Source organism: Dryobates pubescens, chromosome 13 (genome assembly GCF_014839835.1).
Source record: "Dryobates pubescens isolate bDryPub1 chromosome 13, bDryPub1.pri, whole genome shotgun sequence".
Classification (NCBI taxonomy): Eukaryota; Metazoa; Chordata; class Aves; order Piciformes; family Picidae; genus Dryobates; species Dryobates pubescens.
The window spans coordinates 2260612-2802167 of record NC_071624.1 but is presented as its reverse complement, the minus strand read 5'-3'; the positions used below and the strand labels follow the sequence as shown (position 1 = coordinate 2802167).

General features: G+C 39.7%; 1 protein-coding gene across 1 annotated transcript; it reads left to right on the top strand.

Moving 5' to 3' along the window:
- Window positions 1–113096: 113096 nt before the first annotated feature.
- CLSTN2 (calsyntenin 2) lies at window positions 113097–508499 on the top strand. The gene is made up of 17 exons (XM_054166362.1): window positions 113097–113315; window positions 270834–270956; window positions 415333–415528; window positions 417220–417428; window positions 423086–423235; window positions 433450–433635; window positions 435470–435718; window positions 436289–436410; window positions 473287–473449; window positions 492107–492273; window positions 495809–495957; window positions 497351–497574; window positions 500725–500895; window positions 501589–501734; window positions 503108–503234; window positions 505339–505523; window positions 506161–508499. The coding sequence occupies exons 3-17, from the start codon at window positions 415368–415370 to the stop codon at window positions 506368–506370; spliced, it is 2619 nt and encodes an 872-aa protein (XP_054022337.1). The 5' UTR covers window positions 113097–113315; window positions 270834–270956; window positions 415333–415367; the 3' UTR covers window positions 506371–508499.
- Window positions 508500–541556: the final 33057 nt, after the last annotated feature.

Here is a 541556-nt window from a genome sequence, read left to right as displayed (position 1 = left end):
ATGTTCCAGATTATATGATGCTGTCAGGTACAACTGAAATCAGAACCTGTTGCTTGTTTAGATGTTGGCTGGCTTTTATTAGTATTGACTGTGTAGAGTCAATGTATCTGCAAGGCTTCTGCTTTTTTTAGGGGAATAATAAATACAATAAGCTGTATAGTTTAACGTGTACATATCTTACAGATACTAAAATACTGCTAAATTCAAACCTACAGCACTTATATTTTAAGAGGTTAGCTGAATTTTACTCAGATTATGTGTTCAGAAATAAAACTCTCTTCTAGATGAGAGCCCAGGTGCTGTTTGCAGCCTCCACACCTGCTGCACCCCACCTTGATGCTCACGCATACTCTGTGGCCCTGTTCTTGCCTATGCTCCTATCCCATCTCAGTCTCCTGTGCACAGGTCAGTAGGCCGGCACAATTGCTGTGACTTTCACCCTTGCTGTGTGGAAGCCCTGGCTGTAATTCACACTATGTATGTCACTTGTGCTAAGAGAGGAAGAGTTTTTCTCATGGAACAGTTGGCCAAGAACAGTTTCACTTAATTTGAGATCAGTTATTTGTTTGCTGTCTTTCACTATACTGTGGCAAAATACTTTGAATAAAACAGGCCCCTAGGAATAGGCTATTTTCTTAGTCCTTCTGGTTATCTTGGTTAGTTCAAAACCAGAGCAAGAGGCGTATGCTGCAAGTAGAAATGTACAAGGTCTGGCAGGTAGAATGGAAGAACATTTATTTTGCTGTGATGGGTGACTGGTGTCTCAGATTCAGTTCTACTTTTTTAATTAGGAAAGCATAAAATTACATCATGACTAGTTGCTTAAAGTTGTCAAGTTTTTAATATAAGGGAGTTTCAGAATGAAGGAATGTATTTAATGAGAGGCAGTGAATGAAAGGATCTCAGAAATGTGGCCTGAAGTTCAGGTCAGCTAAACATACCATTATTGAGGTAAAACTACCTCGTGTACACCAGAAGAGGGAGCCCAGCAAGAAGAGCTAATGTTTGTATGTTTCAACATCATATAGAGGGCTGCAGAGTTAAAATTTTTATTTTCTCTCTCTCTCTTTTCAGTATATTTATGCCATGAAATGGGTAGCAAAATATTTGGTTTTGATGTCCTGTGTGAGTTTGTAAGTGAGCTCATCAGAAGGGATAATTTTCTTGTTTCAGATGTTGACTTGCCATAGTGACCTGAGACAGCAGTTAATAAAAAGACAGTCTGTTTGAATGCTGCAGAGGCTTTACAAGAAAAGGGTCATCTCTCTGTGGATTTGTAGACCTTTCCTTGGCACAATCATGTTTCATTGTTTTGATCAAGTCACCACTTTACAGGCTACACATATAGTATGATTGTCTAGCTGGAAGTACATCAGGCAGGACTAAAGGATCTGTGACTGGTCCATTCATAAAGGTCGAATTGTTCTCATTAGAGCGGAGATAGCTGTTCAGATCTCCTCATTATTTTGCTGGAAAGGTTTACTTGTTTCAGACACTTCTGGAGCAGTCCTCCTTACAACTAATGTGTATGAGCATGCTGCTTGGTAGGAATACTCTCTTTTCACCCTCCCCAACCACCCGATCTGAAGTGCAGTCAATTAAGATTTAATTTGGAAATGCTCTCAGATTGCAGATTTTGCTGTATATGTTTGCCAGGTCAATACTGGAACAACTTCTCTGAACCAATATGGAAAATGCTAGATACACTGATAAAACATAGAAAAGCTCTTTAATATTTCTATTTATTTAATTTAGTAAAAGTCAGGGGAGTTATATTGAAGAGGAGTATGGTAGGTCTTATGTTGATGATGTCTGCTCTCAAATTGCCAATAGACTTATAACTTCCAGAGAAATAAAATAAAAAGTGACCAGAACCTGTACCACAAATCAGTGGAACTCTAAAAGCCTGGCTTTAGAGTTCCTTGTCATTAAGCCTGTGAGATATATGGCTTCTGCTGGGTTCAGACACAGCCATAGGGGCAGCTTTCCATTACAACAGCAGCCTGAATAGATTATTGTTATAGATTAAGTCTTGTTATTTAGGCATGTGAAAAATGAGTGGAAGTGATGGTGGAAATAAAAGTGCTGTTAAATCCCTCAAACGATGCAGCATGTTCAACATTGATTCCTCGAGGAAATAATCTGTTTACACTTTATGTGAATGTTTATTTAAAAGGGACTACTATCCTTTTGCCTTGTAGCTTTTTGTGTTGTGTATCTGTGCTTTGTATTGTTTTGTACTGTGTGCTGAGGGAACAGAAGAGTCTCACATAAATGGGTAAGACTAGGTTGTTAAATCTACTGGCATCCAGGTAAATTTTTGTATGCAGAGAACAATGGAGTAACTGCAAGCCAGACATACTTTTTTTTTTTTTTAATGCTTCCTCACAGACAATGAAGGAATGCAATTTCTTTGGAGACAAAAAACAGTGGATGTTAGCACAGGGAATTGAAAATGAGCAGTTGTGAAGGTCACCATGTACCATGTTTCACATTATGCTTAAGACAGCTACTGAAAAGCAGTAGCTCAGTTCCCCTTCAGATATAGTGATTGTGTGATCATTTAGGGCTCCTAAGGAAAAATATGTGTGGAGGGAGGAGTGAAGTGATTTCCATCACATCAATGAAATAATGTGGTTCACTGAACCCTGACTGCCCATTTGTGAGGCCAGTGCAAGGAAGGAAATGGGAAGCTGCAGATGGCAATGCGTGCATGGAAGGATGTGGGGATGGAAATGGACAGCTGTTCTGGCATTTGGCTCACAATATGAAACTGCCTTCCATGGAGGGAGTCTCAAAGGAGACAAAGCTGTTGGATTGTGGGTTGTTTCACTCTGAATTCAAATAAGGTAGAAAAAAATGGTTGGAGAAGAGAGATGGGGAAAATACGGAAACACTGTTCTGGGGTGTGGTGTTGGATTTTTTTTGTTTGTGTTTGCTGTTGCTGGGTTGGTTGGGATTTTTTGTAAGAATCTTTATAGAGAGCAGTAGGGGAAATGATTTCTAGGAGATGAGGCTTGAATGGAGGAGGTGATACTCAGTATGTAGAACCTGTGTTTGTTCTATTTAGATGGCTGAGAACTTTCCAGTCACATAATGCAGCCCAGATTCTACATCCAGAGCACATTTAGCCTTAAAGGTCTAAACCTGAAGAATTCTCAAAAGTAGTAAGGAGACTAAGGTTAAGAAAAGCATGTGAGTGCATTTGTTTAATGAAGAAAGGATCAACTCTAGATTGTCAAACACAGCAGTCCATTTCCACTATGTGAATGTAGAGAATGCCTGTTGAGTCTGCACAAGTGTGAGGCTCTGGAATGGGGGTGTCTGCAGGCTCCTGAGCAACTAGCCTATGAATCCTATTGTTGTGTCAGGGTGTAACTGGCGAAAAGCCCATGCCAAGAAAATGTTAGGCTAAGGAAAGAACCAATATCTGTAGTCAGTCCAGGTAAACCTGACAGTTAGGAATTCAACATGTAATCCTCAGGATATCAGTACTGTGCAGCATCAGCAGTAGAAAGCTTAATCAGACCTGCAACATTGTCCCGTGCCTCATCAGACCTTTGACCTGCTGTGCAGACCGGCATAGGATAGAGGGGACAGCCCACTTTGTGTCTGTCTGTCTTCAAGTGTCTCTTTGCTACCCACCTAGCTGTGGCAACAGGAAAGTACTGTAGAAATACGGGAACAAGCATAGACTGGGAACAATGGAAGGACTATCTTTGCAGCTTCCTAGTGGTCTGTCATGTGTCTGGACAAGTGTGGAAACTGATGTTACTAGATTACTGAGAGGGGGTTCTACCACCCTATTTACTCACTTTCTGAAAGTGAGTGAATTCCATTTCTAAAGAATATTTTCTTATGTTTTCAAGATACACAATAATTCAAAGTTAATGCTTCCTGTGAAATTAAGGTATTATTTTGTCTTCTCCAGTTGGTGTTATGAGCATGTTGCTTTCCATGCTTTTCAAGCACTAGGTGCAATAAAATATATATTTATATAATTTAATATTTTATACTTAATATTTCTGGTAGTGGTATCTTCAGACATTACCATAACTTACATACAAAGTATATTTACAGGTTCTGTTATTCAGTTGTGGGTATTACATTCCACATATGAAGACAGTTGAACGATTTAAGCACAAATCTGAGAATGTCCGAGGCAGCGATTTCACATGGAAATAAAGGTGCCATGCTCTGCGGCTTCCCACAAGGGGCATTCTGGAGCAAATTAGCTGGCTACTCACGGCTTGCTCCTCTGGCCGGTATCTTCCCACATGCTGTAACTATAGTTCAAGCAGCTCTAGACTTGGAGAGGGCTAAAGGGCCTCTCTCTTGTGTGCTCTTTTGCTGGACTCTAGCCTTTCCGTGTCTCTTCTAGGATTTGGTTCTCTTGGGGCTTTTCCCCTTTCTGCCTTCAGTGCAGGGCTCTAAGAATGTTGGTTGCCTTGGTCCAGGTACAACGTCCAGATGTGGTTTGCCTTCTAGGACAGCCTCTTCATCTGCAACTTTTACAGCATTTGGCTCTTACTGGTTTCTTTGTGAGAGCCAGGCCTACCATCCTGGCTATCTTAACTGTCCAAAGACAACTAATGCCCTTCAGTAACAGAGAAACCTGATAGGTAGACCTGTTGAATGGGGCATATCCAAACATGGTCAGGGCACACACAGTTCACAGCTACACATTTACCTGGACCATCTGGACCCCAAGAAGTGTCCAGGTTTGCATATTCACAGGTACTTAACACATTGTCTGGTTTAGGACATGTTTTGGGGCTTGTCTCTTCAGGACAGTAGGGAAAAGGAGGAGACATGTACAGTGCTTTGCAACATCTATTTAAGCACAAAGGAGAAAAAAAGCAATTTCTCATTGCTTTCAAGGGCTGTTGTTTATCTTCTGAACACAATGTTACTCTTTGTTTTACATGAATAAATTATAATCTTTGTCTAAGTAACTGAGGCAAGGCACTTGGAATAACTTTGCAGAAAGCATATTGTTTTTTGTTTTGTAAATGTGATTTTGATGCATTCTTTAAAAAAATAAAAGTGATGAAAAACTAAAAGAAAATACAGATAAAAAGGGAGCCTAGCCTTATCAAAGTATCTCTGATGTCTCCTATTACCCTTACTACATCTGGGAGTATAGTCAAATTAAGCTTGTGATCATTAGGATTAATTCATTCTCATGGATCCACTTTTTGTCTTCTTTTCTCCAATGATTTTGTGTCGAGCTGCTACCATTATCAATACACATTGGCTTTGAAATGGCCATTGGTTCAAATTTACTTTAAGTATATCAATGACTAATTTGAAGTCAGGAAGTAACTCTAGGCTTTCCGTCTCCCAAAAATATCTTGTCCTCCTCACTCATCTGTATGCTTAATGCTTCAAGCTGACAATGACTGGACCTGAAATAACTCAAAAACTCTACCATTATTGTACTGTTCCAATCCTGTCTTAAATGGTGCTACTGTGTTTCTTGCTGAGTTAGGCTCTCTTGAAAGAGTTAGACTAGTGTTCTTTTGAGTACCAAATCAATACCAATAACCTGTTGAGCAACTGAGCTCATGCAGGCTATGACAAAATCTGTTTTATTCTTGGTGACTTGTTCTTAAAAATCAGTAGTTCAGAAAGAAGCTCTGCCTTGAGTTAGAATGTTTCCCAGATAGAAACTACTCATTATATTTTACAATGGTTAGACTTCCCTATGTAGCTCTGGCTATTACAGGACCTACAGAAAGAGACTGTATTTTAAGTTTAGCAGAGTGATGGTTGTTCCTTTCAAGTCACTGTAGCACCAAGTGCTTTCTGCAGCAAAGATGTATTTTCATTGTTGAGTAAACTGCTATATCTAACTATGTGTAGTGTCAGTTAAATATGCTGGAAGAAAGGCAAAAAAAAATTGGGGGTGGGGGGGAAATCAACAATATTCAAAAACTCTGAGTAGTGGGGCTGCATTGTTAGAAAAGAATTTGGGTAATAAAACTTAGAATAGAATTAACCAGGTTGGACACACTATGTATGATTGTATAGAAATAAATCACAAGAAAGCTTATTTCACAGAATCCCAGCATGGTAGGAGTTGAAAGAGACCCCTGGAGATGTAGTCTGACCCTCCTACTAAAGCAGGGTCACACAGAGCAGGTGATACAGGAGCATGTCCAGGCAGGTTTGGAATCTTTCCAGAAAAGGAGGCTCTGCAACCTCTCTGGACAGCCTGTTTCAGTGCTCTGGCACCCTTAAAGTAATGTCTCCAGGCTAAGCAGCTCCAAGACTCTCAGCCTCTCTTCCTCATGGACATGCTTTGGTCCTTCATCTTTGTAACCTCTCTTGGACTCTCTCCAGTAGTTCTATGTCTCTCTTGAACTGGGGAGTCCAGAACTGAACACAGCTGAGTGATCTTACAAATGTTTCTGAGTGATCTTACAAATGTTTCCTTGGTCTTTCTACAATTTCCAGAATATTTTCAGGCAGATCTTTGTGAGGGTGTAGAGAAACTGTAGGACGACTCTTGTATGCCTGCGTAAGTCTACTCACTCTCCAGTTACCCCAGATTTATGCTGCTGTAGCATGACTGTTTGCAAAATACTGTTTAGTGTGAAAGATGGTCCCAATTCTTCTGGCATCTCAGTGAGAAAGTGAAATGGTCATTAATGGATGGTTGGACGTTTCACTGTGTAAATAGTAAAACCAGTAGAAAAAGTGATTGCAATTGTACTTCCCTTTGAATAGTGGAAATCCTGATGAGTGCAGCATTGGATGAGACCCTTCATGTTGATCATGGCATTCTGCACAGATCACATCTGTGGCGAGGTTCACCAGCTTCACTGCTTTTCACATCTTTAGACAATTGTACCAAGTGAAAAAAGCTATCAATCTTTTACCTCTACAACACTGAACTTGGTACAGCAAAGTTCAGTGAGAGCATTATGCTCTTAAACATCTCCACAGGAACAATTTCTTACAAGCAGTACACACAGGTGGTACTGTAAAGGCAGCACATACTCGTGTCTCAGTATGTGCGTGGGTTAGATGGCAGTCACCTCTATGTATATATCTCAACAATCAAGGCCTGTGATTAAATACCTGCCTAAATTCTACATGAAATCACTATCTCCTTGTTATTGCATCTTCTGCAATGGCCCACTACATATGCTGATGTTATACTGTTTTTGGGAGCTGGAAGCCATTGTACAGCAGGAAAACTGATATTTCTGGACAATGGAACTAGTGAAGGGTCTAGAGCACAAGTCTGATGAGGAGTAGCTGAGGGAACTGGGATTGTTTGGCCTGGAGAAAAGCAGGTTCAGAGAGATCACCTCACTCTCAATGGCTACCTGACAGGAGGTTGAAGCAAGGTGGGGATCAGTCTTTTTTCCCAAATAACACGAGGGAACTGCCTGAAGTTGTGCTAGGGGAGGTTTAGGTTTAACATTAGGAAAAATTTCTTCCCCCAAAGGATCGTCAAGCTCTGGTGTAGTCAACAGCCCTGGAGGGATTTAAAAGATGTGGAGATGTGGTGCTGAGGAACATGATTTGATGGTGACCTGTCAGTGCTTTGGTAATGGTTGAACTTGATGATCTTAAAAGTCTCTGGACCAAAATGAGTCTGTGTTTCTGTAATGTGAGGAATAACAAACCTGATACAGTCACAAAAGTAAAAATCATCTGAGAAATGTGTAAACTCATGAGTTTTGGCCTCAGTATTATGCAAAGATTCTAGGTTTTGAATGAAAATCAAGGTTTCAGAGGTAAATGGAATAACATGCAGTATAGCTTCATCAAGTATAGGTTTTATCAGACTAATTTAATATCTTGATAAGATAGCTGACTTCTTAAGGGTAATGCAATGAACCTAATCTGTCTAAATTTCAGCAGAGTATTTGATATAGTTCCCCAAGGGAAATTATTATGAAGGAATGAGAAAATGGGGATTAATTAAAAGACTCTGAGATGGGTAAAGAGATTGCTAAAGTAGAACACTCAGTGAACACACACTGAAGGGAATGTTACCAGACTGAAGAGAAGCTCCTAGTGCTGTTTCTCAAGGTTTGGTCTGGAGAGCAATCCTGTCTAATATTTCAATTAGTGACCTTGTTACAAAAACAAGGGTGCAATTATAAAGTCTGTGGCTGACACAAAGACAGAAACTATTACCAGTGTTGGTGGAGGACTAGGTCATAATTTAGGAAAGATTATACGGATTTAAGGGGACAATTCTTTCTGAATTATGATGCAGTATTCTTCACAACACTGGCAATACTTTCTTGTTTTGTCAGCCACAAGACTAATGGAATGAAATTTAATTGTACAAAGTTAAACACATAGAGACTAATTCCAGTAACTTTTGCTGTGAGGTGGAACTTTGTTATTTGAAGCTGGCTATTTCATAAGTTGTGATATGCTGGAGATAGATGAAAAAAGTATGTATTTGGTTACATGTACATGCTGGGGGCCTGGAGTTGAGGCTACCTTGCAACCAGCAGCATATGTAATCAAATTATTTGTCAGTACATGATGTATAGCTAGAAAACCATTGTCTAAACAATCCTCACAACATTGTCACTGAATTTCAAATTTATGCCTAAATATTAAAAATCAGTGACCAAGATCCCTGATAAACCTAGAAAGTCAAACACTGAGGAGTTAGAAAATCCACACTGAAGTGAAATCTGAGTGTATATAAATTGAGGGGGTTTTTAAAGGAACAATTGGATTAAATACATAGAATAAACCAGGTTGGAAGAGACCTTCAAGATCATCGCGTCCAACCCATCAACCAATCCAACACCACCCAAACAACTAACCCACGGCACCAAGCACCCCATCAAGTCTTCTCCTGAAAACCTCCAATGACGGCGACTCCACCACCTCCCCAGGCAGCCCATTCCAATGGGCAATCACTCTTTCTGTATAGAACTTTTTCTTAACATCTAGCCTGAACCTCCCCTGGCACAGCCTGAGACTGTGTCCTCTTGTTCTGGTACTGGCTGCCTGGGAGAAGAGACCAACATCCGTCTGTCAACAACCTCCCTTCAGGTAGTTGTAGAGAGTAATAAGGTCACCCCTGAGTCTCCTCTTCTCCAGGCTAAATGTACAGCTTTCCATGGGAACAGGCTCAGACTGCTGCGTTGATGAATTTCCTTCTGTGCTCCGATTAATTCACCGCTCAGGATCCTCCGAAAGAGCTTGCTTACAAGCAAATCAAGATGCTGTAACTTTTCCTCAACATACAAATGGCAAGACCATCTTTTAGTTAACATTCAAAGGAAAACCTCTCAAAAGCCAAAGAATTTCAGATATGGAAAACTTTGCTCTGCATACTTAACCTTTCAGAACACGCTGCAAATTGGAATATGGTTATGGAAAGGACTAAGCAGTCTCTGACAAAGTTATCTCAGACATCTATAGTGGTTTAATATAGGCCATTACCACCGCTGTAAGCATTGTATTGGGCACTAATATGAATGCTAACTGGTTGTAGAAAGATTTTTATAAGGTTTTAAATTAGAACATTATCTGAATGTACATATTAAGGAGGAGGTATTTGATAGGGTATATTATAGTTCTTCATCATAAATTTTTATCCATTGCATCCTCATGTATTATATTAACAAAAGTAAGTTTTCTCAAAGCTTTCTGGGATATTTAGTCATGTCGTAGTCAGGTAAATCATTCTCAAGCTATTCCACTGACATGAACAGAGTTATTTTAATGAGAAACTGCTCATCAGACTCAATAATATGATCACAGTATAGCTTATAAATTACAGGGATTTTGATACTGTTAGGGTAGTTAATTAAGATTAGAAATGCAAATTTTAATAGATATTATAGCTGCAATTATGTAGTATTGAAGTACTTCTTGTATTTTTGTCTTGTTCATCAGAAGAGGGAAAACTAGGGCTCTGTGTTGATACATACCGGAAATTATTAGGGAAGGATATTAATGACTTGGAACAACTGTATTAGACAACAGCCGGGGAATTCCTGAGGCTTCAAGAAACTGAAACACAACTCTTAAGTAATGGGACAAAATGCACTGTAAGCTATCCAGGGATATTCCAGCCAGAAGGGGAACTGATTTCTGAAGCTAAGGCTTCCTCAGAGAAAACATGGCATTAGATACCAAGCCCCTTATGCTTCATTAGAGTTCCCACTGCCTGCTGCAAATGCTGCGAGAGTATCACACTTTAGTGACTGTCAGACTTTGTGCAAGTGATAAAACATCCATTTATTCTCCTTTCTTCCCCCCTCCCCCCCCCCCCCCATCTACTCTGAAGAGGCAGAAGCAGAAGTACTGAACTTATTTAGTGTTCAGAACTTAAAATTTTAAGTGGCACAACATTCATACCCAAAGGGAATCAATTACATTTTAGTCTCCAGTTGTGTTTCCTGCATTAAAACCACTTATGGTTTAGGTCTGAAAGATCTGTTCCTATACTGCTCTGTGTTTCTTTCCTTCTTTGTTTCTGTATCTCTATATTCTGACTCTATGTTATGTTTCTATCTCTCCAGGAGATAAAATAAAATTACTGTGTAATTCAATTAATATATCAAAATGTGGAAACATGAAAGAATATATAATTTCTTTATTTAGAAGAGACTGGATGGGGTGCTTTGTGCCATGGTTTAGTTGATTAGGTAGTTTTGGATAATAGGTTGGACTTGATGATCTCAAAGGTCTTTTCCAACCTGGTTGATTCTATTCTATTCTAGTATGGTACATATATATATATAAATAGTAGTATATAAAATCTTACATCCTTTCAGATACTAGGAACTTCAAATCATGTAACATCAGATGGGGTTCCAACCAGGGTTTAGCACATCAGGCAGATCCCATTTGTTGAAAATTTGTCCATCAGTTTTGGGATTTTTAGATCTTAAAGGATTTTCTTAAAACAATTCTATTCCTTCTTGTTTGAAAGTAAAAATTATGTTCACATGAGATCTTGTGGCACTTTTAGGTGAAGGCAAAGCATGTGGGTAGTGTAATCTCTGGCACTGTGTGGTAGTTGCCTACAGCCTCCTTTGGTACTAAGTTTATTTTGCATCCAAGGTACCTTGCAGCACATCACAAATCTGAAGGTCAAGCTATACATGCAGCACAGCACAGCCTGAGCCTTTTTGGGTTAAACTGTTAAGTGGATCTCTAACTCCCTGATTTACAGCCACCTTCTGGTTAGCATCACTGCAGTGATGAATTTTGATTTTTCACAGATCCTATCTCTTTACCCAGAGGGAGTGAACCAGTCCACTACCTCCAGACTTAAAAATGTAAGAACCTTTTAATGAAATTAAGATTAGTATCTGATGTGATATTGGACAGTGACTTAAGTGCCTTTTTCAAATTTATTTCAGGTGGAACATAGACTACTGGGCATTGTGTAAGTGCCCTCTAAAGTTTGGAACATTTAAATATCTCTCTTCTTTGAATATTTATATACCTTTCCTGTTTCTAAATAGGGAGATATAGCCAGGGAAAAATACATTACCCAATTCCAGAACTGCTAGTAATTACTAGTCCCTTTAGGAATAAAGTAATATATGGATCTCCTTGCTTACATATTAATGTATTTTATGTTAAAAAAAAAAGGGGTTGATAAATGTAGTGCTGTTGATGTAATCCATACCTTGGCCATTCTAGCGGGCCTTGAAGAAACAGTGCTTACATCTATGATTCAGTAAACTCATTGTATCACTGTATACTGTAAAGAGACAATAATACCTATCTCAGCAGATAATCATACCACTTACACTTGGTGGAACTGCTGGGGAAATCAAGAGGAGCCTCACCTCAAGTGACCCCAGCTGAAGTAGGGTGATGCTCTATGTTTGGCTGATGTGCTTGTATGAGTTTTGTTCCCATAGCATCTAACAGTAACAAGTTTTATGGATTTGTTCTCAGGACAGTCTTGTGAACTGCCTAAATTTAATTAGACTTCATAACTGATGCTAATCAATTAATAATTTGTGTTGAAGTGGAGGAGGAGCATCCAGTCTAGTTACCAGAACCAAAGAATGGTGCTGTAGGAAGAGGCACCAGAATGAAATGTTCTTGCCATAGGTTTTGGCAGCAGCTGTTGATGTTGAGACAGGAATAAGATTGGTGGACTGTGACTTTTTTTTTTAATCTTTTGAAGCTGAAAATACCATATTTCATTATTGTATATTGATAATTTCAAAGACAATGGGGATACTTATTTTTTTAAGTGAAGTTTGGAGTTTTGGATTCTGTTAGGGCTTTGTCATTACAAACAATGCATTATGTTTTCAAATCATTCTCCCCTTCAGTTGCTAATGTGAGTGTACTTGCGACTCAGCTTGACATATTTACAGGAGACACCATGGACTTGCATATACTGTATTGTATATACTCTCAAGATAAGGTTCTGTACTTTTGCATTACAGTTCTACTTGTTTAATTGTGTAACTCTGACAGCAGTTTTTTTATTAGTATGGGTTGTTTGAGAACTTTTGTGAGAATATACAAATAGTTTGTCTCATGAAGCCTGGAAAAATGGACATTTGTAGCAAACTCAGAAAAAAAGAGTGTGTTTACGTTCTTATGTATCTCATGTATATATTAAAATAGTAACTTACAAGAAGATTTATAGTTATTCCTCTAAAACTGTCCAGAGGATGAAGCCCATTATCCTTCAACTGTCAATCATACATATGACTGGCAACTTCAAAACAACATATAAGGTTAATTTCTCTGACATGTTGCCCCCTAGTTGTTAATCAAAAATTATAGCTACATGTTGAATAAATATGCCCCATCGAAATCCTTTTGTACAAACACTGGGGGAAAAATGTCCTGTATCAACCCATGAAGAATAAGGATGTTTCTCTTGAACAATGTAAGACCAGCAAAAGAAACAAAATAATTTTTCTGTATATAACCATCTGAGCACGTGTCTGAGAGCTAGAGTTAGATAAGGTTGTTTCCATTACAACTGTCATAGCTCCTGTCAATTCAGTGCATTTTTCAGTAGGAAAGAGCAGTTCATAATTGGGTGGCCTTGCACATACTTTGGTGTAATCTGAAATGCCTGGCTGGCATTTGCATTTGACACACAGGAGCCACCATCATTGTCAGTTTTTATCGGGGTAATATATAGAATAGAATAGAATAAACCAGGTTGGAAGAGACCTTCAAGATCATTGCATCTAACCCATCATCCAATACCATCTAATCAACTAAACCATGGCACCAAGCACCCCATCAAGTCTCCTCCTAAGCACCCCCAATGATGGCAACTCCACAGAGAAAACTACATCTCTCCTATGAAGTGCAGGGCATGTGTAATAAGGTTTCCACATCTGTGCACCATGTTTTGCTCAAATTCAACTTTGTTGGTCTCAGTTTTCTGCAAGCAAAGATACTAATGTTAAAAAGCAAAATTAATTCTAATCTCCAGAAATGGGAAAGAACTCTTAGTGAGTTTCGTTTCACAGAAGTACAGCTCAATGCAGGCATAAAATTGCACAAGTGTTTGGCTGTGGCAGAGTTTTGTTTTGCAGTTATTTATACTAACATTGGCTTGGGGTGGCTTCCTACAAAAATGCTACCAAATTGGCTCTCCACCATGAATGTGGCAGCAAAAAGGAACTTAAGAGGCATGGATTCTAGTTCTGTGTTTTCTGTAGACTCAGTAAGATACTGGGGTCACCTCTCTTTCACTGCCATCTGTAAAATGGATAAGATTGTGCATCCTTGTAAAGGACTTTGAGCTGTATTGGCTTTGAAAGTACAAGCTATTTTTACTGACAAATTAAAGGGCATTGGCATTGTGGTCTAGGCTTTATTTCTTTATTGAATGAAAGAAAGTGACATCTCAATGTATGAATAAGGAGTTCCTCAGCAAGTTAAGGACATATATTTTAACTGTTCATTTTATTCCTTTACATCCCATGGTAAATTCTAGGTTTATTATAGAAGCGGAAGGCTCTTACAGTTCTGTGAAGAGTCTGAGGTAGCAGACAGCACCCAGTTAGTTTATTTTATCTCAGTCCAGAAGATCTGCAGTAAATTATAAAAAGACATTGTTTCTATGGCTATTAAATGTTGACTTTTCTCTGTGGCAATCCAGGCATTCACTTTGAGTGCTTTCGTTACATGTCTGGTTTGAGCTGTGCTTTGCATAAACTCTGATCACATTGGCCGTCAAATAGCAATCAGTCAGGAGGGAACAGCTATCAGTTATCACTACCTCCTCCTTTCACAGTATCACAGTATAACTAAGGTTGGAAGAGACCCCAAGGATCATCAAGTCCAACCTGTCCCAACAGACCTCACAACTAGACCATGGCACCAAGTGCCACGTCCAATCTCCCCTTGAACACCTCCAGGGACGGCGACTCCACCACCTCCCTGGGCAGCCCGTTCCAATGACGAATGACTTGCTCAGTAAAGAACTTTTTCCTCACTTTGAGTCTAAACCTCCCCTGGCACAGCTTGAGACTGTGTCCCCTTGTTCTGGTGCTGGTTGCCTGGGAGAAGAGACCAACCCCTTCCTGTCTACAACCACCTTTCAGGTAGTTGTAGAGGGCAATGAGGTCACCCCTGATCCTTCTCTTCTCAACTGGTAACCAATGTTAATTGATAGAAATCAACGACACCAGCCACTCCTGTGACTTGCATTTTTTTTCTGTACCTGCTGCTGGTGTGGAGAGTATTGTATTTGGAATATTTTTTAAGCTGTGTTTTCAAATACATTGATCAATCTTTGTGTGGTGGTGTGGTTTGGTTTTATTTTGGGTTTGGTTTTGGTTTTTTGGGGGTTTTTCTGACTCAAGCATTAAGATGTTTTTAGGGCTGTTGCATAAAAATTCTGGACAAACTGGGAGTTTCCTTTCAGGTATGACTTGAATCCAAATAGTGAAACTGTTGTGCAAAACAGATCTATTCTGTTAAAACTGAGTTTGCAAATGTCTCTCCCTTAAGAGCTGATTGCAGCTTTTTGTCAGTGAGAACTTGAAGGTTTGCACCATCTAATGGAAAACATCTTTCAGTGCTAATAACATAATAGGAACAAATTGGGCAATGATCACACATAAACCAGGATAGATAGCATCCTGGGAATCTGATCTCTAACAGACTGTTAAAGGTGAGGCTGTTTACTGATTTCCGAAGAAATGCTGTTTGGGAAGTGACAGCTGCAGACTCTGTGGGGGAAACTGATGACTTCACATTCAGCTGTTGGCTTTGCAGTACTTAGAAGAGGATTAGGTAGAACAAGAATAATCCCTAAACAGGCAAGAATGTCTTTTAAACTCAATGCTGAGTGCCATTAGAGTTTGGACAACACTAAATTCTGTTCTTTGCTGTTAGCTGTTTCCTTTCAAATAAAGTCACAAGAGTATCTTACTATTTAAAGTTATCTTTGGCATATTGTTCCTTGTATGGCTCCAGAGATGCTTGCCTGTATTTTCTCTCTGATTTATCAAAGTTCTACAAAGCTGCAGTTGTGGGTATCCTCTGTACATTGCAGTCAGTTTGAAAAGTGGGCCTGGTGTAGTTTTTCCAACAATATTTCTGTGGTGGGTTGAAGTTTTCCCCAGCATTGACTTTTAGCCAGACTAACTCAGAAGCAAATGAAGCTGTATTTACAATCAAAAACTACACTCTACAATGGAATGCAATGAATATGTACAAAATATATAGTATTTACAATATTATACAAATATTTACAATTAGCAAACAACACAAAAAACCCTGCCCCCTCTCCCCCAACCTCCCAGACCTCCCTGTACCAAGAGGAAGAGAGAAATTGCGAGAAAGCAGTGTTAGTCTTATCGCGAGGCCAGCCAGAAACAGCGTGTTATCTCCTGGGCAAAGCAAAACAGCCAAGATCAGAAGAGAAGAGAAAAGGAATGGGAATGGAAGTGAAATGTGAAAAATTGTTATGATACAGCTTCTCTTATCCCAGACATTTTTCCAATGAATTTGTTTAGAATAATATTTTGTTTTCCTTCTTATGCCCAATAATGATTTATTTATATTTTTCTAATTTTTTGCTCAAAATCTGCAGCTACATTTTAAAGGCATAGCCTAAAACTACCGCGATATCACCTCTACTTCAAAAGTGTAGCTAAGATGATTAGAAGGAAACTGAAAGGAACCAAAAAAAAACCCCAAACAACCAAAAAGACCCACCAACCACCAACCAACCAACCAACCAAAATCAGTGATTGGCTGCAAGATTATATCTCCCAGTTTGTACTCATAGGCTATTTCTTCTCATTTTGTTTAATGGTTACCATGAAGCTTTATTGGTTTTGGTTTGGTTTTGTTTGTTTGTTTTAAAACATGTATTTGGCTTGCTGTGATGATAATACGGTGTTCCTGCTGCTAATGTATGCCACACGTTTGTACACATTGACTATGTATCAGTCCTTCTCTCTGGTTTCTGTACATACCTGCCTGCAAAAGTTTGCCTCCAAAGGTTTGTCAAATCACTTGATAATCCCAGCACACAGGATGTTAGGGGTTGTGAGGGTCTTCTGTAGATCATCAAGTCCAACCCCCGTGCCAGAGCAGGACTGTAGAATCTAGTGCAGGTCACAAAGAAATGCAACCACATAGGTCTTGAAAGTCTCTGGAGAAGGAAACTCCACAACTTCCAATACTCAGTGACCCTCACAATGAAGAAGTTCCTCCTCATTCTGAGGTGGAACTTCCTGTGCTGTAGTTTATATCCATTGCCCCTTGTCCTATCACAGGATGCAACTGAGAAGAACCTTCCCCTCCCTCTTGACACCCAACCCTCAGATATTTATAAACATTTATTAAATCCCCTCTCAGTCTCCTCCTCTCCAGAGTAACAGGGCCCAGGTCTCTCAGCCTCTCCTCAGGGTACGTGCTCCAGTCCCTTAATCATCCTTATAGCCCTCCGTTGGACTCTTGAATAGATCCCTGTCCCTCTTGAACTGGGGAGCCCAAAACTGGATGCAAGACTCCAGGCGACATCTCACCAGGGCTCCTTCCCCTGCCAGACTCTTGGCCCATAGGATTCCTGCAAGTGTATCTCTGAAGAGTACAAAGTTAGCCCTGTGGAAGTCCAGGGTTATAATCCTACTTACTGCCCTGCTTCTACCCTGTATAATACTAAACTCCACCATGTTATGATCACTGTTGCCAAGGCTGTTCCTGACCTTAATGTTCCCAACCAGTCCTCCTCTATTAGTTAATACAAAGTCCAGCAGTGTGCCTCTCCTTGTTGGCTCCTCCACTACCTGCATCAAGAAGTTATCATCGACTCACTGCAAGAGCCTTTTGGACTGGATGTGCCTAGCTGTGTGCTGGCAAATATCAAGGTGATTAAAGTCACCCATGAATACCAAGGAGTGTGTACTAGAGGCTACCTCCAGTTGACTGTAGAAGGCCTCATCAACATTTGCTTGATTTTGGTGGTCTGCAGTAGACACCCACAACAGTTTCACTTCCCTTTCCACATCCCTTAATTCTAACCCACAAGCTTTCAATCTGTTTTACCTCCCCGCTCCCCAAATAGAACTCAACACATTCCAGTTGCTCTTGCACATAGAGAGCAACACCACTGCCTCACCTTGTTGGTCTGTCTTTCCTGAACAGTACATAGCCATCCATGACAACACTCCAGTCGTGGGAGCTATCCCACCATGCATCAGTGATTCCAGTTACGTCACAGGCAGTGGAAGGGCAAGAAATCATGGAAGATGGGAACTGGACAGATGGAGGCAAATCCCAGGTATCAAAAACATCTCACTGAACAATGTAGCTAAGATATATCTTGACCAAATACACAAAGCCAGAGTGGTCACTGTGTTAGCACTGGTCTGCATGGTGTGGATTATTGAATTATATCATATAGTCACAGCGACATCTCTGCACAGCTCTCCCCATTTAAACCGGAGTTTTCACAAGACTTGCCTTGATTCTGTGAATACTGAGCAGCAGACTGTGTGTCATGTCCTAATTACCAGCACTTCATTGACATTCTAATCTCAGAACAGAAAAGATGGTTTCTTCCCTTTCATGCTTCTTATGATTTATAAAATTGGGAAAAACCTGTATTATGCTGTGTGGTGAAATTAAATGGGCAAGCTGAACAGCTGGAGGAGCCAAATATTTCTAGTGAAGCATATCTAAGGTAGTAAATATGTTGTACTGTATCATGCATGAAAAGAGCAGGGTACTTGGATTTCTTGAGTTTTTGTCCAGAAATGTGTAACTTTCCCATCCTGTCAGTTCATTTCAGCACGATAAGCAGCTACATCCTCTTTGAAACATTACAGTGTGTAAACTGGGAATTCATGTCTTTATCATGTGTGGATAAATCTAGGAAAAGGTGGTTTGAAGCTTCATATTTTTCTGTATTTGATCCCCACTGATGCACAGGGATAGTTACTTTCATTAGTGTTAACATTTGCATTTCTATTATTAGAACACCTCCCATCAGTATTTTTAAGCTTGATTTTGTGAGGTTTTAGAAGTTGGACATAAAATAGTCTTTCCTTACTGAAATTTGGCAAAGAAATTCTTCATCCCTGGATGATTTAGAAGTCCTGCACATGAAAACAAACAAATAAACAAAACCACAAACAAAACAAAACAAGCACCAGATGCCTCAATTCCATATTCTCTTTTTTAAAAAATCGAACCATATGGAGAAATTTCTGATTCCATTTGCCTGTAGCACAGAAAGAACAAGGCAAAGCTGTTAACAAAGGCCCATTTCTAGTGGCCTTAGGAATGTGCCTGCTATCTCAGTGATTGTTGTAGTTTGAGCTGGGTGCCCCCCTGGTGCATTCACTTCCTGTGTCCAGAAGTCCAGCCCAGAGGGATGGACACAGGAAATTGTGTATTTCCTACCATAATTCTTTGCACCACTGTAAGATCCAGTGCGGAGTCTGGCACTTCCTCTTTCCTTCCCTCTCCGAGACTTGGTAACTGGGGGAGAGATCTCCCGGCCATGGGCCTGATTGGGCCCAAGGCCACAGGGGGATGGGCAGTCTCAGGCCTGGCCAGCTGAGACTAGCCCAGCAGAGGGAGGGGGAAGAAGGAGCCCTGGGGGTTTTGGATGCACCCTCAGGTGGGGATGGGATCTTTCTTTGTCACTGCGCTTTGGGTTTTCTGTAACATTCACTGCTTTCTATTTAAACTTTCATCACTTTTGCAATCCGTTTGTCTGAGTCGTTATTTCTGCCTGTGGTGGGGAGGGGACCTGCCCCAACCCATTATAGTGATGAACCTTCCTATTGTAGCCACTTAGCTACAATATCAATCTTTAGAAGAAGGTGATGAAAATTCTTTCTTTAATTGAGAGTCGTATCAGTGAATTCTGTAAAGCATTCTGTCAGTCACACTTACTGGTATAAACAAAACCATAGTTAGATGGCTTCACATCACTGCAGTAATATTTATGGTCACATCTCAAGAGGCAGCCTTCAGCTTTTTTAGAACTTGCATGCTATTATATGCAATTTATTGTACTATGTTAATAGCTGTTTCATAGATTAGCAAGTTGGGTCCTTGAGTTTGTCTGACTTTGTTACCAAGAGATGTCTTTTTCTTTTTTTTTTTTTGTCAAAATATCTGTCTTCCCTGACAGTCATATATGCTTTTTATTTCAAGGTGGACACGGACTTCTTAATTTTCAAGAAATTGGTAGCTGCAGCTCTGTTGCTTCTGCGTACAGATTCATAGTATATAAGTTGGGGATAAATCTAAGCATCAGGGAGTTTCCACCGCTAGCTCATTTGGTGCTTTTTCATGAACTCTGATCTCATTCTTTTTTAGTAATTGCTTATCTTCTAAAGTAGACCTAAATCTTGGCTGTCGGAAAATCCAACGCAATCGATATTCTGTTGGTCTTCCTGCCAGCAAGATTTAAGTAGAGTTTTCAGCAGGTCCTTATCTATGTCTTTTAAATGTAAATCCAACTCTGCACGATTTTTTTCCTTACCTGCATCCAGGCTGCTTGACTGCACTCCACTCAGCTCCCTGGATATGAATAAGTCTGAACTCTGAAAGGGAGAGAACTGATGTCTGCCCTTCCCTTTTTCAAGGACACACCCAATATACTAATTAGAGTGTGGGTGAGATGACCATGCTCATCCTGTGTGTGCCCTATAGAAGTAGTAGCCATGTCACTGATACCAGGCAGACACTGCTGATAGCTCTTCTTTGTTGAGTCAAAGCTGTTGTGCAGCAACCCATGCAGCAAGGGTTGATGGGACATGAGGAATACTCCAGATTGGTTTTGGAAAGCTGCGGATGTGTCACACTTAAGCAACAGTATCTTAAAGGCATGGCTATATGGGCTTAGATGTGTAGCAGTTTGTCCTTTGTGGCCTGTAACCTGACAATCAGTACAGGCATAGCCAATTAATTTGTGTTAATTGAGCCCGTGCTTGAGTCTGAGGAAAAGATTATAGAGAAAAATGGTCAGTCTGGATCTTCTTCCACATTTCCTGTGAAGTCTCTGTCTTCATCTTGAAAGTTCTGCAAGAGCTGCATGCCAATGCATTCCGTGGGAAACATAAAGAGAAGACTGAGAAGGATGGGAAGACATCACCTATCTTTTAACCCTCCCAAGTGTTTTTATTGCTTTAACAAGCTGATGCTTAGGCGTTTTTTGGTTTCCAGGAAGAGAAAGATTGAGAGCATATTGATTATACTGTAGCACCAACTAGTTTTGGCTAGACCAGATAATTTACTTGAGGCAATGCACTTTCAGAGGTAACTCTTCTACACTTCATTACAAAAAGCTTATTTGGCTTTGAAAAGAGAAAAAATGTCAGAAGAAAAGATATAAATTATAATCTGAGAGAGGAGAGGAAGGCTAGTTAAGAAATCTTATTGCTTGGCTGAAGCAGAATTTCAGAAAGATTTGGTGATAGTTCTACCCTAGATTATGTTTGTAAATACCTGAAGAAAACTGGCTTTGATCAGCTGTGGTGGTTTTAGGCTATGCCTTTAAAATTTAGCTACAGATTTTGAGCAGAAAAGTAGAAAAATAAAAATAAATCACTATTGGCTGTAAAAGAGAAAATGAAAGATTATTCTAAACAAATTCATCGGATAAATAGCTAGAGTAAGGTGGGCTGTACCATAACAATTCTCTCTTCTTTCCTGATCTCTGCTGGCTTTGCTTCTTTCAGGAGAGATTAACCTGCTTGTTTGTCAGCAAGCCTTGGCTGAGTTGTTTAGTTAAGTCTAACCCCTGCTTTCTCTCTGCTCCCTTTTCTCTCTTGGGATGAGGTGGGGTGGGGCAGTGGAACAGCTTCCCTGGTCTCTGACCAGGGGGATTTTTGTGTTGTTTACTAATTGTAAATATTGGTATAATATTGTAAATACTGTGTATTTTGTACATATTCATTGCATTCCATTGTAGAGTGTAGCTTCATTTGCTTCTAAGTGAGTTGGTCTGGCAAAGTTAATGCTGGAGGGAAACTTCAACCCTCCACACCAGCAATAAATTTGAAGTTGTTTTGGCAGCTGTGTGGGCTCTAGGCATTTGTAATGCAAGGGATAGCAGGAGGACTGAAGACTTAAAAGGATTGTTAAAAATGAGCTGGTGGAGAACATGTCAACAAAAAACTTAGTGTATGAGAAATACAGAAAGTAACCTTTTTCTTACAGGTTATAGGAAAATAAAAAGCCTAATGCCCAAATATAGGCATCTAAATTTAGCCAAATGCTCTGGCATGCTTTTAGTGGCCAATTGTCATTGACAGTGACAAGTGTCCAGCAGCTTTGAAAATTGATTCAAAATCTAGAGATCTGTAACTGGCTTAAACTTATCTTCTGAGTAACTTTAATTTTGAGAATTTTGGCTTAAAATTTGTTGAATTAACAACACTTATTTATTAGCCAAGAAAAATGTATTACTTATTTCCACACATACTCCTTCCACTTTTATATGACTGGAAACGTTTGCACAAATGGAATCACATCGTGGGGCAATGCCAGACAGGACTTTATGCAAAGGAAAGGATAGCTGAGAAGTAGGGCACTTGAGTGTATTACAAACAATGTTCATTTAGTTCTGAACTGCCAAGGGCTCCCAGATCTCTAGTGCCTGGAAGGACAAATCTCTGTCTTGAGACTATCTCCCACCTGCAGCTGGTTCTTGAAGCTAGATACACACTAGGAAAGCAATGGGAGGGAGTCAGACATTTTTGAGTGTGCGGACTGCAAGCTAAAACAAAGAGAGCCATGAAGAATTAACCTCAGTGCCATGAATTGTAATTGGAAAACATTTAAAGAGTTTGACTTTTAAGCAAACAAAACTAGGGAAAACAGGAAAACTCAAGGAAAGAAAAAAAAAAGCCTGGCTGAAGAAATTTAGGAACATGCTTTGCAGATTTTAATTAATAAAAATTATCTCTGATACTAGTGCTCTAACAATTAAAAAGATCTCCACTTTCACGTGAATATTTCATAATGGGAAGAGACAGCAATGTACCTTTGTCTGTGCATGCACATGTCTGTCAATACAGACTCAGCCTGTTGCATTATATAGCATTTGCAATTGTGATGGTGCTGCACACAATCTGCAGAAGCAGAACAGTCCAAAGAGCTAATAATGATCGAAGCTCAAGTCCTAGATTGTCACTTAGTCACTGGACTGGGTTCCCAAAGACCTTCATGATGTTTGCACAATAGTTGGAGCATAGTAATGAAAGGCCTCACCACCAGATAAAAATAACAAACCACAATTTAACATTATAGGTGTTCCAGTACCAGGCAGTACCCTGGAGAGGAATTTAAGGCACCCAAGCTAGAAAATTGCATCACTACTTGAAAGTGAGGAATTAGAGTTCAAAAACTGATCTTATTTTTTACTGTCCCTGGAGGTGTTTAAGCAGCATGTGAACCTGGTGCTTAGGAATGTGGTTTAATGTTGACCCTTCAGTGCTGGGTTGAGGGTTGGACTGGATGATCTTTGAGGTCTCTTCCAACTGGATGTATTCTGTGATTCTGTTATTTGTTTTACACATGCTGTTTAGGGGTTATTCAGGATAAATTCGGATCTGAACAGGCTGGTAGGAAGTCTCAGCTTCAGGTCTTCATTCTCCTCTGTAACACCAAAGGATAGGTCTTGCAAGTCAGGTATATTTGGACTCAGATTTTTTTGTTAGCTTGAATTAACTGCCGTCCAAATGGTTCTTCAAGGACTGCAAGCTGCTGTTCTGGTGCTGTTTCTTCTGTTTGTAAAGACTATAGGGGGGTTGATCAAAACTGATCTTCAGTGTAATTGTACTGACAGCAGTCAGAGATGCCAGTGAATAAGAAAGAGTTGAAATAGTTGAGAAGGACAGTTACAGTGCTGTAAATCTGTGTTTTGCAAGTATTGTTTGGGGGTCTTTTTGTGTGTGAATAGATATATAGAAGTAGACCTTGGGGTCAGGTCTGGTTTATTGGATCACTCATCAAGGGAGAAGCTACAGTTCTGCATAAAATGCAGAGGAAATACTATAGCTGGAATGATAGCTTTAAATGTGGGAGCTGTGAATGTGCCAAGCATTCCGTATTACAGACTCACAAACTACAGACTGAGTAGATATTTCTAAAAACCCATGTGAAGCCAGGTCAAAGGTATGAGTAGCACATTAGATCTTATGCAGTTGATGGATCCATACAAAAATTGCAGTACCAAAGATACTGTAACCCTTTACTGATACACTTTTGCAGCTGCTTGTATTATATAGCATTGTTCAATACTGTTTAAGATGTTTCTGCCCCTCATGTATCTAAATCTTGAACCATGTAAACTGTTGATATCAGCAATGTCACAAAGCAGAGTTCCATAATATAATGATGTTAGGTAGAAACTCACTTCCTTTTCTTTGTTTACACTGTTCCATTTGATGTTCCAGAATTCTTATACTGAGAGATATGTGAAAATTGTTCACTCATTGGGCATTTCTTGCTGCTCTTGATTTTATATGTGGTGTGATACATACAGATTGTCTACAATATGGGGAGGTTTGTTTTTTGCTAGAAAGTTGTGTTCAGGACAATAGGCTGTATATTTAGACTGGATTAGCCACTCTATATCATCTTCCAGCCTGGAGACTCCCCTTAATATCCCCAGGACTAGGAGCACCTGGTACCGGCCATTTTTGTTTACTTTCAAGGACAATGAATTACTTGTACTGACTTTGTATCTTCACTGTGCATATGGGGAGACACCATACTGCACAGTAACTTCCTTGCAGGACATGTAGATACCTTGCTGCAAACCAATATGCTGTGGCACTGAAAGCTGAGAGATAGTCAGCATCCATTGAATGAAACTGAGTGAATATTTCTCTTGTGTATCAAGATAGGGGTAGTCTTTTTTTTTTTTTTTTCCCTATTCTTTTTTGGTTGCCAAAATAAATTAGATGTTCAGTATGGTACTTTTCACTTTCAACCAAATAATGTAGTAGGATTTTGGAAGGATTTAACAATCTTTTGATCAGTAGCATGTACAATTACTCAAAATTAAGTATAAAAATCAAGCATCAGTGATCTTTGGCTGAAGTAAGGAGTGGGATTTGTAATGTAACGAATTTGCAGTCTGTTTCAAGGAGGAAGGATTTATTTCCTACTGAATTATTTGGTGCTTCTGGCTGCTAAGGACAAACATTTACACTTGCCAGAGTAAGGGCCTAATCCAGGATGGATACATTGCCAGACTGACTTGGAGTACTTCAAGCAGCCTGGCTAGATGTCACAGTTTGAGGCTATCCATTCTCCTGTGTTATGTCTCTCCTGAATCTGGCATTGCGTTGCTTTGTTTCCATTGTTAAGGAGAAAAACAATTCCAGTTTCAGCAGCTATGATGTGAGGAAAATCCCCAGCTCACTAAGCACAAGAAGTGCTCCTTCAGATAAGCAGGCCACCTGCAATATGGGGACACACGAGAAATGTCCCATTTTCCATTATGGAATGGCTCTTAGAAAAGAAGGTCTTGTGTTGCTTTGCATTCTATTTTCACAGGATGCACTTAGTGGAAAACACTGGTAATTAACTTTGCTGTGCCTATTAGTGGGAGAAAGCAACGCTTAAGTCTTCCTTTGTTTCCAATAAAACACCATCCATTTTAACTTCTTTTTAAGCAAATGCACAGTGATGTTCTGGATTTTATTTACTTTTAATTCCCCCCCATTGGTGTGTCTGCAATATAGTTCAAAAAGTAGCACTGAAGAATGTTACTGCTTTGCAAAGAAGTCCAGCAGACTTGGACTACAGTGGTCAAGAGATTCTTGCAGTGTCCCTGTAGTTCTGGTTTTAGAGTTTACATCTCGCTACTTCTGCCTCACACATGGATTTCCCGGCAAGATGACATGACTTGCTCACTGCCAATAGAGCAGGTGGACAGCAGTGCCAAGCATAGACCCCAAAGCCCTGACTGAAGCCAGTTTTTCCCTTAATGCAATGTAATTGCGAAGTGTAGAACTGCTGCTGAAGAGCCTCTCCCTGCTCCATCACAGTTGTTGTTCATATGCTAACATCTTGCATAATATTCTCTGTGTTGCCTTCTGTCAGCTCTCAATGCAAACTTTGATCCCTTTGGGCTTCCTTGCATGTGTTCTCTTGATGGTCCATTTCTTCTGCATCCCTTACAATAAATAAATGTGACATGTTATGGCATTCTATAAAAGGCCTCATGCCTGTCATTATGGATGCTAGCTGGAGTGTGTGTATGTGGTCTCAGCCCCAAGAAGGTATATTCTTAGAAAATGTGATATGTATGTAGATTACCTTTTATTTCTCTCTCCTCATATCTACGACCTTTTCCGAACAGGTAGCAATCCCTCGCTCCCTATAAATCAACTCATTACCTACCAGAAACAAAGAACAAATAAGTGCCTTACAGGCTGCTCAGTACAGCCCAACTTATATATTAGCACCACAGTATTTTCTAGACAAATGCAGCTTCTTTTTAATCTGGTAATACCCAATTACACCATGATTTTTGTCAAAAATCTCATCCAGGTCTCTTTAAGAAATTGTGAATTTCTTAAATTGTTCATGCCTCTCTTCATCTCCTTTTCTTTTCTTTCATAGATTAGCTATAAGCAATTATTTCCTAGTTCTTCTCATACCCAAAGTTTGAATTTCCAGTAAATTTGGTGATGGGTCACTCAGCTCAGACAGTGATTTGCATGTGGTTGACTTCCTCCAGGGTTTTTGCCATGTTTGTACTAAACCCAGTGCACAAGGCAGAGAGGTCTGAGCTGTGCTGTAGCATTACTATATAGCAGCAGTCCCAGGCAGGTAGCATCATGCAGGTGCTGCATTTTGCTGTGGGATCTACTGGCACTTACTGAAGTGGTTTTGTGTGGGAATGCATGCACGGACTCCACCTGTTGTTCTTTCTTGTCCTGAAACCTTCCATAGATACTTTCTGCTTTCCTACAGTTTTGTTTGACATGATCATACCCATAGTCATGCGAAGTAGACACCTGAGTGAACAAGAGAACTGAGGAATGCAAAGATAGCAAATGCAAGTAGCAATTCTAAGATTTTTCTCCTTCCCATCTGTGTTGTCTGTTTTGAACAGGAGCTCCTTAAGACCAGAGAATGCCTTTGCTATGTCTGCACAGTATCTAGTAAAACAAGACCCACCCTCTGTTAGACCCCGTACTAATTACCAGAAAATAAATAGCAACATGAAATACTTCACAGACCAGAAAAGCTCATATTAGGACAAAGACACACAGCTCGTATGTAATATAAAACCGGAGAAGTAAGCCAGGTACAGTTGCTAAGGCCGGTAGCATCCATTAGCATGCTTACTAGCAAGCTTGTATAAGACTACAGTGCCTCTGTATGCCAAATGTACCCATGCGACTACATTGGTTCAGGTGGAGTTGGAGAACTGTGGTAGGTTGAGAGAGGGCCTAGCTCTCTCTCTCCCCCACAGAGTGAGAAACCACGGCTAAACTCAGTCGGAAAAGCAGACTATATTTACAAGCATATATGGAAAGCAGGTTATATATAACACAATATATACAGGTATTTACAATATATACACAGAAATACACAGCAAAGGAAAATAACACAACAAAATTCCCTCCCTGAGGAGGGTTTCCCTCCCTATAACCCCCTCTCTCCCCCCCTTACCTCCCTTTTTTCCCAAAAAGGGGTTAGAGAGAAAGAAAGGCAAGTTATTAAGGAAAAGAGTTGTTAGTAAGCTTCAAAAGCCCATGCAGGATTAGTTTTTGCTTATCTCAAGGTCAGCTCCAGCTAGTTCGTGGAGAAGCAGGCAGGGAGAACAGGCTGAAACCCAAACTCCCAAACTTCCAAACTCCAAACTGAGAAAAATTCCAACTGCTCTACAATTTAAAGTTGCATTTTGTCCATCCACCAATGAAATTCGTTTAGAATATCAGAATGTTTTTGTTCTAGTACTGAAAACATTTAGCCAGTGTCCCAGTACTGTCTCTTTTCTTAAAGGCACAGCCTCAAATGGTCACAGAGAACTCTTACCACAAAGCAAGTAAGAACACTTTAATTTGCAATTAAAATGTCTTAAATGTGGAAACCATTGGATACCATAATAATCTGTGAGAGTATAATTTTTGCCATCATTGAGATGATTAATTTATTTTGTTGCATACTAAGAAAATAACACATAGTTGGTTGGGGTTTTTTTGGTTGGTTGGTTGGGTTTTTATTTCCATCAGCCAATATCCCCCTGTGAAGATCAATATAATTTACAGGACAAGACTGTTTTTTTCCAGTGTTGCTCTGCTAAAGGGCTGGAACAAAGAAATAGAACTCCATCCTCTTGCCTGCCCTTTTCAATGCTCTGTTTACTCTGCCAAATCCTTGGCTGGTGGGTGCAGAATGGCACAAAAAATTAAGATGACACATCAGAAATGCCCATTCAGAGGACACTCTTGGGCTTTGTGATTTGGTAGCAAAAGACAAATTGGATGCCTCTCTGTTCTGCAATGAATGTGGGTGTGAGTGGAGCTTTCTTCTTGTTATTGGTACAAACTCCCATTGCTATTTGGCTTTCCTCATCCTTGTCATTATGCAGCGGCTGGCAAATGGAATTGCTGACTTCTGGACTGACCTGCTAGGCTCTATGTTTTATTGATGTCTTATGGTTTTCATGAGTTCAGAATTTTCCATTCACTTTAATTAGTTGAACCTGAGTTCACAAACTTTGAGACCTTTTAAAGCATTTGGCAAGCTGCATGAAAGTGTGACAACAAAAGTCTGAAGTGCATAACATAGTCCAGGTCAAAAACATAGGGAAGTTTTATAGATAGATACCTTTTATATCTTGAATATTGAGACAGAAAATGTTAGAGGGAAAAAACCAAAGAAGAAAGAAAAGCCTGTGCTTCTGCTGAGCATCCCAAAAAGAAACTTGGGGTGTGCTTCCCCTGGTACTTAGTGTAGACCTAATGTGGAAAGGAAACAGTCCAAGTATCAAAAGTCTCTTCCTGACTAAAATGTTTCTTGCTGTGTTGTCCAAAGTATGCACAGCAATGTCTCTCTGAAGCCATCTGTTGGGTATTTTTTCTCCAGTGAGGTCAATATGCTGTACAGGATATAGACATACAATGGAAATCAAATGAGTTTCCATGGCACAACAACCAGCTGTCTGCCTACCATGCCTCTATAGTGACATACAGACCACAGGTCTTGCGATCACCATGGATGTGCTCTTAATCCTCAAATGTATAGGAGTGATGTAAGCTAATCCACAGAGTTTCATAAATGGGGAAGTTAACAACAATGGCATATACTGAAGTTGCTGATGATAACCTTGTAACTCGTTGACTTCAAATCCTTCACTACATTGTCACTGATATGCCCTAATGAGGACTGAGTCATGTTTGAGCATCATACTGCAGGGACTCTGTCTTTCAGTGCTTGCCTGCCATTATTATCAGTGAAGAATGAAAGTGTGATGCTGATGTATGGCCAATCTGTTGTTCAAATTGCAGCTGGTGCTCCAAATAGAATTCTAAATCTATCAGCTATTACATTGTATTTTTTAATTTCTTCTCAGTGTTAGTTCACCAACAAATAGCAGTACTTAAGGAAAATAAGCATCATCTATGAGCCTTGTGGTTTTTGCCTCTGGTATCACTCCTCTAAATATTGAAGTATTGAAAGTGTAGGTACAAATCTCTTGATACTGTGGAAATACAGTAGCAACAATGAAAGGTCATGATCGAAAGATCAGGATAATTGCTGTCTTATAGAATTTAAAATATTTAAGATATACTTAATGAATATTTAAACATATTAAAATCGTTGATACTGAAGTGGTTTTGCTTAGCAGAAACTATTCCAGGGCTATTATCTGAATTTTGGGACAGTCTGACTTTAGACAATTAATTTGCACTCTGGATAACTGCATCTGCTTCATTCTTTGGTGATTATGATAGCTCACATCTTTTTTTCTGTCCTGTAAACTACTTGGTTCTGTTTGCTCAACTCACTTGTTGACTTGTTCATATTTTAATGATACTAAATGGGATTAATGAAGCAGTTGATGACATGTTGGGTTTGAAGCAGAGTAAGCTGTGTAAGGGGAAATCCCTAGCTGAGGCAGATAATCTTCCAACCTTGTTAACCCTGTGAGGAGATGGTGGCTCTAGTGAATATGTTGGATTGCTTGTGTTATTAAATACCGTGACATTCATTAATGGAAACTGGGACTGGAAGTCCAGCTTAAAGGTAGGAAGTGAGCAGTCTGGCTGAGTTTTATGAGCCAAGACCATGATGCTTATTCTTATTAAAGGTGCAATAAGTAGGGAGGATGCTTTTTAAAAATTGATTTTGTTAATATGATGGGAATTTGAAGATTCCTAGAACCTTTGTGTCAAATGGTGTGTTGTCTTATATTGTGTAGATGCCTGTTTTTTGAAAGGCACGGAATTGCAGAAGGGACCCTCCAGAAAGGAATATGGACCATGAGAGGCTGTGCATTCATGGTCCATCTCTTGCACAGAGCTGTAGTGACTTCATGGCTAGTCTGTCTCTGTTTCCATGGCAACAGGCATCAGTCTGCTGAAAATGGAGTAAACAAGAATTTGGAAAACAATTATTGGTTTAAATCACTTAGTTTTTGCAACCTGACAACTGTTCCTGTGGCTATAGCAGCAGGAGACAGAGCAGTTGGGTTCCCACTTGTCAGGTTCACATCCAGCTACTGACAGCTGAAACGTTTCATTTTAAGAGCACCCCTAGGGTTGTGGATCTGAGAAATGGGAAGTGGTTTAAACCCATTTATTAGACAAGAAAAATTATATGCCTGTCTCTAGGACAATACAGAATGGGGGAGGGGACTGTTAGGAGGAAAAGAAGTGCAAGAAATCCTCATGTGTCCAGTTCCAGAGCCCCTATTACAAGAAGGATCTGGACATGCTGGAGCATGTCCAGACAAGGGCCAAGAAGATGATTAGAGGGCTGGAGCACCTCTCCTATGAAGACAGACTGAGAGAGTTTGAACTATTCAGTCTGGAGAATAGAAGGCTCCAAGGAAACCTAGTTGTGGCCTTTCAGTATCTTACGAGGGCCTACAAGAAAGCTGTGGAGGGAATTTTTAGGGTGTTAGGTAATGATAGGACTAGGGGGAATGGAACAAAACTAGAAATGGGTAGATTCAGATTGGATGTTAGGAAGAAATTCATCACCATGAGTGTGGTGAGACACTGGAACAGGTTGCCCAGGGAGGTGGTAGAAGCCCCATCCCTGGAGGTTTTTAAGGACAGGTTGGATGTGTCTCTGCCCATGGCAGGGGGGTTGGCACTAGATGATCCTTGAGGTCCCTTCCAACCCTAACAATTCTATGATTCTATGCTTCTTGATGGTGAGGGAAGAACTGGTCCTCACAGACACATGTTTGTATCACTATATGTTCAGCTCTTGTAAAACTAGCTGTAAGCTTTCAGATCCATTCACCCTTGAGGTTTCAAAGACAAACACTTAATGCCTGTTCTTCTGGATTCCTGTTATTTCTTGGTGAGTCTGTAGGGAGTGGGAGAAGAGGGAGAAAATGTTGAAAAGATGTATCAAGGGGAATCTGTCATGGTATCTAGCTTAAAATTTTAATAATAGAAAAAACAACCAACCAAACAAACAAAACCAACCAAACAAAAACCAACAACAACAACAACAGGGGTCAGAGTGGCTGGAGAGCTCCCAAACAGAGAGGGAGCTGGGGGTACTGATTGACAGCCACCTAAACATGAGCCAGCAGTGTGCCCAGGTGGCCAAGAGGGCCAATGGCATCCTGGCCTGCATTAGGAATAGTGTGGCCAGCAGGAGCAGGGAAGTCATTGTACCCCTGTACTCTGCATTGGTTAGGCTACACCTTGAGTACTGGGTCCAGTTCTGGGCCCCTCAGTTTAAGAAGGACATCGAGACACTTGAACAAGCAACAAGGCTGGGGAGAGGCCTTGAGCACAAGCCCTATGAGGAGAGGCTGAGGGAGCTGGGATTGTTTAGCCTGGAGAAGAGAAGGCTCAGGGGTGACCTAATTGCCCTCTACAACTACCTGAAAGATGCTTGTAGCCAGGAAGGGGTTGGTCTCTTCTCCCAGGCACCCAGCACCAGAACAAGGGGACACAGTCTCAAGCTGTTCCAGGGGAGGTTTAGACTCGAAGTGAGGAGAGAGTTCTTCACTGAGCGAGTCATTGGAATGGGCTGCCCAGGGAGGTTGTGGAGTCACCGTCCCTGGAGGTGTTTAAGAGAAGATTGGACGTGGCACTTGGTGCCATGGTCTAGTCATGTGGTCTGTGGAGACAGGTTGGACTCAATGATCCTTGGGGTCTCTTCCAACCTTGGTTATACTGTGATACCGTGATCCTGTGGAAACCCAACCCAAACACAAACACAAAACCTGGCAGAACTTTCTAGTGTTTGGGAAAGGAATTTACAATGTTCACCTATTGTTGTAGCTCTTAGTTCTGCAAAAATGGGTTTCAAGCTTTACCTGTGGACTGACCCCTTATTGTTGCTTTTTTGTTTCTGATGTAACCATTGATCATGGTCGTGTTTGCCTTTTGTAATCCGCTCTCTATAAGTAAATAGAAATTGCATCATGTTGGATTCAGTCTCTAGGAGAAGGCTTGAGCTGACCAGAAGCACCAGTGGAGGGTTCTATAGGAAGTCTGCTTCTATAGGAAGAAGACTCAACCCCAAAACACTACACAGTAGTGTTAAACCTGCTTAATACCATGTTGATACTGCAGTTTTAGAGGTCTCATACTTCACTTGTGCATAAACAATTCCTGAGTTTGAGAAATAATAGTATTTTGGAAAGTGAGGACATCTTAAAAAAGAACCCCAGATTTCACTGATTCTGAACTTAGCAGTGTGATTCAGGTGTTTGTCCTATGGCAAACCAACATTCATTATATTCCAGACTCATTAGGTGCAATATCTCCTTGCCAGGTATTCCTCTCTCATTGATATCCCTCTCTGAAATCCATGTCTGTCAAAAAGCTTTAGAAAAAAGTAAACTAATTACAATGTTACAGTGAAATAATTTTGCTCACCAAACCACTTATGATTTTACAGAGGCAGGAAAGTCTTAATAGTAAGATACTTCAGTTGTTTTAAGTTCAGCTGTCTATCAGCTAAGCTTTACTGAGATCTTGAATGCAGAGTCCACAAATCTTATGTGCCTTGTGAGATACCCAGGGCATTTGTGGGTGAGATATGATCAGTAGTGCTAATTAATAACATTTATGGTAGACATTTCAAATGTGATTTTTTTTCTTTATTAGTTTTAACCATTTAATGTCATCCTTATGCTATATGTATCTTCTCTATTTTTTGGTACAAATTTACTGTATCAATATCAGTGCTTCCATTTTGTTTTCACAGTCTCTCAAACAGCTCTCTTTCTGCTGTTCTACTCATGAATATTTTTTGCTCTCCATTTTATCTGCCATTGCTTTGATCTTTGATGTATTTTACCATATAGAAAGTTTTCATTCCTGTACCTTTTTTTTTTTTCCCCCTTCTCCTCAGGAGATATACAGAATTCTGTTTACAGCCCCCCAAACAATTCTATGCTATGAATCTGACTGCTCTGGAAATGCCAGACCTCAGGTCTGCATGTCATAGAATTCCCTCAATTTTGTATCCCTAATATCTTGTATTCGCAGTGCAAATAGTAAAGTTCAAGTGCAGAAGTCAAATCAAATAATTGTAGTTCTGCAAACACCTCTCACAAAGAGTCGTCTTAGCTCAGTGGGGCAGCTCCTCAAGTTCCCTTAAATCCATTGCTTGAAGTTGCTAGAAACAAACATCAAACCATTTGTGGAAAAAAGTTCAATTTTTAAAAGAAAAATTCAGTTAAATGTTAGTAAATTGCTAGATGGCAGGCTGACCTGCATTTGGAGAAACCTTAGAGCTATTTGGACATGTGTCTGAAGTCAGCAAACCTTCAATCCCAGTACATTTCCTCAAGTCAATCTGATGAGGGTTTATTGCACTCCAGTGGAATTTCAGAGACTTAGCGGGTTTCTTCAGCACTGGGCTGTTCTCAAGACCTGATGCTGCTGCTTCCCTGGAAACTCTGCAAAGGAAAGGAAGAATTTCCTCTGCAGAATGGAAGAACTTGAAATCTGAACATTTTAGTGGAACTGTAAAACTCTTCACTTCCTGGCTCTACTAAATGCAGTTTTGGAATGAAGAAAGTTGTCACAGAGGTTGTAGGAACATGAGATCAATAAATTTATCATTAAATGAGTAACTGAAAAGTTCTGTCAAGTGTACTGAAAACTCTTACCTGCTTATGTATTGAGATGAAGATCGGGGTGGGAAGCATATGATTTTTCACTTCCTTCTTCCAGCTACCCTGATGGAATTTCTAACAGCACAGGCTTGAGCATTCAAAACACAAGATTTTGGAAAATGCAAACAATCTGCTCGTGGATTCTGCTAAGGTAGCCCTTAGATCACACAACTGAGCCTGTTGGTGTTCACGCTGTAAATTTCAGAGTGATACATGGCAACAAATTTTCTAGAGATTTTCATAGGTGACACATCTGTATTTCAAGAGATGTTGGCTTGTCCCTCAGTATTCTGAAATGAGACACTTAAGTAATTTTTTAAATCATGTTTTGTGTATTTAATACAAGTAGATGCCAAATATTATTGATGTAAACCTAGACAGGTGCTTTCACAAGCGAGTCACCATCTATGGTAAGACAAGAGACTAAAATGTGGAAATGAGTCTGTGGATCTCTGATGGCTGTTTTGCTTAAAGGGTCCTTTGAGTTCTTTCACTGTTGATAGGTATTTGCTCAATATATTGATAGCATTGATTTCTAGCACTTAGAAGAAGGGCATTATGAAGGGTGGCTGCTTCTCTCATTATAGGTCTCTGGTATTAGAAAAGGATATTTAAAAGCTAGCTTTCTGTTCAGTGTAAGCGGTAAAGATAAATATTTGGGGGTTTAATTCTTCTGAGTTTTGGGGTGTTTTGAAATGATAGGTAGTATTAGTGTGCCATTGTTGGGGAATGGCTTGAATTGCAGGGACATGGTTCTGTGGAACAGCTGCTTGAACAAAGTGTGTAGGCCAGACTCCATTTTGTTGTTTACTGCTCACAGTTAGCTGGTGTGGTGATGCAGCAAGGTCACCATAGTCTTGTGGCTGTGCTTGCAGTTGCTTATAAGATAACAGCATATGAAACAAAGTATATGTGAAACAAAGAACTACTGAGAAAGGAGCTTGTGAAGTTGCACATAGACCTAACCGCAAGGAGGCTGGATATTATAATGTAACCCTGGACTAATAGCCAATAGAATAATGACATTTGTGCATATTTAGCTGAGATGCTTTATAAGCCATGCTTTCGAACAATAAAGTTGAAGCTTGCTTATCAATCATACTGATTGCTGCGAGTCTTTCCCTTGCCTTTCCTCGCCGTTGGATATTTCTTCCCAACATGCCATAACTTCTTTCAGGCAGGTAAAAGTGATGTTAATGGAGAGAATAGAAACATGGAAAATGAAAGCAAAGTATAGATTAAAAAACACATTAGACTTTCCCTCATAACTATTCAGGCATGATGATAGCTACATCTTGCACAGGAGGTTGAGGTAGATGATGCTTTGAATTTTATGAAGAATAGGATATTTCTGTAATTACAGTAGTGTGAGACAATAAATGTTTCAGACTCTTACAGTAAACCTTATTTTTGTTATGAATGTTATGTGATGTACTGTTCTTCCTCTTAGCACTGCTTTCTTTACTCTCTTTTCTTTAGTAATCTTAAACTTGATGGAAGCCATCAGGAAGCTCTTATACTAAAAGTAAAAAACAAAACCAAACCAAAAAGAACCCAACAAAAACACCCTCCTTTTTGAAGTAGGTTTCTAAGCTATAACAGTAATGGCTTCTTGAACATACACTGTGCAGATGATGAAAGGAAATGATTAATATCTCTGAATGCTTGAAGTGAGGACTGATAGCCAAGAGCTGCCAAAGAGTGATTTAAAAATTAAAATGAAGCCATAATATATTCACAGGACTGAAATGGATATTACTTGGGAGGAGGGGAGGGGGTGATGTATTAATCTTAACCTCCAGATTATTTTAAAAAAATTGGAGCCATTTATCACCCAATTGCTCCAGGTTGGATTTCCAACATGATATGCAAAATAGGGCAATTGCACAACATTATATGCTCTTAGAAAAACAGCTCAAAAAGATCACTTGTGCAGTTGCCTGGAAGCTCTGTCTGCCCAGAGCCCAAACCGAACATCTGCTAGGAAGAAACAGCGGGAGAACTGGATTTATACAATGCATTAGTCAGAAAAGATAGGTGGAATCACAGACTTGCTTCCCAACCACAACTGTGAAATGTGCTTAATCCCAGGGCTTACAAAAGGTGATGTGTTATCTGCATGTTGAGTACAGAAAATCTGGAGTTTTCTCCCGCCTTGGCTGGATTACTCAGGAGACAGAGCTTTTGTGAGAAGCTGTTGCAGTCATGTCTTGCCATATAAACGATCCCGGAGCCAGACAGGCCTTGCTTCTGGACAGCCAACAGGAGGCGCTGCTGGTCTTTATTTGAGCCATGTCCTGGGAAGAGGTACATTTTCCTGTTTCCAAGGAAGTCCTCGTGGGAGGACTGTGATAGACCACGGGTGCAGAAAAATGTACAGAAAAGGAGCAGTTCCTGGTGGATTACCTGTGGATGATCTTATATGTTGCTCATGTCGCTTACCAAACAATTAACCTCAGAATTCTAATAATATGTGAGCTGGAGTTACTCAGCTCTAGAACTGCTGAAAATCTGTCCCATTCCTATAAAATTTGTCTGAATACAGAAGACTAAAGTTCTAGGTACTACAGCTAAAGACAATAGCAATTTTGTCTTATCAGATGAGACCAGGCTAAAGGGAACTGCAGCTCTAAGTAAATACTGAAAAAAATGTGTCACAATTAAGAACTGTTGACTGTAGAATGGACTTTTGATGTACCTGGTCTTAGTATGACACAGTGAGGTGTGTCACAGGGTCTGTGTGGGAAACCACTTGGATTTTCCTATTAGAATAGAATAGAATAGAATAGAATAGAATAGAATAGAATAGAATAGAATAGAATTAACCAGGTTGGAAAATACTTTTGAGATCATCAAGTCCAACCCACCACCCAACACCATCTAATAAACTATACCTTGGCACCAAGTGCCCCATCCAGTCTCTTCTTAAACACCGAGCCCCGGAAGTCTGTTCCTTTCTTCACTGACCCAATACAGAAATGCAGAACTTTGCCTGGGGGCTTAGTATCTTCATCATGAAAAGTTACTTTGAATAGAATTGCAAGAAAGGAGGTGGCTGGAATTTAATACCAGAGAGATGGTGCTCAAGGGAACAGCAACTACAGTGTTTGACCTTACAGAAAGTAGAATTATCTGGGCCCCTCACTACAGGAAGGTGTTGGAGCATGTCCAGAGAAGGGGAAGGGGTCTGGTGAAGGGCCTGGAGCACATGGCCTATGAGGAGCATCTGAGAGAGCTGGGGTTGTTCAGTCTTGAGAAGAGGAGGCTGAGGAGAGACTTCATCGCTCTATGCAACTACCTGAAGGGAGGTTGGAGCAAGGAGCCTCTTCTCCTTGATGACAAGTGATGGGATTAGAGGAAATGGTTATAAGTTGTTCCAGGGAAGGCTTAGGCTGGATGTTAGGAAATACTTCTTCACTGAAAGGTTTATCAAACTTTGGAATGGTCTGCCCAGGGCAGAACATCCCTGGGGGTGTTCAAGTGGTGTGTGGACCTGGCACTTAGGGGCATGGTTTAGTATTGACCCTTAAGTGCTAGGTAAAGGCCTGGACTGGATGATCTTTGAGGTCTCTTCCACCCAGATGTAGTCTGTGATTCTACGAGAAATACTGAGAGGCTTGCTGGATACATACTGTGCTTTAATACAGCAGAAATATGCCACACAAAATCAGATTCACAAAAGGTATATTTTGAATTTACTGGTACACTTAGTGTTTGTAGAACTAAGAAATAACCATGTCTAGTTACAGCATGAAGAGAAATTCTGTTGTTAATACACTGTTATCATCACAGTTCACATTATTTCAGTTCATTCCCCAGCCTCCTTTTTGTTTCCAGGATATAGTGGGTGATGTCTATGAAAAATTCTCCATGAAGCATGTTGAATGATTTTCTGCTCCTTGTGCTACTATATACCACTGATTTTACAATCTCTGTATATATCCATGTATAGCTATGATAATGTATATACTTGTGGAACTCAGAGAGCAGGATTTGATTTGTTTTACTGAGGACAGTAGGTTGGGAGGTTTTCATCAGGCTTTCTAAATCAGTTAAACTTTGGCAAATGCACATGTTTTCTTCTGGCTGGTCCAGAATATCCAATTAACATTTCAGTGACTTAAGTGCATCTTGTAATGATCTATCTCCTGGAGCTGTCTTAATTGCTCACAGAGAAATAAGTTGGTGCCATAAAAATATGTATTTTAGGACTAGAAGAAGATGAGCCTGGCAGTTCAGAATGCTGAACAGATGGTGGTGCAGAGTCCTGGACTAAAAATTCAGCTGTGCTTTGGGGTGCCTACAGATTAGGCTACCCCTTTGGAATGCTGCAGAGCCAATGAGGATCTAGCCAGGACCCTTTCCTAAGAGCTGGTATTGCATCCTCTGTTGAACCATAGAAATAGCACTTGTTATTTTCATTTTCTCATAATAATAGTGCCACATACTGCTGGGTCTTCTTTCTAGCTGTGAATATATGTAATCAGATGCTACCTAGCAGCTGTGCTTCTGTGGGAAGTTACTGCAAATATCTCAATTAAGTATTTTCATTCTTTGGAAAAGTAGTATTTGTTGAATAATACTCAAATATATTAAGGTTTCACACTGTTAAATTAGAGGGAATCTCTTCTGTTTCATTAATTACATTGCAAAGGATTCTCATAATACAACATTTTAGCTTATGCTAAATAAAACAGGGATTTTTTTGGACATTGTTACTATCTTTGTTAAATAATTTGACATCTTAAAATCCACTATGTATAACAAAAAATGAAATCTTATAGTTACACTGCTCACACACAGTTTAGCTGAGATATTATTCTCCCACCAGTGATCCCTTCAGATTGCATCATAGAGTAGAATAGAATAGAATAGAACAGAATTAACCAGGTTGGAAAAGACCTTCAAGATCATCAAGTCCAACCTATCACCCAACACCATCTAATCAACTAAACCATGGCACCAAGTACCTCATCCAGTCTCTTCTTAAACACTTCCGTGATGGTGGCTCCCTGGGCAGCCCATTCCAATGGCCAATAACTTTCTGTGAAGAATTTCTCCTAACATCCAGCCTAAACCTCCCCTGGCACAGCTTGAGACTGTGTCCTCTTGTTCTGGTGCTGGTTGCCTGGGAGAAGAGACCAACCCCCACCTGGCTACAACTTCCCTTCAGGTAGTTGTAGACAGCAATAAGGTCTCCTCTGAGCCTCCTCATCTCCAAGCTAAGCAACCCCAGTTCCCTCAGCCTCTCCTCACAGGGCTGTGCTCCAAACCCCTCACCAGCTTTGTTGCCCTTCTCTGGACTCGTTCCAGCAAGTCAACATCTTTCCTAAACTGAGGGGCCCAGAACTGGACACAGGACTCAAGGTGTGGCCTAACCAGTGCTGATTACAAGGGCAGAATGACTTCCATGCTCCTGCTGGCCACACTATTCCTGATACAGGCCAGGATTCCATTGGCCTTCTTAGCCACCTGGGCACACTGCTAGCTCATGTTCAGCCTACTGTCAACCAGTACCCCCAGGCCCCTTTCTTCCTAGCCGCTCTCCAGCCGTTCTGACCCCAGCCTGTAGCACTGCATGGGGTTGTTGTGTCCAATGTGTAGAACCCGGCACTTAGATGTGTTAAATCTCATGCCCCTGGACTCTGCCCATCTGTCCAGCCTGACAAGGTCCCTCTGCAGAGCTCTCCAACCCTCTAACAGGTCAACAGCTGCCCCCAGCTTGGTGTCATCTGCAAATTTACTGATGATGGACTCAATCCCCTCATCCAGATCATCAATAAAGATATTGAACAGGATGGGGCCCAGCACTGATCCCTGGGGGACACCACTAGTGAGTGGCTGCCAGCTGGATGTGGCACTATTCACCACCAATTGGCCAAGAGCAGAGAGGAAGATGTTTGTGGACACTAATAACACACATTCTACGTATTACTGCAATTAGATTATTTCATGCAACTCATAAGCAATGACAGAACAAGTCTGAGTCAAAAAATCTTACCCTTACACCCTGCTCATAGTTATAAGAACATCAAGATCAATTGCTTCTATGGATCTGAACTACAGTATCCGAGATGTGAGGATCTTAGCTCAAAGTGAGTATCATATCCTCTGTAGAAGAGAAGGTGAAAATCTCTTATATAATATACTGATTATGTGATAACAGCCTCATTTCTCTGACAAGCACTTTAACTTTACCTTGACTGTAGGTTACACCCAAGGAGCAATTCTCTAATAATAATAATAATAAAATGCTACATTCTCTGCTATGTCTGGCTAAGGACTGGTTTATGATATATAAGCCTATACAGAATGTGTTAACACTGATTTAAAAAACTAGTAGGCCAGAAACGGCAAAGTTCTGTAAGCAAGTGTAACATCCTCTCTTTCTGCGGTTGTGGATAACACTTTGTATTTAAGGATAATGACTCTCAGGGACAGGTATTTCCTGGCAATTGCTGAGTGGCTGGAGAAGTTGATGCTCTTGGCATCGCCTCAGGTAAAACCTAGCTGGTCATTAAATAATAAGGATTGTCTGATCTGAAAGTAGTTATTGCCATTATAAAGAGAAATAAAAATATGATTCTTATTGGAAATGAGCACATTGAATATTATATTTCTACAAGTATGGGTTTCTGTAAGTAGTTTTGGATTTTTGCTAGTAATTAAAGAGCATAAGTACTCATAGAAGCCAGATTGTCTTCTCTGGAGTCTATTAAATTTATAATTCTACTTAGGTTAGGTTTTTATACCCTCAGGTATAACAGCAGTAAACAGAAGAGGAACTATCTAGGATGGCATTTCCCTGCTCAACTAATCTACTTGCTGTAAATGCAGAATAACCATGGTCTCGCTTGTCTCAGTTTTGAAACACTTTTGTTTTGTTTAGTTTTAGCACTAACCAACCAAAACTGGCTGCATAGAAGCTGAATTGCCAATGGTGCTGACAATTCCAGGGAAGGAAGCTCTACATCTAGAGCCTGTGAACAGGGGGAAGCACAAGTTCTGAATCACTAATGGTAATGTGTTTTTAGCTAGGGAAAATATGAAAGCCATTAAATAAGCTGGAGCTAGTCAGAGTGAAAGCTTACTGTAAAATTTTTAGTCTCTAGCATGTGTTAGAAGAAAGCTCTCAGCTCTGATCACTGCTGTATTTTAGACCGATAAAAAGGTGCATCTGATTTTTGTACTCTCAATTTCATTTACACCAAAACCTAGTGAACTAGGGGGAGCCTTTCAATTTGCTTCCCTAGACTTTGTAGACAATATTGCAAAAAACCACACACAAACAACCCAAACCAAACAGCTGATGAAAGCAGTGGCTTTGTATTTGTGTTTTGTAGCCAAGTAATTTTGTAAGGTCTGGGTGCTGTAGTCCTCAGTTCTCTTCTGTTTTGACGTCCATTTTCAAGGCTTGCACTACTGTCTATATGAAGGAAGGAATAGAAAGGGAGAGGTGCAGAGAAATGGTTTTATTTGATTTGCCATAAATTCTGCAGCAATACAGAAACACAACTGAGAATTCTGTGCAAGTCTTCTTCTTGTCAGTTTAATGAGTTATTCGTTAATCATATTCCTGCATTTCTTCTTCCTTTGTTTTTTTTCCCCACTGATGGCACATTCCTCACTGTTTTGAGAACTTGCATCTTTGGTGGAGAAAAAAGAGATTTCAAAATAAATTTGTTTACTCATTAAAATGAACAAAGAGAGGTTAAAAGAGAGCTGCCATGAATGGGCAGATACAGATGTGCCTCCTGCAGATCTGTGTGCATGCAGAGCACAGTCATGAGGCAGAACATATACATATGCAAATTTATCCTGAGGCTTTTTCTTTGAAGAACATGCACTTTTGGCTGAACATATAACCTGATGGCTAGGGTTGCATCTTCCTATCATCTAGATTGCACTGCATGTTTAGATATGTAGTCAAATTTAGAGCTTTACTCAGTTACTTGAGAATACAGTCTTAAAGAAATGTCATTAGATGTGTGCAATCTGCATCTGTACCGAGGTTTCTGTCTTTACATTTATGATGGTTGATGAAATTCAGTGGCCTCTTGAAGAAATTTGTTTCAGAAAAATATTAACACAAGCTAAAAATGATACCAAATGTAGTATCATGCTGTTCATCGAAAATTTGCAGAAACCCACAGTTTGTACCGTGGTTAAGATTAAGCCAGGTCTAAGATCATCTGTTTTAGTGTAAATCTGTTTCTCAGCATTGCATCATAATGACTACAAGAATGATAATTAAAACAAATCTTGAAAATGCATTATAGATACAAAGATGTGATTTGTGCTATGATACTGATGAATTAAACTAAGAGATTAGAGCTTCATGCTTCCAGTTTTAAAGTAGATAACTGTAATGGGTTGGGGCAGACCCCCTCCCCACCACAGGCAGAAATAACGACTCAGACAAACGGATTGCAAAAGTGATGAAAGTTTAAATAGAAAGCGGTGAATGTTACAGAAAACCCAAAGCGCAGTGATGAAGAAAGATCCCATCCCCACCTGAGGGTGCATCCAAAACCCCCAGGGCTCCTTCTTCCCCCTCCCTCTGCTGGGCTAGTCTCAGCTGGCCAGGCCTGAGACTGCCCATCCCCCTGTGGCCTTGGGCCCAATCAGGCCCATGGCCGGGAGATCTCTCCCCCAGTTACCAAGTCTCGGAGAGGGAAGGAAAGAGGAAGTGCCAGACCCCACCACAAAATTTATAGTGGTGCAAGGGATTATGGTAGAAATACCTAATTTCCTGAGTCCACCCACTGGGATGGACTTCTGGACACAGGAAACACCCCTGTAGCAGAGGGCACCCAGCCCAAACTACGACAATAACTTTAAGTTGACAATGATTCATCAGGTTTAGTTTCATTACTTTCACTATCCCTGTTGCACACTCTAAAAAAAACATTGTTCCAATCTGAGTTTCAGATAGACCACTGTAAACTTATTCTACCCTATTTATTTACCCTATTTATTTATCTTATATATAATATATATTATATATTTATTTACTTTATTTACATCTTATTTAGTGGCCATCTCAACACTTCACAGGCAGATGTGGTACATCTCAATCAGAAGAGATTGTGATGTTCTTGGTATTTTGCAAATTGTATTATAAAATATCCAATTGACAAATTTAACTGATGATAACAAGACATTGATAGAAAAGAAAAAGAATATTTTTGTTTCTTGTCAGAGTTCACTGACAGACATAGTTAAATGTTACCACCAGATGAGGATGTCACTTTTAACACTCCATGAGCTAAATATATCCATAGCCTAACAGTATTGTGGCATATTAAAAAGCAAACCCAACTGTGTAAAAAAAAAAAATATTAAAATCTATGGACTTCATAGAATGGTCTGGGTTGGAGGGGACCTCCAAAGGTCATCTAGTTCAATGCCCTCTGCAGCAACCAGGGGCATCCTCAACTACATCAGATTGCACAGAGCCCTATTGAGCCTCACCTTGAATATCTTCAGGGATGGTACCTCAACTACGTCCAAGGGCAACTTGTTGCACTGTGCCATCACTCTCATGGTAGAGAATTTATTCCTAACACCCAATCTAAATCTACTCTTCTCTAATTTCAAACCATTGCCCCTCATCCTATCACTACAGGCCTTTATAAACAGTCCCTTTCCAGCCTTTTTGTAGGCCCCCTTCAGGTACTGGAAGGCCACTCTTAGTCTCCCCAGAGCCTTCTCTTCTCCAGGCTTCCTAGGATTCTGCAGCTTTTGGGGAGCAGGGAGGGGAAGTACTGTGCACCACTATACCAGACTAAACTTCCCAGCCTGAACATCATATCCTGACTGCCTCCTGGGACCACAGAACAGTTAAAAAAGTGACATGAGGGAAAAGCAATTTCTACTATGGGTTAGAGAAAAAATGCCAAGTGATTCCAAGAGTTCAGCAAAAGAAGACAGCAGATGAAAAAGCTCCACACTGAAGTGCCTTATGACTTCCATGGCTTACAGTATTTGAGAGCTTGATGCTGGCAGTTCTTCATATTCTGTTGTAATTAGTCTATAATTTGCTCATTTTCCTCTTGTTCTCAGCCACTCGATACTAACCATACCTTATTTGTATTCAGGGCTTCATATTCTGTTTTAGCACCATTTTCTCCTGAGAAAATTTTCCTTTCTGGTTTCTTATTGGTCTCATGCACTGAGGAGGACCTAGACCTGCAGGTGATACCTTTATCTTAAGCAGAAAGTGGGTCACCAGCTTTTCATAAAACTGGGGATGATGCTTCCCAATTTTATCTTCACCTGCTGCTCCTGCATTTTAAAAATCATCACACATATCCTAGCCCCCAGGAGACCCTTCCATATTATTTCCCTCAAGCAGGCCTCAGTTGCATTTTCATCCCCCATGTGGGAGAGTACAATGCGACTTTCCCCAAAAGTCTGTCAATGTGGATCATTTAATTAGCCCAGATGGGATCACTCTAACAGAAGTGCAAAGCTCTTTTTCCCCTTGGAATTGCTAGTACTGCCTTCCCAGTGTTGAAGAGATAATGTTGAGATATAACACAGCCCTCTTACTCTGGTGCATCCACTGGGGCTTATTATTAGAGGCCTTATCTTACTGCCCTCTTGTACTTCAATGTTTTCTCATATTTTTATGTGGCCTAAGAGCAGCGTCCATTCGCACTTGTTCTTCTGGAACTCAAAATGTTTTCCCAGGCAAAAGAAGCTGGTATTGTAGTTGAGTACATCTTGGTAGTTGAAGACTAAACATGAAAGATTTTTCTCTAGATCCTAAAGAAGTGCTGCAGATGAAATGTATTCAGTTAAGGCTGTATTCAGAAGATAGCCAAACAATTCAGAAAAAACATGTAGCTAAAGCACTCATACAACCTTGTTTGCAGTGTCATGACATCATGCAGGAACTATGATCATGATAGAGTTTTGATAGTTGTAGTGCTAGATGGCTCAAATGTTGCTTGTAAAGGTAACAGGGGTAATGTTTGTATGTTTATTTTTGTTATTAAGTGGCATAGTTAATATTGCCTGGCTGTGCATTTGTTACCTTATGGTTTCAATGAGACTAAAGAAATCTTGAGAGGTCTTAAGCTTAACAGTACAGCCTTTAATAGACTTAAATTGAGACTAACAGAGAAATCCTTCCCTAGTCAAAGATAACTTTGTGTTCAGAAAAGAAACTCATATTTATTTATGTAAGATAAAACTTGTATTTGAGCAAAAGTAAATCCAAACTGAAGAAATAAAATTATGACTGCTTATCTGTCCTACACAGACTAGAGAAAGGGCAAAGATATATTCTTCTAGCTTATAGAAACCACACTCAGAGGCTCAGATTGAGTCTTAGAAGTAGCCTACTGGTGAAAATAAGGTTTGTTGCACCTTTTTTTTTTTTTTTTGGTATTTGATATTCTTGATGGACTTATTGAACAATGGCAGTTGTAGTGATGGGATATTTATGGTTATCGATCCTCTACCTTGTACTGAGGCAATCAGCAAAATTAACATGGGCCACTAAACTGCCATTATTATTGACCTGAGCTGGATTCACAACAGTGACCCAGTGCTGAAAGACCCCATTATCCAGTCCCTGGAGCCTCCTGTTTTTCTGCACTGTAGAATCAAGTATAACATAGAAAAATAAGCCATAGTAAAACTCTTGTGATCCACTAAAGCAGAATTCTTATTCCCTTATCCTTATTTTAGCTTTTTTTGTTATATTTTTTTCCATTCTTTTCAAACTTAGTTACAGTTAATGAAAGACAAAGCTTATTTTCTGCCAAGGAATCTAAACAGAAGTGTGGTTCAGTGATCAGTACAACTTGTCATTCAAGAGAGGGGACTTAATTTTTCTACACTGTCACTTTCAGTGTAACTATGGATGAATGTAATTTAGGGATTGCAAAACCAATACACTGCTATTCACAGCCCTGATGTCAGCACACAGGCTGTGTTGGAGTACCTGGTAAGCTGGATGCCCTAAATGCTGTTAAATGGGAACACAGCCAAGAAACCCCATAGACAGTGCTGGTAGGGAGGCAGCACTATTATGGGGAGTTATTTAGTAACTTAGTTCCATTAAGGCTTGACTTCTGTCCCTGATTGAGCTTTAGTAATGAACATGGAATCAGTTAGAAAGCTGAGGTATCTCCAGAATTAGCAACTGAGCTAACTTAAGAAATTGAGTTAAGAAAGGCATTTGATTCTTTCAAGAAACAACTTACTATTTTGACCAAAAATGCAAAAACCAGAAGCATGCTTGACCAGCACAGCTTTAATGGAGGTTTTGGTGCAGATTATAAATCAAGTTCTTAAAATATGGATGCAGTATCTATTATTTTCCCCCCTTTTTGTGAATTTAAAAATGCCTTTCTGGTATCTTAGTAAACTAGCTGTGGTGCTTTTTTCTGTTTATTTGGTTTACTGTTTTGGGCTAAGGCATCAAGCTGAGTTCTGGGTTTGCTTAGAGCTAAAAGATTCAATTTAGTCAGTTCCTTGCATGAACACACTGCATGCAAAGACTAGCATTTGAGATTTATTTCTGTCATCACTAAGGTAGAGAGAATGCATTAAGAAAAGCTGATAGACTGAGTATTGAGAGGCTTGATGTGTTTTGTGAAGAAAATAGCATCTGCTCTACTTTTCCTTTTCATCAGCAATTACTGTGAGTATAGCCTTTTGCTCTACTTACAAAAGCTTGGGGGAAAAAAGCTCAATTTTGTATTGTTTATAACTACCTAACTCAGTTTTGCTGCTATTAGTAATTCTTTGCATTGCATTTAGAGAGGTAATTCGTATTTAATTGAGGTGCTTGAGGTGTGATTGGTCAGAAGTCATACAACATGAGTTCTCTTTGGTGTGAGAGGAATAACTAGGGGTGGCTTTGATTAAGTGAGGGCTTAAAACCTATCCTGGATTGCAGAGAAAGAATGACTGTCACAGCCTTTTAGAGTATTTCTGAACATTTTTATGGTGGCTGTGGCTGACTCTGGGCACCTTCCCTGCAGAGTCAAGAAAGCCTATGTGCATGTGTAGGCTGAAAGACAATTGGACTATGCTCACCAGGCATGTGAAGTTGCAAAATGGCCAGACTGCCTTCCACAGGCACCACTACCACCCTCTGCACTTTGGTGTGGAGTGCAAAGCAGGCTTTAGTCAGAGGATGGGGAAGACTCCACACTCAAATTTGTTTTATTTAGATTTGATCAGTAGAGGGTTATTTCTTAAAGAAGTTCAGAGTTAGAGTTCTGATACAATACCATTGCACCAGTTAAATCAAAGCATAATATCAGGGACAAAGCATTGTGTTTCCATCACTCAAAGTAAAATGACAACAGAATAAGAAATGTACTGGTGACAGAATGAGGAATATGCAGCATTCATTATCAGGATCTGTGTTGTCTCAGTTCCAAATTGATTCCTTTATTTCTAAGGGAATAGTTAATGCACAATATTCTGATATTCAGTGATGGCTAATACAGAACTAGGCTCTGGTGTAAAGCTGTTACTTGAACTGTTTAAATTTATTATGAATATATAAAATAACCGAAGTACTTGATGTGCACTGTATCGTTAGAATTTCTGCCTAACTCTTTAATCTTATTAGTCACTTACATATGAGAGTAGAATTAGATGAGTGCGGTAGAAATGCCAGGAGGTAGATTTGATGTCTTTATTTAAGAGAAAATCAGTTAATCCAATTTCCCAGAACATATGCTAGTTCTGTTGGTTAGAAATCCTTTTCAAGATTGAGTTTCCTTCTGCTTATTCTGAACGCCTTTTCCTACTGGAATCTGAGAATTATGCAATCGTTATGTTTGGGTTTTTTAAAACTAATGAACTTTTTTACAAATAATAATAAAAAAGGCCCAAAATACTCATACACACACTCAATTATTGGCAAGATATACAAATATGACTATTTTGGAATACTGTCATGACTCTGAGGACTAGTACAGCCTTAACGGAAATAATGAAAATGAACCAGTTAAGTTTCAATAAATGTCTTTAAAAGATCATCAAATATTCCATGTAAAAATAATAGATTTTATTTTTGTGGCAATGTCACTCTGAAAAGGCTGGAGAGACAAAGTCCCATTCATGTGTAGGTTGTAGTACCTCCCACTATGGAAGTAACTTGCTGTCTTCCAACAGCAGGGTTTTTCCAGAATTTCCATGATGCTTTAGAGAATTCCTGAGTGAATACTTGCCAGAATGATGTGAGGAAGTCATGTCCTTATTTTAAAGATTGGCCAAGAGTTTCTCTATACTTAAAGCTGAATTTGGGTGAAGTTAACAAGGTTGCTTGCAACTATTGTGAAGATAACTCCATGGATAGGTAAGTGTAGACAGACTTACAGTAGGCAAAGACAGAAGCCCAACTGACTTCCCTTTTCTTCTGTTGCAGCCTATGAAGCATATATCCTACAGTCTTACAGTAATGTAATGTATCTTACCTTACTCATAGCACTGTTCAATTCATACGAAGTACCCCACAAATCTATAGCCTATTGTCTCAACACAGTGATACCAGTATAGTCTTATTTGATATACCATTCTCATTTGATAGAATGATAGAATTGTTTTGGTTTGGACAAGATCATTGAGTCCAATCATTATCTAACCCTACCATGTCTCTTCTGCTATTGGTAACGAAAGTTTTACATGTGGATCAAATGCGTTTTACAACGTTTTGTAACTCTGTTCATTCGCAGACCCAGGTACTATTGACCTTCTGCTGCTCTAGATTAGAAGCAAATCTGTATGTGAAAGTTGGGATATAATTTATACTTTTGTTTGTTTTAAATATGCTTTCTTATACTCATCACTAAAAAATCTTTTGCTCTCTCTTCTGTTTGAATTACACTGTCCTCTTAGTTAGTTTATCATGTTGTGATGATGTGGGAATTGAGAGCCTGTGGGTTAAAATCAGAGGGCAGCCTAACAAATCTGACATCCTGGTTGGAGTCTGTTATAGACCACCCAACCAGGATGAGGAGGCTGATTAATTATTCTACAAACAACTGGAGGCTGTCTCAAGATCATCAAATCTTGTCCTTGGCAGTGACTTCAACCTGCCAGATCTCTGCTGGGAACTTAATTCAGCAGAGAGGAGGCAGTCCAGAAGATTCCTGGAGCGAATGGGGGACTGCTTCCTGACACAACTGTTAAGTGAGCCTACCAGGGGACAGGCTCTGCTTGACCTGCTCTTCTCCAATAGGGAAGGGCTGGTGGGAGATGTAATCGTGGGAGACTGCCTAGGGTGCACGAGATAGTGAAGTTTTCAATATGCAGGGAGATAGGGAGGAGTACCAACAGAACCTTCACCTTGGACTTCTGGAGGGCAAACTTCAGCCTCTTTAAGAAACTTATTTGTAAAGTTCCCTGGGTACCAACCCTCATGAACCGAGGGGTCCAGGAGGGTTGGACCTACTTCAAACAGGAGCTCTTGAAGGCACAGGAACTGGCGGTCCCCATGTGCTGAAAGATGAGCCGGCGGGGAAGGCTCTGGGCCTGGATGAGCAAGCAGCTCCTGGAGGATTTAAGGGGAAAGAAGAGGCTGTATCACCTTTGGAAGGAGGGGAAGGCTTCTCGGGCTATGTTCAAGGAAGTGGTTAGATTATGTAGGAATAAAATTAGAGAGGCAAAGGCCCAGTTGGAACTGAAGCTGAACACCTCTGTGAAAGACAATAAAAAGCATTTTTACAAATATATTAACACTAAAAAGAAGGGCAAGAAGAACCTCCACTCCTTACTGGACCTGGAGGGGAACACGGTGACTGAAGACGAGGAAAAGGCTGAGGTCCTGAACACCTTCTTTGCCTCAATGTTTAACAGCAAGGCAGGAGTTCAGGATGAGTGGCCTCCTGAGCTGGGCAATAGGGCCGGGGAGCAGTGTGATGCCCTGGAAATCCATGAGGAATTAGTTCGGGACCTGCTGAGCCACTTGGACACTCACAAGTCCATGGGACTGGATGGGATCCATCCTAGGGTGCTGAGAGAGCTGGCAGATGAGCTGGCCAAGCTGCTTTCCATCATTTTCCTCCAGTCCTGGCTCACTGGAGAGGTCCCAGATGACTGGAAACTGGCCAATGTGGTCCCCATCCACAAGAAAGGTCAGATGGAGTAACCTGGAAACTACAAGCCAGTCAGCCTGACCTCAGTGCCAGGGAAAGTGATGGAGCAGATTATCCTGGTGTGGATAGCTAGGGACCAGCGACCAGAAGATCTCGCACTGTACGGAAAGATAAGGTTTTTCTAATAGCCTATGGTACCCAGGCCATGATGTAAGCAGACGATTGTGACATTGTAACCCTGGAGTTATAAAAGGTGATAACAACCAGTAATAAACGCCATTTGCCATCCACCACATTGGTGTCAGCGTGCTGATGGTCTGAGCAGCCTGGGTCTGGCTGCTGTACCCCCCTGGGACCAGGTTGTCATGCCTACCACAAGAAATTAGCTTGTAAAAGGCAACAAGTGGTGCTGAAACCCGGGAAAACGCTAGGATTCGCGAGGAGAAGTCCACTGCTGCAGGGGGGACACCCCCAGGACCAGCAAGGAATCAAGGATATAAGTTCTCAAGGACCAACAGAGGGAGGGGAACCCCTGTGACGGTCACCTTGCGAAGAGTTGAATTCCCTGGAACCAACGAGGATGGAGACCCTTATGCAGGTTGTATCAGAATTGCACAGGCAGTGGGGTATTGATTGTAAATGTAAAGATTTTACTCTCGCTGTGGAGAGGCTTTTACAACTTGGGGATCATTGACCAGCCGGTGGATATTCTCCACCCGCAGGTATGGGAGAAATGCACTAGAGCGCTTGCCGAGGAGACAAAGTTTTCAAGATGTGGGAAAAATCTTAAGTCACGGGGGAGGGTTGAGCAGGCTTTACAGAAAGCCATGCAAAAACAGGAAACCTGGAAAGCAGCAAGGGAGTATTTGAGGGCTACCCCAAAGGTGGGAGTCGGGGCAGCTACGCCAGTGTGGGTAGAGCAGTGGCCCCTATCCAAGCTTTGAATGGGTGCTCTTCTTGAGATAGTTGACCGTGAGTTACAACAAGGTCACATGGAGCCTTCCACCAGCCCGTGGAACACCCCAGATTTTGTAATACCCAAACGATCTGGCGAGGGTTTTTTTCGCGTCCTTCATGACCTGCGTGAGGTAAATAAGAGAATCCAACCAATGGGACCTGTCCAAACACTGCTGCCTATGAACTCTATGATTCCAGAAGGACAACCTTGTGCTGTTGTTGATATTAAGGACTGTTTCTTTTCAATACCCCTGCATGAGGAGGACAGGGAGCGGTTTGCTTTTTCTGTCGTGTTCCCAAACAGCCAGCGTCCCAACCTACGCTTCCAGTGGAAAGTGCTGCCTCAAGGTCAGCTCACCCACCATCTGCCAGATCACGGTGGATCAGGCGTTGGCACCAGTCCGGAGCAGTGATCCAACTGCGACCATCATTCAATACATGGATGACATTCTGATCGCCGCACCGTCAGGAAGCCAGGTAGACCTGCTGGTGTCAACAGAGACTCTCAAAGCAAATGGGTTTGAAATCATGAGTGCAAAAATCAAAAAAGGGCTGTGTGTGAGCTTTTTGGGGGTGGGAATCACAAGCTCTTACGTAACCCCACCCCAAGTGAAAATCCGTCGGGACATCAAAACACTGCATGACGCGCAACAGCTAGTGGGATCCTTGTCCTGATCCCTCCTGAAACCATGGCCCCCCTGTATGATCTTCTAAAAGGAAAGAACCCATGGGAACCAAAAACCCTGACAACAGAAGCAATGACCTCCCTTGACTTCATCGAGCAACAGGTATCATCATGCACACTAGCCAGGTGGAACCTGGACGCACCACTCGATCTGTATGTACATTTCACAGAGGGCGGGGGAGTAGGGGCACTAGCCCAAGGCTCCCCCTACAAAGCTCAACCAATACAGTGGATAGTCCTGGGAAAACTGTCACATGCATTCTCTTCAGGAGTCGAGTGCCTTGGTAACCTCATCATGAAAGGCAGGAAACTTGCCCTGAGACATCTAGGCATTGAAGCCACCAGGATATACCTACCCTTCTGCAAACAGCTCCCAACACAATCAGTGACGATGTCAGAGTACCTAGCCATAGCCCTTGTCGGATTTGGTGGAGAAGCCCAGTATGCTGCAAAGTCCCCGTGGACTCAAATGCTAGCAGTGGTCGACATCGACCTCCCACAGAAGGTCATGGACCGACCCCAACCGGGACCAACAGTCTTCACAGATGCATCTTCAACAACCTCAACCGCAGCAGCAGTATGGCAGTCAGGTGAGGAGTGGCACTGCACCAAAATGACTGACTGTGCCCTTTCAGTCCAACAGCTAGAAGCGACAGCTGTAGTGCTAGCCTGCGACTGTTCCCAACAGAACACCTCAACATAGTCACTGATTCAATGTTTGTGGCCAAACTCTGCTTAGCCATGTCAGGCCCTGGCGTGCCAACATCTACAGCAGCCCTGATGCTGGAAGAAGCACTCTTTTCTAGAAAAGGTACCATATCAGTCATCCATGTCAACAGCCACAACCCAATTAAAGGATTCTTCCAAACAGGCAATGACAAAGCAGACGCCGCTGCAAAAGGAGTGTGGACACTCAGAGACGCCCGTCAGCTACACGAGTCTCTCCACATTGGAGCTAAAGCATTAGCAAAGAGATGTGGAATCTCAGCCACCGATGCCAACACGTGGTGGCTACATGTCCCCATTGTCAGAAAGCACCGCTGTGTTCCAGCAGAGTCAACCCCAGAGGTCTTAAAGCCTTGGAGCTGTGGCAGACGGACTTCACACTTTGTCAGCTGCTGAAACCTCGAGCATGGCTAGCAGTCACTGTAGACACTTACAGCGGAGTGATCGTAGCTACCCAGCATCTTAAGACAGATTCCAAAGCAGCCATCCAACATTGGCTGACAGCTGTGGCATGGCTTGGTGTCCCTAATCAGATCAAAACAGACAGCAGCCCAAATTTTGTGTCCAAATCAGTCCAGGCATTTGCTCTGAAATGGGGCATCACCCTCACACATGGCATCCCATATAACAGCACGGGACGGGCCATAGTAGAACGAGCAAATCAGACCTTAAAATCCAAATTGGAGGTATTAGCCAAATCAGAAGGCTTTGTCAACGCCATTCTCTCAGGAGACCAGGCACGCCTCTTGGCAACTGCTTTGCTGGCACTGAACCAATTTCCCAGAGGGGAGGAGGTGAATAGCCCTGCCCAAAACCATTGGGCTACTCGAGCAATAGAAGAGGGTCCATCAGTTACAGTTAGGAATGAGCTGGGAGAATGGGAACAGGGGTGGAAACCAGTCCTGACAGGGCAAGGGTATGTCACAGTTAAAAAAGAGGGTAGAGTTAAATGGTGTCCGCTTAAGTCTATCAAACCAGATCTTCAGAATAAAAGTAATGAAAACTGTGAGTTTCTGTTCACAGGATTGGGTCATCAGATGCCCCCGTGACCCATGTATCCTGCTGTCAGGAGAGCCCGACGAGCCAGCAGATACACCATCCAAGCCTGGAAGACCAACACTTGCAGAACCCAGACAACAGCAGAATAACCCCCACAAAAGTGGGCTGCGATGCCTTTGTGTGATCTTGATTCTAGCACCTATTGCTGTAGGGCGGGCAGAATCAGATTACCGCAGTCACCAGGCCCATCAACCATTTAAATGGATACTGTCTCAAGGGGATCGATCGGTCGTGAGAACCATAATAACGGTGGGGGCTCCTAGCTTTATGGTTACACTATGTGAGCTAGTTAACACTAAGGGAGCGTGTGACAGAGAATCACCATCGTTTTACATGTGTCCTAGCTCCAACCCCGGAAAATCATATTGTAATCAGCCAGGACACTATTTTTGTGCATACTGGGGTTGTGAGACAATTGCCCCCACGTGGATTACAGAGCCCCTCGACCCTTATTTAAATGTAGCTCAGTATCCCGTTGGATGCAGACCACAAGTGGAGTGTGCTTTTGATGAACAGGGAAGATTTCACACTGCAGTGTGGAATTGTAAGACATGGAGCTTGAATGTCATCCAATATCATAACCCTAGTTGGCTTATAGGGAGAAGTTGGGGATTTCAGTACGTCGAAACAGGGAAGGACAGAGGTGGATTGATTACTATTTAGAAGTTGCCGATTGAAAATGATCCTGTGCCAGTAGGACCTAACCAAGTTTTGATGGTAGAATCTAAGAGTAACACCAAAAGCCTAACCATAAGCACCCCAGACCACGTAAGAGATGCAACAGTAGTTCCAACTGTCCCAGCCTCGGACGAGAGCTTTGGGGAGGAATCTTTGTGGAAATTAATACAGGTTAGTTATTTAGTGTTAAATGGATCAAATCCAAATCTTACAGAACATTGCTGGCTGTGCTATGGGATAAGGCCACCTTTTTATGAAGCCATGGGAAGAGCAACACCAGTCCGGTACACAGACGATGTCAACCCGGCGCAATGTAAATGGAAGACAGAGAGGCAAGGAATAACGTTAACGCATGTGAGAGGGAGAGGGGTATGTGTAGGTAAGGTTCCTGAGGAGAAGAGAAAACTGTGTATAAATGATGGAAGGGGATTGATAAGCTCAGAAGACCTGCAAAATGGTTATTACCGGCTGAAAACACTAAGTGGGTCTGTTCCACTGTTGGAGTTACACCTTGTTTTGCCTTAGATTATTTTGATGAAACTTTAGAATTTTGTGTACAAGTAGCAGTAGTCCCCAAAATTTTTTATCACACTGAAGAGTCTATCTATGATATGCAATTTGTTTTGGACCACCACCTGTCTAAAAGAGAGCCTTTTACCGCACTAACAATAGCAATGTTAATAACTCTAGGGGGAACAGGAGTAACTACTGGAGTAACCTTGCTGGTACAGCAAAGTAAAGAATTTCATGCTCTTAGAGTGGCAGTAGATGAAGATTTGGCTAGAAATGAACAATCGATAAGTGCCCTTGAAAAGTCCTTGAGATCGATGTCGGAGGTAGTTTTACAGAACCGCAGAGGATTGGATCTCATGTATTTACAACGAGGGGGAGTGTGTGCTGCATTAGGAGAGGAGTGCTGTGTGTATGCGGATCACACTGGTGTTGCTAGAGATTCTATGTCCAAACTCAGAGATGGTTTAGAAAAGAGGAAGAAAGATAGGGAGGCCCAACAAGGGTGGTTTGACTCATGGTTTAATCATTCTCTGTGGTTAACCACCCTGGTATCTACCCTTGCAGGGCCAATTGTAATGATCATGATGGCATTGATTTTTGGACCTTGTATATTGAACAGGGTTGTGTCTTTTGTCAAGAGCCATTTGGAGGTCAACATTATGTTAGTAGAAACTCACAAGTTGTTGTAGAAGAGCACTGATTAGCACTTTTTAGCTATTTTTAGCTATGCACTGAACACTATTAGCCTAGTGTGCCTTATATTTCTTGTGTGAAACTATATTTTTATAACTTTTTATATTTTCTTTTAGTCCCTTTTATTTAGGCATAGAGTGTTTTATATTTTTTATGTAGATTTAGGACATTTTTTTTTTTAAGACTATGATAAGGTACTAACACTGGAAGGATCTAACACTGGAATAGAGCTTTTAGGATTGTTATATTTATTTTTTACTAATGTAGTTAAGCATGAGGAGGGGGGAAATGTGGATAGCTAGGGACCGGCGACCAGAAGATCTCGCGCTGTACGGAAAGATAAGGTTTTTCTAATAGCCTATGGTACCCAGGCCATGATGTAAGCAGACAGATGTGACATTGTAACCCCGGGGTTATAAAAGGTGATAACAACCAGTAATAAACGCCATTTGCCATCCACCACATTGGTGTCAGCATGCTGATGGTCCGAGCAGCCTGGGTCTGGCTGCCGTACCCCCTCCCCCCTGGACCAGGTCGTCATGCCTACCACAAGCAATTAGCTTGTAAAAGGCAACATCTTGGTGGCAATAACTGCGCACCTGAAGGAGGGCCAAGGGCTCAGGTCCAGCCAACATGGATTTAGGAAGGGCAGGTCCTGCCTCTCCAACCTGATCTCCTTCTATGATCAGGTGACCCATCTGGTGGACATGGGGAGGCCTGTAGATGTGGTGTACCTGGACTTCAACATGGCCTTTGACACTGTCCCCCACAGTAAACTGCTGTCTAAGCTGTCAGCTTGTGGCTTGGACAGCAACACTGTGCTGGGTTAGGAACTGGCTGGAGGGCCGAGCCCAGAGAGTGGTGGTGAATGGTGCCACATCCAGGTGGCGGCCAGTCACTAGTGGCATCCTCCAGGGATCAGTGCTGGGGCCCGTCCTCTTTAACATCTTCATTGGTGATCTGGATGAGGGGGTTGAGTCAGTCATCAGCAAGTTTGCAGATGACACCAAGTTAGGAGCAGATGTTGGTCAGTTAGAGGACAGAAAGGCTCTGCAGAGGGACCTCGACCAACTGGACAGATGGGCAGAGTCTAATGGCATGGCATTTAACAAGTCCAAGTGCCGGGTGCTGCACTTTGGCCACGGCAACCCCATGCAGAGCTACAGGCTGGGGTCAGAGTGGCTGGAGAGCTCCCAAACAGAGAAGGACTTGGGGGTGCTGATTGACACCCGCCTAAACATGAGCCAGCAGTGTGCCCAGGTGGCCAAGAGGGCCAATGGCATCCTGGCCTGTATTAGGAATAGTGTGGCCAGCAGGAGCAGGGAGGTCATTGTGCCCCTGTACTCTGCATTGGTTAGGCCACACCTTGAGTACTGTGTCCAGTTCTGGGCCCCTCAGTTTAAGAAGGACATCGAGACACTTGAACGTGTCCAGAGAAGGGCAACAAGGCTGGAGAGAGGCCTTGAGTACAAGCCCTATGAGGAGAGGCTGAGGGAGCTGGGATTGTTTAGCCTGGAGAAGAGAAGGATCAGGGGTGACCTCATTGCCCTCTACAACTACCTGAAAGGTGGTTGTAGCCAGGAAGGGGTTGGTCTCTTCTCCCAGGCACCCAACACCAGAACAAGAGGACACAGTCTCAAGCTGTTCCAGGGGAGGTTTAGACTCGAAGTGAGGAGAAAGTTCTTCACTGAGCGAGTCATTCGTCATTGGAATGGGCTGCCCAGGGAGGTGGTGGAGTCACCATCCCTGGAGGTGTTCAAGGGGAGATTGGACGTGGCATGATCTAGTCATGAGGTCTGTGGAGACAGGTTGGACTCGGTGATCCTTGGGGTCTCTTCCAACCTTGGTTATACTGTGATACTGTGATACTGTAAATAAGAGTAAAAGGTTCTCAGCCTACTTAACAATGTGTGGTAGGTTGAGAGAGGGCTTAGCTCTCCCTCCTCCACAGAGCAAGAAACCACAACTAGCCCAGTCGAAAGAGCAAGCTATATATTTACAAGCATATATGGAAAGCAGGTTATATATAACACAATATATACAGGTATTTACAATATATACACAGAAGTATACAGCAAAGAGAAATAACACAACAAAAATCCCTCCCTGAGGGAGGGATCCCCTCCTTGGAACCCCCTCTCTCCCCCCCTACCTCCCTTTTTCCCCAAAAAGGGGTTAGAGAGAGAGAAAGGCAAGTTACTAAGGAAAAGAGTTGTTAGTAAGCTTCAAAAGCCCATGCAGGATTAGTTTCTGCTTATCTGAAGGCCAACTCCAGCAGTTCGCTGAGAAGCAGGCAGGGAGAACAGGCTGAAAACTCCAACTCCCCCAACTCCCAACCCGAACTGAACTGAGGGAAAAAAAAATAATTCCAACTGCTTCACAATTTTGTCTATCCACCAATGAAATTCGTTTAGAATATCAGAATGTTTTGGTTCTAGTACCCAAAACATTTAGCCAGCGTCTCAGCACTGTTTGTCCTTAAAGGCACAGTGTCAAACGGTCACACAATGTCTATCTGGAAAATGCCCTTGAATTCAGCAGACAGTGTGTGATATATGAAATAGAGCAAAGGCAAACAAACTTTCTAAGCACAAGTGGAGAGGATTTATGACTCAATCTTCCTTCTGCAGGACTGCATGATTGGTGGATTTGGACTGTTCTGAGTTATTTGTATTGTAGTGTAATCCAGAGATCGCAGGAGATATTCTATTCAGTTCTTTCACTGGGTACATTAGAAGGTGAACAGGGAGGTGAGGTTCCTCCAGTTCATGCAATAAATGAATAGCCACGCTGGTGTGTTGGATGCATGGCTTGTTAGAGTGTCTGTGCTGACTGGGGAAAATACAAATGTAAGGACTGAGGTCTCTTCTGCTGTGGTGGAAGCTGCCCAGGAACTTGGAGGAAAACAATTAAGGTGGAAGAAATAGGAGACAAAAAAGAGGATCTTGGGGGAAAAAATATTTTAAACACTTAAATTGATTAGAAAATATTGTTCTAAATAGGGAAATTGTCACAGTTATTAGGTGTTTAGCCTGCAGCTTAACAAATACTGCAGAGAAACTTCATTTGTAAAATAAAAATCCAGGTCTAGTTTTAAATCCAGGTACTCTCAAACTGAGTATTTGCATTCCATTTTCCAGTCCAAACCTATTTCTAACACATTTTGCTGATAAACCACAGAGGTACTAACAGTTTAAGTGGTTACACACCAAGTCCCATTTTGTTTAATTCCTACCTAAAATAATATTTTTAAATTTTCTTCTCTTTTTTTGTTGTTTTTTTTCTTCCCCTTCCCCTCTTCCAAATTTAATCAGAGAGACTTAATACTAAAACATTCTGGTCTGTTGAAACATTTGATTAATTTTGTGTGGTTGCAGTTTTGTAATGAAACCCTGAAAGCAGCCAAGAAGCTTTACACAGCTCCACTGAACATAGCTGTGAATTATTACTGTGGTAACACTCTAAGGAAATAAGTATAGCATCCAGTCTCAGTGGAAGGTTTCTGCCTGATTGGTTTTCCAGTCACAACTTCTTACTCCTTATGCTACAGAGACTGTGATTCCTGTGAGGGCTCAGTCTAGGAGAAGGGCAAATATTTACAATGTGCGGACAGCTTTCTCTTCCACTATAAAGATGGGTGACCATGGCAGAGGGCTTTGAGAGAAGATTTACTTGAAGAAGAAAATGCCAATGAATCTAACTAACGTGTATGAGAGTAAATGTTGAAATTTTCAGACAAATACACAGCTTTTGAAAACATCATAGTAAATCATGGGAAGGTTTGGCTTGAAAAAACCCCAAACACTATCTGGTCTATACCTTTCCACAACGCAAGATAACTCTTACCAAGCTTTTTCTGATAAATGTTCCTGTAATGTTCTTCAAAATCGTTCAGTACTAAAGCCATGTATCACAGGTCTCCACTGTCCTCACTGCATAAGTTTTTGTAGGGCATAGCCTGAATCTGTCTTGCTGAATGCTAAGGCCATTATTCCTCCTTCTGCCCTCCGAGGATAAACAATTTATTAACTCTTTCTCTTCCCTTTTGTATCTTGTACACAGAAATTTCAAACCAGAATCACAGAGTCCTCTTTCAGAGAATACACAATACTAATTCTTTTCCTAGATATTTCGATAGGCCTACGATTATGTGATATCTCATTGGCTGGCTGTTAGTTCTTATCATTGTCCTGTGGATGTTGTATGGTTGATCTGAATCTTCAAATGCAGTGCTCAGATGGTATATTACAACTGAAACAAGATCAAGCTGGATTGAGGAATTGCTTATTTTGTCTTACCTATGGCACTAACTTATGTTTCCTAACATGATGTTTGCGTTTGAGCAGCAATATGATAATGCTGATTTCAGTTTGTGATCTGTCATAACTCTAATGTCCTTATCTGGAAAATTGGTGTTTATTGCAGTTTCCCCTTGTTTGGTGGGTTTGGATTTTGGTGGTGTTTTGTTTTGTATGTTTATTTGTTTGTTTTTGTGTGCATGTGATGGGTTGGTTTGTTTATTTTGGGGTTTTGGTTGGGGTTTTGGTTTGTTTGTTTGTTTTCCAGTTGATTATTCCTAACTGTGATGCTTTGTTTTGCATTTATCTTCCCTCAAGAGCAACTGTTCATTTCAGACCTTTTCTTCAATTTCTCATGGTGACTGGGTTTTCCTCAAGTACTCATAACTTTCTCTATTATTACATTCCAAGTTTCTATTTAATTTACAGTGTTGGATTTTCTTCCTAAATTTTGTTGTACTTTGTTATTTACAGAAAACCAGCAGCAGACTGCTAAAAATATATGTACATGCATTTGTATGTGCTGTTTCCTTTCAAATACTGCCTTTTGTCTGGCAATATTTAGTACAAATAGGAGTGCTCAGAAAAATACACAGTAGCAGATGGAAAAAGAGTTTGGAAAATTTGGAGGGGAAGAATGAGCCAGTAGAGTTCCATGTATGATAATATCTGCATTGAAAAAGTACAGATGATTCACCATAGTTCCTCATCAATGTAACCATTAAAGACAAGATGCCTGGGGAGCCAGCTCAAGGTTCAACTGCTCTTTGGTAGGTGTCACTAGCACAGAAGGGAAGGTTGTAAGAAATAGCCGTTTACTTGCTCTTCATACAAGGGGATGATGTAGAATTTCCATAAAATATATCCATATTTATTACTTCCTTGCTGTGTAAATCATTCATAAGTATTATGAGTGAGAGGTCTATCTTTTCCAGACGCGTGTTGTGTTGCTTGTCATTTACTAAGTTGCTAATATTCATGAGGCAAGAGTAATGTTTGTTGACTATTTTTGAAGGGGTATGTGCAGACAGCTCTCCTCTGTGTTGTGCATTGGGAGGGGACTCCTGCTTTGCTTAGATGCTATGCCTGGTATTTGACTGTTCTTGTTCCAAAATAGGGATGCCAAATAAAGTTGGATTCCAAAATGCTTCAACTCCCCTGAGCAAAGCAGTCTTTACAAGGGCAAAAATAGATTTAACATCCTATCAGCAGCCCTTTAATGCAGGTTTTAAATACTAAGAACTCTTTTGGAGGGAAGGATTATGGAGAGGTGTAGTTATGTTTAAATAAAATGGCTGAGTTATAAATAAAAGAAGAGATCAGAGATAGAAAATCATGCTTTTGGAGCTAGACCTTAACAATTCCTTGAAAGTATGATTTAAAAAATAGTTGTCCTCATTCTCTTCTCATAAGATGGAGTGCTTAACTGAGATCAGATTGCCAGTGATACCATTACAGCCTTTAATTATATACTGTGGCTTCTAGATGACCTTTTAATTTATCTACACAGAATTACCAGTCACTGGCTTTTCCCATCTTTTTGCGTTTTTGCAGCACCATGAAATTTTTCCTACTCTACAGACGTACCTGGCAGCTCATCCATGACCACAAATCAATTAAATGGTCTTGCCAGGCTTGCAGAATTTTACACCTAGAAATACAGCAGTTGTCATTTGCAGCAGCCTGTGGAGAAAGCTTTGTAAAATGTGATATGATGGTAGCTCCCACCCCTTTTGGGAGTCAAGCCAGCATGCATGGAAAACTGAGAGCTGAAAAATCATCACTGAGAAATAAGAATAATTAAGGAAAGGAACCTGAATGCATATAGAATGTATATGTCTGGTCAAGAGTGGTGCAAAAATTTCAACAGACCAGCTCAAAAAGTCACCAGGAATGGACTTCAGAGAATAGTTTAGACTACTAGAAATTCTTCACTTCTGCTTGAAATAAATTTGAAACTTGAAAATGTTTGATATCATCTGAAGGGGGAAGCTCCAAATCAATGAAGGCAGCACTGTCAGTCTAGTTCTAAGCACAGAGCACTTGTAATGTGGGAGGTTGATGTTAGCTATGTCGTTGACAGCAGGGGCTAAACCCTCTGAGTTTTGCTAGCATCAGGATGAGCATCTTCACCTGGAAACCATGAAGTTCCTTTTCCTTAGGACCTTTTTTAACATTTTGAATAAATGTAATTAGATCTAATTTTGATCTGGTTATTCAGAGACCACAACACAGCTTCTTATGCTTTGGATTTGTATTGAATCTGAAATTTCAGAAGCCTTTGTGATAAAATTTTCCTGAAAATGTAGTAGGGAAGTATCTGTTTCAACACAGTAATATTTTTCTATTGAAAATCCATTTTTTTATATAATACCTAACTGTTTTCTTAGTCTATTACTGAAACAAAACTGATACCTTCTGTGCTATCACAACCCTGTCCTCCAGTCCAAAGCAAGTATGCAAGGATATCGCAGAACCAAGCAAAGAACAGCAAAACTTCTCAAGAGAGAAATGACAGAGTTCTGGAAAATGCATCAAATATCTGTGATAGCCTTTATAAAGGGAATTTGTGCCAAATAATTTTAATAGCTGTAGTATATTCAGAAATTGGGCTTTACAAAAATCAGAAGGAACAGGGTAATGTTCATTTACCCTAGATTTGAAAGAAACCAAAAGGAACACATAAGTATCATTGACTGAATTTGCTTCTTTTAATTAGTATAATTTTTAGTAATACATGATCTGGGGTCCCTCCTTCATTATGGCACTTGGTATTGTTCTGTTTTCATGGGTATTGCTAATGCATATGGCATGTTTTGGCATCGTTACCCAATGAGCTGTCATTTAAGAAGGAATTAATAAAGACTAGGAACTAACATAGGTTTCTGTCCAGCAGTTGCTGGTAGAGGAGGGAATAGAAACTTCTCAAGTGACAAATACTAAAATGGGTGAAACAAATGCTTTCAGGGTAGGGTTGTATGGAAATGTTCTTGTGTGGAAGAATCAAGTGACAGAAATACATGTATATGCATCTTTGGAGCTGGGAACAAACTTTTGGAGGATTCTGACAATTAAAACAGAAAGTGTGACTGGAAACAGTAGCCACATCTGAGTTGCTCATTCCCTGAAGGGGAGTTTGCTGAGACTGGCAGCAGAGCTGCCTGAGGGAAAGGTTTGCATCCATTCATTCACTATACCTCTCAGATTTGTAACCCTCAGGGACTGATGCAAGACTCGTTCACTTGATTTAGTCTTTCTCAAAGTTTCCTTCTCCCCAGGCAGTTTCTGGTGGTGTCCAGAAGTGACTGGTGTTTTGCTATGTTGATAGTTCTTCACGCTGCGTGCTTAGATAGTTCTGAATAATTTCTGCCTGTTAACTTCCTGGTACTCCCACAGTAATAAGAACTTTTTTAATAGGGTTGTTATATGAACCCATAAAATTCCTGGTACAACATTTTAGGACTGCTTCAGAAGGCTCAAAGTTCTAGTTATAGTAGGTTATTCTAGGTTATGGTAGGGGGAAAAGTAAGAGTAACATTTAAGACATCTTATTTTAAGCAGAGATTACGTACTGAGAGTGCTCTAATATTACGGAGGATATGTGACTTGATCTAGGCAAACTTTGCCCTTCCTTTCTTCCCAAGAACAAGAAATTAGCTGTTGTTATTTAGATAAATGTTGCAGAGTTATCAGTTAATTTTAAACAAAGATTTTTGTCACTTAAGTTGTGTTTTTCTTGGCCTCTGTTAATTTTTCTGTAGTTAGCATGTGTAGCTGTGCACATACATGACTTCTGACCAAACCCAGGTCATCTCAAAATGTAGTACCTCATTGTTAAGGCATGAGGGTTGCTATGGAGAGCAAAACTGACTCATAGTCACCGTCTTCTTCTTTTTTTAATAGGTGGAACAGGACGAAGGGTTCACTTCAGAACCATCAAGACTGTTGGCATTTGAAACTCCCCTTTTTTAAAAGTTACACTCAAAATACTCATTAGTTTTCAGGCAAATGCACAACCAATTTGGGATTATTCAAGTCTGCTTACAAACTCTTCTGTTGTCATCAATTTTTCTGGGTCTCAGCCTTTCTGCAAAGTGTTGAGGTGCACCAGTGCTGTGTTACTTGGCATTGGCATGTCTTCTTCTGGGGTCTTCCTTGAAGGGAGAAGCTGATTTGGTACTGGGAGAGGAAGGGCATCAGGAAAGCCAAATAGTAGGACTTCGCTTGGCTAAAACTTCGTTGTTCTTGAAGAAATAAAAGTGGGGAGGAAATGATGGGGAGAGTGATGGGGGGAAAAGGGAGTCAGAAGCTGTTTTGGGAGGATCTCCTCACATCCATATACTATACACATCATTAAATTGATAAAGAGTTGAGGCTGTCTCTATTGTCTCTTCCTGAAGCCTGGGTTCACACAGGACAGGGAGTTTTGTTCAGCAGTTGTTGAACTTTGCTTTGGCACTGATATGACTTAGAAAAAGCTCTTCTGTACTCGTCTTTAGAGCCATGAGGCATGTGCAGCCTTCCCATGACCTGCTGTAGGCTAAGCACACCCAGGGCTGACCATCAGGGAGCTTCCCACTGTTTTGGGGGATCAGGCAGGAGAGGAAGTGTTCTGGGTGTATGTGATGAATGTAGCCATGCAGCAGCCTTTTGCCAGAGTAACTAGTGACTACATGTTAATACACATAAGGATAGGCCTGATTTCCTCTTAGAGATTTTTTCTTTATCTGATTTGGTTTTTTACAGTAAGGTTTCTGGTTTTAATACAGTTCCCAATGAGATGGAGTGTTAGATTTATTTCTGATGTCTGAAAATAAGATCAAGTCCCTGTTATACTTATGGCAATGCAGAATAATGAAAGCACAATGCACTGTCAGGGAGCATATTGGGGAAATCTGGGAATATTTGGGTCTGAATGGCTGGCCTTTTTATGTGACCTTGGTAGAAATAGGGATTACTTTTGGCTACTTGGGTGTAGGCTTTGAGTTGCAGCTTCACTGAAGTGTCATGATTACCCCCTGCTGTTTTAAGACACTTTAGAAGCCTACCTTATTTCTGAAACCCACCTTCACATTTCTTAATAAAAAAATAAGTGTCAGATGTTAAAGTTGTAATGTGAAGGACCAATTTTCCAAAAACCAGAAAGCCTTGTTTATAGATAAATCCTTTGCTCTTTCAAAGAGCTTGGCTTTGGGTCTGGCTGCAGAATGTGTTAAAAGTACATTTTTCTTCCAATTGCAGTGCAAAAGGCACCCATACACAGCCATTGTCCATCTGGGAAGGAGCCTCAGTGTTCATATGGCTGCAGTTCAATATGCAGTGGTATTCTTCAGGTCATGAGCAGAAGTCTGTCTACACCCAAAGCATCTTCCTGGAGATATTCATCAGCTCATGAGCAGAAACCTGTCTGCACTCCGAGTATCTCACTGGAGAGCCTTTCCTTGCAATCATAAAACACAGGAGAAAGCCTAGCTATTTAAAACCCAAATATTTGGCGTCTCCAGTCTCAGCACTGCTCCTCCACAGCCACACTAGCTTTTAACTTCCTCTTTTTATTAAACTATTAAATTGGGAATTTTTATTACTCCCAATTTAGCACTTCTAATAAAAAGTTACAGTTAAAAGCCTCTGTGGGTACTGAAACTTGCAGCTGTGATTGCTCTTGATGGAAATAAGACAAACTGGGCTTTTAAAGCCAGCTTCTGTCAGGTGGTAGCCCCAAATCAGAGGGAGCTGGGTGGGACAGCAGCTGGGAAGGAATTACAGCAGCAGGAGGGGGATGAGTAGAAAGGAGAGGAGGTAGCAGCAGAAGAGAAATACTGCGTTTGTGGAGCAGCTATAGTTACAGTACAAAAATACCTTGAAGTCTGGAAATAATCAAAAGCCCCACACTGCTTTAATACAGCATTTATTTAAGCATGACATCAGTATGCAGCAGCAGTGGCTTGAACCTCATTGGAGGCTTTGAATAATTTTGTCATTACTGTAAAGTTCTGTAATATACAGTGATCCTGACTAGTGTGTATCCCAGGAGTATTGCAGCAGCAGGATGAGGTAACTTGTTGCTACAAATGCTGGGAAGTGGGTATTTGAGACTGTTACTGGGGCAGTTTGACCTCTTGAACTGAGGATTTGAAGCCACAATAAAAGACATCTCAATACAAAGAAACTTCTTTTATATCCAGCTTCCTAAACTGACATAACAATACCTTTTAACAGAGTAAAAATAATATAAAGAAGCATGAGTATGTTTTTAAACTGTGTTTCTGCTGGAAATAAATCTTTTCATGATAAAAAACTGAGATGGAAAATCTGATAAAATGGTTTAAAGTTTTCTGTCTTAAGTGAGAATTTTTTACAGCCCCTCTTTCCTTCTGTAAGTATAAAATGTAGGAGGAAGGCAGAAATGTATTTTCAAATACTGAAGTTGAATTCAAAGTTGTCTGACTAGACTGCAGGAATCAGTCTGGGATGAAAGGAATATTTCAGGCATGAATAGTGCCTCCTGCCGTGCCTTGGAAATCCCCAGGAATACTGCTCTTCTCTGCTGACTGCTTTTCCCTCTGCCTGGGAAATGAGGCTGCTTCCCTGGAGGGGAGTTTGTATGACTTGTGTTTTATTTTGTGTTTTGTTCTGAAACTAGAGCAGGAATGGTAAACCTCTGAAATAAAAAGCATAACAGCGTACAACTGCCCACTCTGTCATTAGTTATTTGATGACCAGAGCTATAGCAACCAAGTGGTTGGTCAGATATTTCATAGTTTGCAAAGCACTACTGAAATCATAGGGAGGAAATAGTCTTTACTAAAGAGAGAACTCTCTTTGACTTGTGCTGGAGCTATGTGTCATGCTTACAAGCTGGTGGTGTGCTCGGTTGTGTCAGAGAACAGGTCAGCCCTTCCAGATCCATTTTCAGAAAAATTTCTGAAAGTGCACCTTTTGGCAATGAGACCAACTTCAGTTTAGCTCTGCTGATTTTGCTGAAGTTTTCTTGAATATAATAGTGCTGAAGTTAGCTTATAGACTGTGGTGGTAACTGAGTCTGAATAACCTTTAGTGCTGTCTGTCTCTCCTCAGTTTTCCCATCTCTTCTTCATATTAGGTAAATATGAGGCAAAGTTCTTTGATAGCTGAAAGTCTACCTGAAGCCAAGGCCAGCATGTGCACCAGCATTTGGGTGACCTGAGATGCCTGTTAGGAAAGAGAACGTTAAACAATGGCAAATACCAGTTTTCAGCAATAACACACATCCATGTCAATACAGGAAATAACCATGCTGCCAACTCCCACCTCCCTTGGAGGCTACCACTGCTGGACCTGGTGCGTGTCACCAAGCTGTCCCAGTTTAGTTCAATACTTTTGAGTCAGTGGTGTATGCTAAGGCATTTCTCAGATCCAGACAATATTTGTGTTTCTCTCTTTGTATCTCCATTCATTCTGATTTACTCATATTAGCTGGTGTTCCAGAAAGTGGCACATCAATTAATGAAGAACAGTGGTTTTATTTCACCGCCATTCTACTACTTGGCGTACTGAACACACCACCTGAACTACCACACAGACTAACCAGCTTTTTAAAAAGGACAAAAAGGTGTATTAACATGGTCAGTATTTAGTTATACAGCAGAAAGGCTGGCTAATTTCAGAACAAGCATGCTTGTGGTTGGTGAGGGAAATCAAAGCACAGTGAAGGAGACCAGTATAGAAGTGAGCAAATATTTTGATATGACCCAGAGAAAAGTTAAAGCAAATTATTCTGATGTAGGGAGAGAGAGGAATGTGCCTTGATGATTGCACTAATCAACCACACTGACTGTTTATATTTCTCCAGGGCTAAAATCAGGGCAGGGGACACACATTCTTATGAATAATTAATATATATATATTTTAAATGTTTAATCAACTCAGTGAATTAAGGAGATTTGCAGTGAACAGATGAAGTATTAGACTCTGTGGAGTGAAGACAAGCATTTAAATTAAGAAAACAGCATGGTAAGATTGTGCAAGCTGAGTCCAAAAAGTCTTGATCTAGAGATTTAATGGATAGAAAGGAAGACAAGCAGGAATATAAAAAAATATCCTATTAGTGCCCTGGGGTTATGTGAGGAAAAAGAACTTTTTAGTATGAGAAATTAATTTGAAAATGTTTACTTTTCATCCAGATATTTTATGAAGAACCCTATGGCAGAGTACAGAAAAAACCAGGAAATAGAACTAGGGAAGGAAGATACAATATTTTAGAAGCTCTTTTTCAGGACTTTCTCACATTCCTGTATAGAGCAGCTTTCTGCCTTTTGTAAAGGGAGATAAAAGGATGACAAGTTTATAGTTATTCCTCCTGTTAGATCTGACATGAAATGGGAGAAACAAGAGCACAACTCGCACCAGTCTACCACTCTTACACCATCAGGACTGGAGATCTGAGGCAGTGGGAGTACACACACAGATGTATTGTTAAACTCACAGGGGAGTGAAAATGCTGCTGGTGTACAACTGAAAGTAAGTGGCCACAAATTTTCAATGTGTACTGTTTAAGAATTAATTCAATGAAGTTTTTGATTGAAAACTGACTAGAATGCAATAAGAGAATGATTTGTGGAAGGCAAGAAGCTTTTCATTTTTGTCTGTCTTAAAACTTTGCTGTTGGTTATAATATAGATTTATAGCTCTGCCATATCAAAAACATTTCTAAGCTTATGTAATGGGTGGCAAGGTCTCTGAAAGGTCATTTTCCAAAAGCTTGAACCTAATGTTTGTCATTTAAAAATAGTATTACTGCATCATTGAAGCTGAAATTCTGTGAAGCATGAGGTTTTACTCTTTTACTTCTTTTTAAACTTTATGGATAAGTAAACAGGCACTATCATAAGGGCTGACCAGGTCCCTGGACCATACTGCCAGTTTCCAGCAGCAGGCAAATATTTATTTTGGAAACTCTCAGAAATTCCCAGTGTTGAGAATAATTATAGATAGGTATATTCTGATTCCCAACAGAGAGTTATTGCTTTGCAATAATATCACTTCACCTTTTACCCAAGATTAAAAGGAAACTTGCTCATCATATGCCTTGTAATCCATGCCCTTAAAACTTGTTCATCATCTGCCTTGTAATCTGCCCTTAACTCTGCCTGTAAAACCATGATCTCCTAGTTTTATTATCACCCTTCAGCACTGAGGTCATGCCAACCTTCGGTTCCTCAGCATTCACTTTGGGAGGATTGCTTTTCTTAGCAAGAAAAGGAAAGATAGGAGTTCTTTTTGCCCTATGCATGCCTGTATAGCACAGTTTAGTGGTGGACCTGGCAGTATTGGGTTAATGGTTTGACTCAATGATCTTGACGTCTCTTTCAACTGAAACAATTCTATAATTTTATGTAGTGCACTGTGTACTTTGTTCTTTACTTCTCTGGAGCGTGTCATATCCTCTTTATTTTCATTCTTTTCTTCTTCCTTGACTAGTATTTCTTTCTTCTGTGCTTGAAACCCTTCACCTCTTCAATCTCTTTTGTGTGGTAGAGCTTAGGGCTTAATGGTCAAGGTGGAGAGAAGCCTTCAGCCCCTGCAGTGGCCCAGGTACCTTTCATATTACTTCTTGGTCTGTTAGCAAATTAGCTTAATATTTCTCTACACATACCAGGCACTGCATCACTATGCAAGAGTGTCCTGATGGCCAGGCTCATGACAGCACCATTTTCACTAAGCTGCATTCGTTTAGAACCAACAGTGTATATGAGTAAGCTGAGCAATTACTTGGTCTGTTCATGACCCTGTATGTTTAAAATCTAAATCTTCCATGCTGTTTTGTTCCCTGATCACTTACTGTTAAGCAGGTTTGGGATTTCTTACATCATCTCTGATGCGCTGCCCCTGGTGCTGGGGTCAGCAAGGGTGGTGCAGCATGGGCCAACACCACCACCAGCTGCAGCAGCTGCTGAGACTGGGGGAGAAGACAGAGATGAGGATGATTGATGGGAAGTGCTCCTTTTCCTTCACCCAAGAGAGGGACACCTTTCTTGGTGAGAATTTTGCCTTCAATATGTGACTGGACTTGTGCTGCACTTCTTTTAGAACTATTGTGAAGGTTTGTATCTCCCACTCGGCTGGATGTGAACCAGGATTTATGGATCCTGAGAGCACCTTGCAGTCAGTGGCTTTATCACCAGAAATCCCAAATCTGTTATGTCTATCTGTTGTAGTTTGAGCTGGGTGCCCCCCTGGTGCATTCACTTCCTGTGTCCAGAAGTCCAGCCCAGAGGGATGGACACAGGAAATTGTGTATTTCCTACCATAATTCTTTGCACCACTATAAGATCCAGTGCGGAGTCTGGCACTTCCTCTTTCCTTCCCTCTCCGAGACTTGGTAACTGGGGGAGAGATCTCCCGGCCATGGGCCTGATTGGGCCCAAGGCCACAGGGGGATGGGCAGTCTCAGGCCTGGCCAGCTGAGACTAGCCCAGCAGAGGGAGGGGGAAGAAGGAGCCCTGGGGGTTTTGGATGCACCCTCAGGTGGGGATGGGATCTTTCTTTGTCACTGCGCTTTGGGTTTTCTGTAACATTCACTGCTTTCTATTTAAACTTTCATCACTTTTGCAATCCGTTTGTCTGAGTCGTTATTTCTGCCTGTGGTGGGGAGGGGATCTGCCCCAACCCATTACACTATCACTTTGAACAATTAAACCATTTAATTGTTTTAACTTTCTGAGCTGTGTCAGAGCAAGGCCTTACTGAGGCACTGACAAGTGAAGGCAAACATTAATGTTGCTAAGTAGTTCCAGCAAGAGTCCTGGGCTCTGAGACAGGCAAACATCAGGATCTTACCTTCTAAATGTGACAAGGTCTATCATGAATCCTTGCTGGCTTCAGGATGTGATGCTCATGCCAGAGCTCACTGAAGCAATTCATAGAATCACAGAATGGTTTGGGTTGGAAGGGACCTCGAAAGTTCATCTAGTCCATCCCCCTGCAGTCAGCAGGGACATTCTCCACTAGATCAGGTTGCTCAGAGCCTTCTTGAGCCTGACCTTGAATATCTCCAGGGTCTGAGAGGCCTCACTGGGCAACCTGTTGCAGTGTTCCACCACCCTCACATAAAGAAATTGTTCCTAACACCCAATCTAAATTTAATCTTCTCTAATTTCACAGTATCACAGTATCACAGTAACTAAGGTTGGAAGAGACCCCAAGGATCATCAAGTCCAATATGTTCCAACAGACCTCACAACTAGACCATGGCACCAAGTGCCACATCCAATCTCCCCTTGAACACCTCCAGGGACGGCGACTCCACCACCTCCCTGGGCAGCACATCCCAATGACGAATGACTCGCTCAGTGAAGAACTTTTTCCTCACCTCGAGTCTAAACCTCCCCTGGCACAGCTTGAGACTGTGTCCCCTTGTTCTGGTGCTGGTTGCCTGGGAGAAGAGACCAACCCCCTCCTGTCTACAACCACCTTTCAGGTAGTTGTAGAGGGCAATGAGGTCACCCCTGATCCTTCTCTTCTCCAGGCTAAACAATCCCAGCTCCCTCAGCCTCTCCTCACAGGGCTGTGCTCAAGGCCTCTCACCAGCCTTGTTGCCCTTCTCTGGACACGTTCAAGTGTCTCGATGTCCTTCTTCAAACCATTGTCCCTCATGCTACTGCTACAGACCTTTGTAAACAGTCCCTCTCCAGACTTCTTATAGGATCCCTTTGCAACTCAATTTCCTAATGAATTCACTTTCCTTCTGTTGCTTGCTTTTCTGTGTTTTCTTTTGGCAGGATGCTTGCTGACATTTTATAGAATATTCCCAGAAAGTCATCTTCTCAGCTCATAGCTACCAAAATATTGAGGTATCTTTTGCTATGTCCAAGTAAATTTTGGATATAGAAACCATAAAACAATGTTCTAGTTCATTTTGAATTTAAAACAAACATAAGGAAAAGTCTGTTCCTGGGAAACATGCAAATGGAAAGCTACAGCACTTGATAAGTAGGTTATATTGAAATATTTGCACAAAATCTTTTGTGGGAAGCAGATACAATTTGTTGATGAACAAATGGAACAAAGGGCACTAACTCGTTACTTGACTTTTCAACTGTTCCCTTGGAAATTCTTACCAAAATGTTTAACTTTTTCAGGCAGAAGTAAAGGATATTGTGGAGAGGCTGAAACATCACTTTTACTTCTTTCTTCTAGTCTGGTCTCTTTATTCCTTTCCCTCTTGTCTCTAATGTCCCATTTGACCAATTAGACACAACAGCACAGCCAGACTTAAGGGACTGAATGGCAGTATGAAAGCCTCAAGCCCAGCTGTGAGGTTTGTGCATCATTCTTCCTTCCTGGGAGGAGAACTAGAAAAATCCAGTCTGCTGTGTCCCAGTTCTGCTGCCTTCATAAGGGCAATGCTACAGGACTGTCTTACGTCAGAGCAGATTGCTGCACAGGCTCTGATTGGAGGTCAGCTAAAACTCTTCAGTGGCTTTAATAGCACATGTTAACATGGATTGTGATGTGCTTTTCCAAATAACTCTTAAAAGAGAGTATTCTGTCAGTAATAAAAATACTTTTTTCAGTCAATGAAAAAATCCTAGAGAAGCATAAAAATGAAAATGATGAAGTTGCTTCAGGAGCAGTATATAGTTGAACAGGGTGTGGTAAAGTATCCCTATACAGTTATTTAGGTTTTTCACTTACCATAAGCAGAAAATGTGGAAACTACCTTCTGTCTCCGTGTGCTGTTGTGCCCCACCACAAATGCCAGTGAGTATGTGTCTGTATTGTTGTTTAGAAGTGTATTGGAAGGATTTGGGAGGCCTGGGATGCTAATCAGTTGTGGGTTTACAGACCTTTCCACCTGAAAACCCTTCTCTGGCTCCTGTTGGTCTCCTCTGGGTCATCTTGGAGGAAATGAGAGGAGGTGGTGAGCACAGTGATACCCATAGACAGATGCTATTGTCTTTTAGCTACTCTTTTAAATAGAAAATTTTGAAAGATGTTTTCTTATGTGTGCACAGAGTCTTACTTCCTACTTAAACTATTACTGGTTTTTTTTTGAGGGAGGGGAAGGCATTTCATAATATAAATGCTGATGGTGTGATATTATCAAAACTGCAGGTGGATTAAGTTGCTGAGTCCTTGGCTTGGAAAAGAAGAATGCCTAGAAAACTAAGAAAGCAATGTCCTATGTAAGAAAAAAGAAAAATCTTCTCCTGTCCTAAAAGTTGTCCTCAGTGTATAATACTCTTCTCCCCATCACTGACTGTAATTCATTTGTGTTATATACTTCCACCATTTTGATGATCATTGAAAAAGTCAGAAGAAATTACTTATCTATGTTCCTTTTTTGTTGCACACTTACTATTCTTTATGATCCCTGCTCCAGTGTAATCTCTGAATAACAGCTTTTAGCTTGAGATGGTATTTCTCCTTCCTTGCTTTTGTGTTTTTTCTAGTTGCTTTGTTCTATGCACTTGCTTTGTTCTATGGGATCATGAAAGAGATAAGTTGTCATTCAGAAGCTGTTTTGAAAACACTTTTTCTGTTCTGGCCTGAAAGGCAGCATGGTAAACATCAGCGAAATACTTGCCTTACAGTTGTTTTAAGATACTCTTTTTCATGCGTGCTGGCACAAACGTGCACCTGAAGAAGCCACATGCTGAGACCTCTGGTTTGAGGTCCTGCAGAGAAAAAGGAGCCTTTGGAAGAGGCTGTAAACCCATAGTCCACTGAACACTGGTTTTTTGTTGTGGTTTGGAATTTTTTTGTTGTTTGTTTTTTGTTTGTTTGTTTCTCTTGTAAGTAGCTTTGCTACACACACACATACACATACACAAACAAAAACCCTCAAAAGCAACCCCAATCCAAAAAAAAAAAGAGGTTGAAGAACTAAAAGGTATCAGAAAAAAAAGAGTAACACTGATCTGGACTCTTTCTCTTGACTAGTTTGAATTGCTTTCATGTGTAATTCTGGACATATGAATCAGATCACTGCAGACCTCTTGCAGTTTGAATCCAGTTTAAAGGCATTGGTCAGGTAAGCAGTTACTTCATCTCTAAGTGAGAGGAAAGCAGCTGAAGCTTGGAATAAAAGGCAAGAGGGTCATCTGACCAGATAAGTGATTTGCTGTGAAACATTTACACTAAGGAACATCTTTAATTCATAGTGAGAGCCGCAACAAGAAATCCATTTTGTTTCTTATATTTTACAGAACTGGGAAAATAAACCAGATGTTATAAGCAAACCAAACAATATTGTTGTCAATACAACAGACTCTACTTCTGGTTTGTTTTCCTCACCAATCTTGACAAAGGTGTGCGGCAAGGTTTACCAGGAGATTATCAGGTACTTTTAGATGCTGACAGTCACTATTGTACAAGCCTCAGATCTGATGTCACTGACAGAATTGTTCCTTTGCAAGTGGTGGAATTTTTTTCCTCTCTGAAAATCTGTGCTCTCACAGTGCTGTGTCATTTGCTGTATTGTAGTATTGTTTACTGTAGCTTTTGTTATCATTAAATGAATGTGACATAGGATTTGCACAAAATAGACACGTGAAGATGCACTCACAGCTCAGAGTATCATTGAAATCTTGTAAACCTTGTTTAAATTCTCACAGTGTGAGAGGATGTGAGGTATTTAAGATCAGTAATGGCATGAAGAAGAAAACAGAAGTAGAAATATATACAGAAAAAATATCAGTGTTTCTTAAGGAAAGCCTTGAGGATTTATCCACTGAGTTATAAGGCAACAGTTTTTGAAAAACAGAGCAAGTATCTTTCACAAAGTCATGGTGGATCAATAGTTTTTTAACACCATTGTGTGCATCTGAATTTTATCTCCAAGAGCTGTTATTTTTTTCAGGCTGGAGCCATGCAAATATATTTCGCTGGTTTTATTTTCTTTCCTGAATTATCTCTTAAAGGAAGCAGCCCTCTTGGCTAAATGGAACACGTCTGACATGGTGCGGCCAAGCTTGTGTCTTTGCTCATGCTCTCTTAATGTACCAAAGTGTGAAGTCTGATATGGAGGCAGGTGGAGCTTCCTTGGAGATGAGTATCAGCCTCACACTAAAATCATTTGTAGTGGTATGTAGGGCACATATCTTTTAGAGAAAAATCCCTCAAGAGGATCTATGAAGGTGATACTGAGCCAGGTGCAGAGGCACTGATACCGGGGAAAGCTTCTGTTGGTCAGTGCCTTTCATTTGCATCCTTCTTTACTCAGAATTTTTAGCAGCTTGAAAGTCATTGTTACAAATGAAAGAAAGTTCCTCATAAAACAACACAGAGGCTTTGACCCTTTCTTTGACCACAGTTATTTTAGCTTTCATTCAATTCTACTGGAACTGCCACTTCAAACTTTGGCTTTTGATTTAATAGAGCCCTGTCAAAACCTGCATAAAACTGATTTAAAATAACCATAGAAACAGTCAGTGTGTTTTCTTAATCTTTTAGATTGATGGTCTGTTTCTTTCACATTATTGTAAAAAGTCAGTAGAGGGACTTGAAATGCTTCATTTAAATAAAACCTAAAATGGAAGAGAAAACCCACCAGTGGGGGTATGAGTTTATGCATTACAGCTTAGCTAAGACTCATTCAAGGAGAAACTTCAACAGCTTGCCAGGGGCAGTCTCCATAAGCTGTGGCTGCTGTTAGAGCCTGCTGTAAATATTCTGCTGGTTTACAACTGGCAACTGTTAAACTTGGCTAAACCCATGTAAAATGCTTTTCCCTCTCTTCAGAGGTAATCACAGTAATAAATAGGAGGAGGAGGAGGAGCAAACAATCAAATCAGTGGTGGGGACTCATTAGTAAATACTGTTATCTTACTCATTTCATTCATAAAGCTGCCTCAACCACCTGCTTGGAAACCAAACAGGTTTCACTTCTAAACAGCAAATCTACTGAACTGTAGTGGATCTGTCTTTATGGCACATCTTTATTTATGTTTGCTGAAGTAAAGTGGTTATCCTTGGCACTCTGAGCAGATGGTCTGGGTTCTCCAGTTCTACTGAGAACTATATTTATAACTAATGCAATATCTGTAATATAATTTCATGCTATAGTTGTGGTTGGTGTGGTTTTTTTTTCTGTTGTGTGGAGTGTTTTTTGTTTCTTGTTTGTTGGGTTTTTTTTAATTGACTGTTTAGAAAGAAGTTTCTCACTGACCTTTCTGAGTCTCATTTACAGAACATTCTACATGGGAAAAGTATGGCAAATATTTTTACATCTATTTATAAGCCATGCTTTACTATATTTTATGGTTTAGACTTCTGTTTCTTCTGAGTTCTCCATCCAAGCATTACACAGACAATGTATTTGCAGTGTACGTCACATGCTATAAAAGTAATAGAATCACTGATTTCTCTTTAGAAGTTACGTCATTTAAACAAGATTGTTTGGGGAATATGGTACCTGTGCTTGATAAGGTAGGATGGAAACCTTTATCTTAATCATTGTTTTCTAATTATGTCGCTAATTCTGAAGCATTATTAGCTGTTCTTGCACATTCTGAATTGAGTTAGTGCTGCTAGGACTAGTTACCCATTTCATCCACTCATCTCCCTCAAAATATTCCTTATATTTAGTATACTCTTAAAATGCATCGTGTTCAGTGATCAAAATATAGAAACTTTTATTTTATCCATCACAAACTTCATGATGTCGCTGTCTTCCTATATGAACACTGAAATTTTGATAAGGGCTGCTTTAGGAGTTGTACAGGATGTAATAGAATCATAGAATGTTTTGTACTGGAACTGCAAAATCTCTGTCCCCCTCTTTCTTACAATCTCTCTTTAAGTAATTGAAGGCTGCAACAATTCCTTGGAGCCTTCTCTTCTCCAGACTGAACAACTGCAAGTCTCTCAGCCTTTCTTCCTAGGAAAGGTGCTCCTCCAGCCTTCCGATTATATTTGTGGCACTCCTCCTGTCTTGCTCCAACAAGTTAATGTCTGTCATATCCATGGGAAATAAGCAGGAGGAGTTGGAGATCTGTGTTAGGCTGCATGACTATGACATAACTAGAATCACTGAAGCATGGTGGGATGGCTCCCATGACTGGAGTGTTGTCATGGATGGCTATGTACTGTTCAGGAAAGATAGACCAACAAGGTGAGGTGGTGGTCTTGCTCTGTATGTGCAAGAGCAACTGGAATGTGTTGAGTTCTATTCGGGGGGGAGGGGAAGATAGAACAGGCTGAAAGTTTGTGGGCAAGAATTGAGGGATGTGGAAAGGGAAGTGAAACTGTTGTGGGTGTCTACTGCAGACCACCAAAATCAAGCAGATGTTGATGAGACCTTGCAGGAATCCCATGGGCCAAGACTCTGGCAGATGAAGAAGCCCAAGAAAGTTGGTCAATTTTTAAATGCCACTTCCTCTGAGCCCAAGATAGGTGTGTTCTCTTGAGTAAAAAAATGGGGTAGACATGCCAGGAGACCTGCATGGATGAGCAAGGAGCTTCTGAAGGAAATCTTACGGAAGAAAGATACAGTTCATGGAAGAAGGGACTTGGCACTTGGCACCTGGGAAGGAATAATAAACTGCACCAGTACTGGTTAGGAGGCAGTCTGCTACAGAGCAGCCCTGTGGAGAAGGACCTGGTTGTCCTGGTGCATAAGAAGTTATCCATGGATCAGCAGTGTGCCCTTGTGGCCAAGAAGGCCAATGGTATCCCGGGGTGCATTAAGAGGAGTGTGTCCAGTAGATTGAGGGAGGTTCTCGTCCTCCTCTGCTCTGCCCTGGTAAGATGTCACCTGGAGAAGAGGAGACTGAGAGGGTATTTAATAAATATCTTAGGGTTGGTTGTCAAGAAGGCTCTTCTCAGCTGCACCCTGTGATAGGACAAGGGGCAATGGATATAAAGTACAGTACAGGAGGTTCCGCCTCAGCATGAGGAGGAACTTCTTCATTGTGAGGGTCACCAAGTATTGGAAGTTGTGGAGTTTCCTTCTCTTTATTGTGAGGGTCACAGAGCACTGGAACAGGCTCCCCAGAGAGGTTGTGGAGTCTCCTTCTCTGGAGACTTTCAAGATCCATTTTGGTGCATTCCTGTGCGACCTGCGCTAGATTCTATGGTCTTGCTCTGGCAGGGGCATTAGACTCAAACATCTCCAGAGGTCCCCTCCAACCCCTAACATCATGTGATCCTCTGATCTGGTTCCAGAGAGTGCACATTGGTGGATGAGTGGCATGCTGGACTTTTCTTCCAAACACCTGTTTCTTATACTCAGCTTTGCCATGAAAACACTGTCTGAATGTAAAGACAGAAGTTGCCACCAGCTCATTTCCTCTGTTCAGGCCTGCCTCTCAATCTGTGTCTCAATAATTGCACCTCAAGTTGTTGTTCTAAGAAGCAATAGTCTGTCAGTCCCAACAGTGAAGAAGGGATGTTTTGATTATTGGTTTCTATTCTGTTTTAATTTTGTCTTCCGTTCTCAGAATGCAAGCTGTTGGCTCTCAGACTAAGAATGCTTTTAAGTTTTAGATGAGGTCTAGGTTCCTAGCTGCTAGAAATAAATAGTGTTTCTCTGGCTTGGAAAAAACCTCAGTGGTAGCCTGTTTTTAAATATCCTTGTAATCTGAGGGAACAGGAGGACAACTTGAAGTGGCTGTATTTACATATGTAACAGCGCTACCTCAGTTCTATGTTTTAGTCATGAGCGGCTGCCCAAAGACACACATAGCTGAGAAAAGGCAGATTCCCAGCGGATATCAATTATTTCAGCCTCATTCCTTGAGAGAAGCTGCCAGTTTACTGCAGGATTTGCTGCAGGATGCTGGCAGAGATACTGGGAATGTCAGCAAAGACATTAGTCACTTGTTGCACAGCAGTTTGGCATGTGGCCATTTGCTACAAATTGCCCTTAAAAGCTTTACATCTGTTTAGAGCACTGAACTATTTAGCATGTTAAACTTCACACACTTTGGTTTCCTAATAGGATTCCTTAATGTGGGCACCGTGTAATGTTCTAGCTGGCAATGTCCATGTTTGTAGGTATGTTTGTGTGCATATAAAATCAGGAGTCAAGGGCCAAACAAAAGGAAATTGGGTTCTAGTGTTAAAATGCCAAGTTTTCAGAATCTTCTTTGCACCCATAGAGGGGTTTTGAAGCCAAAAAGCCATGCTAGGCTAGAAGCTTCTTCAGGAACAGAACAAAAAGGAAGAGGGAAATTAGTTTCTCCTGTTTACAGGTTTCTGCTCTATCACTACTGCCAACCAGATGTCACATTGAAAGTGTTTCACAGTCATGTAAATTGAGTTAAAAACTTTAGCTTATAGTTAAAATACGTCTGTGTCCCATCTTCTTTACCTGTACAGGTCTCCTTACCTGTAATCTGCCTGTGCTTTTTTACTTCAAAAAGTTGCCAGGTAGGAAACTGCAGATTGAACCTCTCTTTAGTTGTGGGTACTATGAACTCAGGAAAAGACCACGAGAAAAACAAACATCAGTTTTCAGTCCTTTTGTCTGAGAAGGTTCTGCTGCCACTAGCTAATAAATGTTCTTGAGACAACTTGTTCTTATACTTGCTGATCTTGTTTGACTTCAGCGTCTTCTTCCATGCCAACGTGTATTACATTTTTGCCTGTATTTACAAAAGGACATAACTTTTTCCATTTCCCTTTCTCATCAGGTATCAGCAATGGCTTTTTTCTTTCTGCCCCATGAGAACAGATGCCATGGGAAGATCTCATCTCAACTCCTTTTCTTGACAGAGTTTGTCATAGTTGGTCTTTGGGAAGAAGGATAATTTCATACTCTCGTTTCTCCACTAGGGTTTCTTCTTGCTGTCTTTGTTCTTAGTATTTAAGTATTTAAATGAGTGTTATTTAATAGTAAGTATTATACAAGTATTAAATACTTAAAGAGTGGGTGTCAGGAAGATGGAACCTTTTTTTTTTTCCCCCAGTGGTGTCCAGTGACAGGACAAGAAGAGGTAACAGGCAGAAACTTTAACGTAGGTAGTTCCATCAAAACATGAGGAGGAACTTCATTTCTTTGAGGGTGGTAGAGCACTGGATCAGGCTGTCCAGAGGTCTCCATCACTGGAGTTATTTAATGCCTGTCTGTATGCCATCCTGTGCAACCTCTGGGTGAACCTGCTGTGGTAGGGGGCTTGGACTAGATGGTCTCCAGAGGTACTTTCTAACCCTTATCATACTGTGATTTTCATATGACTGAAATCTCTAATCCTTTTTGTGTTTTGCATGTGTTTTTGTGTACCTGCCTGCACCTTTCTGTGGAGCTGTGATGGAGAAACTTTAAAGAGATTGGAAATGATTACTTAGATACTTCAGAGACTTCAGCTCTCTGATCATGGGATGGTTAAAAGACTTATTGTGTGGGGAACTTGGGTTTTCTGGATTTTAAAAATACTTGAAAATACTATCTGGTTAACGTTTTGCACTAGAAAGACTAAGAAAATATCAGCAGAAAAATGTTTGCATATTTTTTCTTTGTCTTCCTCTTTTTTTTTTTTTTTTAATAAAGCAGCTGAGTTTTTCTGTTTACAGTCTTTGACAAAACCAATCTTTTAGTTCATAAAATAGCAAAATAAATAATTCTTGAAGAGCTACAAACCCGAATTTGGGAACATAAGGTTTCCAGAACAGGAATCTGATGTGATTGTGAGGAAAAATGTCATAAGTGTCAGGACACACACAAGAATTCCTAAAATACACTGAAAAACTCTTTACTGAGTTGAGTAGTACTTGGGTAACCCCACTGAACTTAGGCCTCTTCTTTATTGCCCTTGAAATCTAGAAAACTTTTGAAAAGGAAGTTTTTGGGGATACTTTTTTGGCTTGCTTCAGACCATGAAGCAGTGACATTGTGTCTCCCTCGCTATTATGCCCACTATTCCCAGCTATAACCTTGGACACTCACTCTGTGATGACCTTTCTGGGTTTGGATGCCAAACTGCTGATTTACTTCATTTTTGAGTTTAATGTGTTCAGTTTTGTGCTGTGAAACACAAACAGTTGCAGGAAATTTAATTGAAAACATGAACATATAAACTCAGAAGAAAGCACAAAATGGGATTTATGGGGAGAGGTGAAAATAGCCATGGCCATATAGGTTTCTTTGGGTGTGTGCAAGATGCTGATATAATCTCTTTTTCTTTTCATTTCTTTTTCAGTAGCAATTATCTGCTCTCTATGTTCGAGTCCTCTAATTCTTGTTTTGTGTTTAGCATCTCAAAGGCATACAGGAGAAATACACTTTAAGCATCACAGTATCACAGTCTCACAGTATAACCAAGGTTGGAAGAGACCCCAAGGATCATCATGTCCAACCTGTCCCAACAGACCTCACAACTAGACCATGGCACCAAGTACCACGTCCAATCTCCCCTTGAACACCTCCAGGGACGGCGACTCCACCACCTCCCTGGGCAGCCCATTCCAATGACGAACGACTCGCTCAGTGAAGGACTTTTTCCTCATCTCGAGTCTAAACCTCCCCTGGCACAGCTTGAGACTGTGTCCCCTTGTTCTGGTGCTGGTTGCCTGGGAGAAGAGACCAACCCCTTCCTGTCTACAACCACCCTTCAGGTAGTTGTAGAGGGCAATAAGGTCACCCCTGATCCATCATTACTACACAAATTGGTAAACCGTTTGTAAACATTTTATACACAACATGTTCAGTTTTATTTTTCGTGGATGATTTCTTTTTGGCTTTGCTTTGGCCTTTTCTTTGTGTTTTTTATTTGTCTGGTTTTGTTTTTAAAAATGAATGCAGTCTTTCATAACTGCTAGCTGACTGGGTCATGATTTCATAGTGTCTCGGCTTAGTAATGAAGTTGGGTTATTGACTATCTCATCACGCGTCAGGCTACTGAGGTTTTTTTCATTTCAAGTAGTTGTTGTTAGACATGTATCATCACTGTGAATCTTTCTCTTATACCATAAAATATATTTGATGCATCATGAATCTTTCTATTTTCTGGTGGAATGTCAGCTATGAGTACCTTGAAATAGTAATTTGAGGATCATACAGAGCATTTTGGGATGATAGCTATGTTCCCTAAAGGACTTTGCATTTGTATTTTTGGATTCAGAGGAAAAAGCATTAAGTGTTGTCCTATAAGCTTGTAATAATACTATAAAAGCAACTTCAGAGGGATAACCTGAGTGATCTGTTGTTGCCTTGAACTAAAGGTGCAAGAAGAAGAACTTAAGAAACTGTGTGGGATTTCAGCTGTTACTTTTTGATGCTATCATGAGAGGGGAGATTGCACAATCAATGGCTCTGCTAGTCCGGGTGGAAAGTACCTTGTGGTGTAAAGCACCCATTTCCAGCAAGTATTCAAGGTGCAGGATAGATGATCATTGCACATAAAAAGGGAAATGTTGGAAGATTTTTTAGCATCCCCAGAAACTCAGGACAGCTATGTGATTCAATCCTGGGTTTGCTTCTCTAGAAGCTACTTCTGCAGGTTGTTACCGCCACCTCAGCTGCACCCTTTGTTTTACAGGCAGCTCTTCTGTACATCTGTCAGAGTTGTCCCCTTGGTCTGCTCTGTGACATGTTCTGTAAATCATATTTTGGCAAGAGATGCTGCAGGATTGTTTTCTTTTGAGGTAATAGTACTTGGCATTGATAAGGCACATCAGAGAGTCACATAGAACTTCACTCAGAATAAACTGAGCACCACAGCATCCCTCTGGAGCAAGTAAGTATCATCATTCCCATTTTGTGAAATATGAAATTTGACATTTTAGTATATCTTATGAGATGTTTTGTTTAGCCTCCATGTTTTGATCTTAAACTTGTGTCTGAGTGAAAGAAATCCTCGTGTCCTTCACATGGTAAAATTTTCATATGATGCTTATTGTTCATGCTGCTCTCCAGTGGGTCATGGGCAACATGAGATGGCCTTGGCTGCCAAGAATTGACTCCAAAACATCTTTTTTGAATGAAGCATGAGGCAGAACACCTTATTTGTGTTACTCTCAGAAATATGTGCATTAGTATAAATTTCATTTTGCCCATCCATGTGGAGCTGAGCTTGTCAACCCAGAGTGCCCAGGGAAGGTTGGTGAAGTCAGCTGAAGCAGGGCCTTTACAGCTGGATGAGCCTAAAGGTGTTTATACTAATGCTCATGAGACACATTAAGTTGGTACATCTCTGTGGTACCAGGGAGAAACACTGGATATGAAATCTTGGCTGCCCAGAAACTTGGAAGACTGAGTTTCATATTTACATTTACAGACACTAGAGAAACAAGAAACATGAGCTGTAAGGGTCAAATGTCTTTTAACTCCTAGCTCAGTAATGCAAATCTCTGGGCAGGTAGACATGATTCAGACCCATGCCACTTTGTTTCACTTTAGGAAGCTGGACAAATGAGGGTGGGGAAGGATTCAGGCAACAGAGGTCACAGCAGTGGTTCTTACAGGACTGGGACATAAGTGAAAAAACACCAACCAAACAGAAAACACCCTTTCCCCCCCCCCTTTTTTTTTTATTTTCTTCCAACTGTAATCTACAGGTAATTGTCTCCACCATCAACAATCTCTTTTCATGCAAGAAAATATCATGATGCAACGTACAAGGAAAATTGGCTGTGCTCCATCATTATCCCAGAAAGCAGTAACTGTTGAGTCATACTTGGGAGGGACTGTCACAATGACTGCAGATGTAAAGCCCTGGTCTTTGAGGAGAGATGGGTGTCCATTTGGGAGATGGCATTATTAGAGAATGTCAAAGAATAAATGACAAAACTGCAAAATGAGAAGCTGCCATGCATTTTAGTCAAGGGACTTATAAAAACATGCATTAAACTGCCAGCTAGCAAGATAGAGACAATTAGTGTCTGGATTAAATTGCCTTGTGCCACAGCCCTAGCTGGCAAGAAATGGCACAATTCTCTTAACTTTACTGGAGTTTTAATAATTTGTTGCAGGTTAAGATCTGAATTCTTACCAAGATAGCACTTTGGAAAGCTCCCACTGAGATCCATCAGGTTAAGGACAACTATATTTGCTAGCTATAGCATTTACTACAGACTCAAGATCAAAGAACATTATTTTGGCTTCAAACAGCGACACTATAAGAAAGTATTTCAGGGTTTCTTTTATCTACCTGGAATTTTCCATTTTTTATTATTTTTATAGGCCAATATGAAACACTGCATGTATTGCAGAGAAGCCTTTGCCCCTAAACTCTGTGCTCTTCTTGCTAACCTTCCGCTTTTGTTTCTCACTCAGTTTCACAACACTATGCCCAAACTATTTAAACGTCAAGTGTTAGTGGAAAGATAACTACAGTGTGCATGCTGCCATTAAGGCTGAAACATGCTTGTAGTGCTCAGTGGAAAATGTGTTCCCATAACTTCAGATCTGTTCAAAAGAAATGGAGAGACTTCTAACATGGAGAATGGTCTAGTCTGCTAGGGGGGAAAAAAAAAGTAAAAAATTAAGAGCTATTTTTTGTTTCACTACTAAAAAGGGTTCATGATAATGAGGCTGACATTTGCCAGTTGTTCTCCTCTATTTTTTACTCAGATGGAATCCTAGCTAGCCTTATGAGTATAGTTGTGGATAAGGTCATTTCTGCTTCATTATTCTTTTTTTCTCTGTGGCTTCACACTGGATTTGAAATGGAGTTTGTTTTAACAGTTGTTACTTCTTGCTTCCAAAAAGTGACTGTCCCCTTACAACACAAGGGTTCCATTTCATTTCAAGCTGCACAATGTTTTGTTTTGGGTTTTGGGGTTGGTGTTTTTTTTGTGAGCATGGGAGCAGAAGGATGAGAAAAACCCCTAATCATGTAGGGCAAATTATGTTTATACATAGGGTGAAACTTACATGGCGTAGTGATGTGAACACGTAGCAATGTTATAAGCTGGCTGTATTTCCTGATGAGGAAAGCTAGTGTGATGTTTACTATGTGTTTTTTTCATTCTGATCCTGACATTTACAGCTCAGCCCCTCCTAGGACAAAGGCCTGTGATCTGAAGCACTTACGTGCACCATTAGCAGTGGTGTGGGGGGAGAGATCTTTGTTATATGTACTTTTACAACATGATGCAAAGGAAACATGGATACTTGAGTTTCTATGGAAAGGCAAGTCTTTTCCTGCTTTTGCCCTGAAAGGCTTCAAATTCCATTCTTTGAGTTTAGTTGAGGGCAGTGGCAGTTCACCCCATCTTTCTGATGGTTAGCAAAAGTCAGCAGATTTGTTTTTACTGTATTTTTTGGATGCAGCAATGCAGACGTAAAAGACTGAAGACATTACTCAGATACTTCTTCAGTTAGAGACATTCCTCTTGTTCCACCACTTCACAAACTTTAATTGATGTGCATTAACTAACACTAAACAACAGAGATTTGTAACTGGTTCTGTGTGAATAAATTATGATGAGAGACATTTAATTATGAATGTGTGTGTGTATGTAAGAACAGAAGACATCTAAAGGAAATATGATGTGCACAAGGGATGTGAAATAAAAAAGACATTCCTTAGTGCTAAAAGCCATAAACTGTCAGGCATTCCAGTGATTTGTCACCTCTGCATTAACCACTGACTCAAAGTATTAATGATAAAAGCAGATAATTATAGTGCTGTCCTCTAACAAAGAAGCTGTTATAGCTGGGTAAACAACGGGCCCTATAAAATTGTCTTAAATTTATGTTTGTGTGGCAGACAGCATTCAGTGAGCTCCTGTTAGCTCTGGAGATGTTGGTGAAAAGGAACTTATTCTTTTGTGCTTTATGTTGTAATATCAGAGGAAAAAACAAAGGGTAAAAAACTAGATTGTGTGACATGTTTTAAGTGTCTACAGCAGAGGGAAAAAGCCAAAATGGCCTCTCAAAGCCACAGGGTTGCTACAGAGCTTGCAGTAGTCAAGCTTCATTTTCTTCCAGTGAAGTGAAGTATGGTAGTGCATTATTATAGCCACTGTGATATTCTCTACATTTTATTCCTTATTCTTTTCCTGGCAGCAACAAAGTACTGGCTGCTGCGTGACAAAAATAGGAAGTGTGCTCGGGAGAATGTCCTACTGTTGGCGTTCATGTGTCCATGGTCACATTCAGACAAGGTTATCAGTAAGGCCAAAGACCAACACAGTTGGTAAACTGTTTTATTTCCTGCTGCAGAAGCTGTCCAATTAGAAATACTTGAAGCCTACTGCTAAGGAAGACATGCTGCTTCCCCAGATCCTGAGCTTTGCTCTGCCATGAATCTGCATAGTGTCCTTCATGAGTATTGTGTGATTTGAGCAAACAAAACACCACCGAAAAATAGGCTGGAGGCAAAATTCTAGGGAACATAGCTCAAGACACAGCTGCAGGATGCAATTTTCTCTTGGTAGAGCTGAACTATGTGATGTGACAGTCTCAAGACCCAGCCAGCTCTCAAGAAGACAAGGGAGAAGGTACACAGATTAAAGACATTTCCTGCAATACATATAGACAGCAAAAAGTTAATGAGAATAAAGCAGTTTTCTGATTCTAATTAGTGCTTCACACTGAGAATATTGTGAGCATAAAACATCTTGCAGAATAAAAAATGATCAAGGCAACAGCAGTCATCAGTTCAAGTAATAAAAAGACACGCTTTAAAAACAGAATCTAGAAATATAGTTATTTAATGGAGCTTTTTCTAGAGAAAACTTAGCATTTCCTGCAGTATTGATGTTTATGTAAGATAAATATGAAGTATTATCAGTTGAACAGGATTAGTCACCACTGAAAGCTTCAGCTGAATCTACTTACCCCAAGCAAAGTAACTGTGTGATGCACTTGCTTAGATTCCATCTCAATTTAGGGAAAGGGTAGAAATGAAATTGCTCTTGGCCTTGATTAATGTTGAAAATATTGATCAGATGGCTTTTCTGCCAAAAATTAAAGGCTTCTGAGTGCTCTTTGAAGATGGAACATGGGTTTATTAGTAAGACTCTGAGGGATGATTCCAATAAGTTGATATCAAAGGGTTCTTTCCTGTGAACACCAGCTATTGATTGGGAAGACTTTATAAAAAAATAAAAAGAAAAAAAAAGAGAGAGAGAAAGAAAGATTTGGGATTTTAAAGTATTTAAATATTTTTCTTGTACATAGGCACAACTGTATGTACTTGTCTCTGTGTATGGTAGTTGATAGGGCCCTTTCAAAGTGCAGATTGTCAACAAAATGCTCATGGCCGGCCAGTTCTGAAATTAGTGACATCTCAGTCCAGTCTCTGAGGTAGCCCACTGCTGTGCCACTGGGAAGCCATCACATAAGTTGAGGAGGACTCAAGGGCAGCAATGCTGCAGCATCATTGCCAAAGTGCCATCTGTACAAAGGGGTGAGAGAAGCCAATTTGGGACGCTCCCTCCCTGCCCAGATGCTGCTCAGTCTGCAGCTTCACAGCTTCTCCACACAGCTGCAGAATAAATAGACCTTCCTGTATATACCTGGCAAATAATACACTTGCCTCAGTGGCCACTTCATTATGACAAACATACTTAAGTTAAATTGCCCCAAAATATATTTCTTCCCCCCATGAATTTATTTTAACAATTGTTTCTATTTTCTCTCCCCATTCCTGAATTTCTAGCCTCTGTCCTCCTTAGCTGTTTATACTGTTGCTTCCTGCTGTCTCTGCTCCCTCCTGCTGTCACTGCTGTGTATCTGTTTTTATGCTGTGCTGATTTAATTTCCTTTTCTTGTGCTTGTTGGCCTTTATTGCATTAAGCACAACACTGATAGTTTCTTTGTTGACATATGTGGGATGAGATATTGCAACACATTATTTCCCTGAAAATTTTCCTCAAAGGATTATCCCTCCTGGGTGAAATGATTGTTTCTTCTGCTTCAGATTAACCACACTAGGAAGGAAATATTTCATGCTTCATTATTACCATTAATCTTCCAAGGTGCCCCTCTGAATGAAAATCCATTGTTTTGTTTAACAGAGAGGGACAGCAGTACAAGTTATCTGGTACAAGTATAATTACACCAGATGCATCTGTCAGGTTGCTCAGTGTTTGGTAACATAACAACACTGAATATTACACTGCAATGTAACCCATATTTGCAAAAAGGTATGCAGACCTGCACATTTTTTTAGTAACTGTAGTAAAATGTGATGGTACTTACCTGCTGTAATGCACAGGGAAGAGCGTTTACCTTTCAAGATCATAGGAGACTCCCTTTAGATGTTCTGTCAAGAACAACAAAGGTGATGGGATGTAAATAGAGAATAGGAAAGGCAGGTGCAAACCTGCACCCTTCATAGCTGGTAGCAAAGGTCTCCTTTTCTCCTGTGTAGGTAGGAACAGTATCTTCAAATGTGACCTTTGGTTTTGCTTTCTAGCTGTTATTATGGGTAATGGAGACCTGCAGTCAGAGGGGCCTTTTCACTGAGGTGGTAGAAGACTAAACACTTTGTGTTCTTCATGCATCATGCCCCTTCCTGACTCATTGCCTTTGGAAAGCAGCACTTTATATTCTGCAGCAAAAGAAGTATTAATTTTGCAGATGCTGCTTGCTCATTTCTTTAGGTACTTAAGTAGTTCTGTAAAAGCTTTGCATGAATTAATATGTAGGATGTGCCAAACTCATTACGTTTCTAGCTATGATTTATGTTTTCATCCTTTTTCAACCAAGAATACTCAGGTGCAGGGGAAACACTGCAAAGCAGAGGAGCTCAGGAGGCAATGAGCCAGTGTGTTTCATTAGCTGCGTGTGCTGGCTGGTGGGGATTGCACAGTCCTGTCAGTCCTACTGTATCTTCTGGGGTTTTGTGTTATTTATTGCCCATAAAGGAAATCAAAGTACTCCTTTGCCACTGCCATAGATGACAAATTTTGAACTAAGGGGTTTGCATCTTGCATCTTTCCTTGCTATAGATTTTTTAGCTTCTTGAATGCTTATACAGGAATTGCCACTTCTCACAGTTGTTACAGTATTTAGCAACTTTAAAACCAATTTAAGGATTAATAAATAATAATTATATCCTTTCTTTCTCTTTTGCTCTTTTTCTGTTCCTTTTGCTCCCATATGTTTACCCATCATGCTCCTGCAGTTTCCAAGTCAAATATTAATAAGCTCACACATGCTGGAATTAAGCGTGCTTGTACTTAGTTTAGTTTCCTATGCATTACAGTATATGTTTTTTAGTATGTGCTATCTCAATACCTCTTTTTCTTCTGTACTTTGACAACATGCCATTAGCAGTCACTGAAGTCCATTTTTGCATCCCAAGCACTTCTTAGCCTTTGCTGGAACTTCAATTCCCATAAAAATTTCCCTTCTTTTTCTTCCTTCTGGTGGAGTCGACAGACTGGGTCCTTGCTCTCCCATTCTGTGCACTGATCACAGCATGCTGGAACAAGTAGGCAACTTCTATGAAATGCTGTCATAAAGCAGAGAATTTAATTTCCAGACCCTTTTCAGGGTCTCTCCAAAACAGAGATCTTCTAGAGACTCTAAAAAATTGAGCTATGAGAACATTTTAAAATGCACCAAACAATGTAACTTCTTCTAAAGCTGAATGGGTTTTGTTGGAACTTTGCATGAAGTAGAATCCTGACAGAAATGTAACCTGGAAAGTTTGGAGTCATAAACAAATTGGAATGATGTGTTATAATTGAAGCTGCTTGATATCCTTAACTACAGGAATCACTGCTCTTACTAAAGAAGAAAGTTTTGTATTTCTATGCAAGCGTTTTCTCTGAAGCTCAGAGTATTTGCAACCTATTAGGTTTTGCTCTGGAATTGAAGATTTACACACTTGCAGATTCATCATGCTGCTTGGAATGGCTGTGATTATTATGAACCAGGAACAAAATTAAACTTGAAAATTATTTTGACAAAGTGGCAGACTTCTGCTTTGTCTACTCTGCACCCTTGGAGTAATGGATTCTAGTGCTTGTGGAGAGCTGGCTTCTAACAGTTTGTGTGAATACCTGGGTTCATAAGGAACTGTGCATCAATTTTCAGTCTCAGCTGGAAATGAAAATGCATATTAGGCATTTTTGTGTCATATCAAAAAGATCTTAATCTCTTTCAAGTATCTTTCCTTTCCTGTATTTTGAAAGTGGGTTACATTTTCAAGATCCTTTGAAACAGGTTAGCATTCGTTACTGTGAAAAGGGGAAGAGGCCTTTGATTATTTGTTTTTATTTCTTGATACATCCAACTCTTCTCGCCAGTAGTGGTCTCACAGTACCAAGCAAAATATGGAGAGCCTTAAGAGGCTTGAATGCAAATCAGGATTTTCAATAATGTCTCTAATGGGAGACAATGAGGTTAGAATGGAGGATACAAATTAAAAAGGGAAATTCAGGAAAGCATTTTCCAGTCTGTAGGATGTTGTTAGGGAAGTTGAGGAATCCTGCATTGTTAATCAACAACCCAGCACAGGGAAAGGGAAAGTTCTATCTGCTGTAAGTCTCAAGATATGGTCCATTTTCCTTTTCATGAGCAAAACTGTCCATTAATTTCAGATGGTTTTTAGCTACATAAAGCATATATCTAGATCATAGTAGTCATGAGATCCCTGTTGGTTGTTAGGAGCTTAGATGTGAAGCACCCTGGGATAAAAGAAAGCTTTTAAATGAACCAGATATCCAAAACAGTCATGAAAAAGGACCAAATATATCTAAAGATTAAATCTAGAAGTATTAATAGAACCAATTGTGACACTTACAGAATGATCCCTAATAGACTCCAGTGATGCCTTCAACTAGTCTGGCATCCAGCATGTGGCACTTCCCCCTCCATGTCCAGGATAAGTTTTTCTCCATGGGAATAGACTTTGTGACTTACCTGGGTCAAGATGCTACATGAGTATGTGCTCATCCTTCTGGTGAGACGACGTGCAGAGATACAGATTTGTTTTATCCTGAGTTTTTCTTAATCCATTTAGGTAAGAATGACACTTTTCACTTCCAGTGCTTGCTGCTTCCCTCTTTGCCTGTCATGAAATTTAGTTTATGCCTGGCTTTGTGAACTTGCTTATTGTTTCTCAAGGAAGATAGGAGTCTTGGCTCTGCCTTAAAGGAGGGGAATATTGCACTCTGTCCTAATAAAATGAGCCACAAAGTAGTACTACTAAAGAGTTATTACTTCTTCATTACATTCGACATATGCTTGGTGCCCACAGATAATGTAGGCAGATTGTTCTCACTCTTTAGCAAATTTCAAATGTAGTGGAAGCTCAATGATGCTCCTGAATTAACTAAAGTGCTTTTTTGTTGTTTGTAATGGCTGAGGAAGAAAGAGTAAGAAACTAAATTCTCATCTTTGTCACACAAGGAAAAATATTCAGGTCTTCCCGTGTCAATTGCAGAAAACATTGCCTGAGGATGTAATATAAAGAGCAGAGCAGAAAGTCCCAGCACTGTTGCAAAGACTGATATGATAGCCATTACTCCTGCTGCAGAATGCTGCTGTTGCACTTTGCAGCAATGTATTTAAAATATCTTTTCCTCCACTTCATTATTTGAGATTAATGTCCTTTTAAGTAAAAATATAATGTCTGGGAATACAAGAAATTATAGTGTTCTGCTAGAGTCTGAACTTAACTGCATTTATTTCATTTTAATTTTTTGTTCTGAGTGGAATGATCCCTTTTGTTGTCCTTATTATTTGTTTTTCTCCCTCTGATCATGTGACCAAAACTTGACTTGAAGGATTCCTAGGAAGAAATTCTTGTTATTTGAAGCAAAAGGTCATCTTAGGTGGTCACGCAGCCCAAGAGCCAACAGGGAATGTGCATTTAATAAATACAAGACCAACATGAATGAAAGCTATCAGACTACCATAGAATCTTAGACTGACAGGGGTTGGAAGGGATGTCTGGAGATCATCTAGTCCAGCCTCTCTGCTAAAGGAGGGTCACCTAGAGCAGGTTGCCTGGAACCATGTCCAGGTGGGTTTGGAATCTTTCCAGAGAAGGAGACTGCAAGACCTCTCTGAGCAGCCTCTTCCAGTTTCTTATGCATCCTGGAAACAACAGTTTGATTATTCTCACATAACACAGTTGTCTTTTTCAGTGTTTTATTTGTAAGTGGCCAAATGAACCTTTCCATCTTCTTGCTGCATTTCATCCAGGTAAGGTCAAAAGAAATGCAGCAAGTGCAGAGTAGAGGAACTAAATGTGTATACCTTCTGCCTCCTCCTTCACTAGACCCTGCAGGGATCTCTTCTAGCTCTTCTCACAGTAAATGATAGATTTAAAAGGTATTTTCCTTACAAATCAATGAATTAAGATTCCAAGAAACACCAGCATGGAAGCTGAAAGGCTAGTCTGAGACTTTCCTCCCATATAGGAGTTGGACTATAGACAAGAGCTTCTTTCACTGGAGAATGAAGTTGAAGGAAAGTGGTGAGAATGGTTTAGGGACAAATTTATTTACTTCCCTTTCTACCTCTGGTTCCAGTTACCTACATTATAACTATATCATGATGAGCTCCCAGGTTGCTTGTGCCTCAAAGCTCTGTCTGCCTTTGCAGTCCCAAACACTCTCAAATCTCTTCATTTCAGCAGCTTTATTACTGCTGCCACATATTTGAGATAGTTCCTGACGTTTTCTTGAAGCAATAAAAACTACAAACTCCCCTGCTTTGAAGGAAGAGGAATTTAGTGCCATGAGAGAAAGTTCCTAAGGGCTGATGGTGAATACTTGCAGTTAGAACCTGCAGTCTTCCACACTTAAATTGATGGGCAGTGTCATCTGTATACTGGGTATCTGTCAGGAATACAAATAAATTTGAAGAACTTCTTCTCAAGATAATTTCTGAAGAGATTAGTTCAGAAATAGGAAATGGAAAGAAACCATTTAAATGATTTCACATAGCTTGGTTTAAGATATTGATTTGCAATCATCTTAGATTTGTAACACCTGTAGTTTATTTCAAAGAAAATTGACTTCTGAATTGTCATATTAACCAAAATTAAAGCACAGAGAATGAAAATGAGTGAATTATTAATGTGAGCTCATAACACCTCTGCAGAATTAAAGTCTGATATTGCCACGTGGACAAGATAATGTGAAATTGAAATCTGTATATAGCTTTTATGTCAAAGCTCTGCATAAAGTGACTCTTTAATTATCAACACTTCAACTCTTCTAGAATAGCAGATTTGGAGAGCCTAAAGTAGCACAAACTTGAAATTAGCGTTTGTTATGTAATCCTTATGTTATTTTTACATATTTATGCAGAGAAGTTGTGGTATAACAAAAATTAGTATGTTTCATGTTTAATTATATTTTACTTCTTTTCAGGTGTTCTTCTCTCTTATATGCTTTTAATTTCCTGGGGTTTGTACCTGTGAGGCCACTACACACCTCTCTGGGTACCCATGAGATTTATTTGAGGAGGACTGTGTTTTTCATTTTCCATAGCCCTGTGGAGAATACCAAATGCAAATCTAGACCTTCCAAATACTTGCTGAAAATGATGTAAATACTGATTTAACATTTTTTCCTTCCCCTTGAATTGTCTAAAGGTATGATCCATCTTCTGCTGATATCAGTAGCAGCTTCTACTGATTTTAATGGAAACAGATACTGCATCAATACTAGGAAACTGCTGGGAGGATTGAAACAGCAGCCTGAAAGCTGCCATTGTTGTCTGAGAGGGAGGGGAGAGGGCCCAGCTGGAGGAGAGCAGAGCACTGTCCTTGGCTTTGCCCTTTAAGCAAAGCACGGAGTTGAGCTGTGATTCCTGTCAGAGCAGCACTGTGGGCACAGCCAGGCTGTGCTTGCTCTTCTCCAGGAAAGCCAAGTGTGAAGTGGTAACAGCTGCCCAGGGAAGCAGGTATGTGGCCTTGCCCAAGGAAGTGGGGGGAATGACTGCGTTTTGTCCCAGCAGTTGCTTCCCCTCTCTGGTGCCAGCAAAACTGACTACCACTGAGAATGTGCACAAAAGGAAGGCTTTTCTCACCTGTGCTACTGGCATGTCTGAAAATGCTGCTGTGAGGAAAAACTGGCAAAACTTGCCTTTTAAAAAACAAATCAACCACAAAGTACTGAAGCAAAAGACCAGAAAAATAAAAGCTGGGGCAGGGAGCAAATACTGAGGAATCTGTCTCGTCTTCCAACCTTGGTGATACTGTGGTACTGTGATAGTTCATCAACCTACCACTGCCCTACCTGGAATGCTTTTATCATGGAATGACAGAATAGTAGAATGGTTTGGGTTGGAAAAGACCTTTAAAGGTCATCTAGTCCAATCCCCTGCAGTGAATAAGGAATATCTGCAACTAAGGCAGGTTGCTCAGAGATCCGTCTAACCTGACCTGGGATGCTTCCAGGGATGGGACATCTACCACCCCTCTGGGCAAGCTAGGCCAGTGTTTCACTACCTTCAGTGTGAAAAAGGTCTTCCTTAGTCTAGTCTAAAATCTCCCTTCTTTTAGTTTAAACCTGTCATTATTCTTGATGAGTCTGGAAGCTAAAAAGGGTGACTAATAAAATGACCGAGGGAGTCTCTCTGTTTAATGACTTTTTAATTACAAAAAAAAGAGAGAAAAGTAAAAAGACTGATTGTGGAAACAAATTAAGAAATCCTTCAGAGACCAGAAATTCCCAGCTTTTCCCTAATGTGAAGTTTCTCCTAATGGTCTTTAAATCTACATCTCAAAAAGCAGGAAGGTCTGACCAAATGACTAAATCAGCTTAACATTTTCATGATGGGGAAGCCTCTGCACAGAAGTCATGTGCTTCATAGTGATTCATTGACTTTAAGGTCACACAGAATCATTACAATCATTAAGCGGACCTAACTGCTCCACTCAGCTTCCAGCAGAATGTCTCTTTTTGTGACATATAACTGGCTTCACAGTAAAGGTGTTGGCTGTTGACAAATTTGTCAGTTTTCTTGGTAATATGTGCCAATTACCAATTAATTTAATTTAAAATAAAATCTTATTTTTAGTGTCAGCTTTTGGCAGTTTTTCTGATTTTTGTCTGCTAAATTAAATGGCCTCATAACTTATCTTTATCCTACTTCACTGATTCCTAGCTTACTTAATGAGTCTGAAGAAAATGAATAGGTTGAGCTTCCTACTTGGCCTGTTCAAAACATATCTTTTAGGTCTCTGGATATTCTTGTAGCTTTTTCATAATTGCTCTGCAGTTTTTTCCATGCCTTTCCATGGCATGGACACAAGTAGTGAAACATTAGTGTGAGAGAGGCAACGCCACTAGAACGTTCCACAGAGGTGGTATCTCTCCCTTAACCCCTATTACTTGACATGCACCTTTTTGTCCATTTAAGGATCCTGTGAGCTGCATCAACCAGAGAATCATATAGGGGATTTTTACTCATTTTTATAGAATCATTTTGGTTTGAAAAGATCTTTAAGATCAAGGCCAACTGTTAACCCAATAATGCCAGGTCACCACTAAAACATCTCTCAAATGCTGTCTACAACTACCTGAAGGGTGGTTGTAGCCAGGAGGGGGTTGGTCTCTTCTCCCAGGCAACCCACACCAGAACAAGAGGACAGTCTCAAGCTGCACCAGGGGAAGTTTAAGCTTGAGGTGAGGAGAAAGTTCTTCACTGAGAGAGTCGTTAGCCATTGGAATGGGCTGCCCAGGGAGGTGGTGGACTCACTGTCCCTGGAGGTGTTCAAGAGGGAATTGGACGTGGCACTTGGTGCCATGGTCTAGCAGTCATGAGGTCTGTGGTGACAGGTTGGACTTGATGATATTTGAAGTCTTTTCTAACCTTGTTGATTCTATGATTCTAATACCACATCTACCTGTCTTTTAAGTGTCTTCAAGGATGGTGACTCCACCACTTCCCTGGGCAGCCTGTTCCAGGAGTTGACAACCCTTTCAAGTGAAGAAATATTTTTCCCAATGTCCAAACACATTGTTTCTATAAGATACTCTTTCTACAAGAAAGGGATGGTCACTGATAGTAGATAGGAAAGTTTCTAAGAGAGATGAACTCAGACAACTGTCCTCCCACTGGTGTAGACAGTAGTACTAGGGTCCTGTCCTCCTGCACCTCTGCCTATTGAGAATGGTTTTTCAGTATCATAATGATTTTGCCTTGTGATCTTACTAGGGCACTGAAACCTTTTATTATTGAAAAATCCTCTGTAAAAAAGTACTCACACCTTTTTGAAGAGAGACTAACTGTGAGACTTAATTAAATGTTTGACAAGATGCTTTGAAATACTTCAGTAGTAGCTGCCTTAATTATAATTAATAAAGCGTATATTTCAGATTCTCCTACATCCTCAGAGCAGACAGGAGGGGCAAGAAATTGATGAGGATTTTTTTTCCTGAATGTCTCCAACTTTGATCACACAGCTTATTTTACTGTAGACAATTCACTGCCACAGGTTCCTCATTCAAATTGCATGAGTGGGCCCCGCTGCTATGTAATATCTCTCCAGTCCGTCTGTTCTGTACCTTGACTGTGGTGTGATCACTGCTTGTTCAGCTGTTTGCTGAATGCTTGTTGAATTTTTTGTGAAGACACTTTAGTTTTCCTCTTTCTCCTTCAAACTCTTTTTTTGTTCTTTATTTGAACTTTCTTGTCCTTTTTTTGTGAGTGATAGTACTCAGAATATAGGCAGGATTTTTTACTCAAATGAGAAGGAACCATTGACTTGAATTTGGCTTTATCCTTGGTTCATAATCCATTTATTGGCAATGTGTGTGTTGACCTATGTACATTTTTTGCCTCTCAATAATGGGGTAGCACTTACATATATATTTAATACATTAGTTTTCTAATTATTTCATACTTTTCTGTGAATTATCAATTTTATGTCCCTTGATACAATTAACTTGCTATACATACACTATTAAGCTTTGAAGAACACTCATATTCCTGGAATTGTGGTATCTTTACGGAATGTACAATACAAGCTGTTGTAGAAGTAACAGCCAAAAGGAAAACAGAAGGCATTTTTTAGCTACAGTAAGAATAGTAAACACTTAGCAAACTAGTAAAGCCTTCTCTACATTAATAGAAAATAGAACAGAAAAAATAAAAAACCCCAAACAACCAACAAACAAACCCTAAAACATTTTAAGGTGGTATATGTCAGAAAAGAACAGTGTATAATGCAGTTTTTAGTAACAGGAAAGCAAATAGCCAGGACAAATAGGACATGATTATTTCTGAAACAGGGATGTGGCTCCCACAGTGCAGTTGGCTTTGCATCTCCTCTGGTCTCCCTGTAGCTGCTGTCCCCACTGTCCCTGGGAATGGTTCCTGGCACAAGCTGTTCTCCGGATTGTGCCTTTGCAGTTTGGGGAACTATGACTTGGCACAAGCCAGTGAGGGGCTGGGGAGCAAGCAAGCAATGAAGCAAATGGCTGACCAGCTGGCCAGTGCCTGAGCTCATTTCCTGAACCTATTTTAATTAGGAGCAAAGATGAGACCACTGAGATCCACTACTCAGGCAGTGCCTGGACTGGTGAGGGCTGCTTAGCCTGAGCCTTTGAACCACAGAGTAACTGGTTGCAAATGAGTCATGACAAAGCCTCTTCAAAAAGGACTGCACACTGCTTTTCTCCAGTGAGCACTCTGACTTTTGCTCTTGACTTGCAGAATGAGTTTAATTTCAAATAAAAAAACCAAGCCCCCCCCAACCAAAACAACATAACCCCCCCCAACCCAAAATAAAAACACACAAAAACCCCAACCCACCTAAATAAAACCACAGTAAGTGGTTTTGAAAAATAACTTTTAGACTTAATTTTATTTCACATATGTGATTTTGTTCAAACTGGGTTAGAGATATGACTTCTTGGTTTCATTGAGCTCACTGGAAGTTTTGCTCCAAGCCTTTGCATATTTGGTTTTAAGGAAAAACTCAGTGAAATCAGTGATAGCTGATCCCATGGGTTTGAAATGAGCCTTTAATTAATTAATTAATTAATTAATTTTCAAACTACTTGTAGTGCTGTAACTAATGACTTCTGCAGATTAAATATTTGTTTTAACAACAGAGCTCTTATTTTCTCAAGACAGTAATTAACAATCTAGGATGAATTATTACAGTTTTGTGCTAGCAATTGGAAAGCAAAACCAGGACTCAGATTGGGAGGGGGAAGGATTGCACCTCTTATTTCTCTGTCCTGCTCTCCCTGTTTTGTGACACTATAGAAATTAAAATCTAAAAACTTGGCATGTGTTCTCATAGGAAGAAGAAATTAAGAGTTTTTTTTCTTAGAAGCTTAACTAATCAATACTTAATTATACAAAATATAATTTATAATGTGAATGCTGCAGCTATTGTTTGTGTAATCTTACCAGTCTCATTTTGTTTCCTGTGTGATTGCCCAATGAGTTAATCATGTTCCCTCTCCACATCTGAGTTGAAATATTGCATATTCTGCAGCATTTGGAAACTGGCCTCAGTGAAATCAGCATCATGTCTTAGCAATAATTCCCAGGAGTTCTGCAATTAGCCCAGGTATCTTCTGTGGAAATTCCCTTATTGTACTTTTAGAGCTCTCATATTTGCTAATGTTCATCCAACAAGATCTGAGCTGCTTCTGGTACCTGTCCTTATAACTTACACCCCAGATTATCACACCAGAAGGCTTACTAGTGATACTGTAGGGTGTTTATATTTAGCAGCAAAAGCAAAACAGCCACTTTTCCACAGAGTGAAAAAAGTGCACTCTGGCTGCATTCAACATACATATTCTCATTTATTTTCTATACTTAATGTACTGATATTTTCTTCAGGGTCAAATTTTGTAGTTCTTTCATATGTAAAGCTATCTTGGATCTGGAAAGGTGAACAAGAGTTGCAAAATAACTCCGATTTCCCTGGCTTCAGTTCTTCTATTTTTTTCTCTCATTCCTTTCCACTTGCCATTCCCAAAAGGTATCTCATTATGTGCTGCTTCATCAGTTACCTTTTTAGGGTGCATGGTAATCTGCAAAAACACAGCTATAAACCAGGCTGTATTTACAAGTCAATAATTACCTGATGTTCAGCACTTATTACATCCAGCTTTGGTACACAACTTTTTGTCGTTGTGTAATACAGAGATACTGGAGGAGAGAAATAAAATAATGGGGGCAAAAGGTGAATTTAATCTTCCCTGGAAAGCATTTAGGCACAAATATTCCTGGAGGTTAGAGCATCCCAGTGAAAACAAGACTCATTCAAGTGAAAGGAGAAATTCTTGCCTTGGTTCATACTTCACAGTAAGCCTGAGTAAGAAAGAAGGGGATGGGACAGTTGAACAGGGAACCGGTCATGGCACCAACCGCTGGAAACTGCTGCAGAATATCTTCTATCTGAGAAGTTTCCAGGGAAGTGGTACCATGGGTAGAATTATTTTGGTGTTTGTGGAGTTTTTTGTTTGCTTGTTTTTTAATGGAGACTACAAAACTATATAGCCTTATGTAGGTCTCTGTTCTGTTAATTAGCAGCTTTATTGTACATCTGAGAGACTGTGGACTGGCAGAACTTCCTAACTCATTTCCATTTATTCAGAAACATATTGCTATTTCAGATTAATGATGCAGAAGTAGTAATTATGTTTTTATAACGGTTTTTGGTGAGACATCAGCTCTCTGTCAAAGAGTAATTTGTAAGACAAGATACAGATAGAAACAAGACAGTAATTTGCATATAATTTCTTAAACAAGGGCCATCCATGGTAATCCTCAGGTTACTGCAACCTCTGCTTTTTTTTTTTTGTCCCCAAGAGTATCTTTTGTTCCTAATTCATTCAGCTTGGTATTCTTTGTTTTGTTCTGTGTTTCTCAAGAGATTATTTTTGTTCTGCAAATGCATTGAAAAGCACACAAAATCCTTTTACATTTATTTAAGATGTAAAAATACATACAATACATTGGTAGTGGACGTCTTGCCTACGTGCTACCCTGCTGGTCTTCATTAAAGCAAAAGCAGCAAGGCTGGATAACCATTATAAAAACACTTCTACTATTATTCATTTGGATTGAAAAATTTAAGTTGACTTTAACTCCTGCAAGCATTGGGAAATTAAGTTTTAATTACTCAATGGTTTGCAGAATGGGAAAATCAAATATATATATTTAAAACATCCAGGTGCTTGGGCAGTATTTAAGTTGTATTGGATGTAGAAATGCTTATTACCATGGCATGGTCAAATTGCTGAGCTAAGATACAGAAATAAATAAATTAGTCCAATTAATACTTGATAGCACCTTGTACATTGAGGGTGATGAACATGCACAACTGTTACTTAGTGTGCATGTAAGGAGAGCATTAAGTGCAAACTCTACAACCAGGAAGGAGATTCTTCTGTGTGATGTCCCTACAAATTATGTGTGAGGCAAGGAAAATGGGAGAAGGGCCTATTGATTGTAATAAGAATGATTATGGCATGGTAAAAATATCTAAATTTCCTAATTGTGAACTTCCAGGATTTTTAAATGTTGGATTATAAAAGCAATGCACAAAGTCTTTGTCAGATTGGGGGGGTGGGGGGGTGGTGGAGATAAATGTGCAAAATTAACTACATACCATTGAATTCCACTGAAGCTTTACACACACTACTAAGGAGTGCTGTACAGTAGGAGGAAATACAATGAATGAAGCTCTGATACTGAGAACCCTTTCTCCCCACTATGTGTATTTTGTTAATTTCACTGCACTCTTCAGTTTTACCTTAGTTTGGTCATGTGGATTAAGCAACAGTTAAGAGCTGGAGTGCACTGAGTGTGAACATGGACCACATCCCTGCTTTAATGTCACTTGATAGGTACAGTCACAGTTCATATACTCTGCAATTACTCCACAGTGTGAACAAAGTATAGTAGGTAGGAGCAGTTAAGTTTGCTTGCAAAGTGTACATGGCCAAAGTCAAGTGGCAACATAAATGCACATTTTCCTAGCATTTTTAAGAGTCAAAATCTTTTGTGTTGTCTTAATAATTTAATTACCTAGTTTGCTGATCTTGCATTTGGAATTAAAAAAAAAAGGGGGGGGGAGGGGAGAGGGGAAAACTTTAAAACTTTAAGCAAACTTTTAATGTGCTTAATATACAATAAAATCACACTTATTTTGATTGATTTAGTAAGGTGGGAACAGCTGAGAAAGAGAAAGCTTGTTTTGAATGTTCTCAAGAATCAATCAATCAATTAGCTTGGCATAATGTGATCTGATGTCATTTACTTGAACTTGTGAGGGGTATTTTGTCAGTGAGATTGTGTACCAACAAGTCCACTTGAAATTGATGAGATCTGTAGGTAGCCATGTCTCTATATTCACCACCCCCATCACACAGTACCTCTCAAGTGCTGTCACGTCTCAATACCTGGATAAAAAGCAGCCTCCTACCTCTGTCAGGTCACAATTCATTTTGTTGTGACAGAACTGGAGTAAATGGGATACTTCACTGGCTCAGCTACATTAACTTCCTTTTCCACTTATCCTCCCTAGAACTCAGTGATAGATGATGATCCCACTTAATTCTAGAGTTATTGTGTGAAGGTGTCCTGTGGCTGCTTTGGAGCCTCTAGGAAGAGCTACAGTGATAGGGAGGAACTGGTGGTCCTCTTGGAACAGGGACTGAGGGGTTTGCTCTCTCTTTCACTACAGACTTGCATTCACCTTACATTCAGAGCATGGCTATGAGGAACTTTATTGACATTACAAACCTCCAATCAAAATAGGGAAAATAACTGTGTACATTTTGGGGAAAGCACCATTCCTCTCAATTAACACTTTGAACATTCTCAAGGTATGGTTTGTCCTTTATTGGTCCATGGGCATCTGAGACAATTTCACACTGTTTAATTGTTTTGGTATTGTAATCATCTTTTGCTTTATCTATACATTGGTAGCCATTAAATTCTAGGGCTATTTCAGAAAGTAATATTTTTTTGCATAATGATAACAAATTTTCATCTTACCACAACTAAATGGCAGCCTTTTCAAACTGTTAAGTTACTAAAACATAGAAGCCACCTTGTCATTGCTAGTGACAGATGAAATGCAAATGCCAGTCATTTGTTGGGCTAAACAATAATTGCCTACTGTTAATGGGTGATGAGAAATTCACTGGGAAATTTGCAGTCTCTGCAGGACAACTAATGAGACAGTAAGAAAATGCAGCCCTCTGCACAACAGCTCTGCTTCTTTTCCTTTTTATTTTGTTAGTCCATTTATTGTAGTATTTGAGTCACTTAGTGGGCTAATACATTCATTTGGAATTCATTGCCTACCACAAGCTTTGCTGGAGTTTACAACCCTCAAAACAGTCAATTCTCAATTACTTGGAAGACCAGCACTCTCCATGAAAGAGTAGCAAAATGTAATTTTCCAAACCAGAGCATTTTCACTAATGATCTTCGATAGAAAAAAACAAATACACTTAATTCCAAGTCCTGTGCTGTGTTGCTAGAACAGAAGGGGATGAAAAGGGCATAATAAATTGTATAACCTTATTCAAGCTGCAGGTTACAATCCTTTGCTAGCACTGAAGAGTGTCATAGAGAATGAGATGGGAAGGACTCATTGTGTTTCAATGAACTATTTCTCCAAGTTCCTGTCACCTGTTGGCAATGACCACTTAATATGTCATATAGTATCAGTCAACAAGGCAAGATAGTTTTGGGGGCCACTTCAAATTTCACTCACAGAATGAATCCAGGAGAATCCTTTTTCCTCCTTTGGGATGGTTTTTTCCCTGAACCACTTCATATGTGGGAAAACATTCCTTTCTCAAGTTGTGTTTATAAATTTAAAATGTTGGGAAATAGAGAATAATTGCACTATTTGTCACTTTCACAGTTAAAGGATGAGTCCTTCTGAAAACTCTATGTCTTTATGGAGAGCTAAGATGAAAGTAGAATATTGCCATAGCTACTGTTTATCAAGCAACAGTATGAATGCTTTGGATTTGAAATCTCCAACTAAATTAGTATCTTATATATCCTTGAGCATCTTACAGTTTTCTGCAAGAAAAATAATGCTTCACTGAGTTCTGTGCTGAAGGGATAACACTGCATTTGGAATTGTTCTAAGATCTGAACTCTTAGGCGATTTTATTTCCTTGTGGAGGTTTGGCCCTGGCCAAAGTTGCTCTCTCACTCTCCTTCTTAGATGGACAGGGAAGAGGGGAAAATATAACAAAAGCTAGTTATAAAATAGAAGCAATTTAATAATAATGATAAACAAAGCAATAGACTGTGTGGAAGGGAAAGCAGAGAAAGATGTTAATCTCTGCTTCACAACAGCAGGACAGCACTGGGGTTGTGCTCCAAACCCCTCACCAGCTTTGTTGCCCTTCTCTGGACACATTCCAGCAAGCCAACATCTTTCCTAAACTGAGGGGGCCAGAACTGGACACAGTACTCACGGTGTGGCGTAACAAGTGCTGAGTACAGGGGCGGAATGACCTCCCTGCTCCTGCTGGCCACACTGTTCCTCCCCAGCTCCTTTTCTGCCTGGCCACTCTTCAGCCACTCTGACCCCAGCCTGTAGCACTGCCTGGGGTTGTTGTGGCCAATGTGTAGAACCTGGCACTTAGATATGTTAAATCTCATGCCATTGGACTCTGCCCATCTGTCCACCTGTCAAGGTCCCTCTGCAGAGCTCTCCTACCCTCAGGAAGCAGGGCTCTTTACACTTGCTGGTTCCTCTGGAGGACAGATGCCATGGACAAATCTCCCCCAACTTCTTTCTTTCATTTTGTTCTTACATCTGAGCTGAACATCATATGACATGGAATATCCCTTTGGCCAGTTTGGGTCAGCTGGCATGGCTGTGCCCCCTCAGCATACTCTCAGGGCAGAGAAATGTTGGAAAAGCACAGCCTGGGAGCTTGGCTCAACAGTAGCCAAAACACTGCTGTGTTATCAACACTCAGCTACATTACTGCAAAGCACAACACTAGAAAGATGCTTTGAGGAGAATTAACTCCAGCCCAAACCCAATACACCTTTAGTTTATAAAACTGAATGACTAAGGTTATATTTTTAAGAGTTCATCTCAGCTCCTGGAATGATGAATCTGCTATCTCTGCCCTCTATATGTGATTCCTCTCTGAAGTCACTCTGGGCCTTGCAAATGCATTTTATTTGCAATTCATTTGTTTGGTTTCAGTGAATATTTTTAAAATTGAAACTCAGATTCATGCAGATAGCTAAGTAGATATATTTCAGCATTGAATACCTCTCTATTATTTATCATCTTTAGAGATACTGTTTTTTAGTAAGAGCTTTTCTGACTTATTTCCAATCCATGTTTTCATTCATCTGTGTGTAATATGGGCACTGCATTTAGAACCACAAAAATCACTGTAGCATCTCTGCTGTGTGCAAGACTTCAGTTACTGCAAAGGAAACTAGTACAGTTAGAACAGTAGGAGTCATGAACTACATAACTGAACAGTTTGAGGGACTGCTGGAAAAGAGTACCCAGGCACTTTGATCTCCTGTGATGCAGCCATATGATCTATGCTGGTCTTCAAAATGAAAAATCCAGATTGCATTGTATTATTTCCATAATGGAGGGGAAAAACCTCTCAGAAGTGGTGTGACACAGCACTCAGGTTCTTCTTTATTCTTCATGTCTCTGGATGGCACTCTTTACCTACGTTCCACCTGACATGTTTAGCTTCTGTAACTACCAGTTCTTGTTAAATGATCAGCCAAAATTCAGGAGCTCTTGGTAGCTCAAATCAAACAGAATTACATCTAAAATGGTTACTATCACAAAATTTGCATTAGAAGAAAACAAAATAGCTACTAGCATAAGATTATATTATTATAATAATCAAGAGAAATCAGACATGGAGGAAAAAAGTAGGGAATGATAAAAAAAAACTATCATTAATGAAAAAAAAAAGAAAAGAAAAGAAAAGCAGCTATTGAAAGTAACTGGTACAAATTTAGCTTGTGAAGAGATTTTATAGTGACTGGAAAAATCTTTATCTGCATCATCATTTTTTGACGTTCAATCTGGTATAATTATCAGGTAATTAAACTGCAGAAAAGGTGGAAGTTATCAGGCTGTTAATAGCCATGTGGCAATTATAAGTGTTGACAGCATAAAAATGAACTGGGTTATACTCTTCTTGCAAAGGTGTGGTTCTTAGTTTTGGAGATTGTGAACTGGTAAGGGGAAGTTGTGCTCTGCCTCTGATAAATAAATAGAAGCTATCTGTTAGTTTAGAACAAGCCAGATGTGTTATAAATGTAATGGGATTTTAGGTTAGTTTGCACTAATTTAGAGTTTGATATTTTGTCCTAGAACTTCAAGAAGTAGCAAGAAAATCTACAGAAACTAGAAGGTGTAACATCAATTACTAACTGAAAAGTTAATATGGAAAGTATGGAGGGTAAAATAATCCAAATGTTCATTTTAAAGTTCTAGAATATGGGAGAAGGCATGAGAACTGACAAAGCGCTATGAAAAGCAAAGGGTGTGAAAAACAGGTCCCATAGCAATGTTATTCTGCAGTTGGATATGAGCTAGAATGGCCCCATAAAGACCACTCAGGATGGATAGAATACTCTCAATGTTTCCTCTTCAGTACTGTTAAGAATGTGTGAAATTGCATTTTGAGTTGGGCTACATTTACCTCTTTCCTAAAGTCTATGGAAAGCAAAAGACCATAGTGAATTAACACAGTCTATAAACCTAGCAATGGTATACCAGTTTATACCTCTGACTTTACCAGAACGGCTGTCATGTGAAATGGAACCTAGCAGAAGATGAGTTGGTTTGAGGGCAGGCAATGTGGGGGAGGGAGGGAAGAATGCTTTGAAGAGTTAAAGTATTTGTCTACTATGCCTTCAGCCTTGGCATTTGCTGCCAAGAACTAAAACTACTGTTGTTCTGGTGGCATGTTGATGCTTTAATTTCCTCTGGATATTTGAAGTTATCTAAAGTTCATCTAAGTTTAACAAGCATGAAGTCCATCCTGTGAAGAGTGTTCCAGAAGACTGTTTTTGCCTCTTTGAGTTTAGAAAAAATGGCCTCAAAGAAAGTCCCTAGTTCAGCGAGTTGCACAGCAGCACCAATTTCATGATCTAATAATCTGAATAGAGCATTATACACTTGTGCTGGGCACTCTACATTAACTTTTCATTTTCTGTCTGATGCAAGCCACAGTGCAGGTGCTGATCTGTCACCTTTCTAATGGGGTAAGGGTACGCTAACTCATGCACTGATTTAGGCCCTGTGGCAGCTCTGATCATCCAGTATCTTAATAGTAGACAAATAAAGACTGGTTTATTGCTTCTGGGTTCTATAACTAAAGCAGAACAGGAGGGCTTTTACTTTACTAATAGCAGGAACAACACTGAGAACACTCTCACCAAAGAAACAGGACAAACCTATTTTGGAATTACATTTGTATGATTCACTAAGTTTTACATTGACATTTTTCTCAAAACAATGAAATAAGCAACGGGGTGGGAAAAAATAGAGGTAAGACATAGCTGTTTACCTGAAAACAATAGTGAACAGTTTAAACATAAGTGTAAGACTGCTTTGCCTGTGTTTTTAGAAGACAATTTATGGTGAGTGGATGTGGGAAGTTTCAAATGTGGGTGTGCTGGGGGCATTAATCTCTCTATCTGGATAGCCAGCATCCAGCCAGCACCCTTAAGTGTGGATTATGCCTAGTGGTTTTGATACCTTAGGAAAAAAGCATCAAAAACTACTTCAAAGACAGACTTGACAAAATTTTAAAAATAGTTATTCACTGTTTTCCTGGTTTAATTTTGTTGGAATGATATCTTAGCTATAGGCAAAATACTTGTGCGCGTGTGTTGGTTTTTAACTTTCAGTCTATCTTTCCCAGTTTGGATTAATGTCAAGGTTGTGTTGTGGGTTAAGGGCTAGCCTAGCTGTCCTACCACAGAGAGGTCCTCCAGGACTTCCAGAGTGGATGCAGGAAATTATAATCTTTTGTAATTTCATCCCATCATGTCTGCATCTCCTCCTCTATATAAATGGACATGACTGTCTTTTCTGGCTTTTTCCTCCCTCTCTCTTTTCTCCTGGACAGACCTTATCTCTTGTTTGGTATTTCAGTGGAGGGTTTTTGCCCTGAGCAGCCTGGTTTGCTGGGGAAAAGCTAATTTCTTCTGCGCCATTCGGGCCCAGGGGCATAGGGAAGTAGGGGGGGGGGGAGAAGGTGGAAATTGAGGCATGGGGTTTTAGCCTAACTGGGGGCAGTTTTGACAAGGTTTTTTGGCTTTGTTGTAAGCCCAGGTGGAAGGATTGGGCTGAGACTGAATGTGATTTTGAGTATTTTGTAATTTCTGTATGTAGGTGTGAATAGTTCTTCCATTTAAACTTCCAACTCTTTCCAATCCCACGTGAGAGCATTTTTATTTTAATTCCTTTGGGGGGTAAAATTTCCTGTCCACTCTTAAAATTAAGACAGGTTGAAACACTAGCAAAATATTTGCTAATTTCTTTGTACTCTGCTGACAATCTCATTAATGCTATGAAAAAGAATATATAATCTCTGCTTCTGAATTCTAGTTTAATTGCATAAAATAACATCTTAAATGAAAGATGCAAAGCACACAACACAAACCAAAGATCACAGTACTCTGTAGTACATCTCACCACTGAAAATGAAAAGGCAAACACTGATCAGGTGTTACCTCATTGATAAATGTTAAGATAGAGTGAGAATCTTTTGTTTAAAGGAGAACAATAAAATGATTAATAGTGTCAAGCAATCCACTGTGGATTCCATCAGTTGACTACCTGAATGGTGTTGCTTTCTTCATCTTTTTCGAGATTCAACATGGTGTTGTACATAAAGTCATTGTGTCTGTGAACACGGAGAGTACAATCTCTGTCTAGGGAAGTTAGGCAGGTGGCATCCAAGCAGCCAGGAGGGAGTTTGGGTAGAAGATCTCTAGTCTTGCAAAATGTAGTGCAGGATTGTTGCAGAGAACATGCTGTCAAGACTTGCAATATAATTCATTCCAAAGCACGTCCAGGGGCTTGACTGTAATGGGACATTAGCTCAGATCTGAGTTGTATCTCCTGCTGAATTACTGTCTTTACACTTTGCCAGACACAAGTCTTTTATACAGGTGTCCATCAAAGAGCTGCTTTGATGTAATTAAGTCAGATTAATTTAACTTGTAACATGATTTTATTTAGTGATCTTTTGCTATAAAAGCCAAGAGAGGTTTATAATACATTTAAATAAAAACTTGATTTTGAAATGACAGTTAAAAGTATGTGCCTCTTATTGAGCCCAAACCAAGATCAACATCTCTTGCAATTTAAGAGCATGCAAAAATGAGGTAGTTTAAAAAGCAGAGGGTTTCAGCTTTAAGGCTTTGACTATCAGAACTGAGGAACAAGTTGCACGTTTTCCATTATACTGATAAGAAAATGTAGGGTTACATACTCAGTTTCTGAGTTCCAATCTGCATTCTTAAATAGAAATTACATTATACACAAATTATAAGGGACAATGCAATGGACTGTCAGCAGTGTTAATTGCCAACATTAGAGCTATTTGGCTTTGGCTGGGTTCTTAATGCTGTTTAAACAAATACAGCTCTTTCTCCACCTTCCATGTGATTCTTCCTTCTGCAAAAGAGCCTTTGGTTTAAAAAACTTCCCAATGATTACAGAACACAGTTATCAATTATTCAGATGGTTCATTTATTAAGAATAAATAATTTAAGGATATTTTCTTCTAATTAACACATTAGCAGTTGTGGCATATATGCAAAGTAATGCTTATGTTTATACTCATTTCCCAGGCTACTTTTTCCTTTCTATATGATGGCTACCCCACTTATTTATTAAAAACTCCTGACCTGAATAAATATCCAGAGAACGTTTGCAAACTTCTAGAGAGGAAATAGCACCTGCAGGAGCAGGTGCAAGGTGCTACCTCATTCTCTTCAGGTCCTATAACATTCAAGGAAAGTTTAAACTCATGGAGCAAAAGGGCAACTAATCAGAAAGGCCCTAGGTCTAGTTCAGACTTATCAAGAAGCATAAATTACATTTGTGTCATTGCTGCTGTATTTGGCACACACGAACCCCATTATTTCCTATGACTAGCAAAGTCAAATTTTAGTGCCATTCTGTTGCAAAGGTGGATACTTCTTTCTCTGCTTGATCCAATAGCAGACTTTGATGTGCTATATTAAAATGCCTACTCTATAATGCTATCTGTCAAATTTATGATGTTCTTTACAATGGCATGTATGCTGCTCTTCCTTTTGTTTTCCCAACTGGAAAACATATTGCAATTTCCTTTGGTAATACAGAAACTTCTAAATGTAATCAAATCTAAGTTCCTGTGGTCTATTTAAAACCAAACCAAACCCCCCCAACATTATATATCAAGTTTAACATCATCTAAATCGTGGCTTTAGGCACCTGATCAGATGATGTGCTTCCCAGTTGTGGTGTTATGCAAACACAGAGTAATATCCTAAAATAAAGTAATACAGAGCAGTGATCTTTAGACCCTGATCCTATACCAAATGTTACAGTGGGGATTTGCTACAGGGTCTGAATTACATGTATTTAGGTACTGAAATCTTTTGCATGGATGACAAAGGGACTTTTATAATGTTGAAAAAGACTCTTCTTTTGTGATTTCCTTTATTTTTGATGCTTAAGTTGTTTTCAAATTAATGGAGTCTAATACCCTTACCAACAGCATGATACTACTTTGTACCTGACTGCTGAGTTCTCTCTTCTTTATTACTCAGAAAAACTGATATTCTCCATGATATTATTTTTACTTAGGAAACATGATTATAATGATAGTTAAAGGTACCAGCTAAATATCCTGATAATCAGGAGGTAGGATTGATCGTGACCTTGGAGCTACCTAGCAAACTGTCAGGGTTAACTCCCCTCCTCCAGAATATCTTGAATCAATACTGAGGAAATTATGATGAAAATAATCTTTACATCTCCAGACTCAAATGGATCTTTCTGACTGACTGGCTCTGATGCCAGGTCCATGCCAATAATTCTCAGTGAATGCATGGCAGTGACCTTTCCCCCAGTGTTTTAGAATTCCTATTTTATAAGACCAATAAAACATGTCAGAACAAAGTGATTCTAGACATGTGAATAGATGGCTCTCAGGTCAGAGGTAATCCTTCAACAATGTCCTGTTTGGGACTAAATAATACATTTCCCTCCTGAAATGGCTCTGTCACAAACATATATGAGCAAAAATTGTAAGACACACACATTCAATTACACAGGGCAACAAGGCTGGTGAGAGGCCTTGAGCATAAGCCCTATGAGGAGAGGCTGAGGGAGCTGGGATTGTTTAGCCTGGAGAAGAGAAGGATCAGGGGTGACCTCATTGTCCTCTACAACTACCTGAAAGGTAATTGTAGACAGGAGAGCGTTGGTCTCTTCTCCCAGGCAACCAGCACCAGAACAAGGGGACACAGTCTCAAGCTGTGCCAGAGGAGGTTTAGACTCAAAGTGAGGAGAAAGTTCTTCACTGAGCGAGTCATTCGTCATTGGAATGGGCTGCCCAGGGAGGTGGTGGAGTCACCGTCCCTGGAGGTATTCAAGAGGAGATTGGACGTGGCACTTGGTGCCATGGTCTAGTCGTGAGGTCTGTCGAGACAGGTTGGACTTGATGATCCTTGGGGTCTCTTCCAACCTTGGTTATACTGTGATACTGTGATAATGATTACAGTGAAATGGGTAAAGGATTTTCAACTTGCTTTCTTACACCGTGCTAAAGGCTGTAGAAGTTACTGGACACACCTGATTGGAAAACAATATACTGTGTAAGATTTCATGGCAATTATTTCCTTTATGTTTCTGCATAGTGCTACATCATCATTATTGTTTAGAAATATTTCTACCCACCTACATCCATGACTTGCATAAGACCCCACCAAAAGGCTGTCAAACACCTAGGCTGCCATGCCAATAAACAAATACAATCAGAAAAAAGAAGATCAGGGTAAGGTGCCAGAGCTGAAATTAGCTGTTGATTCTAACACCAATGTAATAGTATCTACTGGTGAAGTCTCATACATTGTTTGAACTCCAGCTCCTGGCCTGTGGAACAGGGAAATATTTTTTCCTTTTTATGTTATCTATTTATTTAGACTATAAGTTGGGTCACAAGAGAGATTCATCTTCCTGTACAGCATTTACCTTGCACACCCTCTTTCTAGATACCACCTCCAAATCAGTCATATTACGGATTGCTAATAATGTTAATCCTTAAAAAACAGTATTATCCACTTCTGACTTCCTCAAATTCTTGCTAGTTCAATGTATGAAAATATCCTTCTCTGAATTATATGGTTGTGTTTGTATGTGCACAATTTGTCATTGGTAGCATATTTGCTGCCATTAATCAAAACTACCCTACCCCATGCCAACTTTGAAATGGAAGTGCTGGCTGGAGCAAAGTATTATGGGGCTTGCAATTCAGATTGTAACATGAGCGGTTCCAGGGGTTTGGGTGTTGGCTTTTTTTCCACTGAGATGACAGCAGGACAGGAAGTAGCTCCTGCCTTGGGCTTTTAGCTCCCAAGTGTCTGCTTGCTGCCGCTTTCTGCTGTACTTTTTCTGCAAATGGGCTAAGGTAATCGTGCATGTTAGTATTATTATTTATTCAGTAAACTCTTATCTCACTCCCTATGTCTCAACCCAGAGAATTTTTGCATGTTGCTTTTTCATCACTTCTGTATTAGGGGAAACAGACAGGTTAACCTGTTCTCAGAGTTTAACCTATTACACAACTTAAATGTAATAGTCCATAGGTTGCATTTGAAACCATTCAGGAAGTGGCACATTGTTATGGCCTTCTGTTGATGTTTGCCAAAGGTTAACGTTTCTTGGGATTTTTTTAATTATCAAACTAAAATCCTATCAATTTTAAAGTTTCTCCTATGCCTTTGCAGTCTTTCTCAGTCCGACTGCTATAAATATAGATGATTTTGACCAGGACCATGAGGATTTACCCTGTAACTGCTATCGATAATGGTCTCGGTGCTATATTTAATATTAGCCTCCAGGAGATGGATGCTGGGGCACTGAGCATAGCAGTGTACCTCTTCAAAACTCAGCTGCAGTGTGCACAGTGTGGTTCACAGGACAGGTAGTGGTGTGCTCCCAGCTGGTTATTGGGAATGGTGGTCAAGCCTTGCACCATACACTCAAAGAGCTTTTGAGTTGTTTGCAGGAACCTCTTAATGTGCATGCACAGCAAATATTGGCTTGGAACATTTGATGCTTTGGAGATGGAAGAGTTTTCTCCTGACTCACAGAAGGGACTTATAATAGCTCAATAACTCATCAAAAAATCTTCTTCTGTAGAATCAGGAGAAACAACTGAAAGCTGAAATTATTTTATTTTTGGTGTGTGTATCTAGCTGTTTGGTATGCCAAATTATTTTTCTGCTGATTTTTTGTGATTTCTCTTTATGCCTATTTCATTCCAGCTCATAACAGAGATTACAGCAAAACAGATTCCATAACTAATTCCGTAACTAGTTGAGTAACCAAAAAGAATATTAGAAATTTGTCCCAACTGGCGTGATTTGAGATTTTTTTTTTGTCAGGATTAAGTAGAACAGTAAATGTGTATTTCCAGCCTCCTTCTCTAGCAGATGAAGTGTTACATGATAGGCTGAAAAAGGGCTTGGGCTCTCATCTGTGTCCCATCCCATTCCCCCCCGCCCTCATGTTTGGAAGGAGGAGGAGGGAATCTTGCATTCTATCTACTCAAAATGATTTACACAACAAATCATGCTTCTAGCAATCATATGGAGAAAGAAAATGGAGAGGAATAACAGTAAAGACCCAAACTCAAGTGATTTTATCTAATGATTGTGATGTGCATTACGTGGGATTATGCAAAATGGTCCCTGGTCTTGCTCTTTGGCATCTGTTGTTTAACTAGCACTTCTGATGTTTCATCGGAGCATTTTGAGCTTGTTCTCTGCCAGAATAACAGCCTTCAGGAAGTCAAGTGATGAAGAAGCACATGTTAGTGTTGTGATCTTGTGGTGAGTACTTGCTTTCCATAGTTAGGTGGCTTTGATGAGCAGTTTGAAATACAGCAGAAATGAGACAAGGCTGAAGAAGGGAGGGGATTTTGCAGGGCATAAGGTACCTTGCAGTAATTCCTTGTAGCTCTCACAGCTGGACTTGATCCTGTGCAATCTGCTTTACATGACCCTGCTTTAACAAACTAGATGATTTCAGATCACAGAATCAATCTCCAGAGGCCCTTTCCAATCCCTGCCTATCTGTGATTGTGGGTTTTCACTTTCCCTTGCCAAGCTTTCTTACTATGTTATGTTTCCAAGGTCACTTATTTCTCCTCTGAATTTACTAAACTGTTGCTTTCATCTTTGGCCTTTTCCTTCCTGCCTGCCACCATCTCAGCGTCTCCCAGCTTTGATGCAATTTGCATCCCTCACCAAAGCCTTGTTTTGCTCCTCCCGTCCCATCTCTCATCACCTGCCATTGTGTTCATTCCTTCTCCCATCCCCCTGACCCCTCGCGGTCTCCCCTTTCTGTATCGCCCGCTCGCGCCCGTCCGGGGGCCGCCCAGCCCACACCTGCGGATGCTCGTGCGCGGGGTGAGGACGGCACCTGCGCTGGCAGGTGCGCAGGGACCCCGGCTCCCCTCACGGGCGACTCCGCGGCCGAGCCCGGAGCCCCCCGCCTCCCCTCATGAATATTCATGTATCCCCTCCCCGTGACGTCGCCGCGGTCCCGGGGCGGGAGCTGGAGCCGCCCCGGTGCTGACAGTGAGGACGAATGACGGAGCGGCGGCGGTGGCAGTGTCAGCCTCCGCCCGCCCTCCCGCCTTGCCTCGCCCCGCAGACAGCCGCCGCCGGGAGCTGCCGCGCAGGGCGGCGTGTCGGGGATGCGGCGGCGCCGCTGCTGCCGGGGGCCCGCGGCGCTGCTGCTGCCGCCGCTGCTGCTGCTGGGGCTGGGCAGCCCGCTCGCCGCCAAAGGCAGGTAGCGCGGGCAGCGGCCCCGGGGCGAGCGGGAGTGGCGGGGACGGGGCGGGGGTGCCGCTGTCCCCCAGCCTGAAGACGGGCCCTAAGTCTTTCGGCGGTGGGGGGGATGACAGCGGTGCCAGAGCCCGCGGCGCGGGGAGCGGGGCCGGCCGGGGCGATCACCTCACGGCGTGGCACGCGGGCGCGGAGCGCGGCTCTCCCCGAGCAGGCAGTGATGCTGAAAGTCTGGGGTCTGGGAGGTTGTGCGGGTATCCCCACAACTCGCCGCCTGCTACTTTTTTGGCTATGCCCGGTGGCGCCGGGGAGGGGGACGCTAGAAGCGACGGAGCTGAGCGGGAGGTGCCGTTCCCGGTGCTGCGGGGTCGCGCCCGAAGTACGGCGCGGGCGGATTGCGCGTAAACTGAGGTCTTCCGCGTCGAAGTAAACGGTCCTGAGGGGCTGAAAGGAGAACGGGAGAAGAGGATGCGAACTGTGCGGTTTTGGGAGAGGATGTGATAACGGGTCACCCAGAACATCCCTGCTCCGCTGCCGGCTTCCCCGGTCACCCCGCGGCTGGAGGCAGCGCAGGTCGGGGCGGGTCTGTGGGGAGCTGGTGCTCTGCGGAGCTCCTACTCGGCTTCCCTCAGGTGCGGTCTCCTGTCCGAGTGGCTCCGGGCTCTCAGGTGTCCAGCTCTGCTCTCCCCTGGTTCCTTCTCTCTTGGCAGTGTTTTCCTGCACGTCTGCTTCGACTTTCTACCCCAAGTTTTAAAAACTTAGTTTTGAGAACTCGGTCTCTGTTTATTTTGTGTTACTTGAAAGCAATTCTGGTCTTCTTAGTTTTGCTGAGATTCTACTTTATATTTCACCCGTGCACGTGTATGAGAAGCGAAAACGTCAGCGTTTCATGCGTTTTTTTCTTATTTTTCTTAAAACCATAACTGCGTAAGTGTTAACTTAGTGGGCAGCCTGTTTTTTTGTTGTTTTTTGTTTTTTTTTTGTGTTGTTTTTGTTGTTTTTTTCCCAGCTCTAACTTTATTTAGATGTACCTGTACAAATAAAATTAACGGTAGGAAATGAGTTGCTACTTCTGTTACTAACTCAAAGAATACCTTGAGTCCCGGTGGGACACAGTGTTTCTTGGGCAGATTAACTGTGCGATAAAACAGACAGCCCTGAACATGTTGATGGAGAGGAATTTTATTTTTTTTTCTTTTTTTAATGTGTTTTGAGGACATGATCTCCTTTATATGGATCTCTTCTTTAGAAAAGCGTGTGAGTTTTTACTCCGTGGGAGATCTTTAAATGCTGCCCGTAGTTCATCAGAAACGCTGTTTGCTTGTTGGGTTCTACTTTGCATTTGACCACTGGAGGGCTGCAAAGAGCATTTTTGAATAACGGAAGCCACAATTGACCACTATTTCGTGTGTGAAAATAGACACTTTACTGGTATTTATACTGATATTTAAGTGATGTAAATTTTTTCGTCTTACTTAACGCATTTTGTTTCTTAAAGTTTGTTGTCATTAAAGACACTAATGCAGGATTAATAAGGGAATTAACATATCTTGGTGCTGTATGCAGTTAATATCACTGATATACTTATCTCTGTGGACTCTTCCGTTATTTCTTTTTACCTTTACCTGATTAGTAGAGGAAAGAAGAAACGGTTTATTTAAATTAAGGTCTGGTGCTGGTTATTCCTTGCTCTATGTTTTTCTGTATGACAAAATTTTAATTCAAAAGGCATTTTGTGGGTCTCTTGTGTGCAATTGAGAAGTTTGATACTATAGCCATAAATTTGACTTTTAGCTTGAGAGTAGGTGATTTTGGTTGGAGATGCAGGAAGGACACCATGCGTACAAAGTTCCTCCTGTGCTTTTAGCGAGTAGAAAAGACAGTCTAAGATAATGATTACAAATCTCACCCTATTTCATCTTCTTTGCTGTGCTCTGCTGCTTCTCATTTTAAAATCAAATTCCCTCCTCCTTTACCTCCATGTTTTTGAGGTGGGGAGAAGGATTACAGAAACAGTCCTGGTTCTCACTATTCCCTCAGCAGAAAGTAAGAATTTCTTTCATAAAGCATGTCCAGGCTGCAAAAATTATTTATTCTCCACAGAAAGAAAAAAACCAAGACTCTGTTAAGTTTTCCTTTGAAAAACAACTACAAGAAGTAATGTCAGAATGTTTAGTAGGTGGTCACTTACAGAACTTCATCTGTATTAAGGACTCTTTTGCAGTTTGTGATTCTTTTAGCTTCTTAGCAGATTGTGGACCCTGGGATCTTTATCACAGATTCCAATAAAATCATCATTTCAGACGAAATTGGTTTCCTTAAATTATTTTCAGACAGCTTGATTCAATAAGACAGAGAGGCACACTTTCTGTATTATTGGAGTTGCATTAACAATGTCTGGAAATTGCATGGACAGCCTCTCATGGTCTTCAGTTGTATAAAATAGAATATGCTGAAGGGTAAGGTTATTGGGGTTTTTTTCCCAGCACATTCAAAATTCATTTGTGCATTTCATCTTAAGCAAGGAGAAATAACTACCTGCAGCATATCTCTTTACAAACCACCATGAGGCTGATCTCTTAAATTATTTATTATTTTATTCTAGTGTGTATAAGTGAAGTTGTAAAGAAGGTTGTTACATTCAAATTCTTTGTTAGACCTAATTAGTCAGCCCTTAAAGTTTGACTGCGTTTGAGCTTCATTAACATAAACATTATTTTAATCTTAATTTTTAAGAATTTAAGTAATCTGAACGCATCTCAGTGATCTGAATAAGGAAGAATATTTAATTCCAATTAAACTAATTACATGGGCAAACCTTGAAGTCTTAGTCATTCAAGACATTTCTAAATCAATGGAACATTCAGTCCCACTTGGCAAGTCTATTATGTGAATGCATCTGATATGATTATCAGTGGTAGAAAAACAACTCACCCAGGGAGACAAGAGCCAGCATATTCTGTGTGGAAGAAATCATAATGCCTGGGAGAAGGATTTGAAGGAAAAATCTTTGAGAATATTCCAGAGAAATCACAGTGTCTGAATTTTTTTTGCATCACAATGGTTTCTCATAAATATTTTTCATAATAAATAATATCAGAGTACTTTTCTATGTCAGCTCAAGGGAAAGAGATAAAAACTGAGAATCTCCTTTTCATCTGTATCTAAAACAGGAGAAAAAAATGTTTGGCAGACTGCTTGGGTCAGATGATAGAGGATGAAGCAGAGAGATCCTTGCTTTCTGTAGCTTACCAAGAAACCCTGGAAGAGATATGTCAGTGGTTTCATATTTCCATTGCCTAACCAATAGGTGGAGATAGGAATAGTCCTTTTCAGGAGCAGTTTTTTACAAAGCATTTTGATTGAAAAGCAATTCATGAGAAGTGACTCTTCTGTCTCATAGGATAAAAATTCATTTGAAGATGAAGTCTGGGTGTCAAGGTAATTATTTTGAGATCTCAAAAGATAAATATTAGGGTGCTTAATAACTGCTTTAGTACCCAGGTGTTTCAGCACAGAAGACTGACAACTATAGCTAAGTTTTCATTGCACAGCTAGAGAATGTTTGCCAACCATGCTTGTTTCATTATCAATGGTAATATTTGGAAAGGTATTGAAACTGGGAACTGAAGGATCTCAAAGATTTTAAAGCATATTTCAATTCAAAGCAAACTGTGTGCCACTTGAACACCCTGGAAGGTATGTCTTTTGTCACCAAACATGATGTGACATGAAAGCAGTGTGGAGTCAGTTTTGTCATGCTTTTTTTTTGTCTTGAAGTGACAGCCCTCTGAGTTTGAAGGCAGTATGTGCACCTGGTAGATATTTTTGTGGCTAAATTTCATGCTTGAAAGTAGCCTCATTTTCCCACCTTTTAAAGGTTTGGTGAAGTGTGTGAAAGATGAGGAGAAGCTCTCAAAGGCACTGTCATCTTGTTGTGAGTATTTACTGTTAAACTGGAAATATTTATTGATGATCCAGTGCTCCTGCCCTTCCATAAGGCAATAAAAAAGCAGAGTGTAAATTACTAGTTCTATGTAGTTATAGCTTGTTGTATGTTATGAAATAGAAGTTATTCCTAGGGCTCTTGAAAATAAAGATTCATGACAGTGTTATTTAATATCTGATAAAAATGTTAGAGGGTAAATTTGCTCAAACACTTTTTATGTATTGAATTTTTAATGTCAGATTGACAGGACCTTTTGGGAAAGTAATTTCAGAGCTCTATTCCAGCTTCAAATACACTTACTTTCATCCCTTTCTACATATATTCTTGGACACCTCTTGGTCCTCATTTTAAGTTAGTTGTCTCAAACTGATTTGTTTCTATTTCTTTTGTTTCCTAGAAGGCAGCAACTAGCTTGGCTGGCTCTTATAGAGTGGTGCAGCTAGCACTTAATTTAGGAGAGAAAGCTTCCCTACTGTGAAATGAGCAAGCTAATTGCTAGTGCCAAGCATAGTTCCCTCTTGTCCATGGCCTATTTTTGCAGATATGGCAAATAATAAATTCCTGACATTCCAAACCTGTTTAATGTTACTTAAAATTGTGTAAGTGTAATTTGAAAAGACAAACTTTGCGATCAAATAGCAGTGAGATTTGGCCTGGCTTCAGTTTATGGTTTGTCTGTGGAGAGGACCATAAACTAAGTGTAGCTTTTCTCAGAGACTTCTTTCCCCTTGGGTACCTTTAAAAAAGGGCCCTCTGAAATAAGAGGGATGTAGGGGAGATACATACAAAGGCTTACCTGTTTTTCCTAGTGATTGTGCTCAAATGGTAGTTTTGTAGTCTGTCAATGTTCTTATCCCTTTTGATTTATTAAACAAAATCAACAGAAAACCAAATAATCTTCAAAGCAATTGCAGTCCATTTCAACAGGCTACTTTATAAGATAGTAACAGGGTTGGTAAATACATTCATCATTCGAGATTCTACTGGAGAAAAAGCTTTGGTTTTGGATGTTGCGCTCCCAGTAGAATCTCAACCAGCTGAGTTTGTTCCAAAGAGAACAAGAAGATTGGTAAGTCCAGAAAAAGTTATGTGATGTGCTGAAGAAGTTGTGGTTATATGAATGAAAGAATTGAGGAATATGCAAACAGTTTTCAGGTATGTAAACAGCTTCTGCACTGTAGGGGACAAAATCCTGTTCTCTGCATTCTCTTGTGGGTAGGACAAAAAGTAAAGAGCTACAGGAAATGGATATAATGCCCTTCTAAGGTCATCCCAAAACCTGAGTTTCAAACTACTCAGAAAACATTGCAATGATTTTGGTAGTGGAGAAGAAACAAGAGTTTGAGGCAGTGTGGGTATCTAATAAAGTGTTTTGTCACCCAAGATACTACTTTAGGTGCCTTATGCTATTCCTTGGCCTCTTAGCAGTTGCTGACTGTAGACTAGCAAGCCCTTCTTCATTGGCAGCCCCTGCAGCCATACCTCTTAGGGATATTCCCATGCTCAGTTGTGTTCTAGTTGCTCTTCTTGGAAGGTGCAGTGTTTGACAACCGTGTGAAATGGTCTTTATTCATCTGTGTTGGGTTTGCTTAGCAAGATTATTGGTAGCAGGGGAGCTACAAGGAGGAGTCCTCACCATAAGGTGTGATGAACTGAGCGCAACCCCTATTCCTCAGTCCCTGTGCTGCTGAGTGGGAGGAGATAGGGAAAATCGAGAGTGAAGCTGAGCCCAGGGAAGAAAGAAGGGGTGAAGAGAAGGTGTTCCAAGATTCAGATTTTATTTCTCATTACCCTGCTCTGAGTTGATTTGCAATAAATTAATTTCCATAATCTAGTCTGTTTTGCCCATGCTGTAATTAAGTGATATCTCCCTGTTCTTATCTTGACCCAGGAGCCTTTTTATTTATATTTTTTTCTTTTTATTTATGTTTTTCCACTGCATTCCAGATGAGGAGGGGAGTAATAGAATGGCATCCAGCCAGTGTCAAGCCACCACATCAGCTTATTGGCAAACCCTTCTTTATGGGAGAAGCTGCAGGGTGTTGTAGATGTTAAACTTTCAGGTGGATTCAGCAAATCATTGTACAGCTTAATGAAAGGAGAGAGGAAAAAAAAATTCATCGTATGCCTAAAGTACAAAGTAGAAGTGGCCTCATGCAACCTACTGCTGGGAGTCTGGGAGACTATCCAGGATCTGCATTTGTGTGTGTATGTGTGGTTTTCTTTTCTGTAGGCACTTGCAGTTGGGTGTTGTTAAGGAGGATACTAGCTCCAACTTTCCCTCCTTCTTTGGAATGACTCTGTCCATGGTCTTTACCAGAAAGCCCAATAAATGTGGGGGTTGTGACTTCAGAAATTCACTTATTGCTGAGCACAGTTTGGGTGTTTTGTTAGGGGGTTTATGCTGGCTTATTCAGACTTGGCACACTACTTCAATTTCCACAGATGCAGGTTTTAAGTAGCACACTGGCAAGCCCATGTTAAATGCTGTATTGGTACCTTTGATAACTGCAGCTGGAGTAGAGAGGAGGGCAACTAGGAATCTGGACTCCATCTGTTTAAGTTAAAAATTTGAGAACAGGTGAACGTTGTTGACAATTTTGAAAAGCAGGAGTCAAAGTAATAAGCCTAAAAAGAGGACACAGTGTGAAAAGAACTAGAGGTGGGAAAAAGAAACCTAATGCCAAACCCAGGAAAGACATTTGTTAGATCAAAAAGAAAATATTCTCTGACTAAAGTTAAAGTTTGTGGTTTGATCCTGTTAGACTTTTATCTATGAGTTCAGTGTGCTGTGATGATTTAAAAATAGAAAAGTTGTCATGATTTGGAAAGGGTGTTTATAAAAATAAGTTAGGAATTTTGCAAGAGACACTTGCGGCGTGATTTGAAGAGCTGTTAAATCTGTCACTGTATGCAGAGGCAGGGTTACTTGTCTGTCACTTTATGAAGAAGCGCATAAAGCACTTTCTGCAGCATCATTCACTTCCCTGTACTCCAAGGTACTTCTTGCAGAACAGCATAGCAGGATGTCTGCTCTTTGATTTATGTAGTGTTCAGGATGTGTATATAAAAGCATGCCTGTATGTACCCTGTGTTTATTGTCAACTGGTTTAATTTTGCATATGTGCATATTGCCTACATACTGAACTGTGGGCTGTATGAAATGGTACAAATCTGAAAGAACACTTCACAATTTTTCTGTTCCATATCTTGTGAGGTTCCAGTGCAAGACTGGAGTGTACCCCAACCCTTGGAAAGGATATGTGGACATGCCAAGCATGCTTTGATGCAGTTAAGTCTTCAGAGTAAACCCTGCTGCTGGAAGAAAGTGAACCTTTATTTCCCTGTTTGTGAACTCTGTTCTTGTCATCTGGCTTCTTCTAAATGACTGCAAAACTTTTTTCTTTCTTATTTTCTGTTAGGCTATTTAAGGATGTTGATAACTATACCCAGTTGGGGAGAAGTGTGCTTGTGTGCTGTGGGGCTCTAAGCAGACACCTCTAGGATGCCTGCAGTGCTTCAGTGTTTTGTTTTCTTTCATAAACTGTGAATTTAGAATACATAGAATACATAGAATACATAGAATACATAGAATACATAGAATACATAGAATACATAGAATACATAGAATACATAGAATACATAGAATACATAGAATACATAGAATACATAGAATACATAGAATACATAGAATACATAGAATACATAGAATACATAGAATACATAGAATACATAGAATACATAGAATACATAGAATACATAGAATACACCAGGTTGGAAGAGACCTTCAAGATCATCGTGTCCAACCCATCAACCAATCCAACACCGCCCAAGCAACTAACCCACAGCACCAAGTACCCCGTCAAGTCTTCTCCTAAAAACCTCCAGTGATGGCGACTCCACCACCTCCCCAGGCAGCCCATTCCAATGGGCAATCACTCTTTCTGTATAGAACTTTTTTCTAACATCCAGCCTGAATCTCCCCTGGCACAGCCTGAGACTGTGTCCTCTTGTTCTGGTACTGCTTGCCTGGGAGAAGAGACCAACATCCATCTGTCTACAACCTCCCTTCAGGTAGTTGTAGAGAGTAATAAGGTCACCCCTGAGTCTCCTCTTCTCCAGGCTAAGCAACCCCAGCTCCCTCAGCCTCTCCTCGTAGGGCTTATGTTCCAAACCCCTCACCAACTTTGTTGCTCTTCTCTGGACTCGTTCCAGCAAGTCAACCTCCTTCCTAAACTGAGGGGCCCAGAACTGGACACAGTACTCGAGGTGCGGCCTAACCAGTGCAGTGTACAGGGGCAGAATGACCTCCCTGCTCCTGCTGGCCACACTGTTCCTGATGCAGGCCAGGATGCCATTGGCCCTCTTAGCTGCCTGGGCACACTGCAGGCTCATGTTCAGTCTACCGTCGACCAGCACCCCCAGGTCCCTCTCAGCCTGACTGCTCTCCAGCCACTCTGACCCCAGCCTGTAGCTCTGCATGGGGTTGCTGTGGCCAATGTGCAGAACCCGGCACTTGGATGTGTTAAATCTCATGCCGTTGGACTCTGCCCATCTGCCCAGCCTGTCGAGGTCCCTCTGCAGAGCCTCTCTACCCTCCAGCAGATCAACTCCTGCGCCCAGCTTGGTGTCGTCAGCAAATTTACTGATGATGGACTCGATGCCCTCGTCCAGATCATTTACTGTATAGTCAAGATTAATGAGGGGAATTTAAATGTTTTAAATGTTTAAGTGTAGATTTCTGAGGGGTACCTTAGAGTTCATTCTAGATTGCTTCCTATTTTCTGCTGTATATAATCTAATAAAAATGAATAAGATGGCTGCTTATAGCTGTTGGTTAAGGAAGTGAGTTATCAAGTCTAAGTTGTTAAAACATGATCACAGAATCACCAAGGTTGGAAGAGACCTCAAAGATCAAGTCCAACCTGTCACCACAGATCTCGTTATAATATGGCGTCAAAACTGTGAGCTGACTTGATAAAATCAGCTAAAAAGCTGTAGTCAGAAAAATATTAATCTCTCTAACTGCATCATTTTGTTTGACGTTTGCCATTCTCAATAACTGACATTAACATTCTGTGATTCTGTGTTTTATTTTTTTGAGGTGGGAAGGGACCTACAGAGATCAAGTAAAATCTTATCACTTATGTTTAAATCACACTGAATCTAAATGGGATTTACCCACCTCTGAAATCCTGCTTAATGTAGGAGATGAATAAATCTTCTAAGAAATTGCTGGAGTTTGTGTAACAATCTTTTGTATTCTGTTGCTGGGTGGCAAAATATCCCTGCTTTTGACTTTTTGATCTAGTTGGAGCTGAGAAAGACATTTGTGCTTGGCAGCAATGACAAAGACTGTAAAAATGGTTCGGTTTATCGAGCCCTTGTGGGACTAAGTGTCTTCAAGATCATTCAGCTGGAGTGCAAGCTGACCAGTGTATCATTTAAGACTCCACGGCTGTCAAAGAGAATTTTGCCTATTGTCTAAAAACATTTTTTTTGGTGTAGTGCACATGCTGAATTTCAATACATTTTAACATAACTTCTGTCTGTATTGATTGTAAAGATGGTTCTGCATGGAATTGCAGTTTCCTAGCAGTAAATGCTGTTATTTAGATGTTTGGTCTTTGTATATGAAATCTTGACCCTTGTTAAATCGATGTGAGATTTGCAGTCTGTCTCAGTGGAGTGGGAGCTTCATCCTTTGTGTGCTTCAGTATAAATGTAAACAGTTCTTTCAAAGCTTTTAATGTGCTTCAGCTATTAGCTGCCTTTATCCAAAGAGCAGAGATGTTTGATTTAATCTCTTTCAATTTATGGCTTCCTGTGGTATAACTGCATTTATTGAGTCAATAGAACAATTCTTGATTTTTTTTTTGTTCTTTTCAAAGTGCTTTTCATTCAGCTTAGAACTATTAAGTGAAGAGTTGACCAAGATGGCTATCCTGCAGATTGAAGTATGGTAATGCTTCACTATGTTGACTTTCACAGTATCTGTAATGAAGCAGTCTGTCTCCCCATTGACTTTATTCCATCCCAACCCCATGATTCCTGTCTGTTACCACCTAAATCTGATGAGTAAAGAGAAGCAATGCTGCAGTTTCCCAAGGTTCCAACTGTACTCATTATGTCAATTTTTTTTTATCGTTGCTCTTTTAAATCTAATTACTTGATGTTGGATATCCCAAATATAAATAGTGCTCACCTGCTTTTCTGTTAATAGTGACGAAGAATGACATTTTATTTACCTTACTGCTGTTTTCTATACATGTATTAGGGCAGTTAAAATGGAGTGAGACAACTTTTTTTTCCTTTGAAGAAAATTGCCAACAAATATAAACATGAAGATTGTGGTGTTTGCTGATCAGCATTCCTCCATCACCCATTTACTAGCAAATTTAAGTGAGGAAGTAGGTGACAAAATTTGGGCTCTGGTTCCTTTGTGACTGATTTCTTCTTCCTTATTAGAGTAGATTCTCCTCTCACTGAAATATGCACATGCTTATAAATACTACACGTGGGTGTATGTGTTTATATATGTACTGCACTTGTCTCCGACTGTTATTACCTTACAAGGATTTAAAAACCTGAGATGTTTTTATGGACTTCCAAGCCTTTTTTACTTAACACTTCAGCTTCTGAAGTCAAGAGACAAAGGAAATATTATATTTTATTCCTTAAAAGATAATAAACACTACTTGTATTATGAGGGACAATGAAAAACTAATACAGGTATATCAAGAAAGCTTCCAAACACAAATAAATTAATGAGCATTTCCCTCATAACTTTGTGGATGGTTTTTGAATTATACTTAATTATTACAAATCCAATAATAAAATAATCTGACTAACTGGAATAGAGGACTACACTTTGTCTACACTGGGTCGCAAAATTGCAGTAATCGGGGTGGCATTTCTTGTTTACAAATGTTGCTTGCAAAATAGGGGTTGGTGAAACAGTTAAAATACTCTCTGAGCTCTCTGATAGTTTTCTGTGGATAGACACCTGTGGTTTCTAAAATCTGTTTTGGAGTTTGTTTCACTAAGGCTGCTAGGAAAGGTCAATATCTGAAAAAATATATTGATGATGATAATATTACAGGTATTCCTGAAGAAATTGTGTGGTAATCACATTTGAAGGGCACTTTTTTTTCCCCCTTTTGCTTTTGAGAGCTACTTGAAAAATTCCTGAACTGCACTTGAACAGATGGTACGTGCCATTGTTGTCAGTCTTAGGAAGAAGAAAATGAACTTTTAAGATCTTGGTTAACAGAATTTTAACTTAGTGCTGAGAAAGAAAATCTGGAAAGGTTTAAGTCAGTGTGATTTATGCTAAGATGCTTTAAAAAGTCTGTATTATGATAGTGGTCTTATTAATCTAACTGAGGTAGACTCATAAACTGTTGATTTGGTATCCTAAATGGAAGAGCACTGGATATTGTAGTATCCATCATTTTCTTCCTTCAAAACAGTGTAGGCATAAAAAACCAGAAAGGTCAAAGTGCAATTACTTCAGTGTTCTGTTGAAGTGAAAGGCACAAAATGAGACATAGATCTTGGGACAAAATAATTTGAAGAGTAACAGTTCAAAGCTTTTTTTTTTTTTTTTTTTAAACTGATTTTTAAAAATTTTTTTTAAATTTATTTTCTCCTTTCCTCTGCACCTCTCCTTTAGACTGTTCTGTTGTCTTTGGTATTGTGGGGTCAGTGAGCCACTTCCAATGTCTGCAAAAAATAATCCAGAAAAACAAGTCTGTTTTCAGTAGGCTTGTGTTATCATTCAGCTGTCCATCTCTAAATTTGTAGAGATCAGAAAATGAAAAAGTTTTGGAGCTACTTATGAATAGTAGCAAAAAAATACCTCTGAGAGAATATTTTTGGTGGGAACAAAGTTACCTCAAAAAGTGTCATTCTGTTAGTTGGGTATGTAACTGTTTCTAATACTAAAAGATACTATGCCCAATATGAATCCCATTGGAATGTGCTGCCCAGGGAGGTGGTGGACTCGCCATCCCTGGAGGTGTTCAAGAGGGGATTGGACATGGCACTTGGTGCCGTGATCTAATCATGAGGTCTGTGGTGACAAGGTTGGACTTGATGATCTTTGAGGTCTCCTCCAACCTTGGTGATACTGTCATAAACAACTTTTTTTGTCTGTGTAGGTTTGAATATTGTAAGAGTCTAAACTCCTTGTGTGACTCAAAGATAAAATCACTTGCTGCTTGCTCAGACAATATGTTGTTGGGCAGAGCCACTGGAAAGAAGGTACAAAGACCAATCCTGGATGCAAATCACCTTGCGATTGCATCATGATAACACTGGACTGCAGCTGGCCTACAACAATGGCCCAAGGACCCAGCCATCACGCCTTCAGGACAAGATCATTTCCAGCTATCAGATACCCCCAGGAAGGGAGGGTGGTGAGACAATGGACTCCCCACCTGTTTCCTGATGTGTAATAGGTGTGTGGGCAGGTTAGATGGAGAAGGGGAAGGTGGAGGCACTCCCCCCCTCCATCTAGACTCCTGCCTAAACACACAGGAATACACAGAAAGATTTCCTGGGGAACAATACCTGGGTATTTACCTAAGGAAGATTTTCTGGCTCCTGAATTCCTGAGGGACGATGCTTGGACACATACCTAAGGACTAAAAACTGTTTAAAAGACTTGACCACTACTGGCTTAGGAAGTAAAACAGAAGGAGGACCATGCTGCTGAGGAGGAAGGAAAAGCCCGGGCCAAGGCTGTGTCGGAGAAAAGAGGCCGTGGAGCCTGGGAGAAGCAGACTGAACCCTCTCTCCGTGTCCTAAGTTCCGCTTGCTGCAACTCATGGAGCTGAAGAAGCTGCCCAGAGGGACCTCATCTATTCTCCAGCCAAAGCCTCAGCACCCTTTCTCTACAGACCCAGGCTGCCCAGAGGGATCACATCTCATCTCCAGCCAAAGCTTCAGCACCATTTCTTTACAAACCCAGCATCTCCTGCAGCACCTTTCCTCCACAGACTCGAAGTGACTTGGGTGGGGGGGTGAGGGGTGTTGGTAATATAATTCCTTTCCTCTTCTCTCTCTTCCTCTCTATCTTCTCCCTCTCCCCTTCTTATTTCCATTTTATTTATGTAATAAATAGTCTAGCGGTTGATATTTTGGCCTCGCTTGTGCCTCTAATTTCACAACACGGGAATATTCAAAAGAACTGAGTCTCCTTCCCTCTCTGGACTGAGACAAATATACAACATGAATTCTTGCAGGATTCAAAATATCAGTCTTGGTAAATAAATAATAGTAACTTCCAACAAATTTGTAAATTGAAAAATAATTCCCTGCATGCTTCCAAATGTTTAGTTTTCTGTTTTTCCTGTTTCAGTACTTGAAGCCTCTTACTATGGTCACTTTCAATGTTTTCACTGACAAACTGAAAATGTATACCTTTAAAAAGCAGGGATAAAATTTGAGATGACATAAGTCATGCCATTTTAAAGCAGCTGAAGCTGTTGTCCTTTTACTAAAGATAAGGGAACATGGATTTGTCTGTGGTGGGTTTTTGGTTGTTGTTTTGGTTTTGTTTTTTAATTTGTTGAAAGCTTTCAGTGTGCCTTCTGTGTCATTTTTCTCAGTTCTGGACTAAGTATTTGCAGGAATAGCTCATCAGACACATCTGGAATTTTTTGTGTGTCTGTATATTAGGGGGAAGTGGTAAAAGTCTAATGTCTTTTAGTATGAATCTTGCTTCAAAAGTTTTATCTCCCCACTCTCTTCTGTGCAGTTGGAGCTGAACCCGCAATGACACTTGTTCTTGGGCAATAGAAACAGTGTTGGAATCTACTGCTAGCTTCATTTTGCAGGTTGCAGATCCTGTACTGAACGCAGGATTGCTGCGCTTAGCTGGTTGCCCCTCACTACAAGAAGGACATTTTGGTGCTTGAGTGTGTTCAAAGGAAAGCAATGAAGCTCGTGAGGAGTATAGGGCACAAGTCTTACAAGGAGCAGCTGAAGGAACTGGGGTTATTTTACCTGGCGAAGAGGCAGCGGACAGGAGATCTTACTGCTCTCTAACTACTAGAAAGGATGTTGTAGCAAGGTTGGGGTCAGTCTCTTCTCCCATGTATCAAGTGATAGGACAAGAGGACCCAAAGAACTTTGGGTTGGGCAGGAGGAATAATTTCTTCACTGAAGGCTTTGTCAAGTCTTGGAACAGCCTGCCCTGGGAAGTTGGTGGAGTCTTTGAAATCCCTCCAGGGATGAAGACAAGTAGATGTGGTGCTCAGCTTGAGGGACATGGTTTAATGGTGACCTGTAAGGTCAGGGTTAACAGTTGGACTAGATGACCTTAAGGGTCTTTTCCAACAAAATTATTCTATGATTAGGAGGCTGCAGGAGATGTAGGTGCAGTAGGATGTAGGTGGCAACAAAATGTTATGTGGTCAATTTTTATGATTACAAGCGCCTTGTTTTTAAGAAGAGCATGCTCCAGCAGTAGTGGTGCATTGTGCACTTTTCTTGGCCTACTTGATCTACTCTGAGAAGTGAATTAGTCATGTATCTGAAAGGTGCCATTATTTGGGAAATGCTTTCATTTGAGATGATCCTGAAAAATGCATCTGTGTCATAACTCCAGAGGAATATTTACTATTTCCAGGGCTACAAGATTCTACAAGATGAAAACTTCTGTCTTGTTTCCTAGTCTTAAAGAGTATACATTCCTTCAGTTAAAATGGAATTTACTAGGGGATAAATCTTAATATGCAGGAATCTTTTCTTAAACTTTCCATTTGAACGTGATGAGCTAAGCCCATGCATGGTTTAGACTAACCTTTAGAACACTTGAATCTGAACAATATAAATGCTTTCTGTACAGAATAATGCTGTGTATGAGGAAGTATTTCACAATAGTAATTTCAAATACATCTTATTTTGTACACTAGAGCATGTTTAGTTACAGCAAGATCAACAGAAGAGGATCACAAGCATGTCATTTTGATAAGCAGACATTGACAATTTGAGTTCTGAGGTTTCTGTGGCTTCAGTGGGCTTCCAGCACTGCAAACCTGAACAGAGAGGAGCTAGGAGCCATGAGCCTTGGTGTTCATGAACTTGGTCTCCAAAGATTTCAGACTTATTGGAAGACATTGAAATTCTGTAAAACTTTTGGGCATCTTGCCTTGGCTATATTTCAAGGAGTGGTTCTTAGGCCACAAATCCTAAAAATAAATTAGGACAAGGGAATAAGGTGTGTCATGGAAACTTATTTATAGACCAGCTTCTGTGTGATTGGAAGATAATAAAATGCACTTGTGGCAGACTAGTGAATTTAGTAAAACCTTGAGAATAGCTGAGGGGTAAAGAGGGACATAGAAGGAAAGCTAATTTAGCTTGCCTTTTAGTTCCTTCTATTCTGAAGTATCTTCTATGAAGTGGTGACTGTATAATTATTGTAATGTACTTTTGAGTTTATCTTCACAAAATGTTTCTTGGGTATCTTTTTTCCAGATCCAGTCTGGCCCAGTTCTTTTAGACTGACTCCACATTAGAGATTTAACTATTATTCCACATAAGCAATTACTCTGGTATAAATTACAATCATCCCAGAATACATTTCTGACCTTTTAACTTTTATGCTGCAATGAGTATAATGACTCTGCTGAACAAAGGAGGAGATTGAAGGCTAAATACTGTACGGGGGAGTTGAACCACCTGGGACCTGGAGAACACTGGCTGTAATCTGTGCAAAGGGAGCTGTTTACAGTCTTTTCCTGTGTATAATGAGTAGCTATCTTTCTCAGCTATTGTTGCATGCACAGTAGGAGAATACTGATGATGGGGAGGGAGGCAAGCAAGGAAATGCATAGTAGGAAAGTGCCAGTGGGCTACTACTTGTAAGTGATTTTGCCTTTTTCCTGGGAAGCACCAATTGCTGTGCTAGTCCCTCCTCACATAGGGAGAAAGGGGGTAGGAGCATGTAGGCATCATATCCTGCTCTTGCTTCCATCTCTGGTGGTGGCTGAGACCTGCAAGTGCAGAGGACCCAGAGAAGGAATTACTGCCCTGGACAACTTCCTGGACAAACTCTCATCAATATTGTTGGACTCTTGAAGGGGGGAGAAGGAGAGGGGAGTGTGTGAAGAAAAAATCAAATTAATTAGTGTTAATGCCCATGTCAAGGGGTAAAAAAAACATATATATATTTTTTTTGGAACAGGCTGCCTCGGGGGTTGTGGAGTCTCTGTCTCTGGAGATATTTAAGACCTGCCTAAATGAGTTCCTGCACGATCTGGTATAGGTGATCCTGCTTTGGCATGGGGGTTGGACTAGATGACTTCTTGAGGTCCCTTCCAGCCCTTAACATTCTGTGATTCTGTGTCCTATGAGATGCCATAGTAGCCTATAAGCCTCCAAGGGCTACATAACTTTGAGCTGAAGGATTTTGCTATTACAGGAAAAACAATGTCCTTCCTAGTTCGTTGGGAATACTTTGGCTGGATTCATGCTTGTTTTTACAAATTGAATATCAAATCACAGATCTAGTTACAAAATTTAGTAAGAACTTGCTCGGTAAACTGACGTTTCAAAAGTATTTAGGCATCAGAATCTTCTCTACCAAATTGTGGGAATTGCTCTAAGGTACCTTTGTAGAGCTAGCTCAATTTCCAATAAATTTCTCGGTGTTTTTTATTTCCTTCTCCTTTATAATAAGGACAAATGATTTTTTAAATTTTTTTTAAGGGTATTAACTTTCGGATGGGATAATACTGCTGAAGTGCTTTATTTGCATACCAAATCACTAGCATGCGGTATTGATTGCTATTCACGAGTACCAACATTCACTGAATAGCTTGGAAAGCTAATTAAAATTTATAATTGACTTTATTCCTCTTTTTCTAGCTAATGTTTCTCTTTCCTGTCAAATTGTGAAGCTGGGTTTTGTCTTCAGTTTTTAAAAATAACCTGCCTTCAGCACAGGCAAGAGAACTCTGCAGACTCCTTGTGAATTGTTCCCATGATAAAAGTCAGGGTAGGTGGGCTGAAGTCTCCTGAGGCTTGTTAATACCCTTTTTGTAACTCAGTAGAGTGTCATGAGAGAGTGTTTGCAGATTACATGGTGCCATAAGTTTAGAACATATAATAGTAGTTTTAAAAAAATGTAGAAAAGTAAAAACAAAATGAAACCCCCCCCAAAAAAAACCAACCACAAAACCAAAACCCACCAACAAAATAATTGATTTATTTCCAAATTTTATCTTTGTGTGAGTCAGGATTGCAAAACTGTTTTACTAATCTTGTGTTGATCAAATTACTGCCTGGCCAAGTAACATGATTGATAGTGATGTCTTAGAAGGTGTCTTTATTGCATTAGTTTTAGCCACCCTTTAGGTTACAAATGTATTGTAATATGCAGAGAGTGACAAAAATGGTGATATGGTCCCTGGATTAAGAAATCTTGTTGATGAGTGTGGTAGCTAGGGACTTGCAGACGGAAGATTACGTGCTGTACGTGTAGATAAGGTTTTCTGTAGCCTATGGTACTCAGGCCATGATGTAAGCAGACGGATGTGACATTGTAACTCCAAGGTTATAAAAGCTGATAACAACCAGCAATAAACGCCATTTGCCATCCACCACATTGGTGTCAGTGTGCCGATGGACCAGCAGCCTGGGTGTGGCCGCTGTACCCCCCCCCCCCCCCCCCCCCCCCCCCCCCCCCCCCCGGACCAGGTCGTCTTTGCCTGCTACAAGCAATCAGCTTGTAAAAATAAAAGGCAACAGATGAGTATCATTTGAGTCTGGGAGAATGTATTAGAAAGTATTGCCTTCTGTTTGTCCTAGGCTCAACAATTATTTTTGTGTGTGTTTCTGGAAAAGGCCAGAAACTTCTAGAGCTTCAGCCATTCTCTTATTCTTTAGATGCTGACAGCCCGTTCAGGTTATCTGTTTAATTGCCAAGTCCTTTCAAGTCAGTGATACAATTTATGACTCCATAGAGTTCAGTGAAACTAAGCAACAAACCCTTTTGCAGAGGAGACTGTTGTCATTTTGAACTCATCCCAGTGAACTTTTGTTTGCGTCCTAACAAGAGTAATGAATATCATGACGTGATTGGCAAGGACATTAAAAATAAGTGGGATTTGTGAAAAAAGCTTTTGCAGAAGGTGAAGTGTGATTAAAAGACTAAAAAGATAGTTGATAATTTGCTCAACAGTGAGCTTCAGATGCTCACTGTCTGTATGATGGCCAAGATTGTTTCTCAGCATGGGTACTCCTTTCTGGAGAGAAAATGGATTGAAAAAAATTTCATCACTAACACATCTGAATGTAGCTGATAACAGAACAAAATTCACTGCATATGTTTTGTGCTGTATTTTGTGTTGTAACTCAAACACTTCTCATACAAAATGGTGTGCCAGCGCCTGAAGGAAATTACTTGGTCCAAGGCTTAGGCTTGCTTAAGGGGGTGTGTGTGTGTATATATATATGATTAGGAGTTGAATGTATTTGCTAAGTTGTTCATCAAAATTCTACTCTAAAAATGAATTTTTAACACTATTATCTCCTTCAAAATACATTTGAAGAGTGACTTATGGAAGTTACCGTATTAAGTTGACTTTTTGAAAATGGATGATTTGAGCCCTCAAGTAAGGATTTTACTTTAAAAATACTGTGTATGGTTAGTACATATGATGTATTGTTTATACACATGTACATACCTTGTGTATTCTTAATGTAATAAATTATTGTACTTAAGTTTCAACCTGCTATTTGATTTCTGATGGAAATAGATCTGGTGGATGCATAGAGCAATGGACTGACCACCTTGGAAAATGTTTGTTAATGAGAACAAGAAATTATTAGATCCATCAATATGTCATTTAAAATTCTTGTGAGCAAGATGTCTAAATAGCTTGAAGTGCAGGCCATTCAGATGTCTTAGGCATTTCTTAGTGATCTGGTGAAGTGACAAGCTGTTATCATTAAAGTAATACATTCTTTTTTGTTATATGATATTTATGGCTGGTTTTAGAAACAGATGGTTCTTGGAATTCATATGCATCAAATTCTAATTCCTTTTATTATAGTGGCTAATGTCTTTTTCTATTTTTTCTCTTCACTGAAGTCAGTAGAGGATGCTGAATGTAAAGGAGTCAAAGCTAGGCTTTCAGTTGTAAAATCATGATGCATGTTCTGCAGAGGAGGTTTAGGGCCCAAGGCAGTACAAAATTAGTTCTCAATAAGATGACTTTGCATTAGAATTTGCCTCAAAATGTGGTACCAGAAAGAAAGACGATTCCAGTGCAGTGTTAGGATGCCATCTGTGAGATGCCATCCGTTAGGATGCCATCCGATTTTCTGGTCTCTGTGCTTCCTTCTTGGTTCTGAGACTCCATGGGCAAGATTTTTCTTGAAGTTTATTTTCTTTTGCTGCTTATCCTTTGTGAAAGAAGAGATGCTGTTTCTATTTTAGATTTTGTCCTTTGTTAAGAGATAAGCCATTCTGTGAATGTCTGCCTCTAAGCTGTTCTATGCTACCAGACCATTCCTGCAGGTGTTTTCATTTTGTGTAGCCAGTGAAGTGAGGAATGAGGTGGTGTGCAAGGAAAGCAAGCAACACGTGATTTCTTCTATGGAGCCAGAAAATGGGCTTTTCTACTTGTGAATTGGCAAAATGATCTCTAAATTGTCATGAACTAATTGGGGGGTGGTGGTGGAACTGGTACATGGTCACTCATCTCATTAAAGCTGGGATTGTTTAGCCTGGAGAAGAGGAGGCTCAGGGGTGACTTCATTGCCCTCTACAACTACCTGAAAGGTGGTTGCAGCCAGGAAGGGGTTGGTCTCTTCTCCCAGGCAACCACCACTAGAACAAGGGGACACAGTCTCAAGCTGCACCAGGGGAAGTTTAGGCTCAAGGTGAGGAGAAAATTCTTCACCAAGAGTGTCATTAGGCATTGAAATGGGCTGCCTGGAGAGGTGGTGGAGTCACCATCCCTCGAGGCCTTCAAGAGGAGATTGGACGTGGCACTTGGTGCCATGGTCTAGTCATGAGGTTTGTGGTGACAGGTTGGACTCGATGATCCTCGAGGTCTCTTCCAACCTTGGCAATACTGTGAAATATGGGGGGGGGGGAAGGTACTTTGATTTATAGTGTGTTGAAAAGTTGCTCATTTTCCACTGAAGCTTATGATGAAAACAGCTTCCACAGTCCTGTCTCAAAAGGTGCTTACCCTAAAGGTACTCAGACTAGTTGATTCATTGCATTTCTCTCCTCTTGTCTTACGGTCTGGTGCTGTCCTTAATGGCACACATGGGAGGCTTTACTTTTAAGTGCAGTAAGTCAACTGCATTTTCAGTCACTAATGTAGAGACTGTACCAGCAATACTGGCACAGTGGGGTTTGTAGTCCCAGTCTAGTTCTTCCCATCTTTTCTTTCAGGATTTTGTACTATTCCTGAGAAAACGTACCATATTTTTTGTTCAGTGTTTGTATTTGGGTTTTTAATTTGACTCAGTTGCAGCCTTCTTGTGGTGGTCTCCAGAGACAGTTCCTCTTTCCCAACTCTGACAAAGCTGGATCTGAAAGCTGCTTTTATTGGAGTATTTGAGCAGCATCCTGGCTTATTCTCCATGTGGTCCAAACAATGAAAAGTTCTCCTGGAGAGTGCTTGTGTGTCTTCCCTGTGGCAGGACAGTGAATGCTCTTGGTCTGTGTTCAACAGGGAAAGGCTTCTGTCAGCTTACTTTAGTGTCACAGTAACTGATGGATAATGAAGCAAGTTATGAGTGCTCTGTTTTTGAACAGAGAGAGTGAAAATTAGGGAACTGCACAGAGCAGCCCTATGGATGGGTGATTTCCCAGCCCCTGGTAATGGTGCATTTGGCTGCTTCTCCAAACTTGCGTGGTGTTCTGCCGTGCAGGTTTTCACAAGGAGAAGATGGAAATGCCATTGTTCTAAGCATCCCCATACCATCTGAGAAAAGTGTTTACTTTATTAGTTATGCTTTGATATTAATAGTTGCACTTCCTTCCTTAAACTGAATTATAATATTAGTGTGCACTTCAAGCATGGTTTTAAAAAGATGGTAAAAATTGCTGATAATTATTGATTCCTGAGTTACTCTTGCAGTACGTATCAAGCTAGCATGGGTTTGTTTTTGTACGCTACACCCTTACAATGTCATTAAAATATACCAAGCTCTATTTTGCACGGTAGGGACCCAGTGAGTAACTGGGGCATCTAGCTGTTACTGAGGTGTGAACCTGCAGTTTATCACACCATGATTATCCAGTGGCTGAAAATTACTGTTCAGAGCTTCAGGAATATTTTTATTCTCAGAGTTTTGCTAGTTTTCTTATCACCCCAGTTTATGGTTAAGTTTCTACTCTAGCAAAAGAACTAAAAGAGGCCAAGAAGACATAAATATGAGAAAAACTTGCAGGCTAATTCATAGAATTAGCCAAGAACCCTTGGCTCTTGTTATCTCTACTTCCCATTCTTGTGGCATTTCTAGCTAGGAATAACATCCATATTTTTCACTAATAGGTATGAATTTGGAGATAAGGATTTTTTGAGAAGGGGGGTGGAACAACCCCCCACAGCAACCTTGCGTACAGATGCTATTTGCATGTTATGCATTTATGCATAACAGGCCTTTTGGCTTTGATTCTGAATGGAACATAGTTTCCTTAGCTTTCCCTAGACAAGAAAGTGCAAGAATTTTTTTGCATTCTTCTCCTTAGAAATTGAATACGAATGAAGGTTTTATAAAAACAGAAGTTTTGCAGAAGGCTGCATAAAGTGTGTAACTATTATTATTGATTTTTCTTACTAATGGAATAATGCTCATCCCTCTTCTTAGCCAGTCTCCTGAGACTCTGCAGGTCACACGGTAACATAATAAAGTCAAACACAGACATGTTATTTGTTAAGCTACACACCATGAATAGCAAATGAGGCCTGGAAAGACTCTTTGGTCTCTCCTCTTATTTTACTGCTGACTTTGTTCTTGATTTAATTTTTTTAGTTTTTTTTAAGTGTCATGAAATATTAATGTATAAAAAGCAATAAGTGGCAGAAACTACTGCTCAGATGGAAATACCATGTTGTTTTATCAGGAGTAACTGACAGATAAAACATTAAATATAATTAAATTGCTTGCACTGGCATACGAGACTAAGAACCAGGATAATGTCTCTATCCTTTTTATCTTCCTTTACGTCCTTATGGGAAATCAAGTTTGGTGGCTAACATTTTGGGCATATAAAAGAGGGACCTAAGATCATGTGTGTGCCATTTTAGAAACTATTTCTTAAATGAATTCTTTTTTGTCATGTAATGCATGTGGGTATAATACACAACAACAGTGGGGATTCCTTCTTAGCTGAGAAGAGGTCTCAGAATAAAATTAAGACAAAGCTTTATTTAATCTTCATAAAAATAAAATTAAGTCAGTTCATATTTTTAATTATTTTAAGTTTTCTGCTCTCCTGGCTCTTTCTTCTTTTCAAAAGGTATCATTACATTTCATTGGGAAATAAATCTTACGTAACACGATGGCTTCTCTGTGCTGTAAAGAGACTTTCCAGAAAGTTCTCTTCGCCTTTTAGTTTAGGTCTGTGAACAGACAGTTTTTAGCTTAAATTACAGCTCATATCAATGTTTGCTCTTTGGAGATTCTCCTGTTCTATTTATCACCCAGGGTTTTGTATAGGATGTGGTTAGAAGAGATAATAAAGATGACTATGGTTCTGTTATGGCTTGTGTAGTGGCTCTATTCTTCTATTCTGCATACTTAAATATATATGCAGAATGTGTCTTTGTTCCATACAGACAGTTATTCTTCAGTCAGAATACTGCTGTTGAGTTTATCTTTTGATAGCTAAGAGTAAATAGTACTAAACAAAAAAGCCAGGTTAATTCTAAAGTCATTTATGGTACTGGGGAGATTTAGGCTGGATGTGAGGGGGAAGTTCTTCACCATGAGAGTGGTGAAGCCCTGGAATGGGTTGTCCAGGGAGGTGGTTGGGGCGCCGTCCCTGGAGGTGTTTAAGACCAGGCTGGACAAGGCTCTGGCCAGCCTGATCGAGTGTGGGGTGCCCCTGCCCATGGCAGCAGGGTTGGAACTAGAAGATCCTTGTGGTCCCTTCCACCCCTGACTGATACTATGATACTATGATTTGTAGTTGTTTAACCGTTATGACAAGACCATGTTTACATAGTCCTTCTATTAGCTGCTGTTTTTAAATGATTTGATGGCTTTTGCTGAGAGCTTATTGTATTGCCACTATTCTTCTACCAAGTAAGTGTGGTCACAGTTCAAATAACTGTTCAAGCAAAGTCCTAAATTGTAGTGAAACTTCCAAAGTAAACAAACCTGAACAGAGTAGATAAATAAAAAGGGAATGCTGCTGTCTCTCTTGCCAGTCATTTCCCTGTAGCTTCCCATTCAATTTAGGACCCTTAAGACATGCTAGGTTTGATTAAACTGGTGGTGGTCTCTTTTTTTGTATGGTGTTGTTTTAATTTATTTATTACAGTGGGCAAGGAAGTATTACTGCAGAGGGAACTAGTCATTTGCACAAAGTATGGAATAGCAGATGCAGTCAAGAAAAGATTTACAGGCTTTAGTGGTGGGCTAGAATTGATTCATCCTCAGACACCACCACAAGATAATAAAGCTGTAGTGATGTTCAATGGCAATTGAATGTTTAATCAACAAAGCTTCCTGTCTGAGAGCTTTTATAACTGCAGTGAAGAGTTACTCTTGAATATAAAGGGTCTCTCAGTTCTCAAGCAAAGAATTTAGTCTGTGGGAAATAAATACATTTTCATCCTTTGAAAAATTAATGTTTTAAAGGTTCTAATTCCCACTTTTGCTGTTTTAGGTATTTGTAGGTGTGTAGTGACAAGCAAGGGGTTTTTACATTGATATTGTTAGCTCTAGATAAAAAAACAGTTTTTAAGTCAGTGAAGAATATGGGTCAACATTTATTATATTTGCAGTCATTGTATCTATTCCTTGAGAGGGTGCTGGACAGGTTTATTTTAAATCAGTGTTCTTCTTTGTTGGTGTCCATAGTCCAACACTATTGACACACAAGATGCACACATCTGGATTTGAGGTTGCTTTCAAATGAATTTTACAAGATGGCTTTCCTACGGATCTTTAATTGCAATTACACTTTTTTCATCATGACATTGGGTGGCTCCAATTTTATAGACAGTCAGTGAACACTGTGGCCTTCTTGTCATAGCTTCCTTTGGTGTCAGTCAGTACTGCTCATATCTTAGAATGTCTCCACAGTGTTGGTCAGTACCCATAACACATCTTAGTGAACACTTAATCTTCTCTTTATTCTTACAGCTGTCTAAACATGCTATGTATGTAAGGGATCTACCTTTTCTCTTTTCACATGTCTCTGTAAAAAAAAATTATTGTTTAATTTTTTTTTTTTTGCAGTTGTTCTGGATTGTTCTCAGTGTTCTCTAAAAAAGGTCTCTGGAGCTGCACACATTGTCAAGGGCCCTCTTTCAATGTGAGGAACAATCACAGATATTCATCCAATCAGGATCCTGAAGGCAGGGGAAGGCAACAGCCCATTTATTTCCGCGTGGGCAGTTCTCTCTTTCACACGTGGACGTTGTTCATTGCTTCAGAATTTGTTGTGACTCTTGGGAGTTTCATATGGATATTGATGCTAATGCAGCAGCTTCTGAGCTGATAAATGGGATAATTCTGTGGCTAGATTCTTCTGCCACCCACTGAAGCTGGAGCTTGTAGCCCACTGGGAGGTGTAAACATTGTTGTTGACTGAATGCAGTGGGAAATATTCTGTCCATGTTCACATCTGAATAATGGTTTTAATAAAAGTAAATGTCTGCGGTAATCAAAATCCCTCTGTAACTGTTTACCTACTTTACAATCTGTGTGTTTTAGGCGTTCTTTTGTTTAACAAACTACAGCATAGCAGTTCTTTGGCAAGGGGTGGAGCAGTGGCAGTTGCAATTGAATTTTGATGAGTGGAAGTTTGAGCAGTAAACACAAAGAACAATATATTATGTACATCTCTTCCTAAACTGTTAAAATCTATTGGTACCTAGGTGAACACATACTCTTTCACTTAAAAATCGAAAATGGTGTTAATACTGTTAAGCTTTTATCATTATGGTAAACTCAGTGACATAATTTAAACCCCCAGCTGTTGTTTGCTTCATGTCAAAGTGAAAAAGATTCATCTTCATTTGTGTCCTGCCCTGCAATTATCTAGAGGTACTGTGTGTCCTATATTATATCACCTAATACCTAGCGTGGAGGATTACTTGTAGTCCTCATTCAAGCAGAACTTGCAATTTTGGAACAAAGAGTTTAATTTCAGCATGGAATTTTGTCATGGCTCAGAATAGAAAGTCTGTGTCAGAAATACTCCTCAATTTCATGCCAGTGGTTCAGATATGGCTGTATAAATAGTAACAGAATTTCAGTGTCCCCTCTCTTGAAGATATGCTAAGATGTATATCCAGCATGTGCAGGGGTGGAAAGCTACTAAGCATAGCAGGAAAGAGAAATAGGATTTGTAGTTTCTTGGGAAACTATATGGCAGTGGGTGTGTCATTGCATAATAAGAAGAAAAACAAGAATTTGCTCTCTATATTGTGTGTATTTCCACTCTATAGTTAAGCCAGATGATTCTTACTTGGATTGGAATGGTTTAAATAGAATAGGAAATGTGTGTGCTGTCCTAAAGTGGAGACCTATTGCATGTACATGGTTTCTGTATTTTTATGCATGTTTCCATGGTTGTGTTTATTGGTACTCATGTCCAGAGGTGCTTGGAGGCTTTTCCTTTGAATAAACTTTTAGAGTTTGTGAGTTTCTTGGGCGAGACGACAAGGAGAGGTTATGAGAAACACACACAGACTGTCAGCATGGAAGCATACTCATCTTCCTCAAGGGACAGTCTAGCTTATGTTAAAAGATAGTTGTCTCTATCCCATCCTCCTTAGTGTACAAATGGCTACAGGATAAAGCACAAAAGCACGTGGGCTTTAAGGTTTTGCATGGTCGGTGCAGAAGACCAATATATTATTGGTCTGCTCAGTCTGATTTTGGAGTGAATAGGATGCAGAGAAATTGGTGGAAAGCATTTAGGGTTGGTTCTTGCTGTAGGAGAAACAGCTAACATAACTGAGCTTTCTGTGCTCTAACCACCATGGTCTGCTTCTGTTGGCTTGTGTCTGTCCTCATTGCTCAGTCATGAGGTCTGGTGTCACTGTGTAACACTGTAAGGCACGTGACTGCATCTGCAAAGGAAAATAAAGTATTTTCAAAGAACTCCTTGGAAATGCTTTATGTTGTGGTTGACGTGGTGGTATCTGGTTGACTTTCTCTTGCAGTGCTTCTGTTTAGGAAAAAAAAAGTTTCAGCCTTCACAGGATTTTCTCTGAATCTTCTGCTTGTCTGAAGAATTCTTGGGCTCTGGCCTTCTCAATATGCTAATCTTAGTTCAATAAATTGTAAATTGCCTCATTGTTTTTCATGGGATTATTTCCGCTGTCATCTGTGCCATGTGCAGCACCTGACACAGTTGGATCTGTATTCTTTCAAAATATGTTTGTGGCAGTTGTATTGTACAAATAATGACTTGTTTTCTGCAACTGTGAAGCAATATTGTCAAACAGTCTTGATGCAGCTGTGCTGTTGATGCAATTATGCTGTTGCCTTTAAAAGCCTTATTGAAGCACTCAAGTCCATGAAATTAAGAGTAAAAATAAGTAGGAGAGAATATTTGCCAAGTTAAAAGTCTTGATAACTGTCTAAAGATCACTGACTGAATTACTAAGGAATTAATCTTCAGTGAATTTGTAATTTTCCCTAAGAGGATATGAATAATTTACAGCTTAGAAATTTTGGTGTGAATTCTGAATGCAGGAATGTGGCTCCATCAGCTGTTCACAGAATCACCAAAGTTGGAAGAGACCTCAAAGATCATCAAGTCCAACCTGTCACCACAGTCCTCATGACTAAACCATGGCACCAAGTGCCACGTCCAATCCCCTGTTGTTGTACGTGGATACACCACCAAAAGATAACACGATTGTTTTCCAAACATCTGGAAGATTTAGAGTAGAACTCTGGCTGCATTGTTCTCTGGGGTTTTTGTTAGACTTCCCTGAGGAACGAGAATTTAATGCTGGAATTGAAAGAGACTCTGTAGATTTCTAGTTTGCTCCTGAAAAAATATATCCACTTTAATTTTGTAGTCATAACTTAAATAGATTTCTACAGAAATAATAAGGCCATTGAAGTACTTTGCAGAGCTGTAGTTTTTCATAATGTCAAACTTTATTTAGTAAAATTGAACTTTTTAGAAACTTGGATAACAACCACAGATGGATGTTGATTTACTTTGTAGACAAAAAAGTTTATGAAAGCTTGAACTCCAGTCTGGGTTATTTCAGGATATCTCTTTCTGTCTGATGTCTCTCCCTTCCTCATTTGTGAGCTGGCATGAACTTCTTTTTCCCTGCCTTGGTCAGATAGTTATGTGCAACTGTGGACATTATTCTTAAAACCTTCCTAAAACAAAGTGGAAGGGCAATCACAGAAGACTTAAAATGTAATCACCACCAAAAAAAATGTTGATTAAATGAAATACCATTTCTAATCATGTGAAGCAATGGAAGCCATCCATGTTCAGCTGTAGTAGGAAAAAGCCCAGAAAGTACTGAGTAACAATTCACTTTCAGGGCTAAGTGATTTCCTTCAATTTTTATCTAGCTATTCTACAATTATCTCTGCTTTGCAAGGAGAGCAGTAGCTCTTTGTGAGGATTATTAATAGTATGTGGTAAGTCTAAATAACCCCTTTTGGTTTCTTTGGATTTCTTGCATGATGCATTGATCTGAAAATGCCTTGGTATGACATGATCAAAAGGAACAGAACAACATAAGAACACAAGTAATTAAAACGTCTCCAGAGTAAATGTAATGCTGCTGAACAGCAAAACTTCTTTTCTAGAAAACACCAGGGCAGGGTAGGGTTTTTCCAGTGTCTTGTCTTGTCTTTTCAGATTTGTCTAAGGTATGGAAAATACTTGCACAGGTTTATTTTAATTTCATGGTGTACCATGGGAGGGATGGGGGATGGAAATAGTTTAGCAGTTCTGTTATGCATACTTCTATGTCCATTTTGAAATGTAATCTAATAGTCTACTCTGGTAGTATTTGTGTGTGTGCACTTCTATTTTGGAATGAGTTCTCTTCCAACCTTGGTGATACTGTGATACTGAGTTGATGGAGATGTGGTTGTAATCTTTTGGCATGGCTTGCACCTTGTTTGTGGACCATCTTCGCTGTCTCGTGTTCCTGGCAGTCACCTTTCATTGTGTCTTGTGTTCTGGCAGGTGCTTATACAACTCCTGAAGCTGAAGTGCTGAAAAAGTGGGGAAGTATCTGGTGATTGAAATCCACAGCCTCAGGATAAATCATGCTGACTTTCACTGAGGGGAAGGCTTTAAGACATTTAGGCCTTGTCCTCATTATTCATAACTGGGAAAAAAAAACCCTGCAATTGTGTTGTTAAAGCATATCAATATGAAAATGGGACTGCGGATTTTAGTTCTGATGTACTCTGTGTGGGAGTTGCTCATTTAAATATTTTAATTATTTTATTTGTTTTTTTGCTTCCCTATCACCCTAGCCATACTGCCTACTATGGAAGTGCTAAGGCATGTCATTTCCCTATTCTTATGTCCAGTGTATCCCAAGTAGCTGCGTTGGCCTTCTGTAGGATCCAGTGACCTGGGATGGGATTGTGAAGATTACAGTGGGCTGGGGAGAGGATGTGGTATTCCAAATCCTGCTGGCAAACTTGCACTAAAACCTTTCCTTATTGAAAGACTGAACAATGTGTCTGCAGTGCAGTGAGCTTAGTTGCAGAGTAAGGGGACAAGTGCAATTTTTTTCTCCATTCAGAGACTTATGTCTTAGTCCGTGGGATCTTCTGTCCCTGCAACAGGTGTGAGAGTGGGTAGTGGAGGCAAACACCCCAAACGGTTGCTGGCTTCTTAACTAGGCTGAGGAGCATCTATTAATCTTCCCCAAAGGTCTCCACAAGTGCTAGTGCTATCTGTGATTGTGCTTGGACACTCTTGAAAACAGTGATTACATTTGCAGCTGTTCAGGGAATTAAGCTACAATGTACTATTGTTGCTTCATTCTTTGCATGGGGAAGGTTAGCACTCTTTCCCTAAATATCATGCTTTTAGTTAATTTGCCTGAATTCCAGATGAAATAACCTCCAAGGTGCTATGGATGTAAGCACCCCAAATCTTTATTGAGATTGCATTCGTTTGCGTCCTGGGAGGAGACAATATTGTGTTGTGGGTAGCATAGCTAACATCTGAGAAGAATGGTGTTTGATGGACTGGATGCTGAGAAACCATGGTGCCTACATGCTTTGTTCAGAGAGGTAGTATGAGCTGTGGAGATGAATCTTATGCTTTGAGCGCTATTCATTCATGCTTTCATGTGGATCTTACATGCATGATCATGTGTGGTTGTACATGGCTGTTCATAGGAAAGTATTACATAGAGGTGTATAGAAAACAAGTGTTTTCCTTGCTGTAGCATTATTCTTTATTATTCTAGTGAATCATGAGTAAATAAATTGAAATAGGGTAGAAGCTTTTTAACCAATTCATCAGTGGAAGTAACTCATTTTATAAGATGTAGAAATAAGCTCTAGCAATGAAAAATAGCTGTAATAGAAGAAAAACTGTAAGTGTAAGCTTCAGCTTCCAAACTGTATTAAAAATCTATTATTTTCCTCTGCTAAATCTAATGTATTCCTCTATAAATAATGCTGCAGGATAAAATGGATGTTTTTATCAGCTGTTAACTTAGTTTTTCCATAAGAAAACAGTGTTCTGGGAAGGAGTCACTGATAATTCATACCCTGAAAAGAATAATTTAGAGTTGAATGTTCTGGGCCCCTCAGTTTAAGAAGGATATTGAGACACTTGAACATGTCCAGAGAAGGGCAGCGAGGCTGGGGAGCGGCCTCGAGCACAGCCCTATGAGGAGAGACTGAGGGAGCTGGGATTGTTTAGCCTAGAGAAGAGGAGGCTCAGGGGAGACCTTATTGCTGTCTACAACTACCTGAAGGGTGTTTGTAACCAGGAGGGGGTTGGTCTCTTCTCTCAGGCAACCAGCACCAGAACAAGAAGACACAGTCTCAAGCTGCACCAGGGGAAGTTTAAGCTTGAGGTGAGGAGAAAGTTCTTCACAGAGAGAGTTGTTGGCCATTGGAATGTGCTGCCCAGGGAGGTGGTGGAGTCACCATCCCTGGAGGTGTTCAAGAGGGGACTGGACATGGCACTTGGTGCCATGGTTTAGTCATGAGGTCTGTGGTGATGGGTTGAACTTGATGATCTATCTCTTCCAACCTTGGTGATACTGTGTGATTCTGTAATCTAATGAGAAAGGTTTAATTCCTTGCGGCTGAGCCTGAACTGCAAGTATGGCAGTACAGTAATGCACCAAATTTTTAATTGGCCTCTGGTCCTCTTCTGTAGGCTGGCAGAGTCACTGCACACATATGTGCTCTGCTGGGGGACAGAATAGGTATTTGGCTTGCCCATGGAATCTTTGATTTCTGGAGTGAGGAGATCTGCCCAGCTGGAAGCTTCATTGTGCTATGTTGTGGTGTTCTTCTGCCTTAGAGTGCCCTTTACTGCACATACTCAACCTTGAAGTGTTTTGGCTTTCCTACAGAACTTTTTTTCATCCTGAACACCATATAGTGCAGTCCTAGGAAGCATATTTTGTAGCAGGAACCTGTTTTGTGAACTGTAGAAAACAACTGAGTAGGATTTTGTAGTTAATTATTCAGGTTGATTTTTCTCTGAGAGGAAAGGAGAGCTTAGCTCCTGTGCACAACTTGTTTATAATTTATAATCAAGGGCAAACAAATTCAAGTGCTGCAGGTAAAAGATTGCGTGAGAGAATGCATGGAGTAGAATGTGAAAATATTTTCAGATGTTTATAAACACTTTAAACAAAAATAGTTTCAGTTTATTTCAGCTTATTGGTCTTGGTTAGACAGCTTAAGAAGGTAACTTAATTTCTGGAGGTCAGGAAATACTTCAGATCATCTGTGGGAAGGGACTCGAGTATCAAATTTGCTAAACTGCCACTCTTTGCTGTTTTTGCTACATCTGATATTGCTGTCAGTTGTGCAATTAAGTTTCTCATTCTTTTATGAAAGGACCTGAGATAGAGAGGCATGATTTTGACCTTTAGAACCACATGAGAAAATCTGTAACTGCTACTTTGATAGCTGAGCTGAATAAATCTGACTTTAGATATGAGAGACTGAAGTGTTCCCTGCAAGGAAAGGGCATGAAGAATCCATTCAAACATGGGAGTGTGTGTTGTAGATGTCTTCAGCAGCAGAGCAGCTTGTTGGCCAAAGTCACTTCTCTGACCTTTCAGTGCTGTATAGTCTGTTTACAAGCAGCCTGTATCCCTTGTTTGGTATTGTGGAGTTTTTGGGGTTTTTTTGGTATTCTATCAACAGTCTCAGGCATTAAATGCTATTAATAGCATAATTTATCAAGTCTTGACTCTCCTAATTGCTCAGCATAACAGGAGACTGGAATAAGATTTCCAATGCTTGTGGCTTTTGTGCCAAAATTCAGTTGATTAAAACAGAGTCATGGTTCTCAGGTTGAAAAGATGCCAGTGGAAATTATTTCTGTAACTTTGATTAAAACTTTGGAAATTGAATTCATTCAAATTCATTCCTGTAACTGAAGAATGCCAGTAACAATCTAAATGTATTTCCTGTAATGGGATGAACACAGGATAAATCAGTGCTGTTAATTGGGTACATCTGTCTGACCTATTTCCTGTCAGACAACTGCATGTCATGAAGGGGCTATAACCAGATGATGGCAAACAAATGACGAGTACTGCTCCACAAGCTTTTATGTCAGAGCAGATATAGTTAATCTTTGGGAAGATGGCCCAGGTGTCCTATAGCTTTTTCCTCTGGTTTTGTGGTTCCTCACGGAAGGACCATAAATGCTGTCTTGCAAGTTATGGGAGAGAAAATGAGCTTTGTAGGAGATTGCTAAATTAGTCCTTTGAGCTACTATGCCGCCATTAAAACCTCATGCTAGGACAAAATTTTAATTTCCAGTACTCATTACTGCATTATTGATAGTTATGCCATAACTATGGTTTTATCCAGTATCTCCTGTTGGTTTTACTGAGTGATGCAGTAGAAGAACTCCAGCAGCTTTCTTGACTCAAGGAAATAGGCAGTACTGTTTAGTACCTTAATGTTACCAGGATAAATTCTATAAGATTGCACCCAGTCTATGATCTAGAATGAGTTTTTTACAATCATCATCAGGATGGGAATGGTATTAGCAGGACTGACTCTTCAGGAATCAGCATCTCTGCAAAAACATAATTTATCAAGCAATTTGCTGTTAAGTTGTGCAATAAGTGTCCCTTGGCTTCACGAGTGGTTTCCTACCCAAGCTAGGAAAAACTGTTCACAGAATCACAGGATGTCAGGGGTTGGAAGGGACCCAAAGCGATCATCAAGGCCAAACCCCCTACCAGAGCAGGACCATATAATCTAGCTCAGGTCACAGAGCAATGCATCTAGATGGGTCTTGAAAGTCTTCAGAGGAGACTCCACAACCTTTCCGAGGAGCCTGTTCCAGTGGTCTGTGACCCTTACAGTAAACAAGTTCCCCCTTGTGCTGAGGTGGAACCTCCTGTGCTGCAGCTTACATCCATTGCTCCTTGTCCAATCACAGGGAGCAACTAACAAGAGCCTGTCTCCTACCTCCTGACACCCAGCCCTCAGATATTTATAAACATTTATTAGATCCCCTCTAAGTCTTCTCTTCTCCAGACTAAAAAGCCCCAGGTCCCTCAGCCTCTCTTCATAAGGCATCTGCTCCAGTCCCCTAATCATCCTTGTAGCCCTCCACTGGTGATCTCTCCAGCAGATCTCTGTCCCTCTTAAACTGGGGAGCCCAAAACTGAACACCGTACTCAAGGTCTTACCAGGGCAGAGTACGGTGTGGGGAGAACCTCCCTCGATCTGCTGGACGCACTCTTCTTAATACACCCCAGGATCCCATTGGCCACCTTGGCCACCAGGGCACATTGCTGTCCCATGGATAACTTGTTATCCACTCGGACTCCCAGGTCTCTCTCCACAGGGCTGCTTTCCAGCAGATCACCTCCCAACCTGTACTAGTGCAGTTTATTATTCCTCCCCAGATGCAGGACTCCACACTTGTCCTTGTTGAACCTCATTTGGTCCCTCTCTAACCAGCTCTTCAGTCTGCCCAAGTCTCGTTGAATGGCCGCACAGCCTTCAGCTGCATCAGCCAAGCCTCCCAGTTTGGTGTCATCAGCAAACTTGCTGAGCATACACTCTGTTCTCTCACCAGTGTTGAACAGCACCAGTCCCAGCACTGATCCCTGGGGGACTCCACTAGTAACAGCTCTCCAGCTGGACTTGGCACCATTGATCACCACTCTTCGAACTCTATCTTGTAAACAGTTCTTAATCCACCTTACTGTCTGCTCTTCCATCCCACACTTCCTGAGCTTGCTCACTAGGATGTTATGGGAGACGCTGTCAAAGGCCTTGCTAAGGTCAAGGTAGACCACATCCACTGGTCTCCCTGAATCTACCCATTCAGTTATGGCATCATAAAATGCTATAAGGTTAGTCAAGCAGGATTTCCCCTTGGCGAATCCATGCTGACTACTCCTGATAACCCTCTTTTCCAAGGGCCTTGAGATACCCTCCAGAAGGAGCCACTCCATCATTTTTCCAGGGATGGAGGTGAGGCTGACTGGTCAATAGTTCCCAGGAAGTTTTTAAGATCCACCTTTATTGGAGTCCAAGTTTTACACATAGTTGTGTCCACAAGACCTAAGAACAGTTTAATACTTTGTACACAGTGTTCTTCTGAAACAAATTGGTGGAAGAGGATGACCCATTTAATGTGTGTAATAGCCTGAAGAGGAACAGATTCCAAAGAGCTGAACAGTGTGAAGCAGCAACGGTACCCGTGGCTATTCTTTTGAATTTGCAGTGTTTCACTTCTAAATACATTTAGATGTTGTTGGAATTTCAATTATAGCTGTTTGGAAATTCAGACTTGACTCCAAAGTGATCTGAAAAAACTTGCTTTAACTTCTCATGTGTTCAGTTCCAGTATTAGTTGATATCTGATATTAACAGTCCCTTGAAGCATTGCTGATGTATGCTTTTGAAGAAAATATACCATTATCTGTGGAAATTGGGACATTACAGTTATGAACACTGTTTCATTTCATAAAGCAGATTTGAAACTGGAAATGAGCTCATTCTTCTGCCCAAACAGGTGGAGCTGGTTGTGTGTTTCAAAAAGAAGTGGTACCATATCTTACTCTGGGGGGGCATGGTGGAGAAGGAGAGGACAAAGAAGGTGGTTGCAAATAAAACTTGTTTACAAATACCTTAAATTGAATGTTCTTGGAGTGTATAATCAGTGACACTGTGACAAACCCTTTCTCAATGATTGGTCTGTAAGAAAACATGTGGCTTTTGTGTTTATTTCTGGATGCAAGACCTCCATTTCAGAGGGAGGAAAATGCTTTATTTAAAGTAATTACCCAATGTTCAATTTAACATCCTCATTTACGCTCAAAATGAAAAGTTTTCTAATTTTGTAATTAAAATTGTTCAAGTTTTTTTTAATAGGTTTTGAAACAAATCAGTGTAATCTGTCTTTCAGAAAGACTTTTTCTAAGTGTTCTTTTGCAGTACAAGATTTTAACTTCTAGGTGTTATTCCCTTTTACATGATAAAAGATTTAACAGACATGAAAGAGAAATGTTCACTCTGAGATTGTTTTATTATTTATTACAAAGTGGCAAAAAATTGTCTTTTCATAACATTATCCCTGCCTGAGGAGTTTAGTTAATGTTGAGTGTGTCCTAACTAGAAATTCTTGTGAAATTTGTCATGAAACTGCATATTAACTATACTTATTCAATGATTTCAGAATTGGTTAAAAGTATGAAGGTTTATTATAATTCACTATTTTATATCTATCTATATGTACTAGTTGCTAGACACTGAAAATCCTGTTCACAAGTAGCTCCCTGCATTCTTTATTAAATCTCATTTTGGTGGTATTAAAATAATGAAGGAAGTCTAAAAGTTGCACATGCAGAGAGGTGTCTCCCTACCTTTGGAAAAAATATTGACAAGTTTGAGTAAAGAAGAATACTATTAAGTCAGCAAATACCAAGAGTCTTTCTGGCAAACAGAGCTCTGCCCTGGTCTTACAGTCCCAGGTATGACAGCATGGGTATTTGTAAGGAATTTTTGATGGCTTAGCTATGCTTTGGTATTTATCTGTACTACAAACAGGTCTCATGGAGGCTTGCCAGGACCACCTGGAAATAGTGCAGAAACTCATGTTGTGTGATGTCAGTCCATGGCATTTCCAGCAGTGTGTGAAATGGATCTCTTGAACCTGGGTAATTAATGGAAAATGCCTCCCTATAGTAAGCACTACAACTACGAGACTGCATTGGGTTTGGCTGAGATGGAGTTCTATAACGCACCAGTGTGTTGGTTACTGCTGAGCAGTGCTTGCACAGCACCATGGCTGTGCTTTTCCAACATTTTCCCTCCATGAAGGTAGGCTGAGGGGATGGGCAAGATCTTTGGAGGGAATATGGCTGGGCCAGCTGACCCAAACTGACCGTAGGTGTATTCTGTACAATATGATGTCCGCTCAGATACAAAAGCTAAGTAAAAGAAGGAAGTGTGGGGAGCATTTGTTGATGGCATTTGTCCTTTGGACCAACAGCTACATGTATTGAAGCCTTGGTTCCTGGAAAACTTGTTTTTGAGAGTTGGATCTGCCTTCCCAAGGACTGTTGAGTAGAAAGAGTGCAAAACAGTGGCAGATTGTTTGCATTTCAATTTAGTGAGTATTGTATTAAAGCAAAATTGCTTCCACATTTATAAGTATACTATCAGAATCTTAAGACGTGGATAGAAGGTGATGGTGTGTTCCTAAATCTGCTTCAGGAAGAAGAATTCCCACTTTTGTTCTGTTCTAGTATTCAGAATGAAGTATTCTAATTAGTTATGTCAGCCCCTCTACAGAGCATCACATTTAAATTTCTGAGCTGGCACTGGATGATCCTTGAGGGGAAAAAAAAAAAGAGTAGTTGTCATTGTCATAGTGTGTGGGCAGACACCACCACCTGAGGTCATGAATTTCACAGACTGTTAGGGGTTGGAAGGGACCTCCAAAGATCATCCAGTCCAATCCCCCTGTCAGAGCAGGATCAGCTAGGGCAGGTCACCCAGGAAAAAAAAACAGGTAGGTGTTGATAGTCTCCATAGAAGCAAACTCCACAACCTCTCTGGGCAGCCTGCTCCAGGGATTCAGCACCCTCACAGTAAAAAAGTTTTTTCCCTATCTTCACATGGAACCTCCTTTGCTCCAGCTTGCACCTACTGCCCTTTGTCCTGTCACTGGATATCACTAAGCAGGGCCTGGCTCCATCCTCCTGACACTGCCCTGCGCATCTTTATCAGCATGACTGAGGTCACTCTTCAGGCTCCTCTGCTCCAAGCTGCAGAGCCCCAGCTCCCTCAGCCTTTCCTCACAGGGAGATGTTCCACTGCTTTTGGCATCTTAGTGGCTCTATGCTGGACTCTTTCAAGCAGTTCCCTGAGGTCCTTTCTTGAGTGAGTGGCTGTGACCGTTTGAGGCTGTGCCTTTAAGGAAGGGGCACTCTGGCTAAATGTTTATAAATATTCTGTATTCTAAACGAATTTCATTGGTGAATTACTGGGGGAGTGAGGTCTTAGACCCAGAGCGGCTGGAACTTTCGGGCAGTTTCCTCCCTTCGCTCTCTCTTCTAGCTGGAGAGCTCTTCTAGCTTCTGGGCTTCTGGCCAAATAACAGATAACAGATACTAACCCTCTGTACCTAGGCCTCTGTCTGCCTTGCTAACTACCCTTTCCTCTTTCCTAACCTTCTTTGGGAAAGAAGGGAGGTAGGGGGGTGAAGGGGGTACAGAGGGAAGCCCCCTCTGTTGGGGGTCTGGTTTCTGATTGTGTTTCTTTGCTGTATATTTCTGTATCTATAGTAAAATTCTGTATATTTGTGTACATAATTTCCCTGCTGGGCATTGCTTTGTAAATACAGCATCCCCTTCGCTACACCGGCTGGGCTAGTTTGTGGTGGTTTTTTTCCTTACTTCTTCTTAGTGGGGGAGGGAAAGCTGGGTCTTTCCTTTCAAGCCACCACAGTGGCCCAGAGCTAGACACAATATTCCAGATGTAGCCTCAGCAGGACAGAGCAGTTACCTGATACTAGGGAGAAGTGACCAACCCCCACCTCACTGCAACCTCCTTTAGTGTACTTAAGGCTACTTTCTGTTTTGAAATGACAATAGGCCATGTGGACATGGCACACCATGGCTGCTGCATGGCCATGGCCACTGTAGTCTTTAAAATCAAAACAAAAAACAAACAAAAAAAATGGAGAAAAAAGTTACTAAGGACAATCTGAGTAACATAAATTCAATTAATGATAAAACTTGTTATTTTTCATATATTTACCATCTTTTCAAATGTCTGCTAATTTTTTTAAAAATAGTTAATATTTTTTCCTTTCAGAAAGATACAGTCTTAAGCTAAAGTATGTTTCTTTTTGTGCAAAGAGACATTAATGAAATGTCAATGACTTGCAGTTAAATTCTAATTACTTATGAAAGAGGCCTAAGTGGCTGGTGAGGTTAGAGATGCTAATAAAAGGAACACAGTTCACTCTTTCAAATGGTGTTCTTGCATTTGCCAAATCAATTTTAATTGCATTCATAAAGACATCTGGTTCCTTTTAGGTACAGCTTTGAGTCTTTTCCAGAGAAATGGGGGATTAAATTTGGTTGGATGTTTGGTGCTGATTAGTATAATTATACCTTCCTCATGGGCAAAGTACCTCAAATTGACTAGGTGAGCCTACAGAAATAATGAAGGTTTCTTTTCTGGTACTGTCTTGTATAAAATTTGTATTTTTTTATTTATTTTTTTTTTAGTATCACTTTAGATTGTTATGAGATGACTGAAACTGCTGGAAAGATTTGTAATCAAAGTGAGCATTTGTTTTTCACAGTCAACAAGGTGAAAAAGGAGTCTGAGCGGGACAGGTGAAGTGACTAAGATAGGAAGTTGGCAAGAACTTTAATAGGCAGGCATTTGCCCATGATACACTTTGATTGCATCGTTAGCAGGTTGTTATTATTATGCCAACTTCTGCAATCCAATTATGTTGCAGACTTGTCCTAATTTCTCACAGTATCTAGCAATGCAAGGGAAGCGCATCATTGAGTCTGCCACAGAAGTGACTGTGAACAGATTCCTTCTAGGAAGCCCTTAGTATAAGCTTTGGCTGCATTGCAGAGGTCTCAGTATAGGTGGATAGAATTATTTTCTTAAAGCAAATATTAGAGTAGAAACTCAGGTCATGGACAAGAATTGTTTGGTTTTTTTTCCACCTCTTCCTGGGTTATTCATTGTTTGGTGATAAAATTAGGGGTCAGTTTGTTTCCATGGGGAGGATTGATTTGGTGCGTTCAGCTTTACCAGGTATTCTGTTTCTGCTTTTATATAGTTATGTAACTAATTCTTTTCCTATGTTCTATCTCTCCTCAGTGACTGTGTGCACTTTAAATCATAGAATCAATAAGGCTAGAAAAGACCACGAAGGTCATCAAGCCCAACCTGTCACCCAAGACAATGATGATTATAGGTGCCCATAGTATTTGACCTTCTTTTGTGATTATTTGTTTCTGAATGATAATGTGACACATTGAATCTCCATTCCTGCTGTTCAAAAGAATATAATGCTGTCTATTTTCTGTTTTCATAGGGTAATGTGTGCTTTGTAAAAATTCCCCCATTTGCGTTTCTCAAGAAGTAGAATTGACGTCATTTGTTATTCTTAGCCAGTTCTTTCCAGGGTTTTCTGAGGTTTCTTATGGTTTGTGATGTTAAGCAAATGGATTTTTTTTTTTTTTTTTTCCCTAACCTGCCTTTCTATAGGTGAGGGATTCACTGTCATTTGTGGAACTTCAAGCATCATAAACTGAGAATTGGATACCAGATTGGTCATTCCATATCCTGTAAAAGTTTCACTCTACGTGGCTTCTGTCTTTCTCAAAACCCCAGCATAATGTGCTTTACTTACCATCAGTTTTGGATCCATCTTGCTGTGTGTGCTTTTGCTGCTTTGTTACTTTAAAGAGAGGGGAACTACTTTGTCTAGCCTGTCCGAGGATGATTGAGGAATACAACATGTGAGATTTCCCCTGTCTGAAATGGAATGGGAGATTATATTTGGTATTGTAAAGGCTCCCTGAAAATGCATTTGATTATTCATGGCTTTTGGCAGATTAGAAAATGGCTGAGAAATAAGCATCTGACCCTTCCAATGCGCTATGTTTTTCAAGTAATTTTTGACTATTTAATTTCTTTCCCACTTATGTGATTTAATAACTATTTACATGCCTTTGAAGTTCTTTTTGTAATTGTGATCACAATGTAATGACACCCTACTTGCATTCCATCTATGGTCTTGCTGAGAAATGGACTCTAGAACCACTCTGAGAACCAGTTCTGGTGGTTTTTGTAATGTATGTCATCTCCTGTATAATTTTTCATCATCTAGATATGCTGTAATTGAACTAATAATAACTTTAAACAGTGGTTGATACAAAGATATTCTACTCATCTGAGAACAAAATGGAGAACTTTTGGATAGCAAGTAGGTTCTATAGCTTTGTGTATCAGCAAATGAGGTGTCTGCTACATTTCCCACTAATTTCTAGTCCCAAAACAACCACGGCAGCAAAGGAATTTCCAAAGAAATCATTTACAGGTAACACAGGTGATATAGATTTCAACTGAATAGTCATATATGCATGTGGCACCATATACTACTTAGTTGGCATGAAAGTGTTACGAATTCATGAAATTAATATGTCAAATGTGAGTATTAATAAAAACATGAATAACTTTTAATTAATGTGAAAAATTGCCAAAACCACATTAAATAGGTTTGATGTATGGCTGGAATATACTTTTACTGTGGGAACATACAATATTTAGGCAATATAACAATTTTGACAATTTTGAGCAAACCAGGAGGAGTAACAGAGAGAATTCCTTGGCACAAAGTGGCGCTTGACCGTGGTGGGGGAAGACTTGACAAAAACTGTTAAGCCAAGAAGGCAATTAATTAATTAGTCACAAAGAGTTCTGCCCCAAGTAGAGTGGTGCTGCTGCTGCTCTATTAGCTGCTGAGGCTTTTTGGGGTGCTACTGTCCGCCAAGCGCAGCTGGCTGCTGGCAGGAGCACCACGTGGTCTTTGGTGGTCTGGCTCCAGCAGGATGGTGGGCAATATGGTGTGTCCTTCACAAAGGGCTCTTGTGTCCTCCTGGGTAAACTGAAGCATGGCAAAAATTCTAGCTGCGAGGGGAAGTGAGGCATGGATTCTAAGGCATGTGGCTTCTCAAGCTTGCAGTGAGTAGGTGCGTGGCTTCTAATCCCAGGTTTTGGACCAGGCAACTTGAGGCAAGGCAGTCCAGGCAAGGCAGGTTCAAGCAAGGCAAAGGCGACTAGAAATTGGCCTGTATTTATTACTTCACTTCATTCAATTGGGCCAGTAGGGCAACTGAAGCCAGCAAACAGTTAACCAATGAAAAGGGACTCTGCTAGGCTGTGGCTATAAAAGGCAGAAACATAGGCCTGGTCTTGGAGAAGCAGTGGCCAGTACGTGTGCTTATACCCCAAAAGGAGACTTGTTTACTGGACATGGTAGATCCTGTCCTTTTGTCCCTTTTCCCACATTACTTCGACTCCTGCAGAAGAGAGGGGGGAGAAGGGGACCATGTCTAGACATTCCAGGGCCTGTTGGGGTTTGTGCTGGGCCCATTCGGCCCTACCATGACAGAAAGGTAAAGAACAAAACATTTTAAAATCAATTGAGAGCATGTTTGAATTTTGTCTTTAGATCTTTATGAATGTGAGAGGTTTTTTACTTTTCTAATTTTCCATGTGAGAGCAGTCTTACTGACTCCAAATTTGACTAAGTGGCAGAAGCATTTTTGCAAAGTGTCAGAAATCCTGTGGAAATGACACAAGACAGCATTATTTGGGTGGGTGTTTGAGCCATATTTCACTGGTGCAACTTCATTAAGTGTATTTGAAATTGTCCATAATTTTGGAATTTAACTGCATTACAGAATTAAATTCATGTCTGCTGCTGCCTCTTCAGTGTTAAGTGTTCTATTGCTTTCCTGAATAAAAATTTTAATAATGCTTTTAGGGGGTATGTTGAGTATGTATACTCTTGCTTTCAAGGACCACTTAGCTTCTTGTAATGTGGAGGGAAGGAATAGTGATGGTTCAAGTCAAGATATGAAATAGTTACTTTGCTAAGCTTCATTGCGGCATGCAGGGGAATAGTTGATGATGGGTAATGTTTCCCATTTTCTGTTCTTGCACTTTGCTTTATGATTACATGAGCTCTCTGAGGAGGATCATTACTTTCATGGAAAATGTCTGAAGTCCATCTCTGTGCAGAGTTAGTGAGCTAATCAACTAAGTAATAAGAATCTAGCACTTGGTACCAGGCAGGTATGACTGAGAAAGCTAGCTGGTAAATCACAGTCATCAACATCCTCCTAGGAGTTGAGCTCCACTCTGCTCAAGCAGAATCTAGGAGGATGACCACTGAGAACAATGTGCAGATTGATGAGAGCAAACTAAGGCTAGTAGTCTTTTATTGTACAAAGAATACATAGTAATGTGTAAGATTTGTTGCAGGTATTGAACTACTATTAGAAACACTTTTTAATAGGACAGGAAATATAGCAATGCTAGGATTTTGTTCAGCATATCAGAAGTTCTGCTTTTTTTGCTTTGTAGCCCATGTATTAAGGAAGGGCACTTATATTGTGAGGTGCTAATGTGAGATAGTGCTGCTAGGGTCATGATTAAAAATGAGAAAACTAGGAGGGATAAATTGAGGAAAGAACTGGGCAGTTAGTGGATTGAGAACAGCCCCATGGAGAAGGACTTGGGCTGTTTGTTCTTGGGAAGCTCAACATGACCCAGTAATGTGCATTTGCTGTCCAGAGAGCCAGAGTATGCTGGACTGCACCAAAAGTGGCATGGCTGGAAAGTTGACAGAGGTGATTCTTTCCCTCAGATCCACTCTGGTAAGGCCCCACCTTGAGTATTGTGCCTGGCTTTGGAACCCCTAGCATAAGACAGACATTGATCTATTGGAGTAAGCTGGGGGGGCTGGAGCACCTCTCCTATGAGGACAGACTGAGAGAGCTGGGGTTGTTCAGCCTTCTGAGAAGGCTCCAGGAAAGCCATAGTTGTGGCTTTCCAGTACTTAAAGGAGGTGTACAAGAAAGCAGGGAAGGGACTTTTTACAACAGTGATAGGACAGGAGGTAATGGCTTGTGTTTAGGGGCCAGTGACCACAAGATAATAGAATTTTCAGTATTTGGTCAAGCTAAGAGGGGCAGCAAGAAGACCTCCACTCTGGACTTCCAGAGGGCAGACTTCAGGTTACTCAAGGAACTAACTCAGAGGGTTCCTTGGGATAAAGCCCTTAATAATAAAGGGGTCCAGGAGAACTGGACCTGTTTCAAGGCGCAGGAACAGACTGTGCCAATGTGCTGGAAGATGAGCCGCTGGGGCAGACGGCCAGCCTGGATGGGTAATGAACTTTTAACAGAGCTAAGAGATAAAAAGAGGGTGTATCCTCTTTGGAAGAAAGGTGAGGCAACCCACAGAATGTATAAGGATGTTGCTAGATGTGGTAGGTTGGGAGAGGGCCTAGCTTTCTCTCTCCCCCACAGAGTGAGAAACCACAGCTAAACTCAGTTGGAGAAAAAGCAGACTCTATTTACAAGCATATATGGAAAGCAGGGTACATATGATACAATATATACAGGTATTTACAATATATACACAGAAATATACAGCAAAGAGAAAAAGTCCAGTTCTGGGCTCCTCAGTTCAGGAAGGAGGTTGACTTGCTGGAGCGTGTCCAGAGAAGGGCAACAAAGTTGGTGAGGGGCTTGGAACATAAGCCCTATGAGGAGAGGCTGAGGGAGCTGGGGTTGCTTAGCCTGGAGAAGAGGAGACTCAGGGGTGCCCTTATTGCTCTCTACAACTACCTGAAGGGAGGTTGTAGACAGGCGGAGGTTGTTCTCTTCTCCCAGGCAATCAGCACCAGAACAAGAGGACACAGTCTCAGGCTGTGCCAGGGGAGGTTTAGGTTAGATGTTAGGAAGAAGTTCTATACAGAGAGAGTGATTTCCCATTGGAATGGGCTGCCTGGGGAGGTGGTGGAGTCATCATCATTGGAGGTGTTCAGGAGGAGACTTGATGGGGTGCTTGGTGCCATGGTTTAGTTGTTTAGGTGGGTTGGATTGGTTGAGGGGTTGGACGCGATGATCTTGGTCTCTTCCAACCTGGTTTATTATTATTATTAAACTTAAAGAGGGTATATTTAAATTAGATGTATGAAATAATTTTTTCACTGTGAAGATGGTGAGATGTGGGAAGTGGTTGCCCAGAGAAGCTGTGGAGGCTCCATCGCTAGAAGCGCTCAAGGCCAGATTGCATGGGCCTTGAGCAGCCTGTAATGGAAGGTGTCCCTGCCCATGGTAGAGGGGTTGGAACTTGATAATCTTTAAGACTGCTTCCAACCCATTTTATAGATTTAGAGTAAATATGAAACTTCATGTCCAGTTTCACATCTGCAAACTTGTAGTGGACAAATTCAGGAGAAGTTGTTGAGTTCTTTCCATTTTGAGAAACATCTTTTCTGACCTGGTTTTCAGAACTTCTTATAAACTTCTTTGGTCTCTTGGTAAAATAGAAATTTCATAGTAAAATCTGATCTGGAATGCAATTTTAGTAATAGACAAGAGATTCTCTGTCCTAGGAAAAAAGAAATAACATTGAGGCTGCAAATTCTGTTGAAACGTGCAAAAAAGAATAAACTCAGAACATTTCATGATGGAGCCTAAATGATCTGCTGCCAATCACAAAACGTTTTTTTGGAATCATTGAGGACAGATCCTTTGAAGAAATCAGTTTTAAAGTGGAGGTAAAACATGAATGATGTGGATAGGAAATATGAAAAATAGAAGAATTCTCAGTTACAAGGACAGAAAAGTAGCAGTGCAGGCCTTCCTCAATTGTAGTGTAAGAGAGTAATCATTTGCAGGTGCAATCTGTCACTTCGTAATTCATGGCATTGTAGAAGTCATAGAAAAATGATATTTTTGAAAAATTACAGGTTCCCAAATTTGTAGCAGGACTAAAAGCAGGGTTGCATAAATTGATGTACCTTCACAAAGCCTGCTGAGTGTTACTGAGCAGTCTTGTATACACAAAAGTCAGCAATTAACACTTGATAGATATCTTGAGGCAAAAAGCCTGGGAGAGTGTATTAAGGGAAAATCACTTTGTACATTGCCTCAACCTAGTTAAATAAAATAATATACTCACTAATTAATGGCATTTTGAACTGTGACTATGAATATGGAAAAAAACCCTGGTGTAATATATTAGTGAATTTGAATCACTGTGCAAATGAAACATTAGTTAATGTTTGAGATTGCTTCATGATGGGATAATTTAATTTTTTTACTGTTGAAAAATACCAAGTAATGCAGGTTATATACCATAAACACTAATAGTTTTCTTGGCCCATGAAAATATCTGTACGGCCAAGGTGATTGCTGTAGAAGCTGGGAAGAGGCCCATTCTTCACAGTATCACCAAGGTTGGAAGAGACCTCAAAGATCATCAAGTCCAACCTGTCACCACAGACCTCATGACTAAACCATGGCACCAAGTGCCACATCCAATCCCCTCTTGAACCTCTCCAGGGACGGTGACTCCACCACCTCCTGGGGCAGCCCATTCCAATGGTGAACAACAGTAGGTCCTGGTCAGGTTTAGTACATTGCCTGTAACATTTGGGTACAGGCTCTGTCTGCAGTGGCTATTATTGAGCCACAGAAATTTGAAATCAACCAACTTGAAATAACAAAACTTTTTGCTTCCTTAGCCAAATCTTGGAAAACCTGAATCCAGTGCTATTGTATTTTTCCCCTCAAGTGAGCTAAGAGTGGTATTCCATTATCTGTTATCTTCCAGAATGGAAAAATCTTGCATCAGTTAGGATTTCCTTATGTGACCAATAGTGGCAGAAATTGAACTGCAGTAATTAAAAACAAACAAACAAACAAAAAAAACACCCCCAACTTTATATTCCATATCCTTAGAGAGCTTAGTCATTGAGATGGCTGTAGTTGAAATAGCACACTTAGATTGTTTTTGATTTGTCCTTGCAAATTTATCACTGTCATTACCACATTGGCAATATTCTGCTACTAAAGGCCATAAATGTGCACAAAAAAAAGGACCTTTTCACACAGAACAAGAAATGTGAGCTTGTATTTTCAGAGAAAATATACCAGCAAAGCCCCCTTTTTTATTAACTTAATGGGCTCTAAGTTAGACTTTTTTCTGCCTAATTAACTTTATTAATATTAAAGACTACAAAATGATACTCCCTTAATTCAAAGGTTCTTAACTTTAATACTTATCTTGAGACCCAGAGGAAATGAATATTATCCTGAACAGTTTGTCTTGTAAGGCAAAAGACCCAAAGTGCTTTATTTACCTTGTTCTTAGTAGTGCTTACCAAAACAAGTTTATCTAAGTCATAAGCCGGACATGAAAGAACAATCTGAAACTAGATCTCTTTCTTGAGAAAGAGAACTGAACAGATGGGGGTGGGAGGGGGGAGTAGATGTACCTGTTTTTTCTTTTGGCTTGTTGCCATTCCTTCTGAGCAAGCCGGACAAGAGAGCTGCCCTTTTTAGTCTCATGTGCGAGACCTAGGAGCATCTGAGGTGAGTTGAGGAAGATTCTCTTTCATTCAGTGGCATCTGGCTTTATGTGTCCACAGCTGGGCTGCCTGAGGGGTTCTGTGAGCTTTGGTTGCTGTCATTCTTGTTCCTGTAGCTTGTGCAGATAGGCCAGTGGTATCTCTAGGGCTGAAGCTGTGACAGCTCTGAGCTCAGTATGAATAACTGCCTGAACATGTACTTGAACTGTTGAATTGATTTATTTTAATTTTTTTTTAATTTTTATTTTTTTGGCTAAGATGACCCCTTAGTTTTAGAGCCATATTTAGTAACTTAAAAATGGTATAGGTGTTTTTAGGGACAGGACTTTGCTGTATAACATTTAGTGTATCTTTCCTGTCCCGCTGCTGCCGTTATCCCTTAGACCCATTATCCTGTTTGCCAGCACTGTGCAGGTATCTTGGATGCTGTAGGGCATCTCAGGAACTGCTGGGTACCTACTGATAGGTTGTTCATCAAGCTGCAGGTGAGTCTTCTGCAGTATGGCTGGGAATTTCCACTTGAGCTGCAATCACTGCAGTGATACCAGCTGTAGACATATACTGAGCGTACCCACTAGTTGTGTTGGTTACACTGCAGAAGTACAGTTTATTTGCATCTCTTAATTATTGTTCACAGGCTGATTAAGGACATGTTTTGATACTACATATTTCTGTAAGCTATATCTGAATAGCTGATACACAGCATATGAAAGATTCATATTGCCAACTATTTTCTAAGATACAATATAGTAATTAGGTTTTTAAAAAAATCTTTCTGAAACAGAAGAAGAAAAAGTGATTAGAAGTATTAAGCAGATGCTTTTTAAAGGACATACAAATATGCAGTACTTCATAAATATTTTTAAAGATTAATGTTTTGTTTGCAGCTCTCAGTTGAAATTTTTTTCTTCCTGGAAGATGAAAGCAAGGGCTGCTCCTTCCTCTTTTATTCAGCTTGAGGGGAAAAACATGACAAAGGTGAAGAGCAAGGTTATTGAAAGCCCTCTCTCTCTCTAAACTGAGGTAGAACACTTAATGACTAGTAAGTTGCGCAAATTGTATTAGGCCAAGAAGAAATTGCCTCAAGTTGTGCCAGGGGAGGTTTAGATTGGACATGAGGAAAATTTTCTTTTCTGAAAGAGTTGTCAAGCCATGGTGGAGTCACCATCCCTGGAGGGATTTAAAACATGTGTTGATGTGGTGCTGAGGGATATGGTTCAGTGATAATCAGTAGTGTTAACAGTTGGGCTTTTTTAAAGGCCAGGCTGGATGTGGGTCTGGGCAACCTGATCTAGTGTAGGGTGTCGCTGCCCTTGGCAGGGGGGTTGGAACCAGATCATCCTTGGAGTCCCTTCCAACCCTGACAATTCTGTGATTGTGATCTTACAGGTCTTTTCCAAAACCTTTTAATTATTCTGTTATCAGAAATAAAATGTCTGACAGTTCACTACCTCCTTGTTATCTTCTCAATCACAAGTGGAGAACATGATTCCCTTCAAGAGTTCAGTCATGCATCTTCCATTCTGCTGCTATCCCTTCTGTTCCCTGTGTCTCCTTCCTCCTTCTTAAAGAAATACGGTGTTGATGTTGATCTGAGGCACCTGAGTTGTCAGTAGAATATGAGCAGAGAAAGCTGGATTCTTTTTCCTGTTATAAAGGGGTGCGTGCTGTACTCAATTATTTGTGTTTCTTCCCGGTAATCCCAGATCCTCTTTAGTATTTATTAAGTTGCTTATTCTCTGGTAGGCAGCATTTTGACAGCTGCTGATGTCTTCAAGGTAATGCAATGTATTTTTGGTATCTTTTATTTTCCTGGCTTGCAGTCTGCATCTGCTAACCTATTCATATCCACACCTCTAACAAGCATTCTGGGTTGGTTTTTGTTTGTCTTTTTTTTTTTTTAGTGAACAAGCTGTTACTGGAAAAATTAAGATCTACTTTAATCTATTTGTCTATATTTTCTGTTGCATAGCATATGAAACTGAAATCCCAATTTTCACACGAAGTGCTGCTCAGCCTGGAGAAGGCTTCAGGGCAACATTATTGCAGCATTTCAGTACTTAAAGGGGCTAAAAGAAAGGTAAGCACAGAGTTTTTAACGGCCTATTGTGAGAAGGCAAGGGGAGATTGACTAGATAAAAGGAAAAAGAAGCGACCTCTAGAGGTCATATAGCGCAACCTTCCTGCAGTAAGCAGTGGCATTCCTGACTACTTCAGATGTCTCAGAGCCCCATCAAACCTGACCCTGAATTTCTCCCGGGATGGGGTCACCACCACCTCCATGGGCAACCTGTTCCAGTGTTTCACAACCCTCATAATAAAGACCTTCTTCCTAATATCCAATCTAATTCTACCCTTCTCTAGTTTAAAATCGTTGTCCTTTGTCCTGTTGCTGCATGCCTGTGTAAACAATCCCTCCCCAGCTGTCTTGTAGGTGCCCTTTAGATACTGGAAGGCTGCTAGAATATCTCCCCGGAGTCTTCTCTTTTAGAGGATAAAAAAAACCCAACTCCCTCAGCCAGTCTCACAGTTTTTCTTTGGGTGTTCACAGCAGTAATTGTTTTTAGCTGTGTAACTACATCAGACTCTTGCCAGTAGTTTCCAGCCCAAAGCAGTACATAGACACTATGTGAAGCCATGCCCTTGTATGTCCTTCTGCCCCCTAAACCAACATGCCTTTTTCCCTTGTGTGGAAAGAGTTTTGTCGACTTCTGGATTCTCTTCTACTTGATGTTTGTTTTATTTTTTTTTTCTCTACATCTATTGCTAAAACCACATAGAAGCCTTCCTTTAAGCTTGATGGGTAATACCCTGGCGTTCTTCTACCATTTTGTACTTTGTCTTTTGTGACGTTAAACCTGTTGCATTGCAGTTGATATCAATTATTTGAACTGAAATGGCAATAGTTCTCTTGATTATTGACCAAACATTTTCCAATATTTAGGTTGTAGTTTAACAAGGATAGTGGTTTGACAGGAAGAGCCATCAGTTCTCAATTGGCTTTCTAACCCTCATGAATAAAGCTTCAAACATCTCTCAGTGGATATGTGCTTGAAATGTTCCAAGACACATACCCAACATGAGGCTGTCACCTGTCAGTCCCCTTTAGGTATTCCACATCTTTTTTCAATATGTTGATGGCTGGAGCTTGTGAGTGGCACAGGATGGAGTTTGATGTGTTTTAAAAAGTGGAGAGAATTTTACACAGAGAGAGTGATTGCCCACTGGAATGGGCTGCCTGAGGAGGTGGTGGGGTCGCCGTTGCTGGGGGTGTTCAGGGCGAGGCTTGACAGGATGCTTGGTTGTATGGTTTAGTTGATTAGGTGGTGTCGGATGATAGGTTGGACACGATGATCTCGAAGGTCTCTTCCAACCTGGTTAATTCTATTCTATTCTATTCTAAAGATAGACATTAGTAAAGATTATGTATCCCTTTGCTCTCTCTCCAACCAGATCTAGGATTTTCAGGATTTGGTCGTTGATGTTTTATTCCTTCTGTTCAGATTGGTGGTTATGAGCTCCACTGCAAACTGAGTTATGCTAGACTTCACTGAGAGGGCCCACTGTGCTCCTTGGAGTTCTGGAATGAATGGATAACTGAATGTGTTATAGTAGTACTACAGCTCCACAGTGCTTGTTTTCATGTCTTCATGAGAATTTTGTGGTAATTATTTGTTAGGGGTATGATTTAATCTCCCAGGAAACACTAGTTGCTTTCTCATAGTGTTTCTACTTTAGGTATTTTAAGTTGTCCAACTGGAAAATCATAAGCTCTTTCACTTCTTTCTTCTGCTTAAATTTTGGAGAATTTTCCTTTGGCAGATTTTGTCTATGCGACTGGCGTGCCTATACATCATCTTCTCAAGATAGCTCTTTAAATGTTTCTCTTGCGTGTCTTTTAAGTAAGAAAATTCTGCTGAATCAGTGATCTCCATTGCTGTCTACTTGCAAACAGAACACCTTATTTTTAATGTCAGCTTTATTAAATTGAAAGTATTTAAGGTTCTTATCCTCTTATGCTAGGGTTTTGTGTTTTGTGGTGTGGGGTTTTTTTGTGTTTGGTTGGGTTTGTTTTTATGTTCCACCCCCACCTTCCCCCACTGAGGTGTTGTTCTAGGAAATCCAAAACATACTTTCAAGAGTGAATAGCATGTTGTTGGAGACATTTTGGTAGGAAGTGAGAAGGGAGTGAAGTCTGGCAATAGGCTTATTTTTAGTACTGCCTCTGTGCTGCACACCTGTTCAGAGACTAAATGTAAATCACAGGAGTCCCTTGGGTATGGATGTCAACTAAACTAGTGCATATTCCATGTCTTGAGGATTATTTCTGTCAGCCTGAGAAGTTTTCATTCTAAATTAGAATTCTTACTTATTTATCTCATCCTAGAAGAGGCTGCTAAACAACTTCATCTGCTTTGTTTATGAGCATGCTGGAGAAGCATTTTTTTCACTGTGTTTTCTTTGTTTAAAAAAATAATAATTTTTGGGGGGCTTCTGCTCCTGATTCTTGTGTGGGAAAGGATGGATTTTTTTCTGATGCTTAAGGGAACCAAAAAACCCAAACCAAACAAAACCCCAAAGCAACCTAGTAAGAAGTGTTTCTCCACTTTAACTCTTTTTGCTGAAGAATAATAGATGATTACATTCTCAGTTGCATTTGAGACATTTTATTTGTTTTACACCTGACTGTAATTGCATTCTGTCTTTTGGTGATTCTGTTACCCTTCCATTTTATTTAAAATTTTATATTCAAGGGCTCTGTTGACTGCATTTCCTACAAGGTACTCTGTGTTAGGAACCTATTCTTACTGTCACTGGTGGTATCAAACATAGATTACTGGTTCTTATATTAGCATAACTAGTCTTCTGTATTTCCTCTAATACTGCTTCCATCTGTGACTTTCAGATGTATCACAACATCTCCACACTTTTCTTCAAGTCTTTTTATTATCAGTTAGCTTTTCTTAAATGCTTCCTAACCTGCCAGAATCGCAAAGATCATGAGATGATCTTAAACAGTAAGAGATATTCAACAGAAATCTGTTAAAGGCCGATGTATTATTTTTCTATCAACTAGACTGAGTTTACTGTGCCTTGTAGGCAACTTCATTCTGACTTCTTTCTTCTTGTACTGAGGAGTAATTGGTTAGTAATGCAGTAAGAGTGATTATTCCTGGAGTGGTTTGTGTATGTAGTGTGTCTTTACCTGAGTGAGTATTGGTGTGATATGCGTGTGCAGGCATGTGTTAATGTCAGAGATATGGATTTAAGATTTCTATTGTTTCATTTGCTGTGCTTGATACTTAAGTGTTTTTATTGCCATTTTTATTGAACAGTCTGATTACTCTTTGCTAAGTTCCCAGGGGCTTGCTTACATTATTATTTCTGTTCACATTTCCATGTTCCATGGACTATAGAACTTCTGTCTTGCTTTTGTTTCAGCAACTTGATCCTCATCTACATGTTTGGGATAAAACCAGAGCATTCATCTGCATTTTGCTGCTCTTCAGTTTTCTCCTGTGCCTGCTTTTTCCTCCTTTTCAGCTGTAACCCATTGTTGTACTTTGAAGCTGGGAGCAGATGCCCATTTTGGAGGCCTTTTGAATTTTTTCACATTAATTTTGGAGGAAGAAAGAATATAATTTGCTCTTCTAGTGTCTGAATACCATCTTGCACACTTGGAGGAGCTGAGATGAATTTCTCTGAATAGGCCTCAGAATCTGAATGACTCAGATTCCACTGGGGACAGTTGACTTGAAAAGCAATGGATTTTGCAGCCTCCCACTCAGACATTAAGCTTGTCCAGGCAGTTAAAGGAGCTCACCCGTGTTAACAAAGATGCAGCATAAATTCCTCTGTCCTGGAATGCAATTTTAGTTCTCAGCTGCTCCACTGTCTCTGAGGCACACTCCAAATCGTGGTCTTTGTTCTTTATTCAGGGATCTGGAGCCTATGCGTCCGAGTTGCACAGGAAAATCATGACATTTCTTCTTCATCAAAGAAGGAATCTACAAATCCTTTCCCTATAAAATCTCTTGTCTTGCTTTTCCCTGCTCAGATGAGGGGTGAGGGGAAAGTGAAACTTGAAAGCATCTTCTACAGTCAGAATAAAATAATGGGACTGGAAATAATTTTTTCTCATCAACAGCTCTTAAGAAAAGGTTCTCAGCTTGGCCCTGGGAAAGAATAAGGGCTTTTGTGAACTGGATCCTGTAGTTCACCATGACCTCTATCTTAATCTCGAGGGAACTCCTAGATTGCTGTGTCAATCAAGAAACTCCTGAACCCTTTTGACATCTTAGCGATGTTTTCTCCTGCAATTTCTTACAATTCCAAGTAGTCTTTACTACTTCTCGCTGTTACTCACTTACATACCTAGGTTGCAGTTCTAGGACTCTTCAGAATTATGTGACAATGCTTTTTGAACAGCACTGTTAGTATAAAAGCATTGAGAGCTGAAGAACACTGCAACTTTGGAGACTTACTTTCAAACTAACTTCTTGTCCCCAGCTTCCAAAATAAAGTTTCTTAATGCGGAAATCAAAAAGCATGAATATGTACTTAAGGTATGGTTGTGAGTTCCATCATCATCTTTTGAGCTCAAATATCCTGCCTTTAATTGCATTTCTGACAATCCAACTGAGTAAAATACAAATTGCTTGTGCAACAAGAGCACGATAAATGTGTATGATGATTGTATCTGGGGCAGGATAAAATCCTGAAAAAAATCTGAAAAAAATGCAATTTAATTGTTTGGTCACTGAAGGAGGAAGATAGAAGGATCCTGTTGTGTAAAATGGTGTGATGTTAAGTTGCTTTTGAGAATATAAGGTATCTTGTCAGTGTTGCTAGATGAGGTCTTTGGTTGGTGTATGCTCTTTTGCAACTCCTTTGTATAGTAAAACTAAAGCCTTTCATACTTTCATGTCTTCTGCAATATTGTACTTGAGGAAATCAGATCTCAGGGCAATTTAGACAGGCTCCATCACCTTTCTATTTTTAGTGATTCCCAAAGAGGGTCATAAAAAGTATTTGAGAAGAAAGCAAAAGATCTGAAACTACAATAGAAGTATGTAACTGCTAGTAGTTCTCGAAAAGCAGATTTCTAGCTGATTCTACTAAACAAGCAGTTTAGAGTTTGAGGTGGCAAAAAAGCACATTCCTATTCTTTAACTAGTATGTTCCTGTGCCTTATGGTTGACACCTGCTAATACCCTTCTAATCCCTACCAGATTTTTGATTGTATGACTTGCCTATTTTTTTATCTGTAGCATTTTTCTTGTTACAAGCAGGTACATTTTTTCCCCCAAAAAGATTTAATTGTTTTGTACCTGAAAAATATGGAAGTAATCAAAATACCTTTCATGAAGTTTGGGGATTGTTTTTGGTTTTTTTGGATGACCATAATTTCCTTCTCTTTTTTTCTGGAAGGTAACAATCTTGTCATTAAGCAGATATTTTGTTTAGCACAGCTACAGAAAACATAGACTTACATTTTGAAATATCTTTCCATGAGGTATTTATAGAAATGTTTGAAATGATCAAAGGATTTATTAGCCCAAACTGGAGTTTAGGAAACAGCAATGTTCTTTAAAGATTAGAAATTGGATATTTTTATTCATAATTCAGCCTTCAGCCTTTCAAGGGTTTCATTCTCCGTGCTGTTGAGAAGACATCTGACATGTAAGGACAACACATGTTCAATATTAAGTATGATTTTATTGAGAACAAGTCTGATTTTGTAAGTGAAGATATGAGTATTTCCAGTTTATAAAAATTATTGTTCTCTGATTTCAGTTCATTTGAGTTTTAGTTCACACAATGGTGTTCAGCTGGTTTGTTAGTGTAACTTAGTGAATGCCTTATTTTGTTCTGATAACTAAGGTTTGCATTGTGAAGCCCAGATAACTGTGCTGGAGAGAATTCTATGTATATCAAGTACAGTGTGTACAACCCTTGTTGGATATGCTTTTCAGTGGTTTGTTGTTGTGCTGTGTGTTTTGTTTTGGTTTTTTTTTGGGAGCTCAAACATCAGGATCTGTCTTTGGGGTAGCTGGGTAAGAAAGCAAATTTAGTTTGTGATTTGGATAAAAGAGTGGGACAAATTTGTGTTGTGGCTATATGAGAAAATGTGGGAGCTCCCTGGAGCTCTGTCAAACCTTAAATGCCACTGGCCTTTTTATTTCTCCCTCTTCTTATTTTCTTGTTGGAACTTAAAACATCGTGTGTTGCCAAAATGATTCCTTCAGCCCTTTGGTCTTCTCCTGGGGATGCAATGTAGTTCCTGCCGTTCTGCAGTATAGAAGAGACCAAATGTGGTCACAAATCATACTAGTAGCATTTTTGCTTTGACCTTTGTGTGGGTCACCATTAGAAACTGTGCTGTGAATTGCACAAGGCTCTTGTCCATTTCCCAGCTTTGTAAAAGATAAAGAGATAAGACATCTGATACAAAATGGACGTTGAAGCAGATACGCTCTTGTGCCTCTGTCATTTCTAGCTCAAGTGATTGTCAGGTCCTTCAGTTTGTTAAAATCAAAGTGCAAGGATAAGGGCAGGAACCTCATTCAAGGATGCTGGTTTGTTTTAATGAGGAGGATTTAGTGTGATTGAGACTAAGGAGAGGCTTGGGATATGGCAGGAGAAAAGATTTCTGTTTCTGGGAGAGAGGAGGCTGATAGATTCATAACGGGAAAGACTGGAGGACTAGCAGCAATGGGAAGCTAACACAGAAGGGAGGCTGTTTGTAGTGGGAGAAATGTGGAAAAGAAACATATTAATGGAAGAGACAAAGATCCACCATATAAAGTTGGAAGACTTTGAATGAGGGATCCAATTCCTTCCTAGCAGTAGGCAGTAAATGTCCTTGGTCTTTCAGATGTATTGCATGAAGTCACAGTTGGTGTTGTACAGAAAGAGTAATTATTTAAAAATACATATATATTAGAAATGTAGACCAATAGCTGGCTGTTTGGAAAATGCTGTGATCAATAGGAGTGACAGACTTAACAGGCTTTAAATACAGCAGATATTTTAAAAGATTTTATATCTAGTATTGGCACTTAAACCAGATTGTGTATAATGATAATACAAATTCTTTGCTGCAGATTAACTAGGGGGACATAATGATGTTAATGCTTTTAATCATCTTTGTATTGACACTATTTAGCTTTCACAAGGCTGGTTCAAAACTTGCTTCAAGCTGTGGAATATACAGCAATACCATTGTATTCTTTAGTTGCTTGTTGAGTAGATGGAAAATACCTACATGAGTACATTTTGTAATACGGTGCTGTTACATATGCAAAAGATGTGGAGAGAAGGACATGTGAACTTTCCAGAAACATGGTTGCTTTAAACCATTATTTAATATCCAGAAGTGTGAGATGAGTAAGAAAGTTTAGCAGAATAAAAAGGTTTCAGACACTATTTGATTTGTAAATTTCAGGGTGGAAAATAATTTGTATTATCCAATTTTACTGGTTAAAATTGGTTCTCTAAAATTATCACTCTGTAACATTCTTATTTGGGTTTTAAATTTCTAATAGAAACCAAGCTTTTTATGTTTCATTTTTTCTTCTGTCCCTTATTGAATATGATTTTAGTGTTTGGCGTGAGCCATGTCTGTCTGGATGTTCTTAGTGAATACTATTATCAGGGTACCTGATAATGTGCAGTATAACTGCTAGATATTGGCCGCAGCTGTAAATGATCTGGGGTGCTTCCTGTGGAGCTGCCACTGCTGTGCACAGACTCCTGCTGAGTGTAATCGCTGCCTCCAAGCAGTCAGTTCAGCAACTCTATGAGAGAAGGTGGCAGAGATAAAGATCTCATTTGTGATGATGGGTTCTTAGATCTGAAATGTTGTTTCATACCAACATATACATGAGAAAAAGCAATCCATGGTCTTTGAGAGGAGGTAGATTTGTAAGTGATAACTGAATGAAATTTCTGTATTACAGTGAAGGAGTTCTTTCTGTAAATATGTCCCCAGTTATGTTTTCACTCTTGGAAAGTTAACCTCTAAAGGGATGTTTGTTACCTGTTACAGAAAGTTGCAGTGATCTTCCAAAAAGTCAGTGCGGAGTAGAAGGGAGAAGAGGCAATGATGATGTGAAATATTTAAGAAATACTAACATGTGACTATTTAAGTATTTAAACTGGTGCTTCTGTTGATTTTTGCACACCTCAGTATTAAACAGACTACAAAAGGTTTCAAAGCCTAAAAGAATCATATGCTCTTCAGCAGCATGTCATGTCTGAAATGAAAGCTGTAGTCATCTCAGATTGTCTGGTTAATCTGATTAATCCTGACTGAACCAGACAGAAATGTATGGGTTTTTTCCTAAAATTTGGATTAGCAGCCCAATACCTTAAGATGTTTTAACAAAGCATCATTTCTAACTGCAGCAAAGAAACACCATGCAAAGCATTGCTGTAGCAGCCTCTGTGTTAGAGAGCACAAAAGATCATAGTAAAAATGTTTCTATGTTCCCCCTCTAAAAATCTTTGTGGCTATAGGGAGGACAAATTTATAGTGTTTTAGAACGAAGGTTCTGGTTTGTGCCCTTTCTTGTGCTGATTTGTCTCATGTTATTTTTATTAATATTGAGTCACTGTTGGTCTTTTTGATGGTAGTTGTAGCAGTGATATCTTTTGTGGTTTACAACATCAGACTTGTTGAAATTGTGACCTATGCACTTGTGGTCTAACCTGGTGGTCCGGAGAGAACGCATAATGCCCTAAAATTCAACTTTTATTCTGCAAACTTGCTTCTTGGCTCTGACATTCATAGGTTGTGAACAACTGCATCAGCTTCCAGCTCTGAGTTCAGTCTTGTTAAGAAAAAAAAAAAAAAAGGACTGACCAGCTTTAAAAATAGATGGTATTTTATTGACATGAGTGTCATTGGTCCCTGGGTACTCAATTTATACATTTGTGATAGTTTCTGATCTGTTTCATGACAGTCTCTGAAAATCTTTTCAGATGGAGCACTGTAGGCTACTTTTTTCAATATTAGGTCTATTTTTATTGCTCAGAGTGAAGCAGGATGATCTTGACCAAATAGTTATAATACACTTCAGAGTAGAATGAGTAGTCAAGGCTGATTTTGGGGCTGGATTTTGTATCATTTATATTGATTGCATTGTATAATTTCTATCGATACTGGAGATGGTGCTGGAGGGAAAGCCTGAGCAGCAAATGAACCATGCAAAAGAGCTGTAGGAGAACACACAGAACTGAATCAGATTCTTACATGACTCACTTGAGCAGTGTGTGTAATCAGAAGGTGCTCCTTCTGGGGAGATTTCTGCCATCTAGTCAGCTACAATACACTTGGCTGACAGCAGGAGCTTCTTCAGGGTATGTTGAAGACCCAAATAAACTGAAAGTAACTTTCCTAAAAGTCCAGGCCATGAATATTCATTAAAGAGAACTTCTCTGTTGTCAATACAGTATTAATTCTTCAAAGCTTATACATCAAAGTTGCTAGTTTCAGTTTGCATCTTATGAATATATATATATATATAAAGTCTTTCGAAATGTTAAGCAGGAAGCCAGCAACAATGTTCATGTCTGGTTGATTCTTTCTGCTTGTAAAGGCTTTAAGAGTAAGTCGAATTCATTTGAAGAGAAGCTTTTAAATCTGTACTAGGATAAATTTAGTTTGTCCACAGTTTAATTTTGTGGTTTGCAGAGTATGTGTAGAGTGTGCCCAGTGTTTATCTCAGTGGTTACACAGATAAAACCAGTCTGTATGTGTGCTGTGTGTAACCTGTATGTCATAAAGCAGATAAAACCAGTCTGTATGTGTGTGCTGTGTGTAACCTGTATGTCATAAAGCAGCAGAGCATTTCTCTCTTTGCTTGCAGCCCATATGAAGTAGTGCACCTGACACCAATTAAATTAATTGAACATGTCCCTTAATTAACTCATGATACTCTTGTTTATTCACAGAAAAAGGTAATTACTCAGCAGGAATTTGGGTCTCTAAATTTCAGCAGATGTCTGGTAAGGCCCTATGTGTCAGCACTTGACAGGTACAGCCCAGGAAGTGGGCTGCTGCAAGGAGCACTGAGACTGACTGGAGGGGGCTGTGCCTGGTGAGAATGTCATGGAATCAGAACAAATGGTCCCTCTGGCCATCTGGATCCTGACAGGAAAATGGGGAGAGATCAGGTGTAGCCAAGGACACTAGACACAGGTGGTCTGGCAAAACAATTGATTTTAAAAAGTTCCAAAAAATCCTTCTTTAGTGATAATTTTACACAAGAAAGTAAGAAAGGAAAAAACCAACCAAACAAAAAAAACCCAAACCAAAACAAAAAACCCACTTTATCTGTAATAAAAAAGACTGTATAGAGAAACTAAGGGAGAATGGCGTTTTATGAATGTTTTTTTCCTTCAAACCTCTTAGTTCAAACAATTCTGCTGTGTGTAAACACAAGCCTCATATGTCCTCTGCCAGAGTTTCCTTTTGCTTCTCCGCTCTTGCATTATGCAGTTTCCAGATAGGAAAATACATTTCATTTGAGTAGTGTGTCTTGTTTCTATAAAGTATCTTAGGAATCTGTGGGATGGAAAAGTGTCATATGTCTTAATCATTGTTTTTCCTGTATATGTTGGATTATAACTCTACAACTACCCAGAAGGTGGTTGTAGCCAGGAAGGGGTTGGTCTCTTCTCCCAGGCAGCCAGCACCATAACAAGGGGACACAGTCTCAAGCTGCACCAGGGGAGGTTTAAACTCTAGGTGAGGAGAAAGTTCTTCACTGAGCGAGTCATTCGTCATTGGAATGTGCTGCCCAGGGAGGTGGTGGAGTCACTGTCCCTGGAAGTGTTCAAGAGGGGCTTGGACGTGGCACTTGGTGCCATGGTCTAGTCATGAGGTCTGTGGAGACAGGTTGGACTCGATGATCCTCGAGGTCTCTTCCAACCTTAGTGATCTGTGAATTATACTTCTGATGCTGCTGCTTTCCCTTTCCTAGTGTAAAGACAGAAATATGATTTCTGCGGCTACTCAAATGAGAATGGCTTGTGGTCTAATATTTAGTAGCTGATTTTTTACATTTTCCCACCCTCTAAATCTGTTGTTTTCATTTGTAATACTTATTGACTATTTAAATGTTGTCAGCTAGCTACTGTTGGACCTGGGAAGTCCTTAGGTTGAATTTGTAATGGAAGAAACTGTATTATATTGTGTGTATGTGGGCTTAGTAGTTCTGTAAATGACATTGGGTTTCTGCTCATTCTGCTATGAACAGCAGTGTGAACCTATGTGGACCACAGAAAAGGTTCTTCTAAAACATGGTATAAAGAATTTCTTCATGATTCTCCTGTGTGGTGGTTTTTATTTTGTTTTGGTTTTCCCTCGTGAAATGATTTCAAGCAGTTGCCTTTATTCTTACTTCCTCATTCTTGTTGATATTTGAGATAATGTTTTCCTGGTTCTTAAAATCTCACTTGATTGAGATGTTACCACCTGGACTGAGAATTGTTATTCAATCAAATCTGATTTAGTCGCCCCTTATTCTGTAATTAGGGCTCCCTTATCTGTTTTAGAGGTAGCATAGCAGTTCTCAAGGTGCATATGTGGTTTTGGAATATTTTGAAGAAACAAATTCTAAAATCAAAGTTCTGTTCAACCACACCTATGAATGTTTCTACCTTATCACAGATTCACAGAATGGTGGGAGTTGGAAGGAGCCTCTGAGAGTCATGTCCCTACTAAAGTAGAGTTACCTACAGCAGGTTCACAGGGAACTTGTCCATCAGGACTCCCAGGTTCTTCTCCACATAGCTCCTTTCCAGCAGGTAAATCCCTGACCTGTAATGGTGCATGGGATTATTCCTCCCCAGGGTACAGGACTCTACCCTTTCACTTGTTGGATTTATCATGAGACTATGGAGAAGTTACATATTCTGCTTTATTCAGGGAAAAGACTCTATTTATATCACCTAATGATCACTGTTCAAATCATCATACTTGATGAAAAAAGTCATCTGGTGACTGACTTGCAGTAAAAAGCTGTCCTTGATTCCTTGGAGATAATGGCTTTTGCTAAGAGCTCAACAGGATGAACAAAAAGTATCACAGTATCACCAAGGTTGGAAGAGACCTCAAAGATCGAGTCCAACCTGTCACCACAGACCTCATGACTAGACCATGGCTTCAAGTGCCACATCCAATCCCCTTCTGACCACCTGCAGGGGTGGTGACTCCACCACCTCCCTGGGCAGCCCATTCCAATGGCTAATGACTCTCTCCATGAAGAACTTTCTCCTCACCTCGAGCCTAAATTTGAGACTGTGTCCCCTTGTTCTGGTGCTGGTTGCAAGGGAGAAGAGACCAACCCCTTCCTGGCTACTACCACCTTTCAGGTAGTTGTAGAGAGCAATAAGGTCATCACCCCTGTGCCTCCTCTTCTCCAGGCTAAACAATCCCAGCTCCCTCAGCCTCTCCTCACAGGGCTTCTGCTCAAGGCCTCTCACATATAGTTGTGTATAGTTGTATAGTATAGTTGTGTCTCTGTGTTCATCCTTTTAAAGCCTCTCTATATGATAGAAATAATGATGTAAAGGTCATAGCATTTTAAAAAATAGATCTTGGGAAAATAAAAATGCAGGTATCTTAAAAACTTTGTAATAGGTAGATGATCCCTAAAAATGTAAACAGTTCTTGCCCATTCCATCACTGCTTCTCATAAAATCCTGTTGGATCTTCAGCAACATGCAAGGGAAATGACTGTAGACTGTTGTAATAAACTTTGCTGTCATCCTTAAATGCCTTCAGCTCATTTAGTTCTTGTTCTTTTTCTTTTTTTATTGTAATATAGCCAATGCTTCCTTGCAGTCATGTTTTCTCTTACGATTGTAGTTCCCCAGATTTTTAATGTGGAAATATCTCTTTATTAGAAGTACAAAGTAATTTCCTGAAATATTGCCTGCCTTTGCTTTAGGAAAATGGTAGGATAGGAGTGAGGGAGAATTTTTCAAGTCATTTGGTAAATATAAATAATGCATTGAAATATTCAGATTAAAATTCAGAGACGCTTGTTCAGAACCATGTGGCTCTTAATCTCAGAATGTAAGTGTCATTTTGGTTTTCATATTTTCAGCTGAAAAAAGTGTCTAAAAGGAGAAGGTGCAATTTTTTTTTTTGTTTCAAATAAGAATGATGAAAACAAAACTGTGATCATTATACAAGTTTTCCTGCAGCAATACAACAGCAGTCATTCTTCTGTATTGCATTAATATTTGTGAAGTTGTGTAATAGAACATTGTATCATAAATAGTTACCTGACAGTAGTGTATTTTTCCTTCCATGCTCGGATTACCATTATCACATTACTACCGGATGCTTTTTTCATATCTCATGGACATAGAACATTTAAATATTTAAGCCATTTTAACAATAACTATTTTTCAAGTTGTTTAAAGTGAAGTGAAAGGGTTTTCTCTAGTAGTTCTTGCATAAAAGTTTTATATGTTTAAAATGCTCCAGAAAATACTTCCAGTGACTTCAAGGATTAAAACCCACACTTTATATTATCAAGTTATTTCTGCACATAACTAGAAAAGTAAACTCATGAGTGAGGTGTGAAAGCAGGTCAGGGGTCTGATGCCAGGAGAAATAATCCTGTCACCTTTATAAATGCTGTGTTAATAGGTATTATAATCTGTGGTTCAGATAAAGGCTTGCAGATAGTTAAGTCTCAGTTGATTTAAAGCTACAGTTTAAATGCGCTTATACCGGAGCTTTGTGGTCCAAATCTACTTCTTGATGTTGAACCAGTGGAACAAACTCTGTGAGAAGCACTGACCTCTGTGACATTAAAAATAGTTACTATCTGTCTGATCCTTATTACTACCCTGATTCTTGGGTATAGAATAAAAACTGTAGAATAAAAATCATGGAATAAAAACTATTAGCATTAAAGCAGATCTGTATAGACACTGTATATTCATTCATTGCTATCCCTTGTCCCTTTTTAAAGGAAAATTACTCGTTCTGGTTTTCTGCTGCATTGGACATGCTCAACATTTGAAGGAAAGAAGTCTGAGCTAATTGTCTCCGTAGTACTGATTGTGACTTCCCAGTTCTCAAGCTGACCTGCTTATGTCTGAACACTTCCTGAACTGCGGTGGTTGTGCTGGCTTTTGGGGATAAATGACTGCAGATGAAGTGTTCAGCCTTCTCAACAAACCTATGGGCAAGGGTGAAGGATGGGCATGGCCCAGCTTGTTTGCTTAACCAGGCTGGAAGGGAGCATTGGTTTCTCCTACACAGAATTTTCCAATTAATTTTTCGTAGCTGTTATGAAGAAACTGCCTGGCTTGGCATTTCTCTCACCTGAGACTAGTATGTTTTAACAAAACAGTAGTATCTTTGTGGAAGTGCTTATGTAGAACTACTTCAAACCCTTGCTGATTTCAGAATTCTGTGTTCCTTTTGCTTCAGCCTCTCCAGACCATGACTTCTTATGAGATTTACCACAGAATCCAGCTGGGAAAAAATAGCACTGGAGTCTGTTCCTCTTTGTCTTTTTTTTTGGCTAGCTAATTGACCAGATTTAATCATAGCACAGTAAAGACAAGAGACTTGAGGAATGAATGGAATAGAATGTGGCAAATACAGGACTTTCTTGGAATCACTATCACCATGGAAATCCCTATTTCTTAGGCATTTAAAAAAAGATCTTTCTGAATTCTGGAATTCTTAGAGTGGAGGAAATTATTCAAAGACATCATGGAAACCATTACAACTTGCAAACTATGTAGGAAACCTGTTAGTTTTTCAAAGGTGTGCTAATGTCTTTGCTGTTGCCTTCCAGCAAATTTGTGTACTTGCTTCATTTATGAAAATTAAGTTCTTCTTATATTTAGGATAAGATAATATCCCTAATATCAACAGGAATCCTGTGGGAAACTTTTATTGCCAGCACTTGCCTTGGGTAATAGCTCATTCCATATAATGATGAAATAGGGCTTTTTGTATTCTCTGGGGTAATTCAGAAACATCTGCTATGCATTAGCTTCTCAAAGTACTTTGTTTGAAAGAAACATATTAAAGGAAACCTTTCACAGCTCTTAGTAGACCAACTGCCTCTTATTTAGTCTTGAGCTAAGTGCTTTCCAATATGAATGATTGCTATAGCACCAAGGACAATTAGAACACCATCCTGTAATAAAACAGCACCCAGCCCTATTTGCAGGGTATTAATGGTCTGCTTTCCCAGCATGTTACGATCAAGATAATGCAAAATGAGCTGCTGCTAAGAGTTCCTTCCATTTTATAGTGGTTTATTATATCTCTTCATCGTTTTGCAGTAAATGCCATAAGTGAATGAATTAGAGACACCTCTGGTGTCAGAAATTGTGCAGAGGTGTGTGATGATGCCCAGAACTTTGCAATCCTTTACTCCTGAGCTAATACTAATTTTGTTATTCACTGTTGTTGCTGTTTTCTTGCTGTCTTTTTGGTTGTTTTTTTCAGCCAGAAAACTTCTGAGTTTTTATTCAATGGTTTTCGTGGTTCAATCTGACTCTATCTTCAGAAGATAACACTGAGAGCTATTTTTAATGACCTTCCTGTCTGGTTTTATTCCATTACCACAGATTCATTAGTATTCAGGCCTGTTTTTCTGTCTTCTATCTGTCCTATATTTATTGTTTCCAAGTAGAACTAAATTTATAGCCGCCCTTTTACCCTATTATCCCCAACTTCATTTCTTCACTACAAAATCCTGTCTTACATTATGAGAGAGGCTCTGCCCCACACAACTGTCACTCTGTAGTGACTAATAATAACCACTGAAGCAGGGTTAGAAATTGATAGCTCTGTAGATAATGACCCTTTCATAGAGAAGTGTCAGACTACTTTTCTGTCTATACATTAATAATCTTTCTAGACAGATAAAGTTTGGGTTTGTTTTCCCTTTTTTCTTGCTTTGATCTGGGTTTTGTTTGTGTTTTTTGGTTTTTTTTTTTCCCCCCGTTTCTTTTTGTTTTGGTTTTAGTTTACTAAAAAGGAAGATAAATTAAAATGTATGATTTATGACAACCTTTGAAAAGCATTTAAGCAACTAAAAATGCAACCACCCAGGAGGACTTTCAGAACTGTCCAAGTACTCAAGATAAGTGTTCTATCTTGTAGACATTTAAGGGCTGTGTAGCATTAGCAAACACTAGTTTGCCTGGTTACAAGAACAAAAATTTGGTTTCTACTGACTTAATTTACAAGTTTTGTATGTGTTGGGGTTTCTCCTCCATTGTTTAGTTGAAGCTGTCTTCCTTGGAAGATTCAGCAGAGTTTAAACAAATGTTAATCATAATATATATATGTAGTGCAGTGACAGTTTTTCAAGAAGATGTAGCTAGACTCTTTTTAATGGTGCCCAGTAATAGGACAAGGGGCAACAGGCACAAAATGGAACACTGGAAGTTCTGCCTGAACATAAGGAAAAACTTCTTTACCTTAAAGGTGGCAGAACACTGAAACAGGCTGGCCAGAAGAGGTTGTGGACACTGTTCTCTGGGGAAATTCAAAACATGCCTGGATGCCATCCTGGGTAACTTTCTGTAGATGACCCTATTTTAGCTGAGGGAGGTTAGACTGGATGATATTTGAAGGTCCCTTCTGGCCACTATCATGCTGGGGTTCCGTGATTTATAGTTCTAGTATTCTAGTTCTCTAAATAGCAGGTGATCTCTATTTTACAGTGATCAGTTTGGATTTTTGCATGTTTAACCCCTCCTACAGGTTGAGCCTAATGACTTTATACTTCTTGGTGACATAAAATGCTGTGCAATTGTCTCTGCTGTACTTCATTCTGAGTCACTTGTGTTCATCTCCATTTTTGTTACTGATTTCTCTGGTGTATTTTTGTGGACACTTCCTGGCTTATGCTGCATTGTTTAACTTTTAATAAATTTTTAAGATGCTTTCTTCTCTTTTTATACCTACTTCTGTATCTTTACAGGAAATCATGGCCCCAAACAACGGCTGTGCTTTTGTTGGGTATGCTGAATGTGGGGAATGTTCTTGGGCTGAGAGATCTGTGAATAGACATGAAAAGTAACCTATTAAAAGGTGGTTTAGATCTTTAGAAACATGTCAGGCAATTTTGTATGCGTGGGCTGGTAAATCTTTTGTCATGTTTGCCCAACATTTCTATGGTGACTGGCCCAACTTCCCTATATTTTTCTATGCTTCCATTTAATTCATGTGTGCTCTGCTGCCTTGTGGAACTGGAGGAAGTCTTTTCATTCACTTTTTGTCTCAATATGTAAGCACACATTTGTCGTAAACAAACACTTATTGAGCTATGATATGAGGCATTTTGTAATCATAATTATGGCTTTAGAGAAATTGTTACCTCCGCATTAGTAGCAGAGTTTGTGTACAAAGGAATTCACGTTGTTCTCGCTGTTCTGGCGTGAGCCAAAGATCCCATTTTTCTTTTTGCTAGATGTGCGTGGCTCAGTTGGTCTAATAGCATGTTGGTGGTGGAATTACTGAAGTCACGCTTCAGTGTTAAGTCACTTCAAAAGAAATATTTTTAGAGTAGATCTTGGATCTGCACACTCTAAATGTAGAGTTGGTCATTTTGTGAAGTTGAGTCTTAAATGTTTTTTATGATTATTTTCATAGAGGGAATTTTAGGTGTCTTGTCTCTAATATGTGAAATGGATTGCAATTTTATTCTGTTTGGCCAGCCTGAAGTCAGCCAAGACTCTTTTTAAAAAAATTATTATTTTTTATATATCCACAACAATTTGCATTAGTTTACTTACTACTTTTTTCACATCCTGCTGGAAAACCATGTGACTCTCCTCAGCCTTATAAATCACAGAAGATTGTGAAGATGCATATCAAGCAAAATAATGCAGTGATCTTTCACTGTCTATAACATAGCTCATCTTAATCAGGGAGCAATGGAAGATAAAATTTATTGCATGTATGCAATTTCTCTTCAGAACTTTAGAATGTTAATAGTGGTGAATTTCAATATATTTGATCCATCAATCTTGTATAAACTTCTCACCCCCTGAGCTAGATGCTTTAGTGATGTTCCATGAGTCTTTACAGCATGCATCTACTATACAACGGACTTCAAGATATGTGGGGCCTGAAATACCAAGATACTAAATGAACTGTCTAGACAATTCAGACAGAAAAGGAAAGCAAGTTGTGCTTTACTCATGCCATAATCAAAACCAGTTCCATTGCATGATTATCTTCAAACCTTCTGTCTGCACTGGAGACCTGTGCACAACACTGCTGTTGTGAAACAGAATTGGGAAACATTTACTAACCTCTTCTATCCTAGCTAAAGAATGTTTGTAGCTTGCTTTATCACAGATTCTGGAATAGTGCCTGCATTAATACATTTAAAAGCTAGCCACGTGGGACAGGAGGTAGAGAGTTTTAGGGTTTTTAACCACTTGCAGTAAGTTGATAGCAAAATGTGTGCACGGGTCCCAAACAGTTGTTTGTTTTCGTTTTCTCAAAGTAATGTGTAGCTAGCTATCAGGATCACAGTGCTGTGAGTGCTCATTTTAGTTAAATCTCTCTGTTTTGAGGTTTGCTCAAATGGAAACCGAATGATTGGTCTTGAAGCAAAGCAAAATGCACTCCTTTTGAGAGGTTGAAATTATTTCAGCTTCAACAGGAAATAAGCTGATTTTCAAACTCATCTTAAAACATGGAATGCGCAGTCCCATCTTATTCCACTTTTTGACCCTTCTGTAGTGAATTTGATTTCAGTTTTACTTGTAAGCAACAGATAAAACAGTTCAGACTATAAGATGAAAGTTATTAGCATTCCTGTTTTACTCCAGAGCTCAGGCATTGGTACTTAACTTATGACTGAGAAATGCATAAACTGCGGTTTGTAACTCTGAATTGCTAAATCTTTAATGCAACCATGGGCTGGCTCAGCAGTGCTTAAAACTTTCAGCTTCAACCCCTGTGGTATGCTAAAATGCCCTTAAGTCATGGACCATTTGTCATGTAACCTTTCAAGATTTCCTGGAGACAAAGCAGTAAATTTCAGTGTAAGGAAAAGGAAATTTTAGCCTATCATTGATTTGTAGGCCACTGGTGAGTCCTATAAATGTAGAAAAGTGTGGTCCAAAGAGGACTGGGAAGTTAAAGTCTTAATAATAAAAGTAGTTTAAAATTAAATGTATTAATATTGGCTAACATTCTATGTCTACTAAAAAGCACTTTAAAAAGAAATATTTTTTCTTAAAGTTCATTGCTTCTGGACTCTGAAAGAAGCATAAATGAAGCTGTGGCTCTGTATGGATAGTAGCCCCTTGGAGAAAGTAAAATATACTTGTGAGATTACGGAATCCTTATTGTAGGTATTGGTCTCTACTGCTACTGGAGCATTTAGTGAAGGAGAGCTGAGAATCGCAAGGTCTTCTGTGCAAATTTCATTACTTGGATTAGGTGTGGTCTTTTAATGGAACTGCTGCAGGAAGAAAAATAACTGGGAAAACTCTTCCATTCTAGCTGAGTACAAAGACTTTTTTTGGAGGGGACAACAATATTATTGAAATCAAGGAAACTGAGTTGGTATCACTGCAGAAAGGATGTGATAATGTACATTAAGTAGTGCATAGCTTCATTGCTGCTACCTCTTGCAAAATTCAAGGGGTCTATTTATCATGTTGCTAATGATCACTTTTATGTAGAACAGAGGAGTATTGCTGTTCTGCTCAAAATACCCTGGGAACCAAGGTGTAGAATTAGTTTCTTTATGATGAAGATTGGTGCTACCATGGAAATAGTGTTTCTTCAGTGATGAAGAGAAAGTTTCCTTAACTACAACAGAATAGGCAGCAGGTTGTTTTTTTGGAGGGAGGCACTAGTCTGGAGAAGGTGGAAGAATTGGAGAGCACAGTATATTAACTCCCCTTGTTCTGCCAAGCCAGCACAATAAATAACGCACATTTCAAGCCTCTAGTTGAGGAAGAAAGAAAATCCCTTCATTAGTGTTAGGTATCATGAGAGCTAGGTGCTTGTTATCTGCTAAAAGGAAAGAATAGTTGAACAGCTTACAAAATGGGGGGAAACACAGGGAATTTAAAGCAGCAAACTGCGCAACTGTCATCTCCAACAGCTGATGCATTTCTGAATTACTTCAGTGAGTAAATCTAGCCTCAGTTGGACTTGCTTAATGTTCACAGCATCCATGATAAGTTTTCCCTCTGTCAGTTTCAACCTTTTATTTGGTTTTGTTACTCTCAAGAGATTTCTCTGGGAAATTTGCTACCAAAAGCTGCAGTTTTGCTTTGGTAGGTGCATGTATATGTTGCTGCAGTGTCAAGCTATGGAAAATCAGTCACTAAGGGCAGTTTAAGACAATTATAAGCTAGGCTTGTGCAGTGGTTGCGCAGCTGAGAGTGAAGATGTTACAGTGAGTTACTGTGCGAACTGGATTCAGAGCAAGCATAGGGTACAGGGATGAGATGACACATATTGGAAAGCAGCACTGTGTGCTGGGTTAGGAACTGGCTGAAGGGCTGAGCCCAGAGAGTGATGGTGAATGATGCCACATCCAGCTGGCAGCCACTCACTAGTGGTGTCCCCCAGGGATCAGTGCTGGGCCCCATCCTGTTCAGTATCTTTATTGATGATCTGGAAGAGGGTATTGAGTCCATAATCAGTAAATTTGCAGATGACACCAAGCTGGGGGCAGGTGTTGATCTGTTAGAGGATAGGAGGGCTCTGCAGAGGGACCTTGACAGGCTGGACAGATGGGCACAGTCCAATGGCATGAGATTTAATACATCTAAGTGCCAGATTCTACACTACACTACAACCCCATGTAGTGCTACAGGCTGGGGTCAGAGTGGCTAGAGAGTGGCCAGGCAGAAAGGGACCTGGGGGTACTGGTTGACAGTATGCTGAACATGAGCCAGCAGTGTGGCCAGGTGGCTAAGAAGGCAAATGTCATCCTGGCCTCTATCAGGAACAGTGTGGCCAGCAGGAGCAGGAAGGTCATTCTGTCCCTGTACACAGCACTAGTTAGGCCACACCTCAAGTCCTGTGTCCAGTTCTGGGCCTCTCAGTTTAGGAAAGTTGTTGAGTTGCTGGAACATGTCCAGAGAAGGGCAACAAAGCTGGGGAGGGATTTGGAGCACAAGCCCTGTGAGGAGAGTCTGAGGGAGCTGGGGTTGCTTAGCCTGGAGAAGAGGAGGCTCAGAGGAGACCTTATTGCTGTCTACAGCTACCTGAAAGGAGGTTGTAGCCAGGAGGGGGTTGGTCTCTTCTCCCAGGCAACCACCAATAGAACAAGAGGACACAGTCTCAGGCTGCACCAGGGGAGGTTTAGGCTGGATGTTAGGAAGTTCTTCACTGAGAGAGTTGTTAGCCATTGGAATGGGCTGCCCAAGGAGGTGGTGGAGTCACCATCACTGGAGGTATTTAACAAGAGACTGCAAGATGCACTTGGTGCCAGGGCTTAGTTGATTAGATGGTATTGGGTGATAGGTTGGACTTGATGATCTCAAAGGTCTTTTCTAACCTCGTCTGGTCTATTCTATTCTATTCTATATCTTTGTGATGCAAAATACTCTTCCCTGAAGAAAGCTTTCTTACCAGGTCTTGCATCCTAGGTCTGAGTTTTTAGGATGTTATTGAAATAAAAATAAAATATCAACTTGGCAAATAAAGGAGACAATTAGTACCAAAATGTCCATTTAGGGAGTTGCTGTAAATAATGGGGGCTTTTTGGTATTCTGAAATTGGAACTGACTTACTCAAAATGACCACTGGCAACTAAAATCCATGGCATTTATTTATATCTTAGTTCAGATGTAAATTTCCTGGTCATCTTATCCACTCTGCCTCAAAGCCAGACCTTGAAACATGCTGCTGAGCTCTTTCTGTTATTGAAGAGATTTCTGTTTTGCATATTGCCCTCCAGTAAATAAGTAAAATAACCATTAATCCTATTGTTTTATCTGCTTTAAGGTGCCACTTAACAAGATGAAGTAGAAATACAAGAGCACTTTTCTAGCTGCCAAAACTCCAGGCTGAGGTGAGCCTGATGAATGCTTAACTGTGTTTCTTTAAATAGACAGACTGTCTCAGGTGAGCAAGTACTCAGGCATTTCCCAAGTGCAATATTCTATGGAATATTGCTTGCTTCATCATATGTTTTCCTGAAAGTAGCAGATGATTTTGTTGTTTTTATAATATTTATCTGATGTGGCTGTGGGCCATATTGTCCTAGCATTTGGGGATTTTTCCTAGTACTTCAGATTTTGTCTTTCTCTAACACTTGGCTGTCATTGAAATGTATAGGTGAGTTAAGGCTCAACTATAAAAGAAGGAGAGAAGCTGCTGTCATCTTAGAAACCTTGAAATGAAGTGAATTCTGTGTATCTTGATTTATTGAGCACTGCAAATAAATCGGAAGTAATCCAACAGAATTAAACAGGCAATAGCTCCCTGGAAACTAAGCTTCCTATTTACATGATGAGATACAGAGGTTTAAAAGTGTGTGACTCCAGGATAGCAGAGTAAAACAGAGTAGTAGGAAGAGGTACACTGAAGTGTTGGCTCAAATAGAGTTACCCCTTTATAGGGAGCCCCTGGCAGTTTGTAGGGTTCTGTTCTGCTCCCTGTCCCCGCTATGGTGATGTTAATGAAGAAAAACTTCACCTGGGTAGAAAACAGTCTTTAACCATTTTTGAATCCAAGGTGATTTCTCTGCAACATTCATGTTAGCAACAACCTGAACTTGTGACAGAAATTCAGGTATGCTCTAAGTTAACGTGGGGCTGTTTCCATAATGTAGAACAGTAGTTCTCATTTCTTCCCTAGCAAGAGGGCTTAATATCTGTGAAAATGTGGAACAAATTTTAGGAACCAATTTGTGCAATTTGTAGCTTAGTTATAGACTCAGAGGAAGCAGAACTAGTGGAATCTTCAGTTCTTATCAGAGGACAAAAAGTTCACTCAGTATCTAAGCAAATGAATATGTAGGTTTTGATTGTGCTTAAGGGTTACTCTACTTCCTTGTAGACAACAAAGTAAGTGGATTATTCACACAGCTGAACCCTTTGTCAGTCAGTATTCAATAGCTGCACAAAAAACAAGTAGATTTTTTTTAAATTTAGATGCTGCATGGATGGATTCTATTTTGTAAGTGTAAGTTGCACATCTTTGGTATTTCTGGCACGAGAATACATTGCTGTACAATATTGGCAGCATGAAGCATTGTAATGAGGTGTTTTCACTAGTCACCTGCTGAAACACCCATTTATAGGGAAGTGTTTTGCTGGACAGGAGTACTGAACACACCATAACCGATATCTTTGCCAGCCTGCAACATACAATTTCTGTCTAAAAGTGACAGCATGTAGAAAAGTGCAATACTGTATTTTTCTGACCATTTATGTATTGGCCAATGCATCGGGTTTTATATGTTCCTGAAAAAGAGGTAAGCTCATCTTTATTGCAGCATCTTTTTATAACAGTAATAGCAATATAGCACTATTGGAGAAATTAAATGCTACCATCTTTTGAAAGTGCAGCTATATATTTGAAGCCTAGTTTGTAGTCTTAGCTTTTGTGCATTGCTGTGTAGGCTGCAATCCCTGGTCAGTGTTCACTTATGTTCTCTATCCCTGAATACTCCTTGAGAGTATAGATTTCTGAATTTCTTTATTTCACCATGCTCCAGTGCTTTGACCTGGGTAGATCTTTACTTTCTCAATTCCATTTTTCTTGTGCTAGAAAGGAAATAATACCTGTTGTGCCCAGCACTGTAGGCTGGTGAGAAGTTCAGGAAACCTTCAAGACTATGACAAGGGACAGTGTTTTGTCCTTGAGTTTTAAACTAAGGCCTGTCCAACAGGCTGAGGTATTTAAAGATGATATGTTTGTAAATGGGGTTAAATTAATCTCTAATTAAAAAGATTTTAAGTATGGAGATTTAAAAATAAATGAAGAGTTGAAGTTCTTTAAGTCTCCAGGAATTTGAAATTTTAATGCAGCTCATATGTGTGGCTTTTGTAACTCATTTAAAAGCAGGCACATCCCTTGAATTGATTTTTGAATGATGGATAGATCATTAGAGTGCTGTGGGCTTGTATATCGGATGGTTGCTACCAATTCTGTGTTATCATGTTGTGTTGCTTTCAATTCAGGCAGTCATAGGAAAATAATAGCTGCTGCCCTTTCAATGCAGAAGATCACAGGGAGCTGCTGATTTGGATGTAGAGCCTGTCTGAAGAGACGTGAATACCATTGGCCGCTGAGAAACCTTTGTTGAGAGACATCAGCAGCTATTAACACAAGTAGGATCTTGGGTGTCACTTCACTGTGGCTGCTGTTGTTCCCAGTAGTTTGTCAACCAAGTTACTGGTGACAGCTTTCTGTGAGCTGCTTGCTCAATGCACTCCATGAGCTAAGAGTAATTAGTATGTAAGAGAAGGTCTAAAGATGGGAAATACGTAGGTTTTCAAAACTGGTGGTGATGTTCAGACTTCAGTATGAAGTTGAGCTTGAGATTTCAGTTACTCTGGTATCCAAACCAAAATCCTTTCAGAATATGATGAATTCTTTCCAAACCCTGAATTTTTAATACCACTATTAAACTGCTGTTAGGAAGCAATAGATGTGAAGCCTGTGAAGTGGACAATAAATCATTCATGTTGCCTTTTTGAAATGCCCCATTGATTTATGTGGCTCAAGTGCAAGACCTCTGTTCCATATCCACCTAACATGTGGAAACAGGACCCTCATGTTAATGTGTAATTCAAATATTCAGGGCACTGAATGGCCTCTTGAGAGCCATGCCAAGTAGGGGTGATCAAAAGTGTTGTAAAGACTTAAGAATAATAAATATCAATACTACCAGAAGTTATACACAAGAGCGAAGTGAGTTTTGAAAGCCTGAAACGCATGCTAGGAATTCACAAGTGGTACAAAGTGGTCTTTGAAGACTTCTGTAACTTCATAGGCATACAAACTTTTGTTTAGGGCTTGTCAGCTCAGAATAAGATAGGAATATAGTAATTATCTGGGTTTTGTTACACAGAATGCGATGAAAAGATGGCTTTGTCACACACAATCCCTGCATCACAGACTTCAGGGAACAGATGTGATAACTTCAAGCGAGGTATGAGGTGTGTGGAGACTTGTATAGCCTCTGCTTAAGTCTGTCTGTTCTGCAAATTTGAAGGGCAGCTGGTTGTGCAGAACTTCTGTAGGGCCTAGTAAGTTCTCAGTAACTATATACCACATGTCTTTGACTTCTAATTTCTCTAGTGTATTTTTGAGTGTTGAGAGAAGCAGCATTATGGTTAATCTTAAAATCCCCAAATGCCTGAGAACCAAATCCTAGGTTCATTCTAGATCATAGTTATTTACAGAGTAACAGGGGTGCATTTAAATAAACAAGACTTAAAAAACCCGTTTAGAACAGCAGGGTGTATTCTCAGGAAATAAATGCTTTGCAGTCACAACAGGCAGAATAAAGCTTTTTATAGCAGGTACTGTTCAGAGGCAATACTGATGAGAAATTTCTTCCTATAGGGACATGCAAGCCCTCTCCTAAGATAAGCACCCTGAATTGAGGCATGCAGATATAAAAAATATGCTCTTTGGCTCATGGCACTAATTATACACCCAGCCCTGGAGCATTCCTGGACCATGACCCTGTCAAACTAGACACCATCACTGGAATTGTTAACTACACCCTAGTGGTTGCCCAGGACTTGGGATTACAGAGCTCCAGGGAGATAGCCTTTGCTCAGCTCTGAATACAACTTGTTATTCTTTATGGTAATCACATACACCTTCATTCAGTTACGTTCCAAATAGGGGTTTGCCTACATATCTCATCAAGAGGTTACTCTGGTAAGTGCTCCTTAGGGGAAATATTGGTAATATGATGCAAGAAACTCTGCTGTAGCAACAGTGTAGGATGATTCTTATTTCAACTGAAGTTTTCAGCCCATAAATTCTTAAGACATCTTTCACTGCACAGTGGTCATGGTACTTCATACAATCTGTAGATTTATGGTTTTGAAGCAGATATGAAACCTGTGAGGGAAATATGAATGCCAGTCCAGCATTCTGACTATCCTAAGCATGGGTTGAGCAAAACTGACTTCTGGTACTTCCTTACTGTACCTTATTGTGAGTTCTTTTATTATATCTCAGGAGATGTGAAACCATTGTATTTTGACCTTTCTGCCATCACACTTCTTGTTGTCCAGTTATGTAGAAAATTCGTCTTGTTATATGTAAGTAGCTCTAAGTGCTTCAGAATTTTTAAGTTAATGCATTGTTTTCCAGAAATGTTTTCACCCATCTTAAGCCCTAGTACCACAAGTGGAAATAAAACATTTGGAAAATGACTATATTTTGTGTTACAGTTAACTATTGTCAGCAAGACAAGGTAATGCTTAAAAACAGATGTTGACATCCCTGTGTGGGATCTCTAGATTTCAGATTAGTGGCATATCCTGCTACAGACAGTCTTAGAAGCAGGGAGGAACTTGGTTGTGGTACCTAACATACCTCAACAGTATTTATTTTTTTGTATGGATAAAATGTGTTATGTCTAAACAAAGCCACTGAAATGTCACCAAAGACATAGGCAGGACAATGTCCTTCCCCCGGCGGCTAATCTTTTGGCACGTGGGAACTGCCAGTTCCTGTGCCTTCAAGAGCTCCTGTTGGAAGTAGGTGCAACCATCCTGGATGCCTTTGTTCTTAAGGGCTGTTTCCCAGGATACTTTCTGAATAAGTTGCTTGAACAAGTTGAAGTTTGCCCTCTGGAAGTCCAAAGTGAGGGTTCTGTTATTGCTCCTCCCTATTTTCCTGCATATTGAAAACTTCACTGTCTCATAGTCGCTGCACCCTAGACAGCCTCCTACCATCACATCTCCCACCAGCCCTTCTCTATTTGAGAACAGCAGGTCAAGCAGAGCCTGACCCCTGGTAGGCTTGCTTAACAGCTGCATCAGGAAGATGTTCTCCATACACTCTAGGAACCTTCTGGACTGCCTCCTCTCTGCTGAATTAAGTTCCCAGCAGATGCCTGTCAGGTTAAAGTCACCCAGAAGGACAAGATCTGATGATCTTGAGACAGCCTCCAGTTCCTTGTAGAATATTGCATCAGCCTCCTCATCCTGGTTGGGTGGTCTATAACAGACTCCAAACAGTATGTCAGTTTTGTTAGGCCTCCCTCAGATTTTAACCCACAGACACTCAGTCCTTTCATCTGCAACCTCAAGTTCTGTGGCATCAAACAATTCCCTAACATACAGGGCCACCCCTCCTCTTCTTCTCCCTGTCTCTCCTTTGCCTGTCTCTCCTATAGAGCCTGTAAACCCCCAGTGCAGTACTCCAATTATGTGAATAAAAAAACCACACTTGTTTGGATGACTTAGGTACAGAGGAGAGCAATTCTTGGCTGATTTTCCCTGTGAGCTATGGATAATCATCTGTTTGCTTCCTGAGGAGTTCTGGAGTTTTGTATTAGTAGAAAATGTAATCAGAACACCTTTCCAAGGTTAATCTGTAGATTTGATAGCCAGAACCACATAAAGGGTTACAGTCTCACAGTGTAACTAAGGTTGGAAGAGACCCCGAGGATCATCGAGTCCAACCTGTCTCCACAGACCTCATGACTAGCCTGTGGCACCAAGTGCCATGTCCAATCTCCTCTTGAACACCTCCAGGGACGGTGACTCCACCACCTCCCTGGGCAGCCCATTCCAATGACGAACGACTCGCTCAGTGAAGAAGTTTCTCCTCACTTCAAGTCTAAACCTCCCCTGGCACAGCTTGAGACTGTGTCCCCTTGTTCTGGTGCTGGTTGCCTGGGAGAAGAGACCAACCCCTTCCTGGCAACAACCACCTTTCAGGTAGCTGTAGAGGGCAATGAGGTCACCCCTGAGCCTCCTCTTCCCCAGGCTAAACAATCCCAGCTCCCTCAGCCTCTCCTCATAGGGCTTGTGCTCAAGGCCTCTCCCCAGCCTTGTTGCCCTTCTCTGGACACGTTCAAGTGTCTTGATGTCCTTCTTAAACTGAGGGGCCCAGAACTGGACCCAGTACTCAAGGTGTGGCCTAACCAATGCAGAGTACAGGGGCACAATGACCTCCCTGCTCCTGCTGGCCACACTATTCCTAATACAGGCCAGGATGCCATTGGCCCTCTTGGCCACCTGGGCACACTGTTGGCTCATGTTTAGGTGGCTGTCAATCAGTACCCCCAGGTCCCTCTGTTTGGGAGCTCTCCAGCCACTCTGACCCCAGCCTGTAGCTCTGCATGGGGTTGCTGTGGCCAGAGTGCAGCACCCGGCACTTGGACTTGTTAAATGCCATCCCATTGGACTCTGCCCATCTGTCCAGCCGGTCGAGGTTCCTCTGCAGAGCCTTTCTGCCCTCTAACTGACCAACATCTGCTCCTAACTTGGTGTCATCTGCAAACTTGCTGATGACTGACTCAACCCCCTCATGCAGATCATCAATGAAGATGTTAAAGAGGATGGGGCCCAGCACTGATCCCTGGGGGACGCCACTGGTGACTGGCCGCCAGCTGGATGTGGCACCATTCACCACCACTCTCTGGGCTCGGCCCTCCAGCCAGTTCCTAACCCAGCACAGAGTGTTGCTGTCCAAGCCACGAGCTGAGAGTTTAGCCAGCAGTTTACTGTGGGGGACGGTGTCAAAGGCCTTGCTGAAGTCCAGGTAGACCACATCCACAGGCCTCCCCACGTCCACCAGACGGGTCACCTGATCATAGAAGGAGATCAAGTTGGAGAGGCAGGACCTGCCCTTCCTAAATCCATGTTGGCTGGACCTGAGCCCTTGGCCATCCTTCAGGTGCGCAGTTATCGCTGCCAGGATAATCTGCTCCATCACTTTCCCTGGCACTGAGGTCAGGCTGACTGGTCTGTAGTTTCCAGGTTCCTCCATCCGTCCCTTCTTGTGGATGGGGACCACATTGGCCAGTTTCCAGTCATCTGGGACCTCTCCAGTGAGCCAGGACTGGAGGAAAATGATGGAGAGCGGCTTGGCCAGTTCATCTGCCAGTTCTCTCAGCACCCTAGGATGGATCCCATCCAGTCCCATGGACTTGTGAGTGTCCAAGTGGCTCAGCAGGTCCCAAACTAATTCCTCATGGATTTCCAGGGCATCGCACTGCTCCCCGACCCTATTGCCCAGCTCAGGAGGCCACTCATCCTGGACTCCTGCCTTGCTGTTAAACATTGAGGCAAAGAAGGTGTTCAGGACCTCAGCCTTTTCCTCGTCTTCAGCCACCGTGTTCCCCTCCAGGTCCAGTAAGGAGTGCAGGTTCTTCTTGCCCTTCTTTTTAGCTTTGATATATTTGTTAAAATGCTTTTTATTATCTTTCACAGAGGTGTTCAGCTTCAGTTCCAACTGGGCCTTTACCTCTCTAATTTTATTCCTACAAAATCTAACCACTTCCTTAAACATACCTCGAGAAGCCTTCCCCTCCTTCCAAAGGTGATACAGCTTCTTCTTTCCCCTTAAATCCTCCAGGAGCTGCTTGCTCATCCAGGCCGGTCGCCTTCCCCGCTGGCTCATCTTTCGGCACATGGGGACCGCCAGTTCCTGTGCCTTCAAGAGCTCCTGTTTGAAGTAGGTCCAACCCTCCTGGACCCCTTGGTTCATGAGGGTTGGTACCCAGGGAACTTTACAAATAAGTTTCTTAAAGAGGCTGAAGTTTGCCCTCCAGAAGTCCAAGGTGAAGGTTCTGTTGGTGCTCCTCCCTATCTCCCTGCATATTGAAAACTTCACTATCTCGTGCACCCTAGGCAGTCTCCCACGATTACATCTCCCACCAGCCCTTCCCTATTGGAGAGCAGCAGGTCAAGCAGAGCCTGTCCCCTGGTAGGCTCACTTAACAGCTGCGTCAGGAAGCAGTCCCCCATTCACTCCAGGAATCTTCTGGACTGCCTCCTCTCTGCTGAATTAAGTTCCCAGCAGATATCTGGCAGGTTGAAGTCACCGCCAAGGACAAGATCTGATGATCTTGAGACAGCCTCCAGTTGTTTGTAGAATAATTCATCAGCCTCCTCATCCTGGTTGGGTGGTCTATAACAGACTCCAACCAGGATGTCAGATTTGTTGGGCTGCCCTCTGATTTTAACCCACAGGCTCTCAATTCCCTCATCTTCCACCTCAAGTTCTGTGGCAGAAAGTGTCTCCTTAATATACAAAGCCACCCCTCCTCCTCTTCTCCCTTGCCTGTCCCTCCTAAAGAGCCTGTAACCCCCCAGTGCAGCACTCCAATTGTGCGTGTTGTCTCACCAAGTTTCTGAGATGGTGACTACATCATAGTCGCCCTGGTGGACCAGGACCTCCAGCTCCTCTTGCTTATTGCCCAGGCTGTGTGCATTGGTGTACATGCACTGCAGCTGGGCTCCCGACCTCTCAGTTGACCCTACCTTGTGCCTTATTCTTTCCTCCGCAGAGGGACCGATAGCCTCACCCACCCCCTTCAGACCTAGTCTAAAGCCCTCCTAATGAGCCCTGCCAACTCTAGTGCTAGTACTTACCCCTTCTAGATAAATGCATCCCATCAGGACCCAGCAGGTTGGGTGCAGTAAAAGTTGTCCTATGATCGATCGGGTTGTCATCTGTCTCTCTTATTTGTTTAAGTGTGACATATAGGAAACAAATTTGAGATGTGCTTTGAAATATGTAGGTCTGTATCTATCATCTTGCTCTTCTTGCAGGTTGGATTTTCTGTTTTCTCAGTATCTTCTGAAACACATTCTTGGTCTTTTACCTTGATTTTACCCCCAGGAAATATGAAACTACTTACCTCTTTGATGTTATTCCTGTTTGTACCTTTTCATAATGTGTCTAGCTGATATGAGTTTGCCTGTCCTTTGACTGAATGGTCTGCTGGTTCAGCATTCCCCACAGCTGCTAGTCCTGTGCTTGAGCCAGTGATAGCTAAAAATGATGAACTGGCTAGATCCTCTTATTTCATATCTCTGACATATCCAGGCCACGTTGCCCTCTAGAACAAACTGTTTTCTACTGTTTCCTCATTCAGCCTGAGAACTGAGAAGGTATCTGAAGTGATCCTAAAGGGACATTCTACTTTTGTCTGTAGAATCCTAGAGATCACAGAGAATTTGCTTTGCAGCTGTCAGAATGGTTGATTCCATCTTGGTGCCTCTTAAGGAGGGAGAAGATTAAAACTATGCGGTGTAGTGTCTGATTCTCAGCGCTGTCACTGATGGCTGTTTAACTGTTGAAAAAATATCCTTTTTTTGGTCTTATGTGAGGATTAATTACTGATAAACTAAACTATCATAATCAGCAATGTCTGATTATGGAATTTTAAGTTATATAAACTCTTAATCAAGAGTCAATACCTTCATTCTCAAAATTGATGCTAGAATGAGTTAATACCCTCAATGTAAATCAGCTGAGAAAGGAGCAAGTGCTCTCATCTCAAAATCCAAAATGAAAGACTTAGCAATATGTGAGATGCTGATGATGACTCGTTTATAACTTTTCATTCATTATCTTTGCTAATGCTTTACAGAAGCAAAACAGATCAGATTTGGTGGTTTGTTTTTTTTTTTTATTTCCAGTTATCTTGTTCAGGAAAGAACCTCCAGTACTTCATTATGCTTCTTCCCTAAATTTATCTAGGGTGCCATTTATTTTTAAAAGGAGAAACTCTATCATCTGCTGTTATCTTGCTGCTTGGTCAGTCTCAGGAACATGTTATATATTTTGTCTTCCTTGACTATCTTCAATATTTGTTGCTATATAAAATTATTCTGCTGTCACTTCAGGCATGTGTATCAAAAATGAAATATGTAGTTAATAAATGAAATCCTTCTCAAAACTATTCTGCCTGTGACACCATTTACAATTGTTTTTCTTATGTACCATCTAGCTGCTATAGATCAGATACTGTCATTTTCATGGTCTTTCTTTCTCAGCCTTGTCACTTGGATTTTTGTCTCCTAGATGCAACAATCTTGATCCATCTCTGTCTTTAAGATTTTTCTTTTTCTGCCTATGAGAAATTTAATACAAGCTTCTTGTGACTTCCTGTTTTCATTCTTATTTTATCCTTGCATATTTTGGTTTTACTAAGCTTATAGCAAGGGTTATTCCACTTAAGATAACAGTCATGCTAGTCTGGCCATAGTGGTTCTATACACAGTATCGCCAAGGCTGGAAGAGATCTCGAGGGTTATAGAGTCCAATCTGTCACCATAAACCCCTTGACTAGACCATGGCACCAAGTGCCACGTCCAATCTCCTCTTGAAGACCTCGAGGGATGGCAACTCCACCACCTCCCTGGGCAACCCATTCCAAAGACTAATGACTCTCTAGGTGAAGAACTTTCTCCTCACCTCGAGCCTAAACTTCCCCTTCAGACCATTAACAAGGCAGCACTTTGGGTTCTGTATCTATAGTTGAAACTTAAATTGTAAGTAAAAAATAGTCAATTTTGCATTGCTGAAAGCTACCTTTATAATTATACTACAATTATTTGCAGAATCATTGAAACATACAATCACTAAGGCTGGAAAAGACCTTTAAGGTCGAGTCTAACTGTAACCTAACTACCATGACCACTAAACCATGTCCTGAAGCACCACATCTACATGCTTTTTGAACACTACCAAGGATGGCAACTCCACCACCTCCCTGGACAGCCTGTTGCAATGCCTCACCACTCTCTCAGTAAAGAAGTTTTTCCTACTGTCCGGTGTAAACCTTCCCTGGCACAGCATAAACCAATTTCCTCTCATCCTATACAGGGCTTTAAATTAGTTTTGAAGGGGGAAGGGGCTGAAACTAGTTCCCTCAGGCAAGAGTCTGGGGGCAATAAGCTAGTGTTGGAGGTGAAACCAGCAGCCCAGCTGAGGTGCATGTACACTAATGCACGAAGTATGGGTAACAAGAGGAGCTGGAAGCCTTGTTGCAGCAGGAAAGTTATGACGTAGTTGCCATCACAGAGACGTGGTGGGACGACTCACATGACTGGAGCACTGCAATCGATGGCTACAGGCTCTTCAGGACAGACAGGCAAGGAAAAAGGGGTGGAGGGGTGGCCCTGTACATAAGGGAGGCACTAGATGCCATTGAGCTGGAGATAGGGATGATCGGGTTGAGTGCTTGTGGGCAAGAATTAGAGGGAAGACCGGCAGGGCAGACATCCTGGTTGGAGTCTGTTATAGACCACCCAACCAGGAAGAAGAAGTTGATGAAGCATTCTATAGGCAGCTTAAGGCTGTCTCCAGATCTCCGGACCTTGTCCTCATGGGTGACTTCAACCTGCCTGATACCTGCTGGGATCTCAACACAGCAGAGAGGAGACAGTCTAGGAGGTTCTTAGAGTGCATGGAGGACAGCCTCTTATCCCAGGTGCTGTGTGAGCCTACCAGGGGCAAGGCTATGCTTGACCTCCTCTTCACCACCAGGGAGGGGCTGGTGGGTGATGTGGTGGTCGGAGGCTGCTTAGGGGCCAGGGACCACGAGAGAATTGAATTTTCTATATTCGGTCAAGCTAAGAGGGGCAGCAAGAAGACCTCCACTCTGGACTGCTGGAGGGTGGACTTCAGGTTGTTCAAGGAAGTAATTCAGAGGGTTCCTTGGGAAAAAGCCCTTAAAAATAAGGGGGTCCAGGAGAGCTGGACCTGCTTCAAGAAAGAATTGGTGAAAGCGCAGGGACAGGCTGTGCCAATGTGCCAGAAGATGAGCCACCGGGGCAGACGGCCAGCCTGGATGGGTGATGAACTTCTAATAGACCTAAGGGAAAAAAGGAGGGTGTATCACCTTTGGAAGAAAGGTGAGGCAAACCACGGAATGTTTAAGGATGTTGCCAAATCATGCAGGAAGAAAATTAGGGAGGCAAAAGCACAATTGGAGCTTAAACTGGTCTCTGCTGTGAAGGACAACAAAAAGTCCTTCTATAAATATATTAATAGCAAAAGAAAGGGCAAGGACAGCCTCCACTCATTGGTTGACATGGAGGGAAATGTTGTATCAAGAGATGAGGAAAAGGCAGAGGTACTTAACACCTTCTTTGCCTCAATTTTTACTAGAAGAACAGAACGTCTTCCAGATGGCTGGCTTGCAGAGCTGGCAGAAGGAGCTAGGGAGCTGCACAGCTTCCCTATGATCCATGAGCCAGTGATTGGACCTCTCCTCAGCAGCTTGGATCCCCACAAGTCCATGGGAGCTGATGGGAACCATCCTAGGGTGCTGAGAGAGCTGGCAGATGAGCTGGCCAAGCCACTATCCATCATTTTTCAGCAGTCCTGGCTCAGTGGAGACATCCCAGAGGACTGGAAGCTGGCCAACGTGGTGCCCATCCACAAGAAGGGCCGGTTGGATGAGCCAGGGAATTATAGGCCTGTCAGCCTGACCTCAGTGCCAGGCAAGATTATGGAGCAGGTCATCCTGAGTGCAATCACACAGCACTTAGAGGATGGCCAAGGGATCAGGCCCAGCCAGCATGGGTTTAGGAAGGGCAGGTCCTGCCTGACCACCCTGATCTCCTTCTATGATCAGGTGACCTGCCTGGTGGATGTGGGGAGGCCTGTGGATGTGGTCTACCGGGACCTTAGCAAGGCCTTTGACACCGTCCCCCATAGCAAACTCCTGGCCAAGCTGTCAGCCCATGGCTTGGATGGGAGCACACTGCGATGGGTTAGGAACTGGCTGGAGGGCCGAGCCCAGAGAGTGGTGGTGAACGGTGCCACATCCAGCTGGCGGCCAGTCACCAGTGGTGTGCCCCAGGGATCAGTGCTGGGCCCTGTGCTCTTTAACATCTTTATTGATGATCTGGATGAGGGCATCGAGTCCATCATCAGTAAATTTGCTGACGACACCAAGCTGGGGGCAGGAGTTGATCTGCTGGAGGGTAGAGAGGCTCTGCAGAGGGACCTCGACAGGCTGGGCAGGTGGGCAGAGTCCAAGGGCATGAGATTTAACACATCCAAGTGCCGGGTTCTGCACATTGGCCACAGCAAGCCCATGCAGAGCTACAGGCTGGGGTCAGAGTGGCTGGAGAGCAGCCAGGTGGAGAGGGACCTGGGGGTACTGGTTGATGGTAGGCTGAACATGAGCTTGCAATGTGCCCAGGCAGCCAAGAGGGCCAATGGCATCCTGGCCTTCATCAAGTCCAGATCGAGTCCAGAGAAGGGCAACGAGGTTGGTGAGGGGTTTGGACCACAAGCCCTATGAGGAAAGACTGGGGGAGCTGGGGTTGCTTAGCCTGGAGAGAAGGAGATTCAGGGGTGACCTTATCACTCTCTACAACTACCTGAAGGGAGGTTGTAGACAGATGGATGTTGGTCTCTTCTCCCAGGCAGCCAGTACCAGAACAAGAGGACACAGTCTCAGGCTGCGCCAGGGGAGGTTTAGGTTGGATGTGAGGAAAAAGTTCTATACAGAGAGAGTGATTGCCCATTGGAATGGGCTGCCTGGGGAGGTGGTGGAGTCGCTGTCATTGGAGGTGTTCAGGAGAAGACTTGATGGGGTGCTTGGTGCCATGGTTTAGTTGTTTAGGTGGGTTGGATTGGTTGAGGGGTTGGACACAATGATCTTGAAGGTCTCTTCCAACCCGGTCTGGTCTATTCTATTCTATTCTATTCTATTCTATTCTATTGCCGCTTACTAGGGAGAAGAGGCCAACACCATCCTCACTTATAATGTCCTTTCTGGTAGTTGTTGTGCAATAAGATCTCCCCTTAGGTTTCTGTTCTCCAGACTAAACAACCCCAGCTCTCTAAGATGAACTATATTCATTATAACTGAATATAGTCTTTATAAGAATACTTGTTACACCAATGAAGTGTATAAATATTGCTGATATTTAATAGCTAAAATTAGCAGTTTGCAAAATACTCAGTTGCTGGGTATATCAGATAAAGCAGATATTTTGCAGCTGGAATGTGCATTTCAAAATTACTCATTTTCAGCATCAAGAGATTGGTATTAAAAGAGTGTGACAGGTATTCTTATTTGTTTGCTTATAATTGTAAAGATGAACTGAAAAAGTGATAATTTTTGACATGCATCTCTAGAAGCTAAAGAAAACTATTATTTAAAATCAAGCTAAGCTTCCTTGGGTTTAGCCTTCCAAGATCTGCTTTTAAATGCCATTCCTTGGCATTAGTACACTAGAAATTAATGCAATTGTCACATAATAAGCAAATACAAGAATATTGAGGGTAAGTGGAGAGCATCTTATATTTGCAGAGTCAGCTTGAGAAAAAAGTTGTGATTTTAATTATTTTTTTATTAATATTTTAAAACTAGCTTAGTTTTGTATTTTGTATTGAAAATAATTGAAATCTTAATGTGTTCTGCCTCAGCTTGCTGCTCCTGTGATGTGAAATTTATGTTTAGGCCTTGTCTATTTTTCACTTGTCATCTTGATCAGCTTGGGATGATTTAATAAACTAGGTTAGCATAACATATCTGCATTTGTGAAGCTTTTACTAAAGTGAAGAAGATCTGAGGTTCAATTAATCCTTCAAAGACAGTCAGTCTTGCCAAAGATTATAGGGAGGATTTGATCCATACTCCATCAAAGTCATGGGTAAATACGTGTTGCTAGTCATGCTGTGCTTTGACTCAGGCACAGGAGGAGTTTAGGGAACTCCTGCTCACTGTGTGCGTCTTCTCCCTTTTGCATCAGGATAAACCACACACTTCAGACATGTCATCCTTCAATTGGTTATTAGATAATTAATCCTATTGAGTTAGGTCACAGAAGTGCTAAGATATTCTATACTGATTGACACCTGCCTACAAGGAACTCACTAAGAAGGCAAAAGGAATAGATACAAACACCTTTGTCACCTCTGCTCTAGTACAGATAGATCACAGTAGTTGCACCAAATACATATAGTTAAAAGCTCATAGTAAAATAACTTAAATACTTGATATATTTAACATGAAAAATATACATAATTCAAACAAAAGAAGAATATTAGCTGAGGAAGGAAAATATCTGCTTGGTTTTATTACTTGCATTTTCTCCAAAGAAACAATGCAATGTGCTTAAACTGCCTACAAATGTATATTTCATTATTTGACTTACTTTTCTTAGGCTCTTAAAATTTATTGTTGAAGTTAACAAACCATCAACAGCTCATTTAACCAAGATTAGCTCATTCTCAAGTAAATTACATTTTGTTAAAGAATATGGGAAGATAAGTATGAGTATGTATGTGTGCCTGTGTGATACTCATTGTTACCTCTTCTGCGAGACAATGGCATTTCAAACAGGTGTTGTGTAGGACAGCAGTAGGCTTTCTGGAACTGGAACAGCAGTTTTACTGGAACAGCCTGTTACAGCCCAGTTTCTGATACCAACTATGGGCAGCAGGGAGGTTGTGCTAGATTGAAAAAAAATCTCTTGGTTTAGATCCAGGTGAACTGACACTAAATGGCTGATAAGTTTATTTGATCCAAGGAGCATTATATGAAAGCTTTTGGTCACTTACACCTTAAGGATGCTTGCTTGGTTGGGAAGAGTGGGAAATAGGAAAAAAAGAGAGGAAAGAGAGTGAGTGAAGTAAGAAAGATACATATCACCACCTTTGGATCTAATGACATTTCATGGGATTAGTCCAAGTTCTTCAGTAGCAGGTGTACATCCAGTGAGGGCCTCCTTGGTAGGTGAAAGACCTGGACTCAAAATAGTGGTCTCCCTGTATACCCTTCAGATGTAGGATGGCCTCCCAGAGTCTGTGCTGATTTGCATGATACCTTTCCAGTGTAATGCCCATCACACGCCTTTTTCTGGCACAGTTGCAGTGGTTTAGAGCAAGGGAAAGAGAGAATTCTACCTGTGCAGAACTTCTTCCCGCTGCTATACTATCTGCCAGCAACAGGTCTGCCCTGTTATCACCAGAAAGGAGGTTGCTGAACACCACTGAGACTTACTGCTGAACAGCCATTGAGACTTACTGTCTAGGCAGGCCTCTTCTATTCAGAGCAAATATCACCACACTGTATTTGAGACTATAGAAAGCTGGACTGTCATGAAACCCCAGAACAGGCTGCCCAGATAGGTTGTGGAGTCTACTTTGAAGAGCTTCCAAACCCACCTGAGTACAACCCTGTACCACTTGTGCTGGGTGACTTTGCTTTAGGAGAAAGGTTGGACTAGAGGATCTCCAGAGGTCCCTTCCAACCCCCACCATGCTGTGGTTCTGAGATTTATTTGCTAAGTCTGGCTAAAGGCGGTGATACCCAATCTGTGTGCTCTGCAATCCAGTTACAGAATCCATCTCCTGAATCTGGTTCTTGTCTGCTGCTGAGTCCAGTCAGGGACTTACCCAGTGCCTTCCCCCCAACAGCAGTGGTGACTGATTGCCATACCAGTGTTAGATATTGTTTCTGTTACCTATTTCATTTGATTGTTACTATTCTCATGAGTGCTAGTTTAGTTTTGTTTTCTAGCCTATCAGTTTTTCTCCCTTTCTCTTCCCTTTGGGAAGGCAGAGGGGTTCATAGAGAGCATCTGTAACTTGCCTAGTGGCCCTAACCCTTGACATCTATTTGTTTATAATTTTTCTTTGTTTATAAATTTTCTTTGCTGAAGATGGAATAAGATCTTGCTAGTTAAGATCCTACTGTAGGAGTATTTTACATGAAATTTCTCATCACAGTTATCTTTGAAGATAAGCAAGCAGCCAGGTGAATGTGGTTGAGTTAGTGCTGAGAAGCAGATCCCCAGCTGGCAGCCTTGATGGCAGTGTGCTTGGGGCTGTTCTTCTTTGGCATCAGCATCTTTTGTGTCTTCTTGGCAAAGCTGTGCGTGGCCTCATGTACATAATGGAGATTTGGTTTTGTCATCTTTGTATTCAGGCTACTTATCCAATATTATTAACACTCTCAAAATTGATAGCTTGGTCTCATTTCTCCCTGCTATTCTGCAATAAATACACAGCCTTGGAAACTGTTCACGTCTGAATCTTTTGGCATGTCTGTGTCCAGATGCCTGCTCTTCAAGCCTTTTACTGTATTGAGATATCAAACTATTTTCTGCACTTGTGACTGATGTGCAGGGTGGAGAAGGTTCCAGTAATATTTAGAGAAGCAATTAAGTCCCTGGATAGGATGTACTTGTGGGTTTGTGGTGTTGTGTTTTTTGTTTGGGTTTTGTTTTTTTTTTTTGGTGGTTGTTTGGTTTTGTTTTTTTAATAATGCCAAGATGTCACCTTCTGCTTTGAGACTGAGGCTTTCCATTGTGTTGTGCAATCTGCAGTTGCTTTCGCTCGGGAATAGGGGATGTTCTAGACTCGTCTTACAGGTTGTTTTTATTTCTACAGAATGATTCCACAAAACCAGATTTGAACTGGTTTCCTAGTTGTATTATTGCAAGATCAAAATATTTTGCAGCATCTCATCTCGCCTACTGCTTCTCCTCCCATGTCTCTGGGATATGCATTATATTGTTTTACAGTTTTGCCTTTCAGCAGTGATGTTGAACATCTTTGTTGTCACAGCTGGAATTGAAACTGGTGTGCTACATGTCTAACCTAGTACTTCAGTTATTCATGTTTCACATCTACACCCTCCATCCAGCAGCACTAGCCCAAAGCACTTAAAGTAGTTAATAAAGTAGTTTTGCACCTGCAAAACCACGGCAAACACTAAATAAATATTTTACCAGAAATGCTGTTCAAATTATGTATTTTCTTTTCTTTTTCTATTTGTATTGTGTCATAATCTGTTTCAGTGTAAATCTGTTTGAATGACAGATAAATTAGTTGTGAAATAGTCTGTAATCCTGGCCTGGTCTCTGGAGAACTTTAATCAAAGCTATTTTGAAGAGTCTGGTTAAAGAACTCCAGAATTTTTAATGATCTTCATGTGAATGTAGAAACAAGATTGATGTTCTCATTGTGAGTGTGCTCTAGTGGTAATCTTATGTAGCTACAGTTACCCAGACAAATACACATGGAAATTAAGATTATCTTTTTTTTCCCACTAACACTAGAATGAGCATTTTGTAACTAAAAAAACCCACCCTAGAACACTGGATTATTGCTGTCATTCTAGGCTGCTTTGATTTTAAACTTCCAAGAGTAATTGAAAAATGGGAGGCTATTTCTCAGTAAAAGAAAAACCTGTATTTGGAATTTGTGTATCTGCACCTATCTCTGGTTGAAGTCTTAGCTGCCTTGGAAAACAGACAAGTTTTAGTGCCTCACTTTTGGCACTTTTTTTTTTTCCCCCTTTTTTCTTTTCTTTTTTTCTTTTTTTTTTTTTTTCTTCCTTTTTTTTCCTTTTTTTTCCATTTTTCTTTTATTGTTTTTTTTTCTCCTCCTTATGCTACCAGTACTTTCTTCTATTTATGGATCTCTTACACCCAACTCCACTACAGATCCTTTACTTAGTGTCCTTGCCAGATTTTTTCAGCAAGTGTTAATTTTGTGTTTTCTCTCCCAGACACAAATACTGCTGGTTTTGTCTCTTCTGTGTTGCTCCCTTTATCACAACATTGAACTTAAAAATAAGTCTGGGAACTTGTAGGTGAGATGTTCTGTTTTTTCCTTTGCTATATGTATTTCCTAGAGTCATTCAGGAATGTGCTTCAAGAAAGCATGTGCTTGTGGTTTTGTTTTGCATTGCTTTCTGTATCCGAAATGTATGTTTAGGATTAAACTAACTTCAATATAAGTGAATTTTCTAGAGCCAGATTTGTCAGGAGACAGGGTAACTTCTCTAGGTTCAGCCAGAATGTCTCTGCATTAAACCGTAGTCCACAGAAAGTCTACCTTGAAGTATTTCTGAACTTTATATGATAGCAGGCTGAAGAGTATATTATGGAAACGCTTGACCCATGGAAGTTGAAATGTCACTCTTGGGTTTGCCTGATGTAGAATACAGTATGAAGTAGGGAATCTTGCAGTTCTGGTTTTTGTTTGTAGCTAATATGCTTTGTAACAATTTGCTCTGAAGTGTGGTGGATATTGCTACTGCTAAAGCAGCTATTTCTTAGGCTTGTGGTCAGTAAGAATGGGAGAGGAGTTGCTGAATCATGTTGAGTGCATTCATGTTCAGCTGTTTGTAGTGCTCTGAGCAGCTTTGTTTTCTGAGCTGCCCATAAAAACTAGACTGTTGTTATATGGCAATGAAAGAATTATCGTTTTAAATTATTGGAATCCCAATTCAGCTGTCCTTCAGTTTCTTTGACCCAGAAATTCCACTTATGTGCTGTTACAGCTGCTCATTCACAGAGGCCACAGTCAAATTTAGCCTTCTACTTAATTTGGGTATTATTAGTATTGTCATTCTTCTCTCAGTTGCTGCTGTCCTCATTCTCCTGTGTAAATTATTAGGAAAGCTCATTGGCATCAGTCATAAATAAAATGTCTAGGAAAGCAAAATGTTGCTGCCTTTCCCCTTAACAAGAAACAATGGATATTGCAGATCAACCAGTGATCTGACACAGGTCCTGCTTATCTTGGTCAGACAACTGTTTGCCCTGCAGTTTTAACTGGTTTGCTATTTATGTAAAACACCACAATGGGGCATTGACAGAATAACAGGAGTTTCCTTCTCAGTAGTAACTGGGTATATGCCCAGGTGACAGAAAAAGATGAATGAGAGTGAAATGCTTTTGGTTGCTGGAAAGGGCCTCATGCCTTCTGTTTAGGCTGAAGAGATAAGTAAATGGTGCTGCTGCCTTTCACATCCAAGCTTGCAGTAAAGAGATTTCTGTGTTAAAGTTGTGCATTTCAGTGATGTATTATCTGAATAATATTTTCACAAATGTTGATGACCACATTACTCATATTTGCATGTCTTTTTTAATTGGACATGTGGAGGAAAATCTATTTGGTAGTCCTCCTGTGTTACAGTTTTCACTTTCAACAATTTATTACCAAGCTATTAACAAGCACAGTTTTGGCAAGGATATGGTGAAAGTAGCTAGCTGCCTTTAAAGTATGCTGTACAAAGGTATCAAAGCACCTAGTTATCATTGCAGCTATGAACTCTAAAATACAAAATATACCTCCCATATAATTACTTGGGTCAAACTGTATTTCTAAATCATTAATTCCATTTAGGGGGAACACCTTTTAAAAGTAACCTGTATTTTGGCACTATGGAAGGCAATATGTTCATGCTTTATTTTTTAGTTGTCATTATTGTTTTGCCTTTACTATGCACTGGGAATCTCTCTATTTTTTTCAGGTCCTATATATGAGTAATGTGAAAAATAATGTTACACTTTGAGTTTGTGCAAACATACTCCTAAAGTATGTGCTACAGGAAAAAACAGGCAGTGAAACTATTTCTTTAGGATCCATTAGAAGTACTAGCTAGAAGGTAATAGCTGCATGCTTTGATTTTAGATGAGAGTGGTTGTTATTCAACATGTACTGATTTATCTTAGAATTAAAAATACCCATAACAGACCTACCTTGTTTTCTCCATTTATTTTGGTTTTTCCCCAGTTGCATATTGTCTTTTGCTTTAAGTACCTTGACATTTTTGAGCCTAGGACATTTATATTTCTTCTTATTTACTGTTTGTAGGCATAATTTCCACTGCAATGATGGTCTGCGTCAGGGAGTAATACTGTCAGTAGTGATAGTAATAGCCAGATTCCTGCAGAGACTTTAAAACTGTGCTGCAGTGTATTAATGCTCCTATTCATTCTCCCTCTTTAATGTGTCTTCAGTCTGTCCTTGGCTTACTTGCCATTTCTTTTTGACACCTTAAAGGATCCTGAATTAAAGATATTACTCCTCTCTTCCTTTTCTTGTCTTCTCCTTTAAGCAGTTAGTCTGTGAAATGTGGAAAGTAGATGTAGTTAATCATATTCTGACCATCTAATGTTGACCACTTCCGCCTTCACTTTTTAATATATGGAAATAAATCATGGCTATGTAAGTACCCTTTGAAATGAGTCAGGAGTAGTTTGATACCAATGACTGAACTCCATCTGCAAAATGAAGGGGAAGGAATGTATGTTCATATAACGTTGATATGCTGGTTTGGTTCGTATATATATTTGGTTCATCTAAGCTTGATGCATTTTTTTTTTTAAGGCCAAGAAAATTGTAGGGTTCAAAATTGAAATGCTTTCTGAGCTGCTGTGAAATCAGTTGATGTGAAACACTCCTGGTTTAATGGCCTTGTCAAGCTGGATGTGCACCATTTGAATAGATCATCTCTTTTAGTGGGTTTGTCTTAGGCTTCAGTATGAGAACTTTTAAAACTTCAGAGGACTTGGCTTTGAGGGCTATGGATTTTCGGAAGTTACAGTGTGCTTTACTGGGCTGTGGGCCTTATATCCATTGGCTGATTCTTCAGAGGAAGAAGACACTGCTTCCTAGTTTCTAGGTCTTTTCTGACAACAGTGAAGTCAAGCAGCTCCCCACAGGAAAGCAAACTGGGAGCCAAGCTAGTGCCAGGCTGGTAGAGGCAGTGGCCACTCAGTGAGGGGAGCAGGCCAGACCCAGGTTCAGCCAGGATCCCGATGTCTAAATGAGTTCAGAGTAACTAGATTGAAGTCTAAACTGAACCTGTGCATTGGGTTCTAAATCAGTGATGTACCTTGCAAAACACAGCTGCAGGAGAGCTAAGGCTAGGCTCAGTGGGAACCTCCCCAGTAAAGAAGAGAACACTTGCTTGGAGAAGAACTGTCTAGGGGAAGCCTCCACTTCAGCATTTTTCTTACACCAGTCCACTAGCTGGCCCCACACAGCCAGCCATCTCCTACCAAGGAGGTGTGCTTGGGACTAGAGCCATCACAGAGGGCATTTTTAGCCTCTTGCAAGGACTCCTGTCGGGGTCCTGTCTGTGATGCTATATGAATTCATGTACCCTTTTGAAGTTTGCACTGTTACCATACTTGAGAGACTGAAAGGAAGGTGAATGCCATAGGGACTGGAAATCTTCTGGAAAGGTGAAATTAGTAACTTTGAATTAGACTTTGCTGCACATCTCAAAACAAACATTTCATCATTTCTTTAAAATGGAGAATTTTCAAAACACACTATGAAAGCCCTGGTGGTAGGAGGAGTGTTTGAAGTCCTTAGCAGATTCAGAATTTCATGTTTTGTATGTATGGGTTTCTTCTTTAGTTCTTCCTATAATTTATGATGATTTTTTTTTCCTTGGGGATTATGCCTCTGCCCACTTTGAGATTAAGTTCCATGTCTAAGAATGTGCTAAGTCATTAAAAAAAAAAATCCAGTTACTGTAATCTGTGCTCTATCTTTTGAAATTTGCAATAGCAATCCTTTCAATAATGCATATTCATAGAATATTCTATGTGAGAAAGAAGTTCTACATCAAGATGAAGAGGGGTTTCTCAACTATAAATGCAAATTTAGCATTATGAATTTAAATTAAAAGTTTTATTACAGTAGGAAAGTTAATGCAGATGATCACAGTAGTAGGGAGAAGTCATACTCCAGTAGTATAATCTTCTAAATATTTGTGGAAGTTACTGTAGTATAAAGATATGACTGTGTTAAACACAATAAAAATCTGAAACCTGCTTCTGATGTTGTCAGGGTGAAAGCAGTGGTTTTGGCTCTTGTATTTACTAGGAGAGAAGAGCATCTGTGTTAGGAGAGAATTACTGATTTGTTTGGTGGAGAGGAGGAGTGAGCAAGTTAGTTCAGTGTAGGTATTAATTTCCATTTTCTTTTGCTTGTAAGGCTACTGGAAGTCTAGAGGAAGAGCTTCACTTGTACTACAGAAAAGGCTAAAGAAACAGTATGTGATAAAGGTGATTGTGGGATGTTGGGGAGAAAATTTTTCTCCCTGCCTCTGTCTTTAAGAAGAAAGTACAGGGTAGCAGAGGAACAGAAGAACAGGTTGTCTTCTGAGATGTTTTTTATCTTTTTTTTTTTTTTTAATCTTCTTAGAAAGTGAGACTGTAGCAGTGTTGAGAATTGCCCTGTAAGACTTGAAACTGCCATCCTTCCTTTTATGCCTACCAAACTGCTCTGGTAACTGTGCCATCGTACTTTTGACAGGCAGCCACCCAGAAACTGCGCATCTGAAGAAAGTCTTCCTTTTCTAACCTGCCAGTAACAGTCTGTGTGTGGGTGTGGATGTCTAACTCAGTCCAGCTCCACAGATGTTTGTCTTGTGCAAGGCACAGATGCACAAAATGGAGCTAGATTCGATAGTCCGAATTTTTAAAGCAGGTTAGTCAGCCCAGTGCTTCATATAGTCTTATATCCATTTTTAACTGCCTGACACATCTCAGGCATATTGCACACCATATACTGCATACATATGCTGCAATCTGCTCATTTTCTATGGGCATTCAGCTGGTCTATGTACAGCGAAGTCGCTACATGTCTGTCAGTGTTGTGTAAAATAATCATGCTGGAGATGAAACTCAGTTTTCATTGAAAAATATCTCAAGTGTTTCAGCGTTCTGGGCTACTAGCTTAAATCATCAAAATCTATTTTCCAAAGGCTGACTTTGAAGGAGTTCCGAGAGGTTATCTGTTGTAAAAAGAAAAACTCAGAGGACTTAACTATGCTCTTTTAAGCATCTATTTGTGCTGCTCTTGACTCACAAGGGGTGCTGCACCAAACTACGCAGAATGTAGTTTTAAATGATCAATTCCTTTGGACATGCTTCCTCTTTTCCAATCTGTGGGAGCCTCACCAGACTACCATGACTTATCAAATATGATGGCTAGTGGCTTAGCAACTTCATACACTGGTTCTTTCAGGCCCCTTGGATATATCTCATCAGGTCCCATGGACTTGTGAACCTTCAGGTTCTCTAGGCATTCCCAGACCTGATCTGCTTCTACCCTGGGTGGTTCTTCATCCTCCCAGACCCAGCCAATGCCCTCTGTGACTTCGATTGCGTGGCTCAAGTGAAGGTATCTCTGTGTTTGGTGACTTCGTATCAGTCAGCAGCTACGAGCATCTTGCAGCTGCTTCTTCCTTCCCTTCCAGTGAGACAGGGGCTGTGAAAGTAGGAAGAAAAAAAGTGAGAAGAGTGCTCATGACTCGAGATAATAAGCAAAGAGGGAAATGAGGAAGAAACAGAAAAACTAAGCAAGTGATGCAAAAGCAATCACTTGCCACTTCTTACAAGTAGACTCATGCCCAACCAGTATGTGAGCAAAGGTTATCTTCCCCCCAAAACCTTCCCCGCAGTTTTTATTGCTGAGCATGACATGATATAGGATATGCCTTTGGTCAGCCATCCAGGCTATCCCAGCCATCCCTGTAATTTAGAGTTATAGCAGAGCTAGAAAAAGTTATTGCATGATTTCTTACTGTATGTTTAGTATGGTATGAATTCTCACATCCAAGCATGGAAAAATCTGTATGATTTCTCTGTATGGCAGGTCAGTATGACATCCTAAAGGCAGATGTAGGATCACTTGGGTTGTTGGGGTGCAGATATCCATGACAGTGCTTTTCGGGTTCCTGTATACCAGGAATCCTCTATGATTTCCTGTTGATTGTATGAGTCTGTACTGCCTAAAGCTTCAGCTCTTGCACATCTGGCTTGTGCAAAGTTACAAAGACTCCAAATATTGCTGCCTTTAATATGTGCATTTATCATCTTGACTGCAAAAAGCTCTGAATTAGGTAATTTCCAGTATGTGAGGACAAGTAAATTGCATTTATTTCATAGCTGAAGTTAATTTTAATAATTAGAATTCAGTGTTCTCTGATTCTTCTTTTCAGATAAAAGGTTATAGGTAAAGAACCTGACCCTGTAAGTTTTAAGCAAATATTTTTCACTGGGGGAACCCTTGTCAGAGTTAACGAATGAATATGATTTGTTCTTTTGAGTCTTGGCTTTTACCAAGTAAACAACACTACTGTAATGATGAAAAAAGCCTGTGAATACCTGTTATTTGGGGTTGCTTTAGGAAGCTTGAACCAATGTTGCAGATGCTAGCTGCCTATTGCCAATGCTGAGTAATATAGCTGGGGTTTAAACTCGGCTGCTTCACTGACTCAGCTACATTATAGACATCTTCCTTTACATATGAAGACTTTTATGAAGGGTTTGGGTTTTTTGCCTGGAATTTCATATGCTGCCCAAATAAAATGTGTGAAGGAAGTGCTGTTGTGATATTTTCTTAGGAATGGGGTCATGTGAACAGGGATATCGTATGAAATTACTTTAATGAAGGAAAACATTGCTGTCAGTTTTCTTAAATTTCTCTTAAATATTACATTTTCTAAAAGTCAAACTACTTAGGTCAAAAATTACCCCTTTGTTGGCCACAGTTGCCCCAGCTACAAAAATATATTTTAATATATCCAAACATGTGGAGATCCTGATGATGTGAGGGTATTTACTCGAATTTCAAATATACTTTGGTTCACCTTTCTACTGAATCATTATGCTACAGTTGTCTTCACAGAGAAAAGGCTATTTTGGGAGCATATGGCCTGGAAAAGTATTGCTAAGCAGGTGTAACAGAAATTCTTCTCATAATGGCTCCAAATAATTCAGACAAATACGTCATGGGTGGTTGTTCCTGACATGAGGGAGTATGTACTGTATAGGAATGATGAGTTGTGGAAGACTGACTTTGAAGAACCTCATTCTTTGCAATAACTGAGTTCCAAATGTGTAAAATCCTAGTAGTGCTGCATAATGAAGGTGATTCACTTCTGTTTCAAGGTTTTGCTGGGTTTTTTCACTAGACGTTGCTTCAGCTGAGAGAGATTTTAGTGATTTATCATCCCAGTCTACACCTAAATATTCAGTTGAAGGATGATTTAAGGATTGGTAAAGATTTTTCTTTGTTTGTTTTTTTGTTTTGGTTTTTTTTTTCCCTATTACTTGGACTCTTAAGAAATCATTCTTACTGGAAATAGAAAATAACCTTTCTAATATAATACTTTAACATTTGGAAACACTTACTCTGATTCTGATGGTGACAAGGTAGATGGAAATGCACTGTTGTCTTTTAAAAACTGAAATGATGCATGTGAAGAATTCAAGTAATTCTATTTCAGGTGTTTGAATGGAAACACAATTTTCTAAATCAAATTCAGGGGCTGTTTGCTGTTGCTGTTTTACTAAGGAACATTTATAAAATTTGTTTAGAGTTATTACCCAAAAGGATGTGATAAATGAGGCTCCTGGCTTTGTATATAATCACTAAATGCTGAATTGTGTTACAGATTCTGGAATTTAATGCATGGAGGAGGGGTTAAAAGAAGTTGAGTGCTTATAGTTGAACATAAAGTTCCAACTGTCATCAATCCATATGGCAAATTGGTGCATACAAATTGTTAGCTCTGTGTAAGTTGATCTAGCTCAATTTGAAAAGTAAAAAGGGACAGTGTTCATCTCAGAACTAAACATATCAAAATTTCTGGTTGGCTTGCCCATCTGCTCTGTAAAAATATGCATTTGAATTTGCATCAGATTTTAGTATTTGTTGACCAGCTCTTCCACAATGAACAAAATTGGAAGGTGGTTCCAGCCTTCCTTAGTTCAACCAAGCCCAATACAATTATCTAGTCCTTCAGCTCAGAATCAGTATTTGAATGAAATAGTGAATTCAAAGTGCGGAGCAGCATAAAATGAACTCAGCCACATGGTTCAGGTTTAGTGACATCCCCTGACTGCAAGAAGATGCAGCACCATAAAAACAACCCCCAAAAAACCAACACTCTACACCCACACAAAAAAGGAGGCAAACAAACAAAACCAAACCAACAAACAAAACCCCACCACGAAAACAACCAACCCAAAACACCACAAAAAACAAGCAACCAAAACCCCCAAAGCCTAAACACATTCAAATAACTCCAGATTTGGCTCTAATTTGATAAGAGCTTGCACCAGGTGGCCTTGAAGGGTTCTGAATTATTTTTTTCTGTGACTCTAATCCTATGAATAAAAAAATACTACTAGTTGTAATTATTTCTTCACAAAATTGGCTCGAATGTACAATGTTGAATTAGTAGCATTCTGCCATTTACATTAAAAATTGACAGTCAAATTTGTAACAATGTTAAGTGGAAACTACTATAAAAGTTTTAACGACTGGTGTTATTGTCTTGAAAAAGAGCTCTTTGGGAACTCCCATCAATTGCTTCAGTGTGGGCTCACAAAGCTGAAGAGTGGGAAAACAGGAAAGCAAGGTGAACAGACAATTCTTTTCAAGTCTCACTGATTTGATACTGAAGTGACAACAGGAGGAGGAGAAATAATTGTTCATAGTTTTTCTTACTGCATAAATAAAAATGGGTGAAACTTAGTAAAATGTTGAGCTGGTGTGAGAGACTTGATCATCAACATATTGTAATTGCACCACTGCCACTTGCTGAAGCATTTGCTGGAAAGAGCAATTACAGTAAAACATAATCAGCACTTCATCGCATAATTGCGCAGACTGTTCAAAGCTGTTAGAACTTCTACAGCTCCATGTGTGCACATTTGGCACATTGCAAATACTGTGTTAATTTAACAATAAGAAAATGCTTTCAAATCATCATCAGAAGTAGCAGCAACTCTGAAGCTGTGTACTCAAGACTAACTTTTCTCATGGTTAACATTTGCAGTTTTGTTAACTTCCCCCAGCATAAAGGCGTGTCCTGCTTTAAACTAGGTGCATCAGCTTGTTTTCTGGGTGTGCTGAGTATCCAAACCACCTTTCCAAAACTGCAAAGACTTAGCATGTAGTAAAGTGTTCAGTGCTTTTGAATTCCATTTGGGTTACTTCGATTAACTTTTTGTAAATCACAGTATTTCTTCCTGCATTTATCTACTCACTAATCTAATTACAGAGATCAGGATTGAGATCTGGGTCCAGGGTCTCAGAGCCATAAATCTTTCTTGGCAAAACAGCTATGATCCCATTTTATTTTTTCACCATACACACCTCTGTATTTGCTTGCTACTGTAGAAACACAGTATCTCAACAGAAGTAGTGTAGTATGCCTCAACCTCAAGATGGGGATTTGAATTATCTAAGTAGTAAAGTGACAATGAAGATATGAATCTCCTGAAGGCAGAGGCATTTCACTGTCACGGATTTTTTTCTTACAAATGTAGATCAGTCTCATCCTTGTATTGTTTTTGGTTGTACCCTTTACAGGGAGGAGAGTCTGAAAGATTTTTAGACAATGCATTTGTTTCCACCTTGTCACCAGCAGAATCAGAGTAAATGTTTTCAGACAAATGTTAATCAAGTCTTATGTTAGAAAAGTTATTTTCTTTTTCCACTAAGAACTAGTTTCAAGTCTATGTAATAGAGAAAGAAAAACAAAACAACACCAAAGAAAAACCTTTAACAATCCTTGAATCATCCTTCAACTGAATATTTAGGTGTAGATTGGAATGATAATAAATCACTAAAATCATCTAGTCCAACCCTCTGCAGTAAGCAGGGGCATCCTCTGCACAGAAAGTGATTGGCCATTAGAATGTGCTGCCCAGGGAGGTGGTGGAGTCACCATCACTGGAGGTGTTTAAAAAGACACTGCATGAGGTACTTAGTGCCATGGTTTAGTTGATTAGATGGTGTTGGGTGATGGGTTGGACTTGGGTGATCTCAAAGGTTCTTTCCAACCTGGTTAGTTCTGTATTCTGTATCCTCAACTAGATCAGGTTGCCCGGAGCCCTGTCAAGCCTCACATTGAGTATCTCCAGGGATGGGGCCAAAACTACCACCCTGGGCAAGGTCTGTGTATGGACTATACCAAGGCACTGATACCTAAACAAACATCTAGCTTTAGTTTGACTTTTTTTTTCTTAATTATTTTTTTAAAGTTATTAAAAAAAAAAAATTCATCCAGTACCTTCTCAGAGGGAAGTGTTTATCTATGGGACCACCACTGTTCCCCAGTGGGCTGAGGGGCCTGATCCTCTATAATTATCTATTTCTGATGCCATTAGTCTCACAGGGCACCACCTGACCCATCAATATGGGGCAAGAGTTCTTACACAGCACAGTACAGCATTTTTTAATTTACTTTTTTTGTAGTCCAAAGGACATTTTCTAGTTATCCTGTTAAATAATACAGTATCTGAAATTTAGATTATATTCTGTGTTTTCCAGGAGAAAGAGTTATGTTTTGTGAACATTTGAACACAGAGCAATGCAGCTAATGAACTACAGATATCTTGATACTATTAGGTAGGATTCTTAACTAATACGGAAATCTTAAAACCACTTGGCACAAGCTAACTAGCTAAATATATACATGTTTATACATGTTCTAACTTCTGATTCAGTAACGGTGGGAAGCATCATAAGGACATAATCACCTGGAAATGCTTGGAGCAGGGATGCACTCTGAGGGCAAGAGTGGTATAGAATAAATGAAGAATAGGATGCATACTTAAAAAATAAATGTTTCCTTTTTCAAGACTTGGGTAAACCTTCAACAAAGGCAGTATACTTTTGTGGTGAGAGCAAATTTATCTCATATTCGTTGAAAATTAAAAAGTTGCACATTTGGTTTGTCAGAGATCAGCTTACAGGGACTTGATGAGTTTCTGAGAAAGAATATAAAATACTCTTTTAACAAAACAAAAGAAAAAAGCATGGGTTCATGTGTAGGTTTAAAAAAAAAATAAACCTGAGTTAATACTGAATATGAGCTAAGCACTGAATATGAGCTAAGCACTGCATATGACAGATCTTGGCACCTAAGCATTAGGTTCCTTCCAAGTTGTGCCTACTGCAGCAGGCTAGGTTTGACATGGTCTCACAGTGGGATGATTTTATCATTCTGTGTCTTAAACAATCCTGCTGGGCAGAAACCAAGAACCTGGGGAAACAGTGAGGAGCTAAACTGTGGTCGATTAGTTTGGTTTAAAACCTTCCTGAGTGAATTTCTACAACTGAAAACTATTTCACAGAATAAGAAAACGCTGTCCTGGCTGAAAAAAACCGTATTTCACAAAATTTACATCTGAAAACAAGAGAATGTATTTCAGAGTAATCTTAAATTCTGCCTTTGTTTTCCTTTGGAAAAAAAACTACAGAGACCAGTTTATAAAAAGCTTCTGTTGAGAATGGCAACAGTGGAATGAACCTTGACCCTGTCATTTGTGATATTGTCTGCATCTGAATGTAGAATCCTTCTGAATGAATGCTGTTATGTGGAATAGATGCAAGTAAAACCCCTTGTTCAACAGGAGTTCTCTGTGAGTATAGAGCAAACTAAGAAGGGAAGGAAAGAACCAGAGGCAGTAGCCATCTTATTACAGGCATATAGGTGAAACAATAGGTAAAAAAAAGGGACACTCAAAAATTAAAGGTGACTTTTGTATTGGTGATAGATTCACTGTAATCATATGCAGCAGTAATTCAATGATGTCTGATAGCATTTGGAAGGCTTCTTGGTAGAAAAACCACACCAGAACTCACATTCTTAAACCAAGAGTTAAAATACCCTGTGTGGGACAGAGGAAATATCTGAATAGTTGGCTTTCAGTTAGATCATAATTTTGAGGTTATAGAATAAAGATCTTGCCATAATGTGTTTGTTGTACTGATCCTCATAAAGATGTGATTTTGGCTTTCAAAAGCAGAATAAGACTGTGTGTGAAGCTTTTTCCTCTAAGTTCTATCTGGAAAGTATTCTGCTAGCTCCTCTGAATATATTCAGTGAACTGGAAAAGCCATGTATAAATCTCTCTGAAAGCTTGCATCACAGCAAGTTCAGATGCCTAAAATTAAACATCTAAGTAAGCCATCTGGATTTGATAGCTCCCAAAGCTCTTGTTAAATAAATTAATGCAAGAAGAGAGGAAGCTCCAGTACACTTGGGAGGGGTGAAGTTGTTTGAATAGCTGTTGTCAATAATTTTGATTTTTGTCCTAAAGCTAAAACTGATACTTTGCTGACCAGTAAATATTTTCTATTGATTCTGTCATCTAAATTAATGTCTAATAAACTGTATCCTTTCCCTTGATGCTTGCTTTCTTAGTATCAGATGTAGGAGGCAGAAGCATGTTGTAATTATTTAGTCTTTTAGAACTTCAGTTTTGGGTGCATAAACCCTAACCAAGTGTATTGCCTACGTGACTAGCAGTGGTAGTTATGAGAGTGTGAATGCTTGCATTTGGTAGAGGAGGAATGTTGCATGGCTTGTGGTATGTCTAAGTATCACTTATTGCACCATTTTGTTCCTATTTACTGCGATATTTCAGTAGCCTATTCACAGCCTTTTATTCCTTTTCCCTGAAGAAAACCAGGGCAAGTAAGAGAGTGTTGTTAAAGTAAGAGAGAGTTTGATTTCTGAAGAAATAGTGCTGTCATAGAAGTGTGTCTCCCAAAGGCAGTGTTTTCCATTAAGAGTGAAAGACCTAGCATATGTCCATTAGAATGGGATACCTACTGGTAATAGATAGTAAGTTCCAGGCACACTTACACCCATATGTTTATATATCATTGGGGATTTTTTTTTATCCCTAGACCAACTCTAGTGTGTCTCTTATGACATTTTTCTCAAAATCTTGCTTTTTCAAATCTTGATTCTAGCTGAGCTCAGTGCTCTGTCTACTCAAACTATAAGATAGTTTAGAGGGTTGTTTTGATTAGACTTCAAAGCTTCCCAAAAGACAATTTATTCTCAGAAGTAGCACAATCCAAATGCTGCTTCTTTCTTGATTATGTTTTTTCTAAGATTGTTGTAAATGGAGAGACAGGTGTTGCCTAACAAATATACTTTTCGTGAAAGTATCAGCTTCACTTCTGTGTTTGTTTTTTTCCTTACCTTCCTCCTGCAGGGCATTCAAGATGTGTTCAAGATGCTTATTTCACTAGCTAGAATTTGAATTTGATGGAGAATTGATATCAAGATTTTATTATTTTTTTTTTCTCCCACGTAAGGCACTAGGTTGTGGTTGAGAGTTGCAGCCCAAGCGATCCCACTCCTTTATCCTCACATTACCTTGGATGAATGTGTTACAGCCCCATCTATTGATGCTATCAGAGAGAGATGATTTAATTTAAGTTACTTCCACTACTGAATGGCAGAGATCATGATTGCCAGCTGTTGCTAGACATGGCCTGACTGAACTGGTGCATTTAAGCTACCACATTTTAGATAACAGCACACAGCAGTGGCCGTCATAATGATCTGGGCTATCACTCGCACAGGAACTGAGCTGTAAATTTATTTTTCAAATAAAAACCCCAGACAAAAAGCTGCCAACAACCACCCCCCAAACTTCAGGTGGTGCCATTAACACTTTCTTCCTTTTGAAGGCAAGATTCAAGATTTCATCGTTGGAGAACTCACACTGAGATATAATATGCAACATGTTGTCACAATCTGAATTTAAAATTTTGTTTTGGAAAGTGACACAGAGCAACTGTTCTGAGAGGGGGAGATGCTATTGGGTATTATTTGGTTGGTAGTTTAACTGAATGGGCTGATGGGTGGTGTTCGTTCTCTGTTGTGGCCTCCTGATTTTCCCAGTACTTCATTTGCCTTGTCATTTTATTACCATAGGCAAGTCCTAGTTTAAGTGGCTTTGCATTTCAAGGCATGTGCAATATGGATGAAGTGTGTTTGGGACTGGGAGTAGAAAAAGATGTTGAGGGCTGGGGATGGGGGTGGGGGGGGAATTGTTTCTTCAAGTTTAACTTTCTATGAAAGCTGTGTATAGCTTTCAAACTAAGTCCAATATTTTCCTTTGGTATTGTAAATGCTATTCTTGCCATTTGTTACAAAAAAAACCCCAACCCATTAATTAGATGTTTCTGAATGCTCAGGGTAGGTAAGGATGACTGGATAAGGTGTATTTTCATCAGTGGTTAGGACTAAATTGTATTCAGACCTTTTGATTGAGGTTGCTGTTTCATGCTTTTCAATGTATATACTTTTTTTCTGCATATAATACTAAGCTGGTGTAATCTCTCATGTATTTTGTCCAATGATTAATGACATTTACTATTAAGTAGATTAATGCCCTCCAGAACTACTTTGGTTTATTATAATGATACTGTGGGTACCCTTCATTTTTCAATACAAATGATAGAAGGTCCCACTTGTGTGATGGATGTCAAGTCAGGACATAGCCTTTGTCTGTGGATCACAGCTTGGAGAATGCTTTGCCCTCCACACTGACTCCTGTAGAAAGCTTTATTTACCAAGGACTTTAAATTGCTGTTTTGTGGTGTGTAGCATTTCAGTGCTGTGCTCTTGTGTGTAAGGGTGAATATTCTTTCTTTCATTTTTATGTAAAAGCATTCTTGTTCTGAGCTACATATCAGAGCTTCATGGCCTTTGGTGGTGGGAGCCAGCAAAAAGCTTTTAAGCCAGTTTTCAGATGAGCATTCAGCTCAAGGCAGTGTGTGGCACTCCCAGATGCAGCAGAGCCTTCTCCTGTCTCAGTAAGGTAAAAATTAAAGAACTGAACACACAGAGCTCCTTCCCTGCAGAGTTGTTCTGTCACCTTCCTCCTCTGAACCTTGTATTTCCAAGTCCAGGGTGTGAAAATTTTTTTCCACCTATGGCTACCCTCCAGACATTCAATTCCATATGGTGCCCCAGCAGAGAGGTCAGCATGGCACTGCCTGCCAGAGCTGGCTGCCCATGTGACCCCATGCCTTTCCCTGCCAGTGTGGATTTCCAGTTGAAAGCAAGTGTCATTGTGGACAGGAGGATTTTTAGGACAGAAGTGTTTTGTATAGTTTTTAGCACTCTGCCATCCCCTGGGCAGAATAAAGTATTCATTCATCAGTGTGACAAATCCTAGAACCTGCACCAGTCATGTTATCCTGTGGTTGATCTGGCTTCTGCTCCGCACTCTGCTGGAATTTTTTTCTTTCTCTTCTCAGACTACTTCAATACAAAATGAGCCATCTTATAGTGTGGTCTTTTCATTGCCAATTAATCCCTACTTTAAATGAAGATCTGTGTTCAGGCAGATGAACATTAGTGTGATCTTCTTGAGGAAGAATTGAAGTTTTAACAACAGTATGATCTAGTGTGAGGTGTCCCTGCCCATGGCAGGGGGATTGGAACTAGATGACCCTTGAGTTCCTTTCCAACCATAACGATTCTCTGATTCTATAAAAACATGATGAATGACACCATTTTAAAAGTGGGACTGGCAGGACATATTATTCCTCTCAAAACTACAGGCAGCAATAAGTTCTGAAAAGGAGCAGTCAAACCCTTTGCATTTTTCCTTCCTTATGTAGAAATAGTGTATGGATTTAGCAAGATTGAATGGTCTGTCCTTGCAATATTGGTGTGTGGTAGTCCACCACATGGTGTAGCATTTAATTTTTTTCCTGGAAATTGGGCAACACTTCAGCAGCAGCTCATTTTTTCCCCCAAATCCACTGTGGTGTTAATGTTTTTGCAATTTTGTTAGTGGCAGATGATGGGAGATTCAGCTCCTGTGCTTTCTTTGATACTAACAGCATATCCCATATGTCATCTGAACTCAAGGCAAAGATAGATAAACTTATGCAGCGAGAGCTGAGATAGGGAAATGGAGTTCTCTTAGAACTCTTGTTCTTCAGTAAGACCAGGATGTATTCTAAAACTTGTATGAAATATGTCATTTCATTCGTATGGATTTGATTTTACTTTGAAATTTGCCAGTTCTGCAAAATAAAATTCCTTAAAGCATATTTGCTGCTTCTGCTTTCTGTCACAGAAATCCACAGAACTATTCCAATATAAACTAGAATAAAATTTTCAGGTCTTGACTATTCATAACCTGAAGTAATTTTATTCAGAAAATTATGGATGGAGTTGCCAGGTACCAGTTATGGAAGAAGATGTTTCTGAATGGGAAAAGCCCTTGAAAGATGAAGCTAGAGCATTGTTTTGAAGTCCCTTCTGGCTCTGATATTTTATATGCTCCAGCTGTGTTGCAGAGATTGCAGCACTCTGAAATTTCCAATTATTTGAGACCTTCCAATTATGTCTCTTATTGATCAGCATGTCGGAGACTAGTTGAGGGCAATCAATGATCAGTGACCCTCTGGGAGGTCCCTAGTGTGTTAGAGTCAAAGCTTGTGGATAATTCAGAAACAATAGCATAAGCCTTTGTGGGCTTGGAATGTTTGCAGTGGAATTAATGCACTCACTAGTTCAAAGGCTTTGCAAGCCCCATGTCAGCTTAGTTCTCCATTAAGCAGTTTTCTTTAACATGTCACAACAGACCTGGTATTCCTCATCAAATTCCAGATACAAACTCAATGTTTGTTTATTAATAGTGTAGAAAAAGCGGGAACAGGGAAGCCTTTCTCTGCTTCAGCATTTCCTCTGTTTCACAAATGGGTAGGATAAATACAGCCTAGTAATGACTACTGCTGTCAAGGCCATAATTTATTGAAATATAATTTAGTCTTTGTGAGGGAGTATGGCATGTCGAAGTATAGAAGTACTTATATATAACAATAACAGGAAAGGTTCACAAGGGTAAGGAACAAGGATGAATAGGAAAATCTACAAAACCAAATTTGGATGGCCTTGTATTTCCCTCAATGTATGTGGATTGCAGTCCTTTGGAGAAATGTGGACGCAGCAGGGAGAAGACCAGGCCTGAACACATGGCAGAACCAGGAAGCCAGCAGCAGCTCTTGGTCCATTCGCACAGGCGAGGCAGGAGCAAAAGAGGGGAAAATGGTTGCCTCTCCCTCCCCTTTATAGTCTTGCTGGACAGGAAGGGGGAGTGGAACAGACTAACTCAGACCTGGGGGGAACCCCCTCTCGGGGTGGGGCTGGGAAGGAACCAAGTCCACCTGGATCAGGTTTCCTTAATCCCCAGGGAGACCAGGGCTCTTGCAACCCTCCTCCCAGGATGGGTACAACCCAGCACAGCATGGCAGATTTTACTTCCTTTTAGTTCCTAGAATCATGCTTCATTTTCTTGTGGCTTTTTTTTCCTTGGAGAATAAATTGCACAGGAATGGGAGATGATGTATCATCTTTTTTTTTTTCCCCCCTTTATTTTTTTTCCTTTTTTCCCCCTAAACAAAAGGTCTGCAGTGTGTTTAGTATGTGAAGAAAATGCTGAAGTAAAAACTTCTCTGCTATTGTAGCTTAGTCTTGATTTTTGAATTGCCTTCTCTTCTGCCAAACTTCATGTTAGTCTGCCTGAAAGTAAAGGGAGAGTGGAGGGACACCTATTAACAGTGAATTGTCTTGGTTTTTCTAGTAGCCTCTGTGGGTAAATATAGCAAGTTTAGAAAATTCTCAATTCTTGCTGCATGATACAAGAGATTCAGCTCTCTGTACATTCTTCTGGACCTGTACTTAACAGGTATTGCTGCAAGGGTCAATAAAATGAGAGTTGATAGGAGTTAAAAAGACTGTTATGCTACAGTGTTGTGAAATTCCACAGGATCACAGGATGTTAGGGCTTCAAAGGGACCTCTGGAGATCTTTGATTCCAATCTCCCCTGCCAGAGCAGGACCGTACAATCTAGCACAGGTCACGCAGGAACGCATCCAGAAGGGTCTTGGAAGTCTCCAGAGAAGGAGATTCCACAACCTCTCTGGGGAGCTGTTCTAGTGCTCTGTGATCCTTACAGTAAAGAAGTTCTTCCTCATGCTGAGGTGGAACTTCCTGTGCTGTGATTTACATCCATTGCCCCATTGTGTGAGTGAGAAGAGGCTGTCCCTTCCATTTTGACACCCAGCCCTCATATATTTATATTATTTATATATTTATATTATTAGATCCTCTCTGTCTTCTCCTCTCCAGACTAAAAGGTCCCAGGTCTCTCAGCCTTTCCTCATAAGGCAGTGCTCCAGTCCTTTAATCATTCTTGTAGCCCTCTGTTGGACTCTCTCAAGTAGGTCCCTGTCTCTCTTGAACTGGAGAGCCCAGATCTGGATGCAGTATTCCAGGTGGGACCTCACTAGGGCAGAGTAGAGGGCTGGTAATTTTAATTAGCTTAATTTAATTAAGGTTTTTTAATTGTTCATATGCAGTGTGGCATTTACTTTCAGTCACATAAAAGCATTTAACTTTTCTCGACACAAAATTTTTGGCATGTCCATTTTTCAAAAGGTTAACATAATTTAATTTTTTTTTAAAACAATTTTTTCTGAAGCCAACAATTTAGTGGTCAGAGTATTTTAGCCTATCTGGAGCTACTTCAAAGCAGTAAGGTTTGTTGATGAAAATGCTTATGAATGTGATGAAAGAGATTTGAAAACAAAAGAAGTCTGTCGATATTTTTTTTCCCTGGAATTCTGTCTGTTGTGAACTGAAATCCAGCCAGCTCACAATCTTCCTCCATTTTCTGCATTTTTCTCTTAAAATAATTTTTGCTTTGCTGGAAGTTAAACTTTGAAAGTAAGTTACTGCAGGCCATTCTGCCTGGACTCTGTTAATGGCTATCTGCAGGGCTTTCACCATGAAAGACCCTACAGCATGGCCTGCACATCAGCCTGCAACCCATATTCCTTCTGAACCATTCTCTTCAAGGGAAAGAAGAGATGACTGACAGACTAGCTGAGAGTAGAAGAGTGTCTTTAGGCTTGACTTTTGATCCTTTTAGTCCCCAGGCATAACTATAATAATGCAAAAAGCTCAGTTAACTTATCTTCTTGTCCTAAGAGATGTGTTCTAGTTCACTTGTCATGTCGATGCTTACACTTTGTTATTACACAAGAAAATGCTTCACTTTATCAGCATCTATAATTTAAGCAGAATACAGTGAGAATGGTTTATACATGCTGATATTTAATTGGGATCTCTAAGACTTATGGGTAGGAATGTAGCTTGTCATTCAGGTCATAAAGCTTCAGCTTAAACTCAAGATCATAACAAGAATTAAACAAAGATGGTTAGCTGATGAGGTTCTGTGTTCACAGAATCTCAGAAACATTCAGGTTGGAAGAGACCCTCAGGATCACCAAGTCCAACCAATAACCCTACTATACAAAGTTCACCCTTAAACCACATCCCCAAGCACCACATCCAAACAACCTTTAAACACAACCAGGGTTGGTGACTCAACCACCTCCCTGGGCAGCACCTTCCAATGCCTGATCACTCTTTCTGTGAAAATTTTTTTCCCTCATGTCCACTTTAAACCTATCCCATTGTAGCTTGAGGCCATTCCCTCTTGCTCTCTCACTAATTACATGTAAGAAGAGACCAGCACCAGCCTCCCTACACTGTCCTTTCAGGTAATTGTAGAGAGCAATGAGATCTCCTCTCAGCTACCTCTTTTCCAAACTAAGCAGCCCCAGCTCCCTCAGTCACTCTTCACAAGATTTCTTCTCTGGGCCCTTCACCAGCTTTGTTGCCCTCCTTTGCACTCACTCCAGCACCTTCACATCTCTCCTGTATTGAGACACCAAAGCTGAGCACAAGCAGACAATCCCCTCCCTACTCCCACTGGACACAGCATTTCTAATACAAGCCAGGATGCCATTGGCTTTCTTGGCTACCTGGGCACACTGCTGGCTCATATTCAGCCTCTTGTCAATTAGAACCCCGGGTCCCTTTCTGTCAGACAGCTTTCCAGCCACACTTCCCCAAGCCTGTAGCATTGCTTGGGGTTGCTGTGACCCAAGTGCAGAACCTGGCACTTGGCCTTGTTGAAGCTCATACCATTAACATTGGCCCATGTATCCAATCTACCCAAGTCCCTCTGTAGAGCCTCCATACCCTTGTGCAGAACAACACTCCACCTAACTTGGAGTCATCTGCAAACTTACTGATGACACAGTCTATGTCGTCATCAATAAAGATGTTAAACAGAAGTGGTGCCAACACTGAGCCCTGAGGAACACCACTTGTGATCGGCCACCAGCTGGATTTAACTCCACTGACTGCCACTCTTTGGGCCCCTTCACCCAGCCAGTGCTTTATCCAGCAGAGTGTGTGCTCATTTGAGTCACAAGCAGCCAGTTTGTCCGCAAGAATTCTGTGGGATATGGTGTCAAAGGCTTTTCAAAAGTCTAGGTAGACAATATGCACAGCCTTTCCCTCACCCAACAGTCAGGTTGTCCTGCCATAGAAGGAAATCAGGCTGGTCAGGCAGGACCTGCCCTTCATAAACCTGTGCTGACTGGACCTCATCCCCTGGTTGTCCTCTATATGGTGTGTAATGGCACTTGAGATGATCTGCTCCATGGCCTTCCCTGGTACTGAGGTCAGATTGACAGGTCTATAGTGTCCCAGATCCTCCTTTGTTCCTTTCTTATAGATAGGTGTTACATTTGCTACTCTCCAGTCCACTGGGACCTCCCCAGTAGCCAGTTAGCCAGTACTTCAGGTAAATAACGGAAAGTGGCTTGGCCAGCACATCTGCCAACTCCCTCAGTACCCTTGGGTGTAGCCCACCCAGATCCATACACTTGCATGCATCTAAGCAGTGTACCAGATCACTGACCACTTCCTCTTTTATTGTGATGACCTCATTCTGATTCCCCTCCCTGACTCCTAGTACATGAGGCTGGGTGTCCAGGGAACTGCTGGATCCAGTGCTAAAGACAGAAGCAAAGTAGGCACTGAGCACCTCAGCCTTCTCCCCATCCTTAGTCACTGTTTGCCTCTGCATCCAACAAAGGATAGAGATTTCTCCTAGTCCTCCTTTTGTTGTTGCTGAATTTATAGAAACATTTTTTTATTTTCCTTAATGGCTGTAGCTGGGTTGAGCTCTAGTTGTGCTTTGGCTCTCCTAATTTTCTCCCTGCATAGCTTCACTACGTCTTTATAGTCCTGATGAGAGACCTGTCCCCTCTTCCAAAGGCCATAGACTCTTCTCCTGTTCTCGAGGTCCAGCCAAAGGCCCTATTCCGTCAGGCCAGATGCCTTCTCCGCCAACTCATTTTTTGGCACACTGGGACAGCCTGCTCCTGTGCCTTTAAGTCTTCCCTCTTGAAGTATGTCCAGTCTTCCTGGATCCCTATATGCTTCAGGGTAGCCTCCCAAGGGACTTTGTTAATCAATCTGCTGAACAGGCCAAAGTTTGACCTACAGAAGTTCAAGGTGGCAGTTTTACTAACCCCTCTCCTTCTTTCCCCAAGGATAGAGAACTCAATCATCTCATGATTGCTGAGTCCTAGATGCTCTCCAACCTTTACTCCCCCTACAAGTTCTCCCCTGTTCACAAGAAGCAGGTCCAGGAGGGCACCTTCCCTGGTTGGCTTCCTCACCAGTTGTGTCAGGAAGTTATCCTCCACACACTCCAGGAACCTCCAGCACTATCATCTCCCTGCTGTACTCTATTCCCAGCAGACATCCGGGAAGATGAAGATTCCGACAAGAGCTAGGGGAAGCGACTGTGAAACCTCTCTCAACTGCATGACTGTGTTCAGTCATGGATACTGAATTTCATCTTCCTAGCCAAGTGCTCTGCAGCACACATGGATTGATGATTTATTGCAGGGAAACAGGGACTGCCTGTTTTTTTTAAAAAAAGAAAAGGCATCTTTGTCAGACCTTATTTATCTTCTGTCTTCCTCTCCTCTCCCTTGATTAGTTTATAAATCAATTTACTATTTATTTAACTCAATCAGTGAAAAGCTTTATGAGGAAAGTGGATGATTTGAAATGGTAGTTTGCTTTTGTAGAGCTCTTAATTTTTTTGTTAAGGAGAAGTAGAGATTATGTATATTATTTCTGCACTGGATTTTCCCAAGGGAATTTAAACATCCTTCATACTTGTAGGAGATACATAGCCTCTTAAAGCACCCAGAAATAATTGTACAGAGTTTATGTGAGATTACGCAGAACCGTGAAAAAGGCCAAAAACATGCTGTAAAAAGGCTTCTTATGTTTTGACAAAATCTTACCTCCTGTGCCTACCAGCAGCAAATCACTACGGTCCAGATTTGAAAACTCTGCTAACATTTTTCTGTCAGATGTTGAGCATCTGTTATGTTTTGGTTTTTGCAATCAAATTTATAGTTGCCACTTGTTTTATATTTTCTACAGATAAAAATACAGCTATCTTTTCTGCTGAAAGCCTGAAGACTTCTCATTGAAGTGGAAAGCAGTGTCAGTTTTGTATGTGCAGCATCTTAATCCACCGGGGTACCTAATGTAGGACTTTATCACATGCAATCTTGATTCACAGAGATGATAGTACCTTGCTTCCTTTCCCCTTTGGGAACTGTGGATGCATTCTCTGGAGGAGTTTCCTGGCTTTATATATGTTTCAAAAAGAGATTTGAGCTGTACCATTCCCTGAGACTTGCCACTACAAGACACGGTAATGTGTTGGTTTTACCTGCATGGGTCTTACTCTAGTAACAAATAATTTAATCAGTCTAGATATAGAATACTATATACTAATCTGGTCAAATTTTAAAATCAAGTTGTAAAAAAGCAAACTTTTTTGAAGACTGCTATTTTCCAGTAACTTTTCTGTCTCTAAAACCTAAATTAGAAGTAAATCTTCAACAAAAGGTTGCTCTAAATGTGTATTGTTGGTGTAGGAATATGTACCTACCAAAAAAGACATATATGTATTCCTTCAACAGCTTGGTCTAGCTCAAGATGTCCCTGCCCATGGCAAGGGCTTGTAATGAGGAGATCTTTAAGGTGACTTCCAATCCAAACCATTCTGTGATTCATAAAGTGTGTTTTTTTTTAGCTTTCTGTCTAGTCCTGTGACCTTCCTGATGAATTATCTTGGAATGTATGTTAAATCATAGGTTTCACAAAGACCTTTGCAAGGTCGCCCAGACAGGTGAAGTCTAATTTCATGCATCACCAGCCAATTAGTTCAATAGAGGTGGATATTTAGCATACAGAAAAATCTATCCTATCTCCCAAAATAGATAACTCTGCAGCACTTTTGGGGAGAAAATAATTTCTACAATTAGAAACACTTTATTTACTTTCATGGAATATGTATTTCTCTTTGCAAATTAAGCTTTTCTCCCAATCAAGGTTTGAGCTAATTGCTCCATGGGAAAAAAAAAAAAGCCAATAAACAAAAAAAAGGAAAAGAATTCTGACAATAATGCTTGTTGATCTTCAGAGAATAAACAGTTGCTTACTGGTAGCTCGATTTTGCCAGTAACTGCTCTATGAAAAGCTTAATTTTTCTGTTAAGTTTTAAGCTGCTAAAAGTTGCATCCCTATAGAAAACAACTTCCAATTATTCTTGCTTTGAAGTCTGTGTACTTTTACTATTTTAATGTATAATGCTATTTTAATGTATAATAAATGAGTTTGTCAGTTTCTGTAAGCTGAGTGAGAGTAGGTTTAGACTGGATTTTAGGAAGAAGTTCTTCAGTATGAGGCCAGTCAGGCACTGGAACAGGTTGCCCAGGGAGGTTGTGGATGCTCAAGGCCAGGTTGGTTAAGGCCTTGAGCAGTAGAGTCTAGTTGCTAGGCATCCCTGGCCATGGCAGGATGAATGGAGTAGATGATCTCTAATGCCCCTTACAACCCAAGACATTCTCTGATTCAATTTTTTATGTAATAATAACTCAAACCTGCTTTGAATTTGGCTCACAACATCTACATCTGACATAGTATGCTAAGCTGGCTGCAGCAGTTCAGTGAAGCCACTATGGATTGTTCAAGAAAGAGCTTCTCAATATCATGAATTGTTTTGGGGGATTGTAGAGGGGGAAGGGAAGAAAGGAGGGAAAATTTATTGAATTAATCTCTATATGATCTAACAAGAAAGTAATGTGTTTTCCTGATATGCAACTCTGTTTTGTCCTGCTCTTTGGAATACCTATGCTTGTTGTCAGCAGTGGGACTATAGAATTTGCCACTGGAAGTAGTCAGAGCTTGTGAGAACTGTTGAGGTAATTTGTATATATGTGAGTTTTATTCTGAAGTATCCATGCTTGGGGCACCTTTGGTTAGCTAATGTGTTCTTGATGCATGAACAGTCTTTTATTTGAGATACTTCAAAGGAAAACTGTCACTCAAGTCACTAATCCAGTCTATCTTTGATATTGCTGTTCATATTAACTAGAAGACACCCTCAGGATTGTTTTCTTGAGGGTTAATGGCTGGCTTAGATACCAGTGTAAAGGTTGCTGTAGTCAAAGGGTGTATGTATTGAACTTCTGTTTCACTTTGTTGCAGAAGAGTTTCCAGAAGTATGAGCTTTAAAAAGGCTTGACAAAGACTTCTGATGTGAGTCTGTGACTTTCTGTTTTTAAGCTGGTGCCAGATCCTGGCTTGTTCCAGGGAGCCTGGGTGGGAGGGCTGCACGGGCAGCACCTTGTGGCATGGATTTGAGTGAAACCTGTATTTGCTAGGATAAAGAACATTTCAGATGCATGTATGGACACAATGTGCTCTTTTCTCTTGCAATATGATTTATGGGGGGGGAAAAAGGAAGATGGAGGTCAGGCAAGATAGAAGAACTGTGCTGCCCCCAAATAGCTAAAGAACTGGCTCTGCTGAGGTATTCAAATAAGTCTCATATAAAACAGAATATGCAGATCTCAAAGTACTTTCCTTTAGAAGGAAGGTAGGAAAAGTCCTCTGTACTGAGATTTATGATCACTTCAGTCCCTTCAGGTATCTTGCCTGTGGAAAGCTGAGGGCAGGGGGAAGAGTGTCACTTGATTATGTAACTGCCAGCATAGGGCAGAGATGGGGAGATTCATGATAGTAAGTAGCTCTCTAATGTCCCCCCACCTTGAAACCCCCAAAAAGACAGTAATAAAATTCAGTTATCAGTCATAGAAATTAAAATTAGAGCATATTAGAAACAATTAATAGTATTAAGTAGAATTTTTCCATTAGAATGCTTTATGATGGGAGATTCCAGCCCAGAAATCTGCCAGGATTTATTCATATAAGCATCTTCTGGAAACCTAGTATGTTTCCTCCCTGGCTGACAGAGTCCTTCAGCCCTGGGTAACCAGGGATTTAAGGTTTCTTCCTTCTTTCAAAGTCTGAAAATGAAATGCTTACAAATATATAAAAAGCATAGTTGTCTGTTCAGTCTGAACAGTTCAAGCTGAAGTCTTTGTTTGATGGCAACCAGAGCCTTTTGCACTTCTTCTAAAAGAGGTATTTCAGACATATTTGTGATTGTTCTGGTATGGTAATTGTGAAAACAGTGATTCTTTAACATCAAAAGAAGAATAATTAAATGTAAGGGAAGTAGGTAACTCTCTCTTTCTTCATACACAGTTCATTGTTTCTATGTAGCAGAAGTCATAAGATAAAAGGGTATATTGGAAAAAGACAAAAGGAATTAATAGTTCTGCAGCTGGTTAAGAAAATATTGCAAAAGGTCACTGAGTGCTCATTTCTTACAAAAGGTTGAAGAATCTTTTGCTTCAGGAAGCTCGCTCCCACAGTTTTGAAGTGACTGGCTGTATTACAGGAATTCAGCATAAACCTCTCAATAGTAAATATTAAGGTACTCCATTTGAAAGCACATTTTGCTGTTGACTAATAACCAGCCAGGCTATGTTGTGTTGGATGTGAGATTTTTCCATAAATCATGTTTGAAAGTGATGTTTTCTGGCCTATGGGGGATGGTTAGAATAGAGAGATTAAAACATTTTTGCACACTGCAAGTGTGCTTTTGAAAATAATTTTTCCCAGACATCCTTTCTGAGACATTAATATATCTTCCATAATCATATAAGTCTGTGCATGGTGCAAGTAGTTTCTATGTGAAGATTTGAAATTCATGATGCTGATTTGTCATTAGCAGAGAGGGTAGTTTAGCATAGACACCTGCTCTGTAAGATGGGGAAGCAAAATGCGCATTCTATGATTAGCCATTTTGTAAATCATCCTCAGTGTTATAAAACATTTCAATTCCCTGTGAAAGTTCTTTGCTCCTTTTGAGCATCCACCACCTGTTTTAACAGCAGCAGCAGCAAAAAAAAAAAAACACAAACAAACCCGAACAACTTCAAGCAATTTATACTGTTAAGGTCATATTTGTGGTTTTTAGAACCTGTGAACCTGTTAATGATTGTGCAGTTAGAATTTTTCTGTCTCAATTCCTAGGCTGAAAGGTCTGCCCATCTCTTGCTGCCATTTACATAGCATGAGTCAGAACAACAAAAACAAACAAAAAAACCCCAGGTAAACAAACAAAAAAAGAAATTAAAAAGTGATCTCAGCAAAAGAACTTGCATCTTCTTGGCTGTCCGCTATGTGGTGGACATCACCAGACTGTAGAAGGTTCTGCAGTGAGCAATGAGGAGGGCAACTAAATCTGTGAAACAGTTCCATGTTTTCTGTGTATGGATGTGAATCTAGAAAGAGGCTACTAAAAGACACCTCTATCAAGAATTAAGGCTCAGCTGTCCACTAGATGAGTGACAGATGCTCTCTATGAATCCCTCTTCCTTCCCAAACAGGAGGAGAAAGGGAATAAGGGAAATAGAAAGGGGTTGGAAAAGAAAATCAAACCTAGCTTTAATGAAAATAATAACAACCTAAAATATATACAAATAGAAGCAAAGCAGTATTGAACATAGTGCCCCTGATGGCAATGTTACCCTCACCACTGATGCTGTGGACAGGCACTGGGGAAGTCCTAAACTGAATTCAGTGGCAGACCGGAACTGCATTGAGAAGCTGGATTATGAAACTGAATTCAGGAACATATGGATCAAGGTTGGAGGCAGAACAGACAGAGTCCTCCTTGGATCCTGTTGATCCCTCAGCTTTATACCGATTATGAGATCCATGGAATGGGATACCTTGTTGTTTGATTTAGGGTCACCTTCACTGTCTGCTCCTCCTCACACCCTTTACTTTGCATCACCCCTAGGTGGCACAAAATTTAGACCTTGGTCTCCATAGGAGCAAGTATAAGCAAGAGCCTTTCTGCACACCAGTCCTTGGTAGCAACTGTAAACGTTGAATGTTATCACTTATAGAAGCAGCCATTCTGCAGAAACATGCCATGAACTTCAGAAAGTGCTGTCGTTGCAAAGAGACTGAGCTGAGAAGTGAAATCAGTGAACAGAAAAAGCTCTGTACTAGCTTAAACCAGGACAACCGGGAATGTGGTGGAAGGGGAAACGAATAATCTCATAGTTGATGCTTTGTATAGTCAGGGGCAGGTGTTGGTTGGAAGCAGGGACAATGAAGGGTGGGATATTTTGGCCAGTGGTGGGCTGAGGTAGTATGGCTGCTCAAAAGGTCTCTTTGTTTTTCTTCCCCCGTTTGTGGTCACATTGAAGAGGGGGCAGCTTAGCCCCAGATCTGCAGGGCTGTTTGAAAGTGGGGACACAGGACAGAAGCAGGTGTGCAGTGCTGGGAAACCCTCACAGTACATCCCAATTACTTCTCTGCGACTAGTATCTGGTCTTTCGGCTGTGGGTACCGAAGGAAGAAGTAGTACCTCCTGATGTGAAATTAGAACTACATTTACCCTACAAAAGTAGAAAAAGGATTACAGAAGAAATATGAGTAAAATGTTATTTATACATTGTTGAAATAATTAGTTTCTGTTTTGGTTAAATTCTGTTCAAAGCTGCTGGTGGGAATAGCTTCTGGCCCATTTGTCTGACACTGTCTGAATTTTGATTGCTTGTAGGTCAGGCAAGCCTCCTGGCCTCAGCAGACCAAGCACTTACAGGCCTCACTCTTTCAGAGACATATCTAGGGCCAAATTTTATTGTGGATAATTTATGCTTTATAGATTAATATCAGAAAAGCTCTTACTATAAATTATTGCTTATTCTGACTGTTATTTAATGTCATGCATATTTCTGATTGAAGGGGCTTGAATTAAGTAACGCAGGTTCTTATTGGTCATAGTTTTCATGTAAAGAACTAAAAGTCAGAAAGGGCTAATACAATGCATGCCTTATGACATAAGTAGCTGAATTGAATTAATTAAAAAAATAAGGCTACTAACGCTTGATAAGCGGGATAATCAATTAACAGAAGGGATTAATTTATTAATAACAATTTTCCGCGCCAAACGTTAATAAACTTATTTACAATTTGTTTAGGTTCGGGTATCCGGTGGGGAATAACTTACACAAAATGTTGGTAATTCTAATGGTGTGAACACTTTAGTTGGATCTAGAGTAACTACGCTCCTGATATCAAACTCACAGTCGAAGGGAGAGCGAGGAGCTGCAATTCTTGATCCAGTAACAAACTTGGTCTCCTTTGCTCCCTGGTGGAGCAAAGGCAGAGGGTAGGAGGGAAATTAATGTCCAATATGCTATATGAATTGAATAATCAGAATCACTTATAAAGCGATATTCAGTCCGGAGATTCCGAATCAGTCCAAGATGTGATGTTGAGAGCAGTGGTTAGAGAAGTTTGTAATCCAGAACTCTGTTCTCGGTATAATTTTGTAAAGCCAAGGAAAAATAAAAAGAAAAAATAGGATCCAAGCACGTTGCCCAACGCTGAAAGCGAAACTGGAGTACAAGTGGTGGATGCTGGTGGAGGAGGATGGGCGAGTAGCGCACACCTCTCCTGCAGGAGACGAGCCAGAGCCAAAGGAAGGGAAAAAGGGGGCCGAGTTACTCAAGAACCCCTCTATTTAACTGCTGTTTTGAAACAAAACTGACCACTGGCAGAAAAGTAATTTGAAACTTCGCCAGTCACCTTCTGGGCATCAGCACAGCTGTGAGTGGTCAGGATACTGGCCAAACAGGTTTGGCTGGCCTTTTATTGGTACATGTTTTCCTTTGTCTATCTCCCCCAGCTCCTAGTCATGTCCAACCAGGACAGTAGCCCCTACCTCTCTTCCTAGTATGTTTTATATTAGTGCTTTTGCCATGGCTATGCTTGTAAAGGCTCCTTACCCATTCACAGCTGTGTTCTCAAATGGTTAATCTTAGCAAGAGACAGATCCTCCCGTGCTTTTGTTAAGAGTTTACATTCACTCTCATAGCTTTAGGCTGAATGGTTTTTCTTTTTTCTCTCTCAAAGTCTGCTCACAGCACCTCAAATATGTGTCTCCAGAGTCTGTACGAAGGACAACAGCCTATGCCTCCCTATTCACAAAATACCAAAGCTTCATCTCGCTCCTTAGAGGAATTTCTTGCTTTGCTCTGAAATGAGACGATATGGGGTCATTCCAAAGGTCTGTCCTGTCTCTCTTGCTACTGAGGTAGGGGTATGCTTTGGGGAAAAAATTAAGTAAACCCCATGATTGTAGACTTATAGCTTACTCTGCTACATCCTTCCAGTTCCCACTCTCCCGAGAATTTGTGGGGTTTTGTAACCTGTCAGTAAAAGTGAACACATTCAATAAGAGAAACCCCCCTCCAAATATTAGAAAATCAGAATTACTGAGAGTATGTAATTTTTTGTTAACCTGAGTTCACATTGTAAATATTGATTTTGACAAAAGAAAACTTACAGTAAAGACATCACATTTTATTGTTCAATACATCTGTTGTATGAGCATCTCATTCATGCATGGATCCAGTGTTACGGATGAATTGTAAGAACTTTCCTCCTTTCAGACAATGCATTTATTATTGATCTGCTGACTCTACACTGAAGAAGTGATCATAGATGTTGGAAAGTTTCATAGGTATTAATTATCCCTGCAACTATAAGTAATTTGTATAGTGTCTAACTAATTCTTATATTATTTTTTGGTTGAACTCAGCATAAATGCAATCATTATCTACTTAGTGTGTAAAAATAGCTTACATTTTAGGGCTGCATGTCCTTACAGATTCTTTATCATGCTTAAAACTTTGTAATTAGTATATTATCAGAGAATATTCTCTTGGCTTTTGCAAAGATGAAATAAGCAGCTTACCTTGGTGCTTAGAGACTAAACAATGCCAAACGGAGACTGAACTGATATTGAGCAAAACTGACTTCTGTTGTTAGTATTTTTTGTAACTGATCTTAACTGTAAAATCTTTATCAAAGTAAACAACTCCATGATATCTTTCTGACAACCTCCTAATCTCCCTGGGATTCTGGGAGAACTACAATAAATCAGTCTGTCAGTAACATGACTTTCATCTTAATATCCTGGAGGTATGTTACATGTTATTCCTTAAAGGAGCTTTCACGTGTGTATGCTTTATTTGTGTAGCCCAGGATGCCCCTGTAAACTGGAAACCTTCCCAGCTCCCTGCCTTTTTTGCTTAGATTGTTTCAAATTGCTAGCAGCAACAAAGGATGAGTCTCTGCAAAATGTTCTTGTTGACCTATAAACTTTGACGATTGATTGCTCCAAAAGGTGATGTTCAGAACCAGAACAATGAGTTTGCCTACCATATGGTCCATAATAGCTGATATAAACTGAGGCAGCTGGTGAGACACAGAGACCCTCCTGGTATTTGAGAATCTAGTTTGAAAAAAAAAAATCTTTTGAAAGAAGTAAGTTCTGCATTAAATCTAAATGTTCATTCTCATGCAAAACTGAGGTGGTGAGATATTCAAACAATGTATGCACATGGAATTATTTCAAGTTCTTAAACCTTCTCTTCCTTTGTGGGTGAAAACAAAGATGCTCTTGGATGAAAGACTTGGCTGTAAGAAGCCTGCTTCTAATACACGATATTTGGGGTTGTATTCAAATACTGCTTAAAGCATTACTTTCAAAGCTACCTGTCTGAGCAGGTGGAACACCTGTGAGTATGGAAATGAGCAGCATTTTCCTGACAGCTTTGCAAAATTTGAAGTGATCCTGTGTATTTTCCTTGTTAATTGTTTAAGTATTGAGAAAGAAGGGCTTGGGAAGGGACAGTTTTCTTGCCTATCAGGAGGAAGGTGCATGGAGGGAAAATATTATTGTTTTATTTTAGTAAGTAAAATACAACAATTTAGTGTTTGTTTGGTTTTTTTCCTCCAAATTTGTGTTTTCTCTTTCCATAAAATACTATATTACCACTATGAATATATCTTCCGGGTGATACTTTGTTGTTCTTGGTGTCTCTTACCTACGGAGGAAGTATATCTTTATTGATTTGGAGTATTCTTTCTCAAAATGTTCACAGTACAAAAACAATTTTATTACCAATTAATTTCTAACACTTGTCTTTAAGTAGAATGTTATAATCACAGAAAACCTGATATTTTACACTCTAGTAATTCAGGTCAATAAATCCAATTATGTAACTGCAAAAATACAAGCTCATACCAGAGAAGCAAAACCAAAGGTTTGGAGATGCAGTCTCTAATTTGACATTAATGTAAATGCAGAATCCAGTTATATGTCCAGTAGCTCTGTTGTGTGGCAGAATATTCAGTATTTAAATTGAAAATCTAAATGTGGAATGGACTTTCAGATTCTATAAATAATTATATTATTAGCTTTATACATCAAATCAATGGCACTGTTCACTTACACTGAAAGGTGTACATCTTTACAGGCCTTAGATTGGAGGCTTTAAAAATAAGAATGGGTCAAATTGGCAAGCCTATTTTTGTGATTGTGATGCAAAGTTGAGTTACTGTGATCAGTCGTTTTGAAGACAGGTTCTGATGAACTTGAGTAACAATGGCAGTTACAGAACATGTTACAAAATGTAGAAGTGACTTCAGTTAAGCAAATTACTGGGAGCAATATATTTGTTACTCATTTACTGATTCCACAGGTCCTTGCTCTTCAGTAGAGAATACAAGAGCTGGTTTCAAAACCCTGCCCAGGCCAGAACATCACACTTCAGTATTCTACTTCATTTTATCATGGAGGACAGTGGATGTAAACACACAAATATCTTCCTAGTCACTAATGGTTGCTTATGTGTCAGCACCAAAAGTGAAGTGAGCTGAGTTTGGTCTTTTCATTCAGGTTTTCATGTGTTTGCTGAAAACTGAGAGCATTACTGCACTGTTGACTAGCACAGGTGAATTTATGCCCAATAACTTGATACATAGTAACTTGGCTTAATGATCACTTACTGCAGGACTGAGTATTTATGGGCTTAATTTGCTCACTGACTTCAGTCACTTTAATTTATATGTAGACACTTTTGCAGGACTTCTGAGGGCAGCTTTATGACACATCTTGATTAATTAATACAAAATCAATTTAAACTTCTGTTTCCTGGTTTCATGTGTATGAACACTGTTGCAGAACACAGCAGCATATTCAGCTGAAGGGTTGAGGTTAGGAAATGCAACAGCAGTCCCCTGAGCGTGACATCTGCCTCTCACAGGCCATGCTGTCTTGTTTTGCTTTAAGTAGGTGTGCAGAAACAGCTACGTGTCAATGCTGCTGCAAGTTCTTTCATTTTTCTAATTAAAGCAGAGATAAACTTAATTCATCAGAAAACTCTTCCCACCTCCCAAGGTCACTTCTAGAGTTCTTCACCAGTCAGGGGGATGTAATAGGTCATGAGGTGCCTGGACAGCTTTTAATGTGTGATCACTTACTTGTTAATGGATGACAGTTGTTTATAATTACTGTAATTGCTGGACTAATTGAGGATAAGTCTTATTAAAGGGATGAACCCTGAGTGTGGGGGCTCACTGGCTTGTATGGTGAATAATCAAGCAGTGCTAGGCACTAGGGTAAAAAAAAATGTTTAAGATTGGTATAGCCTGGTAGATATTTCTCTCCATTTCTGCTGGAATATGGTATGGTTTGCCAGAAGCTTGTAATCATGTAGAATAAATCCTTTGAATAAAGAGTAGCAATAAATCCATTGAATAAAGAGTAGCAATTTTAAGCTGTAAAGTTCACTTAAAACTTCTTTGTTTTCAGGATAAAAGAGCAAGAATACTTCTTTCCCAGCAAATGAGGTTAAATTAACTGTTAGTTGGTTTGTTTGTGGATTTATTTTTTTTTTGTTATTGTGGTGGGTTTTTGTTGTTGGTGTTGTGGTGGGGTTGTTTTGTTTGTTTTGTAATGTTACCCCTTTTTCTGCTGCATTGTTCTTTTCCACCATTGGAAACACATCCAAAACCTGTCTACTTTTTTAGAATAGAATAGAATAGAATTAACCAGGTTGGAAGAGACCTTCGAGAGCATCATGTCCAACCTATCATCCGACACCACCTAATCAACTAAACCATACAACCAAGCATCCTGTCAAGCCTCGCCCTGAACACCCCCAGCGCCAGCGACCCCACCACCTCCTCAGGCAGCCCATTCCAGTGGGCAGTCACTCTCTCTGTGTAAAACTTCCTCCTAACCTCCAGCCTAAACCTCCCCTGACGCAGCCTGAGACTGTGTCCTCTTGTTCTGGTACTGGTTGCCTGGGAGAAGAGACCAACCTCCGCCTCACTACAACCCCCCTTCAGGTAGTTGTAGAGAGCAATAAGGTCACCCCTGAGTCTCCTCTTCTCGTTCATATTGTTCACCTGACAGATCTATGGAAAACTTGTGAAGAGGAAAAATGATTTGTTGAATAAGATAACTGGAAAACTGAAATGGCACATACATGTGCTCTTTGACAAAAAACAGAGGAAAAGCTGGGTACTTTAAGGGCAAATATTAGATAAACCAGTAGGTGTAACACACAATGAGTTTGATTTAGAGCTGAGATTATAGACAGTTATGATTCCACAAAGACAATAAATGCTATGTTCAGTTCCAGATTCACAGCAAAAATAAGTTTAAAGAGTTGAAGAATGCAAGGCTTAAAATTTGAGAACTTGAAGGAAAGATTGAAAATAAACTAAGAAAAGCAGATTGAGTATAATTAATCTGTCAACAAATTAGATGTTTGTAAGCAAAAAGAACTCAAGTGGGGTTTTTTTAAGTGTTCAGCGCTAAGGAGTCTGGTAAAGGGCTATTACTGAGGGCTTTCTCCATGGAAGTGTTATCAACTTAAGCATTCAAACTGAAGCTGAGAAAGCAGCAGGAAATATGCTGTAAAAAATGAATCTCTGTTATTAGTGCAGTAGATGCAGTTGGGATCTAGTGTTCCACAGTGTGATGTGGCATGTTGTCTAGACAGATTGAGAAGAGAAACAAAGGCAGTGGTGGGACCTAAACTGATATGTTGTAAAGTCTCTGAATGTGTTGTGTGTATTTCAAAGATTTGCTTTTGCTGGATTGTCCTGAAAGAGGATGTGGCTTTAGGTGGAGCTGTTGAGGTATTGTGATGTGCTCATGAATAAACCCGTGGTAATTGCTGAAGAAGTCAGAGCAGTTTAGTAGTGTTTCCAAGCTGACTGGTTAAATTTTAGAGGAGACAGAACCTTACAGTGACTAATTTTTATTGGATGGTCTCAGGGCTCTGAAGAGGTTGACCTCTTTCATGTGATGAGGAGTGGGATCCATCCCACCCCCACCCCTGCGACCTGTCTCAGGGAAAGAGGCTCCTGAAATCTTATAGTCTGAATAGCTATTTTCCCTCCTTTTTGTTTTTTTTTTTAGTCTTCTCTTCTCTTCTCTTCTTGAGGGAATTTAAGACAGGTTGCATTTCCTCCTGTGCCACATTGCTCGGGTTTTTTTCTGCTTTTCTTACATACCTTTACTCTTTTGGGGTTACTGTTGGGGTGAGGTTAATTAATATGGAGAGGTGATGGTGCTCTTTTAGAAAACAAAGATACTTGACAGCCCTAATCTCTTAGTACTTGAGGGGTGAGGACACATTGGTTTGTTTTTTTTTAATGTTTTTTTTTTGTCCTAGAGTAGAAGGGCTGGGGGTAGTGCAAAGGAAAGAAGAGGACTAGCAAGTACAAATCCACTATTCTGCATTTGTATCTTTCTACCTTTAGGAAAATAATAATTTTCCTTGAAATATTTCTTTTTTAACCCTATCTTGGCAGAGAATTACAGACCCATTTTCCCAGAATTGCATGTCTGAGCATAATATTGTAGTATCACCCTGTAAACAGGTCATGCATTTTGGAAATTTTGCAGAGTTGCCATCTGGATCCTTGTCTGATGTTTTGCCTTGTTGCTGATCTTTTGATTAATATGATGTTCCTGCACTGATTATGGGAGTGACAGCTCATGCATCTTCTGTTCTGTGTAAATGCTGCTCCCCATGGTCCCTGCTGGTGAACAGTAGGATGTGAGCTGTGCAATTTATTGCCAGAGGTAGCCTGTGCTGAGTTTGGAGAACACTGTAATGAGGGAGCCCAGCAAGGGCCATGTTACCAGTTGCAATGGTGGTTAAGTCTGCTGTCGGTTATCATCCAAACAGATGGAAGCTGTTACTATTTTTGTACCAATCATGTTTGCATGGAAACTGTGTGATTTTGAAACACTTAAACTTGACAATTGAAGTCACACCCTCAAACTTCTAGCATAGTAATATGGTTTTGTAGGCATCCTCATAGTGTACCACAGTATAAAAACCCGTTAATATAGCTCCATTGTTCTGTTTGTATGTGTATTAAGTGTAGTAAAGGAGGAAATAGTTTACACATGATTTGGAACTCTATGAAATTTTAAAAAATTGTTTGAATATACTGATTTATTAAATAGTACTGATGAATTTGTTAAGAAATGGCATGCAATGACATAAAGAGCACTTGCTCTTGGTATAACTCCTTCCAGCAGTGTTGTTCCCTCATCAGTACACTTCTGAAATGGCAAGAGGTACAACTTGAGTCTTAGGTACAGCATGCCAATTTACTTTTCCTGACAAAATCATCTTCATGTACTGCTAGAAATAACAGAGATAGAGAGAATTGTGGTGTTTTGCACTGTCAAAAGGTGGTATCAAATTTAAGATGATGAGTACTACTTTGTTAAATAACTATTAAACTGTTTGTTGGTTTGGTTATTTTGTTGTTAAAATTTTTTGTTTGCTTAGCAGGAGAAATGAAGGAAAGTAAAGGATTTGTTCTTCTGACATAGTGAAAATGGGGAGATGAGTGGTGATACTGAATTTGCAGGTCCATGGGCTGTCATTCTGTATTGCATTTGCAGAACTATCAGACTAAGATTTTTGTATTCCTCTGTGATTTTACTTGTCTCAACCTGAAATAGAACTCTTTAGAAAGATGATTTAATATAGGAAATAATGCATGCATTTCTTTCCTTTTTCAGTTATTAATCATTTATGTATCTTTAAAAGTGGTAGGCTTGCCCTTGGGTTTTGGTCATAGGTCATTATGATTTGCGATCCAGTATAGATTCTGTTGTGGCTAGATACAGGACAGGAAAAAAGAGCCTGGGGTATTAATAAATCATTCAGTCCACTGTGGTAATGCACAGTAGTCCTGTAGCACTAAAAGGTGAGTGGTCTAAGTTTTCCTGAGCAAAAAGTTTTAAAGATCCTAGAATACCTGTATTTTGGCCTTAAAAATCTAAGGAATGATGATTTGATAGTTCATTTGAGTGATAATTAAAGCTAATAAAGACATATTCAAGATAATAAAAGGCAACCTTTCAAAAGGAGCTCAGAATATACAATACCCTTTCAAATCATCAGTGAAAAGCAGGTGTGATGCTAATCATGAACAAACTGCATTTTTTTCTGGTCAGCCTGGCAAAGGCTATACCTAAAATGTCATGCTTGTGTGGTGGGTTGAAAGGAAAGGCTCCGCTTTCCCTCCCCCACTGAGAAAGAAACTGCGGCTAACTCAGTAATTAGGAAAAGCAGACTATGTATTTACAAGCATGTATAGGAAGCAGATTACATGTAACACCACAAATACAGGGATTTTACAATATATACAGAAATATACAGCAAATGAACTCAACCAGAAACCAGACCCCCAACAGGGGGCTTCCCCCTGTGGCCCCTTCACCCCCCTACCTCCCTTCTCCCCACAAAGAGGTAGAAAAGAGATAAGGACGGTTAGCAGGACAGGGAGAAAACCAGAGAGGCCTGGTACAGGAGTGAGTTATTTAGTTCTTATCTCTTGGCAAGAAGCCCAGAAGCAGTCCAGCTGAAAGAGACAGCGAAGAAAGGAAGACTGAGAGAAAGTCCCAGCTGCCTGATAACTTAAAGTTGCATTTCATCCATCCACCAATGAAATTAGTTTAGAATACCAAAATATTTTATAAACATTTAGCCAGTGTGCCCCTTCCTTAAAGGCACAGCCTCAAACGGTCACAGCTTGCTATTGTAAATACATTAAAGAAACAAAAGCATGATTAAAAACCACCAGTATTTTATAAAGCAGCTAATACAGAGATTCCAGAAAATTTTGAAAGTGACAGATCTGTAGTGGTATCTGTATTTCTGCTCTGTGTATTGATACTGTTTGACTTGCCCACTGACATTATTTCTGACAAGACTCTCCTGTTTCATAAACTACTCTTCTCACATAATTTCTACTTTTCCTGACAAACTTGCATGATTTAGTTTACTTACATATTTAACAGTGAAATTACAGTATATCCTACAGTATATCCTGCTCTCCTGAGGGGAACAGAGGTTCCTATATGTCATCCTGACCCATCCCACAGGGAAGTCTGCTGCTTGTCAGCCAGAGTCAGTGTTGCAGTATCTTTATTGATGATCTATATGAGGGGATTGAGTCCACCATTAGCAAATTTGCAGATGACACCAAGCTGGGAGCAGATGTTGATCTTCCAGAGGATAGAAGGGCTCTCCAGAGGGACCTTGACAAGCTGGACAGATGGGCAGAGTCCAAGATGGCATTTAACAAGTCCAAGTGCCAGGTGCTGCACTTTGGTCACAACAACCCCATGCGGCACTGCAGGCTAGGGTCAGAGTGGCTGGAGAGCAGCCAGGCTGGAAGGGACCTGGGGGTACTGGTTGATAGCTGGCTCAACATAAGTCAGCAGTGTGCCCAGGTGGCCAACAAGGCCAATGGCATCCTGGCCTGCATCAGAAATAGTGTAGCCAGAGGAGCAGTGAAGCCATTTTGCCCCTGTAATCAGCACTTGTTAGGCCACACCTTGAGTACTGTGTCCAGTTCTGGGCCCCTCAATTTAAGAAGGACATTGAGACTCTTGAATGTGTCCAGAGATGGGCAACAAAGCTGGGGAGAGGTCTCGAGCACGAGCACTATGAGGAGAGTCTGAGGGAGCTGGGGTTGTTTAGCCTGGAGAAGAGGAGGCTCAGGGGTGATCTCATTGCTCTCTACAAGTACCTGAAAGGTGGTTGTAGACGGGTGGGGGTTGGTCTCTCCTCTCAGGCAACCAGCACCAGAACAGGAGGACACAGTCTGAAGCTGCACCAGGGGATGTTTAGGCTCAAGCTGAGGAGGAAGTCCTTCGCAGAAGGAGTTATTGGGCATTGGAATGTGCTGCCCAGGGAGGTAGTGGAGTCCCCATCCCTGGAGGTGTTCAAAAAAGGATTGGATGTGGCACTTGAAGCCATGGTTTAGTTAGCCATAAGGTGTTGGGTGCTAGGTTGGACTTGATGATCTCTCAGGTCTTTTCCAATCTTGTTGATTCTATGATTCTATGAAATTTTTCATACCTTGCAAGGTTTTAGTCTCAATTTGTCTTTTTATTTCCGAGACTGCAACTCTAGCATTAATTTCTTTGACTGGTGAGCCCTTTGGAAAACCTGCAATGTTTTGGTTTAGACCTTTCGATTAGATTAAGAATGCTGATAATAGTGTACTGTGACTTTCCAGAGTGCTCTATCTCACTGACTTTAAGTGCCATTAAAAATCTGGCCTAAGTCTCTCAGAAAGTTACTGAGATGATGGCAAGGTAATAAGCCATGCTAAATCTCTTTGGGGGTTGTTGATGCTAGGCAGTGGAAGCTAGGGAAGAGAGTTGAGGCTAGTGTTGTGGGGACTGACGAAGCCAGGAATGAGAAGCCAGGGGTCAGAGCCAATAACACCATGCAGGACTGAACAAGGCTAGAAGGCTCTGCCTTTTTCATTTTGATTGCAAGTAATGATATTTACAAAGAGTTTTCCATTTTCCTGTGGCTGCTGGGCTATTTGCTTAGGTATGGTCCTGTGTTAAGCTATGCATTTGCTCAAGCTGATTTCTTTGCAGTGCAGTTTGCTGCATTATGTTAATACATTGATTTGAGCACTGCTGTTAGTGTCTTTGGGGTAGACTTGCCTTTGGGTAGGTGCACAGGGTTGCTGTGAATGCCACCAAAAATATTTGAGCCTTGTGGATAGAGTTGTTTCATGGTTGAAGCTGTGTGGAAGCATCTTCAGTGGTAATTTTTTCCATCCTCTCCAGTATGCTGTTCCTGATCTTATTATTCTGTAAAGCGCATGTGAAATATTATTAGTTGTAGTTCAAACACAAAGAATTAGGTCATGAGCAGACTGTGAAATAAGGATAAAATCCTTTACATGAAACTGTTTTATTGAAGGAAATCATCTAAATGGAAAGACTGAATATGGAAGAGATTTATTGAAAAAAAGATATTGATAACAGCTTTATGCTGACTAAAATTATTGCTAAAATGCTTTATATTGACCATTAAAACCACAGTATTACCTTTATATTTACAGTGAAAGAATGACATAAGACTTAGGCTGATATCCTGAAATCTTTGAAAATACATCTGCTTTAAAATTAGATACTTTTTTTGGGTTGCTTTGCATTCTATTGTTTCTCTTGCAATTAATCTCTTTTGTTCAAGGTCTGGTGATAAAAATGTTGAGATAAACAACTTGCATAAGCAAAATTGTCCATTTACTACAGCTCAAAATGGTCATGATATTGTAAAACAAACAATCTTATCTTGATAACATCAGAGGTAACACTTTATCCTTCCTGTGATTGAGTCTTTAGAGTACGCTCACTTAGCTATTCAGTATGCTGTGGGCAAAGCTGATATCCACTGCACATTAGGCAGTACAGTTTAGCAGAAGAGGACATTGCTGCTGTTTGATAAATGAGAATCAAAATGCATTTACATGAGGGACTGAAATGGTGTTTTTCAAAGTATGATAAAGGAAATAGCAATATATCACTGTGTACAGGTAGTCTGGAATGATAGATTTCATATCCTGTTGAGTTAGGCTGCAGACTCCTTCCCAAAGTGCATGTATAGAATCATAGAATCAAGCCTTGGCTTATCTGTAATTTTTATGTAGGCTTTAAGGTGCATACACAGTAAGACAAGGAAATGCAAAATAAGGCTGAATCACAAAGTCATTCCATCTCTGGAATGGATGTAGTGTCTCAAGACCTTTTATGCTAATCTGCTGCTTGCCCAGACCTATTTGTCTTTGAGCGTCATCTTGGGCATGGAGTACCAAAACCCTGAAATCTATAAGCTTCACCCCCTCCAGCTTAGACTTGACACTCTAGCTCAAATAGTCAGTTGTACTAAAACAAATCTGTGCCACCAGAGTCCTGTTTTAATTCACATGGCTCGTGATTCTGTAATTAACAGTGTTGACCTTTAGTGGATACACTTGTCACATTTAAAAAAGAGCATTAAAGCTTATGTGATTTTAAAGGGTCTGGCCTCATTCATTGCTGTGACTGCAAAAGTGGCTTTTTTCAATGGGCAGTAGTGGGACTATGAGACAGAACTCAATTTTTGTCATCTTTCCTATAGGTGGTTCATCAGGGACCTGATTACTGGGCAACCCTCTATTGCACCTGCTGCTCTTTGGAGCTATGTGACACACTGAGATTCTGTTGTTTGTTTCAACACTATTTTAAGATACTCTTCCTGGGATTTTTCATTTGCCTAACCACAACTAACTGAGTAGTTTTCATGCTTGATGGTGAAATATTTTGTGCAGTTGATTGAGTGAAGCATATGTTACTTAAATTGTGGGGTTTGTGTTGGGTTTTTTCCTCTCTCAGAATCATGAAAGCCATTACAATGTCCTCCTTACTATGTTTCCTGCAATGTGTAACATTTCCTTCAATGTGTAGATAAAGTCATTCCTAAAAACAGAAAGCTGGGAGAAGGAGCTATTTACCTGTATCTCTAATGAAAAGTACTGTTAAACCTGAGTTTTTGCTGCCTGTGCTAACCTTGGAATTAAAATAATGAGTTCATCAGAGTTCTTGGTTGGTATGACAGCATCACATCTGAATCTGAACTGAAAAACCTGTGTGAATATCCCTGTGCTGTATTCTGTGATGTGACTATGTGAACAGGCTATTTGAGAGCACCACGCCTGCCTTTGTACAAGCCTTTCTCATACTGTGAGACAATATCCTGATGTATCAAAATATATTATTTGCACCAGGGTAGAATTATGAGACCCTTAGAATTTAAGCTGTGCTTCAGATTTCTAAAAGGTAAGATAAGGCTTTGGTGAGGAAAAGACGACATCTTTAAAGTTGGGTGAGTTGCAGGTTTTCCACTTAGAACGGTAGAAAGCTGTGGTGCAGTTGCTGAGAATCTGTATGGACAGATAGGTGCTGAGTATTTCCCTGGGCAAGAAATGAGTCTGTAGCAATGTTTGAAGTAGAATGGAAGGTGAAGTGCTTAAATCTGGAAGACAATCAGTGCATGTTTAAGGTGAATGTTTCCCCCCATTGCCTTGCAAGGTAACTGCTAGATGCTGTATCTCTTGTCTCTGTATGAGGAGGTATGGTGTAACTGATTGGCTGATCCAGTTAGCTTTGCTTTCTGCTTTCCTCCTTCTTCAGCATGGCACTGTGTTGCAGCATTTTTTGGAATACCTCAAAGGACTTGGTTAAAATCTTCATGCTGCCTGGAAAGGAGGAAAGTAGACCACCTAACCTGTGTCCTATTGAAGTCAACAGAAAAGCTAATTTTGACTGAGAGGAACTTTAAATTAGACCGAGAGGGAAACATTTCAAAGCCTTACTCAACTACCTTACTGAAATAAGGTTTTCATGGAATTGATAAACGTTTGGTCCGGTTTTTTTCAAGTGCCAAAGAATATTCAAGCTTAACAGCAAGCTCTGCTTTCCACAATGGATAAGTTAAGCTAGCACTCCTTTGTAGAAATGTGAAACAGAAAGAAACAAGTTGTCTAGGCTGATTTCAAAGAATTACATTATCTGGGTGTGGTTTCCCCCAAAGTAAAAATAGGAATTTGCAGAGAAGTCTGGAGATTCGTCTGCAATCTATTCTTGTCACAGTGTTGGCACTACCTTAAAACTGCCCAGTGACTCTGGTAGTAGTGCAGCCTTCTTAGCTGTACAATTTGTCTTTTCCTACTTGAGGGATGCTCTAGGTGTGAAAGTATGCTGACAAAATTGATGAGGAATGAATTTGTGTGATTACTGGAACTTTCCTATAAGGTCTTGCCCCCCTGGATTGATTTGACTGCTTAGAGGGCACAGAAATGTCCATTAAGTGTTTTAATCCTGTAACATTTCTAACAAAAACTATGCTTGTGAAATTCCCTGTTCTGTGAAAAACCACTAACACCTTGGTCAGTGCATGGTATGCCAACACTTGGGCAGTGTTTCTGCAGTCTCTAAACCATCAAGGGATTTTCATTATTGTTATTACTACTTTTCATTTCTAACTTCAGCACTATTGAGGGAAAAAGCAATTACCTACCACTTGAAGCATTCCCTGTTGAGCTTTCATAAGTATATTTTGTAAAGTGATTCACCTCACTCTGTGCTGAATGTCCCATGTCTGTCTTTGTCATCAGTAGTCTCATCTAATGCATATATACTATACATGTATATAGAGAGATGTTATATAGAATTATATTTTTAACTGACTTCTATAATTTATTTTTTCTAAGTGTGAGGGAAATTTACTGTACATAAAACAGAATTTAATGAGCTGGTTTAGGCCTTGTGCAGACAAACACTATAAAAGCTCCTCTTGAATACTTCTACCAGTGCTTGATGATCTCACCTGCATAATTTCTTGATCTGCCTATTTTTCATCTCTTTTCTCTTGCATTTGTAAAAGTGATTTTCACTTTGAGTCTCATTGTGGGTTAGTGATGCAAAGTTGAAGAAAAGTGTGGCTGGCAAGGTCTTACAAGTTCTTTGGAGTTAACAGAAAGATTACTTGAGCTTTTGGATCCCTGTGATTGATCTTGTCACACTAAAGTATTACTGACATTGGTTTGATTATAGCCTAACATGGCTGTATAATATAGTCTTGTTTTGTTGTTGTTTTGTTTTGTTTACTTTAGGGTTTGTGGGGTTTTTTGGTGGTGTCCTCTTTGGGATGTGGATTTCTTGTGACCCTGGAGTTTCAGCATGGTACAAATGCTGAACTTACACTTACATCATTGCATTGATATTAAGAAGAATGGTTTTTACAATCTATAGCTGAGGGGGGCAAGTCTGAGGCAGTTTAGGAAAAAAGGTGCAACATGACATCCTGGTCTGTATCAGGAATAGTGTGGCCAGCAGGAGTAGGGAAGTCATTGTGCCCCTGTACTCTGGCCACACCTTGAGTACTGTGTCCAGTTCTGGGCTCCTCAATTTAAGAAGGACACTTGAACGCGTCCAGAGAAGGGCAACAAGGATGGTGAGAGGTCCTGAGCACAAGCCCTATGAGGAGAAACTGAGGGAGCTGGGGTTGTTTAGCCTGGAGAAGAGGAGGCTTAGGGGAGACTTTATTGCTCTCTAGAACTACCTGAAAGATGTTTGTAGACAGGTGGGGGGTTGGTCTTTTCTTCCAGGCATCCAGTGACTCCCCCATGGCAGGGGGGTTGAAACTGGATGATTCTTGAGGTCCCTTCCAACCCTAACAATTCTATGATTCTAAGAGGACACAGTCTGAAGCTGTGCCAGGGGAGGTTTAGGCTTGAGGTGAGAAGAAAGTTCTTCACTGAGAGTTATTTGCCATTGGAATGGGCTGCTCAGGGAGGTGGTGGAGTCACCATCCCTGGAGGTGTTCAAAAAAGGATTGGATATGGCACTTGAAGCCATGGTTTAGTTGTCATGAGGTGTTGGGTATTAGGTAATAGGTTGGACTTGATAATCTCTGAGGTCTTTTCCAACCTGGTTGATTCTGTGAAATCCACTTTTTTCCTTTATGCTAGTACAATGCATGTGTGATCCAGAGACCATCCTGGTATAGGGTATAGATATATGTGGAAGGAAGATGATTTTTATTGTGAGGGTGGTGTTGCACGAGCACGTTATCCAAATAATTGGTGGAGGTCCCATCCCTGGAAGTTTTCAAGGCCAGGTTAGATGGGGCCTTAAGTAACCTGGTCTGGTGCAAGGTGTTCTTGCCCATTGCAGGGGGGTAGAACTAAATCTTTAAAGTTCTTTCCAACCAAGCCTATTCCGTGATTCTGTAAATATGACTACTGCCTTAGGACAATACATGTATTGTCCTCCTATACTACTATATTTGATAAATATCTACACTGATATTGATGAAACTTGCAGGAGAGAAAAGAAATAATGAAAATGAAAAAAAAAGCTCTGTACTGGGTGCAAGTATATTGAATTGTATCTGAAAGAGAAGAATGCTGTGGGAGATAGGAGCACCAAGTGCCCCTTTTTATAAAGGTGGACTTTAGTCTTCTGTAACTGCACCATCTGTATTATTCTTTTTGTCACTGGAAGTTGAACTGCACCATCAGATGTGCTTGAAATGATAGTATTTTCATAGACTCAGGTACTTTAAATATAAAAGTAAACTGCTGTGCTGCCAAGTGTGGGGCACTGTCCCTTTCTCCAGCAGTAGTCTGAAACTGGTTTCTCTCACAAGACTTGGATCAATTCTTTTTTTTTTTTTTCTTCCTGCTTTGTGTTGTTAGCCAGTAAAAACTTTAATCATCTGTTTCTATCCTTATCTGCCCTGCAAAAGAACAGTTGTGTAAATGCCTCTACACTTCTAAACTTGTTTTTCATTCAAAGGGACCTAAGAGTGGACAGATGGCTAAACCCTAGAAAACAAAAAATAACAGAGAAGTATTCCCTCTGCCAAATACCTCTGCAGCACATTAGGTGAAAGGGGCAGGGGGAGTAATTTATTCTCATCTCTTAACTTGAACAAATCTGCCAGATTTGAGTTTTGTTTGGGTCATATTCTTTGCCCAGTGTAAGATTTGGAGCATTATCTTATCTCTTTGATCTCTTAGATCGCTTAGCAAGGCATTTTGATGAAAATGCACCCTAGGTGTTCTTTGAGGTCAAGCTGCAGCCATAGGAATGAAAAATGACAGATGTGGCCATCTGAGTGAAATCCATCTGCTGTGACAAGCTTCCTAAGGGCAAGTCTTGTTGGATGCACCCAGGCGATGCAGAATTCCAGGTAATGCTCACACCACTTTCCTGTTGATCATTTAAGATTTAGAAAACTTCTGAAAGAAAATACCCTTGGCTAAAACTCTTGTAGCTCTGCTATTTTTTTAAGATTGAATCTCCAGGAACATTTCTTGTCATGACTGTGAAATATTTTTTCTTGGCAAATTGAACAAAAAAAATGTAGTGTAATAAATCTAAACCTAAACCTTGACATCTGTAGAAATTAACTCAAAGGTATTCATTGAAATTTCCATTCATCTGCAACTTCAATACCTTGTGGGATTATTATGTGTGTACCTGGATTTAGGTGTTATTTTGCTGTGTGGTTAAGATATCAGGAAAGAGGTTTTTCTTCCTGCTCTGTTATTGAGAGGGAGGGAGGGTCAGGAAGAGGACTCCAAACAGGAAGTGTTTGATCATCTTGTGAAAACTAACTATAGCGCCACACAGGTTATAGCTGGGGATGCACTACTGTCTTGTACTATGTGCTTACATGATGTGTTTTTCTCAAGAATTAAATTATAATATTAATATTTTGGGATATGCAAGGAAACATTCCCCTTAGGGGCCTGGGATTCTGCTGATATTTCCTAATGAAGTCACCAACATACAGCAATGTAGCATGATGGAGATTTCAAAGCTGATCTGTTTTCTTCTTGTGCAGTGGTGTAGCTGTCATCAGGGGGTCTTCTAAAGTTAGGTTTACCAGCTGCTAGAGGCTGCTGGGCAATAGTGTTTATTTTGAACTAAATATGGGTATGTGGTGTAAGAAACTTTTCTCTATTGTAACAGAAGATGACCTCTGGCAGTGAGGGTCTAGACTTGATGACTCAGTTGGCTCCTTTCAGTCTCATTCTATGTCCTGTTCATCAAAAGTCCTAAAACCTGCAGTCAGCTGGATTGCCAGCTCATGAAGAGACAATGTCTCATGATAACCTCAAGTGCTGTGAATGATTTGAGACAGGAATTAACACCAGGTCTCTGAAGGAAAAACATTTAAGTCATATAGATCAAAAGTGCAAAGAATCTCTGACAATAATTAAGTATCTTCTCAACTTCAAGGACCGTACTGTCTTGTCTTCATTTACATTTTTCAGGCCACCTGATTTAGTGCAGATTTTCACATGGAACATTTTGAGAATACATGCCAAGATGGGACTGATGGTACTTGGTACTTTATTGGTAGAACATTAAGTACATTTATACTATAGAAGACCTTAGCTCAAGAGAAACATGTGGTTGCTCTTTGAAGTTCAAATGGGAAGAAGTCTCCAAAATTTAGTTAGTTGAATATTGGTGTGTCATTATCTAGGTTCAAGAGTTTGTCATCATTGTGATCATAGGTGATTGACACCTACAATAAAACCAACTAATTTCTTAATTTTATGATGAACATGATCTCTTCAAATCAAAAGAACTTCCTTGGTTTTCTCATTTTATTCTTTAATAATTGATATATGTGGATGAAACTGACAGAAAAGGCGTTTCTGGGCTGCGAGTTGGCAGAGGAGAATAGCGAATCATGTGGCAATTAAGGTAATTTATTCAAGACTCATGCATGGTCCACAGCATGACTTTGCCTACACCTGCCTTATTGAAGGAAAGCAACACAATTCTTGCATAAGAAATCCTCCTCAAAGTATTTAGCAATAAAATGACATAAAGTGAGCTATAATTTTGGTTGCAGTTACTCATTGCTCTGTGGTGAATCTTTATTTGGCTCTATAAGAAATATTCTTCATTTTAGTGTATTCATTTAGGAGCATCAAGGAGTTATTTAATGTTCAGTTTCCATATATTGATACATTCTTTGCATTCCTCTTTGTTCCTCCCACACTTACTGAAGTGTGTTTCAGTATAATCAGCCTCCCAGTGGATTCTTGCATGAAAACAAATCTCACTTTAATTTAACAAATTCAGGTTTACAAGGCAGTGCAAGGAAATTAAATTACCTGTTTGTAAACACAGCCTCCTTTCTCAAGAAACATTTTTAATCTTGCCTGCAATTTTCCTGTAACTCTGTTGTAAGGTTTTCACTGTTGTGGCTGATCCATTAATCAAGAGTGCAGGTAGGTGGGTAAGAAACTCAGACTTTGTCAGCAATAGGTTTTAGTGGTTTGTGATTTTTGGCAGATGTTTGTGGTGGCTGTACTAGACTGTAGGCTCAAGGAAAGGTGAGGATGAAGCCAAATTGGGCATCACTCACCCTTAAGGTACATCTATTAGAGTGTAGCTACAGAGGATGAACTGTAAAGTTCCTTTATACTTGGTTGTGTGCCTGGAAAACCACATTATCTGTCTTGCGTACCCAAATCATTCTCTAGATATTTTACATTTGAATATTCAATATTTTGAATGTTTTGTTTTGCAACTTACACCACCTTAGCTGCTTTTTTTGTTATGCCAGTGTTAGGCCTAACATGCTATTGCTTTTTAGCACCCCCTAGCACCTGTGGAAACCAAGTACCAACAAGATTATTCACCCTTGCACAGGAATTACTTTTCTGTAGAAACAAGTTATCCTTTTCATAGAAGGAAGCACAAAAATTATTGCGGAAGAGCAGGTTTTATTTTTTCCAGCATGGTGTGCTTTATCAGAAACACTGATTTATTGACTCTAAAAATGTAGATATTTGCCAGCCTTGATAAGCATCTGTCAAGGGCATTTCCTCAAGTCTTTGGAGGTGATGAAAGTGATAATTTGAAAAAGATATCCTCATCAAACCATTATCCTAGAGAGATTAATACATTGGCATTCTGTGAGGGATCTGGAGTCTTGTGTGAATTGTTTGTATCCCAGATGCTTATTTTGGAGCTGCCTTCATGCTAAAACTGTTTTCCTGATGTCATCAGGGATTTGTCTGATACTCCCATCTCTACTAAAGAAGCAGTAAAACAAGGCACCAAACCAGTATTGATAGTAAACACGGGGAGGGTGGTGAGCAATACCTCAAACCTCATGAGAGTAAATCTCTATCCTCTCAGATTAAGTGCTTTTCTGAATGACAACTCCTTATGGATCTTTCATTGGGATGATGTACAGCATCTGTTATTTTGAAGGACTGCTGTTAGATTCTGATGATGCTAGAGTGCTGAGTGTTTGCAGCTTTGGTATGTAGTCGTTAAGTCATAGTAATATGAACATGAGAACAGAATTGTGTGGACTGTTGAGGCTCCTAAGATGGTAAATTGCATCACAGTCTCAGCAAGGAAAAATGCCATAATTAATATTTTAGAGAGGGAGCTCTTTCCCTCATTGACTGATCAACTAAAGGAGCTGTCATTAAATGTTGTTCTTGTAGACAGGAGCATGTACAGGGAATATTTCTTCAAGGAGCTAAGGTGGTTGTGAGTCTGTTATTACATATTTAGTTGTACCTCTGGCTCCTTAGAATGCAAACACTGCTGGCATTAAGCTGGTTATGAAATTGTAACTGATCCAGCATAGAAGTACCTGAAACTAATGCATGGGTTGTATGTTAAACTGCTTCTTACTGTGATCTCTTTTGGCTCTCTGCCCTGGAGCCTGTAGATCTGCTTTATAGATATGAAGTAAATATTTATATTCTTTCTTTTTGAAGAAAGAAGGAAATTGTGCTGATGGATACATGCAGCTCTCACCAGGGTGCTCAAGTAGGAATAAATGAATGAAGATTTCTCTGCTTGTGTTTGTGCTGTAGCCACAGTCCAGCATGGTATGTAAGAGGGTTACCTTGACACTAGAGACCCTGTGGCATAAAGGGTCTGCACTGTAAGTTCAAAGAGCCTGTGGATGCAGGCTATAATACTCTGTTAGACTACATGGGGCTTCAAGGGAGAAAGGGCACAACATACACTCTCAAGAAATAATTCTGTAATATGTTTTTATCAGTAGTAAAGCTTAAGGAAGTTCTTTGTTGTGTACAGGCAGATCCTGCATTTCATTACTCCACTGCCGTCATTGTGCTGTGGGGTTACTGTAGCAATGCTGGACTGAGTTTGGGTGTTTTCTGCCCAGCTTCGTTTAAGCTCATAACCAGTTTTGAACTTTCTAGCCTGTGTTTTACAAATCCCATGCATACAATTGTGTTCTCTGTGTGATTCCAAAATACTTTGTGTAAGAAAAATAGCACTTTTTCTCCCAGGCCACTTTTTTTTTTTCTAAAAAAAAAAAAAAAAAGGAAAAGAAAAACTATTTTGATCCTGAGCCAATTTGAATGGACATATTACAGTGGTGGTTCCTTCTAGGGTGAGCGAGCACTGAGTGATATACATACTGAAGTCTGTCACTGGGGAAAATATATGTGAACATGGGGTAGATTTAGTTAAAGCTACACCACCCTGCTTGAGGAAAAATAATAATTAACTGTGGCTGTGGCTAACTGAATAATTGAATGGTTAACTGAATCAATTTGTAAAGGTGAGTGCTGTAAGAATGGTGTCTCCTTAGTGGGGAGGAAATAACTTCCTTTTAAAAATTAAATCCTTTCTTTAAACTTTCTTCTATTCGGATAATCCCACTACCATCCTAGAACAGAAAAGTAGATTTAAAGTGGTTATGGTTATCTTTTTTATCAGCACATCACTAAAATCACATCTCGCATGACATGATCGCAACAACTAATCTGACGCATTCAAGAGAACTGAAATAACCAATGCATAGACCACATAGTGAGTGTTAATTTCTGGCAACCAACATTTTGGGGTTATTTACATGCTATTTGCCCAGGTGTGTGGTTACTTAGCAGATGAAGATGATGAAGAAGGCTTATTGTTTTTTAGATGGGTTTGATGGGGTTTTTGGGGATGTGGAGGGTTTTTTTGTGTGTGTGCTTTTGTTTTTCTCCAGGATTCTGCCTGCAACTTGAAATACCTACTCACTACCTCTGTTTTTGTGTGCCTGTCTCTTCTCCATTTCAAAAGTTCTACCAGTGTACTTCATGCAGCCTTTTTGATAAAAACAAGGCAAAAATATATCTAGGCAAAAAAATATCTAGCCAAAAGGGTAATGAGTATGAAGGATTACAAATGACGTTTCTGTACCTGCTCTTGATGCAAGGAGAGCTACTTCTGACAGGCTTACCTTCTGTAGTTGGCAGTTTGGCACTTTACATGGCAGATAATCTATGCAGATTCCAATCCAAAAAATTCATCTGTCTTATTATATTGGAAATCTACAGATGTATGCCCATAAGTCAGTTAACTCATATTAAAGTCTCTAGGCTGGAACATGTAGTACAGAGTGTGTTCTACACTCTTTGGCCAACACCAACCATTTGGCCAACATGCAACCATTTTATTAACTGTAACTAAACCAGGTTGTATAAAACCTAGATAAGATCAGATATTCTCCTTATTGCCCCTATGTACTACAATTCTGTCAGTGTAGTTAGCAATGTTTAGCAGAGATGGGAGTTGTCCTGTTGTATCACTATTACTCAAGTTAGCATGGAGCTAATTTTCAAACTATTAGTTTTAAACTGAAAAGAAAAAAAGAAAAAAGAAAAAAAGGCAGCAAACCAACATTTTTAAATGCCATTGTTAATAATATAAATTGAGTGGATCTATTACAGTAACTTCAGTAGAAAGTTAATGTTGTGGTCATATTTTCCTCCAGCTGAGGAAAAAAAAAGGGATGTCAGATCTTGTCAGTTCAACGTTTCATTCTACCTCAATTATATTTTTTGATGAAAGGTATGGCTTAGAGACTGATGAAACTTTACACTGACAGACCATTATTCTTGCCTCTTAACTTCAGTGGAAAAGTTCCTCCAAAGACAAGTTATGGCTTTTATTTCTGTCATTCATACATTTAAAAAATGTTGTTATAACAAGGTTAATAAAGGTAATAGTGCTTAGTCTGGAGAGGAGGAGACTCAGGGGTGACCTTATTGCTGTCTACAACTACCTGAAGTGGGGTTGTAGTGAGGCAGAGGTTGGTCTCTTCTCCCAGGCAACCAGTACCAGAACAAGAGGGCACAGTTTCAGGCTGCATCAGGGGAGGTTTAGGCTGGAGGTTAGGAGGAAGTTTTACACAGAGAGAGTGACTGCCCACTGGAATGGGCTGCCTGAGGAGGTGTTGGGGTTGCCGTCGCTGGGGGTGTTCAGGGCGAGGCTTGACAGGATGCTTGGTGCCATGGTTTAGTTGATTGGGTAGTGTTGGATGATAGGTTGGACATGATGATCTCAAAGGTCTCTTCCAACCTGGTCTATTCTATTCTATTCTATTCTATTCTATTCTATTCTATTCTATTCTATTCTATTCTATTCTATTCTATTCTATTCTATTCTATTCTATCTTCATGCTAGTTTGGAAAGCAGAGACTCCCGCTGCGACTGTATTTGATTATGGCATTTTCATATGCAAAACTGGGTTTGCACATGAAAAAGAATTTTCTCTGATTCCTCCACCTCAAAGCCAGATCTAGGGGAAAATAAATGGCCCATGCTCTCAGGCAGAAATACTGATACATAAGTATTTGACACATTGTGCCATCCAGAAACATTTTCCTCTTCCATGAAGGAATACGGCTGGGCTTCTCCAGGAGAAAATGGACTACTTGGAGCATCTGTCTAGTTCCTCTCTTTTATAGCTGCAGAGGGGACAAAAATAACACCATCTGCCATAGTAAGTGGACTGAGAAACCCAAAGGCAAGTCTTTGACCATGGCAGAAAATGAGTGGGCAGATTCTTTATCCAGTAGCAAAGCAATGGTTACAAAATAATCCATGATCCTTCGTATCTTAGTCCATTATGTATCTGTACTATCTATACTAATATATATAATTTTATAAGGGATTTGATCTCTCTCCTCATTTTGAGCACCAAGTTCTTTTATGCCATGCTAATTACTATTCTATCTTTCACTTCTGTGGCATTCTGTGACAAAGACACTTCTGTGTCTTTGTGTTACCTGTCAGTTGATGAGCTTGCAGTTGCTACACATTATTAAGGGAAATGATGTCATAACTGACAACTTAATAGATATTTTCCTAATTTGTGACATAGCTCTACCTCTTTTGTAAAAAATTGAGTGGTCAAGTCTATTCTCAGTACTTTATAATCTTACATTTCTCAAAAAAGAAAATTATGCCAATGTTAGTTTTTGGTGTTGCTTAACATACAAAAAAGAAGAAAAAAAAAAGACCCTGTGTTTTAATATGGATGTAATTAGGGCTTCCAGGTCTTATGAACCTGACTGGCTTTGTACTCTTAATTTTTAGAAAGCTAATTTTTTAACACCTGTATGGAAATAAAGGAAATTATACTACTTAAAGAAACAGAATTATGGTGACAAATCGAAGCTGTAAAAAAATACAGTGTCTGAATAAAATAATTTTAAAGCAGAATTTGAAGCCTACTGAGTGCACACCTAGAAATGTTGTTCAGAATCCTGGTTTCATTATAATAAAAGATGTAAACTTAATTTTTAAGTTACAGAGGTTTGAGAAGATCTGCAAAGCACTGAGAATAGCAGGAACTACAAACAGCCTCAAAGCCGTTTGTTCTGTCTTCAAGCAAAAGAACAAGGACAATATGCTTGTATTCAAATGAAGTGGCTGTACAGAGAAAGTGCTAAAAATAGTTTTCTATCTGCAAAGTGCTGCTTGTAAACTGTCAGAATAGCAGTTTAACTTTAAAAAAAAAGTAACTATGTACTTAATTTTCTCTTTCTGTTCTTTGTGTAAGCAGACATGTGATGTCACTGCTACCAGGACTGGGCAAGGATGCACACAGGTTAGATGCTGTCGGTAAAATCTGAAAAGCAGTATCACATTTTGCACTTTTCACATGTTTTCTTATATATTTCTCCTGAACATGAGAGGAACACCTACTTGAAGCTAATTTTAATGCCATTTTAAAATACACATTTCATGGTCCTAATCTTAGCAGAAGTTTTGGAAGTATTAAGCTCATAAGAAAGCAGCATTGCTGAAACCAATCCATTCTGAAGCTGGAATAAGGGGCATAAAATCAAAATTTACAGGCTGAGCATATTTAAAGGGAGTCTGTTTTCTGCAGCACTTAGGGAAAACATTTTAATGTCTTCTGACTGAGTAGGCTGAATGCTTTGGATACATGGGGAATATCCCAGTATTGAGGACAATCAAATAGCAGACTGCAGGTTTGCTGTGTTTCTGCTGTGTGTTCATGTGGTGGATTGACCTTTGCTGGCTGCCAGATACCCATCCAGCTGCTCTCTCATTCCCTGTCCTCAGCAGGACAGAGGAAAAAACCTAAGAAAAAAAGGTCATGGGTTGAGATAAAGAACACTGAGGTGCTGGAGCATGTCCAGAGAAGGGCATGAGGCTCATGAAGGGCCTGGAGCACATGGCCTATGTGGAGTGTCTGAGGGAGCTGGGGTTGTTCAGTCTGGAGAAGAGGAGGCTGAGGGGGGACCTCATCGATCTCTACATCTACCTGAACAGAGATTAGGGTGAGGAGGGGGGTCAGCCTCTTCTTCGTGTCAAGTGACAGGACTGGAGGAAATGATTATAAGCTGTGCCAGGGGTGGTTCAGGCTGGATGTTAGGAAATACTTCTTCACAGAGAGGGTTATCAAACAGTGGAATGATCTGCACAGGGCAGTGGTGGAGTCACCATTTCTGGGGGTGTTGAAGCAGGCATGTGGACCTGGCACTTAAGGATGTGGTTTAGTGTTGACCCTTCAGTGCTTGGTTGAGGATTGCACTGGATGATCTTTGAGGTCTCTTCCAACTGAATGTTATCTGTGATTGTGTGAAAGACAGGGAGATCACTTACTAATTAATTTTGCTGGCAAAACAGACTTTGGAAAAAAATAATAATTTAATTTCTGAACAATTAAAATAGACTTGAAGAGTAAGGAACAAAGACAAAACTAATCCTGCCTTCCACCTCCCACCCTTTTCCCAGGTTCAACTTCTTCATTTCTGAGTCCTCTTTCTTGTCCCATATCCTCAGCTGCATAGCTGGTGCTGGGGTTAGGCTGAAATGAGGACCCATGATCACTCTGTAACAATTAGTCTCCCACATTTTCTCTCTTCTGTTCTTTCTTCTTCATGCCTTTCCCCTTCACCAGTGTGGGCTCTTCCCCAGGCTTCAGTCCTTCAGCACAAACCTGCTTCATCCTGTCATTCCTTCAGGGAGCATTGATCTGATCAGATCTGTGGAGTGCTCCATGGCATATGCCATGAACATCTGGTCTGGTGTGGAATTCTTCATGGCCTGCAGGGCAATACCTGCTCCAGCCTGATCTCCCAAGGGACCACTGGGGAGTCTCTTTTAGGTGCTGGCAAACACCTTCTCCTGTTCCCGTCCTGCTGCCCACAGGGCTGGTTCTCACACCGTTGCCCATCTCTTGATGCCAGGTGACCCTTGGCTCCTTCTCAAACAGGCTTCTACAGGGTCCTGCCTCCTCTGAGGGGCTTGGCTGTGCCCTGTAGTGGGGGCACTGCTGCAGAACTGGCTGGGACCGGCTGTGTCTGGCTCAGGGCATCTCTGGCTGCGCCTCACAGAGGTGTCAATAAACCCAACAATATTTATTGTTACTAAGATCCCCCAATATTCAGCTGCTTTGGAGATTAGAATGGATGGACCTGCAAATTATCTTTGGAGAAAGAGAAGTCTGAATTTGGAGAGAGAGAGAGAAGGAGAGTTGCTCCTTGGCAGTGTTCAGTGCTCGGCTGAAAGTGATGAGGACAAGAAGTGATATTTACCAGAAGGAACTGCATCATGGCATCTCTGGTTTGTGCCCATTAAGGTGACAATTTATGGCTCTGCAATTCCTAGCAGCATGCCTAGTGTATCTTCCTGGGAATGTGTATGCTACAATTCGGGTTACAAAGGAAATAGTAATGAATTGTGATGGATGCATTTCAAGTTGTTTTGTTTTGTTGCTGGATTTTTTTGTTTGTTGGTTTGGTTTTTTGGTTGTTTCTTGTTATGCAATAAATTGCCGTTTTGGGATGTATTTCTTTAGAGGTTAAACATGAGACTTGCAAGTGGGGCACACAAGGAAAGCAAAGATGTCGGAAGGAATGGTGCTGGTTCCTTGAAGTTTTGTAAGTGGAATTTCTGATGTTGAAGCTTGAATTACTTTTCATTCAAAATACTTGTATCATGCCACTTAAATATAAACAATCAGTTTTTCATATTGCATTGGACAGATGTAATTAATGCCTGCATGTGCTTTTGAAGCCTAATAACATCTCTTTTCCTTAATAACTCCCTTTTTCTCTCTCTCTCTCTAACCCCTTTTTGGGAAAAAAGGGAGGTAGGGGGGGAGAGAGGGGGTTACAGGGAGGGAAACCCTCCACTTGAGGAGGGAATTGTGTTGTGTTATTTTTCTTTGCTGTATATTTCTGTATATATATTGTAAAATACTGTATATACTGTGTTATATATAACCTGCATTATATATATGCTTGTAAATACAGCTTTGCTTCTCTGACTGAGTTTAGCTGTGGTTTCTTACTCTGTGGGGGAGGGAGAGCTAGGCCCTCTCTCAACCTACCACAATACCTCTATGAGACAAAAGAGCTTTAAAAACAAATCCAAACCCAGGCAGGTGGTTACCTCTGTGAGTTGTGATAGCTGAGGGCTGTGAGGCATCTGAGGTTTGCTTTCCTTACAAGTTTCTTTTGGTTGTCCACATTGTGCTCTTTTGAAAGTACAGAAATAGCTGAAATCTGAGGTGACATTCTTGTTTCAGGGCTGGACTGACAAACATTATTCTGCTGTTAAAACCACATCAGGTAGAAGTGTTTGGTCTGGTCAGTTGTATGCTTGTTTCTGTTGAGCTTGCTTAGTGTATCTCCTTGTTCTGCAGGTTTAGAGTCCGTAATAGGACTGTCAGCTGCTGCAACTGTGGAAGCTGGGAGGTTGTTTGGAGAATTCTGTCTTTCCTTGTGGTTACTGCTTCTCTAATGAGGCTTAAGTTACACCATTATTGCCTGAGATTTCATTGCAAAGTCAATCTGATGGCAGAGGTTTGACTTTGCATTGGGATGGATATGCAGCGTTCATTAATTCAATTACAGCTCAAGTAATTTCTTATGATTGTTGTGAATTGTGTCATGTATTAGAAAGCTGCAGTATACTCTTAATAATCATCATTTAGACACATATTAATTCATAAAAGGTCTGTTCTGTCTGCATATAGTCTGTTCCAGATGAAGATTGGTAAGAAACATTTTAAAAGTGTAAAAATATGCTCATGACTACTGCCTATCCATTTTCAGATTTTGGTGCAGCCCTGAATATGCTGGAACCTGAATGTGCACTACCCCTTGCAGAGGAGAAATTTGTATTGCTGTATTATGACTATTTTATAAAACCAAGCCAAAAATTATATATATAAAAAAATGAAAATATTGATGTAAAAATTATAAAAGCAAAAAAGTATATGACAATCAGTGTCAGAAAGGGAAAAGGATAAAGGAATACAGACACTGACATGTGTGTAGGGAAAAAATTTGCTGTCTTTACTGTCAAAAAGTTAACCAGGCAAGAGAAAAAAAATATACAAGTAACAAAACTCCACCTCAAATCCCTGAATTTTACTGTATTTTTTTACTCGCCGTGTAATTGTTTTGCATAAATGCTCATGAATAACAAAGCTCATTGTGGCTGTGCACCATATAATCAGTCCTGTGAGATTCATTGTGGTACTAACATTTTGCTGTGTGCTGGACTCTGCTAGCAAAACGTTCTGCTCTGAATGACATTGTGAATGCTTTTGATGTACTTTGGATCTGAATGCTGTCTCAGCCATGTGCCATCAGTCATAATCTCTGGTGTAAAAATGATTTTTACTTTAACCTTGTTTAGTTCACAAAAAACCCCCAGTTGCTCATTTTGCTAGCCCTCATGCTTAGGGGGTAGTTTCAAACCACTGCACTTCATAAATGTGCATGCTGATTAGAACTTTTATTTTTCATAATGGTCTAGTAATGTAGTGATAATGTAAGTAATAGCCCATACCTAATGATTTCATGTCCAAAGACTGAAAGAATTACTGTAATATATTTCGTGCCAAGTCCTGAGAAGTCATTGTAACTCTGTTTCCTTTTGCATTCTTACTAGAGATGTGTGCAATGTTTGCCTATCTACCAAAGGAAAGGCCTGTAAAAGGAAAACAAAATAATTCATATGAGGATACCTGATTTCTGATTTGTGTCTCTTCTGAGGAGGAAGCAGATGAACTAATGTTCCTTCACAGTCTGTAGAATGTATGTAGAACAAGATAGCAATCTGCTTTGAAAGCATACAGCAGAAGCTGGGCTCCTGGGGGAAAAGTTCCTGTGGACTGCTCCTCATGAAGATTTTTCTTGCAAACAGTGTAAATTGACCTTAGAATAAAACCAAAAGTAGTAACAGAAGCTGGAGGAACACAAATGGAGTTTTCAAATTAATTTAGAACATGGTCTTGGGGTCTTACTGAGATTAATCCAACAAAGATGTTTTTTTCAATCCTACCTCCTAGTTGTCTGAAAGCATTACTTAGGCTGGTATTTGGCATGAAACTAGAACCATCTCACTGAAGTCTCTGATACTATTTCAGATTGCTCTGGTATAGTGGGATGTGGAATCTGAGACACTGTTTCTTGCACAGGAGCTTTCTACCTCTGCAGCATTCGCCAGATGTTTGTTACATCTTCCAAATGGAATCAGCTTCCTAATAGATATCATTGCAAGGGAAATGTGGGGGTGTTTTAAGATTTCATGCACTAGTTTGGCGCTTTCCTTGTCTTTGGGCAGTGATGCTGATATTACAGTTTACAGGAGCACGATCCCAGTGAAACTTTTGGCAGCATATTGGTTTCAAATGTCTGGGAAATTTTCCTGCTTCTGGTAAAAAAGACATAGTAATGAACCTGGTCCAAACATTTCTCTCTCAAATATAACTGATTTTAAAAAAATTGCCATGAGTAATTATCACAAGTCTTTTTTTTTTCCCCCCACCTTTTTTTTTTGGTATGTGGTTTTCCCCACCCCCTGCCTTGTCAAATCCAATGTTTATAACTGATTTGATGTGACATTCATTTTCTTCCTTTAAGCTAATTTCTTTGACAGTGTCCTTCAGTCAGTGGAGCCACTGTGCAAAAAAAATAACCAGCCTTATCCCTCAGTCGCTGTTAGTTCTTGGATTTTGCTTGTGAATCTCTCCACCAAAAAGGCATTACCTGTGCACCATGGCACCTGCACAATTATATAGAAGCCTCACCTCACAATGTTAGAAAAGAAGTCAACTTTCATCTTTCAGTGCTTTCCCTGCAGGTGTACCGCACGTGATCTTAGCACTTATATTTTACATGCTCAACTACCTCCTTAAGGGTTTGGGATCATGGTGACTGAAAGAGTAGAGACTGCTAAAAGTGCTTCTGCTTGCAAACCACCCAGTTAAGGTATGTAGGTAGGCTCCATTCCTGTGAATAGTGCTTAACAAACAAATCAACCCAACCAAAATAACTTTGTTCTGTGGAGAAAAACCCATAACCACCATGACTCTTACCCTAGAGTCCTAGACTGCAAAATGCTAATAAACCCCAAAGAGTAACAATAGTCAAGGGAAAGGATGTAGAAAGCAGCTGAGGTGGGGAGATTTGCTTAACTTGATGCACTAAGCTGAAAGTTTAAAGAGTTCAGGGTCTCATTCGCAACTAAATACCAAGTCCCTGCTCGTCAAAAGACTGGGGCAAAAGGCAGGGCACAAGAACTTCCACCCTCCAGTTATAATCTAGCACTGCAAGTATGGCATCCCTTTGATCTTGTAGTGTCTATAGATTTGTTGTCACCTTTAAATCAGTTATTTAAACCTTAGGGCTTTTACCAAATCTTCAATGAGAATGTCATCTGCACAGTCATCCTAGTGTTTTCTATTTTGTTCACTTTTACTTTTAGCAGAGCGGTGAAAGGAAGAATTCTTGCTTGTATGAGGTAGGAGAAAGCAGATTCTTCTGCTAATGTGGCTCTTCTTTATGTTAGTGTTTAATCAACAAGGGCCATACTTACCAGATTCAGTGACTTTTTTTTCCCTTCATTCCTCCTCATCAGGATATAAACACAAGGCTCATGTGTTTTTACTACTTTGTTATGCAAATGTGCTGTGTAGTATCAGTGGTAAGATTGTTGAAAATATGTGCAGCATTTGTTAGGGCAGCTTGCTTGTCATCATTTCCCTCTGTCATCTGCATCTTGTTAAAATGTATGAACACATTTGATACATTTGAATAATCTTCTCTGATGTATATCTGCAAGAGGCAACAAGCCTTGCTCCTGCAGAGCTCCTGCAAGAGCTCGCATACATGAGATCCCAGAACCTTATTTTCCAAGCTTGGATCAAACCCAGAAGGGACAGGGAACCTTGAGCTACTGCTACTGTTGGTAGATTGATATTGACGTAAAGGCACTCCAGATTTTGCTATGAAAAAGAAGATAGTTTTGATGGTTTGCCAAGCCATGCTCTATATTACATTGCCCTTTTAACAGCAGGGTTTTTTCTCCTTTATGTTTACGCACTGCTGATAAATGAGACTAGTCAAATATAAGTGGTCCCTCTTTGCACCTTCTTGCTGAACCATAGCAGTCCTTTGACCTTTGCCAGGCAGGGTGACTTCAGCTGCTTTAAACATGAAGCTAATTGAGCTTTTAGATTCTATTACTGATAGAAATTTTGTAAAATATTATTTATTTATTTTAAAGCCAAGTTAGTCTTTTTCCTCACTTAGAGCCTCATTCCCTAGGAGAAAAATACAGACTGTGGGTTTCACTCTGTTTGTTTTAGGAAGCATGGACTACTCAGATTCTGTTCCTTTTCATCTGTTTTGCTTTCTGCTTGTTTTGTTTTTCATCTGTGCTGTAACAGTAAAGGTTGATGAGCACTCTTGAAGATGTGCTGATATAAACAGAGCCAATTGCCAAATCCCTGCATCAGCCTTGTTAAATGCATATTTACATGATGATGTGGTATCATTTCTGCATTTATGTAGCTAAAGGCACTTTCCTGGGTTCTCAAGCTTGATACAAACATTCAATTAGTTCTGCTGCTTCTTGTTATACTTTTATGTATAACAGTTTCATTGTTTGTAAATGTTATTGTCAGGTTACTGTGCATGGATTTTGAATGAATGAAGTTTCAAAGTCATCAAAAACTTGGAGTTAGGTATATTTGGACCTTTTTTTTTTGTCCACAAGAGATGCTGGATGATGGGTACGTGTAAGTTTCTAGTTTACGCAAAACTTGCAAACGTTGGATTATTCATCTGAAGACATGATATATTTAGACCCTTCTGCCTTTGCACAGTGGGTTGTATGTGTAGGGTGAGGTCTTTAGGACTTTGATTTATTTGCAAAATGCAAATAAATAAAATTTAAAACTGTGTTTTGCATCATCCCTTTTCTTGTCCTTTCAAGAAGCATCATCAAATAAGGCACTAAAAAAAACACACTGTTGACCCCTGAAAAATATTTTGTTGCCTTACCTTTTGTGATATTATATCCCTTCTGCATTTATGTAGCTGCAGGCAGTTTCTTCTGCATTTGAGCTTATTTATTCCATGGAGTTCTTGACTCCTGTCAGGAAAGCCTGAGTGATCCGATGAGTGCTCACCAGTTTAGCTTTGCCATAGACTACCTGTTTTGCATTAACTGATAGAGAAGGCTCTCATAAAGCTGGTGAGTTAACAGATTGTCATAATTGTTTCCCTTTTATTATTACCCAGCATATTTGCTCAATCATTGATGTGGTTCTATTGTGGTTATCACAAAGCTTAATTTCTTCCTTTCTTGGTTTGTATCGAGGTATATTTTTCTGGTGTGGCTTTTCATGTGTGCTTGCTTTTCAACTGTACTCGCTTGTTTAGTGTATCTCATATTTAACATGTCATATTTTTTACAACCTCATATTTTGGAGCAAGGTGATCAGATTACTTCTCTATTAGGAATTCACATTTTGTGAGGTCAGTGTGTCCTTTGAATATATCATTTAGCATGCAATCAATGGATGAAAGATTCTGATTATTAGGAATTATTTCTGAAGAAAGGAACATCAGAAGAAGAGTATCCAGAGAGTTCTTACTTGAAATTGATACATAGAAAATGTGTGAAGTTGTTGCCCGGTAAGCCTAGGAAAAAAGTCCTCTTTTATGTTAACTGCTTTTTCAAGTAATCATTGGTTATCACCAGGGCAACCTTTTGAATACCAAAAGTAATTATTTTGTGTTGTGAAATCTCTCTGATCTGAAATATTAGGAAAAATTGAAGTGAAACCTTATTTCTTGGAAGTATGTCCAGGAGCTTTAACCTTTACTTCAGATTTCATAGGAATTATACATATAGTTGTATGTTCATATGCGCAAACTTAGATTTTGAACCAAGTTGTAAGAAATATCAGAAATGTGGTTTTAGTCAACCATTCCTTCTGACAGTAGTTGCTAAAGTTAAGGTAATGAGAGAAGCTGGCAGCTTTTTTTTTTCTTCCTTCTTCAAATGGAAACTTGGCTGAAGTCTCCTTTCAAAATTCTGTTGCTTGCTCAGATGCAGATATTATGTGCATAACGAGGAGTAAAACTGACAGGACATGTCTGTCACTGGAATAATGAATATCAAATGATCAGTTTGAAGTGAATGAACTGTAAAATATATAATTATCATTCAGTGTTCCATACCTTTTGCAATAAGAAGCATGAAATGAAATTTGCAATAAAATGTGCAACACTGTGGGACAAAAGCTGATATGTCATGGGTCAAAATCAATCCTAACTATTACCAATTCATAGAAGTAGTGGATAATTAAGGACAAAGTGATGAAGCTGGGAAAATTAGTATTTGGAACTTAGATATGAGACTTCACCAGTTACCCAAAACCCCCTCAGATGTGAAGAAGATGCAATGTCCTTTTTCTTCCATCGTTCTGTCTTCCATTTGACAAGTTTTTCTACGCTGAAAACTCTGAAAGCTCTGAAAACTCTTTACAGCAAGTAGCAGTAATTCAGAAATGATCTGCATAATTATCAAGGAACACTGCTAAGTAATGAATTGAAGCTTGGCTGATTTTAAGATCAGAAAAGAATGCTGAATGAATGTGTAGACAGAAAGAGTACCTAATGCAAGCATGCACGTCAAGCAACATGTTCTGAGCCATTTGCTATTCTAGTATTGTGTAATACCTTTTGGGGAGGGGAAAAAAAGTATTGATTGCATCCAGTCTTTCACTTTCTCAAAATCATGTTTTCTCTGAGGCACATATTTTAGTTTTGATGGTGAAATACAGCCCAGATGTCAGCTTCTAAACAACATGAATACAAAGGGATCATGATGCCTGAGGACTTGGTGTCCTGGCTCTCTAACCATTTATTATGTTGCTTTTGTTTGTCCTCTTGGTAGTCATCATAGCCCAATAACACAATATGATGCTTTACATCAAGATTCAAACCAGCAGTTTTCCATCATCATTTTATTTTGCTTTATTTGCTTTAGTCCCATCACCAGACCTAGTGGCTGGCCCATAACTCATGGGCCGCATGTGGCTCTCACGCTGCTGAGGAGACTCCTGTTCCCAGAATATGTGTACCACCTGACAAGCAGTGGGCTGTGCTAGAAAAGGATGGGATGGCTAATCTTAATGCCTATTGTTGTGAAGAAGAGCAATGTAGGAATCACTGTAGCAGATGTTGCTTGGTTGTCATGAAGTGTGTGAAACGTTCCATCCTACAGCATAGAAATGGAACCTGCTGGCTTTGTTGTCTCCCATCTGTGACCCTGTTACAGACTTTCTGTGGTTTTTAATGATTTTTATCATGTGTTTTTATACAGTCAAGAAAACTAATTGGTCTTGCCGTAGGTTTCTCTTTGCTGTGATGTCCCTTGTACACTGAGCCACAAGTCTAAAAGCACTTTGACAGAAACATGGATAGTAAACAATCATTTCTGAAGGAGGAAAATCAAAAGAAACCTTTGAGTAGCATTTTTAATTGTATTTGAAAGGCTATGCAGAGCCCAGAATGCTGACTTCAGTTGTGCTGAATAACAGAGAGAGTAAAAAAAGTAACCCATACATTCAAGTCCTCTTTGGGTTTCTTTTGTGTACTCAGATATCTCCTTTCACGCATGTTTATGTGATCAGGCTAAAGTGAAACAGACAATTATAAAGAGAGGTTACTTGGAGTACTTCTGGAAAGCTGTCTTAAATCATTGTGGAATTTGATAGACTACTGTTGTTCCTAAAGAGGCTGAGACCTAAAAAGCCTCTTGGCACTGTGGTTGAAGCTGTGTGGGCACGGGAATATGTTTTTTGTTGGTGCAATGTTGTGGTCCAATTCTGGCCAGAACGAAACTCAGTCCTTTGTAATTCTCAAGCCTAATACAGGCAATTTCTGACACATTTTCCATTTGAGCACCAACTGTACTCTACATGAATGTGGATGTGAAGCGGTAGTATTTGCTAATTTATCCATCGTATTTTAAAACTAGGCTGTTGGCACCCTAATTTCTATGACTGATGCATTTCAAATCATATTGAAATTAGGGTACACTCAGGATGTCAAGGGGGAAGAACAGGAAGAAAAAAAAAAAAAGAGGCTGTTTTCAGGTTGAAATGCAGAAGAGAGGTGAGATTTTTGGGAAATGAATAAACTATCCAAGTAGACTGAGTGATAACTCTAGGTGTAAATCAGTAGAAAATATACTGAGAGAAAGAAGATTGCCATGGGAAAGAATAAAGACTGCATTGTTAATGAGGAGGAACATGAAGGACAATTAAATTAAACATTGTACCATAAAGTCGGAGCTGCTTATGATCAGAATCAGTCTCAAAACTTTAAAAATATTTATTTCAGGCCATTCCTAGGTCTGAACAAAGCTTTTAAAATGAAATAACTAGAAAAAAAATTGAAGTATAGCTAGAATATAGCTGAAAATGCAGTATTGTTAGAGAAGCAGGTTGTCTTTATGCTTGACATGCTGATTATATGGGCCCTGTAATTATGTACATTCTTCTGTCTTGGGGAGCTGAAACACATCCTAACTATTCGAACTTCTCTAACACCCACATTCCTATTGATTCTTGGCAGGGAGACAGATTATTATTTGCTTTTAAGTGTGTAGAAGCTTTGGTCAAGGACTTCAAACTAATAAGCAGTTGGCTGTTGTCCCAGTTGGCTGTTGCGCTTTAAGAGACTATAGACAAATCTCTAACAAATATTATCATCATAGATACAACCCTGCTGTAGTGATACCAGACTAGAAGACACTCCCTTGTCATTTTTATCCTTCTCCCTGTGCATTATTTTATCCATTCCTGCTTTGTGCTGTGGTTGAGAAAATGTCATCAGTTACCATCCAGTGCATTTTTGGTAGTCAATAGTGCATTGTGTATTTATGGTAGGCAAGGGTATGTAATCGATATTTTATTAATATACAGGATCATGCAATAAATGCCAGTATCTTAAGGCATACTATGGGGCAAGGTTTGGGGTAAGGATGGACAGTCAGGTAATGGATTTATTTAGAGGTACATTTCAATTCAAGAGACATCTGAACACAAAATATGCAAATACTTGCAAATCATCTTTATTCTGTGTTTCTCTGTAGTGCACCTCTGCCCACACTATTGATAGTTATTTTTACAATAAATAGTTTATTCTCTGGATTTTGATACATGAATTTTAGACAGAATGTCCTAATGTAAAACTCTGTGGTTCGTATATAGCAGATGTGTACCATCCTATGTATATACTTATTGCAGTTTAACAGTGATTCTGACATGTGGAGTCTGTTTGTGGTTTAACCATAACCCTAAAATGGTGTAAGACATCCAAAGGATACATGCCATAAAGTTTTCTTATATTCCTCAATTCTATTTTAGTGTGAATGGTCATGTCTTTTCCTTAACCTTCGAGATTTGCAAGCCTTTGCTTGCACAAACATATCTAGAGTTTATCATTATCTCTCAACTTCTTGCACTCTTCACGCACTTCTTCTCCCTTCTCTTAGTTTCCATCAGGGAATCAAGCACCTCTTTTTGATAATGCAGTCACTATGTCAAAACCAGCATGGCTAACTTGGAAAGAGCAGGGGCCATTATAAAGCAGATTACTGGCCTCTCTCAAGATAGGCAAGTAGAAGATGGATAATTTGAAGCAATAGCTATCCTTTGCATACTCAGACACTCTCCACTGGAATATTCTTCAGCCCCTGCTGTAGGGAAATCTGTAATTTTGAGCAAATAATGGAAAGATGAACTTCAAAACATTCTTCTTAATTAAACTTTTAAATATATGGCTTTGGAATTTAGCTCATTTCTCAAGATTTTCAAATATATGGTCTTGTTTATATGGTCATGGAATTTCAGATAGATTACATTTGTGATGGCACTCATGAGGCACAAAATTTTATAAAGGTTACAATTTCTTTTTAAAATTATTTATTTTAGTCTCATAGTCTAATATGGGTTTTAACTTTGAATTTTTCAAAATACCTTTCTCAGCTGTAGAGTATTGCTTAGGTTCCAGAGACAGAATTGGCATTTTTAAAACTTCAACTTACGTTTTGTCTACAAAGGAAAAACCTGAGTAGTAAGGTCCTGAAGAACTAATAACTTTGCAAATGGGCTCAACAAATGTTCAAAGGTCTGGTGTTCTGTAATGGTAAAAGTGTTAATTTAGGAGATGTCATAATTGAAACTGTTCATAGGAAGACATGCCAGCAATTGGATTTCCCTGGATTTCATATTTCAGGCAATCAGAGAGGCATTATACATGCAGATTTGTTCTTCAGTTAAACAGGGTACCCTGCAGATCTGCAACTCTTCGGTAAGGTCTGTCTTTGGTGCTATTAGGGGATTACTCTAGCTTTTTTGCATAATCATTTAATTTATCTTTTTGTTTCCTATGGCAACAAACTGTCCAGACAAAAATGTTTACTGGTGATCAGCCTTGCTGTACATATTTGGATTATTTATAAGATATTGATATCTAGTCTACGAAACAATTGTGTTGGAATCCCTGTATATACACTTTCATCTGACAAAACTCTTCAAAGGACACTACATTGTTTATAAGGAATGAGGACTACTAGCTTCATGCTGTACTAAATAAATCCATGTTCTGAACAACTTTCAGTCCAAACAAAAAAAGCAAAGTGTAAAGATTTATTCTTATATGTATGTGTAAATTCTAACTGTCCTTTTCAGAAAGTGTTATGTACTGATATCGTAGGTAGAGGGTTACAAAATTTATTACTAGATTTTGTTTCTTTCTAAACAGGGCAGATTTGGGTGGACCAAAGCTTTTCAAAGTTTTTTTTTAAGTTCTTGTTTAATATTGATTTGGTTGATGTTAGAAGTTATATGCCTTCTCCACTCAAAACCTCAGTTTCTACAATGAGCACATTTATAGCTACATAAACTTTTAAGCGTAACATAAATACTGAATGTGTTATTTTACTTTGGAAATAGCCAATAGATTATTTCTTAATATTATTGAATCTGTTAGACAAGTTACTTGAAGCTTTTGACCAAATAAGTTTCTAGTAAGAATGAGCCACTAACAAAGGAATTCTCCACCCCAAATTTTCTCCATTTTCTGTATGTAAACACAGATTTTGATGATGGGAATTGCTATTATTGAAAGACTTTCTTTTGAGGGCCAGAAAATGTGCTTATGGAAGAAGGCTATCTTGTGCAGTCTGTTTTGTGCAAAATAGGTTTTTGTTGCTTAAATCAATACCAACCTAGCTGTAGGATCTCTGAGTAATCTAATGTTGCTAAGATGCACTGATTTTTATGCATTCTTTAGTTAAAATGCTCTCCAAAGAGTTCATGTCTCATAATCACATCTCATAAATCATGTAATTTCTGCAAACCTCATGTTGCCATAACTGGGGTAGGAATTTCACATTATTATTTTATGCAAAATCAGCTCATAAAGCATTTTGCTTTAAATTTATCTATCTAAAAGTAATCCCAGAATATAACTACTGGTGTTTCAGTAATTCAGGCAATGACATGATATGGAAAACTATGTGCATGAGAAGGATGAATAAATTCATTCTTTACCATCTGTCTTTGACAAAGCATGTTTTGTATGTGAAATTTTCCAGAAATTTCTCCATTTCTTCTGTATATAAGGAAACAGCATTCTGTTCTCTGTTGATACAGTCACTCAATATTCTTTTTCTTAACACTGAGAAAGATTTAATCTTGTAAATGCAAACATTCATTTAGTACTTCTACTTTCCACCCTTTTTCAGTTTTCACTGCTAGCTTCTTTCTTTGTGTGTGTTTTTTAGTCTTTTTGGGGGTTTTGTGGTTTGGTATTGGGTTGTTTGGTTTTGGTGTGGGGTTTTTTTTGTGAGAATTCAGACAATTTACAGATGAAGAGGAAGGAAAAGCTGGGTTTGATACTTTAATGTTTAGTTGCATAAGGAGTTCTTCTTTCATGCAGATTCCTATTTACTAGTTCATTGTTGTTAAATTGTATCTGCCTTCAATCAAGAGATCACCTTTTGTTCTGTGCAGTGCACGCCAATCAAAGCCTGTGAGTCATATCAGAGTACCAGAGAAGCATATTTATGTGTCTGGGTGTTCAGGCAAATCACTTACTGAAATAGCAGATACAGAGCACTTCAGCTGCCTTGCAGTCTGGAATCCCAAATGCTATACACAGCTCTGAAATTGCATCCATCACTTCTCATATTTCAACATGGACAAGACTTTTGGCCCTCATCCTATTACATCAACTTGCTAATCTCTCCTATGGCTTCACAGTCGTTACAAGATGAAGAAATGCGAATTCCCTATTTTCCATTTCACCTTTCCCTGACATCCCCAGTTTAATCTTCCCACTGGTTAGCTCTTGCAAATATGGAAAAAACCACCGTGGAGATACTGTGATTTGTTTAGGCTGGCATCATTGTATTACTTAGATAGACGTTCCCAGAACATAACATTCATATTGAGACTGTGGGAACAAAATGATATTTATAAGCATAGCAAAGCTAAACTTCCTACAAAAGAGAAAAGAGCATCTTTATGCTGACCAATAAAAAAAGTTCAGGTGTAAGACAATATAGTGATGTGTGGTGTATCCTCTATTTTACAAGTGTATTTTTCTGTGATCTTTCTGTGTACTTCAGGACCAGATCTCCTAATGTTCAACTGCTGTATTTGAAGGACAGATTGTTCAGAAAAACTTCAAATCTCACACACAGCCTTAGTATAAGTAGATTTATCAAAGTGATTAAAATGTAGCAGTTTGGGTTTTGTCTGCAATGTACAGAGCACTAAAGTAATTTTAGACATCTTCTGAAAAATATTAAATGTTAAGTTGAGTGCAAGTCCAGTTTTCTCACCTTCCCTTCTATATACCTTTGTGTCTTGGCAAGAGTTGTTTTCCTGGAGCCATTCCCTAAATTCAGAGTTTTGCATCTGACAGCAAAAGTATCTGATCCTAATGATGCCTGACAGTTGAGAACACATTAAAAATATGTTGGAAGATGGCTTTTTACTTTGGTGTCTTAATTGGAAAGATGTCTGTAAGTGTTGGTTTTATCATCAGTGAGTTGCAGTACAATAGGCATATCACTTTCATTTAATATTTGAATAGTTATAAAGTACGTTGTGGTTCTTGTTAGTGGTTTTCGAGAAATAACATTAATACTGCATGTATGTTAAATAATGTCTGTTTAAAGGCAAAATGAGTTAAATAGATGTAAAATGGAAATGAAATTAATTAGGCATACTGTTTCTTTCTAGTGAACAAACACAAGCCCTGGATTGAGACATCGTACCACGGAATCATAACCGAAAACAATGACACTGTAATTTTGGATCCTCCGCTTGTTGCTTTGGATAAAGATGCACCTGTTCCCTATGCAGGTAGGAACAGACAATAGCAGTGGCATTTGAGCTTATGGATTGTGTTATGAAGTTATTAGCATTTGTAAGGGAAACATTTGCCACACAGAGATAATGTAATCTGAAGGATGTGTTTAGAGGCTGCATCTGAACATTCAGGACACGGCCGTTAGTCCACAGACCTTGAGAAATGTTGTCTTTTACAATGAATGTGTCTGCTCATTTGCCATGAAGCAGAAGTGATTATAAACAGCATAATAGAGCAGCCTTCCACTGTGTATGTCTTTTAAAATGAAAATACAAGAATTTTACAATTACATTTCCGTTTCCTTTCATAGAAACAAATCGTTATAATTGCCTAAACTAATAATACACAGTTAATGTTCAGTAGTAACAGTTCCTACTTTCTCTCTTCCTGTTCCACTCCCTGGCTATGGATAAACTATGTGACAAATATTTAAAGTTGCTCAAATCTTCTGTTACTCTGTTAGTGCTTTATAACTGTCAAGACTTGGACAGAAAATTTAATGGAGCTTTTAAAGCTTTTTTTCCTCAGATTGCTGTATGATAGATGTATGTCATATAGAAGTTTTTACTTGTATTAAGTCTATTTTTCATGACAGTTATTCTGTCATATTGTGAGTTCCTTAAGCAGAAAATAGTGTTTCTGTATGTCAAGCAAGTTTTCTCTTAAATTCACATTTTCACTAAAAATATTTTTTGAAGGAAAGGGAAAATGTTAAGGCTTGAGAGTTGCTCTGAAGGTCCTAAAAAGATGCCGTTGTTAGGTTATAGTTGTTAAAGAATCTTCATCCTTTATAAGGAAAGGAATTAGTGAAGATTGGTTATTACTACCCATTTTCCCCAAAAAGGTCATCTGTCATAAACTCCTGCTCTGCAAAACAGGGATTCACAAAAATGGTTTTTTTCTGTATTTAACTTCATTTTAATATCAATATTAGTTTGTCACTCATGGTGCCTCACGGTTCTTGGTTGTACTTTTCTTCCTCAACCATATGTGTACTGGGGGCAGAGGGGACTTGGCTAAGTTTAGTGAGAGGTGAAAGCCTCAAATAACATGTATGGATACAGCAACCTCAGCATGAACCACTTCTGCCTGCTGATCGGTTCCTCTGGTATGGAGTTAATTGCTAATGGAGACATAATCAATGTTCATTCAAAGATAAGTAGGCAGCCTCTAACTGAGAGGTAACTAACTCTAATCAGAGGCGTTGTACTTCATACAAGGATGCTCAGGATAAGGTGCCCTTAACTCAGTTTCTAGCTTTTGAAGGAAACAAAAAAGTACTTGTTTCCAAATTCTTTTTTAAATGCATTAAAAAACTAACTGTATGTTTGGGATGAGGCTTTGAATGATAAACAGTTATCTGTAATGTATTTCAGTACGCTTTTTTTCTTTTAGTGGCAACATCCACACACATCTGCAATTTGTTCTTCTAAATCTTTATGGAATAGTGTCGTGTACTAAGACAAAATCCTTGCTAAACTAAATGTATCCATGAAATCTCCAAGTACAGTTCCTTAGGAATGAAGATTGGTTCCTAGTGAAAAAGATGCCCTTTTCATTTTGGTGGGATTTTTCTATTATTATAAATGGATGGTAGGAAGTAGTTATGGACAGTAGAAAGAAGCTATTTACTATGCAAGTGGTGAGACACTGGAACAGGTTGTCCAGAGAGGTTGTGGATGCCTCATCCCTGGAAATGTTTAAGACCAGGGTGGATGAGGCTTTGAACAACCTGGTGTAGTGGGAGATGTCTCTGCCCATGTCAAGGGTCTTGGAACCAGATGACCATTAAGGTCCCTTCCATCTTAAGCCATTCTGTGATTTGATGAATGTTCCATCCCATTGAATTCTCTTGGAATCCTTACAGGGATGTCAACCACCTATGCTACTTCCTTTGAAGGGCCTGGATTCTTGACCTGTTTGGAAACACCTCTATGTGCTTTTATTCCAAGGGTCTTGTCTTTTTAAATTATTGGACTATTTTCCTATTTCTGTTTTTATTTTCTGCTTTAATACAATGTAACTTTATTTGACTTTGTAATATCATTGATTTTATTATAGGCCTTTTATAGAAAACATACAATTTCTTTGATCTAATTAGTAGGAGAACACTGAAAAGAGGTACAGCCACAGCATTAGCAGTATTCAGTAGCTAGACATTTAATAGTATTGTAATGTGGAATTTCTTCTATGGCTATGTTTCATTTAAGTGTGGAGAACTCATTCTATGGTATAATATATCAATCTTCAATTGTACCAGAGTCAGAGCTCCAACAGTTCCTTTCCCATTACCCTACTGTTATTTGTGGTATTTAGTCCAACTATTGTAGGGAAAAAAAATTTAAAATTACATTTTCAGTCTTTTGAAAGATTTTGCACAATTTATTATTTTGTCTTAAATGGATCCAGATTCAAGAATATATCAGAGCAATTTCTGACCTGTGCTTGGATATCTATTTAGATCTCCCTGTACAAGCTATATTGAGACTAAATATACATGGTCTTCCTCTGAAACTACAGAAATACTTTACCTGCAGATCTTTGTCTGGTGCATCAGTATTGATGTTGGCTTATAGATGTTTATTTGAATATCAGTGTGTATTTGACTTTAAAAAAAACACACAAAAAATGAACAACAAAGGTACCCTCCAACAAACAAAAACAAAACCCCAAACCCCAATGTAAACAAACAAACAAAAAATCCAAATTCAGCTCCTAAATATTCTTTCAGTTTTTTTATGGGCATAAATCCCTATAGAAACAAAACTGACCTAGCAACAAAAAAGCAAACTCATAAATTAACAGCCAGGCTGATATTCCTAGGGAATGCTTGTACAGCTGCATAGCTAGATGTTATGTGGGCGCTGTAGTCTTTCTGCTTTTCTTAATTTCTTTCCTTTCAAGTGTTTATCTTACATCAGGGTCAGGCTGAGGAAAATTCAGAGACTTTGTCATTGAAAAGACAGGTCATGGTAGGTGAAATGCATGTGTATTTTGTACATTTATTTACTAACTTATACCTATATGTACTACAGGTATATAAAAGCTATTCATTCCATATTTAGTTCTATAACTTGCTAAAGAGGATGTAGTCCTTTCAGAACCACTCTTGTGGAAGTAAGAGTAGGTAGTCCTTATATTTACAGCTAAGGCAAGGAGAGCTTCAGAAGAGAGGTACATTAGTGTCAAGTCACAAAGGCAGGTTGTGTCAAAACGAAGTGTGCTGGGGCCATGCACTGGAGACTATAAACCACACTGAGTTTTTGTCTCCAAACTGTATACATCGTGTTTTATAAAACAACATTAGTTTTGAGATCTGGGATATCTGCAGGTAGGTTAGCACCGTGGCCTCTGTGATTTTAATGGTGACAGGAGGAGCACTACTGGTAGCAGATATAGCAGATAATGAACTTGCACTGCTCTTTCCATGAAGAAAGGCCCTAGCTTAAAGGAAGCAGGAGAGGTTGGTTGTAACAGAGCAACAGGAGCCTAGCTGTGTATTATCAAAGATGCTTTAAGCAAGTTACTGATTACCTTGCTGTTGCTGTTTGCCCTGGTGCACTGGTAGCTTGTGTGCTTCATGCTTGTCACAGAATCACAGAATATATCTGGTTGGAAAGGACCTCAATGATCGTCCAGTTGAACCCTCAAGCCAGCACTGAATGGTCAACAGTAAACGAGGTCCTCATACTGTTTGAACTCCTCCAGGGACGGTGACTCCACCACCACCCTGGGCAGACCATTCCAATGTTTGAGAACCTGTTCGGTGAAGAAGTATATTTTAATATCCAGCCTAAACCTCCCCCTGCAGCCTGCAAGCATTTTCTCTAGTCCTGTGGCTCATTACCAAGAAGGGGCTGGTCCCACCTAAATAAACAATCTTTTAGCTCATAACTTTGTTACTATGCACAAAAGCAGAACTAAGTTAGTAAGATGCATGTGGTATTCATCAATGATCTTGTCTGCCATCAGTACTTTGGGTTGTTTCCTCTACCCATTCTCATATTCTTTTCTTACCCCCCCCCCCGCCCATTTAAATGTTAGTTGTGGCATAGACTTATTCTAAATTATAAAGCAATTTTTGTTTTCTCTTCTGAACACTTTCACACTGTCCCTAATACCTGTGGGGTTTTGTCATCTTCATGGCTACTAAGGTAAGTCTTTCATTAACTGTCTTGTCAGCCCTTTCTAGTACTACACACATTATGTTGCATGTCAAACCCCTATTCAAGGAGGGGTAACAAGAGAAAATTACTATAATCTGCACTTTTTTCCTCACTTCTGTCTAATGTTTAAAATCATGGGTGGTGATGGGAGGAATAGGAATCATTTGTATTGCTTACCCTCTGAACCAGTCTGTGGGAGGACTAACAAGAGACTAACAGGTCTAAATGGGGCTGTGAAAATGCTGGCTGTCAAATGTGATCAGCCTATTTCATAACTGGAGCGTGAAGACTCCCACAAGATAGCTATGAAGGGTCTTTGGTGTCTCTTTATCTTACAGATTCATTGTGATTATCTTACGAACATATTAACTTTCTCTTTTTCACACAAGTACATTTTTCAAACCCCTGGTTTTTAAGAAAAGCTTGAAAATGCTGTCATTAAGTGTGAGAAATAATATGAGTAGCTTTTCCAAACTTCAGTTTTTCGGTTCTTGACCTGAAAGGGATATTCCTTAATCATGGGGATTGAGTCTTATCTCCTATGAAACCCTATAAAAACCAGGGGCAACTTGAGTAAGTTCAGTGGATTATATTTACATCATAAAGTTTTTCTTCTACCACAGTAGGGCAAAGCAAGTAATTTAAGACAGCATGTTACGCACACTGGAGTTAAGGTACAACTGATCTTTAAAATAACTGGACTCTCCACAGCAGCCTGGAGCCTTTTACAGGGTATCACAGGAAAACAAACAAACCAAAACAAACCCAACCCAACCAACCAGAAACACCAAAACAACAACAAGCAAAAACCAAACAGCAAAACCAAAAACCCCAAACCATTAAGAAACTGCAGGACCTGTGGAAACAAGTTATGCCTTCTATCCTCTTCAGTGTTGTGTACATTCACTATGGGCTTACTTATTATTTGTTTTGGGGAAATCCATTGGAGGGTTCTCTCTAAAAGAATGTAATAAAACCCACCCAAAATGAGGCTTCTAACTTTAACCAGACTTGCACCAGTCTGTGTGGTCAGTCATGAAACACAGTCAGCTACCACAAGCTGGTTATGAGGCTGGAAATCACAATCAATGACTTTCAGACTTAGGAGTGATTTGGCTAGAAACATGGTGAGATCAGCTCTTTCTGTGATAGCAAGAAGCCCTCACAAAATGCTGCAGGATTTTGGAAGGCTATTTGGAAAGGACATCTGCATTAATAACAGCAACTCCATTTCATCAGCTATGTTGTGCAAAAAATGTATCTGAAACTAACTTTAGGATGTCTCCAGTCCATCCTTCTGCCCAAGGCAGGACTCATTATACCTGTGTCATCCTTGATAAATAGTTTTCTGTCCTAATCTTAAAGATCTATAGTGACAGAGTTACAAAGCTTCCTTGGGCAATCCATTCCACGCTTCACCATACTAACTGTTTTTCATGATGCTTAACCTGAACTTTCTGTACTGCAGTTTTAGGCCATTAGTTTTTGTCCTATCCACTATAGCTAGGCAGAGCAGATTATTCTCACTCTTTTTTTTCAGAAACAACCTTTTACATTACTCTCTAAAAGCACTGTGCTCATCTCAAGCAGCACAGGGATGGGGGAAGCTTCATCTACTCTTGTGTTACTGATGCAGAGAAGTAGGAGGCAACTTTCAGAACGGTGAGATGACAAATGCCCTTAGCTTAAAATTGAAGAGCCTGACTACATCATTTTTAGGCCAATACACTTCCCGATGAGTACAATGTCTAGATAATTTTAGCACAGTGATTTGAGCTCATTAAGTCTTAAACTGCTTTTATGCTCTCGATAGCCTTTTAAAAGAGGTCTGCTGTGTGTCTTCAGGTGTGTCCGTGACTCCAAACAGGCAAGTACTCTCTATCTTTGAAGCAGCTGCAAACCAGGCTTCCTTTACAGGTGGAGTCCCTGTCTCTACATTTTCGCTGAGCTAAAACCATTGTAAAAGTTGGAGAGACAACAAGAAGGATGTCTGAATATTCCCTGAACTACAAACTGCATCCACAGACCCTTCCAAACCATCTTTGTTATTTTAGCAGTTCAGAGGAGCATGTATTCTCAGCTGCACCACAGCAAATCCGGTAGTTGCCAGTCAACTTACAGCCAGGGGCTGAACACAAAATCCCATTTCTCTGCTTCAAACCGCGAAGCTGTCTGGCCGCCTTGTTTGTTTATTTTTAGTGATAAGCAGTGCCATTAATAACCAAAAGAATCTTCTTGGGACAATGCAGAAAATATGGAAAATATTTTTCAAATTGTGACTCTGAATTTATTTATTTATTTTTTTTAACTCACAGTCAGCCAGACTTCAAACATATGATGCCCAGAATTCACCAGTGTTAAATATTATGAATGAGCAAAACATATGAACTGTAATTGAAGCCATGGAGTAATGAAATTGTTTGTAATAAGTCTCCTGCTCATTTTTTCAACTTAATAAATGTAGTTTTCAAAAATTTAATGTACCTTAATCAGTTAAGGCTGTAGCCTATAATCACACAAAAAAGAAGCTTTTCACGTGGGTCATAACCAAAGTTAGAGTGGAAACAGATCAATCCCAGGGTGGCTCCTTTTGACCTAAGGGACACTGCTTGTCATCCAGTAAAATTAGAGTGATAAATGCTCCAGTTTCAGATTAAGATTGTACCAAAAAAAAAAAAATAAAAATCACTCTGACAGTGACCTCTGTTGGTTAGTTCTTGAAGTTCAGAGATGAGTGTCTTGAGTGTATGATGGGATTTTTTATTGGTCTTGAGGTTTTTACCAATTAAGTTTTATTGCTTTCATCATTTTGACAGTGGTGAAATCAAGGTAGGCAACATTAAGTGTCTCAAAAGACTAAATGTTCAAGATTTCAAACTGTTCTAACAGAAGTTTCAGTAGCTGCTGAGTGGTCTGTCATTTCAGGAGTAAATGCTTAGGAGGCAAATGAGACTTTAATGCATGGACAGTGAATGTAAGTTGTTTCTGGCAGACAAACCCAGTAATGAATGAGAACATTGTGGTAAACTTTATTACACCTAAATATGCTAAATTACTTTAAACTAGAAACTAAGTAAGTAAAGTAACAAAGTAATTATGGTTTGATGATATTCACTTGGGCTTTTAGACTACTTGTGGAACATATTTATGTGAAATAAACTGGAATAGTTTTGAATGGTTTTCTTTATAAGTAAGATGATGTTTGGAAAAAAACATTCATGAGGACAGGGACAGACAGAACCTGACATTTTGTTGTGCTGAAGTATCATACTAAATAACTACTTAATTAAAAATCCATTGGATTAAAACAGGTTATAACTGAAGTTGCTGGGAAAATAGCATCAGTTGTTAAACTTCTGGGCTGTTCATAGCACTAACTAAAGAAAAATACAGTTTTTAATAGCTCATTAATGTTGCCATGAGAATCATAGCTGGTGATAGCTAGATGATCCAGTAAAACAAAACTTTCTTCAAAATAAAACTAAAACCAACCAAAACCAAACCAGTGGAAACACCAGTTATAGAATTCTTGTCTCCAAAGTAGCAAAGATCTGTGCCAAATTCTAATGGATTGTATCATAAGAATTATTGTTACCCAGCAGCCCTGTCCATGACAGGTAAAACTGAGAGGTGGGGTCTTCTTGGACTTTCCTGCTGGTCTACTAAAAAACCTCCAGCTTCACCTGCAAGGTTCTAGTTGTCGTGAGAGACAGCAGTGCAATATAGAGTCACTGACAATTCTAGAAAACAAATGTTTCATTTGAATTGAATCCAGAATGAAATGAAAAAACTGAATGAAATAAAGTGAGGTCAGGCAGCAATACTAACCTCTTTTTCTTAAGCAGTTGTAACTATATTGGGCAAATATTACAGGAAATTAAAAAAAATAGCGGTCTGTACTTCACCATTTTATTCTTTGCAATTATACTGAAAGCCATAAGAATATTATGGCTTTGACCTCAAAAGTATTTTACTTTTTGTAAGAATGGGTCATGAATTTTAATGCAGGGTTTTTCTTTTCCTCAGTGATCACTGAACAGTGAATTTTACTTGCAAAGCTAAGTATCCAGGAACAATCAATTTTTTTTCTAAGTGCTGTTGCTAATGCTTCAATAATGGAATCTCAAAGCCTGTTCAAAGTATCACTTGTCTATTTATAAAAAGAATACTGAAATGAAATATTCAATAGTACTTTTTGATTCATGAACAATTCTTAATCAATAAAAAATCTCTGTGCTGTATCCCAACAAACTCTGGTGAAGATAACACAGGCTGTGGAAAGCATTGCTGATAAATGCCTCTTTAGAGACATTTCTAAGAAATGCTAAGTGTTGAATCATTAGAACTGAACTCACTAATACTGTAATAATTTGCACTGGCTGTCCATCATGTGAGGACATAGCTGCATAGAATGACACCAAGCAATGTGACTATTCAGTTATATTAATTTATATTTTGCACTGTAAGCAAATCTGCAGTTTATTTCCATTACATTTTTGTTTTCAACAAAACATTTTAAAAGCTGTGGAGTGTAAGCATGGATCCTACACACTTCAGTAGCTCTCCCAGAATCAGTGATGTTTCCTCAGATGAGTTTAAATTCTGAGTGTTACAGGAAGGGCAGCATGGTAGGAAGTATGTAGGATTTTCCTTTCTGTGATATGAAGTGGCTTCAAGCACTTTAAAATGGAACATTTGTGATCTGATTACACTCCCAAATTCACATATGGAATTTGTCAGAAAACTTAAAGTTTTGTTTAGAAGTGGAATTACTCTTTGGTGGTAGCAGTCTCATGCTGATGTGCAGCATGTGTAATTCAGGTACATAAACAGTTGCCTCTGAATCCTCTTTTTGGGGGATAAAAAGGATGAGGAATAAGTCTCTTAATATTTTTCTTACTATGAGTGATATACTGAGGGCTACCTTAGGTTTGAACAAGCTCAGATCATAAAATTCACATTTGCCAAATATGTTTAAGCCAGTGAAAAATGTAATAAAACCCTTCAATAGTTAGGCCTCTTTGTCCTTATGCTTGTGATGAATATCATAGTCACTTAAGTTCCTATGATTTCAGGTACAAATGAGCATTTAAAAACTTTTATTTATATAAATGGAGTTATTTGAAAAATGACTGCAGCAAACGTAACTCAAAAGCATGAAGCTGGACAGTGAAGAGAATGAAACAAACAAGAATGATACCCCTGTTTCATTTTCTCTTGCTCCATAATTTGTTCCTCTTTGTTATTTGGTGTACAAGAAGTGGTAAATGTGGTTTTGTGCTTTCCAAGGGTGTGTCAACCTGAGAATTCAAAATCCGTGGCCATCTTTGCTACAATAACAAAAAGGACTCTTGGAGGGCTGACAGAAGTCATCTGAGGGCTCAAGTGAAGGAATAAACAATTATTCTGAGTCAGAGACTACAACTTCCACTCTATTACCAATCTTCACACTTTCTCCATGGTACATCCATTAGTTCAATTACACCTATCTCCCTCAGAAAAATATTTCCTTCTTTGTGGGTGTTCATGTGTTGTCATATTCTTAGGCAGGGGATGATGAATTTTTAAAAATGATTTTTAAAGGCATGAGTGTTATTTCTGCAGACAGGAAAAATAATTTATAATACCAAGAAGTGTTAGTAACATGACAAGCAGACTTGGAATTTTACCACTTAGAGGTTTACTGCAACAAAATTAGCACTAGAGGTTTCCAGTTGGCTTTAAAAAAAGCCATCAATATGCTAAATTAGTTGGAAAATGTCATGTTGTGATGTATTTCTCAGAGTGAAACTACATGAGTTCATGTAAGGCAGCAGAGACACATCACTTGCTTGAGATGGTTTCTAAATATTAAAAACATTTTAAATGACCAGCCTAAATAGGTAATTATTTAAGCTTTAGAGCCCCTTTATTGGTCAGCAGTTCTTTTCTGGAAAGAACAGTAGAGAATCACTAGTTTCTTTTGAACCTGGCACTTTCCACTCACAGCTCAGAAATTATATTTCTAGACTAGAATAAACTCAATAGCCTGTAAGCACTGTTGCACCCTTTACTGACTAGGGCAGCCTAAAAAATGCATGTGATAATACTTTTGTGAAGCAAAAGGGGATAGGAGGATATAAAGAATTCAAACTCTGGACAGGTATTTTAGGACATCGATTTTCTACTCAGTTCTCCTGCTTCTGGCTGTGTAAAATGGATCAAACCAATTTGTTCGCTTGGCCGAGGCTGTCCTCCACTCTCTCTTCTGTGTGTTTAGACTATAACACCCACACACACACAAATCTCCTAAGTGCTTTTGTCTCACTGACTATGCAGCACTGAGCACAGCCTCCATGTTGCAACACCAGGGAGAATCTGCAATTCTTAGGTGTCACTGCTTTCTGTTCTACAATATTTTATTATATAGGTATGTAGTATGTATGCAGTAGATGCTAACTGTATTAGTGTGGATGTTCAATCTGAGCTAACAGTCCTGCTAGAGATGTGCATCAATATGATTATACATCTCTATCTCTATGGCTGTCACACCAGCTCTGAACCAGTAAGGCAAATGCATTACTGAGACATTGCAGAGTCAGAGACAAGACACAAAAGGAAAATACTGGTACATATTGGAGGGGGACAAAGAGTCAGGAAGATGTGTCCTTACAAAAGGAATGAATGCAGGTGCCACAGGATGCATTGTGTAGACATGTTTGAGGTTGATTTTTTCTCAAAATTAAAAACAATCAATCAAACAGCCATTTATTGAGTGTTTAGTCTCGGGGTTCTGTTTTGTGAAGATGAAACTAAATGTGTTCCTTTTTCCATTAAAATGTGGACTAAGCTAGATATGTTTGTGATTGGAAGATCTGTATTTGATCTTGGCTGTTACAGGTGTAATATCAAGTGATAAAATATCCAGTTATTTATGATAAAAACATAGCACATGATATAAGTATTTTCTTAATTTTGTTTCAGGCATAGGGAAATGTTGTTAAGATGCTGTGGTCTGTATCCCACTGAGACACAGTGAGGCAGCAAGGAGAAGTCAAAAGAAATATTGCAAGGATTTGCTGGGTTTTCTATGGAGACATATTAAGAACAACAGGGCTAATATAACATCTAGGTTTTGCTGGGATTACATTGCTGGAATTTAGTTATAACAGGCTTCAAGGGACATGAAAAAAATTAATTGCTGACATTTTACAGATATCTGCTAATCCAGAGAGGCTGAATGGCTTTGATGTAGCTACAGCACATGGAAATACCAGACATAGTCAAGTACATCTGATATGTTCTATTGTCAGGATCCTTATTTCAGCTGTTACATAGTTACCTTTACTCTTCATACACTAAGCATGAGGAGGAGCTTGACAAAAAGAAGGTGTAAGTTACCTTTTTTTCCTAAATTATTAGCCTCTATTATTTGTTGTGGTGTTGCATCTTGCATTTACTGTCTGTATAAAAGAGAGTTGGTTTGAAAAACAAAATAAATTCTTCTCTCATTAGGTATTCTGCTCCACAGATTATATAGCCACTTCAGGGAATTGCCCTTTGCAGGTAAAATATAGTACATGACTAGGCTCTTGAGATTTGCTTTTCTTCTTTCTTATTTTTCTGTTTCAATCTTTGTTTCATTATAGACTGTTCTTTTTAATCCGTCTTTCTTGGATGAAATAAATTCCTGAACTGTGCTGTGCAAATTTGGTACAACATGAAATTCAAGGAGCAGATACAAAATGGAAATCAGCTCATGGCTGTAGTAACCACAATTTAGCCATGATTTGCAAAATAGTGCCTAAATATTAGTCCACAGAAGCAAAGAGGCCTGCTTTTATAAGTCATCACAGTGAGACAGATCAGGTGGTTGCGATTCTTGCCAATGGCTAGAAGCTGAGAGAACTAGGGTCGTTCATCCTGGAAAATAGACAATTTTGGGGAAACAAAGCAGTAGCTGCCTGGCACCTGTGAGGAAGGTATTGAGAAGATGAAGCCAGGCTCTTCAAGGTGGTGGGTGGGAGGACACATGAGCTTGTTGTAATGCTGCTTCAAGAAGATAGTGTGCTTGCTTTCTATGGATTTGAAGAGAACGTGTGGCAACGACAGGACCACTTGATAACGTAAAGGAAACAGAGGATCTCTGTAGCAGTGACCTGGCTGAAGTGAGCTGGCAATGTTCTTTATCTGCGTATTTATTCTCAACTGACTCAGAGAAGAGAGCAGGTTTCACTCTAGTTTAAACCTTGTAGTGAAGCAATACTTTTATTTAAAAATTACTTCTGAAAATGATCCTCTATATAACCTGTTCTTTCCACTTTGAACTACTATGGCTGTGTAGAATACAAACAAAAATGGAGACCTGCGAAACATTTGTGATAACAATTCCTAATATACATTATTTAACTTCACATAAATGTTCTCTAAGTGTATTTTGCTCATATAAAATTGAGAAGAAAGTACAGTGAAGATAGCTGGCAGCAGACTGGCTCTTACAGTTCACTCTTACAGCAAAATGAACAGGCTGTATTGTGTGAACACTTTGGCAGCAGTTCATGTCCAGATTGTATTATCTTGTATAGCAGTTCTGTGTTGACTGTAATCACATAATAGTCATGAAAGGCCACATGTCCCTTGTGAACCCTGACAGAATATATCAAGTAAGTACTCTTTTATTTGTTACTCTCTCAGTGTTTTTTAAGAGTGCATCAAAAAGAGACACTAATATCAGACCTTGCAGTATTTTTACATTACAGCTTAATATATATGCAGTTGATACAGTTAGACATGCTAAAATATTTAAAATTAAGTCTTTAAATAAATAGCTGAATAATATTTTAAGAAGAAGCTATATTGCCTGCCCTCAATTCGTATGGGGACTTAATCTCTCAGTGTGACTTAATTTTCTGGTTAATTGTTGTGAACAAATTTTCAGAGGAGAGGCTGTAATAAAAAAAGACTGATAGGGATTCAAACTTGTCGTGCTGTTGAACATCTGTCTTTGTTTCAGGTTAATTGCAAGATATTAATTTACTGTTAATTAAACAGCTTTTCAAAAGAATTTTTTTATTACCTCGTGGATTTTTTTAATATTCTTTTGATCTCTAGTTATTACAGAATATTAACTGACAGCAGAGCAGAAGTTAAATAGAGAAAAGAAAAACAAACCCCCAAAAACTCCAACAACAAACCACTAAACAGAACCCCAGCAAGAGCAAAACCCCCACAGAACACCCCCAAATCAAAGACATATATATACAAACTAAAACAAGCAACCCAAACTAAAACCAAGCAAGCTTTGTAATCTTACCCCTGGGACTTTGACCTGATTTGTTAATTTTTGTTTTTCAATTAAAAGCAGAAGGAAAAATACAATATTTCCGCTTCATTCATAAGTGTATTTCCCAGAGCTGTTCAGACTAGCTTCATACCTGCTCTTGAGGGAACTGAGTCATATTTTGAGCATGTGGGTTGAAAAAAAATAAATATTTTATCTAATTTTGCTCAGTCTGTTTTGCTGATTTTTTTTTCTTAATTTACTTTAATTTAAAGATTTAGCCATAAACTAACTAAAGATATAGAATCTTCTAGTCCAAAACTGCTGACCAGATTTGAAGAACTGTGTTGTCTAATCTACAACTGGATTTTTCACTGAGCACACTATTTGTTCTATACGTTTTGTGTTTCATGGACAGGAATTCTATGCTAAGTTTCTTCAATGGCTGCTAAAAATTAACTAACTTTGGTTTTTTTTGACCTGGCATAAGCATCTTTCTTTCTATGACCAGTCCAAGGTTTTGGAGGTATTTTTTATATTACTGTGTTTACAAATAAATAGATGTTTAAAAAGAGAGAAGTTGCACAGATGTGGGTAGATTCTGTTGAGTCATTGTGAGTGATATTCTTATACCAAGCTGTCACTATTACTCATTTTTATTATCTGTTTAATTTTGCAAATTAGGAGAGGGATGAATGAACTTCAGTGATAATGTTATTGAACTAATGGAGACACAGACAATGAAATAACTCAATTACTGCTGTGCAATTATTATATCAAATTCATATATTCATATGCATAATGATGCAATACTCTAAAGAAAGAGGAGATATTCCTTTGTTCCCTGTCAAATAATACAAGCCTTTATTTGGAAAGACATCATTCTTGGGTTGCAGTGACACCCAAATGTCATCTAAGTGCCCACTGGCTTGGGTTACTGGTTAAAAATGCTGTCTGAAACTGTACAAGTAAAATGACACTATAGCACTTAAAATACGTTCCCAAGTAACTTGTAACAAAGTTCCAAAAGGATATAAACCCCTACCCTGTCTAAGAATATTAATTTATACCGAATCTACTGTATTTTAAAATGAAAAAGCAGAAGAATGACACAATTAGAAATACCTCACCTTATTCTGGATGTCTGGTGAATCTCTTAGATTCTTCACTGATTGGGTTCTTTGTCACTGACACTAGACTAGCACACAGGGGTTTTGTTCAGTAATTTGGAAATAGCTGCTTCATGCCTATGTGAAGTCTGAGAGTTCTTTATTAAATGGATCAATTCTTTGTAGTATTTTAAATTTAACCATTAAATTTTTGACAATGGGACTTTGGAAGAAGCTCCATGGGCAGAGTGGCAAAGGTAGCCTCTCAAGCCACCTAAATTTGAATGTTCTGAGTAGTCACCAGTGTTTTCAGAATCAAGTGGACGGGATTGAGAAAAGATAAGCTTTAGTTATGGAGACACTGGGAATTTGAGTTAACATTATCTATTGTCATGATACTGCTATCTAACTGTGTGAAATTGGTAAGATAACGTGCATGAAGGAGTAAGGTATGGGTTAAAATTTCCTGAATTATTTGTAAAATTACCAAAAAGAGAATGCATTAATTGCTTTCAGAATAAGCTACAGGGGAAAAGTTGTTTGTTGTTCACATTTGACATTGATGTGGCAATTCTCCTGTAATTGATAGGTTTTTTCCCATGCTACCGAGTCATCAAATGTGGTTGCATAAATCTTCAGCTTTTAAGTGCGCTATTGCAAAAATAATGAATTCTATTTCAGACCAGTTCCCTGCTAATCATAATCCTCAGCTCTCTTCCATGTGCTTCTTGTTTGGCCTTCAAGGAAACTAGTTAAATTTATTTTTATTGTTTTTTACAGTTTATGTTGTGCTAATAAATGGCTCATTGTAATATGCAGATGGACCTGTTTGCCCTGTCACGAACAGAAACCCAGAATTAAGGTGCTTGCCCATTTCTGTATTATGCATCAGTGTTGCTATTCTGACCAAGAATTAATGCTGTGCCATTAGAAAGAAAATAAGACACCGAGCCTCCTTGTGCCATCAGAAAGATCTGTATCTGCCAGACTGCACTTAGCAATGGATCAGATTATTCTGAGGAACAAACAAGACCTGGCTATGTGTAGCTCTTACAAATTTGTTGGGCTATTTTTATTTTTTTTTAGGTCTGTCTATATTTTATATACTTGACATTCATGGAACATTTAATTATGTTTTAATAAAAATGTATAAAGTCAAACAGGGTTTTAGAAATGCCTTGGAAATGCTTAATTCAGCAGAGACAGACATAAATGTTAAGCACAAATATTTATTGTTCCTGATTTGACTCAGCAGCTATTCACATTAAAAGTATTCTGTTGATTTACCTGAAAGGCTGATGTGTAAGGCAAATAGAGACAAAAATGTTTTGTGTGAAGAGTGTAGAGAGAAAAATCCATGCAAATTTTCTGTATGACATGATTCTTATTACAAAGTCACTTTATATTAAGAATGAGGGATAATTATATATTCTAAGTAAACATGGTAACTTTTCCACTGCTATATTACTGTATGAGCAGTAGCATAACCCAAGGCTTTGTTAAAACAGAAGAATCTGTTATAAACTGATAAGAGAAGTAGGAGGTTGACTCAGGATTGATAGTTGGGTCACAGACATCTTTCATCAGGAACTGCTTGCTAAGAACAAGCCAGGAGGTTTTTATGAAGTGCACTCTGTTGTTCTGTATCTGCTCCCAGTGGAGACAATTTCAGTTTTTTTGAGTTTTGTTCCCTTCCCTGTCATGAGAGGAGGGCCTAACAAAAATGTGTTAGGCTTCAGAATTTGTTGAGAAAACAGAATGCATAATTTGTGTTAGACCTTTGCAGTATTACACACTGTGCTGTCTCACTGGTGCTGCAGAGCCCTTCTTATCATCTGCTCTTGCTGTGATAGTGTTGAACACTGGAGCTGGCTCAGCTGATGTTCATTTAGGAGAACATGCGAGTGTGTTTAAATTGTGTGAAATCTTCAACCAATACCAGCTATTCACCTTCAGACAGCCTTTTGATGCCCTGATCTTTTTATTTGGATAGTTTCTCTCTTTCTCTGTTTCTTCCTCTCTCTCCAACTCACCCCCACTTGCCCTTCTGGTGACAAATGGATTGTAAATTGGTTTGCTTTTATATGCCTTTCCATGACATTGAACTTACAGAATCATAGAATCATTTTGGTTGGAAAAGATCTTTAAGAACATTGAGTCCAACCATTATCTAACCCTACCAAGTCTGGTGCTAAACCATGCCCCTTAGCACCACATCTGTGTCTTTTAAGGACCTCTAAGGATGGTGATTCAATTGCTTTCCTGGGGAGCCTATTCTGGTGTTTGAAAACCTTTTCAGTGAAGAAATTTCTTATACTGTTCAACCTAAAACTCTCCTGGTACAACCTGAGGACTTGTAGTGATAGGATGAGAGAGAATGGCCTTCAGCTTGAGGAGGGTAGATTTTGACTAGATATTAGAGAGAAATTCTTTACGATGAGGGTGGAACAGGTTGCCCAGAGAGATCATGAATGCCCCCTCCTGGGAGGTGTTTGAGGCCAGGTTGGATGAGGCCTTGAACAACCTGGTCTAGTGGAAGGTGTCCTTGTCCATGGCAGAGGGTTTGTAACTGCATGATTTTCAAGGTCCTTTCCAACCTAAACCATTCCATGAATGTATGAATCAATGAATTTGTTACATGGGAGGAAAGACCAACCCCCTCCTCACCTCCTTTCAGGGAGTTGCGTAGAGCAAGGTGGTTTCCCCTCAGGCTCCTTTTCTCCAGGCTGAACAACCCCAATTCCCTCAGCTGCTCCTCACAAGACCTGTTGTCTAGACTGTTCACCAGCTTTGCTGCTTTTCTCTGGACCTGCTCCAGAACTTCAATGTTCTTCTCGGAGTGAGGGCCCAAAATTGGACTTGTGACGTTGTTACTGGAAACCGAAGACGGTGTGAATATCTCTAGTATTGGTAGGTATGTTTAGAGACATTTATGATGCACAATGTTTATGAAACTTTTGTTGCAAAGTATCATCTTATGGGCACAACCTGCATGTGCATTTTGCACACACACAAACACTTGTGTTACACTATTTTTGTACTAAAATATTCCACATCACAGATCAGTTCTCCTCAGTTTTAGCATCGTATCATATGTTAAGATATGAAAATTATATAGAGAAAATAGTGTGAAGAGAAAAATAACTAATTCTGCAAAGTTACTGGGTTTTAATTACCTGATTGAATTTGACTCCAGTTTATTGGTGTACAATTAGCATGGTGATAGAACTACTGCAAACCAGACTTACATTATCTGTAAGTATCTGTGAGGAGTGGAAAGTTTAAATTTCTGATTTTTCCTTGATATTTAAAAAATCACATTGTCACATTGCATTATAATTTATTTGCCTTTTCACATTAGCTTTTAAACAACAGGAAAAATATTTTGGATTAATGGATGAGAGCAGTTACCAGCCTGTTACAGAAATTCATCTCTACAAGTAAAAGATTTTAATTACAATTGAATTCAAGCATTTTTAATTAATTTGTTCCAAGGAAACATTAACAGATTACAAATACATTTAAGTGTCTGCAACAGTGGATTTAACTAACAGCTACAGTATTTCAGGCCAAATGTGTTCCCTTTTTAACCACATGCTAAAAAGAAAATTTTTGAAAGCTGCATTGGTACTCGATTGATTTGTCAGTACCTGTGACAGATTTAATGGATATTTCTGACATGAGTTCAGCTCCTTACTAAGATGCTTGCATTGGAGAGCTTCCAGGCATGCTAATGAAAAAAGTTATGAATGAAGACAGGAGCAGCTAATGTATTTGATGTGTAATCCGGAGGACAGCAATTAAATGAAATATGACACTATAGTTAATAAGCATGCTAGAACTGAAAGGATGGCAGTAACTTAACAGTAACTTCTAGATGCTCTTGGACTAGGACTATAGTTAGGACACCAAAGCCTCTACACCCCAAGTGGCAGGAAGTGTGTTTCTGCAAAGCCTTTTCTCTCAGTGCTTCATTTAGGCAGTGCTCACTAAAAGTATAAATAGGCCAAAGTAGTTGAAAGTTTGACAACTCTCTTGACTTCCATGATTTTTTTTTCCCAATTAATTCTTGCTCAGTGATGTGGTTTCTTGTGGAAACTGGCTGCTGTGTGGGAACTGCATAGTAGGAACAACATCATGAAAGGCAATGGAAATAGTATGCAGTGAAGAAGAAATGATGCACAGTGAAAAGCCCAATAAGCTTTGTATAAAATTTTTCTTTAAAAAGTGTCTCTTAAAATCCAATTTGGCTCAGCCATTGCCATCTGTCATCTTTTTAATGCCCTTTACAAAATACGTTGTCCATCTTGGGCCAGTCCCTCTAGGATATGTTTCATATGGCAGATTATCAGTGCCCATAGAGAAGCCAAAGGCTGTTGAGTGTGAGGCTGAACACTCAGCTCATGGACTGAAAACAAAATAGGCTTATGCTTCAGTCTGCAGTTTAATCAAGAGAGACTGGAAAGTGTACTTTTATACTCCACATGGAGGCACAGCAGAAAAAGATCACTTTCTCCTAGAGTCTCAATGTATCCTGCTTGCTGAGGTGTGACATACAGGTAAAAGTTGTCTTGGTTAGAACTTTTTTTGCCTGTGACTGTGGCATTGCATTGCTACAGACTGGGTTCAGAGCAGCTGGAGAGTGGCCCAGCAGAGGGGGACCAGGGGTACTGGTCAATGGTAGGCTGAACATGAGCCCGCAGTGTGCCCAGGTGATTAAGAAGGCCAGTGGCATCTTGGCCTCTATCAGGAATAGTGTGGCCACCAGGAGCAGGGAAGTCATTCTGCCCTCTGCTCAGCACTGGTTAGGCCACACCTTGAGTCCTGTGTCCAGTTCTGGGCCCCTCAGTTTAAGAAGGACATTGAGAGACTTGAAGGTGTCCAGAGAAGGGCAACAAAGCTGGTGAGGGGTTTGGAACACAAGCACTATGAGTAGAGTCTGAGGGAGCTGGGGTTGCTTAGCCTGGAGAAGAGGAGGCTCAGGGGAGACCTTATTGCTCTCTACAACTACCTGAAGGGAGGTTGTAGACAGGCAGAGGCTGGTCTCTTCTCCCAGGCAAGCAGCACCAGAACAAGAGGATGCAGTCTCAAGCTGTGCCAGGGGAGGTTTAGACTGGATGTTAGGAAGAAATTCTTCATAGAAGGAGTTATTGTCCATTGTAATGGGATGCCTGGGGGGGTGGTGGAGTCACCATCACTGGAGGTGTTCAGGAGGAGACTTGATAGGGTGCTTAGTTGCATGGATTAGTTGATTAGGTGGTGTTGGATGTTAGGTTGGACGTGATGATCTCGAAGGTCTCTTCCAACCTGGTCTATTCTATTCTATTCTTGAGCAGAATTAGATATAGAAATGAATCCCCTTGTGCTGATGTAGTCTTAAGTGTATCTTGCTGTCTTCTTCATAGAAGAGAGGGAATAAACTGCCCAAAATTGAACACTTCCATGTGTGTCTGTCCTAATGCTGTAGCTAGGCACGTGTAGTGATTGTGGTGTAACTTCCTAAGAGCTGAAAAACACAAAAAGACTTGCTTTTTCAAAACAGCAAGAGAACTTTTAGTGTAAGGAAACTGGTTGATAACTCAAGAAATGTATTTAAAGGTTGGCAAAAAAAACTCTTGTGACAAAGCTGGAGACAATCTTACAATATGGTGATGTTCTAATTCTTTTTTTGTATTTAAAACTGACTCAACATATGAAGGTTTTCTGGAGTTTGAAGTAACACTAGGTCAAAGGCATTAGATAAGCAGGTGCAGCATCTGGAGCCATGGACTGAGTACATTTGTGGGTGTTTAACAATCACCTTCTAGAAGGACAACACCAACTGCCATGATGGAGCTAAAGTTGCAGTAGTTAAGTTTTCATTGTAATATAACTAACTGTGAGTTATCACAAATATTTTACCCACAATGAAATTTCTGTATGAATTAGCCTGTGATCCAGAATAAGAGACTGAAGCACAGGTACTCTGTTTAAAATAGCATGTAATTTCCTAAGCCGTTCTTTGAAATTGCTGTACTGAAGATGAAGTCAGTTCTTGTGCTCAGCCTCTAGAGTGACTTTTAATCACAGAAGATATCGATTTCTCTTTAGATTGTAAGTCTGAACCATAGATAAATAATAATAATTTCTTATTAAATCCTTTTGGGATACTTTTGTTATGAAAATGTGAGGTTCTTAACTGTCGCTGTGATAAAAATGCAAAAATCCAATCAACAGAAGAGAAGTGAAAGGATATTTAAGAATGAAGGTTCAGCTTTGAATAAAAAAAAAAAAGGAAAAAATGAGTCATTGTCATTCTCAAAACTAATGGGAAGTAATTTAACATTCTCAAATATGCTGTGTGGATCTTAGCTTATAATTATTTTTTAAGATTGTTAAGCCAGGAGGTAAACTTTATGAAACAGAAGTCTGAGTACACAGAAGGAAATGGATGCTGCTTGCTTCAGGTAGTTTTATGAATGCTATAGTTGTAGCATTTATTCAGAGTTAGTCTTCATCTCATGTCAAAGTCTCAGACTTAATACTCTCTTGTTTTGCAAGAATGAATTGCTATCATTCAGTATAATATATTGAAAGCTTTACTTCGTCCGTTGCAGTGCACTGTGTCTTGCTGCATTTTGAATGCACAAAAGGTACTTTGTTGTGCTGGCTTTTAAGTTTACACTTGAGTAAAACCAGGCTTTTTAAAGAGGTTTGCACTGACCAGAATCAATCAATTTATTATCAGACAACCAAAATAAGTAACTTATCACACTTCACGGGGGTGCAAAGAGCACAAAACTAGGGCATAGGAATGAATATTTCAGTATTCTGCACTTAAGCCATTACGTGCTCTTTTGCTGACAACAATGGAAGCAACTTAGAAAGGGGGTGAGAGTTCCCCCCTTCCATTAGTTGTCAACAGTAACTTGAATTGACTAAGGCTGTGATCTCCTAGCTTGTATTTCCACCTCACAACTCACCTGTCAGCCAGTTTTCTCATAAACTTGTTTTGCCGTGTTCTTATCTAAGAATTGCAGTCTTGTAAATTCCTCTTTGACCCAGAGTAGGTTTGTGTAATGGTTCTTTAAAGGAAATAGAGCCCAGAGGACTTGGGAATCACAATTTAATTCTTTCCTCTAACACAAATTTTGGGCAGTCACTTAAGTGCTCAGTTTCATTACCATTCATTATTTGATGACCATCAACAGGCACTTAAAAATCTATTGAAATAAATTAGAGTAAAAACATTACTACCTTTCATGATCTTTGTATTATCCTCTTGACTATTATGTATGCAGTCCCTCCTCTTTCATATTCCAATATTGAATATTTTCTGTCTTGCATATTTCTTTATTTTTTCTTTTTCAAGATGGCTTCTACTATTTTAAAAAACATGGTTGCTTCATTTTCATGACCCTATCTAAAATGGTTGAAGTATAGGCAGTTACATCAGCTTCCTATAATTATGCATACAAAAGATATGTGTCTGTGCACATTTATCTCCTTAAACATAGAGGGGAAAAAATTGTAGCAGTTTGAAAAAATGTGGCTGTTCACCTCTCATGTCTTGTAAACTTTTTTTGATGTCTCAACTTTATGAGTTGAATTTAACTTTTTTTACCATTTTGTCTTAGTCTGTACTTGAAGTAGACCTTCAAGACGAAATTTCCATGCTCTGTTGTCTGTCAAATTATTTAAACCCACTGTGCACTGTGTTTCTTCACTGTGTGTTGAGCAGCACATGTGCAAAGGAGGCCAGCAGCAAAACATCTACAGAATGATGACTTTGTGAATGTGCATGTGCTGGTAAGCAAAAGTAACATTGCTGCCTTTGGCTCTTAACGCTGCTATACTCGTATTTCTGCCTTGCTTCTCCCACCTCTGCCCAACCTTACTCCTCTGCTAGAATTTATGATTAAGACAGATAAATGAAGTTGCTTTCAGTATCTTGATTATTAGATTTCAAGAACAAGTTTTTAAAGAGCAAGTTTTTAAACTTTAAACAATACAGTAATTCTGACTTCAGTACCATTAAATCACAGAAGCACAGGATAGCAGGGGCTAGAAGGGACCTTGAAAGGGCATCTAGTCCAACCCCACTGGCAGAGCAGGATCACCTAGAGTAGGTCACACAGGAATGCATTCAGATGGGTTTTGAATTCTCCAGAGAATGAGACTCCCCAGCCTCTCTGGGCAGCCTGTTCCAGTGTTCTGTCCACTAGCTCAGAAAGATGATCCTGAATTCACTTGCCATGCTTCACTTGCTGTGAAAGAACCACATAAGCTCTGTCACTTAGATTTGAAAGAACCTCCTACTATGTATTATCTTACCCATTTCCTACTTCCCAAGCCTGGAAATGTGTTATATTATTACTTTGGAGAAACCTTGAGAGTCTGCACATTTGTCCTCTTGCTGAAGTCGAATAACATCTTGCTGGGTGCTGAGTCCTTTATGCAAGGTGCAAACTATTCTCAGGTATTAATATTTTTGTGCATTTTGACATAAAAGTACATTTCTAAGAGGTTATACGTGAAGGCTTTTTCTATTTTTGCTGGTTTCTAGGTATAGTGGTCCTCACAGGTGATGGAAACTTAGTTTTCATTTCATTTGGGAGACTTTTAAAATTAAATCTGTTCTATCACAAATATATGTGTGTGTGTATCTATATATTTATGTATGTATTTATTGTCTGATTTTGTGTCTCTTTTTTTTCTTTTCCCTTTTTTTTTTTCCCTTTCTTGCCAAATAATACGGTAATACTCACAGGATTTCTGATCAAAGAGTGACTTGATCTCTAACATTAGAACTTTGTGCCAGTGCAGCCAGGACCCTTTGATTTGCACTGACATCCATCTAAAGAGGATTACTTGCATCAGTGTTGCAGCTATTGGCAGTTACTGATGGTGTAATGATTTTTGCTGCCTGTTTCAGGAACGTTTTTCAGAGAAGAAAAGTGGAGTGCTTTTCATGAAGACAGGCTGACACTTATTCCTGTCCAGATAAAAGGACACAACATCCCTATTCATTCCTGGCATTCTCTTTTGCATAATCTAGAGGCTGTTTGTGCATTTAATGTTGTGGTAGTTTTAGGCTGTGCCTTTAAAAATTTTCTACAGATCTCAAACAGAAAGTGGTAAAATGTAAATAAAGCACTACTGGGTGTAAAAAAGAAAAGAATGGTAAGTTCTAAACAATCCATTGGATAGATAACAAACATAAACTAGTAATGAAAGCAATCTTTTTCTCTTTTCTCTTCTTTGGCCCTGGCTGATGCTTCTCCGGGCTTTACTGACCTGTACTGCATTGCTTTTGTTGTGACTTCTCTGCTCTTTCTCTTTTCCCTCTAGACAGCAGTTCTTCAGCTTTTTTCCCCAGTCTTGTATACAAAAATGGTGTATTTCTAATGAATAACCTTCTTCCCATGCTCAGCAAACGTGGCTAACTTTTATGGTGGATCTTGTCTTCCTAATATCTCTCACTTGAAGAACTGCAAAATTGAATTTCAAACAAAATCCAATTATCTGTAGTGCAAAATGAATAAACTGCTGCAGCAAAACAGCTAATCGTCATCGCTGATAGGAGAATGGTATCTCAAATATGGCTGAGGATGAGCAAAAGTAGTAGTAAAAGAGAAATAAACATGTTCTTGGCCAACTCTGTGTTGTTTTCTTCTCTGATCACACCATGACTAATTCTTCTGAATATGTAACCATCTGCTGAAACCAGCAGGCTCGTCTGGGTGAGACATTGGCCAAGCTCTCAGATCTTTCCAAAGACACAATGTGTAGAAATAGTTAACTTGAACATCGGAGACTTCAAAAAATACTTAGGCCAGAAAGTTGAAGAGGAAAGGGAGATTTCCTCCCTACTGCCAAAGACTTAGCCTATATATTGAGGAATGCTGGAAGACTCCAGTGCAAAAGTAGCTAAGGAACTGATAACAAATCTTCATTGCAAATTAAGAAAACTGGGGAGAAAGGAGAGAAGAAAGAGTACATTTACGTGATAGGTATCATAAACAGGTCCTGTAATAAATAAGCGTTGTGTTACCATGCAAGTGTTTTCACAGTGTTTTAAAGGTGATGAGGAAGTGAAACAACTTGTTTTTCACAAACAGCTTCTAATAGACCTGTTGAGCAAAACTAAGCACTAATTTATTGCAGTGGGTTGCTCATTAATCCAGCAGTGCTTGATACATATCCTAGGATGGTTCTGTGGTGTTTTGACTAGTGTTACAGAGTCAGAATAAATAGCTGTAGGTTTAAGAAAGACATCTTCATTACAGCTCTAAGAAATGTGTTTTCTACAATGTGATTGAAAGGCCAGTCTTGGTTCTTTTTGCTGGATTCTTGGTCCTGTCACCAGCGATAATAGCTTTTGTTACACTGTTGAGGTTTGGGGTTGTTTTGTTGGTTGGTGTTTTGTTTTGTTTTGTTTTTCTTTTTCCTGTGGTGGTCCTTCTATGAATCCCAAAGGCAGTAATATTGGAATTATTGTCCTGTACATCTGTCAGCCTGAGAATCCCCTTTGACCACAGTGGATATGAAAGGAAAATGCCTATTTTACTGGAGACTGGTTCTTTGTAAATGAAGAAGCATTCTAAGAGGCTGTAATGGGTTGAGGCAGATCCCCTCCCCACCACAGGCAGAAATAACGACTCAGACAAACGGATTGCAAAAGTGATGAAAGTTTAAATAGAAAGCAGTGAATGTTACAGAAAACCCAAAGCGCAGTGACAAAGAAAGATCCCATCCCCACCTGAGGGTGCATCCAAAACCCCCAGGGCTCCTTCTTCCCCCTCCCTCTGCTGGGCTAGTCTCAGCTGGCCAGGCCTGAGACTGCCCATCCCCCTGTGGCCTTGAGCCCAATCAGGCCCATGGCCGGGAGATCTCTCCCCCAGTTACCAAGTCTCGGAGAGGGAAGGAAAGAGGAAGTGCCAGACCCCACCGCAACATTTATAGTGGTGCAAGGGATTATGGTAGAAATACCTAATTTCCTGAGTCCACCCACTGGGATGGACTTCTGGACACAGGAAACACCCCTGTAGCAGAGGGCACCCAGCCCAAACTATGACAGAGGCATTCAGAACTAGCATACAGGAAGAGATAGAATACATAGAATATACAGATGTAGTCATAAGCCACTTCAGTGGAACAGTAGTAGAAAATTGCAGCAATATCTACTGATGGGTGGCTGCTCCTTTCAGCTTTTCTTCCTTCTAAAGTCTTAAAGGGGTTTACTCCTACGTTTTGTGATGGAAAATCCTTGATTCTTCCTACCTTGAACAATCCTATAAACTCAGATGTGAATCTGTAATGTTCAGAAGTGCTTCCAATTCATATCACACATTCAAAGAACTGATTTCTATTAACTTCTGTATATAATTTTTGATTTGTAATATTATTTATATCCTTTAGTTTTCATAAGCATAAAATATTTACTCAAGCAGCATAATAAGATTAAAATTCAATTTGAGTACTGAGTTGCGCATGAGTTTCAGTTTGGCAACACTCAAAAGTATGTTCTGTTTCTGGGTTTTAGTGTTAGGAGAAAATATCTGCTATCACATGTATTTTTAATATATATTTGCTTGTATTAAATGGCACAGTTGACATCTTATCCATTTTACTGAGTTGTCTAAATATTTACTTTTACAACTTTTTGTGCCCAGTGTTTTTGATAAGGAGGATGACTAGGTTTAGGGGGGAGCAAGCATATAAACGGAATTCTGCGGGTGAGAAAAATCAGCTCGGTTAATTATTTTCCTTAAATGTACATGGTAATATTCATCAAGCCACCAAAATATGAAAGAAACAATTGGCAGAGTAAAGCCTGAAAAGCATTAATCAAAGTTCATTATGCTTAGATATTCTTAGTTGAAAGAAGGGGTAGGATGTGAATGTCCTTAAGGTATTCAGTACTGCTAGAAATAAATGAATAATGCATAAAAATAATGAAAGCCTTAAAGCAGAGAAGAAGCTTTAAGCATCCAGAGTTTTGCTTTTACATTTATTTCTTTTAGCATCTTGGTTGACACTACAGACATCTCCTACCTCAACTTTGTGATATGTGAATAAATAAACCTTCTGAACAGATTGGAATTAGTTTTCTGGAATTAAAAGCCTAAGATGCCTGTTTCTTCATTTTTATACTTGGATAGTGAATATTCCCTACTCGCACACCTTTCAGGGGTTAGCAAAGTGAGGTTACTTGTGTCTTGAAATGAAGAAAAGAGCCATTAAGGCAAGTGCTGCTTGTATGCATGTCTGTGGGTTAGGAGTTTTTTTAGTTTTTTTTAATGTAGCATATTCATGCAGCCAACAAACTTTGCACTTTTGTATAATCTCATCTTGACCTTCTCAGGCATTCAGAAAATTAAATGACTTCCACTTACCTGAACTTGATACTGTAAGTGCTCTGAGCATTAGCTCTTCATGTACCTGTTTGCTTAAGTGCTTGCAGAAATAATTAGACTTGAGATTTGTCTCTTCATTCTTGTTGTAAATTCAATGTAACAAATTTTATTGGCTTTATTGGTTCAGAGTTTTTAGCTTTTCTTATTGAATATGCAAAGTGGTGCAGATGGATTTAGAAACAAACACATTGGTCCTTATGAAATTAAGTGTAGTTGAGGTCCTTAACTCTTTAGGATCTTTCTGAACATTGGTATAAATGCTTTCATTAAGTAATCAATATCATTGAGTAACTGCACATAAAACATACAAATGAGATATTCGGAAAAGTAATCAGCATTATAAATCGATTTTGTCAGCACTCAGTATTATATGCCTCTTGGTATGAAATAAAGGTGCTTAACTTCCTTTTCAGAAATAATAGCTGTAATAATATGCCACAGACAAGTTTTAGTGAGGCAAAAATAATTATTTGGTTATTATATTTCCCTGGAAATCTGCAGGCTCTGACCTAATATTGATTCATACATGTCATACCTAATAAAAGTACTTTTAGTCAAGGAACTTTCCTACACCCAAACCAAAAATATTTTTTCCTTTTCATACTAAAGAAATTGTTTGGTTTTGTAATTTTGTTGTGTAAATATATAAAATATTTGAATTAAAAATTTAGTGTGCTGGTTCAGTCAGAAATATGTTGATTTGGAAAGGATTCCATAGCCAGTCACAAATGAATGATGCAAGGAAATAATCAGTAACACTAATCTGTAAATAAGGTACATTATTGTTACTGAAAACTAAAATGCAATTACTTCACATTTTTATACATTTTTTTTTCAGAGTAAATGTCCCAGCAACAGCATAAATTGGGAATTGCTCAGCTGCTTGAGTTTTTGGGCAAAAAGCTATACATAGAATTCCTCCTTTAAATTTGTCTGTGAAAGGAATTTATGGGATTGGGAAAGTAATGAAGTCGAGAACAGGTGAGAGGATTGGTGTTACTCTCACTGATGAATACATCTTCATACAAATAATTCTTTAAGTGTAATGCATTGTTCACAGAATAAAATGCTCACTAGAAATGGCAAATGTTCTGCTACTGTTTGCCAACCACATTTTAAGTAGCCCCTATGATTTGCCTGTGTTCCCTGAGACTCAAATCCCACCAAAGCCAGCAACAACCTAAGTCACCATAATGTTATTTGGAATTAAAAGCTTAAATAGATTTATGTCTCTTGCAATTGAGATTCCAAAAGTATATCTAATCAGAGGCTATATCTAATCACCAACTAATGAGAAACTTACGACAATTACACTCACAAAAAGCAGCACACAGACTTATAATTGCTGTCCAAATAATTAAGGAAAGTTTTGTTTAGATAAAAGTGAAAGTCTTTTAAACCTTTCCATTCCCTGCCACATACTTCCCTGTAAAAGTATCAACATAATCAGCTTAGACTATTAAACCACATAGTATGATTTCATAGCATGTGTGGCTGGTGGGAAGGTAGTACAAATTCAAGCTTTCAGAAAACGCTTCAAGTCATTGTTGTCAATAGGTGAGAAGTAGTCTAGTGTTGGCATCATTGGCAGGTGAATTTATTTCCTTGGGGACAAATGTAGTGACCTAGATAAGTGGATTCCGCTTCTTCCTTAAGGCATATTTGGGATGACGTATCTATTAACTATATTTTGGTAGCATTGCTTAAGTCTTAATTTAGAGTGCATAGTTTAGTACATTCAGATATTAATGAAATGATTCCTAGAATAATTCTATACTTTCTGTACTTTCTGTGATGGACAATTTTTTTCAGTGTGTAGTTGGAATAAAGAATCATGCTGACTAGTGTAATGGCTAAACTAAATGCCAGAGACAATCTGATTAGAAACTTCCATATTTAAATAGGTGTCCATTGCTCCTATTGTGTAAATGTATAGCTTTAAAAATATGTCCTCCCTTCCTTTAGTTAGGAATCACAGAATGCCAGGTTGGAAAGGAACCCAAGGATCCTCTGGTCCAACCTTTCTAAGTGACAGTGTAGTTTAAATGAGATGGCCCCGCAGTCCATCAACTGAGTGTTAAAACTGTCCAATGTAGGGGTGTCTACTCTTTTTCTTGGGAGATTATTCCATTGTCCAACTCTTCTCTCTCTGAAAATTTTCTTCTGGATTCCAAATGGAATCTGCCCAAGAGCAACTTGTACCCCTTATCCCTTCCTTTTCACTTTTCCAGGTGATTCCTTGCAAAAAAGGAGTCTCCATCCTCATGGTAGGCACTCTTTGTGTACTGGTACATGGAACAGCCATGTCCAACAAAACAGACAGCTTGATGAACTTTTTGTAAATCTTGCATGGGTGATGCAAATAAAAAGTTTTGTTCTCCAAGAAGTGTTGATGTGTTTTGAGAAGGTACCTTTCACTTATTATTTCCCCCCCAAATTTAAAGCAACAGAAATCTTACAGCTTGTATCAGTGGAAGTGGAAAAATAGAACGGTTTTTTAAATGCCTTAGTGTGCCTATAGCCAGTATTACTTCATAGTGTATTCTCTTATGTGTCAGTGTCAAACATGTTCTTTTCTTCCTTTTGAATGTTCTGGCTGTTCTTTAGAGTAAAAGACACATTTCTCCTAAGTGAGAAGCTCTGACCTGGAGTACTGATTCCAGTCAGAAACCTGAAGACATTTGAAGCCAATGTCACTGTTTTGCCATCTATGAAAGCTACTTGAGGAAGTTCCATGGCAGTGTCACAGAATTACAGAATGGTAGAAGTTGGAAGGGACCTCCAAAGACCATCTAGTCCAAAAGTGTCAGCAGAGCCCAAACCAGTGATTAAAAAACAGCCAAGCAGAAAATACTAATTTGCAGTTCTTGTGAGTGCTAAAACGTTTGGCCCAGGAAGTCTGCAAGTAGGAGATTGTCATAAACTGGGAAAATCTACCACTATTATTTTCCCCTTTTCTGTACATTTCCTGTTCTTATTTGCTTCTCCTAATCACCTGCTACTAGTTACACCTAGAGGAAGACACAGGGTCAGAAGGGCCTTTCCTCTGATTTAATTGTGGCCATTGGTAGGATGCCTCTTAGTAGCAGTATGGTTAAGTACAGCTACAGAGAAGAAAGAGTGAGCATATGCAGTGAGAAGCTCTAAGAATCCTGAGTGTGTCTGACAGCAAAACACTAAGAAAGGTGGGAAAAAAAACAAGAAGAAAAAAAAAAGTAGAGATTAAACCAATGTGGTGGTTTCTCTTTGTAAATTACAATTGCAATGAATCAGATCTTTATTACAGTCATTGTATAAAACCCAGTGGGCTTAGCTTTCATCGCAAATGTCTTGTTGAAGTAAAGAATCCAGAGATCAGGAAGCATGAGAAGAGATACAACAAAATCTGGTCTTAGAAAGCATGTAGGTTATTTGATCTCTTGAAGAGAGGATTGACAGAACAAAGGAATTTCAGATACATGGCGAAGGGTTGATGAAGAGGAAGGTAGGAATTACACTTATCTGCTTACCATAATTAGGACAGAGTAGTATTTTGAAATTACAGCAAAGGGAACTTCTGATCTATTAATGTTTTTTTGTTTTATAGCATTCTCTGGTATCCTGAAAATGTTTATTTATGAGACCAGATGGATTAGGAAATTATGGCATTTCTAGTATTGGAAGTTTTGAAGTAGATGTTGAAAAAGATTTGTGTTAGGTATTTGCTTAGAGGTACATCTGTAGTAATTAAACTCTTAATATGCCTTCTAGCCTACTTCTGCTTATTTTATGAAAAATTTAAATTCATCCTATTGAAGGGTTAAAAGCCTATGGCAGGGAGTCTCCTGTGGGGGGTTGAACAATGCCATTTCCATGACAAGAATAGAATGGGTAATTTGAATTCTTACTGTTTTTACGAGCACTTTTCCATGGAAAACTGTTGTCAGTACATCACCAGAAATGAAAAAAATCCCACTTTTAACTCCTTCAGCCCTACTCATTTTTGTATCGAATTTCCCAGACACCAGACAGAAAAAAAAAATATTCAAAAATGAAGCACTAAGAAAAGGCTGTTTGCATATTTTAGCTTTAAGAAGTTTTCAAATCAGTTAAAAAGACATTTTTGCATAATTTACTTTATAAAGTAACTGTTTATAAAATATACATGTCTGCACCTGCATTGTTTTCCTTTGGTGTTATTTTTATTGACTCACTTCCTGTGACTGTATCATCTAGTTCTAACATGATTGCATTTTGTTTGCCCTGTTGTGCCATTCTGTAAAAGGAGCTCTGTATCTGTCATTCTGAAGAGTCAGTTTTGAAGGCAAGCTATCTGGAATACTTTAGTCAAATAGAAATATAAATATGAAAAACAACATGTCAATCTTTTTCTTTGCAACTTAAATGTGAGAATATCCTATCTTAACCAGTGCAACCTTCAGTAACACGATACATGCCTTGAGCATTAACATCTAGGTTTCCCAAAAGTAAATTTTGTATTTTCAGGCATGTTGCAATTAATTCCCTGATATTAGAACTACAGCAGTAGCTGCCTCTGTATTCTATCTGCAAGGGGAAAAGCCAGGTATAACCCAAAGTTCCTGCCTGTTGACTGAGACAGTTTTCTCTGGGAGCTTCGAGTCATTCTCAGGTACAGTCAGTTAAATCTACTGAGGATTTTAAATATGAGAAGTGTCTTGAATTTATCAGTATTCAGAGATATACTTCTGGCATTACAAAGCATTGGTGTGGCATGATCTTGGTGCCCTATGTGCCTGAGCACATGAACTTTCTTGGGCTGATTTTCAAAGTGTCAGAATCTTTAAGGGATCAGCTTGGTATCCTACTTAAAAGGTGTTGCATTTGCCACTGCTTCAATGGCTCTATAAACATTTAGGATGTGAGTGTGTTTTTTCTGAGCGGGAGATTAATAATTCTTTACTAAAGGTGGCATTGGGTGATGGCATTTCTTATAACCACTTCTGGTTGACAAAGCACTTAATGGTTAGCATTTCTTCTGCAAAGTGGGATTGCCAAAAAAAAGGCATTGAAGATATCAGAGATGTTGGAGGTTTCTTTTTGTGCAATTAAAAATTATGTTCAATGTAAATGCAAGAATGTCTGCCAATACCAGTGTCAAAAATCTCAGCCTGTGACATTAGGGCATTTGTATGTCTACCTAAATTATAATTGTTTTTTCTCTTAATTTGAGCAGGGACTGGAGTAAAGGTCTCGCTCGCCCTGGTCCTCATTGCCCATCATTTGATGACAAATGGCTCTCGTTTGCAATTTCTGATCTGAGAGATGAAGTTTTCTAATGTACTAGGTATCCAACCATGTTTCTAGGATGTGAAAACCTTGGTCTTTCCTGCAGTATCAGTTTGCGTTTCAATCAGTTGGTTTGAAAACTGGAGTTGTTGAAGGCTGTGATTTTGTTCAAGGCACAAGCTAAATTTCTTATTTTAACGATCTCCACTGCAAGTAAAGAGGCTAATCTCTTCTGCATGTTTCCTCAGACTTAGTGAGAATGGTTCAAACAGATCCTGCCAGACTTGCAAATAGCTAGATTCCATATTCTAAGATGAAGAGTAATAAGACCATTAGCTATAGCTTATGTAAGAAGGATGTTGTTTTCAAGATGATAATTAGGATCTGGGTATTATTGGAATTCATAGAATGGTTTGGGTTGGAAGGGAGCTCCAAAGGCCATCTAGTCCAACTGCCCTGCAGTAATCAGGGACATCTTCCATTAGATCAGGTTGTTCAGAGACCTGTCAAGTCTGACCCTGAATATCTCCAAGGATGGGGCCTCAACTACCTCCTTAGGCAACCTGTTACAGTATTTCACTAGCCTGATGGTAAAGGCTTTTGTGGTAGTTTTAGGCTATGCCTTTAAAATTTAGCTGCAGATTTTGAGCAGAAAAGTAGAATATAAATAAATCACTATTGAGTGTAAAAAGGAAAACAAAAGATTTTTCTAAACAAATTCATTGGATAAAAGTCTGGGATAAGAGAAGCTGTATCATAACAATTCTTCACATTTCACATTCCCATTCCTTTTTTCTTCTCTTCTGATCTTGGCTGTTTCACTTTGCTTGGGAGAAGATAATGTGCTTCTGGCTGACCTTGGGATAAGTCTAACCCACTGCTTTCTCTCACCTTCTTTCTCTCTCTTGGGACAAGGAGGTTTGGGGGGCAGTGGAGCAGACTTCTCTGGTCTTCTGACCATGGTGGGGGTTTCGTGTTGTTTGCTCATTGCTGTAACTACTGTATATTTTGTATATATTCATTGCATTCCATTGTAGAGTGTAGTTTTTCCTTGTAAATACAGCTTCATTTGCTTCTGAGTTGGTCTGGCTGAGAGTTAATGCTGGGGGGAAACTTCAACCCACCACAACTTTCCTCCTGACATCCAACCTAAATCTCCTCTTTTCTAATTTAAAACCTTTGCCCCTTCTCGTATCACTACAGGCCTTTGTAAACAGTCCTTCTCCAGCCTTCTTTTAGATCCCCTTCAGATTAGGTGTCCCCAGAGTCTTCTGTTCTCCAGGCTGAACAGCCCCAGTTCCCTCAGTCTGTCCTCATAGGAGAGGTGTTACAGCCCCTTGATCATTTTTGTGGCCCTCCTTTGGACCAGCTCCATCAGGTCCATGTCCTTCTTGTGTTGAGGGCACCACAGCTGGTTGCAGTACTCCAGGTGAGGCCTTACCAGAGCAAAGCAATGTGGCAGAATCACCTCGCTTGGTCTGCTGGCCGAACTTCTTTTGATGTGGCCTAGGATGAGATTTGTCCTCTGGGCTGCAAGCACACACTGCCTACTCATGTCCAGCTTCTCATCCACCAGAACTCCCAAGTTTTTTTCCACAGGGCTGCTTTTGGATTCTTGTATTTGTTTTGGCTTCAGAGAATTACATTTAGATAATTGCATTTGAGTAGAATAACTGTGAATTACATTGTGCATTTACTGTAGGTATGTATTGTCTTAGGAGCAAAAGTATGCTTAAGTGATAATGGCTAACAAAGAAAAGAACTGGGAGACTGCTGAATAAGGGCTGGCTGCATGTTCATTAAGCTACTTTTGAAAGGAAAACAATTACTGAGCAATTAAAGATCTAATGCAGCATGGTAGAAAACCGAGTTGTTAAAACAGAGCTAAGTGTAAACTGTGCATATTAAGGACAGCAGCAAATACTCCTCCCTTGGTACAATGAGAAAGCCATGTAAACCACTCCCTGGGGCAGAAACATTAAGGTCAGAATCAGATACAGAGTCAGAATCCATTTATCATACTATGGCTATTTTCTGGCTTTTTTATTTGCTGTGGCTAAATATGAGAATATAAATATGATGGTCTGAAGCTTTGTTAGCATGACTTTTATAGGTGTGTTTTATTCAGACATATTATTACCTCCTTACTATAACTAATTTCCTATTAATAGACTTAGGTAATACTGTTCTTTATGTTTTACTTAGAATTCTTTTATGTTGTCTTTAGTTTTGTGGGGAGTTTGGCTCTCCTTTATCATTTTTCCTTAGCTCTTCCTGAAATTAATTGGTGCTAGCTGGGGATTGATTAGATTTTCCTTATGATTATGCAACTGTCTAATCTTTCTGATAGCTGCCAGACAACCCAATTGCTTATAAATTATAATGCATTATAAACCCTTGGCTCAGAAACTGGGCATATTTTATAAAGGAAAAAAAAATCAAAAAAACCTTTTTATATATATGTATATATATCGAATAGCAAGGGGAGTTTCTCCTGAGGTCTCCCACTTACATGACAGTGGCTCACTGAATGTTCATATCTGGTTTAGTAAATTATTGGATGATAGCAATCAGGATGCTGAGTGGCTAAGTAATGAGATTCTGATTACTTCTAGCTCTCTGGTAGTAAATACTGCAAAACCATTAAGTGCTATAAAATTCAGAACAGGTGAACAATGTAGCAAGCCCTTAGTGTTTAAAAATTGTAGTAATTGTTTTCTATAGAATATTATAGCAGTAAATGAATCTTAGCTTGCTTTTAGTTTGTGAAGTCCTGAGAATAAGGATTGCTTTTTCATTTGTGCTCTTTTCATCACTGATTAACAAGTAAATAATATGGTTTCTGTATGAGCACAGGGGGAGCATGGCGAAATGGTGGTTAGCCTTGGCAAGAAGTAGACTAGGTTCACAAGCAACCCATGCATCACAAAACTATCACAGGAGATGCAAGTATCAACTCAGATTTTTGTTTCCCTTGGTGACTAACTTTTTAATTTCTGCTAAGCTACACATTTTCTATCACATCTCTTGAATGTCAGAATCCTCCTTAATTTGCTAGACAAACTGTAAGGATAGAAATAAAGCGAGAGACACCACTGCTAGAGAAAATGCTGGCATTATGGGTTTTGCTTAAATATTAACTTTTGTAATTAAAATTATTTCATGCTTCTTAATTCAGTGGAATAGGGCGCTTAATGTGGTTTTATTAGTTACTGTTTAAAAAGGACTGTCAGCTGTTTGCTGATGTGGTAGCAGATGAGTTCAGCAGAACTGAATTACTTTGAAAAAGACAACTAAATTCCCTTTTATGAGATCATTAAATTAAGATAAGTAATTAGTCTGAAATGAACAAATAAATAAAAAATAGAAGTGAGAAGATTGATGAGTTCTACCATATTCCATGACTTTATGAGTTTACGTTGGACTGGACAGTGTGTACTGAATGTCAAAATAAGTACTTGAAATATAAGCGACAAAAAGGATGAACTCGTGTGCTTTAGAAAAATGAGGCATGTCGGCCTTTCTTTATTGAGCAGAGACATTTTATAGTCCCAGAAATAAGTTGTATCACTTATGTTTATGGGTTATATGGTGTTCAATTTTATGTTAATTATTTTTAAGGTTGCTGAAAATTAAATCAGTTCTCATATAACCGCCTCTATCTGATCTGTTTTTAAAGCACCATTAACTACCAGTTCAAGTTATTCCTCCTCAAGTTCAAGTGAATACAAGAGGCTTCATTTGAATAGAAGAAGAAGTATTTTTTCTTTAAGGGTGTCAGAGAATTCAATCAGGCTGCCCAGAGAGGTGGTGGTCTTTCATTCTCTGGGAAGATTCCAAACCTGCCTGGACATTGCAATCCTGGGCAAGTGACTCTGCTTTAACAGAGGGTTGGAATAGATGATGTCCAAAGGTCCCTTCCAACCCCTGCCATTTTGTGATTCTGTGATTCCTTTCTTTCAGAACCAATATTGCATAAGGTTCATAAATGTACCATTTCCATGAGTTCTGGAGAGATTGAAGCTGAAACCCAGCCCTCTTACAGAACACACTGTTTAGAATAGAATAGAATAGAATAGAATAGAATAGAATAGAATAGAATAGAATAGAATAGAACAGGTTGGAAGAGACCTTCAAGATCATCACGTCCAACCCATCAACCAATCCAACCCAGCTAAACAACTAACCCACGGCACCAAGCACCCCATCAAGTCTCCTCCTGAACACCTCCTATGACGGCAACTCCACCACCTCCCCCAGCAGCCCATTCCAATGGGCAATCACTCTCTCTGTATAGAACTTCTTCCTAACATCCAACCTAAACCTCCCCTGGCGCAGCCTGAGATTGTATCCTCTTGTTCTGGTACTGGCTGCCTGGGAGAAGAGACCATCATCCATCTGTCTACAACCTCCCTTCAGGTAGTTGTAGAGAGTGATAACGTCACCCCTGAGTCTCCTTCTCTCCAGGCTAAGCAACCCCAGCTCCCTCAGCCTCTCCTCGTAGGGCTTGTGTTCCAAACCCCTCACCAACTTCGTTGCTCTTCTCTGGACTCGTTCCAGCAAGTCAACCTCCTTCCTGAACTGAGGGGCCCAGAACTGGACACAGTACTCAAGGTGTGGCCTAACCAGTGCAGTGTACAGGGGCAGAATGACCTCCCTGCTCCTGCTGGCCACACTGTTCCTGATGCAGGCCAGGATGCCATTGGCCCTCCTGGCTGCCTGGGCACACTGTTTAATGGCTTGAGATGCAGTCTGGGTCTAGAATGGAGTCAACCAACTGCCCAATAAGTAAAAGAAGGGACTATTTCACATTAATTTTTGCCTTGAGACAATAATACCATAGATGGGTTAAGCTACTTGCCTCTGCACACTGAAGGCTGAACATGAGCACAGCTCTCAATGGCCTCTGCTCCACTCAGTTGCCTGATTTTGCAGGCTGGCATTTCTGACTGATGGCCCAGGACCAGTCTGGTTTTCATGGCTTCATGGGGGAAAAAAAAGAAAAGGAAAAAAAAGGTCAGGATTTCTGTTAGATCATTTGTGTTATACTCCAGTACCTATGCATTGAGGATGATGGTATTCAATTAAACATTGCAGTGCTCTGAAAGCTATCCTACTTGTGTGTCATGAAGAGATTGGAGTGCTAGGACCTTTTAGGGCTTCCGCATTGGCAGCCTGTTGTTTAGGTGAGAGATTTCTGTGTGACCTTAGGAAAATATTGTTCTGTGCTGCAGAAGGAGGAAGATAAATGTTTCCTTAGCTCTGTTCCCAAGGCTCTGATAAATGTCACAGTGGATAAAGCTCTGAATCTGGCAGTAGTTAGCTGTTAAAGAGGTGAGTTAGCCTTATTAACCTGATGTTTTCAAATCTTTAAGATGTTCCTCTGCACAATCTTTCTTTGGTAGAACTATTACCTTGTGCTTCAGAGAAGGCATCTTTTTTGTAGGTGGCAGTAACTCTGCCTGGGTGTCCTTCCTTTTTCATGTGGAGACACAGTTATCTTTGAAGTAAAGCTAAAAGGCAGCCTACATGCTCAGTGTTCATTTAGCTTGATTTACAAAATTAAATCTTTTATTAGGAAGCACCAGAAAATCAAGGGATAAAGGTCAAGCACCTGCAATGTGATATTCAGGGGTAAAAGTTTTATATTTCTCACTTGAAGTCCACTGCAAGAGACTTGGAGATATTGAGAGGTTCAGCACTATTTGAAGCAGTAAATAAGTTCTGCTCACTCAGGAAAACTATCAGAATAACCACTGCTATTAGTTCTCTGTGTGATTTGTGAAAGAAAGAGTCTTTACACTTAGGTCTGGCCTATATGTTTTTCCTGTACTATTTTGCACTGAATACAGAGGATAGAGTTAAAAAATTAGTAACAGTTAAATCTTAGGTCTAAAAAGTGTTAGGCTCAGGAAAACGTGAGCTTAAAAGACTGAAAAGGAGCAGCTGTATTTTTTGTGAGACTCAAGTTAAATAGTCTTTCTGGCTGAACAGTTGGAACCTGTTACTGACTGGCAATTGACCAGCCTGGGGTGATTTCTGTTGTTTGTGCCTGAATCAGCTGCCTGTTCATAGGCAATGACTGTATAAAAAACTCACTGGCAGGCAGGATTATGGAGAACATGCATTCTTCAAGGATAGTAGAGGCTGTCTTCACTGATGAACACTAAGATTCAAGGGAGAGAGAGCTGACCCCGTTACCTCATCCCAGCCTAGACCTTACTTTCCCTCAGGCATGCATGAGAGGGCCTGTAGGTCTTTACTTGTCCAGCTGCCACAATGCCAGATGTAGAACCTCCTGTTTCTCAGTGAAGCTTGTTCCAGTGATTTCTGTCATGTTGACTGCAGGGTCTCAGATAGCTCAGGTTATTTGTTGTATGAATTCCATTCTTCTGTTTTGTGACCTGTAAGGATACTGTCATCCTGTTTCCGGTGGGCTTTATCACCATACTAATACTGTCAATTATCAGCTATCAAAATTTTTCTAATGTAACATTTGATGCTCACTAAAACATTAACATGGAAATTGTGTCATAGATTTTCTTATGGATTTTGACTTGGCTTATCAGCCTAGAATCTTCATGATAAATCATCTGCCTGCTGTTGTCATTACACTCCTTCCCATTTCTTTATGATTTTTCTTTATGACCTGCCAGAATAGAATAGCGAAAGGCAGAGAAAGTGTTTCTGGAATGAGAGACTGTAAATTATAAATGTAACAGAAACATAAGACAGAAAATATACTTAAGTAGGAGGAAAAATCAAGCAGAAAATAGAGAAGTGCAATAAAATGGTGAAGTTATAGAGGGAAAAGATAAAACACTAATGCCATTCTAAGCAGAGTTGTGAGTACCACTATATTCCATTTTCTCTTAGATATAGAGGATTTTTTCCTTTTGTTTTTATGGAGATAGAGCTCATTGAGTATTACAATGCTATGCTCTTGTTCAGGACCTAGACGGGGTGAATCTATCTAGAAAGGGCAAGAGGGCTCTAGCACTAGAGTTGGTAAGGCTCATTGGGAGCGCTTTAAACTAGTTTTGAAGAGGGTGGGTGATGAAAGCAGTCTCTCTGGAGAGGAGAGAGAGGGACATAAATCAGAGTTAGTTGAGAAATCAGCAGCCCAGCTGAAGTGCACGTACACCAATGCATGCAGTATGGGTAACAAGCAAGAGGAGCTGGAAGCCTTGGTTCCCCAGGAAAACTATGATGTAGTTGCCATTACAGAAACATGGTGAGATGATTCACACAATTGGAGTACTGCACTGAGTGGTTACAAGCTCTTTAGATGAGACATGTGAGGGAGAAGAGGAGGAGGGGTGGCCCTGTAGCCCATGAATTAAGACTTACATTGGATCTAAATTTCCTTTTGTTTTTATGCAGTCACAAGTTTCACTAACACTACCAGTGGTGAATCTGGAGTTTTTGTGAACCAGCTTTAAACGGCAGTAATATTAGCTATTGTCTATCAAGTCCTGCATGCCAGAAATATACTGTATTAAATGGGTCAAAGTACAGAAAAGAACCAGAAAAACCCCAATGTGGTTGAATAGAATGACAGGGAAATGGAATGATAAAGATTGTCAAAAAGACTTCTAAGATTAGTTCTTCTCCTCTCCACCTTTTCACATATATACATACAGTCTTCTAATATAGTGTATGGTAAAGATACTTGGATTACAGGACATGTCCATATGCTCCTGTATCTCTCTTATTAACAAATGGCAGTATATTTTAAGAATAGTGTATTTAGAGGATTTAAATATATTTCCTTCAGGTTTGGCTATGCTAACTTTATTCTCTTCTAAGCAGAACCGCAAGAACAGGTCAGGGTTTCTAGGCTGCATCACTGTTTCCCAGGTAACAACACAGGAGATCACAACATCACAGCCTTCCTTGAAGCCTGTGACAAACCTGTGAATTGCCTTAAAACCCTGCCTGTTCAAAGTGAAACATAAGTGATGCAAGGGTACTTACCAAGCAGAAGCAACAGGTAAAACCCCAGAGGTTTATGTATCCAGGCCTATCTGAAGTGCATCATTTGGCTAGCATGTTCAAACACCATCTCCTGCTTCCTGTAGCATTTTCTTACAACTCCTCAAGAGATTCATTTCCAAGGACCTTTGTGCCCTCATTCTGTACTCTACAGAGGTATCTGTAGAAGTTTTATATTTGTTTTTGTCATGGTAAAGGCCTTGAGAAGAAACCAGTTTGCTGCCCAAAAAGGTACCACATTACTTCTGCTACTGTTTTGATTACTATTTGTATCTTCTTCCAGTGGTGTTTGAATTAATTATGTGCCAAAACGGAGAACCAAAACTCTACAAGGAGTGGAAGAAAGGTCATCTGGAATGGGGGGCATATAAAGAAGCTGCCCGAGCAGCAAGAGACCTGGTTAGAAAAGCTAAAGCTGAGTTAGAATCAAATCTAGCCAGGGAGATCAAGTGGAACAGTAAAAATTCTATAGGTATATTAATGGTAAAAAGAAGACTAGGGAAGGTGTGGGCCCCCTCAGAAAGAAGACAGATGAAATGGTGACAAGTGATATGGAGAATGCTGAGGTTCTCAATGACGACTTTACTCATTCTTCACTGGCAAGGGCTCCAACTGCACTCCCAGAATAATGGAAGGCCAGTCATTCTCACCTCTGTGCCAGTAAGATCATGGATCAGATCCTCCTGAAGGCACTGCTGAGGCAGAAGAATAAACAAAGGATTGATTGGGTACAAGGCTTCACCAAGGGCAAATCCTGCCTGATAAACCTGGTGGCCTTCTATGAACATGTGACAACATTAATAGTTGAAGGCTGAGCAACTGATGTCATTTACCTGGACCTGAGCAAAGCCTTCGACACTGTCCCGCACCACATCCTGGTCTCCAAGCTGGTGCAGTATGGGTTTGGTGGATGGACCATTGAGTGGATAAAGAACTGGCTTGACAGCCACACCCAAAGGATGGCTGTCAACGGGTCCATGCCCAAGTAGAGGCCAGTGACAAGTGGAGTTCCTCAGGGATCAGTACTGGGACCAGTCTTGTTTAACATCTTTGTTGGTGACGTGGACAGTGGCATTGAGTGTACCCTCAGCAGGTTTTTTGATGACAACAAGCTGTGTGGTGCAGTAGACACCCTGGAGGGAAGGGATGGCATCCAGAGGGACCTTGACAGGCTGGAGAGGTGGGCCCAAGACAACATCATGAGGTTCAACAAGACCAAGTGCAAGATCCTGCATCTGGGTTGGGGCAATCTTAGGCACTGATATAGGCTGAACAGCAACTGGCTTGAGAGCAGCCCTGAAGAAGAAGACTTGGGGATGCTTGTGGGTAAGAAGGTTAACATGAGCCATGAGCGTGCACTTGCAGCCCAGAAAGCCAATCACATCCTGGGCTGCATCAAGAGAAGCATAGCCAGCAGGTCAAGGGAGGTGATTCTCCCCTTCTACTCTGCTCTGGTGAGACCCCACCTGGAGTACTGCATCCAGTTCTGGAGCCCCTATTACAGGAAGGATCTGGAGGTGCTGCAGTATGTCCAGAGAAGGGCCATGAAGATGATCAGAAGGCTGGAGCACTTTTCCTATGAGGACAGACTGAGAGAGTTGGGACTATTTAATCCGGAGAAGAGAAGGCTCCAGGGAGACCTTATTGTGGCCTTCCAGTTTCTTAAGGAGGTCTACAAGAAAGCTGGGGAGGGACTTTTTAGGGTGTCAGGTAATGATAGGACTAGGGGCAATGGAACAAAACTAGAAATGGGTAGATTCAGATTGGATGATTCACCATGAGGTTGGTGAGATGCTGGAACAGGTTGCCCAGGGAAGTGGTGGAACCCCCATCCCTGGAGGTTTTTAAGGTCAGGCTGGATGTGGCTCTGAGCAGTCTGATCTAGTGTGAGGTCTCCCTGCCCATGGCAGGGGGGTTGGAACTGGATGATCCTTGAGGTTTCTTCCAACCCTGTCAATTCTATGACTATTAGTGTAATGAAAAGTAAAGATTTTTGCTCTCATTTACTGAAACTTCTTAACAGAAATAATAATATGAAATATGTATTACATTTAATGAATAATTAAAACCATAAAATAACCTACTCAATATGAACAGGAGTGCTGAAGGTTTTTAGTGTTTGTGCCACCTTAGTTTATGTTTCATGGAATGGTTTGTAAACTTGCCACAACAAAACTGAGAAACTTCATGCTAGAAAAAAGAAAAGCCATCTTAGTCACACTGTAGGTGGAGAATCACAAACTCTTATGAGTTTAAGTGAAATTTCACTCATTGTAATTTGAATGAGTAGTAAGATAGCCAGAGGTGTCTAAATGCATTACAACTCCTATTGACTTTCAGAAAGAATTTTGATCCTGAGGGGCAACAGGTTTTAAAAAATTCAGTCCATGTTCCTGTATAGCTTTGAAAAGTTCAGCCTGTGTCTTTATAATGATATTTCCACCAATACCTTGTTGGAAAGGCATCAAACAGAAAAGTTCCTATATCAGGTCAGAAGAGTGAATCCAAATTCAGCTAATGCTAGAAAAGGTTAGCTGGGCCTTTCAAGGTGACTTTGTAGCAGCGCTGCTGTCCCTGTTGGAAACAGATTTGAAGCATTTTTTTTTTCCCCCTCCATCTCTTTCTGTAGTTAAAAAGTATGAGTTTGGTTGCTTAAACCAAATTCAGATGATGACAATGTTTGTTTTGTGTTCTAAGTGAAGGGAAAGGCAGGAATCTGTAGCTAGATACAGCAGAATCTTGTTTCACATAGTACCCCAGGATACCTCTGTTTTCTTTCCTTGACAAATTGTAGAAGGAAACTGTGGGCTGTGCAAAATCCTAAATGAATTTGGGTAGTTTGAGCTATAGTATGTAGCTACCACAATCCCAGTATGTAAACTTAGACAAGTAGAACCTAGAAGGGCAAAGCTGGGAGCATGTGTTCAACACAGCATTATTCCTTGCTAAATGAATTGGAGAAAGGGTTAAAATAAAATAAATATTTTCTCCTATTAGCTTTTCCACTTTCACTAGGGTTTTGTGTAAGCTCATATTTCCAAGACTAAGGGACACAAATCTCTCTCAGTTCACTGTTGAACTGAAAGACAGAGATAAAGTTACAAAAGCAGCACATCAACAGTTCAAGACTGAGTTCTGACAAATCATACTGGTGATTTCCTAGACTGGTACTTCCCATCAGTTCATAAACACTTCCACAGCCACCCTCTGGCTTATCCCCCAAAGTGCATTGTGTCTCAGAGAATCACAGCTCAAGGCTTTCTATGTGAAGGAGAGCACGGACTTGTGATACAAAGGTACCCTAAATGCTGCCAAGAGCCAGAGTAATATAGAGGAAGTAGGCACAGTTGTTTATTCCATCTGAAAACTAGAACATTCTAATCTTCTAGAACATGTTGAAATAATGATTGTCAAGAAAAAATTGTCAAGCTTTTAACGAGATGCAAATTCTACTTGAGCACTCTTGTAATTGCAAGCATGCAGCAGGGAGTTAGTGGTGTGCCTACAGTTTTTTGTGTTCCTTTTAAGAGAGTCTCTGAGAGTTGAAGGTTCTGGAGCTTTTGGGTTTAGTTGCTTTGTTGTGGGGTTTTTGTTGTTTGTTTGTTTGGGTTTTTTGGTGGATATAAACAGTTAACTCACTAGCATTTCTAGGAGGAAAGCTTTTCATCTTGCCTAAAACTCTGAAAGCCTAACATCTCTGATCACTGCTGTAATAAATTGCATTAAAGAGATTGCTAACATAATCTTATCAGCTATTCAGTCTTAGCACCTCTTCCAGGTCTAATTTAAGGTAGTTGCAAAGGCAAAAAAAGGGAGAGCTATGTAGCCTTTTCATAAGGAATTGAAAGGAAGGAATATGCATAAATAAGATGTATTCCAGTGTTTTCAGATGTCTTAGTGTTCATCCAAAAGGGGTGATTATCCTCAGTAAAACATTTCTGAGTGTGGGATAAGTAATTCCTGTAACATCAAATTAGCAGTAGGTGAAGCTCCATCGGAGGCTGAGGTGTGTTCCTCCATACATGCCATAACAGTCTGCTCTACAGGCAATTCACTGAAAACAGCTGCCTTTCTGTACTGGTTTACTTGCTATCTGAAGGACACCATGTGTGTCATAGAGGTCTTTTTTTCTGTTTGTATTCAAGCTAAATTCATGCAGCCACTGGACACAATGAATGAAAAGGTAGGGATTTACCCACCTTTGAACCTTCATTAAAGGCAGAGTTGTGGTGGAAGGCAGGCATTATACCTGTTTCAAACTGCTCTCTGTATAAACCCACAGATTTGTATAGTGAGGGTGAGTAATTTTTAAGATAGGGAATAAACAATTTAATGAAGTATCACCTTTCAGGTTTTCTCTTGGTTGCGGTTAGACCACCACAATAACAAGGGGTGTGCTTGTGTGAACAAACCTTTGGTACTGTTTTGAATACTAAAACTTCTTTCCTACAAGTACACCTTTATTGCCTACAGGTGAGGTTACATATTTATTGGAGAATCCCTTCAGTCTGCTTGCAGACCTGGTTGCAACTGTATTGAAAAATTCAAGCACTTGAGTATTGTGAGGAATTTCTTGTTGAAGCACTGGAGAGTGTGTTCAGTGCCAAAACTGGCAGTAACAAAATAGCACTTAGTCTGTGTGCAAAAGGGCAAGAATCCTGGAAGAATAAATGAAAAAAAAAAAAAAAGGATTATGTTTACATATTAAGGATTATGTTTACATATTTATGATTATTCATATAGCAATAAGACTGCCTTGGCCAGCCAGTCATCTAAACCCCTTAAAAGTGCTCAACTGCACACCTGTTTCAGATGCATTTAACAAAATGGTGCTGTGACGATATAAAATACATTCCAGCTGTGATCATCTGTTGTTTTCCCTCTGAGTCAAAACAAAAATCACTGACTGGTAAGAAGTTAACAATATTGAAGACATGAGGAATATGTAGAATATGCAGGCTTCTTTTCTAAGAAGCCTGAATAAAACATTTTTGCAGTTGCTCATTGCAGTTCTTAAAAACAAGCAAACAAATAAACCACCATAGAATTAGAGAATTATTAAGGTTGGAAAAGACCTCTAACATCATCAAATCCAACCTTCTACCCAACATCTCCATGACCACTAGACCATGATCCCAGTGTATGTACCTTCTAGAAGCAGTAGAGCATATTTAGCTGTTTTCAGAGTCAGCCAAAGACATGTGACACATGCATAATTGTGGGGTAAGAAATTAATGTAGTCCTTCCACATAGCTGTTAAGTATTTGTAGCTATATACATAAACTCTTTATGACCTCAACATAGACAAACCATACTGTCCTCCATATAGCAAAATAGCTTTGATTCCAGAGGGCCTGGTCTGTTCCTATTATGTGTTCCAGTTCCAGTTTTCTTCCCAAGCTAATCATAGAATCATTTTGGTTGGAAAAGACCTTTGAAATCAGCAAGTCTGACCATTAACCCAGAACTGCCAGGTCAGCACTGAACCATGTCCATCAGCACCACAGGTACATGGCTTTTAAATTCCTCCAGGGGTGGTGACTCCACTGCTTCCTCAGGCAGCATGTTACAGGGCCTTACAATCCTTTTGGTGAAGAGATTGGATGTTGCAAAATGTGTGTGCTGAATTCTTAGTTCCTGTTAATTTGGAAAATGAAGACAAAGTTTATGTCTTGTTATCTGAAGAGCCACTGCTGGTGGCTTTGCTGTAAGGTGTGTAGCAGATGAAGCCAACAGTGTGTTTATGCTAATTGAATTGAGTGTGAAGTAAGGCTTTCTTGATGCTTGATCTTACCTGTCTTCTGAAAGGGACTGCCATTAAATGTTCTGGTGTTAATACTTGTTTTCAGTGGAAATAAGCATGCTGCAAACCTTGTTTGTCCTCAAGAAAGTTTTGCACTCAGTACCACCAGGTGGAAGTCAGTACCAGAGCTACTCCTTCCTGATGAAGCCAGCTGTGCTGCCTGGGGCACAGGCAGCACGTTGGGCACAGGTGAGTACTTGTGTGCTTTTTCATGGAGGAGGAGAATCAGGGAATGGGTAGGAGCACGCCCAGGACTCTGCATGTGGGGCGAGTGCTGGTTACCCCACAGCACTCCAGTAGCTCACTGACTCCATTTGCTGGTAGGAGACAAAGTGTACTCTTCACTGACCTAGAGCTGAGTGTTTAATGCTTAAATACTTCGGCCAGCAGACACTCCTCTTCGCCCAGTCTGTGAGTATGCAGGGGAGACTGTGCTGGGGGAAGAAGCAGGTCAGCTGCCATGCAGCTTGTGCTTCTATCTGGGGAGCCTTCAGCTGAAGACCCTGAGGTGTATTAGCTTTGTGTGAAGGTAAAACTCTGGTGGGTATTTATCCTCATTTTTTCCCCTGAACCTGTCTTTTAATTTAGTGTTGTACTAGATTGGTTCTCTAGTAAAATTCAGGAGAAAATCAGACCTACTGCATTATCTTAACAGTTTTATGAACATGTGAGGAAAAACTGTTACTGCGTTTCAGGAGCATTAATTGAAATTAATTTTTACATGGCTGTTTTAAGGGTGGGATGAGAAGGTAGTCAGTAATAATATGTTAAGTACAAAAGAAATCAAAAGGTAAAAGTAAGGGGAATTTAATTTGTGTCAGTTTGGTTTAGTTTCTTTGAAAAAAAATTCCTGAATGTTATGTTTATTTAGGTTGCTGAAAGGGGAGGTGCAGCTGTATCATGCTGACATTTCGTAGGTTATGAGAAAGTTTAAAAGTTTCATAGGTTTGTTTTGGTTTGGTTTTGATTTGGTTTTTTACTTACTTTAGCTTTAGTTTCCTAAAGCTGTTATTAAAATGGATGAAGTGCTATATCCAAACCTTTGAATTGCTTCAAAGGAGAATGCGTCATAACTTTGCACTTTCTGCAAGCTTTTCTACATTGTGCCAGCCCTAAGTTATGGATGAACATTCTTTAAGGAAAAGAGCTCTGTGGTGGATTTTAAATGCTTTCATCTTTAATTGGAGGAGGAGGAGGGAGAACTGTTTAAAATGGTCATAAAATTTTTAATGTAATTTGCAGCCCATTTAGTACACGGATTTAGGAAACAACAGAAGCAGTTTCACCTATATAGGGTACTAAGTGACTGGAGTTTCCACACTGGGATGTGGAGCCAGAAGCCTGTTGGGGATGCTGGAATACTGGCTTGTACACCTACGTAGCAAAATTCTCTTTGTAGTTTCATATGGCCTTCATTTTGTTGCTCTTGTGGTACAAATAATAGCTAACGATATTAATGCTGAAGTAATTACCTTCCATTAAATGAGAAGGAGACATGGAGTGTTCTGTAATAATGTTTTGTGCTTATACTGAATGTATGCATTGGCTTCATGGGGTGCTGCAGTTGTTTGTTTTGTAAAGAGCTTAATCAGAAAGATTGTTAGGCTGTGACTTGGTTATCTTTTCTTTCACCAACTAAGTTCAAAGCTGGCAAATGCCTGTGAGTGAAACAGCAAGCTGCCAAAGCTTCTGGGATCAACACTTAACCAAGGTTTAGGCAAATACATTTTACAATCAGAACACTTGAATATGTTTTGGTTGTTTTTCTCAGTATCTACAGCTACCTGCAGTGACAAGTGTGAGTAAATACCACTATTTGTTGTCTATTTAAATGAAGGAATTAGACAGAAACATAATATTTAAATTTGCAGCCTTAGACTTTTCTCTGTTACTCTCTGGAACATTTGTTGCTGTAGCTGACCACCTTACTTTCCCAGACCTGTAGCTTGGTTTTCATGATTCTATATGACATTTTGTCTTGTATTTCTCAACACTGTACTTCATTAATGAAAACTGATAACTTCAGAAAAGCAAGATTTTCCTACTCTGCATTTCACTTTGATGTTTCTTTTGGCTATTTGTTTCAATCTTGTTTCTACCGAGACATTTTCGCTGAAATGCAATGGCCTGCTGTTTGCGTTGAGGATTATGGCGGATACGTATAAAAGACATGCCCTGCCATATACTCTAAATGATCTGACAACTGCTGTAGGGTTTTTTTGGAACAACAGGAATGTTGTAGTCCTTGTTGAACAGAAATTTTATGCAGTAAACTGAGTGTATCTGGTGCAGTAATTCCTTTAGAGTCTGCTGACAGGCATTACCACAGTAGTTCACTGATTTTTTTCAAGATGTAGTCTGAGTGAAGTTAGAGCCATCCCAGGATCCTTCAGAAATTTTACAGAATTAGGTCTGACAGCCTTTCTGATGGGGAGTGAAATTTCATCTTCTAAGAAAATAGGAGAGAACATGGGGGAGCTGGGCATGTTGTGGTTCTGCTGTCTGTTGCATGAGAGGTGCTGTATCCTCAAGAACTAGTCATCCCTTCGTGCAGATACACCCATTCTTTTACAACTTGGAACTCGATGTCCCTGAAGTCTGGCAGGGGCTAAACAAGCTCCCCTAAGTAATGCTTTGATTTACCTGCAACCTCTTTTTTATTTTTTTTCTCCCCTGGTTAAAATCAACGAAGCATGTTTTAGAAACTTTAGTCAGCATGAATGAACTTGGCACAAGTCACCTTGGCTTCACTCTGCTGTTACTTGGAAAAATCCTGTCTCTTTTGGAGCTTGTGAGATGTCATGGAGGAGAGCTTAAACACAACTATCAGGCTTTCTTCTCCAATCATTGCAGCAATAAGGTTGGTGAAGGAAAATAGGAAAAACAGTATTTGCATTTTCTTAGTAAGCAGTTAGAGAAATTTAGCAAGATTTAACCTTACCATTACTCAGAGGGCTGTATATTAAAAATTAAGAGACAAAGACTTCCTCTAAGAAATTTTAGTACATGCAAACAGGACAGTATCTGACTTATCATGTGAATAAGAGCCAAAAAAATGACAGATGCTGTACTTCTCTGTGATTAGCTAGGTGTCAGGGTGGACAGAATATTTGGATGAGCGAAGAATGGGAGGAAATGTTCAGAAGCAGCAAAATCTATAGCAAATATTCTGTACTGAAAAAGTGACTGATGTATGAGTTAAAGATAAATGGAAGCAAATGGAAAACAGATGTTTAGATTGGTACATGCAAATATGTTATTTGAGTTGGAGAAGAATAAAACTCCATCTTCATGAAAAAGGGAGGAAGAAGAAAAGCAACAAAATGTAGTTTAAAAAACTGTACTTACTGGCAATTTTGTTTTGATAATGTGCAATAAACTGTAGTCATGATTCTAGTCTCTGGAGTGAAGGATTTGGGCAGTACAGATATGGCAGCTAATGCTTTTTTTTTTTTATTTATTTATTGTTCATGTCATGGATATCTTTCTCTGAATCCTGTTCTGTGAATTAAACCTTTGACACTACTTCAAGAAAATACTCACCTTGAAGAATAGGAAGGTTAATGCAGAATGGGCTTTTAGGTTTAATTTTGTTTTGCATAATAAGAGTGTTTTACAGAGGTCTAACAGAATAACTGAAGAGTTATAACAACTGATTGAGTGAGCTGATTAATTATTTTGCTTGTAACCTACCTCTTTTAATATACTTCTACTTAAAGTACAGTGTTTGTATCAGCAGACAGTATAGGAGGTATTATTTATCTATAAATTTTAAGTCTTATTGATTTTAATGCTTTATTATTAATCTCACAGACAGCAACAGTTGCACATGAAAGTTAAGGAGTTCCTATAGTACTTCAGAAAACACTTTGTTAAAAAGAAAATGCATGCATAAGGGCAAATTATGTATCTTGGAGAAACACCTTAGGTGGTTTTCCAAAGAATGGATAACAAATGCTTAATTTTGTACTTGAGAGCTGTTACAAATGTAAATATATAACAAGGCAATTAACAAGAATCCAGAAATATAATGCTTTGTCTATTGTATGTCTGAAGTAGGTGCAAAAGCAGTTCCTAATAGTAAAAATAGATTCCCTGAAGGCTCTTTATGTATTTATGGGCTTAGCTATTATTCAAACCTTATTGATCTAAACAGAATTATACAAACATATTGTCTATTTTCCTTGAGCTATAGCACAAAATTACCCATATAATTCATAGTGCTGCTGTGAGGTGTTTTAAAATTAGGAGGAAACATTTGCAAATCATCTTTGGAACAATTTGCATTTCTTGAATTACAAATAAAATTGCATATGAATTCTTAATGTGGTGGTATGCAGTGAGTTGGGTTAGGGGGATGTAGTTCCCTCTGTCACCTCTGGGATATTTGTTTGGGTTTAGTTTAGATGACAAATGGTATGCTGGATCATAAAGGGAGTACTCCCAACCTTAGTGTTTTTGCACATACCTCTGCATATGTATGTACATGTTTCAAGTATCTGATACAGACACAGATTTTAAGTCCTCTGGCAAAGTTTCACAAAGAAAACCAGACATTCCCTGATAATTGTATCATCCCTTCACTGGTATAACTGGATCTGAAGATATGGCCAGTGGTATGTTGCCAGTGGGTTTCAATCCTTTCTAGTTTCAGAAATGTTTGTGTGTGCAAGTTTTGTGATGAAAGCTCCACAGAACCTCATTACTTTGTTAGTTTTTGCTGTTGTAGGAATCTGTCACAAATCTGAGCACAAATAAAATGCAATCTTCAAATGCAGACTGCTCTTGATCAGTGCTGAATTTTGCCAGGATGTGGGTGGTAGGCCAATTAGGCTTGGTTTGTCTACCATGGCACTGCAATTTCAGAAGCTTCTTTTAACTGCTCTAGAGAGTATATGCTATTAAATAGATATTCGTGTTTGTCCCAGAGGTGGCTGTATTTCAGGGAAATGTAGCATGATGCTGACATAGTCCTCAATGATCTCTTAAAAATAATTTGCCACATAGTCTAACTTGTTTACGATGGTGTGAAAGATGCCTAAGGTTAAAGCTTCCTTTATCCCAAGTAGTATTTATGTATTGTGTCCTCCTGCATCTTAGTTTTACTGTTTGAAATTCTAAAACTTAGTTACAGGTCAGAATGAACATTGAAAAAAACAAAGGTATACAAGCCTGAATTTTTGTATTGCTTAAAAAAAAAATCTGTGGGTTTTTTTTTTTTAAAATGTGCATTACTGCTTGCAATTTATGCCATGAAGTGATAGTATGCATGGCTGTATGTTGCCAAAATAACTAGTAAAGTGTGTGCTGTTAATGTATGGGGTAAAATAAACATTGTGGTTAGGTTTTGCAGGACTAGAGAACTTAATTTTATTCCTATGGATAGAGAGACACCTACAAAGGAAACATATCAATAGGGATGCTTTTCACAATTTGTAATAGGGTCTCTCCTAGATACATACATAGAATAAACCAGGTTGGAAGAGACCTTCAAGATCATCGCATCCAACCCATCAACCAACCCAACACCACCTAAACAACTAACCCACGGCACCAAGCACCCCATCAAGTCTTCTCCTGAAAACCTCCAGTGATGGCGACTCCACCACCTCCCCAGGCAGCCCATTCCAATGGGCAATCACTCTCTCTGTATAGAACTTTTTCCTAACATCCAGCCTGAACCTCCCCTGGCACAGCCTGAGACTGTGTCCTCTTGTTCTGGTACTGCTTGCCTGGGAGAAGAGACCAACATCCGTCTGTCTACAACCTCCTTTCAGGTAGTTGTAGAGAGTAGTAAGGTCACCCCTGAGTCTCCTCTTCTCCAGTCTAAGCAGCCCCAGCTCCCTCAGCCTCTCCTCGTAGGGCTTGTGTTCCAAACCCCTCACCAACTTTGTTGCTCTTCTCTGGACTCGTTCCAGCAAGTCAACCTCCTTCCTAAACTGAGGGGCCCAGAACTGGACACAGTACTCGAGGTGCGGCCTAACCAGTGCAGTGTACAGGGGCAGAGTCACCTCCCTGCTCCTGCTGGCCACACTGTTCCTGATGCAGGCCAGGATGCCATTGGCCCTCTTAGCTGCCTGGGCACACTGCAGGCTCATGTTCAGTCTACCGTCAACCAGCACCCCCAGGTCCCTCTCAGCCTGACTGCTCTCCAGCCACTCTGACCCCAGCTTGTAGCTCTGCATGGGGTTGTTGTGGCCAATGTGCAGAACCCGGCACTTGGATGTGTTCAATCTCATGCCTTGGACTCTGCCCATCTGTCCAGCCTGTCGAGGTCCCTCTGCAGAGCCTCTCTACCCTCCAGCAGATCAACTCCTGCCCCCAGCTTGGTGTCGTCAGCAAATATACTGATGATGATGATGATGATCCCTTCCAGTGGAGTCTTACTTGTATGCCCAGTATTGGAAAACAACATTGAAATTAATATTAATACTGTAAGTGTTGTTTATCAATAGAACAACAGAAAACTTAGAGCTGAAACAAAACAACCAAACAAACAGCCAAAAATTATTTCTAGTGTCATGGGTGCTTCTTGTTCCAGTCTATGGAGCAAAAGACATGGCTCTGTACAGCTCACTTGTCTTGTAGTACTTGAAAAATAAGTTTGATATTGGCAATTCATGCACCAGCATATCTTTTGGGTTTTAGGAAGATTTATTTCCTTCTTGACAATATCAAAACTTTGGGTGACTTCTTTGTATTTTCTAAGGTGTGGTTTTTGGGGACTTCCATCTCCTTGCCAAATGCAGAAAGAGAAATAGAAATGTTTTCCTGTGTGTATATTTGGTATCCCTAGGAAGGGTTCCGAGTTTCAGACTAACTTTAAGGTGGATTCTGAAAATATTTCCACATGCATGTCCCATAGAATGTGTATGCCTAAAATATTTGGAAATCTTGATACTGTTTTCAATGGCAGCTTGTTTTCTTAGTTTGTTGTTTTTTCCTGTTTCTGGCTTTGTCCCCTCATCTTAGAGAAATATAATTTTTAACTATAAATTAATTCCAGGTTGACTGTATTCCAAAATTATGCAATTATTTGAAATTAAATGATTGAAAGCATCTTGAAGCTTACACTCCTGTTATGTACAAACATTCTCTGAATGTTAATTAAACCTTAACGATGATAATGTTACTGGGGATCTTCTATCACAGAATGCTTTAACAACCGTATCACAGTATAACCAAGGTTGGAAGAGACCCCAAGGATCATCAAGTCCAACCTGTCCCAACAGACCTCACAACTAGACCATGGCACCACGTGCCACTTCCAGTCTCCCCTTGAACACCTCCAGGGACGGCGACTCCACCACCTCCCTGGGCAGCCCATTCCAATGACGAATGACTCGCTCAGTGAAGAACTTTTTCCTCACCTCAAGTCTAAACCTCCCCTGGCACAGCTTGAGACTGTGTCCCCTTGTTCTGGTGCTGGTTGCCTGGGAGAAGAGACCAACCCCTTCCTGTCTACAACCACCTTTCAGGTAGTTGTAGAGGGCAATGAGGTCACCCCTGAGCCTTCTCCTCTCCAGGCTAAACAATCCCAGCTCCCTCAGCCTCTCCTCATAGGGCTTGTGCTCAAGGCCTCTCACCAGCCTTGTTGGCTGGTTCAAGTGTCTCGATGTCCTTCTTAAACTGAGGGGCCCAGAACTGGACACAGTACTCAAGGTGTGACCTAACCAATGCAGAGTACAGGGGCACAATGACCTCCCTGCTCCTGCTGACCACACTATTCCTAATACAGGCCAGGATGCCATTGGCCCTTTCCATTTTTCAAGGAATGCAACTTAAACTATAAAGCAGGACCAGTCACAGAAAAAAGGCTCAAAGTGGGTTTGAGGGGTAGTTTTTATCTAAGCCTAAAGAGAGAAGACACCTATTCTACAATTCCATTACAAAGAAATGGAAAGTAGAGTTTGTATTGCAGAAATCAACAGAAGTGCTTTGAGGCTCAAAACATTAGGAGATGAATGTTATTTATTGTATCCTGATAATATTAGATTTTGATGCCTCCTTATAGTTGTAAACTATTATGTTTTCATTTTACTAGTATCTTAGTTATGATTGTAATTTGTATTTATTGTTTGCAAGATCCTTGTGAGTAAATCAATTTATATGGCTTTGTGATAAAAGAGGCAGCGCGTGCTTTGTTTCCTACTCAGATACATGTTGCTCTTTGGTGTGATCAAAACCATTCGCTTCTAACTTTCTATCACTATCTGATAATGAGCCCTGTAACAGAATTCAAAACCTTCCTTACAAGAGAAGTACCAAAACTTTCTTACAGTATCTGATGGAATAAAAATTTTATTTTTCCTTCAGTGTTATCAATTTGACCCTGAACCTAGGGACAGGTTGAATACATGGGGTTAGAAGAATGTTTAGGCCAGCTTATCAGAATCTGAAAGGGACAGGTATGAAAGGGAAGGTCAGTAGTCTGTGGTTTTTTTTCAGATGACATGGGTGATGTCATTGTACACACTGAGCATACTTTCAAAGTTCTGTCTTCAGTTGTATTTTATATCAGAGGCAAGCATTCAGCCAAATGCTCGCTGCTATGAGACACTGTAATTCCTGCTCTTATCTCTGCAGATGGGAGCACCATTATGAGTTCACAGATTGGTTTCTGAGTTGAAATAACTCCATAGGACTAAAATAAATATCTGCAGGGGGTAATGTTCATGAACTTAGTGTAGGCACAATTATTAGCCTTCAGAAAGCAAACATGCCAAACTGTACAATTTGATGTTGGCTCTTATTTGGATTTATTTACAGATTGCTTCAGGCTGAAAGGGACCCTCAAAAGTCATCTTGCCCAACCCCCTGCAGTGAGCGGGGACACCAACTAGATCAGGCTTCCCAGGGCCACGTTGAGTCTGATCTTGAATATTTCCAGGGATGGGGCCACAGCCACATCCCTGGGCAACCTGGTCCAGTATTTTACCACTCTTATTGTAAAAAACTTTCTCCTTATGTCCAACCTAAATCTACGCTGCTCCAGTTTCAAATCATTGCCCCTCATCCTGTCATGGCATGCCCTTCTCAACAGTCCTTCTCCAGCCTTCCTTTAGGCCCCCCTTCAGATGTTGAAATGTGGTTATAAGGTCTTCCTGGATCTCTCTCTTCTCCAGAATGAACAACCCAAATTCCTTCAGGCTGTCTTCATAAGAGAGGTGCTCCAGCCTGATGATGACCTTTGTGACCCTCTTCTGGACCCAGTCCAGCAGGTCTCTCTTGTCTTGGGGCAGGGAGGGGTGGGGGGAGAGCTGTTCCATAACTGGACACAGTACTCCAGGCAAGGTCTTACTAAAGCAGAGTAGAGTGGCAAAAATCACCTCTCTCAACCTGCTGGCCACACTTGTTTTGATGCAGCCCAGGATGCAATTGGCCGTCAGGGCTGCAAGTGCCCATTGCTGGCTCATATCCAGCTTCTCACTCACTAGCACCCTCAAGTTCTTTCTTGAAGGGCTGTTCTCAATCTCATGATCCCCCAGCCTGGATTGATATCAAGGATTGCCCCAACCTAGTTGCAGGACCTTGCACTTTGCCTTACTGAAGCACTTGAGATTTTCCTCAGCCCACTTTCAGCTTGTCCTGGTCTCTGTCTTCCAGTCTTATGAAGTGTAGCACTCAGATGTCATCTGCAAACTTGCTGAGGGCACACTCAATCTCACTGTGTTGCTGATGAAGATATTTATGCCAGTGTATGTAGTGGCTGTCTTGCACGATGAAGCTTTACATTTCAGTGTGTTTTTTTCCAGACAATGCAGAAAACCTAACTTCCTCCCCCTGCATTTCAGAATCTTTCCAGGTACTATTTAGAAGTCACAGTGTCATATCCATGGAAGCATGTCTTTAAGATGTGGGTGTAAGGATTCTGGAAATTAGATGAAGGATGATGATAATAATAGGCTTTGGATGATTTAAGAGAGAATGCCAGAATAGAATGTTGTAACGGGATAATATCCTCCCACTGCTAGATGAATGTATTAGCATCCCCTTGGCATTCTTAGGAAATAAACATTGAGGTGAAGCTGAGACATTTATTTCCAAAATGGGAGTCATTTATCCTGCTAAAGCATTGTATTCCAGGGACTCTGTTTCCACTATTACAAACACTTGATGATGGAAGATGCTGTTGTTTGATGGATGTTGATATTGTGCAATGACAGTTGATCTTCATATGACTTTTATATGAAACAAGCTTTTGTAATTAGAATAAGAGAAATGTTCTTTCCCAGTTGTGTCGGATGACAGATGTGTATTTTGCTTTTAGCCATTCAAAGTGACTTTGTCAAAATACTGTAAGTTCAAACGTCTATGTATTTGTCACACTGCGGTATAGTCAGACTATAGTTAGCATATACTTGGCAATCACCAAAATTTTGTCATTTATTGACTACCAAAAGTATTTGCTGTAATTCTAGCAGGTAATAGAGACATCTTGTTACAGTAGCACTTTCACTAGATTACAAATAGCTTGAGTTCTCACAGCTGAAAAATTATGACAAAGTCAGGGTTGCAGAGCTGTTTCAGAGCGGGACAGGCCATATTCACCTGTATAAGATTAAGCTGTCTCCCAGTCAAAGGGTGGTTTAATGTTTGTAATCACTGATGTTTGAAGGTAACAGCAGGTAACTCAGCTGTCGTAGTTTGGGCTGGGTGCCCTCTGCTACAGGGGTGTTTCCTGTGTCCAGAAGTCCATCCCAGTGGGTGGACTCAGGAAGTTAGGTATTTCTACCATAATCCCTTGCACCACTATAAATTTTGCGGTGGGGTCTGGCACTTCCTCTTTCCTTCCCTCTCCGAGACTTGGTAACTGGGGGAGAGATCTCCCAGCCATGGGCCTGATTGGGCCCAAGGCCACAGGGGGATGGGCAGTCTCAGGCCTGGCCAGCTGAGACTAGCCCAGCAGAGGGAGGGGGAAGAAGGAGCCCTGGGGGTTTTGGATGCACCCTCAGGTGGGGATGGGATCTTTCTTTGTCACTGCACTTTGGGTTTTCTGTAACATTCACCGCTTTCTATTTAAACCTTCATCACTTTTGCAATCCGTTTGTCTGAGTTGTTATTTCTGCCTGTGGTGGGGAGGGGGTCTGCCCCAACCCATTACATTTTGGCGCCCAACGTGGGGCGCCAATAAAAAGAGTGTAGTGTGTGGTGGTTTGAAAGGAAAGGCTCTGCTTTCCCTCCCCCACTGAGAAAGAGACCACGGCTAAACCCAGTCGGAGAAGTGAGATTATATTTTACAAGGAAACAGATTATATGTAACACAACAAATACAGGTATTTTACAATATATACAGGAATATACAGCAAATGAACTCAACCAGAAACCAGACCCCCCCACAGAGGGGGCTTCCCCCTGTGCCCTCTTCACCCCCTACCTCCCTTCTCCCCCAAAGAGGTAGAAGAAGAGACGAGGATGGTTAGCAGGACAGGGGAAGAAGCGGACAGGCCTGTTACAGGGAGGGAGTTAGTTCTTATCTCTTGGCAAGAAGCCCAGAAGCAGATCCAGCCGAAAGGGACAGCGAAGGAAGGAAGACTGAGAGAAAGTTCCCAACTCCCCTGGGTCCAATCTCTCCTCCCACAATCCTACCAATGAAATTCGTTTAGAATACCAAAATATTTTACAAACATTTAGCCAGTGTGCCCCTTCCTTAAAGGCACAGCGTCAAACGGCCACATCAGCTTAACTACTGTCCCAAGGAAAATCATCAGTTGAGTCATCTTGGAACAACATTCTGGGCACTTGAAAGAGAATAGGTGTCTTCAAATGCTCAAGCATGATTTTATGACCTGTCTAATTTCTGCAGTAAAATAATTTGATTTGTGGATGTCATTTACCTTGACTTAGCAAGGTATTTCTCACAATACCTTTGTATCCAAGGTAGCGTGCTACGGTCTGGATTGATGGATATGTGAAGCATGGTGGCCATTTCATCCTGGTCTATCCAAGTTCAGTAGCAAATGGCGTACTGCTGGCATCTGACCTCAGAACTGTCCTCTTGAATGCCCATAGCTGTAATCCCATAGCTGGTGGAGGTCAGTGCATGCACTCACATGGTTTGCAGATGAATCCGAATTGAGGGAACCAGTCACTACTGCAAAGCAGGGCTTTCCTTCAGAGGGATCCAGACAGGCTGTAGTATCATACACAGCTTGCAGAGGTAGCTTCATTTTTTCTCTAAGGACTGTATGGTCAGATAGAAGGCCAGTCACGCTAGTACTCTGCCATGCCGTTAATTCAAGAAGACTAAGAAATTCTGTTGGATTCCTTAGCAGAAACATGCTTTGCTTAAATATTGTCCTTGTGAAAATTCTTCTTTACGTATTGCAAGGCTTAAAATATTACATAAAGTTGATAGCATACAAATTGCTTTGGAAAGGCTACTTTTCAACATTCTGTCTAGTATACTGCAGGCAAGACAACTTCAAAAAACTACTTATTCACTGAAAGCATATGGTACTGCTTACCTTCTGATGTTCTCCTAATTAATGTGAGTATTGAAATTTAGATAGTAACTCTGATTGTTAAAATCCTAATTAGAGCAGTGTTAATAACTGCAGTGTGGCTAATACTCTTTTATTATTAGTTCCACATCTGAGAATCAGTTCATTCCCTTTCAAGGCATTTACACACTAATTTCCATGCACTTTTTTGGAAGCGTACGTGTGTAATGACTAATGAGCCATCTAAAGTAATTATGTAAGATGACTTTCGATATTAGGGGAAAATGGAGCATCCATTTGCAGTTTAAGGTTGTAGAATATAGTGTGTTTAGGAAAATCAACTAGGTTATCTGTTTTAAATGTGTAGATGTTGCAAATTAATTTCTACAGTTCTGTACTAGATAAACACCTTTTTTCGAAGGGAGAAACACCCACCACAGGTACAATTACAGATGAAGGGAGTTGCAGGTAGCCTGCTTGTGATGCTAAGCATTTTTGCAGTTTCAAGTATACAGGTTTTTGGCCAGTTTAATCCCAAGGCTAGCACATGATGGCAGATATTTTAAATTAATTCTAAAGATACGGGGAAAGAAGCAATAATAGGTTGTAACAACAGACCCCATTGATGGATTTTGAGATAGTAATAACTATTCCTTGCTGAGGATACTTGGATGAGGGACAGATAATATGCATAGTTATTTGAAAAAGGCTGGAGCTATTACTAGAGTCAAGCCTGTCTCTTTTATGAGGAAAAATGCAGGTAAGAGGAGAACAACAAGAAAAGAGGATAAAAATCCATCACTTCAAATTTTTTTCCCCACACTTTTACTGCAATACTACTGCTGAAGAAACAATAGCTCAGCTCACAATTGTATCAGAAATTTTGTGACCTCACAAACTTGAGTTAATGTGGAACTGTTTAGGTCAATGCTCTTGACTGCTTCATTGGTCACAGGCTCAGAGCAGTGTTGTGAAAGATGGCCTTATCTGGAGAAACCTGACATTTGCTGAAGAAAAGGCAAGGAGAGAAGGAAACAGTATAGGTAGAGAAAGGGGAAAAAATCCTGACATTTTTAGATGCAACTTCAAATTGAGATGAATATGCAATTTATTTGCACAAGCCATTTTCATCAGGACAATAAAAATCCAAGAGTGTTAGTAAGAATCCAAGCAGACTGGGGGAATGCAGCTCTGCTGCGAAGGCTTTCCAAAGCATTACCCAAAGAATAAATGTGCAAATTGCTCTATGCCATCTTTGCAGGTTGTAGTCAAATGCTGAACCTAAGTCACAGATGCCAGTTCTGGGTTCCCTGCTCTTCTGATTAACATTGTGTCTGTAGTTTTGTCTATTCAGTACCTTCTTCAATACCTTCCTGCTCATACAATAACATATATGAATTTTAGTATTATAAAGATTCCATAGGAAAAGATACCAGAAGCAAACTGTTGACTGGATTATTGAAGCAATTTTTGGTTTTAATTTTTAATTTATGTAAAATTTTTACTGAGGTGCAGACTGATGATAGTGAGGAAAGCTGGCAATAGAGATTAATTTTACTTTCACATTTTTGTTCATAAATTCCTCTATTATTGAAGAAATCTCATCACTTGGGTAGCACTTGGCTGTTCAGTGGATATATTCAGTAACATGATTAGCAAATGAAGAGGATTTACCTTTTGTCAGTATTTACAGTGCCCCCTTCTCAACACAAACTCTTTCTCTCTCTACATCTTCTTGTGTCAGTGATTTGTACGATCCTTTACTCCAGGTTCCAGTGCCACTGAAGAGCAGACGGTGTGTAATAACTTCCTGCATCACCAGTTTAATCTTGACTTGTTTTGTCTTTGATACGGGAAATCTAAACCAGAACATTTTTTCCGAGCTTGTGCAATAGTAGCACCTGCATTCAGGAAAGACTGGGAAAGGGGCAAAAGTTCACAGGTACATTGCAGAATTGAGGCTAACTTAAAATAAAATTTCTTAATCAACATGGTCAAAAAAAAAAAAAAAAGGCTGTCACTAGATAGTTTAAAATATGTTACTTTAAAACAACAAAAAAAATGGACAGAGTTGTTAATTACAGGGACTCTGTCTGTGGAAAAATTTGTTGTTGTTGTTGTTTCCCTGTGCATTTCATAGGATTCCTGTTCATTCTTTTCTATCCTGAAAAAGTGCCAGGTTAACCTGTAAGAAACATTATGCTCTCTTTTAGAGGGCAAATTAGTATTTGACCTCAGACACCTCACTGTTTTCAGTTTATTATTTTAGCAGATCAATAGGTACATTAATTCTAAGAAGCAACTCAGACTCTCTGCCTGAAGTTAAATTTGCCATTTTTTTTAATTAGTTTTATTCCCTCATAAGGTTGAAATTTCTTTAGGAGATTCAAAGACAGGAATGTAATTCACTGGGAGAAAAGGCAAATGATGCAGAAAATGCCAATATCAATTTCCTAAACAAGTTGTAACTGGAATGCCAAGGATCTTGTTTCCGGCACGAACTCTAATAATATGAGTAATCTAAGGCACTGATCGAAAGGCACATTTTAGAAACTCATGGTTTAACTTAAAAAGATGACTGAGATAAGTTAAACCTTGCTGAGCTGTACCAGATAATGTCTTGAAGGGGGAAAAAAAACCCCAGCAACAAAGAAACCACCACCACCGACAAAAAAGCCTTTACCCTGGAGGAAGTAATCTTGGTTGTAGCATGACTCATATTTTAAAGGCATTATCAACAAATTGGATGGCCCAAGTACTGAAAATTTGTTTAGGGACATTTCCAGTTGTATTTCTGTACTGCACAGTGTAGTTGAAGCTGGATGGAGTCTCAAATCAGGCCTTTAAAATGAATGCATTTATAAAAATTCCTTTGTGTCTTCCACCTCAACTGCTTCATACATTTTTCATTTTGGAAGCACAGTCCATCACATTTTGTGGATCTAGCTAGAAATTGGGTTGCTGTAATAACTTGTGGCTCAGTGGCAGAAGAATGAATGTAAAAGTACTGAAAGTCATGTTGATTTCTTCAAAGACAGATGGAGAGTCTGTATGAAGACAAATGTAAGGTTTTAGGTTAGCCTAAACCAATTTTTTTGTCTGCTTATCTTCACTTCTCTGCACGTTAAGAAATATGGGAAATTAAACTTTTGTTGCTGTGCAGACTAATCTTGTGGAAAAGCGTATCTGCAGTCCTTAAACCGGATTGAAAAGTGCCATCTCCTGGAGCTCACTGACAAGACTAGAATGTGGGCACACTTACCTGAATATTTTGGTGGTGTTCTTAAAAGGGGTGAAACAGCTTTGAGAGATATTAAGATACTATTGGAAATGAATTGCTGGTGTAATTTGTGAAAAGGAGGAATTGCCCACTGACAAAAGCATTGCCAGGAAAAGTGATTTTTCTCCCTGTGTTGACAGTTTGAATCTTTAGGCTATTATTAGGTGTATAAATAGTACTTGCAGTAGCACAACTCACTCAATATGCCTGGCTCCCCTCCCTCTGGATTGCTGTACTCTTCAGTCCTACCTACACTGTCATCTACTTTTGATGAAACCCAGCAAGTTAGAGACATTGCAAATCAGCTTAGTTTTCCTTTTATTTTCTTCCACAAAATGCAGTTTTGTTTCTTGTGCTTGATCAATGCCTAAGGAAAAAGAGTTGTCTGTTACATATAGAATAGCAAAATCTGCGCTCTGTGTCAGTTGCAGCTGATGTTCATCTGACATCTTCTTCATCAGACGTGGATGCAACTTCAATTTTCTTTCTACACAAATATCATAAACCTGTACATTTCTCACAGTGTAGTTCAGCTGTGCTTGCTGCAAGTCAATGCTTAACATGGTCTCATAATGCAGACCATCTTGTGCAGTGATTCAAGACAAAAAATAACATCCAAGAAAGTAGCCTAGGAAATCCCTCTCCAATCCTTTCTCACATTCTTGTATAATTTCTTTTTCTGCTGCAAAAAAAAAAAAAATAGTTTTGATATGCTTGCCATAAAATTCCTTCCAGTGAATCCTGTCTTCCTTAATACTCATTCCATAAAAGAGATGTCCCCTTCTTCAAGGGATCCATAACTAAACCAAATAAACACTAGCTAGATGCATAAAGCATATGTAGTGTCAGGTCCAATATGTTTATAGATAAGCTGCTTTATGAGTTATTTTCTTTCTGGTACCATTGTAAATTCTATTTTGAGTGGAAAAAAAAGGGATCTAAGAAATCCAAAAATATAAAGTGACTTTTCTGTTACCAGCTTAAGAATGTTTACATTTAGGATTCCAGATGTTTCTGCTTTTACTTCTGTTAGTATTGTTTTGAACTGTGGCTTAGAGTTTAATCATATTTCAGTTTGAAAATATATTGTGTCCATACTTTATTTTTGAAAAGGCCATATGCTGGATCCTTGAAAAGGAAGTTTTTATAGGAAGTATTCATAGATAGTATCATTATTTTACCATTCAAGCAAGATGCTTTTAGATATCTAATTACAATGATTTTTCTTACCAGATAATTAGTACAAACCAGTATTCAAGATACTGATCACTGATTAGAGGGACAATGAGCCTAGTGGAAATATATTCAATGGGCTTTTTAAAAGGAAGACATAGACAGGCTTTTGGAAGATAGTCCTGGTTATATACTTGCAGTAACAAATAAAGTTCAGGATATGAAGTGTTCATCCTGTGGGAATAAATCAGGACAAAAGGCAGCTACCTGGTGGAATTTGTAAGGTATGCTAGTCAAAAATGTTTTTCATTGCTCTATAGCTGAAATCCAAATATTGTTGACAGAAACTTCCATTATTGAATTGCAGCTAATTAGCTGCTGGCAGACCAAGCAACTAATTGGAATAGAATGGCACCTGAGAAACAAAATTTAGAAGTTTGTAGCATCAATAAAAACAAACTGTCATGTTTCAGTTTCTAGACATTAGCCTTGTCAGCCTGATGTGTTCTATATATTTAGTCTTAAGTCTTTTTCATTTATGTGTATAGAAGCATACATGTGTAAGTAAGCATACACCTACTTAAAGAGCAACTTCAAATGAGAAAATGTTGGGGGTTTTTTTTAGGAATAATTTTGGGATTATTTCTAGCCCTTCCTCCCTCTTTCCCCAGTGATTACAGGCTCTTTAAGGTACTTTTAAAACCCGTGGACTCAGAGCAATAGATAAAGGGTTTTTTCATTCCCTGCATTGGGAGATTTGATGGAAAGTAATATGAGCAGATCACGAGAGGCTTCCCTGAAGTGTAAAGAGGCAAAGGACAGCTGGTCAGTCTTCAGGGCTGCTCTCCTGAAAGCATGAGACTTGTGCTGGAGGTCAAGGAAAGTGTCGATCTAGTTTTGCTGCTATTAATATAAAATAATGGACTTGAATTACTCATGCCACAAGCTGTTCCTTACTAACATGGTATATCCTGGACTGAGTAAACTAGCCATTATTTGAATCCCACTGGTGTGGGATCGAACAGGAGATTTATTAGGTCAGCTGGTACTATGTCAACCGTGAGGACACCTGGAACCAGACAGATCAGATCAGGCTTGATCCAGCATGTCTTCAGAGACCCTCTCTGTTTCAAAAGATGCCTACTGGAATATAAACCTGTCCTCCCCAAGGAAACACCTAATGAGGTTAGGATTTAGAGGCCTGGCATGACTTCCAAACAAAGTGGCCTCTCTGGATGTTTGCTGGATGCAGACTGTATTCAGATGCACAGCAGAATTAATTTAATTGGAGGAATAGATTATAAGTTCTACTCCACTGCAAATAACACACAACTCACCTTGTATGTGTGAACTCCACACAGTGCAGTGCACAACTGACCAGAGTATGCAGCCTTTAAAATGTAATGAACTGGGCATGAATCAGACTCTGGGAAAATCTCTAACAGCACTGAGATTATATAAAATCTGCTGTTGAAGTGAATGCAATTAACAATGGCAACCATTTCCCATATGGCATCAGACAAACAAAAGGGTAGAAAAATGTAAATGAATGTAAACTTTTCCTGTGTGTTCAGTGTTTCCATTAAATATCCATGGGAACGGCCAAAAATACTAAGAAATAATGATGATTTAACTCTGTGAAGATTGTTAGACTCTTTACTTGCACGTTGATGGGAAAATCAAAAGAAACACAGGAACAGTTTAAAGTCTCAAATTCGGTCATACCTCAGCTAGTCATACCTTTAATACCTCCTATTCTGTGCAATTGTTTTATTTGCATGACCAGCAAATTTTTGTGCATTTACTTGCTACAAAAGGAAAAAAAAATTAAAAGTGTTCATTTAAGTTATAGCTAAATTATGACCTTTGGAAAGTTCATATCTGTGATGTAAAAAGTCATAATACATATAAAATTTTGTAAGAAAGCAGTTGAAATAAAGAGTAAATATCTATACACAGATATATTGACATGCACTCAGAAGGGGTTAGTTATCTTTTTCCTCCTCTGGTGAGCAGTGGTAGGGTTTAGCTGTGATTATCAAGAGGGCCTTGCACCATATAATTCATGCCTGTCTCTCCTGGGCATCATACTTTCTTATGTAAGTAATATTTCCCCCCCTCCTTCTTTTTGAACAGATTGCTCAAAAACCTTCCAATAATTATATGAGCTTGGGAAAGGCATAGACTCTGATGTAGCTGAAGTAAAATAATGTGACATATGCAATCAAGCGCCAAAATTCTGGGAAAGATGGTAGTTGAACTCTCTACCAAGGGATTAAATTTGTGACTATCGAATACTTTCAATATTCGATATGTAGCTAAAAGGTTCTTCAGTCTTATGGAAGGACTGGGAGAAATCAAGCTCAAATCCATAATAAAATTTTATTACTAATCTTGATGATGATACCACATTTCTTAACATCTGCCAGTGTGTTCCTGAAGCCTTGGTTGCCTCCCAGCTGGCAGCATAGTATGGGAGGAACTCATGCACATTTAAAACTTTGTGCTGGGAATTTTTGGCACAATCAGAAAAATTAAATAAGAGGGAATCAGACATCTTTCGTATCACCTTTGAAAACAAAAACTCTTGGGGAGAAAGACACTCATCTTGAGGTGCATGTAATTCAAATTTAACCTCATAGATGTAGTTCTTTTATCCTTTAAATCTAAAAATATGTTAACATCTAATAATGATGTATAAATGATTTCCATATACATTAAAACAGAATAGAAGAAAACTACTCCTTTGGAGATGTACTGATACTATCAGAAACTATTGATCAGTCCTCTTTTCTTGAGGCTTTCAAAAATCTCTTGGAAATGATCCTGTGCAACCTGATCTAGATGAACCTGTTTTACAGTGGGGGTGGACTACATGATTTCTAGAGGTCTCTTATGACCCCCACCATTCTGTGATACTGATTGTCCAGCATAAATCATGTGGAAACTGATGTGATCTATGTGCCTGCCTGCCCAGAGAGCAAAGTTTGCTGGAATAGATACCAAACAAATGGTGATATTAATTCAATGAATATTCTTTTTACTGGCAATACATAAAACTCCAGGAACCTATCCCTCCTGAATATCGTGCAAAGTGTCTTTGACAGCTACAGAAGTTAATTGAGATGAATAAGGGGATTTGACTTTCTCATGAAAAGAGATGTTGGGAAAATGTTGTTTGACCCTGCAGGAAGTTTTGTCATTTCCTTTCATCCCAAAGAACAGACTTCAATTGGTGGTACTTTTTTTTTTTCCTATTTTTTTTTCCATGTGTGTTTCCTTTAAGTTACTCCTAAATAAGTTGAAGGTTTGCATGGATTAATTAAGTCAGTGTCCTCTACATCAAGTTAGCCCTTGTATTACTGTGCCTTCTGCCTTTCACTTCTGTGGACCATACTCTCTGGAAATGCTGGTGGTGCAGCCACCAGAGGCTTTTTGGTCATGTTTCCTAAGCTTAAGCATGGTTTATGATAAATACTAAATCTCATTCTATTGACATGTATATTATAAAAGTCATGGTGTTACTGAAAATCTCTTTCCAAGCTCTGGAAGTCTGTGCACTCACCATGAGGAACATTGTGTTGTGTTGTTTGGGGTTCTTTTTCTAATTTTATTATACTTTGATGCAAAACATGTTGGTTTGTTACACTTATAGCTTCCTGACTTCCAAAACAAACATTTTAAAGACAGCATTTCTCAGAGAGCTGCCACCAGAACTGTGCATTAATAAGCATCTGAATTACGTATCTTGCCATTTAGAACAAATTGGGTATCTTTTCATTAATATCAAGGAAGCATAAAACAAGCTGAATCCCAAGTGACTTAAATGAACATAATTATTTGCCATTTATTTTGCTACTATAAACCAGTCTTTATTCAATTAAACAACTCATAATTGTGTACCCACCATTTCAGTGGAGATCCAAACAGCTGGAGTCAAAATTAAGTAGCTTTTGTATCCATTGTAGGCAGTCATTTCAGCTATTACCCTAATCATGGCAAGTGGTTGTCAATCCCAAACAAACCAACTTACTGCAAAGTTGGTTTTTTTACTATGCCAGCTTTTAAAATGCTGTGATACAATCTTTAACATATGAATCTTTCTTTCTGTGGTATATTGGACTTAATTCTGGTTCTAGATTAGGCTGATAGAAATTAATCTTGAATGTTCACCCCCATAAGGAACATGGAGAAAAATGTTACAGTCAAGTTGTGATTTCTTTGGTTGTTTCTTGAGGAGCTTCACAGGGACTAAACATCCCCCAAATTCTTAATTACTAACTGTGCTGCTGTTTCATTCAGACCTTTATGTTACTGCTGTGGTGTCTTTACTAGTCTAATCAAGTGTTGAAATGGTGAGCTGTTTTATAAATCACAGAACAGAAACAATTACTTTTAATTCTCAGAGGTGGTTTTTTTAACCCCCTTCCAGAGGTGTATTTCTAAATGGAAACAGTTCTGTTTTATGGGAGACCAGAGAAAAACCTCTAATTTCTGCTTCTTCAATCAATATGACTGGATGTATTAATTTTTTTGTTTGAATGTTTCCCCAAAACTTCTCATTTTTGCATCATACCTTAATGTTTCTAGCTGGTAGTTAATTGTTTATTCCTTTCAGTAGTACTCTAGAGATCCTTGATGGATTAGAGCTTCAGAGCAAAATATTAACATAATAAGATAAGTCTCATAATGATGCAGAAGAAAGTGTCCCAAAGTGCTCGAAGTATTTTTCCCTTTAATGTTATATGTAGAGACAATTTGTGTTACAGCTTTTCAAAACATCATCTGCTACCCACACTACAGAACCACAGTTAATTTAAAAAGAGCAGTGCCAGCATTACATGAATCTACTTGGAGAGTCAGTGCTTTAGCTGTAAGATGCAAAAGAGATGAGAAATCTTTCCATTCTCTCTCCAGAGAGAAATCTCTCTGCTCAGGTGCCCTCCTGAGCAGCTAAGTTTGCAATACCAAAGTAATGCAGCAGTGCTTTGGAAGGAATAGTGACATAGAAGGCTTCTCATTCTGATTGCTCAAAGGGAGAGAGGCAATGCAACTTGCTCCTCTTAAATCGGATCAAATCCTTGTAAGTTACAATATTTGGATGAAACATAATTCCCGTTTCTTGATCAGGCTACATAGACAATTGCTGTGAAAGACCTAGCAGATGAGATGTTCTTTGCTCTTCTACCTGGCGTTACTGCCTCCAGTCAAATAGATGGAATAGTTTGCTTGGGTGTTCTTAGACTCCTGCACAGCACAGTGGTCTTAATTATATTTTGGAAACTGTTTCTCCTAAAGAGTGGCTGTGTGCCTAAGAGCGTGCTTTAGCATATATTTCTGTGATGGTGGCTGGGAAAGGATGCATGAGACCATACGGAATACATCTGTACATGTATCATTCAATCCAAGCCTGAACAAATGTAGGTTCCACATTAAGCCAGAAACTGTTCTGGACTTGGTGAAGTGAAAAGTTAATCTGATTTACCATTATCACTTCATTCTCTTAAATTCTGAATTTTTTAATTTTTTTTTTTCCCCTCCTCTGACTTCCAGTTAGGTTCAGAAACAAAATAACATCGCAGGGCACGTGCCATTATAATTTTTTACCACCTGCTATAGATAATCTCTTTTAGAGATTTAATATCAGGTACATAATGGAGGTTCTTTTTATGTGTGAAGGGACGATTAACTATCTTTGCTTGACTTAAGACTGTTTTTTTACATGAGCAGAAATGAAAACCAAAAGCCATCAGTGTAGCCCAGTTTTCTGCTTTTGAGTCCTGTATATTCCATATGGGAAATGCGTATACTCTTTTTTAAGATGAAAGATAAAATAACCTGAAACTGAGTGTGCAAAATTATATTGGTCATGGGCAAGTGCTTCTGGGGTACATTGTTTAATTTACAAGTTAAGGGCTTCAGGATTTCTTGCTATTGTTTTGTCAATGCTACAATCTCGGCTTGAGATGTAAATCAAGCTGTGTTCATTCTGGTTCATGCACCATTGCTGATAAAATGCTTCTGGAACTGAAACGTAGCTGGCATCTCCTGGTTATTTGGAGATGGAATCCAACTTGCATTTCCATAATGGTCCTGTTTCTTCAGAGATATTGTGATAAATAATAAAGATGCATTTTTGCTATCTGTACAAACAGAGCTTGAAAAGACTGAGTTGAGATAGTCACCCCCACGAGTCCTTCCAAAGTCTGTGGAAAGTGTGGAGGCTCTGTCTTACCTCATGCTACCAATATTTACCCCAGGCTTTTTGAAAGACTAAGAATCACTTGATAACTGTATCATCTGGCTGTTGCATCAGGCATCTTACAGAAGCTGTTTTGATTCCAAATCATCTGAGAGGAGGTTGAGTGTGGAGCTCTTTTATGACTCCTTTTGTTTTGTGATTTATTTATTTTTTCACAAACTGCTGGGAATATGTAGCTGGAAATTACAGTAGCAGAGTTATCATGGTGAGGTTCAGAGCACACAGTACTGTCAACCAGAAAGTCTCTGCATCTGTAGCCAGTATTGGTCAAGACAACAGCTTTGCATTGTCACTTTGAAAGAGGTAGCTTTAGCTAGCTAAGTACTGGAGGAAGGGGCCTCTGAAGAATATTTCAGTACAGTCACTGAAACCACACAGTGGTATCAGCAGTCTGGTATTACTGCTTTGTGAGGATCTATGATTAGATTTACTCCCTGAATTTATTTTAGTAATATTCTTAGTATGAAAGGATTCATGATGGAAGTGTTTGGGCATCTCTAAGGCTTGTAGATTTTTCAATAAATACCACTCAGCCATCCTCTCAGACTACCTTTTCATTGTACGAGGCTATAAATTATCATCAGTGTTTTATAGTTTCACAGACACTGAACCATAATTATCTGTGGGCACTTAATTGTATTTAATACATAGACATTGGACTGAAATACATTAAAATTGAATAAATTTAACAGGGAGTAAGAAGTAGAATTTTTTTTTCTCCCCTTAAAAGAGCTTAAAAAGAGTAATTAAAACTGAATAATATGGTTCATCTTTCTGCAGATTTTCCTCATAACCTCATCCTCAAAGAGCATTGAAAGCAAAAGGACAGTCCCTCTTATGGGACAGATCTGTTATACTCTCTACAAATAGGAATGAATTCTCTTAGCACTGTAGATAAAAAGTATTGGTGCAGCGGGACATGATCTTTTGCAGAGTAGTTGGATGTCAGTAGTATTTTGTCAGTTGGAATGCTTACTTTAATTAATAGGGGTGACTACAGTATTCTGGGAGATCTGAATGGGTATTTCTTTCTTTAGTAGTACACTCTTAACTGCAGTAACCTCAAATTATCCTGACTCGAGCCTATTGCACTTATGGAATTTGATCCTGCAAGCACACAAATAGCTTAATTCACTTGACTTTGCTGAACTCTACTCATTCAAAGTCCATGAAGTCAGTCAAGGGCACCACTGGAACTTTGCTGGGGTGTTTGATTTGTTGTCCTTATCTGTACATGCTTCTGTTCGTGTGCCAGAGAAGCTGCTAAATAGCCTCTTCAGCCAGACTGCATTCAAGCCTTATTCACTTGTGGTTACAGAATCAAACTCCTAGATAATAGCCTGTCAAAAAAGGTTAATTTTCAGATCTGATACTTACAACTAAATGGCACAGGATCAATTTAAATGTCCAAACATACAAACCAGTTTGCCCTATAAACTAAAATTAGCGTATAAGCTGACTAAATGTGTACTGATGTCTAATTGCAGTGCATGAAAGGGGGGTGTTCCACTGTAGTAATACTTCTCTTGCCTCCCATCCCCCAAATCTCATCAATCTGGAGACATAAGGTTCACTCTCTTTTGGACTCTCATTTGCTAAAATTACAATTCTGCTTCAAGATTCTGTTATGATCGATTAGCAGTTTTGACTGAAAACCACCAAATGCCTACTAAAGCCACTCTATCACTCCTCTTCTTAGATGGAGAGGGGAGAGGGGAAAATACAACATAAGCTAGATATAAGATAGAGGCAATTTAATAATAATGGTAAGCAAAGCAATAGGCAGTGTGGAAGTGAAAGCAAAGAGAGGTGTTAATCTCTGCTTCCCATCAGCACGCAGTGGTTGGTCACTCCTGGGAAGCAGGGCTCTCTACGTGTAATGGGGAGGAGAAATGACATGGACAGATATCTCCACCACTTCCTTCTTTCACTTAGTTCTTTTATCTGCGCTGACATTCTATGGCACAGAATGCCCCTTTGGCCAGTTTGGGTCAGCTGGCCTGGCTGTGTCCCTTCCCAAGATCTTGGCCACCCCTCTCTCAGGGCAGGGAAATGTTGGTAAAACACAGCCTGGATACTTGTTTAGCAGTAGCCAAAATACCGGTGTGTTACCAGCTGCTGCTACAAAACACAGCAGGAGTTAATGACTTGAAAGGAACTAGAGTTCAGTGTCTTGTGGGGTATCTCACTTTCTGGAGTGTGTGGGTTTGAAGACTGAAGAAGCATGAATAGAAGCATGCAACACCATAGAGTTTGGGAAGAAAATCTCAGGGGCACAGACTGGGTAGGAAGGTATCTGATAATTGCGCTTTAGTAACTAAAACACAAAACAGAAGTCAAATTTGTGTGAAGGATTAAATAAACCATTTCAATGTGGATCCAAATGAGATAACCAGAGTTGGATAGGACAGACCAACTGTGGTAGAACATATTTAACTTTAAAATGGTCACAAGTAATCAGATGTGATTTGTTCTGTGTTCAAAGACATGTAACCAGGATGTTGCAAAATGTAGTTCAAGAGCTTTGGTGACACTGATCACCAGAAGAAATGCAGTTTTACCAAACTGAACAACAGTAGTTAGACAGAAATCTACCTTTACTAAGGACGGTATTTACTTAACAAATTGGTAGATGTTGTAATGTAGAGATAATGCTTTTACTGTGATACAGTAAAGTGAATTTAATTTCCATGCTTTCTGTTGATTTTAAATTGAAGTGGGCACTGCTGAATTAGCTGAAACACTTGCAATACAAATATACCACACCTTCGTAGGGTGCTTAGGGAAAATAAAGCAGAAAATCGTAATGAAAAAAAAAAACCCACAGTCAACTTTTCAAGGACTACTCAGTTACTGTTAAAAGAACTTCTTCACAGTATCACAGTATAACTAAAGTTGGAAGAGACCCCAAGGATCATCAAGTCCAACCTGTCCCAACAGACCTCACGACTAGACCATGGCACCAAGTGCCACGTCCAATCTCCCCTTGAACACCTCCAGGGACGGCGACTCCACCACCTCCCTGGGCAGCCCATTCCAATGACGAACGACTCTCTCAGTGAAGAACTTTTTCCTCACTTCTTGTTCTTCTATATATTATTCTTGAAGAAGCATAAGCTGACACAGGATAATGTTCTTGTATGTGTATTCAATACTTGTATTGGAGATGCTTTCATTCTGTTGGATATTTCTAGACTGCATTGTATACCTGTCTGTAGCTGATACCTTGTTATGTAATTCCTTACCTATTTGTGTTACAAATATTTGGTGGCTTGAGTGGATCCTCTGTAGCCACTCCCTTCCAAATGACTGTTTATGGCTTTAATTTTCAGTGGGATATAATCCAACTAACCCCTGTGCAGCTTCACCAGCTGGGAAATCCACATGTTCTTTAACATGGCACTGTAACCATCTGTGCAGCTTCCTTATACAGGGTATGAGAAATCACATTAATTGAACTGCAAACTGTATATTGACCTCAGAGTAATTTTCTTGTTATTTCTATTTTTGTACAGTTTGTCCTAAGAAAATGTTATTTACAGCTTATCTTTCTTTCTAATTTTGCTGTTGTCTCTTAACTATGGATTAGATGACAGCATTTACAGTGTCTGTAAATCTCAGGTTTAGCATCATCTATTAAGACTACTGTTTATCTGTGAAACTGGAAAGAAAAAGAAAATGCTTTCCAAGTGAGTTAAGAGTTATTTATTTATTTTTTTCCCCTCAGAGGTTTGTAGACCAGTGCTTGTTTGATGCAGCAGAAGGTCCTTATTTTGTAGGAAGTGGGTTTTCTTATGTAGTTTTGTGCAGGAAAGGTGACAGGCAAAGGACAATGGTGGTCCAAATTGTCTATTTTTTTTTTTCCACCTTCCTTAGAAAAATGCATTTATGAACCAGACATTGAAAATGACAGTACATAAGCCTATATTCTCTTATATATATATCCATGTTTTGTCCTACCTTCTTGATTTAATAGATTTGGAAGTTCTTCTGTGTTTTACATGATGCCTAAAATTTTCCATCTATTCCATTGCATTTACAAAGCAAATGCAGCACAGATATGTTCTGGTACTATATAAAAGGATTTAGAATCTGGCAAAATAAATGAAAGGTAAAAAAGGGCAGGAGAAGGATTGTTATATTCTCTTCTTATGGATTCCTGGAAAGCAGGCTCAGTACAAGTAACTGTGTTTGCTATGGGAAAGTTCTGCTCTACTTATCCTTAATCTTCACTGTTTGACCATTTCCTGTTCAGAACCTTTTCTCAACAGATCTGACTATACTAATTTTTATTATTTATTTTTTGTTCTCTTTGATTTAGGTAATTTACCTACTCAAGGCTTTTTATTAACATCTAGAATTTGGTAGATAACTAATAATTTTTTTATTTTTATTTTTTAAATTATCCTGATATACCTGTCCTCTAGGAACAATTCTGAGCAAACAGTCCAAGTATAGGGCTGGGTATTTTCATTCAGTACTTATTTATGCATTGAGAATAGAGGAAGATATGCATCCTGTATTTAGAAATTTTACACATAGGGGTCATAAAAATCAGTAAAAATGTGAGGGTTTTGTTTTGGTTTTTTTTCAGTACCTGTGAAAACAGAGGCATTATGTGCTTTGAATAAGTAAGAGGGGAAAAGATTAATTATCAGACAAATTTAGTTTGCTATAATGGATACAGAATAAATTGAAGATGGCTTATTGAAGTTTACAAATTTTTCCAGACTGACATGAATTCAGGCTAATTAATCTATCTGATTATTGAGTAGCTCTAGATTAGTTTTGCCATTGAAAAATGCAGATTCATTCTATACAATTTTAATAGCAATTTTCTACTGGATAAGTTTCTTTGATCATGAGAGATCCTTTCTGGGCATAAGAGGGCAAAGGGTCTTAACATGAAGGATAGCACAGGGATGAATAGGTGTTGTGGGTGGTCAGAAGACTTTCTTGTGGAGCTCAGATCAAGTCTCCAATATCCAAAAGTAGTGCCCTGCTCCATAGAGAAAGTGTTTTATTATTTTATTCCCTTGTTATGTTTTGTAGAAATAAGGAAACATTTATTGGAATGAAAACTGAGCCTTCCCCTGTCACAAGTCCCTTCGCTCGTGGACTGTTGAATGTTTCTCTTTCTCCTCAGAATTAACCAAATAAAACTGCTTTCAGCTGAGCAATTTCTAGGAAAGAGGGAATTACATTGAGCCTAGTTCTGAGAGATTTCACTTTAAGGTGCAGGAGACTTAAAAGTTTCTCAACTGAATCAAACAGAGCAGAACTTGAGACTGAATTATTTATGTCCTAAATTAATAGGATGGTTCTTCCTCTTCCATCTCTGTCTTTATTTCCCTTTTCTCCCTGCCCCCCCCCCCCCCCCCCCCCCCCCAAAAAAAAAAAAAAAATCTCTTTGGTCTCCATTTCATCCCTTTACAAAACAAAAGTTGGTGATGTCAAAGACTCCTTCCTCCTACAACACTCTCTCATAGATTATTGCTTATTTTAATAGGTAGCACACAGTAATATAACAGATAGTTCTAGGCATCTACAGCTTTTCCAGATGAAAAGTGAAAATATAGCAAGTACTTTAGAGTATCAGCCTCCTGAAATTTGTTTAATTGCACCTGCTGCAAATGTGGTCAGTTTTAGATTCAACTGTGAGTGATATGTGATGATTTTCTGTCTTCATGGGATCTTTTAATTCCTGAGAACCTCCGCTACTGGGAAAGTGGGAACTGGAGTGCAGTTAATATTGTTTGTCACTGGATACACTTGGGAACAGAGGTTTATATGAAAAAAGATACCCTGCATTTTTTTCTTTGTTTCAATCTGCTTCCTTAGAGGAGCTTATTGACTGAAAAGTTACATGGACATCTAGGAATTTCAAATGTAATTTCATACTTTTAAAGTGCTGTAAATACAGGATCTATCAAAAGTTTCAGTGGAGGCATTAGAGAGACGGTCCTGACAGTTTCATGCAGCAAGCCTGAGCTCCTAGTTAAATTATTTGGGAGACACCTCAAGATTTTCATTGGCTTCAAGGAATATTCAGATGTGACTGTGCATGTGATGTCATTGTTCAGATCTCATAACAGTGTGAGAATAGGTTTTTCTTGTTTCTAAACCAAGCACAACAGAGTTCCTGGGATCTTTATACAGCCATTTCAGTCAGATTTAAAGAATGAAATTAGAAATTCTAAGAAGAAAAGGAAACAGTTAAAATAGTTGTTTCCTAGTGAGGGGTTTTGATCTTTGTCTGAAAGTTAGTAGACTATTTCATAGAGCTTCACTCTGGGACAACCTTTATGCCATGTTGCCTTTTTTGTTGACACTGAGGTATTTGTTTATATGTTTGTTTTTCCTGGCCACTTTGGAAAAAGATAAAAATTTCATTCTGAGTCTCTAAATCCTAGGGAGCACTGCTTCAGTGATAAAAGTGATAATAAAGACCTGAACCTCAGTAGTAAACAAAACACTATGATTTTTCAGGAGTGAGGCTTAGGTCAAACTAGAATACACAGCCTGTAGAAACAATTATTTTCTCTATCCTCCAGGAATACCTTAAAAGCAATTTACTGTAGGGCTGTGTTCTGCACTGGTTACTGGCGAATATAACCATGATATCAAAGCCATGACAGTAAATCAGGAGAGCCTTCTAGAGCCATATCACCAGGCTTTATTCTTTCACTTTGAATTAGTTGAGTAAAAAGGTGCAGCATTGTAGTTGGAAATCAGTGCTTAGTCTAGCCAACATTTTAACTAGATTTGATGACAAACTAATAATTTCAATAGTAAAGAGAATGAATGTGATTTTTGTAGAAAGTTCTTCTGCTGTGTAATAGTTTCATTTATTAAGCCATCTGTTCTTTTTTTGATATGAGTATATTTTGGATAGGGACACATTACCAGTCATTCCAGCATCCCTCACTGTGCCTAGTCTATTGCATTACAGAAGGATCAGCTTTATACAATAAAAATATCTACCACAAAAATATGGAGTTCCATTCTCCCTTCAGCATGAAGGACCACATGCAGGGTGTCTTTTCATGGATTTCAGTGCAGATTTTCCTTCCCACTTGATCAGTTTAATGTGAGGGTGATTTAAGGAAACAACACACACAAAGTGGTTGGCAATCTGTTCTCTGATTATTTAATCCATGCCAGGGCACACACGCTTTCTGTGCAGTAATACCTTGTGTCACGATCTGTGCTTCTCAGTGGATGAGCTGGAGATCTGTGGGCAGTTGAGAGCATTGCCTTCCTACTGCCTAGGGAATACTCTTCTGCACACTGCAGCAGAGTTCTGCTTCTGTCAGAGCTAAGCTGTGAGATCTCACATATCTTATGTACCATGAGACTTCGCATACCATATGTAGCACGGCAGGTCATAACAGTCATTTGTCAATTTGATGGGATTTAATCCAGTTTGGGAGATGTTTGGATTTTTGAGCAGTTGGTGCAATCTGCCCTTGCCCTTAAAGAATTTTAGATTTTGCACAGGATGCAAGTGATTAAGAAAGGAGAGGAGAACCTTTCTTACTGGAGATGAAGAATCCTTCAGCACCATATTTTCACATCCGTAAAAGCAGCTTCTCAGTAGGCTCTTCCTACATGCTTCAGGATCTTCCAGCTATCCTCTCCTTGGAGCACTGATGACTCTGAAACAGCCATGATGCTGTTTTCTTTTCTGGGATGTTGCATACCAGAATGCTGACAGTGTTGAACTTTCTTTAAGTGCCTTTGCTCTTCTGATTAGTGTTGCTCTCCAAACAGATCCACACTGCATACCATTTCCTTTCCAATGTTAGCATCCCATGCATTCTGGTATATCCTTCTGAAATGACCTGGTTAGAATGGTTTGGAGAGTATTTACTGAGGCAGGTTCCTGGTAGCAGATTCTATAAGGATAATCTCTTCCCTCTATTGTGTAAGTGCATTGATTCTGCTGATTTTTTTTTTTTTTTTGAATGTGGGAAGAAACCTTTTTAGGTTTGTGGTTGAAAGGTTGAGAAATCCTGTAAGTTGATGAAAAATAATGTTGCAGTGAAATCATAGGACTTGTAAAGCCATTACAAGTTCTAGCAATTTTTGCATAAAAAAGACATTGTGACACTAATTCCTTTTGTCTCTTCCCCTTACACTATGACTGAAGGATATCTACCTCACTGCAGAGATGGAGCCCCTGGGTCAATGTAATGTGTATGCACTTGAAGAAATGTGTATGATTAAATGCTTTCCACAGCAGAACCTTACTGAAATAATAAATTTTTCCCTTACTGAAGGATAAATGATTTCCTATTATCTTGTCTCCCTCCCCTTCAAGCCCTCCTTTAACTCTAAGTCTTGCCATCTGCCTTGGGTTTTTTGCAGTATTATGGTCACATTATCTCAACTTCAATTTGCTCTTTGGGGCTAAACAAAGCAAAGTAGGGCAAATTTTATTGCTGCCTATGTGCTTTAAGTAATCTTTTCTTCACCTCCCCCAGCCCGTGAAGGTCTGTGGTGGCTGCAGATGGGCAGAGAAAGAACCAATTCAGATACAGAGTTTATGTTCAAAATATTATGGGCCATCACACACCATCCTGGGGGCATACTGCGTAGGATGACATCTTCAGTGTAGAAGTGCTTACAACATGCTAAGCCTTCCTCATCAGACTCTGCATTTTAGGATTAGAGCGTGAGTACTCTGACACTTGGATGAAAAGCAGATTTTCTTTTGAAATGATGTGGCTTTTAACCCCACCAGTTTTTAGTAGTAGACCAGTATTTGCAGTGATTTGATTCTTTCTTATTCCTCCAACCCTCCTTCATTAAAATAAATTAACAACCTGAAGAGTGGATTGTAATGAAAAAAAGAAAGAGAAAAAAAAATGATCCTTTTTCTTGAAATAGCAGTTTCGTTTTCTATCCCTTGAGATTATACAAATGAAAAATGGGTCACCTGAACTATTACTGTTATGTAGTGTTCTGGAATTAGAACTTTTCTAGACCCCTGCTGTGAAAATTTATAGGACAGACCTGAGTCTTAATCACTGTGATTATTTTGCTGCCAGTAAAGGAAGCAAACTATAAAGGAATTAATACAAGAGAAGATGAATAAGAAATGGCAAAATCATTGCAAGTGGTAGTATGGAACAAAACTTTATTTTGACACTGGTTTTGAAACCACTCTGGGATGTGAACCAAAGCATTGTAAAATAGGGCCATTGGGAAATCCTTCTGATCAGAATGAAATGTCAATATGGAACTAAAATAACAAAATTTAAAAATTTGATCCCTGTAATGTAATAAATATTTAATTTTATGAAATATATGAGAACATTTATTAAGGCATTTTGTTCTTGGCATTTTTGTCTCTGGGTGCATTTCCACCTAGTAAACTACTCAAACAAAATAGACTAATTGGCACTGAATGTTACAAAAAGCCAAACTTTATCCTCATTTCCTGCTAACTTCATGGGAGATGAAAACGGGCAAGTAAGTAGCTAAAACAGACAAACATCTGGGATTTTTTGTCTCCTCTAGTATTCCCCAAAAATTGCACGTTATAAACCCAAACTATTTTATTGCCCTGGAGACTTTTCATATGGTGTTTGATATATATATTTCTTTTAAACTTTCAACAAAATAACTCCGTTCAAAGACTATGCAGAAACCAGCAAATTTATATGGGAGGAGGATTAAATATTGTAAAAATGCTAAAGCAAAGTGTTCATTGCATTGAAGGAAAGTAATAAAATATAGCGAGAGTTGCATCCTTTAGCAGCTGTTAGATTTTATTGGATCACTGTCTCTTAAGAATTCTTATTGCTTAGGAACTCTTTTGCTGCCTTTCTTCCCTCTGTCACTCTTCCACATTTCTGGTTGAAAGAAAACCCAAAGAACTTGAAATGTTATTGTCATGTTGCAGATAAGGCAGTTTCATGGCAGTAATGAAACTAATTAATCTTCTATTTAAAAAATGGTGTTTAAACCATTCTGCATGCTAACCATCAGGACTCAAAATTCTATCTCTTGACCAGGAATTGTCTGTAAAGGTCAACTACATGAAAACAAAAAATAAAGGTTCTGAAACTCCTCCCTGAAACTTCTCTCTGTGAAGAAAAAGCCTCCTTTTGCACTGCAGAAAGTGCTAGAATAAGGTGGATATAAATTGTCTTCTGAGCTTTTGTGACACTGTGACCTTAAGCTATGCTGTACAGGCAGTCTCATGGGGCCCATTGTTAAATGAAGTAAGTGTGCAATGTACCATAGATAACAATATATAAAGCCTTGTGCAGTGGGGTTACAGTGAGGTTCTACAGTTCCATTGAATCTTGCCTGGCAAGACTTTAAAATACAACAGAGAGGTTTTAGATGGGAAAATCAGAAATGATTTATGCATGATACTTGGTGTAGTTCATTACTTAGAAGACTTATTGCTGGGGAACAAAGAATATCCTATGAGCAAAGGTGCTTAGGAGCACAGTTCAAGTAGGAATATTCCATGACCTTCTAGAAGTGGAGACAAAGAGCTACCTGAAAGCTTTGGGGCACCAGGATGAACATCCAATGACATAAACTTTTGTGGTACTTTTTTACCTCTCAAACTCAATCATATTAGAAGCAAAGCAGTGACTCCCAGCACCTTGCTCTGATTCTTTCTGGGAATACAGGGTGGTGTGGACAAAAGATAGTCTTCCTTTTTCTGAATACAATGGGAGTGCTAGATTGAGCCATTTTCTTTTTGCCCTAGAGATAGCACTCTTCTCCATAAAGATGGAGAATCAAGAGTTCGTTCAGTAAATCTTTGAGGGAATGTCCTTACAAATATAATGCAGTGTGATACATGGTTGTGAATTGGTGCCATGTAGCTTGATAAGGTGACGTGACAAACTGCAGTGCTGGGTTCCCAAAGCAGTTCTGGTATGTAACTTCGCACTTCTATCCAAAACACCTGTGTTTCCTTGTCACTTTCTTTACAAGTAAAATCATTCTGCCAAGCCTGCAGGAACACAGAATCAGATTTTATGGGTGGCAATACTTTGCAATGAGCAAATAGCCAAGCTTGAAATAAATGTGGTTTTAGTCCTTCCAGTTTTTATAGAAATTAGGTGGTTGTGTTTTGAAAACATGAAAGACAGGAATTAAATGTGTCACATACACATGGAGAAATCAGGGATGTTAATAGTTTATGTTCTAGCCTGTAGCATTTTAATTTTTAACTTGGTGTATTTCTTGATAGTTGGACACAAATATTGCAAATAGTCAAATTTTTAGTTTGTCTTTAAATTTACATTGAGATTTAAATTCTGAACTGTAATAAGGTTTAGTCACTGAGATCTTCCCTATCTTGAAAACATGAAACATCCTGAAATGAGCCATGTCTTTCATGAACAGGAACAGTGTGAGAGAGGCAGCCTCCACAGGATTTTTCATAAAGCGCCCCTTTGTTCTTCCCTGACCACTTTAATTATGGGCATTTTGCAAATAAAAGGGGATTCTTATAGTTACACAGCAGTAGGAAATTCCCTGTAAAAGCATGCTGGTTTGCAGTAGCATATGGGCAAAGGAAGTGAAAAAAGAGACAGCATTTGTGGGTTTGGTGGTTTTAGTTTTTTTGTTTGTATGACTCAGACAGTAGATTGACTAGACATTAAAATGGGAAACAAATACTTAGATGTGTTTGTATGCATATTGCCTTTGAATGGCACTTCAAAGATACTTGTCCTTGAATATAAATGTGTCCTATGAGAAATAAAACATAGTATCATTACAGCAGTTCAGGGGTAGGTGGTTACAGAACTATGACTTGGAAAGCCACTTGCTGTTGCAGCTACTGTACTTTTTAGTTGAATCCGAATGTTTTTTAATCCTGCTTTTGCCAGATGTTTATCATGTCCTAGTGGTTTTGCAAAGTAAAAGTTCTGTGTTCTGGAATTGTAATGGTTCTACTACTGTGACTGTCACCAGTATGGAGTATTGCTCAATAGTATTATGCTGAACAAAATTATTATTAAAATTTGTGTGATTGTGCTTCTGATTTGGTCTATTGAATAGAACTTACCATAAGTATACCAGAACTGCTCCAGCCATGTGAGCACAGCTCTGTGGCTGTGAGAACTAATTTCCAAAGGTCTCCCTACAGTTATGGTTATGTATCTTCTCCCTGCATTTTATCCCACAGAAATAAAAACAGTTTGAAGCATGAGCACCACTTGCCAGGAATTTCTCAGCTCTTCCCTGGCAAACCAAAATGCAATTGCTGAAATAACTAACTGCACTGGGAGTGCTGGTTGGGTGGGTAATGTTTGCCTCATGAGCTTCAAATTGTTGAATACCTAAGCCACAGAGGCAAACGGAAAAACGTAGCCAAGAAATTGTTCCCTTACTATTATTTTACCTTTTGTTGAACTCTAACCTAGTCTCTTAATTTGTACTCTCTTGAGCACAACTTTGAATTGAGGACTGGTTCAAAATTAGTAGGTTTTTCTCTCACTAGGAAGTGAACATGACCTCTTAAAAATGTTGTTGAACTTAAGTGAGTCATGCATGATCCTGAAAGACCAAAACAAAAATGTATACTCCTTTCAGTCTGTGGCTTGGCAAAAGGTATATCTCCATTGGGAAGGCTTGTAGTACATTCTGGTCAAGACAAATGCTTCTGTGATGGGCAACTGCAACCTAAGTTGACTTCATTTCCCAAATGATTTTAGGAAAAAATTCTCTGTACAATTTAAACTATCATCTGGCATCAGGTAAACATGTGTGTGGATTTCTGAAAGAAAGCATTCTATCACAGAATTCATTTGGCTGTACTTGTTATTTTAAAATCTAGAGTCAGTCCAGAATTAAAAAGAAATATACAAAAAGAAAGAAAATATGGAAAGTAACACTAAAATTCTGCATAGATGTTTGGACTATTATAGTATTAGGAAGAAATGGAGAAGGATTTATAATGACAGAGGCTTCAGGTAATTTCCATATTTTAATGAGGAGAGAGGAAACTGGAATGTTAGATGCAGTGTCTGGCATATCAGTTCTCTAGAAAATACAGGAAAAGTTGATGGCACTGCCTGAGGCTTGTCTCTCAGTGAGTGCTTTATATTTTCAAGGGTGGACTAATCTAGTGCAATACACCTCTCCCAGTTCAAATGTCTGATTTCACATGCCCACAGTCAAACACCATTAATTGACATTTCCAGCTGAACCATGTTTTGGGTTGTGTGAGTTGGAAGACAGAATAAGCGATCCAAATGTTGACATATCCTCATAAACGCAGAGTAACAGTAGTGTTTCTGCTTCACGTTACTGAGTCTAATGTAATGCAGAACTGTACAACAGTATTGCTTCTCACTTCTCTTTTCTGGTCTGGAATAAACCCCTTATTTTGTTTTCTGAATCCTGATATTCTCATCAGGAAAGAAAAGAAATGCTTACCTAAGTGGTCTAGTGAATAGTGATGTCGTCTTTTCTCCGATATCAAATAAAAGAAAGTATCTATTTTGAGTGCTGCTGACTGTCACCTACTGCGCAGCTGTTTGCTTTGAGGCTTCTGTCCGAACAGCTGCTTGAACTCCTGAATACAATTTGGTGTGCAGTAGTCTTCTATGTTGCTTACACAAAACTACTATGCTTCTGCACTTGTATCTTAAATTCTGCATTCTCTTTGTAGATTTATCGCTAGGAAAAGTGGTTTGGAAATAAGCTCTTATCAGCAATTGTTGGAGCCATGTTCAAGCACCACCACCAATGCCAGATAATGCCAGATAATTATAAATTTGTATTACAAGGGACAAGTCTTCAAGCTGCACAAAATGGGAAGTGTTGAAACAATCTTTCTGTAATTAGAACAGATGAGACAGAATCAGTAGAATAGAATAAGTTGCACTTAGGGGAAAAAAAAATAATGATTTACTTGGTACATGGTCTGTGCTCTACTATGGGAAGATGATCTGTCTAAGCATAGCAGACAGTAATCTCTGTCTCTTTTGACTGTAACTTGAAATTGTAAGCATTCTTATTATTATAGACTAGTCAATAGAACCAGTTATGAACACGTAAAATTGCCTTTAATGTCAAAATAACGAAAGTACCCATAAAAACTGAAATCCACTGAGGATAAAACTCACATGAGCACTGTAGTGCATTGCCCTGTGGCAACTGAAGGCATTATGTGGGAGCACTGAAAACAGCAGTACAAATTATGCTGTAGCTGTGCAGAGGTATCACTAGTGCAAAACTAGATAATAGCAGTCATGAAATCAAACCAATAAAGAGGGTACAGAGATGGATGTTCAAAAGGCACAACTCAGCTGCCAATGCACTAACTCAAAGACAGTTTAATTAATAAGAATAGAATAGAATAGAACAAACCAGGTTGGAAGAGACCTTCAAGATCATCATGTGCAACCTATAAGGTTATTACATGAAACTCAAATGAGGAGGTAGAGCTAATACACAGCAGTTTTTAATCAATAGCAATGAGTTTGCATTATGAAGGTTTTGTGATGTGGTGTTGTTAAAGGGATGACAAACTTTCTTTTATAATCTCTTATTTTCAAGGATTTAAAGCTAAGTGTTATGTCAGCTTTGAAGCTTGAATATCATTTTGGAAAACACAAGGATAATCAGGAAAGCATGAATTTGTTGAGGTTTCATCTTATTTTGAGCTGTCTTATTTCCTTGAGCCTTGCATTCATAGGAAATGTAAGTCTAACTAGCATCTACATCTGAAGTAACATCACACATAAGTGAAAGGATTTGGCTTTGCCTAAAGGTGAATATATAATCTTGGGGTTCATTAAGTGCCAGATGATTTTATATAATTTAATAACAATTTTTAAATGCCAGGTTTTACAAGATTCTACAGGCATGAGGGCTTGCACCTCAGATGTGTCTAGAGCTGGATGACAGATAACATAACTTCTATATTAACTTTAAATTTTATGGAGAAACTTAAATTCTAAGCTTTTTGGCTTCTAATTTAATAAAATAAAGAATTTTCTGCAGGTGCATGTTTCTTATTCTCTCTTCATGCCTGGGTTCTCCCCACCCCCTCCTAGGCTACGTTAATTTTCATTAGCACTCGCACTGTGTGATGTGAGATGAAGTTCCTTATAAGCTTCAGAGATGATGACTGAAGCTTATATATGCGGCACCATAAACCTCTGCTGTGGAAGTCACACCTACAGTGTGCTGCCTACACGTTTTTCAGTCAAAGTTTTAGATTAGTCCTGAAGTACAGACCATTTCCATGATAAAAGCATGCAAACTGTGTTGAGCATTGTTTGCTGGGTAACATTCCTCATGCTGTGAACAGTCTGTGCTGTACGCGTCTGCCTGTGGGTGTAGCTGAATATGTTGCCAGCATAGTACTAAAGGGTTTCAGTGTGTACCTTCCTACCCAATTCTGGTTTATTTTTTTGGCGAAGTGATAATACTTGGATTGATTTGTAAATATTGAATGAATTTTTGCTTGGGATTTCTTGACCAGAAAGAAATTACTTGGCTGAAAAAATCAATTTGATTTATTGTTTTGTTATTTAAAAAAAAATAGTAATAGCAAGAAACCTACCTTTTTGCAGCACTAGTTATCTTTATTTCTTCTTACTAAAGGAAACATGCATAGTTTTTTCATTCAATTGCTTATATTTGGATTTGTACTGCAAATCAATGGACACACATCATTAGTCATGGCAGAAACATACAACAGCACTAGGTTTCTCAGTGATGCCTGTATCACTTCTATGAAATGATGGGCTCATTAAGTTTTTTTTGAAGTGAGCAATATTTGGAACTGCTAGTCTAACGAAAAACATAATGCAAGTTTAATAGTAATTTTAGGATGGCCTTAATATTGGTAACTGAAATGCCTGATGACCTTGTTCAGAGTACAGGCCAAATGGTAACGTTTTCCGAATCCCCACCTTTTTCCTTTATGGTAAGGGAGAACCCCTAAAAGAAACTAATAACCAGGAACATGAAAATCAAGTTTAAAAAATAAATTCCTTTATGCTTTCTGTTTGTTTTACTACACTAAGTCCTGATTTATCTGTTGGTTGTGTATTTATCAAGGTATTTATTCAATAACACTGTAAATAAAGAATGGCAAAGGCTTGTCTGTTCTATAAATGCTGATAGAGCATCAGAAGTCTATCGGTGCTGACTCAGACTGTATTACTGGGAGCAGTGACCACCTACTCCTTATGTTAACCATTGGTGGACTTTACAAAACACAGTGGTTTCAAACTGATCCCAGAGTGCCAAGGATGAGGGCAGATCTGTACTGTATGTAGAAGAGTATCTTAAATTTAAAGTGGTTTTTGTGATGTGCTTGACCAAACCATATGGCTCAGTCTCATGATTCACAGAAGAAATGAAAAGCTAATTCATATTTGTCTGTTGCAGAGGAAGGTAACTTGGGACAGAGTATCTTCTCATGTCTGCTTTTTTTTGAGAAACCTTTCCCAATATCTGGGAGCCAGCATCATGTGTTTCCCTTTGAAAAGGCACATTGGAATACACTGATGTAGTGAGCTATTCTATAAAGAATAGAGACCTCTGGTCACTTGCCTTGGTGGCGTGTTATTCTCATTTGGTTGGGGTTTTTTTGAGCAGGCTCATATTAAAAAATGAAGAGGAATAAATATGTATTTATTTTCTTTTTATTTATAAGGTTTGTTCTGGGGAACAGCTACCTGCTCTACATTATATCCATTTACCTATAGCCTTCTGTAATACTGAAATCCAAAGCCGAAGGTCATGTGTACTTGTTTCCATAGTCACAGCTGAATAGCCAGCAGATCTGGTAAAAATAATTTGAAGGGTTTTTTTCAAGATTACTGCTTCAGGATATATAAAAATGGTATTAATCTGTCAGAACATTTCTGCTTATATAATTGCTTGCCTTTTTATTCTTTCCCCCTCCCTTTTCTCTCCTCCTGAACTTGTCCCAGTAGAGAAAGCATGTGCCTTGGTCCCCTCTGAATTTTCTTTTTACAAAAACAAATGTCATCAGGACACCATTTGCAATTCCCCTTGCTGGCAAAGACAACTTCTGGGCATCAAAGTCATTTTCTTACACATGGATTAACATGACATTGTGTTTCTGATGCATTTGCAATAGATTTTAATGTGTGGTGGTTCTTTGTGTTGAGATGGTTGTCTCTTCACATTTGTATGTCTAATTGTGACCTCAGCGATAGCTCCTGGGTCTCTTGCTGTGATAAATACTGGATCACAGAATGGACACAGCTTCTCATTTCCTGCATTCTGGATATTATCCTTGAAATTTCAAACAACTTTCAAATAGACAATGAATTAATTATTGCACTAATCTGTTTTTCTGCTCTCAAGTACATCATACCCTTTAAAATATTCCTATAAACTTGAAAGGGAGCCAGAAATTCTGTGTTCTGTCTCAGCTCATTAGTGCCCTTGCTTGTTTATAGTTACAATTTAATTCCCACAGAACTCTTTTTCAGCGCAACCTACTGTAACTGCCCATACAGTTACTCAAGTTTGAAGTCTGTGAGGTGCGGCATCTAAAATTTAACATAGAATACATAGAATACATAGAATAAACCAGGTTGGAAGAGACCTTCAAGATCATCGCATCCAACCCATCAACCAATCCAACACCGCCCAAGCAACTAACCCACAGCACCAAGTACCCCGTCAAGTCTTCTCCTAAAAACCTCCAGTAATGGCGACTCCACCACCTCCCCAGGCAGCCCATTCCAATGGGCAATCACTCTTTCTGTATAGAACTTTTTTCTAACATCCAGCCTGAATCTCCCCTGGCGCAGCCTGAGACTGTGTCCTCTTGTTCTGGTACTGCTTGCCTGGGAGAAGAGACCAACATCCGTCTGTCTACAACCTCCCTTCAGGTAGTTGTAGAGAGTAATAAGGTCACCCCTCAGTCTCCTCTTCTCCAGGCTAAGCAACCCCAGCTCCCTCAGCCTCTCCTCGTAGGGCTTATGCTCCAAACCCCTCACCAACTTTGTTGCTCTTCTCTGGACTCGTTCCAGCAAGTCAACCTCCTTCCTAAACTGAGGGGCCCAGAACTGGACACAGGACTCAAGGTGCGGCCTAACCAGTGCAGTGTACAGGGGCAGAATGACCTCCCTGCTCCTGCTGGCCACACTGTTCCTGATGCAGGCCAGGATGCCATTGGCCCTCTTAGCTGCCTGGGCACACTGCAGGCTCATCACAGTGTATAAATATATAGAATATATTTCCTTAAGGCAAACGATTGAAAGTCTGCACTACCTACACTGACAGCAACTGGAAAAATGATGATTGACTTTAAAAAGGGATTGGACATGGCACTTGAAGCCATGGTTTAGTAGTCATGAGGTGTTGGGTGACAGGTTGGACTTGATGATCTTTGAGGTCTTTTCCAACCTTATTGATTCTATGATTCTGTGACTTCTAATAGAGTAAAACTGTATGTGGTACACAATACATGGGCAGTTTGCATGCTGCAGAGCTTTTAGAGTTTGAGGTCTTTTAGAGCAAATGAGGATTACCTGTTAAGCATTCATTGGACCTCTACAAATTAACAGGACCCAGGCAACCTAGATAAGGTGTTCACCTTTTAATTTGGCTGAAATGTATGATTTGGTTTGCAATTCGAGCTCCATGTTTTAAATCTGTCTCTATTTGTTGATATAATCCAGAAGAATAAATCAAACAAAATTTTTGTAGACCAAATGCATAAACTTCTTACAGCTACATGCTACAGAGATAAGCAAGCTGCAGTAAATGACAGCAGGATGATACTACATGAGAAACATTCAAGAACATGTTATTCTTCCAGGCTGAGGTATGAACCAGGGAAGTAACTACATGTCAGTTCCGTTGTGTCATGAGCCCTATGTGGTGCTTGAGACAAAAACAGAGCTAACAATTACTAATGGCAAATGTTTTCTTTTACACACTTAGTAAATTATTGTGAGCCTAACTGCAAAATTTGAGTTGCCTGCAAGCAGCATGTATATCCAGAGCAAGAAGATGCAAACAACATGGAAGCTGCTGAACGTCTGTTTTTCATAGATTCATAAAATGGTTTTGGTTGGAGGGATCTTGAAGATCATCTAGTGCCAACCTCTCTCCCATGGGCAGGGGCACCTTCCACTAGACCGGGTGGCTCAAGGCCTGATCCAACCTGGCTTTGAACACCTCTAGGAAGGGGACATTCACAGCCTCCCTGGGCAACCACCCTCACTGTAAAGAATTTCATTCTAATATTCAGTCTAAATCTGTCCTCCTGAAAATTAAAGCCATTCCCTTTCATCCTATCTCTACAAGCCTTTGTAAAAAGTCCCTTCCTGGCTTTCTTGTAGGCCTCTTTCAGGTTCTGGGAGGGTGGTATAAGATCCTCCAGAGCTGCCTTTTCTCTAGACTGAACAGCTCTAACTCTCACAGCCTGTCCCCACAGGGGAGAGAAAAAAAAGATCAAAGCAAGTGAGCACAGTTAATACAAAGATTCTATCTGGACAGGAGCTGGAATATGCTTGTGTTTACCTAGTCTGTGGAAAGTATCTGTCCTTATGTAAGAACTTGTCTAAACTATTGCTATTTCTAGTCTGCAATATTCTCTATCACCTAGTCTCCCCCTCTCTACAAGGTTTAATATTGGTAGTATGAGCTTCAGGTATAGCCTGTGAATAATCTATACACTGAATTCATATGTCTGAAGGAATAGTATTACCTTGCTATGTTAGTACAGGTAATATACCTGCAGTATTAGCCGATGCTACATTTCTTGTTTTCTCTTGTGGGTACATATTCAAACTTGATCTTATAAATAGTAATTTGCATATTGCCTTTTGTTTGTTGCTAGGTGAGTTTTACATGGCTTTTACTACGCCTAAGAGCTGGAAGGAGTTGGGGTTCGTTATTGATTTAAAGACATTAATCTTTATTCAGTCAATGCCTGAGACAGTTAAACACCTTTTCCACTGAAAAAAATCTCAGTTTTGTTGAGAGGTTTAAAGAAATAAGTATCACAGAATGGTGGGGGGGAAGGGACTACTGGAGATTATCTAGTCCAACTTCTCTGCCAGAGCATGTTCACCCAGAGAGGTTGCACAGGACAGTGTCCAGGAGGGTTTTTAATGACTTCAGAGTCTGTGGTATTTGGTGTGATTTACAGAAAAATTATTCAGACTGTAAAATGGTGTTTTGTTTTGGTTTTTCCTTTAATGTTAGATTGAGACGCAATTTCTTTTCTGTACACATATAAAACTCATAATTTGTTTTACTGTGTTTTTCCTCATGCCACTTCACGGGTGTTTTTGTTTGTATTGTATTGTTGATTTGCTTGGGTTTTAATGAAGGAACTGTTCTTTCTAAAATGGCCCTGAACTAAACTAGGCTTCAGTCATACTGAAATGTTAAGAAGAGATGTTTTGGGATGTTTGTTTGTTTCTGTTGTTTTCATTTTTTTTAATTCCAAAGAGCTTTTCCAGCAGACCAGTGCTTCTGAGCTGTGTACTGCTAATGATGAAATCAAAATCTCCTTTGCAATTAAAGGTCATCTGTTTGTTTCCATACCGTTGCCAGAATTTCCAAATGGTCAAAGATTGCTAGGAAGTGCTAGCTGAGCATGGCTCTGTTGTAGTCCTTTCTATAAATAAACTCAGGATCACAGAAACTAACATTACCTGTTAATTCTCCAAATCCAACCACATTGGGTTTTGTCATTTCAGGGGTGGGGGCGTGAAGGTTCTAATTGTTAGAAATCAGGCAGAAAATCCTTCACTATCTAAAGACATTACTGAAAACCCCTGAAGATCTTAATTAACACCTGTGAAATATGACCATAGCTTATCCATTTGAATTCTGTTCATCCAACTTTACAGGATTAGAATACATAGAATAAACCAGGTTGGAAGAGACCTTCAAGATCATCGTGTCCAACCCATCAACCAATCCAACACCACCTAAACAACTAACCCACGGCAGAACAATCTTTTAATATATGGAAATTTCAAATGTTTAATTTTTTTCTTTCTGCAATATATCAAGAATTAAGTGGTTGCATTTTGACAACTTTCTTCCAAGGCATATATTTGTGGTTTAAAATCAAAGACAATAAGAAACCAGAACAGAGAAAGTAATGGAAGTTTTTTGTTTTGGTAGCCAGGGATGAATGAATGACATCTAAAGTTTTGCCTTTGAGAGCATATGAGCAGGTCCTGTGAGGACCATTTTTATGGTGGTGATAAAACACAGTTTAGCTCTTATTTATTTTTTTTTAATTGACTTGCAACAAATTGTACACTGAATGTTTCTCCTTTACTGATTTGATGTTCATTCCAACTTCTCCCCATGCTGCACCATAAAGCCTTTTCAGTCCAGCCTCGTGTTCTCTGTGCTTACTTTCTTTCATTTTTTTTTTTTTTTGATTCCTTATTAGTCATATCTCCCTGGGGAAATAATGCTTTTTTGCCTCAAATCAAAAGAAGTATTATCATGCAGCTCCATCCTTTTTATCACAGACTATGTTTCATGTTTACTTTGTGTCAGGTGAAGCACTTTATTTGATACTATTCATAAAGGCTGTTTCTGATTGTCCTCCTTAGTCAGAACTCATTTAGGGTATGGTAAGATCCTTATGGTAGAAAGCAGTGACAAACCATAAGTAACCACATGGAAGATAAGAAGGTTATCAGGAGTAGCCAACATGGATTTACCAAAGGGAGATGCTGTGTGACTAATATGATAGCTTTCTATGTAGATGAGGAAAGAGCAGTGGATGTCATATATCTTGACTTCAGTAAAGCTTTTGATACTGTCTCCCATAACATCCTCATAGAAAACTGTGATATTGTGATCTTTACTTCAGTAAAGCTTTTGATACCATCTCCCATAACATCCTCATAGAAAACCTCAGGAAATGTGGCATAGATGGCTGGTCTGTGAGGTGGATTGAAAATGGCTCAACAACAGAGTTCAGAGGGTTGTCGTCAGTGGGACAGAGTCAACTGGCCTGTGGCCAGTGATGTTCCCCGGGGATCTTTATTGAGTCCGGTTTTGTTGAGTATCTTTTTCAGCAACCTGGATGAGGGGATTGAGAGTACCCTCAGCAAGTTTGCTGATGATACAAAACTGGGGGGGGTTAGCTGACACCCCGTTGGGCTGTGCAGCCATTGAAGACCTGGACAGGCTGGAGAGCTGGGTGCAGGCAAACCTCATGAAATTTAATAAGGAAATAAACACCACTGCTAGAAAGTTCTTGCTAAGTTAGCTTTCATTACACAAGATCTACGGATTTTAACAGCTTCACAACAATTTAAATCTAGTGTAACAGTTTTCAGTTTTTGGAAAATGGCAACTGGCCAACAAACCACCAACTGTCAGCTCTTCCACTCTGCCACCTGCAGCCTTCTCTATTAAACACCTTTTTTTTGGGTTTTTCTTTTGAGAGATGTGGCTGAAAAACTGCAAATGCAGCCTGTGAGATGGGGAAATGCTCTTGTGATAACTATTCCTTCTCTTACCCAAGTTGCAAAGCAAGGTAGCAAAAGCCTTGTCCAGTGTCCAAATGATGTGCCTAAACACATCAGATTTACTTCCCAAGGGAGTTTAATAGAGCTTTATGTGATGGTTTGATGGCTCATGGCAAATGCTAGGACAGGGTTTAAATTAAGTGGTACGTTGAAAGTATCCTGTGCAGAGCCAGAAAGATGATTAAGGGGGTGGAGTATCTCCCTTCTGATGAAAGTCTGAGGGAGGTGGGTCTCTTGAGCTTGGAGAAGAGGAGACTGAGGGGTGACCTCATTCACTTTTATAAATGTGTGAAGAGCAAGTGTTGGGAGGACAGAGCCAGGCTCTTCTCAGTGATATCCAGTGACAGGACAAGGGGCAACAGGTGCAAGCCAGAGCACAGGAGGTTCCATGTAAACATAAGGAAAAATGTTTTCACTGTGACAGAACACTAGAACAGGCTGCTCGGAGAGGTTGTGGAGTCTCCTGTGGAGATATTCAAAACCCACCTCGATGTGTTCCAGTGTGACCTACTCTAGGTGATCCTGTTCTGGCAGAGGGGTTAGACTAGGTAATCTTTCAAGGTCCCTTCCAGCCCCAAACATTCTGTGATTGTGTCTTTAGATGCACCATCGACAGTGTGTGTAAACACAGAATCACAGAATGGTGGGGGTTGGAAGGGACCTCTGAGGATCATCTAGTCAAATCACCCTCCTGAAGCAGAGTCACCCAGAGCCAGTTACCCAGGATCACCTCCAGGCAGGTTTGGAATCTCTCCAGAGGAGAATCACAAAATCTCACAGCCTCTCTGGGCAGCTTATTCCAATGCTCCCACACCCTCACAGAAAAGTTTTTCCTTGTGTTTAGGCAGAACTTTTTGTGTTCCAGTTTGTGCCCGTTGTCACTTGTCCTGTTGCTGGGAATCCCCAAAACACAAAAATTAATGTAGGAAAGCCACAGGATTTGGTGAAGGGACAGAACTGGTCAGCTTTGACTGGAACAAACATGAAAGAACAGAAGAATAGAAGTTCTTGGAACACAAACTCATAGACTCAGGGCCTCTCTCATTCATCTTCATTTGGAAACTTATAAGACACATTAATCTCAGTAAGACAAAAAGGAGATGAAATATTTTCTCGTACTGACCTGGAGGCAAAGCCAGGGCACATAGCCACGCATCTTCCCTTCTTTTTTGGTACACAGCTCCCTGTGTGACTCTAACTCATTTTATTGGGAGTTCTTTTCTAAAGGGCATGTTGTCATCTCTATTTTTATCTTTTTCCTGACAATTTTGGCTCTCCCTTTAGGCAAGAGAAGGAAGTATTGTCTTTTAGTCTGAGTCAACCCCCTAGCATTAGTTTTCTTGCTTTGAGTTGCTAACTCCACCAAATTACTATACTTGTTCTTCTGGCCAGTTCCTACTTGAAAGCAGAATAATTAAACTCTAGGTAGTCCTATCAAAGTAGTAAGCAGACAGATTATACAGATTCCTATCATGGCATTTAGGGCTCAATTTTCAACAAACTACTTAAAAAACTGGGTGACTTGGTTTTAGACATGTAGCAGTTATATGTCCTATTGTTTACAGATACATAGGAATTAAAAGCCTGTTAAAAAAAACAATTTGTGTAAATTCATATTACCTACTGTGTTACTACTACTACCTACACAATGCCTATTGAAATGGATTTTTACAGACAAAACAAGAGCTGAAGTAGAAAATTTTGATCTGGGATAGTAACACCTGTACCGTTGTTCTGATTCTCTGCCTGCAGGAAAGCTGTGAGGGTCACTTACAGGATGCTTTCAAAGGTAAACTAAAGGGTAATATCGTATTTCCTTGAATGGGGGCTCTGAGTCCCAGAGGACTGGAAGCTGGCCAGCGTGGTACCCATCCACAAGAAGGGCCGGTTGGATGAGCCAGGGAATTACAGGCCTGTCAGCCTGACCTCAGTGCCAGGCAAGATTATGGAATAGGTCATCTTGAGTGCAATCACACAGCACTTACAGGATGGCCAAGGGATCAGACTCAGCCAGCATGGGTTTAGGAAGGGCAGGTCCTGCCTGACCAACCTGATCTCCTTCTATGATCAGGTGACTGCCTGGTGGATGGGGGGAGGCCTGTGGATGTAGTCTGCCTAGACCTCAATAAGGCCTTTGACACTGTTCCCCATAGCAAACTCCTGGCCAAGCTGTCAGCCCATGGCTTGGATAGGAGCACACTGCATTGGGTTAGGAACTGGCTGGAGGGCCAAGCCCAGAGAGCCCAGGTGAATGGTGCCACATCCAGCTGGCGGCCAGTCACTAGTGGTGTCCCCCAGGGATCAGTGCTGGGCCCCATGCTCTTTAACATCTTTATTGATGATCTGGATGAGGACATTGAGTCCATCATCAGTAAATTTGCTGATGACACCAAGCTGGGGGCAGGAGTTGATCTGCTGGAGGGTAGAGAGGCTCTGCAGAGGGACCTCGACAGGCTGGGCAGATGGGCAGAGTCCAAGGGCATGAGATTGAACACATCCAAGTGCCAGGTTCTGCACATTGGCCACAACAACCCCATGCAGAGCTACAGGCTGGGGTCAGAGTGGCTGGAGAGCAGTCAGGTAGAGAGGGACCTGGGGGTGCTGGTCAATGGTAGGCTGAACATGAGCCTGCAGTGTGCCCAGGCAGCCAAGAGGGCCAATGGCATCCTGGCCTGCATCAAGAACAGTGTGGCCAGCAGGAGCAGGGAGGTCATTCTGCCCCTGTACACTGCTCTGGTTAGGCCACATCTCGAGTACTGTGTCCAGTTCTGGGCCCCTCAGTTTAGGAAGGATGTTGACTTGCTGGAACGAGTCCAGAGAAGAGTAACGAAGTTGGTGAGGGGCTTGGAACACAAGCCCTACGAGGAGAGGCTGAGGGAGCTGGGGTTGCTTAGCCTGAAGAAGAGGAGACTCAAGGGTAACCTTATTGCTTTCTACAACTACCTGAAGGGAGGTTGTAGACAGATGGATGTTGGTCTCTTCTCCCAGGCAACCAGTACCAGGACAAGAGGACACAGTCTCAGGCTGGATGTTAGGAAAAAGTTCTATACAGAGAGAGTGATTGCCCATTGGAATGGGCTGCCTGGGGAGGTGGTGGAGTCGCCGTCATTGGAGGTTTTCAGGAGAAGACTTGATGGGGTGCTTGGTGCCGTGGGTTAGTTGTTTAGGTGGTGTTGGATTGGTTGATGGGTTAGACGCGATGATCTTGAAGGTTTCTTCCAACCTGGTTTATTCTATTCTATGAGTCTGCCCAAATCTCTGCATACCTACCCCGTATCTATTAAGCTCCTTTAGAATGTCCACAATGTGTAAGGTGTCTCTGAGGTTACATTTTATTGAAGACCCTTAAAAAGTAATAGCCATAAGGAAAAGAAGTCATAAAATTAATTCACAGCCCTAACTAGTAAGTAATCCTCATTTTCTGATATCCACTTATAAAAGATGGAGGGGGAGTTTTTTTCCCAGGATCCAAGAAGTTTATAGCCTGTATATGCAATAAGCTTGAAGCACATTATTATGGCCTGGTGGTACTGAGTGCTGTTATGGAGATTTTTTAAAACAGGATTTTTGTAAAACAACCAACCAAAAATAGAATAGAATAGAATAAACAAGGTTGGAAGAGACCTTCGAGATCATAGTGTCCAACCTATCATCCAACACTACCCAATCAACTAAACCATGGAATCAAGCATCCTGTCAAGCCTCGCCCTGAACACCCCCAACGACGGTGACCCCACCACCTCCTCAGGCAGCCCATTCCAATGGGCAATCAAAGCTTCTCCCATGAGTGATACATTGGAAAAGTTGGGAGCTTTCTCAGGTTTGCATTTCCAGCCACAGTAATGATTTCCACACTGCCCATGAACTCTGCATCTATGACAACTTTTGGCAGTGGGTAGTAATGGCTGTGCATTCATATCTCAAAGGCTTCTTAACTGCAACTGTGACTCAGAGCAATAAAAAAGAAAACAAAATTGCATATGTAATATTGCATATGTAATTTCATCTTGCCTGCACCAAAAAGGAAATATATCATAGAAAAATAAAGCATAGAATTCAAAGGCTTAATCTGAAACACCAAAGTTAATGTTTTCAGTTGAATTCCTCAGTGTAAGGAAATTAATCTAAAGTGTAATGTTATTAAAGTCATGTGGGATTTTATTTGTCTTTTTTTTTTCCCTTTGTTTTAATTTTGTTTGGTTTTTTTTTTTTTGTTCTTACCAGAGACACTTTAGTTCATATACATATATGGACTTAATAAAATACCCAGGTGTTTCAATGTGGGAATATGGTTTCACATCACTTCTTTGACAGCATAAATAATTAAAGAGGGTGTCTGTGAGTAGTTCTATAAAAACCCATTTTCATGTAAAAGCAGTTATTGTGACAATGTGTGAAAACAACATAACAATATGAAGACAGTAGGCACGGAGAAATACAGTCCAGTTTTGTCCCGTTGTGATTATATAAACATCTAGAAAGAAATAAAAGTACTTTCTGAGAGGTGCAGCATGCAGTGAAGAGAGTTACTCTATTTATATGTAAGATTATATTCAGAACTTCTAAACCTTGCATACGTCCTCAGTTATGCTGATCATTGTTTACTGTTTATTCTGATTTGTGTACATCATGCTTAGCAATTCATTTGTCACACGAGATAACAAAAAAAATCTGTGGACAGTAGATATAATTTGTACCTATTTGTGTTTGTCTGGAAAAGAGATAATTGCTTACCTGTAATGGCTGTTCTCTGAAAATACATAGCACCTGTAGGGTTCCTGCATAAAACCTCCCTGATAAAAGCAGAACTTTCATCAATTTGATATGTTGGCAGTGGTGTTCCAATGTGTTGTGTGTATGCAGAATGGTCTTGTGTTCTAACAGCCATCAGATAGGGCATTGAGCACATCATGCTGAGTGTGTTTGCATTCTCCTTCCCACATACTGTGTGCATATGGATTTACTGTAAGCTTATCTTCAACAGTTAATATGAAGTAATTGGTACCTTCCTGGAACTGGTAGCTATTAGCACAAAGGCATCACAGTTGATGAGGCTCAGCACATAGAAACTGGCCTCTGTTTCTTAACGACTGGCGGAGCCGTTTGGATGCTTGCTTTTCAGTAGGGATGCATGAGAGAGGTCAGTTAAACTGAGAAAAGATGGCTTATTTGATCCTTTGACACTGATGGGAGAATTTGAGTATCTGCATTACTGTTGAAATGATGTCTGAAACAAAAGTAGCAACATAGTTATGTTTTCATCTTCTTAGATATAATAAATGGTTTTGGTAAGGATAGATCTTTTAGGAGTACTTTGGTCTATGTTTTCGTAGACATTTCTGAGGAAGAAAAATTCAGAACTATTTGTGGAATAGTTCCCATAGAGACTTCCATTCTCTATTTAGATGACTAATGAATCTTAATTTTACAGTTTTGCTCAAAGATTCAGTAGTTATTACACAGTAATTATACTATTAGAAATTCACAGAATGGAAGTTAATGTTTTAGTATTAAATAGAGAATACAAATAAGGAAATTCAGCCTCATTCACTAGCAGAGTGCCCTCACCAGTGTACTCTTTTCCTGCTTTTTTGAGTCTTCTGCTTATTTCATAGGAAACAAATAACTGATTTATGTATCCAGTGTATTTGTCATTTGTCCTTAAGTATATTTGGCTCTTTTCTTTTGGTTGGTGGTTTGTTTTTTTTAGTTTAGCTTAGAAACATGCCTCATTTTCAGACCTATTTTTAGCATTGCCTAAGAGCTAAGATTTCAAATCTCAACTTTTTTGATAGGGAATTAATGGTTTGACTACAACTATGACATGAGAAATAGCTGGAAATCGTATCAATATATGCTTGGAAAATAAGTCAGAGTTTCTTGGTGTACAGAGAAATGATGAGATTTGGATTTTTTTTAAAGATTTAAAGGAATATAAGAAATTCTAATACTGTTTGCATTCTCTTTGCCAATAAAGAACTATGGAATTACTTACATATATCAGCTAAAACTTGTGTAAAATATTTTTCTTGATCACAGCCCCAAAAGATAGCTTTTAGGCATGAATCCCTTGCAGGATAAATTTTACATCAGAATTGGTACTAAGCCCTGTAACTTTGTCCCCCCAGCAGACGGTGTTCACAACAAAAATACTTTCCAGTTAATGTATTCATTTCAGCCTCCATGGCCTTGAATATATCTGTTACTTCCGCTCCAATGTGAAGAATTACTTTTATTATCTTTTAAACCTTAATTTGTCACCTGCAGAGTAACATGGAATTCAGCTCTGACATTCTCAGTGTTGGAAATAAATGCTATGCACTTTATGCAGGAGTCTTGATTTCACTTGACTTGTATTTCAAGTTTTACAGACATTGAAAACTCAGAAAGTTGTTGAGTTGTTACTGTTTGGTTTTGGTTTGTTTGGGTTTTTTTAGTGTTGTTTGATGATTGTGGTTATTGCTGGGTTTTGTGTTTGTTTGTTTTTTTTTTAATTCTAGTAGGTTTTCATGTGCTTGTTGTTTGTGTAATTGGTCTTGTTCAGACCGTGTATTATGTACAATGTCTGTCTTCTGAGTTTTAACTGTCAAAGTGCTAATCTAAAATCTCTCTGCTCCGATTTAAACCAAGAGCTGCAAATGCTACCTCCCCCACTCAAATGATCACTCAACTTACTATGTGTTTGTCTGTCTTCTTGCAGTAACCTACAAGAGTATAAGTTATGGTGGTTAAATACGTACCACGCTGTAGTAAAGCATGAGCTTAGCACTTTGCTTCTCCCCTGCTTCCATTCTTTCCTCTCTCTTCTCCGTTCCCCCCCCCCGCTAATATGCCCCTATTTACTTCTCTAACAGGAGGATTCTGTCCTAACAGAAATGTCTACTCTAGGATTTCAGTGAAGGACACCTGGAATAAAGCAAGCCTGGAAAAACAGTACAGCTTCATGTTTGTGTCCTTAATCTTTGCTCAGGTTACACCTGTACCATTACTAACCAATAGTGAAATGAAGAACCTGTGCTCATTGAGGATAATCTACTGAAAAATATTGCACAAAGAGGAAATATATCTAAAATTGTGAAATATTGTCTGAGGCTATGGTGTATATGAAGGAACCTGCATTTACAAACAATTCATTTTTTAGCATATCATACACTACTGTCATATGAAGTGTTCTTTTTGTTCTCTATTCTAATACCATGGAAAGCACTTTACTGGTAGTTGGGTTCAGAAAATAACCACAGCATGTTGGTGTCACCACAGATATATTCATTTTGTTTTATGCCTTCAGTCTCCACTGTTTTTCTCACATAGTTGTTACTCAGTGCAATGCTGAGTTTATGACATCTGAGCTCAGATACCACTACCTGCCTTTTTCCACTGTTCATTCACTCTTTTCTAACATCCTGCTGTCTGAGACAGTGTTATCTTCGCACTCTGGTTTTGAGTAGGATCTGTTCAAAAGTGCAAAGGGACGACACTGCTCTCTCTAAATCAGTTGCTGCTCTCTGCTATTTGATGCTCCACTCAGAAATGTGATTTACTCATACTTTTTGGATATATTTTTTTTTCTTATTCAACATTAAAAATTTCTAAGTATGTTAACTCAAAAGAACTGATAGATTTTACCATAGTTACTAAAGGGATACAAAGGTGAAGAGGCATTTGTAGTAAGATGGATTCAAGTATTTAAAGATAATGTTTGACTAAAAGTTTTAATCAGTTCCTAAACCTGGAAAATACAAGATGTAACTTTTGCACATTGATGGGAAAAAGTTGTTAATCCTTTAATATTTCATAAAGCTTTTTAAAATGTCAAAAATTTTCCTCCACACCCTTATGAGTCCGATGAAGTATTGGAATGTGACCAGATGAAACAATACAGAGAAGGGACTTAACTTGAAACTCTGTGATGCAGAAGCAAGAGATTGCATCCAACCTCAACTCAGTATTTTGTATATAGGATTTATAGTTCCCCGAGTTTTTTAGTAAATTAAATCAGGGAGTTGTTTGCTTTATTTACTCAGTGGTAAACTGGCTTACTTTCTTCTCACTTTTTTATCCCTGTCATTTATTGTGGATGGTTCTCCAGTGTTAAATGAATTGAAAGCATAATAAGTCTTCACAAAATCTAGCTTTTCTCTGGCATCTACCAAGCAAGACTGTCTGGAGCTGCTTTTGTTACTGCTGGTTGTGCTTTTTCCTTTGTTATTTATGTTCAAGTCACCTTTCTGTTTTTCTTTTGATACAGCATAACTTCTTCTTTCTGCATAGAGAGGCCATAAAAATTGAAATTAAATGATGAATGAACATGCAGAATACAGTGGATGGACTGTAAGTGACAGTGAGCAGAGATGTACTATGAGATAGAGCATGATCTGAAGTGACATATTGTCCTGGAAGAATGTCTTGTAACAGTAAAGAGGGGGAGTTATAGCCTGTAATGAGCAGTTATTTGCAAGTTTAATCATGGTGACTGGAAAACATTTTTCTTTAGTATGATTATTTACTATAGGTATAGACCCCCTTCAAACCTGAAGATATTAGAAGACAACTTTTCCAACTATGACTAAGTTTAGTCTGAACAGTACTTGATCCATGTCGGTGGGCTGGTGTTTGATTTACCACTTAAAGCAAGCTAGAGACTTTGCTTCTGCCTTGTATTAGATAGATATGCCTTGTATTCACACTACACTGAAAAGGAGATAAAAGTAAGTAGGGTGTAGTTTAACCCACCACATGACAGGGCTTCAAGTCTTGAAAGCAGAGCAATGTGCACTAGAGTGATTTACTTTTGTTTCTGTAGCCTGTTCTCCCTTCTTGAAAGCAATAATCTGAAGCAAAACATTGTGGAAGAGACTGATGTATATTTAATGTGCTATTCATGAGTGTGAGGGAAAGCTGACTTTTTGCTGCTGCCTTGCCATTTGCCATGTCGTCTTTCAAGTGGAATAGGACTTTGCAGCTCTGTGTCTCATAAGTATATAGATTAAAGGCAAACACAACCTGGAGGGGCTCTCCCCATGTGTAGAGGTTTTATCTTGTGCAAATTTCAATTTGCAGACTGTCATAGTTGTCCTTCACTAGGACAGGGAAAATGGGTACATGGCAAGTGGAGTGATGAAGGAACAAGCTGATGGCTCTGGCCATGATGAAATCATTGTGATGCCACAACAAAGCCTCATCTGTAGCCCTGTGCTTCCCCAGAGATCTGTATATATGATACAGACCAAGGCAATATGTGCATATATAGGTATGTTTCCTTAAGCCGTGTTCTTCTTTGTGAGGATGTTGACATATGTCACAAAAATACAGTGCATACTCATAGAAATGGCTTCCTGCACAAACAGTTCAAGAGAAAGGAGGACTTCTCACCATTACTTTTTATTACACTAGTCTTGAAGATAAGCAAAGTGTCTCTACAGTGTAACCAGCAAAACTAAATTAGGCTTTGAAATTGAGAGGTATGTCTTCAGTATCTTAAGGCATAATCAATGAGACAATTGCACCTTAGTACCTTTATTCATCAGGAGTATTCATCCTGGATCCAGCACCTGAAGGTCTTTGCCAAAAGCTGTCTCCATCTACAGGAGTAAAGTTTGATTAACTGTGCTTTGCCCTCAGACACAGATTAGTGTTCGTTATCAGAAAGTGTAAGCAGAGAAGATATTAAGGTCTTAAGAGTGAATTTCTGAAATGGGTAGCTAAGTAAATGCTAGCACTGTTATAAAGAAAGGACAGTTGGCAATTTCTAGAAGGTAATCACAGCGATCTGTTGCTTAATGCATTCCCAAGCAGTGCTTCAGACAGTTTCTCCTTAGAGCTCTTGATCCTGATGATTTGTCTGTATAATTTGCCTGTCTGTCTGTACTCATGAGGAGTGAGCTGGTTGTTCTCCTGAAGATAAGAAATGATATTATTTTATTCTAATGAAAAGCTTCTCTGTTGTAAGAGCTAGAAAATCAAGCTGAGAATTTACTGAGATTTCAGTGCAGAGAGAAGCTGCAGCTTTTTATGAGATACATTGACTTCAGATAGAAAAAACTGGTGGGTTACACTAGAATAAGTGTTCAATACCTTGTATAGACTGATTGTCCATTAGGAAACTGAAGCAAAGCATTCAAATTTACAGCCTAACTAGCATATTCATGTCTAAGACTAGACAGAAACAAGGGTCTTACATTAAATATCTGGGAAACAAAAGTTAGCATTGCTCTGTAATTCAGACATGAAACTATATGTGCCAAGAGCCTTTAAAATAAAAAAGTAACTTTGTTATCTCAGTTCTGACACTTTTTAAGGTTGATAATGTCACTATTCTTTTGGTTTGAGTTTTTCATATAGAGTATTGAAATAGATCTAAACTTACAGGTGAGTTAGTGAGGGAATGTTTATAATCACCAAAGAAGCTAAGATTAATTGTAGACTTACTTCTTTGGTTGCTGAAAACATGAAGACCAAGCTTAGTATTTAGGAGAACATGAAGCCCAAGTGTACACACTTGTAGACTATAAAGCAAAAGGTACAGTCCATTGCTGGCTTTGTGCCTTGTAGTGTGGAAGAATGAAAATGCATCAGCATCATTGTTTTGCTGTAAATAGTGCAAACTCAAAGGATGTTAAGAATAAAACTGAAAAATTCCAGCAGCCAGTTGATTTTTCTACACCCTATAATATTTACCTTTGTAAAATAACATATGAAATGATGTAACTAACCAAGGTGAATACATTAAAATGCACATAACTTTAGAGAAGAAGCCTGTGCAATTTTTAATAGCACTTAACATGTGTTGATAATTTATCAGAATAAGTTTCCTGAAATGTGTCTAAATAAAATAAACCACACCTGAATAAATTGACAAAAGGAGGAGTGAATGCAAATGTCTTCAAGAAAGAAGAAAAAAATGTAAATGTATATTAAAGTATACCCTTTACATAAAGCAAAGCAGTAGTATAGCCGAAATAGCATTTATGGTTCACCTAATTTCAAATCTCACAGTGAGCAATTTTTTAACAACATTGTAACTTAACATTATAGGTTGTGCTTTTAAAAATGGTATCCAGCCATCCCTTCAGAATATATTCCTGAAAAATGTGTTCTAAGCACATTTATGGTAGCAAAAAGTAAAAGCAGGCTCTGTGTTTTTCCCAAAGCATGTTTGAAAACCCACATAACCTACATTTTAGCCTTTCTGCTGAGATTAAGGAAAGACAATTGTAAATTTGATATAGACAATATCTTGTTCCATATACACGATTGTTCACTACTACTGAACCAAACACTTTGAAATACATCATTATTCTGGGGCTTCTATTGTTTCTTGGTCTGGTATCTTGTTTTACACATGCCTTTTCAGTGTCATTCTGAAGGACTTCTGACTCTCAAAAGCAGGATCTCTAATACTCCTCCTTCTAAGAAATGAATAGTCTAGTCCCTCAGAGAGCAGTAACAGAAAGACAATATATGCTTTCACTCAGATTTTTGATAACTCAATTCCATAGTGCCTGGCTTGTTTTTCTTTCATTATGGTATTCATTAGAGCTATGTGAAAGTGCTCAAAATGTTTCTTTGAAGTTTTGGTGTGTTTTTTCTTTTTTCCCCACAAGATTATTTTATGCAATTTTTGCCTCCTCTGTGGTCCGCTTTTCCATAAAATCTGACAAAATCACCTCCTTACTTTGTAACCAAAAATAGCAACATCAAATTCTTTATGTTGGTTTGGAATGAGCAGACCATTCTCCTGGTAACCTGACAATTTAAATATAAAACCCAATAACATACCTTAATAATGTGGCGTTCCTTTGTCTTCCCACACATCACTTAAAATATTGAGGGGTTTTGCCTCTTTAGGGGAATGTGATGCTGCTCTTTTTGTTCCATTTCAGGATACCTAGTTCCACATATTTTATATAGGTTACTAAATTGTAATCCAGTGTGGTCATATTTCAAATCTAAGAAGGCTTACCATGAAATCTTAGTGAGATTGAACACTCACACATCACACAGGGCTGAGGAGCTATGCAGTATTTATTTTCTCTGACTCTTTTGCTTGGCTCTGTGTTATTCTCTTGAGGTTCCTGATAATTGTTTTCTTTTTAATCCTGATAGTGGAACAAATCTTGTCAACATACCTGAAAGTTTTTTCTCTTCTGTCTGCTGTCATTGTTCAAAATGTTTCTAAGTTTAGATGTTTCCTCTCAGTGATGTAAAATGTTAGGATGAATCCCATGTCTAAGGAGGCTACTTCAGGTATTTTATTTAACACATGCTAAACCCACTTTTGAACAGGAACAGATGGGAGATGGTGTTCAGTCCAATGGAATGGGCTGAGCCATTAAACTATGTAACTTCATTATAAAGCTGAATAAGCTCAAAGCTCAAACATTAAATCTAAGGTTATGAATAATCTTTCATTGTGGAAGAGGGGTAGAGGAGTCTGGAAACAGGCAGTCTTTAATTGCAGTCAGTTAATTTGCAAATGATTTTGGGTCACACCTACTGAGAGAAATTGATACAGGCAGGCTTCTTTGCATCAACAGATCCATCAATCAGAGTCTGGCTTATGGCTCTTTCTGTGTCTACAAGATTTATGAAATCATGTGCTTTATAAGAGGAGCCATTTGATAGTAATCATGTGAATCTGTATTCTCAACATGTAAAGAGAAAAATATTTCAGGTAGAGTAAGACCTAGATTTGGCCTGTTCCTGTCCTTTAACTGTACTGGAGTTTTCCACCATCACCATATATTTCTTGATTCCCTCTAATTCTGTGTTCTGCAGAGGGATTATGAGCTGCTGCTAAGCCACAGAAGCTGCTTTAACAGTCAGGCCTGCATGTTACAGATTGAGTAAATTCTGAGAGATTTTCATCTATCCTTACTGTATATCCTTGTAAGTTACTTTCCTTTAAAAGAGTTTTGAGAGGAGCAGAGACTAAGGCTGCTTATTTGTCATTTTTGTTTACTGTGCAGTAGGTCAAGTAGATCCTTCTGGGGAATAACAGAGTACCTGTACTTGGAGTAGGTTTAGGAAGCAGGGTAGGGCAAGCAAAAAAGGAGGACACGCTGAGATACTGCTTTGATAAGGGCAGGAAACAGACAAGTTACAGAGAATAATAAATGATGTTTTACTGAAAAGGCTGTACAGAAAGACATTGAAAAGCTCCTAAATGAAGACTGAAAGAAAGGATCTGCTCTGTTGTGATGTAGAGAGAGTTCTGTGTACAAGTCCTTTTAACTTCCTTTAGCTTTTAAAATTTAACTCGGCATAGAGAAGCTCTTGTGTTTAAGACTGTCAAAGACCAGCTCTTGCTTCACTCCTATTACCTGCTCTTTTCTTTTGGAGTTTTGATGGAACTGCAGACGATTTGGAGGGACTGCTTGAAATCATCTCCTCCAATTTTTAACTCAGCACAGGTTCAGCTTGAGCAGCTTGCCTGGGCAGTATCCAGTTTAGTTTTGACTATCTTCAACTCCATGCACCAGTATAGGTTGGGGACAGACCTGCTGGAGAGCAGTGAAGGTGAAAGCGACCTGGGGGTCTTGGTGGATGGAAGAATGACCATGAGCCAACAATGTGCTCGTGTGGCCAGGAAGGCTAATGCCGTTCTGGGGTGGATTAAAATGGGTGTGACCAGTAGGTTGAGAGAGGTTCTCCTCCCCCTCTACTCTGCACTGGTGAGGCCGCATCTGGAATTATTGTGTCCAGTTCTGGGTTGCTCAGTTCAAAAAAGACAATGAGCTGCTTGAGAGAGTCCAGCACAGAGCCACGAGGATGACTAAGGGAATGGAACATCTTCCATATGAGGAAAAACTGAGAGAGCTGCGGCTACTTAGCTTAGAGGATACTGAGAAGTGACCTTATCAATGTTTATAAATATGTAAAGGGTGAGTCCCAAGAGGATGGAGCCAGGCTCTTCTTGGTGGTGCTCAATGACAGGACAAGGGGCAGTGGGTGGAAATTGAGGCACAGGAAGTCTCACAGAAAAAATTTTTCATTGTGAGGGTGACAGAGCACTGAACAGGCTGTCCAGGGAGGTTGTGGACTCTGCCTCTCTGGAGATATTCAGCACTCTGCTGAGTGCGTTCCTGTGTACTCTGGTGTAGGTGATTCTGCTCTGGCAGTGGGGTTGGACTAGATGATCTTTCAAGGTCCCTTCCAGCCCCTGAAATTCTGTGATTCTGTGAGAGCCAGTGGTGAAAACCTTCCTGAAGCCAAGATGAACAATGTCTCCTGCTCTCCCCTGTTCTGTATTATGCTGAAGGTCATATTGCATAGAAATCTCAAGGGCCTTCTACTAAAATCTTGATTACTGACATGGAGTTATTGTCCAATTCTGGGCCCCTCAGTTTAGGAAAGATGTTGACTTGTTGGAATGTGTGCAGAGAAGGGCAACAAAGCTGGTGAGGAGTTTGGAGCACAAGCCCTATGAGGAGAGTCTGAGGGAGCTGGGGTTGCTTAGCTTGGAGAAGAGGAGGCTCAGGGGAGACCTTATTGCTGTCTACAACTACCTGAAAGGAGGTTGTAGCCAGGTGGGGGTTGTTCTCTTCTCCCAGGCAACCAGCACCAGAACAAGAGGACACAGTCTCAAGCTGCGCCAGGGGAGGTTTAGGCTGGATGTTAGGAAGAAGTTGTTCACAGAAAGTGATTTGCCATTGGAATGGGCTGCCCAGGGAGGTGGTGGAGTCACCATCACTGGAGGTGTTTAGGAAGAGACTGGATGGGGTGCTTGGTGCCATGGTTTAGTTGATTAGATGGTGTTGGATGATTGGTTGGACTCGATCTCAAAGGTCTTTTCCAACCTGGTTAATTCTATTCTATTCTATCAATCCTTCCTTTATCTCATGAATGAGTTTCATATGGACAATGAATGATGGTGTTATGCTTGTTTATTGAAGTAGTTTCTTTTCCCTCATGCAGTGTTGACATTTAAACCTAAGGACTGATACTTAAACATCTGGTTCAAGCCAACTTTTTAGAGTGTAACTACTGTATGTACAATATGTGTGCAAAATTGAGGCATTTCAAAGAAAAATTGGAAAAAAGGGATGAAGAGAGCTGGATGCAGTTCATAAAAATTTATGTGGGAATTCTGTGTTCTACAGAAAGATGAAAGGCCGGTGGAAAGTCAAATGGCTGCTTTCTATACTGTAAAACCACACCACCATACTGTGTGTCTGTACTTGTTGGTCTCTTCTCCCAGGCAAGCAGTACCAGAACAAGAGGACACAGTCTCAGGCTGCGCCAGGGGAGGTTCAGGCTGGATGTTAGAAAAAAGTTCTATACAGAAAGAGTGATTGCCCATTGGAATGGGCTGCCTGGGGAGGTGGTGGAGTCGCCATCACTGGAGGTTTTTAGGAGAAGACTTGACGGGGTGCTTGGTGCCGTGGGTTAGTTGCTTGGGCGGTGTTGGATTGGTTGATGGGTTGGACGCGATGATCTTGAAGGTCTCTTCCAACCTGGTTTATTCTATGTATTCTATTCTACTTCTCTTAGGTTCCCTCCCCCATCTGTATTTTATGTTCAGTTGCACAGGAGTACAGTGATTGTGGGACTATTTTTCTGTTTCATTTGACCCTGAATACTTGCATACTATGTGACTGGCAGGAGCAAGGTTTCTGCTCCATAGTTATGATATATCCTAACTTTGAATTTTGTATCTTGCTAGGGTTACCGTTACTGTGTTTTCTGGTGTACAAACTGCACATTTGTCTCTTGGAAAAGGGTGCCTAAAACTGAGGCTGTGTTTTAGACACTGAACCTACCCAGCTGTCCTGCTGGTACTGCTGTGCCACTGGTAGGCTCAGAGGCAGCAGTCATGAAAGCAGCAGGAGCAATGGCAGCAAGCAGGAGTGTGATTAACACAGCGCTGCATCTTTATACAAGAGCAAGTGGTAAATTTATAACTTTATGAAGCTTTATCTGCTTACAGGATGGGTCCAAAGTAAGCTAGGAATTGAACTGTCTTAAATGTATGAGTGTAATGGAAATAACCAAAGGGGAAGAAACACAATGTACAGATATGAAGAATTTCAGAAGGTATGGGAAGTCAGTTTGTGCTGTGGAGCTGGTAAGGCTTTCTCTCACCACTGAGCACACATGACAAGTCCTTTCAATAAACAGCCCGTTGTGTAACTATTGAGTCTGTTTATGATTTTCCTGGTACCTGCTTCAGAAAGTTGAAGTTTCATTTTCAGCTGAACCAGAAAGATTTTTGCAATCTTCAGACATGACATAAAAATGGAAATAGTGCCACATACATGCTTTTAATATATGGGGAAAATAGATTTTAAAATAGAGTACCCAAAACTGAAAAGAACTTTCATCAGGCGTATTGCAAATATTGTCTCTCTTATCCCAGACTCAGCTGCACCAAACTAAGTCTTCAGCTGGAAAACTGGGTTTCAGATGTTTTACCCTTAGTGTCACAGAGCAATCAGCATGGTGTTGTGAAATATTTACCTTAAACTGTGCTGAGACCATAAAGCACATGCTTAGTTCATATTTAGTTTTTATGAGTACAAATTCAGAATCAATGTGTTCAGCATGCTTTGTGTTATGTAAAATAGAGTTGAGATTATTGATGACAAATTTAGGTGGCATTCCTGAGGGTTACTCTGTAATCAGTCTGTGTCTCTGACTAGCAGTCCAACAGTAGTGTTTTGGCTGGTTGTAAACAAATTAGAAGGATAGTGATGTCTCAAGGACAGAAAATCTCACAGATGTATGAATTCTTAGTGTGTTGTGGTGTAAATTCTGGAGAGGTCCTTATTGTCTCAAGCTTGAAGAATCTAAAACATCTGCTGCATGAGGAGTTGCAGGCCAAAGCTTTGCACAGTTTAAATGGGCAGTGACACACTGTTGTCAGGAGAGCTCAGAAAATGTTGAGTGTGTTGTGGGGTGGAATTTTGGAAGACTTTCAGGTTTAGAAACATCAAGGGCCACCAAGTAGCTTAAGAAAAAGTCATGGATGGGCAAGTGATAGAAAGCATGTGGATTATTCTTATTTGGTTGTTTTTTGTATGAGGCAAGGAAAAATAATGAGCCCTATCAGTGTGAGGAAAGATGGTGATGTATCAGGCTGGGCAAGAAATCTGCATCAAAGGACATAAGAGTATATGTTACTGAGGATGATAAAAGCAGTAGATAAGAAGCATGTCTTTGCTTTGTGATCTGTGATGAAAGAGGACAAGGATAGGAGAATATCAGGGTAAAAAGCCTGTGAGATTCTTCTGATAATATGTAAGATGGAAGGGAAAGGGGTGCTAGGCATTGTGAGGGGGTCAAAGGTGCTTAATAGAGTTCAGGCACTTGGCATGGAATTAAACTGGTATGAAAAATTATAACGGCACAGTACATCTTCTGAAATATAACAATATTTTTTTCTTTTTGGTTGTTGAATTGAGATTTTTCCTTGATTCCCTCTACCACATAGTAGACAGCAAATATATTAATAGTAGGTTGTAAGAATTTAAGATGACAAGGATAATACAAACCCAAATAATTGTAATATCATTTCCATTAGAAAAAAAACCAACTAATAAGCACAATGTCTCTACTTCATCATACTGACAGAGTTTTGCACTAATAAAATATTGAATGATTTAACATTTAAAAAAAAAAATGTTAAGCTTTCAGACTACACTTGTCTTTAGGACCCTTGTTACTTACTTAATCCCAAAATTACCCATGATTGGCACAAACTTGGCATGCTACCATTCTGTGGTTCAAAATTGCAGCTGTTGGAAATTGGGCAATTCACAAAGAGGAAGTGAATTGCCCATAATTTTGCAATTTCCTGCTTGGATATTATTAGTTTTGTCACAGATTGTGTCCCATATCTGGGTTCTGGCAGGTAGGAGTGTGAGGTTGGAATAACTCTGGTTGCTAGGAGCTGCTGTTAGAGAACTAGATGAAAGGACTTTTAATGACATCATCATCACCACCCAATTAAGCTTTTCAGGACTTCTGAGAAATCATCTGTGGTTTCTCTGTAAATCAAAGAAGTCTTTGGCCCTTAGACAAGCCCAGCTTTTGATTGCAGAATCACTATTATTCAATGTTGCTTTTCTCTGTGAGAGACAGACACAGGTTCACATGTGTGTATTTTTTGAACCTGCTTGCTATAGCTTTTCTGTGGAGCCCATTGCTCATTAATATACTCTGTCTCTATGAACATGAAAAAAAGAAAAACAAACAAAACCTACCAAAAAAAATCACCATACCCCAAAAAAAGCCAAAAACAAACAAACAAACAAACACCCCAAAACAACACAAAACCAGACCCCGACCAAAACAGTGAAAAAGGAAAGTAATGGAAACAGTAAGAGAAGTACTGAAGCACTGTACAGCTGGCTCTATAGATATCTAACACCAAATCACATAGGACCTCCCAATCCAAATAGCTGAGCCTGAGCAAGCACGTGGTGGACTTAATACCGGCCCTCCTTAGTAATGTACACAAGTTGCCTTGCAGTATTGCTCTCTTCCTGCTTTGCCATCTTCTGTTGTTGTTCCTGATAAAATTGGTTTTGAATTAGAATGTATGGATGCCTTAAATCCAAGGGCAGTTAGAAAACAGCTATCAACCTAAAGTGCTAAAACGTTGTCTGGGCTCTTATTATTTCATGTTTGTTTCATTTTTAGCAACTTGGTGTTGCTTTGAATGTTTTTAATATCCTGCACATCAACAACAGAACAAATTCTTGCCCAGCAGCACACCTTCTGTTGTTTCAATAGAAGGTGCATTGATGAGGAACCATTCTAAAGTGCTTTTTAAATTTTGTAAGCATTTTGTGAACATTCAGTTTTGTACCTGAAACCAAAGTCTCGTAGGACCTCTGACTACATTGTTTGTACTCTTAGCATGTCTGTGCCACCGCCTTATCTACTTGCCTTCTTTTTGCACAATACCCAAATACTTGATTTTTAATTTTGATTATTTTTAAAGGAATTCTGTTAAAAGCTTTTAGAAGATTTAGTTGGATTAATTTATGGTTTATTAAATGCCTTTGGAATTAATTTATGGGTATTTTCCTTGCTTACTATTTCATTACTATGTCACATTCAAAGCTTTCTGAGCATTTTCAGCTTGTGTTGGTTAGCATGCAGGCAAGAAAAATGAGTTAGGTTTGAGAACACTGGTGTTTTCTAAATTCCATTTCATATACCAATCTAATTTCATGTGGGTATATCCAAGTATCCTGAACTATACCAGCTACCTGATGTAACTAGCCCTTTATCTTCTTTGTGGATTATAGTTCAGCATAGCCTTTTCTACTGTAATTGACCGTACAGCTTCTTGTTCATCTCTCCTGACTCCATGCCCTAAAGAAGAGGGGCTGCTTGTCTGTATGATATTCTCTCTTTGCCTTTTGACTGCAGTTACAGGAATGTAGAGGAAATTTTAGAAAAGAAAAAAAAAAATCTCATCACCCCTTCAAGATGAGGGAGAAAGGGAGAAGTTACAGTTTTTTGGCTCATAAAATAATGTCACCCTGAGGCAGATGTTTTGTTTTTTTTTTCTCTTATGGGAAATAACACTTAAGTGTGATTTCTTCTGAGAAAGGAGCCATGTTCCATCCATTGGCACCACCAGCGAATCTCCTCAATTCATACAAAATAAAATGAGCAAACTGTATCTTCCAACTAAAATAAAAACACCCAAAACATAAACTCCAATTTTTTTTCTTTGTACTCCTGGGAACTGAAAGAAAATCTAGCTTTAGCTCCTGAGACATGCCACTAATGATTTTCTGCCTTTAGTTATACTTAGATGTAATCTCAGAGTCTTCAGTGAGATTAAAAACCTAAATTGCAGTTCCTTGTCTGTAAAACTGAAGCATAGATGAGCAAAAGAATTAAAGGCAAAGCCCAATGAGTATTTGCTTTTGCATGAGTGGGTTGGTTATGGATGTGAAAATAGCATTAAAAAGGCTTTTCTAAGCCCCTGAGGGTTATGTCAAAATGTGACGACTTAGGGTTGCTTTTTTTGAGTTATTTTTAACCTGTCTCAGTTCACAATCTGTTTTGCAACACATTCCTGTGATTTTTTTTTTTTTTTCCTCCTGTGAACAACTGAGGAAGAAGAATATTGTAGCATGGGGTGAGAACGAGTGGTGAGAATGGGGACTGTGGCTGTGTGTTGGTGTCACTTGGCAAGCTCAGTAAATAGGTGTCATCCAAGAAGGGATTTTTGTTCTCCCTAGGTCACTTGGGAGGTAAATTTTGGGGCTTAAAAGTTTATTTGCAGCAAAGAAGGTGGTGAAATGAGAGAATTGCCTTCCCAAATATGTTCCCACAATCGGATTAAAGAAATGCCGATATATTTGCGTAATGATTTAAATACAGGAGAAGGAAAGTAAATCTGTACAGTCAAAAAAAGAAATATGACTAAATCTAGTAATCCTGTATGCAGGGGATGCATTTTATAGGTAAATAAATAATATTATTGACAATTTTACATTCATCTGTGAGGTTTTTTGCATTTAAAAAACTGCTGGTTTGTGAGGTTGTTTTACTGGTGGTTTAAATTAGTTCAAAAGATTTCTCTCTTAATTAAGAAAAAAAGAAAGCCTGTTTGGTCCTCTGCTGTAATAATCATGGACAAACCTTTAGAGGCAAGAGAAGCTTGCAAGTAATGCAGATTTAACTGACTTGTAACAAAAGAAAACAATGCTTATTCCTGCTTGTGAAAAACATCTGTGCATTTCTGTCAATCAGAAAATATAACCTAAAATATGAACTTTATTACAGAATAATCCTTATGATTTTCTGGTATCGAAACAAAAGGATATTACTATGCTGCTAATTTGCAAATTGCCTTTGTACTATATGTGTTTGAGTACTAAACAAATATTTCAGGAATTTTTAAGTGAAATTCCAAACTCACAACATTTGGATAATTATTTCACATTCTATTTCTGCATTATAAAAGGCAAGCACTGCTGGGATAAAATGATCAGCTTACTGGCATGAAAAAAAAATTTCCCATTTGCTTTTCATGTTCAATTTCAGCTGGCAACACAAAAGCCAATTAAAGTATTCATGGTTTATTTCTGCAGATTTTACTTTAACTGGAGAGACCTGTAACTTATTACACTAGTATTGTGTATAAATGGAGCTAATGAATTCCAGAAGAAAAATATTTCCTCATTATGTGGGATTGTATCTTGGCATTTCTTTCTCAGCAATCATACACTTTTTATTTCTGGCCATTGAATACTGTGTTTTTATTTTTTTTTAATATTAAGAGATCCCAGAAGTATTAAAATAATCTTCATTTCCCATGCTGTTATATTCAGGACAAATTAACACTTTTCATCACCAAGCAAGTACATCAGATTTGTCATGGTTTAAAATCAGGTTGTGTTTCAATAAGATTCATTATGTAGGTCTACTGGAGAGAAAACGGTTTTACCAATACTAGCAGGTAGATGTTTTCTGTCATTCTCTCAGTAAGGTTAACATATGAATACACTACTGGGTTAGAATTATAGGGAATTATAAGCTCAGTTCCCACTGTCATCAGTGACAATTATTTATTTTTTTTTTTAATGCCAGTTCAAAAAAGACAGCAACTTGGGTGCTATGTATTTCCATGCCTGGAGATTCTTGGTGAAATATTTCTAGACCTGCCTATGACTTAGTCAAATGTTGTTCATGCCATTGTCCTAAAATCGCTCTGGTGAACCAAATCCAGCCGTGAAGAAGCTGATTTGCATTTCCTTCCACTAAAAACAGAGAATAAACTTTCAAGTCTTTTGCCAGTCTTCGAGGCTTGCTTTATTTCCACAATCACAACACTTTAAATATTTGTGGGACAGTCTCCAGAGACCTTTCTCATTTTATTCAGGTAAGAGGAGAGAAAATGTGCCTCTCCTATCTTCCCTCTCCAGCAATTCCTCTTTCATTCTATGTCTCCTTCCAACAGCAGAATCTGCTTAGATGTTCTAGAGAAGTGTATTCCCATGTGTTTCTGTTGTTCTCCCCTTTCCACTTACACTTTTTGTGTAACAGTTTCTAAAAAGAGAAATGTAGATACTGGGTAACTCTAAGTAATTTGGTTAAAATAAATTATTATTTTCTTTCAAACGTGTAAGGTGTGGTTTGGTGTTGGTTGGTTGGTTTTTGTGTGTGTGTGTTGGGGTGGTTTTGTTGTTGTTCTTTGTGTTTTTTTGTTTGTTTTACATTTGTAGCAGAATGAAGGAATTTATGGAGGATTTCAGCTATGTTTCTGTGTGGATGAGAACTTGCTACCGCCTCAGTTTGGCTTTTCTTTAGGACTAACCTTGTGTTGTAATGAACTACCTCCTGGTACCAATAAACATAGGCCCATGAACCAAGCTACCAGGCTAGCTGTCTTTTCTGTTTTTTCTGATCTGTAAGAGTCTGAGAATGGGAATTAGAGTGCACTTTTGGAGATAGCAGTGATTTAGTCTGTGTTTATAAAAGATGAAAACTGAAAACTGAACCCTGAAAGAGTGAAATGAAAATTCATGGGCAATTTCTATACTTTCAAACCACTTTTTGAACAGTACAACTGCAAGAAACGGATTATATTAATAAATTAGTATTCAGTTTATTAATACCTAATTAATTAATAAATATATTTGTTTCCAGCATTTGAAGAAGTTAATTTCCTGATGCTAAAATAATGGTACATTTTGAAACACATGACTTGGTCTAATAATTGCAGCCATAGAGTATTTCCTTCCTCTAAGCAGAGAAGGGGGGGGAGGGTGAACAAACTGTTATAGTGGTTGAGAAAGTTGCATAGCTGCCTCAGGTTGAGTTTTCTATTCTGTTCTGTCTTTTTACCTGTGTTCAACTGGACCCTCTAGTAAATGATTGTGACTGACTGCCATCCTTTTCCCTGGTCAGGTCTCCAAGGTCTGGGATGGACTGCAATGTTTTGTGTATATTACTAGATTAAATTATTACTAGATTAAAGTATTGCTAGATACTTGGCCCCTCAGTTTAGGAAGGATGTTGAATTGTTGGAGCGTGTCCAGAAAAGGGCAACAAGGTTGGTGAGGGGCTTGGAGCACAAGCCCTATGAGGAGAGATTGAGGGAGCTGGGTTGCTTAGTCTGGAGAGGAGGAGACACAGGGGTGACCTTATTGCTCTCTACAACTACCTGAAGGGGGGTTGTAGTGAGGCGGAGGTTGGTCTCTTCTCCCAGGCAACCAGTACCAGAACAAGAGGGCACAGTCTCAGGCTGCATCAGGGGAGGTTTAGGCTGGAGGTTAGGAGGAAGTTTTACACAGAGGAGTGATTGCCCATTGGAATGGGCTGCCTGAGGAGGTGGTGGGGTCGCCGTCACTGGGGGTGTTCAGGGCGAGGCTTGACAGGATGCTTGGTTGTATGGTTTAGTTGATTAGGTGGTGTCGGATGATAGGTTGGACACGATGATCTCGAAGGTCTCTTCCAACCTGGTTTATTCTATTCTATTCTATTCTATTCTATTCTATTCTATTCTATTCTATTCTATTCTATTCTATTCTTTGTGAACCATGATATTTTATATGAGTCCCAGTTTACAGAAATATTATTCCAGGTTTCTGGTTGTTGGGTTGGAGAAAGAATTGGGTTTTGTCCTGAATTTAATGGAATAAAATTTATCAATTTGGTTTTGCATTTCCTATTTTACTGGCAGGAGTTGGTCATAACAAAAAATCTGGTGTTTACGTATAGAAACTTGGTTTAAACTTAAGTCAGAGACTTACTGCAAAGTGAGCAAACATTGAACATTGCAAGGATTCCTTTTCAACTAAAATAATTTACTTGAATACTGCACAAACCCTCAAGTCATCCTTCCGTTCTACCAGTCCTCCCAGGTATGGGAGAAAAGCCTGTGAAGAGGATACTACATTGAGAGCCCTCTAATGGCTAAATGCAAGAAGGCACCGAGTATTTAAACTGCCCACTCTGCGCTCTGTAACAGCTCGTTTTAAATTCAGTGGGTTACTGGGCAGTAGGAAGCCTTACATAATATTGTATACAAAAGGTGTATTGAAAAGGATTTTGCTGTGTATTGGCACAAGGGGAGATGTGCAGAAAGCAATTTTTAACTATGATTCAATAGTCTTTCAGTATAATTCTCCATCCATTCATCTTCCACAAGTATTTCTTTTGTTATTAAGAAAAAAAAAAAAGAAACTCCATGAATGAGATTTTCAAAAAGATCACAAATGGTCCATTCCACCATCTGCAAAATGCAGTGGACGATTACCAGGTGCAATCCACCCAGACAAAACTGTGGTCGAACTGTGGAGTAGAGTTATTAACAGAACCAGTAGCTGGCAAATATTGACTGGCTTTATGGAACATAATTTGGTCTACCGCTTAACCTTTTCCTGCCTAATGGGAAACGCATATCAAAATCAGTGTTCCTACAACAAAGAGCAGTCAGTCATGTAAGTGATTAAATTAATGATGACTAAAGCAGGGCCTATCAATTACCGGGATCATTAATTATTCCATTAATAATGACTTAGTTTAAGTCTTGTTTTAAAGGCATATTGGACATTGCAAGCCATTAATTTCATCTTGAAGTTTCAGCCATGTGTGCTAATTGAATTCTATATATATTTTGGCACAGCAGAATTTCCGTTGTTTTCATTCCATCTAGTTCTCATCTGTCTTTACTGAAAAAAACCCTAAAACCTTTCCATTAAGAATACTTCTTTGAAGCTGAATAGTGGGACATATTAAAATATGTATTGCTGTGCAGGCTGAACTGCGTAGAGCTGGGGAGAAAAAAAATAATCTTATTTTTCCACACTATAATTTTGAAACTGTGCATAGTTTTCCCCTAATGCTCTGCATATTTGCCTTTCTCTCTTCCTCTCTCTCTCCCCCCTTTCACTATAGAGGAGCTAATTAAATAATAACTTAAAATCCATTGTTATTTTGAAATGCATTTCATTTTCTACTTTCTCTCTTCCCCCCTTCTCTTCACACCTTTCATTTTCATAACGTGCTCTTTGGAAAATTTTCCTCATTTTTAAAATCATTTCTTTTAAACAGAAGCCTTAAGGGTGCAATATAGTCCATATTTGCAAAAGTGTTTTAGAATGCATTTTAAGTTCCAGTAAGTGAAAACAATTCCTAATCTGAAGAAAAATAACTCTGGAAGTATTTGAAGCCACGTTGAGTGGGGCCTTGAGGAATTTGGTCTAGTAGGGGGTGGCCTACCTATGGCAGGGGGTTGGAACTGATGATGATTCGTCGGGAAGCCGTGCCGGGACCGCACCGGGACCTGCAGCCACCGGGGACCGTCCGACTCTCTCCTGTTGGGGCCGCCGGAGCTGAGAACGTCCCTTGAACACGCCGCGAGGTCGGCGGGAATCGGCTCTTCGCGCCGCTGGGGCCTGTGACTGCTACGTCACCCCCGGCTGATTTAAACGCGCTTTACTGCCGCACGCGAGGGTCTTTTCCTCGGGAAGCCCGTATTGTCACGGTTTCGCTGCTTGCTTTTTTTTTTTTTTTTCTTTCCTAGTGGGTTCTGTGGTAAGGGACAATCATGGTAGTAACTTGTAGCAAAATCTCCCTAAAAAAGTCAGTGTCGACCCAGACTGAGGAAGAACACAAGCAGGTAGCTGTCCAGGTATCTGGCTGTAGAGAGTGCTGGAGCCTGGCTCTTGAGATGCAGAGTAGTAGGGGTAACTCTTGCATAAGGTGTGAGCAGATTGACTACCTACTTAATCTGGTGGCCAGACTAAAGGATGAGGTTGCTAGTCTTAAAAGTGTAAGGGAATGTAGGGAAGAGATGAACATGAAGAGGAAAGAGATAAACCAGAGGGGGAAAGATATGAACGTGAGTAAGCAGGCTCTGCAGGCTCCCACAGCAGAGGCTGATTACCCAAAAAGCAGAGGGGAATGGACACAGGTTCCTCTCAAAAGACACAAGGTTAAACCTCCTTGCCTTCCCACACCTTCCCCGCTGCTCTTGAAAAACAGGTATGGGGCACTGGAGATCGAGGGTGAGGTGGTCCTGTTACCAGAGGACACACCATCTGGGGTTCTCCCTGAGGCTAAAGAGCCTAAGGGTAAACAACCTAAGGTTAAACGGCCTAAGGCAAAACAGCCTAAGGTTAAACAACCCTCCCCTGGCATCAGGACCTGCTCCCTCAAAAAAAAGAGGAGGGTAATTGTTATTGGTGACTCACTTCTGAGGGGAATGGAGGGCCCCATTTGTCGCCCAGACCCATCTCATAGGGAACTCTGTTGTCTCCCTGGAGCCCAAATTAATGATGTTACCAGAAGGCTACCCAGGCTGGTACAGCCTTCTGACTATTATCCTTTGCTACTTATGCAGATAGGGAATGATGATGTTGTAGTCAGAACTCCCAGGGCTATCAAAAATGATTTCAGGGCCCTGGGAGATCTGGTTGAGGGGACAGGTGCTCAAATAATTTTTTCCTCAATACCCTTAGTTGCAGGAGGGAATACCACAAGGAACAGGACAGCAGCCATAATCAACAAGTGGCTTAGAGGCTGGTGCAGACAAAAGAATTTTGGGTTTTTTGATCTTGGTAAAATTTCTACTGCACCAGGCCACCTGGCAACAGATGGAGTACATCTGTCCCAAAGAAGGGGAAAGGTCACAGTATATGAGAATGGCCTGTCCCCCAAAGGTAAAAAGATTCTGGGGAGGGAACTGGCAGCTCTCATCGACAGGTCTTTAAACTAGATTCGAAGGGGGGAGGGGCTGAAACTAGTCCCCTCAGGCAAGAGTCTGGGGGCAGTAAGCTAGGGTCAGAGGCCAAACCAGCAGCCCAGCTGAGGTGCATGTACACTAATGCACGAAGCATGGGAAACAAACAAGAGGAGCTGGAAGCCTTGTTGCAGCAGGAAAGTTATGACGTAGTTGCCATCACGGAGACGTGGTGGGATAGCTCACATGACTGGAGTGCTGCAATTGATGGCTACAGGCTTTTCAGGAGAGATAGACAAGGAAGAAGGGGTGGAGGGGTGGCCATGTACATCAGGGAGGCACTAGATGCCATTGAGCTAGAGATTAGGGACAATCAGGTTGAATGCTTGTGGGCAAGAATTAGAGGGAAGACCGGTAGGGCAGACATCCTGGTTGGAGTCTGTTATAGACCACCCAACCAGGAGGATGATGTCGATGAAGCATTCTATAGACAGCTTAAGGCTGTCTCAAGATCTCCTGACCTTGTCCTTATGGGCGACTTCAACCTGCCTGACATCTGCTGGGATCTCAACACAGCAGAGAGGAGGCAGTCTAGGAGGTTCTTAGACTGCATGGAGGACAGCTTCTTATCCCAGGTGCTGCGTGAGCCTACCAGGTGCAAGGCTATGCTTGACCTCCTCTTCACCAACAGGGAAGGGCTGGTGGGTGATGTGGTGGTCGGAGGCTGTTTAGGGGCCAGTGACCATGAAATAATAGAATTTTCAGTATTCAGTCAAGCTAAGAGGGCCAGCAAGAAGACCTCCATTCTGGACTTCCGGAGGGCGGACTTCAGGTTGCTCAAGGAAACAATTCAGAGGGTTCCTTGGGAGAAAGCCCTTAAAAATAAAGGGGTCCAGGAGGGCTGGACCTGCTTCAAGAAAGAGCTGATGAAGGCTCAGGAGCAGGCTGTGCCAGTGTGCCGGAAGAGGAGCCGCCGGGGCAGACGGCCAGCCTGGCTGTGTAATGAACTTTTAATTGAACTAAGGGAAAAAAAGAGGGTGTACCATCTTTGGAAGAAAGGTGAGGCAACCCATGGAACGTTTAAAGAGGTTGCTAGGGCATGTAGGAGGAAAATTAGGGAGGCAAAAGCATATTTGGAACTTAAACTGGCCTCTGATGTGAAGGACAACAAAAAGTCCTTCTATAAATATATTAATAGCAAGAGGAAGGGCAGGGACAACCTCCACTCCTTGGTTGACATAGAAGGAAATGTTGTAACACAGGATGAGGAAAAGGCAGAGGTACTTAACACCTTCTTTACCTCAGTTTTTACTACCTGGAAAGAACGTCTACCAGACAGCTGGCCTGCAGAACTGGCAGAGGGAGCCAGGGAGCTGCATGGTTTCCCTTTGTTCCATGAGCAAGTGATAGGAGCTCTCCTCAGCAGCTTGGATCCCCACAAGTCCATGGGACCAGATGGGATCCATCCTAGGGTGCTGAGAGAGCTGGCAGATGAGCTGGCCAAACCACTCTCCATTATTTTTCATCAGTCCTGGCTCACTGGACTGGAAGCTGGCCAACGTGGTACCCATCCACAAGAAGGGCCGGTTGGATGAGCCAGGGAATTACAGGCCTGTCAGCCTGACCTCAGTACCAGGAAAGATTATGGAGCAGGTCATCCTGAGTGCAATCACACAACACTTAGAGGATGGCCAAGGGGTCAGGCCCAGCCAGCATGGGTTTAGGAAGGGCAGGTCCTGCCTGACCAACCTGATCTCCTTCTATGATCAGGTGACCCGCCTGGTGGATGTGGGGAGGCCTGTGGATGTAGTCTACCTGGACCTCAGCAAGGCCTTTGACACCGTTCCCCATAGCAAGCTCCTGGCCAAGCTGTCAGCCCATGGCTTGGATGGGACCACACTGCGATGGGTTAGGAACTGGCTGGAGGGCCGAGCCCAGAGAGTGGTAGTGAATGGTGCCACATCCAGCTGGCAGCCAGTCACCAGTGGTGTGCCCCAGGGATCAGTGCTGGGCCCCATGCTCTTTAACATCTTTATTGATGATCTGGACGAGGGCATCGAGTCCATCATCAGTAAATTTGCTGACGACACCAAGCTGGGGGCAGGAGTTGATCTGCTGGAGGGTAGAGAGGCTCTGCAGAGGGACCTCGACAGGCTGGGCAGTTGGGCAGAGTCCAACGGCATGAGATTTAACACATCCAAGTGCCGGGTTCTGCACATTGGCCACAGCAACCCCATGCAGAGCTACAGGCTGGGGTCAGAGTGGCTGGAGAGCAGTCAGGCTGAGAGGGACCTGGGGGTGCTGGTCGACGGTAGACTGAACATGAGCCTGCAGTGTGCCCAGGCAGCTAAGAGGGCCAATGGCATCCTGGCCTGCATCAGGAACAGTGTGGCCAGCAGGAGCAGGGAGGTCATTGTGCCCCTGTACACTGCACTGGTTAGGCCGCACCTCGAGTACTGTGTCCAGTTCTGGGCCCCTCAGTTTAGGAAGGATGTTGACTTGCTGGAACGAGTCCAGAGAAGAGCAACAAAGTTGGTGAGGGGTTTGGAACACAAGCCCTACGAGGAGAGGCTGAGGGAGCTGGGGTTGCTTAGCCTGGAGAAGAGGAGACTCAGGGGTGACCTTATTACTCTCTACAACTACCTGAAGGGAGGTTGTAGACAGACAGATGTTGGTCTCTTCTCCCAGGCAAGCAGTACCAGAACAAGAGGACACAGTCTCAGGCTGCGCCAGGGGAGGTTCAGGCTGGATGTTAGAAAAAAGTTCTATACAGAAAGAGTGATTGCACATTGGAATGGGCTGCCTGGGGAGGTGGTGGAGTCGCCATCACTGGAGGTTTTTAGGAGAAGACTTGACAGGGTGCTTGGTGCTGTGGGTTAGTTGCTTGGGCGGTGTTGGATTGGTGATGGGTTGGACGCGATGATCTTGAAGGTCTCTTCCAACCTGGTTTATTCTATGTATTCTATGTATTCTATGATCTTTAAGGTCCTTTCCAACCCAAACCATTATATGATTTTTGGAATATTCTGTTTGACAAAGAATTTTTTATCCATTCCTGTTTTCCATTTTATGTAAATCTATCTTAACTCAAAATGTTTAGAAGTTAGACCACTGTGCAGTTATGTGCAGGGAAATACAGCTGTCACTGGGAGAAAAGCAGAAGTGCTCAATCCCACTGAATCTGTTTACTGGCATGCAGCCATGTATGTCCTTAGACTGAAGGAATTGTGATCAAAACTACTTGATCAAATCAAGGAGATGCCATACTCTCAAGTGCAGACTGGTCAGTGAGATATGTTTTGGTCAAACTTCATTTTAGTTTGCTTGTGAAAAAGGTGACTTTGCCTCAAGCTCAACTCTGAAGGCTAGGCCAAATCTTCCTTGCTGTGTGCTTGTTTTAGGGATCAAAGATGCAGTCTAGAACCTCATCCTGGCAAGTCCAGCTTCCATAAATGCTGAGCCACGCTCTGAAACTCACATTTCCTACAATGAAGCTGTAGCTTTGTAATTTCTTTAGTCTCCAGCAGTTGTCTCACCCATATGTTGTCACCATGGAGACCATGTAAGTCCCCTTTAGGGACTTGCTACCTGTTCGGCCGTTTCTGTGATACTAAATTAGAAGAGGTGACCATTGCATCACTTTCTTCCATAGTATTAGCACCCAACATACACAGGCATAAGTTACATTCCCTGTGCGACCATAACTACGCAAGATTTCTCTGAGTTACACCAATATTCAACATCCTTTCCATTGTACTTTTTTTGATGATCACAATCTGTGAAGCTGTTTGTGATAAACTTGTTCCAGGTTTAATTATTCCTAATCTTCTGTATGCAAATATGCCTAGTGCTTTACATTTACATGTTTTTGTTTTTCTCAAATGTCTTAATTTTCTGTGGGGTTTTGTTATTGATTTGGAGTTGAGGTTGAGGGTTTTTATTCTCCTTTCTTTCTTTTCTTTTCTTTTTTCTTTTTTTAAGAGAACATTCCCACCCCCCCAAAGATAACTTCCTTTTTGCGGTCCCTTAATTACCCAGCAGTCTATTAGGCAAAGTCTAAGAAGCTTATTTGCTTATTAGCTCCAGACTTTTTGGGTCAAGCATATCTTGTCATAAACATATTGTTTCTGTCTTTCCAGTCACCATCCCATAATGGGTCTAGGGATGCCTGGTGATTAGGAAAGATTTTATCATCCTCAGAAGTTTTCTATGACCAGCGATTTCCATAGCACAGCAGGTGAGGCCAAGATTAAAAAACAAAACAAAACAAAAACCCCAACACCAAACCAAAAAGAATCCACAGAAAAACAACACAACCCAAACCATCTGTTCTGAAATAGCAGTAACCAAGAGTTTAAAAACACAGTTGTGATAGCAGTGATTCACTTAAAATCCACTATTTCACTAGTGGCTTTGTTTAATTTTCAGTCATTGATGCTGTATTTTACTTCCCTTTCCCTGCAAACACTTGGCTAGCAAAGCTTGTGGAGAAGCACAAAATAAATACAACTCTAAGCAGAAATCTATTCTGAAAAATTAGTCCAGACAGATAAGATGTATTTACTGCTGGTTTAACTGTATTTATAGCAAAGTACGGAAGTTTTAAGGCCAGGCTGAGTGGGGCTCAGAGCAACCTGATATAGTGTGAGGTGTCCTTGACAATGGCAGGGGGGTTGGAACTGGATGATCCTTGAGGTCCCTTCCAACCCTGACAATTCTATGATTCTTTGAAGAAGATGATTCTGTTATATCTGAAGAATATCTCTCAATGTATTTCATTCTTCCTTGGGTAATATTGAACACAGCATTAAATCCACACTAGCTAGAAGCTGAAAGTTGGTTAAAAGGAGCTCTTAAGAGGTGTGTTCTTTCCTGGGGATGTGTTTGACACTTTTTTTCTTGGAAGATTTGCACCTAAATGTAGTCGAGACTCAGCTGTCTGTGTGTTACACAGGAAACTAGCTTTTTAATGACATTCCAACTTTAGGACCCATTTGGTGGCTGTTTTGAGACAGAAAGCTAGGCTGGCAGAGCTGCTTCTGGAGCAATTTCCTTAAGTCATTAAAATGCATGCTAGCAATAATCATCTGAAATTCTAAGAGGAAACATTTCTCTGGTCTACAGAGCTATAATGCCCAGGGACTGGAAGTTGGCTCAAAGCAGAGATCATGGTCATCCATCCCGTGAATTCAGTTATGAGCCATTGGACATGAATTTCTCATTCTTTTCATAGCAGGAAAGGAAAGGGGAAAGGAAAGGTAAACAAGGAGAAAAAAAAAAAGGTGGGGGAGGGGCAATGGCACCAAATATACCTTTCTTTTTTTTTAAGTGCCATATGTTTATGATGATTGGCAACTTCTTATCTCCATAGGATATTTTGGCCAGCTGTGTTACACTTGCTTTAGTTGTATTTTCCTTCTACGTTTGCATTGCCTTGCCTGCTTTTTTAAGGAGATAAAAACAGGTCACCTATCTTTTTTATTTTCAGAGCCATAATGTGCTTGAGTTCTTTTTCTGAGCAGGATGGACTTGTTGAAGGAGAAAAGGAGTAATCCAAGTCTTTCAGCTGTGACTAATTTCTATCCCAGGTGTTTTTTCCCCCAGTTTTGCTTCTTTATTAGCACCTTTCCCTTTTGTCACCTAGAGCAGATTGAAAATTAATGGTGAGGTCCAGCTGCTAAGTTAATACTGACAGAGAACAAAACCATTCTGGAGTAGGCAAGTAAATTCCCCTGTAATCTGATTCAGTACTTTTGGTATGAGGGACATTGTTTTAGTTTGACTCTGGCAGAACTCTGTGGTTGGAATATGAAATCCTTGAAGAAGTCAGGCTCTTTGAAGAGTCAACTAAATTCTCAATTAAACTACATCACCTCATAATTTGTATTTACTGCTTTTAAATCAGCTACCATGAAACTGGTGTGGAAAGAGCTTCCTAAGGTCATAAACAACAGAAGCAGGACTTGAATAATTTAAGCAAACTGCATTAAAATAATTGGATACCATGCACTGCATGTGATCCTCCACTCCAGTTCTTGTCCTTGTCAGTCTTTTGATCCTTTGCCTGACATGAGAGAAAGGAGTAGCAGATACAGAAAACTAGGTAGCTGGAGCAGAGAGGGGTATGAGGATGATGCTATTTCCAACAAAATCAAGGTATGACATTTTCACATGTCATAGAGAACCTGAGACTGAATCAGTCTAGTGAGATTAGTTAGTTTTCCACTTCTCCTGTAGTTTAAAATTATTTTTCTGATCCTTTCTATCGTACAAAGAGCTTTCATTTGGTTTTGATTTGGCCTTAACTTTACTTGCTAACAGGGAGTGAGGTTACCAGGTCACTCTGATTGTCCTTTCACCCTTTTATTGACTGTACAATTGTAAGAAAGAGTGATCTTTTAAATGGTCCCACACTTCCCATATGACAATGTATCCTTTCATGAGAGCTATAAAAAAGGTAGCACCCTATAAAGACTTGGGGATCAGTTCTGGCTTCTTATTTTTTGACTTTGGGAATTTTCTAACTGCAGCCATTGCACCAAAAAATGACATGAAATACCGTGTTCTGCAAGAACTCTTTACCTTCGGATGAGAAATTTCATAGAAAGTCCTGCTCAGCCAGCACACGCTCTCCACACATGGGCCTGAGTACATCTGCTGAGTTTGTTGAACATGTCCAAATACTGATTTTCTCAGAAGATTAAAAACATGGATAGAGCAGTCTACCATGCCATTTAAAAATCTCTATTGAAATAGAGACAACACTAAAAAAATGGAGGTGGGGGTGCAGAACTGCACTTAACAGAACTTGTGTGTCTCTGTGCCTTTGAATCTATTGTAATAATGCTTTTGAAGAAGTAGAAGTCGTGATGGGGAAACAGATCAGACAATAAAGTTATGAACAACACAGAAGAGGGTCCAGGAATCCTCTTCAGAAACTGGAACTTGAAATAATCATAGAATGATAAAGGTCAGCAAGTCCAACAATTAACAGGAACTTCTGTGTAGCTTAAAGCATGAACAATATCATCCATTTAATCCTGGCCTCACTGTAAGTTTGAACATTAAACAAAATTGCTGTTTAAAAAATGTAATGGCTATAATGCATAGACCTTTATGATCAGTGTAGGTGCTTCTTTAAAAGTATTCTAAAGGAAAGTCATTGCATGAATAATGGCATTGTAAAATTGGAGATATAGCTCCAGGGTTTACAGTGCCTCAGCAACTTCCACTTAAAATATATTTTAATTAAGATAAAAGTAACTTGTTTTTATGAAGTAAAACATTTTAGATTTGAGTCTATAATCTGTGGCCAGAGTTGCAGTCCTTAAAGATTTTGCAGGCAGGTGCATATATCTGTAATACTTGCACAATGATTTTGCCTTGTAATATTTTTTTGTGGAATCTCCAAGACATTCTTGGAGATACCCAAGAGGGAAGAGAGTGAAGAATCACAGAGTCCTAAGCAGTGTGATACTTTAGCCTGAATAGGCCCTAGAGTATACCTGCATCTCATTCAGGACCAGATTTTACAATCTGTACCTTGGGTAATCCCTTGATGGGAGGTGGTCACAAAGGGCCACATTGTATTCAGAATGAGCAAGATCTTTAGATCTTCTCCACATACTCCACTCGATAAAGTTAAGAAGGTTTAAAGTATAGTTTTAGTTTCAAAAATAGGGGTCTGAATTCAGGAAATCATGACATGCACAGAATAAACTGTATGGATTCCTGCCTTGGTATATTCCTGGCAGATCGGTAAAACCTGTTTGCTGGCAATGACTTGAAAATCCAGCTGCTTCTGTTTTTCCTTTAAAATAGAATGATGGCTCAGGGACAAGCTGCAGATATGTCTTGTTGCCTAGTTTCTCCACTAAAGATTCTTTCCATGAGATAGGTCTCCCCAAAAGCCTTAAATTCTGGTGTTTTCCCTGCATGAGGTATGACTGGGACTGTAAACTACAGGTTTGTTTGTTTCTATGAGTGTCTGACAAATGTGGATTAGTCACTGCTCTCTGCACTATCATTCCCTATCAGCCTCTTTCCTGACTTGAATCTGTTTTGGGGTAGCATTCCACAGATTAATTATTCTTAGGTTACCAAATTAATCTTAGATTAGTACTGTTTATGGTCATTGGTCTTACTAGGTCCATCTGTGATCTGTAGCGGGAAGACATTATAGACTAGAATACAATAGAATAAACCGGGTTGGAAGAGACCTTCAAGATCGTCATGTCCAACCCATCAACCAATCCAACCCACCTAAACAACTAACCCATGGCACCAAGCACCCCATCAAGTCTCCTCCTGAACACCTCCAATGACGGTGACTCCACCACCTCCCCAGGCAGCCCATTCCAATGGGCAATCACTCTCTCTGTATAGAACTTTTTCCTAACATCCAACCTAAACCTCCCCTGGTGCAGCCTGAGACTGTGTCCTCTTGTTCCGGTACTGGATGTCTGGGAGAAGAGACCATCATCCGTCTGTCTACAACCTCCCTTCAGGTAGTTGTAGAGAGTGATAAGGTCACCCCTGAGTCTCCTCTTCTCCAGGCTGAGCAACCCCAGCTCCCTCAGCCCCTCCTCATAGGGCTTGTGTTCCAAACCCCTCACCTACTTTGTTGCTCTTCTCTGGACTCGTTCCAGCAAGTCAACCTCCTTCCTAAACTGAGGGGCCCAGAACTGGACACAGGACTCGAGGTGCGGCCTAACCAGTGCAGTGTACAGGGGCAGAATGACCTCCCTGCTCCTGCTGGCCACACTGTTCCTGATGCAGGCCAGGATGCCATTGGCCCTCCTGGCTGCCTGGGCACACTGCAGGCTCATGTTCAGCCTACCATCAACCAGCACCCCTAGGTCCCTCTCCACCTGGCTGCTCTCCAGCCACTCTGACCCCAGCCTGTAGCTCTGCATGGGGTTGTTGTGGCCAATGTGCAGAACCCAGCACTTGGATGTGTTCAATCTCATGCCCTTGGACTCTGCCCATCTGTCCAGCCTGTCGAGGTCCCTCTGCAGAGCCTCTCTACCCTCCAGCAGATCAACTCCTGCCCCCAGCTTGGTGTCATCAGCAAATTTACTGATGATGGACTCAATGCCCTCATCCAGATCATCAATAAAGATGTTAAAGAGCATGGGGCCCAGCACTGATCCCTGGGGCACACCACTAGTGACTGGCTGCCAGCTGGATGTGGCACCATTCACCACCACTCTCTGGGCTCGGCCCTCCAGCCAGTTCCTAACCCATCGCAGTGTGCTCCCATCCAAGCCATGGGCTGACAGCTTGGCCAGGAGTCTGCCATGGGGGACGGTGTCAAAGGCCTCGCTGAGGTCCAGGTAGACTACATCCACAGCCTGCCCCACATCCACCAGGCGGGTCACCTGATCATAGAAGGAGATCAGGTTGGTCAGGCAGGACCTGCCCTTCCTAAACCCATGCTGGCTGGGTCTGATCCCTTGGCCATCCCCTAAGTGCTGTGTGACTGCACTCAAGATAACCTGTTCCATAATCTTGCCTGGCACTGAGGTCAGGCTGACAGGCCTATAATTCCCTGGCTCATCCAGCCGACCCTTCTTGTGGGTGGGCACCACGTTGGCCAGCTTAAAGTCTTCTTGAACCTCTCCAGTGAGCCAGGACTGCTGAAAAATGATGGATAGTGGCTTGGCCAGCTCATCTGCCAGCTCTCTCAGCACCCTAGGATGGTTCCCATCTGGTCCCATGATGCACCTTGTGATCCTATGATGCACCCTCGTACTTCTTGATCTTTTCTCCATCAACCAGCTGCTGAAAACTGAATTGTCTGTTCTTAGGGCAGGGATTTTTAACAATTCACTGTCGCCTTGGTTTTAGATCTCAGCCTGGGAGTTGCAGTTTCAATGACTCTGACTGGAAGCAGTAATCTCATTGATAACCTACTTATTGTTCATTTGAAGACCCTGCAGGTATTTCTTTGGAAAGCTTGCTTTCATCATGATTTTGTTTCTTGTTTTCCCTCATGCAGCACTATTCTTTCTGATGTAATTCTGTGCAGATAGAATCCTGTGAAAAGCGTTTAAAAAGTTCATTTAAAATAAGTCATTCTCTCACCTTTGCAGCACTTTTTATACTGGTTCTAGAAAGCTACTCTGAACTGTTGGATATATACATATTTTTTAAAGCCTTCATAAAAACAGAGTTGCAATACATGGAGTATTTCAGAATAATTGCTGCCAACACTAATGTATCTGCTTTAAGCTGTTTTTGTTATTCTACCTACTGTGCCACTCAGTAGCAGAAACCAAATACACTGTAATGCCTACAGAATAGCTGGGGTTTTTTATATTATTTTTTTCTTATGAACCATGATCTTTCATTCCTTGACAGCACAGACTGCCAAAGCTCCTATCAAAGCACTGCTGTGCTTGTGGTTTTAAATAATCTTTTCTATGACCATATTGTACATCTGTTTTCAGGGTGAGAGGGGGGACGCTGTGGATGCTGTGCAGAAATACCTGAATAGTCCTGTGTCCTAGTCAATAGTATCACTTTTGGAGTGTGGTTTTATTCATGTGTCTTCTACATCAAAGTAGCAGTGACTTCTAAGCAGCTAAAATAACTCTGAAATTATCCTTTTGAGGTCTCTGGTGAAATTACATAGCAGTTTTTTACACTTACAATGTATATACACTGTTAAAATAATAAATGTGAGTGTTGCTGACATAAAAAAAAAGGCATTAATGCACTGCACTCAAAATGCCTCATTTGCGGCTGTTGCTGGGGACTGCTGTGCTTATTTCATTCCCTTACAGGTGTAAAATTAGAGAACAGTTCTCTGACATCAGTGGAGCATTGCTATGAATAAGGTGATGAGAGAGAGAGAGATCTAGTTCATAGTTAAAAAAACCATCATTATCAGTTCTGTTACCAGATTGTCCTATACCTAGAGTATAAAACTGATAATCAGAGACAAGAATATGTTATGGGGTTAATAAATTATTTAATTCTTCTTGCCTTCTCACCATCCACTGCCCCCTCTCTCTCAGGGGGTGGAAAAAAGAAAAAAAAAAAAAGAGGAAAGGAGTCTCTGAAATGATGGACTGGAGCAGAGAGCAGTCCTGCAAACAGCTTGGATTCGAATACCTCAATGTTTACACATTTGGTTCACCATGGAAAGTAAACCCTAAGAAACTATTCCATATCTGGAGAAGACAAGGCTGTGGGGAGACTATTGCAGCCTCTCAATAATTTAAAGGGCCTAAAAGAAAGATGGGGACATACTTTTTAACAAGGTCTCTTGTGATAGGACAAGGGATATTGGTTTCAAACTAAAAGAGAGGGGATTTAGACTAGATATAGGGAAGAAATTTTTATAACAAGGGTGGTGAAACAATGGTGCAGGGTGCCCAAAGAGGTGCCCCATCCATGGAAACATTCCAGATCAGGTTGTCTGGGGCTCTGAACAACCTCAGGTAGTTGAGGATGTCCTTGTTCACTGATGGGGCATTGGACTAGATGAACTTTAAAGGGTCCTTCCTACCCAGACCAGTCTATAATTCCATGATTTCAAAAGACCTACTAAGCTTGGAACACATTTAAGTGAAGTTTTAGTTATTCTTACATTGCTGACTTACCAAAGGTTCATCTGCTTTTGAGCTAGGATTTTCTTTCCTATGTTTTGTTTTTAATGACTAGTATTTTTCCACCTGCATTCTGGAATACAAATATGCACAGATTCTTCTGACAATTCCTGGAGTTCTGATGAAAGAGAGAGGGTGCTGCTACATCACCTGAAATGTGTCAGTCAGATTGCATTTAGATATCATCACATGAAGTTGTACCAGTGCCACAGCTGTGAGGCTTTTTTACCCCTCTTACAGAACATGGTTTGTGGATGTGGAAGTTGACATACTTGATAATTTGAAAACCACAACTTGTCAAAAATGATAAGTGCTTTAATAACTCTTCTTTCATTATAATCTCATTTATCAGACCTATAATATTCAAAATTCTTCAAGGGTTACTTAGCTGCTTATCTCTGTACAATTAGGGCTGGTTAAGTTGTTATAATATGCTAAGTAAGTTATCATAGTATCTGGACAAGTAATTTTGACAGTTGTAATGTACTAATATGTCACAGCACTGGGAGGGTGATGAGAGTTGTTGCTGCTTTTTTCACCAGTTGAGGCTGCCTATTTTTCATTACCCATTTTCAACTCTGTGAAAAGCTTCACTCTGGTGACATCTACTTGCCAAATTTCTCTGGTTCCTGCTACAGACAGTGCCATACCCAGAACCCTGTGAAATAGCCAGGAAGACAAGTGGGTATGTAAGTGGGCAATTCTCAGTCCAGGTTCCAGGTCATTACCAAGTATATATTTTTTTCAGCCTGATCTTCTGTTCTGGTTGTGGTGGTAGAATGGCTTTGTGAATCCAGTTAAAGTGCATATTTTGCAAAAATGCCTCAGTTACAAATAGAGCTATGTAGTAAGGAAAGCTTATCTCAGTTCTTAAAGTATGTTGTTTGTCTCTCTCTCTGTGTTACACTGTTTTCCTGTGTATACATTTTGTAAACAAATCATAAGCTTTTTCTAAGTGCAACTTCTATAAATTTATCTCAGTATTACAGGGACAAAACATTTTATCTAAAAATTTCCTGTAATAAAGATTCCTTGGTCTCTTACTGACAACTGTTTGAGCTCCCTATCTTCAACATGTGCCTGCATGTAAGAATACTTGTTGTTTTGCTCAAGCATGATTATGACAGATGGACTGGTGTTTAGCCTTTGTAACCACCTGCAGTTTCCAGTGAAGTCTAGAGGATCAACAGTTACTCAGTGTATCCAGAAATTAAGCTTTTAGTAAACAAGCCTGTTAATTATGTGCAACAAGAAGCATGATCTAGTTCACTCGGCTTTAGTTATGCAAGGCTAATAGAAGGAGGCGAAATTGTAAACAGTTTGTGTCATGAGAGCAAGCCGGTATGACTTTTGAGTAAGCACAACACGCCAGTAAAATTACATTTCCATTAGTTGGAGACAACTTTGCACTATATTCACAGAGAGAAACACAGTTTTTAAATTAATCAGAATGTTGCAAAATATATAGGCATTTTCATGGCAAGGCCACCAGAGAAGCTGGTTTCAGCAAATGCCTGACAAGTGGTTTGTCAGTTCCTCCTCCCAGAAAACCATTTGTTACCGGAAAGTTAAAGTCTGTAAATCCTTGTTCTAAAACCTGTGCCAACACAGCATTTGCTTTCCAGGGCTAGAGCCAAGCATTCACAAAATATTACTGCCACAGCCAGTCCAGTTCTGTTTGTCCAGTCATGATAATGTAAATACCACAAAACAGGGTCTAGTGTTAACCTCAAAAATGGCTTTGAAACAACTTTACAACTTGATAAAATACTTTGTTTGTGTTTCCTGCCAGATATATTCAAATTACTATCATAATTTACTTCAGAAACTGCAAATGTGATTTGTTTCTTTACATTGTTGAGGAGCAGTTAAATAGAAACTATATGGATATTTATTTGCACTTCCTAAATTGCTGAAATGATTTATTATTGTGCAATTTTCATGGTGTTACATTTTTATTGCTTTATATTGCACATGTTGGATTTTAATAGTTGCATCCTTCATTCCATTAATTTCAAATTAAACATTAAATTGCAATGAAATGTTCAGTCATAGCTTCTAAAGCATAAAAAATAAGCTTTGTTCTTCACTTTCTAGAGAGAAAATGGGGATGGAATACAGACTAAATAGAAAAACAATCAGTTCTCTCAGCAAGTTCTGTGATGTTATATATAACAGCATCTGGCAGCTTTGAGATCGCTGTTCATTTGTATACTACAAGGCTTAGTTTTCTTGTGCTTCAGTTAACCAAGGATAATTTGGCCATCAGCAATTATGGATTTTACCAGTACTCAGTAAGGAATTGCTTTTTTGCCTTTGAAATCAACGAAAATTTTGTACCTAATCACTAAGAACCAGCTTGTATTATTTTACTTCAACCGTATTTGCAGGTAGTTTTTGGTTGGTTGGGTGGGTGGGGTTTTTGTAGGATCTCATTTGCTTAAAAAGCGAAAGGGCTGGCTCTGCAAACACTTATCTCTCTAATTAAGTTCATACCTTTCAATACTCCCATAGAAATATTACTTCTTAGTAAGTGTCTTTGGCAAAATATGCCAAAACAAACAAAGATTTTAAAGTAAATTAAAGGAATAGATCATGAATCCAGAATATTTCAGAATAGAGATGCAACTGAAATACTTTTATTGAATTCATTCCTCTTTTAGTCATACCTGGTGTTGATTTGAGGCAGAAGGTGAGAGAATAACCTCTGCCCTCCCCAGATACTGCAATGTTCACAAGATCATCTGTGTGTTTGAGGACAAGAACTCTAGTGATTAGAAATTCCTATAAAGTCTATATTCCTGGAGAGTAGGAATTAAACCCAGGGATGAAATCTCAGACCCATTATGATCTATGACGCGTGCTGTGTGTTCTCAGAACGACTAGCATTGCCAGTCTCTGACATACGTCAAGAAGCAAAGAAACACTTTCTTTTGGAAAGGTTAAAATAAAAAGGCACAAAATGCAGCTGGATACGATGTCATGAAGAACACCCAGACTAACATACCCAGAAAAGGGCAGCAAAGGGGGAGCAGAAATCAAAGAGAAAAAGCAAAGCCATTAAATATTTATAGTGGAGCGGTAAAAGTACGATTTATCAAAAATACAGTTTTACCGAAGTAGAAATATTTTGTGGCTGTTTTGATAGTTCTGCTGTTTCTGCAGTGTTGATGGGGTTTGTGAGAGGACTGAATTGAAAATCTGACCTTTCTCTGAAAACAACTATTTTGATGTGGCTCAGTTTCATGAAAAGTTTCAAATGGTTTTTAATTTCACATTGGGAAAAAAGCTAACATCATCATCAAAGCTGCTGAATAATATGGCTCTCTGGGGAGCTCCTGCTTAAAAGAAAAGATGAAGCCAACAAATAGGGTAACATCTAAGAGAGATAGCAAATAAGTAGGTTTTCCACTGTGTTAGATGCTAAAGCAGCACAAACCCAGCATGCTGAACTCACTGTGGCTTTGAGTTCACTGTTTGAAAAACAAGCTTCCTTGCCTTACTGAACATTTAGTATGCACAAGATAGCCCATTGTAAAATCTTAAAAGTGACAGAGTCTTTATTTTTACTGTGGAATTCTTGCAGATGCAGTTTGTAGGTCCAGTATAGTTATTTTCATATCACTGAGCTTAAGTTTCTGTCCTGGCTGACAGTCCTTCAGGAACACACAAGAATCTTACTGACGGCTGAGTAGGTGTAAGTTATTGTCTCAGAAGAGTCTGAGAATTTGTACTGCTTAAGTATTTCCACTGTTATTAGCAGAGTCAAAAGTTTGAAGTAAGGAACAAAAATCTCAAGCAGCAACTGCTGCTCAAGGGCAGCTCTGGAGCTAGTTGCTGCTCAAGCGGGCAGTTCACCTAGCTGAGGTTTTCACACCCCCAATGTGTAAAATATTAAGTTTTAGCAGGTTAAGGCAGCTCTATGCAGACTCATGGTGGGGAGTCTCTCTTCTATTTCTATACCTAAACCCCAGGCTTTCTCATGAACTGCAGATTCACTGCCAAACCCTTCCAGCATAAAAATGCAGCTATTTATTGACTGAACTATGGTCAGTGGCTGGAGCTAGTTGATAACTTACTGGTGATGGCCAGGGGAGCAACAATATGCTTAAGATCAGACCACTATAAAATGGCACCAATACTTATCTCCATAAAGGCATGGTAGGAAATAAACTCTGCAGAAGAAAATAAGTGGGGTGGGGAGAGGGAAGAGTAAAAAAAGAGTTTGTAAGGCTCAGAGGAATAAGGTAAGCTGAATATAGCTTTTTAGACATGATAGTAGCAATTCTAAGTGTCCCCACAAATTAGAATACAAATGATCTAGTGAGAGAACTGCATTAACTTTTTCTTTTGATAAATTTATTGTCTTCACTGTGTGATTTCCATTCCGATAAAAGGCCAGATGCTATAATTCTGACTAGGTTTTTTTCTCATTTGTGTTGATGCTTTGTAGTAGAAGCATTTGTGTCCAAAGTAATTCATCATGTCTAGAGATCCAATACAAATTATGACTTTACACTTGGAGCTTAATATTTCAGATTATTTGAACAAGTGAAAGTAAAAACAAATGGAAAAAAAGCCATGATTAGGAGGAACCATATGGTGCTCTGGTAACAATTAAATTCAGTGCTCTACTTTACTGCAGGTCTGCAGGATGGACAGATTAAACCCTTGTGCCCAGGCTCCATGCCAAGAGTGAATTAATTTTCCTAAGGTTTTTATTTAATCTGCCTCTGTAGGAAGAGGCAATACAGAGTAAACAGCTGACAGAAAACTTGGGGATGTGTAAGTACTTTACCCCTTTCCTAATCCCTTGCTCTCTTAGGCATGTTTTATGGGCACAGAATGAAACAGTCCTGAAATACCTAGCATGTCTGACATATTCTACTGTGCATGTTAACAAGACTTTAGGAGCCAGTGAAAAGACCCAAACTGCATAATTTCCCTTTTATCTTGCTTCACAGGCTGCAATTGCCGAGAAAATTCCACAGTTATCCACAAGGATTTTTCACTATACCTCTTTGGTCTCTTCCAACCTGGTTTATTCTATGTATTCTATGTATTCTATGTATTCTTTAATGCTTATTTATTGCAAATCTGACATGTCTGTGTACACACTTTGGAGAAAATTCTCATAAAAATTCACTATTTTTGTCCTCACTTCATTTGAAAAAGTAAAAATCACAGACGACTTTGCAGTTTTTCTTATGTCTTACATGCAGAATACTGTCTCTCCAGGCTTTCTACCAATTGGACAGGCAGGAATGGGTGCCTGTTTATTTCAGCACAGCTTAGAGCTGCTGGCACCCAGGTGTCTGCAGAATCCTATTTGCACATGGCCTCAAATGACACACATTGCTCTCAGGTGTTTCTGTCATACTTTTTAATGGCATTCCATTATCAACAACCTGATGTTTCAAATTACAGATCTGAGAGAAAAAAGGTGGTGAATGGCTATCTCAAAATGTTGGCATGGTGGAAGGAGGACACAGGCCTATTGATGATAATGTGTAGTCAATCTCTTTACATCTGTTTCACTTTTCTGTGGAGCCTGATAGTCATTGCCGGTTTGGAATTATTTTGTGGTTAGTATTTTTAACAAGGTAGCCCTACCTCCTAGTGTTTGCCTCTCCTTTGATTTACATGGTCAAGTACATTGCTTCTAGTATGCCCACAGTTCCTGGTATTGCTCTAAAGTTAAAGCTTACTGATGCCTTTTGAGTAGAAACAGAGAAAAAATGAACAGATCATTCAGTGTGTGCTTTGAAATAGCTAATTATATCCCAAAACAATACACTCAAAATTATTCAGAGGAACAATTTTAATAAATACAACATCTTCCAAGTATTATTTCAGAAATTGTCTACCTTGATAAAGGGCCCCAGGGAAAGGTAACTAAGTTTTTCTGTCAGTCTGCAGAGTCTTCAATAGAATGACAGCTGCTGAGATTTGAATCTCAGTGCAACATGGTGCTATTAATTTTCTTATTTATCTCTGTATTTCTCACAAGGAATCCAGATCTAGCATGTCATATTGGTGCACCTATCCTGCTGCTGAAAATGTTTCTGTTAGGTTTGCCTTCCATGCTGCAGGAATTCTGTAAGCAGTACATATTTGCTAGCCAACATTCTTAATCCTAATTTGAAATTCTAGTCATATTATATATCATTACATACTTTATTCTAGTAGCATTTATCCTTTAACAGCACAGAAATACTCAGTGAATAGAAATGATTGAAAGTATTCTAATAACCTTGTTAATCTTACATGCAGAGGCCTCTAGTTCTGTCATAGAAACAGGCTCACCTTTTTCCAAAGGTTATACGCAGTAAAATTGGTCAGTGCCTCTCTAGGCCGTTTATCTCCTCTTTGTCTCAGTGTAGATCTCACTCATCTAGAGGAGAAACAGCTTCATGATCTGGCTTTCAGACACAGATGTGGAATTAGGGCAGTGGTAGCATCTGGGCGTCTGTGTTTATTGAAAGATGACTGAAACAATGAGATGTTTCATCTGCAGTGGCAGCAAATCTTCAGTCACTAACTGGAAATGCCGCACCCTCATGTGAACACTAGTGAATAATGCAGGTGGGGTGTGTGAAGATGACAACTCGTACATGTGTTTCTGGGTGTTATTGACACGTGAAACAGTAAATCAGAAAATGACCCAGTTGGGAATGAAATAATTATGCTCCACTTAGCTTCTGATGGATAAAGTTCCTTTTATAAATTGCATTTTTTTCAGTTTTAACTGCACAGTTGCAGGATTATATTTCAAATAGTTCATTATAATGTGGTAGTCTGAAAAATGGCGAGGGAAATATTTCTAGTAATGATCATGTAACTGCTCAAGAGACTCTGCTGTGCTTGACAGCACTGTACCTAAACAGGGCTGCTGCTTCCGCGTGTTATGTGTGTGGTGTGACACTCATCTACACTGCTGAAGCCACAAGATACTTGCAGGCATGAAATGTGGCTAGCAAAAGTCTTACATTGTTAGAGGAGCTCCATATATTATAATTATATATTTTTTTTACTTCTCTTAAATCGTATCTTCTTGCTTGCATTCTCTCTTGAGTCTTGCAGACTTCAGAAATAAGATTAAGAAATGGTAGAGGTTGCTTAAAATGGAATGTTACGTTGATATGTTTTATGGGAGGAACAAATGACAATGTATTTCTGTGTTCTGAGATAGAAGCTGTTCAAATACTGTGTAATCATTAGTTAATTAATCACATCTTTGTGTGCATAAACCTTTATCTCCTTGCTACATATTTTTCTGATACACCTCAATATTTGTTTTAGTCTTCGTATAAACATGTATCATTTTTTCATGGTTTAAGCTGGAGTGCACAGGTCTCTTGTGCAGCTCTGAGTGCACAAGAGTGGTAGTCTAATTTCCAGCAGAGCAATGTGGTTGTATACCTTACTACAACCAGAGCAAGGCCCTGAAAATTGTACTTTTTAAACAAGCTTATTTAAACAAAATCTTGGAGCATTTTTTTTCAGGTGCTTCACTGCTCAGTGCCTTCATGGCCTAAGTGATTTCCCTGGGAAACTTATCATGCAGCCAGGAAGAAACTCAGATATGATTGCTTGCTTATATGCTACCCACAGAACTACCTTTCTATGCTGAGGAATTGTCTCAGTTTCAGCAGAATGAAATCTGGTTCATTTGGATTGATCTTATGGCAACAATGAATCACATGAAGTGCAATTGCAGTTTCCTCCACTTTGCAGTTTCACATCCAGGGACTACAAGGGTAACAGTGGATTTATGCTCTTGCTTTGCAGAGCTTGTTGCCCATAAAATTAGATATGAGGAAATAATAATTTTAGCATTTTATTAAGATATGAACATCTCCCTCAGTTTATGATTTTAGTATTACTTCCTGGATTTTAGTATTTCAGTATGAGTGTAATAGCATTGACTTCAATGAGCTGGAAAAGCATATATAGTTGTTACTGCCTTGCTTAATTATTTTTTTTTATCCTTAAAGATATGTGACATGTCTAATGGTTATTTTGCTTCCTTTTCCCAAATACCCTTTCCTCCCTCAAAACATAACCTTCTGTGTTCTGTAATTATTTAAAGCGTAGCTACATCTTATGATAGAAAAACTTGTCAAAGCAGTAAACCTTCCCAGTGGCACAGAGGCATGCAAAAAGTTGGCAGCTCTCTACTGCAGGAGATATTTGCAGGATTCCAGGAGAGAAACCTGTGTACAGTTGTTATCCTGGAAGGATGGACTAAGAAAAAAAAAAGAAACAGCAACCCTTAAAAAACCTTATTGACAACCCTAACATAAACTGCATTGTAGTGGGTTCATGCTGCATTTCTGAGAGAACACACACAGAGCTGAGCTGTAGTCTGAACTGTAGTCTGAGCTGTAGTCTGAACAGAGATCTTTGGTGATCAGTATTCAAAGGGCAGTATGCCTGTGTTTGGATGCCTTTCTGCATGTGGAGAGAGCATCTGTAAAGGGTTGAAGATTGAAATTTGATTGAGACTAAAAGTATTTCAATTTCATTGACCAGTGGTTTAAGTCCTTTAGGAAACTAAAAAGCAAGTGATATCCACAAACAAAGTTACATATTTTATCAAGTTCTTGGAAATCTATGGTTATACAATAGTTATGGTATACAATGGATATGGTATACAATAGTTCTCAGAACTCTATTTGTGCCATGTTGTGGAAAATTCATTACTGATAGTTGTCAGATACCTTTGTTATGATGTGATGGATCTATTTAGTGGAATCAAGTTCTTGAAGTACACACATATGGAAAAAGCACCGTTACTATCATTCATATAGGTCACAGTGATGCCCTGATCATGGCATTCCTGTCTCTGTTCTTCAGGCTGAAACTCAAGATGCATCTCTCCTGAATGGAGTATTTTTCTATGCTGAGGTGTGAGTGGATCTGTGTGTGAAAACATAGCTTTGATTCTTGGACACTTCAAGATCTTTCAGGGAGCCTGTGCTCAGCTCAGGAAGTATAAAACTTCAGCCTTCATTCTCAGTAAATGATCAGCTACGTTGATTTTCTCATCTGAAAAAATCACACACACAGAAATTATAATAAAAGGCTGGAAACTAATAAAATCAGAGTGGGATATGAATACAAATGAGTAATTTTGTCAGTTGTGAACTAATGAAGCCTGCTTTCCTACAAGTTTGTGCTTCATGTTTGATTTACTGGTACAAAAAATTGCGAGGTAGAATTGAAGCTTTTCTTATTGTTGCGGTTTTACAAGGTCTTTGTGCAGACTGTTTGCTATCAAGTGAGATGTGCCCTTTTCGTCACCTCCACACTATTTCTGTAGCATCTATTGTGCAGCTGCATAATTTTACAGCACTTGTTGGAAACTCATCTTTTTAAAATACTGTTTAAATTAGCAAATTGTTTGGGACTTAATGGCAGGAACAAATAAGCAATCATAAGACCAATGGAGAGGACAGAATATCCAGGAAACTCTAGCTGAAGTTAGTCATAGAGTCATTTAGATTGGAAAAGACCTTTAAGATCACCAAGTTCAACCATTAACCCAGCACTGCTAAGTCACTGCTTAACCATGTCCCTCAGCACCACATCTACATGACTTTTAAATCCTTCCAGGGATGTTGACTTCCACCACTTCCCTGTGCAGCTTGTTCAGGGATTGACAACCCTTTCAGGGAATAAACTTTTCCTAATGTTTCATCTAAATCTTCTCTGGCACAAACTGATGTCATTTATGTTTGTCCTCTCTCTTGTTTGTTGGGAGAAGACTCCTTCTTCACTATGAATCTCTTTTTAGGTAATTGTAGAGAGGGACAAGGTCTGTCCTGAGCCTCCTTTTTTATCCACACTAAACAATCTCAGCTCCCTTAGCTGTTATTCACAGGACTTGTGCTCTAGATCTCTGACCATCTTTGTTGCCACTTTTTGGACACACTCCAGTGCCTCGATGTACTTTTTGTGATGGCCCCAAAACTGAACACAGTACTGAAGGTGTGGCCTCACCAGTACTGAGCAGGGGGACAATCCCTTCCCTGCTTCTGCTGACCACGCAATTAGTGATCCAGGCCAGGATGCTGTTGGCCTTCTCGGACACCTGAGCACATGCTAGGTCACATTTAGATGGCTGTTGACCAACACCCCCAGGCTCTTTTCTGCTAGGCAGCTTTCCAGCAACTCTTCCCCAGGCCTGCAGTGTTGTGTGGAGTTGTGACCCAAGTGCAAGACCTGGCATTTGACCTTGTTGAAGCTAACACAATTAGCCATTTGGTGATGGCCAATTTTACGTACAACTGTTGCCTTTTATTAACTATTAATGAAAATAATCAAATGTCAGAGGTTCTATCTTTTCACTCAAAGTTTTCTGCATAATGAGAGTTGAAAAAAGGCAAAAATAATAAAAAAAAAAGAAGCCAAAATAAGCATTTAATTTTTTGTAGAACTTCTGAAATTGAGTTTAAGTGAATAATTCTGTGTCAGTGTAAATAGAGTAATACTGAGGAATTTATTTCTACTGAAGGAAGCATGAATTTTGTTTTGCATAAAGAAGGCAGCAATTTGTAATACAATTTTGTTGATTATGTCTTATAATCGCTAAATCTTGCATGTAAATGTTGCTCAGTAAGAAACATTGTCTTTAGCATTGGCCACAACAACCCCATGCAGAGCTACAAGCTGGGGTTAGAGTGGCTGGAGAGCAGTCAGGCTGAGAGGGACCTGGGGGTGCTGGTTGACAGTAGACTGAACATGAGCCTGCAGTGTGCCCAGGCAGCTAAGAGGGCCAATGGCATCCTGGCCTGCATCAGGAACAGTGTGGCCAGCAGGAGCAGGGAGGTCATTCTGCCCCTGTACACTGCACTGGTTAGGCCACACCTCGAGTCCTGTGTCCAGTTCTGGGCCCCTCAGTTTAGGAGGGATGTTGACTTGCTGGAACGAGTCCAGAGAAGAGCAACAAAGTTGGTGAGGGGTTTGGAACATAAGCCCTATGAGGAGAGGCTGAGGGAGCTGGGCTTGCTTAGCCTGGAGAAGAGGAGACTGAGGGGTGACCTTATTACTCGCTACAACTACCTGAAGGGAGGTTGTAGACAGATGGATGTTGGTCTCTTTTCCCAGGTGGCCAGTACCAGAACAAGAGGACACAGTCTCAGGCTGCGCCAGGGGAGGTTCAGGGTGGATGTTAGGAAAAAGTTCTATACAGAGAGAGTGATTGCCCATTGGAATGGGCTGCCTGGGGAGGTGGTGGAGTCGCCATCACTGGAGGTTTTCAGGAGAAGACTTGATGGGGTGCTTGGTGCCGTGGGTTAGTTGTTTGGGTGGTGTTGGATTGGTTGATGGGTTGGACTTGATGATCTTGAAGGTCTCTTCCAACCTGGTTTATTCTATGTATTCTATTCTATGTATTCTAAGATTGGTCCATTGTATTTCAGAAATTATAAACTGTCCATAGCTTTTTTCCGGCTGTTGTAACTTTTGCAGAGGAAATAATATTATCCCTAAGGTAGTAATGTGGATCTCTACCACAGTCTTCAAAATCATGTGGGCTTCAAAATTAAGAGCTGCTTATGGCTAATGCTAGTGTGTATAATTTGAAAAGAAAACAGGATTTAATTAAAACACATTAAAAATACAGCACCTCTTAATGAAGTTCAGCTCTGCAACCAAAAGATTTTATAGGAAGCAATTGGGAACCCTCAGGATATACCTTCTGGCCTTGGGAGGAGAGATCTTTTCTCTCTACCCTGGATGCAGTTGCTTTAGGATTTCACAGATGTGCTTCTACCTTTTTGTGACGTTATTAACTTATCCCTATTTTATCAACTCACCGCCACCACTATTTTTATGGTCGCTAATCCTCTATGCACCTGTTCTCAAACTCATCGAAACAAAAACCAGAGCTGTTTTGTCTGTTACTGTGCATTTGCATTTTTTAGCAACATTCTTTGAAAACAGTGATGGAAGCATTTAAAAAATGTTCTTACCTAGTTTTCAGAAACATGTACTGTTCTTTTCACACAAATAGGCTGCTATAGCTGGAATCTGGAGGTGTACATGGGGTTTTTGCAGTGTGTTTACAAATATCTTCCCATATCCATGCAGCTGTCATTACTTTTTCTTTGGTAAATGTGGATATAAAAGACAAAATCAGTGTTATATGTAAAGCTGGAATATCTGACACAGGAGCTGGATATAGAGACTTCTAAATATATTCTGAAAGCCACTTAGCATAAGTGTGATTGCCTTGCATCAGGCCTCTGAATTTGGTAAATGTTTAGACTACAGCTAAGCAGAACCTTTTTCTGCACATATATTTCCTTTTTTTTTTTTCTTTTTCTTTTAAAGAATAAGCCTGGATGTTTCCAAAAGCTGTGTTGTTTACAGCCAGACAGTGGGTCAATAAAATAATAAACACAAAACACTAAAGTCATGATTTCTGTTGATAGATTGTGCAGCTGAGGAAAACTTTGTTATTAAGAAACTATGAAGGCCACTGCTATAGGACACAACAAATAGCATTTTTATATCAGACTTCCCACATTAACTGTTATTTTCTTATTCAATTAAAAGACAAGTTAAATCCATGATATCATTTTATCATAATGTTTCATTTTGAAGTTGCAGGGTGTTTCAAAGCTATATGTGATAACATTGAGATACAAATTTCATGATCATCATCTATAATCAAAGCTGAAGAAGCTGCTTCACTTCAGCCTACTTTCATGGGTATAAGAAGTATGAGTCTTCTTCAGAGTCTGATTTTCAGAGTAAAATCCATTCCATCTTCCCCAAATATTTATGCTTGTTGAGGGTGAATGAAGAAGAACCTGGCAAAGAGCTCATCTTTTGTCCGTCTTAGGATACCACTCTAACATTTCATGTCACATGAGTGAGGGGTTGGAGCAAGCAAATGTCCAAGCAAATACTTAATGCATTTATCCAGTGCCTCATAATCACTAAAACAACTATGTGCTGATCCTGTTAAGACAGTGATAGGATTGATTACAGTTGTTAACAGTGGGATTCATCTGCCTAAATGTCAATAGTAAGTAGCTGAGCTTACCTTCAGTGCCTGTTATAAAAAAGGGAAACATACTGGTTGGTAGTTGAGGGAATATCCTACATAATCTGCACTTACACTGTAAATGTACTTAATCTTCACCCCCAATTCCACCCCACACCCCTCCCCCTCCTTCTCATTTTTTTCTTTCTCACACAAAATAAGAGTTATGAACTGCAGCACTTTTATAAAGTCACTGTGTACTCATTTCTTTAAAAATACACAGTATGTTCTAAAAGCAAAAGAGAGGAGCCAGACCTGAATTAGAGGTCATAGGTACTGAGTTTATTTAGAATTTGGCATTTGCCTCAGATATGATTGGCAAGGAGATTTCCAAAAGAGTGCAATTGTAATTTGGAAATAAATGGAAAAGGATTATGCGAGTGGGAGACCGCTTTGAATCTATAATGCATGTCCCAAGACTGACTTGCTCATAAAAGAACATGTGTTTAATATGTCATAAAAATATTTAAGCCACATTGGACTTTGTATAAATATTTCATTTTTAATGTTAGATTCTGGAGTGGCTAAAATGGAATTCAGCATGCTTATCCTTGCCTCCAGTATGAAGGATTTAAAAAAGTTCACCAGCAGCTGTGGAGGGGTTTTTCCCCCCTTCCAGACTCATATTCTCACAAGATTTTTTTATGTTGTCTTTTGGGTCCAAATCAATTTTTTCAGTCCTTGCTATATCATCCGTTTTGTTACATAGCATTCCTCTGAGAGAAACTACAGATCTATTATACCAGGAGGCAGTTTGGAGGCAAAGTGAGCTGCTGCCAAGGCAGCATTCATGTATCTGTGTGTGAATGTGAGGAAGTGACTGAGATGTCCAAAGGGGACACGCGTCTGTGTTCCTTCAGCTGCATCTGTTCCAAAGATGATGTATGTCTGTAAATAAAGCAAGATATATTTTGAATGTGCTCATGTTCTGCATCATTAGTTTTCTCACTGTTGGGAAACTAAACTGCAAGAATCTGAACATGTGCTACCACCTGGCAGCACAAGTGGCTAAAGGAAGGAATGACAGCAGTTAGAAAATACTACCTCTGAAATATTCTGTATTTTTCTTTCTGTTATTTTCTTCAACTGAATACAGTCTTCAAAAATAACTTAGCCCAACCTTCAAGTTAATACCATATTTTGGGAAATGTTTCTAGGGCTTCCAGAAACCATTTAGTAATGACAGAGGAAAAGGAGAGTACATGACCAGAGCTGCACTCACCCCACCACACTGGATGAGTATGTGGCCAAATGGCCCTTGGGGATGTATTTTAACTGATGCCTGAATAGTACTTCCCCATCTTAACAGCTGCTGAAATAGAAGTGAGTGCTAACTTCTCCAGTGTCACTGTAGTGCATAAGACTTAGACCTCCCTGGTTATCATTGTTTTGTGATCTTCCTCACAGGTGAAATCTGTGCTTTTAAAATCCATGGACAAGAAATGCCCTTTGAAGCTGTTGTGCTAAACAAGACATCCGGAGAAGGTCGTCTTCGAGCAAAAAGTCCTATTGACTGTGAACTGCAGAAGGAATATACATTCATCATCCAGGCCTATGACTGCGGGTCAGGACCAAGTGGAACAAACTGGAAGAAATCTCACAAGTGGGTGAAAATGAGACTTCCCCCCCCCCACCTTGGCATACATTTGCTCTAAAGTAGAGATTGAAAGGCTTCTTTTTATAATGTAGTCATGTAGAAACTAAGTAAAACCAAGATGAACCATTATTGCAATAGTCCATTCACTTTTAATTCCATTTTCTTTTAGAATTTTTTGTCCCCCTTCCTGCTATTTGATCCATTCTGCAGTGGTCCAGTTGCAGCTTTTGATAGGATCCTGTTCAAGTAGAGAAATACATCTCAGTTTTGATTTGTTTTTCTATTCTTACTTTCACATGTAATATACTGACTAAATAGATCATCTAAGAAATGGAAGTTATCTTTTAATCAATACTTACAAATTCTAAATAGGTTTTCTCTCTATCTCACTTCAAAACGTAAGAAAAGAGAAACTGCCCTTTTTCCCTAGTGTGTGCATGTATATAAGCTGCAGCAGTCATGCCTTTGCACAGTGTGTTTCTGACCTCAGCTTTTGGACAGCAAATCTCAGGGGAATTCAAATCCTCTGGAAGATGGAAGTAACGAAGGTTTGTAAGTGGTACTTTTTACTGTGGAGCCAGTTCCCTGCGTAAGCTTAAGTGGTGCAGAGCCTTTTTTCTCTTTCAGTTCATGAAAGCAAGCTCTGGACCATTTGTCATTAAAGATTAATTTAACTCACGTGTAGATATATAACTGCTGTACAATTTGTTCGTTTTGCTGAGAACTATTTAAATAAATTATTAATTGTAATCATTCTTCCTTTTGCTCATCCAGGACAAATGACAATTAAAAAAATTTAATTAGCTCCAATGCATGCTGAACTCTTTTGGGATATCTTAAAAGAACACACATTTAGAAGGAAACCTGCAATATAACCATCAAGTCATACAAATTGGTTTTGCTTCATATGATTAAATTTTTATGATGTTTTTCCTTCACACATCAGTAGCAAGTTAGTGCATTCCATTTGTGGAAAATTTTGGCCTAATCCTGACCAAATGAAATCTGATGCATTGGGACCAGACTTTATTGCACTTTCTTATAATGGTTTTTATAGTAAACTCCACCCTAAGCTAGGCTGCCTGGGGTCACAACTTTTACTTCTGGCTCTGCTGTTGATCTAGAAAGTACCTTCACTTCTCTTGTCACCTCTCCTATCAAACCAGAGCAAATTCTTTCAGAGGAAGGCCTTTAGAGTTTACTCTTTAAATACTAAAGGCCTTTTATATCTGACCTTTAAAGGTCTACATGTACAATCATTAACTGATGGAAACAATAGACAATTACGATCAGCAGAAGGTGAGAGTCTTATTTGATGTAGAAGAATGTTCTTAACTGGACATTTTTGGGTAATAAGCATGTAAGAGTACTACTTTTTTTTTGCTTATTAATCCATCTTACACTGGAATTATGTCACTGACTTTCTGCTGTGTTCCATTTTAAGAGGCAGTCAGATTTTAACAGGGAGTACTGTGAAGCCCTCTCCCTAAAAACACCAAGAAAAAACCTAGTGCCATGTTGCGATATTAAATTGGGTAAATTAAACGTAAAAATGTCAGTATTTTATTTTAGCAAAGCTCTGCATAGTTTTATGTATATATATAGTTAGTCCTTACAAGTGTTTTGAAAGCAAACTGTTAGTGGTGTGTCATGATAAATGAATTTTTCTCTTTGATGTCTGTTTTTGCCTATTTTAGGGCAGTGGTCCATATCCAGGTAAAGGATATCAATGAGTTTTCACCAGCTTTCAAGGAAAGTGTTTATAAGGCCACTGTGACAGAAGGGAAGATCTATGACAGCATACTTCAGGTAGAAGCCATAGATGAGGACTGTTCCCCACAGTACAGTCAGATCTGCAATTATGAAATTGTAACAACTGATGTCCCTTTTGCCATTGACAGAAATGGTGAGTATAGAGAAGGAGCAATTGCAAACTTGGGATGGATTGCAGTAATTTCTGTAGATAGTGTAATTACCTCTTGAAAGTAGCATAATACTTGGCTCAGTTCTAACTCGAAGAGTAATTCTGTTCTCATATCTGAAATTGAAGGAACCATAACACTGGGATATTCCTTTTTCTTTTTTTTTTTTCCACATAAGATTTGGTCAGGAAGTGCCACAGTAATTTACAAGGGAAATTAACCTCCCAGTTTTAGATGAGCTAAATATATCTCTGATATTCAGTCCATTCTCTCAATGGACTCAAATCTAGTTTCCCACCCAAGTGATGGCATTTCCTATTGCAGCATATAGCCCTACCTAACAGGGGTTATCTGAGGATTTGTAGCTAGTTCCAATCTTCTGAACATTCTGGAGCAGAGTTTGAATGTAGAATTGAGAATATTCTGGATGTACTTATTGATTGTTAAAACTTTCAGAGCATGGCTCAGCAGATCTACTCTGTGATGTTTCCTGAAGCAGATCCCTTATTCTGCAGTGTGGAAGGAAATATGTTTTGGAGAAGCAGTATAATTTTTTATGGGTTTAGTTTTTAGTTGGTTTTCTAATATATATAATATAGAAAAAATAACAAATGATATTAGGTTTTCTTTGTGCATCAATTTTTGACCTTGGCAGCCCTATCTGTCAGCTTCCTGCTTTTCCCAGTCAAGTTCTCACCAGGGAAAAGCACAGAACTTGTAACAGAGCTTGAGAGAGGTGGCTGAACTGCATGAAAAATGGGTTGAATATCCTCCCTCCCACTCCATGCTTGCTTCAGACAATACAAAACAGTAGCTTTACCTTTAAGTACATCAGCAGGCCCAAATTGCCACCCATTGGTGAATAAGTCTCCTTGTTCTTGATGTTCACATGTCTAGAAGTTCAAAATGGAAGTTCCTGTGCTCACAGAACTTGTTCTGCCCCCCACCTCCCCAGAACACGTACCTTGTGTGAATGGCTAGGAATATTCTGATTCATCTTTTCTAGCAGAAGCCTTTAATCCATGTTATACGTAGGCTAAATTGGAAATTGAAAGCATGCATGGAGTTGCTGTTTTCCTCTAAGCAGTCATTTTCACCTTAGGAAATTATTCATCTTTATTTGTGCAATTCTTGCACAATGCACAGATGAGCATCAACAGATAATAACCTGTTAGCATCAATAAGTTGTAAATGACATTGGGGGCAAAAAAGCTGCCTTGTTATAATACATTGGGAGGCAAGTATACTATATAGGAGCTATAATCATGAGTATGCTTGTGTTTAAGTAAATTAGGTCAGCTGACACCAAGCCATCATCTTGCCAGAGCAATTGTACAAAGGATTTTTCACTGTAAATGGGCGTTTGGAAGTAGATGTTTGTGTGCAGTTCCCTAGAAGTTTTTCCTCTCTATGGACTTTTTGTTTCCAGTTGTGACACTGTCCTTGTTGTCATAAAAGGAAGTTCTCTGTATTCCTGTTTGAATCCATAATTCTTCCAAAGCTCCACATGAATTGCCAGTATGGGGCTGGTTGCTTACATGAGTCGCAGATGGTTTCATAATTTCATACCAATTTTGTGAGAGATTTCATGGATAAATAATACATTGAAATTAACATGATATAAAGCAAGCATTTCTATTGCTTATACCTTTCCAGCTCCTAACACATAGATCAGCTTGGTTCATAAGTGACCATGGGCTTCTTGCAGTGAGAGGCATGATCAAAAGCGTGTCAAATGTCAGGAATTCTTGGTTACATCTTTGTCCTCATGTCCCTGGGACTTGCTTTTCAGCAAAGGCAATGAGAAAATAATTGATTTAGGCACAGCTTTGAAGCCTGCAGTGAGTAATTGGTAGAAGGCTATAATACTTGCAGTTTCTTGGTCATGAATTCAATTAATATTTTTTGATCTATTTGTTCACTAAAAGCACAGTGCTGCCACAATCAACAGTAATTGCAGTCTAATTTGCAGTTTTTTTAGATGATAGTAATTGCTTAAACCCACTGGGATTAGGGACGGAGTTAGAATAGATGGTTGCACTTTTATTTTGTGACAGAAATATGTTGCTTAGTTTCAACACATTTCACTGCTGAGAATGTCTTTCTATGACAGATGATATAAGCTTTCTCTGATGGAAATTCTTTTTCCTTCCTATAGGATGATTAAAATAGATCTGTGACATGCCTGAGTCTTTCTGTTAATACTGTGCTAATTAGGATTTTGTTTATAGCTTTTTTACCTACTGTGAAAACCAATCTAGGTTCTTGTGTCTTCTGCATGTTATCAATTTTCCCACTTTTCTCGAGGTAAGAAAATTCATTGCCCAGAAAGAGTATTTAACTAGATGCTTAGAATAAAATCTCAATACAGCAGAGGGCTCCAAAAGTAGAGGGTGTGAGGAAAATACGCCATTGCCAGTCCCAGATGTTGGATCACCACCAATATATGAAACCAACCACAAACACAGGCCTCTAGCAAGATGAACATGCTACTCCATCATTTTATTTTATGTTTTCTTTTGGGAGATCATTATTGTTTAATCAAAACTTCCTTCTTGTACTTAGGGAGCATTTTGTTGACTTGTCCCATTGGGGAACATGTATAGAAAGGGACAACTCTCCAGACTGTAGCAGTGCACAACCTACTTCACATCCCCCACTAGTGTGAGGCACAAATTGATAGACACCCAGCACTGACAGACAAAGCAGCATTCAACTCTGATGTAGTTCTTGTAGATCTTTGTTAGGTGCCTAAAGGTAGGCAATATAAACCTTCCCCTGTACATAAGACAACTGGCTCTTTGATTTTTTTTCAGAATAAAATTACATTGTGTAATAAAACCAAAACACAACTAACAGCACTGAGATCTGTGTCAGTAAATGCGCGAACTTCATGTTGTCAGAAAAGCAGTGAAACTTTATTTTTAAGCATTTGCATGGAATATTGATTTATGAAACCACAATTTCCTTCCATTCTTACTGTAAAACGCACCTTTTTGACAAAAAGCAAAGCTTTGACTAATGGACAAATACAGCTTCAGGTGGCTCTTGGCACCTGGGAATGTTTATATGACAGTTCCACAAGCAGACTGAATTCAGAGGCCCACTCGTAACAATTCCATCTCTCATCTCTTGTAAGTTAGGAGATTGAGTTTTATACCTCTTCTCCACATACAAAATAAATACAAAATTTAAGAAGAAATTGCTTTAGCAAATTTGTTGAGACTCTTCCTGTTCTTGTGAGTGCTCCAAACTAAGATAAAAGACAGCCGTAAGAGAGGCAAGTCTGTATCAAAGTATCCCCAAAAGTAACCCTGAAGAAACAGCAGTTTAAATATGCATGTCCTGAGGGAGGAAATTTTATATTCCTGCTGTCACTTACCTGATTTTGTTTTTTCGGTGGGGGTTTTTGTTGGGTGGTTTTTTTTTTGGTTTGTGTTGTTTGTTTTAGTTTGGCTTGTGGGTTTTTTGAATTGTTCATGGCTTCGAATATTTCCAGGAAAAAGACTGAAGAAATACTGAAGACTGAAAAAATAAATTGATGACCCTAATTGTGAACTGTGTGGAGAAGTACTTCTATTAAAATTTTCTCTTTTTTAATGTTATTGATTACCTTTTTGTTTATGGGTGAGATGCAAATATAAATTCTCAGTCTATCATCTCTAAAACATTAATTAGTATGTATTTATAGTGCTTCCCTTCTGTGTCTGCTTTGTCATATTGATTAAATAGCAAAATATCAAAGACGCGTAAAGTATCAGAGGTAATAGAAAAATAGAATAATTAGTAAATCCATAAACTATTGAGTAATGCCTGAGAGACATCCAAATGACCTTTCAGCATAACACCTAATAGTCAGAGTCTTTGTGGTCTTAAAAGACCATAAAGAAACACAAATCTTGGGAGGCAGATTTAGTACAATGCAAATATGTTGTAATAATTTATAAATCTTAGAGGACAGTTAGTGTGCTGCACAATTTCTAGCAGTCTGCTAATGTGGATTCAGGCAATTTTGGTTTCTTGAAGATTAACTCTACTGGTCGTGGACTAAAATAATATCAAACAGAACCAAATAGGGAATTGTAAAGAGTCATGTAAGAAATAATATGATGTGGAAAGTATATTATAATTACATATACAGTGACAGTTTTTCATTAAATCCTCTTAGACCAGTGCTAATCAGACAACTCAGGATGGGATAATAGGTAGATTAAACTGTTTTGCCAATTACTCATAAATAGTGAAGTAGTTGCTATTGTTACTGCAGTTGCTTTTGTGATGGGAAGAGCTATTTACCTTGCAGACTTGAGAATGCCTGGCATGGTCAGATGTCAGGTGTAGCACACAGTACTGTTCCTCTATTAACCTTCAGCAGGTCATTTTGCTTCTCTGTTTGAGACATAAAATTAGTGCTAGGGTTTGTCTCACTGTGTGCCCTACACAAAAAGGGAGGCGTAAAGACTTTAAGCCAACAGAAAACAGGGTATTGGACCTAATTTACAGCTGAAGATGCAAGGGTCTATTTAAACTACAGATTTTGAACTAGAAGATGGTGATCATTGCAAAAGCATTCTTCCTTCCCAGAACCTCAAACTGTGCCAGCATGTCTAACAGATAATTTAAGATGGACCTATGGGAATTGGATCAATGCATCTGACTAAAGTCCCGGATTTGGGTGCTCCCCATTCCAAATACGGAACAAACAACTGATTTTGCAGATGCATGCTTGAAAGCAGTTGTTATGGGTAGCACTAATCCAAAGTTGTTTTCTGAATTCTACAACATCCTCATTCAAAGAGATGATAGAATGAACAGCACTGAGCAAAAGTATTAATACGTTTTAAAATTTTTCAAAAGTTAATAGTATTAAACAGTCTCAAGGTTCATTCTGAACAAGAAATGCATTTCAGTGGAAACAGTCAGATTTAAGATGCTGAACCTTTTAATTACAAAACACATAATCTACACACTAATCATTCATTCCTGCAGGAAGTACTCTGAGAAAGTTCTTTGCCTTTCCTCATGGAAGTTATAATGTCTTTGTTCCTGAAACAGGTCATTTGTCACCTTTATATATAGTGTCAGGGTCAACAGATAATCTCTGCTGTTCCTGGGTTTTATTTTCCATGTGATAACTCTGTGCTGTCATATCACATGCTCCTAAGTGCTCTAGTGTAAAAGGTGATTCTGGGGCTTTTTCTGTTTTTAGAACCCAGGTAAAGGTGTTAAAGGGCTAAACCTTAAAAGGTAATCGCTTTAGGGGGAAAAAAGGAAGGTACTTAGACTGGGGGGATGTTTAGGTCTTGGAAATGTGGCTGCCATGTTAAAGCAATTTATTCTGGGAAGATGTGGGAAATGAGGTTGCACCAACTCTTCAAGATCTAATTGGTAATTAGTCTGACAGCCTTAGTTTACAAAGTATTACTGAGCAGATGTTCTCTAACACAGACATGCCTAACATATTTTACTTGCCTAGGAGCTTGATTTCTCTGCTGTGTTGAAAGAGGAGTAGTTCCCATTCCTCATAACTGTGATGCTTCAAAGTGCTATTTGGTGACAAAGGACTTGGATTAAACAAGAGCCAAATGTTTTATATAGTCTGTAAGTAGTTTCCTGACATTATGTTTTATTGAATCTACAGGTAACATCAGAAACACTGAGAAACTGAGTTACGATAAACAGCACCAGTATGAGATAATGGTAACAGCTTTTGACTGTGGGCAGAAACATGCAACAGAAGATGTCTTAGTACGAGTTAATGTCAAACCAGTGTGCAAACCAGGATGGCAAGGTAAAGTTTAGTACTTTATATATTTTAATTTTTTTGTTCAAATGTCTTGTCTTTGGTGTTTTTCCTCCACCTCACAGTATGGAAACTCAGGTTCTTGTTGCAGTGGTATAGAAAACTGTTGCTGTTTCCCATGCTTACTTCATTCCAAGCCTGTTAAAAATGTGGATAATGATCCCATGTTTGTTTATATTTGCCATGCTTCTTCTCTAGTCAGAACAAAGCGTAGGCTAGAAAGAAAAAAAGACAAATTTCTAGTTTAATAATCTACTTTATAATTTGGTCTGTACACAGTGAAACATGTTAACAATGCTTCTGATTCGCCTTTCTACTACTGCACCTTTAAATACAGCTTTTGAAGCCACCAGGACAAGGTAGTTTTCTGTCTGCCAGAGTTGTTCAGATGATCCTGTTACAGGCACATAATTGGCTTGCATGCATGAGTCAAGGCACACTTACCTGACTGTGGGAGTCAAAGGCATTTTTTAAATTCTGATTACTGTCTTCATATTAAGATGCTGATGTTCTGAAAAGCTTGTTAGGATCTACTCTGTCTCAAATTGAGAAAACCCTGCTGGCAGTGTACTGGAAAGACAGACATGCCACAAATTATAAAGAATTGAGATGAAAATGAGGGCTGCATTAGGGGCAAACCAACTGGATGCAACCACGTTATGCAGCTATCACTCAGGACTAACCTGACCTTTGTAACTAATTTTTAAGAAGAGTGATTCAGAAGGAAGAAATCAGTTTGGCTGTTGTACTTGAAGGTAAAATTGCAGACAAATTCAGAAGGAAAAGGTCCTATAGGACCATATTTCATAGTTTATGTATCAATTATGGGCCAGATGGTTGTTGCTGGTCCCATCAAGTGTAGATAGCAAGTAGCCTATAAAAGTAAGAGAAACAATCTCAAATGAGGTTTGTTTTATTGTTTGTAATGCTTTGTTCATCTTAGACTATGTGAAGTATTTACAAGGTATTTAACATTTTAATGAAAAGCTGGAATTCAGCTATTGCTATTATTTTCTTCTCTTTTAGCAGTCAGAGCTGTATGTGGTTAATACTGGGTATTTAATATGAGAGGCTGCCAGGGAAAGCAGCATCTATAAAGCTACAACTCTTAAAAAAAATGTAGTACTGTTGTAGTTTGGGCTGGGTGCCCTCTGCTACAGGGGTGTTTCCTGTGTCCAGAAGTCCATCCCAGTGGTTGGACGCAGGAAATTAGGTATTTCTACCATAATCTCTTGCACCATTATAAATTTTGCGATGGGGTCTGGCACTTCCTCTTTTCCTTCCCTCTCCGAGACTTGGTAACTGGGGGAGAGATCTCCCGGCCATGGGCCTGATTGGGCCCAAGGCCACTGGGGGATGGGCAGGCTCAGATCTGGCCAGCTGAGACCAGCCTAATAGTAGGGGGGGAAGGAGGAGCCCTGGGGGTTTTGGGTGCACCCTCAGGTGGGGTTTGGGGTCTTTCTGGGTTTACTTTGGTTTCTTGTCACTATGTTTCCTTTTGTGCACACTCACTGTTCTCTATTTAAACTCTCCACTACTCTTGCAATCAGTTTGTCTGAGTCGTTATTTCTGCGCCTGGTGGGGAGGGGGTTTGCCCCAACCCATTACAAGTACATAAGAAAGTTTAGAGGAGCTTGTCTAAAACACCTCAGATAAGAAAGAATATGCTTTGATAGTGCTCATTGTGCTTGAATTTGGGCTTTTTATTTATTCCTCAGGCAATTTGGCACAAATACTCTTTCTCCCTTCATATCTGATAAAGTTTTATGATGGGCCTTTATCATAAAGAAGGTAAAACTATGAAATAGCTCAATGTGTTCTGATCTAGTATATCACATGCCATCCATGTGGAATTGTACCTTTCCATTTGTCAAACAGGTGACTGCTTCCCTTCACCAGCATGTTACCAGGTAAAATGATACAGAGTGCAAGTGAATAGTGTTTGCCTGCTCAGAGTATGAGTTAAGTGTGAAAAATTTCAGTGCAGTGAATACCAGTGCAGATGCCCTTCAAATAACCCCCCACTGTGCAGTGATAGGACAGGGAAGAATAGGTTTACATAAAACAATGTACACAATTATTCCTCGTTCTAGAGGGCAACTTGGCATGACTGACATACATAGTGCAGAGCAGGTAAGACTTGACCAGCCAAGGTACTACCCCTTACAAAATACCTTTGGGGTAATAGCATTGAAGTCCTCATTAAATCTAGGAGCTACTTCCCTGCTCTTTGAAGTTGGACATTACTGTACAATCAACAAAAACCCCAGACAGACATTGTCAGTAAAAAAAGAAGCTACTTTAGAAAAAAACTTGACACAAACTGGCATCAAACCATTTTGAGCAGACCACACTGAAGTGTTATTAGTGTCCTAAGCAAGCTAAAAATGGAAATCAGTGAATGGAATTAATTCCTGATCAGTTACTTTGATTGGAAAGTCTCATTAGTGAGTTTTGTCAACCGACTTTATAGCTACACTAAAAATTTTCTTCATGCTATCTGTTAATTCCTGTGATTTTCAAACAATGGAGTGATCACTTACTGCCATACGAGTAAGAGATTACATTACAGAGAAAAGCTAGATGATAGCATTTGACAGCATAATTGGTAGATTTGCAGTTATTTCTATTTTTTTATTAAAGTGTAGGGTTTTTTTAAACCAAATTAGTGGTTTTCCATACTAAAAAAGCCCTGCTGTCTTCAGCATAGTCCCTGCAGAATTTCCATAGAAGTTTTGACGTCCTCCATTCAGTTGATTTCAGTAACCAGTCCATGTAGCATTTAGGGGTATGTGCTTTGAAATCTGAGAAGCTCTTTGATTATTCCTCAATAGTGAAATCTTTTGGGATACCAGGATCCAAACACTAGTCACAATTCTTGCTCTCAAGGATAACTAGGAAGATTTCTCTTCCCATAATGAAATCCTTTTGTGATAGGTTAACCTTTTCAAGATGTTAGAAACTTCTAAGCATATCTAAACCTGGTCTCAAGAAGCAGCAAGGGGAGGGCTACTCCCTGAAGAAAGGCAAACCAGGAGCCAATTTCAGTAGCAGAGCTGGCAGAGCCTTCATCAACAAGGACCAATCCCTCACCCAGTTGAGGTGAGCAGGGCAGACCCAGAGATGGGGGGCAGGTTCAGCTAAGAGCCCATACTCTCAAGCATGTTCATGATGAGGAAGCTGATCCACAGATGGAAGCTAGGATCAGGTCGCTGGCAGGTTCATCTTTTTTCCTTTAAAGAGACAGAAGTATAAAAAAATATTTTGCAGTGTTGCTTAAAAACATTCATATTTTATGTATACATTAATAGGCATGTATATATATATTTGTACATACAAATGCATATTGTATACATAGGCATTATTTAAAAGTAGAGGGAAGTATTTAATGAAAATATCCTAAATGGTGTTTGGGTGTGCTGTTAATGTTATTTCTGTGAGTTATCAATGACGCACAAGAAGTGTGATCCTAGCTGATACTTAACTCTTGTTTCATTTTTGACATAATTTCTACCAGCCTTCCCTAGCACAATACGTATCTTCCAGCAGTGTTAGGAGTTGTATCAACTGCTGTAAAACTCCGTACTTGGTTCCCAAGGGAAAAAGCCATTTTTTTTCCTCTCAGAGGTGACTCCTTGACCCTTTAAAGCTTAGAAAATTGGTTTTGGAAAATTGTATTCTGGGCAGCAGATGGTGACATTGATGAATCCTGGAAGTAGCATTGTGCTGATGCTTCCTACCTGATTTGTGGCTAGTTAACTAGGGGACATCCTACTAAATTCACTCCTGGTAAAGTGATCAATTTAATAAATGTGAAAGTGCTTAGACAACCTGAACAGACCTGGTTATTTTAAGTAGTTTGGAATCTTTGCAGAAAAAAAAGAAAAGGCCAGGCATACCTGCACTACCAGTCCTTTTCCTAACTTTCCTTCTGAGATGACAAGGCATAGCAGATATCTATTCTAACATTAATGATATTCTTAAAATTAAAAGAACAATGTTAACTCAGTTTTGCTCACCTGGCATCTGAGCCAGAAAAGATAATTCAGAATTTATTGTAAGGTCTGTTGCAAGGCTGAGATTCATTTTTTGCAAGTAAAAATTTTCCTTTTTCAGTTTTGAGGAGGGTTAGTCAGGAAACAGGGGAGCAGATCAGATAAAGTGATTGCTTTGTATGTCTTGGCTTGTTGGTTTTTTTCTTTTCCAAATGGGAAATTACAATTCTTTGAATTTTTCGGGTTTTTTTTAAATTTATGTTAGGGTGGTACAATTTATAATTCCATAAATACAGAGAGAACACTGCCCAAGAGAAAACATGTAGGAACTGTTATGCAGTCTTTGTTTCACTGAAAAGTCCTTTAGCATTAGTTCACACTAGAAATTTAAGTACTAAGTAGTATACATTTCAGAAGGGCAGTGATCTTTCACATGTGGAGCATGTCTATGTATACAGCAGGTTTTACTGAGGTGGCTGCAGAGTATGAGTATGATATTCTGTCAACGTGCACTTTCCTGTAAATTCATGGTATTAAAAGAAAATTACAGTATTGTGAGGATAGAGCATTGCTCTTCCAAGTATCTTTGTACAGCATCTAAAGCTGCCTAGCTGCTTCTAAAATACAAGAGGTTTCATAAATCATGAAAATATGTGTACTTTTGGCAAAACTACTGAGACATTTCTGACCTTGTTTGAACTGCTTTGTGTATACTGATATTTTTTATTTATTCTAGATCACTTCAGAGGAAAGTCTTTACTAAAAGCAATGCTTCAGCAATGCTGAAGTGTATGTTGGGGGGGGTGGGGAGGGATGGGGCTGAGTAACCTTTTTCTGAGTATCCAGCCTACATTAATACTTCACATGACAGATGCTGTAGAGGAAAGAGATCTATGAATTCCATTGCTCTGGGAACCTTATGTTCCAGCTATTATGTAGAGATGCTGCAGAGACTCACTAATGGCACTACATGAATTTTATCTTACATTTAGCTGCCATGGTGTACATCTACAGTCCAACATGAGAGACATTTTGTATTTTACTGATAGAGCAGGAATCACATTGCAGTTGTCATTAATTAATTTCACATAATTTTTAATGTCCTGAGGTGGAAACAAACTTCATGGCCACACACATATAGGTGGCGACACTAAGCAGGTGATACCTTCTCTCTGCATGCAAGTGCTATACTCCAAGGAAAAAGCAAATTGTCATTTTTAGTATCATCAAATATTATAAATGTGAATATAATACTTAGAATACAAGGAAAAAGTGTCAAATTCAAATGCAGAGATCAATGAAATTCTTTACCTTATGTTAAAAGGAAAATTTTAGCTTGTTGGGATTTACTTACAAACTGTCACTGAAGTTTGATCTATTTTGATCCTGGAGTAGTTTGAGTGTCTGAGAGATCAAGATCCAAGTTTACATGGTTGTTTTATACCTAATGAAATCTGAACCACAAACTCGGCATTGTGACATTTACACCCAAATGTTATTTTGTAGGTATAGTCCATCTGAGGCTCTCTCAGGTTGTGTGGAAAAGTTTTATACCACAAGTGGCATGCGAAATCCTATTGAGTTAAAAATTCTAAACAAAGACAGTCTTCTGCAGGACTAAACAGGACTAGTTTTATTCAAACTTTCCCCATGAGATAAGTATCCCCACCTACTTCCTAAGTTTGTATTGTAATGTGGTGTTGTCACATGACAGTTTGTGTCAGAGGAATCATACTGGTTGAGTTTAGCTAATCTAATGCAATCTACGATTTCAGATGGAATTATATATCCTTTGACTGACATGGGTCAGACCCTAGACATGAGTCACATTTTAAGATGCAGGTTTTACACATTGAAATTCAGAGGCCTTTGGAGACTCAGGTTACATAAGACGACTCTTCTGAGTCAATTCTAGAGAAATCAAAAAGGTGTCTCGACATTGCTGAGGGCAAGGTGTTAGTCTTTTGACTGTGTGCAATGCAGGATATTATTCTGGGAGAAAGAAGAATAATGATCTTTACCACATTCATAATTAAATGAAAGACTTGGATTTTTCTCACAATAGCTCATTCCAACTCTATGAGCTTTCCAACATTACTAACTCTACTGTAGTGTGAAAACAGGGAGTGCTGAAATGCCATGGGGGACAGATGCTATATAAATAAGCCAGCTGATTTGTATCAGAGCTATTGCTACCTTTAAGGACTGTCCTGCTATCATGAGGTTATGTCATATTCCAGTATTGCCTCGTGCCTGCCTGGGAATGGCTTCTATACAGAGCGGGACTCCTTGGTAGACTTCTTAAACCTGGACTAAGTCTGTGAAAGAGCAGATAGTGGGATTTAGGATGTCTGTGATGTGGCAGGGGACCAAAGAACAAAGACACTATTTCAGGTGGGATTTAGGATGACGATTAGTCTATGACACTGCAGGAGTGCAGTTCTAGTCTAGTTGATTTTTTACAATTCAGAGCTGAGATAAATGTGAGTGATTTAGAACATTCAGGGTTTATGATCTCTAGGTAGAAATTACCATTTCTGCCAAGTAGAAAGGCAATACTCTGAAATGAAACACTTCTTCCAATTCATGTGGCAGAAACAGAGGTCTTCCATTTTTCTTCCTTGTGAGTAGTGACATTTTATATAGTGTGGTTGTTATAAGACCTTCCTCATATAACTGGAGGTGAGTGTGCCATTGCAGATATGTTACAGTTAATAGTTCAGTCACATCTCACATACACTAATGAATGTCTTGCATGAGTGCCAGTTAATTTGATATAGCTGAGAAATGGAAATGTGGCTGAAACCTGAAAGCTGCTGAGATAGTCAGAAATGTTTCATACACATATGAGACTCTCTTTTTTCCTTATGGGTAGAAGAATAAAATATTTTAACTGATCAATAGAGGCTGTAAAGATCAATAATTCATATATTACTAGCTTATATACAAACCAGCAAATTATCTCCTTTTTACTTTAAGCATCTAAAAGAACTTGCTGCTTTTGTTTCAGTGAAAAAATGTTGACCTCAAATTTCTGGAATGGACTGGGAACAAAAATTTGTTATTGTAATCATGTACCTTATATAATACTTGAAATTCTAAGAGAATGTTTAAGTTGACAATTGCAGACAACTTATGCGGTGCTCCAGATCAAATCTAACTTAATATGGAATGAATGGGGTGAATACTATTACCTGAAAGTTACTACTGAAATAGCAAATCAGCTGATGTATGCACAGGCAGTAATGTAGTTTTAGTTCTCTTTTAGTCAAGCCCTAAAGATTTTAGTAAAAATAGATACTAAAGGTACTTTTAGAATGTTGAATGAAGTCTCAGAATCCTCTCGAGAAGAGAAAAAAAGAAAAGCTGCATTATTACCATTTGATTTGAAAGTTGTGAAGAAAATCTTGGAATTGCAAAAAGCAGAGCAGTGACTGTCAGCATCCTGTTTCCTTTATGTGCACCTTGGACTAATGATTGCTCTACAGCTCAAAATATTTGCAAGGAATTTCAGATCTTTTTGTAAATTTTTATTCAATTTAAGAGGGTAGGACACAGTACCTTTTTTTTCAAGCTTTCTGAAAACAAGGTTAGTTGAAAAACACCAAGCTCCTTCATATACTAAATACATAAATAAATATATATATGTTATTACTTTTCTCTCCACTGATATTTAGAAATAACATCTCTTTCCATTTCTTTAAAGAGATTTTATTGAATGCCAGGACCTAGAATTTTTCCATCTATGGAGTCTTTTTTCACCTAAGTCTGTAAAAAGTCAGAGAAAGTTCATCTGTGCGTGCAAGAGGACTTCCTTTGACAAATTTTACAGATATACATGTCTACACATTAGGTAGCAGAGCTGAATAGTGTTGTGACTTCAAAATAATTGTCTATTTATATCTTACTGTTCATGTGGCACTCTTACGTTGTGTGGTACATTGGCTGGGGTTGGCTAACATGCATGAGAAAAGTTATGAACCTGTGAGAGGAGAAGAAGTGCTGCAAAAATGGCCAAAGGCCTGGAACACCTCTGCTCTGAAGACTGGCTGAGATATTAGGGTTGTTCAGCTTGCAGAAGAGAAGGCTCTGGGGAGAGCTTCTTGCAGACTTTCAGCACTTAAAGGGGTATGTAAAAAGATGGGAGAAACATTTTAGAAAGGCCTTTAGTGACAGGACAAGAAGTAACAATATTAAACTGGAAAAGATTGCCACATCCAGCTGGCGGCCAGTCATCAGTGGCGTCCCCCAGGGATCAGTGCTGGGCCCCATCCTCTTTAACATCTTCACTGATGATATGGATGAGGGGGTTGAGTCAGTCATCAGCAAGTTTGCAGATGACACCAAGTTGGGAACGGATGTTAGTCAGAGGGTAGAAAGGCTCTGCAGAGGGACCTCGACCGACTGGACAGATGGGCAGAGTCTAATGGCATGGCATTTAACAAGTCCAAGTGCCGGGTGCTGCACTTTGGCCACAGCAACCCCATGCAGAGCTACAGGCTGGGGTCAGAGTGGCTGGAGAGCTGCCAAACAGAGAGGGACCTGGGGGTGCTGATTGACACCCGCCTAAACATGAGCCAGCAGTGTGCCCAGGTGGCCAAGAGGGCCAATGGCATCCTGGCCTGTATTAGGAATAGTGTGGCCAGCAGGAGCAGGGAGGTCATTGTGCCCCTGTACTCTGCATTGGTTAGGCCACACCTTGAGTCCTGTGTCCAGTTCTGGGCCCCTCAGTTTAAGAAGGACATCGAGATCCTTGAACGTGTCCAGAGAAGGGCAACAAGGCTGGGGAGAGGCCTTGAGCACAAGCCCTATGAGGAGAGGCTGAGGGAGCTGGGATTGTTTAGCCTGGAGAAGAGAAGGATCAGGGGTGACCTCATTGCCCTCTACAACTACCTGAAAGGTGGTTGTAGACAGGAAGGGGTTGGTCTCTTCTCCCAGGCACCCAGCACCAGAACAAGGGGACACAGTCTGAACCTGTGCCAGGGGAGGTTTAGACTCAAGGTGAGGAAAAAGTTCTTCACTGAGCAAGTAATTCGTCATTGGAATGGGCTGCCCAGGGAGGTGGTGGAGTCGCCATCCCTGGAGGTGTTCAAGGGGAGATTGGACATGGCATTTGGTGCCATGGTCTAGTTGTGAGGTCTGTTGGGACAGGTTGGACTTGATGATCCTTGGGGTCTCTTCCAACCTTGGTTATACTATGATACTGTGATAAGGAAGAACTTCTTTACCATAGTGATGGTGAAACACTAAAATGGATTTCCCAGAGAAGCTGTGAATGCCTCATCCCTGGCAGCATTCAAAACCAGGTTGAATGGAACTTTGAGCAATCTAGTCTACTGGATGGTGTCCCTGCCTATGGCAGAGGGACTGGCCTAAGGGATCTGTAATGTCCTTTCCAACTTAGACCATGCAATTATTCTATGAAAAGCTGAATTGCAAAGAGAGCTCAAATACATGTTTTTAATTAACATCGCTTGTTTGGGTTTTCTCTGAAGCAGATTGCAAACACCATAATTAATTGAATTTTAAAATTAAATGCTTCATCTGAGAAGCATATTGCTGTGGATGGCATGGCCAGGTGGCTGCCTAAGGCAGGGGATTGCTTAAACGTTGTAAGCTGTGATATATCTGCAGAAGAAAAACTACAGATTAGTCAAATCATGCTGAAAGCATGAGGAGACTTTTCAGCTGTAACTTTCTGTCACTAATACTTCACAGTATTAGGAAGACATTTGAAGACAAGAAGTGGCATTACAGATGTGTTTTATTAGCTGGTCACAGTCCAGTGAGACTGATCTATATAGCCTGGTCCTTGGAGACCTTTGTTCTGTATCACAAAAACTATGAAATATGACCAAATTCACAGTTGCAGACAGCCTCATCCCTGTAGATCTAACTTGTAGTCTGTCACAGGGACATAGACACTGGAGATCCAGACTGACATCAATTAGCATTTCTTGTCAGGGTATGTAAAATACTCTGTGCTTCTGTGACTCTAGCAACAGTAGTATTGCTTAATTGAGCCTGACACTTTTACAAAGAGAAGCAAAATGCAATTTTTTTAGGGCAATATCTTATTGATGCCAAATTCAAAAGCTTATTTTTGTCTTATACAGTAACCTTTGAGAACATTTATCATTTAAAATTATATAACTCCCTTCCCTTTTTAAATCACTCTTGGATCTTTTTATTGTTGTTTTATTCCAGACTGGAACAAAAGGATTGAATACAAGCCTGGTTCTGGCAGCATACCTTTGTTTCCCAGCATTCATCTCGAAACGTGTGATGGACCGGTTTCCTCAATACGTACCACCATTGAGTTACAGACCAATTACATTGGGAAGGGCTGTGATCGGGAAACGTACTCAGAAAAGTCTCTGCAGAAATTATGTGGTATGGAAATTGCTTTCTTTTAGAGAAGAACTTTGATAAAAATGTTGTAAATGACAATGAACTTGACATCAGAATTGTATTTGAGCTGGCTTACACTTTGGTGTTTTGTGTTCATTACCATCCTTACTGCAGAGAGAACTCTTATGAGAGGAGGTTAAATTATTTCTGGAAATCAGTTTTCTCCCAGAAGTGACCTTATTATATCTAATGGTTGGAAGAATAAATTTTTCCAAAAAGGAAGGAACTTGCTGGGGTTTTTTCCTACCAGTCAAAGACTGATTGCAGAAAGTGCAGAACTGAGTGATCACACACAAATAATCATCTGTGCTACAGGAGATGGAAGATTGTCTCTATAATTAAGAGCACACTTTGTAAGTCCTGTGCTCATGTCTGCATTTATCTGTTGGAAATCTGGAGAATTCAGATGCTAAGAACAGAGCATTAAAATTCATTTTTATATCACTGGTGGTTTAATTCTGCTTTTCAATAACCCAGTGATTTATACTCACTTTGATGGTCAAGGTGGGTAATTTTAATGATTAAATTATGCTTGAGTCATTTTAAAGCCAGGGAGTTATTAATGTTATGCCTCAAAGCATTTTAGTAAGCAATTTTCAACTTTGTCATCCAACAATAATAGAAAATAAAGAATGTATACAAAGACATAATTTAGACTGCAAAAGCATATCCAGAATGAATCTCACTACAAAGAAAAGCCAAAAACCCACCAGTTAAGGATTCTAGAATATGGTGGAAAAATTACTACGAGGCTGTCTTTCTTTCTTTCTAAATGCAAATATAATAGAAAATAATGGGCTTGCTAATTCTCACTTATAGCAGTTGGGAAAATGAAATATGGAAACACTGAGTATCAGATTCAAGGTCATGTTACAGTAAAGAGGGCAGGTCCTGCCCTCCTGTGTTTCACTGATTGTGTAACTTTGCAGAAGGCAGCACAGGGAGCTATTGATATGATTTAAAAGCAGTAACATGGACTAGATTTTATTTGGATGGTTAGTTTCCAGCTAAGCCAACAATCTGGTCCAATACAGCAAGCAGTATCAATATGTTCTTATCCTGGCACAAAGGGTCTCTGTCTAAAACTGTGCTCTATGCAGTGGCTCCTGCATCATTGTGAAAGCATTTTAGAAGAAAAGGGCACCAGCCGCTACACTCTAGAAACACACTGAGCCAGCAGCATGGTAAAATTCTTCTGGGAACATCTCCAGATATATATGTACATGACTGAGCATCTTGGGAGGCTGGGTAGATTTATTAGGATGAAAAAAGGATGATTTCTTCCAGCTTAATCTCCCAAGCATATAATCCAATAGTTGTTTTCATGGCAGGATTAACACATACTAACAGAAAGAGATTTCAAAGTAACCCGTAAATACCCATAAAAATATGGGCAGATAAATTGGAACCTGCTGAGCTTGGTACTGATCACCCAAATGTTTGTACACAAACCTGACCTTAAGTTTAACAAGCAATGGAAGATATTTCCATTTTGGAGTTCTTTGCAGATTCATTCCAGTGGTAAAAGAAGCCTTTCCAAATTTTTATGGCCAGAGTAGATACAGTGAGTGAGGGATGAAGCTGCTTCTTTGAACTCATAGTTCACCTAATATGAGCATGTGACCATTTGAAAGCATATTTCCTTTAATTTGTGCCATGCTGCAAGCACTTTCTGCTCCTTCTGTGAGGAAGGACCATTTTTTGGTAGTAAAAAATAACCTGAAGCGTGTGAGTGAGAACACTGGCCTATATTGAATTAATCTTCACATTTTTTCATTAATTTCTTGTGATGTTATTCATTCCACATCATTCACAGGAGCTTCCTCAGGTGCCATTGACCTGTTACCATCTCCCAGCGCAACGACCAACTGGACAGCTGGGCTTCTCATGGATAACAATGACATGATTTTTAAATTTGATGGAAAGCAAGGAGCCAAAATCCCGGATGGAATAGTTCCAAAGAATTTGACTGATCAATTCACCATCACTCTGTGGATGAAACACGGGCCTAGTCCAGGATTAAGAGCTGAGAAGGAAACTATTCTCTGCAACTCTGACAAGACTGGTGGGTCTGTGTGTGGAAAAAGAGTTAAGCAAAGGTTATGACAAAGTTACCAAAGAGTGTTACCATCTCTCCTCACTTAATTTGGTCTCAAAAAATGTTAATAAACTCAGATGATACTACTCTAAGCACTGCTGGCTTGTCTACCTAAGTTTCAAGTACTGGTTCTCATTTTTGGATGATCTCTGAGAACATATCTGTAGATTTCATAGGAAATGGTTGATCAAATAATTAATTTTATTTTTTTAAATTATTATTATATATATTGGGAAAACCACTTCTAATTCCTCACTGAAGCTAGTTAGATTAAATATTGATTTGGATGTTATTTATTTTTTAGATATAACACTGCTGTAATCAAAACCAATATGGTGTAATTCAGGAAGATGCTTAGCACGTATGGCCTCCCAAAGAACCATAATAATCCATGATGTTGAGAAAAGCCCATTCTTTGGGGCTTTGTTATTTTATTGGGTTTTGTCTTTTACGTGTATATTGCTTTCAAAAGCATTCACCTAAACAAAAGTGTTGATGCTAGCTCAGATCCCTGATATCACTGGTCCCTCCTTTCAGAGATGAACCGCCATCACTATGCCCTGTATGTGCACAACTGCCGATTAGTGTTTCTGTTGCGCAAGGACTTTGATCAGGCTGACACCTTCCGTCCTGCGGAGTTCCACTGGAAACTGGATCAGGTACTGGTGTTTTTCTCTTATTTGTAACCCATCCTTCTCTTCACTCCCTTTAGAAGTCATAGAGAGTCCTGCCATAACTGCTGTGGGAAATCAGAAGTCTATTACAATTATGTTGCAACTTGTAGCTGCTATGACTCTAATTGGGATCCACATAAAAAGAGATAAATGAGTTAACTTGGTTGAGTCATTTTATACAGTAGGTTTTTTAATTGAGTCATTTTAAACAGTAAGTAGAAGTTTGTATTCTTCAGCACAGGGTAAAGATATGGTATTGCATGTAGTTCCCTAAAAGTTTTCCATTTATCATTAAAAAATCTACTATATCAGCACTATGGAAGTGATGGGAACCTTTTCAATAAAGAGTGTGCTGACACACAGAAAGGCATTTATATTATGTTGTTAATCTAATCCACGGAATTTTACTTTCATCTACTGTGCTGTATGTAATTTCTTCTTATTATGAAGAGTATATCACAAGGAAATTATTTTTAAAGAGATAAGAGTTCCCTTTCATAGATTTATTAGTTCTAAGATGGATAAGAATCGTTTGGATGAAAGAAGACAGTCTTCAGCAAAGCAGTATTGTCTCAGAGCAAGTTTCTTTGTGCCCTTTGAGTCCAAACTACAATATTGAAGATGAAGATATAGGAATGGTTACTTTCTTAATTCACCTTCAAAACACATATTAAAGGATGTTTGTCCTGATTATCAGATGAATGTGGTAAGAAACCATGTGATGATCCTGGTACATGTTTTTCATTTCCATTTAAAAGTTTGGAACTGGTTTCTGCTATACTTGATTTGAAACATAGTGTTTAGAAAGGGGTAAACTTATATTCAAGCATATTGAAGATTGCAATTAATGAGTAACTGATGTCGTCCCAGGTAATACTATTCTGACTGCTGAAGATGGGTTTGTATTTCTAAGCTGTATACTAAGCACCTAAATTAGTAATATAATGTTTATATAAAAGTATTTTGACTTTGAAAGTTGTGAGCAATCAACTTCTCTGCTGTATCCTTATCATAGCTGCAAGAGTATCAAGGGCAGTAAATAGCAACTCTGTGCTCTGACCTTTTTCCTCCTGAGCCACCAATAAATCAATTGACAGTGAGGAGGCAGAGTTTTGCAGGACCCTATAGCAAACAGAATCACGGAAGAGTAACTCTTAGAATCATAGTAAAAATGAGCAGTTCCTGTGATGATTTCAGACTGAAACCTACTAATAACTGACAAGAGAGGTTTATACTTAACTTTTTTTGCAGACCTGTTTCATTGGCTTCACAGGTTAATTGTTCTTAACATTGAATTCAGACTTTGTAATAATTCCCCCATGGGAAGCAGTGGATTCCTGTCCATTGGACTGTCTTAAGACTCAGCTTGACAGTTGTTAGCCTTTGGAATGGGCTGCCCAGGGAGGTGGTGGAGTGACCACCCCTGGAAGTGTTCAAGAAGGGATTGGACGTGGCACTTGGTGCCATGGATTAGCCATGAGGTCTGTGGTGACAGGTTGGACTTGATGATCTTTGAGGTCTCTTCCAACCTTGGTGGTGATTCTGTGATTATAGAATCATCAAGGTTGGAAAAGACCTCAGAGATCATCAAGTCCAACCCATCACCCAACACCTCACGGCTAACTAAACCATGGCTTCAAGTGCCACATCCAATCCCCTCTTGAACACCTCCAGGGACAGTGACTCCACTACCTCCCTGGGCAGCACATTTCAATGGCAAATCACTCTTTCCATGAAGAACTTTCTCCTCAGCTCGAGCCTAAACCTCCCCTGGCACAGCTTGAGACTGTGTCCTCTTGTTCTGGTGTTGGTTGCCTGGGAGAAGAGACCAACCCCCACCTGTCTACAATCTTCTTTCAGGTAGCTGTAGAGAGCAATAAGGTCTCCCCTGAGCCTCCTCTTCTCCAGGCTAAACAACCCCAGCTCCCTCAGCCTCTTCTCATAAGGCTTGTTCTTGAGACCACTCACCAGCCTCATTGCCCTTCTCTGGAGACGTTCAAGAGTCTCAATGTCCTTAAACTGAGGGGCCGAGAACTGGACACAGTACTCAAGGTGTGGCCTAGCCAGTGCAGAGGCAGTGCAGGGGCACAATGACTTCCCTGCTCCTCTGGCCACACTATTTCTGATGCAGGCCAGGATGCCATTGGCATTCTTGGCCACCTGGGTACACTGCTGGCTCATGTTGAGCCAGCTGTCAACCAGTATCCCCAGGTCCCTTTCTGCCTGGCTGCTCTCCAGCCAGTCCAACCCGAGCCTGTAGCACTGCATGGAGTTGTTGTGACCAAAGTGCAGCACCCAGCACTTGGACTTGTTAAATGCCATCTTCTTGGACTCTGCCCAGCCTGTCAAGGTCCCTCCGGAGAGCCTTTCTACCCTCTAGAAGATCAACACCTGCTCCCAACTTGGTGTCATCCACAAATTTACTAACAGTGGACTCAATCCCCTCATCCAGATCATCAATAAAGATATTGAATAGGATTGGGCCCAACACTGATCCCTGGGGGACACCACTAATGACTGGCTGCCAGCTGGATGTGGCACCATTCACCACCACTCTCTGGGCTCGGCCCTCCAGCCAGTTCCTAACCCAGCTCAGAGTGCTGTTGTCCAAGCCACGAGCTGACAGCTTGGCCACGAGTTTGCTGTGGGGGACGGTGTCAAAGGCCTTGCTGAAGTCCAGGTAGACTACATCCACAGCCTGCCCCACATCCACCAGGCAGTCACCTGTCTCAGGCTGCACCAGGGGAGGTTTAGGCTGGAGGTTAGGAGGAAGTTTTACACAGAGAGAGTGATTGCCCATTGGAATGGGCTGCCTGAGGAGGTGGTGGAGTCACCATCACTGGAGGTGTTCAGGAGGAGACTTGATAGGGTGCTTGGTTGCATGGTTTAGTTGATTAGGTGGTGTTGGATGATAGGTTGGACACAATGCTCTTGAAGGTCTCTTCCAACCTGGTTTATTCTAGTCTAGTCTAGTCTAGTCTATTCTATTCTATTCTATATCAGGTTGGTGAGGCAGGACCTGCCCTTCCTAAATCCACGTTGGCTGGGCCTGATCCCTTGGCTGTCCTGCAGGTGTGCTGTGTTGCCCCCAAGATGATCTGTTTCATAATCTTTCCTGGCACTGAGGTCAGGCTGACAGGCCTGTAGTTTCCAGGTTCATCCATCTGCCCCTTCCTGTGGATGGGCATCACATTGGCCAGTTTCCAGTCATCTGGGACCTCTCCAGTGAGCCAGGACTGGTGGTAAATTATGGAGAGTGGCTTGGTGAGCTCATCTGCCAGCTCTCTCAGTACCCTAGGATGGAATCCATCTGGACCCATGGACTTGTGAGTATCCAAGAGGCTCAGCAAGTCCTAACTACTTCCTAATGGATTTCAGGGGGATTATACTGCCCCCTGACCCCATCAATCAGTTCAGGAGGCCAGTTATTCTGAAGTCCTCCTGCCCTACTGGTGAAAATGGAGGCAAAGAAGGTATTTAGTACCTCAGCTTTTTCCTCATCTTTAGTTATAATGTTCCCCTCCAGGTCCAATAAGGAGTGGAGGTTCTTCTTGCCTCTCTTTTTAGCATTAATATATTTATTAAAATGTTTTTTATTGTCTTTCACAGAAGTGGCCAGCTTGAGTTCTAACTGGGATTTTGCCTCTCTAATTTTCCTCCTACATGATCTAACAACATCCTTAAACATATCACAAGTTGCCTCCCCCCCTTTCCAAAGGCAATTTCCTCTCTTTTTTCCCTTAATTCCTTCAAGAGCTGCTTGCCTTCCCCACAGGCTCATCTTTCAGCACGTATGCACAGCCTGTTCCTGTGCCTTCAAGAGCTCCTGTTTGAAGTAGGTCTAACCATCCTGGACCACTTTGTTCTTAAGGGCTGCTACCCAAGGTACTCTCCAAATTAGTTGCTTAAACAAGCTGAAGTTGTAAGAGTTCTGTTAAAAATTAAGTTGGGGGGGGGGGTATTGTTTGTTGTTAATTATATATATATTCCACCTGACTACTATATTTAGCCCCAAGCTACCACAGAGGCTTCTGCACTCTGTCAGCTGAACCGGCACATGCTGCTACCTGCAGTCCAGCCAGAAGGCTCTTTTGTCAAATGGAAGTTGTGTGGCTTAGCTCTCCCACGTTTAAATTTGCCGTGGCTGACATTACCCTCCCGAGCAGGCATGCAAGAAGACGATACTGCTGGTCCTCACTCTCTGCCAAGGTCCTGCCACCCCAAAAAAGGCCCCAAAAGAAACCAAAATAGAGCACCGCTCAGCTCGAGCACGCCAGTCCCAGTGCCGGTCCTGAGCAGCTCTCTTGCCAGATGGCCATATAATGGCCAAATACTGGAATACTGGAAAATGTAGTGTCAAAGATAATTTTCCATTGACAGGAAACATATTTGATTGTATGAAAGAACGTTTTCAGCTCTATTACCATCTGCAATTACTTTATTTTTATTCTACGTTCTTCATATAATTTCTATACATGTCAAAGAATAGAGAGGAGAAATGACAGAAGCTGGGGATTACAGGAATGATAACATCTTTCCAGTTACTGTTTTCTTTCTTATATCACCAAAAAAGAAACAAAACCAAAAACAAAGGGGAAAAAAATTAATTAAAAAACAGTGCATCCCAAACTGCTAGTTTTGCATATCAAGCAAACTTTTGTATCAGATTAGCCTTGTGCTGAAATTTAATTGGGATCCATGTTATTGATGAGCAACACATACTCATTTCTGTTTGCCAGTGTTATTTCCCTGCAGAAAGTGCTGTTTGTTTCAGAAATCTACTTCTAGGTGGTCTATTGGTTTGACAAATGTGTATGAATTTGAGGGTGTATTGTTCCAAAATAACATACTAGGAGTACGTGTAATTAGTAAAGTATGAGTGCTATTTATTTTCTAATGAGATAAAACCTTGTGAAGTGTACAGGTGTTGTCTGAAGTTAATTAAGCTAGTGGAATTGTACCAGCAGAAAACTTCTCAGCTGGCATTTAAGTAGAATGCCAAATATCAGGTGACAGGAACTCATTGTAAATCCCAGAAGAACCCAAGGCTTTCAGCTAGGGGTGACTGAGTCAGTCCTTGGAGATCTTTAGAGATTCAATTGATTGTACTCTGAGTTACATTTCTGGAGAAAAGTTATTTTGCTGAAGCCATGTCAGCAAAAGGGAGGTTGTAGACAGACGGATGTTGGTCTCTTCTCCCAGGCAAGCAGTACCAGAACAAGAGGACACAGTCTCAGGCTGCGCCAGGGGAGATTCAGGCTGGATGTTAGAAAAAAGTTCTATACAGAAAGAGTGATTGCACATTGGAATGGGCTGCCTGGGGAGGTGGTGGAGTCGCCATCACTGGAGGTTTTTAGGAGAAGACTTGACAGGGTGCTTGGTGCTGTGGGTTAGTTGCTTGGGCGGTGTTGGATTGGTTGATGGGTTGGACGCGATGATCTTGAAGGTCTCTTCCAACCTGGTTTATTCTATGTATATTCTATGTATATAGTAAAAGCAGTCCAAAGTAGTGCTTGATACATGAACTTTTTTCATTTCTATTCTTTGGTTCTAAACTGCATATTTCAATGTCTGTGTAGCCTAAAGCAGGCTCCTAAACTGCAGCACTACAGAAAAGCTGAGCTGCAGTTGGCCACTGGAGAGCCTTCCTAACTACTACTGAAAACTCCTCCATGATGGAAACTGGAGACAGAGATTTTTTTTAGGTCACATTATTCATTTCCAGAGAAGGGCAACAAAGCTGGGGAGGGGTTTGAAGCACAAGCCCTATGAGGAGAGGCTGAGGGAGCTGGGGTTGCTTAGTCTGGAGAGGAGGAGGCTCAAAGGAGGCCTTATTGCTGTCTACAACTACCTGAAAGGAGGTTGTAGCCAGGTGGGGGTTGGTCTCTTCTCTCAGGCAACCAGCACCAGAACAAGAGGACACAGTCTCAAGCTGTGCCAGGGGAGGTTTAGGCTGGACGTTAGGAAGTTGTTGTTCACAGAAGGAGTGATTGGCCATTGGAATGGGCTGCCCAGGAAGGGTGTGGAGTCACCATCACTGGAGGTGTTTAAGAAGAGCTTGGCTTAGTTGATTAGATGATGCTGGGTGGTGGGTTGGACTTGATGATCTTGAAGGTCTTTTCCAGCCTGATCTGGTCTGCTACTCTATTCTATTCTGTTCTATTCTATTCTACTATTGATTTACAACTGCTCTCTCTAGCTGAAAAAGGAATGTAAGATTGAAGTACAAAGTTTGTTAATGAGTAATGTGACCAGACTCCATGATGAATATTTTATATTTTTATGGTGATGCTGTTGTAAGTTTCATCATGCAGGGACGTGGCAAAAGTTGCTTCTTTAATGCTCCAATGCTTCGTCTGCCCTATATAGTAGAGTAAATTAAAGAAGCTGAAAAGAAACCTGTGGTAAGGAACTTGCATAGTTTTGAAGATAAAGCAGTCAGAAATTGTTGCTTCAATGTAGCAAACTCATGCCAAATTCTGTCTACCTTAGAAAGCACTGAATGTTTCCAAACCTCACCAAAAAGCAAGTGTGCATCCCACTACAAATTCCTCTGGATCTCAGTATGAGAAGAAGCTAGGGCTAGATTATCAAACATAAATCAAGTGTTCTAGACAGCTCTGAAAATCCTCCTAGTTAATTATTTGCATATTTTAGGTACTGAAATAGCTCTGGAAATCTCACCTTCAGAACTGTTCATTCTGTAGTGGCATATCCTCTGATTCCCTTTTTTCCTAAGAAAAGCATGGAAATTAAGCCATACTAAACTTATGCAGTTTCTCACTATCTGCACTGCCCTCTGATAAGGGGTGCTGTAGACAACATTGCATATAGGATTGTGGAAGACAATTCCAAGGGTTGGTACCAGGCACACCCATAGTAGAGCAAAATGTGGCAGACTACTTTATTGCTGAGCTCACTTTATAAACGTGACAACAATCCATAGCTAGTTTTGCTGAGAGGAATCCAGTGACCTTGAAATAGGGTGAAGCATAAACTAGTGAAATCATTTATCACTCTTACTGCAGAGTGGTACCATTTATTATAGCAGCTGCTTTGGGCTCTGCCTAGTCCACAAGACTACTCATTCTTTCAAGGCACCAACCAAGAATGTGAGCTTATTGGCATTACAAATTTAATTTAACTCTCTAGATTTTATTTCTGTGGCAGGTAGGAGTGACACATGTCTTAGCCACAGGGTTTATTCTTGGCTGAAAACAAGGAGTCATGCAACATTTTCAATAGCTACACCTCAGTGTTGCTTCTGAAGCCTTGTGACACAATCCACCATAACTGTCATGCATAGCAAGTCTCTGAATCCCTCACATAAGAGTGGCTGCTGAGCTAGTGTCGGGAGTGCTGTGTCTTTAAGTTAGTTCCTAGGCAGAAGGATTTATTTTCACTATGGCTGTCAGTGTATTTATCCCCGTTTGTTACAGTATCACAGTATCACTAAGGTTGGAAGAGACCCCAAGGATCATCAAGTCCAACCTGTCCCAACAGACCTCATGACTAGACCATGGCACCAAGTGCCACGTCCAGTCTCCTCTTGAACACCTCCAGGGACGGCGACTCCACCACCTCCCTGGGCAGCCCATTCCAATGACGAACGACTCGCTGAGTGAAGAACTTTTTCCTCACTTCGAGTCTAAACCTCCCCTGGCACAGCTTGAGAATGTGTCCCCTTGTTCTGGTGCTGGTTGCCTGGGAGAAGAGACCAACCCCTTCCTGTCTACAACCACCTTTCAGGTAGTTGTAGAGGGCAATGAGGTCACCCCTGATTCTTCTCTTCTCTTCTCCAAGTTACATTAAACTTAGTGCATTTGCTAGGCTCATATTTTACTTCCTGTGTTGAGGATTCATGATAGTGCCAAAACCCTAGGCATATGTGCCTTTAGTGTTGAACTGCTACCAAAAATTGTTACCGGCCAGAAGTAACAGACTTCATACTGAAGAGATCCTTCTACTTGTAAAGAATATATGGGGGGGGGGGGGGGGGGGGGGGGAAAGAAATTGATATAGTTTAGGTGTGTGCCCCCCAATTTTCCTCCTTTTGGAAATTAAATATGTTAGTTGTTAGAGAATCCAGTAATAATCTGTAAGAAAAAGTACAGAAAAGATGAAATTAAGAAAAATCACTGTGAATTCTCTAATGCATGCTGGCTAATAAAAGCTACCAGGTTTTCCCAATGGACTGCAGTAGATGATTGTAGGTGGTTCCTTCCATTTACTTATTCCCATTTCTTGGCAGTGCACACGTTTCCTTTGTTTCAGAATCACAATGTTTTTCTTCTGAGTTTCCCATCCAAAGATTTAAATTGAGTATCATAATGTTTGTCAACATCTTCATTGTTTCTTTTCTCATACTTAAGATGTTCCATAAACCTGAAAACTTATTGCAAACAGTTTTGTCACTAAAATCAGTAAAAGGCACCGAAATCATCATCTAATTGTCTCACATGGGTGGGAACATTTGAAGTGAATGATTGCACTTTCCTGCACAAAGATATCATCAAAAGCATTTTAGGGAGTTCTGTTAGCAACTCTGTTGTAAAGGTTTGAACTAGTGCCCCATTCTCTCATCATCATCATCTGCAGGTGTGGTGGGTTGAAGTTTCCCCCCAGCATTAACTTTGCTAGACCAACTCAGAAGCGAATGAAGCTGTATTTACAAGCAAAAAATACACTCTACAATAGAATGCAATGAATATGTACAAAATACACAGTATGTACAATATTATACAGATATGTACAATTAGCAAACAACCCAAAACCCACCCTGGTCAAGAGACCAGGGAAGCCCTTCCACTGCCCCCTCACCCCCTGTCCCAAGACAGAAAGGAGTGGAGAGAGAGAAGCAGTGGGTTAGACTTAGCCAAGATCAGCCAAGGCACACAGATTATCTCTCCCAAGCGAAGCAAAACAGCTGAGATCAGAAGAGAAAAGGGAAAGAATTGTTATGGTACAGCTCCTCTTGTTCCAGATATTTACCCAATGAATTTGTTTAGAGTAATCTTTTGTTTTCCTTTTACACCCTAGATTGATTTATTTACAATTTTCTAGTTTTCTGCTCGAAATCTGTAACTAAATCTTAAAGGCATAGCCTAAAACCACCACAACAAGAAAAACCTCTTTTGATCCTTATATTTCTCTAATGACAGTTCTTATGTGTTCCCCATTTCTGGTTAATACAGTGAGAACTCTCCTCCTTGACTTCTGCCCATTTTAACCATTGTTACCTGTAGCCTACACAGAACCAAATCAAGATAATAGTTTGAGTAATTAACCAGGACCTTTGGTGACAGTGGAAAACACAACATTAAATAGGGCCCTGTACAGTGTATTTCACACTCTGTTCATCATGGATATTACTTTTCTCATGCTAATATTGAGGATAGTCAAGCCAAGAGGTATTTTTACTTACCCTAAATCAACAGAATAGGTTGTTTTAGTAGGAGAAGGGATTTTCACCAGGGATGAACATTTTTTCATAGAGTTGGTGTTTTTTTCAGAATGGGAAATTATTTTCTGTTTTATACCCATGTTATCATCCTAAAAGTAGTTTTCCAGCCCACAAACAAAATTGGTATTGATCTCCTTAAAAAACCAGGGAATTCACTGCATGACCTAGAGTCATTCAAAGTCAGCAAAAAATAGATAAACATGCAGAAAGTTATTGTTTTTATTCTGAGGTGAGATAAGTTTCTTTGAATGATCAAAAAATAAGCCTGCAGTGCTTTTCATTGTGGAAAAGCCCCAGACAATTACTTTCATAATAGGAACTAGAGAAAGAGGTTTAGATAAACCCGAGTATGATGCATCTGTGTGTGTGCATGTACATGCTGAAGGACTGAGATGAGGCCTCTCTGCATTTAACCACTTCACCAACAATAGGGTCTTCTGCCTGTAGAAAGCAGTCTTGGCCAGTCAAACCCCTTTGTTCCCATTTACTTACTAAAATAGGCTGCTGTGAAGGACAGGATAGAGCAGGAAAGGACTTTTTTGAAGACTTCTTCAGAAAGGTATCTTACATGATAAGAAGGCAATATGAAAGAAACTTGTCATCTGGACCTTTTCTGGTATAAATTAGCTCTTTCTATTAAATTACAGCATTTATGAGGCAAAGTTGTGTTTATATGCTAGATTTTGAGGAACTGGTTAATTCTGTGCTTCTAGTTTGGAGAAAATCATTCGCATTATGAAAGCCCTAAGTGACCTCTTTCTTGAGAGGCACAGGGAGAAAGGAAATGAGTGAATGCTTATGCAAAGTCTCAGTCCTTGAGGGTTGAAGGTACATGAGCAGACAGGATGAGGTAAGATTCCATGATGGTGAAGTTTAGTTGTTCATTTTGACTTGAAGTTCAGAGGAGTCTCTTATGCTCTTAATCACTTATTTACAAATTGGTACGCAGACCTGCACTGCTCTGCGTATTCATCTTTAATAAAGCTACAGGAAGAAAGTTAGGTGTTTTCCTGCAGAGCCTGTAAGAGAGAAATGAGAAATGTATTATGCTAATCCTGCAGCAGTGGTGAAATAATTCCAGGATTGAAAGAGTCCTTGCAGCATCCACGGTGCCCCAAGAGTCTTGTATTATAGCCCTGTCAATACTGACACAGTTTATTTACCAGTTTCCATCTTTAAATGCTGTTTTGACAAAGTAGTATCTTGCTTCAAAACATAAGGATGAATCTGCAGTGCTGATACATGCCGAAAACATTTTTTGAGATTCCATCTGAACATATTATTCAATTTATGCTTTGTTTGATATATATATTTAATGCAACTGCAATATCACTGTTAATAATAAAATCTTGACAAAAAAATCAAAGCGGCTGGCAAGAACTTACTTTGACACACAGAAATTCATTTGGGCTAGCTCTGAATTGCTCTGATTTTGTTCATTTCTGATTTTTGCAGCTCAGCCCAGTGTGAAATGCAGTGATTGCTCTGGGCTTCCATCTAACTTCCATGATCCTTAAGGATAACCAGGATGCCTCAGAAAATATTTTAGGATTTATCTCTTTGCATTTACCTGACTTGAACATGTTTCTGTGTATACAGCATTTTGCTGTGTTCTCATTTTTCTGACCATGACAGTTCTAATATAATGGTGCAGGATTTTCAAACCTGTTCATGCTGGCCTGTGGTTCACAAGGACTTCAGATGAGCTGGGATGACTCTTCCAGAAATGACACCTATTATGCGTTATCTTTCAGCTCTTACATAACTGTTATTCACATATGTAGTGATGCTTGTTAACTGGGGAAGTTAGAAGTTAAAACTAACAACCAGCAAGCCCTTTATAACCTAAGATTACTCATTTTTAGATCAAATCTGAGAGAAAGAAAAAGAAATTCTTTATAGAATGACAAAGAATTTTAAACTCTCTCTGTAGCACCCTGAAATAATGACAGGTATTGTGCGATTAAAACCTAGTGTGGAAAGGTCTCCAAATCTGTTTATTTCCTATGCAGAGAAAATCTTCATATGGAGTTATTAATACACCGAAACAAGCTGACTTAATGTACCTGTTAACTTGCCTTGCTCCTGCACTATTCTGGGAACTCTAGACTAGAACAGATAAATCCCCAATCAAGCTAGGCATGTGAAGCAGAATAATCACATTTGTTTACTTATTTTTTTAGTTCTTTGTAGTATTTACATTTTATACTGTCTCTGACAGTTTATTCCACCAGAGTTGTATAAAACATGCACAAACTCTTTGGAAAAATGTTGCTGAAGAGCATATTCTGTGACAGGCAATTTCCTAGGGCCTCTGCGTTATCTTCCCAGAAAAGCAGGTTGGCTTTGGAGAGGTCAGGTGTGTTCAAAGCATTTCATAAAGGTAGGACTGACATCTTACCCTTCCAAAGGCAGATTAGGAGATAATGATGAGTGGGGAAATTAGGAGATAATACTCTGTGTTACCAATAAATATAAATTAATTTATAAATATGCATGAGCTGTCTATTCCAGCTTGCAGTCATGGTTTCTGGATGCCTGCAATTCAGAAGGATAGCATGTTGTTATTTTACCATTGATTTACTTTCCACATCTGGATAGTCTCCTGGCAATATCAAAGCCTCGAAGTGCATACCTTTAAGAACATGATGAAGAATTATGTAAAAATGCAAAACTGAGCAGCTTTCTCATTACACAGTTAAAAAATAAACACAAGGTGGGTTGGATGATTGGTTGGACATGATGACCTTGAAGGTCTCTTCCAACCTGGTTTGGTCTATTCTATTCTATTCTATTCTATTCTATTCTATTCTATTCTATTCTATTCTATTCTAACTGTATCCATCCAGTGTTGCAGAACTGACATGCTTGCTTGAGGTAATTTAGCAACAAGAAAGGTAGAATATAATAGATTTCATCATGAACCAACTATGGATCTATTTTACTAAGATACATGGAAGTTACAGTGTGACAGCAGAAAGACTTACAGCTACAGTACTTAATCAGGTCTTTCAGCTGCTTTATCTGTTAGCATGATTAAGTAATTTCATTATTTAAAGTTATAATTAAGCCATCCGTATTTTAAAACTGATTTTGAAAATAAATATTACACAATACAAGGTTCAAGGCTATGAAAGCGCTTCACAGCTTGCATGCAAATTAGTTTGCAGACTTGTATTTCTAATGCAGGTATTCTCTTGCACCCAATAAAACAAGGAAAAATAAATCCTCATTCCTGGATTTATTTTTTTTTCTTCATTGTGGCATGAGAATGCTAGATAGGACACACAGAGTTGCATGAACCTTGTCATTGGTTATTGAAGTCCTTTAGGTCTCAGTGTGCATGGATGGTTCTGTTGCTGGATTGGTTACCATGTGCAAAAGGCAGCTCAGGTTGTACATTTCTCTGAGGTTAATGAAGTCTCTTATTATGGAATAGAGATTTTTTTTAGATGGTAGGAAATAGGATGGTCTTACAGGGAAAACTTTTCTGGTCAAAATTCAAAGCAGAATTAATGGCAAGAGGGAGTTCTTTATATGACTCAAGAACAGGTGCTGGTTTAAGAAGAGCAAAATATTAATCATGTGAAATTCTGGCAAATGAAATAAAGTGGTAGATTGCATTCAGGTCAGATTCAAGTGAACTCTATCTACCACACTTAGAAAACTGAAGGGAAATCTTCCTATTGTACTGTTGTCCCTAAATCCAACCAGTTCTTAGACCAGGAAACGGGAGCTTATGGAAATGAAAATCTTTGCTACTTAAAATGGAAGTAAAACTTGATCTACTAATCTTCCCTCTTTATATTTTACCCATTACATTTTATTTTCTTGTATTTATTTTTCAGATTTTAGTGGATGTACTTGATGCAACCTTGACAGAGAACTTTATATGTCCTCTTAAAATGGCTTCCAGCCTTGCTATATCTGACTCTCTAATTATAATGCATTTTTTTTAATAAATAAAAAAAAAATCATGTTTCTTAATGGTTTAATGAAACTGATATTGTTAATCTGCCAAGTGACAGTGACCATGTAAACAACTCCACACCTAAGACTGTAGGAGACGTTTAGCCTTAGTATGGACCTGTCAGTTCTTACTGTCCCGCCTTTCTAGATCATCACAACCCATTTTCTTATTTACAGAACTCTTGTGATGCATTAGGAATGACCATGCTAGGTAAACCCAATGTTTATGATTGACATTATTTTGAAGAAAGATCAGTTTCACTTTTCACAAGGAGCTTTGCTTTTTTAAGGTATTGACTGTCATAAGACATAAATTTAAACCCCACTCTTTACGTTAGAATAGGATAGAATAGAATAAACCAGGTTGGAAGAGACCTTCGAGATCATCGTGTCCAACCCATCATCCAACACTACCCAATCAACTAAACCATGGAACCAAGCATCCTGTCAAGCCTCGCCCTGAGCACCCCCAGCGACGGCGACCCCACCACCTCCTCAGGCAGCCCATTCCAGTGGGCAATCACTCTCTCTGTGTAAAACTTCCTCCTAACCTCCAGCCTAAACCTCCCCAGACTTTAAGGAGAATTGGTATCTGTTGGCCATTTTGAGCTGATATGATATTAGTGGGCATATTTGCTGCAGAAAGTAAACTAATTCCTTAGGGCTGCATTAAGTATCTGCAAAGCTTGGAAGCCCCCTTTGGTGTAAATCCGCCCTGTACTTAATGCTGCTGCACTGGCTGAGAATCCAACCCTTGGCTTTCTCTCAAAAAAAACCCCAAACCGCTCTGTAAGAGTAAAGGAAACGTTAGCAGCTTTTGAATAAGGTCAAGATAACTGTGCAGCTTTTAAATTCAATTCCACCTATTAGAAATGAAGTCTTCACGCTGTGATCCCTGAACTTTGCCAGACCAGGACAGAGGCACAATTGTTTCAAAATCTTGGTCCCTAATTATGCTACAAATAATTGTTAGTCCATGGATCACAGTCACAGAATCACAGAATGTTAGGGGTTGGAAGGGACCTCAAAAGATCATCTAATCCAATGCCCTCCCTGCCAGAGCATGATCACCTTGGGTAGATCACACAGGAAGGCATCTAGACAGGTTTTGAATGTCTCCAGTAAAGGAGACTCCACAACCTCTCTCAGCAGCCTGTTCCAGGGTTCTGTCCACTAGCACAGAGCCACAAAGATGATAAAGAGAGTGGAATCCCTCCTTTATGAGGAAAGGCTGAGGGACCTGAGTCTCTTGAGCTTAGAGAAGAGGAGACTGAGGGGTGACCTCATTCATGTTTATAAATACACGAAGGGCAAGTGTTGGGAGGACGGAGCCAGGCTCTTCTCAGTGATGTCCAGTGATAGGACAAGGGGCAACAGGTGCACGCTGGAGCATAGGAGGTTCCACATAAATATAAGGAAAAACTTTTTTCACCATGAGGGTGACAAAACACTGGAACAGGCTCCCAAGAGAGGTTGTGGAGTCTCCTTTACTGGAGACATTAAAAAATCATCTAGTTCTGACCCGCCCTGCCATGGGCAGGGACATGATCCACTAGACCACGTTGCACAAGACCTTGTCCAGTCTGGCCTTGAACATTTCCAGGGAGGGGGCATCCACCAGTCAACCTGTTCCAGTATTTCACCATCCTCACTGTAAGGATGGTTTGGGTTGTTGGTTGTTGTTGGTGGTGGTGGGTGGTGGTTTGTTTTTTAATATTGAGTCCAAATCTACCTTCTTCCATCTTCATTCTATTCCCCCTTGTCCTATCACTACCAGCCCTTATAAAATGTCCCTCCCCAGCTTTCTTGTAGGTCCACTTTCAGGTACTGGAAGGCCTCTATAAAGTTTCCCTGGAGCCTTCTCTTCTTCAGGCTGAACAATCCCAACTCTCACATTCTGTCCATAGGGGAGGTGCTCCAATGACCATCTTCATGAGTCATAGAATCACATTGGAAGATACCTTTAAGGTTATGAAGTCTAACCCAGTAGCCAGCTGAGTTCCTGTCCCTAATGTACTCCTGCCTGCTCAAAAGCAGATGAAAACCTGCAGGCCGTTAGTGCACAGATTTTCCAAGCCCTGCGCTAGTGTTCTTCCAAACAGACAATTAAGAGTGTTCAAGACACTGAAGTATCTTGCTGCATTTTTTCAAGCAATTAGTCAGAGTTCAGAATCTTGCTAAGTTATTTTCCAATCTACAATGATTTTTTTATTACAAATTCAACCTTTTCCCTTTCAATTTGGCTACTCCAATTAACCTGTGGACTGAAATTTGTTCAGAGCAATTGACTGTTGTTGTTGTAATTGGACACAAAGCCTGCACAGCATTTTTATTCTTTGCATAAGTGGTCTCCAGCTCTCTCTCTCTGAGGCATCTCTGCTGACATCACTAGATCTGGATCCACTCCCAAGTAAAGGGTTGCTGTAATGTTCCACAGCCAGAGTAGTGACCTTGATGTCAAATTCAGTCTTCATTTTCTGTCTGAATGTTTAAGTGAATGTGGCTGATTTAATGGATATTCCTGCAGTAACTTGTCACCCAATGCTCAGTGGAAGTAAATAGAAGAATTGGAATTGCAGTTAAGTGTATTCAATTCAAAGAGAAACAGATTTTATTAATCTACCCCTGGTGTGTATGCAGTAGAACACCACATTAATTTGTGTAGTTCCTTGCAGTATTGTTCTTCCCTTCCTTGACACTTTCTCATTCAAGAGGACTAATTGTGTTTTGATTTCAGAAATACACAGCTCTGAGGTGTCATGCCATTAACCTATGGACTTATCTTGAAGCATTTAAGCAATTAGAGTGGTTTTCATTAAACTATCCTCATGCTGACAAAGAAAAACCACTCTGATATAAAGTTTCAGTTTTCATACATGTTAAACAGGTTGTTTTGGTTTGGAATTTAGGCATCAGGAATCAGCTCAGAAATAAAACACCTACAGCAGCTAATAAAAACTCTATAATGCCTGACCTGCCTTACAGTTTTGTGTTTCACATAGCAAAGGCTTGGAGTTTAAAAATCACTTTAGTCTCATAGAGTCTTACAAGAGAGGGTTTCCTGACAAGACTTTAGTTCCTTCAGTTCTTGAAGTATACATGGATTAAGGTATCTTAGAATCATCTACCAAAACCACTTTTTCCTTTAAAATTATGTGGACTCCAGTACCTCATTCCTGCTTTTATTTCCCAGATATTGTTGACTTTACATTACATAACCTTTGCTTGACTATTTGGAAGAAAAGGTCAAAAATTCCACATTTCCTGAAATTTGTACACTAAACATATGAAGTTCTGCCAAACATATCTGCTGTGCTGTTAAAAAGTGTGTTTATCTCTGACTGCTATTGATATGACTTTGATGGAAAACATGTTAGCTGAATTTCATGCCTTCAGAAATCCTCCTTATCAGTTTTCAGTTTCCTGATAGCTTTGCTAGCAGCAAAAATATTCAGGTTCTTATAATTTAAGGACTTATTACAATAATTCTTTACTTTGTTGCACTAAAATAGTAGTTTAATAGTCTGTTGCAGAGTATCAGTATCTGAGCTGAAGTTACACAAGGTATTTTTCACAGTTTTGTTTTGAAATAGGTCATTGAAAATTACTTTGATTTTCCTGTTACAATTTCCAAATTTCAGGGCAGCTAGTTATTTTACTTATTAGCTCAGAAATCTGAATGAAAGCTTTGCTACACTGAATTATCCACATGGTCTCTTCATGTATCCTATGTATATTTGTATGCATTGGGAGTGAAGATTGTCACGAGCAGAAGAGTATGAAACTTGCATGAGTTCATCCAGTCATGGTGTCTTCACCTCATATCCACGATTTAAAATTAGAATACAACAACTCTTTGTTAGTAGCTGGAAATAATGCAAGTGTTGGTTTTCTGTAATTTTTTCCCACATGCCATACACTTGGTGTGCATTATTACTCTGTACAGTGAGTAGTGCTGTCCTCTTAACCTGACCAGTGATGGGACCGCTACACAAAGATGAAGAGCTGCTGTGCACCACAGGCTGGGCAGTTGTACACTCTGCACACGTTGTTTGATGCTCTCATAGAATCACTTGGATAGTTGCCTGCCCCAGAGAACTGCCTTTTCTCTGATAGTAAATTGGCTATGCTTTCAGCTGCGATTTTGGTATGACAGATACAGTGTAAATGTGATTCTGTGTTCACACCCTTCAGACACGTTTACTCATTGGGGAAAACACTTGGTACTCAAGCTCTTTCAGGAGCTTCAGAGTCTTTTCTCATAGAGCTGAAATGTGAGAGGATGAAAATTGAACTAATACTTAAAGCTTATGATTCATAAGTGCTTTGTCATACTTCAAGAGTAATTAATACAGAACAAAGAAACCCCAGAAGGTGATACAGACCTCCCCTATACACTTTCAGGCACAGATAGACAAAAGATACAGGGTCACATACCAAAATACGTATTTTACATATATTCTTGGGATTTTAAATTATTATTTTTGCAAAAGACAAACCAAAGAATATATTTTAAAGCAAAGTCTTACTTTATACTAACGGCTTCACCAACCATCCATTAATACCTGTTTATCTAAGTACAGGGAGAGGGAAGCATTTTTACGTGAACTTAATTTCCATAGCATATTTTGTACAGGATTATCACAAATTTCAGCCATCTCACAGAATTTTTGTTTACATAAGTGGCTTGAGTTTCTTGCTTCCTGTGCAAAGGTATAAAGTAGCTCAGTGGCTATTAACACCAAACCAAGCAGAGGAATCCCTAGCCTTAGGCATGTGAAGTAAATTCTGAGCCAGTACTGTAGTGATTTGTGGGTATCATTCATTCAGATTTCAAATTCTTTTCAATTGCTGAGTGTAATCTACCTATATGTCATACTGTATATGCATAAACTACATTCTTATCTTAGTTTCATGGTGCAGAAGGAACAGAAAATGTCATACATCTGAAATTGTCTCATGCATGTAAAAATCCCAATTTTAACAGTTTAATATAGGGAATTATAAAAGTTATGTAGCTGAGATTGGAATTGGAATTGGACCTTGTGTGTTTTCACTTCTCTTTTGGAGCGATCTACATTTGTGTGGAATTTGTGTGGAATTTGCAGTCTTGATAGCAATGAATAGGCTAAATCAGAATTCTTTGGGGCTTTCTAGTATACTAAGGTGGAGGTTAACTTTATGATACACAGTAAAATTATTGGCCAGAGTTACTTGTACTGTTAATTTGGCTTACTTCTGTGTAGCCATAATTGCCTTTTAATATATATCTGAAGAATGCTTATTACCGTGCAATCACTTCATAGCCATTCTTTTTTTCCTTATCCCTGTGCATGCTTAATCTGTTTCATGAATTAATTGCTGGGCTCAGCACACTGTTAAAGCAGGGAACAAGTGATTTCCAGTCCCCAAATGGAATGTAGCAGCAAACGCTAAAATGGTGCTGTTGATTGTGGATTGATGAATGCTTTACAAAAGAAGCCTTGGAAATTCAATCTAATCTGTCCATAAGGAGCAGTACCTTTTATAAAGCATAAACCTGGCTTCTGGGTCTGACTGAGTATTAGAAGGGAGAAAAGTAGCAGTAAAGCAGCGGGGTATGTTGTATATGAGGATCTCTGAATTGCACAAGAGAGAATTGCAGATAGAGCTTTAGTTCTTTTTATAAACAAAAGATGCAGGGAGAGGATGTGAAGAGACAAGTGAAGAAAAGGGTAACCATAGGTAGAAAGAAGGAGCAAATGAGTATAGAAAGTGGAGAGGTTGCTCTTTCTTTTTGGTATTGGGGAAATCCAAAAAGTATCAGATGGATAGTTCATTTTGAAGTATAGTTTATTATCAAAATTCTGCTATAAGGGACAGAGTTTTAACCCCAAATTACCTTCTGACCCTGGGTGTTAAGAAGGAATGTCTGCTCTTGTAAGAGTTCTGCATGAATTAGTTTAGGTCTATCATAATATACTTTAATGGGACACATTGGACTTTTTGTTAGCAATATTCGGATTTTGTTTTCAACTTTGTGGCAGACAAAAAAAAAATCATAAAACTTAAAAAGTGGTCCCATTTTTAGCAATAGTAATTTTGTTTCACGTAGATGTCTGTAATCCAGCAGCTATTTTCCAATCAGCAAAACAGTGCTTTGCAGGGAAAATTTCAGTCAGCTCGACTGTGAATAAATGCTAGTAATTACTTTAATGATATCTGTAAAACCTTAGGGGTTGTGCAATACTGATATCGAAAATTTCTTCACACAGTCTATTTGTTTCATGTCCCTAATGTCAACCCAGAACTATGCTGGGATTCAGGCCCTCAACGCTGACTTGTTGCCTCCCATAAAAGCACTAAGAACATGATTGTGATTAGTAGTGAAAGCAAGCCACATACTGACTAAATAACAACATTCTCTGGCAAAGTCACAAATATAGTTGATAACTAATTACCTCTATGCAGTATATAACATATAATCAGCCTGTCCACAAAATGCCAGCAATGTAATTAAGGCCCAGCAGTTACCATTTCAGTAATGGAGACTATGCATAATATTTGGGTTGTATAATTTCCTTCCTTATCTTTCAATATAAATACAGAAGCATGGTATAAAAGCATTCCTCACTTTACAGGAATTATTAAAGTAGCTACAAATGACTCTTTGCCACCTTTTACCTTCAATACAAACAAAATAGCATTTGCTTTTCTCTACATTATGTTCTAATTACCTGCTGGAACTGAAGGAAATTCCATGCTAATCTGTATGGGGAAGGAGTGTCTATTTCTTATATGCCTGTCTGCAGTTACAGCTACTTCAGACTACAGCATTATTCAATGATCATAGTATGGGCTCCCATATGAATAATGCTAAGTGATTCTCTGGGATATTCTCTCGATTTTATGTAAGAGTTGTGTAAGAGCCAGAATTCTTTTATCTCTGATTTGCACCGTGCACCTTCAACACAGAAATATCTTTAAAGTAAATCACCTTTCCCAAAATGTGAAAATTGTGAAAGTGTGTTTGATGCCTGTGTCAAGTCTGACTTCCTTTGCTGAGCACTTTTAAAGCAAATCTCACAAGCACTGTCAACACTTCCTTCAGAGACAGCAAGCCTTTGAGGAGGGATTGAGGCCCTCAAAGAGCCAGCAGTACCAGTTTCAGCAATAGAGGTCATTAGCCCAGGGGAGTATTGTGATGGGCTTTCTTCTGTGTGCAGACTACCCAGCCCAGGAACCCTGGTATTTTGCAGGTGATAGGTGAAAGCTAAGGTATCAAGCCTGGATTTTTATTTGAGGAATGAAAAATAACACATAGCACTTCCTGTGGGATTTGAATGGGTAAGGAGAGTCTAGTGGTTTGATGTACAATGTGAGTGATACAAGTAGGTGGGAATATGTGAAAGGAAGGAGCAGGAGAGAGGAAGTCTCAGCAGGATTGGTTTTTTAGAGCTGAGCCCAAGGGTTTCTCTTCAAAAGCAAACAAGCCACAACTAGCCTGTTTGCTGGGTCTCTGGGGTCTAGTTTGCATTAATCACACTCTCTGCACCTTCATGGCATGTCTAAATAACTGACTGAAACAAGCATTATGTTTGTTCCAACACCAACAGCAAGGGAAAGATATATCATCCAACTTTGAACAGCGACAGCTTCCATTTTCTTGGTGCAACCTCCTCATGCTCAGAGAGAAAAAAAAAATGCTGTTATTGAACTCCCCTCAGGAGTACAGCCAGACTTTGCTGCCTGGTCTCAGGCCTCGGAGCAGCAGGAAGTCAAGATGCCAGACATAAATGTGACCTTTAACATGTGAGTTTTACTATTTCTGTCAGGTTTTTAGAAAGCAAACTAGAGGGGGAAAAAAAGTAAAAAAAAACCAAACAGAATATTAATATCTGAAAATTTGTTGCAAAGGATAAGAGGGCTTGTTTTGTATTAACATTCATAATCTCATTTTTAATTATTATTAGCATACTGAAAAGTATTTCCTTAGGTTTCTGCTGAATAATACACGTTTCAAAAGGCTAGTTAAATGTGTATTTCATTTAGATTATGACCAAAGCTCCATTTGCAGACTCTACAGATTACTGATCCCTCCAAAGAATGAAAAGTAAGTTCATTGCAAATCTCCTATCCGAAATATCTAACAGAGAACCTGCACATGCTGTCTGAGCAGAATGAAGATCCCAAAGACCAGAGAAAGTGGTTTACATTCCAGATAAGATTCAAATATGAATGATGAGGCTTCATGAATGAAATAAAGCAGAATTCTATGTATGCTGTCTTGAGGTGGGAATAAACTCATAGACCAAAAGCTCATTTCAGCTGTCTTTGATTATAGTTTGCTCAGAAGCTATACATCAGTTTTAGAAAGGAGAGTAATAATGCAAGAAGGTAAGACTAACACAATCTGGGCCTCAACATATATGGAAACATTAATCTGTTTGATCACTTCTCATTGACGTATTAATGATCATCCTGTATGCCTCTTGGAAATAGTTTCAGGCTTTGTAGAAGCATCAAGTCAGGATTCAAGCACATAATTGAAAAGTTCAATAAAATCCCTTCAGTCAGATTTTAGTTCCCAGACTATGAAACAAATGAACTGTTTGGGCTGTTTCAGATCAGTGGGATGTTAGAGGATCTGGTGTTTTGATTTAGGTTTTTTCCTAAATGTTACTTTTGTCTTCAAAGTCTGTCAAGGCTGGTGAGAGGCCTCAAGCACAAGCCCTATGAGGAGAGGCTGAGGGAGCTGGGGTTGTTTAGCCTGGAGAGGAGGAGGCTCAGGGGAGACCTTACTGCTCTCCACAACTACCTGAAAAGAGGTTGTAGGCAGCTGGGGCTTGGTCTCTTCTCCCAGATAACCAGCACCAGAACAAGAGGACACAGTCTCAAGCTGCACCAGGGGAAGTTTAGGTTCGAGGTGTGGAGAAAGTTCTTCACAGAAAGAGTTAATGGCCATTGGAATGTGCTGCCCAGGGAGGTGGTAGAGTCACCATCCCTGGAGGTGTTCAAAAAAGGATTGGATGTGGCACTTGAAGCCATGGTTTAGTTAGTGATGAGGTGTTGGGTGATAGGTTGGACTTGATGATCTGAGGTCTTTTCCAACCTTATTGATTCTCTGATTCTATGAATGTGTTTGGCTTGTGACTAATTCACCAAGATATTATCTCCATATGTCTTTGCCTTTTATATTCTCTGATCATATATATATACATTTGGATATATAACAATTATGGTAGTTTCTGTAATTTAAAGAGATGTTTACTAGAAAATCTATAATGAGAAATCATAGCATAGATCGGTACCTGGCATATAAATAAATTAATTAATTAGATAAGCCTTTTAAAGTTGGAAACAGGAAACTGAGCCTGTAATATTTATTCTGGCCAAGATTTTAGTTGCTCTTTTTATTTCTCAGAATAAAACTTATCAATTAGATAAGAGTTGATTCAACTTGATTTGAAAAACTCTTAGGACGTTTCATTATTAGGTAGAAAGTGCATTCATCTCAGAGTATTGATTATTCTTTCCATTTAGAAAGAAGCACTTTCCCACCCTGATAGGACCAAGGAACTATTTTATTGAGCCTGACAAGCTGCAGTGTTTCATGATGGGAGGTATAATGCCTCTTTTTTCCCCTTTCTTTTCCTGCTCTCCACAGCAGTAGATTTCAAATGGCAAATCTATGCTGACAGTGCCCATGCTGCACATCCAAAGCAGAGTTATTTGCATTATCCTTAAGAATTTTATTTTGTTATATGTGTAACTCCCTCCTTTGTGGAACATTGGCATATTCTTCAAATAAGTAGCTTTTACCATCGTATTAACTGCTAGAACTCAGTGTCTTACAAGTGCTGTCATTTTACAGAGTAAATTCTTCTCATGCCAACACTGGTTTTACGAGTGTACCTAAAACTTTTCCAAATAATTAGGAAGGGGTAAAAATGAAGCTGATAGCTTATTGAAAACAACATAAGGTTAAAATTTCTTATTCTTGTTTTAGCATTGTCCAAGAATGTATTAAAATTAATTTTATCATGTAGCTTGTTACTTGCTGATGTGAAGAGGGTGGTAATTTTAGAGTATGGCCCTGTAGGGTAGCAATGAGTTTGGTGACTCCTGTATACTTTTTTGTTTGGGTTTTTTTTATTGCTGTCTCAGCACCACAAATTCACTAAAATTAAATAACATGAATGAGATTTTAAATTTGGTAAGTATTCATTTTATAAATGATTTGGGGGTTCCAATGCATATTTTTGTGCCTTAGCAATAACCTTTATGGTACTTAGTATTTCAGAGGGGTTCTAGTTCTCCTAAGTTTAGTGGCATCCATTAGGCTTTTCTGCCTTTTGTTAGTTCACAATCAAACGGTGTTATTTAATGGAAAAAAGGGAAGAAAAAAGAAATAACACTACCAGTGTGAGTTACGTTTAGTAAAGGTTTCTGTTAAAGGTAATGAGTAGTATTAGGCCAAAGAAAAGCCATAATCCATACCTCTTTTATTATTATTATTTAAATAGCAGCGAAAGTTGTGAAATGTTTAAGTAATTACTTGGATTTTTAACTCAGGCTGAGGTCAGTCCTACCTCCTTCACTGGGCATAATTTTCTAACATCCTTCTGAGGGGGGAATCTTCCTCCTGCAACAGTGTGCCACTTCAGCTGCACACTTCATATACTCTCATTTAGAGACTCAGCCCAGCCTAGGAAGCCTGGAAACAGGGTGGCTAGTTCAGATCACCATATTCAGATAACATTCACTAGGTTTACTACCTGAGGGAGAGAAGCAGAGAGTTGATGACAAGGAAAAAATTCCTTACTGATGAAGAATAGCCAACATGTTACTTCCTAATCTCATGGTTGTTTCTTTACGGGATGATTGTAACAGTTTATACAAACTACTTTACCTTGTATTACCTACCCAGGCTTTGTTGTTAGGTAGCTGAAGGAATAAGAACAGTAGTTTTATTTATAGTATAGTGAACAGTTACCAGTTTTCTGTTTGTTAGCTATGTTTCACTTCAACAGTTTTAGCTTCAATTTCAGCCTACCTCAGTTTTTCAATATTCAGTTTCTGAAAACTTTTAGGCTATGTTTGGATGCTCTGATGATTTCTCCCTTTTTAGCAGATTTTTATTGATTTGTTCTGGTAGAAAATACCCTGAAGTCTTTACAAATAGAGTAAGAGACTTACAACTAGTAAAGTACTGCAAATTAGTCAAAGAGAATGTTCATGTTGATATGAACTGTTCGGGATTTATTCATTTTAGAGATTATACCAGGTTGACATTTTCAAAAAAGCATTCCAGAACTGTTCTGCAAACCTGATTTCAAATTTGTGTCACTCTAGGATGTAACAAAAAACAAAGTCTGTGTGTGTATATACATATGCATATGCATATTTATATAAAACATTCATACATATATGTATACAATTAAAAATGGAAAGTATGGGACCACTGAATTGTTCTTGACACCACTTTTCCCACCCACTCATCTCTCAACCTTATGGTAATGTAAAAATCTTTGGGTACTGTACAGTGTAGTGTAATCTCTTCTAAGAGTAAAACAGAAGAGTCTGTCCAGATGAATAACTAGGTGTATTTCAAAATGGAATGGTTTCTGATGGAAAGGAGCCTGCAGTATCATTGTGCAGGATCTTATCAGGGGACTGCAGGATGAGAAGTTAGGAGATGGCAGAGGTTTACCACCAGATTTTGAAATTCCTTTCATTTTTTTTAAATGCTGAAGGTTGGTTTGCAGATGACTCAGATGTCATCTGTGGTTGGAATAAAGTTGTCTTCATTAAATGATGGAGTAATAGAGTGGGTATTGTGATTACAAAAGTGTGATAGGTTGAGAGAGGGCTTAGCTCTCCCTCCTCCACAGAGTAAGAAACCACAACTAGCCCAGTCGAAAGAGCAAGCTATATATTTACAAGCATATGTGGAAAGCAGGTTATATATAACACAATATATACAGGTATTTACAATATATACACAGAAATATACAGCAAAGAGAAATAACACAACAAAAATCCCTCCCCGAGGGAGGGATCCCCTCCTTGGAACCCCCTCTCTCCTCCCCTACCTCCCTTTTTCCCCAAAAAGGGGTTAGAGAGAGAGAAAGGCAAGTTACTAAGGAAAAGAGTTGTTAGTAAGCTTCAAAAGCCCATGCAGGATTAGTTTTTGCTTATCTGAAGGCCAACTCCAGCAGTTTGCAGAGAGAGCAGGCAGGGAGAACAGGCTGAAACTCCCCCCCAACTCCCCAGCGAAACTGAACTGAGGAAAAAAAAATATTCCAACTGCTTCACAATCTAAAGCTGCATTTTTGTCTATCAACCAATGAAATTCGTTTAGAATATCAGAATGTTTTGGTTCTAGTACCGAAAACATTTAGCCAGTGTCTCAGCACTGCTTGTTCTTAAAGGCACAGCGTCAAACGGTCACACAAAAGAGATCACAGAATACCACAATGAAAGGCAGTGATCTACTGTGCCTGACAGAATGCCCGCAGTACAAGGGAGACCGAGAGAATCTATCTAGCAAAGAGGTCAGGTCTACAATTAACATCCCCTCTCTAGAATACGGGGCATGTAATTTAGGCAAAACCAGATAATAAATCTTGTAAAACTCCGATCTATATATTTAACTCTTTTAAACTGAGTATGATACACAAATCTGACTAAAACTAACTCAACGTAATAAAGCATTTACTGCTGTGACTTTGTTCACCCTCTTCTTTGAAAGACATTTGCTGTGTCAGTAAGCCCCAAAATAAAATACACCCTGGAGCTCTGCAGTTTTTTAATCTTAGGAAAATCAAAGACAAAACAAGCCTTACAGCAAGCCTACTACTAAATACAGACTCACCTGTTTTAGGTTCTTACTCTTCCTTCTGCATTCATTTGAATGTACATGTAGAGGAAAGGGCTGAGGAGAGAGAAAAAGGATTGCTTTTATTTGTCACTACAAGGTAAACAGGTGTTCCTGATAAACCGCAGCAAGGCGTTTCCTATGGGAACAGCAGTAGCTATAAAGAAGTGTACTTGGCAAGCTTGCTATATAAATGTGTTTTCAGGAATTAGTTTTGGGTGAATTGGTATTCTTGGGGTGTTTGTCAAGAAAAAAACAAAGTGTTCGAAGGTGGCATTTCCCTCACCATTTTTTCTGAATGATTTAACAGACATCCACACTACTCTTTGACAGGTTCAATAAACCATACTGCGTAATAAAGATAGCTAATAGTATTGCCTATATTTTCCTAAGAATATCAAACAAATCTTAGGGCTGTTTCCTAAACAGTCTGTGAAAATTTGGGGGTTTTAAAATAGAAACATTGAACAGAAGAAAAAACATGGACTAGACTCTGAGTAAACTGTTGAAAGTATCAGTTTGATTAGAAATGTACTTACATTTAAACTAGAGTATCTTTTTGATTAGTGAGATTGTAAGGGCAAAGATGTTCCTCCCAATACTTTATCTGCAGTTCCTCTGTTCCTGAATATACTGCCATGGAAAATGTCTTCTGCTTTGCTTAGTTTCCTAAATAAGGCATCAATAGAGTGGTATCTGAGGATAGGTTTAGGGCCACTGTTGTCAGGGTTTCATATTGTCTGTCTATGGGCATGTAACTGGTACCTCATTTAGGAGCTCAGACTTGCTCCACTGTCAGCAGAGCCTTGAGAATGAGATTCCTGTGGCTCTCACCTAACAATATAATCCCAAGTGTTTTTTCCTTTTTATGCATGTAGGGAATACAAGCTGTGTCTTTAGCTTCCACACTGAAAGCCCTATGAGGAAGCAATGATCTTGCTTAAGAGTTGCATAAAGAGCAGGGAAGTCTCTCTTTGCTTCCCTCTCTGGTTAATATAGTTCTGATACTTAGCTGATGTTTCAGAAAGAAGGGATTTATTTGCACAGTGTTCAATACCTTTATTCTAAGGACTGCTCGTACACATTCTGTTACAACTGCAGAACTTAGAATACATCGAATAGACCAGGTTGGAAGAGACCTTCAAGATCATCACGTCCAACCCATCAACCAATCCAACCCACCTAAACAACTAACCCATGGCACCAAGCACCCCATCAAGTCTCCTCCTGGAAACCTCCAATGACGGCGACTCCACCACCTCCCCAGGCAGCCCATTCCAATGTGCAATCACTCTCTCTGTATAGACCTTCTTCCTAACATCCAACCTAAACCTCCCCTGGTGCAGCCTGAGACTGTGTCCTCTTGTCCTGAGAGAAGAGACCAACATCCGCCTGTCTACAACCTCCCTTCAGGTAGTTGTAGAGAGTAATAAGGTCACCCCTCAGTCTCCTCTTCTCCAGGCTAAGCAACCCCAGCTCCCTCAGCCTCTCCTCGTAGGGCTGGTGTTCCAAACCCCTCACCAACTTTGTTACCCTTCTCTGGACTCCTTCCAGCAAGTCAACCTCCTTCCTAAACTGAGGGGCCCAGAACTGGACACAGTACTTGAGGTGCGGCCTAACCAGTGCAGTGTACAGGGGCACAATGACCTCCCTGCTGGCCACACTGTTCCTGATGCAGGCCAGGATACCATTGGCCCTCTTGGCTGCCTGGGCACACTGCAGGCTCATGTTCAGTCTCCCATTGACCAGTACCCCCAGGTCCCTCTCTGCCTGGTTGCTCTCCAGCCACTCTGACCCCAGCCTGTAGCTCTGCATGGGGTTGTTGTGGCCAATGTGCAGAACCCGGCACTTGGATGTGTTCAATCTCATGCCCTTGGACTCTGCCCATCTGTCCAGCCTGTTGAGGTCCCTCTGCAGAGCCTCTCTACCCTCCAGCAGATCAACTCCTGCCCCCAGCTTGGTGTCATCTGCAAACTCAATGACTCAATGCCCTCATCCAGATCATCAATAAAGATGTTAAAGAGCATGGGGCCCAGCACTGATCCCTGGGGCACACCACTAGTGACTGGCTGCCAGCTGGATGTGGCACCATTCACCACCACTCTCTGGGCTCGGCCCTCCAGCCAGTTCCTAACCCAATGCAGTGTGCTCCCATCCAAGCCATGGGCTGACAGCTTAGCCAGGAGTTTGCTGTGGGGAACGGTGTCAAAGGCCTTGCTGAGGTCCAGGTAGACTACATCCACAGGCCTCCCCACATCCACCAGGCAGTCACCTGGTCATAGAAGGAGATCAGGTTGGTCAGGCAGGACCTGCCCTTCCTAAACCCATGCTGGCTGGGTCTGATCCCTTGGCCATCCTCTAAGTGCTGTGTGATTGCACTCAGGACGACCTCTTCCATAATCTTGCCTGGCACTGAGGTCTGGCTGACAGGCCTGTAATTCCCTGGCTCATCCAACCAGCCCTTCTTGTGGATGGGTACCACGTTGGTCAGCTTCCAGTCATCTGGGACCGCTCCAGTGAGCCAGGACTGATGAAAAATGATGGAGAGTGGCTTGGCCAGCTCATCTGCCAGCTCTCTCAGCACCCTAGGATGGATCCCATCTGGCCCCATGGACTTGTGGGGATCCAAGTGGCTGAGGAGAGCTCCAACCTCCTGCTCATGGAACATAGGGAAACTGCAGCTCCCTGGCTCCTTCTGCCAGCTCTGCAGGCCAGCTGTCTGGTAGACGTTCTGTCCTGCTAGTAAAAATTGAGGCAAAGAAGGTGTTAAGTACCTCTGCCTTTTCCTCATCCTTTGAAATAACATTTCCCTCCATGTCAGCCAAGGAGTGGATGTTGTCCCTACCCTTCCTCTTGCTATTAATATATTTATAGAAGGATTTTTTGTTGTCCTTCACAGCAGAGGCCAGTTTAAGCTCCAAATGTGCTTTTGCCTCCCTAATTTTCTTCCTGCATGATTTGGCTGCATCCTTAAACATTCCATGGGTTGCCTCACCTTTCTTCCAACGGTGATACACCCTCTTTTTTCCCTTAGTTCTATTAAAAGTTCATCACCCATCCAGGCTGGCCGTCTGCCCCGGCGGCTCATCTTCCGGCACATTGGCCTAGCCTGTTCCTGCGCATTCATCAGTTCTTACTTGAAGCAGGTCCAGTCCTCCTGGACCCCTTTATTTTTAAGGGCTTTTTCCCAAGGAACCCTCTGAATTATTTCCTTAAGCAACCTGAAGTCTGCCCTCCGGCAGTCCAGAGTGGAGGTCTTCTTGCTGCCCCTCTTAGCTTGACCGAATACTGAGAATTCAATTATCTCGTGGTCGCTGGCCCCTAAACAGCCTCCGACCACCACATCCCCACCAGCCCTTCCCTGTTGGTGAAGAGGAGGTCAAGCATAGCCTTGCCCCTGGTAGGCTCACACAGCACCTGGGATAAGAAGCTGTCCTCCATGCACTCTAAGAACCTCCTAGACTGTCTCCTCTCTGCTGTGTTGAGATCCCAGCAGATGTCAGGCAGGTCGAAGTCACCCATGAGGACAAGGTCAGGAGATCTTGAGGAAGCCTTAAGCTGCCTATAGAATGCTTCATCAACATCTTCTTCCTGGTTGGGTGGTCTCTAACATACTCCAACCAGGATGTCTGCCCTGCCGGTCTTCCCTCTAATTCTTGCCCACAAGCATTCAACCTGATCGTCCCTAATCTCCAGCTCAATGGCATCTAGTGCCTCCCTTATGTACAGGGCCACCCATCCACCCCTTCTTCCTTGCCTGTCTCTCCTGAAGAGCCCGTAGTCATCAACTGCAGCACTCCAGTCATGTGAGTTGTCCCACCACGTCTCTGTGATGGCAACTACATCATAACTTTCCTGCTGCAGCAAGGCTTCCATCTCCTCTTGTTTGTTACCCATGCTTCGTGCATTAGTGTACATGCACCTCAGCTGGGCTGCTGGTTTGGCCTCTGACTCTTAAAAAAGTTATACAGGGCTAGCTGTAACTGCCTAGCAATAAAATGCACAGGTCAGAAGATGTGTTGCTTTAAAGTCTTTGACAGCTGTTTTTAAAAGAAATAAATTTAAAACACAAATATAAAAGGTTTGTTTAATTTTCTAAATTCTCCCTGTATATGAAGCTAACATAACATCAACATGTGCACTAGAGACATCCAAGTTCCAATACAGACAGTAGCTATGAAAAAGCTTCCCCACAAAGGAGTACAAATTACTCCATCTAACAACCAGTACTGCTAGCAGCTCGGAGAGCAGTGCTACTCTAGTATCATAAGCATAAAAGCACTGATCCCAAGCAAAGCAGTCTGGTTGATTTGCCTGTTTTTCCTTCACTGCCTGCCACCAGCTGTCAGAATTCGGGAACATGCTCAGAGAGACTCTGTGATCACGTTTGAGCAGGGCTGTGCGAGCTAAGGTTCAAACTGCGAATCTTATCTAGAGGTTAAGTGTGCAACAGCATTCTTACGGAGCAAACTCTGAATGTGTAGATTGTGGTGATGCTTTCCAATGTATCACCCGTTAATTTAACTGGTGGGAGTATATTGATTCCTTCTTTTCCCTTACACAGTATATTTTTCTTCCAGCCTTCTTTAATTACTACATACATAGTGTGACTGTTACCACTTCAGAGGCAGGGCATATTGATTTTTACAGACAGTAAAACCAAAAAGTGTCGTGTGATGGAGCTGCTGAAGGATAACAAACAAAGGGAAGCTCAAAGAGATTTGCTAAGAAAAATAAACAAAACAAAACAAACCCCAGTATAATATGAATATTTTATTTGTTTATTTACAAGTGATCTGAATAGTTTGTGGAGATCTTGGAAACATATTTGCAATCTGCACACCTCCACTTAACAGTCATGAATTTAGTGACCCTTCTCCACCAATGATTTAATCCTTTTCAGTGTCAGCAGTGCTTAGATAAAGCAAATGCGTGTGGCAAATAGCTTGGTATACAAAGCCTGCTACTGAGGCTGAATAAATAACACTACAAGACATAACAATTAATTTGATTATTCTGTGTTTGCACTTTAATGTTGTTTATTTTCAATAGCTCTTCCCCAAAATTAATATGCTGGCAGATTATGCTGTAGTACAAAGTGATTTTTGAAGTGCATATTTGGTTATTCTGACAAGTTTTTTTACTCTAAAGCCTGCATATTCCCAGTAGAAATATATTTTTGTTCATTATCATAGAAAGCAGAAATGTACTGGCTAACCCAGCTATCCTGTGAAGTAAGCACATCCAGAGCACTGAGTATCTGTATACTGCATAATGTACTGGCTAACCCAGCTATCCTGTGAAGTAAGCACATCCAGAGCACTGAGTATCTGTATACTGCATCACACATTTGAAGTCTGCCCTCAGACATTTTTAGCAGTGTATCTTTTGTTCTTGGTGGTGATGGGATAATTTAAAAAAAAAAAATTAAAAACCCCACAAAAATTGTTATAAGGTACTTACAGACAATGAGAAAAAGATTAAAAAGTCAACTGTGAGACTTATATCTATATCACTTAATCAGCTTTTGCATGTAGCTCAGCTACTGGAATTTAAGGTAAAGATTTATTAGTAGAGATCAAAAGAAAGCATCAGAGTCGTAGCAAAAGCAATGTCCTAAGGTCTATTCTTGCCTTTTTTTTAAACTAACATGCCATAATTGTAGCAGTCTGTGGATGAGAACTGACAATAGGAAAACAATTAAAACACTACATGAGTTTCTAAAGTAACAGATAAAAGCTCATTCAACTCCTTTAAAGGTCCCATTCATCTGAGACACCAGTTAAAAAACCCAGATGGGACAGAAGAAAGCCTTTTCTATGCTCACCTTTGGACAGCCTTCATGAAGAACTCATCTAGATTTTGCAGAGCGACTAGAATGATTTCTTAACAAATATTATTTTTACTTTGCATATAGAAATGTGCAATGCTTTATTTTAATCACAAATACATTATTTGCTTTTACTTGTTTCCAATTTAATATTTGCTTTAGGCTTGCTTTCTCACCTTTCCTTAGGTCCTTAGTCAAGGTGTAGTGACTCTGCGTTTCTGAACCTTTGAGCTACCTGTTCCTGTACAGTGCAATGTTATAAAAATATAGAAAAAATATGAAATAAAAAGATATTAGTAAATCCAAATATATTAAAAACTCTCTATCAAAAGATATTTGATCAGTTCAAGTGTCTGGTTAGGGTCACAAAAAGAAATGGAAAATGCCACATTTGTAAATTTTTACAAAGGTCTTTCAGAAAAAAGAGTTGGTTTGGAGATGGAAAGAAAAATGTGGTCTTTTTTTAAACTTTAAATTATATCCCTGTCCCCATCCAAATATCATTTGTGTTCTGTTCTCTGACAAAAGATAATGGGTGCCATGCTTTGAAGCAGATCCACAAAGCCTGTGGCTGCTTTCAGAACAGGGCAGAGGGTTTCGTCTGGGTGTTGTAACTAAGTGGATAATGCTGCAGCCTTGAAGCATAAGATCAAAGGGAGATTCCCATATATTTGTTGCTGTCTTTAGTGAAGTGGTATAAAAAATGCTGAGCCTGAGTTCTATCTGCATGTTTTCCCAGTGATGACCTCCATGAGCTCTGTCAAGACATGCTTGCAAATAAGGAAGCTATACCATTGTTCAGGGTTTTGTATAAGCACTCTACATATTCTGTACAGAGGATCTGAGGTAAAGATTTTGCTTGCTGAAGGACTTGCAGATTTATAATACAGTAAATGTACATCTTCAGAATAAGCATTGCTGTTAATAAAAGCTTAAGAATTATTAGTAGTATTAACTGCTAATCAAGTGTGATAATAATTCCATGTCTTAATGAAGATATGATGTGCTGCAACTTTGTATTAGTGGAAACAGTGCCACCTTCACCTCCATAGGCTTTGCATATTTCTAGATGTGTGCAACCATGGGAGAGGACATTTCAGTACAGAAACAGTGAGACCCTAAGCATGACTAATTTTCTATTATGCTACTTTACAAAAATATCTAAAATATAATCCTAAGTGTACTCCTGACCTCCTTGCAAAGCAGAGGTAAACATTAGTATTCTAGCTTCTGGGCTACTGTAATCCCTGTGTGAATATGGTTCTTCCTGCATTAATGATCCTCTTTTGCTATAAATTAATATAGCAGCCTTCTCCACTATAGTCTTGATTATATAGTGGCCTATATAGGTTTACTTGTTGAAATACTGCTAAATAGCAGAAAATGGATTTATTGAGAGGACAAAGAATCCAGCTCCAATGATGTAAACAGTGCTACTGAAGTTCTCCCTGGTCATAGAAACAGTTCCACCTCTGCAAAGTCTGCTACATCTCAGAGTGACATTCCAGTAGATGTGCATCAGTTCAAGCAGGATGATTTATGTTCTGTAAACTTAGGCTGAACAGACAGAAGTGCATATTCTTTTTTTCAACTTAAGATATCTCTGTTGATAAGAATTCAATTGTAGAAATGAATTAATTCATTCAATGTTAACATTAATGGAAATTATACCAGTTATTTATTCAATGTTAACATGTAATGGAAATTATACCAGTTCTCATTTGGTTATCTTGCCAAACAGGTGAATGATCCAATTTGTATCAGCATGCCCCAGCTGACTTAATTGAGGCTGAAAAAGCTGTAAGCTGCATGTTCGTGTGTGTGCATGCCAAGCCCTGTATAAAGCTATAAACAGATATATTTTGCAGACCCACAAAGTCTGTTCCAAAGCACCATGTGCTTCTCAGACCAAAGTACTTTGGTTTCAGTCCATCCCTAAACATTCCTATATAAACCAGAAAAATCTCTGCCATTGTTCATCCAAAGATGCTAAGAGTTTTAATGTCTTGGAAAACATACTTCAAGAGACTTACATCAAATCTGTTTTCATCTATCTCATAAAAGTATGTTCCAGTGCAATGGCTTCTAATCAACATTAAGACTTCAAACTGGTTAATTCAGTTTAGAGGCAGGCTGACATGACAGAGTGATTAGACCAACCTAGCCATCCAGCAGCCTTTGAAAGCCAAACTTACTCATCTGTGATTTATCTCATTAGGATACCTTTATAAATTAGATTTTTTTTAAATTAAGTTCTTACTTGAGATGATGAAAATATCTTTATTTGCCAAACCAGTATATTTTGTAATTTTATTTTCATGGCTTATCTGGAATCGTATTAAATTCTGGTTCCAGGGTAGAATGCATGCAGGAAAAAATTGTGCTTCCTAAGTTAGGAAAGTGAAAAAGGCGTCTGAAATGTCAGCATAAGTAATTGCTCTCCACAATTCTTCATTTCATTATTTTGTTGTCTGTGAAATGGCCAGAATGACAAGTGAGAGTGACTGGGATGTATTCCAGATTTTAAAGCATTTTATTGCTTCCTTGTAGAATATTTGTTTCTATACTGGGAACCAGGACAGATACTTAAAAGACTTTTTTGTGGAATATACACATGTCTGTGTACTTAAATCATGTGACAGTTCAGCACCTGGTCAACTCAGGTGCTTTTGAAATCTCAGGAAGCACCAAACTGAGACTTTAGGAGGCTACACTCCCTTTAAAATAAAACTTTATGTGTTGAAATTTAAGGAAAAGCACACAAGTGATTGCTTGAGGACTTCACCAAGCTGTCTATATTTGCACTATCCTATGTTCCAGAATGTATCTGAGACAAATATAAGTTAATAACTACTTTGTCTAGCATGGACATTTGCAATTGGATGTCTGTGTTTTTCTTGGAAGCACTGGAGCCTAGTGCCTGGAGTCTCAAAGTCATGGAGTTTGTCATCTGTTTTCAGAAGGCACTTTAAAACGTTACTGGCCTATTGGTCATAGATAGAGTAATCAGAGTAGCTGCACATTGTCCTGCTCCTTGTGTGGTATTAGCATGATCTTGGTTTGGTTACAGCCCAAGTGGTGCAGTTAAGGATTGCTGAGCAGAAATTCTCAGCAGTACTTTTCTGAAGTGCCAAGTATTAACACCTGAGCTTTTGTTATGCAAGGCCTCTCAAACTCAGGCACATCATTGATATTGTTTCACATAACATGCCTGACACATGAGGCTATGATGCATTACTTTATAATGATCAGGTCAGGAAACTTGGCAAGCTGTTTTTCCTTGAAAGGGAGGACTGCACACTACTATTCATGATCATTGTTTGTTCAATAAGGTTTCCAGTTTTCCAATTTATTTACTTTCAATTTTTGTTTCAGTTCATTTAACCTTCAGAAAACATTTGTGCTGTCTATTGCTTACAAAAGGAAGGCTGAGCAGCCCCTTGCTGCATTTATCTCTTGCTGTGGACCTATGATGTCTGTGGTAATAAATGTATCCATTTGGAATAGAAGTGATTAAGCTCTTGTTGAAATGTCTTTTGGAACAAAACATTAGCTTTTGTTTTCAAAGGGCAGATATTGCAGCAGATAGCACTTAACCTAGCCAAGGACAAAGTGTTATGTTTACACATCACTTTTCTGCCTGCCTTTTTGAAACAGGCAAGATATCTGCATTCAAGCACTTTCATTTCTTAATACACCAAAACAAGTGTCTGCACAGAATTGAGAGCATCATGGTTGCAACTATTGCTTCATTTTTAAAACCAGTCCACTCATCCTACTCATTTTCTGTGATTTATTCCTTCAAACTCTTAAATCTGAAAGATACAGCAAAGGAAAAAAAGAATTGTGCAGGCATGCATAGTATACACTGGACCTCTCTTCAGAGGCACTGCTTCATCGACCTTTACCTTTCTGAACTAAACCCAAATTTGACTCTTGCAGTAATCCCCAATTGTCCAGCTCAGATATTCATATGAGATTTGACACAAATATTGTCATCTTTAAAGTGCACTTTAACTGTGGCTGTTGCTTTCCAAAGCTGTTGTGTATCAGTGAAAGACTTTGGGCTGACTCTGGGCCACAAGATGAAGCATGGTGAAGACTTGAATTTCCTGCCCAAATCAGGTAGACACACAGACTGCTTATCCATCTGTGTGTATACAGATCACAAGAGAGGTTCTTTCAGCACCCTGGAGGTCCTGTTGCATTGTATAGGACTTTCTAAGTTAATAAATTAATAATAACAGTTAAATCAACTTGTTGATAATAACTCATCAATCTCATGACTAAGTGATATATATGTTCTTAATTTGAATCTAATAGGGATCCTCTGTAACTATGCAGGCACATCCCAAATATATATCTCTTACATCAAGTTTTGTATTCTCCAAAGTTTATATAGACACTGAGAAATTAATACTAAATGGGAAATCTAGAGCAGATGCCAAATTATCTGATTTTGATATTTTATCTATGTATGATATTCCAGGAGTGTGGTTTAAGATGCTTCTATTTATCAAATGTATTCTGGAAGTGTGACACAAGTATTAATCAACATTGTTTTAACTTTTGTTAATTTTAATGATGTAAAATGTGCAATAATGGTGGGGCTTGGGGGCTTGTTTGTTTTTCTATAAGTGTAATTTGGAAACTACAATTTAAAAGCTGTATGCAATGTAAAAATCAGTCACCTGACATTAAGTGCTAATTAATGTTTTTCTCTTGCTTTCTGTCTTTCAGATTTGTGATAAAGAATGGCATTATTACGTTGTCAATGTTGAATTTCCTGTTGTTACATTGTACATGGATGGAACAACTTATGAACCTTACCTTGTGACCAATGATTGGCCCATCCACCCTTCACACATAGCCATGCAGCTGACAGTTGGTGCTTGTTGGCAAGGTAATGTGACAACATATAGTAGACAGTAAAATTATGAGTTCACACCAAAATGAATCTTCTTTGTCTCACTGAATGCATAGTAAATAAATTACAAAAAGGTTGATGGTAGAAAACCAGAAATAAACCCAGAGTTAATAATTAATCAATTCCAAGTTTAAAATGGATTAGATGTTAAAAGGCTTTACATTGTTACTGTCTAAAATAGTGTTGAATATGACCTGTGTACTCAATGTGAAAGACCATCTTCTTCAGCCTTTGTCTTCACTTCTTTTAATTGTTTCCCTTGTTCTCCAGCTTTAAGCCACATTACTGTATTACTGTATTACTGTAAAGAACTCCAGCTATGTCTGTTCAGTACCTCAAATGCCTCATGGCCAGATCCTGCACTCTTCACACTGGATGCGTAGCACCAGTAATTCCACTAATATAGCAAGTCACCCTGTTATAGACCAGATGTAAAAGTGAGAGTAAAATAAAACCAAAAGTCACAACTCCAGAGCCATACTTGCATGGCGCTGGTATCCACTCTTTATAATCCTGCTCTTCTCAGGTTTTGTTTCCCCTATCACATGTTTTTATTCACTGTTCTTTGCCGTGCACCTGAAGCAATGCTCTTTTTATGCTCATCTGCTACTGTGAAGCTGTCTTCCGTTACCCTTCCATGTTAATTTTCTATTTGTACACCATGCCTTGTTTTCACTGCAGACAAAGTCTGAAGTGAGGCAAACTGTATGATTAGGAAAAAATGCCTTAACACAGCTTGTGCTTCTTCCCCGCTCTTTAATGCTGGCTCACTTTCTCCATTATTACTTTGTTTGCCAGTTTGATCTCTGCTCATTTACAATATGTTATCTGCAAAATTTGGATGTTTTATGCATGGCAGAGACCTGTTCAATGTAAATAGCATTAAAAACAAATCCAGCTGTTAGATTATGAACACCTTGGAGTAACAATCCAATCTTCACATTGATGACAACATGCAGAATAAAGCCACACTAATCCTACAAACAAGATTAGATAAGTTTTGGATGTTGATGACTGAAATAGGTGTTATGATAGCTAAACAGCATGATACTAATTCCATGTGTTTGTAGAAGTATAGACTAATCTTTGTCTAACTAGGATTTGCATGTGTGGGCTTCCATGTCTATTGGACAATCTTTAGGTCTACTGGAATTTTGCATAACTGAATAAATTTAATTTTACTCTAAGGTGTTCATATTCTAAGGGAATGTTACTTGTTTGGGTTGGGTTTTTTTGGTTTTGGTTTTGTTTTTTTAGCTAAAAAAATGTAGTGAAATACCTCTCAAACTCTTTAGAAACCAGAACTTCAGTTTAGCCAGTAATTTATTGGGATGACCTGTTGCTAGATACCAGTTTGATTTATGTGAATTTTCTTTTTACTTTGATCTGCCTTGGGTTTTGGGGGGGCTTTTTGTTTAGACTTTTTTTGAGGGGGGGAGGGGGCTTATTTTTGGTTTCTTGGATTTTTTTACATAGCTTTGGTGCAGTATTTTTAAATCAAAATCCCAAAGTTAACAAATGCAGATGCAATTTGTGAATGGACTACATTCAGTTCTCTCCAGACATGAGCAGATACCATAGGGACTGTGGATAACCTGAAAAGTCAGCATTTCTCAGTATCCATGCTAAGAACATTTTAATCCTTACATTGTGTTTCTTTCTAGGTTCTTTTGCACAGGTGAACATAAGTACTTTTGAGCATTACTTTAATTCCTTTTGCCCTTTAACTTCTTTCATTCATTCAATGTGTTTTTATCACTCTTCAGTAGCAATATTTTGAATTTCTTACTTGGTTGTTTTGTTTGATTTTTTTCACCTGAAAGTTTCAGTATCCCTTCAGCCCCACTTGAATCTCATGCTAACTCATATGCAGGTACCAAGTTTGAGGGCTGTGGAGTAGTAACCTTATCTGAAAGCATTATCACAGTGCTTCGTCTGTGGGTTTCATCTACATTCAAGGCAGCTGAATACAAGAATAAATTCTGCTTCTTTTGCATCTTTGTTTCTTTATCTCAAATTGTAAAGGAAAGAATTAAGGTAAAATTCCTTATATTGACTCACAATTTAGACCACAGACTGTACTCACACAGCATTTTAGCTATTAAACAGAGAGTTGCAATTGTTTACAGGTATATTTGTCTTTGCCTTCAATCCAGGACAAGATTCTTCTTCATTTTTGGTGAAACCCCTGATTTCAACTACCGCAATTTTACCTATTGCTGCTGTCAGTATTTACTGCATCATTGTGTTATTGCTGTTTTAATGTTCTGAGAATTTGAGCCGTCAAAGGTAGACACAAATTTTCTGTCTCATGAAACTGTCACAATGTAGCTAAGATAGATAGTGCTAAAGATCCTGATAAACTGTCCTTGTTAGGAAGTGGACTTTTAGTGCTTATATGAAACAAGATTTCAAGATATAGATGCTGGCAAAGTGTATCTTTTGATAAGTCTGTTATGATCACCTCGAAGTTTTAAATGAATGGTATGGAAAGTCACTCTACTAATAAGGTTCAGCACTCTATCTCACTCCATCCAATTGTCATTATCCAACATATAAACCCAATCTATTTCTGAAAAATATCTGTTTTCAAAATCCATATTTTTCAAGAAAAAGTGTATTTAGCAAACAAATAATTTGGCTATAGCTTCAGTGAAACTGTTAACTAGATCTGCCTAGGGTTATATAATCTGGCCAATAAGAACAGTCTAAACCTTTACATTTCAAAACCACTTACAACTATCTACAATTTATTTCAGTAAAAATACATGGTGATTTGGTGGCATAAGCCATCAAGGCAGTCCCTTTTAAGAGGATATGAGGAGTTTCTATCACTGGTTTGATCAGACTATTTCCTTCCTTTTCATCAAAGCACTGGCAGAATAAGAACACAAGTTCTACCCTCTCCTTTCAAAAAAGGACAAGGCTTTCCCCCCCCCAAACCATTTTATAGTTTTGAGTCTACAGTATCCATTTATCAAAGTCAAATTATTTGAAAAACAATCCCAACTCAGACAACTAAATGAAGCAGAAGAAATAACATTCCTTTTTCTTACCACACCAATTCTGATTTGCCCACAGCAAAAAGTCATCATGACTACGTGCAGCTTAATATCTGGTGAGGAGCAGGAAGAGCAAAAATTCAAGAACAAAAAGAATTGTAATTTACTCTGTGAGCACTAAAGGAAAAATCTGCCACTGCTATGAAGGATTTACCCTTTCATATACAACAATTTTCACTTCTGGTCTGGAAACTGGGAATTGTTTTGCTGTTTCTCTGAGAATCCTCTAGGCTATTACTCTTTCAGTTCTGATCTTGTCATCAGGTACACTGGTACTCGTCCTGAGGTTACATAGCAAGTCTCATGTACCTCCTTCTTGTATTTCTCAGAGTTATGGCAGGCAGGAGTCTTAGGCACAGAAAGAGAATTCTTTTCTTTGAGATTAATATTTCCTATTATTAATATTTCAGTTTGAGAATAAGTCTTCTTTTGACTTTTATAGCTTTGTTTATAGCATACATTATGAAAAGTTAGATTAGTTTTTATTTCTACCTTCAGCTGTTCAAGTGAAATACAAGAGCAGTTGAAGTTCAGTGCTGTTCTCCTGAATATTAACATGAAAACAAACCAGGCTTGCATGATTAATTTAAACTTTAGCCTAAGATGTGCCCACTGTCCCATTTGCATCAAACTGTTTGCAGTTCCAGTTGTAGGAGACAAGTCTCTCCCACATCTTTACCCTTTCTTTGTCAGTGTAAAAAGCATGCCTGGTTTGTTTGTTCCTGGTTGTATGCAATATTTCTTTAAATAATGTGAGTTCCTTCCTAAAAGGAGGAAACTTTAGCATTTTCCTCAAGACAGTCTTGTCTAGGGAGCAAGAGGATACTGGAAGTAGAGGTCAGAGTCTCGGTGTGCAGATGGCAGCCTGCAGACAGGCAGAGAATGAGGATGGCTGAAAGGGCAGGAAGATAGCCAACACTCAAGAAATCAGCAACCAGAACAGGAAGCCTCCCATGTTGCAATCTGAACTTCAAACCCCATAATACTTAGCTGCAGTTAGCACATTCATTTTTTGAAGCTGGCATGACTGCAGCATTCTATGCATAACAGCAGCAGGTTCAACTCAATCTCTGACAGTCAGCACCAAATTTACTGCTACCCAGGAAGTCACTCAATTACCTAAACCCAAGTCTCAGGACAGTTTTCAGCTTTAACAATGCATTGGGCACACGGGAAGCTGTATGAAAAAATCTCTTCTACATTTTGTTCCTGCATAATCAGTATGAATCTTCTGTACTTAGAATTAGCTATTCTGGATGTTACTCAACTACAATCTTCCTCTTTTAATTTAAAAACCTTGATTTTCTCTCTTCAGGGAGCTCATTAACAAGAAGATCTTGACAGAGCTACCTCATTGATTTAGAATGCTATCACAATGGTTAGCATAGAGTTAATTCATTCTTATTTTGTGTAGTTCATGTTTACTTCTGCTAGACTGGAGGGGTACTGTATTTGAGGGTAAGAATTAAAGGATTGTCTTGAGGCTAAACTGTGTTGATTCAGTTATACGTGACCCAAGAGCAGTGACAGCTGGAGAAAGGAACTTCCTAACCTGTTGCCTTTCTTCATGCATGGTAAATGCTGACTTACTTCATAGCTGTGACACTAGGCCTGGAGAAGGGTAATGCTGAAAACAGGGCGGGTAAACTGGACTCTTAGTGAGCTAGCTGGTAGAGGAAATGAACAGTTTGGAGTGCTGGTGCAGCTGTTCCTGAATATAGTCCTTTATGTGCCCTGGTAAAGTTTGACAGCTCTCTGCAGATACTTAAGGTTAAGGATGTAACTTAATTTGCCTTCTTTAAAAGGCTATTTTGTTCACATCAGTGGTCTCACAGATTGTCAAGGGTGTGATTTTGATGCAGGTGGGGTTATGTAGGTCTAAAGGGCTACTCTCTCTAATGCTGTAAGCAATTTCAAGGCAACATTACTCTTTCTCAAGAGTATCTAAAGGACAAAATTAACTCCATTGTAAGTGTGCTTCCCAGAACAAAAAAGACACCAAAGAGAATGTGTGTGAAGCATGCTCCTGCAATGTCTCTCAACTCCCCACCTCCTTGCATAGATGCAGACATGGTCCACTGGGTTAGGAGAGAGCTCCTCAAGGCTTAATGTCAGCTTTTATTTCTACTCCCTTCTTTTCTACCTATAATAGTATTTTATCTTTGCACTCCCAATACAAGATACTTGAGAGCTTTACAAACACACAGTGCTACAGCAAGGAAATAAGTTGTCCTTACTCTGTGAGGATAAAGTACAGTATCAAGAGGGTAAGGGATTTTTCCTTGGGTCACTTATAAAAATCTGCATCATAGAAAGAATGGAATCAGACTTACTGATCAGCCACAGAATTGTTGTTAGTCTCCCCTTTAGCTTTTGCAATCCTGTTTTATTCTACTAAGCAATACAAGCAAATTAAGATTAGCTTACCCTGGAGCTGCACTTTCTGGGAGCTCACCCTAGTAAGTTCTCCTCTGAGTTCATTATTCATGATTCAGTTTATCTGAGGATATAGCAAGTGGACCCTTTTATAGAATGAGAAATTTCTTCCCTTAAACCACAGTTTATAGGTGCTTACTATGGTCCCTGTATTGCTAAATATTCTGTGGCAAGGGCAGCCAGAAGAAGGGAACAAGTTACCTGATTTGGTAGTCTAATCATCTTTTGTACCACAGACTGCAGACAGACTTCCTCCAGGTTTCTCTCAAAAGGTCTTGAGTTGATATGCTTTCCCTCTTAAAATGGCTTGTTTCTTCACATATCACTCTCAAAGGCCTGTCAGGAAGGTAGAGACAGGAGTTAATGACTTGTCACAGGGTTATATTGTAGCTTATCCTGACTGTAAGTCATTATTTCTAATAATGCCACCCATTCTGGAGTGCTGGAGCAAAGGAAGGTCTTCAGGAGAAGATCGCTAGCAGGCAAACTTTGTTATCCAGAATATAGCAAAAGGCTATTGCAGTTCCTGTTTTCTAAGTAATTTCTGTCTTCTGTTCTGTTTTTGTTTTGTATTCTCCTATCATTTTCCTCTTTCCTGAACATAGGCTGGAGACCAATTCTTTTAACAGAATCCTTCTGTGGAATAACCTTATTAACCTTTCATGTCAGCACTCTGCTGCCATGCCAGTCACAACACTGCTGTAGGAGAAGTGGCTTTACTATTCAGGACCAGAAGAATGGTAGAAGTTCAGAGTCGGAGAGGGATCAGTTCACTGAGAGACAAATACACCATGGGCAGCATAGCAGCAGTAGTAGGCTCTATCTCTCAATGATGGTGTTCCCCCAGAAATAAAGGTGTTCAACAGCTAAAGATTACCCCTGACTGTGCATTCTTACACCAGTGCATCATGTCATGAGGGCTGAGTGCCAACCTGAGGCCACAGTGAAATGGTTCAAGCAAACAAAGGAATGCAAGACCTCCTAGGTAGATTTCAACATAAGGTGATGCTGAGCATCTGTATATTGATGCTTCGCTTAGCACAGCAATGTTCTCTCTCTATTGCCCTTCTTGAAAACAAGGTGAAGATTTAATGCCCTTCGCAAATCTTTGCTGGAATTTTAGCTGTAGTGGAAATACAAACACATGTGGAAGGTTAATTTAGAAAGGTGTTTTCTTGGAGAGATGGATTTGCATTCAGATCTGTCACTACTTCAGCATATATGTCTCATACTTAATTGAATTTCTACACTGGGGACTGTGCACCAGCACAAAAATGTTGTTTAGAGAATAAGAATATGAATTTTTGGACAAGATTAACATTACTTGGACAGTGATCTACTCTAAGATATAAAAGTTTGTAACACTTGCATGGTTGTCATAATTTCCCACAGTAACACTGTGGCCTGCATTGCCTCACAACTGTGATGGTGACCACAGCATTTACATTTAAGGAAGGGAATATACCCAGTCACTTCAAAAATCTGTCATGTAAGGGTCTGTAATGAGAATAAGTTGTGTTGTTTTATGGTGTTCTTTCAGACTTTTTAAAATGATGTTAGACATCCACTTAAATCCCTGACTGACAGTAGGAGAGAGTCCATTTTTCCCTTGTTGGTTGCATCATTTAGGTTAGTCTTAATTACTTAACTATCCCCCAAGATTTAGCACTTTCAGCATATTAATCCATAGCAATCAATAAACCTGGAGCTGGGTGAAACACAATATGTAACACAAGTGAGGAGAAGGTTTTCTTATTCTTTCAGGTTCTGATGCTATGACAGTATTGTTGAGGTGGGCTGCATCTGAGCTGTATCATAAGAAAAGGGAAGAAAACCCTAACAGCAAAAAATCCCATGAAACTTGCTGAGGCACTCTAGGTTAACTGGATGGCCTGACCTCTCTATAGAAGCTGACAGTTGCTGTGTTACAGAATGCTATTTTGTTCAATGCACCATGACACTGGGAATTAGAAAATAATTCAGGACACTTGGGTTACCTCAAGATCATCATCACTGAAGCTCCACTTTGTTCTCCGAATTGTTGTTTCAGAAGCTTCTATTTAGGCCTTCTTTGTCATCTCAAAAATATTGTTGCTTAGGCTCAGTTTGGTGTCAGAACCAAGAGTGAAGTTTAAAGCATCATAAAGAAGTAAGAGCTGCTGGGGGTAATGCATGCCTTTTCCTCAGCTGTGTCTTAGCATGTGGTAATTTCAATGATGAGTCAACTTCAGGCAATGGAACTGAGCATTGTTCCTGGCCAATGGAGCTGGTGGCTCTGAGCTGCTGAACACCAGTGTGTGGAGCTGCAGATCCATGACATGGATCATGCTTAGGATCTCTATTTGAAAAGATCACTATTTAGAAGAATTTAGGTAATATGCTGTAAAAATGTTGCTATGAGCATTAGCTGCAATTGCACACACGCTGTGCTTTAACTTGCTACAGAATTACCATTTTCATGCTGAATTAAATATAATCATCTAACGTTGGGAGTTAACAATTTTAGAGTGGCTAGGACTTGCAGATTGGCCACTGTGAGGAAAAATTTGCACCCACTAAGAAGCTGAGGTCAAATAGGTGAAGGATATTAAACTGTAAAAGCAGAGGGAAAGAGAGCACTCAAACATACTACTATGGCAGAACTAAGCATGACTAAAACACTGGTACAGACAGAAGTAAAGTAGCCAGTTGCTAAGTGTGGTAGGTTGAGAGAGGGCTTAGCTCTCCCTCCTCCACAGAGTAAGAAACCACAGCTAACTCAGTCGAAGAGCAAAAGCTATATATTTACAAGCATATATGGAAAGCAGGTTATATATATAACACAATATATACAGGTATTTACAATATATACACAGAAATACACAGCAAAGACAAATAACACAACAAAAATCCCTCCCTCAGGGAGGGATCCCCTCTTTGGAACCCCCTCTCTCCCCCCCTTACCTCCCTTTTTCCCCAAAAAGGGGTTAGAGAGAGAGAAAGGCAAGTTACTAAGGAAAAGAGTTGTTAGCAAGCTTCAAAAGCCCATGCAGGATTAGTGTTTGCTTATCTGAAGGCCAAGTCCAGCAGTTCGCAGAAGAAGCAGGCAGGGAGAACAGGCTGAAACACCAAACTCCCCCAACTCCCAAACCGAACTGAACTGAGGAAAAAATTTTCCAACCGCTTCACAATCTAAAGCTGAATTTTTGTTTATCAACCAATGAAATTCGTTTAGAATATCAGAATGTTTTGGTTCTAGTACCAAAAACATTGGCCAGTGTGTTCCAGCAGTGTTTGTTCTTAAAGGCACAGCCTCAAACGACCACAGTCCACCCCTTTCTAAACAATTTCATTGGCTGTTCGTACTGTCCATCCAATCCAGAACAATATTTACAGTTCGTAAGTTAAGTTCATCGTCCATTCCGGCTATACTCAGATGTAGATGATTCAGAAGTCCAAGAAAATCCAAAATCAAGAAAATGGAAAACAGTTTGTCTCTCCGCAGACGAAGCGAAGAAAAAGGGAAACAGGGACTCAGGGACTCTCAGTTGACTCAGGGCTCTCAGGGTTCTCAGGGTTCGTGCACCATAGATTCCTCAGGGACTCTTTCCTTTGGACGCGCTGTAGCTGTACAACATTCTGAAATTAAACTCTCTCAGCTAAAGTTAAATCTCTTTGTGGAATACACTGAATTTCACCATTCTCTTGCATTACCCAATAAGTGTGACCCGGACCTTCTGCTGAAACCACCCCTCGGACAGGTTTAGCCTCTCCTGAGGGCGAAAATACCCAAACAGTTTTACCTAACAGATTCTTTTCCCTAACAACAGGAACTCTATCACCTTCTACTTTCTGTAGCAGATCAGAATGTGCAGGTCCAGCTCGGTTCACTGAACCTCTACTGTTCACCAGCCAGGTTGCTTGTGCTAAATGTTTCTCCCAGTTTTTCAAAGATCCACCTCCCATGGCTTTGAGAGTGGTCTTCAACAAACCGTTGTAGCGTTCAATCTTCCCTGCAGCTGGTGCATAGTAAGGAATATGGAAAATCCACTCAATACCGTGCTCTTTTGCCCAGCTCTTTACAAGGTTGTTCTTGAAGTGAGTTCCGTTGTCTGACTCAATCCTCTCTGGAGTTCCGTGTCTCCACAGGATCTGTCTCTCCAGACCGAGAATGGTGTTGCGTGCAGTTGCATGTGGGACTGCGTAAGTTTCCAGCCATCCAGTGTTTGCCTCTACCATAGTAAGCACGTACTGCTTACCAGAACGAGAACGTGGTAGAGTGATGTAGTCAATCTGCCAAGCTTCACCATACCTGTATTTGGACCATCTGTCACCATACCACAAGGGCTTAATTCTCTTTGCCTGCTTAATAGCAGCACAAATGTCACAGTCATGGATGACTTGTGTGATGGCATCCATGGAAATGTCTATGGATCTGTCACGAGCCCATTGGTATGTTGCATCTCTGCCTTGATGTCCTGACGAATCGTGAGCCCACCGAGCTAAGAATATCTCACCTCGGTGTTTCCAGTCGAGATCAAGTTCAGAGTCCTTGTCTACTTGAGAAACTCTTGCAGCTAGATCTGCCTGATGGTTGTGCTGCTGTTCCTCAGTAGCTTTGCTCTTGGGAATGTGAGCATCAATGTGTCTCACTTTCACTGGAATTCTCTCGATTCGATCAGCAATGTCTTGCCACAGTTCAGCTGCCCAGATGGGTTTTCCTTTCCTCTGCCAGCCATTCTTTTTCCAGTTCTTTAGCCAACCCCATAGAGCATTGGCTACCATCCATGAGTCGGTGTAGAGATAAAGCTTTGGCCATCTCTCACGTTCAGCCACGTCGAGAGCTAGCTGGACAGCTTTTACCTCTGCAAACTGACTGGATTCTCCTTCTCCATCCTTCGCCTCTGCAACTCGGCGTGTTGGACTCCACACGGCAGACTTCCACCTTCGCTTGTTCCCGACGAGACGACAGGAACCGTCTGTGAACAAAGCATACTTCTTTTCATCATCAGAAAGGTCATTGTAAGGAGGAGCTTCCTCAGCACGAGTTACTCTCTCCTCTGGAGGTTTAGCACAGTTGGTATCTTCAGGCCAACTTGAGATCACCTCCACCAGACCAGGTCTTTCAAGATTTCCCATTCGAGCTCTCTGTGTTATCAGGGCCATCCACTTAGACCAGGTGGAATCTGTGGCATGATGTGGTGTGGAACCTTTGCCTTTGAACATCCAATTCAAAACTGGCAATCTGGGAGCGAAGAGAAGTTGTGACTCAGTTCCAATTACTTCAGAAGCTGCTTTCACTCCTTCATAGGCAGCTAGAATCTCTTTCTCTGTTGGAGTGTAATTAGCCTCTGAACCTCTGTAACCTCGACTCCAGAAACCAAGAGGTCGTCCACGTGTCTCACCTGGAGCTTTTTGCCACAAGCACCAGGTTGGACCATTGTCACCTGCAGCCGTGTACAAAATGTTCTTAATGTCTGGACCATCTCGCACAGGTCCCAGACCCACTGCTTGGACTACTTCTTGCTTTATCTGGTCAAAGGCTGCTTGTTGTTCAGGTCCCCAGTGGAAACTGTTCCTCTTTCGAGTCACATCATACAGAGGTTTCACAATCTGACTGTATCCAGGAATGTGTAGTCTCCAAAATCCCACTATCCCCAAGAAACGTAGAGTTTCTTGCTTGTTCGTGGGATTTGCCATGGTAGAGACTCTATTTACCACATCCACTGGAATGTGTCGGCGTCCATCCTGCCACTGCACTCCCAGAAACTGGATCTCTGTGGTAGGACCTTTCACTTTGTCTCTCTTGATGGCAAAACCTGCATTCAGGAAAATGTCCATGATTTTGTTACCTTTCTCGAAGACTTCCTCAGCAGTTTTACCCCAGACGATGATATCATCGATGAACTGGATGTGTTCTGGAGCACCACCTTCCTCCAGAGCATCATGGATTACTGCATGACAGATGCTGGAGCTGTGGATCCAGCCCATTGGCAGTCTGTTGAAAGTGTACTGGATTCCTCTCCAGGTGAAAGCAAACTGAGGCCTGCATTCCTCTGCTATGGGAATAGAGAAGAAGGCATTAGCAATGTCTATGGTAGCATACCATTTGGCCTCTTTGGATTCCAGCTCATACTGGAGTTCCATCATGTCTGGTACTGCTGCACTCATAGGCGGAGTTACTTCATTCAGGGCTCGGTAGTCCACTGTCAGACGCCAGTCTCCATTCGGCTTTCGCACAGGCCACACTGGACTGTTGAAAGGTGAATGAGTTTTGCTGATGACTTTCTGACTCTCCAACTGACGAATCAGATTCTGAATGGGCAACAAAGAGTCACGGTTGGTTCTGTATTGTCTGTGATGCACAGTCCGAGAAGCAACCGGCAACTTAATATCCTGAATCTTGTGTTGTCCCACAACTGCAGATTCATCAGAAAGCTCAGGTCTAGCAGACAGCTTTAGTTTTTGTCCATCAATTTCTACAGAAGCTACTCCAAAAGCCCATTTGTAACCTTTAGGGTCTTTGAAACGCCCTTCTCTCAGAAAATCAATTCCCAAAATACAAGGTGCATCAGGTCCGGTCACAACTGTATGCTTTTTCCATTGTTTACCAGTTAAGCTTATATTAACCTCCACTTTACTTAACTCTTGAGATCCACCAGTGACTCCCAGAATAGTTATGGACTCTGATCCCTGATAATTTGATGGCAATATGGTGCACTGAGCTCCTGTGTCAACCAAGGCCCTGTACTTCTGAAAGTGTGAAGTGCCAGGCCACTGGATGTACACATCCCAATAGATTCTGTTATCTGTATTACCCCTCTCCTCCCCCTGGCGGGAGGCAGGGCACCCCTAGTTATGGGGAACATGTCCACAGGTGCAACGAGCACACTGTGCAGTGTTAGAACTGGAGCCACTGTTGGAGCTACTAGAGTTGTCCTGGGGAACTGTAGAAGTAACAGCTACCCTTCTGGTATTGCTACCTCGGGTTCTGCCACTTTGCAGTTCTCTCAGTCTCCTGAAAAGATTAGAAGTTGGTTGACCATCCCACCTGTTCATGTTCTCACCAAACTGATCACGCAGGGTAATCCAAATAGTCCTACGTGACTGCCTTGGTGGTCTGTTTTGGTTTGATCTGTTTTGGAATGACCTCCTTGGAGGATGTCTATTCCTCACAGATGAAACCTGTACCCACCTGGAGGAAGAATTGGAATCATCTCTTTGTGCCAATTGGGAGATGGTGTTTTTAAATTCATCCTTCAGCTCTTTCATGCAATTCTCCAGTTTTCCAGACAGAGTTTCAATGGCTGAAACCAAAGAAACACGTGTCATGCTATCATCCAATTGTCTCAATTGATCAGTGAATTGGCCAACCGTAAGAGGAGCTCCACCATAATTTCTTGCTACAATTCTGCTTGCCAGAATGTTTGCATAATTAGAAGGAGCAAGCTTGATGAGCTTTTTAGTAAGACCATTTCCTACAGGAACATCATCAGGATTCAGAGATTCATGTTCACCATAGAGTACCTCTCTAACAGCAAATTCTCTCAGACGCTTGATTCCCTCATCTATGGTAGTCCAGGGCTTAGGATTCCATGGAAGATCATCTCGGGAAGGGTATCTCATGAGAACCGCCATTAGAAGGCGTATCCACAGATTAACCTTACCGAGAGCCTTGCCTAGATGTCTATCTATTCCATTATCCTTTGAGAGAGTTCCTAGCTGGGCTGCTGACTTGTCTCCAACCATTAGAGCTGGAGCACCTGTATCATAGCATCTACCAAGCCAAGCGAGAACTGGCTCCTTATCTGCTCTGAGATAGTCTTTTCTTACATTTCTAAGCTCCTCACGTGGTGAAGAGCAGTCGGTTATGTCATCTTGTTGCTCTTCCGCCTCCTCTTCCTCAACTTGTGGTCCAAACAACCTTTCTGTCACTCTCTCAAGGATCCCTTTAAGCTGAGAGGCACCACCACTAGCTGCTGTCCTACCAAGAGATGCATCTCGATCCTCTGATGATCTCAATAAGTCAGCTATATTTTTAAGACAGATTTTCTCTTCCTCCCCAGCAGAAGAACCTTGCTGTGCATCCCCGTCAGCTCCTGAATCAGCTTTAGTCTTACCCTTCCTTGTTGTTAAAACTGCTACTTGCTTTACTGGAGCTGTGTTTGGGTTTCCAGCTGCCTTATTATCAGAAGCTGATAAGCTTTGAGACAGATTAGTTGCTTTGGAGGACGCTTCCGCTCCTGCCATGGAAGAAGGAGGAAATGACTTTGCCTCGTTAATGGTGGCTGCCTGGGACACAGGAGCCGCCATGTTTGGGGCTACTGTAGCCCCTGGCTGCTTGCCAGAATCATCACCATTGCTATTCAGAGCTGCCTTGCCGATTGACTTTTTAGCTTTATCTTTAACTGACACAGATTCTCCATTATCATCCTCACTGGATGTTCCTGAAACAGAGCTAGGGTGGCGTTTTCGTCTCTTTGTCCTCCGTCTAATAACAAAACATGCCTTATAAACTTTTCTCTCCCGGTACAGTGTCACTAGCAAATACACATTACTTATCACCAGCAGCAGGACTACACACATCAAGAAAATCAGCTTTGGATCCCAGCCATCACTTAAAATTACCCTTTCACCGAGCGGAATCTTAAACTCTTTTATCTCAATAGGGAGTGTGCTAGATGTAACATTCCTGTACTTTTTAACATAAAAGAATTCCAGGCACTGATCATACAGAAGCCGAATCTTGTACTTAAACCACAAATATAATTTTTGCATTATATATTTACCTATCTTATCGATAATCATACCCAGGCAATACTTGTAGATCAATACACCAAAGACCGAGAAGAACAGACGCTCAAAAAGCCAAAACACCTTCATGTTTGCTCGTTCGACTTAAGCAAGCAATAAATCAAACTAATTTGTCAGCAAGCCCCGAGTTGGGCAGCCAATAAATGTGGTAGGTTGAGAGAGGGCTTAGCTCTCCCTCCTCCACAGAGTAAGAAACCACAGCTAACTCAGTCGAAGAGCAAAAGCTATATATTTACAAGCATATATGGAAAGCAGGTTATATATAACACAATATATACAGGTATTTACAATATATACACAGAAATACACAGCAAAGACAAATAACACAACAAAAAACCCTCCCTCAGGGAGGGATCCCCTCTTTGGAACCCCCTCTCTCCCCCCCTTACCTCCCTTTTTCCCCAAAAAGGGGTTAGAGAGAGAGAAAGGCAAGTTACTAAGGAAAAGAGTTGTTAGCAAGCTTCAAAAGCCCATGCAGGATTAGTGTTTGCTTATCTGAAGGCCAAGTCCAGCAGTTCGCAGAAGAAGCAGGCAGGGAGAACAGGCTGAAACACCAAACTCCCCCAACTCCCAAACCGAACTGAACTGAGGAAAAAATTTTCCAACCGCTTCACAATCTAAAGCTGAATTTTTGTTTATCAACCAATGAAATTCGTTTAGAATATCAGAATGTTTTGGTTCTAGTACCAAAAACATTGGCCAGTGTGTTCCAGCAGTGTTTGTTCTTAAAGGCACAGCCTCAAACGACCACACTAAGGATTTTCAATTTATTTCAACTGTGGTTTTTTTTCTTGCATCTTCTGAGACTGAAAAATATATGCCCAGTAATCCCTTATATCAAAGCTAGAATACAGCTAGATTGTAGCGGATTTGCTTTAGGCCATTCTTTCCATTTTAACAAGAGGTTTGGTGGTTGCATCTCAATTTTATTTCACTGGATTTTGTCCATTTGCAATCTAATAATTACTGATAATTGAAGCCCATCAGCAAGCTAACATACCCCACTGAGCTGAGAAGAAGCTGAAATGCTGAGGTGGAAGAATATCAAAATGTCAACAGGCTGCAATTACAAGCAGCTGTGATAAGAGTCAGATATAATGGCTCCTGTTCCCCTTTGAGGATAAAATTGGCAGGTATATAATTACGTCTTTAACTCTGGTAAAAGGTGCTTATGGGAGACTTATTTAGTAGTCTGTTTCCTCTAATAAAGTGTGCTCATGGTTTTTTGTGTGGAAGAAGCTAGAATTCACACCGTCCTATGTTGAGAGGAATGCAAGGTTATGGTTAGTACTTCAGACAGGAGCAGGAATTGCAGGAAAGGCAATAGGGTTGCTCATAATCTGCAGTGTTAGGTACATGTGAAGAAAACACCTTGTTCAGCCTGGCAAAGGAAAAGGGAAGAATTAACCATATTTTGAGAGCTCACATATCCTATGTGGGAAGCTTCCAAATCTAAGGATTTCCTGGGGAGCCTCTGTGTTTTTTTAAAAAAAGCTTGGAACAACCTAGGCAGCTCTCCAGAATGGGTTAAGTACAGCTGTACTTGTCTTTCTTTAGGCTGTGTCACCCCTCAGCACCCCTTCAGACTCTGCTACGAGTTGTTCTAGTGCAGCTGTCCCAGCCTGAATCACACCATCATAACCATGGGCATAGTTTAGCAGATTTTCTCTATGGAACAATATGAGACTAGCTATTCCCAGCTATTTTTCACTCACACTTTCTTGAAATGCTTGCTTTTTTTTTTTTTCACATAGCAGTTGATTGCCTTTCCAGAACAAAGATTACAATGCCTCATTTACAGTCCAAAATCTATCTGTACATCTGTACAAAACCCTACCTTAGTACTTTGGGCAGGGTAAGTATTTAAAGCCTGTTTTTCAAATCCTCACTGGTTTTGTAGTGCCTGTGTTTGCAGAGCATTTTAAAAGCTCTTTGCTGGAAACACTCATATTCTCTTCTATGCTTTTGTGTTAGTGGTTGGGCAGGTGACTTATGGGACAGATGACTTTAATCAAGGATTATACATCTCCAGGATGGCAATGTCTCCATGTACACCAGTGAGGCCTGAGCACAGTGAATACTCTGTACATTTAGTATATAGCTAATTACAGCACCATTGTAAATAAGCTAGCAATGTAATTGCAAGTGTTTTGTCAATGGCAGTAGAGGAAAACTAGTCCAATATGAAAGAACAACCAATTGGAAAAACAAAAAAATCAAAATCAATCCTGGAATTCCTTTTCAGGGATGTATGAACCAGTTGTGCTGCTCTATAGCTTCACTTCCACTGGTTTGCCTTGCTTATTTCTGTTGGACATAGCCACAGCACTGACTTCTTTGTTCTAGCTTCTTTCTAGTCCATTATACATTTTAATGAGGTAGTTTCACATATAAACAGATTAGCCTGTCTGAGATTGTTTCTTAGCATGCATCTCCTCAGAACTATTAATATCTACTGGCAGACGTTTTGTAGATTTCTGAATTTCAAAGCTCCAGGATTTGTGTTGGTGTTTTAGCTTTGGAACTTGCTGTCTTCAGACTTATTAGGGATATGAGAATTTGAGGCTTCAAAGCACAATGTGATTCCCTTCTTCTGTATGTTATCTGTTCTTATCATCTTATCTTTCTTTGCCTCCTTTTACATGAGAAGCTTGAAGTATTTATTTAATTTTATTATTCTATTTTATTTTATTTTTCTGTCCAGATACATTGCTGCTGTGCTAGTGGCAACATAACAGATAAATACAGCAATGGTTGGTTTGTTGGGTGTGTTGTTTTGGTTTTTTCTGAAAAGCCATTGTCCCTGTAATGCATTATCTATTCACCAAATAATAGTCTTGGTAAGTATCAGAGAGGCTGAATTTAGTCTGCAAATGAATCCTGTACATTAGCTGTTGCATGCATGAAAATTTCTGTAAAACCCCAAGAGAAATTCTACCCAGAGGAAGTTTTCTGTGTAATGGACAAATAAATGAAAGAGTTGAGAAGGATAAGCTCTCCTTGAGGGACCCTTCTTTAGGGTAAAAAAAGAGGCAGCTTGTGCTGCAATGTTAACAAAAAAAAAGGAACAAAACCTGTCGTCTTCTATAAAGAAGCAGCCTGCTGAGACACCTTTGTTTCTCTCAGTAGACCAGTGCCTATTTTCTCCACTCTTTAAAAAACATTGAATATTCTTTGCAGTGCTCATACTACACAGACAAGAAGGATGTTTTCAGGTAGCAACATCAGCCTAAAGAAAATTTGCCACTTCATCCCTATCCTAACCCTGATCCACACACAAATCCTCAAGCTAAAGTTCAAGCTTGAGCTAGCTTGCCTGGCAGAAACAGCTTGTTTGACACTAAAGCTACAAACACTGTAAAGATGAGTTATCTACCAATTACAACAGCTTATCAGCTGCTAATCCAATTAGCCTGCACAGCTTTACTGTGCATGGCTCTCAGTCCTCTCCAGCTGAAGGTAGGTAGTAATTCACATGCCCTGACATAGCCAACACTTGCAGGAAAGACAAACTCTGAAAATCCTCCTAAAGGAGAGGAGGTAAATCACTAAATATGCCAAGATAAATTTAGATGCTGTGATCACTGGTGCGGGCAGTGTGTAATCACATTTTATTGACAACTCCTAAAGATCAGTCTTCCTTTGAAGCTGCCCAGAGTGAAACTGAATAGAGCATAGCAAGAAGGTCTTATGTGACATACAGCAGTGAGACCTGCTCTGAACCAGACAAGCTATTTTGGGGAAGGGAAGCACCATGAGCCTTTTAGCACAGTACTGTGCATAGGTCTGCATTCATGGCTGGGAATTTACCCCATATCCTCAGAGACAACCATTACTCAGAGAGTGTGGCAGTTTGCTTACCCAGAGCAAGAACTAAAAGTAGCATATATTTTTGAAGAAAGGCAAAGGCTGTGTAAGTGATCTTGTAGTAGAAGACTTGCAAGTACAGTTTCTGTATAAATACAAATTAAACCTCAAATGTTTTGGTTTATTTTCTTGTTTGATCACTTCAGTAATCTCATCAATTAATTTTAAAAATGCTGTGCTGCTTTGAACATGGGTGTAGGGAGCCATGTTTCAGCTTGGAGTATGTTCACACAGCTTTGTAAGCATCTGAATGCAATACTGGAAAAACACTGAGAAGAACCGTAAAGACGGGCTGCTACTAGGTACCACCCAACAACCCACCCAGCAATTCCACTTAGAACAATAAATGAGATTTCAAATGTATTTGGCTATAGTGGATATAAATTCTTTCAACATGTTAAAATGTAAACTGCATCATTAGATGTGTGGTTTGTGCATTGGTATTAATCATCATTTTCTATTTTCTCTCTTGCAGGAGGCGAAGTCACCAAGCCCAGATTCGCTCAGTATTTCCATGGCAGCCTGGCCAGTCTCACTATCCGGCCAGGCAAAATTGAGAGTCAGAAAGTGATTTCCTGTTTGCAGGCCTGCAAGGAAGGTCTGGATATTAACTCTCTTGAGAGTCTTGGTCAAGGAATAAAGGTGAGGGATGAACTGACATCATCTCTGATAAAAATTTAGAGCTGATTTATGAAGGTATAGTACACACAGTACAAATGTACTCCCAGAAGCAATGTAATTTCCCATAAAGTCATGCAAAGGAAAAGTGGAACAGTAGAAGGGCTGCCACACTGCAAAGAAAAATGTTTCCATTATTGTAATGCTAGATGCTAGCAAAGGAAGTTGCTGCTGATATTTCAGAACCTGTAGGAACTGCCAGGTCGAGTTTCCATGCTTATTTTGGGAGTTTTAAAGAAGAAGACATGCTCAGAAAGAATTACTGAAGTTTGATCTCAGGTAGCTTTAAAGCAATGGCAGACTTGAGTGGAATATCATTCATCTAGAGGTCACTCCAAAAGAAGTTGAGGCCATTATTAGATGACAAGTGTTCCTGTGCCTGAAGTGTGAATGCACTAAGCTATTTCCTGGCACACAAATCACAATACCATCTTCCAAAGAGCTGAGCTTCAAATCCAGATCAGAGGATACTTTGTCTGCAGACTGTGCTTCCTGTGAAACTACACAGGTGTTTTAGTGCATTGTTTTTCAGTGGAGAGGAGGATGCTGCTGTAGCACTTAATCTGGAGTGTGCAGTGGAAGTGCCTTGTACTACATTTTATTAGCCAAACCTTTTCATTGTACAAGATAGGAGGCTGACCTGAAATACACACAAATGTCTGTCTAGGTGATAGGTTGCAGTGGTGTAGTATAGCCAGTTTGCTTTCTGAAAACAAGTGAAAATGAACACTGGAAGTGCAAAGGCAAGGTAAGGAGGAATTTTGCCTCTCTAGCTTTTACATATAGACAAAACGTTCTATTAAGAACATCTGTTAGTGTAGGAAACCCCTATACTTAGTGCAGCTTTCACAGGTAAAGAAGAACCATTTTTAAAAAGTTAGTTCATCATTAATTAATTGCAAAAGTATATTAAAGAAAACAACAAGGTGACCTCTGAGGGGCCCTTCCAATCTGATGCAATATGTGAATCTGTGAAAGAATACTCTTACAAAGGCTTTTTGCTTCTTTTGAGAGAAACAAAAAGGAAGTAATTAAGCCTAGCTAACACTTTTTCACTTAGCATTTTGCTCTAAAGCACTTGGAATTCTGCAGGACCAGGAAAGGAATGCCAGAGCCGTCAGTGCAGAGCAAGTAAAGGTTGTCCCTAAAATTCAGTGGACAAGTACTACCAGATAGCTTCATGCTTTACAGAGATGAAATCCACAAGTTAAATTTACAATGCAGATCTCTGCAGGCACTCAGATGTTTTTCTTCTACATTTTCTAGAAACTGCAAGCAAACTTAAAATCCTGCATTGTTGCTTCTCCTACAGAAATGACACAGGAGTGAAAGCTTTTTAAAAGACAACATACACAAAGAGCAGATTGGGTTTTCTGGATTTAACTGTATATATACCTACCAGTAAGTTCTTTGCTGGGCTTTTACATTAATTAAAGCAGCACACACATAGTCCATGGTCCTCAAAAGCATAGTAATTCCTCCCCTATTGTCACACGCTGAAGCTTGACAGTATTTAAGTAGTCTTGTTCGAAGGGCTTAAAAGGCCCTTGTTCTACCACTCCCTGCTGCGCCAGCATAGGAGGCTCTCTTACTGTCCTAGCAGTGCAGTGAGTAAAATCAAGACAAGGGATTGTTTTCTGCCTTTTCTTTTTGTCACCAAACTTCAAAACTTTTTCATTTTCTGAACTACAGATGAAACAGTGTGTGTTTTGTAAAGTTACTGTTTCCATTTTTACCCTCTCAGCAAGCTCAGCAGTCAGTGTGCAAGGACAGGAGACAAGAATGAAAGGATGGATGGATAGATTGTGGGAGGGTTTCTGAAGCGGGCTGATAGAAAGAAGCTCAAATGAAAGCAGAACAAATAGCATTTGACCTTGAACACAAGATTAATAAACAGAAAGGGGGTTTGGTGTCAAAAATAAACATACCTGATCTCAGACAAGCATGTATAAATTCTGTGTGGCTATTCATATGGTGCTTAGCAGATTCAGTGGTGGCAAAATGATGTTGGAACGTGTTTCTGCTGGGTCCTATGTACTCATGAAGCTTCAGCCACCTAAGAAAGCAATTCAGCTGTAATATAGTTTCTAACACAGTAGCACTGGATTCTTTTTGTCATCAGCCTAATTTTCAGGTATCTGTAACAGCACTCAGAAACACTGTCTAAACTGTTGCTATTTTTAGCCTTTTTTAATGAGAAAGACAAAAATGGCTCAGACTAGGGCTTTCTCCAGTCCCTTTGGCAGCATTCCAGCCGTTCTGGCAGCTGAGCTATTAAGTTAACTAGCTAGCTACAGTGTCCTTTTGCTGATTTTATTCCCTACTGCTGCAGCTTACAGAAAGGAAAAAGCACTGTATGCAGGCTATGATTCCAGTGAATCTTCCTCAGCTAAAAAATACCGTTCAGTGGGTTAGACCTTCAAGCACAAGGAACTCAGTTCTCCACGTTCTGTCTGACAGACAACTCCATGCTTCTTTCTGTTCTTCACAGTGTATTTTCTATTTTACTTTTTAATTTTTTGTCATTGTAAGGTAGTGGGGACAACCATTGTCTGTATATAATTGAACATGTTCATGTAATCCATATCCAGCTGCATGTGAGAGGAGGATGCAGTTCTTTGTGTTTTGTGCCGACAGCAGTAGGGTACAAAATCAAGGGGTTTAATATGGTTTTCTCTGCAATGCAGATGATTTGCTGAACCAATTAGCAGACAAAAAAAAAAAAAATCAAGATGCATTATGGTGAAGATAAATCCAACCATTTGATATGCAAATACAGTAGCAAAGTTCTTGGTCAGCAAGACTTCTGTGTTTGATGCAATGGACTAGACAAGGATCAGGGCTGCAAGAATAGCCATTGACTTTACAAGCTTTGTTGCTTCAAATGAGCAGCTGGCTTTATGCAAGTAGCAGCTCTATCTCAAATCACGACACCCTTATTGATCATGGGACAGAGAAAGGAGAATCCCCTTTATTGTGCCTGACATTAATGAAGATGTAGGAGGCAAATGTTATAATTGTTTTGCTCAGTCATGTTGAAATATACCTCGGAAAGATTGGCCAGGGCAAAAGCAAAGAGAGAGCGATAAAAATATGCTTCTGCATGCTACTCTGGTTTAAGCCAATATTTTTATGTGAGAATGTGTTTAACCTAAAATTACTAAATAGCAATAATAATGATGAAAATGAGTTAAGGTTTTGAGCTCTGCAGCTGCAGAAATAATACCAGCAAGGCTGATAAGGCTGGATGAAGTACAGCAAATCAGGATTAATTTACTGCAAAATTAATTAGAACAGTAGCTACTCAAATACAAAATAGATGACTGATGCTACTACATGTTTTAGGGAATAAGATGTAGATTTAGCCAGCAGTAGCTATGAAGTTGTGGGCTTTCCCCTTACTTTATTAGATTTTAAATTTATGTCTCTGTAGCATTCCTTTAAAATATTTTGTACTCTGTACCTGGTAGCATAGTACTAATTATATGCATTCCCTTAGTATCACTTCAACCCTTCCCAGTCAGTCCTTGTCATGGAAGGAGATGACATTGAGAATATAAATCAAGCTCTCCAAAAGGTCTCATACATCAACTCCAGACAGTTCCCTACTGCAGGCGTACGACGTCTCAAAGTCTCATCCAAAGTCCAGTAAGTTACACTTCAACTGAACTGATTCGATTAGGAATCTTTTTAATTAATTACTTTTTTCTTTGCACATGTAAAGAGAATTTTGACTAAATTATATGGCTAAATTGTACTTTTATGCTACTGAGCATAAAGGATGAATTTAACTTACTTTCATGCTGGTTTTGTTTTGGTGGTTTTTGTTTTTGTTTTTGTTTTTCTTTTGATATTGTTCTTTTGAATTCTTGTCACTGTAATTTACTTGCTTTTTCTTTTATAGTTTGGTGCATACAGCCTGGACTGAATAGTATTTGCATTTATTACATTCTTATTTTACTGTTTGCTTTTAAAAGTTACAGTTTTTTATAAGATAGCTCAAGCCATGGCTTTTTAAAGCAGGCCTATAGCATCTAGCAGATGATACAACTCCAAGAACAGTATTGGTAGCTGTGCTTTAAATTGCCTGTCTGCATCATTATATGGCTGTCATCACTGAAGCACTGGTGCTGGGTGTTAACAGAAATCCATGTCCTTCCATTTTCATGCAACGGTAGTGACAGAACCTGCACAATAATGTTTATAGTTCTACAGAGCCATCTGCCACTCCTGAGCTCCCCTGGGGTACATCTCTGTTACAGCAGGTTGTACAATGCATTGAAAGCAGATCTTTAGAATTAAAATAGTGCCGGTTCTGTGAACACTCAGCTACTACCCATACAGATCTTACTAAGTACCAGGTTTAGTCCAGTGTTGTGTCCTGACCTCACTGGAAGCAGTCCAGTTTGCACACTCCATGCCTGGCCAAAGCCTTGTGCCAACGTAAAGTAAGGTAGAGTTTGCCAGATTTGCTTCCAAAGCATAGTGCTCGTTTGGATGAAAATGTTAACACAGTTCCCTTTTGTCCCCAGCAAATACTGGAGGGTGCCAGAATAAGCTCGTGATGGGTCCAATTTAAATGGATAATTAGGCCTTTTTATTCACACATGACAAGATAAATGTATTATATTCATGGGATATTGCTTTGAGAATTTAATGTTTGGTATACAAAAGTCAGTTGCTGTCATCTAATTAACACTGGGGTTTTTCAACCATTCATTACTTTGTTAAATGCCAGTTAAACATCAAAATACTATTCTCATAGTGACTTTAGTAAAAGCCACAAGTCTGTTTGCTAAGCTGTCCCTGCATAATTTCAGTAGCTGTAAACATGGGAGGGAGTGGGATGAGCAGAACTGTTGCCATTTGCTGGCCTGTGTACCTGGTGGTACAGATGTATGTCCTTACATGTGGCATTGCCAGAGTGCAACACAGACTGATGTGAGACAATGCAAAAAGGCTGAGATCTGGGCAGTGCAGGTGCCACACACCTCTGATGTGTAATGTGCTACATGCAGTTAACAAATAACATATTTTTCAGATGTTTTGGTGAAGATGTCTGCATTAGTATCCCAGATATAGATGCATATGTAATGGTGTTTCAGGCCAATGAGCCCAAGATTACAATAAGTGGGATGGACCACTTTGCTAGACCAGCTGCTCAGTTTGAAAGTGAAAGAGGAGTCATTCTGTTACCTGACATCAGGATTGTCAGCACAGTCACTAAAATGGAGCATCCAATGGACTTGAAAGAACATGACAGAGGTTAGTGATTTCTTTTAAATGTTATTACTTTTCTGCAGCATGACCTCTCACATTTTTTTAAAGGATAGTGCAGACAAATGACACAAAGGAAACAACTTCACCCTGATTAATTTAGCAATGCAAGCCAGCAGTGATGCTGTACTGGAACACTGGAAAATGTATTAAATAGTGATAGATCAGTATGTACTTCAATAAAGCAGCTTTTCTATTTAGTGTCTTGCCTATTCAGAATTCCTTTCTACTCTTATTTCCATATTCTGTTAAATAACACATTTTCATTGGAATCTCTCTATCTGTAACATAATTTTGGTAAGTGTGCTGATAAATTGGAAAGCAGTTATTGACTAAAAGTTGGAGTTTTAGTCTGTTCTTATGTTTCCAGCTCTGCTATTGACTTGTGGGTGATACACCTCATTTTCCCACCTATATAATGTAAATACAATAATTTACAAAGATGACAGTTTAGGTCTGAGCTGTGTGTGTATTATTGTTCAACAGTAGGTGAATGTTCAAAAATATAAATAAGGTTCAAAATAATTATCTATAAAGGAATTTGCCTTTTGAATGTTTGAGTGCAAGGTAAATGAAAAGGCCAGTAATCTGAGGTGTCATTCTTGTATTGTTTGGACCACAATATGCAGCAACGAGATGTACATCTCTTGAAAAGATAAAATCATAATAATGTGCAAGGGGCTTGGATTCTATGAAGCCCCACTCTGTAATTATACTGCTTACCACTTGCCTGAAGCTGCATCTGTGCCCTGGAGGCTGGAAAGTGGTTTATATCATATTATCAACTGCATACCATTACAGTATGTAAAAACAGTGCATTCTTGCATAGAAAAGAATGATCACTATCTGTTACTTAAGACACAACGCATGTATGATGTTCCATATTGTGATGGGTTAACACCCATCCTGAAAACAGGGTGGGGGGAAGGCGGTATAAAAGGGAGGACACACTGCTACTCGCTGCCGGCTTATACCGTAGCTGGGCAGGAAGGGGGGAGTGGAACAGACTCAGTTTCCCAGGGGGAAAACATCCTGCAGGGAGGGCAAAGCACTAGCAAGCCCTCCCCTCTCCTCCCCCCCGCCACTGTTTTCAGGATGGGTGTTAACCTATCACACATGTCCATAAATGTTACGACATCTTCAAAAGTGTTTACTAAATTTGGGGCTACTGCCCTCCACTTTAGTTTACAAATTTCATCTATCCAATTTTTTCCAACTGTTGACATAACTACTGTTGTAGCACCGTGTAACCTTATATGCCTGAGTCTCACCTTGGAAAAAAAAATAGAAGCATTTCTTAAGGTACTGTTTAATTCCTTGAAAGTCAGTACCGCTTGATGTGCCACTTCTTGCTTGTTTCCACTAGGAGTTGTTAAATGGATAGATAATAACTGGCTCTGGGAATAATTGTGTTATGCAAAAGATTATTGAATTTTAAGTCTCAATTCCTGCATTATGATCTTGAATCATCATTTCTCCCAGCCCAGATATCATCTGACAAAGGCAAAGGTAGACATCATTTTGGCCTCTCTCTACCTATAGCAATTTTTCCACTTACTGGGAATTTACAGAACCTGATCACCATGACTGCAGCAGAGATCCCCATGGCAAGGTTGTGAAGGCAAAGTTAGTCTCAGTCACAGGGCCATAAGACCACAGGCAGCAGCACAACTATGGCTCAGAGGGCTTATTAACCCTCTGGGGAGCCCCCAGAATGCCAGCATCTCGCCACTTGTCCTGTCACAGTAGGGAAATCAGTGAGACCTCACAAACAGCTGGAATTGCTGCTCCTACTTCTCATTTGCCCACTGAGCCACAAAGCTGAACAGCAAAGGCTTTTCCCTTGCTTTGCAGCCCAGCACTTTCCTGTCATTCCTAACTTCCCACAAAACAGCTCAACTCATCAGCCTTAGCAATATTCAGATTTGCCTATCCTGCAATTTTGAGTTGGGTCTGCATTTCTGAGTAAGTTAGAGCTGTACATAGAGTACAGAAACCCAAATTCACTGTACTAGGAGCATGGAATCTAGGATACACATAAGACTTTTCTGTCTGTACCTTCCTACTACATACACTTTCTAAAATAAATTTGCAAAATGGGCACTAAGTTCTAAGACTGCAATGTCTGTCTGCAATACCCTCATGGTTAAGCAGTCTTGTCAGACACTCCGTGCTAAGATGGCCAGAGTATTAAAAAGCTAAATCAATATGCTGCTCTTCTTCCAGTGACAGTATCATTTTTTTAATTGTATGTCCTGAAGGACAGTTGGTTTAGAGCTCAATTTCTCCAAGTCACACAACACTGGCTCTTGCTATTTATGATAACACTATGTTCTTGGAGAGATGGCCATGTTCTTTGCAATGTAAATTCCTTACTGGCCACAGAGCAACTGAGAGACTCATCCAAGCATAGATATATTTGACATGTGTTTTTTCAGTTCAGTTTTCCTTGAGGAAAGAATGAAGGTGTGATACCAACCACCTGAAGGGTGGTTGCAGCCAGGAGGGGGTTGGTCTCTTCTCCCAGGCAGCCACCACCAGAACAAGAGGACACAGTCTCGAGCTGGGCCAGGGGAAGTTTAGGTTCGAGATGAGGAGAAAGTTCTTCACAGAGAGAGTCGTTAGCCTTTGGAATGTGCTGCCCAGGGAGGTGGTGGAGTCACCGTCCCTGGAGGTGTTCAAGAGGGGATTGGACGTGGCACTTGGTGCCATGGTCGAGTCATGAGGTCTGTGGTGAGAGGTTGGACTTGATGATCTTTGAGGTCTCTTCCAACCTTGATGATTCTGTATCAATACAGTATTGAAACCCAGAACTGTTTACAGGAATTTTATTTCCAGGATCACATTTCAGTTTTGCATTTCCAGCACTGTTCTTGAATGCCTCTTACTGTAGAGCAATACATTGTCTATCTCACTAGGTATCTGTTGGCTTTCATCATTATAGCAGCTGGACAGGCAAGACACTTCACTTTTGACTTGCTTCAAGTATGCTGTGTTTTACATCAGCATAAAGCAATTCAGCCATCTTTGCAAAAATTGAAAGCCCTGATGCAAAGCACAGGAAATGACTGAGCAAATGTGATCATTTGTCTTAGTTTCTTTTTCTATTTTTTCATGGTATATGCCGTGTGTTCACAGCTAATAAGCCAGTGCTGTTGGAGGAAATGCTGCACAACTTGGATTTCTGTGATATTTTGGTCATTGGTGCAGAACTGGATCCTGAACAAGAGTGTTTAGAACTGGATCATGTGGAGCTTCAAGGAAAACATCTAGATGCCACAAATTCCACAGCAGGATATTCAATCTATGGTATGGTCATATCTATGGTATGCTTTCCCCTATTTCTTCCCACCGACAGTTACATTATTGGAATGAAAGGACTAATGTGAAAGAAATCAGACACAAATCTGTGATGTGCTAGTTGTAAAGTATTCCAGGAGAGACAGTCTGAAAAACAGTCACTTCTGTCTCTCTGGGTGTGCTGTGTTTATTCTTTGAAATACAGCACAGCTTTTTCTTGATCTCAGAATTCCCCTGCTATCCCCAACTGCAGAAAATAGAAACACTGCTTGTTTTAAGCATAGGGGTTCTTGGGGACCATTGTGGTGGAATGTGGGAATGAGGGGACTCCTCAGTGCTCTTGCACAGTGCTGATAACTCATTGTCCTTGCTTTTTTGTTTTTTAATGTTGTACATGTTTGCTGTTGTGTTTGTTCCTTTCCATTACAGAATAGAATAGAATTAACCAGGTTGGAAAAGACCTTTGAGATCATCAAGTCCAACCTAGAATTGAAACCAACAGAATTGCATTGATTTCCAAAAACTATTCTGACATAATTTATTTAATCAGTCAGAGGCTGTATTAGGAAATATTTGATGCATTGTGATTTTCAGATCATTCTGCCAAAATTTGTGTGTTCTGTGAACATTTCATTTCTCCTATACTGCACAGAACGTTTGTCACATAGCTTCTCCCTGAGATTATTACTGCTCCGTTTTCAGGTGTGGACAGCATGCACAACTATGAACTGGTTCTTCGGCAGATTCGGTATCGGAACTGGGACACTTCTGCCACCTTTGAAAGAAAGTTCAGAGTCAAGTGCTCAGAGCTAAATGGACGTTATACGAGCAATGAATTTAACTTGGAGGTGAGGAGTCGGTCAAGTTTTCTTTCCCATCACTGAGACTGAACACTAGCCTCATCTTCAGCGACACTGTGTTTTAGTTTATATATGTAAAACGATTGACGTGTTCTGGTCATTATAACCAAATAGAGGGAAAATTCTAAGTTCCATTCAAACAGGAAGTTGATTTCTCCTGTGGGCATTCCTCAGTGTGGGCATCTCTATTCTACTTCTTATGTAACGATATTATGCTTTTCTTCAACTCCACTAACAACATACTCCTGTTCAAGCAGAATGGAGGATAAGTCATCATCATTCCATGATACAAAATCTCCTACAGGTCTTTTTGAAGATTTATACACCTGCTCAAAAGTAAATCCTTGCAACCTTATTATTATTTTCCTTTGATTGTTTTTTTGTTTTGGGGTTTGTGGGGTTTTGGTCAGTTTTGTTTGTTTTTTACTGAACCTGACATATTTTTCTTATAGTCAGCATTCATCTTTCCAGTTTTTCCAAGCAGTAGCTTCTTAAAATAAGTTAAATAATTTGTTCATCATCAGATGGTAATTTACATGATTTCAGAGTTCTTTGAGGAGTACAGTCAGTACGCAGTAGTGAATGCATAGGATGGACTTCATCTGTCATGTGCTCTTGGATTTATCACCTAGGCATGGTCAGTTACCACAGGAATATTTTGCTCTCTTGAGCTTAAATGTGCTGGTACTAAGTCCAATGCAGTGGCTCAGGGACTGAGAACTGCTGCTGAGCACCTCAGCAGAAACTGGGCTATTCTGAATAACCAGCTGATCCAGCCTAGAGGCCAGGTACCAAGTAACTCCAGCAAAGGGCAGGACCTTCTTTGCAATAGGCTTAAAACTTAGAAGTTGGTTCTGATGTTTACATGTTTTACATTCTGCAGCCCTGGCAATGACTTCAGGGGGTTTGCATATAGCATAACATACTATAGGTAGGACAGAGAACTGATATAGTACCTTCAAAGAAAGTCACACTGAAAGTAAGGATGCAGGGAAAACTGAAACCTCTTTTAAATCCCTCCTACTGTGTCAGTTTTAAACTCAATGAGTGGGATACATTTTCTGTCAGCATTCAGAGTGATAAATCTCCCACTAATTTTCAGAGAGCTAATTAATATATTTATTTTTTTTTAATCCCTATTTATCCAGAGAGAAACATTTTTAATGCTAGAAATGAGAAATACATTAATCTCTGTGTTTTTCACTGACATAAAAAAAACCACCACGACTATTTTGGACTTTAAAATCTATAAAATAACGCTCCTATCTGCTGATGAACTTCACAGTTCAATATAATGTATGGGGCCAGCAGGCTTGAAGTACAGAGCACTTTTTAGTATCTGATCTCTTCTCTTGTGCCAGGTTAACATTCTACACAGCTCCAACTCCAACTTCATGGACCATGTAAATCATATGATAGTACAACCACAGTTTCTCCAATCTGTCCACCACCCAGAGGCAAGCATAACAACTGCTATTCACAACTCAGGTATGTGTATGTCAGCAGGAGCAGGGAGGTCATTCTGCCCCTGTACACTGCACTGGTTAGGCCGCACCTCGAGTACTGTGTCCAGTTCTGGGCCCCTCAGTTTAGGAAGGAGGTTGACTTGCTGGAACGAGTCCAGAGAAGAGCAACAAAGTTGGTGAGGGGTTTGGAACATAAGCCCTACGAGGAGAGGCTGAGGGAGCTGGGGTTGCTTAGCCTGGAGAAGAGAAGACTCAGGGGTGACCTTATTACTCTCTACAACTACCTGAAGGGAGGTTGTAGACAGACGGATGTTGGTCTCTTCTCCCAGGCAAGCAGTACCAGAACAAGAGGACACAGTCTCAGGCTGCGCCAGGGGAGGTTCAGGCTGGATGTTAGAAAAAAGTTCTATACAGAAAGAGTGATTGCCCATTGGAACGGGCTGCCTGGGGAGGTGGTGGAGTCGCCATCACTGGAGGTTTTTAGGAGAAGACTTGATGGGGTGCTTGGTGCCATGGGTTAGTTGCTTGGGCGGTGTTGGATTGGTTGATGGGTTGTACGCGATGATCTTGAAGGTCTCTTCCAACCTGGTTTATTCTATGTATTCTATGTATTCTATGACTTTACAGAGACTGCTCCTAGTGATTCTGGTATGTTGGTACTTCCCTTCTGATTTCTTACATGTCAACAGATATAGCCCTGGAGGCCATAGTTAGAGCTTGTGAAACCTCTAAGAAGTTAAGAAAATGTGTTGTTTCTAGTGCTCAGTTCTGTGAAGGCTCATGTTATCTTTATACATCTGTGCTTCTAGGGCACATTCATTTCTGCTCACCTCTTTCCAAGCAAAAGGCAGAAATGTTTGTATTCTTTTATTTTTTTAATGTATAATTTCTGCAATGCTTCTGTTAGCTGCTGTCCAAGCATCTGTCTGGATCTCTCTGGAGTAAAGAGAGCTCCACCAAGCCATGTACAGGAGGCATTAGCATATATTAAATACAGAATTTAAGTTGATTTTGTAGACAATATAAGCTACAATATATATCCCAATCTGAAGCCTTTTCAATGAAGGCCACCCATGGCAAAGATATCTGTTCAAATGCTGGACTCTGAAATCCTTTTGGCTGGGTTATATGTATGTAAAGAAGGGAAGCTGCTGTAAAGTGTAGATAGTTTTAAGTAGTTATAATCGGTTACACTTGGAAAATTGCTGTATTTTTCTGGACACTTGTACAGGCATTACTGAAATGAAATGGAATATTTACCAATGAACTAGAACTAGTGTAAGAGGAACTTTTTCAAAATGAACTCTTTAATCTTTAATATTGTTCTGAATTCAGAGTATTGCCTAAGAGGCAAGGCAAGGTAATAAGATGGGGTACAGAACTACTATAGCTCTTGGAACTGCAGTACCCAGCAAAGGCACATAGAAAGTGGCAGCACTTCTCCACTAACCTAATTGTGGAGCGGGTAACAGCAAAATAGTTCAGAGAGATTTCTTCCTGTGACTAGGTGGAGACAGGTTTCTCAGTGCAATGGTGAGGAGTCTCTCAGGAAGATTGTAACACAAGCAAATACAGATTTTAGTTATTTCTTGGATACAAGCTGTGCCAGGGGAGGTTTAGGCTGGATATTAGGAAATATGTCTTCACTGAAAGGGCTATCAAACATTTAAATGATCTGCCTGGGGTAGTGGTTGAGTCACCACCCCTGGAAATGTTTAAACAGCATGTGGCCCTGGTACTCAGGGACACAGTATAGGGGTGACATTACATTGGACTAGATGACCTTGGAGGTCTCTTCCAACCAAAGATACTCTGTGATTTAGTAATTGATTCTGCACTGATTGACTACTTGTCTTCTGTAATGAAGTGGCTTAAAGAACAAATAGTAGGCATACTCACTTTTTAAATTATGATTTACAATGCTCATTATGAGATATCTGCTGGCAACATTTGTGTTTGATCTGCCTTAGAGAATGGGCAATTGTCAACTCTTTCTGTGGTCCCAGGCACATGGCTGTGTCCAAAGGAAGAAATGCTGAAAGGAAAACCGGGCAATGTATTTAGTGTTTAGTAGGGAATTTCATCCACAAATATAAGCCCATTCCTTTTTCCTCCCTTTGTTCCAGTTGTTCCAAGTGTGGCTACTATTGTTATCATAATCTGTGTGAGCATACTCATCTTCATCATCACCTTGGGGATCTATCGAATTCGGACAGCTCATCAGCACAGCTCTACAGACAATGAAGGAAGCAAAGAAAATGAAATGGATTGGGATGACTCTGCTCTGACTATTACTGTCAACCCCATGGAGGTACATAACTGAGACATAGTATTATACCATGATGCTACTGGGAGCTACTGTTGGGGCGAGTAGCTTACTCGGCACTGAGCCTTAAACCTCTTTCAGAGTACACTTGTTTAGGCTTGGCAGAACAGTTTTATCTATGTAGATTCAGGACCCCATCTCAGTTTTCCAGTCTGCACACCATGATAATATGTAATTGAGCACTTAGTTAATATTTGCTGTCAAATATCATTATTAAATAGGATGGTGAAGAATTCTTGGTTGCAACATCACTCTCCATCTGCATTTGCACCCTATGTAACAAGGATGATATAATTGATTTTACTTGTTTAAGCATTAATACAGTAACGGGGAGATGATCAGTATTTTCAAGAAACTGATATTGAAAGGTTAAATTTGGGCAGCTTGACTAGCAAAGGTATTACTTACTGACATTCCATTCTTGTTGCAGTCCCTTTTGAATATTTGCTACTGACTATATCATATTTGATGCCTAATAGTCACATAATGACAGAAAGCAGGATTCCCCAGCATGTTAGCAATTCTAAATGTGGAATAAATGCTCACAATTTCACAACCGCTGGCTAGCAAAAAGGCACTTTCCTTCTACTATCTCTCTTTCATTTCTTTAAATGTACTGTAGAAATATGAAAAGCCTCACCAGACAGAAGAGGAGAGTGAGGAAGAAGACATAGAAGATGAAGATGATGAAGACACCACCAGTGCTGAATCAGATGACAGTGAAGAGGAGGAGGATGAGGAGGAAGAGGAAGTGATTATCCAAAAGGCAGACAAACAGAATGTCACCAGGCAAGAGCAGTTGGAGTGGGATGATTCAACACTGCCATACTAACAGCCCTCCAGCCATATTGCTCTTTTGTAACAACCAATACAATGTTTTTTCAGAGTCTATGAATTCATAGACAGGATCGGAACTTTTGCTTGCCCGTAACTTTTGCCTATAGTGATCTTGTTGTAGTAATTGATAATGATAGAACTGACCCTTTTCTTACAAAGTTTGGGGGAAAACGTGTTACAAACATACTGGCGCCACCAGTAATAAGGTAATCTAGATCTTGATCTGTTAGCAAGCATAGTTCCCAATTTCCTGTTTCTATACCACAGATATGTGACAAAAGCCCTGTCACTCAATCCATAGAGGTTTTTGCCTTTGCTATTTTTTTCATACAGGAGAGATTTCATCTTGTTACAAAGAATTACTTGTGTGGGTCCAAATAGCAGTTGCCATTTGACTTCACACTCTTGCAGTGTAAAATATAATCCACCTTCAAACTGGGCAGAGTTTTAGCGCTACAGGTGACAGAGACTGAATTCCATTTGTGGTTTTGTCCTGCCTTCTTGGATGTTAACTATCTTTCTTCTACAAGGGAATGTCTAGGACTTGTCACAGGATGCATGTATGCCTGTGTAAAAGTGGACAGTGTACTTTTCAGGCATGCTGTCAGAACCCTCAAGACAGAGATTCTATCCAAACCACCCCTAGAAACTTAAGATAAGTTTGAAAAAAACAGCAACAAGGGGCTGCTAATGGTTACAAAGAAAGCAATCATTGTATGTCCACAGTTCGAGTAATATGATCTTATGCAAACTGTAAATTCTAATGGGACTGATTTACTGAAAACCTGTAGAGCTGCTCATTAGTTATGGATTGAGCAATTTGCAGCAAATCAATGCTTTAAACCATCTGTCTTGTAAAATCATTAGCTTGCTGCAGTATCTTCCTGAAGTAGTGGAAAATAAGTGACCTCATTATTCCATAGCTGTATATGGTTGGGATTTAAACAATGATTTTACATGAGGAAAATGTTCCCTTTTTCTTTAGTGAATACCGGCTGGAATTCCTGTCTGACTGTATTCTGTAAAACATTATGCCCTACTTCTTGTCTACCCTCACCCACCTAGGAATGGAGAAAGTGACAACATACACAACTGTCAGCTCTCATTCGTGCTCATAATTCTCCCTTATTTGTTCTTCCTGAAGCCATTAATGTTGAGAAACAGTTTTATAAAGTAGAACAAGAACAAATAAAACCTACCTGGAACCAAAAGAACTGAAAACAAAACCTAAACTCTTTAGAGGTTGAGAGAGTATTTTAGTTTGTTATGGTAACACAGCATATTTTTCTTAAACACTGTTTAAAAAGAACAAAAAAAAAAAAGAAAGAAAGAAAAGAAAATCTACATACAGTGTGGTGTTAAGTCTGTGTGGTGTGTTTTTTGTCCCCTTAATTCTCTTTGCATCTCCAAATGCTCTGCATACCAAGTGATGCAGCACTTGCTAGGATAATGTTCTATTGGCATGGAAGTGAACGCTGCCTAGTAGCTTGTCTGGTGTTTTTCAAAGCACTTACTTCCTTTGTAATTTCATCATTGACTTTTGATTTTGTAATTTGCCGTTTTAAATGAGCTGCCTCCTCTTCTGTCTCCCAGAGAAACAAGCAGTCAGTAAGTCTTGCCACAAAAGGACGTTCCTGAGCACCCATGAATGGTAGCTGGTCTTGCATAGTAACTCAACTTGAGCAACCTTGAGGGAATCCGTCAATACTAAATTATCAGCAGCTTCTAGATATCTTGGAATATAGAGAATATATCCCATGGGGGTTTGGGGAGTATTTTAATTCCAGTTTCTGCATCTGATATTTGCAGAAAAAGATTGACAGCAACTGGACCTTGTAGTTTAATAAGTAGGAAGTAAATAAAAAAGAAAACTAATTTTTCAACTAGCAATTTTCATGGTCTTTTTTTGTTGTGCCAACAATCATGCAATCATAGAATTGTTTAGGCTGGAAAAGACCTTTAAGATCATCCGGTCCAACCACTAACCCAGGTCACAGCTAAACCATGTCACTCAGCACCACATCTAGACACCTTTTAAATCCCTTCAGGGATGGTGACTCCACCACTTTCCTAGGCAGCCTGTTCCAGGGTTTGACAACTCTTGTGGGGAAAAAATGTTTCCTAATGTCCTAATCACCTTGGCATCGTTGTTAAGAGTGGCAATATAGAAATTTTCTTGTGTGAGGAGTCATGATTTATTTTTATTCTGGTCATGCACATGTATTAAACTAAAGAGAGTTATGTGCAGAATCCAGCCAACATCATCAATAAATACAGTTTATCTGTAGGAATAAAGATTGGGAAGCTGGCCAAATTTTCTCTTTCATAAAAACAGTTTTAAAATTTCTGAATGTCTTGGACAGAAATTCTGTGTTAGATCATTTTCTAGCATCCCCAGTAGCCTAAACAAATTTCTAGTGTTAATTTCTCTTTGTTAGTGACGTGAAGCAGGCTGTTCACGCTTGTTATCAGCACATATCAGCAAAGCTTTCTATGCAGAAAAAAACTGAAATATTTTAAATTAAAGATATATATTTAATTGTGAATTTCAGATTTAAATGGCCATAAATTATTTTTAAAGTTTCTGATATTCCTGGGTATCCTTATTATTGTTTTTAGCACAGCAAACATTAGGGCAACTTGAAAACCACAATTTATAAACTTATTGGCAGCCTTTAATTCTTCATGCTCTTCGTCAGTGTGTTTCTTTCCCCGTAGTAGATTTTTATCTGTTTGTTTCTGGAAGCAAATTTTTTTCAGGTCATGCTGGTACATTACACAAGCAGCAAACAAAGTGTTTTTCTCTACTGAAAATAAACCTACATTTTTAAACCTAAGCAAAGTAGTACAGGAATGTGTATTCTCACTGGTTTGAAACAAGCTATTCAGCAAACTCCACTGTACCACTGTACTTGCTTTAGAGTACTCATTGGAGTGCATTATGCAGCATTTTTCATTCGAATAAATAGAGAAATCCTTTTCACAGCATGTTAGTGAGAATGGGAGACTTCTTCACTGATTGAACCTTAGAATTAGAATATCTATATGGAAGTTGGCAGCAATGGCTTCATGAGAAAAAGTCTACTAGTAGAATAACACAGAAATACCAGTTGTTCTGAAAAAATCAAACAGTATTTCCTCCCTTCTGTGAATTATCTTTAATGTAAACTACTTCTCTAAAATAAAACCAGAAGATTTACATATATATACATACACACACACACACTTTTCTTTTTTCCCCTAATCAATAGCTGAGAGTCTCTTGTTTTGTCTGTGTTTATTCTGCAAACTCTGAAATGGTATCACCAGTGTCTGGCTCTTTAAAATGTTGTGTTTATTCTTAGCCCAGCTGTAAGGATGAGCTATGAAGATACACAAATAAAGGTGGCTTTTTTACAGTAGCCATAAGCAAAAGCAGCCAAAAAAACCCATCTCTGAAGGGGTAACTGTAATACTTGACATCAGGGCTCTGGGATGCCAGAGGTCTTCAAATTTTTGGACTTGTAATCTAAAGCTGCAAAACATACAGATGCAAAATCAAGATGATGATGCACTATGTTCTCTGAATTACTGTAACTGCCTAAGTTACTTTCTGTGGTCAATAGCTCACTTTTTTTTTTTTTTCCCACTGCTACCTCCTCCACAGGTATTTCGTCTTTGCAAGTAAACCTTAAAATGTACAGCTGGTGAGATTAATCTCAGTATTTACTGCACTGGCTGACACCATTTCAAATTGGAAATAGACATGCAGAGTTCATGATACCTTTAATACTAATTAAAATAAAACTTCATGATTTGCTCATTCAAGCAGGCAATAGCATCCTGCAGCAGGGGTTTGACTGCTTTTAACTGTCAATGATCTCCCTTGCCAAGGGCAATGGGAGGTGCAACTTATCTTCCTTTCTGGTACGTTGTGGTGCTGGGCTTGCTGTCAGCACATGCACCATCCTTCCTTACTTCACTCAGGCAGAAAATAAGACTCAGAAAGGGTCAGAGGATTATGAAATTCCTCAAGAGGGCATAAATTTCACTGTCCCTCTTGCAGGAGCTGTCACTGCCTGACCCTGGGCTGAAAACAATGCCATGGGACATTAGTAGTCACAGATTAAGGACTGGTCAGAAGGTAGCACCTCTTCCTTAGTTTACTTTGGCATTCCCTTTTGAGACTTGCACCCAATTTGTGTCTCAGTTCTTTTCCCCTGAGCTATAACCTGAGAGGCAGCTCTAATGCTTTTACTTGGTGGGGATTCCATCAGGTTGAGACACAACATGTCCTCTTCTGGAAGTTTTGGTGCCAGTACATGCACCACCCAATTTTTCTCCACCCCCATTTAATAGTAATAATAATAAACCAGGTTGGAAGAGACCTTCAAGATCATCGTGTCCAACCCATCAACCAATCCAACCCACCTAAACAACATGACAGTGGGTAAAGGTCTCTGGTGGGATGAACCCATGGAGCTGCTTCTCGTGTCCTGTAACATATACTATAAAACCAAAACTAAGGATATTTGCAAAAGCACAGGGGTACTTAGGGAGAGGAAATTATTAAACTGTGAGGGCATCTCCAGGGTTTCAAAGTCTTGTCTTGCCCTAATGCACACATGCTGACTGGATTCAATAGCTCCATACCAATACATCTCCATCAGCTTTTTATGCTTCTTGAAAACAACAACAAAAACTCATAGCAAAATACAATTTCCATATAAATAATTTCCAGGAATCTAGCAGTAGGCAGAGGAGGCAAATGCTAAAAGTCTTGCTGTCTAACATCATGACTAATACCTTGAGTTTTTTTGGCAGATTTGCTTCACCTCTCTGGAGTGTAGTTGGCTGCTGGCTATATACACCGTACTGCTTCTGCACAGCTCTTAAAAACACCAGTAGGTTAACAGCAATAGAACAGCTCATTTGGCAGAAAAATAAAGGTGTCAGAGCTTGGTCAAAAGGCTTTTAAATTTATTAAGATACTTGTTGCTTGATGAATAAAATTATTTAGTGAAATAAAGCTTTGGACTGATATTGCCAGCTGCCAGACTGAGAAATAACAGTGACGATGGCAGCAGAATTTGGAAAAGAAAAAAGAAAAACCCAAAGATGAACAAACTGAGATATCATATTGTGTATCTACATAAAAGAGTTAGTTTGTATACACAGAAATTTTAAGTATTTAATCTTATATGTATGTGTGTGTATATATATATATATAATTATATTACCCAGCCTGGAAATACAGCTCTTCCATCCAGTGTTTTCTATGAAGCTGCATGTATTCAGGCAGCACATCTAGAGCTGCTCTGAGACTCTGGAAATGCTGGAAATCTGTGCTCTTAAAATGGGCCAGTTTGTGACTTTTTAGAATTCCAGTCAGATGGCAGTCATCTTGATGGGTAAATGGAAATCACATACAAATGGCCAAGCTCTGTTTCTGTCCTGATAAAATTACATAACAAAAAGTGGAACTTTTTGGGTGCAACCTATACGTGAATCAGCCTCATCTTGATGTTTCACTTACTTTTGACCACCAGCCATGGAAATGATGCACCTCTGGAAGATCCCTGTAGCTGCTCACCTTTACCTGTTATCTCTTTAAGGCAGTCCTCATACACCAGTTGGGAAATCTGAGGAGGTGATAGAAATAATAATAGCAAAAACAATGTCAAAGACAGGAAATGTAAAATCATATGTGATATTACTAAAAATGTTGCTGCTAGTTGTGCATAATGCTGTGCCAGATAAGCAGGATCTTCCTCATCTTTCAACTGGTATCATGAGCCATATAAGGGCAGTAGGGTTCTGCCTCCTCAGGCTAAGCTGAGAAAGATGACAAGGTGTGTTCATGACCCATCCTCATAGCTTCCCCTGTCCTTCAAAGATATAGGTGATCAGATTGTTTGCTTTAGCACTAGGGAGTTGTCTTTCAGGTTTTGTCTCTCCTGGACAGCTGATTATTTTTTTCATTAGTGTGGAGAGTAAAGAAAAGTTTGAAGGCTGACCACTAAAGCCACGTTGGTGTAAAGTACATACTCTGTTAACATACCCAATCTCAAGAAATATTTCTGTCAAATCTACAAGGACAGTTACTCCACTGATACCTCAGAAGGTAATTATACTTCATTACCTTTCTATGAGTAACAAGGTACAAGACTGGTGTAAGTTGAGGTGGTATTCTTCCCCTAAAAAAAAGCCATGAGCATAAAAATCCACAATGCTGGGAAAGAGCAAAAGTGAAAGTGGAACAAGGGCTTTCATTTCACAACCCTATGCCCAACAAGAGGTTTAAAATAATAAACAATTCTAACCCACATTATTGATGCTTAATGCAAGAAAATGAAACTAGAAGGGTTTGTATGTTCATAGCTTCATTCCTGGTGATGAAAAGGCAGCTACCAGATTCAGTAACCTTTTCCCCTAGGGCATTTTGCTGCCTTTTGAGAAGATATCGACAGTGTTTCACTAGCTAGAGTTTCCATTTCTCTGCTTGTAAATAGGAATAATGCTACTGACATCCTTCACAAAGTGCTGTGAGCCCTGGAGATGAAAAGCACTGTGAAAGAGTTTGGTGGTGTTACGATTCAGTAATTCTATTGCTGCTCTACTTGCAGCCCTCCATTGTGGAACACCCTATGCACACACAAAACAAATCACACAATGGTTACTGTCAAGAACCTTGGGTTCCTGTTTCATTAGCTATTGCCGCTGAAGAAACACTCAAAATAGTGTGAAACATTACTAACATTTAAAACAGAGTTCAGAAAGTGCCCTCATTTCTTTTTTCAACTTGAACTCATATGGAAATTGTGCAATCATCAGCTGCTGAAGCTGCAGGTTGTGCATTGTCAGTGTTTGTGCCTGTGCTGAGAACAAAGCAGCAATTTTTTTTTTCCAGCTAAGTACATTGTATGATGAAAGAGTGCAGCTTTCACTAAGCAAGGGCACAAAGCCTTCCAGCTGAAAAGAGAAGCTGGCTCCAAACAGAGGACAAAGATTTTACAATTGTATTCTGTCATACTTCAGAAACCCAGAAAATTTCTTGGGAGTAAAAGGCCTTTCTGCTGCCCTCTCTATTCTTTTTGTATAAATCTGGGTGCAGTTTTGGATTTTCACAGAAAGGAGATGTAAACTTCTTTCAGGTTCCTTTAGGTGTATTAACCCATAAAATGAATTTTGGCTGAAGTTTTCAGGGCATCTGTAGGGGGAAAAAAATTGTGAAAATGACAATACCTTTTTTCCTTCCTATTCCTGCACTAATATATAAAGAGGTATGTAAGACTTGGACAGGTAAACCTGACCAGACCTGTGACTACGACGACATTTCAAACCAGTATTGAACTTGGCAACAAATTCTTGGCTACGAGCTGCTTAATATGCACACGTACAGATGAGAAGGTGGATGGGGGTGTTTAGCTTGGCATGCTCTTTGGTATGTGGAATGGCTCAACTGCAGCCTGTTCTTTTAGTGAAATGAAATACTGTTTAGGGAAGAAAGAGCAAGAAGGTGAAAGAGAATAGTAATTTGTGAGTAGCAGAGAGAAAGAGTAAAGAGTTTCCAGTTGATGTGAAAAAAAGTAGGAATTTAATCTCTTACAAATGAGAGATTAAAATCTTGAGTGTCAAACAGCAAGAAAAGAGAAACGTGCTATTTTCATGTCCAGAACTCACAGCTGCCAGAACCAACATGAAGGAAACAAATACAGGATTTTGAAGGGTTCTGAGATGACCATGTATATATGTGCACATGTATGTGTATACATATATATATATGTATAACCACCTCCCCCCTCCCTCCCCCCCCCAAAAAAAAGAAGTCAATCATTCAACCAGATTGAGGAGGTTGTTGTAATGAACTAGAACCTTGAGTTATTTAGTGTGGTTGCTGCTGTCCGTAGCTGCTTCATTAGTTACCTCCAGCAGAGCTGGAAGGAAGCAACACTGTAACAACTATTGCTACACTGTGTTTGCATTCAGTAGGGAATATTGTATGGCCAAAGTAGGCTCAAGGTGATTTGGGTCAAAATGTTTTGTCTGTAGTGACTCTAATTTAATGATTATAGGTACCACACGTTTTAATTTGAGGTAAGAATCAGAAGTTTCATGCATGGGCAACTGTGTGGATTAGAGATTTTCTGCAATCAACATACTCCACAGGCTGGATGAGGAACTGGGAACAACCAAGAAAGACTGTACTCCAAGTTGCAAAGGCCCTTAAATAAACTTTTCGTAATGATCCAAATTCCTAAGTGACCACATACTGGTTAACAGGCAGTTTTGTTCAGAGGGTCATTGCAACAGGGATGGGTTATTGCTTTGCAGAGTAATACATAGTATGGGCAGGATTTCTGATAACCATTTCATCTAAATTTCAGTGTTTAGAAATCTCTGCTAGATTCATTAAATCCTAGAAATAAAGACTATTAGACAGAAAGAAAAAGTAGTGCAGGTAGAGTATTATGCTAACAGTGCAGAATTGCTCCCTATAATATATTTCCTAGTGTTAGGGGTGGGGGTGGGGGGGGTTTCAACCTACTTAAATGTTTCTAAGCCTGGGGCTCCTACTGCTTCCCTTGGGAGATTATTCTAGAGTCTATTAGAATTCACCATTAGAAAGCTTGTCCCAATAATGAATTTAAATAAACCTTTTTGTAATTTTTATCTCATTAGTCCCTTTTGCACCATCCTAAATAATTCCTCTAACCATGATTTATGTCCTTTGAATATTTTTAGATAGTTATCAAGTTCATTGCCTTTGGTCATTTATAAGAGAGTCTATGAATCCTTCACCCTCCCAGTTCAGTCTCACATTTCTTACCTTTTAATGAAATGTCATTAATACACAAACTCAGCCCTCTGGTGTTTCCTTCAATTAGTCATGGTCAGTTCACTCTGTTAAAAGTGCTCTGTGTTGGTGTGTGTCACAACATAGGTTGTCAAAGGTTAAACAATAAATTTGATTTTTAAAACATCTGTGCTGTAATCCATGGATAAATTCTCATAGAATTTGGCAGTGTCTTTTATGTTGGTATGATTTAACAAAGCCAGTCAATAACCAGTGGAGTCAACCAAACAATATTACAAAATACTAGTGTGTTAAAATTTAAAACATCTTCATTGTCTGAAACCAGACATTGTTGTTCCTGGGCCCATGCCTTTGAGCATCCCTACACTAAATAGTAACCATCAGTAATGCTTTCCTTCAAGACAGACAGATTAGTATATGTTGTTTCTCCTCTGAGAGAGAGCAACTGTTTTCTAAAACAACTGCTTAAGATTTCTAGCTGTATATTAACTACTGTAAAGAAATAGAGTTGACCCAGCTTTCTGAGTGCTGCTGTGCCTAGCATCATCCTGCACATCTGCAAAGCATTTACAGTCTTTGGCACAGTGACTAGTGTGGTTAGTTTTCGAGCGTGTCTCAAGCAAACTTCTGCTCTCTGACACAGGCACACAGAAAGAATGTACAAGGCCAGGTTGTCTTATGTGTTTCCTTCTTCTGCATCTTTCTGTACCTGCAAACCAAAACAGAACTGAAATCCTTGTGCTTTGAAGTCCCACTGTATCACTAAGATCTCAGTGAAATAAAATTGTCTTCCTCATTTGCTCTGTATAAAAAGATTATGTAAAACAGAGAGTGAGCACACTAAGCCTTCCAGTGTTCTCTTAAGGGTACTGCACACTTCCCTCGGCACACCTCTGTCCCTGATATAGTTGTCAATAAGCATTGTATAAATAATATTGTAGAGAATGATGAATTGCCATCAGTGCATTGAGATCACATGATCAAAAAGGGGGGGCAGAAAACCCTCTTACTACCTTGGCATTAGCTAATACAAAGGGTAAGAGAAGCTAGTGGAAAAACTCTGTGTCATTATAGCTTCTGACAACCTTTCCAAAATTGACCACTGTATGAAGAATAACTTCAGACTAGTGGACTAGGTGGAGGGATGATTAAGGCCTGCAAGGAGAGATTACAATACAAGGGGAGAGAAAATAATATTCCTGAGCAAGGAACCATAAAACATGACTTCAGCTGTGATGAGCAACGGAGCAGAACTCACATATTCACTCTGTATATTGCTGGAGATTTCTAGTTAGAATAACCATATAGTTTTGAAACATCTTATTGAGACTGTAGGACTTTTAAGACCTGAGAAATAATCTCATCATGCTGAATGTAGCTCCTCTGAGCTCCAATTGGCTGGTGAAATTCTTGATATCCATACAGGCTAGGACATGATGAAATTGAGAGCAGCCCTGCAGAAAAGGATGTGGGGCTGCCGGTGGATGAGAAGCTGGACATCAGCCAGCAATGGGCAATTGCAGCCCAGAAGACCAATAACATCCTGGGCTGCATTAAAACAAATGTGGCCAGCAGATTGAGAGAAGTGATTCTGCCACTCTGCTTTGGTAAGACCTCATCTGGAATAATGTCTCCAGCTATGGGACATCCAACACAAGAGAGATGTAGACCTGCTGGAGTGTGCCCAGAGAAGGGCTACAAAGATGCTCAGGGGGCTGGAGCACCTCTCCTATGAAGACAGGCTGAAAGAATTTGGGCTGTACAGCCTGGAGAAGAGAAGTCTTCTGGGAGTCCTTATAACCACATTTCAATATGTGAAGGGGACCTACAGGAAAACTGGGGAAGAACTCTTTGGAAGGGCTTGTTGCAATAGGACAAGGGGGAATGATTTGAAACTGGAGCAGCATAGATTTAAGCTGGCCATAAGGAAGAAGTTCTTTACAATTGGAGTAGTAAAATACTGCAACAGGCTGCCAAGGGATGTGGCTGAGGCCCTGTCGCTAGAGACATTCAAGATCAGACTTGATGTGGCCCTGGGCAGCCTGATCTAGGTGGAGGTGTCCCTACGGACTGCTGGGAGGTTGGATGAAATGACCTTTGAGGCTCCCTTCCCAACCCCATGCAATCTGTGAATCTGCAATTCGCTTCTGTGTTATCACATAAGTTCTTGTTGAGGAGCAGTAACTGCAGCTGGTAGCACATGTTTTTGTAGCAGGCCCAGTCTCTGTGTAGTTGTGGCCACTTCTATTGATTGAAAAAATAAATAAAAAAAAAAGACAGATGGGATTCAAATGAACATATCCTGTATGGTTGTGTGTCTCTGAATAAGAGACCCTTCAGTGCAGGAGAAAGGCACATTATATAAAACATCTCAATGTGTATATGTAACAACCATAAACCACGTCTTGAAATGTCTTGTTGCAGATGCTAAATGCATTTACAAAAGCCTGAGTCTAAAGAAGTTTATGCAGAATGCTGAAAGCAAAGACTATATGCAATTCAAAAAGGTGAGTATGATATTAAAATTATTTTTGAACAGAGAAAAAATCCTTTCCATTTGAAAATGTGCAGTAAATTTGGGCACAATGTAACGGACAGGAAACCTAACAGGAGGAATCAGTTCTGCATGGCATAGTGATCGATTGCATAAAAGCCACATCAATTTGCACAGTCCTTTATGAATTCCAGAGCGTTAATACCCATATGTTTTCCATCTGACCAATTAAATGCATAATGGATATAAATCTGTTATTTTAAAACTTGGCCTGTACGTGTATAAAACCAGATTCCTTTTTGTGGTCACTACAGCACTTTCTGTGAATTGGCCAATAAATGTAATTTTAGAATTTCACATAAAAGCTAATGTTCTGTAATCTTTATTTCACCAATTATTGGGATTTACTTAACAATAACCCTTGAACCACACATCTGGTGGCAAAGGTTAACTATCTGGTCTGTATCTGCCAGCACTTTTTTTAATTCCTAGGGAGGATCCTGCCATGTGTCAAAAGACTCAGTACAGTTTTAAAGCACCTACATAATTTTCATCCTTTTGCTGAGGATATGGAAAGGGAAGCAAGGTAAAGGGAACTTTTGAAGAGATATTTACATTTAGTAGCCATCTGTATTCACTCTTCATTTGGGTCTGATAGAGGATGATAAAAGATTAAAGAGAAAGATTATTATACCAGATAATGCCCACATAACTGTGAAATAATACAAAGAGGAAAAGATCATTTTGAGTTACCTGCTTATGAATTACATTTGGACATGACACAAATGATCTCATCACATAGAGGCATACACCTGAGTCCTTTCTGCTCTCCGCTCTGTCTAGAGCTCCTGTCTGTTTTAGCTCCTCAGACCAAATCTAGTCCTTTAAGATGTTACACTGATTACATAAGGTGTGATTTACAAGTCACATATTTCATTAGCCATGCTCGGTTAGATACCCAGTACCAGCTGTGTAAGATAAGCTTCAGCTGTGTTGAATTTTGAGAAGGGTCCAACTTCCACCTCAGAAGTCTCAGAGAAAGGCAGAAGCCTAACCTGAGCACCTAAAACACTATCTCTAAGGCTTTGATGCATTGATCTGAACAGAACAAGTGCTGAAAGTAGCATTAGACATTGCACTCCTGCGTCAGTGGCATAGCAGCCATGGCTGGCTTGAGATTTGGGAAATCTCTCAGGGAACATGTTGACTGTGTCCTACACACAAGGAAAAATGAGCCTGCATCTCTTATCCAGACAGGGGAACTGATCACTGGCAGCCTTAGTAATCCATTACAAGATTAACCCCACCTAGCACACTCGTGGCTGGTGGCTTTCTCACTAATTCTGGAATATTTAAATTAGAAATGATGGGGTTTGTTAACAAACTTCGAATCTGACATTCTTATACAACACTAAAATTACTCAAGAGCTGAACAACAAATGATGGGTTTTCCTTTACAGATAGCCTGTAACAGACTGCTTAAATAAAATAACCCAATAGCCTCAACACAAAGAACTGGTAAATACTTTTCTACGAATTTTGTTTAAATATATTATACACAGTGGATACAGTATATACTTGGAAAATAGCTTTGCCTATACAATTAAAACATACCTCAGAAATGTCTCCACATACGAAGGCTGAGTATGTGTAAATCATCACAAACCTTTTTCCTACTTACCTATAAATGTGTGCAATGGCCTAAAGGACCTCTTACTAAACACAACCTTTTTCCAAGTCAAAATATGTAATGATTCATTCAGAGCAAATTAAATAGGTATAAGCAGATGACAGATATTGACTTTTAGCATCTTATTGACCTGTTGTTATTTAGGCTGCAAAATAAAACTCATTTTATACATTAGCAGAGAAATAGATATCTGAGTGATTGTTGCCAGCTTTGGAGAGTGACCTTAAATAGCCTATAAAATAACTTACACTTTGTTGTCTTCTGCTTGTGTACATTTTTTGAATTTATGAAGAGACTATTGCTGCATTATTACAAAACTTCAGCTAAATTCAGTCTAAGGGGCTTTGCCAGACAGTTTGTTTCTGGCTATAAAAAAAACCCCAAACCCACCAACCAAAATCAAACCTGGAAGTAAAATTTATATTCTATCCTGTCTATCAGTACTTTGCCTTTTCTGTCTAGCAGGAATTTGGCAAACAAGTGTGCATAGTCAGTCTGCCACACACTGCAGACCCTATGCTATGGGAATGACACCAGGTGAATGGAAGGAGCCTCTGACAGAGGAGGGCTGAGTTACTGTTCTGAGAGATCTCAGCAGACTGGAGAAATGGGTTGACAAGACTGGTAAATGGGAGGCCCAAAATATGGAATGGATAGAATAGCCCCTGCAACAGTGCAGGCTGGCAGCTGAAAGAGTAGAAAGCAGCTTTTTGGAATGGAGAAAAGGCCAGGTGGACAAGGTGTGCCTAAGTTACCAATGTACACTTTTGTTGATCAACACGTAACCTCATACTGGCTGCAGCAAGAGCACACTAATGTGTTACTGTTCCCTGTGTCTGGCATTAGCAAGGCTGTATCCAAAATTTTGTGTCCCTTTCTCCCGCCCCCCCTCCCCCCAGAATAAGACACTGATAAACTGGAAAATCCAGTAGAGGGACATCAAGATTGTATGGGCCTTGAAGTATAAAGCAGATGAAGAGAAGATGAGTGCTGAATTTCCTCTGCCCGGAGGAAACTGATTGCTGTTCTCAGCTACCTAATAATGGGCAGGTTTTTCTTAGAGACACAATTGAAAGAACAAAAGTCAAAGAGATGAAAGTCAAAGCAAGGGAAATAAGACAGAAAATTGCAACGAGGATAGTCAAGCACAGGAAAAGACTGGTTTGGGAACCTCCATTCAGGAAGACAGGTAAAACAAGTTGAGGCCTTAATGTGTCTTTAAAGTTAGGCCTAATTTGAAGCTGGCTCTGCTTTGAAGTGGGGAAGCAGTAAGAGTTGGAGTAGATGACCTTGAGAGGTTACTTTCAACCTAACTTACTCTGATTCTGTGCTGTAATAGTTTACAGGGTTACTGAGGTTATGTTTATTGAATAAATGCCTCCTTTTACTATAACCAGTATTGTCTCACAGTGTTTGAGACCTACTGGTCCATGATTTCATTTTCACTGCTAACAGCCGACAGGAGGAGTGAGTTCTGCAGCAGCCAACTTAAAAAATTCTATGGATTCACAGAAACTTGTCTTCAGTATGAAGTTCCACTTCCTTCATTTCCTCTTTACTAAGGAGAGACAAGATAATGTACTTAAATAATCCTTCCTGCACAACTGAAAGGTTGTGTAACATGTGATCAGATACGGTCATTTTCACTTCTTGACAATAAACCCTCAAGGTTTTCTTAATTAAAAAAAAAACAACAGTCATTTTCACTTCTTGACAATAAACCCTCAAGGTTTTCTTAATTAAAAAAAAAAAAAGGCACAAAAAAATCAATCTAATTATCCTTCCCTCCTTAGAGAGCAATTCTTGTCTGTATTTCAGTCTGTCTCACTATTCAAAGCAGTCTGGGTTTATACCATTTTGTGTGTGTCATTAGTTAAAAGGAAAAATAAAGGAGGAAAGACATTGTAACACAAATTAGTCTCCACTAGAGTAACCATTAACTTCTGGCACTCTCTCTTAATGCAAAATATAGGTCTGCTCTGCAACGACCTGAAAAGACATACCAGTCACTGCAGGTTTTGACCATACATTTTGTTTTAGCAATTTAAAGGGCTGTAACATCTTCCAGTAATTCATGGTGGGCTTTTCAGAAGTCCCAAGTCTACACCCAATGAATCATAATGGAATTGCAGTGATTCACAGAAACAAAACAAAATGAGTTATGTGGGTTATAGAAAAGGTGCCTAAAATTTTCAACGCTATCATTTTCCTCCCTTGTGACTATTCACAAATATTGGAAAACATTTTCTGCTAATAGCTAAGACATAGTCATCTCACACATTTCATTTAGAAATTTCTTGAAGAGCATCTGAAAAATCACTTAGAGTTTCTATAACTCTCTCTGAAATTAATTCAATTTCATTATATAACAGACTAATTTTAACTTATAATTTTATGAAGAAAAATAATTTTCATTCAGAACTTGATTCTACTCATAATTCCAAGCCTTTGTTGCCTTTGCAGGTTCTCTAATGACCTCCATGATTTTCCTTCCTGATTTTAGAACATCGTCAACAAATTATAGTGGTTTAGTCTGTCTAAAAAGTAGTCCAACACCATGCTAAATCTTTCCCAGTTGAGAAAACTTAAAACCTTTTAATACAGATGCACAAAACTTCAGCATTTAATCATTAGTTCCATACAGAAGATACACTAGGAAGAAACTGAAGTTAAAAGTTAACTGATATTTGTAAGTTATTGATTGTACTCTGACAATGTTTAAACATCAGTCCTCTACCACACTGAAAACATGAAACTAGAAGCTGGTCTGGTCCTAGTCCCAATATCAAGTGCAAGGTAAGAGAGCAACAGGAATTACAGCAAGTAAGAGAAACTATCACTCAGCTCTTATATGACATGTACATTCATAGATTTCAACAGTTTTCATAAATTGCAGTAGGTGAAATGCTGAACTATTACACATATGAGATATAAAAGCATAAGCAAGAACACATTTAGGATCAACAGACTCTCTTCTGCCTTCCTGTCACAAAGAAGTTTACTCTGCAGAGCACAGCAGCCAACAAAAGACTTTGTGCTCTAGAGGTTGTGATTTACAGTTATTCCAGTCTGACCACAACTAATTCCTTGGATGTAGACAGGCAACAAAATCTAGTCATTGGGGTTTGCTGCCCACATACACTCACTGTGCCTACCTTACAAAAGCAATGGACAAGTGTTTTCTCCTAGCTTCAACAGTGCTCCCTGACAGGACGAGCAGTACTCACAGTCTTACAGCTGAATGGTTTCCATCAAAATGTAACAGTGTAGTAAGTAATATCACAGACAGTTTTTAAATTTTCCTGGCTGTGTCTGCCTAAAATGGCTTAAGAGAAAGATCACCAAAGGAATCAGAGTCACTTCCAGCAGGGAGGTCCCAAATTCCACCAACTCCTCAACCAGAAATGTGTGTTCAAAATAAAATAAAACAATAACATCAGCAGAGGATTTCTAAACACATACAAATGAGAAAATAATGCTGCAGAAGTTCATAGAGAAAAATCAATTTGTAAAACAAGATTAACACTCATCTATTTCCAAACTTCCCAAGACCTTGGAAAGTACCATTTGCAGTAACATTAATGACATTACAAAGCAACATTGACAGACACCAGAGACCTTGGAGAGCAGAAAAACACATATATTATTCTGTGGTTTTAATTAGAGGATTTAAAATGTCTTCCTACGCTGACCTTTCAGAAAGAAGTATAATTTTATAGCTTCCCTGAATATAACCATGAATAAAAATATTTAGGCACAGTATTGTAAACATTATCCTTAAAACAGTGTTCATAGAGAAATATAAGCACAATCTTTAATATTTTAGCATTTAGTGAAAGACTGCAACTATCTTTCTGAGATTGCTAACAATTTCCACACAGGGCTTGATATTTCTGGCTGTACTAGCTGGTTTTTCAAAAGCCTAGGGGCAGGTCTCAGTAAGTTAGGAGTTAAGGAAAGGTTTTGATTTCACTGATTTCCATTATAGTGGTCACTGTAAGCAACATCTCCCACTGCTCAATCTGACTATGACATCCAGCTTCCTAAGAGTGAAAGACTATGTCCAGGGAAAGAAGGTAATTGCAGTGGTGACAATCAAATCCTAATGAAATTCATTATTTATACTGAAAGTATTTTCCTCCTTAAATACACAAAGACACATATTAGGGAATGTTTAATATTAAACATATATATATAAATTATGCAAGGCTTTAGAAATCTCTGATTTTACAAACATTAGGACTGGATCTGTTAGAATAAACTGCTCATTGTAAAAATAACAAAACACCAATATTTTCTACCATATTATATATGTATTTGACCTTATAGCCCTAAATTCCACAATACACAGTAGAGGTCTCAGCTTTACACAAGCAGGAATTGAAAAGAATATAATACTGGTGGAAGATGTCCCCGATAGACAAAATCCTGTAGAGAAACAAGCAGTGAAGTGCAGCCAGGACAGCAAGAGAAGTTCTGACATGCATAATTCTTGTAGCTGCTGGTTATAGTACATTATCATCTCTAAAATAAAGCCTAAATGTTGATGACTGCTTTCACTGACAAGATGATCTTCCTACCATACAAAGCCCCATCCCAATGATTAGTACAATGTCACTTGTTTGTTTATTTGTTTTTAATTAGACCTGTGATATCCCCAGAGATAGTTAAAGTGTAAGAACAAGAGCTTCCATCTAAGGACAAAACTGTCAGCCATCAGGATTGTAGGTATGTTTAGAAGACAGCAACAACAGTATAGCTGGTGAGAGACTTGAAATTGGGATGGTGTAGAAATTCTTGAAATTAGCAGAAATTTGAATTCAAGCTCTGTATCCCATACAATTCTCCAGTTTAACAGCAGCATTGTTGGTGCCAAAGAGCTGTTTTCAGTCCCATTTAGAATAACTAAGCAAGTTCAGAGAATATTGTAGCAGACATTAGTTCTCTGCTGCTGAAGAAAATGTCAAGGCAGAGCTGAAGCATTTAACGAAGTTGTTGAGCCCAAGCCTATTAAAGCAGGAAATATCAATTTTATTTGTGTTGTATCAGAAGTCTAGAATGCACACAAATTATTTTGTTTGATAGTTTTCAGTGAAGACACAGCTATTTATTGTGTTATCTTGTAAAGTGGAATTATCCTAACTGATGTCTTCATTTATGGGTGACGCAGAAAAAAAAAATGTCTAGGATTTTGAAACATGTCTCCTTAGTTCTCAAAGCAGTTGCATTCTGGGGCATTTAAATATGGGTTGGCTTTCACAAGGCGTTGAACAACCACCCTCTGAAAAGTGTTTTGGCCAGTATTTGACAGTCTTATTCAGAAACATCAAATATATTCACCAGCTGCTTCAGATGCCCTGTATAATAAAAAACATGGTAAACATGGAGCAAGAGAGCTTGCTGCTACATATTAGTACAGCAATACTAAAGAAGCATTTTGTGACAACTGAGATCACTTTGCATTTGTGACATTGATGCACAAAAAGCATTATGTCCACTGCAGCCTAAAATTCCCAGATCAGACTGCACCTTCTTCTTTATATCCTCCCTTCAGATATTCATACATATCAATGAGATCATTCATAAACCAATGGGAGTGACAGAACTTGTGTTTTTCCCCTAGTATCTAGATCTTACCTTACACTTGCTCCAGGATTTTTTTTTCCCTAGCAAGTTACTAGGCTTTCTGGGCTTTACCTACATCAGCAGAATTTTTGTCTGTTTATATACTATTCTCATAGTTCTCAGTAAATACCTAGCCTCAAACCAAGTTTCTTAGTCAGTCACCAAGTAAAGATCAATAACTAGACAAAGCAATACATCTGTTGCTTGTGTAGTGTACTTTAAATATTGATTAGTTAACTCTGTAAAGTATTTGGGATCTTCTGGTAAAGAGGATGAGATGAGAATGTAAGCCATTAATTAGCCTCTCTGACTTGACAAGTCCAATCCACTCATGTTACCTGTTAGCAAATTTATCAGTGAATAAATAGCACCTTAGGTGAAGCAGCTCCCAAGATGGCTCAATGCAAAAGCAGCTGACTGGAAAAGGCTTAGTACCTCAGGTGTGCTGCCAAATGAGTGCAGGTACAATAGCTCCCTGTCTGTCAAGAAGCAGAGAAGATGTGTTTGTGGAGCACAGAATTCAGGCCACAGTCAAGTCTGCTGTGCCTCAGATGGTTAGGTATAAACCCAGGCCGGATCTCTCTGTACACATGCTCATCCTATGTTTTGCACAGCTTAATTAGCTCAGACTCAGTGATGTCTACAGTAAATGAGGAGTGGGTCTTCTCGGAGTTCTTGGGGTGCTCTTCACATGCTTTGGCTTTGCTCTCCCCCAAAAATGCTAAGCATCCCTGGAGCATCTGAGATACTGAAGGCCCTCAAGTATCCTCAAAAATGGAGAGCTGACTATCAAAAATACTCTCCTGGCTTTTCAAAGATGGACATGTACTGCAAAATTTTTTCCCACATTCTGTAGTGTGTTTCTCTGAAAATGTTTGTGCATTGTGCCTGTGTCAGTGAAATATCCTTTGCCTCCTGTAAAAGGGCTTTCTTATCCAGAAAACAGACTTCTGCTTATGTGGGCAGTGATTCATGGGCAGTGTCATTAACAACTGAATTGAAATCTCTGGAGTGCATCACAACTGAGCTTTGCCAGTCTTTGCTGCTTGAGCCATTGTCAAACTCTGCTTGTTGAGCTGAAATTTCTATTACACTACCTCAGTTTAATAGCTGCTATTAATAAAGCTTCTGCTTCATTAAGCATGAATTCGAAGTGAATCAGACTCTGAAGCCCTGGTTCAATAAAATGCTGAAGGACAAACAGAGCAACTATTTTTATTCCAAGAAGTGTCAGCAGGATGGAGAAGAACATTTGTTTTCACTTTGAATCCACCCCAGAAACTGGTGGCTCTTTTAGAATAAGAATTTTGTCATGGATTGATTTTTTTTTTCCCCTTTAAATAAAACTTGCCTTGCTTCAGATGTAGACAAAAGGACAGTGAGTGCTGCACTGAAATATACACTTACTCTCAGATTTCTTGCCAGTCCAAAGTATATAACCTACTGTTTAAAGGAGAAAGTCCTTCTAACTTCCTTGCACTTTCAGGTGATGTACATTTATCAGAAAGGGTCTGCTTTAACCTCCTGCCCACTGCCAAACAAGCCATAGTCATAGGAAGATGCCTGATGTGAGGCAGGCATCCACAAGAGATTTGCACTGCATATTCAACAACCCCCTGTAAGCAGATGTGCTGTGTCATTCTCTGGCCATGTGGATGCACAGTCATGGTCAGTGATCAGACTATACATTGTCCCAGCCAGGTCTTTCATGGACAGTACAGATGTCCAACACATTTTCTGACATATATGCTCAAGGCAAAGGCTGCAAACTGACACAGAATCAAGTTATGGATGGGGAGGCAGCTCTGGTTCATCAGGTCCTCAATAGCGTTTGCTTTTCTACAATGGAGAAACTGCCCAGCTGTAACGCAAAGCAGTGGAGTGTGCTTATCTCAGGGATAAGGTTCACAGGAAGATCTCCTGAAAATGTGAGTCTTGCTTTTGGCTTCATATATCTCCCTTTATTCCAAAGCATGTTCAAAATGGGATCGTGTAGTGTGGGCACTGTGCTTACAATCTGAGACTCTTTGGAAGTTATCACAGAATAAGTAGTTAACTTACAGTAATTTTGTTTCTCAGCTCATGTGTCTAGTGGCATAAGTGGAACACTCCCCCTTGGTAGTGCCATGGCTAGGGGCCACAAAAGCAAAGGCAGAGGTATTGGGATGAAATGATGGTAGTTTACAGAGAGAGAGAAGTCCTAGTCTAAAAGAAGTAGGACACTGAAGGAGTCGGGGGAGAGGGAACAGCTGGTTAAAAGCAGAATATGAAGGCAGGAAGTGGCAAATGGACTGGGTGTGTAAGTGCAATAATTAGTGCTGTGCAGTATAAGACTCGGATTGATGCTGCCTGATTAGGGTTGGCAGGCACCAGACACTTGTTTAAGTGCATTCGTTTTGGTCAGCTCGAGTTTACATGAGTTGTGATAGACTTTTAAGGAGTCACACGAAGAGGCTGTTCAAATGCCAAGTCTACTTCCAGCTACTCAGCGTTCACCTCTGTGAGAAAAACAGTAAGTCTCTTTTGAGCCACATATAGCATTCTTTTTCTGCAAGCCAAGGAAAGGTTTATGTTGTCCTCTAATGGAACACTCAGCTCAAAGCATTCCTACTTTATTGTTTTTGTAGAGCTATTGTTGATCCTTAATGGCTCAAAGCCCAGTATCTTCTAACATACTCAGTACCTTCCAAATAGCTTCATGGTTGCATACCAAACTGTAGCACTACCAAATCCTAGCACCTGAGACTATTTTTGTCTTCCATCATGCATTTGCTATGACCATGTCTGTCTGAATTCTTCATTTATTGTTAGACCAATGCCATCTCAAGTCATGCTCATTTGATACAATAACATTTTTAAAAGAAACATCCTACTTTGCCCATTGTACAGCAGTGAGGCAGGTAGTCTGGGAATATTTCAGTTATCACTTGTTTGAGTCTTGTAATGATTGTAAGTTGCTCATTCCAGAAGGCCATCATTCTACTACACATTCCATTCAGCTTGTCCTCTCTAAGACCTCCGGTGTCATCTCTACATATTTTAGGAATCACAGAATCACCAAGGTTGGAAGAGATCATCAAGTCCAACCTGTCACCACATACCTCATGACTAAACCATGGCACCAAGTGCCATGTCCAATCCCCTCTTGAACACCTCCAGGGATGGTGACTCCACCACCTCCCTGGGCAGCACATTCCAATGACGAATGACTCGCTCAGTGAAGAACTTTCTCCTCACCTTGAGCCTAAACTTCCCCTGGCGCAGCTTGAGACTGTGTCCTCTTGTTCTGGTGCTGGTTGCCTGGGAGAAGACACCAACCCCCTCCTGGCTACAACCACCTTTCAGGTAGTTGTAGAGGGCAACGAGGTCACCCCTGAGCCTCCTCTTCTCCAGGCTAAACAATCCCAGCTCCCTCAGCCTCTCCTCACAGGGCTGTGCTCAAGGCCTCTCCCCAGCCTTGTTGCCCTTCTCTGGACACGTTCAAGTGTCTCAATGTCCTTCTTAAACTGAGGGGCCCAGAACTGGACACAGTACTCAAGGTGTGGCCTAACCAATGCAGAGTACAGGGGCACAATGACCTCCCGGCTCCTGCTGGCCACGCTATTCTTGAAGAGGCCAGGATACCATTGGCCTTCTTGGCCACCTGGGCACACTGCTGGCTCATGTTTAGGCAGCTGTCAATCAGCCACCTAAAATTCTTAACAATATAAGAAAAATAGTAGCCCACGACCACCTGCCTTTTTTATGTGTGTGTGTGTATAGCAGAGTGGATTTTGAAGTACAGGCTGAAGTGTTGTTTGTTTTTTTAATGAACCATAATTTTGAAAGTATGTGGCTCTGTTACACCAAGATTAGGCTAGCCCAAATGAAAATACTCAGCTCTTAAATCCATCACAAAATAAATTAATAACTGTCCTCAAAACTATGGTCATGTTGAGCAAATCTTACAGAAATTAATTCCTCTGGGAAATTTTTGCACAGATTTTTAAAACCAGCCTCTGAGATTTTTTAGCAGAGATATAATTATTCATGATTTTCCCAAACCATGATTAAAATAAAACTCTACCAAAAAAAAAGAGCAATTGCTCTTTATTGCATGAAGTAGCTATTTGGAACAATTTCAGTAGAATTTTGCTGGGTTTATTCTTAATTGGTTCCATAGGATGCTCCCATAAGGGAAACAATTTTTGGGCAAAATTCCCCTGAGATCTTTTCATTATGTTTGCACAAGACTGTTACACATCATTACTGAAACACTGCTATATTTCCAGCCCTAAATCCAACCTAAAGCATTTTTCTTTTGATATTCGCTAAACCTCAGATGCAGGAAAGACCAGCAGCAGCTCATAGGCACGTTACATGCAGTATTGGACAAGCTGCTCGTGCTTGAAGATACATAGCAAGCATCCTGTGATTTACAAGTGAGAGAATGAAATCATGAGAGAAACAAATTTACAGGCAGAGTCTCCTTATTAATTCAACAGTGCTCTCATCACTTTCATAGCTCACACTTATCTTTATTATACATTGCTTGGAACCACTTATTTTGAGAGGGAAAATTGCACCATGCAGATACATCCACTTTATTACTAAGTACCAAGATAACTACTCTTTCTTCCTACTTACCTCTGGTCTGAAAATTAAAGAATTGTTTGGGTTGGTAGACTGGTTGGTAGATACCTGAAGAATTGCCTGCAGCTAATTCACATGGTTTAATTCTCATAGCATACCGTCTTACTGTTACTATAGATTCCTGAAACTTGCTTGGTATTGGTCCATATAAGGACAAAACTTGCTGTAAAGGATTCTGAAGTTCTGGATCTAAACTATGCATCTAGGAAGCCCAGATGACAGAGGTATTTTTTCTTTACAAGCCCTGGTATAGAGGCATGCAAGAAAGAAAGAGAGATGTGAAACTACATTTCATAGGCCAACACCTTGACTGGTTGGTTGATTAAGAGCTAGACAAGTCTGCAAATACAAACTCGCAAAGTACCGAATTGCTCCTGCTTTCTGTAGGGTTCTAAAGCCTTCATAAACTTGGTGATTAATACCCAGCTGTAACAGTCCTTTCTCGGGGTTAAGCTACATGATTTCAAGTGACAGAACAACCAACAAATTTTCAGTCATCATTTGCAGACTAAAATAATCATAAAGCTTAGTGCTAAGACCCTGCACATTGATATGTTAATATGATATAAACAAACAACCAACCAAAAACCATGAACACCTCTAAACAGATCTTTTCATTGGGAGCTGGCAATTATTCTGTCCACAGACTGATCAATAATGGAACTCCAATGAGAAACAACTGAAACCAGTTGACAAACTGGTTCCATCAGAAACAGTCTTTCTTTTCAGATTACACTACTTTGGTGTGATAAAGTCATTAGCAGAACAAAGAAATTTAAATAATATAAACTAAAGCAAAAGTCCTTTCCCTCAACATTGGGAAATTAATAAAGATGCAAGCTTGTTTACCCTGAGGGATGCCAACAATGTGAAAGCATCACTCTTTTGCTGCCAATACAACATTGGTACAGAAGGCCAGTGACTCAGGACCAGTACACCCAAAACACATCCGAATGTGATTGCTTCCTACAGAGAACACTAAAACTGCACACCTTATGCTTACTTGGCCCTACCAATAAAAGAACAGAAGACATGATTCTCCCTTTCCCCACCTCCCCATCCCCCCCCTCCATTAATCTATCTCTTAATCCAGTAGGAGAAGCATAAGAAAAAAACTGTATGCAACTTGTCATTTTGTTTGATGTGTGATTAAAGAAACAGTCAGAAAGGGTTAATGTAGCATGATATCACGCAGTATAAAGTTTCAAGAGAACAGTGCAAAGGAACATATGAAGATATTTATTGTGTATTTGAACTTGATTTTTCTAATCTCTAAGGCTCTACTAAAAGATTTTCTAATATGAAAAGTTTTGTTCTCTTGGGTAAGAGTTTTCTATTGATATGATTTTTCTCTCACTATCTCAAGGATAATTATCTTCCCTAGCCACTGGTATAAAGTCTGCTTTGAATCTCCCACTTCTTCATCCAAGGAGTTTAATTTAATAGAAAAGTTTAATCTTCCCTTCCAGGGAGTTTCAATAATGTTTTAATTTCATTTGTCTAGGAAGTGATCAAGTCCAGTACTCCTACTGAAAATCTCTTTTGAGTAGCTGTCATGGAGCTAAGCTTACTGGACATGACATCCTGACCTGTGCAGACTGCAGCCAGGTCACAGAAAACTGCAGGCGGGAGAAATCTACAGTATGCATAGTGCTGCTATGAGAATATAAATGCCCTGTATGAAACAGATGTTGTAGACCCTTCCAGTTTTCCTTGGTCACTTCTGTTATGACTGAAGCATCATGATTACTTTTACTATCACCAGAGGAAAGGCTAGTGCCAGTGGCAATTCCATGGATGAAATTTCCAACACCATAGAAAAACTCAGGGTTCACAGTATCACAGTATCACAGTAACTAAGGTTGGAAGAGACCCCAAGGATCATCAAGTCCAACCTGTTCCAACAGACCTCACAACTAGACCATGGCACCAAGTGCCACGTCCAATCTCCCCTTGAACACCTCCAGGGACGGCGACTCCACCACCTCCCTGGGCAGCACATTCCAGTGGCGAACGACTCGCTCAGTGAAGAACTTTCTCCTCACCTCGAGTCTAAACCTCCCCCGGCACAGCTTGAGACTGTGTCCCCTTGTTCTGGTGCTGGTTGCCTGGGAGAAGAGACCAACCCCCTCCTGTCTACAACCACCTTTCAGGTAGTTGTAGAGGGCAATGAGGTCACCTCTGATCCTTCTCTTCTCCAGACTAAACAATCCCAGCTCCCTCAGCCTCTCCTCATAGGGCTTGTGCTCAAGGCCTCTCCCCAGCCTTGTTGCCCTTCTCTGGACACACTCAAGTGTCTCGATGTCCTTCCTAAACTGAGGGGCCCAGAACTGGACCCAGTACTCAAGGTGTGGCCTAACCAATGCAGAGTACAGGGGCACAATGACCTCCCCGCTCCTGCTGGCCACACTATTCCTAATACAGGCCAGGATGCCATGTTCAAAATGAAATTGAACAAATCATAAATGGAAAAACAGCCATCAAGGGACATTAAGTAGAAAGATATTTTCTCCAGTTCAAGAATTCTTAGGTTTGCAGATTTCTGCAGGCTGGAATATTATATATTATCATACAGTTGCATAGCTCCTGTTCTTACCTAGGCCTATGGTGTTGGCTAATATATGGGACAGAACATACATCTAACTAGACCATATGTTGACAATATATGACATTTTTTATGATCTTATGTGAGTACTCACTTGAACACTCATATCTCATTAACTTTATCAATAATTTTGGCCACAAATTTCTCCTGCAGTCTGAAGTCCATCTGGCACTCACAATAGGTTCTTCAACTGGTTCTTCACTATCATTGTTAAACAAACTTGAATGAATATTGAAATTAAATTACTTTGATGTTCCAAGTAGTGTCAGTTTAAAATACCCAGTAAAGCACCACAGCTGAACTCATGAACTACAACACCTTGGGGATCTGAAATCTTTAGGATTAATTACTGTTACAGATTTTTCTTTTCTCCTTTTCACTCTCACCATGCTTTCCTACAGTCTAAATTTTGTATGTTCAGGGTTTTATTCAAATCATTCAAACTTTTCTTCCCCTTATCCTAGATGATTAAGATCTGATCACAAAAAATGATTATGTGGTGATACTTTAAACTGCTTAGGTATCTATCTTGGCACCTTGGTGAAATTTTCAATAGCATCTAGGAGCCCCATTCCAAGAGGGATCTATCTGTCAAAACAGTTTAACAAATTTGGCCCACAAAAGCTGGTCCACTGACTTCAATGAACACAGAGAAGTATTTTTAAAGGGGATGAGGACAGAAAATTCACTATATGCTAAGAACATTAATAAAATATGACAATTACAGACACAGCTTAGTACTTGAACTGCTTGAAAATCCTTTTTACTTTTGTACTCATCCATTTCTCCTCACCTCCATTCTTTTTATTTTGCTTCACTCTCTCTAACTGGTTTTGAAAACTTCCAGCCTGAGGCAGCCAGGAGCTCTTTTTACAGGGAGGTTTGATCATCTTTTGATGACATGTAGTCTAATCAGAAAGTCAGGTAAGGGTGGGCAAGGCAGCAGGGGCAAAACCCATTAAAAGCAACCAGTACTTGATTAAATTTCATAGGAAATGAAAAATTCATTTTATTATTGGTTGGGTTTTTTCCTTCCCACAAAAACAGTCTGTTTTATGAGAAGTCTTGTACCCTGAACCATTAATTAATTAAGCTTATGGTTTCAAACAGTTCTAAAAGCAAGCTGCTTAATTTCATCCTGGCTGAAAGAAAACTATTTAACTGTCTTAAAATCAGGAGGAACCTATTTGTGTAATAACATAACTGTGAGCATCATTGTTACTAGCAATATTAACGTAGTACACACTAGGACATACATGTTTTATTTTAGAAATTAATTTGGAATTGAAGCTGTTTGAACTAAAAATCTTTCCCATTACACTCCTTTGTTCTAGTCTATAGGCAGTATCAGGACTGCTCTGTAGTGCTGTCACTATAACAAAGTATTCCTGACAAACTAATTTACCCCTGCAATCTCTAAAATGGATGGAGTCAAAAAATCTCAATACCATCTCCTTTGCTTCATTTCTGCCCTGTAGAACAGCTTGTCTGCTGTCTAGTTTTAGGAAGCACATGGGAGTTTCCCTTGGTCCAAAGAATCCAAGGGCATTACTTAATTTTTGCAGAGAACTCCAGCTAGGAGAATAGCTGAACAGAGACATCAGCAGTATCTAAGGCTACAAACTACTTTGCAAGGACTACAGAAGTGGATGATGACAGTCAGTATAAACAGGACTGTTCTGGTTTCAGCTGGGATAAGAGTTCATTTTATTCCTAGTTACTGGAATAGTGTTGTGTTTTGTATTTAGTATGAGAATAATGTTGATAACACACTGATGCTTTCAGTTGTAGCTAAGAGTTTATATTCAAGTCAAGCATTTTTCAGCTTCTTGTTCCCTGCCAGTGACAAGGCTGGAGGGACAGAAGAAGTTGGAGGATGGGTGGAAGGAGGGGGGACACACAGCCGGGACAGCAGACCTAAACTGAGTAAAGGGATATCCCACATCATATCATATCATGGCCAGTATTCAAAGCGGGGGGAGTTGGCCAGAAAGGGCAAATCACTGCTTGGGGGCTGGCTGAACACCAGGCAGCAAACAATTCCATTGTGCATCTTGTGTGTCTTAGAGTTTATTTCACTCCCTACTTTTATTTCACGCCTACTTTTATCTTCCTTTTAGGGTACTGCACCAGTAGAAAAGTTCAAGTTCAAAGATGTGGTGCATATTTAGTTTCCTGGAATTTTTCACTTCAGTTTTCTAGGGAGTCAGAAACAGTAGCAACAAGTGCACCCATACAACTGTATATTCATAGCTGGCAAGTGGAACTCAGTATTTAAAATGTATTTAATAGAAACAGAATTACTGCTTTTATCAATGCAAAAGGGTAAAAGCCTACTACCTAGAGCTGGTGCTGTACAATTGCATGTGAGTAAAGACTTCACTACAAATGCTCATCTTGGCTTTCAAATGAGTTTTCTTTTGGTCTTTTCTTAGCCCATTTTTTGTATTCAAAACAGGATTTCCCTGAAGTCACACAGAATGAAATGTCACTAGTATGAATGATCAAAGAACCCAAATTTTAAACTTGCACATGTATAGATTTGCCCTAGAAATCATAGAAATGCATTCATTGTTCTTTACAAAAACAAGACATAAAACATTTAGTGTAGAGACTGCTTGTAATAAGTCCATGGCAAAGGAGAAGGGCAAAACTCTGTACCCATAAGACTAAAAGTGTTTAACAAAATCATGAAGCAAACAGATTCAGGGGAATTGAGGTTACTGAAACACTGAAACTGAGGTTACTCTTATGCACAACAGAAGAGACTACGTATACTTTGTAGATAACTTCAGCACGTTATTCCCCAAAGCTTAGTCGCAATATGCTTATGTATTTTCTGGTGCGTCTGCTTTGGATGGGCAATGACCTCTCAAGAGGTTTTTAGCAATGGTTGACACCAATGGTTAACTAATTGCTTCTGACATTTTGTATCACACTGTGAAGTGTCATGCCTGAAGACAAACCTGTTTTGTTTTAGAGAGTTAGAAACCCCTGTAAGATTAGTTCTACACAGCTGTATTAAAAAAACCAACCAAACAAACAAACAAAACCCCCACCCACCAAACAAAAAAACACACCCAACAGGCAGTCAAAACAAGTTAGCTCACAGGAGATTCAATCTCTTGGCACCCTATTCTTAACTTTTGCATACACTCAAGAATAAAAATTGAACAACATAACATAAATAAGTGTAATTGGCATTTCTCTCCTAAGGAATTACTGCACGAGCACAGGGAAGTTTAGCTAAAGAGCTATTGCAGTGCATGGCTGAACAATACCTGTCTTACAAAGCAGGGAATGCAGAAAATGATAAACCTTCTGAAGAAAAGGCCCAGACTGCAGAGTGTGTGAACCAGATAAGAACAGAAACAAACGTCCTCATCTAGAGAGCAGCAATTTAATTCATGGTTCTATCTGCTTGGGGACTGGGAAAGAGATGTGCTCTAGTTAGGGACACAAACCCATTCTAAAACTATTAGAATTGTTAGCTATGAGTCTTACTATTCAGGCTCCTGAGTAAACATGACTTACATGCTCTTTTAATCATGGACCTGGTTCGTATCCTAACAGAGCACAGGTAGAGCTAGAAGATCATCTTATGTCTCTGACTACAGAGATGTTCCTTGCCTGAAGAGATCCAGGTCATGGCCCTGAAAGCCAGAAGTTTTGATCATTGCTATCTGTAGAAAGAGGATGGGATCTTATGTAGGCAGAAAGTGTCAAAAGTGCAGCAGCTGCCAGGTGAAACACAATAGATAAGGAGATAGGAAACAGAGCAAAGAAATGATCACGGTGTTCTGTCCAACAGGGTAAGCTGCAGCAGTCTTTGACCGACTTAACTGCTCAGATGTCCTTGGAAGGGGCAAGCTAATGCTCCTCTCTGAAAGAGAGCAGAGTTTCTGGAACAAGCTGCATGCTGTCTGCCCTCTGAACATTTAATCCTCTCTTTTTCACTGGGGGAACAGACATGGGAGGGGCTCTCTATATTGCACCGCTGATTTGTGTATGTTCCATGCCAGAAGGCTGAAGGAACAGCAGGCCAGTAGAGCTCTTTAAAGAACCAGAAAAAGACGACAGACAAAATAGATTTGGCTGACTAAGCCAGCAGAAGTAACACTGCATTTCCTTCTGTCTCCCAGGCTCAAGTTTCTAAAAAGCAAATACAGTGTCTTCCTGATTTCTTATTTCCCCAGAGAGAGGGAGCTTAAATTGTCAGAGAGAAAAAGCAAATAAAAGTTATGTCTGCATATGACAACTAGCGCTGGAAAAAAGCAATAATAATAATAATATAAAAAAAAGAGTATTTCTTGTATATATTTGTTCAATTCCATTAGAAGACAAGGTGTTTGTTTGCTATAGAGTCACATTCTACTCCATATAAAAGAAGCATAAGGCTAGAATAACCCTGTTTGCATCAGACCGAATACAATAACAGTGTTCTACAAAATTAGTTTCAAGCTTCTTATGAAAACAAGTCACTTTTTAATAAGTGTGTCATGGCATCAGTTATTTGCTACCATTTTAATAAAAAATGGGTTTTGAAAATCAGGTACATGTTTGCAGAAAGAGAACAGGATTGGTTTTTGAATGCCATTCCCAGGAATAACCTCATGTAGCTTTTTCTGGGACATCCATTTCAGTCACTATGCAGACTTTTTACCTTTTACAGCTATAATAACATAGTATTATTTGTAACTACAGCAGAAACTGGTATTTTCCAGTCAATTTGCTCTGACTTACTATGTGTAGATTTGATCTGTTTTTCCTCTGAAGAAAAAAAAAAGAAAAAGATGCAAAGGTGCTTGGAATATGCTAGAGTAGGAGTGTGAATAAAATGGTATCAGAAAAAAAATCCTTTGCTGTAGCTGTAGCATCCCTTATTTATAGAAAGGAAAAATCTTATTTGCCAAAGCAAATAGCATTTTGTTTGCCAACAAGACATAAAAATGGGAAGAAAAATCCAAAAGGGTAATTATAAATGAGAGACAATGCCTTCTCCATGCTGAAGCAAAGAGAAACCTGGAAATTTTGAAGACATGTTTGCATTGTGTGATTGTTGTTACTCATAGCACCTAAGCAAGTGGTATTTCAGCATTTTAGCATTTTCAGTGACACTGGAACCCTATTAAATGCAGTCCCTGCCATAAAGACTAAAAGTGAAGTCTGGATTAAAATAATGCTGTGATTAAATCTGTTTTACAGAACTGAAGTCCAAATGATTGTAGAGACAAACTCTGTGGTGTTTGGCACTCACAAAGTAGCTGAAAATTTAGGGCTCCCAAATTTTCCATCAGAAGCATTGTCTTAATGGCAAACTATAGATAGATTGTGCTTATGCTGGGCTCATCTGTATGCACAAAGCATAGAGCAATGAAGATGTAGCAACAGTTCAAACATATTGGCAAGCACAAACTATGTAGTGCAGGACTTTCAACATAATTGCTAACACACATACACTAGAATAATTCATGTCCTTACCTCTCAACTGATCTTCTACCCATTCTGGCTAAGTTTTATTATCCAATCATATCATCCTTTCAGTTTGTAAACACACCTTCTGCAAATTCCAGGGTTTCAGAAACCCATAGAATCATTACATGTAGCTTCCTGTCTCAGTTGCAAAACCAGATGCAGCAAAATAAACCAACCAACCAAACCAAAACCAAACCCGCTAAACCATAGAGGATCAAACAGATCATCTCTACTGCCTTAGAAGACTTCAAATACTTGCACTCAATAAAGTCTAAGGAGTTTCTAAAAAAAAACACCCTTGCTATGCTATCCCAAATTTGTGGGCTAGACCAATCTGTGATTGAAAAGTGCACACAGCCTCACTAACATTGTTATGGACAGCTCAATGAGAAAAGCAGCCAAAACAGCTTCTAAAATCTATTGAAATATGCTGCTTCTGGCTTTAAGGCATCCAGGCAAAAGAGTGTGCATGTAAGCTTAACAAGAGAGGGACAGAAGATAGTTGGCAGCATTTCCCACAATGTTAACTAGGAAACAAAAGGAAACACTACCTCTGCTGATATATTTGAATTTTGGATTCTAGATAAGAGGTTGCTGAGTTCATTTATGTCATACCAAAACTGCTAACCACAATGCCTGTAAGCAGACATACTTCAGAAACTCTCCCTTCATTAACTTTCCCATTGACTCTTGCAGATGTCAAAAGACTTTGGTAATTTGGATTATTATGTAACTTCAAACCAGTCATAGAACACAAAATTGTTTATCTAAATAACAAATATAATATTCATTATTCATGAATATCACAGTACCACAGTATCACTAATGTTGGAAGAGACCTCAAGGAACATTGAGTCCAACCTGTCACCACAGACCCCATGACTAGACCATGGCACCAAGTGCCATGTCCAATCTCCTCTTGAACACCTCCAGGGATGGTGACTCCACCACCTCCCTGGGCAGCACATTCCAGTGGCGAATGACTCGCTCAGTGAAGAACTTTCTCCTCACCTCAAGCCTAAACCTCCCCTGGTGCAGCTTGAGACTGTGTCCTCTTGTTCTGGTGCTGGTTGCCTGGGAGAAGACACCAACCCCCTCCTGGCTACAACCACCTTTCAGGTAGTTGTAGAGGGCAACGAGGTCACCCTTGAGCCTCCTTTTCTCCAGGCTAAACAACCCCAGCTCCCTCAGCCTCTCCTCACAGGGCTGTGCTCAAGGCCTCTCCCCAGCCTTGTTGCCCTTCTCTGGACACGTTCAAGTGTCTCAATGTCCTTCTTAAACTGAGGGGCCCAGAACTGGACACAGTACTCAAGGTGTGGCCTAACCAATGCAGAGTACAGGGGCACAATGACCTCCTGGCTCCTGCTGGCCACACTATTCCTAATGCAGGCCAGAATAAACCAGCACTCAAGGATGAATGCTGTATTACACAAGTACTGAGACTAACTCTGGGGTTTTTTAGCCTGAGCATCTGCTCTGTGTTTATTTTAATTGGAGCTGCATAAAATCTGGCAGTTTTAATTCCCAAGGGCATGAACAAGTATTTTCTTTAGCTTAGATTGAGGAGTTTCTCTCACAACACAAAATTTGTCGCAAGAACTTTTAGCAACATGTTGACATAAAATTGTATTTGAAAATACCTGCAAGTGTCTTCTGTAATTGACCATTCATAGCACTTGTCACAGTTGATGAGACTGGCATACATATTGGGGTTTTTGTTATAAGACCCCACCATTCTGTTATCTGAAGAAAAATGGTAAAATAACCCCTTGCAGTCACTGAGAGTTGTGTTTCCCTTTCCAGAATAGTTTTCAGAACATGTTCAAACACTAATTGCTTGTACAAAATGCAAGAATCATTTGTGCTGTGTAACACCTCTCTTCTGAAGTGAGAGACTTGTAATATTCTGGATGTTATTTTTCTGATTAAAGACAAAGAGCAATCCTAATAGATTTATTTTTCTTGCAGTAAAGTACAAGTCATCTCCTACAACACAGTGCTACAAACTAATTACATCTTAGGCAACAAACAACCATGAATACAGTGTGCACTTCTTCACTGCAAAACATGAACAGGATATAATTGATGGAAAGATCTTTTGAGACAGCTTTTATCTAATCTTAGTAAAAAGAACTCTCCCTCTTCTTCCCTTGTTTTTATTGTTGTGCTTTTTTTCCCCTAAAGTTAAGTTGTTGAAAGTATAGTATGTCAAACATATTATTTAGAGGATCATATACTACCTGTACTATGCACAGAATGAAAACTCTATGAAGAAGTTTATCATTATAATGTTCTGCTTAGCTTATTAGGCATTACTCTTAGGATACACTTGTATGAAAAGGACAAGGAAATCTATTCTGTCTAGCTATAATAAGTCACTATACGGAAGTATAAAACTGTATTACTTTAACATGTTTCTACAACAGCTACCATGGCTTGAACCACAGCATTTTCACAACAGGGATAACGACACCCCATGATTACATGACCACACAAATTTTGCCAAAATGAAAGGTGGAACATAATTAAGAGCTCTGCTGGACTGAAAACTGTTGTGTCACATTGTGTTTATTTCCTGACCTTATTTGGGCTGTAAATTAGAATGTATGTGGCTACAAAGCAAAAATAGGTCAATGTCTTTGTGATGTTTTCCTTCCATATGGAGCTACTCCAGTGCTTTGAATATCCATGCACTGTAGTGAATCAGGACAACAATGAAGTCTGCATAAAATCTTAGATGGCAAATGTAATAGGAAAATAATTTCCAGTAAGTAAAATAACCCTCAGGTAGATTATTTTTAGGAGCTAATCCTTAGATCTTTTTCTAAACTGTCCATTCCAGAATTTCCCACCTCCAGCTGAAAGGTACTGTGTTCGGAAACTGCACACAAAAGAGAGAGAGGCACAGAGAGAGCACTGCCTGATTTTTCATTGGTCAATATCTTATCCCTGAAGTCAAAGTATGTATGCTGCTCTTCATCTGCCCAGGCAGCCAGTACCAGAACAAGAGGACACAGTCTCAGGCTGCGCCAGGGGAGGTTTAGGTTGGATGTTAGGAAGATGTTCTATACAGAGGGAGTGATTGCCCATTGGAATGGGCTGCCCGGGGAGGTGGTGGAGTCGCCATCATTGGAGGCTTTCAGGAGGAGACTTGATGGGGTGCTTGGTGCCATGGGTTAGTTGTTTAGGTGGGCTGGATTGGTTGACGGGTTGGACACGATGATCTTGAAGGTCTCTTCCAACCTGGTCTGGTCTATTCTATTCTATTCTACTCTATTCTATTCTACTTTAATAATTGTTGTATTTAGGACCTGCACTACTACCTGCATTTTTATTTCCAGCAATAACAAACAACAACTTCTTCCATATGCACTACTGTAGTACAAGGACAGAGTGAGACACATCTCTTGCAACTTGGTAAAAGCATTTTCTTTTTTGATTCTGCTGCAATTTGTGATTGATAACTGTGTCTTATATCACTGATGCACTATACACAGTCCTGAGGTGGAGTTTCAGTCCTGTATCTTTCAAAGGCTGTTAGGCTGTTTGAGAATCATGCATAGCAGTGCTCGTCTACTGCTATCAGGATTTAAGCTAGTTGCTGTTACTTAATAAGAGTTATACTTCAGCTGTACTTCAGTTATACTATCAGAAAGGCAGCCAATCATCAACACAGAGCTGATCAGTGATGCTGATGTTGTTGGTCTAAGGAGATGGGAAAAGAACCAGCAGCCAAGATCTGTACCCTGAATTATCACTAACTTGCCCCAGAGTGCAAAGAGTGACAGTTCACCATGCTGGACTGCAGTATCATTCATTTGTATTGTGTCATCCAAATGATCATGAACTGTGTATCATTTCTA

Excerpts from the sequence above, each read along its gene's own strand:
- CLSTN2 (XM_054166362.1), top strand. The coding sequence starts at position 415,368 with ATGCCCTTTGAAGCTGTTGTGCTAAACAAGACATCCGGAGAAGGTCGT. Across the intron at positions 501,735-503,107 it reads GCAATGAATTTAACTTGGAG|GTTAACATTCTACACAGCTC; the intron begins GTGAGGAGTCGG and ends CTCTTGTGCCAG. Across the intron at positions 505,524-506,160 it reads TTACTGTCAACCCCATGGAG|AAATATGAAAAGCCTCACCA; the intron begins GTACATAACTGA and ends AATGTACTGTAG.